The sequence below is a fragment of the Ambystoma mexicanum genome, chromosome 3q (genome assembly GCF_040938575.1).
Source record: "Ambystoma mexicanum isolate Mex_15411 chromosome 3q, UKY_AmexF1_1, whole genome shotgun sequence".
Taxonomy (NCBI): domain Eukaryota; kingdom Metazoa; phylum Chordata; class Amphibia; order Caudata; family Ambystomatidae; genus Ambystoma; species Ambystoma mexicanum.
This window is the reverse complement of record NC_090926.1, coordinates 1,177,386,695-1,177,926,815: the sequence shown is the minus strand read 5'-3', so window position 1 is coordinate 1,177,926,815 and position 540,121 is coordinate 1,177,386,695. Positions and strand designations below refer to the sequence as shown.

The 540,121-nt window shown below is 45.6% G+C and overlaps 1 protein-coding gene across 2 annotated transcripts; it reads left to right on the top strand.

The window, feature by feature from the left end:
- The first annotated feature begins 167,481 nt into the window (after nucleotides 1-167,481).
- On the top strand, nucleotides 167,482-505,507 carry LOC138581972 (ribonuclease Y-like). Of its 2 annotated transcripts, XM_069652879.1 has the most exons (8): nucleotides 167,524-167,919; nucleotides 239,596-239,653; nucleotides 295,553-295,655; nucleotides 295,755-295,805; nucleotides 377,410-377,466; nucleotides 464,199-464,258; nucleotides 481,748-481,875; nucleotides 505,303-505,507. In XM_069652879.1, the coding sequence occupies exons 1-8, from the start codon at nucleotides 167,625-167,627 to the stop codon at nucleotides 505,349-505,351; spliced, it is 801 nt and encodes a 266-aa protein (XP_069508980.1). In that variant the 5' UTR covers nucleotides 167,524-167,624; the 3' UTR covers nucleotides 505,352-505,507. The 2 variants fall into 2 exon arrangements, with proteins under 2 accessions (XP_069508981.1, XP_069508980.1); XM_069652880.1 differs by lacking the exon at nucleotides 481,748-481,875 and having other exon boundaries at nucleotides 167,482-167,919.
- Nucleotides 505,508-540,121: the final 34,614 nt, after the last annotated feature.

Sequence of the window (540,121 nt, the reverse complement as noted above, 5' to 3'; positions counted from 1 at the left end):
CCTGAGTGATGAACTTTGGCACAAGGTATTGCAAAGTGCAAGCCATTTTCACATGCTGGCTAAACCGCTCTTCCAGTTTAGTCAATAAATTATCAACAAAGGGTAGAAAGATGGAAAGCCTATAGAAAGTTTCAGGGTCTCTGGTTTCATAATTAGCACTTCGGGTCTGTCTACCATTCAGACATGGCCTAGTCAGAGTTTAGAGGAGCAGTCACATGCCCCTGCAGGACGTCCCACCCCACTTCTGCCTATATGTTGGGAGCCTGAATTCGTGCCATGTTTGACACCAGCAGTTGTGACTATTCCGCGGCGAGTATTCGAGAAAAGGTATCCATTGAGAAATCTGTATCAAATGTATTCCCGAAGAGAAGACAATCTGAATGAATATGAAAGGAGTAAGAAAAGGAGATGGTGACATCACAAGAAACGAGCATGATGCACAAAGAAGACTGGCTGAAGAAGAGAGTGTATGGACCTTATAGAAACTGATGAAGTAAAGAATCGAGTACATTTTCATATGCGAGAGCAAGATTGCAGGTGCGAAGAGCACTGCAGAAAATGTTAGCCATTCAATAACTGTACAGATGCAGCAAAACAAGTATATTAAGTGATCATAGAATTTAGCTATATGTAGTGAATAGACTGCAAGTGGTGCTGCCGTTATATAGAACCTGGACATCGGTGTCACAACTTTATCAAGTTGAAACCCATGAAGAGAAGGGCTGAAGGCTGTGTCGCAGCAACAAGTAGCTAAGATTGTACCACATGTTATGGGGATGCACAAGACTGATAGATTTTTGGGGGGAAGTTCTGGACAGGCTGGACATAAGTTTGGGAATAGTGTTTCCTAGATCATCTTATTCTGGTAGATGTAAGGTAGCTCAAGACTATGGTAGATGGATAAATAAGGTGTTGGTGGTGGCCACTAAGCAATTCTTCAGGGTCTGGAAAATAAGGAAAAAGCCTAAAGTAGAGGGATGGTTGTCTGATTTGCAGATTCTGTCCATTTATGAGAAACTCATGCTACAGTAACAGAAACGAGAGGACGAATATGTGGAGATATGAGGGCCATTCAATGAACTGTATAATTAAGGCTAATCTATAATTTTAACAGTTGGATGAGTTGGGGTGAGCGTGTAATTTGTGAAGACGTGACGTGAGTGAATAGGTTAATAGTATGTGAGTTGAGTTGTGTTGTATTGTCTATATATGTTTGTGTATGTCCTTGTTTTGTGTTGTAGTTTTCTCTCTTTTATATATAGTAATATTGCAATGGGTTAGTAGTAGTTGATTATTCTCTGTTATATGACTTCAGGAATTTATTTATGTTTTTGCTTAGTAGGAAGAATCATTTGATTTGTTTGAGATGTAACCTGCTGACTTTAATTGATGATTGTGTTGTGTTTAATATTTTGAAATGACAAATAAAGAGTGCCTCCAGTGCCTCTTAAATGGCATACGTAAGCTGTCAGTGGCATTTAAACAGTTGTGTTAGTGGACCAATGTGCTTCAAAAAAGTACCATTGCTATTGGTTCCGAAAAAGCCAAGAGAATAGGGAGTGGATGAGGCAACAGCATGGCAGATAGTTTGGACACCCCTAAAAAAATTGAACGGCATCCACTTGGCTTAATCTAAACACACTGGGGAACGCCCAGGTATCCTACATTGTGACACAAATCCAACATAAGATACAAACCATCTTTTGTTATGCCATTTATAAAACATTTTCCTGGTGCTTGCACCAGACTATACCTACTTTATTATAGATGTGCATTAAAAAATAAATAAAAGTACCAAAAATATATGTTCATGCCACAGTAATGCATTACTAGACTGGCTGCACCAAAATTGCCAGTGCAGTAACAACACATGTCATGCCTACTTTACTTGCCATAAAAAAAGAAGCCATACTTGAAAAAGCAGCTCTTAAGTTTGACTGCGTTTGTGCAAGTTCATTTATCTGCATCAGCACAAACGCAGTAAAACCTGAATGCCACCAGAGTCAGGAAAGGCTTCCCTCCTGACCTCTCTGCAAATATCAAGTGTGTACATCAGCCCCTGCCCCTCAGATGTGAAACAACACATAACGTGCTTACATGATGGCACATCCGTATGGAGGGGGCTGATGTGAGCATTTGATTTTGCTGAGGTGCGATGAAAGACATGCAATGGACAAGGATTTTAACTTTTACAATTACTTTGGTGGTGATTTGTTTTGGAGCAGCACAAAAGCAGAGCAATATAAATGACAGAACACCACTGCGGCGTAGACCTCACCGAATTGGCCACATTAAGAGAGCGCACAGCAGCCCGCTGACAAACATCAAAGTAATGGCACAGATGGAGCATAAAGTACTTTGGCACTCACCGTATCCAAAAACTCTACGAGGATGCAGGTCACTTGGGAACAGCGTTGTGTAGTCGAGTAGGGAGCAGAGGCAGCTGGGCTGATTTCGCCTTGCTTGATGACTGGCACTGGGCACAGAAGAAGAAGCGCAACATTGATGTTCTTTTGTGTAGCCATTTAAAAGTCTACACACTGTCCAAACTTTGTTTCGCCTTTGGAGCCCATTGGATAATACCAAATTCCTGTTACACAGTCAGAGAGTGGCTGACTATTTCTGAATATGATTGGGTGGCCACGCTTCCATTCTGCTTCTGGCCAACCATATTAAGAAACTCTCTATGTAACAGGGCATTTTGTCCAACCGGCTCCAATCTCACTGCAATGATGACACGGAAGACCCGCCCCTCAATTAACATTTCGGGGGGACTTCAGCCCACGCAGCTCAATGATGTTGCACGCCTGCCCAGACTACACACATAGATCTAGGATCATCCAGATCAACAGAAAGTCCCTTTCTTTTGTTTTCTTCAAATGTTGTAGTTAATGCAATACTCTAATTCTCTAATGTTTTTGGTTTGAAGAGTAATTTAGAGATATGCCTTGAGATGTTTTTATAATTTGTTCATGTAGCTTTAAGCCAAATTAATCTAGACCTCTGAAATTTAATTTCCACCTCGAGGCGGAGTGTGCATGAGTGTTTTCTGTGTTTGGACCCCTGCTGGAGCTCTACAGTCTTTCTTTGCTGGCTGCATTAGTTTGAAGGCGACGCCAGAACAAGTGAGAAAACATACATAAAGCCACCCGCCACACAGAGCGTCGTGAAGTGTCAAGGAGTGTGCATGAGTGTTTGCTGTGTTTCCCGAGAGGCCCGGGTCAACCATGGTGGCTGACCGCTTTCTTCCAACTGACGGAGTAGGTAAGTGATTTGCTTTAACTTTGCACTCCATCAAAGGGAACATTGCTTATGCTTTAGCGGATAAGAGGATAGTGTCTCTACCCTTTCATAATGAATAAACCCAGAAAAAGGCATCAAACAAGGGACTTAGCGGTGGAGGGCAAAAAGACTCCTCTTCTGAACTCACCGACACGGATACAGGAAATTCCCTTTCAGCCGGCCAAAATGGATGAAACTAGCTGGAAAGATGCTAATCTAAGGAGAATGGATTCTGTCCAGGGCATCGAACGTGAAGACTTATTAAAGTCCATGAAAGCGAAGAAATCTCCTAAGAGTCATGAAACGCCTTCTCAACCTATTGATTACATCACCACACCTAGGACGACAACTACTAATGACATACAGTTACCTGATGCCTCAACAATTAAATATCTAAATGATCTGATGGACACCAAAATATTAGAAAGGGCCGATGCAGAGCTGATGACCAAAGACCTACCTGACAACACCAAAGACAAAAGTGATGCCTAAACTAAATATAACATGGACCTCAAAGATACTCTAAAATGAACATCTGAACAAATTCGACATTAACAAAGGGATTTCCATCAAAAAGGAATGGAGCCTCCTAAGCTGCAGTTCGACCCCTCTTTCAGCTTGGGACCGATCAGCCAATTGACGGAGCCCGCCCAAGTTACAAACTCTATGGGCCTCATAACGAGTTGGGCGGTAACACTGGCAGTAATACCGCCGGCGGTATTAGCCCTACCGCCAAACCCCCCAGCGCTATTAGCGCCAGATCACGGGTTTGGCAGTGATGGAATTCCCCATTCCACATTGAGCCCATTCGGGAATGAGCCATTCCCCTTTGGGGTCAATGGGGAATTTTCGTGCTCTTACTGCCGGCGGATTGCCCGCTGGCGGTAATAGGGTGAATTTTTGGCAGATTTCCCCCCAGCTCAGAGCTGGGGAGAAATCCGCCGAAGCCCTGATTTGGCAGACCCTTAAATCCGGTGGCAATAGCGCGACCGCCGGATTTAAGGGTTACAGGCAAACTCGTGATGAGGCCCATAACGAAATCATGCAAGCTAAGATCGATATGGCTCATTCGGAATGGACATTAACTGTGCCAAGAAGGAGTAATGCCTCCAACGAACAATCCATCCCGAAGCCAGATAATAAGCGTTCTGAACTGAAGGAGGTTATTAACCAAGCATCAAGGCTAAATGAAACGGAAAAAGATGTAGATTCGCAATCTTTTAAAAATGATTTCAACAAAGTCTCCGACCCCTCAAAAGCTACACATCACCAGTATTGAAATTTAAAGACTCAAATCTGAAATGCCATTCGTGCTTGATATCTTTTGCCACAATTCGGCCCGGGCAGGCAGCTCTTTCAATTTCATCATTGGAAGATGAAATTTCTTCACCAAAAACGCTGCAAGGCCCTTCTAATCCCCTCAATTCTACAATGTTTAATGCACATTGCAGCTTTATAACAGCAATTTTATTGGTGCTAGCACCTTTCATGAGGTTGCATGACACTATGAATGAAAACATCAAAGACCAAGCAACACTGCTGGCCATGATTCACACCAAACTTATCTGCATGTAATCCTTTATATCATCGCTTCAAACCTGGGTGGATAACGAGGCAGCCACAAGCATGTATCTACAAAAAAAGCTTCAAGTCTAGCTGAAATAAAAACAATTGGATAAAAAAACATCCTAGCTTCCCTGCTTCAGTTATTTCAAAGCAAGAAAGTGGCGCAGGACTTAAAGGACTTAACTGTAAAGACCACGGAAGTTGTAGTGAACGGAAATAGATGTAATATGGAAACCACATTGAATGTATTGACATTGGAAAAACCACCTGAATACTCGCAGCGCCCTACTATATGGGGCGGGAGTCATATTTTAGAAGCGTTGGAAAAACAGTGTGAATGCTCATAAGTTGCCCGCAATAAGGGGCCAGAGTCCTAATTGAAGAAGCTGAGAGGACTGTGCATAAGGGCATGACAACACAGAACATCAATGTCATAAACAGGCAAACCCTTCTAAAAGACAGTATGAAACCCCAAAACTTACAGGAGGGAGAGATACCGAAAGGTCAAGCGACTACCTCTCAACCAGCTCGGAATAATCAGAGGGGCTGGTAGATTGCGTATACATGATTTGGCCTCCTTCAGCTTTGGAGGTCTCTTAATGCTTTTGGCCCCATTAGCCCCCCACCCCCTTTTATACTTTAGAAGAGAGACACAAGGCTGGTTTATACAAAAGCTATACATCTCATCGAGATAAAAAAGCTCCCAAACTTCTGAATCCCAAATGTCCTAACAAGACCCCGACATCTGTCTGGGTACATGCAGCTGATCAGAATCCTGGGGGATGTCGCTCTACAAGATACACTGCAACCCTACCTAGAGATGACTTGAATTCACCTTTGCTCTTACTGGAACGGTTAATCACATCAGTGGATGGTTTAATCTTAAACTGCTTTAATGTTCTCAAATTATTTCATCATATACCAATGCTGGGATTTCTATCTACAGAAGATATCAAGATCGTCGAATTTGTATCTGATCTCCGTGCGGAAAAAATTATTTTACATTTAACCTCCAATATAATAAAATCTACGCTGATGGAGGCTGCTATTACATTACTACCCCTGAGGTTTGATCTCTCTGAAGTTTCGGCCACTAAAATCCGAGACTTGTCAAACAACTTGATAAACAATCTAGAGGATAGGTCTGAGGAGGCTTACCCCAGCTTATTACAACACCAGTACCGACGTAGAAATAAGAGCTGGAAATGCCTCAACGGCCAACATTGGGAGAAAACCCCTCGGGGAACTTAGTGAAAAAAAGCTTCACCGCTGCAATTATCCCCTAAAACCATTAAAGGGCATGGCTCGCAAGGAAAACTAAAGCACCTGGACTTGAATAATCTGTCTCCCTTTATGACTCCGAAGGGTTGGTACCAAAAGGATAACCAAAAGGATAACACCTCCCTTAAAATTACTCAGCCAGTCCACAGTCTCAGACAGTGATGGTCGTTTCAGCAATGAAGCAGAAATCACACACCATCACTGCAGCTCCAATGACAAAACTCTGTAAAAATAACGAATAAAGGTAACTGCTGATGATAATTGGAGCATCGTGTCTTGGAACACCAGGGGATTCCGCCATTTGTTTGATGAAACTGACATTTTGCCATGGGAGTTTGACATACTATGCCTTCAAGAGATTTGGCTCACAGAACCTCTGGCGGTAGATGGTTATAGCTCCTATCTGAACAAGGGGTATAAGGATCGGCCCTCTGCTGGTCTCTTGACACTGATAAAAAACAGATCGGCCCTTACTGTAGTAGAAACACAAAATGAAAAACCGTTTACACAGGTTTTATTCTGCAGAATGAACAACGAAGAGGGGAAAGAAGCAAAATGGCGGCTGATTATGAATATACATTGGAACCCTAAAAGTATCAGTAGTCAACTTATGATAGACTCAATGATGGAGGTAATCAACTCCCTTTCCTTAGAATTTAACAATGTATTTATAGTCAACTGCAGTGAATTAAACATGGGCTGTATTGATAAAACTGGTAAAACCAAAGACGATCTGAATGATCCCATAGGCCAAGAACAAGAAAGGTTAAAGCAATGGTGGGATGTGATGAACATGAGAGAATTATGCATCTTGTATGGCCAGACTCCTGGGGATATTCAAAGCCGACCAACTTGGTCGAACGGAATTTAATCTAGGGTATTGGACTATTTCTTTGTGTCATGAAACATGCTGAACAAGGTTAAAATGTTGAGAATAATACCAAAAAGGAATAGTGATCACGAAATGATAAAAATGTCATGGTGTGGGTTTGTAAAGAAAACAACATGGTATGGTTAACAAAAGTGAATATTTCCCAAGCTGGAAACCATCCTCGTATGGAGGCGTCTGACATAAAAAGGCTGTCAAGCAGATTTAATGAGAAGTTGAAAACTAACCCACAGGAGACAAGCTATATCCCCCTCTTATGAGAATGTAGGGCTAAAAAGTGTTCCAAACCAAAAAGGGTCCCAAAATATACATGTGATAGGCGGATTACGTTAGAAAAAACAACTCCAAAAGGATCTCCGCAAACTTAAGCATGCCAGGAATTAAGAGGTGAATTAAACAGGAAAAGAAAAGAAAAATACAAAAATGGGCTTGTGCTGCATAAGGCCGCAATGATACAGGCCAATACAGAATCAATGCTTACAGCAATGGGAAAAATGATTCAAGGTCGCTATGGCAGTTAATAAACAACCCCACTCATTCGCAGTCTGCTGCACTGACCAACGTGATGACAGACGATTCATGGGTAACATTTTATGGAAAACTGTATGATAACAAAGCTCCAATAAAAACTAAAAACCATGGCAATTTCAATTCGATTAGCTTAATCTAGAATTATTGACCAGGAGGCTAATCAATCTAGACCACCGGGCCCGAATGGCCTGACCAATGATATGATAAAGAAATACTCATACATTTGGAGTCCCTTTATTGGTAAACTCTTTGCTCAGATAATGAAGCAGGGGAAAGTCCCTGATTCTTGGAGATGTGCTATTATACTTACAATTTTTAAGAGGGGCGATAGAACAGACATGGCGAATTACCGGCTGATCGCGCTCCCGGAAGTATAGGGAAATTATTTGCAGCTTTGCTTCTATCCCATCTTCAAATATGGATCAAAGACTCCAAAAGATTAGACACCAGACAGACAGGTTTTCCCAAGGGTGTTGGAATAGACCTTAACCTGTTTCTACTGAACGCCATGAAAGGCAGGGTCTTTGGACCTTAAAAAGGCGTTTGATAGCATAAACAGAGAGCTTTTATGGGAAAAGCTATAATCATGGGGATGACCGGTTGATTCATTGCTGGCAATGAAATCATTATATACTGACAGCAACATCCAGGTAAAACTTAACTCACACGTCCTCCTGACCAAAAAACAGCCACGTTTCAGTGGTTGCAGTAAGGCAGTGCACTGGCCACAACCCTTTTCAAAGGAGAATTGCAATAGCATTTCGGGCAGGACAGATATGCAAATGGATATTTCTCCCCTGTGAAAGGTACAGTGAGCTAAAATGCGGCTGGAGACTCAAGAGTGGGTACATTCCCAAAGAACTTAAGATACACCCAGAAAGCCAGGAAGATGGAGAGGCACCAGACTCAAGTACAGTTGGGAAAAACCGGAGAGCTGGTGAGATCGAGGCAGTGTCGGGAGAGGAGGCTCCAAAACCAGAGGTCCACTGCATGCAAGTAAGGAGCAAGAGACGCTCTACTAGAGAGCGGCTGCAGTGAGAGGACCAGGGAGCCTATGCGATGGTGGCCAGAAGCTGAAGCTTACCGCTGTGCAACACACTTATCATGGAGAACAACAAAGCAATCCGGAGAGACTGGTGAGCACACACAGGGAGATTGCGGCACCCGGACGCTTCGAAACGTACACAGCACACAAGTTGTGAAAGATGGGCAAAGGCCCAATACTCGAATGGAAAACAATATGAACATATGAGAGTGTTACAACATTGGCAAAGTCCTGGCAGGAGAGTATACCAGGCACCTTGAATGTGAGTCAGGGACCTACACCCAAATAAAGGAAATTAAGAAGTCTGATAAAGTCCTGGCAGGATAGTATACCAGACACCCAGAATGCATGTCTGGGACCCGCACCCAAATAAAGAAAATAAAGAAGTCTGATAAAGTCCTGGCAGGAAAGTACACCAGGCCCCTTTTGTTTCTGAAGCAGGAGACTCACACCTGAACTGTGTTGAATACAAACAAGCAAAGAAAGTAAGTCATGTGAAGGATTGAAAAGACCAAGCAGAGAAGGAACAACTTCTTGGTCTTTTTATTTTGTTGTGAACTTGGACAGAGAGACCCCCTTTCTACCACGAGAGGAGGGTAATTTCTGCACAAGGCAAACAAATTCCAATTTTTTAAAAGTAGTTGAAAGACCAAGAGGACGGAAATACTTTCTTGGTTTTTTTGGGTTAAACTTGTAAACCACTGTCCTGGAAGCAAGCAAGAGGAAAAATTAAGGAAAATGTGCAAATGTGTGAAACCCCGGGGAAGAGAAACAAGTCCTTTGAAAGGAAGAGATTGTTAGGAGGAGAAAGGCAATCTCTTGATAAGAAATCCTTACCATATATTTGAAAGTGGTGGAAAGGCAAATACGCTCTTGGCACTTATTAGACTGTGACTGTGAATGAATTAAGAAACCTAGGGGAAGGGAACCCTTTTCCAATGATGCTGAAACTTTGGTTATTTATTTCTTTGACAGCCTTTTGGAACTTTTAGTGTAACCTGTGAACTACAGCTGCAAGTGGCAGCTAAAAAACATTAAGCCCTTTTGCACTTAATGATAGGTTTAGCATGTGAGGGTCAGCTTAGGATTTTGGTCATAGGACAGAAGACCTTTACTTTGCACATCTTGACAGATACCGTAGTTAGTTTTATTGATGCAGGGAAACCTCTCCAAGAGTTAGGGAAAGATAGGCTTTTATCCAAACCATTTTTTAAATAAAGGTGTATAGCAATGAACAGTAAATCTCTGTGTCTGAGTCTTACTCACGATACCTCACAAATGGTGTCAGGAATAGGAGCCGGCTAAGCTGATACAAATGGAGGGATCCGCAAGTTACATACATTTTTTTCCTTCTCTTTCGCTTTCTTCTTTCCCCTTTGCATGTCCATGATAATAAGAATTAAAGAGGCACAAGGGAATGAATACCAGCAGGCAATCTCCCAAAACAAACAGGTTAAGCCTCTCAGACAAATAGTCAATCAACAAAAAGAATCCCCATACATCAACAGAAACTTCTTTTTAAAGGGTGTCCTTTCGAAGAAGGCTGTTTGTCAAATCATTTTCTTCATCCAAAGCCAAATTAAATCTAGTAATGCAACACATTCCACCTATTCTCTCCATACCCTCGCTAGGTATAAAAACAAGCTTAAAAACGTCCACTCTTTTTGGAACTGTCCAAAAGAAGAAGGATTGATCAGCCCATTCCACTACTTCCTTGGCAGAAGTTCCATCCCCTCTCAAAACCGACAAGAATATCCAGAAGTCTGAGGATGAGAGATTTTTCTTCCCAACAACTTCTGCATTAACATCTATACAAAAGGACCAGAACCTAGAAGTAGCACCAAGACAGGGAGATAACATGGCCACATTACAACTCCTATTGGAAAGATTGTTGAACCATCAAATTCATGCAGAGGATAGATTACAGACAGGTTTATTATTATTATTATTTTTTTTTTGCATTTAATCAAAAAGATTTTTACAAAAACAATCTTTTAAAATTCTTTTCATGAACAGTTTTTAAGAAGACGACTTGACACACCGCTCTCCGTTTCTTTCTTTCTTTCAAAAGTCACAAGTCATTCCGTGGGCGAGTTTTGCCCTATCATCGTCCGACTGGACTGAACTCGTTTAGTCTGTCAAGTAATTTTCCAGGTTTGCCTTTTATAAAGCAATGTCCAGTAGTTTAGCGGCAGCCCTCGACCATCTGGCGGAATCGCCAGAAATGAGTCTACACCAGCCCACCTCTTCAGTTAATGTCGATGTATGGGATAATAGCAGTGTCAAGTACGTCACTCTTTCTAAAGACATTGCTGGACAAGACGTCAGAAGGTGTCTGACAGTTTCCAATTGGTCAGGATTTTCACATAGTCGGCATGAGGCTGTAAGGGATTTTGATCTAATATATAAGATTTCCCTTGTATGAGTGGATAGTGGAGTGTTTAACCGAGCTCACATGAACATTTTTTTTAAAGCTTTTTCCGGAAACTTTTTGCAGTATTTCAGTGGAATTTTTGGTTTATTGTGGCCAGGTGGAAGGTCTTTCAACAGTTTATATGATGAGATTTTTTCGTTTGTCCGGATCCAATCTTGCTGCAATAATTTTTCTTTTACTCTGCTTGGGTTAGCAATCAGGAGTTCTTCTGTGCAGGTTGTCTCTTCCAATTTATCTTTCCGTTTCCTGACCCAGGCAGTTAGAGGCTTGCACCCACCTCTTTGAATTTCATCTGCTACCACTCGAAATATTGGGAGGGTGTTTGGGCATACAATTTTTCTGAAAAGTTGAAGAGCACCATGCTCCACAGATGCTGCAAGGGACGTAAGGCCGAGGTCTCGTCGAAACGCCGCCATCGGTGCTGATTTTGGGAGACCCAATACCGACTTCCATACAAAGCCTTCCAATCTTTGCCATAATTCTTCTGGAAGGCTTAGGTTTGCACACATTCCGTATGTTAAAGCCGGCACTATTTTTGCCTTGTAGAAATTCAGAGCCGGTATCCATGAACATTTTCCAAACATTCTGTCTACAGCTTTTAATTGAGCTGTCAGGTTTCTGGCTTTGTCCCACAGAGCTTCCATAGTGGTATTTTCTTTCAGGGAATTGTCTATCCATACCCCAAGATATTTATATTCATTGACCACTTCCAATTTTCTGTTTTCCAAAAACCAAGCCGATGATGTTTTTCGGTTAGTTGACGATTTGGTAAAAATCAAGATTTTGGTTTTCCGAACGTTCATTTCTAAATTATGTTTACTCATGTAGGCATAAAAGTTTGATAATTGCCGCTGGAGACCAATTTTTGTCTGGTCCATCAAAATTAGGTCATCCGCATACCATAGTCTGGACACTTGTGACAATCCCACTTTTGGTGGAAATGAGCGAATCTTTCCCTCTGTATACTGAAAATCTCCTATAAAGGCGATGAATAAAGCCGGTGATGTTTGAGTATGTAAAGCCATGATTGGATCCAAAATTTGCGCCGGACAATTCCAGGCTCTCAGTTTGGCCCACAGTTTTTCACGATCCACAGTATCAAAGGCCTTTGACAGGTCCACCAGAGCCAGATGGACTTTAGGTGAGCCGGATTTCACCCTTGCTTTAATGATGTTTAAGATAAAGATGTTGATTATCGTCCCTGTACCCTTCTGAAATCCCGTCTGAAAGTGGTCGGCCGCTGGGGAAATCTTAACCCACATCTGAAAGTGGGTTAATAGTAGAGTCGCGAATATTTTCCCCAGGATGTCCAATAGTGCAATAGGCCTATAATTAGAAGGATTTTCTTTAGGGCCTTTTTTATAAATAGGTACCGCCACTGCTTCTGTCCAAGATACTGGAATTTGTTTTATTTTGTGACAGTGAATGAAAATTTCCCTTAGTACTGTGGCCCATTCATCCGGATGTTGTTTAATGTCAATATTGGACAGTCCGTCAGGGCCTGGGGCTCTTGAGGTTTTTAGTTGTGATATTACTCTCAGTATATCCTCCATATTTGTCAGCGGGATCCAATCGTCATCCGAGGACTGGATTTTTCTGTCTACAGTCGTTGAAGGTGATTGAAAAAGTGCAGTGAAGTGCTCTAACCAATTTTGTTCCGAGACTGCATTTGCTATAGAGGGAGCATTGTGAACGTTGGTAGTTTTTAATAAATTCCAAAAATCTCTTGTATTTTTTGATGCAAGAGACCTTTGCATCGCTTCAGCGTCCTTCTGGTACAAACTCGCCGCATGATGTTTTATCCATGATTTGTAGTGGGATGTGCCCTCATAATAATCAGCCCATGCCTCCACTGTTTGGTGTCTTACAGCCAAGTTCTTCAGATTCCTTACTTCTCGCCTCTTTAGAACCACCAACCGATCATAGGTGTGATTATGTACAGATTGTTTTTTTCTTTTTTTCCCTTACCTCCTGAAAAGGCCACCCTGTAAGGAAGCAATAGAGGAATGTAATCTGGCCTTTTAGCAATAGAGCTCGTTGTACTGCGTTGACGATCCGTACTCAGCCTTTCTTTAATAGTTCTTATATTTTCCGCCGTGAGGCACAATCTGGATTGTTGTTCATTTGACTCTACTTCCGCTGTATATATAGACCTTTCCGGAACCGTCGATCTCCAAGTTATCTCTAACAAATTGTGATCACTTTCTAAAGTTTTCACAACTCTGAACGATGAGACGTAGCGGATCAAGCTTTCAGTAACATAGATGTAGTCTAAGGTAGCGGAAGAATGATCTCTTTCCCACGTTGGAATCTGGGGTCCCTGATCTTTTAATGTAGCAGCATTAAAGAGATTTCTTGATTTCATCAACCTAGACCATGCACACCCTCTTTTATCAGCAGAAGAGTAAGTCTGTAATGCTTTTTTAGATGTTACTTCGGTTTTGCATTTAGCGTTTAAATCTCCGCAAATTATGAAGTTCTCGATGTTACCATCTGCGAAGATGATATCAATAACTTCTGTTACTTTGTCACAGTAGTATCTTATTGTTGTTCTCTCCGGGTTCCAATATAGATTTAAAATTGCAAGGTCTGTTGTAATCCATTTAGCTGATTCGGGATCATAACGCTGCCATGAGGTAAGGGTACCAAGCATACCATAGGCTTCCATGATTTTAGTCTTTGGTGTAATACCTGAGCCAATGCGAATAGCTGTTAATAGACCCGGAGATGGTCTACCCAATAGCGATCTGCAAGCTGGTGAGATTTCAATTGTAAATCTGTCTAATGCTGGACAGTCTACTAGCCATGTTTCCTGTAGACATAAGATGTCAAAACTTCCTAAATTAATGTTGCTTGGGCGAGTCAGGTGGTTAAAACCTCTGGTGTTCCAGGATGCCATTACCAGATCTTTCTTGGTCAAATTTAGGGCCAGTTTCACACTAGACGCCGGAGACTCTTGGAAGGGACTTTCTGGTCGCTGCTATTTTTTATGGGAGCATCCAAACGTTTCAACCAGCCACTTCCACGGTCCTTCGGCGCCTTTTTGCTTCTGATGGCACGTTTGGAATTTCCTTGGATCTTCCCATCTGTCAGTAGAGTTGATTCTATCTTTTCTTGTCCACGTAGATTTGTAGTTGTTTCGGTAACGCGGAGTCCGATTTGTGTTTTCCCATTTTGATGAGAATTCAAATTTTTTTGCCTCTTTTTTCCCATCGCCATGGTCATTGCAATTGCTCAGTACCCTTAATCGAGGGATTTTACTCCTGTCCGAGTCATGTCTACGGTTTTGAGTATGATCAGCCCTTGTCGAAGTGAGCCTCCTCCGGATTTCTTTTTCTGGTGCTTTACATGCTTGTTTAGATACTAGGGTCAGGTTGAATCCTAGTTTGTGTAGATCTTTGGAAGTTTCTTTAGGGATTTCTGCCAGAACTTCGTTTCTTATGTAGATAAGGGCTTTTGCTATGTGCTCCCTATGATATGGTTCAACTAATTCAATATCGTTTGTCGTCAGATGTTGTAGTTTCTTGATTTTTGCTACGATTTTAAGAATCATTTTTCTATTTAGAACCATATAGTCCTCTTTTGATGATGTTTGTTCGATTTTATATACTGTAGTTCCTTCAAGTTTTTCATCGAGATTCCTGTTTCCCGTTTTCTTCCTTAGGTTTCCTATACATTTTGATGGTCTACGGGCGATCTCGCATTGTTCAGGATGTTTTTCTGAAATCATCACCTTATTTTGTCTTTGGTCTCCCAAACTCATTTTACTTTTTTCTTTGGGTTCTATATGCACCTTGACATTCTCTTCTCTTTGGGCCCTCTGTCTAGGGGCTTCTTTAGAATCTTCCACCTCTTCGGTTTCCGATTGGGATGATGTTACCGTAACTTGGGAATCTTCCAAATTTGCATGATGTTGAGACAAATTCATTAGTTCGCTATCTTCTAGAAATTCTTCAATCGTTTTTGGGGACGAAAGCGAAGGTTTATGGACTAGTTTGACAGATGGTGTATTCTGGAAAGATTCCGTCTTCCTTACTTTACTCTCTTCGAGTTTGTTCCCTTTTGTCCCAAGACCCAAGACCAACATTGGTTGAGAAGACTTTTCCTCAGTCTTCTTCGGTTTATGTTTCAATACATCTTTTCCTTGGATCATTTGTGTTGATTTAATTTTTTGGGACTCTGTCTCTGTCTGCTCGTTTTTCTTGGTTCTCAGTTCCGATATTACAGTTGGAGTTCCTGATGATTTCTTTCCAAAAATTGGTGCCAAGTCCATATGAGTAGGTCCTTCACCAGTCTGTGAGCCAGTAGACGTTTTAGGAGATGGCAAATGAACAACGATGTGTTTTTCCGACAGCTGCGCTTCTAGCTTGGCGATTTATTTTTCCATTTTCGCCTGTGATAGCGTGTTTTTTGTCTCGAGAGCTGTTATAAAGCCTTCCATAAAGGTAAATTTTTCCAACATTGCTGATGACAAAGAGGTGTTGTCTTTAAGAGTTTCGTTAATGGACTCGTAGAGCTTAGTAAAAGGATTTACCGAAATTGTAAATGATGACATTATTTGTAGCAGATCAGTCTTTTTGCTAGGAGTCTTTCTGAGCCGGCATCAATATTTCACTAAGCCTCCTGCTAGTGACTGGTGTATGGAAACCTTTATCACCCATGTGGGCAGATGATCTGTCCATACTTCTTCTGTCTATAGACTGTAGTAAATCATCGGTACGGCTCTCAGTCACAGCTTTATGACCTTTAGTGTAACGCGATGATTCCGCTATGTGTGCTCTTGTTCTTACATTTCGGTCTTCTCCTGAGCCCACTATCGATATTGGGGAGCGCCTGGCTTCTAGAAGAATAATTGATCCTTGAGGACTGGCTTCTTCCTCAGTTCGAGGAGCCATCGACATTTCCTTTATTTCGATTTCGGATCGCCTTTCATTTATGCTACCGGGATTTGACAGGACCGATGGCTGAGTGGGCGGCTCTACAAGAAAATCCTGCAATGCTGCACTTGTCATTTTTTCCGCAATCACCTCCTTTTGGACTGGCGCTTTTAAGTTTGATTCCACCCTTTGTGCGCTTTGTTCAGTCTTTCTTGTTTTGTTTGCAGGTAATGGATCTTGCACCGCCTCCAAGATCTCTGCGTCGGAGAGTTCTGCATCATGATCTAACTTTCTTTTATGTTGATTCAAAAAGTAGTCCCTTAGAGAGGATGATATTAACGGAGTTGGAAGGCATTTTGCACTGTCTTGATTTCTGAGTCCAGATTTCTTTTGTTTTTTCGTATATATTTTGTTTGGAGTTGACTTTGCTTTCAATGATCCTTTGGTGTTTTGCTCCGTTGTTGTCAAGCCAACGGGTTCGTTGCCGACTTGTTTACCACTTCCCTGGTTCACTTTGGAGGCTGGTTTCAAAGTTAAGTTTTTGTCTCTAAGGTTGGTCACACAGGGCGAATCTTTATGTTTCTGGCTCTGATTCACCGTCCTAAGAGACATCGATGGTTGATCCAAGGGATTTTCATTCTTTGATGATTCTGCTTCCGACTCGTCCTCGTCAGAAATTCTAGGCCCCTCAATTATAGATAAGTCTTCTTGATTCGAAGTCAAGGAGACACTTGAGGCAATTCTTGAGAAGGAGGGCGCGGGGCGTATTTTCGGTTCCCCTCCGTTGAGGTTCTTGCCGAGGCCGTCCTCCGACAGCCTCAGGCAAAGAACCATTCGTCAATACTGTAATACCGGTGGGGGACCGCATAGTTATTTGGCCAGACGCTCGTTCTTTTTCATTAGAGTCCGTTTGGTTTTCACTTTTTTGCTTGTTCCCCTTCTCGTCATTTAACTGACCAGCTTCAGTGAAAAGCAAGGACTTTTCCTGCTGCAGCTGGGTCAGTCCTGACAATGGTAATAGCCCCATTTGTCCCGTTTGTGCTTTGCATAGAGTAGATATTTGGGGGCACTTTGCCGGCATTAACGGTTTCTGAGCCAGCATGATCCTAGAGGTGTCCGAAGTCGAACTCATTTCCCGATCTTCAGAAGAGGCAGTTTTTAATGCAGACGATAAGAAATGTTCGCCTCCAACTTCTTTTAACAGGGTGCTACTTCAAAGCCATCGTTTTTCAGTAGTCGGTTCAGATGGAGTAGACAGGGCCATTTAGGTCTAACAAGGCCGGAGAGAAGGGAAACACTAAACCCCGGGATAGGTGGATTAGGGCTCCCAAGCACCACAAACTATTATGGCGCCCTCCGCTATACGCGGTATAGAACTAACAAAGTGAAAGAAGCAGAAGTTTTAAATGGCGTGGAAGGAATAATAGGGGAAGGGGGCAGAATAAACTTCCACTACCAATTCCAACTACCCCCACTATCTCTTACCGCATCTTACCGCGTTTTGGGCTCGGCCCCAGCAGGACACCACCCACAGCTGGAGCCAGGCTTGGGCTACAGTGCCGCCAACAGCGTGATGTCCACGGCTCACGGCTCGTACACACGCGTCTTGTTTGGGCCCCCGCGGTGGGCTTCACAGCCGCTCGCTTGGAGCTGCTTCCACCCGTCAGTCACCAGAACACCGACACAGCTCCACAGGTCCTCCGCTCCTCACCCCCGCGCAGTTGCGCCGTCGCCGGCTGCAGCTCCCGAACTTCCATACTGAGGAAAGGACCCGTACTGAGGAAAGGACCCTCACACAGCCGATACGCCGATACGCCGACAAGCCGTCAAGCCGCACCAGTCTCGTAACACACTCGTCACACGCTACTGGCCGCTTCCGACAGCAGAATGGTTGTATAACAAGTTCTTAAGGTTCAACATAGACCCATTCTCCGACATGAGGTCTTGCAACTGTATAAGCACAGAGAAGACATAGGGATTATTTTATTACATTTTGAAAGGTTAGTCCAACAATTTAAATGGTGTGGGTGAATTAAAAAACGTGTTATCTCGACCCCCCTTTTTAAAGTTGATCTTCACGCATTGTATCAAACATTAAATCCCCTGGGAACAACATCAGTTGATGAGATCAAACAGCATCTATTACAGAGGGTCGACCAAACAGGAAACCTTTATACACAAAAATTCCTGTCAATACATTGGAACCCTGTAGAAACCCCGCTGGAATTAGGAACCCGAGTCCAAAATACCCTGTCATTATGGTTAGGAAGGAAGAGAATCGCAGAAGTTTTAGAAATCATGGCATTAGAGCAATGTGTTAATGGCGAACCCCTTTTCTACTAAAAGCAGTTTTGCAACTAACTAAACCTACTATGACAATTGCCAACGAAACCACTCAAACATTGCCAAAGCCAGTAAACACCTCAAGGCGATGCATAAAATCCAAGAAAATAAGAAAGATTTGGACGTTTGTTCCCAAAACCTTCCCCACATCACAGAAAAAAAGCAGGAAAAGAACAGTGTCCCAAGAATTTGTTAGAATGTGTGTGAAGGAACCTTAGAGGAAGGAATGAGAACTAAAGAAATATCTTAGGTCCGAAGACAGAGGGGCACCCCAGCTAGAGTAAGTCAAGGGACTTAAAGTCCCCCTAATCAGGTGGTTCTCTTGTGGACAGAAAGGGCATCTGGCCTGAAATTGCCCTTCTAATAAAAACGAAAAACCTATGGAGATTGGGTGCATGAATGGGACAGATTGGCAAGAATGGGACATAATAGAAGAAGAACCTATAGAAACAGTGAGCAACTATTTTTGTAATGTCAACACATGATATGGCCACTGTGAATGGGAGAATTGTCAAAGCATTAATCGACTCTGGCAACAAACTGACCACTGTTAGAGGTGATATGATGCAGGTAGATGAGGTAAGATCTGGGAAACCTATTCAAGCCTCATGTGTACATGGTGACCAGGAGATATATCACTGAACTTCTGTGGTCATCCAAATACAAGATAAAGAGACACGTATAAACTCTGCCATAATCCCAGGTCTACCAGAACAAAGTATTATAGGCAAAGACTTCCCAAATTTCAAAACTCTTATAGATAACATTAACAAGTCTACAACTAATTATTCCCCTATTGACTCTTGGGAGGAGATGAAGTTTTTCCGTAATAAACTCATTTGGGAATGGAAAAGTCTGGAGGACAGACCCCTACACCATTTTCAAGGGGCAATCTCCATTTAAAGGGAAAGGGTATGTGATGAATCAGGTGACATCATCACTAGACCCCAGGGGAGGGTCTTCGCCGATGTGGCCAAGATAGGGCAGAGGTTACCTGACTTCAACACTGGGTGTAGCTATCTACGGAAGGACCACATGGGTGGAAACCAACCTGGATGGGGGTGAAGATGGCTCACTAGAAGACCTGTCATACTCCCCAACCCCCCTTTAGAGATAATAGTTACCAGTCATTGTCTTCCCAGCTATGTATGGCATATTGTAATGTGGAACTCCTTGTTAAAACCATAGACAAACACATGCTTGTTTCTATGGGCCTACTGAGATGAGGAAGAGGGCCTGAGTAATGCAGATCAGGCCCGCCAACAAACACACGGTGCAGGCTAGTTGTTCCGAACAGCTGACCAATGCTGAGAACTTTAAAACACCCAACAAGCTGGGAACATGGAGAAACACCATACCCAAGGCCTGAGGGACACCGATAAGACCGCAGAGAAGGCGAGATCAAGGCAGTGTCCTAAGAAGAGGCTCTGAGACTGGATATTCGCTGCGCGGAAGTAAGGAGCAAAATATGTTCTACTGGGAGAGCCGCTGCAGTGCGAGGACCGGGGAGCCTATGCAACACTGTGCAGAAGAAGAAGCTTACCTCTTGGCAATGCGCAGAGCACAGAGAACACTGAAGCAGCCAGGAGAGACTGGTGAGCTGACACAGGGAGATCGGGTGCTTCGCAGCGTACACTGCATGCCAAATGAAAGTAATTGGAAAGCCTGGTAGAAATTGAGCAGATAAGCTGAGGGAACCTGACACGCATGTGAAGTTGTGAATGAAAGGTGGGCAAAGGCCCAATACTCGAATGGAAAACATATGAGAGTGTTACAACATTGGCAAAGTTCTGGCAGGAGAGTATACCAGCCAACTTGAATGCGAGTCTGTGACCCGCACCCAAATAAAGAAAATAAAGAATTCAATAAAGTCCTGGCAGGAGAGTATACCAGACAATATGAATGTGAGTCTGATACCTGCATCCAAAATACAAGTAGTCAAGTCTTAACCAAGTCCTGACAGTACACCAGGCACCTTTTGTTTAGACTCACCCCTGAACTGTGCTGAATATAAACAAGCAAAGAAAGCAAGTCTTGTGAAGGATTGAAAAAACCAAGCAGGGACAGAGCAACTTCTTCATCTTGTTTTCTTTTGTTGTGAACTTGGAGAGAGAAAAATCCTTTCTACCAAGATAGAATGGTAATCTCTCCACAAGGAAAACCAATACCAATTATTTCTAAGTAGTTGAAAGGCCAAGAGGACAGAAATACCTTCTTGGCATTTTTGTGTTAAACTTGTAAACCACTGTGCTAAAAGCAAGCAAGAGGAGAAAAGCCCCTAAAAACAGGCTCTGCCATGAGCTGCTCCAAGCAGATGCTCGGAATGTGCTTAAAACGCTGACTCAAAAAAACTTGTGGGACTTTTGGTGTCTAATTAAGTCAGACGAGAAATATCAGACAAATTTCCAAGCAGGTCCTATCTCCGTGAAGAAATAGATCACTCACTTTAGGAATATATACAAACATTATAATGGGGATTTGGTTCTGGCTCCAGGCTGTACTGAGACCACATGGTCCTTGGAGATGGACGTGGATGTTTTGTCTGCTTTAATCTCTAATAATAGTAATTCGAGGGCACCTGGCCCTGACGGCCTATCAGCTATGGTTTTGAAAGGAAAACACCCATTTTGGGCTAATGCCTTGCTAACTATCCTTAGGATGGTGATAACATGTAAAGAAAATTCCTGAATCCTGGTTCAGGAATTTTGTGCTCAATTATAGTGCCGATCTATAAAAAAGGACCTTGCATAGATGTTCCATCAAAGCTTTTTGATGCCTTATTATTGCGTGACCTGCAGGAATGATCGAGAGCGTCCCAGAGACTGGACGTCTTGCAGACAGGTTTCTGTACGGGTTTGTGGACAAGTATTAACACGTTTATTCTTAGTTTGTTCAAAAAGGAGGCCATGGAGAGGTCTAAGCTTTTATATATTGCATTTATTGACTTTGCCAAGGCCTTGGACAGCATTGACAGGAACAGGCTGTGCGATAGGTTGAGATCTTGGGTATGCCCTGACCCCTGTTAAGTGTGATCGCTGCCCTACACACCAACGCCTCTGTTTGGGTAAAATGAAATAGGCAGGGTCCCCTTTCTGACCTCGTTCAGAGTAGGCACTGTCAAAAGCATGGCTGTGGCCTGTCATCACTTTTGTTTAATTTGTTTATTTCAGATATTGCCACTGCTTTTGATTCTATCCATTGTTTCCCACCCTCTCTTGGGGGTCGCTCTATGAACTATATATATATATGCAGATGAAATGGCCCTGATGGACTGTACACCTATAGGCCTTCAGCACTAATTGGGAGGCCTAGAGAACTATACAAAGGTTAATAGCCTGAATATGAATGAGGATAGAAACGTATGCCAACTGCAACTGGTTTTGGGAAAAGCAATAGAGAGAGTCAATAACTTTAATAACTTAATTTAATTGGGATTTTATCTGTTTGAGAGCTATAACCAAACTGAAATTTTAAACCAAAAAAATGATTGTAATGGCCGCTCAAACATTTCAAGTTAAAAGAAAATGTAGCCATTTCTCATTTGTGCTAGTAATTGAGTTTTATAATTAGAAGATGGTTCTGGTAATTACATATGGAGCTGAATGTAAACTGAGTAATCTTGAGGTGCTTTTTTTCTGAGGAGAGTACTGAAGCTCCTACAGGGAATACCGGCTCCAGTGGTAAGGTATGAGCTGGGCCTGCTCTCTCTGGAAGCTGGTGCAATATGGAAAAATCTGGTTATGCTGGCTAAAATTGCATACGCGGAAGAGTCTTCCATTTGGTGGTACCCCAAAAGCAGTTACAGAACATCCATCTTAGTATACACTTAAACAACTGGGTAACAAAGTGAAGAATATATGATACATTATGACATGACTCTTGTACTAGTGCAGGATCTTCCAAAAAAGGCAAAACAAAAAGTTTGGGAGTTAGATTGGATTAGTACCAAATATGGGTATCAATGTAACGGTGTAATTTCTTTAGATTTTAGGCCCACAGACGTTTTACCCCAATAATTAAACAGATTCCCGTATGCAATTCCTGCGGCTGCGATTCAATCTTTTTCCCACTAAAGAAACCTTGGGGGCACGGTTAGGGATCGCAATGATACATGTATGTGTGTACATGATGTGTAGGTATCGCAAAGAGGAGGGAATTATCAAGACAATCTATCACCTCCTGTTGTAATGCCATAACCTATATCCCTGGCACGTAATATATTTTGCCCACCTTATGCAGGATATTAATGTGCCATACTGTGGCTTGTTGTGGCAACATATTTTACCTCAAAAATCAAATGGTTGGAGATTTTCCACTCTGTGTGGCCAGGGGAAGGCAGCTGCTACCTGATCCTGACCCTGGGGGTGGTTATATGAGGAAGGATCATGTGGGAGGAGAGAACCACTGGGGAGAAAGGGTGATTCTATCAGAGAATTCATCAGGGTATTCCATCCCTACCCCTGAAGAGAACTCCCAAGATACCCCAACTGATAATGGCATACTGTCACTCTATGCAAAACTCCATGTATACCTCAAATATTCATAAGACACAGAAGACATCTTCAGTTTCTAGCATTTCTATATGTAAAGTTATTGAACAACATCATTTTGGAAATCCAATTTCATCTATGGACTTCAGCTCCCAGAAAGCCTCAAATACTGAGACGAAGAAGAGGAGGAAAGAGTTAATGCAGATTAAGCCAAGTCCAAAGACCAACGCGCAGACTAGTTGATCCATTCAAACTCACTTGCCCGGGATCTTTAAAAATGGCAACCGCAGCATTCAGAAAACCAGTACAGGAGAGACCCGCAGCAGGGAAGACGAGGACATTCAGGTGGTGGCTCGCATACGTGAGTTACAGACAGCAGGGTGGTGGGAAAGAGGAGGTGTGCAGCCAGCATACCTGAAGTACTGCGGGAACACTGAGGAGCACAGTGAAGCTCCTAGAGGTACAGTTGAGTCAGGAAGTGGCGTCCTCCGGTACAGGCCACAGAAGGGAGCCAGCAAGTATGCGCAAAGCTTCAAGAAACGCTGAAGAGACGCCAACACTACCTCTAAAGTCAATCCTGGGAGGAAGCTTCTCCGTAGAGGCGCAACATATGTTGGGGATGCCACAAATCACTGGTTAGTTGACCCAGACTCATTGGGGACCCCGAGGCGTACCGACAAACGAGCAAGCAAGTGAAGGAGGTATGTGAGATTGATATTTTGGACAATTCTCAAAGACAATTTAAACATAGGAAAAACCTAATGTTACATTGAGGTTTAAAAGGAAGAAGATTTAAAAACTGACAAGAAAACGTGCAACACAGAGATATGGATAATTACATATGCATTAAATGTCAATGTGGGGAAGAGCTGAACCAATTGATACGGTAAGCAAATACATTGGACAGATCAAAGCAGAGGCTAATGTGAAATAATGAAAGTAACAATGCAACCCATAGAGAAGTCCTGGTAACAAGAAGGCACCAGGCAGCTGACATTTGTGGTAAGATACCTGGCGGTGGAGTATACCAGTGATCTGAAAAACCACCAGAGAAAGGATTCCTGGCAGGGGAGTATACTAGGCAATCCAACAATGTTGTGAAAGTACTTTAAAAGTGATACAAAATACCTGGCGAGGAAGTCTAACAGTGAACCTGGAAAATACACTAACTAAATATTTAAGTTTACAGAATGAGAACTTTGTGACTCTAACATAAAAACACTGCTGTTCAAGAAAAATCGTTTTTTAAAATGTATTTTATTTATTTGCATTGGCTATTAGACAAGCCTTAAGCAATAGCAAAAAAAGAAGAAAAAGAAAAGAAAGAAGAAAAGAATTTAACAATGTATCAACAAAATAACTACCATTAAATTACCTACAGTGTATAAAAACTATCATCCAATCATTATGCAATACAATTTGTTAAAATACACAGTGGCAGTGTCTAAATGCTATCTAAAATGAGTTACCAAATTACAAATTCATTATTTCTCTAATCGATGGATTCAAGCATATTGACATTTTTAAACAAAACTTTCTTTATTGATTTTCATAACAGTTAAACCAATTCACAACCACATACCCTTGTGAACCCCCCTCCCCATCCCACCCCTTCCCTCCTCGACACGTTGGCATTGTTCACAATTATGTATGATCGATTCCAGTGATTTCCTCACGTCTGTTTCGTTGCACTTTGCGGGGTCTCAGAGTTCCTACATCATCGTCCACCGTTGGTTCATTACTAGGCAGTATGTTCAGGATCTACGGGGGTTTGCGCTCTCTACAAGCGTCTATCGTGAGACTTGCCCAGCTCTGCTACCATGAGGCATTTCCCTTTCCTCTTACCAGGTCTAGTTTAGTGTGATCCCTCCTCCCCCGCCTGGGTGGTCAATTTCCACTCTGCATAGTATTGATGAAAAGGGGGCCAGTAATCAATTGGTTGGCTGATGACCGGTAGAGACTGTGTTTTTCTCTTTGTTTGCACGTGTTCATGATCTCCAGCCATCTAGTGAATCCAGGTGCAGTGCGTTTCCCCCATGATCTAGCTATAACATAGCTTGCTGTTTCCGTGGCCATCCCCAGTAGTTTTCGTTCCCCCCAGGGACCTTTTCCAACCAGCGCAAGAGCCATATTTCTAGTGTGTATGCCCATTTTGATAATATCATCATGGACATAGCTTCCTCGATCCTTCCCCAGAAGGGCCAGATACTTGGACATTCCCAAACTACGTGATAAAAGTTGGCATCTTCTTCATTGCATCAAACACATAAGGAGGACCTTTCGGGGTATATTCTATGTAGTTTGGTTGGGGAGTAGTAGACTTGGTTAATGAATTTGTAATGAATGAGTCTGAACCGGCTATTCATGTACAGGTTGCTTGTGTGCATGCAAATGAGTCTCCAGTGCTCTTCGCTGATTGCCTCCCCCAGGGCCTCCTCTAAGTTTGCCCTGTACCTCTGGTCATATGTACTACTCTTGCCCCTGGCCATTTTGTATAGAGTGGACACCAGTTTCCTGATTGAAAGTGGTTTAAGCACATTTTGCAGGTTTGGGTGAACATTGGGCGTTATGGGGAATTCGGTCCATTTGGCCTTCAGTACTTCCCTGGTCCTATAGTACATAATCAGTGTTACTGCTGTCCATTCCACATTTGTCGGTAGTAGCTCCCAGGGCACACACTTTCCTTCTTGTACCAAGTCTCCCAATGTTTGGATCCCCAGATTTTTGGAAGTGGGTTTGGAATGCCCTTTCATATGTGAGCGGGATCCCGTGTATGTTATATATTGGGAGGTCTGGTGCATAGATCTCCTCTGTGCTGGTCCCCTTGACCATCTGTACCCAGGCCCTACACATCACCTCTGTGGCTGAACCCTTGTATTTGGTGTCCTCACCGGTGTACCCCACATCCTTCCCACCAGGTCATCAGGGCTCGCTACCTCTTTCGGCAGAAGAGAGTGCGGGGAGTCTGGGGTGTGGGGCCTTACACGCCGCTGTTCCTGCTTTCAATTATATATCATCTTGTCATACAATGGGGGGGACCTCTCCTCCTCCCTCCTGGCCTCGACCACTGGACTTCTCCTTCATGGCGACTTTCTATTCTCCCCTCTGGCCCGACTCACTCTGCAGAGTACACTCTGGATGTTCTGATCTCCTCAGACCTTCCCCTCTCTATCCCTCTCATCACTCCTCTCTCCTGGAGTGATAACATTCTCCTTTCCTCCCATCTCACCCTCTCTTCCCCTCAGGCCAAGCCAACTCCAGCACTGCCGACTACCTTCTTGGTTATCCGACCTATGAAGTGTGTGTCAGTTGAGGCTTTTGCTGCCACCTTCTCACCCCCTCCTCCTCTGGATGTCTCACATCCTGATACTGCCCTTTCCATGCTCTACTCTGCTATCTCTGATACTCTCGATGTTCTTGCCCCTTGCTTCTATGCTTGAAGCCCAAAGCCAAGTGCAACTCCTGGTATGACTCAGACCTTGTCACCCTTAAATGCAAGTGCAGGGTGACTGAGATGAAATGGCATACTTCCTCTGCATCCTTTGACAAACTGGCCTGCCACCTGCTCCAAAGGCAATAAGGCTCTCTGTCCACACCAAGAAGAGAGCCCACATCCAAGCCCACGTCTCTGCCGCATCTACCACCTCGGCCAAACTCTTTAAAATCTGCAAATCTAGCGAATCCTGCTGCAGTCTCTACATCTTCTGTCCACTCCCAGGCCCTCTTCACAGCCCTGGCTTCTCATTTCATCTCTAAAACTCAGGAAATCCTGTCCTCTCTATCGTCCTCTCCTCCCTTACTTTCTGCTATTCTTCTGGCCCCTCTGTGGCCACCTCTCCTCCCTCCTTCTCTGCCTTTCCTCTGTTTTCCCCGGATGACGTTTCTAGACAAGTCTGATCTATGAAAGTCTTGGCAAAACAGGTTCTCCCCTGTTCTTACAAAATCTTCAAGGACCACATTGACACCCTTCCCCTTGCCATGGCTGACTTCTGCAACCCCTCATTCACCACTGGAGCCTTCCCTTCCCCCCTGAAGCACTCTCTTGTGCACCCTCTTCTCAAGAAACCCTCAGCCGACCCCACCTGCCAGCTAACTATCGCCAAATCTCCATCACTCCTTTCCTGGGCAAACACCTGGAAAAGCTGGCCTTCTCCCAAATTAATCTTCATACTGAATCTGGTAGTTGTCTCTACGACCATCAGTCTGGCTTCAGAGCAGCCAGAAGCACGGAAATTGCTCTCCTGAACATCCATGAAGATCTGCTCTCCAAACTCGATTCTAATACCCCCTCTGACCTCATCTTACTCGATCTCTCTTCTGCCTTTGACATGGTCAAACATGCCATCCTGCTGAACCGGCTCTGTGATAACCTGGGTATCACTGATTAGGTCCTGGCCTGGTTGAACTTTTTCCTCTCTGATCGACACTCCCAGGTCCAACTTGGGTCCTTCCTCTCATCTATTTCTCTGTCTACGTGTGGTGTTCTCCAGGGGTCTAACCACTCTCCCTGGCTGTTCAACCAATACCTGCACCTCTTGCCCACCGCATTGCCGCTCTCTGCCCCAACTTTCAGTGCTATGTGGATGACACTCAGCTCATTTTCAGGCTCCCTTCTGCCACCTCTTCTCCTTCTCTCATCTCTGACTGTCTGTCTGCTATCCGCGATTGGTGTGCCGCCAACAATCCTTCCCTTAATGCCAGTAAGACAGAGATTCTCCTTATCAGCACACCTGTTACCTCATTTCCTGTCACTCTCTGGCGGGCCTCCCTTGGCCCTCTTCCTGCTCCCACCTTTGAGGCTAAGAACCTGAGGGTCATCTTCTACTCTACACTCTCCTTTTCTCCTCACATCTCTGACATCTCTAAGAAGTCACACTGCCAACTGCACCTCCTCAGAGGTATTATCCCCCAGAAGCTCACTGTCTCCAGAGCTCAGGTTCTCTCTAGGCTGGACTACAGCAACAACCTCTTTCTAAATCTGCCTGCTTCTACTCTCTGCCCTCTGCAACTCATCCAGAACAGGACTGTGAGACATGTCCATAGCCTCAAGCCCAGGGATCGTATCTCTCCAGCACTGAAATCTCTGTACTGGCTCCCAGTGGCTTGCTTCTCCAAGAAACAAGTTGATGGTAAATCTCTTTCTTTGGCTGGTGCCCCCCTCTGGAAGAGCCTCCCTGCTTCTCTGAAACTTGAGGAGAACCATCTCCGGTTCCGGGAGCACCTTAAGACTTTCCTCTTTGCGTCTGCCTTCTCTCTTTCTCTCCCATGCCGAATTACTGGCTGAAACTGAAACTGCTCTGGTCACATGGCTACCCTCTGATCTCGGGCCCAGGTCTCCTCCCCGCCAGCTGCACACCTGCACTGCCCCCCCGGCATCCCTTGCACTTGGGTCTGTATCTGTAACCCTACAGTCCCCCTACCTGCACTTTTGACACCTGCTGTCTGCACCTACCTTTGCAATTGCAACCTGCTGCCCGCACTTCTTTATTGTTTGATCCCATGTGCTGCACTGCCCCTCCCCTCACACTTTTCTTCACCACTCTCCCCTGCACTTGCGCAATCTCAATGTCAACTGGCCTTATAAGATCGTCCGCCCTTTGTTCCCCCTCAATTGCCTTGTCAAGCCTTGTAACACTTGTGTATAGGAGCGTTATAAATGTCATATCATATCATATCATATCATGGGCCACATTTATTCTTCCTTTTGTTATTGACTCCATTTCTTTCCCCATGAACCGGTACTGAAATATTAGGAAAGAAAGTTTCCAAAGACCAGCCATCTTGGTTCATCCTGGACTCCAGGGTTAATTGGTTATTAATAAGGTGGTCAGTTATCATGCTTATTGTTGATTCCTGTCCACCGTATTCGAGATCCCTGAGTGTTTACTTTAATCTGGATGTTTTGCCTTATTACCCTTCTCGGGGTCTCATTAATCATCATCCAAATAGAGCGTGGTCGCTGACTTCCTTAAATATTATAGTAATTGAGGAACATCCCTCCAACATAAGGGGATCCGTACAAACATAATCAATGTGTGAGGTGTACCGACCGTTAGACCAGGTGGGCATCGCCACCTTTAATTCTGAGTTTATTTTTGTGAATGGAAGATGTGCCTTATTTATGTATTTATTTATTTATTTATTTATTTATTTATTTATTTATTTAGTTAGTTAGTTAGTTAGTTAGTTATTTATTTATTTATTTGTTTATACCTATAGCCGAATGGCTTCATATATACATAACAAAATACGTCAAAACAATCAAGTGATATTAAAAAGGGGGGTTAAAATGAAAAAGGGCATATAACATTAAAAACATTAAAACATTAAAAATAACAACATCCACAGTCAATTAAAACATCAAGGACATTCTTCGGCTTAAATAGATTCTTGACCATTAGCATTAGAAGAAGATTACTGTTAAAATCAGCATTGCAATAGATTAAACAGTTCGACACATTTCCAGTAAAACTTCACTATGTAGAATATTAAATTATGGTTAGATCCATCTATAAAATCAAGCCAGAGTAAAGATAGATCATTCAGTTAAAATGGTTCTTATATGATTTCAGGTAACTTTCTCAGATCATAGATAGGCTCTCGCATGTAGTGAGTAAGTGTTCAAGGCATTCAATGTCTCCATTGCTACATCGTCAACATACCCGCTCTAGGCATGGGATACCTTTATGTGCCCCACCAGTGGCACGTGCTGCACTTATGTTAAATTTCCACAGGAGAGTGAATTGGCACCAATTGCATTCCCCATTCCCCTGGTCATTCCCCCCAAACCCCCAGGTGTAGATCCTTCGCATTAAGGTCCCCCGCCAACAATATGTGACCACTGGGGAATCCCTCAAGCCAAATATGAATAATGTGACATAATGTTTGTTGGATGCTCTTGGTCTGGGATCCAGGAGGTGGATCATAAACGTTTAATATTAGCACTAAGCCTTTTGACTTTCATAATGCCTGGAAGTGAGAAGCTAGTACGTAGAGAACATTAATAAAGCTGGCATAGGACTCAAGCTGGAATCTTGTTCTTACCCCAAAAGCAAAACTGCCACTTGGGCGGCCCAGTTTCGAGGGAGTTGCTGCTTTTACTCTTATCTGATATCCATCTATGTTAAAAGCATTGCATAAAAACATCGGTAGAGCCTCGATATCTCTGACACACAATGCAGGATTCTTTAGCCTTGTTTCCTGGTCTTACGTTTTCTGCCTTAAAGGTTTCTTGAAAGTAATGGTTTCCTGTCAATTAGGTCAAGGGTGTTGCCCCTTTCACAAACCTCTCATGCCTGGCTGTCTTTCTCCCCTTGTTCAGCTACCAACCCTAAACTGCTGTACCTTTGTGTGCTTTGCCTCGCTCAGAGTGTGCTCTCGTGCTCCGCCTTTTATTTGTGTAGGGAAGTGTAATGGAAGTTAGGTGTGAGTGATTGTTGATGATTGACTGATCTCGCTTGACATAGTATTGGGCCAGGTCATGTATACAGCTCGGGTGCGAGTCGCACTTGTCCACCCCCAGGAACTGAATCCAAAAGCGATGGCTGTGTCCTGGCCACCTGGATGACAAGCCCCTGGGGACTAGCATACCTTTCCCCTATACAAGGTGGATATGCTTGGTCTTTTCCAAGGTCCTCTACGTTTAGGACCGTGGAAAGAGCAAGGAAAAGATATATCCAGGTGCTCTGAGATATTCTATGAGTTTCATTTACTCTGGTCTAGTAGAGGCAGGGTGTTTGGGTTTGATTTCCTACAAACTGAGACCGAGGTGGTGATTTTGCTATTAGATAATTTTGAGGTTCAAAAGGTACCTCTTGGCTAAAGTTAGGTCCTTGAACTTCGGTTTCCATCCACTCCCACACCAGAGAGGTTTGAGAGAAACAGTCAGGTTGCCAACAAGCCTGGGGTATAAACTCTCTATGGGAATTTCATGAGATCTTGTAAGAGAGAGTAGAAAATGAATGCAGGAAAGTCTCTTCCCACCAAGATTTCTGCTGCTGGTTTAATCCCTTTACATTCTTCTCTTCTTCCTTCCTCTCTGCCCTGCGGATCTGGTCTTCTGATTTCTGTTCTTTCTTTCAGGGTCCATTCTTTGGTTTTAGGGAGCCCTCTATCTAGTACCTGGGCTTGTGAGCGGTATGTGGGTTTGTGATCCTCCTGTTCTTCTCCTCTGTGTAAAGAGTTAAAATGTTTTGCTGAGTCTGAGTGATTTTGGCAGTTCCAATAGCCATTACTATGGTAGGTTGATTTAGCTGTAATACTGCTTTCTGTAAAAAAGGAGGTAGAGAATTGGTGAATTGCTCCAGAATGATAATTTTGATCAATTCTTCCAGGATCTTGTCGTTAATACAGAGGGCTACCGTGTTTTTAGTTTATTCCCCCAATTCAATGGGAGTTTCCACTGGGTTTAATCTAATAGCCATTAGTTTCTGTCAATAGAAGTTACAGGTTTGGTCTACTCTTTTAAGAAGTCCATCTTTTATGGATACAAAGGTAGCTCCCTGGGCAAGGTTAAGTAGCTGGTAGACGGTCTATAGCTCGCCTTTCAATAGGGGTCCTAAATAACATATTTTTTAGATTTTCTTCCCACCCCAATTGCTCAGCTAATCGCTAGAAATCCAAAAAGAAATTCCCTGGGTCTTCGCCCTCTTGATAAGGTTGTAGTATCCCTTGAGGTAGTATGGGTCTGGCCTGTAACTTAACTAATTTTGTTAAATTTTCTTCAAGACGGTTTGCGGCCTGCATTTGATAGGCAGCCAGTTGGGCCATGACATCTTCAAGGTCGGCCATCCCTTTTGAGGGAGTAAGGGTTTCCTCTGCGACACGTTCTGAATCGGAAAAAAAGGGTCTCAACCTCTGAAAGGGTTTTAAAGTTGCCTGACTCTTCCAAACTGGATCCTGATGGAGGAGAAGATCTGGGTGGGAGGACCTTTACACCTGATGGGCCAAGAGCTGAAACAAATCCAGTACCAAAGGAAAACGTTTCAGGCAAAGGCAGATTCTGGGAATTATATCCCATTCCTGATACCACATGTAAGGAAGGCATGGTATCAAACAGTGAAGACAGACACAAGTGATCACAGTTCAAGGGTGTTTATTGAACTTCAATGGGTTGGTACAATGCCTATCTAAACCTAAATCCAAGGAGGGGTGCAAGCTACAACCATCAGTTAATAATAATGCAGTCCTAGTGGAGTCTGTCAAAATAAAAGGGCCTATACTAATAACCTATTGCCAAGCCTTACTTCTAAATACAAAATGGTGTGGGATAACAATGTACACAAAAGAAATGTGTTCAAGAAATGATATGCCAGGATAGTTGAGCAGTTAGTTTCCCTTTCCCATGTTTTAAGGATGTGGCTAGGCGGCATGTGCTGGCTTCGCACACACTGTAGCTTCTTGGCCACAAGGTAACAGTTCAACACATAGGCATCAGGGCCTTCTGCCAATGTATCTCTTGCAGTGACAGTCTCTTAATGCAGAGGGCCTAATGCAGCAAACAAATTACAGAAGTTCATTTCCTTTATAAAGGTTTCCCTTTCACAAGCTCAAGACTGGTCTCCCTCCTTCGGGCTCGGACCACGGCCCCCCTCGTACGGGCTCAGACCCCTTTTCTACAATGTTCACAGTTTGGTCTCCCTCATTCGGGGTCGGAACTTGGATCCCCCTAGTCTGTGCTCAGACCCCTTTTGATACAAGAATCTAACGCTTCCAAATGTGCAATGGGCTTTGCTTGAATCGTCGCAGGACCACTTAGATTCACTTAACACAATTTACACTTCCCATCAGTCTTCTGCTTTTGTTCCCTTTCCTCAAGATACCATACAGAGACCTTCGATTGAGCACATTCACCGTGCCGGACCTCTATCATATCTTTTCTTCTAATGTTCAAATATTCAGCAGCAATTTAGCTTCACTCGCGTCTTTCATCACACGTTATTAACAATGTTCCTTCCAGTGCTCACTTTACAATGTTGCTGCTTGCAACCTTGACTTCAACACAGACTGGTCTCCCCAACTCACTGGCTGTATTGTTCTCTGAGGCTTCTTTGTTCTTGGAGCCAAAAACGAGACTGCAGCATCTGCTGCTCCTCCTCTCCTTGGCCAGTTACATGAGAGGACCCTCGATATCTCCAACACACAATGCCGGATTCTTTAGAAGGAGGGCAGACTAGTCCTATAGTATTAGAAGCAGCTATAGTACGAGGGGAAATAGCAATGCTTGAAGGAGTAGATGACGGAGGAAGAGCATGGAGGACAGTGATAGCTCTTGAGGAGGGATAAAGATTGACTGACATAACAGATGAAGATATGCTCAGAGATGAACGTATAGATGATGAGGTAGTGTTTTTATAAGCATTACATATTGGATACAAATTGGGAAAGGGGAAGTCCCACAGTAAATGATACTAATGCAGCAACAACCAATGTTCTTTCAGGAATACCTAGAAAAGGTGCCAAGTGTCCTTTGGACTATGGGCCCATATGATGTAGGCCTATTGAAGGGAAAAGGAGAGGTTAACATAAAACTCAAGCCAGAAGCAATTTTACCCCGAGCAAAACAGTATCCTATGTCTTGAGAAGCTGATGAAGGCATATTTAAAACTATTTCAGCATTGATGAATCAGGAAATCCTAGTGCCATCAGAATCCCTGTGCAATACTGCGGTGTATCCAATAAAAAAAATCAAAAGGAAGGTTGTGGAGATTTATCCAGGACATGTACCCTCTTAATCAGAATGTAGAAGCAGAGTTGCTATTAGTTCTGAATCCTGCGACAATATTGTGTTGCATGGCAGTTTTAGCTAGGTATTGCACGGTGATCGATTTGAAAAATGCGTTTTTCAAAATCCTGTTGCACAAAGACTCACAAGACCTTAGTTCCTTTATGTTTAGACAAAAGAGACTAAAACATACTTGTTTACCTCAAGGGTATTGTGAGTCCATGTCAATTGTTAATAGAGTCCTATAGATGGATTTAGGCAACATTGAACTCAAGAGTGTGGTAATTCAGTACGTAGATGACATATTAATCTGCATTGAAATAGAGGATGAATGTAGACAAGACTCTGTCCAGATAATGACTATATTGGTAGACAAGGGAATCAAGGTAGATACGTAGAAATTACAGTATTGCCAGGAAGAGGTGTTCTACATAGGCCAGTTAATTTCACATGAAGGAAAGAAAGTGACACCTGAAAGAGCTGAGGCTATTATGAAAACACCAAAGCCAAATACAAGACAAATGCAGCAATTTTTGGGATTATGCAATTATTGCAGGGCCTGGGTGTTTGACTAAAGCACATTTACAAAACCGCTTTTACAAGCACTTAAGAAAACACAAGTTGGTAAGAAAAAGATAGAATGGACTGAAGAAATGGAGGAAGGATTTGAGGAATTAAAAAAAACAATCTGTACAGCTTCAGTTTTAGGAATTCACAATTATAGCAAAGAATTGTATTCGTTTTCACACACCAATGGGTCAGTAATGACAGCAGTACTCACACAAAGAACAACCTATGGCATAAAACTTTGGCCTATTACAGTGGGATTCTAGATCCAGTTATGAGAGGACATTTTGATGCGAACAATCTTTGACTGCTGGTGCATTTGAAATTGAGAAGTCCACAAGTATTACCATGGGCTGTGCTATGGAGCTCTATGTGGAGCACCCCTTATTTGCCATTTTAGAGAAACCCAAAGGTACATTGACAACACAAAGAGCTTCAGTTTACGAAGTAATGACCTTTAACCCTGCGATTAAGATTGTACGATGTAAAATAGTGAACCTAGCCACGTTTGTAGCTGAACCTGTATGGGAAGGTGATCATGTGTGTGACTGCTCAAATTATGTTGAATTTTATGATGATATACCACGGGTGAAAGAAAATGCTCTAGTGGGAGGGGAGATTATCCTTATTGATGGTTCTTTGAAAATTGACCACACTAGTGGGGAGAGGCATATAGGATCCGCTATTGTAAAACACATATTAAATGGTGAATTTGAGGTAGTGGCAAGTTCAAGGCCACCGTCTCATTTTTCAGCACAGGCAGTAGAATTAGTAGCGCTTATTGATGCGCACAAAAAACACAAAAGTCAGGAAGTGACTGTGTACAGTGACTTCGCCTATGTGACGTCAACTGTGCATGCAGGGCTGTCACGCTGGAAAAAGAGGGTTTGTCTCCCTGTCGCCTTAGTGGTTGTAAAATGTGCAGCACATATTAAACAAACAGTCCTTATCTGTCGCGGAAACGAAGCAGCATATTTGGAAGCCAAAATGGTTCTGTATTCTACTGAAATTTTGTGTTTTGATACTGAGAAGGTTAAAGAAGTATTGAATAGAAATATGCTATTACAAGAAGGGTTTAATATCCTGTAAATTACTTAACTAATAGAGATACAGGGTAGAACCCAACAAGAGGATCAGGAGCTATGGAAACGTAGAGGGTGTTCTTTATCCCCCATGGAAGCATTATGGACACAGGAAAGCACTGTAAAGCCAGTGATCCCAGCAGCATTGCTGAAATCCACACTCAAATAATTGCCTTACCCCGCGCATATAACCAGAGAACGTCTTGCTGCCACCATTACAGAAGACTGGTTTGTTCACAATCTATTGGAACATGATGCACAGTACATTATGAATTGCATCATGTGTCAGAAGTTTACAGCTGGGCATACAATGAGAAGAATCAAAGGAGTAATACTCTGTCCAAATGGCCCATATTACCATTTGATTGCGTGGATATGCTGCTGACATGGGATGGATACAGGTATCTATTAGTGGTGGTGTGCCCCTTTTCTCGATGGATCGAAGCCGGTCCCGGTACACACCCTGATGCCACTTGCACAACAAAGTATTTCCATGATGGGGTGTGTGTGAAGTTTTGAGATCTGAAAATGGGTCAGATTATGTCAATGAGCTGTTTGAACAAATAGGGCTTATATTGAGCATAAAGCATATGTTTTATTCTGCTTATCATCCGCAAGCAAACGGTATATGTGAGAGACTCAACGGGCTCCAAAAGGAAAGGATAGCTAAGATCAGATTAACCTGGAAAAAGGGATGGCTATACTGCATACCCCTAACCATGTACGTCCTTCGAAATCAGCCAGGTTCAGACCATCATTTTACGCCCCATGAGTTAGTAACAGGGCCCTATATGAAAACACCTCTTATACCTCCATCTAGAGTCAAGAGTGATGCCCAGAGTGTAGGTGATGAAATTCACGATTATTTGACATGTATGACTCCAGTGTTTCTTTCATTACATATCAAGTCAAGCATCGGAAGGAGGGGTCAAGAACCATGGAAGAGGACAGCCCAGTAACCAATCGGAGTGAATTATTGCCACCACCAAACTTATATATTGGAGACCAAGTGTTTATTAAGAATTTTACTCATAGATGGCATGAACTGCGATTACTGGTCCTTTTTGTGTCGATGAAGTTTCCCCTGCTGCAGTTAGGGTGGCTGGAAGAAGAGCTTGATTACATTAAGGGGATGTAAAAGTCTACAGGCTAAAGACGAGACCCTCCCTCCAGCACCTGTTGACCAAGAAGCAAGAAAAGAAGAAGAATTTCAGCCCAAGAAAAAGGACGATAATACAGCATGTGGTTAGCACCCATTTCTTTTGGACTGGAATTTAATGGACACTCCTTAAAAATTCGTAGCAGGAAGTGCATGGACTTTCAGAGAATTCCAGAGGCTAAACATACTTTCTAGAAATTATTTGAAAAAATAAAAATTCCATCAGTACTATGCCAAAACATCAGTTCCGGATTAGAAATTGGAAGAGCGATCAATACCCAGGTTCGTTTTTAGGAGCATATCTGTTTCAAGGATTGTAATAATTTAAGATCCTTAGACTTCTTGGGTAGGTTCCATTAGTCAGCTTTATTGCATGTTGCACTTGGTCCCATCACCCAGGCTGGGGCTCTCTAACTGACATCAGTGAAGCCTTCACTACGGGCATTCCTGCACTCCCAGCTAAACATTCTCTCAGGCACACCAACATTCTGTCATGCATTCCCAAGCACCTGCATTCAAATTACAACACGGATAAATCATGATACCCATTGACAGTAACATACATCGGCTGATAGTGGCAATTTGTGTGTCTATACTTCAATCATAGCCTACTCTGGTTAGGAGAGATGTTAATATTCACACCTTTCTTCATGAGCCAAAAATGGTCCAGTTATAAGAAATCTTCTGATTACAGTAATTGAGCGTATTGTACAACTATGAATGTAAATTGAGCACGTGTAGTAAAATGATTCGGGAAGAAGATAATGTGGTAATAGAGCGAGAGTTCAACGAGTACTGGTATGGCACACTAAATGTTTTTTTAGACTTGTATGCTTAATATGCATGTGTTTTTTCTTTTTCTTTCTGTATTTTACATTTCAAAGTCTTTATGATCCTAATGGTGCAATTTAAAAAACAACACGTGATTTTCTCTAGTATGAGTACAAATTATGATAATGTCTTTGACCTCTTTTGGCATGTCAGGCGACATAAGAGGAATGCAGAAGAAGGTAACCAGGGGATAAATACCTATCTTGATAATTCAGCTCACCTGGGATTAATATGTGGTACCAACACATGAGAAAGGTGGGGAGAGAGCATCTGATGAGAACTGCTACGCCTGCTCTCTTATACTGTATTTATTTATTTATGTATGTATTTATAAAGCGCTGAAAGCCTGCAGACATTGGGCGCATCACATAAAACCGGATTATTACAAAACAGACAGAACAAGAAGAGCCACCTATGCTGGTATCTGTGCTATCCACTCACAAAGAGCCAGAGGGAGATTGTTCCGTCCCTTCGTACTCGAGTAGGAAAGGCTTTGCCCAGCCCTGTTTCTCGTCTGTATGGTGGCATATTAATATAACCTAGTGCCTCAGATCTCAGTGCATGGTTCGGATGATATGGCATAATCGTTTCATTTAGGTATTTTGGTGCCAAACCAAAGAGACATTTATGTGACAGAGTTAGGGCTTTAAAGTGGATCCGATCTTCAATCCTAAGCCAGTGCAAGGCTATCCTGTCCTTTGAAATATGTTCACTCTTGGGCTTTCCTTTTATTATTCTGATGGCATTATTCTCTATAACCTGGCACTTTTCCAAGCAGTTCTTATTTGCCCCGAGCATGAGGGCATTGCCATAGTCCAACTGGGACAGAATAATAGCTCTTGCTATGGTTGCGTTGTTTTTTTCGCTATGCCATGAGTACAGTAAGAACCATCATTTCAAAAGAGATGTAGGTGCAAGATGCGAAGTGCCTCAGTCATCTAGCAGCATGTACTACTAGAGGACAGTTGCAACGGAACTGGGCAACCTTATGATGGCGATCAAGACAGACATTTCCATACCAGGATGATTATATCAAGACAACACAAATGTAAAAGGAGCGTAGATTGACAGATAATATGCTTTTGTATCCTTCTGCAGGGCAAGACAAGGTGATTGTTGAATAAATGAAGAGGATGAATTGGTCTGACATGACGGAAAGGACTGGAATGCCCAGATGCTGGGAGCGTTTACAGTTGCTAATCTATGGATGTGTGACCACGGCCAAAGGATTGGAAGATGGAATGATGTCCTGTGCAGCTCATCTGCTGAGGAAGGAAGCAGTGCACGAGGTGCAGAAGGTGAATGAAGAGTGTCTAAAGTCATGGGTCAAGTACTTTAAACTGCTGACATGGGTGGAACACGAATCAGGCCCAGTTGCTGTAGCCCCATTGGTTAATGCAACACAGTGTTTTCGGAGCAAGGGAAAACATCGAATTGCACAGAATAAAGGGTGCAAATACATAATTGACGTACCAGGAATGAGGAGAGGGGTGGCTGTTTTAATGGATCGATTTTGGGCCTGCAGATCTAGAGCATATATGAAACTGCCCAGGAATTGGGGTGTTTTCCTTGGTATACGTTCATGTTCCAGCATTGATAATTCCCCAGAGTGATCTGAAAATTGAAGGATTTCCAAAAGTGAATGAGCACCTGAGAAAACGAAGATCACTTGAACTCTGGCAGATGAAGATAGAAACATTTTCCTCACAAAAATCACTAAAGGTTTCTGAAGACATTCCTGATGAGCACAAGTTTTTCAGCAAAACTGCTATGATAATGACATTTATGTTTGTGCCTGGAATTCAAACAGCGGTGAATGCCAAATGGCTATAGATAACCAGGTGGGAGCTGCTGCAACCAATCAATGCCACTATAAAAGTATTGAATGCCATAAAAGAAGAGCTGAGGTCCATGAGGTTGATGACCCTCCAGAATAGGTATGTTCTCGACATGATTACAGCAATGGAAGGAGGTATTTGTGCCAAGATCAGGTCATCATGTTGTACATTCTTACCATCTCATGACGGTGAGAACGGGACTTTGACAGATGCTATATCAATGTTGACAGAACCACAAGTAAAAATGGAGGAGGAGACAGTGGCCATTGGAGATGACAGTTGGTTCTCACTCTGTTTTCATGGATTCCCTATTGGATGACAAATGTATTCAAGTTCCTTGCAGAAATATTGGTGATAATAATGTTTGGATTCTGTATCATAAGGATAATAATTGGACAATGCCAGAAAATGGCAAAGAAAGCAGTGGGAATGAAGATCACAATTGACACAAAGGATGAACCAGAAGACAATGTGCTGACCAATAGTGCTATTAGCGATCATATTAAGGCAAGTATTGTGGCAGACAGACTGTGTCGAGCAGTGTCCCACATGAATTCCTTGTACCTGAACTCCTTGGTTTTCTGTGGTCCAGGTTCCACAATGTCCTGTTACCCCATCTAGGTCACAGTGTGGTATGGGTAGGGAAAGTGGCCCCGGCCCCTAGTCTGCAGAGTGGAAGACACTGGCTTATGTGGTGCTAATTGAACCAAATGTTCCAGGCATGGCGCAAGAGTGCCAACCAATTGTATTAGTCTGTATAACGGAGGACCTCATAGCTTGAGACAACAACGAAACACGTTGTAACTAGATTTTCTTAAATGACACATATGAAGAGGTAGGCATAAGTTGTCCACTTGATATTGGACAGCCAATAACAATCCTAGCTCTAATATGATTGTATAGCTAGATGTCACCCTTAACCAATCCCGACCCTTGATAGGTTTTTCATTATTGCCACATAGTATGACGTCACTCTGACATATAATGAAGTATATACATTTTATTTTTTGTGGAAATCATTGATAGATTGAGCATACGTCCGTTGATGTTTGTTGTTACCTCCCTGTTTTAGATAATTGATAATAAAACAGTAACTTGAAATCTTCTTAAGTTTGACCGGTTATTTGGACTCAGATTACCTCCTATTTTTTAGGGACGTGGAGGTCCGCCATCGTTATGTTATTATTCGATTCAGCAGTGCAGAGACCAAATCCCCTGCAACAATAAAACAGGCGACCGAGGTTAATGCCTTCCAGTTGCACTGTAATTAAAATTTGGAATGCATGTCTAGCACACAGATACCTATGCCATGAAATCCCCTAGCCTGACACCCAGACAGGGCAAGTCGCCAAGCCACTGATATAATAAGTCTTAAACCAAAACTATAAGCATGTGTGCCCTCAATGGCATTTGTGGCACCTTTGGTTTATGTACTGCCTAAAGTACATAAGGAGTCAAAAACTCAACCTGGATTACACATTGTATCAATATGTGGTTCGATTTTGCAACCAATCAATTTCCGGACTATTTTCATAAACCACTGGCTATTCAATGTTGATGAACTTTGACTGGAGTTCTTGACTCAGTGCTGTCCACAGATAAGAACATGTTTCTAATTCTCCAAGTTGGGAGTGATTCAATGTGACTCGCTGCCTCATTTGTTTCGAATGTTATGTCTTACACCTGGTTTAGTGCTTGATTCCGTTCCAACATGGCGCCAGCCTTTTTCACTGTCATTGTGATGTGTAAGAATTGCGCTTTAGTCACAGTGGATTTATTCAGCCTGTGCCTGCGATGGCCGGGTCTGCTCAATTTTCAGACCGGTTCAGGCTTCACCAGAATGGTTGGACTGCCACCTATTAGATAACGGTAACCACTAAAGGGTAAGTTATCTGAATGCAAGTGTCGGCACCGACAATTTCAAGAAATGACCCTGTGATACTCATATGCCAGCAGCTTAGAACTCTTGCCGACTGCTTTCATTTTATTTTTTCACAGATGCCATTGGGTGTAAACACGCTGGTGGTTTTGGTTTAAGCCTCGTTATACCAATATCTCTGATATTGGTCAGTTGGTTCCAGGTTTGATGTCTACGCCACCTTTGAGTGACATTCCTTTGCATCTGTTAAAAATTGCTACTGTGAGTCTTTGTGAGGTAATCTCAGAAGCTGTTAATTCCTCGCTAGTGTTTAGACAGATTCCAGCGGCGTTGAAGAAGGCCTTAGTGATCCTGCTATTACAGAAACCTCATTGAACACGTCTCTTTTCTCTAATTACCGACCAATCTCTTTACTCCCATTCCTAATGAAAGTTATGAAAGCAGTTGTTACCCCCAGTTAAGATCTTTTCTGGAGGGCCATGACATTTTAGAACCATTTCAAATGGGTTTCTGCCCGTTGATGGGGACCGAGTCAGTCCTAGTGGAGGTACTGGATGACCTTACTATGATCAAGGATAAGGGCAGTACGGCAGGTTTTATCTTATTGGACCTGTATACTGCCCTTGATACCGTTGATCATGGGCTTCTCAGATCCAGGCTGCAATGCACGGGTAAGACAGGCCGGTTCTGGAATGGTTCTATGCTTTTCTGTCCTCCTGTGGTCAAATGATTTCTCTTGCCCCCTATTGGTTGCCCCCTCTAGCTGTGACGTGTGGTTCCGCAGGACTCAGCCCTGTCCCCTTTGCTTTTTAATGTATACATCCAGCCACTGGCCATGCTTATTCATTCCTTTTGGTTCCAGTTCTTTTTTTATGCAGATGATACCCAAATTCTGTTTAGGATGGATCTGGACCAGGCAGGGACCCTTGTGTTCCTGCCTCAAAGCTGTCGGGGTTGGATGGATTACAACTGGTTGAAACATAACAGCGAGAAGACCGAAGTTTTGATTGTCAGCACATTGGTGTTTCAGAAAGCTGGACCTCAGATTTATGCCCACTGTCACTGGGCCTTTTGCCGGTCCCTGTGCGGATGGACAGGCATCTGGGGGTAAACGTATCATCGTCATTGGCTATGGAAACCCAGATCAGCAGTGGTTTGGGCTTCCTTAAGCTGAAGCAACTTGGGAAGGTTCTTCCTTTCATCCTTGATGTTCTACACGCTCAGGTGGTAGCAGCCTGTCTTAATGTCAGCATTGACTATTGCAATGCTACTTTTCTCTCCCAATGGACATTCCTAATTCACTGTTCACAGGTAATGCAAAATGCTTCCGTCTGCCTAGTTAGGGGTATTTCTTTCAGTCATCATGCCATGGCAGGGTGGCGGGCCCGAAACTGGTTGACCGTCTCAGCACAAATCCAGTTTCAGGCCCTGTGTATTATCCAGCGGGTCATGTTTGGGAAGGGCTGCCCAGCCATTCAGGGCAAAATTCAACGCTATTGTCCGGTGCACTTGCTCCTATCTGTTGATGCAGTGCTTTTGGAGATACCAAGTTATCTCAGAGAACGAGTGGGAGGCAGAGCTTTCTCTATCGCTGGTTTGCCACTCTGGAACACCCTGCCATTTGTGTTGCGGCACACTGAAGATTTTGGGTTGTTTGAACCCACCTATTTGTTTTAAATTTCACCTTTATTTCTGTATCCATTTGGCACCATGATGCCTTTGGTGACAGTGCTCATTGCAGCTATTTGACTCATTGATTGATTGATTGACCAGTGGCTTGGTGACTTGTCCTGTTAGGGTGTCGGGCCAGGGGATTTCAAGGCATAGGTATGTTCCGCGTGCTAGACATGCATTCCAAAGTTTAATTACATTGCAATTGGAAGGCATGGTCCTCGGTCGCCTGTTTTGTTGTTGCAGGGGATTTGGTTTTCCCACTGCTAATTTGAATATTAAGATGACGATGGGGGCCGTACGCGTCCGTAAAAGATAGGAGGTAATTGAATATTCTTTTAAAAAGTCCTGTAGGCGAAATAGATAGGAGGTACACAAAATAAATGTACTTTTGTAACATTGGCGTGGTATCTTTCTTCTTTTTTCATTAATTCCCTCCTTTGCACAGATGGTGATTGTAGATGTTTGCTGTATTTGTGTCCAGATCATTCGAGCCAGGGAGGATCAATTAAGAGCTCCCATGCGTGCCACCACCTCAACCAGGAAGTAATAAAAAGGAGGAGGCAGAGTGGCCGTCTACTTCCTGAGGGAGAAGGATAATCTTGATGGACTAGCTTTTTTCTCACGAAACTTTTTTGTTGGATGGCTATTTAAATAAACATATAAAAGGGGTCTTTAGAGTAAAAGGTCTGCGTTCTCCGTTACCAGCTCATAGTTCACTATTTTTTTGTCATTAAACCTTGTAGAGTAGCGTATGGCCGATATTGACCATTGACATATTGCATGACTCAAGATGGTTTAACTTGTGATCTAAATACTATGATCTGTATGTTCACTTGGCTGTTTTTTGCACTATTATGCTGTATTTTACACAACACATAATGCTCACTAAAGAGATGCACTGTAATGAACTGAGACATGTACAGATCTTATGCTCTTTCCTGCCCTTTATTGCTGTTTTTGCACATTGATTGATTGATTGATTCAGTTGTTGTTTTGAAATTTTTTGTACATTGAGAATTGCATGTACTGTAGATTTTTATCTTCTTGTGTATGTTGTAAGTATGTTGTTCTTCAATAAATAAACTTGATGGGGTTCAGTATCCAAAATAATCTGGAAGGTCGCTAGCCTTTGTGCATGTATATATATGTTTTTGTCACACATTATGGTATAAATTGGTTCCGTAATGAAGTAAAATAATAGTGGTTTATGTTTCCTTTCCGTGAGACACCACCTTTTTGTGTTTTTTGCTCCAAAAGGTATTGTAACATTTCTAAAATAATTTCAGAATGTTTCATAAAACATAGTGATTTCACACCCAGGAAGAGCAGAAAATCCTGAATACTTTCGGCATGTCTGGTTGATGTGTATAAAGAGACAACATCTAACCTCACCAATATACTATTTCCTTACCTGGCTAAATAGTCTAACTTTCTTATATCATCTCTCGTGTCCTGAATGTATGATCTCAGATTCAGTTCAAAAGGCTGAAGATGAATGTGAATAGGCTGTGAGATGCATATTCTAATATTGAGACTATTCTAAACATTGTTGTTCTTCCTGGAGGTCGATGGAGGCTTTTATGTATTTTTGATTAAAAAAAACACAACATTGGAGTACCCGGAAAAGAGCATTGACGAATACTCAATTCACCTTCATCGACCAAAGTACATTTATACCAATCGTCAAGAAGCGTGTAAAATTTATATTTGATTTCTACAGTCAAGTCAGAGGGTAATTTCATGAAGCATTTGGCGTTGAATAATTGACATAAAGCTTCTATAACTTAATCTTCAGGATTTTTAACTACCATTGCCACACCCTTATTGCCTCCTTTGGAGATGATTTTATCATCTTTTTTCCAGGTTTTTCAAAGCAGATCATTAATAATGGGTCATGGTACCTCTTTTCAGTGAAGTAGTCTCTACTCTCACATTCATTTCATTGAAGGCATCGATTCGACCCCACTGATCTGAGAGCAAACATTAGATTTAAACTTGAAAAATGCGGTTCTGTTCAATCAATGTAAATGCCATAATGTTGCTGTATAAGTGTTCTATCACTGCTGTCTTACTCTGATCATTGTTAACATAATCCAGACTTGTGGGGGGCATCCGGGGAGATGGCATGCTGCTATGTTGAGAGAAATGTCTTTAATTGTATCTGATTGCACAAAGGTGTACAGATCAATCCTGGCAACAACAATGTTGAGGTACTGTGATGGTTGGTGAAATGGACAAGCCCAGTTCTAGAAGACACATTTCATCTCAATCCAGTTCTGAATCCGATAACACATTGGCTACCATGTTTCGTTTCCTTGGTCCCTTCACCTATTTGGCTTCCACCAGATCCGGTTACTCTCCCCTTTGATGTTACATTGTGTTCAGAAGAGCCTCCCCTTCTCCTGTGTGTCCCCTTCCTCAGTTGAGGCCTCTTGAATGGGACCTCTGTCTGGTCTCCTTATTGAGCAGCTTTTATTTCTCTAAAAAAGTAAATGAGAAATGTTTTATTTCTCAATCCGCTGATTCAGCTTCCGAGGCTGATGGTGATTCAGCTGATATTGGGGGTTTTTCATGTATGATATATGATAAGTCATTTATAACGCGCCTGTGCATGAGTGTTTCTAGGCTGCTTGCTTAGCTGCTGCATGATACCATTGTCGACTATTTTTGCAAATGCATATATCGGGCCATTACCCTAATTATTCATATCCCTCATATACAATGAAGCTCTCAGCATGACATCTTGCCAAGCTCTATTGCATCTTGGGAAGGTATTTCTTTAGGTTCCTAGTGATTCCATCGACAGCCAAACCATCAACAAACATACCATTGACAAAAAAAACATCTAAAAAAACCATCGAATGCATTTTTAAAATGTTTTATTTTTAAATGGGGGGGTTCCCCCCTAACCTCCTTTTTTAAAAACATTAAAACACATTTTTACTAAACTAAACCCTTTACCATTTAAAAAAATGCATTGGATGTTTTTTTTTCCGATGCATTTTTTCAATGGTATGGTCTGTCGATGCTTTGTATTCGATGCAATGACCGGATACCATTTCTTTATTTGCTTTGCTTCCGATGAGGCCAACTGCTTCATCTCAAATTACCCAATTGGAACTCAATATCTAATAAGAAGCAGGTTAACGATGTCAACTGGCATTCAACACAGAAAGGACATGTGTGAAGAAATGGAAGGAATAAGAAAAGAGCTAAGTACAAATACTGCTCTGAAATACAGTATGAATTTCAAATCTGTATGCACCAAGATTTCACCAACAACGTAGGAGCAGTGCGGGAACATGGGCGGGTCAATCCCTGGACCCATGGAAACCAAAAGCTCATCATGAGACACTAGACCACACTGCGCCTGCAATGATCAGCCTTTTCCAGTTCATGTCGTTTACTTTTACCAGGCCCCCAACCATGAAAACGCCTGTAAAACTCCCTGCGCACCCCTCCGAATACATGTACACCCCGGCGCGGGGAGTTTCACACGCGATTGGCCCTGTGCGAGCGGGGTACGTGTATTACTGGGGTTTGCAGGAAGTTTCACACACGATTGGCCCTGTGCGAGCGGGGTACGTGTATTACTGGGGTTTGCGGGAAGTTTCACACGCGATTGGCCCTGTGCGAGCGGGGTATGTGTATTACTGGGGTTTGTGGGAAGTTTCACACGCGATTGGCCCTGTGCGAGCAGGGTACGTGTATTACTGGTGTTCGCGGGAAGTTTCACACGCGATTGGCCCTGTGCGAGCGGGGTACGTGTATTACTGGGGTTCGCGGGAAGTTTCACACGCGATTGGACCTGTGCGAGCGGGGTACGTGTATTACTGGGGTTTGCGGGAAGTTTCACACGCGATTGGCCCTGTGCGAGCAGGGTATGTGTATTACTGGGGTTCGCGGGAAGTTTCACACGCGATTGGCCCTGTGCGAGCGGGGTACGTGTATTACTGGGGTTCGCGGGAAGTTTCACACGCGATTGGCCCTGTGCGAGCGGGGTACGTGTATTACTGGGGTTCGCGGGAGGTTTCACACACGATTGGCCCTGTGCGAGCGGGGTACGTGTATTACTGGGGTTCGTGGGAAGTTTCACACGCGATTGGCCCTGTGCGAGCGGGGTACATGTATTACTGGGGTTCGCGGGAGGTTTCACACGCGATTGGCCCTGTGCGAGCGGGGCACATGTATTACTGGGGTTCGCGGGAAGTTTCACACGCGATTGGCCCTGTGCGAGCGGGGTACGTGTATTACTGGGGTTCACGGGAAGTTTCACACGCGATTGGCCCTGTGCGAGCGGGGTACGTGTATTACTGGGGTTCGCGGGAAGTTCATACACGATTGGCCCTGTGCGAGCGGGGTACGTGTATAACTGGGGTTCGCGGGAAGTTTCACACGCGATTGAGCTGTCAGAGCGGGATACGTATATAACTGGGGTTCGCGGGAAGTTTCACACGCGATTGAGCTGTCAGAGCGGGATACGTGTATCCAGTGTGGTGCACGGGGAGTCCTACACGTGAATTGGCAGTGTGGGTCCTCCCAGGTGTCCCCTATACCTCCTCCACGGCCCCTGCAGGCAGCCCACACCATAGGGGATTACCCTGAACCCCAGGTCATGTCCCGCAGGCAGCCCATCGACCATGGGCATGCCCCCCAGCCAAGCCACATTTCATGTTGTGATATGATCACCAAATCATGTCCCCCAGCACCCCCACCCCCCAGCAGTGAGGGGACCTGCCAGCAGGCCCCCACTCATGTCCCACTCATGTTCCCCAGCACACCCACCCCCCAGCAGTGAGGGGCACTTGCCAGCAGGCCCCCACTCATGTCCCCCAGCACACCCACCCCCCAGCAGTGAGGGGCACCTGCCAGTAGGCACCCACTCATGTCCCACTCATGTCCTCCAGCACCCCCACCACCCAGCAGTGAGGGGCACCTGCCAGCAGGCCCCCACTCATGTCCACCAGCACCCCCACCCCCCAGCAGCGAGGGGCACCTGCCAGCAGGCCCCCACTCATGTCCCCCAGCACCCCACCCGGAGCAGTGAGGGGCACCTGCCAGCAGGCCCCCACTCATGTCCCACTCATGTCCCCCAGCACCCCCACCCCCCAGCAGTGAGGGGAACCTGCCTGCAGGCCCCCACTCATGTCCCCCAGCACCCCCACCCCCCAGCAGTGAGGGGCACCTGCCAACAGGCCCCCACTCATGTCCCCCAGCACCCCCACCCCCCAGCAGTGAGGGGCACCTGCCAGCAGGCCCCCACTCATGTCCCCCAGGACCCCCACCCCCAACAGTGAGGGGCACCTGCCAGCAGGCCCCCACTCATGTCCCCCAGCACCCCCACCCCCCAGCAGTGAGGGGACCTGCCAGCAGGCCCCCCACTCATGTCCCACTAATGTCCCCCAGCACCCCCAACCCTCCAGCAGTGAGGGGCACCTGCCAGCAGGCCCCCACCCATGTCCCCCAGCAACCCCACCCCCCAGCAGTGAGGGGCACCTGCCAGCAGGCCCCCACTCATGTCCCCCAGCACCCCCACCCCCCAGCAGTGAGGGGCACCTGCCAGCAGGCCCCCACTCATGTCCCCCAGCACCCCACCCCCAGCAGTGAGGGGCACCTGCCAGCAGGCCCCCACTCATGTCCCACTCATGTCCCCCAGCACCCCCACCCCCCAGCAGTGAGGGGCACCTGCCAACAGGCCCCCACTCATGTCCCCCAGCACCCCCACCCCCCCAGCAGTGAGGGGCACCTGCCAGCAGGCCCCCACTCATGTCCCCCAGGACCCCCACCCCCCAACAGTGAGGGGCACCTGCCAGCAGGCCCCCACTCATGTCCCCCAGCACCCCCACCCCCCAGCAGTGAGGGGCACCTGCCAGCAGGCCCCCACTCATGTCCCACTAATGTCCCCCAGCACCCCCAACCCTCCAGCAGTGAGGGGCACCTGCCAGCAGGCCCCCACCCATGTCCCCCAGCACCCCCACCCCCCAGCAGTGAGGGGCACCTGCCAGCAGGCCCCCACTCATGTCCCACTCATGTCCCCCAGCACCCCTACCCCCCAGCAGTGAGGGGCACCTGCCAGCAGGCCCCCACTCATGTCCCCAGCACCCCCACCCCCCAACAGTGAGGGGCACCTGCCAGCAGGCCCCCACTCATGTCCCACACATGTCCCCCAGCACCACCACCCCCCAGCAGTGAGGGGCACCTGCCAGCAGGCCCCCACTCAAGTCCCCCAGCACTCCCACCCCCCAGCAGTGAGGGGCACCTGCCAGCAGGCCCCCACTCATGCCCCACTCATGTCCCCCAGCACCCCCATCCCCAGCAGTGAGGGGCACCTGCCAACAGGCCCCCACTCATGCCCCACACATGTCCCCCAGCACCCCCACCCCCCAGCAGTGAGGGGCACCTGCCAGCAGGCCCCCACTCATGTCTCTCAGCACCCCCACCCCCCAACAGTGAGGGGCACCTGCCAGCAGGCCCCCACTCATGTCCCACACATGTCCCCCAGCACCACCACCCCCCAGCAGTGAGGGGCACCTGCCAGCAGGCCCCCACTCAAGTCCCCCAGCACTCCCACCCCCCAGCAGTGAGGGGCACCTGCCAGCAGGCCCCCACTCATGCCCCACACATGTCCCCCAGCACCCCCACCCCCCAGCAGTGAGGGGCACCTGCCAACAGGCCCCCACTCATGCCCCAAACATGTCCCCCAGCACCCCCACCCCCCAGCAGTGAGGGGCACCTGCCAGCAGGCCCCCACTCATGTCTCTCAGCACCCCCACCCCCCAACAGTGAGAGGCACCTGCCAGCAGGCCCCCACTCATGTCCCCCAGCACCCCCACCCCCCAGCAGTGAGGGGCACCTGCCAGCAGGCCCCCACTCATGTCCCACTAATGTCCCCCAGCACCCCCAACCCTCCAGCAGTGAGGGGCACCTGCCAGCAGGCCCCCAACCATGTCCCCCAGCACCCCCACCCCCCAGCAGTGAGGGGCACCTGCCAGCAGGCCCCCACTCATGTCCCCCAGTACCCCCACCCCCCAACAGTGAGGGCACCTGCCAGCAGGCCCCCACTCAGGTCCCACACATGTCCCCCAGCACCACCACCCCCCAGCAGTGAGGGGCACCTGCCAGCAGGCCCCCACTCATGTCCCACTCATGTCCCCCAGCACCCCCACCCCCCAGCAGTGAGGGGCACCTGCCAGCAGGACCCCACTCAAGTCCCCCAGAACCCCCACCCCCCCAGCAGTGAGGGGCACCTGCCAGCAGGCCCCCACTCATGCCCCACTCATGTCCCCCAGCACCCCCATCCCCCAGCAGTGATGGGCACCTGCCAGCAGGCCCCCACTCATGTCCCCCAGCACCCCCACCCCCCAGCAGTGAGGGGCACCTGCCAGCAGGCCCCCACACATGTCCCCCTGCACCCCCACACCCCAGCAGTGAGGGGCACCTGACAGCAGGCCCCCACTCATGTCCCACTCATGTCCCCCAGCACCCCCACCCACCAGCAGTGAGGGGCACCTGCCAGCAGGCCCCCACTCATGTCCCCCAGCACCCGCACCCCCATGCAGTGAGGGGCACCTGCCAGCAGGCCCCCACTCATGTCCCACTCATGTCCCCCAGCACCCCCACCCACCAGCAGTGAGGGGCACCTGCCAGCAGGCCCCCACTCATGTCCCCCAGCACCCCCACCCCCCAGCAGTGAGGGGCACCTGCCAACAGGACCCCACTCATGCCCCACTCATGTCCCCCAGCACCCCCACCCCCCAGCAGTGAGGGGCACCTGCCAGCAGGCCCCCACTCATGTCCCCCAGCACCCCCACCCCCCAACAGTGAGGGGCACCTGCCAGCAGGCCCCCACTCATGTCCCGCAGCACCCCCACCCCCCAGCAGTGAGGGGCACCTGCCAGCAGGCCCCAACTCATGTCCCACTAATGTCCCCCAGCACCACCACCCCCCAGCAGTGAGGGGCACCTGCCAGCAGGCCCCCACTCATGTCCCACTCATGTCCCCCAGCACCCTCACCCCCCAGCAGTGAGGGGCACCTGCCAGCAGGCCCCCACTCATGTCCCCCAGTACCCCCACCCCCCAACAGTGAGGGGCACCTGCCAGCAGGCCCCCACTCAGGTCCCACACATGTCCCCCAGCACCACCACCCCCCAGCAGTGAGGGGCACCTGCCAGCAGGCCCCCAATCATGTCCCACTCATGTCCCCCAGCACCCCCACCCCCCAGCAGTGAGGGGCACCTGCCAGCAGGCCCCCACTCAAGTCCACCAGAACCCCCACCCCCCCAGCAGTGAGGGGCACCTGCCAGCAGGCCCCCACTCATGCCCCACTCATGTCCCCCCGAACCCCCATCCCCCAGCAGTGAGGGGCACCTGCCAGCAGGCCCCCACTCATGTCCCCCAGCACCCCCACCCCCCAGCAGTGAGGGGCACCTGCCAGCAGGCCCCCACTCATGTCCCACTCATGTCCCCCAGCATCCCCACCCCCCAGCAGTGAGGGGCACCTGCCAGCAGGCCCCCACTCATGTCCCCCAGCACCCCCACCCCCCAGCAGTGAGGGGCACCTGCCAGCAGGCCCCCACTCATGTCCCACTCATGTCCCCCAGCACCCCCACCCCCCAGCAGTGAGCGGCACCTGCCAGCAGGCCCCCACACATGTCCCCCTGCACCCCCACACCCCAGCAGTGAGGGGCACCTGCCAGCAAGCCCCCACTCATGCCCCACTCATGTCCCCCAGCACCCCCACCCCCCAGCAGTGAGGGGCACCTGCCAGCAGGCCCCCACTCATGTCCCCCAGCACCCGCACCCCCATGCAGTGAGGGGCACCTGCCAGCAGGCCCCCACTCATGTCCCACTCATGTCCCCCAGCACCCCCACCCACCAGCAGTGAGGGGCACCTGCCAGCAGGCCCCCACTCATGTCCCCCAGCACCCGCACCCCCCAGCAGTGAGGGGCACCTGCCAACAGGACCCCACTCATGCCCCACTCATGTCCCCCAGCACCCCCATCCCCCAACAGTGAGGGGCACCTGCCAGCAGGCCCCCACTCATGTCCCCCAGCACCCCCACCCCCCAGCAGTGAGGGGCACCTGCCAGCAGGCCCCAACTCATGTCCCACTAATGTCCCCCAGCACCCCCAACCCTCCAGCAGTGAGAGGCACCTGCCAGCAGGCCCCACTCATGTCCCCGAGCACCCCCACCCCCCAGCAGTGAGGGGCACCTGCCAGCAGGCCCCCACTCATGTCCCCCAGCACCCCCACCCCCCAGCAGTGAGAGGCACCTGCCAGCACGCCCCCACTCATGTCCCACTCATGTCCCCCAGCACACCCACCCCCCAGCAGTGAGGGGCACCTGCCAGCAGGCCCCCACACATGTCCCCCTGCACCCCCACACCCCAGCAGTGAGGGGCACCTGCCAGCAAGCCCCCACTCATGCCCCACTCATGTCCCCCAGCACCCCCACCCCCCAGCAGTGAGGGGCACCTGCCAGCAGGCCCCCACTCATGTCCCCCAGCACCCGCACCCCCATGCAGTGAGGGGCACCTGCCAGCAGGCCCCCACTCATGTCCCACTCATGTCCCCCAGCACCCCCACCCACCAGCAGTGAGGGGCACCTGCCAGCAGGCCCCCACTCATGTCCCCCAGCACCCGCACCCCCCAGCAGTGAGGGGCACCTGCCAACAGGACCCCACTCATGCCCCACTCATGTCCCCCAGCACCCCCACCCCCCAGCAGTGAGGGGCACCTGCCAGCAGGCCCCCACTCATGTCCCCCAGCACCCCCACCCCCCAACAGTGAGGGGCACCTGCCAGCAGGCCCCCACTCATATCCCCCAGCACCCCCACCCCCCAGCAGTGAGGGGCACCTGCCAGCAGGCCCCAACTCATGTCCCACTAATGTCCCCCAGCACCCCCAACCCTCCAGCAGTGAGAGGCACCTGCCAGCAGGCCCCACTCATGTCCCCGAGCACCCTCACCACCCAGCAGTGAGGGGCACCTGCCAGCAGGCCCCCACTCATGTCCCACTCATGTCCCCCAGCACCCCCACCCCCCAGCAGTGAGGGGCACCTGCCAGCAGGCCCCCACTCATGTCTCCCAGCACCCCCACCCCCCAACAGTGAGGGGCACCTGCCAGCAGGCCCCCACTCATGTCCCACACATGTCCCCCAGCACCACCACCCCCCAGCAGTGAGGGGCACCCGCCAGCAGGCCCCCACTCATGTCCCACTCATGTCCCCCAGCACCCCCACCCTCCAGCAGTGAGGGGCACCTGCCAGGATGCCCCCACTCAAGTCCCCCAGCACCCCCACCCCTCAGCAGTGAGGGGCACCTGCCAGCAGGCCCCCACTCATGTCCCCCTGCACCCCACCTCCCAGCAGTGAGGGACATCTGCCAGCAGGCCCCCACTCATGTCCCCCAGCACCCCCAACCCCCAGCAGTGAGGGGCACCTGCCAGCAGGCCCCCCCTCATGTCCCCCAGCACCCCCACCCCCCAGCAGTGAGGGGCACCTGCCAGCAGGCCCCCACTCATGTCCCACTCATGTCCTCCAGCACCCCCACCCCCAGCAGTGAGGGGCACCTGCCAGCAGGCCCCCACTAATGCCCCCCACTACATGAAATAAAGATGCACAATCATGGCCTACTTCTACACCAAAATACCACAGCACGCCACCCCATTCTTGAGACGCAATGATTTCCCAATCCACCCCACACTGACATGCCTATCTCAAGACACAAACCAAAAGTCAACAATGTACATCAACACATGTCCGTCACACACACACACACACTGGTTGGCATTGATTGTGTAAACCCACATTTTCACATGCATTAACCCAATGAGCGAATCCCACACAAAGAACTAAAATATGAAAATGTATTATATACAAAAATAAAGCAATGAAATGAAAGCATAACAAAATAGCAAACATGAAATGCAAAGCATGTGCAAATGATGAGTAAATTAAAAGTATAACCAATCCAAAGAAATCCGAAAGAAAAATAGTCCAAACTCTCCCTCCACCAACGCAAATCCAAAGGAAACGTAAAAAGAAAAATCCATTGATCAATGGTGACATCAAAAGAAAAGTTCAAATAAATCCATTGTCCAACTATGTACAATCCATTGTCAAGGGCCCATGAGCCCAACGAAAGAAATGAAACCTACCTAAGAAACTACCTAATAAAAAACTATATACAAATGTGTGTGGCATAGTCCATTCACCACAAATCAAAGGAAAAGGAAACCTAACTCTAAAAGCTATTTACAATGGCAGTGGGCTAGTCCGACGTCTCACTTCCCGATTTCCCGGGCCAGGGCATCATCGCACTCCTGCTCGATGTCCCGGAGGCGGTCCTCTTCCATTGCCCTGAGGGTTCGCAGGGACGATGACATGTGGACCTCCAACTCCCTGCGAAGTGCCTCGAGGCACTCGGCCCGCCTCAGAGCCCTCTGCATGGAGTTCTCCGCCCTGACCATTGTGAACCGTGCCTCTTCTGCCTGCTGCCGCTCCGCATCTATGGCCTGGCCCAACCGCTGCCACATGGAAGACACTTCCAATCCTGGGTCCTCCTGCCCTCTGGATGATGCCTGCCCCTCCGATGTTGAAGTCCCCGAGCCATCATGGCTCCCACCTTGTTGCTGCTGCTGCTGTGCCTGTGCCCTGGCTCTTGCTGCCTGCACATCCTCCTCCGGCTGGGGTGCAGTTGTTGAGGTGGCCCTCCCTGCTGGACGTCCGACTCCCGACTGTGGCAGGAATGTGTCCTCCACCAGCCTGGCCGCAGGGTCAGAGGCAGCTCCACAGGGTACCCAGGTGATACATGGGTGGGAAGATGGCATGGAGGACGACGGGCGCATAGGGGGTTCAGGAGAGGAGGGGGTCGGAACAAGGACCAACAAACGGAGGAATCCGGCCCTGGTGACCCGTCCCAGTAGGTCCACGCGGTCAATGAGGCATTCGAGATGACGTGCAGTGTCCTCATGAAAAAACTGCAGGTCACCTCGCATGCCCCGTTGACGCAATGCCACCCCACTCAGGACAAGCTCAACCCGATTCAGGATAGCCACGTCCGCAGGGAGAGGAAGGCCAGTTGTTGTAGGCGGATCCCCCCTGAAAACGGGTCTGGACGTAGGCATCCCTGCTGGTGCGGGTTGATGCAGTCACAGGATCGGGGACAGGATTACACACAGGCACCTCTGCGGCGGCCTGTGCTGCCTCCTGTCCCTGCCCCTGCACTGCACCACTAGCACCAGTGGAATCCCCACCTCCAGACCCCGTGTCTGTCCCTTCCATGGCCTCCTCCTCCACCAAATCCCCCACCAACCTGGATGACTCCGTGCCATCTTCCTCCGTCAGACCCTGTGCGGTCTCAGCTGCCCCTTCTGCTGCTGAGGAGTCCAACTCCGACCTCCGCCTCTTGGACCTACCCTCGGCAGCTGCGGCCTGGGACGCGGAACCGGACTCCTCACTCCCTGACGAGATGACAACCTGGGAGGGGAGCTGGGCCTTGCGTATCCGGCTGGCGGTGCGATCCCTGCCACCTTGCTCCACAGCACCCTCACCGCCCTCTTCATCAGTTGACGCTGCAGACAGGGAGAGATAGGACACAGGCATCAGGGCACTGTACAATGGACTGATACACACATGACAGCTGCACATGAGTGGCAGTGTCAAACTTCAGACATGGCATCACAATCCCTAACACACATGTCATTTCAACTCACACACATGAGCAATTCCACAGCAATATCGCACCAGGCAGCACCATCCATACACATACAACAGCATGAGCAGCCGAACGTGAGCCTGACATCACATGCAACACAGGGAGTGCACAAGACATGCACACACGTCACCACACTTACATGCAAGTGTACATCTCCACCAACTGTCGCAGTGATGAGATTGCCATCCATGTCACATCTGGCATTCAGCCTTCTACATATCAGTGTCACATTCATCCATGTTGCATCACAGTTGCACACTTGTCAAATACACACACATGCACATGCAGATACATGCAGCTGGAACCAACATCCATGTGTGACACCACAACCATGCCAACGTACATACACAGTAATTCAAACATGTGTGCTCCCACATCTGCATTTGGCCTGCATGCTTACCCACACATACACCATCCATGCATCTCACACATGAGAGGACTCGCATGTGTCAGCCTCACACCCCTGTACATACACATCCATACATGGCCCTACAAAAACACATGTGCAACCTGCAGACTACTGGCACACCACGACACGCACAGCGTCCCATCAGTATGCATGTACACTTACCGCTCGACTCCAGACGGGTCTGCCTCTCAAGGACCTGGACGTGGAGCGCTAGGCATATGTGTTCCAGGACCCTCATTTGGTGGTCGGACAGGTGGCCCGGGCGCCCCTTCGCATCCTCTGCCTTCAAGAGGCGCCGGGCCTTGTCGAGGGTCCTCGACCTGAAGTCCTCCCAGCACTCCTTGACATGTTTGATGTTGCGGAGTGCCACCCACTCCTCGTTGATGGCAGTCCATCCAGATCCTGGTCCGTCCTTCATAGTCGGCGTGAGAACTTTGAAAGAGTGCATCATACTGCCCCAGGACTTGCTCCACCAGGACACCAACTTCCCTGGCACTGAAGCTGGTGGCCCTCTGCCTCTCTGGCTGGGGGTTGCCAGTGGTGCCAGATGGTGGTGTGCCCGACATGGCTACCCCAGAGGCAGGTGTGGGTGGGCAACTGGGTCCTGGGGCTGGGCTGTGGAGCAATGGTATCCCAGTCGGGAGTCTTCAGTTCCAGCAGGGGTGGTCACAACAACTGCACCCCTGCAGATGGCTGATGTGCAGGCAGCAAATAGCAGGGCACGTGGGCAGCAGGCAGGCAGGCAGCAGCAGATGGCATGTGGGAGCGTGCTCGGGGCTCTGGGGGGCAGTAATTTGGCCTTCTGGGCAGGAGCATGGTCTTCCGTGTGTTGTTGCGTGGCCAGCTTGATACGGAGTGATTTGGCACGTCGGCATGTAATTCGAGGAAAGGCCCTTAGTGTGCACCTGAGTGGTATGGGTCACCCATGTGCTTCCTCCAAAACATTCACTGGCCTTGGATTTGGGTCTGACAGTATCCCTTCTGCCCACAGTAGCCATTTAGCTCCACATTACTGCAGTTCCCCTTGAACTGGCATCTTGCAACAACATTGTTCAGAATTTTTCAGTGTTCATTCAGGCTGATTGTTTCAATTCTCCCACTTTTGCAACACATTTTTCAACCCTATTGTCACATATGTGACATGCTTCTGTCATTGATTACACCCCACATTGGCCCACATTTGTTACCTTGTTATGTGAATGATTGGACCATTCAGGCTGATTGAGTATTGGCCTGCTCACATTGATTTTTGGTGCCTGTTTGTATGTGGTACATGATAGTTGTTTCCTGTCAAGTTTAAGTGACCAACCATTGATGTGTACATCTGCCTGCAATCACTGTATTCTTGTACACTGGATGTGTTGCAGTGAGTGGCACATGCATATTTTGTCACACTATGTAGCATTTTTCATCTCATCATGTCCATCTCACATGGATGGCTGACCGTACTTATTCACTGACATATGGCTGTATTTGTCAAATGTACCATGGCTATGCTACATGCCATCTGTGTGCTGGCATGTGTCATGTATGTGTATTGGACATGCCACTCACAGGCTAATGTGTGATGACAGTGCTACCCAGCATGCAGCAAATATGTTGCTTTTTCATCTTGGTGTCATCAGTGTCTGGTTTTTGCCTCCCCTTCCAACTCAGTGACAGTGCATGCATGCCAGGGTTATAGTCATGTGGGACATATGTAAATCATGTACTGGATCTCTGCCTTGTCAGGCCTATGTTTGTGCTATGGTGCTAATGCCTGTTTCCATTTTTTGTCTTTCATGTTTTTGCAGGTGATGACACACTTGATGCTGTTGAGGTTGAGGAGATGGTGCAGACCCAGGAGGAATCTCAGGCACGACCGGGCACCAGTGGGGGACGTGGTGTGGTGGTGGGTGAAAACCCAATCTTACTGCAGACCATACTGTCCAGGGGTGTTTCTGGGTGCACCTCCCCAGACCTCTATTCAGGTTCTGAATCGGATGATGAGACTTATGTGCCGTTGCAGGTGAGTGTTTCTGGCAGGGATTCTGTTCTGTCCAACCCACCTGCACCAGCGGTAGAACCCTCTATGGGGATGTCAGTGTTGGTAAGTCCGCCTTTGGCGGTTATGGATGCAGGGTCACACTCCACAACATCTGATCCTGTTCCTGGGCCAGCAGATCAGAGTGGGAATGCAGTCCTGCAGCCTCAGGCAGTGCCAGCACAGCAAGGTGCAGATCGCCTTGCCCCGAACAGGTGTGGTGCACGCCGACGCGGTGGCCGTACGCCACCAGGCAATACTGTATGGGAAAACTCCATGGGCCTCATTACACGGACGGCGGTAAGGGTTAACGGTCACCGTTAATGGCAACGGTGACCGTTAACCCTTACCGCCGTACTACGAGGTCCCTTTGCGGGTTGGAGGAATTAACGCCTGCTTCTTGCAGGCGTTAAGTACCAACCCGCTAAGGGACCTCGGAGCTAATTACGGCACCGCAAAATTGCGGTGCCGTAATTAGCGCCTTCCCCATTCCCATAGAGCCCTATGGGGCAGAAATGGGAATGGGGAAGGGCAATGGCGGAAGGGGGATTTACCGCCCCTCCAACCTTGGAATGGGGCGGTAAATCCCCTTTCCGCCAAGGCGGTGCCGGTAATTTACCGGCATGGTCCAGGGTGCTAATAGCACCCTGGATTACCGCCTTCCGTGTAATGAGGCCCCATGTACGGTATGGCAACCCAACAGGCAGCATCAGTTGAAATGATGGCTCAGGCAATGGAGAGGGTGGCCACTTCCATTATCCGCCCTGAAAGGCAGATGGAGCAACAACAGCAGGCAACAGACTCCATTTGCCAATCACACAGGGAAGACATGTTGGCGTCCAACAGGGACCGACGGGCAGCACTGGAGACTCTGCGGGAAGCCATTTCTATAGAGTCACAGAGCCACAGGGAAGCCCTGAGGGTAGAACTCCACAACCTAAGGGAGACTCTTGTTGAACTTGAGGCTTCCACAAATTTGAGGACAGAACAGAAGCTGGAGCGGCTCACACGTTCACTCTCAGCTGAGCTGCAGGCAACTCGGGAGGAGATCCGGGCATCACGGGAGGCCATGCGTGCAGAAATGCAGGCAACACATCAGGTGCTGCATGGGGATCTCCGTACTATCATCCTCCAGAACGAGACCTTCCACACTCGCATGCTTGCTGCCATGGAGGACCATACCAGGGCTTTGCGTGGGCTGCCTCCCATAGCACCACCACCTCCTGATGCAGCAGCAGAGGGTGATGAGACCGACAGCAGCACTTCCCCCACAGTAGCGTAGCCGTGCAGGCCATGAGCCCATGGAGGTGTTTTATTTTTGCAACATCGACACAGGTGGGTGTTGGTGTGCACCCTGTCCTCGGACCTCCTGGGTGGCCTCCCCTCATCCCCCAGCTCCCACATGGCCATTTTTGATTTTTCTTTTTTTTTACAGTGTGTTGCCTTGTGTGGCTCCCGTGGGCATCCACTGTGTATTCCGGCTGGGCACATGCAGGCGTGTCCTGTGTTTGGGTTAGATGCTTGGGTTCCTGACACACACACCCCTCCTGCTTCCCGTTTCCATGGGCTTGCAAAGGGTGTAACCAAGTGACAGTGACTTACACAGGGACATTGGGCTCCCATGAGCTGTGTGGGCAGTCTGTAGTCATAACTGTGTGGACATCCCTAGTGGGGTTTGTTTTTGTATTGAACACTGCATGGTGTATTGATGCTTGTGCATCCATGTCTTCCGCCTTATCCGCTGGTACCTTCTTCATGTCTTCACAAGGCGTCTCCTTTGCAGAAGCAGTTCATGTTGCATGCAGTACACTGACACATTTGCCTGACAGCAACAGTCTGGAGTTGGAAGGGGTCGATGTGCTGGCTTATTGAGGTTGTACTGTCATATTTTGGCAATGTTTCATGCTGTGTTGCTGTATTGTGTTGCTGGTAAGTATTTGGTCATGTGTGCTGCTTGTTATTGATTACCGGAAGCATATTGTCTGTGGCCTGTTTCCATTTGGGACAGTGCACTTTGTGACACTTGTGTCATGTGTTGTGCATTCCTTTGTTTGCTTTCACATTGCAGGACATGCCATGGTGTGTTGGGTGGCGGAGATGGGGAGGGGTTTGGTGACATGGCGCTATTTTAATGTTGTATTTTGCAAGGGGGTAGTCGTTCATGCAGCATAAATGTGTGTCTTTTTGTTACACAGCATTGGTTGTCTTTTGGTAGGTAGGGATGCACACAATGTAACACTTGCAGGTGACCAATCTCAGGCTGGTATGGTTGTGACAGTTGACTGTCCCTTATGTCATCATCATTGATTGTCAGCTGGTATGTGCCAGGGCTGTGTGCACTCCACAGGGGTGTGATTTTAGGTGAAGTAATTAGCCACCAGCTGCGGACGGGCTGCCTCACCACGTGCCCTTTCCCCTCCCATGCGCAGCGGCCGTGCTTGTGGTTGGGGATGTGGGGACAGCACCTTGTCCACCGGCAGGGCCCAGCGTGTTGCAACGTTGTGCAGGACACATGCTGCCACTATGATCCTGCACACTACTGGGGGTGCGTATAGCAGCTGCCCACCAGAGCGGTCAAGGGAGCGAAAGCATGACTTGAGCACTCCGAATGTGTGCTCCACTATGCCCCGGGTTGCAATATGGGTTGTGTTGTATCTTACCTCGGGTGGAGTGGTGGGGTTCCGAATTGGCGTCATCATGTGGGTGCTCAGAGGGTAGTCCCCTGGGGAGGTGATGATGAGTATCATTAGTGGGGTTGTGATATTAATCAGTATCTGACATGCATGCGTGTGCAGGGGCATTTATACTCACCAAGCAGCCATGTATTGCCATGCCGCCCAGCTTCTAGGTCCCGGTTTAGGGTTGACATTCTGTAAATCAAACTGTCATGGGTGGACCCTGGATAGTTGGCATATACTGAGGTGATGATTCCCTTGGCATCACATACTACCTGCACGTTGATGGAATGCCAGTGCTTGCGGTTTCTGTAGATGTGCTCAGTTGCCCTGGGAGGACGTAGACCCACATGGGTGCAGTCAATGGCACCTAGCACTTTGGGGAAGTGTGCCACCCTGTAAAAATCCTGGACGACAGCCTGCCTTTCTGCAGGTGTTCTGGGCAGGTATATGTGCCTGCGGACTGAAGAGCGTGCAGTCATGATGGCCAACACCTGGTGTAGGCAGCGTGACTGCGTGGCCTGTGACATCCCACCACCCCCCACTATGGCACTTGTCCACTGAAATGAACCAGTGGCCAAGAAGTACAGTACATTGAGCATCTTTTCCAAGGGGTTCAGTGCTTGGGAGCACAGGGTGGGTGATGTGAGGTCATCCTCCCACTCACTCACCAGGTCGAGTATTATGTGTGGTAGGAACCTGTACTTCCCATACACCTGGTCCTCAGGCATCCTGAAAAGGCTGGTCTTGGGTGAAAAAATTCTGGGCCTGGCTATCCTCCTCCTCCTGCAGTGTCCCACGACCACTGCTGCAAGGATTTGTATATTCATTGTAGCGTCTGACCTTGTTTGTTGTTTGTGCGCACTTTTGTGCTGGGCAGGGCCACGTACGCCTGCTTCCTGATGGCATACGTGTTTCCGGATTAGCGCGTCTTTTTTGGCTCACGTGTTTCCCCTGTTCGATTCCATGAATACGCGTTGTAAGCGTGCGTGTGGGCGTTCTGCACATTTGCCTCCTGTACTTCCCCGTAACGCCCACATTTTCACGCGTTGTTCCCCATTCCGCGTGTTACGCTCCGTGTTCTGCCTACTTTTGTTGTGTGCGCTGCGCTATGTGCGCTTTCGCTATGCGCGTAGTGCACGCTGTTTGAAGATGTGTGCGCTAGCGTGCGCCACGCAGGATTTTAGCGCACATCTATGGATTTACACACGCACAGACTTACATGAATCGCTGTGCGCGGGTTTCGCTGCGATTTTTGCACTTGCGCTGCGATTCGCACGCTTTTGCGCGCTTGCGTGGAAATTTTCAGCGCACATTAATTCCATTAATTTGCCTGTAAATTGCCTGGTGTTTTCTATGGCAAATTAAAATGCATCTGTTCATAGTGTTGGCCTGTATCTGTATCTGAGTTTTTTTTGTATTGCGCTTTTGATATTAACTTTTTACAGTAATGCCTTTGACTCTCATGGAGCTCATGTTCTAATGGGGCATAACGTGAATGGAAGGCGTTTTGCAAAAAGTATAGGAAAGAGCTCCACTGTCAGTGCAAAGTGGATGGACTGGATCTATATCACAATATGCCACCCAGGTTTGAGAATTCAAAGGTTTTGTGTTATACCCTGAGTGGGAAGCGGATACCATGTTCCTGCCAGTGTGTCTCCTTCCCTCTCATGAGGGTTGTCTCCCACCATCTGGTCCTCCTTCATGCACCCATCCCAAGGATGGGATCGGGTAGTGCCTGCCCTTTCCTGGCCATAAAGGAAGAGAATTTCCCCGGCGAGGGAGTGATGACTTCACTAGATTCGGTATTACCCAAATTGTTCGTTTACAATTGTTCGAATTAACAATTGACTGAATTTAAAGGGTCACAATTGACCTTTTCACAATTGACAGTATATATATATATATATATATATATATATATATATATATATATATATATATATCGGTTTGGTAATATATATAATATATATATATACATATATATATATATATAGGGTTTTGGGGGGGTTGGCGTTGGGTGGGGGTTACAATTCACAATTGTGAAAATGTCAATTGTAATTCGAACAGTTGTAAAACGAACAATTCGTATACAACCCTAGATTCACCACAGCTCCTTTAAAGTTGCCGGGATTTCCCTTCTTTGCACCCCTGATTGTACCAGGTAGGTTAATTATTTTTATATATCAGCAGGGCCTGATGACCCAAGTTAAGTGCAACCTTCATATTTCCATTATACTATTGAAGACTTGTAGTTACACTGAATCTGCGTCTGAACTAGTGAGGCAGGCGTTCAGGGACCTTCTAGCTGCACTTATGATTTTGTTTGAAATGTTTTCCGTATGTATATTTGCCCATTTTATTGGTTTCCTCCAGGTGGAAATGTGTTTGCCGAGAACACTCAAGGGGTCGATGGCATATTTGTAATCAGGGTTCACAGACAGTATCAGAAGGTCATGGGCACTCGCGGGACGTTGAACAATGCTTGAGTCATAGACGTGCACTATAAAGAAGTCAATTGTTGATTGATATCTAGTATTCCTGAAAGAAATTGACCTGGAGTGTCAGATAGTAACCTCCCATTAACTGTGAGTAAACCTTTTTCTAATAGTTTCATTAAAAATAATGTAATTGCCTTAGGTGTAGTTATTATATGATATGATAGGTTATTGCGCGGACCGAACCTGTGTTGCTCCGTGTAGTTTTGTTTCCAAGGCGAGCACGTTGCCACTGAGCTATCCTCCTGAGACTGTTCCATACAGCATGCTTGACGATGGTATGTTCAGAGCTCGATCTGTCTCCTTAGACACACCTTCCCCTGCATCACAGTCACCAGTCACCATCCCTTATATTAAAATCACCCCTGATTAGAAGCATTGGTCTTGTGCTACAAATCGATAGTCGGTCAGTACTAAGCTTATCAAGTGCTTTAAAAAGTACCTTAACATTGAGCCCTGAGCTGTATTTTGCGAGGCATTATAGAAATATATAATTGACAGTGGTTTGTCTGGACCTTTACTAATGTGAAGCCTCAAAACCGTGTCAGAGAAAATTTCCAAGCTACAGGTGACACATAGCTTTGCATTAATATAAGTAGCATAGGCAGTTGTGTTTGTGCCACTTTTACTTTTTTGGGCCGGGATATGAAACCTATGGAAGTCATTTATTTGTATCAACGCAAGCTGCCAGGTCTCCTGGAATAATAGCATGTCATAGGAGGATATAAATTCAATAACTCGGGATCCCATAGCTTATTTTTTTGTCAGGCTATGTTCCAAGAGACTAATGTTAAACTGCTGTGTGTGGGCCTATCCGAGACATACGTAACCCCCCACTGTGACGTAAAATGATTAGACTTTTGTAACAAGGGTCTCTGGCCTGAGGTGATTATGTCATTTTTGTGGGGCCGCTCAGTACTCTTTTAAGGACCAGGGGGTTCATAGCCATTATTTCCATTTAGCCCTAGGATCCCACATGTTCCAGGTTTGCTGCAGACAGCATGTGGTAATTTTCACACGGCGGATTACCCTCCTTAATTTTTGGTGCAAGAGCTGACATACCAGTGCTCATGAAGATGGCAATGCTTAGCTCCAGTGTCTAAATGGACCTCAATACCTGGGTCAGGGAGAGCATCACATTGATTCCAGAATATATTGCGGATACGTGCATCAGAAAATGTTACTCCAACACTGCAAGCACCGCTATACATACAATCCGACAGAATAGGTAAGCATCTAATATGGGCTCCCAAAGATCCCTAGACGATCCCGTAAGGCTTTCTTCAATAGTAGTTCTTATTGCCACGAAAACAGCTTTTAAAGGTACAGATGAGATTATGTCTTCTCCAACTTTCCATCTGATCCGGTTGGGTACTTGTTCCAGAATCCTGTTGTCCTTTGCACACACTGGCTGTGTTAAGGATTTCAATCAGGCAATACACCTGGGTCTCGCCTAGCATGTAATGCACAGATGAAATACTTATTTATTGTGTCTATAGGTTCAATATTGTGAGTGATATACCACTCATATCACACCTGTCTCAAAATACCCCCCAGGTCACAGTGAACCAGGAATCAGGCTGGTTGGTAAAGGTACATATTTATTTATTTAATTAAAAATTCAAATCAACACACATTTTTATATACATATATGGGGCAGCAATCACCAATTTGGTGACAAAACAATTCGGAAAACAAGTAAAGCAATTGAATTCACTTATAGCAATACAGAATAGAAAACACAGGAAAAAGAACAGTTTTGGCTTGTGATAAGATAGTGCTTAGGTTAAAGTTTACCCCTGCAAGTTCTACACAGATGTAAGTAAGCAGCAGGAGGTATTTAGGAATTAAGAACAGTATATGGTGTTTGAATGCAATCTCCCTCCCCAAACAAGAGAGAAAAGCGTTTTTGGGAAATTTACACTTTTAAAATGACAGTTGAAAATGGCTTTGTGAAATAAGGAAAAATGTGCAAAAATCCTTAAAATTCCTATGAGAGCAACACTAAACAGATTCTAACCAACATGAGCTACAAAATGAGCAACAGAACACACTTTAAATCAGAATGGAAGCTAAGAAACACTTTAAATGGGAAAAAGACACGTGAAAAACCTTTGCAAAAATGCGAATTTGTGCCTAAATTTCACTATGCGGTTTTTAATAAATACACTGTTTCGCAATGCGGTTGTTGTTTGTGGATGTAGCTACAGGTCTTAGGTTTAACTGAGAGTTGAAATTTAGTCTCTAGTTATACAATTGTAGAAGTTATGTAAGTTTTAATGAGAGGTGTTTTTGAAAAATAGAACAGAGAAAAGCAGAAATTCGATTTTAAAAATGACAGATTGGCTTTATTTAAACTATATTAATGACTAATAAAAAGAAGAATGCCACCAGTGAATCTCCACAGTTACGCACGGCCACTTGTAACCCTTCACGTGGCGGGTACTCTGTTTTTCAGGGATGGGAATTACTTTATTTAATCGAAATCACTAATGGCTTATGGTCTAGTAAAACATATGAGAAAAATCAGCGCTAACACTCGGGATTGTAAACAGGGTTGCAAGAATGGTTCTGACACTATTAGTGGTTCTTAAGTTAAAGAGAGGATGGGGTATAGATTGGGATAGGACAAGGCAAATATACTATGGGTCAGTAGGATTCCTGTTGATACTTGCAGTCCACTTGTAATTTAAGATTGGACCGTCAGGTTCTGGTCATCACGGATCAGTCTACAGGCAGCAAGGCACCTCTGGCGGAATTGGATCAGCTGGGCAGTTCTGGTCAATTGGACAGCACCTCAGGCTAGATTGGATTGGATTGGACCTTCTGGTCACTGGACACTGTAGATTAGCGTGATGGAGAGTTTCAGCCGGCAAGCATGAATGGTAACAAGCCATACTGGATCAGAATTATTTCCCTGAAGTTCTTTTGGGATGGTTTGAGGATTTGGGCCTAGCTGAAAAGAGTTCAGAAAATGCTGGTCCTTGGCTTGGTAAAGAAATCTGGAACAAGATGAAGAGTTCTGGAACAGGATGAAGAATTCAGGACCAGAGCGTCATGCGGAAATCAGGATGTAGTCAGGAATCGGTGTGTGTCTGTGTGTGGTGAAGTTCCTATATTTATCATGCCAAGTGACATCACTCAGTTTATGGTGGAGGCAGAATTTCAAACCACACCCCCACGGCTGTGATAGGTCAAAGGCACTTGTCTTTTCTGGTTGGAAGTCAGAAAGAGCTGTCATATTTTATGATGTGGTTTGGGAACTCCCACATTGATTTGAACCACAATTTAACTTTCCCACAAATACACATTTCTTTAGGTATGCCCTCTAATAAAATCAGACACATACATTACATATTTTGTGGGTTATCCTGACATCTAACTCCCATTTCAGTGAGAGCTGTCTTTGCTGTTCTGTGGAATTTTGTCAATTTTAATCATAACAGTTTGGCCTAACAATTCCTAATTCAGTACATATCTGCGCAATTACCCCTAGAACACGAGTATACAATATTATATTGGCAGCATCAATAGATTTGCCACAATTATTTTATTTTTGTGTAACTTTGGTCCCTTATGTAGTACAAGGTTCACTCACGTCTTCACAGAAAGAGCATAAAATTAGATTTACAACTACCAATTTTTAGATTTGTACTCCTTCATGGGGCAAAGTTAAAGGTTTTCAAAGCTTAATCACAAATAGGCATTTTAAACAACACATGTCTTTTAGCATTTTGTTTCTTCTTTCAATGGGCAACAGCTGTCAAATTCCTTTGATCAGGGTGGGGTCCAGAGGAAAATATCCTGTCCCTCCTCTGAAGGGATCAGTGTTCAGCCTGCTTTTGTCCTTGGCTGGGCCCCAGATGAATGTCTAATGAGTTCATTGTTCTAAATATGCGAGAACCTCCAACAGCATTTAAGCTTTCCTGCTCACAGTGGAGTGGCAACTTGAAGTGTCATCTTTTTCAGGCTGGGCACTGTCAAGTCAGAATTAATTATTTAATTCCAAACTGGGGTTTTACTTTAAGATTCACCTAAATCTTTCATTTAAAATTTATAAATGAACACAGTTTATAGGGGATTTTGACATTTAAAGAATTAGGCCTTTCACAAAAACATGCTTTTAAAAAGGCGATTTTGCACTTCTTCATGGAAAAAGCACATTTAAACTGAATCCTTACATCAGAGTTTCCTCGGCAGCATACATTTTATTCAGCACCAGTTCTTCTCTTAAATGTTGAGATTTGTTTGCAGTCTGGAAGTAAGTATCCGGCTTTTGCTTGGAGTTTTCTCTTCATAGCTGAAATTGTTAAATGTTTTGCCATTTGTAGCCGCATTTTTCCAGTGGAACTGAAATAAATGTTTCTGGGCTGCCTTTTTCATGAGATACATTTCTTTGCTGCTGTCAGTCAATGAGGCCCAGCTTCTCTGGCCACACTGGATTATCTGTATCCCTTTTAATTTCAATGATTCACTGAAAATGAATGGATCTCGCGTCAAAAGAGCACTTTGGAGGTTGCAAAGCTGCATTTTAAAAGGCATTTTCGGTTTTTAGCCCAGTTCTGTGGCCTTGAATCATGTTGAATGTAACAGCACCCACTGGCATGCTCAGGCAGTGAGTTCTGTTTTCACCCCCACTTTGACTGTGAGTGGCAGGGGTGTGCAGCCTTTTGTGATTGTGACCCATGCACAGTTTTGCAGATGTTTTCACGCACAGGGGTTAGCGCATCCATTTTTGGCTGTTTCTTTCCACCATGGTAAAGTGGTGCAGTGGGGCACATCGGCATTGGGTAAAAATATTCCACAGCTGATAATGACATTCTGGATCACAAGGTTGGTTGCAAAATGTGAGTAATGTCCTGATCTTCCATCTCAATATCAGAGTTCTTATTTGTTGCAACTGATGAGGAATTAATATCCAATATGCCAGTTGTCCTTTGAGGTTTGTTGCAGACCTCACTTCACCGACTGCAAATCCATCCCTGGTACTGCCCTTTTTGAAGGGTCAATCTTGGCCTTATAGCAATACCCAATATTTTGTTTCTTTTTTCTGGGCAATAGTGCATCAACTTTATTGGAGCTTCCCATAACAGCATCACCGACTGCATAATCTTCTTTCCTGTTCTCAGTATGAACATGCCAGTTTTTCCAGTTTGTGGCTGTTTTTTAATTGACCTGGTTGTAACCAGACGATCTTTCAGATTAGTGCTCTGATTATATGCAAATACTGGGAGTTTACGTAATAGTTGTTCACCACGTGTGTTCCACATCAATGTTCACCAATTTTTCTGGATAATGGATTTAATTTGTCGCCTCTGATTTGAATATTTTGAGACATATACTAAACATGGGTGTTTCTTCTGTTTCCATTCTCCTGTAAGCACATCTACTTGTCAAATGTCAGCTAGCCGTTCCTTGGCCAAAAACAATCTCCAGTTTTCTTTATTTGATCATCATAGTCCGAAGGGTCACTCACAGTTCTTCTCACCTCAACATCTGGTAATAGGGTTGGTTTTTGATCAAGGTTGGTTGATGAAAATGTAGACGCTTCAACAGGTTGTTTCTGTCTGTCTCTTTCAGCTGAATAGTGGTTGCATATTCACTGTCAACTAGTGTTATTACTACATCCAAGGAATGGTTCTGACTTTCTGAAACTTAATTACTGAGCTGTAACCGGAGGTCAACAGTATTACGATATGTAAGAATCCCTTCTAAGCTTTCTTGAGTCCCTTCCCATACACCAAAGATGCTGTCTATGAATCATACTCAAATATTTTAATATTTCCGCCATATTGGGTGATATAACAGATGGTCTTTCTCAAATTTGTGCATGAAACAGTTTTCGTAAGGAGGGCTATAGTTGCCCTCATCTTGGTCCCAGATATTTGGAGATAAAACTGGTCATTAAATTGAAAGTATGAATTCTCTGAGACAAATTGAAGTAGAATTAGATGCTTTAATGTATTCCTCATTAAGAAGGCACCACTCTAAAGCTTCCTTGCCCAAGTTATGTGGATTGATGAATATAAACCTTTCACACCTAGAACATGATGTATCCTTGAGAGTACTGAATCTGTCTAAACAACTGTAGAAAATGTGTGGTGTCACAAATGTAAGTGCTAGTTTTCTGGATCATGGGCCGTAAAAAGAAGTCTATGTACTTTCCTAATGGTTGCACTACACTGTCCATTGCCACCACTATGAGTCTCCGCAGTGGATTGGAAGGGCATAAACTGTGTTGTCACACAATTGCCTCTTACATTCACTGTGATAGTCAATGGTGTTCATTATTACTAATGCTCCCCCTTTATCTGCTTGTGAATTGTCACATTTCTGTCACTGTATACATCTCTTGCAAGAACTAACTCATGATATTTAAGATTACAAAATTTAGGATGCTTATATAAGATTGTTTCCAGATCTTTCAAGATCTGTTTGTGAAAAATGTCGACACATGGGACAATGATGTGAGGCATGGAAATGCTCTTGCCTCTACATTCCTGCATCTCATTTTTTTATCAATGCTCCATTACGTCCTCATTCTCATCAAAAATGACCTTCAATTTCAACTTTCTTATAAACCAGAACAGATCAAAATGATCAAATAACATGGTGCTGTATGTTGGGAGGAAATATACACCTTTCTGCAAGGTGTTGATTTCTGTAGGGGTTCGAATTCTATTTGTTAAATTGATTACTACGTTTTCTTCTGTTGTCTGGTTATGCTTCCTCCCACTTGTTGATTTCCTCTTTACCCTCCTTGTTCTTTTCTTCTCTTGTTCTTTCTGAAAAAGTAACTGAGGATGTCGTAGCCTCCATAGTGTTAGTGTCCCATACTTCTCCCATACTTCTCCTGTGTTTTCTCCTCCCCTCTTCTGGGTATCAGGTTCACTTCTGTGTTAAGAATCTGATCTGGAAGCATTTGTTGAATGCCCACTGTACTGGCCTAAATACATCCATCAACATATACACTTCCTCATTTTCTTTAGGTGGTAATTCTGTCACAGCAAATCCAATATTGTGTTGAGGTAAAGTGTAGGATTTACCTCCAGGTATATATTGGAGGTAAATCCTCCACTTCACCTCCCAAGTCGACATTCAGCGGTACAGTAGAAATGGCAGTAATTCTGTTACCATCAGTAAAAGTGGCGATAATGGCATTACTGGCAGAAAATGGTTGCTCAACCGAATGTGTGATGAGGGGGCATATATCCAGGGTCTGTCATTCTTTGTCCTTTGTTATAACACTGACATGTCAGTGCATATGATTCTCATCTGCATTAGCAATTTAACTTCAATAAGCTGTGAACCTGACACACTTATTGTGCAGATTTCATAAGCATAGCTACTTTATAAAGATATATATGAGGTTTTATAAGTGATTAATGTGGCTAGTAATGTCTCTACAGAAACAAACATGCAAAAGCACTGGTTAAATGGCCTTGGCCACTTTTACATTAAAAACAATCAATGCTTGTTGACAATCAAAAGGAAGGCACAACAGCCATTTCATTTGGCATGTTTTGGCATGATGGGTGTCCCCTCCCCTAACGCAAGTATGCTAATTACTAAACAAGAGCATTTGCCATCGTGCTTGAAACTCAAATGCATAATAAAGGGATGAGGGGACGCCCATTATGAATCCCTGACACCTCCTCCTAATGCCACCGCCATTGTTTACTGCGTTGCCTAGCAACGCGTCTCGTTCTTCTGCGTGCCAGCCCGCCGGCAGGCGGAAGCCGGCCCAATCGAGGAAGGCCCAGAGAGCAAGGCCCTTCCTGTTTGCCCCTGTTCGCCTCTGGAGTCACGCAGCCGGCCCTCCCTGGACTCGAAGGCTACGTGAGTAGAACACTTCACACCAAGACTGCTCTGCATTGCCCCCAGACTCTGAATTGTGTAAATCACTATATGATTCTATCTTGTAAGTCACTCCTTGTACCAGTACCTTTACCTACGTCTGCACATGTCGCAATGCAATGCTAAAATCTTATATTCATGATTAAAAATGCCTCATTACGTATTTGTAGACAGTGAATGCTTTTTGCACATTTCTTCCATCTGACATCCTCCAGGCAGCTAGCGCGTCGCACTACCAGACCACCGCTGCTCAGTCCCGCCTCCCTGCACGTGTACAACAGAGTACTCCAGCATGTTACCAGGGCTGCACCACCAGATTAACACTCTACTACTCATAGGCACACTCCTCGCTACCACAATATATGGACGACATTATCTACACTCTTGCTTACCTAGCTCCAGCATCATGACGCCGTCCAACACAAACTCCACACCCTCTCACTCTAGTCCCGACACCACGCATCCTCACACCTCTATACCTAATAGCTGCACCAGACTGTACAGACTGAGGACACACACGCTACCTAGATCTTTCTCTTCGCAATACATTCCAACATCACACAGAAACTATAGACTAGGTTCCCGCACATCCGTCTCTCACAACCTTATGGCCAGGATTCCTCACATCCTCACACCGTGTACTAGCTTCACACCCACTCCTAAACCATCCATCCCTTCCAACCTCAAGCAGAAAAAACAAACAAAACAGCAGCCTCCCAACAGAAGTCAGGTAGCGCCAATACTCAAATACCCGTTACTTAACACTCGATCGCTCACTGCCCATGCCTTAGAAATCAATGAGCTCATCTCCAGTCTCGACCTAGACCTGCTAGCCATCACAGAGACCTGGCTACATGAAGCTTCAGGCCCTGCCATTACTTTAGCTGTGCCAGTAGGCTACTCCATCCTTAGGCAAGACAGACCTACAAAATCAGGGGGGGGGTTGCCCTAATCTATAAAGACATCCAACATATCAGACCCACACCCCGCACATGGGAAGGGAATGCAGACATACTATCGGCCAAACTACCCCTCTCTCACAACAACACCATTAACATTCATGTTTTCTACCGGCCCCCAGGACTCCCAGCCGATTTTCAAGGGCAAATCAAGCACATTCTCATCGAAAACCTAAAAAAATCCACCAAAACCTTACTCCTAGGTGATCTTAATCTAGGCTATAACGATCCCAAGGACAAAACAGCAACCTCCTTCCTCAAGGACTTCTCCAACCTAGACTTCACACAAAAAAATCGTGTCACCCACCCACACCAAAGGCAGAACTCTAGATTGGCTGGCCGACCATAACTGCAGCTCCTCAATCACATCCAATACTTTCCTCCCTTGGACAGATCACAGCTGCATACAATTCTCTATCCCCACGATACCTACCAAAAAAACACTAGTACATCTGCCACCTTAGCTAGAAGCTCCAAAAAATTAACTGCAGACAACTTACGCCCCCTTCTCAACACCCCATGCCTCGCCCCACCTTTCCCACAAGATCCTAACATCCTAGCAGACATCCTCAAGGATACGCTCACCAATGCTATAAATTCCATTGCTCCTCTAGAAGAAAAAAAAGAAAAAAGTCTTTCCATTCAAATGCATGGTTCACAGAGGACCTCCAAGCTTTGCGTAACAACAAGCGCCAAGCACTTAAAAATTGGCAGGCCAACCCATGCGACATCACCAAAGACTTATTCAAAGAAACTGCAAAAAAATACAAAACCGCCATCTTCAATGCCAAATCTGAATCATACAACCGTCGAATATCAGACTCGAAGTGCCACTCAAGAGAACTCTTCTCCATCTTTAAAGAGCTCACAGTGCCTTCCACTTCCACTGACGAGATCATTAAGGATGAAGGCTGGTGCAACAGTATCCAAGCCGCCATGCTCAACAAAATAGACCTCCTACAAAACAAAATCCGTGACCACTACAATACCCTGCCGAAACAGAGTCGGCACTCAGATTCTCAATCGTCTAGCAAAACCATTAACATCCCCAAATTTGCCTTTAACGAAGTTTCAGAACTAGAAGTCCTGGACATTCTGAAACATTTGAAACCATCGACTTGCAAAGTCGATACATGCCCTCCAAAGTTAATCAAGGACTGCGCTGAACCACTTTCCCCACTCATTACCGCATTCATTAATGCCTCATTCAAGACCTACTGTGTCCCAGACAGTCTTAAAGAAGCCTGGGGGCGCCCACTTCTAAAAAAGCCCACTCTCGACCCCACGGTACCTAACAACTACAGACCTATAACAACAGTCCCTTTCCTTCTCAAGATTTTAGACAAAGTGGCACACAGCCAAATCCAATTATACCTTGAAACTAACTCCATCCTAGGTACCAGACAGTCAGGCTTCCGCAAAGGTCATGGAACAGAGACTGCTCTGCTGGACCTTAAAAACCAAATAACCAAGATACTGGACACAGGTAAACCCGCCCTTTTACTTCTCCTCGACTTCTCAGCGGCATTCGACTTAGTGGACCACAAGACCCTCACCTCACACCTCTCCCACTCTGCACACTTCTCTGACCAAGCCACCTCCTGGATAACATCATTTCTTGAAGGGAGGGCCATCAAAGTCTTTTCTAACACTTCTAACGCAACACCATCCATAATACACTGCGGTGTCCCTCAAGGCTCTTGTACAGCACCTACGCTATACAACCTATTCACGAAGCCCCTTTTCGATAAACTGAATGCACTTGGGATTGCCTACACCAACTACGCAGATGACACCCAAGTGCTCCTCCCACTAACAGGCTCATACCACAAAGACGCTCTGGCTCTAAAACACATATACGCCACCATTCAAGCCTGGATGGCCACTAACGGCCTATGTCTTAACGGGGATAAGACTGAAATCCTTATCCTCGGCCAAAAATCCACACTGGCCAGTCTAGATAGTCACTATGCCAATTTCACCATTGACAACTTCACTATCCCAGTCCTATCTTCTGTGAAAACGCTAGGCGTCTACATTGATGCAACCTTGTCTATGGACAAACAAGTTAGTGCCATTGTCTCCGCATCTGCACTATGCACTAAATTCATCAACGCCATCAAACCATTCCTCTCCAAAGAAAACTGCCTATCAATAGCAAGAGCTACCATAGGCGCTAAACTTGACTATTGCAATGCACTCCTAGCCGGCACCTCTGAAAAAAACCTAAATAAACTTCAGGTCACTCAAAATAACGCTCTAAGAGCAGCCTTAAGCATTTCCAAAAGAGACCACATCTCACTGGCAAGACAATCTGTTCACTGGCTCCCTGTCAAAGAACGCATCACCTTCAAGGTACTGACTACTACCCACAAATGTATCCACCACACTGAACCATCATATCTCTCAGACACTATTCGCAGACCGACCTCATCCAGACCTACCAGACTCTGCTACACTAACCAACTCACTGTACCACGCATCAATAAGACTACAGCAGGAGGGCGGGGATTCCCCTACATAGCACAAAAACTTTGGAACAATCTCCCCCACGCTCTAAGAGCAGAAGGCTCCCTCACAGCGTTTAGAAAAAACCTCCAAACCTCTCTCTTTAACTAAATTTCCTGTACCTACAGCCAAACAGGCACACATTGCTAAATATTGTTATTGTCTAAACCTGTATGCTTGTATGCCTCTATGCTGTAACTAAGTCGCGCTATTCCTGTAACCAGCGCTATCTCTGTAACCAGCGCCACGATGCCTCAGGGCTGATTCTGTGCGCTTAACAAATATGAATAAATAAATAAATAAATAAATGCCCATGGGCAATCCGGGTGTATAAACTTATGTTCTGTTAACAGTAGGCCCAGTGCGAGCCCAGACTATCAGGTAAGGAAAGGTGGTGGTGCATGTGGCGCCTGCCCCTTTAAGGGCACACACGGGGCGTAGTGATGCAACTCTGTCGCGTGTGCTGTCAATAAACGTGGCTTTGCCATGGCCGTAGCAGAGCAACCATGGATCCAGGACAGCAAGCACTGTGTGCAGGGTGCACTGTGGCCTAAGGCGTTCACGGGGGCGGGTGGGCATTCTGGCAACACGCAACAGTGGTCACAGAGTTGGGGGATCGATCCGACGCAGACCCAGACACAGGCGGTGAAAGGACGTGGGGGCATTTCGCTCTGGTGAGGGTTGTGGCTCCTGCTGGCAGTGCTTGTGTGACTCTCACGTGTACGTTCTGGAACCCCTTGCGCAGGGGGTAGCTGATTGAGCATTTTGGAGTGTTTTCAACACTTTCTACTTGTCGAGTGTGAGGTGAGGAAAAAGGGGAGGCCTAGAGTTTTATTTTTTCTTCTCTTCCCCTGGGCCCCACCCCACCTAATTTTTGGGACTTCTAGCCCATGGGTACGGAGGCTATCCCATAGTTCCTGGCTGTTTGTACATGTGTGGACGGGCTAGCAACACAACAAGTCCAAGGGTGGAGTGGTGGGAAGAGACGGCACGCCCAATTTTGGACATTCTGGACTGGATGCTAGAAGTAGTATTTTGTGACTGTGTGGGTTTGGTGGAGTGGCAATCACCAGAACTAACCCAAGGCGAAGTGTTTGGCTACCATTGGCACGCTGCGGAAGAGGATGCGCCGGAAATTACCTTAATAGTGGTTGTATCCATTCTCATCCGGTTCTAATGGCCTTGCCATCCAGCCCTGTATTGTGCCGCCATGTTTTGGGAATTTACAGATATTGTGATAGTTCACTTGAGATTTACTGTTGCCCCTATGGGTGCTGATTAGCTGACATCTGTTCATCACGCCAGGTTCCAATCATGATGCTTGCACCACAGCCTGAATATGTTTTCAAACGCTGGTGCACAGCGGGAGGTGAACATTCCAATTGCTTGGCTTTGGCCTGCAGCATTCTTCCTGTTACAGCTAGACTCTTCACTAATTATGGTGGTCGCTTTGATAAAGGATGACATAAGACACAGGACAGCTTTACTCCCAAGCTAGAGGGAAGCCACTACAGTAAACAAAGCCATTGCTGCTGTCAGCCCGACTATTTCTTACCGAGCTGCAAGGTGTGAACCTTGCAGCAGGGTAACAGGGGCGATTTATGTGGTTGCATGTTGGTCTTTGAAAATGTATGCTCATATGCGAAAATGGACATTCAAGGGCGTTGAACAGCCCACTCCTAAACAAGACTCGAACCATTCATTCTTTCAAGGCCTTTTTTTAATGGACTCGGGTAACTTCAGTGTAGTGGTCTGGTGTGCCAAAATCTCACCCCACCGTGGGGTCAAGAAGCAAGCTGTGTTGTAATAATATATTTCTTTTATTTCAATTAGATCAGAAAATAAATTCCAAAGGGCTCCCCACTAATCCACTATTAAAATGGAAATGCACCTGTAACACTGTAGCCAAAAACAAGCAAAATAAATAGCAACCTCAAAATGAATATAGTCTGTCTAAATCTTGCTTTTTATGAACATTTATAAAACAGTTTCATTTGGCAGGTCAATTCTGAACACACACACCATTCTATCAGTGGGTGGACTGTTATTTAGAACAAGACTGTGAACGGATGTGGATTCACCAAAAAGCGTGCGGTAGCTGGTGACATCACACACTTGATGACATCACAGGAAGTAATGTCACATGGCCTTTAACCCGGATGGCATCAGTTCCTCTTTAACCCTGGTGACATCTCTGCAAGGGGTTATCTTGGTCCCGTAATAATAGATACATAAAAGTACAATTTTTAAAATAACAAATTGGTACTAAAGCGCACAAGAATATTTTAGATACCAACCACATTTTAACAACGGTGCTGCCTTCCTATGCCATGGATGGGGTCATGATATGACAGAGTTAGACCCAATGGAACCAACATAGGCTGAAGCACTGCTATAGCTATGCCACTTCAGCATTGTACGGCCATTTACTTGTGTTTGTACTAGTTATAGCTGCATGTTGTCATTATATGAGAAGTAGAGCCCCTACATTGCCAGTTGCTGTGATAATACAGTATCAAAAAATCCAATAGATTTAAGTCACCAACAGCACACAGGAGAATTAATGCTTATGGTTTGTTATTTATAGAGCGTGTTTGCTAAAGCACAATACATATCAGATATTTACATGCAATCATCATCCCAATCTAAGTTGGTACTTATGAATTTCAACCTCAGAAAAATGAAACGCAGTGTTGGCTTTGCCAGGATTTGAACCTGCGACCTGCAGCACACACGACCATCCCAGCAGCGAGTGCTCAACCTGTTGAGCTATCTTACTGCTTTGCTATTAAAAATGCAATGCCACAATAAGAACACGTCAAAACTGACTGTACAATGTAAGCTAGATAAGTAGTAACACTCATCATGTTTTCTGTAGCGTTGGTGATGCAGACTAATAAAATGCCATACAATAGTAAGATATACCTAGACTGGCTGCATCAAAAGAGCAATCTAACCACGTAATTACACTTATAATGCTTACTTCATTATAGATGCCTTGTAAAAATGTCATGCTGCAGTAAGAGATTACTAGACTTGCTGTACCAAAATGCCAGTCTAGCCTCTAATAATACATATCATGCCTGCTTTATCATGGATGCCTGTTACATTTTAGCAACCTCCCGTGCCAACCCTTCCCACACGTCCCCTCTGCTTCCCACTCTCCCCCTCCAACCTCCACAATCATTTCCCCAGACCAGCATTCCCCCTGCATCCCTCTTCCTCATCCCAGTACTTATGTATGAGGCAGGTGTTTCATAGAATTACTGGGATGAGCAGGAATAGGAGTAATGCATATTACTGGTATGTAATCCAGGCATTTAACACAAGCAGACACATTAACACACCCTTCACTTTCTCATTTAAACATGCACCCATTCACTATTCACACACACACACACACACACACACACACACACACACACACACACAGCCATCCATACATCATACACTCACTCATTCACACAAATTGAATAATATACATATACAAATATATATACGTACATATATCACAGGGCCTGTCGTAGTAGCCTTGTACTTATGGTTAAGTTGCTCAACTCATAGAAAGAGCACTTTTTGGGCGGCTTATAACTTTGGCTTTGTTTGACAAATCCTCACCAAATTTTTGCAAAATATGTATATGGACACCTCGAAACGATTTTGCAAAGTTTGGTGGGGGCAAAGTTATAGGGGAGGTTCCAACATTTTTGAAATCCTCATAGATACAATGGCAAAATATGTTTGCTCGCGCCTACAGCCCAAACTGCTGTACGGATTTTCACCAAACGTGCGCAAGGTGCAGCGGCTTGGTCCCGAAAGCGTGCTTTTGCAAATTTGGTGTCAATCCCCAACCAGTTGTTTTTTTTAAAATGGGCAAAAAGTTGGTCAAACAAAATTAGTGATATCTGGGTCTGGTTCGTGGACCCATTTCCTGATTCGGAGTCCGCGGACACCCCTGGATCAATCAGGGGGTGGCTTGGTGTCTGCAGACATCAAAGATGCATGATGATTGGATGTTCAAAAACACGAGGTGCGTCATACATTTTGAAACAGTTGCCATATTGGATCTGCAAACCACGGCCGTAGTTCAGCGCAGTAAGAAAAAGGTCTGTAAAGTGCATTTGTGGTTATTTTGTGGCTGAAAGAGGGCCTGGAAAGGGTGGGGGAGCTGTTTTCATAGGTGAAAAAAGCTGTTCAGGTGCCAACAAGTCTGCGGTCATTTTTAATGTCTGTGGACGTCATTGGTAGTGGGGAGGTTCTGGGCGAGTCTTGTTAATTTGAAGGTGTATTATACATACTTGTTACATAGTTTAATTCTATTGTGGTGGTTGTGGCCAATGGCCAGATTCTTGGGGGTGGCAAGTGGCCACAGACATTATAGTAATATGTGTATAGTAATTATAGGTACTGTAGGGGAGTATACAGTATTTGTAATATGGTGGAATGATATAATTGAAGTGTATATGGTATTTATGATTGTAGTACAATTCTTATGGAATATTTACGTGAAGATAAACAATAGGAACATACTTGGTATGGTTACTTAGTTGGATAAGTGCTTTGTTTGTGGTGCAATGTATTTGTAATGTGTTGCTGTGCTTTAAAAATAAAGGGAAACTGTGGCCTTGTGATAATGCAATGGCAGATTGTAGTTGGAACGGTGTTTGGTGTCTTATAGTAGTGGTTGGAAAAGAACAATACTTTATATGTAAGGTGAAGTGTTGTATATAGATACTTTTGCAGTATACACAAATGTGTGAGAAGGTGGAGAATGGAAGTAAAAGAGCTACTTTAACTTCCACAGTGGTTAAACCTACCTGAGACATATCATTGGAAATGGGTGATTAGAAAAGGTAAGGCCTATTTGCAAGGACAAAGGGTAAATAGTGCATAAAATGTGTACTATTTGCCAGGACAAAGGGTAAATAGTACAGATTGTCTACTATTTGCCAGGACGAACTGTAAATAGTGCAACATACTTACTATTTGCCAGGATGAAGGCCGAATAGTGCAGAATTTACACTATTTGCAATGACAAAAGGTTGAAGGCAAAATAGTGTAGAATTTCTACTAGCGTCTATTCGCAAGGCTGAAGGGTAAATAGTGCAGAATTTCTACTATTTGCAAGGATGATGGGACAGATGGTAAATAGTGCAGAATGTCTACTACTTACAAGGACGATGGGATGAAGGGTAAATAGTGCAGAATTTCTACTACTTTCAAGGATGATGGGATGAATGGTAAATAGTGCGGAAGTTCTACTATTTGTCAGGACAAAGTGTAAATAGTGCAAAATGTGTACTGATTGCCAGGACGTAGGGTAAATAGTGCAGCGTTTACACTATTTGCAAGGACAAAGAGCCTAATGCTAAATAGTGCAGAATTTCTACTACGACGATGGGTAAATGGCAATTTTGCTTGCAAGCTACACAATTAAGGGCTAGAACTAGAAAACCAATCACAATAGTTACTTTTCATAACAGTCCTCAAAAGTCAAAAGACTCTTGTTGTTTATTGATCCCTAAGACATTTTAGGATGAATTATTTCCACAAAATCGAAAGAGCCAGACCGGAGTAATCCTGTTTGAGGGATTTAATAACAAAAATGGTAACGGCCCCCAACCTAACCTTTTTGATGGAATTAAAGACTTGTTATTGGGTATCCCAGAGCCTTGCATGATGCCCTTATTTACTCTAATGGCCTTATGTTCTGTACTTGGATAATGTAATCTGTTTTGAGATCTATCAATGGTTGAGAACCAAAACAATTTCTTTGTTAAATAAATGCAAATAGCCACTTTACCATTCCAAGCTCTTTACATCAGACTTCTTTAAGACGTCTAAATGAACTATTACTGTATGTCCAGGATTTTAGGAAGGCTAATGATACAATGAAACTTTTTAACAGCAAACAAATGCCTCTAACTTCAAAACAAAAATACTTATCCTGGACGAATTACCAGTATGAGACATGTATTACAACAAGAGCAAGAATTAATTGTCTTTCTTTAAGATCTTAGGTCTTGTCTCTTCCTTCTATGATGATCTTTGGAGCATTCTGTTCCTCTCTCCTACCTTCAACTACACTCGTAATTCTGGGCAACCTTAACCTGCACCTATGTTTATCTCATTCTGCAGTGCTTCTGACATGTATTCTTGACTCCTTGCATCTACTACACATTTCTACTCACCCTCCCATATTTCTAGTTTCTGACTGGACTTAATCTTTTCCACCTTTCCCATTTCCTCCTCGATCTCAGCTCTACCTCTTTATTCCTCAGACCATTCTCTTCTTTTCTCCTCCCTCCTTCTCCTCTCATCCCCTCTTCTACCACCTTTTTTCAAACTGGACTATTGCAACATCATGCTACTTGGCCATTCCAAGTCTCCATCTTTTCTTCTGCGCTTATACCTTTTCCACCCTCTACAGATACGTTAGTCCCTCTTTCTACTGATTCTGCCTCAGTTCTACATTCTTCTACCAATGTGGATACTCTTGAACTTCTCTCTCCTTTCGCTCCCTCTCACAAACGTTCCCAGCCCTGTATGACCCCTTTCCTGTACTCCGCCTGCTATACTTTGTGCTGAGCTAAGCGTAGCTGGTGTAAATCAGTGATGATTTCTGATCTGGATCATATGTAGACTATTTATTCTTCCTATGATTTTCTGGTCCTTTCTGCCAATCAGCAGTACTTTAATACCCTCTTTGCCTCTCTTTCCCCCTATTCAAACTGTCTATTGCAGAACCTACATTATATCACCACCCCTTCTCCTCCTGCCCTGCTTCTATCGCCTCTCTCTCCTGCTAATGACTTTGCTATTTTCCTTCTAAAATCTCTCTTGTCCACTCCTCTATTTCCCCCTCCCTCTTTACCTTCTATAGTACTTTCATTCTCACTTTTTTTCCCAATGTCTTCCGTCTATCCTCTTTCTCAGTCTGATATCGCTCTCTTTCTATGGCCCATCCCATTGCCATGCCTGGCAATCATCTCCACTCTTTTACTTTTAATCCCTTCGGCTTACCCTACTCCCCTTCCCTATCTTTTTGCTCTGTTTAACTCCTCTCTTTGTATTCTACTGTTCCTTCTTCTTTTAAATATGCTTCTATTCTTCCTACTCTTAAAAAGTCCACGATTGACCCTTCTCCCCCCTCTAATGTTTGCTCTATCTCACTACTTCCTTTTATTCTAAACTACGTGAATGCATTGTATACTCTCAGGCCTTTTGTGACTCACATTCACGTATTCCGCTTTTCCAATCTGTCTTTCGTGCACGCCATTCAATTAGAACTGCCGTTCTTGCTGTCTCTCTCTTCTTATTATTCTAAGCAATCCTCCCATTTAGTTCTTATCTCATTTGACACAGTCAACCATTCAATTCTTCTTCCTCTGTTTTTCAAAGTGGCTTTGGTGATTCTGTTCTGAACTGGTTCCATTTCTAGATTTCTAATCCTACTTTTTCCATCTTCTTGGCTGGTCGCTCCTCTCCTCTTTTCCCTCTCACTTGTGTTGTACCTCAAGATGCTGTCTTGGGTCATATTTATTTATTTGCATTTCTAAATCGCTCACACATCCAGTGGGCATCGAGGCGCTATTGCAGGAATTATTTGTTTTTAGTTACGTAGTTGTTTGTCTTAGTTGCGTATTTATAACCTGCTTAACTACCCAGAGGTTTCTAAGCACGGACCAGGGGATCAAACCTGTGTTGCTTTGTGTCGTCTTGCTTCCAAGACAAGCATGTTGTCGCTGAGCTTTCGTCCCGAGACAATATATTTATTTCTCTCTGCACTTATCCTCTTGCTCCTATTAATTCTTCTGCTGGGGTGGTCAGGAAAGGTCCAAATGATGACGAGGGGTTCACGTTGCGTGCCTCATATTTCTGACTGGGTCTGCGGGAAAATGGGTGTGATGTTGCAATTTCATATTTCCAGTTTAGTTAAATGTGAATGGAATTTGTGTTACTTCAAGTGTTAGTTTTTGTTCAAGATTGATACATATTAGATTTGCACACACGTAGAAAGACAAATACCTAAACTACCAAATGAAATATAAAACACGATCCAGATATGGATTGCAATAAAGTGCTGAGCGTCAGGAAGTTTCATAAAGCACATGCGAGGAAGGGGACTTGTCACGCAGGACCCACAGTAAAGAAGAGACAATATTTATTAAATATGCATGCACACTTTGATACATAGATAGGACATTTATAAATCTACATGTAGTGTGTTCTCTTTATAAATCTATTAAAACTCTGCAGCCAGGAGTCCACAGGATGAATTCTAAGTGTCTGTCTGGGAACAACTAATTTAGCAGGACTGGAGGACGGAGATGGAGTAATGATTAACCAAGCAGATAGTCAGGCAACAAACTGGCCAGTGGGTTTAATGACCTGGTAGTTTTGTAGAAAGCATTTCTTTTAAATGCATGGGAGCGTGCAGAGGGGACCAGCCATTTCCTTTGACAAACAATAAACGTGGGTTGAGGTGACGCTCGAGGCCAGAGAGACCGATACTCAGGGGTGTGATTGTTTTATCTGGATGTGCCGTGCATGCTGAAATGGTAGTCATTTAGATTACAATGTTCTGGGACACCAGAAAAACTGGTTTGAATTAGATAGATATCGAAAGTTCAAAGGCTATCTGTTTATTCTGTTCTCTCTCATGTTGTTTGAAGTATCCATGCAAAGCATGTGCAATTATGTTCAAGGTTAAAGGGCTTAGGCCAGCTGTGATTTGTAATGAATTATGTTTGTACATGAATCTGTAAACAAGTTATGATGTCAAAACCTACCATGGACGAATCCCAAAGATGGGTGTGCTATCAATATGATCTGAAGATGGTAGTTAACATAGCAGTGACAAATGGAAATGGTAGAATTGGAGAAAGATTGGATTTCTATGTATAGGTGTTGTCAAATCATATGTGGGGGTGTATTGTAATAAAATATATGGGAGTGTTTTAACTGTTGCAAAAATCTATATAATGTGTCAACTTATGCGGATCCTGGACACTTCGGTTAGTTTGGCTCTACAGAGTCATCTAGCTCATCCCTGGATGATTGTACAATAAACTTGCTTTACGTACAAAATGTGCACTCGTTCCGTAAGTGGCGGGCCTGCCTTGGGTTAAGATCATTAGGGGCCCAGCCATACACCTCTCATATCATCTCGACGCTGATAACTCCCAGATTCTTTTGTCCTTTCCTTCTTTATCTGACTCTTCATTCTGCTCTCTTGGCCCGTCTGCTCTCTATCCAATCCCGGATGTCCTCCTACTACTTTTCCTCCATTAGTCTCAGCCTGAGGTTCTCTTTCCTGGTTCTACTTTACCCCCTTCTCTTCACCCTTCCACTATTTTATTTCCTTCTGCTTCTCTTCTTATCTCAAAGTCTGTTTGTAATCTGGGTGTTTTCTTCAACACCTCTCTCCCATTCACTTCTCACTTTTCTACCATCTCTCGGTCTTGCCACTCTAAACTTTATAATAGCTGCAAGGCCCATCATTTCTTACTTTTTATGTCTCTAAGCTCCTTAATCCCTCCTTACATTTCTCATGCCTATTCTACTGCTCTAGTCTTCTTCTCTGTCTCCCTGCCTGCTAGCTTACCCCTCTTTGTTTAATCTATCATTCCTCAATTCGTTTGCTGTGTATTCTCTTCCAGTGTGATACTATCTCCTCAGCTTTATATTCATTACAGTGACTGTCCTTTAAAGCCATTCTACTTTATAATTTTCTCAGTATAGTTTCCAAATATCTTCATGGTTTAGCACCTGCGTATCTCCTTCTATTCACCTTGTTGCATTCTTCAGTTTCAGTCCCTCTTCCATCTAGCTTTGCCTCAAACTCATTGTACTTCTCATATACTTATACCTAAGCACTGGAATGCTCTCTCTTTCTTTCTCTGCGGTCTCTATACTTATTTCCTCTCTTAAAACATCCCCTTAAGGACCACTTTCTTTCTCCTTGATCTGTTTATTTGACATTTACATATTTATTATACCATTTTGATTTCTTTGTACAATGCGTAGGTGTTAAGCGCCATATAAATACCCTAAAATACATTCTAGAAAAATATCTGATCAGACAGCCATCAAACCCTTCTTTATTCTGCCAAAGGGACATTCACTTGGATCTGGGCCTCCCAGTTAAAGTCATGACCATGTTGGGTGATTCCCTTTTTGTATTCCCCAAGGCGCTCTCTTTCCTGGGTACACATGATAATATGGTAAACGTACCATAATGACTGTTACATACCTTGAGGAGTCGAAGGAAAACAGCCAGATCAAGAGGACAGTCTGATAATGTTTTGGAAATTTGCCAGAAAGGATCTACACACACTCACACACACACATGCATTCACACACACACAAACCCCTTTAACACTTGAATGTGTTGAGGTTTGAGGGACTCTTTTAATCTGGCCTTACAAAGCAACAGTAGGTCTATCGTCCCTTTAATCCAGCAGATGTTGAGTGAAAGATATGATGATGATGATGATATGGCATTTGTAACGTGCCTATACACAAGTGTTTCAAGGCGCGACGAGGCGGGGGGGGGGAACAGAGGGAGACAGACAATGATCCTACTAGGCCAGGTGTCATTCAGATTGCGTAAATGCAAGGGTAGGGGGACTGGGAAAAAGTGCAGGGGAAGGGGAGAGGGGAAGTGCAGTACATGGTTAGTAGAATACAAGATAAATAATAGGGCCAGCTGGTGGCAAGTGCAAGGAAAGTGTGGTACATGGTTAATAGAATACGAGATAAATATTAGGGCCAGCTGGTGGCAAGTGCAAAGGTAAGTGCCAGGAGAAGGGGCTGTAGGATACAGAGACAGTCCCGTAGTGCATGTAGGCAGTGCAAGGAAGAGTGGCTGGGCCAGGACTTGAGATCGGTGAGTGGCCCAGTTGCAGATTTAGTGCAGGTTCAGTGATTTTAGCAGGGGAGAGAGGGAGAGAAAGCGGAGGCAAAGAGGAAGGTTTTGAGTTGCTTCAGGAACCGGAGATGGTTCTCATCAAGTTTCAGGGAGGCAGGAAGGCTGTTCCAGAGGGAGGCCCCTGCTGCGGCGAGAGATCTACCACCAGCTCGTTGCTTGGAGAAGCGGCTGACCCTGAGGTAGTTGGAGGTGGATGAGCGAAGGGCTCGAGAAGGAAGATATTTAGGAAGAGAGAGTTGAAGGTATTTCAGCCCAAGGCCCCAGAAGGCCTTATGGACAATGCAGAGGGTTTTGAACTTAATCCTTGCAGCCACAGGGAGCAAGTGTAGTGATTTCAGTCCTGGAGAGATACGGTCCCTGGGCTTGAGGCCAAGGACAAGTCTCGCAGTCCTGTTCTGGATGAGTTGCAAAGGGCGGAGAGTAGAGGCAGGAAGATTTAGATAGAGGCTGTTACAGTAGTCCAGCCTAGAGAGAACCAGAGCTCTGGAGACAGTGAGCTTCTGGGGGAAGGAGAGAAAAGGAAGGATACCTCTGAGGAGGTGTAGCTGGTAGTGTGACTTCTTAGAGACGTCAGAGATGTGAGGAGAGAGGAGTGTGTGGAGTCAAAGATGACCCCGAGGTTTTTTGCCATGCAGGTAGGAGCAGGAAGAGGGCCAAGGGAGGCCGGCCAGAGAGCTGCAGGGAAGGAGGGAGTGGGTGTGCTTATAAGTAGAATCTCAGTCTTACTGGCATTAAGGCAGAGGTCATTGGCGGCACACCATTCCTGGATAGCAGAAAGACAGTCAGAGATGAGGGAAGTGGAAGAGAAGGCCGAGGGTAGCCTGAAAATGAGCTGGGTATCATCCGCGTAGCACTGAAAGTTGGGACAGAGAGCGGCTATGCGGTGAGCAAGAAGTGCAAGATACTGATTGAACAGCTAGGGGGAGAGGTTAGATCCCTGGGGGACACCACAGGTAGAGAAAAAGATATCAGAGAGGAAGGAACCTGGGAAGGAACCAGTTGGACCTGGGAGGGCCGATTGGAGAGGAAGGAGGACAGCCATGCCAGAGCTTGACCAGTGATACCCAGGTTATCACGGAGACGGTTGAGCAGGATGGTGTGGTTAACAGTGTTAAAGGCAGAGGAGAGGTCGAGCAAGATGAGAACACAAGGGGTATTAGAGTCAAGGTTTGAGAGCAGGTCCTCACGGTTGTTCAGGAGAGCAGTTTCCGTGCTTCTGGCAGCTCTGAAGCCAGACTGACGGTCATGAAGACTACCGACAGATTCAGCATGGAGATTAAGCTGGGAGATGGCCAGTTTCTCCAGGGGCTTGCCCAGGAAGGGAGTGATAGAGATTGGGCGATAGTTAGCTGGGCAGGAGGGGTTGGAGGAGGGTTTCTTAAGAAGAGGGTGCACAAGGGAGTGCTTGAGGGGGGATGGGAAGACTCCAGAGGCGAAGGAGTGATTGCAGAAGTCAGCCAAGGCAGGCGCCAGGGAGTCAATGTGGTCCTTGATAGTTTTGGAGGAACAGGGGTGGACCTGTTTTGACGAGACTTTCATAGATCGGACTTGTCTCGAAACCTCGTCAGCAGAAAAAAGGGGAAAGGCAGAGAAGGAGGGAGGAAGGGTGGCTGCCGAAAGGCCAGAGGGAGAGCAGGGAATAGGGGAGGGGAGGTGATGGGAGGAGAGTGAGGACAGGATGTCTTGAGTTTTTGAAATGAAGTGAGAGGCCAGTGCTGTGCAGAGGGCCTGGGAGGGGACAGGAGAGGTGGAGACTGCAGCAGGGTTGGCCAGCTCCTTGCAGATTTTAAAGAGTTCGGCCGAATTGTTAGATGCCGCAGGGATACCCATAATTTACTGCCAATGCACCTTTCTTTATACAATGGCATATTCTTTCTGGTATGGCTGTAAGATCAAGCATAGGTCTCTAGGAAATGTAAAGCTAAATGCACGCATGGTCCTCAGGAGCCCAAATTGTCAATTGGATCCTTTCTTTTCAAAATATGAAGTCTCAAGGCTCACACACAGTGGGATGAGTGGGTTATGCAGAGGTAGGCAGCCTATTGACTATGAAAACTATTGTTAATATTGTGAATTGCTTGAACTTGCACCTTTTCCTATTCCTCACCACTGAACAGTAAGATATGATATGATATGATATGGCATTTATAACGTGAATTGTTTCAAGGCGCGAAGAGGCAAGGGAGGGGGAACAGAGGTAAGACAGAGACAACAATCCTACTAGGCCAGGTGGCATTGAGATTGCGCAAGTGCATGGGAGGGGGGAAAGGGGAAAGGGCGGGGGGGAAAGAGAGGGGACAGTGCAGTCCATGGGGTAATAGCATAAATAAACAATAAGTAAAAGTACAGCCAGCTGGTGGCAAGTGCAAGGGTAAGTGCAGACATCAGGTGTCAAGTGCTGGTAGTGGGATTGTAGGGATACAGGAAACAGTCACCAAGTGTGGGGGTTGCCAGGAAGGCAGCGCAGGTGTGCGACTGGCATGGGAGGTGACTTGGGCCCGAGTTCAGAGTGTGGCCAGGTAACCAGTGAACTTTCACCCAGGAAAGTTAGCAGGGGAGAGGAGGAGAAAAAGCAGAAGCAAAGAGAAAGGTTTCGAGGTGCGTCCTTAACCGCAGATGATTCTCCTCAAGTTTCAGGGAGGCAGGGAGGCTGTTCCTGCGGAGAGAGATCTACCCCCAACTCGTTACTTGGAGAAGCGACTGACCCTGAGGGAGTTGGAGGCGGATGAGCGAAGAGCTCGAGAAGGAAGATATTTAGGAAGAGAGAGTTGAAGTTATTGAGGCACCAGCCCCCAGAAGGCCTTGTGGACAATGCAGAGGGTTTTGAAATTAATCCTCGCAGCCACTGGTAGCCAGTGCAGAGATTTCAGTCCTGGAGAGATACGATCCCTGTGCTTGAGGCCAAGGACAAGTCTTGCAGTCCTGTTCTGGATGAGTTGCAGAGGGTGGAGAGTAGAAGCAGGCAGATTTAGAAAGCGGCTGTTGCAACAGTCCAGCCTAGAGAGAACCAGAACTCTGGATATAGCAAGCTTCTGAAGGAAGGAGAGGAAAGGAAGACTAACACTGAGGAGATACAACTGGTATTGTGACTTCTTAGAGACATCAGAGATGTGAGGAGAGTAGGAGAGTGTGGAGTTGTAGATGACCGCAAGGTTTTAGCCTCACAGGTGGGAGCAGAAAGAGGGCTAAGAGAGGCCGGCAGAGAGTGACAGGAAAGGAGGGAACGGGTGTGCCTATGAGGAGAATCTCAGTCTTACTGGCATTAAGGCAGAGATCATTGGTGGCACACCACTCCTGGATGGCGGGACAGACAGTCAGAGATGAGAGAGGGAGAAGATGTTGCTGTAGGTAGCCTGAAAATGAGCTGAGTGTCATCTGCATAGCACTGGAAGTTGGGGCAGAATGCAGCAATGCGGTGGGCAAGAAGTGCCAGAGAGGAAAGAGGTCATCCATGCCAGGCCTTGACCGGTGATAGCCAGGTTATCACGGAGATGGTTGAACAGAGTGCCATGGCTGACCGTGTCAAAGGCAGAAGAGAGATAGAGTAAGATGAGGACACAGGGGGTTTTGGACGCAAGGTTGGAAAGCAGGTCTTCACGGATGTTCAGGAGAGCAGTACCATGCTTCTGGCTGCTCTGAAGCCAAGCTGATGATCATGGTGACAACCAACAGATTCAGTGTGAAGATTGAGCTGGGAGATGGCCAGCTTTTCCAGGAGTTTGCCCAGGAAAGGAGTGATGAAGATTGGGCGAAAGTTAGCCGGGCAGGACGGGTTGGCAGATGGATTCTTAAGAAGAGGGTGCACAAGGGAGTGCTTCAGGGGGGGAAGGGAAGACTCCAGTGGTAAAGGAGTGGTTGCAGAAGTCAGCCAGAGCAGGAGCAAGGGAGTCAATGTGGTCCTTAATGGTTTTGGAGGAACAGGGAGGAACCTGTTTTGACGAGACTTTCATAGATCAGACTTGTCTAGAAACCTCAACAGTTTGTCAGAGGAGGGACCAAAAGCAAGCCATTTCCTCTCAGCCACCCTGCAGTTATGTTTAAGGCTGACGAGGTCTGAGTCATACCAGGAGTTGCACTTGGCTTTGGGCTTCAGGCAGATCCTCATGACAGGAGCAAGAACACTGAGAGTAACAGATATAGCAGAGTGGAGCATGGAAAGGGCTGGGTCAGGGTGTAAATCAGCTAAAGGGGGAGGTGTGGGTGAGAAAGTGGTGGCGAAAGCCTCAACTGACACGCGCTTCATGGGTCGGATAACCGAGAAGGTGGGTGGCAGTGATGGAGTTGACTTGGCCTGAGGGGTAGAGTGGGTGAGCTGACAATATTAGATGGCTGAGAGGGGGCAAAGGGGAAATACAGCAGCAGTCTGAGAATATGATAGAATATCTGCAGAGAGAGCGCAAACCAGGACCTCAGATGTGACAAATATAGTCTAAAGAAAGTGGGTATCTGCCCATGAGGCAACCTTGTTGAAAATGCCCAAGAACAAAGTCTTCAGTGTGCCTCTCCAATCAAAGTGGGGGTCTGCAACCTTTGACTCCCTAGATGTTTTGGTAAACTCCCACCAGACCCAGACAGCACAGCCAATGATGAGAGTTAATTGGAATCATGGACCAAAACATCTGAAGAGCTGCAGATTGCAGAACCCTGCATCAGCATTTCATTCAAGAATACAGTATAAACACCCAAGCCGCTTTCCAAACGAAAGCCACCATATGTCAAAATAGCATGTCAGTGGACCAAACATATGAAATGAAGGGCTCTCTATGTGTCAAGATTATCAGGGTTCTTAATGGAATGTATAAAATGCATTTTGAACAATTTAAGGAGAAATATATGTTACATTTGCAAGTTCAATACGCCTTTAGGCACAAAAGAAGTTTGGATCATTCTCTCATGAAAAAACACTGTCAGTGATGTGGAAGAAAGGGCATACAATTTAATTTATTTAGCCCGCACACGAGGGCTAAATGTGCCCCTATCCCTTCCTCCAGACCCACACCAATGTGCCCCATATCTCCAGACCAACATCAGCGTGCCCCTATCGCTCAACACCCACAACAAGATTCCCCATCCCTCTATTCAGACCCCATGAAGAGGCCAGCATGCCTATCAGCAGTTCCCTCGATCCCAAACACACCTCATTAGGCAAGGACTTGCCTCTCTTACCTTGTGGAGACAGAGCTGCTGGGACGGCAATGGAGGCTTGCCGGAACCACTTGGCAAATGGTTCAGCGCGATTTTCAATATGAAAAAAGCCGGCGAGGGGAGGCCATGGTGGAGACAAGGTACGCGACATCCTCTGTGACCGAGCCCTGCGCAGTGCCCCAAAACTGCCCAGGTGACAACCTCCCAGTACTCCAGAAGGGAAGCAAGAGGCAGCGAAGAGCTACCGGTAGATAGAGAGAGAACTACAGGCCGGTACAGCCTCTTTGAAGCAAGTGCAGCTCCGGCAGATGGAAATCACTGCACCACTGTTATCATGGCCCAGTGTGCCTGGTGTAACGGGAGCCCCGGATCCCACAGAGAACTCAGGAGACACTGTTGCTCATCCGGGCTCTGCTCGTGCACTGCTGTCCTGTAGCACAAACGCCCTGTTTATTTACTCAGCAAAGTTGCGTCACTAAGTTGCGTGCTTCTTAAAGCAACTGCGCCACACGCCTCCTTTTTCATTACAACAACTAGCAGTGTGGAACACACATTAATATTATTTTCACCCCCACCCCTGTCCTTTTACCTAACACTACCAGCAAAATCAGTAACAAAACTGGTGAAACATCTTGACGTAGTCTTCTTCACTTATGCATCCAGCGCATATTCGTTTAGATGGGAAGGTCTACTTCATGTAGTGCATTGAGGATATCGCTTGCCCTCTCCCCAGCTTGATCTTCCAGCACCTGTCATTTCTTTGTCCACTGGTTCTTGGTGAATGATGATATCTCCTCCTTTGTCAAGTCCTTCATCCCTCACATTTCATAGCGTGGCGAGTGCCTGACCACCCTCATTAACTTTCATTAAAAAGCTTGAGTTGCTCGTCATGGTAGCGTTTCCATTGGAGGCAGTCACCATGGACCCTTTTACTTCCACCACGTCCATGGGCTGAGGTTCATACGTCAGCAAGAGCCTTCCCTGTGGATGCTTGTTCCTCACAAGCACCTCATCACCTAGCGCCAACTGATGTTGCTATAGACCCCTTTGATGATTTTCACTGTCATTTTTGGCCCAACTTTCTTCTGCCATTGTCAATTTCGACGGTGTGCTCACTCATCCAAGTCTGGCAGCAGAACCCGGGGGCACCTTTTGAACACTGGTTCTGCGGGTGCAGCACCCGTCGAGCAGTGGGGGGGGGCAGCACTCAGTATTCCCTTAAGAACTGGTAGAGGGCCCTTCTCAGACACTGGTCCTGGCCATGGGAAATTTTGAAATACTTTGTTGAGAGTTCGCATAAAGCGCTCCACTTCTCCCTTGGCCACACCATTGAAATTTTACTATGGTGAATGCCGCACTCCAACATGAACTGCCACATGCTCTCACCTTGAAATGGCGGTCCATTGTCCAAGCAAATTGCCATCGGGAAAAAATGCAAGGAAAAACACTTTTTCCAACACTTGCGCAATGTGGTCAAATGCCAGCGATTCCACAAACTCAACTTCTGGATACCTCGTCCAAGGGTCTATGAACACCATGAAGTGCGTGTCCCTTCCAGTTGAACCGAAGGTCACATCTACAGTCTTCCATTGCTGGGAGCCTCCTTCTCTTTGAGACTATGGTTGCTCTATCTCCGACAGGGCCTGGCTGGCGGATGCTACTGGTTTCATATTCCTACTCACATCGTGCTGGGTTAGCACAGCCCCCAGACCAAAAGGACTCGCATCAACTATGATTTCTGACGCCAAAAACGGGTCAAACAATGCCATGTTGTCATTCAAAACGAGGGCCTCCATGACTTTGTGAAGTGGGCCCCATTGCCACGCAGTATCTTTCTTCATCAGATTTCTTAGTGGCTCTGACAGAGTGGCCAGGTTCCTGATAAAACATCTACAGTATGTCAACATTCCCAGAAAACTGGGTACCGCGAAACCATCTCTGGGGGTTTGGCACCTTTCATGTCTTTCACTTTCCTTGGGTTCAGTGACACACCCCCTTCCTGGAACACAAACCCGAAGACGTCATGGCTGGTTTTGAGGAATTCACATTTTTCTTTGTGAAGAGTAAGTGTCAAGATCCGAGTCTACCTCCCCTTTCTCCTCACCTGACTCCCCTGAGGTAGATCCTTGAAGGTCAGTCTCGGTCTTCTGGGGTCTCCTCTTCGTCCTTGAACCCTTGACTCTAGGTGCTCGAACCTTCTTTTCGTGTAGGTAAGGTCTGGCCCCTCTGGAGGCCACCTTGGCAGAGGTTAAGACCTGCCCTAGGGGAACCCCATGGGGCCAGCCTCAGTTCCAGGGAAAAAGCTCAAAGGCAGAAAAAACCCTAGTCCATAGATGGGTTCAGATGATGAGTTCAAGAGATGGCACAGATCTTCAGGTACAATGTCCGGGATACCAGTAATCGTGGAATACACAATCCGAAGTAGAACTGAAGAGAGGATACTAATAATAATGGGTACTGAGAACGCAGGGAAGAACAACAACAAAAGTAAGGAAGAAGGAATAACAAAGAAGGATGTGGAATACAAAGAATGAAGAAAGTAGCGGAGAGCAGAATACAAGGAGGATGTAAGTTAACGGTAATACACACAAGAGGAGAAGCAAAAGAAAGGCAACACCTTATTAAGCTCCGCTGAACGTGGCGCAGAGAAGCGACACCGAGGCCGCCAGCAATAAGGAGGCAGGAAGCCGAGCGGACAGGGAGGTAAGCAAGGAGTACGGAAGGGTTCCGTGAAAGAGGAGCCGACGCCGACTACACAGAGTGGTAGGCGAGCTCGCGTAGCCAGAAGGAAAGGAGGAAAACCACCAGCCGGAAAAGTAAGGAAGGTGGAGTAATAGAAATACAGAAATAAGGAGGATAGATAGAAAGAGAAGGATAATAACGTAGTACAGGCTACTACAGGAGGGCTATAGAGGAAGCAACAGCACGGGAAGGAAGAACGAGTACACAGGTCTCGGAGCGTTGAATGAAAACAATCACAGATACAACGCGCTTAGTAGTGGGCGGGGCCTAGATTTATAGGCACCGGCGCCATGTTGGGTGAGGACTAGAAAGTTCATCGAAGTCGGAACTTCCAGCGACTCCAGCATTTCCAATCCTGGTTCCTGACAGTAAGTCCTAATGACCTTTCAGTTCCAGTGTTTTGACCAGCCGCCCCATATGCTCCACCATTGAGCTTGCAAACAAAAGGATGGTGTAACTTATGTTCCAAATGCCTTGCAAGTCTGCAAGGGCACCACTGATTATGTTCTGTAAATCCTCTGCCGCAGATGACACCACAGAACTGAGATCCTTATAGCGATACAGTCCCCTGTGCACTGCATGGTAAAGGTAGTGATGTACCTATATTCAGGGTGGAGTACGACCTGATGATATGCGGCCCTTAAGTCAATTTCGAGAAGAATTTGGCCCCTTGATGTTCCGCAATTATATCATCAATGGTGGGCGTCAGGTGTTGTGCCCTCTTAATCACTTTGTTTGGCAACCTCATATTTACACACATTCGCACTGAGTCTGGCTGTTTGGGGACTCATGGTGTCAGGCCTTCCACCTTCTCTATGTTCAACTGGTCCAATTGATCCAACTTCTTGTCCACCTGTTACCTTAAATGGAATGGAATTCTCCTGTGCTTTAGGGCCACTCCGCGAATCGAGTTGTCTATATGGAGTCTGGTAGGGTTGCCAACCAGTTTTCCAATGCAGACGAAGACCAAGGCAACCTTTTCTAATATCGCCTGAACATCTTCCACGTAAACCCTGTAGGCGAAGCTCACGATCTTCAACTATTCCACCACTGCACAGCTCAGTAGGGTGTTATCGCTGACATCCATGACAAAGAATTGGGCCCTTATCTAGTTAGTCCCATGCCCAACTTGAGAGATGAATGCCCCCTTCAGTGAGATGGGTCTGTCTCCTCCAAATGTAAAGATTCTGCCTTGGGCGGACTCAACATAGGTGTTTTTTGCAGTGCTTCATAGTGCTTCAGTGCCATGACGTTGACAAGGGCTCCCGTGTCAACCAGAACAGGTACCTCAGATCCGTTGACACGGATCACACATCTTGGCTGCAGCCTCGCTCTCGCCTTCAGTTCACACACATTGGAGATGAAACAAATGTTCTCTTCATCTTCCTTCTCCACCTCTTATCCACTCTGATCTTCATCTTGATTCATCAAGGCCACATTCAGGGGGAGTCTCTGGCCAAACATGCCCACTCTGACTGGTCCTCTCTGCACCACCACTGGGGCGGGTGCCCGGCACATGTGTGCAAAGTTGTTGGAATTTCCACACCGGCCGCACCACTGGCCCTTAGCAGGACATTCCGCTGCATGTGGAAGGTCATATGCACACAGTGGGCATGGCGTGGGCATCAATGATTCCAGCAGGGCCATGTTCCTCTGTGCCCCTCTTGCACCTTGTGAGCACTCCACAGTCAATCTTCAATGTTCGTATTGCTGCTTCAATTTTGGACGCACCTGTATCCGCCAACTCGTACGAATGACCTAGCTCCAGGATGCATGCCAAGGTCAGTCCAGGCTCTCTCAACACTTGGTGTCACAGTTTTCCAGAGGCACAACCTGAATGAGTTGCTGGAGTATCATGCTTTCTTCATTGTCCCATGCTTAGGTGGATGTCTGCTCTCTACACTGCCATGAAAAGAGTCCAATGCCTCATCATCCTTTTGCTTGGCCTGGCACATTATAAATCTCTCATAGGCCAGATTGGCAAGCGGCAAGAAATGTTCTCTCAGAACGTCCCTTGCTGCTGCATACGAGTCATTGACAGGTTGCAAGGTTTTGAAGATTTTATGGACAGATGGACCTGTTGCATAAATGAGGGTCGACACTTTTGCCTTCTCATTCAACTCCCCGGTGGCTTTAAAACACATTTCCAAACATTTTATCCACAAGTTCCATCTCGGGTCCAGGATGGATAGCGCACTGGAGACATCCAACTCAGGCAGTGGTGCAAGGGTGTTGACGGGGAATTTGTACCACCACCAGGGCAACTGCAGGAGCCGCAGCAGCATTTCCTTGCCCTCCATCCATGATTCAACTGAGATGGCGGAGGATCTTCACTAGGCACACAGCACCTCCCCCCCACCAAGTGGGCCGCAACCCATTACTATGTACTTCCGGGCCCAGAAGGTCAAGTATGTCAACAAAATGGAGCCACCACTCTCCTAGCTGACTCCAATGAGGTCATAGTACGTATGATAATGTCCAAAAGTATTCTCATATGGTGTGGCCACCACGACCAGCAGACGGTCCAAACAAACTGCACTCCTCCCCTTGATGCTGGATGTGCGAGAGGGAGACCAAAATGAGAAGCAGGATAAACAGAAACTCTCCTCTTCTATCCCTATTTGTTTTTCGTTACCATGGAAAAAGAGACTGCATCCGTGGATGCTCCAAAGATTAGTGTTAGGAGGCGCACATGCACTCTCTAGTGCACCCACAACCTCCGTAGCTCAGGCTGACTAGAGTTTGCCTCACCGTTGAGCGTGCGTCAGCTACGTGGCCAGCGAGTGTCCCGTGATGTTGCTCTGCCCTCTGCGAGCTTACCTGGAATCACAGCTGCATAGCCCGATGTCGAGGTTCGATACCACAACCTCCTCATCGCCATTGTTATGGGGGCCTGGTTTAGTGGTAGCCTGGGAATGCCACAGAGGACTCAGGAGACACTGTTGCTCGTCCGGGCTTTGCTCGGGCACTGTCGTGCCATAGCAGGAACGCCCCGTTTATTCACCCGATGGAGTTGCGACACTCCGTTGCGTGCTTTTTAAAGCAGCCGCACCACAACCCCCAGGGACATATGAGGGACAAGAACTTGCCAACCCTACCGATTTAGGCGGTAGGATACCGCTTTTTAAGCAGTCCTACGGCCTACCGATTTTTTGACACCAAATACCGATTTTTTTTGCCCACGCCAGCTCGGGGGAGTCTTTCAAGGGCTCACCCGAGCTGGCGTACCGGGAGAATGCCCGGCATGCAGGCTTTTAATGTCAAAGGCACCCACGGCAGTGGGCTAAAGCACCCCTCCGCCGCGGGTACCTTTGGCAAAGGCACCATTAGTCCCCCACAACGCCAGCTTGGGGGAGACTTTCAAGGACTTCCCCGAGCTGGCGTAGCGGGAGAAGGCGTGGCATGCAGGCTGTTAATGTCAAAGGCACCCACGGCGGTGGGCTAAAAGCACCCCTCCGCCGCAGGTGCCTTTGGCAAAAGGCACCATTAGCCCCCCACCACGCCAATCCGGGGGAGTCTTTCAATGACTTCCCCGAGCTGGCGTAGCGGGAGAAGGCACGGCATGCAGGCTGTTAATGTCAAAGGCACCCACGGCGGTGGGCTAAAAGCGCCCCTCCGCCGTGGATGCCTTTGGCAAAAGGCGCCATTAGCCCCCCACCACGCCAACTCGGGGGAGTCTTTCAAGGACTTCCCCGAGCTGGCGTACCGGGAGAATCCCCGGCATGCAGGCTTTTAATGTCAAAGGCACCCACAGCGGTGGGCTAAAGCACCCCTCCGCCGCAGGTGCCTTTGGCAAAAGGCGCCATTAGCCCCCCACCACGCCAACTCGGGGGAGTCTTTCAAGGACTTCCCCGAGCTGGCGTAGCGGGAGAAGGCGCGGCATGCAGGCTGTTAATGTCAAAGGCACCCACGGCGGTGGGATAAAAGCGCCCCTCCGCCGCAGGTGCCTTTGGCAAAAGGCGCCATTAGCCCCCCACCACGCCAACTCGGGGGAGTCTTTTAAGGACTTCCCCGAGCTGGCGTACTGGGAGAATGCCCGGCATGCAGGCTTTTAATGTCAAAGGCACCCACGGCGGTGGGCTAAAGCGCCCCTCCGCCGCAGGTGCCTTTGACAAAAGGCGCCATTAGTCCCGCACCACGCCAGTTGGGGGAGACTTTCAAGGACTTCCCCGAGCTGGCGTAGCGGGAGAAGGCGCAGCATGCAGACTTTTAATGTCAAAGGCACCCACGGTGGTGGGCTAAAAGCGCCCCTCCACCGCGGGTGCCTTTTGGCCAAAGGCTCCATTAGCCCCCCACCACGCCAGCTCGGGGAGTCTTTCAAGGACTTCCCCGAGCTGGCGTAGCGGGAGAAGGCGCAGCATGCAGGCCTTTGAGGTAAAAGGCGCCCACGGCGGTGGGCTAAAGGCGCCCCTCCGCCGTGAGTGCCTTTCACAAAAGGCGCCATTAGCCCCCCACCACGTCAACTCCGGTGAGTCTTTCAAGGGCTCCCCCGAGCTGGCGTGATGGCAGAAGGCGTGGCAGACGCCTCATTGTCATTGAATGCACCCGCGGCAGCGGGCTCATTCAATGACAATGGGCTGCTGACGCGCCCTATTCCTATCATTACCTCCTCGTCTGACTGTTTTTGAAACTTTAAGATTCCTACAGATTTTTGGTCACAGAATGTTGGCATGTATGCACATGCAACACTACGTGCATGCTAGGGAAAGAAACGTGCCCAAAGTCACATGAAGAAGAGTAGCTGGGGCGATGACATGGTCCGTTTTTCGTAACCTCCCACTTTGTCCGTGTATATTGTGCCGAATGTATGTTATTCGTAAGGACAAAGAAAAAATAGCATACATTCTGCACAATTTAAACAGACCCTCTTGTCCTTATACATTGTAAAGAATGTGCGCTATTTATCCTTCGTCCTTGCGAATAGACACTACCATTCGAAAATTGTTAAATTGTTTTATTACAATGCTAAAACAGGACCAAACGTTTTCAATACTTATTATAACCACACATTGCATGCTCACTGAGAATCTCTCTGGGCGTAGGCGTAAACATACATGTGGACTTTTCAATGAATTGTACTTTTTAAGAAGAGAAAATAAAGATTATGTGAGCATTGTTGCATGATATTAAAGGCACGGTTTATGAACTCATGTTGCACATCATTGAAGAAGGGCGATAACGCGCCCGCATCAGCCAGACACTCACACCACTACAGTAACACAGAGGAAACTGCCACTCCTCAACATGCCTGCCAGGTGGGCGGACACAATACAAATCCAAACACCCAGTATAATCAAAGATGCTGAGCGCGGAAATGCAAAGCTAAAGAGGTCTGAAAACCTGCTAACCCAACTCTAAAACCTCAACTTTCCGCATACACTAATCATACAGAAACTCACACAACCGCCTCTCTGCACAGCAATCCGCATGTACTTCACCACATTGCAACAACAGACTAGCAACACATAACTCGGGCTCAACAGCACACTGGGAAGTCGCACCGACCCAAAACCTGCACTTCAGCTCAGCAAACGGTACGAACTGAAGCTGCCAACAGGACATCAAAACTCTTACTTTCCTATAACCGCTAGACCCTACTAACCACCCCACTCCCGCCCTTTTAAATCCGCCAGGCTGGTGACAGTGCGCGGTACAAATACCTTTAAAATTAACATTAAGAATTAAAACCACCAAACAGCAAGATGGAGGATTTAAAGCAATGCCAAGTAGATGGCAGAAAAAGCTAACGTATCTCAATGGGATTGTTAATTAGTTTGAAGCTAAGCATGAAGGATGTATGAAGGGAAACCTTTCACAATGCACGTTATGAGGTTTCCAATTGCGAAGACATCTGTAGGCGAAAACTGTCTGTGTGAGCTCGTATCTGCAGAAATTGAGACAGAGACCTCTAAAGCCTGTGAGTCAGGGCCGCCTCAAGATGCTTGGAGGCTTGTGGGGGCCCATTTCAAATTCATATTTGGAGTTCCATGTCCTACCGCTCAGAAAACCCCTCTTAGGAGTATATGGGTTGCATAGATTATTATGAAGATATGTGAATAACAACAACCCCTCCTTGAGGTATTATTCACTTGCCAAATCCCAGGTAAAGCAATGGAAGGAGGCGTCAGGTAGCTGCAGATTATCACTGGGAAGGTTTAGTCGCCTCTAAAAGGCAGAACAAAGGAGGCAGCCAAGAGAGGAAGATGAAGAAGCTGAATTCCTAAATAAAAATACAAATATCGTTGTCAGTAAGGTGCTAATGTAGTCGAAACACTGGCAACGAAGGGATGAGAACTAGCACGCTGCTGGATACTGCAACACCGGAGGGAGTGGGTGGCTTAATGGTGTCAGCAAAAGCAGCCTTTAGCTATAACTGATGCAGTGGCATACCGTTAAAGTATTCGGTGGAGGTACTTTACCTAAGTGGTGTTAACACAGCTCCATCTTGAACCGGACCTTCTTAAGTGATAGAAACTCCTCAAGGGCTTCTTTTTCTCCTCTATCTCTCTCCCTCTCTCCTGCTAATCTTCTCTCTCCTCACCACTTTCCCTCCTTCTTTCTCTTCCCCTACCCGCTCAGCTTGCTGACTGGTGGCCTGGTGCACCTCCAGAGCTCTACAGGTCAAAGGCTCCCCCACCAGTCCTGCACTTGCCTCCGGACCCTTGCACTTTGCTCGCCACTACTGCGTTATGCTCCATGAGAGGGGCAACCTCTCTGCACTTAACCCTGGCCCCTGCTGGACTGGGCGCACTTGTCTCTCTCCCCCTCCCTCGCCCTTCCTGTCTCTGCGCACTTGCACGACTTTGAATGTACTAGACCTACAAGTCTGACTGTTCGGGCCTCCGTCTGTCTCCCCTCCCTGGCCAGGCCTAGTACTGTAGTTTATTGTACTGTACCTCCTCCCCACGCCCCTTCTCTCCTCATTCTTTGTCACGCACTTACACTAGTATGCTAGCTAGTTATTGTTGTTTGATCATTCGGAATCTTCAAGGCCTAAGAATGACGACTGTAATGCCTTGTCCTCTTCCCGCCTTGAAGTGCTAGCGCTGTACAAATAAACGATTACAATTTACAATTACAATACTGTCAAACTTAACTTGAGGCTCTAACATTCCACAAGAAACGTATACATTTATATGACTTCTTACTAGGGGTTTAGGGTGCCATCTCTTTGATGATATTAAAAGGTGCTGGTTGCCAACCTCTGGGGGTTCTGTGCTTACAGCCAAATACAGGGAGCTCCCCAAAGATCACTGGGTGCTTCTCATGTGGAACGAGGTGTTTCCCTCTGGGTATTGACTCCTTACAAAGGGGCGCATCCTATAGGGTGGTGGGAACTTCCCATTGGGTGTAGGGTTACATCTTATGTGGGTGCTGGGCGCCTTTTTCACTGGGAACCTGACACGTGCAATCGGGTAACTGTTAAAGTGCTAAGTGAATCCCATTAGTTGATTAATCTCTCTAATGCAGTGTCACTGAAGCGCTATTGAGGTGATTACCCCCAGCAAGCCAGTAAAAGCATGCCATCACAAATGAAGGTCTGTGTGCAGTGATTCATTAGGCAAGCATAGATCCTTTATTGGCTTTGACTAGTCACCATTATGGGCATAAGCACCCACATGTTCAAGTGAAGTGAGAAACGTTGGTGCTATTACAAAGAAGACAACCTACCTGTAGTGGTGTCATGTGACCACGCGCGACGGAGTGAGGTAACTCTGCTGCACGTAATAAACAGGGTGTTTCCCACGCGAGCGCCAGTGCTCGCATGGAGCCCAAACATGTAACATTGCGTGTGTGTCCTGGGGGAGAGGGGTGTTCACAGGCCCAGGCCGGCCCTAGCATGATGCTAGCAAGGTGATTGGGTGAAGGAGGGCCTGTCCGGCATATCTTGGCCGATGCCCTGGATGAACGATTTCTCCCACCAGCTCTGAGCACTGGCATCGCGGTGAGGCACACCTCATTTGCGCCTGCCCCGGACGTTGCTGCTCTCATACCGAGTGCTTGCGCGACTCCTGGGGGAATTTTTGGAAGCACCCAACAGGTGCGTATGAAAGCTACCATGTTAAGATAAAGGAAGCTGAGAATATTTCAATAGAAAGCTGAAAATGTGCAGCTGTGTGAAAGTTTGACCTCTGACACCACAGAAAAAAGACATTTAGCCTGGGGCCAAGATCTGAGTGGGAAACATTGCACCATACCATTCCAGAGGGGAGGTGGAGAAGAGCAGATGTCCTCTGTACAGCAAGCGTAGACGCCTGAGTTGCGCCCTCCAACAAGGTGGGGTGCCTTTGCGTTCAGGTGGGGACTAACGTACGCTGTAACACTGGTGTGACGTCATGGAGGCAGGGCAAGGCAACACCCAGGCAGATGCAGCAAGAGATGCCCCAACAGCAGCGGGAGCCATTGAGGGTGGACAGGGCCCCAGAATACAATGGTCCCTATCACCCATGCCAGACTTTGATGCAACAGGGGCACCGTGAAGCCTGGGACCAAAGTGAAATTTATGAATTGAGTGAATAGAAATGTGTTTCAAGGCCACTGGTGAGACAAACGACGAGGCAAATAGGTTGGTTCTCATCTACGCAGCCGGCACGGTGGTGCATAAGATTTTCAAAACCTTGAGGCCGGTAGATGACTCCTATAAGGAAGCTAAAATATGCTTAACAGAGCATTTTATGCCACTAGCCAACCTAGACTACAAAAGATTTGTGATGTGCGGAGTAAGGCAAAAGGATGACGAATCGCTGGACAGCTTCTACGGACGCCTCAGGCATTTGGCATCTATGTGCACTTGGGAAAACGATTAAAGTATGGTCAGAAATCAACTAATCCAGGGATGCACGCCTGGAAAAATGAGTTGGCAGGTGTTACACAAGCCGGGGCTCGCTGTAGCCTGGATTCTTGAAATGGGACACTCGTATGAACTGGCCGGTGTGCAGGCCTCGAAAATGGATGCGGCAATATGCATGCTAAAAATTGATGAGGTGTGTACAGTAGATTGCCCACAGGTGACAAAATAGGTGAAGAGCGGATGGTCCCCCAGGAAGGAGAAAGGGCAGGAACCACCAGCACTGTGCTCCTGAGGTGGGGATGATACCCTGCATCCAGATGAATGCCCGGCGAAGGGGAGGACCTGCAGGAGATGCGGCAGGCCAGATCATTTTGCGCTATGTGCAGGGCACCGACTCCCATCGGAATACAGAGTCCCAGGGAAACTGAATGTCAGCACAGAGACGTCCCCAAAGTGTGGTGCAGTTGGAACAAGAGGAGGTCCCCAGGTACCAAGACGTTACAGAGGAGGAGGAAGAGGATGGAGAGATATCGGTCATTTCCAACGTTAAGTGTTAGGGAGAATTCTCCAGAATGGCTAATTTCACTTACCTATTGAGTCCCTCAGCAGCTTTGCAGGATTTCTAGGATTTTCTTTTCACCTGGTAAGAGTGTGAGCCTTTTTTCCCACTCTTACATGTGTCTTGCTGTGTGTTTTACATTTTTTGTGTTCATAGACTGTGGAGCCTCACCTACTCCATAGGCATCAACTTTTTACTGTGTGTCACACAGCACCTCTAGTGCAGTGACACAGGGTTGTCTTTTTCAGACTTCCCACTTTAAAACTCCACTTTCTGGGACCGACTACTGTCTCCCAGAACATGTAAAGTTGCCATTGACTTTATTAGTCTTTTTAAATTCACAGACCCAGTACAAACTATCTTACATAGAGTACTGGAAAGGGTTAATAGTTATCCCTTTTTGTCTGTCTCTCATGGAACATTATTTTGTTCCCATTTCTTTAAGATTTGGCTGGTGGCAGTGGTATCTACCAAATTTTTCCTACCGCGGTCTGGCAAAATAGCCTTGGTACTGTTTTAGGCTATGTTAGTAGCCTCGAACTTAAATCCGCTGGACCCCATTTACTTTTATTTGGTTCCGGCTGGGTTAATTTGCCATTTCTTTTTGTAAAGGTCTTTCTCATGTTTTACTCTGTGCGCCAAACCAGGTTTGGTTCCTTTGTTCGCTGTCCTTTGGCGGGCTTCTGCACAGAAGCCCTCCTTAGGCGCCTGAGAGTCTAGGTAGACAAGATGTGAGGGAGGGGTTTTAGGCCCCCTGCACAGGGTCTCCTTGGAGACCCAATCGGCACTCTTGTTTGATTGGCTAGGTGACTGTCCTGCCCGGACAGCCACCCTGCTGTGTGATTGACAGCCACGGTGTGTGAATGGGGGAAAACTGCATAAAAAGCAGGTCTCTGGGACTTGGAAGGCAGAGTCGCCACTGGACCGAAGAACCGAAGAGAAGTTGAAGGAAGAGTATTGCTGCAACTACTGAACCTCCCAGTGAAGCCCTGCTGCAGGTCTGTATCTCCTAAACTTCGACAACAGAGAAGATCTGCAAGGAATCTTCTTCCCTTGAGCTGGTGGGACCAACCAGTTCGCCAAACACCAAGCAAGGCCTCCCTCCCCTGGTCGAATTTGCTGTGCACCGCTGCAGTGAACCGGATAGCCAGGAGGACCGGACCCTATTTGGGTTTTAAGGAGCACACCTTTTATTCATTGCTTTGCACTGATGCTGGTTTCTTCCCTGGCCAGTGCAGGACCCTCCAATCTTCCTCTTCATGTCAGTCCGATAGTCACTTCATGAACCGCGAGACTGCAGGATCTGCCCGGAACCTCTGCCTCAGCTACAGCATTCTTCTTCTTCTAAGGTACTTTTCAAACCCGGTTGCTCGTTTTGTCCGACCGCGGTGGAAGTGTTTTAAATATTTTGCCAATCCGAGGGCTTGTCCTTCTCTAATAACTTTTCCTTCGACCAACTTCGTTTCAAACTCTTGGCAAAGACTTAACCACGAACTACTCTGAACTGTGTGATCCTTTGCAAAGACTCTAAACCATTAACATTGGCTCCGGCCTATTGATTTGAATCCTAGCTGTAGTAAGCCTTTTCTAGATTTCCCTGCCTACTTACTTGTTGGTGCTGTTTGATTTTGTATAATCTTGTCTTTCCCTCCCTTTTTTTAAATCGCTTGAGTGCCATTTTGCTCACACTTCATTTTGAGCTTAACTTGTCCAGAATTGATTGGGGGTTGTGTAGTATATTACAATTGTGATTTTCTGCTAATTTATATTAGTGAACTGTTTTACAAATGGTGGTGTAAATAAATGTATATTCTTTTACTCAGAAACCTTGAGTCAGTGTTTGTTTGAACCATAGCAATTGCTGTCCTTTGTGTAACTTCTGATACTGCTCACTTTACTCTTGAGATAAGTCTGGATGTTCAGCCATCTCTACCACTTTACAGTGTAGTACAGGCTTGTACCAAAGGTGAATTTGTACTTGCACTTGCAGTCTTAATTATGTGTGGTGTTCCCAAAGGGTACTGCATATGATTCTGCCTAATAGTAAGTGCGCTGAAAATAAAGAAGCAGACGCAGCCAAGGTGCACCGTGAGTTTGAGTGGGTCGGACATACCGGTACTCATAGACACAGGTGCCTCTGTGAATGTGATGGCCCTAAGACATTATGAATCGCTGCCGGGTCCACCGGCCATGAGAACAGCCAATGCCCAAATATTCATATTTGGGGGAACAAAGCCCATCCCACTAAAAGGGGTGTTCATCTCAAAAGCAAGCCATGGAGATAAAACCATAAAAAGTCAATTTTTTTGTCACAGACATTAGCAGAGACACACTACTCAGCTGTGATGCAGCAGAGACAATTGCAATTGTAAATTTTGCATACAGAGTCTATGTTGAAGACCATCATGCGATGCCCGAACGATTCACAGGGGTCTTCGAGGGCTTTGGAAATTTGACAGGCGAACCAGTCAAGTTACACATAGATCAGTCTATTCACACAGTGAAGTTAAAGAACTGCAGGGTATTATTCCACCTGAGGGAACAAGTCAATAAAGAATTGGTCAGCTTGGTACGACTCAACATCATTGAAAAAGTAGAAGGTCCCAACCCGTGGGTGTCCCCTATTGTCGTGGCCCGAAAACCGAAACAGATAGACTCAGTACGCATCTGCGTAGACATGAACCTGCCAAATAAGGGCATTAAGCACAAGCACCACTTAATCCCCATGATTGACAACATTTACTCTTGAGATAAGTCTGGCTGCTCAGCCATCTCTACCACTTTACTGTGTAGTACAGGCTTTTACCAAAGGTGAAAAGGTGAATTTGTACTTGCACTTGCAGTCTTAATTATGTGTGGTGTTCCCAAAGGATACTGCATATGATTCTGCCTAACACTGGTGTACAGTGGTGAGGATAAAGTATAATAATGACAGTTAGAGTGCTTCTATTACCTTGGATCAACTAACCACAAGGCTAAACATCACTAAAAGCAAATTTTAATCATGTCTGATATGGAAAGCTACAGTCAGGAGACCCTCTGTCATAATCTGTGCTGGGGCCTGATTATGGGCTATGTGTTGTTATGATGTGTAGTGATGTCACTGACGTAGAATGTGGAGTGTTGGAGTGTTGGTGGAGGTTTGGGGTGCTGGGTTCTACGGGTGTCAGTTGGACATAATGTGCTGGGCTGGATGGATGTCCTAGTGCTTTCTCTACTTTACAACTGGAGAATAAACCTACATGTAAACTTACCTTCTGATGGTTCCTGTTCTATGAAGGAGGTGGCGTTCTTTATATCACCCTCTTTAGTTACACTGTTGATTATCTAAAAAATCTGTGTAGAGAAAGGAATCTCTCTGTTAAAGGCAACAATTCAGAATTAGTTGAAAGGTTGTTAGAGAATCAAAGTCTGTAGAGTGGGTCTGAAATACCTAACCCTCCAGCAAATGTGGAAAATGATGAGGATGATAATGTGTCAGTTATTATGGATCAGTTAGATGAGGCAGATGTGTCTCACAATGTAGGCCTTACTGCTCCTCTACCTGCTCAGCATACTCAACCTTTGTCCACTGGGACTCCATCAGGTCCTACACTCAGTCCTGAATTCATTGCTCTAGAAAAGATGAGGCTTGAATTGGAGTTCAAACGTATTAATGCTCGAACTGAACAAAAGCATCAAGAACTTAAGCTCAGAGAAATGGAGATGAACCGTGCCTTAGAAATGAAAAAGTTGTCTACGGAAAATGCTTCTCTCCCAGAGTCTTCTAGGTCTTTCAGTCCTAAGAGACCCCGTATGCCTAAAGAAATTGTTGGTATGTATGAGGCTAAGCTTGATATTTTGGATTGGTTGGCAATGTTTGAGTATAACCATGCGATTCAAGACATTACAGGGAATCCGTTGCTTCCTTGGCTCTTCTCTAGGCTACCCACTGTTGCATCTGATGTTGTGATGGAGTTGGGGGAGGTGGATAGGATGGATTATGAGCGTGTGAAGCTAGCTTTAATTGCTAGATTTGGGAAAACCCATTCAACCCCTGGTTGGATTAATGGGTACAGAATAAACACTTATGAAGGTATGAGAAATCTTGTTATGTTGGAGTCAATTTATGATGCCTGCTCTCCTGAGCTCAGACAGCACTTGGGTGATTCTAAGGAGATTGATCCAAAGAAGTTAGCTAAGGCTGCTGACCTGTGGGTTGCCAACAGGGCTACTCACAAGGATTCTTGGGAAACTCAGAAGAAGGATGAGGGAAAGCAGCCAAAGAAAGATAACAAGGATAATTCTAATACCTCCAATCCAAAAGAGGGCCCCAAACAAAACCATAAGGGTAAGCCAGAAGGGAAACCAAATCAGGCTAGTACACCATCTGGACCCAAACCAGATGGAGGTCAGAACAAGCCCCCATTCATCAAAACATTTGGGAAATGTTATGTTTGCGGGTCAACTGACCATGTGAAAGGGGATCCGAGATGTAAGGGTAAACCTGCAGGGGTACACACTGTCTCTCCTTAGCCTTCTCTCCAGAGGATGAAGTACCTATGGCAAGTGGAAACTTTCACCTACTGGCTGATGACCCAATGAGAGTCTCAGCTAATGTTTGTTTAGTGTTCCTGGGTCTGTGGGAACAACAGAATTTAGATGTCTATAATTCCATTTCAGATAATACTAAAGAGTTTTGTATGGAGTTGGCTGCAGAGTTGCAGTCTGTGGCAGTCTACTCCATTCTGCTTTACTGAGACCGGAGTCTCTCTACAGTCTCTACAGTCTCCAGCTTCCTGTTTTTGTGGGTGGACCCATAAAAGCTCCTTCTAGCCGCGGAGTTGGCTGCAGAGTTGCAGTCTGTGGCAGTCTGTGCATGGCTGCAATGGCGTCAATGCCAGAGAATATGCTTACTTCGGAGCCTGAGCATGATCTCTTGGAAGCAGAGGAGGGCCGTCTGCTCAGAAGTGCGTGCCCTCGCTTCGCTGCAAAAACCCTCCAACAACGTGGCGCCCAAACCCTGTACCTGCTGGGTCTGCCGCACATCAACTAAAGACTCCAGCAGCTTCAACAGCTATTCCCCGCCAAAAACGGGCTGACATCACTGACCCTCTGGCCGAAAAAAAGTGCCAAAACATCAAACATCTCAAGGCGGAAAAGCCTCACAGAAGAGGAGGACACACGGCAAAACGTACCAGTTCCACCGCTTCCAGCGCCCGAGGCACAGCCTCCTTGTCTGTCGCCAGCGCTTCCGCGATCGCGGCCTCCACCCTCACAGTTCCGGGACTCGGAGGCCTCCGGAGGGAGGACTGAGGCCCGCGAGCGGGGGGGGGCCCGTGCCCGTGAGGACTCGTACCCCCGCCTTTGGCCGAGGCCGTCCTGCGTATGGAGCAGAGCGAGGCACCGCAGCCACGGGTCATTCTGGGGGAGGAGCCCGGATCAACCCCTCCTCCCTCGGCAGTCACTGACTCATGCACGGAGGCGCCAGTCATCCTTAAGGCCACGCCTGCCTACGAGGAAGCTACACATCGGCCGTCTCCACAGACAAACGTGGACCAAGAGTCCTCCAGGAACGAGAGGGGGGTTCCAGCCGAAATAAACATACAAAACCCCATGACCATCACTGGAAATAAGCACATAATTCAAACAGCAGCTCAAGTTCACTTTAATCCACTCCCCTCAGCTCCTCCAACCTTAGAGGGGTCTCCTCGATCAGCTGATGACTGCAGGGGCCTGGCTACTCCGGGAGATGAGGTCCTGGTCCCCTGCCTGGCAAAGTTACCAACCACCTCGCTTGTCCCCCTGGCGGGAGCACAAAATAACAAAAAAACGCAGTAGGAGGGAGGTGGAATCTCCCGACACTAGAAACTCCAGAATCTCCAGAAAGAAAGTCCCCCTAAAAACGCTCAATAAAAAACAAAAACGCACAAACAGTCAGCAAGCTTCTAAAATCAAAAAAAGTGGCCAATTAGCCAAGAAACCATGGATCCCAGAATCAATAAAGCCATCGGTCGCCAGCCTTGTAACTGACTTTTTCCACGCCTTTGCTCCAGACTCTCAATCTAGGCAAGTCGACCTAACTGACAAGGAAATCTTGGAAGCGATTAAAATTTGTCAACCTCCAGAAAAAGCAAGAAAGATAGGCTTGCCAGTAGATCAGAGTATCCTATCCCTAAACTCCGCTAAAAACCAACAAGCCTCACCTTTGCCAGAACGTCCTCTGCAGGAGAAAGCAACAAAGCTATCTGATCCGGCCACCCATCCTGGTCCGGCGTACCCGACTGCTCTAGAAAAGGAGAACTCACTAAACCGAACAGATCTGGCACCCCAATCTGGTCGGGGGACTCCAATTGCATCAGAAAAGGGCCCAGATACCCTAGCAACCCCCAAGTCAAACTGTGAGACGGCAAAAGCGGCCCCTGCGAGAACCCCCGCACTTGTTAAACTTAAAGCTACGCAAATCCACATTGAAGGTCCTCCGATCTCTATCGTGACGTCAATCAAAGATCTTCCTACAACCTCAGGTCAGGCGCGGGTTCAGACCTCTCAGGCACCAGCCCTCGGAACTCAGAAGGGAGCCGTGCCGCCAAAAGGTCAGAAGCCCGAAACTTCAACCCATGACTCAGGCCCACCCCGGATAAACAAGGGTCAGCCAGTTGGCCCCCAGCAGGAAGGCGCTCAAATCAACCACCGCCTTAAATCACTGCCACCGGGCTGGGCCAGCCTCGGCCCAGTAGACCTTCCATCCACGCCCGTCGTGAGACGGCTCCTGAATGAGAGCTATTTACCGTCTCCTGCCCCTAAACAGCGCCCTCCTCCACAGGGCTCTCCAATGGACTCTCCAGCGCAACACAAGAGAGATCTCTTATCAATAATGTCAGCAGTTACAATCGCTATGAATCCATTCACCAGACTTTACGAAGGCATCAATGAAAACCTGAAAGATCACACCTCGATTCATGCATCAATGCTTTCAAAACTGACTTTCCTTGAAGGATACATCACAGCTTTAGATGACAAATTCAAAGCCTTAAGGCTGGATGTGGAACAAGGGCACAAAGATTTTGCGTACACCCTCTCAACTCCTTCAACGGTGGTTAAATCAGGAGGTTTAAACCCGTTAGTGCAAACTCAAGCTTCTCCTTCCAGCAACGCCACCCAATTACCACCGGGCACTGGTCTGGGTACTCCAGAAATCCATGAGGTCATCGACATTACAGACGACATCCGGAAAGCCTCTTCAACCCTGAAACCATCAGCGAGGGTGGAAGACAGCTCCTATCCCCTGAAACCCGAAAAGCCCGCTCAAGGGGGCAAATTCAAAACTCAGAATCCTAAACTAGTCAAGCCACTAATCACTATCTAAAAGAAAAGAGAAAGCGGGAAACTCAGCTGTAAACCCAGTCCACTACCTACCTAAGCAGAAGGGAACAATTGCTTCTCCCCGAACACCAGAAGATTTTATGGTAGATGAGGTTTTGATGAACATTTCTCAACATCTTGAAGACACCCAAGACTCATCGCTGATTAAGGGTGGAAAAAAGCAACAGGTATCAAATTCACAGGTCCCTCAAACTCATCGAGCCGACCAAGAACTCGTCGACGACTCGTCTGAAGAGGTCCCAGGATACAATTTTATTACTCTGGAAGAGCGTAGGAATTCCCTCCATTGTCGGCACCCCAGCTTCACTCGCAGCCCTCCCAGTTCTCGAGTGGTGTCGTTTGCATCTCCAAGTGCCCGCGAACGGCCAACCTACAAAAGGTCGTCCCCCAGTGCTCAACGCACCCACCAACATTCGGAGAGGCGAAAGCAGGATCGCTCCTCAAAGTTCTGAGGAGGCCCAACCTCAGAGCCAAAGCCAACAGATAAAAGGGGGTCGTATTTGCCGTCCCACTTCACTTCAAGAACAGAGCAACACCGTAAAGGAAAACACCTCACAAGTAAATCCCCCATCAAGCTGGAACAGCATCCAGACAATGAATATGACATAATTCTGAATAGAAAAGGCATACTCATGCTATTCAGTTTGATTCCAGCCTTACGAGATATAAAGTCCTCGGATTTAAAGATAGTGGACCCATATCACTTAAATGACAGAGCCAAAGCATATATTCATGCAGCCTCAACGAGCACCAAAAAGACAATCGCTCGAGCAACTACAGACCTGTCTGCGCTAGGATACATTGTGCAAAACCAAACATACAAACCCCATCGACAGGAGTCGGGCCATTCGGAGAAGATCTCGGGCCGTAAGGACAAACTTCCAGAAAAGGAGAAGGGGGTCGAACCCAGAAGAACCTCCGAACTCTCCCGAACCGTGGATTTCTCAAACTCGAAGCCACAAATGACCCCAAGTACCAAACTAAAGGAAAAATCCAGGCGGCCCAAGTTGACAAAAACCTTCAAATGTAATTCCCCAAAGCCCCTGAGCTCACACCCAGAGTCGCCCAACTTGGGCACGACTATGCCTAGTCCGCAGAGTACCAGGGAAACTACTCGAGAAATCAAAGAGAGTGCTCGCACGAAAACCAGCTGACAAACTACAGGGCTTGTGGGCATGGCTCCCTTAGGCTCTGTCTCAATCGAAAAAATAGCAACCCGCAGGTCGGCTCGCCGGATCCACTGACCGTCGAAAGGTCGACCACTCCTCATCTTCGCTACACTTCTGTTCATGGAATACTAGAGGTCACTTACATCTCACAACGACGGGTGATGCAAACCTATCTTCCTTCGATATTATTTGCCTTCAAGAGACTTGGCTGCGACAAACTCCGGCCATGTACGGCTATGACATCATCTTGGCCCCAGCCAACAAAGGGGTACTGGGCCGTCCGACATCGGGTCTCCTCTTGGCATGTCAACAGGGAATCGGTTTGACACTAAAGTCTACTCTCCAATCAAACCTTTCTATCCTGGGAATATTACTTGACTGGGCCGAAAAACCCTATTCCAGACCATCGCAAATAGCGCTAATTAACACCTACTGGAACCCAGCTGCCATTAACCATCAGACCTATTTATCCATGATGGAAAACCTGGTGGACAAAATTCAAGCAACGCACCAGGTCTTCTCAATCATAATCTGTGGAGACTTGAATGCCAAATGCTCCAACGAACCTCTAAAGTCGGATGCAACCTCAATCGTGACACCAGCCGGGAAAAGAGGGCGTCTTTGGTCCTCCTTAATGTCCTCAAGAAAGCTGGAAAACCTGTTCTCCGTCTTCCCAAATGACCAGCGACTGCCAATTTGGGAACAAGGATCACTACATGCGACCATAGATTACATCTATGCATCCCGCCCCCTTCTGGGAAAGGTAAAAGACTTTGAAGTCCGTAAAACCACAGCCAGCGATCACAACCAGCTCACGATGTCCCTGTCGAATCACTTTGAAGAGCCGGCACTGTATGTGATGGAAGTAAATTCAAACTCTCGTGGAAACTGCCTAAATTTGACAACCCGAGCGGTCACAGCTCTGCTGGCAAAATACAATGGTAACGAGAGTGCTGAGGGAAACAATTCCTTGGACTGCGTACCTCTACTGGTCAAACAAATGGTGAAACCAAAACAATCAGCTTCCACTTTCATTCCTCCTAAACACACCTACGACTTCGCTCTGGTGGCTAAAAGACGTGAACTCCGCAGACTTAAGAGACAGCTGGGAAACCGGCCGCAAAACAAAGAAAAATTAAAGTCAGCTATTTCAAACTACAACAATTGGGTGAAAGATCATTGATACCGACTTTACCAACAAGAGGCGGAAATCATGTTAAAAGCAATCTGCGGAAACAAAGTGAAAGAGTTTTGGTCCCTGCTGAAATCCTCGGCGCCTTCTTATAACAACTCGACAATCAACGCTATGCCGGAGCATAAATGGAAAACCCATTTTTCCTCTGTCTTTCAAGCCCCGGCCTCAATGTGCCACTGGGAATGCCATCACAGAAGGTAGACTGGTTAAAACTGGACGACCAACAAGAAATAAGTGATCACATCAAAAAGTTAAAGATCTCCAGAGCAGCGGGCCCGGATGGGATCTCTAATATAGCCCTGAAAGCAAACCAACCAGAATGGGCTTCACTGATAGAGTCTATTTTCAAGAAATGCTCAGAGCAGAAATCTTTGCCGCCCTCATGGACAAAATCCATCATTGTCCCTATCTACAAAAAGGGGGACATCACCAACCCTTTAAACTATCGCCCCATAACCCTCTTGGACTGCATCGGTAAAGTCTTCGGGAGTCTGCTTCTGAATCGTTTCCAATCCTGGGCAGAATCGGCCCAGTGTAATGACAAGTTTCAATCGGGCTTAAAAAAAAACATGGGCACGGCGGCAAACATTTTAACCATCAGCACCCTGAAAAGCAAGGTCTGGGAGGGAAAATCTCGGATTTTCATCGCCTTCATCGACCTCTCCCATGCCTTCGACCTAGTTGACAGGTCCCGTTTGTGGGGGGGTGGCGTTGCCCACAGGAGATTCTGCAACCAATCATAGCCTTACATTCGGATACCTCCCTTAGGGTCCGTCTATCTCAAAGAGGCACTCTATTAGAAGAAATCCAGACCGGGCGGGGGGTAAAACAGGGATGCCCTCTAGCACCAGCGTTGTTCCTTGCATACATCGGGGACTCTGGGGCCTCAGAAGATCTAGAGCGCACTTTTCCACCGTCAGTCGCGTCTGTGAAAATAAGCCACCTGCTATACGCTGATGACCTAATCTTATTGGATCAGACCCAGATCGGCCTACAGAGACAGCTATCCAATCTACTGACCTACGCTGCAGAAAACAACTTAAAAATAAACAAAGAGAAAACCAAGATCATGATATTGGAAGCCGGCCAGAAGAAAAACAAAAGTACAGAAAAATTCAAATGGTACCTTCAGAAAAACGTGATTGAGAGGGTTACCGACTACAAATATTTGGGCGTTCTGATAGACTCCTCGAAAAATGAGTCCTCCATGCAGATCGCACTTCAAACCAAAATTAAGAAACTAGCCTCCCAAGGAAAGGCAATCGACCTAAAATTTGGAAAATGTTCATGCATCCGTGTAATTGAATTTTACAGGAAAAAAGTTGTCCCCTCGATCACCTACGGAGCAGAGGCCATGCCAACGATTCCATCTAAAACCTGGCAAAAACTAGAAAGCACGTTTTGGAAGTCGGTTCTTTGTCTCCCGAAATCTACATCTATAGCTGCAATTCGTCGGGAGCTAAATTTAGTGTCATTAACGGCAACTGTTAACATCAACGCCCTCAGGCTATTCAGAAAATGCATCATGGACGACAGTGACCAAATCTATGGTCTGCTAAATAAAGAACTTCAATCCACCAAGGTGAAAATGTTAACAACCTGGAAGGAAAAAAATATGGCCTTACTCGAGTCAGTTATGTGCTCGGAAGTTGATCTCAACACAAATCCGTCGAGAGTCTACAAGAAGATAAAAGACTTAGACTGGATCAAAACACAAGACTTAGCAAACGACAACAAACTTCTCCTTCACCTGCCACCATTGTTCTGTAAACTAAACGAGCCGATGAAGAACCTCCAAAAATTTCCAAGCAGGGTGGAGCGAAACCTCATGCTAAGGATCAGGCTGAACTTGCTCGAAATAAATGAAATCCGCAACATTAGAGGCTTATCAGACTCTAGCACTTGCCGTCTGTGCAAAGCTAAGACGGAAACAATCCAACACCTACTGTTGTCATGTCCGAAAACTTTTGACCTGAGATCGGCTTACTTAAAGCACCTAATCTCAGACGAATATGGGTGGGATGAAGAAACTTCGTGGTCAAGACTGATCGGAGGAGACCGAACCACTTGGCTCCTAGCAACCACCAAAATACTTCAACACACCATGACGAGGATAACTGGATAAGGGGCCCACCCTTGTGTAGCCACTGCGCTTTTGACGTTCAACTTCTTTGTTAAGTTCTTTTGAACATACACAAAAAAAAAAAAATAATAATACTAAAGAGTATTATAAATATAGTGTTCTTGGGAATGGCCAGGAGACCCATGCCATCAGAGACCCTGGAGCCAGCATAACTGTGGTTGTTGAATAATTTTTCAAGGTGGAGGATGTTGCTAAGGCACCCAAACACCTAACCAAGTTGGCTGGAGGCCCTGTGCAAATGCTTCCCCAGTTACCAGCTCTCATCCAGTGCAATGACATGACTGTCAAGATACCTGTAGTGTGCAGAGTGAAGTGCCTTGGAGATTCCTGTTGGGTTATGACCTGAAAACCCTTGGAGTTGAGTCTAGTACCACCAGGCCTCCCAGTAAAAGGAAACAGGAGCTCACTAGGCCTGCAAGGGAGAGGACCTTGAGAGACTCTCCAGGGTAATTGACAGAGGAAATTATCACCCCCACTCCACAGGAATTGCTCACTGATATTTCAGGAAAGAAAGAGGCAAAGGGTAAACCCAAAACCTCCAAGAAGAAAGCAGATAGCACCCCTGTGCTACCAACAAGGACATCCCTAAGATTGTCCAAAGTCACACCTGTGACTCCTGCACCTGCTGAGGCTGATTGAGAGGTTCAACCCTGTGTGGTTGAGCCAGCTTCTGAAGAGTCAGATCTGGAAGAAGACATTACTCTAGTTGGAGATCTGGATCCTGTTGACCATCCTGAGCTGCAGTCTTTACTGGCAGAAGGTGGACCCAACAGGGCAGACTTCAGCAGAGGACAGAGAGGGTGTGCTACTCTTGAAGGTATTCGCCTACAGGCAGGTTCTCATCTTGATGGCCAAGAACCTGGGAAACATAGGTTGCACTGGGAAGATGGCCTCTTCTACAGTGAACTGACTGAGTCTATCCCTGGGACTGCAAAAGACTTGTAGTGCCCCTAGAAAACAAACTCCAGTTCCTACAGTTGGCCCATGAGATACCTTTGGCTGGTCATTTGAGTTTCAAAAAGACCAAGGAATGGCTCTCTTTATACTTCTACTGGCCTAAGATGGGTTCAGAAGTTGACAAATTCCGTAGGAGCTGTCACACTTGCCAAACCTCTACCAAGAGTGGAGCCAAGAATGTGGCACCCTTGGTGCCTCTCCCAGTGGCGGGAGGTCCTTTTGAGAGGGTGGGCATTGACATTGTTGGTCCCCTTGACCCTCCCACGTCTTCAGGAAACAGGTTTATCCTGGTTGTAGTAGACCATGCTACTAGGTATCCTGAAGCAATACCTATCAGGACTGTTATAGCTTAGGCTTCCGCTAAGGCTCTACGTGGTACTTTTACCAGAGTAGGGTTTCCTAAGGAAGTGATATCTGACAGGGGATCCAATTTCATGTCCCAGTACATGCAAGCCATGTGGAAAAACTGTGGTGTCACTTACACGTTCTCTACAGCCTACCATCCACAGACAAATGGACTGGTAGAGAGGTTTAATCATACTATGAAGAGCATGATAGGTGCTTTAGAGGAACCCCTTAAAAGAAAGTGGGACCTTATACTGCCATGCCTTCTCTTTGCTTATAGAGAAGTCCCTCAGGAGGGAGTTGGATACAGTCCCTTTTCTCTATGGCCATCCAGTCAGAGGTCCATTGGCCCTGATTAAAGAGGGGTTGGAGAGTGCTCTATCCCCCAAGCCAGTCAGAGTGACTGAATATGTGATAGGTCTCCAGAGGAGAATGTCACACATGATGGCAGAAGCTAGTGATAACTTAAAAGCAGGTCAGGCTCTGGTCAAACATTGGCATGACCAGAAGGCCAACATGGTTGGGTTTACTCAAGACCAGCTAGTACTAGTTATGGTGCCAACAAGGCAGAGGGCATTGCAGGACAAATGGATAGGAGCCTTCAAGGTTGTGGGCAAACTTGGAGAGGTGAACTATCTGGTGGACTTAGGCAGACCTTTGGAGGCTCCCAGAGCCTTTCACACCAATCATTTGAAGGCATGTGTCTCGAGACCCGAATTGGGAGCTTTGCTTCTAGCTTCATCTCAAGAGGAGGAGGAGAGTGAACCTCTACCTGACCTACTCAGAGGCCAACCTTTAGATGAGAAGATAGAAGGAGTTAATCTCTCTTCTAATCTGACATCTGAACAGCAGGTTGAGTTCGAGTTTCTGTTAAATCAGTTTACCTCCCTGTTTTCACTTTCACCAGGCTTGACCCCTTGGGGCCAGCATGAAATTTAACTGGTGAAAGTTTACCTGTGAAAAGCAGAGGTTACAGAATATCAGAACATGTAAGATCCCACATAAAAGGAGAGATCAACAAGATGCTTGATCTCAGCGTTATAGAGCCATCTACAAGTCCATGGTCTAGTCCAGTTGTTCTAGTACCAAAGGCAGGATCCAAGGAGTTGAGATTTTGTGTGAACTATAGAGCTCTGAATGCAGTCACTAAGACTGATGCCCATCCTTTAACAAGGACAGATGAACTGGTGGATAAACTTGGTGCAGCCAAGTTCCTCAGTACATTTGATCTGACGTCAGGCTATTGGCAAATAGCCCTGACAGACCATGCCAAGGAGAAAACTGCATTTTCAACCCCAGCAGGCCTCTACCAATTTAAGGTTATGCCTTTTGGATAAAAGAATGCACCTGCTACATTCCAGAGGATGGTCAATCAAGTTCTGAATGGGATGGACGACTTCTGCATGGCATACTTGGATGACATTGCAGTGTTCAGCCCTACTTGGAAATAACATGTTAATCACTTATGATATATTTGCAGGCTCTTGAGCATAGCCATCTGACCATAAAGGCAAGCAAATGTCAAATTGGTCAGAGCAAAGTGTTCTACCTTGGTCATGAGGTAGGAGGAGGTGAGATAAGGTCATTGCCTAGCAAAGTACAAGCTGTACAAAACTGGGCCACCCCTACTACTCAAACCCAAGTGAGAGCCTTCCTAGGTCTGGGCCTCATTACAACCCTGGCGTTAAGGGGTTAACGGTGCTGTAAAAGGCTGCAGCGCTTTTAAACCCTTAACGCCCGATTCACACTTTAACGCCTGCTTTTTGCAGGCGTTAAAGTCCAAACCGCTAAGGGACCTTGGTGCTAATTACGGCACCGTAATTTACGGTGCCGTAATTAGCACCTTCCCCATTCCCATTGAGCCCTATGGGCCAAAAATGGGAATGGGGAAGGGGCCATGGTGAATGGGGATTTACCGCCCCGCCAACCTTGGAATGGGGCGGTAAATCCGCCATCCACCATGGCGGAATCCGGCATGGACCATGGTGCTGATAGCACCATGGTCCAACGCCAGGGTTGTAATGAGGCCCACTGTGTACTACATGAATTTCATAGAGAACTATGGATCCATAGCTTCTCCCTTGAATATAGTCTCCTCTCCAAAATTCCCTAAAAAGGTTAGATGAAATGAGGACTGCACTCCAGACTTTGAGAACCTGAAGAAAGCCCTTTGTCAAGCTCCAGTCCTAAGAGCTCCTGATTATCACCAATCCTTCATTGTGCAGACAGATGCATCCAATACAGGTATAGGTGCCGTCCTTAGTCAACTGGATGAGAAAGGCAGGGAGAACCCCATTTGCTTCATCAGTAGGAAACTGAAGGAACCAGATACAAGGTGGGCAACCATAGAGCGTGAGTGTTTTGCTATTGTGTGGTCTCTGAAGAAGTTTAGACCATACTTGTATAGATCTACTTTTGTGATTCAGACAGACCACCAACACTTGAGATGGTTAATGCAAATGAAAGGGGAGAACCCAAAACCTCTAGAATTGTCAATCTGCCTGCAAGGGTTTGATTTCACCATTGAGCACAGGTCAGGATGTCCCCACCAAAATGCTGATGGTCTCTCTAGGATGTTTATAACCGACTAGAGTGAAGTAATTCATCCAGGAGTGGATTAAATCCTCCTGTCCCTTAGTCTGGGGGGGGGGAGTGTTAGGGAGAATTCTCCAGAATGTCTAATTTCCCTTACCTACTGAGTCCCTTAGCAGCTTTGCTGGATTTCTAGGATTTTGTTTTCACCTGGTAAGAGTGTGAGCCTTTTTTCCCACTCTTACATGTGTTTTGTTGTGTGTTTTACATTTTTTGTGTTCATAGACAGAGGAGCCGCCCCTACTCCATAGGCATCATCTTTTTACTGCGTGTCACACAGCACCTTTATTGCAGTGACACAGGGTTGTCTTTTTCAGACTTCCCACTTTAAAACTCCATTTTCTGGGACTGACTACTGTCTCCCGGAACATGTAAAGTTGCCATTGACTTTATTAGTCTTTTTAAATTCACAGACCCAGCACAAACTATCTTACATAGAGAACTGGAAAGGGTTAATAGTTATCCCTTTTTGTCTGCCTCTCATGGAACATTATTTTGTTCCCCTTTCTTTAAGATGTGGCTGGTGGCAGTGGTATCTACCATATCTTTCCTACCGCGCTTTATGAAAATAGCCTTGGTACTGTTTTAGGCTACGTTAGTAGCCTCAAACTTAAATCTGCTGGACCCCATTTACTTTTATTTGGTTCCGGCTGGGTTTATTCGCCATTTCTTTTTGTAAAGGTCTTTCTCATGTTTTACTCTGCGCGCCAAACCAGGTATGGCTCCTTTGTTAGCCGTCCTTTGGCGGCCTTCTGCACAGAAGCCCTCCTTAGGCGCCTGAGAGTCTAGGTAGATATGATGTGAGGGAGGGGTTTTAGACCCCCTGCACAGGGTCTCCTTGGAGACCCATGTTGCACTATTGTTTGATTGGGTAGGTGACTGTCCTGCCCGAACAACCACCCTGCTGTGTGATTGACAGCCAAGCTGTGTGAATGGGGGAAAACTGCATAAAAAGCAGGTCTCTGGAACTTGGAAGGCATAGTCGCCACTCGAAAGAGAGAACCGAAGAGAAGCTGAAGGAAGAGGACTGCTGCAACTACTGAACCTCCCGGTGAAGCCCTGCTGCGGGTCCGAATCTCCTAAACTTCGATGACAGAGAAGCTCTGCAAGGAATTTTCTTCCCTTGAGCTGGTGGGACCAACCAATTCGCCAAACACCAAGCAAGGCCTCCCTCCCTTGGTCGAATTTGCTGTGCACTGCTGCAGTGAACCGGATAGCCAGGAAGACCGGAACCCATTTGGGTTTTAAGTAGTACACCTTTTATTTGTTGCTTTGCTCTGCTGCTGGTTTCTGCCCTGGCCAGTGCAGGACCCTCCAGTGTTCCTCCTTCGTGTCACTCCGACAGTCGCTTCCGGAACCGTGAGCCTGCAGGATCTGCCAGTAACCTCTGCCTCAGCTACAGCATTCGTCTTCTTCTAAGGTACTGTTCAAGCCCGATTGTTTGTTTCGTCTGACCGCGGTGAAAGTGTTTTAAATATTACGCCAATCCAAGGGCTTGTCCTTCTCTACTCTTTTAAATAACTTTTCCTTTGACCAACTTTGTTTCGAACTCTTGGCAAAGACCTAAATGCAAACTACTCTGAACTATGTGATCCTCTGCAAAGACTCTGAACCATCAACATTGGCTCAGGCCTATTGATTTGAATCCTAGCTGTAGTTAGCCTTTTCTAGATTTCCCTGCCTACTTACTTTTTGGTGCTGTTTGATTTTGTATAACCTTTTCTTTTCCTCCCTTTTTTTAAGTTGCTGGAGTGCCATTTTGCTCACACTTAATTTTGAGCTTAACTTGTCCAGAATTGATTGGGGGTTTTGTAGTATATTAAGATTGTGATTTTCTGCTATTTTATATCAGTGAACTGTTTTACAAATTATGGTGTAAATAAATGTATATTCTTTTACTCAGAAACCTTGAGTCAGTGTTTGTTTGAACCATAGCAATTGCTGTCCTTTGTGTAACTTTTGATACTGCTCACTTTACTCTTGAGATAAGTCTGGATGTTCAGCCATCGCTACCACTTTACTGTGTAGTACAGGCTTGTACCAAAGGTGAATTTGTACTTGCACTTGCAGTCTTAATTATGTGTGGTGTTCTCAAAGGGTACGGCATATGATTCTGTCTAATAGTAAGTGCGCTGAAAATAAAGAAGCAGAGGCAGCCAAGGTGCACTGCGAGTTTGTGTGGGTCGGACATACCGGTACTCATAGACACAGGTGCCTCTGTGAATGTGATGGCCTTAAGACATTATGAATCGCTGCCGGGTCCACCGGCCCATGAGAACAGCCAATGCCAAGATATTCATATTTGGGGGAACAAAGCCCATCCCACTAAAAGGGGTGTTCATCTCAAAAGCAAGCCATGGAGATAAAACCATAAAAAGTCAATTTTTATGTCACAGACATTAGCAGAGACACACTACTCAGCTGTGATGCAGCAGAGACAATTGCAATTGTAAATTTTGCATACAGAGTCTATGTTGAAAACCATCATGAGATGCTCGAAAGATTCACAGGGCTCTTCGAGGGCTTTGGGAAACTGACACGCGAACCAGTCAAGTTACACATACATCAGTCTATTCGCACAGTGATGTTAAAGCACTGCAGGGTATTGTTCCACCTGAGGGAACAAGTCAATAAAGAACTGGACAGCTTGGTACGACTCAACATCATTTAAAAAGTAGAAGGTCCCAACCCGTGGGTTTCCCCTATTGTCGTGGCCCGAAAACCGAAACAGCTAGACTCAGTACGCATCTGCGGAGACATGCACCTGCCAAATAAGGGCATTAAGCACAAGCGCCACTTAATCCCCATGATTGACAAAATTGTGAGAGAACTCAATGGGGCCAGAGTGTTCTCCAAATTAGACCTGAGGCCCGGCTACCAACAGGTAGTCCTCCACCATGAATCTAGATACATAACCACCTTCACAACACATAAGGCTTTGTATCGATACAAAAAAGACTCAGCTTCGGGGTGTCGTCAGCCGACAATATCTTCCACAACATTATCAGTGGGGTGCTGGTTGACATGGAGAGGGTGCTAAACATAAGTAATGAGATTCTGGTTTTCGCAGGGTCTGAAGCAGAGCACATGGTGAGGCTGGAGAGGACTCTGGAGAGAATAAGAGAACTGGGACTCACACTCCACAAAGAAAAATGTGAATTTCTTTGCAAGCAGATTGAGTTATTTGGTTTTCTATTTCATGAAGGGGGCATGTCACCTGACCCCAGGAAGGTTAAGAACATACAAGATGCGAGACCACTAGAAAGTGTGGCAAACATGCACAATTTACTTGGCATGGTTACTTACTGTGAGTGTTTTATTCCAAATCTAGCGACACTATCAGAACTGCTGAGGAACCTGACAAAAAAGGAATCACCCTGGAGATGGACTCCATTTGAGCAGGAAGCACAATGGCTTTCTTCAACCCAGATTTGGACTCAGAAATGATGGTAGATGCCAGCCCTTTTGATCTGGGGTGGTCCTGACCCAGTGCAACACCAGTGGACAGGTCATGCCAGTGGTGTTTGCAAGCAATGTGCTCTCTGAGACGGAGCAGTGATACTCCCAGGTCAAAAGTGAAGCTCTGGCAGTGCTGTGGGGGTGCCAGCACTTTTGGCTGTACATTCTGGGATGCCCGGTCACAGTGATAACCAACCACAAACTACTATTGCCCTTCATGGTGGGGTCATCCTCTAATTCCGCCACCCTGCATCAAACAGTAGATGTTGGAACTGTTAGAATGCAGAGTGAGCCTGGTGTACTGCCCAGGATTGCATAATGCTGCAGACTATCTGTCTAGGCACCCCTCACAGCCTTGTTCAGACCCAAGCCGAGACGTGAAGGAGGCGGATGAGCATGTGAACCTCGTGGTGGATGCCGCCACACCGGCATCTCTGTCCATATAAGACTTTACTCAACCAGAGACAAATGCTTTGGCCTAATCAACGATGCAGAAGGGTGAGTGGAAGGATGTCCTGGTGGGGCTCAACAAAAGAATCCGAGAGGCCAGAATCAAGCTTGAGGGGCTCTGGTGGGTCCGACATGAACAGTCATTCATGAAGGAAGGATTGTTACTGAGAGGGGAAAGGATGGTGGTTTCCCTGGCCCTGATTCCCCATGTGGGGGAGATACGCTCCAGGGACACCAGGGCTCTGCCAAGACAAAAGCCTGGCTGTGACTGAAAGTGTTGTTTCCCAATCACAGTGCATGTCAACTTTGGATCCACGGGAAGGGCTCCCATTTTATTATACTCATCAACCAGTGGTCGCGATACCCCAAAGTTGGTGGATTCTACCTCGTTCGACCACATATTGCCCATAATGGAGAAGGTGTTCACCGCCCATGGGTTTCCCAGAGAAATATGTTCAGACAATGGCACCACGTTTCAAGGGGAAAGTTTCGCAGAGTTTCTGCGGGAATGTGGAGTGATATACTGCAAGATATTCCTGGTGTGGCTAAGGGTGAATGGAGAAGCGGAGCACTTTATGCAGACTCTTAACAAGGTTTTCAGGATCTCCCATGGCCCCAGTCAATGTCTAAAGCGTGCACTCTTTAAATTCATGGGAGAGTACCAATCTACCCCGCACAGTTCAACAGGGTCGCGCCGGCAGAGGCGCCATTAAAAAAGGTGCCCAAGAGGCTTCGTCCCGGACAGAGTGGGGAGTGCTCCAGGGGTGCTCGATGACATGCAGTTGTTTGAAGAAAGAACAGTCTGGAATGAAAAGGAAAATGTGAGGAGGAACTTCCAACCACACAACATCTCTCTGGGCGATGAGGTGATTGTAAGAAACAGGCACCAGGAAGGGAAACTATCCCTAATCTATTAACCTCATCCCGTGGAAGGGATGAAGGTTAAAGGGTCCATGATTACGGCTGCCGACAACCGAGGGACAGTGACCAGAAACCTGAGTTTCTTCAGGAGAGTAAAGGATGGCACACCGCCTGAGGTGACAGAAGAGAGCGGGGGTGATGGAAACAATGCGGAAGAAGACCCAGTTTATCCAGGCCCGGTAAGTGAGAGGCCAACAATAGAGAGGGGAACCCAAAGGGACCCCCAGCGTGACGGGTGGAGGATGCCACCCGACTTGATGCCATCTTGACTTGATGACTATGTTCTACATGGGCGACCTCTGGCCACGTTTGAGAAACTGGAGAACTTGAGCATGGGGGAATCCCTGTGGACCAAGGTTAATTTTGGTCACCTCTTGTGATCATTTGGTTGTTGGTTATTATTATCGAAAAGTATGAATGTAATTGTGTCATGTGACCACGCTCGACGGACTGAGGTAACTCCACCACACATAAATCCTGGGAGGATAGCTTAACGACAACGTGCGCGCCTTGGAAGCAAGACGACACTAAGCAACACAGGTTCGATCCCCAGGTCCGCGCTTAGAAACCTCTGGGTGTTTAAGCGCGTTATAAATACGCAACTAAGACAAAAAAAAAAACTATTACACAACTGAAAAAACAAATAATTCCTGTAACAGCGCCTCGATGCCTGCGGGCTGTGTGAGCGCTTAAAAAAAAAAATGCAAAAAATAAACAGGGCATTTCCTGTGTGAGCGCCAGTGCGTGCCCAGAGCCCGAACAAGTAACATTGCGTGTGTCCTCTTTGTGGGGGGGTCTTCATGGACCCAGACCAGTGCCAGCAGGATGCTAACATTACCCTCATCTCATTTTCAGCTTCACCATCGATCGCCAGACCTGGCTGTCCCTTTACAGTGTTCATTACAGGAAAGCAATGAAGACTGAAATAGGACTAGCACGGACAAGCGAGTGGCGATGAAGGAAACAATATAGGGTGAGGAAAGTTCAAAACTTGTTTTATGTATCAACAGAAGTGGGAGATGAAGCGGACCTCTGGGAAGCAGAGAACAACAGCAGCCATGAACTTTCTCAGAACTTGCGTATGCACTGGTTTACATTTTATTTTATTGCTTGTAGCACAAATCTAGCTTTCAAGCATAATGTGCTTTACAACAGAGTGCCAGCATTGGGATTGACATTTTATACAGTGACACAGTACTGTTGGTGGATGGAAGGTTGGATTTGTATTTCTCCGGCAGGTATGGTTCATAGACATAATTTCGAATACAAAATATTCGAAAGTCAAAAAGTCGAAAAAAAAACGTCGAAAAAAAAAATGTCGAATTTTTTTTTAATGACGTTTTTTTTTCGAAATGGGGGGTTCCCCCCAACCCCCCCTTTTTTTTATTTTTACCTATTTTTTTCACAGAAACTAGAGCCCAAAAAAAATATCGAAAAAAAAAAACAATTCGACATTTTTTGTTTCGACATTTTTGATTCGACTTTTTTGACTTTCGAAATTATGTTTTCGAATTTATGACTGGACACCGGCAGTTATTGTTAAAAGAGCCCTGTTTTGGGGGTTTTGCAGAACTGGAGGATGGTGTGGGCATTTGGAGCCTCTGACAGGATTGAGTTCCAGATGATCGAGGCATGGCAGGAGAAGGACTGCTTGCGAGTCTTGTCTTCATGGGCTGGCTTAGACTCCAACGTTTTGATAGTTTTGCTGCCTGAGCTGCAAGCATGCACCTATGCTCTTAACAGCCAGATTAGAGCTGTAACCTCTTTGAGGACTAATGACTGATGGGGTGCTGTCTATTTTCCTTATGGTGCCCCGAGCCTCTCCAACATACCTCTCACTTTTTCATAACAACTTCAAAGTAGCTTAAGGGCCGCGCCTCTGATTTCTATTATTAGGCAGCAGTACTCCACTTCTGAAGATCAGTCTTCATACTAAGGTACCAAGTGTTTTACTTGAAAAATATGTGATTTTCTCTTTTGACGGCAAACTAAAATTGTTCAAAACTATTAGGAGGCCTTGAAAAGATGTCCATTGGGTGGGGGAGCAATACGTGTCACCCTAGTTGATTAAATCAATTAGAAAGAAGCAAAACATGTTTATCACCAAGAATCTTAAGTCTACCTCTTGACAGGTTTAGTAAACATAGGGTCCCATTACAAGTGTGGTGGTAAGAGTGCTGGTAGCAACGTACCGGCACCCTTTCTGGACCGCTACACTACAAGTCTACCTGCAGGGGCCATTGCGCTCAGCTGGTCTTACCTGCTGGGCGCCTCGGCCCCCCGGTAGGTATTCTTGTCATGGAAGCACCAGCACCGTAAGCAACGTTGTCCGTGCTTCTGTCTCCCCACTTCCATGGAGTCTTATGGCACTCCACGAGAAAGGGGAACAACATTTTCTGGCGCCTGACTCGTAATGTCCCGGTGGCCACGGGATATCAGGCACTGGAAAAGTGTTACGAGTCCGGCAGCAACCCACCAGTAGCACCGGCAAGTTACCGTTGGACTCGTCATGAAGCCCATAGACCCTCTTGGATAATCATTCACAGCAACTTGGGCAGTCAAGCAGGGCTCAAGTCGAGGGTACATGTGAGCGGATGGTTTCCACCCAATTTTTTCAGAGGGTGGACGCCATGGGTTTTTAAAAAAGCAGTAGGTAAAATGAGTTTCTTTGAGCTTTGGGGAGTCCAGTCTTTCGGGGTTCGGGGACTCGAACCGCAGCCGCCAGATTCGCTGGTTTGGCATTTCACCACTACTCCATAGGAGTACATGATACAACACAAATGAGGGAAGGTAGAATGTTACTTAAGGGAACTGTGCGCTCTACGGAAAACACAGGCATTGTTTCTTCGGTTTTAAAGTACACATCATTTATAATATCACAACGCTATTATAAGAAAATATCCTCTTTTAGGTTGTATTTTCTGTGTTGATTTTCTGAAAGGCGAATGCCTATTCATACAGTGTACTTTGTTCGGGTGTGGAAAGCCAATTAACTGAATTTTGAATGTTTCACTGATAGGCTCATTTCTGGTGAAGTCACTCCCCATTTGGCATGCTAATTAGTACCCCATCTTCTTTTTAGGACTTGAGCACTGGTTAAGAGAGACCTTGGACATGTAACGATGGGATAGATTCCAGTTCATTCAGGGTATGTAAGGGATGAAATAGATGTTGGTGGGTTGGGGTAGAAGAGGGAGAAAGGAAGGATGAGTGACACCACAGCAGGGGTGGGTGGGGGTCTGCGAGAAGAGAGATCCCACATCACCTACAGAAGAGGATGGATTTTAATTGTTTGTTATTTATATGCCTTATGACTTTAGGGAAATATTTTCCTCCATATCTTTGGAGTCAACATCAATTCATAAAGGCAGAGATAAATCCTACAGAGACATGGGAAGGTCTACGATAAATGGTGTTAAGGAGCTAAACACTAAGTAAGATGTTCGGTTCTCTCTCCGCTCTCTCCCTCCTCCCACTCCCCTCTCTTTCTTTGTTTTGCCTTTCTCACTGAAGGTTGACGCGCGACCTAAAATGATGAGTGCCGTATGATTTGTTCTATTAAGTACACATAAGAGCAATGAAGTGATACTTAAACCTCTGCTGCAACGTGTGGTTCTTTCAACTTGTCGATCTAAACATCCAGAATGACAAGTACTTAACTTGTGCTCAAGTGAGTACCACTGGTATTTAACAGATTACATTGACCCACAATGAATTGAGTACAACTATTACTCCACTATGGCTATCATTTGATCTGGTAAGCGATAGGGATACATAGAGTAGTACTCTCAAGTTGTACAACATGTGTGTTTCAGGTATGCGAAGAACACGCCTTTACTGCTGTTTGATGAGGGTTGGTGGCAATCCCAAATGACGATCGGAATTATAGCATCCCACCATATGAAAATAACGCCAAACTAATATTGAAGTAAGTCGCCATCTAGGCTGGTATTCGTTTGGGGGAATTGGCTGTAGTGCTTTTAATGGATCTTGGTTAGATGGTGAACTGGTGGTTTGAACCCTTTAGACTATAGTCTTCTGGAGACAAAAAGGAAAGACTGTGACACTAATTCCTATTCCTTATTTCTTCACTTCTGAAGGCAGCTAGTTGAAAGGTGGATTGAGACCCCTTAATATACTCCCTATTGAAACTGCAATGATAGGTAAGTGTGTAAGTGCAGTACTAATTGAAGCTGTCCTAATAATGCTATCTCAGTTATGGTGGTTAATTGACCACAAGCAACTACTAACAGGATGTTCATGTTGCAGAACACCAAGTTTCACTTGAGAGCAAGCTACACCATCTCCTGAGTATCGATGGTCATTCAAAAATTCAATTAAAAAAAGCCCCTGAAGAATTTCCCTTAGTTGTATTTTACTATGATTGTTTGGGTATGAAACATGTTGAGTGTCTAGGCGTCATATTGATTATACACCATGAATTCGAACACATTTTTGTGTTTTTAAAATACAATTTTTATTTTTTTGGGGGATTTTACTTAAAGGTATACGTTTTTTTCCTACTTTTTGGTGATGCTTTTCATCTATATTGTATTTGTACGGTCTTTATTTTTGACAAAACTTTAGGTGTTATTACACTTGTTGATTCAGTATTTATCGGAATGTAGTTTACTTTAAATCTGAAGTGTTTTTTTAACTATATAATGTTTCAATCAAATAAAAGTGAATTATGTATATTTTTATATTAAAGGCAAATTGTATTCTTGTTCCCTTAAGACTGTTTTGTGCTGTTCTGCATCGTTGGTGACACTAGGCGTGTTTTGCTACGAAAAATGATGACATCAGTGATATGAAGTGGGAAGACATGAAAACAGGCCTCGCAAATATTCATATATCACAGGAGTTTCCTGCATGTATTTCTAGGTATGGCACAAGTGGATGACGCTATCTAATCAAGAGTGGGAGGATGACAGCTATAAAGCATATTATGAAGGTTTGGAAATCATGGAAAAAAACAAATGTTGATGGTTGGTTGGTGATATGCGCATATTGTCATGCCATGAAAGGTCTCGCGCTTATCAGCTTCATCGAGAGACAGGTTATTGTGAAAGTTGGGAATCGTTCAATGATTTATTTGGGTAAAGTGTAAGTTGGTTGGTTTGGTTGATGATAGGGTTAGGGTGGGAGTTGGTGTTGTGGTGTTATGTTTGTGTGTGTATGTTTGTTGTGTGTGTTTTTATTATATGTTTTGGATATAGGGTGGGGTATCTGGATGATATTTTATTGTTATATGGTTGAGGTTTTGTAATTAAAATAATTTGTTGGATTATTGTTACTATAGAGATTCTCACGACTGTTGTTATTGTTATATATGAGTTATAATTTAAATAAAGATGATTAAAAAAAAAAGAGTGGGAGGTGCAGTGCCGGAGAAATCCCCAGGGAGGCCGCTAGGCCTAGGCAATCAAAATTACGGAAATTATTTCCTAATTCGTTTTAAATGTTACAAACCAACAATTTTAGTAAATCAATTGTATTACACAAAACTAAACAATATCTAATCATAACCAATTATTCATGTTATTAAACATATTTTCTTTTAAAAAAATTTTAATAAACCAACAAAACTTTACATTTTCACTTTCCTCAATTTGATTGTGGTGAAATCCGGGCACAAATACAAAATCCAAATTAAGCACTGGCGGGCGCTAGGGTCCCTAATAGGAGTGGCGCCCACAGGTCAGTGCCTACTTGGCCTAATGGATAATCCAGCACTGGGGAAGTGCCATTCTTCTATACGTCTTCAGCCGCAAACCTGCAAATCAAATGGAAACCGGCCCCTTAATAATCTGCAGCTATTTACACCATCGCTCCATTACTTTAGCTATGATTTTAAGGGTGCCATAAAGGCTACATCTCTATCTATAACCCCCAGTAGTGGTTTTATCAATTTTACATAAAATGTAAACCAGACCCTTAACTATCTGCAGCTATTTACCCACTCCCTCCATTACTTAACTATGATATAAAAAGGTATAGGGCTTCACCACATGGCAACCCCTATTTCCCCCATTGGCCCCCATCAGCGGGGCAGGGTTGCTTGCTTACATCATGACTGCATCTCTCTGTAGGACACTAGATTCCTGTCATAAAGTCAAGAAATAACAAAGGGTAATGTAAGGTTGTTGCTGGAACAGGGGTGGGAAAGCCTTTAAATAGGTGTCATATGTGCCCAGTTTGTATATGTGTTTTGTGTGGTAGCAGGACTTTCACAAGAAGCAACAATAAACTTGCAGGACTACATATCCCAGCAGCCTCTGGGCATAGAACTACAGCCCCAGCAGCCCGGACGCCTCTCTGGAAAAGGCCAGGCACACGAGGCCTGCAAACAGCCCAGGCAACGCCCAGGCCCACGCCCGATACAACGCGCATGCGCGAAAGAGCTACCGCGCATGCGCAACCCGCGACCGCGTGTTCGCGCTCGAGATTTCATCGGACAGGACGCATCACGCAGAGCTCTGGCGAAAGCCTCAAGTGGGGCCCGCCCTCGCCGAAAACCACCTTCTCTGGCCCCGTGCCTAATAGGAGAAGTGCTGAATTTGTTTAAACGCTGCGGATGTTACCGGAGATAGTATCTGATACTCGTTTGAAATACTAACTTTTTGGAAGCAACCATAAGAGCATTGAGGAACGCTTCAACAATACTAACTCCTAACTGCATGCCGCGTTATGCTCGCAGTTGCAGGCATCGTTTGTGTTGATTGGGTGAAAGCTGTTACCACGCAACACCAGGGAGCACGCACTAATTATTTCCTTTCTTGTCAGGAAAACGAAAACGCATCGGCCCTCGCAGCCTTCTGAACCCGTCCTTACTCCAAGGAGCAAGACGCTTGGCGAAGCCAGAGCTAAGTGCCTTTAAGTTATCTGTCTAATGCATGACAACTGTCTAGTTTGATCACAGTGGGGCACTTGTTGGGTGTGCTCAATGTAATCTGGTATCATTGTACATCTTGAACCATTTTCTGAGAACAGATCGAGAATGTGAATTGGACACTGTTAATGTTTATGCATTTTGTTTTGACCTGCAATCCGAAATCCACCTGTGTGCTGATAATAACAGAGTGTGGAGCTGAAAAAAAGGGGTAACGCAAGCATGGAAGTTGAATGCATGGTTTAACCAGAGGGGTAATGCATGTATGAGATTGAATGCATGTGAGTGTGGCAATTACTGTGAAGAACAGAAGAACTCGGTGCCACTGCCTAAAGGACTGATTGGCCAAGGACAGAGCCAAGGAGCATGCCTTTCCTAGAAACCCCCTGCCTATCCACAACCACTCCCTAAACCTCAACCCGGTGTACCTAAAAACCCTCTACCCATCCAATCCAAGTACCCTAACCCTCTTTCCCCGTGGGGGTCGCAGTGACCTGCGTTTACCCAATCCAGGCACCAAGACCGCCAAGGGGAGGTATGAGTTCGTGCTGCTTCTGCGTGGAACGGATTTCGCCTTGATAGTAGCGAACCCACGTATTTCTTAAACGCCCAAGTAGCACGAACGCAGGTAAACATGGAGGATATAGCTTGCGTCCTAAATGAGCTGCAGGCTGCGCTAGAAACTACTAGGCAGGACTATGCTACGTTGACCACTCGAGTGCAGGAGCTTACCGCTCAGGGTAGGCCACTTCCAGGGGGGCCCCCTTCAGCCCCTGTGCAAGTCCAAGTAACAACTGAGCCACCTATTCCCTTAGCTGCCCCGGAAAGGTAGTGGGGGAGACCCAAACAAATACTCTGTATTCATTACGCAATGCCAGTTACACTTCCTGACAAAACCAACTATTTTCTGTACTGCTCAGTCTAGGACCGCTTTTCTCATTCCCCATCTTACGGGAGATGCCGCAGTCTGGGCCACCCCGTTAGTGCAAAAAGATGATGCCATTTTATATGACTGGGGGGAGTGCCAAGAAGAATTTGGGAAGATATTTAATAGAAAAGCAGCCTCATTGATATGGGATCGAGAACTTCTCACTTTGCAACAAGGAAGCAAGGATCTGATTACATATGTAACCACTTTCAATCGTCTGGTGGTGGAAGCCAAATGGCCACACGAGAAGAGAATGGCTCTCTTCTAACAGGGGCTTAGGTATGAATTAAAAGACTTGATAGCACAAATAGATCCCCAACCAACCATGTGTACAGCAATGATAGATCTGGCCTTACGCTTAGATCACTGCCAAAATGAAAGGAGGCAAGACAGAAGAAGATGGGAGAACAAACCGAATCCAGCAAGGTTGGACTATCAAAAAGGCCCGACCAGTTCTGGTTAGGCAGAAAGAACTCCAGAGTCTGAGCCCATGCAAATAGGGTCAATTAGAGGTCCAATTTCCAAGGAAGAAAGGGAAAAGCAGCGGCGAGAACAGCTTTGCTTGTATTGTGGGAAGGTAGGACACTTCGTAAAAGAATGTGGAGTAAAGCCAAAAAACATTTCACCTCAGGGAAGTACTAGCACACCTTTGGGAAACGCCAGTGCTCGCCAGTGAGTAGGGCGGATCTGTCGAGCCAAAACCATCGCAACGCCCCTAAGCATACTTTGGGTAATTTGACACACGCCAACAAAACACACATTACCGTCACAGGAATCTTACAGATGCGTCAAGCTGATCAGTCCGTCACTCTCATGATAGATTCGGGAGCCACGGGCAATTTTGTGGATGTTACCTATGTTCAAAGGATGGGCTTACCAGTAAAACTTAAAGATACTCAAGAAGCGGTCTGTTCAGTCGATGGGTCCCCATTGAAGTCCGGGCCTGTGATGCAGCAAACTGGGGAGATGGCATTGGACATTCAAGGTCATAAGGAACTAATCCGATTCAATGTTATTGCGGCCCCCCAATTTGGGTTCATGCTCGGCCTGCCTTGGCTCATGTTGCACAATCCAGTTATTGACTGGAGTTGTGGCACGGTTCGCTTTTCCTCAGAATATTGCAGTACGCATTGCACTAAGAATGTAAGGCATGTCGTGCAGGTGTTGGGGGCCACAAAGAAAGATGACCAGAGTTTACTAGGGGATTTGCCCCAAGAGTATGAAGAATTCTGCGATGTTTTCAGCAAGGCAGCCGCCGAGACGTTACCACCACACAGATCCTTTGACTGAAGGATAGATTTGGAACCCGGAGCCACCCTATCATGCAGTCAGATATACGCACTCACAGAGGCAGAAAACCAGCATCTTAAAGAGTACATTGATACTAACCTACAAAATGGTTTTATCCGTCATTCTACTTCACCTGCCTCCTCACCATTATTTTTCATCCCGAAGAAAACCGGGGACCTTAGGACGTGCATTGATTATCGGGCGATAAATCGGATCACGATTAAGAATCGATATCCACTCCCCCTTATACCAGTCCTATTGGATCAAGTACGCGGAGCAACAATCTACACTAAACTTGACTTACGCGGGGCCTACCATCTGGTGCGGGTGCATGAAGGAGACGAATGGAAGACCACCTTCAGGACAAAGTTTGGGCTCTACGAATATCAGGTCATGCCATTCGGTGTCATGATCTCTGCTTCCAAAAGGTCAGGGTTTTCCCAACTCCCTTGGAAGCAGATCCATAACCCAGGTTCCGAGTGCCAACCAGTCCCAATGGGGACCTTTTGGACCCAGTCCTGGCGCCAGTGGCACCAGGCTCATAAATATGCCCAGTCCCAGCGCTGGAAGCGCCGGGCTCATAATGCTTGGGTGGACTTACCTGCAGCAGACCATGCTGCTTACTTGCCTGCCAGTTGAGCCTCTGATCCTCTTCTGTTTGGAACTACTTTTCCTGTTGGGTGGGGCTGGAGCCACTCCCTAGATTCAGAACACTGGAACTCTTCTGGAAGGCAGGAACTCTTTTCTTACCAGGAACTCTTTTCTTACTTAGGCGTGGCTGTGGAAGGAGACACCTAAGCACTACAGGAGGCTATTTAAACCACACCCGGTGGATGAATCTTGCTTTGCGTTATTCTGCATCCTCTGCAGCAGAACGCTCATCGTGTCTTCTGCATCTGATCCTGGGCCTAAGGAAAAAGGCTTACCAGTCTTCAGCAACACCTATAAAGACAAGAAAGAACAGGTTAGCATTCCGGCATCTGAAAGGCAAAGGCTTACCTACTCTTCGTGCGCTCCGGAGGTCTTCACACTGCATTCCGGCATCTGAAAGACAAAAGCTTACCAACTCTTCGCACGCGCCGGAGGCCGTCGGCGCTGCATCCCGCATCTGAAAGACAAAACAAGGTGCGTTTAAAGACATTGGGGAACTTTAATACTCACGTGCCATTACTCCTTTCCACATCTAACCCAGTGGGTATCCCGGCACCCTGCAGCCGCTCCGAACTTGTACCTGCAAAATAAAAAGACAGTTAGAGCGCATTGTGAAGCTGGCAACAAGCGCTTACTTACGTGCTTCCAGGCGCTTCTATTCATCACACGGGCTCCATCTTCAAGGCACTTCAGCCCGTCATCCGCCATCGCCGGAACCCTGCAAAACAAGAGACATCATTATTAAAGACTTTAAAGACATTTGAGTTACTCGAAACTTACCGTTCGTGCAGTAAATGACGGACAGCAGTCCTCTGAAGTCAAGAGGCCTGCGCTACCTATCCGGTGAAGAAACTGGTTACAGCACCCTGCCCCGAGGCAGATGGAGAGCTCGGCATTCACTTACCTAAGGTGAGAGCGTTAACCTGTGGGGGTCTACAGGAGAGGAGAAGAGGAAAGAGATAGGGACACCCCAATAACCCCAGTTCATTAACCCCGTATTTTCTATCTGCAGACATCTTACTCTGCACGTCAGGCATACAGGGCACAGAGGTCCAGCCCAAAGAGCCAACCGGGTGCTGCACATCACCTTTGAAGATACGGTAGTCGCCCAGTCAAGACCAGCGCCTCTGCGAGAATCAGGTGAGCGTTACAGAACGCAAAGCCTACCGCAAAACTCTCGCCCAGGCGCTATGGAAACCTCGGATACTGACCACCTAGCCCGGTTACTTGGGGAACTAAGGGCAGAAGTGCATGCAGCTCGGCAGGAAACAAACGATTTTCTGGTGACCCAAAGAGGTTTGCGGTATTTATCAATCAGTGCCGGTTGCACTTCTTATGCCGGCCAGCAGCCTTTCCAACTGATCAAGCTAAAGTAGCTTTTGTACTTTCGTACCTTAGTGGCAATGCGGCAGACTGGTCGATCCCTCTAGTTAATCAAGATGATCCGGTTCTCCATGATTTTCAAGCCTTTCAGCTTAGTATGGAAAAACTGTTCGCAAGACATGCACAGGGGCAGGCCTTGGACAATGAGCTTCTTTCGTTGCGACAGGGTAATCAAGACCTTTTGGCTTATATTGCATCTTTCAATAGACTAATAGTGGAAACTCAATGGCCTGAGGACAAAAGGATTACGCTGTTTTATAGAGGTCTACGTGGAGAGCTCAAAGACGTTTTAGCCCAAGTAGTGAATCCCCCACAAGACTGTTCGGATTATATAGACTTGGTTGTTCAAATAGATCACAGACTGCAGAACAGGAAGGCCGATCGTTCCAAGTTTGATGCTCGAGTATTTTCCAAACCGCCAACTCCTTCCAAAGGAGTAGACTCCGAGGAACCCATGCAAATAGGGGGTCTGAAAGGTCCTCTAACACAAAGGGAGCGGGAAAGGAGAAAACAGTTGCAATTATGCCTATATTGCGGAAATTCAGGGCACTTTCTTCGAGACTGTCCGGTGAAACCTGCCAAGAAGGCAGTAGGAGCTGCAGTTACCACAGTTACAAACTGTGAGCAGGGAAACGACCTCGCCCGACAAGAATAGAGGTCCTCTTGTCGAGCGTGAAAACCAGTTCTGTGACCTCGCATTTCGTGATACCTATGGTCCTCATTAGCCCTGATAATCCGGATCGATTACATGCAATTGAAGCTTACGTCGACAGCGGTGCCATCGGCAATTATGTGGATCATTAAATGGTTTTGAGGATGAATCTAACTCTTTGTCCCAAGGCTGTAAAGGACGTCATTACTACGGTGGATGGTACGGAGATAGCCTCCGGGCCAGTAACGCATACCACTCAAGAGGTGACGCTAGTAAGTCAAGATGGACACCATGAGAAGATCGTGTTCGATGTGATCAAGGCCCCTCAGTTCCAGATTATTCTAGGAATACCTTGGTTAGAGAAACACAATCCTCTGATCGATTGGCGAGCAAGAACGGTCCAGTTTCCAGAATGTGTCTCTACTTGTCACCCTCCACCTGGTGTTGCACTGGCAGCAATTTCTTCAGAGACTCCCCAGTTACCTCCCGAATACCTAGAATACCAAGATGTTTTCCGGAAGGAGCAGGCTAACTCTCTACCTCCTCATAGGTCTTATGACTGCCAGATAGACCTAATACCTGGATCTACTCCTCCTTGTAGTAGAATTTATGCCCTCACCGAGCCTGAGAACCTTCACCTTCGACAATACCTGGATCAATACCTGGCAAATGGGTTTATTCGTCCTTCCAAGTCCCCTGCCTCTTCAGCTTTGTTCTTCATTCCAAAAAAGGAAGGAGACCTTAGAACTTGTATCGATTATCGCTCCCTGAACCAGATCACCGTTAAGAATAGATATCCGTTACCTTTGATCCCTGAACTCCTGGACCAAGTCAGAAAAGCATGTATATATACAAAGCTGGATCTTAGGGGAGCTTACCACTTGGTACGAGTAAAAGAGGGCGATGAATGGAAGACGGCCTTCCGCACCAAGTATGGGCTATTTGAATATCAGGTCATGCCCTTCGGACTTTGCAATGCCCCGGCCGCCTTTCAATATTTTATGAACGATGTCCTCAGAGAGCTCATAGATGTGTGTGTTGTTGTTTACATCGACGACATTCTCGTTTATTCTTCATCGGAATCTGAACATCGGAAACACGTGAAAATGGTCCTCGAAAGATTGCGTCAACATAAACTTTTCGCTAAGTTGGAAAAATGTGTTTTCAACGTGACTGAAGTTGAATTCTTGGGATTCATATTATCGCCTGGCGGAGTGCGTATGGATTCAAAGAAGGTCGATGCAGTTCTCAAATGGCCATCACCATCTTCCGTAAAAGGTGTGCAAAGCATGTTAGGCTTCGCTAACTTTTACCGCAGGTTTATCCCCGAGTTCTCTCGAATAGTCCAGCCCATCACTGCCTTGTTAAAGAAAAACAAACGTTTTGAATGGTCTACCGAGGCGGAACAAGCTTTCCAGGATTTGAAGACTAAATTTATCTCTGCACCAATCTTAAAACACCCTCGCCCCGAACTCACCTACATCGTGGAAACTGATGCTTCAAGCCTTGCCATGGGGGCAGTTCTATCACAAAAGGACCCGGTAACCAATCAGTTGCATCCCGTGGCATTTTGGTCCCGCAAATTCTCGCCTCCTGAAGTCAATTACACGATTACTGACAAGGAACTTCTGGCTATCAAGTCTGCCTTTAAGGCTTGGCGGCATTATCTGCTGGGGGCCCGACACACCGTTACTGTGATTACGGATCACCGAAACCTGCAATATTTGAAAACCGCAAAAGCCCAATCCTCTAGACAACTCCGTTGGGCATTATTCTTTGCCGAGTTTGACTTCATAATTACCTATCGACCTGGTACAAAGAACGGTAAAGCCGATGCCCTTTCTCGGATGGGAGTGGAAGAACACTTGATCAACCCTAAACCTGTACCAATCATTCCCGAACAAAGAATTCTGGGTGTAATCGCCACAGAATCCATGGAGGAAGTTAAGGATAAAGCCAGGCAACTTGTAACTCCAGCAGACATACAGAATTGGCATCTGCAGGGAAAGTACTTTGCAGTAAAGGACAACTTATTGTATTTCCAAGAACGATTATACCTACCCAGCACAGATTTACAGAAAAAAGTAATCTCTTGTTATCACGACTCTTTAATGGAAGGTCATCCCGGTATAGCCAAGACCTCAGAAAAGATCAAGCGCTACTTCTGGTGGCCGTCTTGGAAAAAAGATATCAGAGACTTTATAATGTCCTGTGGAGTATGCGCCCAAAACAAGAGTCAAAAGGAAAGACCAGCAGGCCTCTTACGCCCTATTGACATCCCACCTCGCCCTTGGCATACGCTTTCTATGGACTTCATCACCGATCTACCTCCATGCTCCGGATACAATACGATTCTAGTAATCGTGGACTTATTCTCCAAGATGGTGCATTTCATTCCGCTCAAAGGCTTGCCAACAGCAGCAACTCTGGCCCGAGAATTTCTCGAAAACATCGTCCGACTGCACGGTTTTCCTTCGGTTCTAATTTCGGATCGAGGTAGTCAATTTATTTCTCATTTTTGGCGAAGTTGCTGTCGGTCGGCTCAAATTGATGTGAGACTATCGACCAGTCACCACCCTCAGACCGACGGACAAACCGAGAGGACCAATCAAACTCTGGAACAGTATTTACGCTGCATGCTGCAACAAACTGAAAAAACTTGGAAAGATATCCTTTGGATAGCCGAGTATGCCTACAATAACTCTGTCCATTCGGGAACTGGGAAAACCCCGTTTTTTCTTTTGTACGGCAGTCACCCTCGAACCTTGGAGTTGGATCCCCTCCAAGATCTTGAAACACCAGCAGTAGACTACCTGCATTCTACAATCACCCAAGCCTTTAAGGAAGCGGTTTCTCACCTTCAAAGGGCTAAAGAACAATACAAGAAAGGAGCAGATCAACATCGGAAGGAAGCCCCTCACTATCAAGTAGGGGATCAAGTCTGGTTATCCACCAAATATCTATCTCTAAAAGGGCCACGCACATTCAACCCAAGATACCTTGGTCCCTATTCCATCACTACCATAGTAAACCCAGTAGCGGTCAAGTTGGACTTGCCCCCGCACATGAAGATACATCCGGTCTTCCACGTCTCTCTATTAAAACCCGTGCAACCTCAAACCCGACTAACCAAATCTCCAAAACCTATCCTAGTTGATGGAGGACTCGAGTTTGAAGTCAAAAGCATTCTGGACTCCAAGATCTCCAAATCTAAACTATTCTACCTAATTGACTGGAAAGGCTACGGCCCCCAAGAGAGATCCTGGGAACCTGCTGAATATGTCCACGCTCCTCGCCTAATCAAAAGATTTCACCGAACATTTCCTGACAAGCCAAAACCCCCGGAGAAGCCCGGTTTGGGAGGGGCCTTGAGGGGGGGTACTGTCATGATCTCTGCTTCCAAATGGTCAGGGTTTTCCCAACTCCCTTGGAAGCAGATCCATAACCCAGGTTCCGAGTGCCAACCAGTCCCAATGGGGACCTTTTGGACCCAGTCCTGGTGCCAGTGGCACCAGGCTCATAAATATGCCCAGTCCCAGCGCTGGAAGTGCCGGGCTCATAATGCTTGGGTGGACTTACCTGCAGCAGACCATGCTGCTTACTTGCCTGCCAGTTGAGCCTCTGATCCTCTTCTGTTTGGAACTACTTTTCCTGTTGGGTGGGGCTGGAGCCACTCCCTAGATTCAGAACACTGGAACTCTTCTGGAAGGCAGGAACTCTTTTCTTACCAGGAACTCTTTTCTTACTTAGGCGTGGCTGTGGAAGGAGACACCTAAGCACTACAGGAGGCTATTTAAACCACACCCGGTGGATAAATCTTGCTTTGCGTTATTCTGCATCCTCTGCAGCAGAACGCTCATTGTGTCTTCTGCATCTGATCCTGGGCCTAAGGAAAAAGGCTTACCAACCTGAATCCAGTCTTCAGCAACACCTATAAAGACAAGAAAGAACAGGTTAGCATTCCGGCATCTGAAAGGCAAAGGCTTACCTACTCTTCGTGCGCTCCGGAGGTCTTCACACTGCATTCCGGCATCTGAAAGACAAAAGCTTACCAACTCTTTGCACGCGCCGGAGGCCGTCGGCGCTGCATCCCGCATCTGAAAGACAAAACAAGGTGCGTTTAAAGACATTGGGGAACTTTAATACTCACGTGCCATTACTCCTTTCCACATCTAACCCAGTGGGTATCCCGGCACCCTGCAGCCGCTCCGAACTTGTACCTGCAAAATAAAAAGACAGTTAGAGCGCATTGTGAAGCTGGCAACAAGCGCTTACTTACGTGCTTCCAGGCACTTCTATTCATCACACGGGCTCCATCTTCAAGGCACTTCAGCCCGTCATCCGCCATCGCCGGAACCCTGCAAAACAAGAGACATCATTATTAAAGACTTTAAAGACATTTGAGTTACTCGAAACTTACCGTTCGTGCAGTAAACGACGGACAGCAGTCCTCTGAAGTTAAGAGGCCTGCGCTACCTATCCGGTGAAGAAACTGGTTACAGCACCCTGCCCCGAGGCAGATGGAGAGCTCGGCATTCACTTACCTAAGGTGAGAGCATTAACCTGTGGGGGTCTACAGGAGAGGAGAAGAGGAAAGAGATAGGGACACCCCAATAACCCCAGTTCATTAACCCCGTATCTTCTATCTGCAGACATCTTACTCTGCACGTCAGGCATACAGGGCACAGAGGTCCAGCCCAAAGAGCCAACCGGGTGCTGCACATCACCTTTGAAGATACGGTAGTCGCCCAGTCAAGACCGGCGCCTCTGCGAGAATCAGGTGAGCGTTACATTCGGTCTCTGTAACGCACCCGCCGCCTTTCAACATTTTTTGGATGAGGTCCTGGGAGGATTCCTGGATATCTTTGTCGTTGTCTACATCGACGTTATCCTGATTTACTCTCGTAACAAACAGGAGCATATACACCATGTCCAGTCTGTTTTATAACGTTTGCGTGAACACCATCTATAGGTCAAACTGGAAAAATGTACTTTCCATTGTACTACGGTGGAGTTGATCGGGTTTATCCTATCACCCGATGGAGTCAAAATGGATTCACATAAGGTACAGGCCATCCTGGATTGGCCGGCTCCATGAAACGTCAAAGAAGTACAATCCGTGCTGGGTTTTGTGAACCTTTATCGAAGGTTCATTCAGGGATTTGCACAAACAAGTTTAGCCATCACTCAACTCTTGAGAAAAGGAAAACCATTCGTATGGGACCACGAGGCGGAACAAAGTCTTCAGCAATTGAAAGAGGCATTTACTTCAGCACATGTTCTTCTTCATCCAGATCCCACGTTGCCATTTCTGATAGAAATGGACGCTTCAAGTTACGCATTGGGGGCTATGTTGTCACAACGGGACCAGTCTAGACATTTACCTCCGGTAGCTTACTATTCGAGAAAACTCAATCCCGCAGAACAAAATTACACCATCGCTGATCGTGAACTACTTGCCATCAAAGCCGCCTTTGTGGAGTGGGGGCATTATTTACTAGGGGCAAGACACACCATAACCGTGCTAACAGACCATCGTAATCTTCAGTTCTTAAAATCTGCACGTGCCCTTACTCCACGACAGCTACATTGGGCCATGTACTTTGCAGACTTTGATTTCGTGGTAACATACCGCCCAGGGCAAGAGAATAAGAAAGCTGACCTGCTATCCAGTTATCCAGAACCATCAAGCTGTCCTAACACAGACGAAGAGGCGAAACCCATAGTGCCTTCGACTAAGATCATAGGAAGTGTAACCAATACCCTACTGGAACAGATTGGAGATGCAATGACTGCACATGAATTGCTCCAGTGGGAAGATCCAAACCTGGAACGCCGACTGGAAGAAGGGATACCGTATCAGGGTAAGGTTGTGTATCTACCTACTCAAACACTGCGAATACAAGCACTCAAATGGTGCCATGATTCACCGTTAGCTGGACATCCAGGCATCAATAAGACTCAAGAACTGATCCAACGACATTACTGGTGGCCGAACCTCCATAAAGAAGTCCGAGAATATGTAACACAACGCAAAGTATGTGCCCGGAACAAGTCGGATCACAAGAAACCCATGGGTCTGCTTAGGCCCCTACCAACGCCATGTCAACAGTGGCATACAGTGTCAATGGACTTTATCATGGAATTACCTCCGGATCAGAAGTGCACAACCATATTAGTGGTGATAGACTCATTCACTAAACTCGCTCATTTTGTTCCTTGTCAGGGCTTACCAACTGCGGGAGAATGTGTGCATTTGTTCTTGCAGCACATAGTCTGATTGCATGGAGTACCACAGCATATAATCTTAGATCGAGGGTCTCAGTTTATGTCCAAGTTCTGGCGTCTCTTCTGTAAGAAGATCGGTATACAGTTACAGCTGTCCAGCAGTTACCATCCCGAAACGGACGGACAGTCCGAACAATTGAATCAAACTCTCAAACAGTATCTTCGTTGTTTTACACATGGTGCTGAGGAAGGCTGGGTAGAAACCCTGTGGCTCGCAGAACTAGCATATAATAATTCTCAACATACTGCCACTGGGTACTCTCCATTCTTCGCAACTTATGGGTATGATCCACATATGCAACCATCTACTACACTACTTCCAGATACTCTACCATCAGTACAAACAAGAATAAACTTATTAGCAGAAACCTGTAAAAAGGCTTATCAGAACTTGGTTAAGGCCAAAATTACGAACAAAACATATGCTGATAAAAAGCGCCGTACCAATCCAGACTACCAAATAGGTGATAAAGTGTGGCTTTCAACAAAACATTTACGTGTGTTAGGCTCCCAGAAACTAAAATCATGTTTCCTTGGCCTGTTCTGTATCACACAAGTTATAAATCCAGTGGCCATGCGATTGCGTCTGCCTTCTCAAAATGAAGGTTCACCCTGTCTTCCATGCGGCTCTCTTGAAAGCCGCGGCCCCTCACATACGAATGCAAAGACCACCGCCCATTTTAGTCGAAGGGTTTCCGGAATATGAGGTGAGGGCAATACTTAATTCACGAATACGGGGAGGCCAGTTATTTTACTTCATTGACTGGGTGGGTTTTGGCCCTGAGGATAGATTGTGGGAACCCGCCTCTAATGTGCATGCTCCTCGGCTCTTGTGCCTATTCCATCGTAATCATCCCTCTAAACCAGGCCCTTCGGTGGGGAGGGGGTGTACTGTCGTAAAGTCAAGAAATAACAAAGAGAAATGTAAGGTTGTTGCTGGAACAGGGGTGGGAAAGCCTTTTAATAGGTGTCATCTGTGCCCAGTTTGTAGATGTGCTTTGTGTGGCAGCAGGACATTCACAAGAAGCAAGAAGAAACTTGCCGGACTACATATCCCAGCAGCCTCTGGGCATAGAACTACAGCCCCAGCAGCCCAGATGCCTCTCTGGAAAAGGCCAGGCACACGGGGCCTGCAAACATCCCAGGCAACGGCCAGGCCCACGCCCGATACAACGCGCATGCGTGAAAGACCTACCGCGCATGCGCAACCCGCGACTGTTTGTTCGCGCTCGAGATTTCATCGGACAGGACGCATCACGCAGAGCTCCGGCGAAAACCTCACGCGGGGCCCGCCCTCGCCAAAAACCATCTTCTCTGGCCCCACGCCTAATAAGATAAGTGCTAAACTTGTTTAAACGCTGCGTATGTTACCGGAGCTAGTATCTGATACTCGTTTGAAATACTAACTTTTTGGAAGCAACCACAAAAGCATTGCGGAACGCTTCAACAATACTAACTCCTAACTGCATGCCGCGCTATGCTCGCAGTTGCAGGCATAATTTGTGTTGATTGGGTGAAAGCTGTTACCATGCAACACCAGGGAGCACGCACTAATTATTTCCTTTCTTGTCAGGAAAACGAAAACGCATCGGCCCTCGCAGCCTTCTGAACCCGTCCTTACTGCAAGGAGCAAGACGCTTGGCGAATCCAGAGCTAAGTGCCTTTAAGTTATCTGTCTAATGCATGATAACTGTCTAGTTTGATCACAGTGGGGCACTCGTTGGGTGTGCTCAATTTAATCCGGTATCATTGTACATCTTGAACCACTTTCTGACAACAGATCGAGAATGTGAATTGGACACTGTTAATGTTTCTGCATTTTGTTTGACCTGCAATCCGAAATCCACCTCTGTGCTGATAATAACAGAGTGTGGAGCTGAAACAAAGGGGTAACGCATGCATGGAAGTTGAATGCATGGTTTAACCAGAGGGGTAACGCATGTATGAGATTGAATGCATGTGAGTGTGGCAATTACTGTGAAGAACAGAAGAACTTGGTGCCACTGCCTAAAGGACTGATTGGCCAAGGACAGAGCCAAGGAGCATGCCTTTCCTAGAAACTCCCTGCCTAATCACAACCACTCCCTAAACCTCAACCCGGTGTACCTAAAAACCCTCTACCCATCCAATCCAAGGACCCTAACCCTCTTTCCCTGTGGGGGTCGGGGTGGCCTGCGTTTACCCAATCCAGGCACCAAGACCGCCAAGGGGAGGTAGGAGTTCGTGCTGATTCTGCGTGGAACGGATTTCACCTTGACAATTCCTAGTCCTTGTCTTCGGAGCTCATTTCACTCCGCGGCCATGGGCTGCTCCCACAATTTATATCCAATTTATAGAAAATTGATATAAAATGTATTTTATTTTTAATATCAATTTTTATATGAAATCGATATCAAAATGTATAAAAATGTATATAAATATATCAGGGTTCTTATCAAAATGATATAACGTTCATATCAAACATTTGGCAGGGATTATCAAATTGATATCTAATTGATATCAAATAAATATAAAAAAGGGGCGGGACTAAGGACACACAAGGGGCATGATCGCCTGTCAACATTTTGAATGTAAAGGAAAGGTGGCCCCTACTGCTACTATCAAACCCTAATTATTGTACAAAAGCACCAACAATAAGTGGAGCAATAATATTTCATATATAGGCTCATTTAAAATGAGCCTCCTAGCCTGGCAGGGAGGCCTACCTCATTTTATTTACATTTCTTGGCTGGATTTCAGTGCCTTATAACACAGATGGAAAATTCTCGTTGGTCACTGCCTTGTGCATACAGCAGTGATCAGAAATGTCATCCACCATGTATGGAAATGGAGGATGTCATTTCAATGAATCCCCTCTGTGAATGGTAAAACCAACTGACCCCCGGGTCTCTGCTTGCACGGTTCGGAATGTTTTTTTTTCCTTTTGACTACAGGCTCCACAACCAGAGGCGTTGCTAGGGGTGGCGTTAGGGGGCTATAGCCCCAGGTCTTTTCGTTGTAGACGCGGATAGAAGCTCAGGGGCTACAGCAAAAAGGCTAGCTAGCCCCGAATCCCACCAGTCCCGACATTAGCTTAGCCCCTGATCTTTTCCTGACCTTGCAACACCCCTGTCCACAACGTTAGTCAAGGGCCTCCTTTGCTCTTACTTTCTTTCCCCTTTTCTTTTTTTCATTACATTTACATTTTACTTGCGACAACTAAACAGGGCAATTATGTCTGTGATTTCTGACCATCTATGAGAATTGTCTGTCCCACATATGAGTTGTCTAAATCTGTCTTTATCACTGAACCATACCATCAAAAGGAGTTTACAGTCTGTCTGTTACCCCGGTCCCTTGCCTTTCCCTCTGCACAAACCTCTGCAACAAAGCCCACACCACTGTCTGGCTAACTCACATTATCTTCTCTTTTTTCCTGTACTCTCTTTGCCACCACTCACTTTCCTTGACCCTATCTTCCCTGCATCACTAGAACTGCAGAGCCCCTTAGATCAAGTCCATACCCACTGTTGCAGGCATCAAGTCTACCCTAACAATTCACCTCAAGTCCTTGAAGGACCACCGTAGATTATGGTCAGTATACCCCAGTTACATAGTGAGCTTATGGCTATACTGACATGGCCCATGTACCTGGAGAGGTCATCTCCTGGTATGCGAGACCCACAGTATCCCCAAGCCAAGTTACCCATCTCTGGGACACTCAATAAAAGCCATTGCAGGCCAAGGGCACAGTGTTGTGTGATGCAGGACTGCAGAAGATACTGGCCGTTTCATACGTAGAATGTTCGCTACGTTACATGCATCGGATTCTTTAAGAACTGAGGATCGGACCCTCTGTGGTAAAGCCCGCACAAGCCAAGGCCGTGGTGTTGTGTGACACAGGACTGCAGGAGATGCTGGCTGTTTGATGCGTAGCTTGTTGGGCTACATTCCACACACCAGATCCTTTAATAACCGAAGATCGGATCCTCTGCGGCAAAGCGCACGCAGGCCAAGGGCGCAGTGTTGTGTGACGCAGAACCGCAAGAGACACTGGCTATTTGATACATAGCACATTGCGCTATGTTCCATGCATCAGATCCTTTAAGAACCGAGGATCGGACTCTCTGTGGCAAAGCCTGAACAGGCCAAGGGCGCAGTTTTGTGCGATGCAGGCCTGCAGTAGACGCTGGCCATTGGACACATAGTATGTTGCGCTATGTCACACGCATCAGATCCTTTAAGAACTAAGGATTGGACCCTCTGCTGCAAACCCAGAGCTGGCCAAGGGTGCAGTGTTTGGTGATGAAGGGCTGCAGCCCAGAGTGTGAGTACGCTGTGCAACCATCTACCAAAAGCGACCATACAGTAAGAAAGATGCGGGAAGGGGGTGCAGCCGTTACAGCTCTCACCTAAACTACTCTGCCTTTGCGCACACTTCCACTTAAATGCTTGGCTCAATGTACACTGTCCCCATGCACCCATTAGGCTTCCTCGTACACGGTTGCCTCACTTTATGTTCCCTGCTGTTTCTTTTGTGCTTTTCCCCCTCTAGGTGTGCTGTTCCTGTGCTGTTACCTTAACTCTGCTTCTGTTGACCCCCCTCAACCTTTTTCCATCTCTTGGTTCCTCCCTCTGTGTTTACTGTTGGTAATTGTTGGTTGTACTTTACATTCTGCTTCTGTTGTGACGCGTAGGTCTTTTTACCTCTCTAGCTTTCCCACTCTGTGTTAACTGTTGGTAATTGTTGGTTGTGCTCTACCTATCTGCCTCCTCTGCTCATTCCCCTGCATGCTCACTACCGCTGTTGAGTCCACGTGCTTGTGCTTCTCAGTCCACTGCTTAATGTGCCTTCCGCTGGGTTCCCAACAAGTGCATTCTGTGTGGCGTAGTTCTGTGCTGTGCTTCCTCTCCACTCTCATCTCCATCTCCTTACTACCTACACCCCTTTATGGTGATCTCAGTCCTACTCATGTTCTCTAACTGCTTTTCTATCACTTATCCTATCCCTCTCACAAAGTCTGAAAGGAAGAAGTTCAAGAAGCATATCCTGGTCTCCAATTGTAAGAAACTCATGGTGGCAATAGTAAAGACAGACACAAGCGATGACAGTTCAAGGGTATTTATTAAACTGAATATGTAGGTTGGGAAAAATGCCTAATCTAAGCCTGAAGCTAATATGGGAGAAAGCTACAACCATCAAATGAAAAATAAGGCAGTCGTAGTGTCGTCTTGTCAAATAAAAGTGCCTATACTAAGACACCTATTGCCAGTCCTTACAGCTAAATACAAAAACAGTGTGTGATATGATTCACAAGAAAAGAAAGAAGTCTTCACAAATGATAATTCAGGATAGGGTTACCAGGGGTCTCCTTTCAGCACCTTTTGAGCACGGGACCAGGTTGGACTCCTGAGCACAGCACACTCTCGAGCTTTCCCAGCACTAGAGGACAGTTCTGTTCTCAGCTATCAGGACAGTCGATGGTCAAGTTTCTTTTCTCTTAAAAGTCTCTTGCCTTTGAGGAACTGATGAATAAATAAAATAACAACTCAAAGTTCCTTTTTAAACGGATGTTGGGTGATGGCTTTTCACCACTAGATCCCCAAGTTCTTATCCATATCAGGACCTTCGGTAGTTGGGTCTCCTGCTTCCGATGACCTGATATGTTCAGCATAGAAAAAAGTTCCTTCCTTATTACATTTATGGTGAGGGTCTTCAGCCCTGGGTCACCGTCTTCCGGGCGCAGACCTCTCTCGAATATCAGCCTCCCTCTGTCAGGTTCTATGGTTTTTCACAGAACACTTTCACTTGTTGCATTCACTAGCCTTAATGTCATTTTAAACAGTTTACGGTGGGCATCCTTCTGTCGGGTTCACCTTTGTCAACACACTGTTCATCAAGACTTTAGGCTTCACCCCTTTCCATCAGCATCCCTCTGTCCGGTTCACTCTTGCCAATTACCCACAATTTCCTTTACTTTCTTATGATGCAGGATTCACTTCCCTTTGCTTTTCGACTTCTGCTAGTCAAAGACTTTTGACTGTTCTGAGTATTTTTCTAGACCCCCGTATGACCACTTTGACCCCTTTCTTACCATGTTCCCAAAGCCTTCTGGTAACGATAGTTTCGACAATAGGGTAATAGCCCAGAGTCTCTTGAGTGAGCCCCCACGTGGTGCTGGACTCCTCTGTAGCTGGTTTTCGCCTCTCGTATTAACAGTTCTTTGTACTTTTCTTCAATCAGCCATTTTGCTACTTTTGTTCAACACAGTTCGGTTTCTTATCGGCTCTCCTTTCGATTCACTAGCTGTGATGAACCGCTTGGCTTTTTTTGTCTCTGGAGTCAAGGTTGGTACCACGGTGGAAAGCGTCTCTCGCTGGCTTGGTTATCAGTGGACGAGGGCCCTGTGTACCGTTGACTTCTGCTGCAACACGCGCTGGCTATAGTTTGCGGTCTTATGAATCCTTCCACAGAGGCTACGCAGGCTTGGGTTGGAAAGGGCACGGTGGCTTCTCTCCATGTCACCTCCTTGGCTCTCACTGCCTTTCTCCTCCTCTTGAACTGCTGTACTTGGATAGCTGGGTCATTGTGCGGTCTGCCTTGCTCGTTCTGCGCTCTCGTGCTCCACCTTTTAGCCCTCTGGGGAAATGAAAGGGCCGTCAGGTGTGTGTGATTCTGGTAGATTGCCTAACTTTGCATGACCCTTTGGTTGGGACATGTCAGGTAAACAGTTTTTGCATTAGTCTGTTGTAAGAAGGTGTTTGTGTCAGAAAGGGGGGGAATTAGCGTTCGGTAGGGTTTATGAAATAGATGAGGAGATTATGGGAACAGTAGTATTTTGTAAAGGCAGATTGGGAGATTGGGAAATAATAACCAGATGGAGATGGAAAAGAATGACCGGGAGTATTCGGGTAGGCAACAGAAAAACTGGGATTCTGAGAGAGGTTGTTTCCTACTCTGACAGGGTTTGGGCTCTTAATAGCTTTACCATAGGTATAGGGCTGATTGGATTCTGGTAAAAAAAACTCATTGGGCCAAAGGGCGGTTGACTTGATGCAACCTATGAAAGCCTCAAGATCTTTGTTCTCCTTTTGTTCTTTCCATCCTTTCCTTAAGGGAAAGTACTGGGGGGGCATGGGATTTCGGTGGCAATATCCCATAGAGACTGCTGGGATATCAGGTAGGGGTGCCTCAGAAAACATGTAATAGCACGTCTTGCCCAAGGGCGCTCCTCTCGCAGTCTCCAAGGACCCCCAGCTCAGGTGATCCTCCCTCGCTCGCCAGGGTTGGGATCCAAGAGAGATGGCCCTCCCCAGGCCACCTGAACAAAGGATCCCCAGGAATAACCTGGGAGAAATGCATCAGGTTTCTCACACAATCCAGACCTTCCCATCGCTGACACCCACGTCAGTGCCTCCTCCAGACATATTCTCACTGACCTCCTCTTTGTCGTTCCCTCTACTGACCAATGGACCCTACATATGGTCACTGTTCTCTCTCCTTTCTCTTCATATCCCATTAATGGTGACACAAGATGGGAGGTCCTCTTGGCCTCCTTCCTGTCCTCCAAAACCATAATTAATGTCTATGTAAATAGGACACTTTGGTCCAGGGCACTCAGCCCAACCTCCTCCTCCTGCATAGGCATTTCCCACGTCTTGTCAACTTTCTCTCTTCTCCTGCTACACTATCTACCACCTCCCTGGCCACTCAGTCACCTTCCTCCTCTACCTCTCTCGCTCCTCTGCCACTCCCTTCCACCTCTGCAGCCTCCTCTGTGCCTCTCCACTCTGCCTCCTCTCTGGCCCCTCTATCACCTTCCTCATCGACAGCTCCAGCTCCTCTGCCACCCACCTGCTCCTCTGCTGCCTCCTCTCTGTTGTCCTCCATTTCCTCCTCTCTGAGCCATCTGCCCCCACTGTCTACCTCTGCCCTCTCTTCGGCCAAGACACACCATAACCGTGCTAACAGACCATCGTAATCTTCAGTTCTTAAAATCTGCACGTGCCCTTACTCCACGACAGCTACATTGGGCCATGTACTTTGCAGACTTTGATTTCGTGGTAACATACCGCCCAGGGCAAGAGAATAAGAAAGCTGACCTGCTATCCAGTTATCCAGAACCATCAAGCTGTCCTAACACAGACGAAGAGGCGAAACCCATAGTGCCTTCGACTAAGATCATAGGAAGTGTAACCAATACCCTACTGGAACAGATTGGAGATGCAATGACTGCACAGGAATTGCTCCAGTGGGAAGATCCAAACCTGGAACGCCGACTGGAAGAAGGGATACCGTATCAGGGTAAGGTTGTGTATCTACCTACTCAAACACTGCGAATACAAGCACTCAAATGGTGCCATGATTCACCGTTAGCTGGACATCCAGGCATCAATAAGACTCAAGAACTGATCCAACGACATTACTGGTGGCCGAACCTCCATAAAGAAGTCCGAGAATATGTAACACAACGCAAAGTATGTGCCCGGAACAAGTCGGATCACAAGAAACCCATGGGTCTGCTTAGGCCCCTACCAACGCCATGTCAACAGTGGCATACAGTGTCACTGGACTTTATCATGGAATTACCTCCGGATCAGAAGTGCACAACCATATTAGTGGTGATAGACTCATTCACTAAACTCGCTCATTTTGTTCCTTGTCAGGGCTTACCAACTGCGGGAGAATGTGTGCATTTGTTCTTGCAGCACATAGTCTGATTGCATGGAGTACCACAGCATATAATCTTAGATCGAGGGTCTCAGTTTATGTCCAAGTTCTGGCGTCTCTTCTGTAAGAAGATCGGTATACAGTTACAGCTGTCCAGCAGTTACCATCCCGAAACGGACGGACAGTCCGAACAATTGAATCAAACTCTCAAACAGTATCTTCGTTGTTTTACACATGGTGCTGAGGAAGGCTGGGTAGAAACCCTGTGGTTCGCAGAACTAGCATATAATAATTCTCAACATACTGCCACTGGGTACTCTCCATTCTTCGCAACTTATGGGTATGATCCACATATGCAACCATCTACTACACTACTTCCAGATACTCTACCATCAGTACAAACAAGAATAAACTTATTAGCAGAAACCTGGAAAAAGGCTTATCAGAACTTGGTTAAGGCCAAAATTACGAACAAAACATATGCTGATAAAAAGCGTCGTACCAATCCAGACTACCAAATAGGTGATAAAGTGTGGCTTTCAACAAAACATTTACGTGTGTTAGGCTCCCAGAAACTAAAATCATGTTTCCTTGGCCCGTTCTGTATCACACAAGTTATAAATCCAGTGGCCATGCGATTGCGTCTGCCTTCTCAAAATGAAGGTTCACCCTGTCTTCCATGCGGCTCTCTTGAAAGCCGCGGCCCCTCACATACGAATGCAAAGACCACCGCCCATTTTAGTCGAAGGGTTTCCGGAATATGAGGTGAGGGCAATACTTAATTCACGAATACGGGGAGGCCAGTTATTTTACTTCATTGACTGGGTGGGTTTTGGCCCTGAGGATAGATTGTGGGAACCCGCCTCTAATGTGCATGCTCCTCGGCTCTTGTGCCTGTTCCATCGTAATCATCCCTCTAAACCAGGCCCTTCGGTGGGGAGGGGGTGTACTGTCGTAAAGTCAAGAAATAACAAAGGGAAATGTAAGGTTGTTGCTGGAACAGGGGTGGGAAAGCCTTTTAATAGGTGTCATCTGTGCCCAGTTTGTAGATGTGCTTTGTGTGGCAGCAGGACATTCACAAGAAGCAAGAAGAAACTTGCCGGACTACATATCCCAGCAGCCTCTGGGCATAGAACTACAGCCCCAGCAGTCCAGATGCCTCTCTGGAAAAGGCCAGGCACACGGGGCCTGCAAACATCCCAGGCAACGGCCAGGCCCACGCCCGATACAACGCGCATGCGTGAAAGAGCTACCGCGCATGCGCAACCCGCGACTGTTTGTTCGCGCTCGAGATTTCATCGGACAGGACGCATCACGCAGAGCTCCGGCGAAAAACTCACGCGGGGCACGCCCTCGCCAAAAACCACCTTCTCTGGCCCTACGCCTAATAAGATAAGTGCTGAACTTGTTTAAACGCTGCGGATGTTACCGGAGCTAGTATCTGATACTCGTTTGAAATACTAACTTTTTGGAAGCAACCACAAAAGCATTGCGGAACGCTTCAACAATACTAACTCCTAACTGCATGCCGCGCTATGCTCGCAGTTGCAGGCATAATTTGTGTTGATTGGGTGAAAGCTGTTACCATACAACACCAGGGAGCACGCACTAATTATTTCCTTTCTTGTCAGGAAAACGAAAACGCATCGGCCCTCGCAGCCTTCTGAACCCGTCCTTACTGCAAGGAGCAAGACGCTTGGCGAATCCAGAGCTAAGTGCCTTTAAGTTATCTGTCTAATGCATGATAACTGTCTAGTTTGATCACAGTGGGGCACTCGTTGGGTGTGCTCAATTTAATCCGGTATCATTGTACATCTTGAACCACTTTCTGACAACAGATCGAGAATGTGAATTGGACACTGTTAATGTTTCTGCATTTTGTTTGACCTGCAATCCGAAATCCACCTCTGTGCTGATAATAACAGAGTGTGGAGCTGAAACAAAGGGGTAACGCATGCATGGAAGTTGAAGGCATGGTTTAACCAGAGGGGTAACGCATGTATGAGATTGAATGCATGTGAGTGTGGCAATTACTGTGAAGAACAGAAGAACTTGGTGCCACTGCCTAAAGGACTGATTGGCCAAGGACAGAGCCAAGGAGCATGCCTTTCCTAGAAACCCCCTGCCTAATCACAACCACTCCCTAAACCTCAACCCGGTGTACCTAAAAACCCTCTACCCATCCAATCCAAGGACCCTAACCCTCTTTCCCTGTGGGGGTCGGGGTGGCCTGCGTTTACCCAATCCAGGCACCAAGACCGCCAAGGGGAGGTAGGAGTTCGTGCTGATTCTGCGTGGAACGGATTTCACCTTGACAATTCCTAGTCCTTGTCTTCGGAGCTCATTTCACTCCGCGGCCATGGGCTGCTCCCACAATTTATATCCAATTTATAGAAAATTGATATAAAATGTATTTTATTTTTAATATCAATTTTTATATGAAATCGATATCAAAATGTATAAAAATGCATTTAAAAATATCAGGGTTCTTATCAAAATGATATAACGTTCATATCAAACATTTGGCAGGGATTATCAAATTGATATCTAATTGATATCAAATAAATATAAAAAAGGGGCGGGACTAAGGACACACAAGGGGCATGATCGCCTGTCAACATTTTGAATGTAAAGGAAAGGTGGCCCCTACTGCTACTATCAAACCCTAATTATTGTACAAAAGCACCAACAATAAGTGGAGCAATAATATTTCATATATAGGCTCATTTAAAATGAGCCTCCTAGCCTGGCAGGGAGGCCTACCTCATTTTATTTACATTTCTTGGCTGGATTTCAGTGCCTTATAACACAGATGGAAAATTCTCGTTGGTCACTGCCTTGTGCATACAGCAGTGATCAGAAATGTCATCCACCATGTATGGAAATGGAGGATGTCATTTCAATGAATCCCCTCTGTGAATGGTAAAACCAACTGACCCCCGGGTCTCTGCTTGCACGGTTCGGAATGTTTTTTTTTCCTTTTGACTACAGGCTCCACAACCAGAGGCGTCGCTAGGGGTGGCGTTAGGGGGCTATAGCCCCGGGTCTTTTCGTTGTAGCCCCGGATAGAAGCTCAGGGGCTACAGCAAAAAGGCTAGCTAGCCCCGAATCCCACCAGTCCCGACATTAGCTTAGCCCCTGATCTTTTCCTGACCTTGCAACACCCCTGTCCACAACGTTAGTCAAGGGCCTCCTTTGCTCTTACTTTCTTTCCCCTTTTTTTTTTTCATTACATTTACATTTTACTTGCGACAACTAAGCAGGGCAATTATGTCTGTGATTTCTGACCATCTATGAGAATTTCTGTCCCACATATGAGTTGTCTAAATCTGTCTTTATCACTGAACCATACCATCAAAAGGAGTTTAAAGTCTGTCTGTTACCCCGGTCCCTTGCCTTTCCCTCTGCACAAACCTCTGCAACAAAGCCCACACCACTGTCTGGCTAACTCACATTATCTTCTCTTTTTTCCTGTACTCTCTTTGCCACCACTCACTTTCCTTGACCCTATCTTCCCTGCATCACTAGAACTGCAGAGCCCCTTAGATCAAGTCCATACCCACTGTTGCAGGCATCAAGTCTACCCTAACAATTCACCTCAAGTCCTTGAAGGACCACCGTAGATTATGGTCAGTATACCCCAGTTACATAGTGAGCTTATGGCTATACTGACATGGCCCATGTACCTGGAGAGGTCATCTCCTGGTATGCGAGACCCGCAGTATCCCCAAGCCAAGTTACCCATCTCTGGGACACTCAATAAAAGCCATTGCAGGCCAAGGGCACAGTGTTGTGTGATGCAGGACTGCAGAAGATACTGGCCGTTTCATACGTAGAATGTTCGCTACGTTACATGCATCGGATTCTTTAAGAACTGAGGATCGGACCCTCTGTGGTAAAACACGCACAAGCCAAGGCGGTGGTGTTGTGTGACACAGGACTGCAGGAGATGCTGGCTGTTTGATGCGTAGCTTGTTGGGCTACATTCCACACACCAGATCCTTTAATAACCGAAGATCGGATCCTCTGCGGCAAAGCGCACGCAGGCCAAGGGCGTAGTGTTGTGTGACGCAGAACCGCAAGAGACACTGGCTATTTGATACATAGCACATTGCGCTATGTTCCATGCATCAGATCCTTTAAGAACCGAGGATCGGACTCTCTGTGGCAAAGCCTGAACAGGCCAAGGGCGCAGTTTTGTGCGATGCAGGCCTGCAGTAGACGCTGGCCATTGGACACATAGTATGTTGCGCTATGTCACACGCATCAGATCCTTTAAGAACTAAGGATTGGACCCTCTGCTGCAAACCCAGAGCTGGCCAAGGGTGCAGTGTTTGGTGATGAAGGGCTGCAGCTCAGAGTGTGAGTACACTGTGCAACCATCTACCAAAAGCGACCATACAGTAAGAAAGATGCGGGAAGGGGGTGCAGCCGTTACAGCTCTCACCTAAACTACTCTGCCTTTGCGCACACTTCCACTTAAATGCTTGGCTCAATGTACACTGTCCCCATGCACCCATTAGGTTTCCTCGTACACGGTTGCCTCACTTTATGTTCCCTGCTGTTTCTTTTGTGCTTTTCCCCCTCTAGGTGTGCTGTTACCTTCACTCTGCTTCTGTTGACCCCCCTCAACCTTTTTCCATCTCTTGGTTCCTCCCTCTGTGTTTACTGTTGGTAATTGTTGGTTGTACTTTACATTCTGCTTCTGTTGTGACGCGTAGGTCTTTTTACCTCTCTAGCTTTCCCACTCTGTGTTAACTGTTGGTAATTGTTGGTTGTGCTCTACCTATCTGCCTCCTCTGCTCATTCCCCTGCAAGCTCACTACCGCTGTTGAGTCCACGTGCTTGTGCTTCTCAGTCCACTGCTTAATGTGCCTTCCGCTGGGTTCCCAATAAGTGCATTCTGTGTGGCGTAGTTCTGTGCTGTGCTTCCTCTCCACTCTCATCTCCATCTCCTTACTACCTACACCCCTTTATGGTGATCTCAGTCCTACTCATGTTCTCTAACTGCTTTTCTATCACTTATCCTATCCCTCTCACAAAGTCTGAAAGGAAGAAGTTCAAGAAGCATATCCTGGTCTCCAATTGTAAGGAACTCATGGTGGCAATAGTAAAGACAGACACAAGCGATGACAGTTCAAGGGTATTTATTAAACTGAATATGTAGGTTGGGAAAAATGCCTAATCTAAGCCTGAAGCTAATATGGGAGCAAGCTACAACCATCAAATGAAAAATAAGGCAGTCGTAGTGTCGTCTTGTCAAATAAAAGTGCCTATACGAAGACACCTATTGCCAGTCCTTACAGCTAAATACAAAAAGAGTGTGTGATAGGATTCACAAGAAAAGAAAGAAGTCTTCACAAATGATAATTCAGGATAGGGTTACCAGGGGTCTCCTTTCAGCACCTTTTGAGCACGGGACCAGGTTGGACTCCTGAGCACAGCACACTCTCGAGCTTTCCCAGCACTAGAGGACAGTTCTGTTCTCAGCTATCAGGACAGTCGATGGTCAAGTCTATTTTCTCTTATAAGTCTCTTGCCTTTGAGGAACTGATGAATAAATAAAATAACAACTCAAAGTTCCTTTTTAAACGGATGTTGGGTGATGGCTTTTCACCACTAGATCCCCAAGTTCTTAGCCATATCAGGACCTTCGGTAGTTGGGTCTCCTGCTTCCGATGACCTGATATGTTCAGCATAAAAAAAAGTTCCTTTCTTATTACATTTATGGTGAGGGTCTTCAGCCCTGGGTCACCGTCTTCCGGGCGCAGACCTCTCTCGAATATCAGCCTCCCTCTGTCAGGTTCTATGGTTTTTCACAGAACACTTTCACTTGTTGCATTCACTAGCCTTAATGTCATTTTAAACAGTTTACGGTGGGCATCCTTCTGTCGGGTTATCCTTTGTCAACACACTGTTCATCAAGACTTTAGGCTTCGCCCCTTTCCATCAGCATCCCTCTGTCCGGTTCACTCTTGCCAATTACCCACAATTTCCTTTACTGTCTTATGATGCAGGATTCACTTCCCTTTGCTTTTCAACTTCTGCTAGTCAAAGACTTTTGACTGTTCTGAGTATTTTTCTAGACCCCCGTATGACCACTTTGACCCCTTTCTTACCATGTTCCCAAAGCCTTCTGGTAACGATAGTTTCGACAATAGGGTAATAGCCCAGAGTCTCTTGAGTGAGCACCCACGTGGTGCTGGACTCCTCTGTAGCTGGTTTTCGCCTCTCGTATTAACAGTTCTTTGTACTTTTCTTCAATCAGCCATTTTGCTACTTTTGTTCAACACAGTTCGGTTTCTTATCGGCTCTCCTTTCGATTCACTAGCTGTGATGAACCGCTTGGCTTTTTTTGTCTCTGGAGTCAAGGTTGGTACCACGGTGGAAAGCGTCTCTCGCTGGCTTGGTTATCAGTGGACGAGGGCCCTGTGTACCGTTGACTTCTGCTGCAACACACGCTGGCTATTGTTTGCGGTCTTATGAATCCTTCCACAGAGGCTACGCAGGCTTGGGTTGGAAAGGGCACGGTGGCTTCTCTCCATGTCACCTCCTTGGCTCTCACTGCCTTTCTCCTCCTCTTGAACTGCTGTACTTGGATAGCTGGGTCATTGTGCGGTCTGCCTTGCTCGTTCTGTGCTCTCGTGCTCCACCTTTTAGCCCTCTGGGGAAATGAAAGGGCCGTCAGGTGTGTGTGATTCTGGTAGATTGCCTAACTTTGCATGACCCTTTGGTTGGGACATGTCAGGTAAACAGTTTTTGCATTAGTCTGTTGTAAGAAGGTGTTTGTGTCAGAAAGGGGGGGGGGAATTAGCGTTCGGTAGGGTTTATGGGATAGATCAGGAGATTATGGGAACAGTAGTATTTTGTAAAGGCAGATTGGGAGATTGGGAAATAATAACCAGATGGAGATGGAAAAGAATGACCGGGAGTATTCGGGTAGGCAACAGAAAAACTGGGATTCTGAGAGAGGTTGTTTCCTACTCTGACAGGGTTTGGGCTCTTAATAGCTTTACCATAGATATAGGGCTGATTGGATTCTGGTAAAGGAAACACATTGGGCCAAAGGGAGGTTGACTTGATGCAACCTATGAAAGCCTCAAGATCTTTGTTCTCCTTTTGTTCTTTCCATCCTTTCCTTAAGGGAAAGTACTGGGGGGGCATGGGATTTTGGTGGCAATATCCCATAGAGACTGCTGGGATATCAGGTAGGGGTGCCTCAGAAAACATGTAATAGCACGTCTTGCCCAAGGGCGCTCCTCTCGCAGTCTCGAAGGACCCCCAGCTCAGGTGATCCTCCCTCGCTCGCCAGCCCCTAGGGTTGGGATCCAAGAGAGATGGCCCTCCCCAGGCCACCTGAACAAAGGATCCCCAGGAATAACCTGGGAGAAATGCATCAGATTTCTCACACAATCCAGACCTTCCCATCGCTGACACCCACGTCAGTGCCTCCTCCAGACATATTCTCACTGACCTCCTCTTTGTCGTTCCCTCTACTGACCAATGGACCCTACATATGGTCACTGTTCTCTCTCCTTTCTCTTCATATCCCATTAATGGTGACACAAGATGGGAGGTCCTTTTGGCCTCCTTCCTGTCCTCCAAAACCATAATTAATGTCTATGTAAATAGGACACTTTGGTCCAGGGCACTCAGCCCAACCTCCTCCTCCTGCATAGGCATTTCCCACGTCTTGTCAACTTTCTCTCTTCTCCTGCTACACTATCTACCACCTCCCTGGCCACTCAGTCACCTTCCTCCTCTACCTCTCTCGCTCCTCTGCCACTCCCTTCCACCTCTGCAGCCTCCTCTGTGCCTCTCCACTCTGCCTCCTCTCTGGCCCCTCTATCACCTTCCTCATCGACAGCTCCAGCTCCTCTGCCACCCACCTGCTCCTCTGCTGCCTCCTCTCTGTTGTCCTCCATTTCCTCCTCTCTGAGCCATCTGCCCCCACTGTCTACCTCTGCCCTCTCTTCGGGCCCTCTGCCTCTTCCACGGGGTGTACCACTCTCCTGTACTCCACGTCGAAGTATTTCAAAAGAGGCAACCTGGTCCACGTAGCTACTCTCAATGCTCACTCTGCTGTCAAACACTATTCTGACATCTGTCTCCTCCTCGATGACCTTGACCTGGATGTTCTCGCTCTCACTGAGACTTGGTTCACTGCCAGCTCTGTTACAAGCTTCAACTCTCTTCTCCCTGAGGGCTACAAGATCCTCTCCGACCCAAGGACCAATCGGCCCAGAGGTGGTGTGGCACTGGTCTTTCCTGAGAGGGTCCCTGCCTTTATCATTCCCACCAAGGCTTACTCCTCCTTTGAATGCCTGGTCTTCAGGAACTCTATATCTCCTGGCCTTTCTCTGACTTTGCCCACCATCTACAAGCCACCTTGCCAGGTCGCCCTCTTCCTCTCTGAATGAGCTGATCCCTCATCCTCTCTCCTTCCCTCTACTTCTAAACTTCTCTTTCCCAGAGAATTCAACATCCACTTGGACTCCTCTGACCACTCTGGGCCTTTCCACAACCTTTGGAACTTTCTCTCCCTCTCTAGTCTTCCCTCTGGTCTGACACACTCAGCCGGACACACCTTGGATGTTCTCATCTCCGCAGACATCCCCCTCTCTAACCCTCTCTTGGACTGACCATGTTCTGCTTTCCTCTCACCTGAAGCTATCTGTCCCTCTGGCAAACCTCCCCCAGCACTGCCAACTTCCTTCGCGGTCATTCAACCTATGAAGCGGGTGTCAGTTGCTGCTTTTGCCTCTACTTTCTCTCCTGCTCCTATCCCTGCATTTGACAACCACTCTGACACAGCCCTCTCCAACCTTCATCTCTCTATGTCTTATATCCTGGATATCCCTTTCTCTGTCATGAGGATCTGTCTGAAACCTGCCTCCAAGTGCAATTCTTGGTATGACTCCGACCTGGCTGCTCTAAAACTCAAGTGCAGAGCTGCTGAGCAGAAGTGGGGGGCTTCAGTCAAATCTTCTGACAAACTGGCCTGCTGCCTGCTCTCAAGGCAATACAGACTCTTGACTTTCTCCAAGGAGAGGGCCCACATTCAAGCCCAAGTCTCCGCGGCCTCTAACAGCATGGCCAAACTTTTTGAAATCTGTAAAGATCTGGCCAATCCGACAGCAGTCTCTACCTCTCCTGCTCCTTCCCAGGCCCACTGTATGGCCCTGGCTTCTCATATCACACTAAAACTCAGAACAACCTGTCCACACTATCCTCCTATCCTTATCTCTCTCCGTCTACCTCTCTCAGGCCCCCTCTGGCCACCTTTCCCATTTCTCTCCTTTGCTCCTCTCTCTCGCTCTCTCTCTCTCTCTCTCTCTCTCTCTCTCTCTCTCTCTTTCTCTCTCTCTCTCTATAACACTACTTTCTATGAAAGTTGCATCCAACAGGTTCAAACAAGTGCGTCCTCCAGAACTATTAAGGATAACAGTGTTTCCCTCGCTCCAGCCTTGAATGATTTCTGTAATCATTCTTTTGCCACTGGATCTTTACCCTCTCTTCTGAAGCACTCACTTATGCACTTCTTCCTGAAAATGTCTGTTGCTGAACCTTCCTGCCCTGTCAACTATCACCCAATCTCTATCACTCCTTTCCTGTCATGGGTACCAGGCATGTAGTCAGGGCAAGCTGGGTGGAGGCTTGGCAGGCCTGGCATAGGCACACAAAAAACCTATAGCTGTTACCTTCTTTTAATTCCTTCCTGGTATTTGTAGTAACTTCCTGGTTACCACTTCCTGTTCTTCCTGTTGCCAAACAGGAAGTACTTGAAAGCCCATGAGCTCTCTATTGTTTGGGTGTGGCTGGCTATGTAAGCCACACCCAAGATTCTTCCAGTGCTTCATGTTGCTTTCTGTAAAACTGCATCAGCAACACACTCTAAGTGCTCCTGCTTACCTGCTCTGGATCATCCTGCTTCTTCTTACCTGCTCCGGATCATCCTGCTTCTGCTTACCTGCTCCGGATCATCCTGCTTCTGCTTACCTGCTCCAGATCAACCTGCTTCTGCTTACCTGCTCCGGATCAACCTCTGCGCTTTCTCCGCGCCACAGCTTTCCCCGGACACGAGGTGAAACCTACACCGGCATCTGTAAGCGCAAAGTAGAACTTTCATTAGCGCTCTCTCTCCAGTAACGCTGCGCATACTCACCGAATCTTCCCGCTATGCTGGAATCCAGGTTCGTAGTCCGAGCGCCCAAATTCCTGCAAAAGAAAGGAGAGACATTATTTACTGCGCTCACTCCAGTAATGCTGTGCATACCTACCGAAATTCCTTTAAAAGAAAGGAGAGACATTACTTACTGCGCTCGCTCCAGTAACGCTGTGCATACTTACCGAAGTCTCTGTGCATACTTACCGGACCCCCGAGGCTCTCCAATAGCGCTGAACCCAGACTCGTGGCACAAGCACTCCATAATCCACTCCTGCAAGGGAAAGGAGAGACATTACTAGGTGCACTCGAACCTATAACGCCACGCATACTTACCGGCGGTTCTGAGTTCTACACGCAGCGCTACTCACCCAAGATACCTTTGGCAAAATAAGACAATTCGGACAATACCGGACTCTCACAACCCACCGCGCAACATTCGCCTTGTGGAAAGGACTATCTTGCTAGTGAATAAACTACCACATTGAACACTCTCCCTCGCTGTGAAGGCATATAACAGCATGTGGCATCAGAACTCGGCAAACAGACATTGGCATCATCCCTACGAGTGTAGGGCTGTGAATCACCAATAGAATTGCGCCCCTGCGAATGCAGGATGGAGTGCACACCCCACTAAAAACCAAGGTAAGCCCTTAGGGGACATCACTGCACATAGTAGAGAGAAGGGAAGGGGCCCTGGGAAATCAGGTGAACCCAGGTCTGAGTGTGCATCTTATATTTGACAGGTGTTCCTCAGGGGGAAACGGGGAAGTGAGAACTCGGGGTCAAAGGAGGCTCATCCATCGCTCCTGCAGAGACACAGGTGAGTGTGGCATTTCCTGGGTAAACTCCTGGAGAAACTGGCCATCTCTCAGCTAAACGTTCACACTGACTCCATGACCATGAGCTGGCTTCAGATCGGCTTGCGACATGGAAACTTCTCTCCTGAACGCCTGTGAAGATCTGCTCTCACTATGTCCTCATTCTCCTTGACCTGTCCTCTGCCTTTGACATGGTCAATCACGCCACCCTGATCACTCTCTCAGTGTGAACCTTGGCATTACTGATCAGGCTCTGGCATGGCTGACCTCTTTCCTCTTGGACCGACCCTCCCAGGTCAAACTTGGGTCCTTTCTCTCCACCACTTCCCTTTCCACATGTGGTGTTCCCGAGGGCTATATCCGTTCACCCTGGCTCTTCAATGTCTATGTGCTCCCCCTGGCCCACCTGACCTCTACTTTCTCCTCTAACATTCAGTGTTATGCGGATGACACACAGCTCTCTTTCAGGCTACCCTCAGCCTCCTCTCCCTCCTCGCTCATTCCTGGGAGGATAACTCAGTGGTAACATGATTGCCTTGGAAGCAAGAGATACGTGCAACAGAGGTTCGATCCACGGGTCTGTGCTTTGAAACCTCATGGTATTAAGCGCATTATAAATAACCTATCATACTGACTTTATATGCGCTATTCAGGGATGGTGTGCCACTAACAACCTCTACCTTATTGCCAGTAAGACAGAGATCCTTCTCATTGCAACCCCTGCTCCCACCTTTCCTCTCTCCCTCTGGCCACCCTCCTTGGGTCCCCTTCCCTTACCCTGATGTGATGCAAAAAACCTCAGCATCATCTTCAATTCCACTATCTCCTTCTCTCCACACATCACAGACCTTGCCAAGAAGGCCCACTTCCAGCTGTACCTCCTCAGAGTTATCCTACCCTTTCTTACCTTTCATTGTCTCCAGAGCTCTGGTTCTCACCAGGTTGGCAATAGCCTCTTTCGCAATCTACCTAACTCTATTATTCACCCTCTTCAACTAATCCAGAACAGGACTGCAGGATTTATCCTTGGCCTCAATCCCAAGGACTGCATCTCTCCAGCCAGCTCTGAAATCTCTCCACTGGCTCCTGATGGCCACGAGGATCAAGTTCAAGATCCTCTGCATCATCCACAGGGGCTGTGCTCATCTCTATATCCAACATTCTCTTACCAAATGCCTTCCTTCTAGATTCCTCCGGTCAGCTAGCTCAAACGCTCTGCGGGTCCAACGCTTCTCCAAACAGAGAGTGGGGCAGGGATCTCTCTCCTCTGCAGGTGCCTCCCTCTGGAATGGATTCCCTGCCCCTCTCAAACTTGAGCCGGATTACATGAAGATCAGAAGCTGCTCAAGACCTTCCTCTTCTCTTCTTCCTTCTCTCTACCTCTCCTCCGCTAATCTATCTGTCTGCTCATCCTGACTGATGGTGTGGTTGCCCTCAGATGCACAGAGGGTGCCACCCCTCCCTTGCCCTGTCACATTGCACTGCTTTCTGGCCTAGCCAGATCTTCCGGTCTGCGACTGCACTCGTGTAGTCCTCTGCCGTCCTCGCACTCACTCAGGGCGCTGCTGCCCTGACTGCACTTCCCCTTTCCCTGCTCTTCTCACCGCACCCTCTCACCTCACTTTCTCATTGCACTTGCACGATCTGAAGTCACAAGGACTAGTAAGATCTTTTGTCTTCTCATCCCTCTGTCTCCCGTCCTTGTCTTGTGGCACCTAAAAACATTTGTGTAAAGGAGCGTTATAAATTCCAGATCTTATCATATATTCCATGATGGCTACAATTGACTGATTTTGCCTCTGTGTCGGAGGGAAATCAGTACCGGATCCATGTGGGTCAACTCAGACTTGGGAAGAGGAGGTCTATGGAGAAGTCATTGTTAGTTCCCAGAGGTCAGGAGGAATACTAGACAACAGGACCGTTGCCCAGATTATCTGGGCCTAGCTAATTTTAGTAACAGAGAGCGACTACATCTCCCATAATTCGTATTTCCCACCAGAGGAAAACCCGGACTGGACTCAAAACCCATATTTACACATTTTGAGGTATGGGAATGATGGGGACACCAGGTAATGTACAGGAGTGCTTTTTACCAACAAAAGAGCATATCTGCAGGGATTCCTTGCCCCTTTCCCATTTAACACCCATAGGGGCAGAAGGCAATACAGCCCTCATCAGTGCAGTCAGAGTATACCTAGAGGGAGCTCCCCTTTTTTCCATACTAAGGTGAGACTTACAAAGGGGCGATCCCCTGCCTCCCTCAAAGCTGCAGATATGGTGGAGAGAAAAAGACTGCTACATCCTCTCCCCTCATTGGAGTGAATAGGAACAGCATCCCCACCAAGCCACAGGTGGGAGAAATGGTTCTTGAGTCCACCAACCTTCAATGGGAAGGACCAGCACACATACTCACCCATGGACCAGTGTTAAGGGAGCATCATCTAGAATGGTGTCTAATGGCTGATAGGAAGATTTCCTCCCTGGAGTTAGAACTATAAATGCCACTGAGCATGTCCAGACTGGCAGTGTGAACCATCGGTTATATGTCTGAACTCTGACCACTGAAGGTCACAAACCAAAAAAGCAGCCTTTATTAGGCCAATTTGATGTGGACTTCAACGGTTGGGAAAATTGCCATTCTGGGGGATTTTACCATCATCGATCCCTCCTGCATTGGTGGGATTTACTTTTAACACCTCAAACGCCTCACACCACACATACGCACGAAATGCATACATACACATACACATAAATACACAAACACACACACCTTTAACTTCTCTCCATGGCAGTATATTCGAGCAGTTAGATAACACTGTGTAGTCAAACTAACCCAAGTCTCACTGAACCACATAAGTTGACACATTATATACAAATCTGCAACAGTTAAAACACCATATATTTTATTACACTCCACCCCCCACATGTGATTGGACAAAACCTCATCTTTCTCCAATTCCCACATTCTCATTGATAGCCGTTATCTTACCTACCATCTTCAGCTCATGTGCAAAACACACCTCCTTTTAGGATTTATCGATGGTAGGTCATGTGTGTGCAAACATAATTCATTACTAGTAATAGCTGGCCTGAGCCCTTTAACCTTAACTCATAATTGTCCAAAGTCTGCATAAATACATATATGAAGAAGGCTGAGTATAGCGGTCTCCCTGTTGAACTAGTGATAACTAGCTCATCCCACGGATCCCGGCTCCATTGGATCATTCAAATCTAAATAAATAGCATTTCATCGCACAGGGCACTTCTTGAGAATACAATTGAAACTCCTGGGCTTTAGCGTTGATTCACCCCATGTTTTACTGCTTTTCAAAACCAAATAGCGAAAACCCTGTGTCAAGCTCCCATGCATTCAAGAGATTACATCTGCTTTCTGCCATACTTATTAGGCCATACAAATCATGGCCCGCACCTTCAGCTGAGTTGACCATCGTTAAGGTCGTAGGTACTTATTTACTCATCCTGTGGCCTCTGAAACTCAGCAAAACCAGTTTCTCAAAGTCAACCCCTGACTGCCGGGTTTTAATCTGTTTATACCAAGCTAATATTTATCAATTTAACCAAAAAGTAACACTAAGTAACTTATCCCATTCACATTTAAGTATACTGCATACATATGAAATTGCAACTTTTTTTTTCTTTCTTTTATTGTGTTTTAGTTCAAAAGAACTTTTCACAAGAAATAAACATACACAAAACAATTAAATAAGAACAAGAAAAATGAGAAAATACACACTCATTGGTTTGTTTGTTTGTTTATTGCGCACCAGACCCAAGGGTATTCGGGCGCAAAGGCAGAAAGAGGGTTGTTCAACTTAGGTTACACGTTACAGATACGCAGGGAATACAGCTATGGTTACAATGCTGTAGACATGCAGTGTCAAAGAATGAGGGAAGTATGTACAGTAGGTTTACAAGAGTGCAGATGTGGCAGATAAGTAGAACAGGGTAAATATACAAAATATACATGAGATCCCAAATGACATAAGCGCGAGGTTAGACATCATGGTCTTTTAGCCATTGGATCAAGTTGGATCTGAATTGCTGGTAAGGGAGATCTTCCCTTAGATCAGTTGGAAGGCAGTTCCACAGTTGTGCCGCTTTAACAGCGAAGCTACTCCCGCCAGATTTGGTAAGTTTGAATCTGGGTACGAGCAATGGGTTAGAGTTGGCTTTTCGTAAAGGGTGAGAGGCTGTCTGTCTGGTGAATCTGTCTATAAGGTATTGCGGGGCTGCCTGGTTAAGGCATTTATGTGTGAGGGAAGCTGTTTTGAGTCGATAAAATACATAAAAATAATACCTGCATTTAGATTTGTCACCAATATATAATATACATTATTAAAAAGGAAATTAATTGCCTTCTTTACATGAACTAATTGTAGAATAGAACAAACCAAACACACATCGCTCCTGAGTATATCTAAATCTCGTTCAATTAATCTTCTAGGAAAAGGGTTTGCCGCACCTCCAGTCATAAAAATGGCGCGTGCAACATAAACCCCCTTAATCGTGGGACCCTTTCCTAACCACCCCAACCAGACCTTAAACAGAACAATCCAACCAATCAGGAATGCTCTATTCATACCAAGCCCTAAATAAGGACTATCTCCCAGTACAACAATTAGAAGGAAATTTGAAGCTGCTCAGTGGGAGTTTGGAGGTGGAGAAGGAGCATTTAATGAGGCTTGAGACTAGAGTAGAAGTTGATGCAAGAGGCAGAATGAAACAGGAGAGAAATGACCAGAGTGTCAGATGCAATGACGAGTAAGGTGACGGTAGAGAGAAGAAGATGCCCGAGCAGGAACACACCACAGAGTGATGGTAGGATGCCCTGTAAGACTTGAAGAGCAAAGGAACAGGTGGAATATAAGCTAGAGGGCAAAGTGCTGGCAGATTGTAGGGCATGGAGAGATGAGTACAGGGGAAGGAGAGAATCTGGTACAAGCAAAGTGGAGGAGAGTAGAAGCGAAATGGAGGAAAGAAGAGCAAATACAAGCAGAGCAGAGGACGGGAGAGCAGGCAACGAAAGGAAAGAGGAGTTGAGGAGAATTTCTGCAAAGAGGAAAAGTGACAAACAGTGGAGCCACTCAATGAAAGCACAGAGGAGCTGGGTATATTACCCCCCAGAAAGGAGAAAAGCACAAAGAAGAAGAGTGCAACCTGGAAGACTTACACCCAGAGGACAAGCAGAACACCTTCTCCCCAGAGAGAAAAATGTCTGAGACAGAGGCCCAAGAATAGGCATTGAATATGGACCGTACAAAGTCCATAGAATTAAAGGCACAGGTGGTGGCCAAGGAAGAGGCTGAGAGGAAGAAGACAGCAGCCCTGGCCATTGAGAGAGGAGGGGTAGCAGGCCTGGCCACAGAGGTGGTGAAGAGAGGCATGAGGCTCCTGGAGACTAACCCAGGAAGAGGTCAACAGTCACCTTGGGATCACTAACTCAGGATGAAGATGGGAGTCTGAAAGGGGCACTTGCCACACCCCGACCATCCTGACCATACATATAAACAGAATAAAAGATACCTAGTGTGTTGTGTCATTTGGTGTCATCGTGGGATCCGCAGGGCCTCATACAAAGTCCACCCAGGCCAGTTGAGTTGGCCAAGCCACCTGCAGCCCACATCAGATATCGAGCTGAGTATGTTCCACCAAAACCAAGCATGCAGCTGATCAAGGATCCTCAGAAAGAAAATTGATAACTAAAGAGAACCCAGTCCAGGAAGCACCAGAACCGCCCGCCCCCCCAAACACTCAAAGTTCCATGAATTTGAAAAGAGTCCTATTAGAAGGGGAGATTCTGGCCTTGCCCAAGTGAGATGGCAACGCTGAGATCCGAGTAGATGGGGAGATTTGAAGAAGTCCTTTAGAGAAGTGACTCCGGAGGAAACATTGTGTACCCTCCAGCAGCTGGACAATTCTTGGAGCTTGGAGGAGAGTACATGACACCCTCATCTAAGCATTGCTGACTGTCCCTCGTTCTCCTTGTGCCCAATTCCATGTTTGCTTATCCCCCCTTCTATCCCAAAACTATGGAAGGCTTTCTCGCACGGTTCTGCATCCTGCAGCTCTCCAGAAGTTGTGAACTTCTACTCCCATCATCCCTCACCATTGACTATGCTAGATAGGGTTGATGGTAGTTGTAGCCCACAACAACTGGAGAGCCAAACGTTGCAGACCCGTTTAACCTACTCTGTACAGGCTGCATCTACTCTTCCCTCTTTCCGAGTTCCTCTCAAAGCGTATCTTCATGCTATGCCTATTACTAACAATTTTAAAATCACATTGTTTGCCCTCCTGCTCATGTTTCTTTGCAATTATGTGCAGCACTTCGCCCTAACTGCTTTATAAATTCAAATAAATAATAAATGTTTAGTATGGGCATTTTGGAGTTTCCTGGTAGGTTTCACTCTCAGGGCACTGAACCATTGGCGGGTGAATACACTGAATATTGGTAGATTTCCCCCACTCCTGCCAGCTTTCCAGAGGGAGGTACATAACCCTTTACTTCCCCCACATCCTCCTTGCAAGCAGTGTGATCGCAGAAATATTCACCGTTTGTATCAACGCAGATCACTGCATGAAAGCCTCACTTAGCACTGGTTGGAGAGGTTCCCAGCTGTACCATGGAGCCCATTTATTTATTGGGAAAATATGTGACCTTCTGTGTCTCTTGCTGGGGCAGTGCCCAAAGGATCCTGAGTCCCATAAAAGCTGGCTGTGGAAAGAAAAAGCAGTCTGCAGGACAACCACAAAACTGAATAGAATCTGGAGGTGTGACATCACAGAGGCCCAAGATGGCAGCTCATTGTCTTGCACTTACTGAAGAGGTTGCCGAGCAACACCTCTGTTTTCCATGATGCTCTGTGCAGCTGCATATTCAGTTGAGTGACGGTTAGTGGCCCAGGCACACATGATCTGATCGGGCTTGAAGGATCAGTACACTATTTGAAGCCTTGTCCGCTTGGCAGCCATTTTAAACTATGTCCGAAGATACCATTAAAATCCTGCAGCGGCCTCTCAGTGAGAGGCAGGTGTCGCAAAGCCTGGGCCCGATCATCGCGCCCAGGGGGAAATACCCCAACAGCAAGCTCAGGCGGAGCAAGAGCCACGAGGAGCCCTGCGGACATGGCGCACAAGGGCAGGCCTTCAGCGGCCCCAGGGAGGGCAGGAACACGCCACCGCGCATGGAGAGCCCTGTCCCCCCCAAAAAGGATGCGAAAGGGAGTGGAGGTGGGGCGTCTGAGGAAGTCGCCCGGGACATCTTGGACGCTATCGGTAAGCTGTTGATGTGTTTTATGCAGTTTGATCATTCTAGCAATACAACCCGGTTAAGAAAATATCATTTAACACGTTCCGCATACTTGCCATTTTGTAAAGACATAAGCAACCAAGCCAATATGTTCGCTGGCACCATACTCTATGGCAAATATAGGGTTTGTATTTGTAACTCTGTGCTCGTATTTATTTATTTATTTGTTTTATTTATTAGTTTCTGTGAGCATTATTTCCGATGGGCAGATGAAGAGAGAAATATACTTGCAATTCTATGAATATTCTAATCAGCATATTAAGACCAGTACCACATACAAATGTCATGCAAAACAGGCCTGGCCAACACCTCTTTATGATTTGTCCTCCGAGAAAGCCTTTGAGGGAGCGAATGTAGAGCTTGATAATTTGCTGCACACAAACTCACCTTGTGTAGCTATTACCCCACGTGCATATGCTAAGGCAGGTCCATGAAAGGCACCATTTATACTTTGACCTATCATATCCACCAAGATAGTGATAGACGTGTGCCTCATACACTTTAGCAGGAATCAGGGGCAGTGCACAACTTAAGGTCAAGAAATGTTAACACGAGGATGTTCATGGAATGTATTTTAATACGTTTATAACATTTATCTTGACTATAATACAAAATATGGCCATTCTCTAATAAAAAATAAATAAATAAATAAAATAAAACCCCCAGCAATAAATCCAGTAAGCAACCTGTTGTAGCTGGTTAAGTATGCTTGCCATCAATTGTATGTCATCAACAAGTATACATAGCAACTGCCTCATGATGCTTGTCATTCGTTGCACTTTGCAACATCATTGCCCGGTAGAACTACAACTCGTTGAGGTCAAGAGTGTCAGCAAGACCCTGGGGTTGGGTGACAGTGGGGTGGAAAAGTGTCCGCATACTGCACTCACGTCTACCTTGCATATTGCAGAACCCATGAAGCAAAAGTAGAGGCAAATTCATTTCCATACAGATGTGACAAAATGGACAGGACATCTGGCATAGCATTTCCGTCTAAAAAATTAGGCCCCTCAGTATATAATCCTCAGGGATTTTATAGGTTTTACACAATGAGGGTGATTGACTGAGAAAGTCAGTAAGATACATTTAGTGGGTTACATTTAACAATGAACTTCCTATAAGAGCCTCCTCTGACTTTGAGAGGCATTCCTGGTCCTCCTGTTCACGTGACACAATCTCCACCTGTAGCAGATCTTTGTTTCCTTCTTTTTTTTTATTGGTCATTTGTAAGGTGCCTATACACAAGTGTTTCCAGGTGCCACAAGACAAAAAGCAGGGAGAGGGGAGGCATAGGAAAGAAAACAGCAGTAACGTTCTTACAAGGCCTTGTGACAAGTGCAAGTGCACAGACAACGAAGTGCAGGGGAGAGTGGAAGTAGGGGGAAGGGTTTGGATGGGGGCGGTTGGGAGCGGGCAAAGTGCAAGAGTGGGAGCCCAGTGGGATGAGCAAGTGCAAGTGGAGCCACAAGGGCAAGTGCACAGACAACGAAGTGCAGGGGAGAGTGGAAGTAGGGGGAAGGGTTTGGATGGGGGCGGTTGGGAGCGGGCAAAGTGCAAGAGTGGGAGCCCAGTGTGATGAGCAAGTGCAAGTGGAGCCACAAGGGCAAGTGCACAGACAACAAAGTGCAGGGGAGAGTGGAAGTAGGGGGAAGGGTTTGGATGGGGCAGTTGGGAGTGGGCAAAGTGCAAGAGTGGGAGCCCAGTGGGACGAGCAAGTGCAAGGGGAGCCACAAGGGCAAGTGCACAGACAACAAAGTGCAGGAGAGAGTGGAAGTAGGGGGAAGGGTTTGGATGGGGCGGTTGGGAGCGGGCAAAGTGCAAGAGTGGGAGCCCAGTGGGACGAGCAAGTGCAAGGGGAGCCACAAGGGCAAGTGCAGGGGGGAAGTAGGGTGGACGGAGTGGACCAAACTCAAGCTAGGAAGGGTGCCTGAAGGCAAATGCTGGTAGGGATGCTGGGGGAGACTGGTCAAAGGAGGGCCAGGCCCCCGTGAGACTCATAAGGAGCCAGGCACTATTCAAAGAAGTGGGAGATTAGCATGGGGGATTGGTATTATTTGACCGTGGCATAATTCTTTGTGGCGGTATTGACCATAGTCAATTTCCCTGCTAACCCAAATTGCCTTGGCCAAAATCAACTAATCCATGCCCCTCTGCCACCCTACCAATGGATCCCCACCCTCCCTCACTTACCTTTCTGAGTCTGCCTTCATTCTGACCCGGCAGCATCAGTTCCGTCCCTGCAACGCAGGTCAGAACTGATGCGGCAGGGTCCCTTTCTCTGTTTTTTTTAATAAAACACCCCAGCAACCCTTGTTCCCCATGTTCGCTATAATGGAACTGTACGGCCTAGTTGACTGAATTTTCTGGCCATACAGTTAAATATTTTCGGACAAATCACCCAATTCAAGCAAGGGAGAGGGAGAGGGAAGGAGGAGGAGAAGAGGAAAGTCTTGTGAAGTTTCCAGAACTTTAGAAGGTCCGGCACAAGTCTGAGGGGGGCAGGGAGGCCATTTCAGAGGGTGGCTCCTGCCGAGTAAAGGGATCTACCTCCCACGTGCTGCTTGGATAAGTGACTGACCTGCAGAGAGTTAGAGCTAGAGGACCAAAGAACTCTAGCAGGGTGGTACTTAGGAAGAGAAAGCTGGATGTAGAGAGGTCCCAGGCCCCAGACAGCCTTGTGGATGATGCAAAGGGTCTTCAATTTGATCCTTGACATAACCGGGTGCCAATGGAGAGACTTTAGTGCCGAAGAGATACAGTCCTTGGACATGAGGCAAAGGATAAGTCTCACAGCACTATTCTGGATGAGTTGAGGAGGGCGAAGGGAAGAGACTGTTGCAGTAGCCCACCCACGAGAGAACAAGAGCCCTGGAGATATTGAGCTTTTCGGGAAAGGTGAGGAAAGGGAGAATGCCCCTGAGGAGGTGAAGCTGAAGTTGCACTTCTTGGCAAGGTCTGTGATGTGGGCGGTGTAGGAGAGAGAAGAGTCAAAGATAACCCCAAGGATTTTAGCCTCACAGGAAGGTGAGGGGAGGGGACCCAACGAGGGTGGCCAGAGAGAGGGAGTTCAACAGCAAGCAGGTGTCCCATCATACATAACAGGAGCGGATCCGGTTGCTATTCCACTTGATCCTTCTTCCGGTTCTCAGCCAAGGAAGTCTTTCCTTTATTGGTGATGTCTCATGCATCACTGGGCATGTCAGGGCCCCGTTCAGAGACTAACGTTACAGCCATACAGCCTTATGGGCTTCTTGATTGCATTTTCTTTTATACATTTTGTGACACTCGACCTGGAAAATTCTAGTTACACTCAGAAGAGTTTCTGACAGGCTTCTGCTTAATAAAGCTCTCAGTTGTCTCAAGGGACTAGTCCGACAAAAAGGGTCTGACATAAAAGGGATTATCCAACCCACCCCAATGTCTCCCACTTATCATGTGGTCCCGTTTTCTCCTTCCCAACACTTTCCCCTCTCCAAATATTGTTTTGAGTCTATTTTGGTTATGGCTTTCCACATGATTAAAACAGGAATTGCTTACATCGAAAAGAAAATGGTGACTTTTCCTTTCTGAAAAGCTGACTGCTGCAATGCACCAAGGGAGATCAATAGTGCTATTTTGGGACTGGTCCACCCAGTTCTCTATCAAATTTTGTAAAAGCTACTGGACGGATTTCTACTAAGCAAAACACAAGCCTCAGCTATGATGCTTTGTGCCCCACTTGCTTCTTATTTGGTCCAAATCTGTCCAGTAGGTTCCAATGGAAGAACCCTTATCTCTATAGGAAACTGAATGGGAGAAAGCAGAAAATAGCTTTTTTTTGTTTTCTAAATAACATTTGAACTGTTTAACACATTTTCCCAAAATGTCCAGTTTGGTGGGACCCATGTAAGACATTTTTGTTGGAAAACACAACGCAAATAGGTTTTACCTTAACTATTGAGCATCAAACACGGCACTATAATAAAAAATATATATATATGTGTATAGTTAAGGTGAGTCGGACTCCCATAGGAACCCCTTAAAATTGTATTGTTAATAACTTTTGATTCGAGTAATAGATTTGACCAAAATTACGAAAGTGTATAGGGACTTGCCCTTTGCTGAAGACTGCAAAGTTTTGTGAAGATACATTAAAAAATAGGAAAGTTATTAAGAAGACAACATTTTTTTTCTTCAAAACTTGCGGACGACTTCCCATTCATTTTCCCATAGACAAAGAAGGTCAATTTTTGCCAAAGCACATAGCCCAAACCTCTGGACGGATTTGGACCAGGTATGAAACAACTTGGACATGAAGCGTTAGGTCACAATCCATGCTGGTTTGGGGTTATTCTGTGCAGTAGTTATTTAAATATTTGACAGAGAAGAGGGTGCCCCCTTCTCAAAAATAGATATCCATATCTTGGGGATTTACCAAAAACTGTGTGTATTTAGAAATAAAACAGCCGCCTTCTTGTTTTCCTCTTGATGTGAGAGATATTTGAGGTTATAGCCGAGGAAATGGGAACATTTAACACAGGTTAAAAGCCATTTGCAGGTCAGAAACATGCAAATAACCTCAGGCTAGAGGGCAACGATGTGAAATTTGGGAGTTGGAGGGGGTCTAGGGACTGAGTTTGCAACATAAAGCTTTCTGTAGCCTCAGCTAACATCTCAAAGCAAACTGTGTCACATAAACAGTGTGTGTTGTGGGGGAAAGGGAGAGGGCAGGCCATGTGGGCATTGGGAGGAGCTGACACTGATGAGTGGGGCACTTGTTGAGGGCTGTGGGGCAGGAAAGCATTTTATTCCAGACGTTTTTCTGAAATTCTCGGCTATAAATGTATGTGTAGTTTGGTACCCGCATTTACAACAACAGTGGGTTTCCCATACCTGCAGTAAATGGACGAACCCTGCTTAGCTTCAAAGCAAGAAAGGGGTCAGCTCGTAACGCCATGTTGCCTAATAAATGAGCCCATCTTTCAAGACCACTCAGAAAATCATGGCCTAATGGGGCTGGATCCTTCCTCGCTTTAAAACTAAGCATTGTCATTCCCGGTTACTGCATGGATGGGAGACACTCCACAGTCCCGAATGCCGTGTGTTTTCTTAGTTTTAAATATCACATAACACATGGAATCTGCATTATTTATTTTTTAAACTGTGCAACTGTCAGTCATTGAACGTTTTGCACTGAGAGACCATTTCTTTGCCTTTTGTTGAATTGCATTCTGATATTTGTATTCTCACAGTGAAGATGGGGGCAATAATGCCACAATTGTAAACTTCTTGCCTAACAGCCACCTAGCCTAGATATGTCAGTGAACAAAAACAAGTGCCCTGAATATGTGATTTCATCAGTGATGTAATGTGATTCTTCTTTGATGCCCTGGGTGTTAGTTATAGCAGTGAACGGTGGTGGCACGAGACATGGTTGCTTAGCTTACCATAACTGGCTAATGTCTGTTTTTTTTGGTTTTACTTGTAACCATAACATCCTTTTAACAAAGTGTTTTCACTGAATTTCATAGGTTTTAATTAGTGCAACCTAATTATAACTCCCTTTAACAACTTCTTTTCACTGAATTTCATAGGTTTTTACCAGTGCATCCTTATATTATACTTACCCCCAATGTATTAGCTGACAGAAGGTAGCATTCCAAAGCCTAGAAGCACTGGGGAGCACAGAAAATGTTCTACCCATCAACTAACAACCACATATAGATAAAACAACATTACTTATATTTACTGCAGCCAAATATACCTTTTAGTGCAAATCAATTTAAAATGTACAAATTATGTTTTAATTTATCACACAATATAATGGAATGCACCAAGCACAAACCATAACTGTACACCTCATGTTGTCATTTCAGTACAACTCTTCATACAGACTCAAATACATCATGCGCTCATTCCAAAACAATCTCTCATTAAATAGTAAGTACACTGTATTTATTTCTCTATTATTACCATTCATTATGTAAACATTTCTTATAAGCAAATATCATTCTTTTTTTATTTTAATAGAAATGGCAAACACACTTGAGCGGTTGGGAGAAATCTTTCCAAAAGAAGAAATTAGTGATTAAAACATTTCAAATGGTAAACGATAAATCTTTTAATATAAACAAATAATGTAATTTCTACAGACCTCAGTGAAATAATAATTTCTTCTTTTCCTATAGTACATACTTTACATGAACAAACAACATCCCAATTTAATTATGGTGAATCCCAAGAATCCCAAAGACAATCCCTATCCCCAACTGTATATAATGATCTTGTTACGCTCACCTGGTATCCACAGGGACGCCACCCAGCCCTGATTGGATGATTTGCACTCTCGAACCCTCTCCCGGTCCCTTGTTAAGGCCTCTGGTTGAAGATGGGTCTGCAATATAGGAGAGCTGGATTCAATACCAGATTGTCTTTATGTTTCCTCGCCTCCCTTGGCCTCAACTCCTTCCTCCCCCTTGGGCCTTCTCCTCACCTTAATATTGTAAAAGGTGGATTTTCCGTCGTGCTCCTCGTGGAAGGGGCACGTAGATGTGGGGGGCGAGCAGCGACCAAGTTACTTCACTGGTGCTAGCCCCCCTGTGGGAATCCGGGCCTGCTGCGACTCCGTAGGTTTGCTGCTTTACCGCCTTTATATGCAGTTCTTATATTCCTCTTAGTTCGAATAATAATGTCTTGCTTCTTTCCTTTAGGTATGGAAAGGTATTTTGGTGTTGTCATGCAGTTTGAAGATGAGCATGGGCCGGTGGGCGAAAGCGCAGTGTGTGCGATGCTGTCCGGTGAGTAATGCGCGATGCGCTGCGCTGTTTCGCCTTTTATATTGCTAACCCCTGTCTTTTCTCTCCTTGCAGGTTGAGATGTTCCTCGCCGAGCGCCGTAATGTTCCAGCGATGATACTGACCAGGAGATGACTACCCAGGTAAGAATTGTGTGGCTTTCTGCATTCGGGAGGAAACGTGAGTAAACGCTTACTAATGCTGTCTATCTTTCTCCTCTTTCCAGGTTATGGTATTCCAGGATGCATGCAGTGCCGGATGATGGAGTTCGTACCTTCAGGTGAGTGGAACTGAAGTTGGCAATAGATTGAAGACAGGATACTGTTCCAGGTAAGTTTCGTAGTGTTCTTTCTCTCTCTGCAGGTCCTTGGTTTCAGGTAAACCTGCATCAAAGAACTGGCCACGGTGAGCGTTACGCTGCCCACAGCAGAATAACGCGAAGCATGTTCTGGTGTTTGGGTACGGTTTAAATAGTCTCAGGTAAAGTAATCCAGGTAAAATAGTCCCAGGCCTGCCACACCCAAAGTAGTCCAGGTAAAGTAGTGCCAGACCAAGGCTAGACCGCATAGCTCAGTTCCTTGGAACTGAGCTATGTGTGTGCCTCCATGTTGGCTGAACCCCCACCCAAGTTAAATAGTCCCAAGTAAATAGTCCCATTCTAATGTTGGTCTTCATGATGATCATTGGCCTGGCGCCAAAGGCGCCAGGACTGACTCCAAGAGAGTCTTGGATGAGGTTTTAAGGCCTTTGACCTGTCCCTAACTGGAAGGCTGACTTGGCAGTGAGGGCCAGGGGCAAGGGTAATGGCAGCACTCCCACCAAGGCCCCTCTCACGGTGGCACTTCTGCCTGGTCCTGGTTTGGCTGAGTAATTCTGATGGAACTTTTTAATTAAGCGAGGTGCATGGATGTATTCACTAGGTTCTCATGATCTGTCTTGAGGGCCGTATCCCTTCCAATCAACTAAGTAGTATAGTTTGGATCTGGTGTATTTTGAGTCTAGGATATCCTTTACTTCAAACTCCGGTTCTCCATCAACTAATACTGGTTTTGGTGGTGTTGTAACCCGAGTGCCACTAGATTTATTATGCATTCAATAGAATAAGGTCCCAGATATCGGGAACGAAAGGTCCGAGTCCCTTTTATGGGCACATATTTTGATGCTAACCAGACCTTGGGCCTCATTACGAGGTTGGCGGTCCGGCAATAACGGAGCCGGTAAGGCAATACCGGCCTCCAATACCGGTCCGTAGTATTCCTACCCTAGACGCCAGTCCCATCGGCTTCCACAAGGACCCGCTGTGGACGTGCACCACCGTACCGTCATACAGGCGCGCGCACGGGCAGCGTGCCCGTAATACCGGCATCCCGCAACGAAGAGGACACCACGAGTCGCACGGACATGTACATACTGGCATCGAGATGCCGGTAAGAAGGACCACCATGATGCCGCCAATACCGGCATCGCGGACCACCCATTAACAGCAAACTGATGTGCAACCAAGTGCCACAGGTGCACACAATCAGCACAGGTGGAGGCAATGGAGTCAGGGTCAGCACAAAAGGAGCACACCCACACACCACACCCCTTTCCAAACCAAAATGCTACCACTTGCACTTGCCGTACTGGGGCTGGAGGACACGCCTGCACTGCTACTCCTTGAACAGGAAGTACAACAGGCAACACAGAGGAGACGCAGGATGAGAAGGAGGGTGAGACATGCCCAGCAAATCCCACCAGTGCAGGTAGTTGTTTTCCGCAGACATTCATCAATTCTACGTACAAGGGCCAATCCATTTGACTTAACCCCAGCACAGAGCCACACCCTGTACTGGCTTGACAGGTACACCATCACCAACATAGTGGAAATAATACATATACAGGAAGACTTGGTCAGCCTGATCAACATCTACACAGCCACCCCCCCCTGCTGAAGGTAGCATCTGTGTTCCACTTCCTGGCCACAGGCACTTATCAACACACAGTGGGCCAAATGTGTAACGCTCACCTGATTCCCGCAGAGGCGCCGGTCTTGACTGGGTGAATGCCGTATCTTCAAAGGTGATGTGTAACACACGGTTGGCTCTTTGGGCTGGACCTCTGTGCACTGTATGTCTGACTCGAAGAGTAAGATGTCTGCAGATAGAAAATATGGGATTAATGAACTGGGGTTATTGGGTGCCTCACTCCTCTTCCCTTTCTCTTCTCCTGTAGAACCCCAAAGGTTAACGCCCTCACCTTAGGTAAGTGAACGCCAAGCTCTCCATCTGCCTCGGACAGAGTGCCGTAACCAGTTTCTTCACTGGACAAGGGTGCAGGCCTCTTGACCTCAGAGGACTGCTGTCCGTCGTTAACTGCACGAACGGTAAGTTCTGGGCACTTCAAATGTCTTAAAAGTCTTTTGTAATGATATCTCTTGTTTTGCAGGGTTCCGGCGATGGCGGATGGCGGGCTGATGAGAGTTGAGGATCGAACCCGCATGAGGAATAGAAGCGCCTGGAAGCACGTAAGTAAGCGCTTGTAGCTTGCTTCACGATGCGCACTAACTGTCCCTTTTATCTTGCAGGTACAAGTTCGGAGCTTTAGAGAAGCTGAAGGGTGCTGGAATACCCACTGGATTCGGCGTGGGAAGGAGTAATGGCACGTGAGTAATAAAGTTGCCCAATGTCTTTAAACGCACCTTCTTTTGTCTTTCAGATGCGGGATGCAGCGCCGAAGGCCTCCGGAGCGTGCAAAGAGCTGGTAAGCTTTTGTCTTTCAGATGCCGGAATGCAGTGCGAAGACCTCCGGAACATGCGAAGAGTAGGTAAGCCTTTGTCTTTCAGATGCCGGAATGCAGCGCGAGGCGTTGGTGACAGCCGATGGACCAGGTAAGAGATGGGCTGCCACTGAAGACCGTAGTGCTAACCTGTTCTTTCTTTGTCTTTACAGGTGCTGCTGAAGACTGGATTCCAGGATGGTAAACCTTTGTTCCCTTAGGCCCAGGATCAGAAGCAGAAGACACGATGAGCGTTCTGCTGCAGAGAATGCAGAATAACACAAAGCAAGATTCATCCATCGGGTGTGGTTTAAATAGCCTCCTGTAGTGCTTAGGTGTCTCCTTCCACAGCCACGCCTAGGTAAGAAAAGAGTTCCTGCTTTCCAGAAGAGTTCCAGTGTTCTGAACCTAGGGAGTGGCTCCTGCCCCACCCAACAGGAAAAGTAGTCCCAAACAGAAGAGGATCAGGGGTTCAACTGGCAGGTAAGTAAGCAGCATGGTCTGCTGCAGGTAAGTCCACCCAAGCATTATGAGCCCGGCGCTTCCAGCGCTGGGACTGGGCATCTTTATGAGCCTGGTGCCACTGGCGCCAGGACAGGGTCCAAAAGGTCCCAATTGGGACTGGCTGGCACTCGGAACCGGGGTTATGGGTCTGCTTCCAAGGGAGTCGGGCAAGTCCTGATCTTTTGGAAGCAGAGATCATGACAAAATGCATGACATGTCGCAATCATGCTTCTCTGTTGTGTTAAACCAAGTGCTGGATGCACTACTGAAGCACGCAAGTGCCTACATATCCCTACCACGGACACCACAGGAGGCAAAGGCCACCAAAATAACATTCCATGCACTGGCAGACATGCCCAATGTAATTGGTGCCCTTGACTGCACCCATGTAGAGTTGGTAGTTCCACATGCCGTGGAGGTGGTGTACCGCAATCGGAAGCTATACCACTCCATCAATGTGCAGATGGTCTGTGATGCCAGCCAGATGATAACACATTGCTGTGCCAGATACACAGGATCCACACATGATGCCATGGTGCTGCAGAACTCCTCACTACGCTGCAACATGGAAGGAGACGTCGTACGAAGTGGCTGGCTTTTGGGTGTCTTCCCCCTGGGCCATGGGAGGAGAGGGATGGGGGGCTACATTTATATGCAAGGGGAATCTTGAGTCATCTGCCGCCACACACCCCTCAATGTGCATACATAATGGCCCTAGCCAAAATGCATTGGGGGCCTGGGGGTTTAAATTCCTAGGACCCTAGGTCATGTATGTCACCCAAGGCTCGCACCATGGATTGGCATGCACTGTACAGGGCTGATACACATGTGGATGTAGCTGCCCTTGATGGGATTGTGCATATGAACTTGAAAGATGTACAGGCTGAGCACACATGGCAACTGAGCATTATCCTTACACATACCTCCTTCTGCTCCCATGTAGGTGATGCTGGATATCCTCTGAAGGCGTGGCTACTCACTCCTGACAGGAATCCGCATAACAGGCACGAGGAGGACTTCAATCGTGCACATACACGCACACGCGTGTGGTCATTGAGCAGACTTTTGAAGGCACGGTTTCGCTGCCTCAGCAGGTCGGCAGGGGCACTCATATACGGGCCTGAGAAGGTGGGCAAGATCATCACGGTATGTGAAATGCTGCACAACATGTGCATCCAGCGGAACATACCCCTGCCACCTGACATGGAGCTAACACCACCGGGTGAAGTAGAAGGAGAGGAAGGAGTAGATGTTGGACATGGGCCGGGACGCGATATATGTGAGGGTCACTCAGTGCGGCAATTGGTCATAGACCAGTCATTCTGATGTACTTGGATGCAGAGGGTGCCATGTATTGGGAACTGTGGGCACTGGGTGTGTGGGTATATGGGCACAGTTCACTATGAAGCAATAAATTGACAAACAACAAATAAGCAATTTCCACTCATGTGATGTCTTGTACACAACAGGTTTATTAGTGAGATTTTGTGTACTACATGATTCAACAATCCATGCCCCCAACACCCCTCTCCCTCCCCCTCATGCTCCCCCACGCTACCTCCACACCCCCAACACCCCAAGTACTACACCCACCACCACCCTCCACCCTCCCCCTAACACCCAAAGTCAACAATGGCACAACATGTGTCTGCAGGTATTCGTAAAGAGAATCTGCAGGGTGGCCCTGCTGCTGTGAGCCCCCTTCGGAGGTGGGGTTTGGATATCTGAGCGCTGTGCACTTCGCAAGGACCTGCCCACAGGGCTGGTCTGCCTGGAACTTGCTGGCGTGGTCGATGTGGATGAGCCAGATGGTTGTGACCCCAAATCTGGAGTTTGCCGCTGCTCCATGCTGTCAGCAATCCTGGTGAGGATCTGTCCCAAGACATTGAAGCCATTGTGCACTTGCTGTGCACTTGAGTTGATGGCCTGGATTACGGCCGCAGTGCTGTCACAGATGACACGGCGTGTTGTCTCCCCTTGATATGATATGATATGATATGGCATTTGTAACACAACTATACACAAGTGTTTCAAGGCGCGACGAGGCGGGGAGGGAAACAAGGGGAGACAGACAACGATCCTACTAGGACAGGTGTCATTCAGATTGCGCAAGTGCAAGGGTAGAGGGGAAGGGAAAAGTGCATGGGGGAAAGGGAGAGGGGAAAGTACAGTACAGGGTTATTAGCATACAGCATATAGGATAAATAACAAGGGCCAGCTGGTGGCAAGTGCGAGGTAAGTTCAGCAAGGTACTGCTTGACATAGCCTTGCATCTGCTCCTGCCGGCCCTCCATCCTGGACAGATGTCCCTCAAGTTCCTGTATGGCAGTGTGGGTGGTGGTTGGTGGGTTATGTGATGGTACTGCATGCAATATGGGGATGTGAAATGTCGGAGACCACTCACCATGGCTGCCCTGTTCGGATGAATCTCGGCAAGATGTGTTCTGGTGGGTGACCTGCGGGCTCGGTGTTCGGCCTACAGGCTCTGAGTGGACGAGTCCTGCATTGTCTTCATTGTCAGGGTCAGCTTTGTCGTCAACACTATGCTGTGCCGATGCAGCCATCTCCCCAATTGTACTTGCAGCAGCAGACTGTGTGCCATCGTCCATGCCAGATGTGTCCTTGGCCTGTGTCGATTGTGTGCCCGGGGGTACAGGGGCAGGTGTCTGCTCGTCCGGTGTGGTTTGCAGTGTGGCTGGTAGTGCACTGGTTGTTGTCCCGCGTGCCACTTGGCCCATCCTTGGTCCACTTGATGTAGATGTTCCGTTGCCATCACCTTGCCTCCTTGCCCTTGTGGCTGGTGTTGTGCATTGTGCACTTCCCTGTCCTTCTTCGCTGTCTGCATCCGTACCTGTGGGGGACAGAGAGTGGCAGGGCATCAGTGATGTTGGTGCTCTCATCATGCATGCGTTTGTCTTTGTGCAGGTGACGACATGTGATTAGTTGCATGCCTGGCTTCGCAGTGGACTGGGTACATGCAAGGTTGTGGGGTGCTGTTTGGAATCATGCAGGTGTTTACATGTACACCATGGTGGCTGCTGTTGGACCTTGATGTGTGTTGTGAGTGACGTGCTGCGTGACACGTGCAGCTCATATGCGTGTCGGGTGTTTTTTTGTGTATGGGCGCTGCATGCAACATGCATAGGGATGTGATAGTGGTGGGCCCAGCATGTGTTTATGGATATGTGTTGGTGTGCATGATGGGCCATTTATTGGCTGGCATTGCTGTCACATTTTGAGGTCAATAGTGATGATTAGTTGTTGTGTGTTTGTAGGGACACTCACCTTCATCTGCTGATGTTGGCACGTCAAACTCAGCTCCAACAACTCCTTCAATAGACTCCACATCTACACACCGCAAGATTTGATAAAATGTATGATGTCTTTACGCCATGTGGGTCACCAATAGTTTTGTTTTACTTTAGCTATAGTTTTGGCAATTCCAGGATGACCTCCAATCAGGGAGTCGTGATAACCCGAAATAACCTGCTCTTGTCAATCTTTAATTGGCAAGTATAGACGGTTCCTAAAATATGGTAATTGGTCTTTAATGGTGTAATGTTCTCCTTCAGTATACCATTCGTGAGAGAAAGTGGGATCTATTAAGAGTTGGATCTTGTTTTGGAGTTCACCCTGTGTCAATGTCGTAAGACCCAGGAGTTTGTCTTCTGGAATGATGGCTACTGGATCTGGAGTTATGTATACCTTTTGATCAACACCTATATGGGACAAGGCATCAGCCTTTCCGTTTCGGACTCCTGGACGATAGGTGATCACTTAGTCATATTCAGCGAAGAAAAGAGCCCACCGCAGTTGACGGGATGATTGAGCCTCTGCTGTTTTTAGGTATTGCAGGTTTCGATGATCAGTTATGACCGTGACAGTATGTCTAGCACCAAGGAGATAGTGTCGCCATGCCTTGAAAGATGATTTTATAGCCAAGAGTTCTTTGTCTGTGATAGCACAGTTGAGTTGAGAAGGCCACATGGTGTAACTGGGCAGTTCCTGGGTCCCTTTGTGAGAGAACAGCTCCCATAGCCAAGCTAGAGGCATTTGTTTCAACTATATAAGGGAGGATGCCGTAGAACTGGAGCAGAAGTGAATTCTTTCTTAAGTCTTGAAAAGCCTTCTCTGCTTCTTTGGTCCAATTGAACTTTTTATTGTTTTTTCTCAATAGTGATGTAATTGGATGCACTATTTGAGAAAAATCTGGGATGAATCGGCGGTAAAAGTTTGCAAAGCCCAACATACAATGGATTCCTTTAAATGAAGTTGGTGACATCCAGTTAAGAATGGCATCTACCTTTTGCCTATCCATTCTGATACCTTTGGTGTGAGGCTAAAACCGAGGAACTCCACTTCGGTGACATGAAAAGAGCATTTTTCGAGTTTAGCATACAGTTTATGTTGGCAGAGTTTAGTAAAGACAGAGCGGACATGCCTAACATGGTCTTCTTTTGTAGCAGAATACACTAAGATGTCATCAATGTAAAGCAGGGCACAAACGTCGATTAACTCCCGCAAAACCGCATTCATAAAGTACTGGAATGGAGCGGGTGTGTTGCAAAGTCCAAAAGGCATTACCTGGTATTCATAGAAGCCGTATTTGGTACAAAAGGAGGTTTTCCATTCGTCTCCTTTCTTCTTTGACTTGATCCAATAATTCTGGAATAAGGGGCAGTGGATAACGTTTATTTACTGTGATCTGGTTTAATGCACGATAGTCGATGCAAGTCCTCAAATCTCCTTCCTTCTTTGGTACGAAGAATAAGGGACTGGCTGCTGGTGATTTAGATGGGCGGATAAATCCATTTGCCAGGTACTGTCAAGATAAGATTTCAAATGGCGGTTTTCTGGTTCAGTAAGTGCATAGATTCGGCCACAAGGAATTTGCGAACCAGGTATGAGGTCGATCTGACAATCATAGGGCCTATGCGGTGGTAGAGTATTGGCTTGTTCTTTCTGGAACATGTCTTGAAAATCTTGGTATTCATTTGGTAGATTACTAGTCACACCTAGTACAATTGCCTCTGTACTGGGAGTAGCAGATGTACATAAGTCTGTTTCCCCTTTTCTTGGTAATAACAGGTGCAAGCACAATCATCGGAAAAGCCCAACTTCTTGGCACGCCAATCTATTAGAGGGTTGTGAGTTACCAATCATGGCATTCCTAAGATTAGTCGAAACTGAGGAGCTTTGATGAGATCGAATGCAATAGATTCTCGGTGTCCATTCTGGCACAGTAGGGTTAGTGCTGTTGTACATTGGGTTACTGGTCCGGAAGCTATTTCTGTCCCATCAACAGTAGTAACTTTTTCAGTAGTCGACTTAGAGCATAAGGAAAGCCCCATCTCTGCTGCCAGATCTTGGTCAACATAATTCCCAACTGCTCCGCTCTCTATGTATGCTACGACAGCATGTATCCGAGACGGTTGTTGGTGAGTGGTCAAAATTACTGGTAATGCAAAGTGTGAGGTCTGTGGCTCATCCTTCTCGCTCGACAAGCGGACCTCTACGCTTGCCGGGCTTGATCGTTTTCTGACTCCTTGTTATTATCTTCCTTCTCTGTGGCTCCAACAGTTCTCCTTGGTGGTTTCACAGGACATTCTTTGAGGAAGTGGCCTGATTTTCTGCAATATAAGCATAATTGCTGTTGCCTTCTCTTGTCTCTTTCAGTTTTAGTTAAAGGGGGCCATACACCGACTGATTTGAATGGGTTCTACCGTATCATCCAATGTATATGGAACATTATCCTTTGACCGGACATACACAGCTCGAGTGTCTAACCTTATCCGGTCCGCTTTTCGGTCTTGTAATCTGTGATCTAATTGCACCACAAGGTTGATGAATTCTCCATAGTCTTTAGGTGGGTTAACCACTTGAGCAAGGACATCCTTCAGTTCCCCTCGTAGACCTCGATGAAATAGTGTGGTCCTTTTTTCCTCAGGCCACCCAGCTTCAATGACTAGTCTGTTAAATGTTGCTATATATGTAAGCAAGTCTTGACTTCCTTGACGGAAATGACAAAAGTTTGTTGTCTAATGCAATGGTACCGCCCAATCCGCATAACTGCCACTACGATATGACAAGACATAAGCAACCCACGCTTGGTCATTAGGAAAAGCCCCAGGTCTGCAAAGGAAATGAAGACGACACTGGTTCATGAACGTTGCATACTTCTTGGGGTCCCCTGTAAATCTTTCAGGTGGAGCTAAAGGAACTGCCCCAGGAAAGGTTATTTGTACTGGATTGGTGGAATAAGTTGGTAGAGGTGCTGAGGGATGTTACCAGGCAATGGGGTCTGTCCTGCCTGTGATTGTAGCAATTGTCTACTTATTTCGTCGGTACGATCCTTAGTAACAATCAAATCCCTCCTAAGAACGCTGGTTTCTTGCCTGGCTAAATGTACTTCAGCGCGTAATTGTCCCAACAACTAAGCTAACTGGTCAGTCTCTGAAGTCTCCATGACGTCCAGGTGGATAATATTATTGAGGCTTCGCGTTCTGTTACGCTCACCTGGTATCCACGGGGACGCCACCCAGCCCTGGTTGGATTTACACTCTCGAACCCTCTTGCGGTCCCTTGGTAACGCCTCTGGTTAAAGATGGGTCTGCAACATAATAGAGCTGGATTCAATACCAGATTGTCTTTATGTTTTCCCCCCTCCCTTGGCCTAAACTCCTTCCTCCCCCTTGGGGATTCTCCTCACCTTAATATTGTAAAAGGTTGATTCTCCATCCTGCTCCTCGTGGCAGGGGTGCGTAGATGTGGGGGTTGAGCAGCAACCAAGTTACTTCACTGGTGCAAGCCCCCCTGTGGGAATCCAGGCCTGATACGACTCTGTTGGTTTACTGCTTTACAGTCTTTATATACAGATCTTATGTTCCTATTAGTTTGAATAATAATGTCTTGCTTCTTTCCTTTTAGGTATGGAAAGGTATTTTGGTGTTGTCATGCAGTTTGAAGATGAGCATGGGCCGGTAGGCGAAAGCGCGGTGTGCGTGATGCTGTCCGGTGAGTAATGCACGATGCGCAGCGCTGTTTCGCCTTTTATATTGCTAACCCGTGTCTTTTCTCTCCTTGCAGGTTGCGATGTTCCTCGCCGAGCGCCATAATGTTCCAGCGATGATACTGACCAGGAGATGGCTACCCAGGTAAGAGTTGTGTGGCTTCCTTCATTCGGGAGGAAACATGAGTAAACACTTACTAATGCTGTCTTTCTTTTTCCTCTTTCCATGTTATGGTATTCCAGGATGCATGCGGTGCCGGATGATGGAATTCGTACCTTCAGGTGAGTGGAACTGAAGTTGGCGATGGATTGAAGATAGGATACTGTTCCAGGTAAGTTTTATAGTGTTCTTTCTCTCGCTGCAGGTCCTTGGTTTCAGGTAAACTGGCATCAAAGAACTGGACTTGGTGAGTGTTACGCTGCCCACAGCAGAATAACGCGAAGCATGTTTTGCTGTTTGGGTGTGGTTTAAATAGTCTGAGGTAAAGTAGTCCAGGTACAATAGTGCCAGGCCTGCCACACCCAAAAGACTAGAGCGCATAGCTCAGTTCCTTATAACTGAGCTATATGTGTGTGACTCCATGTTGGCGGAACCCCCCCAAGTTAAATAGTCCCAAGTAAATAGTCCTATTCTAATGTTGGTCTTCATGATGGTTATGAGACGGGCACCAAAGGCGCCAGGGCTGACTCCAAGAGAGTCTTGGATGAGGTTTTAAGGCCTTTGACCTGGCCCTTACTGGAAGGCTGAATTGCCAGTGAGGGCCAGGGGCAAGGGTCATGACAGATCTTGTCTGCAAAATTGGATGAACTTAGTAATGACTTTGAGGAACTTTTAAATTATGTTAAAAATCATGTATTTAGAAATGTTTATCATCACTGACCTTTTTGTACCTGTCCCCCTTGTCCCCATCAATCATCAGCCTTCCAACATATAAATGAAAGACGCTCTGATGAAACTTCACTCCCTCCCTCCCCTGATCATCATTGTATAGAAATTCCAAATTCTTACATTTATGTTTCCCATTCCGATACCCCATCCCTTTCACTATAAATATCTTGTATGTGATTCTGTCATACTTTTTTTTTTGAAACCTCAATATATAGTGTGCAAACTGTACGACTGTTCAGGGTCTCCGTTTACGGAAGAGGGTGTCCGTGGACAGTGCACCTTGTTTGGACATGTCTGGACATGTCTGTTCTCACATGATGCACTTTTAATTAGTCCATGGACAGCGTTCCAGTTTGCAGGTAGCCATGCACATGCGCCTGGCAGTCTCCCCCCTGATGGTGTCTGCGGACAGCCATCAGTGCTGCCGATGTCCCTGGATGTGATCATGGGACCGCACCCATGTGGCGTGATGGCCTGCCCGCAAACGGTGTCAAAACCTAGCAATCTGCTCTAATGGCATCTCTTATGGCCATTCCTCCTCCCCAGCCACCCCCATCACCACCACCATCACCATCTGGATGGCCTGGAAAGAGGAACAGCAACATGCATGCAGAAGAGGATGAAGAGGAAGATGAATGTGAGATAGAGGAAGTGTCTCCCTCCAGCCCCCGAAGTGAGTCCTGGGTGTGACGTTGTTTACCACCATTGGGGTGTACCAAATGCTCAGGCAGTCAAGGTCAGATGTATTGAGTGCGGGATCGTACTCAGTTGTGGAAAACCTGGTCTGTACTCTTACGGGACCACCTCTATGCACCGCCACACTAGATCCAACCACTTTGGTGCTCTGAGAAAGGCTGTTCCTTTCTCCGGGAGAAGCAGGTTGATCACCTCTACTCCATCTTCCTCGACCACTTCTGCCACCACACAAAATACTCCTCTGGTGCAGAGAATCCCGGTGGTGGTGTCGCAGGCCACTGAGAACTCTGTTGACCCTTACCTTTAGAGGGTCAAAGTACTATGTTTGTACTGCGAAGCAACGATCTGCAGGGGAGAGCAATTTGCAGCATACATAGTAAGCAGACAGCACGGTAGTCTGTGGATACATGGACAATTCCAGGCGTGTGGTGGGGGAATGAAAATCCTCTTGACAGCCCTTAAAAGAACCTATTTTTTTCTCTTTTTGACTTTTATATATTTTTATTGTTTCATTTTATGTACTAAACAAACACATATTCTAGAACTTAATTATTTTTCTAACTTTCACAAAACGTGCTTCTAATTATTTTTTCTCTTTTTCCTTTTTATTTAATTCAACTTCTAAAGAATTCTTGAATCCACATTTTATGTGTTCACAGAAATTGCTTCAATGCATTTTGAAGGTTTTCAAGAAAAATCTGATTGCCCACATCAGTTAGATTCACTCCATCTCTTCAAATTTGATATTTTCATTACAAAAAGAAATTTGTAATGCACAATTTTCCCTCTAAGTACTAAGTACGGATAAGTACTGTTTGCTGGTGAAAGCAAGCGTCCCCAAACAGCACGATCCTCCCCGCAATGAGAGACAATGAAGGACTCTCCCAAAATGGGAATAAGGCCAAGACAGAGTGCGGGTGAGCGTAAATGGGAGTTTATCAATCAGAATTGGGCATGCAAAGAACTCTGCAACCTCCGAGAGCGCTCTGTCTGACAATAGCAAAGACAGGCGTATATATTTACAAAAAACGTCATCAAAACCTACATACTATAGGGGGCACAAGTTCATTGGGATTGGGTGGCGACAACTAACTATAGGTGCTGCTGCGGTGTGGTTGGTCTTGGCTGGAGGACGTCACTGGTCACCCTCGTGGGTTGGGCTGGGCCTGGCAGGTCGGCTTGAGTTCATCCGGGCGGTGTTGGTGTGCTGAGGCGGCCTGTGGCAGAGATGAATGCATTTCCTGACTTGCTTGCCCTCTGCCATGCACCCCGCAGTCATTCAGTCATTTACAGTTCTATTCTCTTTAGTAAATCTTTCAATAGGTTAATGCAACACAGGAGGAATGCACTTTGTGAGGGGTCTGGAGATAATATATCGAGGCCTGGTTACTTGTGATCTGTTGACCGGGACCGTGGGTCGCGGGGCTAAGCTTCGGGGACTGGGGCGGGTGGTACAGGTCTTTCTGTCTTGTTAGAAGTGGTTATAGATGTTTCGCTGTGTGTCGTCAAAGTGTTGGGTGTCCTGATTGCACAGGGCCATAAGTCTGAGACAGTCCGGTGGGTTGTGGGGTTTACGAGGGGGCGCTTGAGTTTAAACTACGGTTTACTGCTGTGCTGTAAATAATGCAGGTGGCTGGCCGCGGCCTTGGGTGCTGCAGTGGGGTTACAAGTCTTTGAAGCAGCTCCAGTCAGGTCGGGGGAGGCGTGATAGCACAGAGCGGGGCTCTGTTCTCATGTCTTGGCAGTCTTCTGAGGGAGGGAGGGGGATACATCGAGACCTTGTACGCTTTCACAAAGGTATCTCCCTTGTGTGTTGCTGAATATAAGTAAAGACATCGCAAACATTTGAATACTTTCTATAATACTTATTTAAAATCACTTCAAAACATGCATTTAACCTTTGCTGGGTGCGTTTCGATTATACCCAGTTCGAGCATCATATTTGTACATTATACTCTAGCAGCTACAGTGTTTCAGTTACATGCATATACATTCGCAGTAAATGAGGTAGTGGTTAGATCAGTGGAGTACATAGAAAACGACCCGCCACTGTACGTGACGGTGGTGGCATATGAGGGGCTCAGACATTCACACATGATACGTGCACTCTTGCGCATTCTTGACATGAGTTCATAGTATAGTTGCATTCGCTTTCTCGCGTACTCTAGCAGCATTAGTTTTATTTATGGCGCGAAACCATGTGAGGTAGGCTGCCCAGTGATACACGCAACGAACAGATCCCTGGAGCGTCCCTTTATCATTAGCATCCACCTGCAATGGTGCGAGCTCGCCATAGCTTATATCATGGGAGCATACTCTCTCATTTTAATACATTCTACAGGCGTTTGTATTTTGTGGAAGAAAGAAATAATGCAAGAGGTCTTGACATTAATATATACATATATATAAAGACTGTCTGCCATCAGAGGACCATTTTACTGTTCTTCCCATTGTTCAGGCCTGCTGGCCGGGTCATGCTGATAGTGATGGTACACTGCGGGAGGTGAACTGTTACAATGTTAGCGTATTGCGCTAGCTCATGTCCGTCTTGTTCGTGGGAACGTGCTCGCAGCGGATCTGCCAGGGTGCTGCGGCAACAGGGATGTTCTCCAAGGGTGGGGGCCGCGCTACAGTGCGCTGAGCTCACACCATTTTTACTGGGCAGGGAATGGTTTTTGGGCCTAACTAAATTTGTGTTGTGAACAATAGATGTGGGCATTCGATACGTGTGGGCAATGTCTCCAGTGGGTGAGCCCTTCACCACCTGGGCCCGGGTGGCATGAGGGAACGCCCAATGGGTCATAGCCCTCACCTGGGGAAGAAACGCAGACGAGAGGGGTCTCTTGGACCAGTCCTCCCCTACATTTCCCCCCTTTCGTTACTTAAGTAACGAATTCTTTAACTCCTCTATCCTTCTACATTCTGCTTCGTCCATCACCGCCTCATCCCATGCAGGAGTTCCTTTGATAGGCATCCATGCTCTGCACACCCCCCTTAAACTCTCACCTCTCCTGGCGTATTCATCTGGAGTACACGTAAGATATATGCATCCACCATCTCCTTCCAAATCTACCCACACTTCCTCGTACCATTCTAGTATGCGGGGCTCTTTGATGGTGGTGTGCCAAAGCTTATCTACAATATCCTTGTCGTGGTTCATGGGCACCAGTTGGTACCTTGGTGTGTTGTCTACCCCTGTTTGTACTTGTGCTTCTTGCACCGTTTTTATTGTACCGTGTGAGTTGCCCATTGTCACCATCATCATCGCACCATTTGGTACTGCGTTAGCACAGACTCGAAGACCCACCTGGCATAGGCAGAAAATTAATAGGAGGAACACCACAGCTGGCATCAAAAATTTCATCGTTGTTCCAAGCCATGAGGGGACCCAGGAGAAGAGGTTATCGAACCATGTACTATCTTCTGCTCCGCCTTCCATCTTCATTTTTTCTCCTAGGTTGTAGACTGCTTCGATCACATGGGACAGGGAGCCGTTTTCTGCGTCTTCAGAAGGTACGAAAGTGCAGCAGGCACTTCCTATTTTTCGGCAAACACCGCCGTCCATCGCCGTCAACAGGTCCAGGACATACCTGTTTTGCATGGTCATCAGTCGCAAGGCTCTTAGTTCGACCTTTATTATGTTAAAACCTTCTTCAGTGTCGTTCGCCAGCTGAATTAATTCCCAGCGGGTTATCTGGAGCCATTTTGCGTTAGCCCTTGCTTGGACACTTGATACGAGCGAGGCAAAAAATGTTTCTGCTGAGCTGAATAATCGATATTTGTCTGGGATCTGGGCCAATAGTTCTGATGATGCCTTCGATATATAGTTTGATGCTCGTCTGTTGCGGGTCAGCACCTCTTCCTTGCTTCCAGAAGACAGGACATACATTCGTGGTTCTGCAGTTGGTTGGCCCACACTCTGTTGTGTGCGTTCCTGTGTCCTTTTGCTTCCATCGATGTGGCTTTCTGGTATCACCATTAGAGCTGAGTGCAGAGTGGCCATTGAGCAGCTGCCACTCCACGACGGGGGGAGGTGTAGGTATGCCTGTTTTCCACATACCCAATACGTGTCCATAAGGGCCGCAGTCCCTTTTCTTAGGTCTGGGATAGTGAGGGTTTTGTTGCACTTCTTGTTCGTCCCCATGGACGTTCTCCCCTCTCCGTTGAAACATAGTTCATAGTCTATTTCATTCTGCAACTTGAAAGGCTTTTCGATGGGCGTGACCCAGGTTAGTTTTGAAATGTGTTCTCTCCATACAGGTGTGCATGTGTCTTCTATCCATTGCAATTTCTCCGGTGCCACACCCCTCAGTGCTTCAGCTTTACACATGACTTCTTCATTCTTCCACTTGTTATCAGAAAAAAGTGTCCCTTCGATTGCAAAAAATGGTTCTTTCAGACATACAACCCCTGACGGTTTTGGGTAGCACGTTTTCTCGTTCTGCAGCATTTGAAAAGTCACTTCATGTGCCTGGAAGGTGTTCTTAATTCTGCACAACGTGAGATGAAGGAGACATTGGGCATCTATAATCGGCAACTCTTTGGGTAACAGTACTTTGGGTGTACCTGATGCGTGAGGGATGAGGGAGCAAACATAACAGCTCTCGTTTGTTGTTTGTTTAGCTGTGGCACTCATGTCTGCATACCACTTATTTGTTTGGTGGGGGTGTCGCGGGTCTTCCATCTTATCTAGACCTAGCCCGTAGTACTCATCATACTTCCTCCTTCCTGCTTCCCTCTTCCGTCTATTGTTCTTGTTCCTCATATACTTCCCAATTCCCTGGGCTAGAGACAAACTAGACCCCCCTTTCTCATTCCCGCCCCCCTTCACCCAGTCATCATATAATATTTCATGTGTTTCTCTCATTCTTTTATTCTCTATGGCCGTGGGGGCAGGTTGGCTGGTGGGGGTATTATACAACCAGGATATGGCAGAAGGATTTTGGTCGTTTAAGCTGTGAGCATTGTAATTAGACATCTTAGGTGGGGACAGTGTGTTGTTTTGTCTTTCACTTTTTGGCTTTCCATCGTGTGAGATGACAACATTGGGTGATGTAGTATAGTAGCCCCACACAAGTTTAGTTCCATCCCATACCAAAAAATCACCTTCCCTTGTAGTTGCGTTGACACTTGCAGTTGTATTGGTCCCAATAGTTGCGTTGTTCCCTCCCCCCTCGTTCATCTCGATAGAGATGAACGCTATGAACCAGTATGTAATCAGACCAAATAATAATGTAAAAAACAATATAATGCACGCAAATAGTCCACATTCATACGAATATATACATTTCACAGTTAACCATTCTCTAATTCTAGTAAATTTATCCGTTGCAGGCCGCCCGTTAGATGCCATGGAAGCTCCTGTTTTAAGATATAAAAGTGCATTGAGTGCATATATGTAAACATTTTTGTTGGCACCATCAGTGCCAATATACATGTGACGGGGAATGGAAGCGGGTGGGGATACGGGGAGGGGTATTCACAGACAAGGGTGTATACAAGCTCATAATATATATATATATATTCGCACTCAACAAGATGAAAGTTAAAACAAAATTTGTCAGTTGTGCATTTCTTAAAATTCACTACCAGCACATACACGCAAGTTCATGTTCAGTCATTCTGTTCAGTCGCAGCGTTTGCTGTTGTCTGTGCCTCCTCATCTACCTCCTCTTGTACGTTGCCATATGCCTGCCGTACATCGGTCAAATGCACCCAGTACCTCAACCCTTTGACCTTTACCGCTGTAGGCGTGCAAAATATCACTTCATATGGGCCATGGAATCGTGGTGCATTCCACCGACGTACAAAACTTCTGACATATATCCAGTCGCCGGGCATTAGCTGTAGTTGTTGCCCTGGCTCCGTGTCAGCGCCTGTTGCGTTTCCCTCTTCTCTAGTGAAGGGTGGGGACAATTGCTTTGCTATCACGCGCGCTGCCCTTGTTAGTTTCTTTAAATAGTCTGTGAACTCATCTCCCAATATCGCGGCGCTTCTGTGAGCGTCTGAGTGTTCGCGCAGTGGTGAATGTGCTGTGTTCATCCGTCTCCCAGTCACGATCTCGTGCGGGGACAAATGGTGGTCTTTGCTTGGCTGGTTTCGTAACTCGAATAGCGCAAGCGGTAGGCAGTAAATCCAATTCTTTTTTAATGAAAAGCATAGTTTTGATAACCTGCCCTTCAACAGTCCGTTCATCTTTTCCACTACACCGTTACTTTGAGGATGATAAATTGAGCATAATTTGTGTTTTATTCCCAACAATGTAGTCACTTCCTTAAAAAGCTCATTCACAAAATGAATGCCGTTGTCTGAGCGGATCACGTCACAAATTCCCCAGCGCGGGAATACTTCCCTTACTAGGAACTTGGCGGCGCTTTTGGCATCGGGGCGCGCGCAGGGTCCTGCTTCCACCCACCTTGAAAATGGGCACACGACCACAATCATATACCGTGCACCATTACACCTTTCCCCCATATCTGCATAATCTATGTGTAGTTCCTTGAATGGGCCAATGGGCTTAGGGATTGTTCCCCGGAGAGTACGTAATGTCATTCCTGAATTGTATATTTGGCATGTTGTACATTCCATTGCCAATCGAGACACATGCTCCTGAAGACAGGGCACGAACCATTCTTCCTGTATTTCTGCTGCGATGTGTTGTTTGGTGTTATGTGCAGGGAAGTGTAGCTGTTGGAATGCAATCTCTAGTAGCTGAATTGGCATTACCACCTTTCCCGAGTTATTTTGTCTCCACAGTAGGTCTGTTCCTGACTTGCTGCACCCTCGCTTTGTCCACAATAGTTTTTCCTCTGCACTGGCTCCTTCCTGTAATTCTATTATTTGTGGTATGGGCATGGCATTATATCCCTCTGTGGGCTCTTCGTTTGTTTTGTCCTTAAGCATTTATTCACCTGTGTCATTTTTCTGAAAATAGGAAGCCTCCTTGGCGGCCACGTCCGCTGCCGCGTTTCCTAAAGACACAACATCTGTGTTGGACGTATGTGCTTGGCATTTCACTATTGCTACTGCAGTGGGGTTTTGCAGGGCCTCAATTAACTCTTTTAACAATTCTGCATGCTGTACAGGTGTTCCATCTGCCCTCCTAAAGCCCCTACGCCCCCATCTTGCTAGTCCTCCATGTACTGTTGTTGTCATGTAAGCTGAGTCTGTGTATATCGTCACTGCACACCCCTTTGCTGCATGTAGTGCTTCTATGAGTGCAATCAGTTCTGCTGCCTGCGCGGAGTAATGTGATGGGAGACGATATTGTACTAGTGTTTCATACTCACCGTCTTCTAACCTCACCACTGCCATGCCAACGTGTTTTTCTCCCGTGTCCGTGTCAATAGATGCGGACCCATCTACAAAGTACACTTCCCCTTCGCTTAGAGCGTTCTCACACACCACTGTCTCTTCCCCACTTCCTCCTGTGTAGGTTGCGCAATCGTGGTTCTACATGTCTTCGAGTGTGCACGCTTCTGTAATGAATGTGGCGGGGTTCACTGTCTTGCATCTCACTATATGGATGTTGGCACTGGACAGTATAATCTCGTAGGCAGTTGCCCGCTGTGTGGTCAGTGCGCTTTTTGATCTCTCGAGTATGGCAAATAATGAATGTTCCACAAACAATGTCACAGAGCAGCCCATTACTATTGTGGCACTTTTCTCAATCGCGAACGCGGCTGCAGCGAGTGATTGCTCGCACGCGAAATGGCCCTGCATCACGGCATCTAAAGTGCCACTATAGTAGGCCAATGGCTTGTGTCCTAAAGATGTTTTTTGTGTCAGGACTGCTGTCATCAGTGTTTCCTTGCAGTGTGAGAATAGGTAAAACTCGCGTCCATAATCAGTGTTTGCGAGTACTGGGGCGCTTGAAATCAACTCTTTTAGTGTTTGGAAGGAGGAACTCATCTCTTCTGTCCACTCCATCTTCCTGTTCTCCTGTTGGGCCACTTTTAATGCTTGTAATAAGGGCCTGGTGTATGCCACATAATCTAATATCCATGCTCGGCAATAATTGCACATTCCCAAAAATTTCTGCATGTCTTTTACTGTTGTGGGTTCTTGTACTGATCTTATGGCTTCTACCCTGTCTGGTATTATTCTTTTCCCATCTCTTGAAATCAGCTGCCCTAGGTACAGGACCTCTGTCAGACAGTACTGTAGCTTTCCCTTGTCCACTTTGTACCCCTTGTTGGCCAGCAAGGTCAACAATGTTACGGAATCTGCTCTGCATGTCTCTTCGTTTCGTGCGCAGACTAGTAAATCGTCCACGTACTGAATAATGGTGCTCTCAACTGATAGGTTTCCTAGGTCTTCATGTAATACACGATTGAAGATGCTCGGGCTCTCGCAGTAACCCTGTGGTAATCTGCAATGCTCATACCTTTTACCCCCCAGTGTGAAGGCGGTAAGGTATCTACTCTTTTCAGCCAGGGGTATAGAGAAAAATGCATTTTTTAAATCCACTACTGTGAAATGTGATGCCTCTTTCGGGATGCTGCATAGTATTGATGCGGGGTTCGGGACTAGAGGGAACTCCTTCTGAATTACATCATTGAGGGGGCGTAGGTCTTGTATCATCCTCCACGACCCCCCTTTTGCTTTTTTGATCGGATAAATGCAAGTGTTACATGGGGAGTTTGAAGGCACTATTATCCCTTGTGCTAGTAGGGCATTTATTGTCTCTTTTATCCCTTCTTCAGCTTCACGAGACAGAGGATACTGTTTAACTCGTGGTAAAATTGCTCCTTGCTTTAACTTTATTACCACAGGCTGTACTCCATGCAACAGCCCCACATCATGGGGGCCTGTTGTCCATAAGTTGTTTGGTACGAGCCTCATGTCGTCATCAAAAAACGACGGTGGTGCTCCTACCACTGTCATCAATTGGACGGGAGTCTCCCTGGCTTGTATTAAAATATCACAGGGCATCGCTATTTCCATCACTATTTCACCATCATCTTCTGAGTCTGAAAAGAGATCCTCATCTGTTACCTCTCGCAGGGCGATGTTGGCGTTTGTGCATAGCACTGTGCGCCACTCACACCCTTCCTCATCCACTCCGATCACAGCTATTCTTTTTGCTGACACTTGCACAGCGTGCAAATCTAACGATACCACTGACCCTGGTGCTGCGTTGGGGCATACTATGGGGCGGAAGAGGAACTCCGCCGGGATCCTCCAGTCCATGCTTCTCAGCTCGGGAATTATGAGGGCCAGAGTCTTCAGCCCTTTGATAAACATTTCCTCATTTTGTGGCAGTCCTCGTATTTCCTGCGTGGTTGTGTGGGCTTGCACTACCAACATTGCACGCAAGGGGCATATCCCGGGTGTGGAACACACTATCCCTCTCTCGGTAAATGATATGGTCATGTTGAGTTTGCTCAGGAGATCCCTCCCTAGCAAGTTAATTGGGGAATGTTCGTAATATAATAAGGGTGCCTTCACTGTTTTACCCCCCACTGTCACATCCAAAGCTTCTGTGTAAGGAACTTCAACTACAGCCCCAGAGAACCCCTGCGTCTCTAACTTCCTGTTAGATAACGGGAATCGGCCCTCTCTGATACATGATTTCTCCGCTCCCGAATCAACCATGAATATAAACTGCTTGTCTCCTATCTGCGCCCCTACCAATGGTTCCTCTGCTGCATTGTAGGTGGTGGATAGAACTGGACACGCAAGTGTTCTCTGTGGGCTGTCCTATGCGGAGTATCTTGTCGCCCCTCCCTCAGTAAAGACATTTCCGGAAACTACCGACATGCCGCTGTAAGGCGCTGGCGCGGGGGCCCCGTTTGCTGTCGTCGCGAAAGGGTTACCTGGCGTGTATTGCATACTGTCATTGTTTTGGGGGTGGTTCTGTGTCCTATACTGGTGTCCTTGTTGCTGGCCCGTGGTACCCTGGCCAGGGTTCCTCAGCTGCTGGTGTCCCATTGGGAGACCGTATGGGCTTCCCGGATGTGGATGACCATAAGCCTCCCCCTCCTGGAACCCATTGTTTTGTCTACTTCTGCACTCCCTGGAGTAATGTCCCCATCTTCCACAGTTCCAGCAACTCCCTTGGGGGCCCCTGGGACCCTGCCATCCATTTCCTCCCATTCCTCCATACCCCTGTCCGCCTCCTCTCCGGCCCCTGTACCCACCTCGTCCCCCTCGAGGGGTCCACTCTTGCCACTGCGGGCTTCCACCTTGCTCTTGCTCAGTCCACTGCCGCTGCGCTGGTCCTGCCCAATTAGTTGCCACCCTTCCTTGGAGTGCTATCAGCCCCTCCTCCTCCTCATCTCCCTCCCTACTGTGTGGGAGCGCAGCTACTGCTGCTGCAACCTTCACTAACTTTGACTGTACTAACTTCGCCTCGTCTGCCAATCTTTTCTGCGCCACCTCCTTCTCCCTCTCCTTTATTCGTTTACAATGGTGTACTATTATGCTTTGAATTTCTGGCCATCCTTTTGCTTCAATACCTGCTATCTTGTCGAGCGCCTTCTGCACTTCCTTTGGGAGCCCTCTCTTTATAATAAAATAAAATAAAGATGTCGATTGATACCAGGGCGTGCCCGTTTCTGCTCTCCACATCTCTTGGACCCGGAAAATATAATCCATAGCCTCTTCCCCGTCATTCATTGTACACTGCATCACTGACTGCAAGTCCGGTGTGTCTGGGAATGTTTCGCGTAAGGCATCCCACACCCTGGCACGCACCGTGTTAAATGATGCCCCATCATGGCGGTCACAGTCTAGCGTTACTCCCGGGAAACCGGCCTTAACCCATACCCTTTCAGCCTGGTCACCTACCGCTGAAACGAGTAAACTTTTCACATCTCCTATGGCTAGGGGTACCCCGGCAGTATGTTTCTCAAAGGCATATATCCACTTACTTGCCCCTCCTGACAACGGGGGCAATAGCTTTAATAAATTGGCTTTATCCATCTGTGCCCATGGGATATAGTTAGGCCTCCCTCCTCCCCTGTGTATCAACGGGAGCTGTAGCCTTCCTTTTGTCGTTTCGTCCGGACCCGTTTGAGCTGTTGAGGTCCCCAGTGATGCCATTTTTCCCACTCTGTTCCTTAGTCGGCCCGTCCACTCATCATCCAGGGTTCTCAGCGAACACGTACCTTCCTCCCCCTCGCTTCCCCCTCCTATTGCCATACTCAACCTGTCGCTTTCTTCTACCTCGTCCCTTATATCACACAGCAACTCCTCTCTAATTCCCCCCCGCCTTTCTTCGCTTGCAATATCTCCCTCTCCGGGCCCTACTTCTATTATTCGCGTTGGTTCTTCCTCAATTCTGAACAAAATCTCGCCCTTTTTCCACCCCCCTTCAGGCTTTCTATTTTCATCTAGTGCTCTGGACGTACGCCCTGATCTAGGTGCATCTAGTGCTGTCCGTTCGCATATGTCTTTTATCCTAGAGAGCTCATCCTTTGCTATCGTCAGTCTTGATTCTAAATCATCTGTGAGCTTCTCTATATCTACCCTTTGTGCGCCTGCCTGGGCTCGCTCCCTCGTGCTCTCGTATGGCGGAGGTGCCGTGGGCCGGAGGGGTGTGGTATCTCTCGGGGGAGGTATGTAAGTGGGATCACTGTACCCCTCTGCGGGCACAGGCTTCTTTATTATCGGGTACAAACTTATTACTTCTACTGGTGGCGCTACACTTGAGCCTTCTTTGACATCTTTTTGTATTAGCAGTGGATTGTCTGTGGTGGACGGGAGGTCAGGATTTAGTGCTGGTGTCTTAGGCGGTGGTACCTCTTCAAATAACCTCCAGAGATCTAATATTTCCCTCCTATTTTGCAGCTGCTTTCCTTTGTATTTTAGATAAATGCATGTGGCCACTGTATCCAGGACACTTTTATCAAACGACCCTCCCTCGGGCCAAATCTGGGGTAACCCCTCCCCCTTTAGCTCGGTCACCCATTGGTCGTGATATTTTTTAATCCGCTCCACGTATCCCGGGAGATTCTTACAAATATGTGATAAGGGTGTTTCAGCCCCCATCTCTGTGCCCTCCTAGTGCTGATGTGCGTTGTGTGTTTGCAACTACAATGTAAGTGTCGTATCAATATTATTCTTTATATTTTACTTCACATGCAATGTTGGGTCCTCTTGGGCTCTCCCCCTCCCTGTCTGCACAATACAAAACTGGCCGTACACAATGTCTATTATGTTCTTTTTGAGGGGCACATACAAGAGCAACCCATCCTTTGGTTTGACAATGTCAGACTGGAAATCAAAAAGGTACTCACTCACTCCACTATATTGGCGTTGTCTGAAGAGAGGAAAAAAAAAAACTTTTATCCGACCACACTTATTATGACCATTTAACTATTATGCACTTATAATCGTTCACACATTCACAGCATCAAAATCTCTTCTAGCACATACGAGGTGCACACACCTCTTGGCACCATTCACCATTCAAGCTGCCCTCCCTTTCCTCCCTAGCCGGCTGTCCCTAATCGCCTTATTTGAGTATCTAGATACCCATATATATATAGATATTAACCCGTTTTCCCCTCCTTCTAATAGGACTTTGTTTCTCTTACTGTCTCCCCAAGTCTGTGCTAATCACAGTTCTTTATTCTCCCCCCCTACCCTTAAAGAAAAGGAAAAAAGTAATAGCGGTCACTAATGTACTCTCAGTGTCCCCTTTTGCTGAACACTTTTATTTTATACTCCACTTCTTCATATATTCCCAGTACTAGTTGAGATAGCACTATGCGGCGCCGCCTTCCACCCCCTTTCGGAGCTAGGTTCCCGTCACTTTTATCTCTTATTCACCTCTTAATCCTAATGGCCATATGCAAAGAAAAAAGCAAGGAAAATTTAAGATGATCTTTAGTAGATCTGCGTACCCCCTCTTCGTTTCTTGTCCTACACTTCACTCCCCGCTCCCCTTAAGATCGCTCGCACTCAGTACTCACGTGCCCGTCTTGAACCGATACTCTCCGAAACTGGGTCCGTCCAGGCAGTGTCGCCGTCAGCTCAACGGTCAGCCCCGGCTCCGGCGAGCGGTACTCAAAGGGGATTTTTCAACCGGGATCCCGTATCCCCTCTCTATTGAGTGCGCACTTCTTAGTGTACCGGTCGCCGTTGGCGGGCAGCCTCCCGGAGCCGGCTCACCGTGCGTATCCCTTTTCGACCGGAGATTCTCGTGCCAAACGGGGACGGTTAGAAGGAGTTTAGGAAGAAATAAATATCACGCTATCGGGGTCACCCTTGAAAGCAAGCGTCCCCAAACAGCTCGATCCTCCCCGCAATGAGAGACAATGAAGGACTCTCCCAAAATGGGAATAAGGCCAAGACAGAGTGCGGGTGAGCGTAAATGGGAGTTTATCAATCAGAATTGGGCATGCAAAGAACTCTGCAACCTCCGAGAGCGCTCTGTCTGACAATAGCAAAGACAGGCGTATATATTTACAAAAAACGTCATCAAAACCTACATACTATAGGGGGCACAAGTTCATTGGGATTGGGTGGCGACAACTAACTATAGGTGCTGCTGCGGTGTGGTTGGTCTTGGCTGGAGGACGTCACTGGTCACCCTCGTGGGTTGGGCTGGGCCTGGCAGGTCGGCTTGAGTTCATCCGGGCGGTGTTGGTGTGCTGAGGCGGCCTGTGGCAGAGATGAATGCATTTCCTGACTTGCTTGCCCTCTGCCATGCACCCCGCAGTCATTCAGTCATTTACAGTTCTATTCTCTTTAGTAAATCTTTCAATAGGTTAATGCAACACAGGAGGAATGCAACTTGTGAGGGGTCTGGAGATAATATATCGAGGCCTGGTTACTTGTGATCTGTTGACCGGGACCGTGGGTCGCGGGGCTAAGCTTCGGGGACTGGGGCGGGTGGTACAGGTCTTTCTGTCTTGTTAGAAGTGGTTATAGATGTTTCGCTGTGTCTCGTCAAAGTGTTGGGTGTCCTGATTGCACAGGGCCATAAGTCTGAGACAGTCCGGTGGGTTGTGGGGTTTACGAGGGGGCGCTTGAGTTTAAACTACGGTTTACTGCTGTGCTGTAAATAATGCAGGTGGCTGGCCGCGGCCTTGGGTGCTGCAGTGGGGTTACAAGTCTTTGAAGCAGCTCCAGTCAGGTCGGGGGAGGCGTGATAGCACAGAGCGGGGCTCTGTTCTCATGTCTTGGCAGTCTTCTGAGGGAGGGAGGGGGATACATCGAGACCTTGTACGCTTTCACAAAGGTATCTCCCTTGTGTGTTGCTGAATATAAGTAAAGACATCGCAAACATTTGAATACTTTCTATAATACTTATTTAAAATCACTTCAAAACATGCATTTAACCTTTGCTGGGTGCGTTTCGATTATACCCAGTTCGAGCATCATATTTGTACATTATACTCTAGCAGCTACAGTGTTTCAGTTACATGCATATACATTCGCAGTAAATGAGGTAGTGGTTAGATCAGTGGAGTACATAGAAAACGACCCGCCACTGTACGTGACGGTGGTGGCATATGAGGGGCTCAGACATTCACACATGATACGTGCACTCTCGCGCATTCTTGACATGAGTTCATAGTATAGTTGCATTCGCTTTCTCGCGTACTCTAGCAGCATTAGTTTTATTTATGGCGCGAAACCATGTGAGGTAGGCTGCCCAGTGATACACGCAACGAACAGATCCCTGGAGCGTCCCTTTATCATTAGCATCCACCTGCAATGGTGCGAGCTCGCCATAGCTTATATCATGGGAGCATACTCTCTCATTTTAATACATTCTACAGGCGTTTGTATTTTGTGGAAGAAAGAAATAATGCAAGAGGTCTTGACATTAATATATACATATATATAAAGACTGTCTGCCATCAGAGGACCATTTTACTGTTCTTCCCATTGTTCAGGCCTGCTGGCCGGGTCATGCTGATAGTGATGGTACACTGCGGGAGGTGAACTGTTACAATGTTAGCGTATTGCGCTAGCTCATGTCCGTCTTGTTCGTGGGAACGTGCTCGCAGCGGATCTGCCAGGGTGCTGCGGCAACAGGGATGTTCTCCAAGGGTGGGGGCCGCGCTACAGTGCGCTGAGCTCACACCATTTTTACTGGGCAGGGAATGGTTTTTGGGCCTAACTAAATTTGTGTTGTGATCAATAGATGTGGGCATTCGATACGTGTGGGCAATGTCTCCAGTGGGTGAGCCCTTCACCACCTGGGCCCGGGTGGCATGAGGGAACGCCCAATGGGCCATAGCCCTCACCTGGGGAAGAAACGCAGGCGAGAGGGGTCTCTTGGACCAGTCCTCCCCTACACTGGTTTGCTGGATCTGCTGGACACGCTGAAGGAAATCACCACGAGAATTCCATTGAGCCCGCTGCCGTGCCATGAAAACGCAAAATAAATCGTCCAGGAGGACGTCTTTGCATGCGGCGCCTGGCTTGCCTGACTTCCTGATCCGCGAGGTGAGTGAGTACCGAGTCCCCCGTGTGTGTGTATTTAGTTGGACTCGTGTTGGATTCGTGTCTTATGTTGGACTCGTGTTTTATGAGCATATTTGGACTCTATTTGGACTTGTGTTTGGATAAGCCTGTTATTGTCCTCACATACACCAAGCCTTACTAAGAGTGTATCCTTATTCTTTTGTTTAGGGCACTTCCTGGAGGGAGACTCCGCCCTTGTTAAGCACGTGACGTGCAAGTTATTCCTCCCATCCTCCTCTACAAATACTCTCTCCCTGGCGCACTCGCGCCGCGCACTAAGTACGGATAAATACTGTTTGCTGTTCGCTGTTTGTTGTGCCTGGGGCTCGGATTGGGCTGGCAGCATTTGACTCAGCCATACTGCAAACGAGAAGGAGAAAAGAAAGGTGCTTAAAAAATCATATATACTGCCTGTACTATTATTTCCACCCATAGTGTAATCTCTACGCTACGTATCGTACTCGAGTGTGAGTTTAATTGTGTTTTATTTGTGGTAGCATGGAGAAGGGGCCCTACACACTGAAATCTGGTATGCCGCCCATGAATAGTGCACTATTTAAAGAAGGAATTAATCCAAAGATAAAAAATATGGTGGGTATGCCGCACACTCCAACAGTCCCAATCTTAAAGAAAAAAGGAGCTACCTGTGCAGGGGAACAAAAAGTGGGAAACAAAAACAGGAACCGCTTAATGTCAAGGGTACTTGATATCCGCTCATATTATAATCTGAATACAAGCACAGGGACAGATATTCCCCAAGAACAACAACAACAAACCAAAAATTGTCATCTGAATCAAGAAAAGCTCACTGAGCTGAACAAGCGCCTTGACATGGAGGTAGCTGCCATTAAAGTAAGCGCACCTGTAATATTAAATGTTGGAGTGGAAAATGCAATCTCAGACACTACCATGGAACATGAGAGTAAACGGTGTGAAAATGATAAAGTCTTTGCACCTCAAACACTTGAAAAAATTGTTGAAAGTCTGCCAAAGCCCTGTACGATTGAAGCCCAGCAGAAACTAAGAGAGGCTTATCATCACTTGCAAATCACAGGTCAAGTAGATGAGGAAGCTATACAGTTTATGGATTGTAGCTCTGCCTCGATGAGTACAGAGGAAGTTGCATTTGTACACTCCAACACAAGAGACTTAATGCAAGTAGACAGTCTGTCGCCCATTGAATGAAGAGAATGACATAATGAATGTATCACAAAATTACAAAGCAATGACTCCTTTAGAAATGCTAGAATGCTCTGAGGAAGAAGCGTTTGTGAAATCACTCTCTTTTGCCCCTCCAACCCCCAGGCAAGCTGTAAGGGGAAATAAAAACCTTACTGTTGGGAAAGCACGGCCGGTGATCCATCATGAAAGTCCTGTAGAAGAGGCTGAGGCCCTGATTGAGAAAAATTCGGTCTTATTAGCAATGCACACAGCTTTGCTATCGTTGGTCAAACTATATGAAGCAATGGATCAAAAATTGAACTATCAAACGATATTATTGAATAAGCTGACAGATCAAAGTAACAGCTGTCAGGAAATGGGAGAACGAAGAGAGTGCATTCAACAATACGAAATATTTAGACATTGTGAATCAAAAGAGTCGGGAACCCAGACCACAATCCCCCCAAGTAATATGATCGACAGGCTTAAGACTCCTTTGCACCCAATACAATTCAATTTTAGTGGGGAGTCAAACACTAGTAATATTGAAGAGCCCTCAAAGCATCTGTTATAGAACGTCGCAAAAGGTAGCGAAGGCGAGCCATCCACGACTAAGTTAATCGTGGAAGCAACTAGTGAGACCAGTAATAGTGAAAAAGAACAAGAGAAAACTGTTGCAAAACAGAACAAGCAAAACAAAGAGGCTCAATCCTTAACAAATAAAATGAAAAGCACCATGTCTGTAGCAAAAGGTGTTAAAGGGAAAGTAAAGAATAGACGAATTTTGAAGATAACAAGTGCTATAAAAGAAACCAGAGAAAAGTCAAAAATCACTGATGAAAGCAGTGAGCATATGAGAACTATGCCCTTAAGTAGTATAAATAAAATTACACCAAGCCTATTCTACAAACCATTAAATGACTTAGGGCCTCATTACGACCCAGGCGTTAAGGGTTAACGCCGTCGTTAACCCTTAACGCCTATTCTGATTTTAACGGCTGCTCTTAGCAGCCGTTAAAATCCATGGCGCTAACCTGCCATGATGCTAATTACGCCACTGTAATTTACGGTGGCGTAATTAGCGCCTTCCCCACTCCCATTATGCCCTATGGGGCAAAAATGGGAATGGGGAAGGGAAAATGGGAAATGGGGATTTACCGCCCCACTCACCTTGGAATGGGGCGGTAAATCCGCCATCCACCATGGTGTAAACGTAGCTAAAGTAAAACAAAACGTAGTTTACACCATGGTGATAAAGTTGGCGCAATTAGCGCCTGGGTCGTAATGACCCCCTTAGTTGCAGTAGAAACAGCAATGAGAAGAAGCGAAAGCGCCCAACCTCAGGCACTCCCCAACAGTGAAAAGATAGATTCAAGGTGGGGGGGTTAAATGAGGCGCAAATGAGAGAAGAAATAAACAAAACTGTAGAAAACTACATGGCCAACAAGTTGAAGGAAACTACGGAAACTGGATCTAGCAAGATGGAGACAAAATCCATGCCAGGAGGTCGCCTAGTGAGAGGTCCCATAAACAACGCAATGTCTTCAAATAATGAGACAATGGAGAATGCTAGTATGAGAAAAACAGCACAATGGCAAAAGAACAAGAATATGAGCAAAGAAGTCTCATTTAAATCGAGGGCAGTGGCCCAGAAGAACAGTCACTGCTTCATACTGGAATGCAGGGACCATCCATTCCAGCAATTTGACTTGAATCGATCAAGCGTCATAAACATATGCAGGGAGATATCTCAATTAGGGAACATTTCAACGTCGGACATCGACAGAGTTGAGTTCATGGATGATCAGGATCTGACACGATCCAGAATATCTATACACTCAACCATCCTTGCAGATATATTATGGCAGGCTAGAGATGCTTTCTTTCAAATGGGCTTTAACTTGTATCAAGAAGACTGTCAGTCGAATGAAGAAGTCGGAGGCTCCACAAAGTGGATTCCCCGCATTTATGATGCCAACTTTGCTGCATCAGATGAGGGAAGAGGTAATCATTCAGATCGCTCATAACAACCCATAGCAAAAGAGAAACTCCAACTGATATTTTGGAACACTCGTGGGGTTCAAGCACTTTACGAATTCGGCGAATACTGAACTGGACAAGTTTGACATAGTGGTCTTGCAGGAGACATGGTTGACCGAAGCCCCAATTTGGGATGGTTATGAAATATACTTAGAACCAGCAATATGCCTACCGCGTGGTAGACCAATGGCAGGGCTTTTAGTTGCAGTAAAGAAATCAAAAGGCTTTACTATAGCTATGTATGACTCCACCACCACTTTTATCCAGACTGTCAAATTGAAGAGTGATTCACACCTACTTATACTCATAAACATTTATTGGGGAAGGTCTCATCTAACTGCGGATTGTTTTTTTGAACTCTGTCAAGAAGTATTTGCCAAAATTGCTAAAGAAAGAAATGTTGATCATGTAATGATCATGGGCGATTTTAACATGCATCTGCTGAATAAGAGGAAAAGAAAAAGAACGGTAGAAGAAAGAAGATGGCTAGCAATAATGGAATACATGCAGTTATTTATGCTAAATGGGACTGTGGAGGGGGACACGCAGGCTGCTAACACTTGGCATAATGGTTAATCTGAAGCCATATTAGATTACATATTCATGAACAGTGCACTGTTAAATCTAATCCAATCCATGACTGTAAAGTCAAAAAGGGAAAGTGATCACAGCCAACTCTGCTCGGTGTGGGAAACAGAAAAAACCCCCAATAAAAGCACTTGGGACACATATAATGCAAATATAACTACTAACAACAGGAGGAATAAAATCAAGTGGTCCAATAGTTCCCTGCGGGATTTTGACAAACATTTGGCCACACGTCCAGGCTTGGATTATGTATCAATAATGCAGAAATATGCATATGTGAAAAACAACTCACAAGACAAGGGTACAAACATGCTCATGTCTTTGACATTGATGTCAAAACCAAAAAAGCTAACATGAGAAAACAAATACGACTACTAAAAGATCTAACATTAGAAGAGAAACTTCTGCAGATAAGGCACATACGGACAGTATATAAAAACTGGTTAAGAAGTAGAAAGGCCCAATGTTACCAGAGAGACAGTGAGGACATGCTTAAAAAAATAGCCACCAAATCTTCAGCAGAAATCTGGAAAGTCCTGAATAATGTCACCTACAAACATCAGTCATCTGTTCAAATTAACTCCATATCGGCGAAAACCTGGCGCGATTACTTCCTGAAAATATACCAGACACCAATGATGATCCAGCAAATACCTCTTAAAGGTACGAATTGGGATCACACGATACAATTCGATCAAAATGACATCTTATTCTATATCTCAAAACTAAGCTCCTCAAGGGCCCCTGGCCCGGATGGGCTCGATAATTAAACCCTCAAAGAAGAGATAGAAGTCTGGTCACGTATACTGACAAAAATATTTGCGGAAGTGATGCGCACCGGGTTGATCCCAACATCATGGAAAAAATCTATTCTTATCCCATTGTTTAAGAAGGGAGACATACTTGATCCAGGATCCTAGAGACCGATAGCCCTCCTGGACTGTCCAGGGAAAATATTTGCTCGTCTTGTCTTGCATGAATTTAACAACTGGCTAGACAGAGAGAACCTGAGGGACCCCTGGCAGACAGGTTTCATTAAAGGTCTAGGAACAGGTATTAACCTATTCACTATAAATGCCATCATTGCAAAGCAAGCAAGTAAAAATCTACCACTGTATATTGCATTCATCGATTTCAAAACTGCGTTTGATTCTGTATTGAGGGAGCTGCTAGTGGCAAAGCTAATGAGAAACAATTGCCCATGGAACATCTTGAAGTGGATCATTGAGCTTCATCAGGGTACCTCACTTCAAATAAGATTAAACAGCGATGGTCTGCTGACTGACCCCGTTGACACATCGAGAGGACTTAAGCAAGGGTGTATACTTACTTCTGCAATTTTTAATTTTTTCATTTCTGACATGGGTAAAGAGTTTCTCAACATCATAACTGATTCCCCAAAACTAGGCAAACACGAAATTAAATGGCTCCTTTATGCCGGTGATCTCCTCCTCCTATCAAAGACACCGATGGGATTACGTAATATGCTCAATGTATTGGAAAACTATGCCAAATTCAATGGTATGATCATAAATATTAAAAAAACAAAAGTGATCCAATTTGGAAATTCACAGCAAAGAAATAAAGATCATAGGTGGGTTTTAGATAATCAGCAGCTCGAATCAGTGGGTGAATATATTTACCTGGGTGTGAACATTAACAATAGCCCTCAGGACACTCCATATGAAACCACTGCAATAATAAAATGGAATATTTTAATCTCCCAAGCAAAAATTATCAGTGGCAAATATTGTAAATTCACCATCGCTCCCTTAATGACATACTATAAGCAAAAGGCTCTGCCAATACAATTGTATGGGTCAGAGACAAGATTATACAAAACACGCAACTATTGGGAGAAGAAAGAAGGAGAATACTGGAAAAATCTTTTGAAACTCTCGAAATCTACACCCATAGCCCTCAGAAGGCATAAATCGATGCAAGCCACCTATAAATGGAGAGTATGCATGCTATACAGGAAATGTGTCCTGGAAGATCATAGGAATAGGCTGGTAAAACATTTAGCAAATTATGTAAAAACATTGAATGACAAGTTTGCTAAGCATTGGAAAGCCCAAGCGAGATTTTTGCAAGAAGCAGACGTAGGGAATGAGCTTTTGTTACAAAATCCTGACAAAGCTAAGCAAAAGATCTGGGAAATGGATTAGATAAGCATTAGAGAACAATGTCAAGTCTACAAATGCTTTAGACGGAATCCTTTTGCCTTAAAATCCCTTGGCTCCCCTGAAGAGTATCTCTTAAAATCACCAAATGTCTCGCATCGAGCAGGACTTCTGCGCTTGAGGTTAAACCAATGGAAAACCAGGGAAATTACATCTAGATGGTTTCCTGATGCTGTAGAATGTAGTCTATGTCGCTTCTGTAATAAGCATGAGGAATCACTAGAACACTTGCTCACTGAGTGTACACAGTTGGATTGCTTAAGAGTTAAATATTTTAAAAACCTGTTTCAACACCGGACACACATGGAGGCTAAAGATCTTTGGAAGTTTATATTTCATGTGCACTCAAAATCAATAGGATATGCAACGGTAAACTTTCTAAATGAATTAAAACTAGAAAATGATGAAGAACCAAAAAAACAAAGCTAAAAAATAATAAATAATACAATCAAAACAAACAATAATGATATGCTATGCTGAGAACTGTATAAGCACCTTGCTCTGTACGCTAAATAACTGCCATTTGATTTCATCTTGAACACGGCACTTTCTCCTTTTGTTTTTACACTTTTATATTTTCCTATTGTTTATCTTTTCCTTCTGTTTTATTATGATCTCAAAGGATTCATGCTTAGAATAGTTTAGAAATAATTTATGAGAATTGTGATCAGCTAAAGGAATATAATATTTATGTAGTATCATGACATATTTTATATGTTTTAATGAAGTAAATGGATTTTGTATTGAAAGGTTGAATTTTTCAGCCAAATCAAATAAAAAAAAAAAAAAAAAAACAAATTACAAAAAGATCTCATGCCAACATCCTTCAAAAAGGCACATACATCTTTGTTCACATTGTGCCTTGCTTTCTCAATTTGTGGACAAAATAAATTCAAACACATCCACATTTGTCTCTGAGCTATCCGAGAAAAAATTATTTGCGAATGTCGAAACAGTTCCATCAACTTTCCAAATGTATCCTTCATTGCAAATTGTAATGATATTCTGGTAACATAGCTCAAACTGTTGCCTCCATAGTGAACTACAATGATGGCTGGATGCTTCAAGTGAACCATATTCTCACAAAACGGGAGGAATTCCGCCCACTACATTCCTCAAACTCCATAAAATGAAACTTGAATCCACAGTGCTCAGAATACACCTTCAGCCAATGGACTCAAGAGTCTCTGAGAATCCATACACTATGCTCCTCAAACACATAGCCATAGCCATATTCAGTGCACTCACCAAACAAAACTGCTAGCCTCTCTTCCTGTACACTACACCCAGGAAACCTGATTGGCTAATCCCCCAATGTCCGCAGACACCACGTCTGTCTGTCGTCTCCCTAGTCCTATTTCCATGTCAGGCATTCTTAAAAGACTTGGATGACAGGTGCAGTGTCCGCGGACTACCGCGTGACCGCAGACACAGTAGCATAGGGAAGCCATTTTACCCTTTCTATTTTCATGTTTCTAACACTCCCTCATTGGCTTCTTTCAAACAGTCAAACATCCATCCACCAATCACATCCAAAACCGCTAAATGTAACCCTGTCATCTCAGTTCAACACATCAGATGTACTCTTGAACTCTTAGAGTATATATCTCCTGTTCTTACAGCCACCTACATCAGAAATGACTATAAAACTCTCCAAGATTTCTATTTGCAGATTTAACATCATCTGCACCAAAGAAGACATAGGCCCTCATTACGAGAATCCCGCTAAAAGCGGAGTCATTACCGGCATTTAGGAAGTAGCAAGTCCGTGCTCCCTTGACGCCGCTAATAGTGGCTGATTACAAGTGCGCGAGCACACGCAAACCTCCATGCCGGTAATGGCCGTACCGCCATGCCGCTAAAGGCCCTCCAAGCCCCGATAGCGGCCTTACCGGACACGCCGATACCGCCTCCACCAAGGAGCAACCCCTTAATAACTACCCAGTAATAACATCATGGTAATATACTGGGCTCATAATACCGGACCCGGAAGTAACGTCATTGCGTCGGAACGGGAAATGCTCCGGCGGCGGTCATTAAAAACACAATCCATTGCCATCCTCCCAATCTGGCAGTGATACAGAGGAGAGAGCAGTGCCATACCACCCAGCATCTCGAAGGCTACCTGCAAAACCATCCCCCGCCTGTGCAAGAAGCGCTTCTCTGTAGAGGAGCTTAACATGCTGGCCGACACCCTTGCAGCCAATGCAGAAGAGGTTTTTGCTAATAACGTCAAAAGGGAGGTCCAGCTGAGGAAGAAGGAAATCTGGGAGGAGGTCGCACGCAAGGTGTCAGCGGTCGGCACCACCCCACGCACAGTCAAAGACTATAAAAAAAGGTGGGACGACCTCCGTCTCAGGGTCCGGAACATCCTGGCCAGAAATTGCAGGGAGGCCATGGCCACAGGTGGGGGTGCGCACTCACCAGTGAAGCTGACGCGCTGGGAGGAAACCTGCAGCATGACCATCCAAATGGAGGCAATAGAGGGCTTTGGTGAAATGGAGACGGGTGCCGCGAGATCTGGAGATGGAGTGAGTCACCCTGCAAACCCCAGTAGGCCATACCATGACGTATTACAACTGATGTGAAAGTGAGCCAAGCCAAGCCAATGCATGGCCCATCATACACACATATACAGATCCATGTCCAGATGGAGACCCAAACCATGCCACAATGAAATGCATGCTGTGTGCCAATCCCATTACCAACAGACACCCAATACACAGGGACCATTTGCATGTCATATATCACAAAAACCTCAATACAATGGCATGCAAACTGGTACGCATCAGTGCCGAATGGAGATGCCACAGCTCATACCAATATGCCCCCCCCTTGAAACTACCCTGTGTGACACACCTATAAGATTGCAATGCATGAGAAATTATATACTGTGCAGCACCAACCCCTGCATCTTGCATGCAAAATCATCACTGATGCCCTGCATCTCTTCTTCCCCCACAGGTACTGATGCAGAAGGTGGAAGTTAGGATCCTGCCCCAAGGCCATCTACATCCAGGGCCAGACCACAGGGCACTGGCCATTCCACCTCCGGGGCAGCACCACGGCCCACTGTGCAACCCAGGGCACGTGCACAGGCCAGGCAGGCATATGAGGAAACCACAGCAGCGGATGAGACTGTGACCACTGAGCTGCCAACAACAGCTGAAGGGGAGGCTGATGGCATCTAGTCCGCTGCCACAAGTTCAGTGGGTGAGGCAGCAGCCACAGCCCCACTCAGTGGTTGTGGATGTGGAAGCGGAGGAGTATGTGGACCCTGATGGAACAATCCTTGTGGAATGTCCCCACACCCCAAGCCCCCCGTCTACCCCCAACACACCACTCAGGGCACACTGTCCAGCCCCATGCTGGATTTTGCAGTTCAACTGCACAGTCCAGAACTCACAACCATGCCAGAGGCCAGTCCTGTAATGGCCCACCCAGCCGCAGCACCCTCTACCTCCACAGCCCCCACTGACATTGAGGCACACCTGTCAAGGGTAGAGGCCCGGCAGGACTCGATGATCGAGCTGGTGTGCCAATATGTGGCTGACGGCGAGGGAACACACATCTGTGAGGCCAATGCTGGGACCATTGCGGCCATTAGTTCTAGTGCAGTCATGATCCGTGACAGTTTGGGGGCCGTCACGCAGGTCCTAACCAGCATGTTCCAACACATGCAGCACCAACAACCTGCAACAGTGGTGCAAATACCATCCACATCCACCCCATCGTCTACACCATCAAACTATGCTCCCTCCAGCCCTGTGCGGATGACAAGACGCAGTGCTAGGCAGACCGAAATGCTGCCCCTGAAAACCAATAAAACCCAGAAATAGTGTGGGGTAACGAGGGGGGAGGTGGTGTTAGTGGTGTTGAGGGGATTAAGAGGGTGTTAATTGATGGGTATGGGGTGTTTATTGGGGAATGGGGTGTTTATTGTGGTTATGGGGTGTTTGGGGGGGTATGGGGTGTGTGGGTGTTTTGGGGGATGGGGAAGGCGTGTGAGTGGTGGCAGTGGGAAGCACTTTTTTGTAAATAATCTTAATACACCTGTTGCGTGCAAAATCATTTAATGGCTGACATTCTTCATTTCATGTGTGTCCATTCAATTCACAACAGCCCACAGTGCCCAACTCCCCACACACCCTGTGTCTCTGTCTACACGGCCCCAGTGCTCAGTGTAGCACTGACACATAACCAGCAACGTCGCTGTGGTTCAGAAGTAATCATCAATCAGTGATTGGCGTACAGCACGGCCATCTTGTGCATCACGTATTGGAAGGGGTGCTGCTTCTCCTCCATCACCATCCTCATCATCCTCACCCTGTGCATGCATGTAAATGTCAGGTGGCAGTGGGACATTTCTCCGGATGCACATGTTTTGCAGCATGACACAGACCTTGGTGATCTTTGCCACCTTCTCAGGGCCATAAAGGAGTGCTCCACCAGACCTTCTTAGGCAGCGGAACCGTGCCTTCAACAGGCCAAAGGTCTGGTCAATCACAACACGGGTACGGGTATGGACCCGATTGTACACCTCTTTGTGACTGTTACACGGGCTCCGCACAGGGGTAAGTAGCCATGGCTTCAAGGGATAGCCTCAATCACCTGCATGTGAGCACATAGAGGTATGTGTGAGTCAATCTGAGCTGACACCTTTAGGATTCACAGCCATGGCTGTAGCTATTTGTTGTCGACATGCACATGTCCCTGTATGCATGTACACAGGATCATTTGATGCATTGTATACTGCACTATGGTCTGCTAGTGTGGATTGCATTGTACAGATGAATCAGGGTGTTCTGTTGCATGCTGATGCAGATGTACTGTGGATGCAGAACAGTGTCTTGCCACCCATGATTGCAGTATATGCTACTCTGTACCTAATCACACTAGTGACATTGGCACAGTTGTTATGTTTAGTCATTCTTCACTTGACATACCCATGGCGGCCTACTTGTGCGTCTTGCATGTTGTCATTGATGTAAGGCATTGGTCTTATGAATGACATTGATGTGTCATGTTCAGGTTGGGATGTTCAGGGCAACAGTGTTTGGCTCTGAGTGCATTATCTACTCACCGCCCAATCCCACCCAGGTGGAGTATACATCCCCCCATCCCACCCAGGTGGAGCAGGCATCCCTCCATCCTACCCAGGTGGAGTATGCATCCCCCGCCCCATCCCACCCAGGTGGAGTATGCATCCTCCCACCTTACCACCCCGATGCACTGCCATGGCCAGTCAGGCAATTTACCATGCAGCAAGGCACGTCGTCCTGCATGTCGCTCCATGTAACGGGGTAGCGTGGAGTTACGCAGCACCATGGCATCATGTGTAGATCCAGGATATCGGGCGCAACAATGTGTGATGATCTTGCAGGAGTCACATACCATCTGCACATTGATGGAGTGGTATTGCTTGTGATTGCGGTACACCGCCTCTATTGCACGAGGGACAAACAATTCAACATGGGTGCAGTCGAGGACACCAACGCAATTGGGCATGCCTGCCAGTGAATGGAAGCCTACTTCAGTGTCGGCAAGCTGCTGGGCAGTCTGTGGTAGGGATATGTGGGTGCTAGCATGCTTCAGGAGGGCATCCAGCACTTGGGTCAGCATGCGTGAAAAGAGTGGTTGTGATATACCATGCAGCTGGCCCACTGTGTGCTGGTAGGTGCCTGTGGCCAGGAAGTGGAGCATAGACACCACCTTTAGTAGCGGGGGAATGGCAGTGCGTATTTCTATGAGGCTGGCGATGTTGTTGTGTATCATGTCCACTATAGTGGTGATGGTGTCCTGGTCCAACCGGTACAGGATGTAGATCTGCTCAGGGGTAAGATTGAATGGACTGGGTCTGATGAGAGGGATTGATGGCTGCCTATGTGGTACAACTGGCTGCACTGGTGGAACTTGCTGGACCTGTCTCACCCTCCTTCTCCTCCTGCGTCTCCTCTGTGCTGTCTGTTGTTGTAGCTGTAGTTGTTGTTGTTGTTGCTGTTGTTGCTGTAGTTGTAGCAGTACAGGCATGTCCTCTAGCCCCATGATTGCAACAGCTAGTGGTATCATTTTGGTGTAGGAAGGGGTGTAGTGTATGGGTGTACTCCTTTTGTACTGGGACAGGCTCCAGTGACTCCACCTGTGGTGATTGTGTGCGGTGTGTATTGCCGCCGTCGTGCAGGCCCTAATTACCACCTTCGGGATGCCGGTAATGACATGCCCACGTAACTTGTGATGTCCTCCTATTACCGGCATCCCGGTATTTCGGCCGCGAAGGGGCGCATGTACGCACGCTTGCCGATAAGAAGGGGCACGGTATGGGTGATGGCAGTATTGCAGGTTGTCGGCTCATAACCCATTAACAATGCCGGTAATACCATTCCGCCTTCCTTTTTTCATTACCTCCATGCTCGTAATGACCCCCATAGTACAGGTATGCTTATATTTCTTTAAGTATTTTTTTTAACTCTTTTACAAATGTATGTATACAGGGTTCCTGCCACTTACCCTGTAATAATCTTCTCCATAAGAATTTTCTCTTTTTTAACCACTTTAGTAAAGGCCATGTATTGCAGCATTCGGCACCTTCTCACATCAAGTGGCAATTACTTACAATGCTGTGCATTTAAAAATGCTTCTTTTTAGCAGCATTTTAATGAAATTTAAAAAATGCATATGTGCATTTATAGGAGCACTATGTCTAACATTTTAATAAAAAAAAGGAAAAGATGGAAAAGATTTGTTAACCATTTTTAAGTGGCACTTGGTGCGTGGAAGTTTAATATGTTGCCAACATGACCCATTCCAAACTACAGCTGCTTATCAAGTCTTGGTTCCTTTCTTTGTATTCTGTGACTTTTAATATCACTACTCTCATTACACAACTCGGACTACAAGTCACAGAATGCAAACAAAAAACGACTGGACTGCAAGATTCAAAAGTGTCATGTTTATATGAAATAAAAAATGGAAAATACTGCGTGTTTAAAAATATTTCTTTTTGGAGCATTTTCACTAAAGTTAAGAAACGTATATATAGCTCTTCAGTGCACTTCTTTACCATAGATTGATCTTTTTTCATTTCCAACACAGTCTATTTGCTCTTCCCAATAGACAGCACAACTCCATCCATGATTTCAGTTAGATAGTCCTCAGCAGACTGGCCTTCAGGCCTGACCCTAATCAGGCTGTTCTCATTTTCATCTCTAACTCTCTTTGATGGCTGAGAGTCTCCATTTGGAGCATCAGCAGGTCCCTCTTCATCTTCACTCCCAACTCTTGATCTCCTGGAAGAGGGAGCATCTGTCATTTCAAACTATGTTTACACCATGGTGGATGGCGATTTACCGCCCCATTCCAAGGTGAGTGGGGCGGTAAATCCCCATTTCCCATTTTACCCTTCCCCATTCCCATTTTTGCCCCATAGGGCATAAAGGGAGTGGGGAAGGCGTTAATTACGCCACCGTAAATTACGGTGGCGTAATTAGCACCAAGGCGGTTTAGCGCCATGGATTTTAACAGCTGTAAGAAGCAGCTGTTAAAATCGGAATCGGGCGTTAAGGGTTAACGACGGCGTTAACCCTTAACGCCTGAGTTGTAATGAGGCCCAAATACTTATTGTGTGCAGATTCTAGTTTATGGAGAAACCAGGCTGTGAAACAGAATAACTGTGTCTTGTCATGGATCTCGTGGCAGAGAGCTGGTATATGGAAGATTGGACAGGTTTATGATGGTCAGAATATGGTTGATTTTGAGTTTCTGCGCTTTAAGTATAAGCTGAAAGCGTTTCAAATTTGTCGATATAATGTTCTGCTGGACCTTCTTGTTGTACTTTTCTCGCCGCTGAATGCTACAACGCATGCCTCGCCTACAACTTTTGTTCTCTCAAGGACTGGGCCCTTGTCTGCATCTACTCTGTATGAATTGATTGCACCCTCTGCATCTAATTTACCATCGCAGTGTGGTAGAGGGAATTGGGATTCAGATTTAGGTTGCACATTGTTGGATATTGATTGGAGCCACATATGTGCAGTTCCAGATAAATACAAAGTGGATTTAGATTTGAGATATACACAACAAAGAATTACTCATTATTTATATTGGTCCCCATGGAAGATGAGAATGAGTAAATTGAGTAATGTGGACTGTTGTTGGAACTGTAATAGGGAGGTGGGCACTACACTTCACATGTTGTGGTTATGTGGTAAAATACAATTATTCTGGGATGGTGTTTTCCAGAGGATGGAGTTGGTCCTGGATCTCTCTATACCCAGAGATCCACTTGTTGCTGTGTTAGGTTTACTGCCTTCAAATATTGGTTTAACTACAAGTAAACTGTTTTGGATATATAGAGCTCTTTTGCTAGCCAAGAAGAAGATTTTGAAATTTTGGAAAAGTGATACCTCTCCTAACATTGATGACTGTCCAAGAGGGAGAAAATATCCTTAAAGCAAAAGATCCGCTTGATAAATATGAGAGGATGTGGGGTGCATTTAATGATCTCTACGCTTAAAATATTTGATCGTTTTCTAGGTCTCTTATTTTGCTTTGTTTTTGTTTTTTCATTGTATTTCTTTCCTTTTCCTTCTGTCACCTTACTCCCTGTATTCAGTTCCCCTCTGTTACTTCTTAAAGATTTATTTAGGAAATTATGGGTGAATAAGTATCACCTTGTGCATTTGAGATAGTGTATTATGTTCTATTGCTTCTGTAAAGTTCTATATGTATAAAGTTTTGAAAAAAGAAAGAAACGTATATATACATTTACAGAAACACTGTGTGTAACCTCTTTGTAAAACAAAGAAAAAGCAGATGCAAAACATATGTACACCATTTCAGTGTGTGGGAGTATCTTGGCAGTACATGCATACTTTCTAACATGTATCATTACATTCTTCTTTCCTAACCTCTACTATAAGACACCAAACACTGCTGTGACAACAATCCGCCATTGCATTACCACTAGGCAACAGTTTCATATTCTTTAAAAACACTGCAACATATTACAGATACATTACACCACCAACACTGAACTTCTTCTATTAAAATCAGCTGCACAAAAATAACCTAGATATACACCTTTTTCTCACACCCACTTTTGACCTGTTTCTTCTATGTACCAAACAGCACTACTCATACTCCACTTGTTTTAACAACCTAGTTAACACACTTTCGTACACACCCATAACACCCATAACACAACTTTATTAACAATTTTTCCCAACAACTCCTCCTACCTTCATAAATAACAACCTTGCTACTTCATTATCACATATGCCCTCTAATTTTCTTTTACCATTACAGGAAAGAAGAAGATTGCCAAAGACAGCTAGCAAAAAAAATCACTCTTCACATCCTACAAAGTACATCAATATAGCATGTACATTTTTCTAATTGTAACAATGTACTTTCACTATATATTATCCTTTTTGAATCAACAACATTTATTTCACTCCTACTCATTATATTGCAGCATTCGCACCCTTTCAATTCCCATTTAAACACCACCATTATAACAACCACTGTTTTCCTCAAAACATCATTATGTCCTGTGAGGAACTAATGGTGGCAACAAGTAAGACAGACACAAATGATCACAGTTCAAGGGTGTTTATTGAACAATGAATGATGTATGCAGGTTTGAGAAATGTCTAAACCTAAATCTAAGATGGGAGCAAGCGTTGACCATCAAATGAAAAATAAGGCAGTCCTCGTGGTGATGTGTCAAAATAAAAGGCATATATTAAGAAGCCTATTGACAAACCTCACAACTAATAGAAAAAAGGGGTGTGGGATAGTTCTCAAGAGAAGAAAGAAGTGTTCACAAATAATATGGCAGGATACGGTAGCCGTAGCCTTCCTTCCCCACATTTTCTGCATAGGGGTAAGTTGGGAGTTTGGCGTACAGTACAGACTCGGGCTTCTCCAGCACGAGACGACAGTTCTAATGGCAGCTCTCAGTACACAGAGCGTTCAGCTTTTAACTCTCGTGCTTTCAGATATCAGGGCCATTGATGGCCAAGTCTCTTGCCTTCGAGCACCTAACGTGTTCAAATAACAAAATAAAAGTTCCTTTACCAAATGAAAGTTCATTTCCAATGATCGCTGGGTAATGGGTTCACCCCTAGGTCCGCCTCTTCTGGGCACTGGTCCCTCTCAATTGTTTACAACAGTTTCACATAGGGTGATGGTTTTACCCCTGGGTCCCTCTCTTTTGGGCGCTAGCCCTTCTTACATATCTCATTCCACAAATTATATGATAGTTCTTTTCCATTAACCTTTCGGGTGAAAGCTTCACTCCTGGATCTCACTTGTTCAGGCTCGGACCCCTCCACTGCCAATATTTAGGTGAGGACTTCACCCCTAGATCTCCCTCCATTGGGCTCGTATTCCCTCTTGACTGCCAGTTTTTGGGTGTGGCTTCACCCCTGCATCTCCCTCCGTCGGGCTTATACCCCTACCAACTTCACATTTGATTGTATTTGCGGTATTTACTTCCCTTGCTTTCACATATGGTGGGATTCACTTCCCTTGTTTCCTCTCACTGCGGGATTCACTACCATTGCTTTAACACAGTTGATAGATCAAAGTCTTTCGAATTTATGGGGACTTTGACCTATTCCACTGGCTCTCCTATGGCCTTCTGGTATCTGCAGTTTCTATCATATGGGGCTGGAAAAGAGTCTCTCGAATTGGCACCCATGTGGTGCCGGTTTCCCTCTATAGCTGGTGATCCTTCAATACTTGTTACAGTTCTTTACGCAGTTTATTAAACTTGGTTAAAACTTGCACTTTGCGATTCTCTCACTCAACACAGCCCGGTTCTTATTGATTCTCCCCTCGACTCACCGGCTGTGATGAACTGCTCAGCTTATGGCTTTTCTGGAGTCAAGGCCGGTACCACGGGTGCAAGAGCTTCCCTCGCTCCTGCTTATCGGCATAGGCTTGCCCTGTGTACCATTGACATCTGCTGCAAGACACTTGTGCTATTGTTTGCAGTCTTAAGCTCTCCTCCACGAAGGTTCTGCGGGTCTGGGACGAAAAGGACAAGGTCACTTCTCTCCTTGCTACCCTCTCGATTCCTGCCGTCTTTCTCCTTCGCTTGAACTGCTGCACCCGATTATCCATCTCCTTGTGCTGCCTGCCGTGATCACCGTGCTCGTACTGCGCTCTCTTGCTCCACCCTTTGTCTCTGTGGGGAAGGGAAAGGGCTGTCAGGTGTGTGTGGTGCTGATCAATTGCCTGACTTTGCCTGACCCTTGTATTGGGACATGTTAAGTAAGCGGCTCTGGTGTTAGTCCATTTTTTAAGGGGGAATGTAGTTTTGAAGGTTCTACATGAGAGGAGGGGCAAAAGGTGGATAGGGCGATAGTGTGTCACACCCATCGGTGTCCCACTCCCTCTCCTCAAGGATCCCCATCCCGATTATCCACTCTCACTGGTCCACCCCCAGGAACTGGATACAATAGAGATGGCCGTGTCCTGGCCACTTGGATGACAGATCCTCAAGGTTTAGACAGACAGACACCTTCAGGATTCTCACAGTCCCTACTTAATCAATCACATCACCTCTCCATCATTCACTAACTCAAACCTATCACATATGTACAGACTCTTACTCTTACCTTCCCAACTGCACCTACCATCCCACTACACAATCACATATCACTCTCTTTATCTCTACAATCACACTCAAACACCCTTCCACAATGCATCCATATACATTCCACAACGTTCAAAACCAAACTTTTTTTCCCAACAGACAGAACAGAATGCCTGCCAAAAAGCAACTTTGTAGAAAACAAAGGAAAAATAAAGCAGATAAGAATAAAAGCAACACATATAGTCATCCACCTCTAAAACAATTTATACAAAACATTAAAACAAAAGAGCTAGTAACCTCACTCAACAAAACTAAACCAGAACCCCTAAAATAAGTACAGCCCTTCTTCCAAAAACTAAAAGTAAAAAAATGTACAAACAACAGCAGACCTACTAATCAACCTAACATTACATCTACCAATGTTAACGTAGCCACAGTAAAGCATTCCAAAAAATAATTTTACAAAAAATGTTCCACCATAGAGTTCTTCACAATCTTACAAAGACAGCTTAAAAGTTGCGATCCACCCTTAAAAACGACCTCAGAAGACTGGTCGTTGAAGCTCTAATTGACAGCACATTTCTACTAAAGAGAAAGTTGTTTATATTGATTTTAAACAGAATAAAACCACTAACTAAATTAATTAATACTTTACAAAAAGTACTTCTAAACATGCGCAATGTCAATATAGAAACCTTTTCAAACTTCTGTGACTGTGAATGGATTCACACAAGCAGCACAGAACCATACTTCAATGAAGAGGCTTATAAACAAGAACAAAACAACCCAATTGCCATAGACTGTAATGGCAGAGGGTATGAAATGGTAGGAGACACCATTGTGGAAAAAGAAACCCTTATAGAAAAAACGTCCCCAACAAACTTTCAACCAAATATTCCTTTCGCCCAAACAAACCGTCCAGTGTATAAATGGACAAGCAGCTCAATGTGTAAAGTACACCAACAAACCTTTAAATCTTTATGACAATTCCTCAATCACTAAGTGAAACTGAAAGACAAAACTAAACTGAAAACTTTACAAACCATGGACTCCTGTCCAGTGTGCAGCTACACTGGACTGCAAGGAGATTCATTAGTCTGTATTTCAGGAACTGCTTGCAAAAGCACCTTCCACCACATCAAATTGTTAGCAACACACAATTCCACTATACAGAATCTTCTGCATAGAGTATACTATGCGAAAAGTCCTGCTATGGAACTACAAAATGTATATAACATTGTCCTACATGGAACAACTAAAGAACTCCTTCGTGAAATAGACCGCATCCAAAGTAAATACATTGGAACTGAGGTTGACTTAGAAAATTCAGTAACTTCAGAAAACATTAGCGAAAGCCTCACAAACACAAACCTCCTAACAAATACATACAAAAAAGAAATAGCTAAGTTTCAAAACACATCTGCTGAAATACCAGGCCACGTACGTGTCTGTTGTTGCAGAAGCTTCTATGAAAATAGCTCGACAATAGTAGAGATGGCCTACGAAATATAGGACAATGAGGAATCCCGATGGTTCCAACTAGCTTTATATCTAACAACAGAAAATAAATACAAAATAACTGCCACCTCAATAGTTTGTACGTACTGCAATAGAAAGCTTGACAATAACCAAATGCCATCACATGCTATCACTGATCACTTCGAAATATTGCCACTTCCAAAGGCTCTCCAACAACTTAACTTGGATGAGAGCATTATAATTCAAACAATACACCCATTTCAAGCGATAATACGCCTTCAACCGATAGCAGTCAAATTGCATCCATCGAGTTACTGAAAAGCATCCGTGGCAAAGTTGCCTTTAGATCTTAAAAAAAATGTAGAAACTCTAGGAGTACAATGGCCAATAGATCAATCTTTGATTGTACTAGTTAATGGTGTGCCAACAAAAGACAAAAAGATTTGGCAACAACTAATCGACTAATACAAAGTTAGACAAGTCCTACTATATCTAAAAGAAAACAATGAATACTACAAAGGTACAAATGTAGAGGAAAACATAAGCAAAACCACACAAATAATTCAAGATTCACCAGCAACTGGCCAATTTGAACATGTTGATCCTGTTACAGCAGCCAAGGCCAGTATGCAATTCACCCACTACACTCCAAAGACACCATTGAAGATGCATTATAAACATATCAAAAGGGTCAAGCCAAATGATGGCAGATGAGCATATGGAAAAAAAGTGTAGAAGCACGTTCTTTTCCTCTACTCTTTCCTACAGGAAATGGAGGAAGATATGTTGAAAGATCGACACAAATTAGAGCATAAGAATTTCGCTCTTTACAAATGTATTCCAAAGACCCTAAATTCAGACAAAGTGTAGAATACATTTATTTTCCCTCTCCTGTTTGAAAGTGAACTAGCAGGATGTACATTTTATGCAAAGGAACCTACGCCCACCAACATGGTTTGTTACTTTAAGTTGTGTAGAATACGCATGGGATGACTTGCATGAATTCTTACGCACTGCATACAAAATAAAGATGGAATGGATATAAAAACACCAGGAGAACTCTGTTCTGTTGACCATGTCAATGTATCAAGGTACTTTCACCATCGCTTCATTGCCATGCTGCACTTCATCTGCAATAAAACTAACCCTCCGCTGCGAGAAGTGCAACACTTCTTTTGGAGGAAAGAATATCAATCCAGAGGAGTACCACACATCCACTTGGTTTTGTGGATAAAGATGCTCCCAAATTTGCCATCACAATGATGTCACTGTTTTTACAGTTTATTGAAAAATACATTACCTACTACATCCCTTCAGAAACCACACATAGTGACTCTACGTACACAAATCATACGCTTCCAAAAACATAAGTGTGGTAAATACTGCTGACATAGATATAAAAACAAAGGTAAATACTATACCAAATGTCGCTTTGGATTCCCTAGACCAGTTTGCAAAAAGTAAATAGCTTGATGTCTTCTGTTACACACAGCATAAAAGGCAAATCCCTGAAAAACACATACAACATTAAAAGGGACAAAGCATCCAAGCACATCAATGATTACAATGCACACATTGCCGTCTTGTGGAATGAAAACATAGGCATGCAATACATTGCAGACAATTACATTGTAGTTGCAAGATATGCCACAGCCTTTCTGACCAAAGCTGAGAAAACAGAGCTAAAAGACCTCTGGGATGACATATCATTTAACAAAACACTGTCACTAAAATTGTACAAATTCGGTATAAAAATGCTCTTCCATAGAGAATGCGAGTGCTACGAAGCTACAGACGGTTTAACAATTACAGCCTTATATGGCAAATCTGAACACTTTGGGCCTCATTACAAGTCCGGCCTAAGCCATGCCGGTAAAACCGGCAGGCTGCTCCCGGACTCGTGGGGATTTACCGGCTCCGGACTTGCCGGAATCACCAGGGTATTACAGCCCCGGTGGTCCGGTAAATCCAGAGCCGGTATTCCGTTACTCCACATTCCCTTGGAGTCTGATAGGGGGGAAGTGGAAGCACCGGGACCATGTCGTAATGGTGCGGGTGCTTCCACGTCCGTGTGCGGACAGTGGCGTTATGCCCACCAGGTCAGACTTGGTGGGTGTAAACACCACACGGCCACATAACTCGGAGTTAGCCCGTCCAAAAAATCCAGACCGGCTAACTCGTAATGAGGCCCATTGTCTGGCTAAACCTTGGTCCAGCTTCATAACGAAAAAGAGTACCTAAATCCTACCAAGAGATTGAAACAATAGCCACAAGTGATCCCAACAGCCAGGACATTTAAAAAAAAAATTAATTGATACATACTGCCCAAATAGAAGTACTGTTTTGAAAAACATGTGCCTGCACGACATAGCCCAAAACTGCTCCTACAAAAATAATGTCACACCAGATGAAACAAATGGAAAATATTCAGTCTCAACCTTGTGAAGGAAGCCTAGTGAAACTTACCAAACCCAGCCTAATTAATCATATAAAGTTATTTAAATCTCTGCATAAACTACTTTATTACATGGCCCTACTGCAACTGTTTAAACCTTAGAGAGGTAACTATGACTCATTTGAAGCTGCACTGATATGATATGATATATTCAAAACAAATGAAAGCAGTAAAAAAGAAAAGAAGAATGTTTTCCAACAGCCTATCGGGGACCGACGGGCTTCACCAAAGGCCCACTCCTGGGCCCCTTCACTCGGCATCTTCCACCGGATATCAACAGAGCCTGCAACATTCTGCTCCCTCTTCAATGGATTGCACACCCGGAGGCCGTGCCCATGCTTTAAATCCAGCACTGAGGTAGGAATCATACTGGAATTGGCTGCTGCTTGCTTTCTCTTTTGGTATTTTGGAAACAAAATGCAAAAATAATTAAAAAGAAAAGCATTCCCATTTTTTAATTGTATTTTGGAAACTTATGTTCATCGGCGCATTCTTTTGGTCCCCCGTAATGTTGTTGTGTACCCCTAAACCCCCCTGGTCCCCTGTGATGTTGTTGTGTGTCCCCACCCCCTCTGCTCCCCCATGATGTTGTGTGCCCCCCCACACCCCCTGGTCCCACGTGAATTTTTGTTGCCTGGACCCCCCCAGCCCCCGTGATGTTGTTGTGTGCCCCCCACCCCCTCCGTCCCCCATTATGTTGTTGTGTGTCCCTCACTCCCCTGGTCTCCTGTGATGTTGTGTGCCCCCCACACTCTCCTTGGTCCCCCGTGATGTTGCATGCCTCACTGGTCCCCTGTGATGTTGTGTATCCCCCTCTTCTGGCCCCCTTGATATTCCCCCCTGTCTCCCCTGATTTTTTCTCCACTTATCCCTTTCTTTGTATGCTGCTGCCGCCCCTGCAACAGAGGGTTAGGCACCATGTATCTGCCGCCTAATTGAGTTTGGATTTGTATGCTGCTGCCACCCTGCAACATGGGATTAGGCACCATGTATCTGCTGCCTAATTGATTTTTGCATTTTTATGTGGCTGCCACCCTGCAACATGGGGTGAGGCACCATGTATCTGCTGCCTAATTGACTTTTGCATTTGTATGCTGCTGCCACCCTGCAACATGGGGTTAGGCACCATGTATCTGCTGCCTAATTGACTTTTGCATTTGTGTGCTGCTTCGCCCTGCAACATGGGGTTAGGTACCTTGTATCTGCCACCTAATTGACTTTTGTATTTGCCCTTCAACATGGGGTTTGGCAACTTGCATCTGCCGCCTAATTGACTTTTGCATTTGTATGCTGCTGCCGCCCTTCAACATGGGTTTAGGCACCTTGTATCTGCCTCCTAATTGACTTTTGCATTTGCATGCTGCTGCCACTCTGCAACACAGGTTAGGCACCATGTATGCCGCCTAATTGACCTTTGCATTTGTATGCTGCTGCCGACCTGCAACATAGGGTGAAGCACCATGCATCTGCCACCTAATTGACGTTTACATTTGTATGCTGCTGCCACCCTGCAACATGGGGTTAGGCACCATGTATCTGCTGCCTAATTGACTTTTGCATTTGTATGCTGCTGCCACCCTGCACCATGGGGTTAGCACCATATATCTGCCACCTAATTGACTTTTGCATTTGTATGCTGCTGCTGCCCTGCAACTTGGGTTTAGGCACCATGTATCTCTGCATTCTGAACTTTCTTCTACATTTTGCGTGTGATATATTACTTTTGTATGTTCCTCTATGATGTAATCACCTCCTGTGCTTACTTTCGGTAACCTAAAGCACTGCACCCAATCTCTTAAGTAAAGCACCTAAATACCTCTGGTTTGTTTGCTATATAAATAAAATAAATCAATAAATGAATAAAATAAACAAATGTAAATTTTAAACAATACAAAGAAATGTTGGACATTGAACGCCAACAAGAGGAAGAAATTGAAGCTCAACTAGATGAAGACACTCCTGTGGGCAGTCAACCTTCCCTTACATGAAGCAAGAACCCTTGGCGAACCAATCATTCTAAATGACACAGAAATAGCCATGACTGAGGTAGAAAATTCCATGTATCGACCTAAAAAATCTGAAAAAGACTTGTCAGTGTGAAAATCACAGTTTAATGATGAACAACCCACCATTTATCTGGAAGTCACTGAAGAAATTGAACATGGTTTTAAACATGAAACTAAAACTTGTAGCTGTAGAATGTATAAACCTATGCTCCTGTATGTAAGTGGTGAAGCTGGTTCTGGTAAAACGTTCTTAATTAAAATAATCAGCACATTTTTACAAAATTTTACAAACACAGCCCCACAGGTTTAGCTGCCTACAGCATAGGAGGTGTAACTTTACACCGACTACTGCTCCTCCCATTAAAACACCAAAACAAATTAGAATACTAAAAACTACCAGGAGAAGCAGCTACTGAAGTATGCAGAATTCTGAAACAAATGAAAGTGCTCCTGATTTATGAAGTAAGCATGGTGTCCAACTTCATTTTGGTTTTAACTCACCTCAGAATGTTAGAAGTCAGACTATGAAGAATTGTTTGGAGGAAACACAGTTAACACCAGTAAAAGGTCAACCTATTTTCAAAACATTAGGGCACAAACAATGCCGTAACACACTTGGCAGCACTGGAAATGTAAATCTCTGACAACATTTTCACTACAGAGAACTCACTCTAAACATGCGTCAGAAGGGGGGAAAGCCTGCGAGGGGTATGTAGGGCATGGATGCCCATAAAAGGCACCCCCGCATGGGATGAGGCAGTAGCTGAAGAAGAGGAACGCAAGAGGTTGAGGAAGTTACAGTATTCGTTACTTAAGTAACGAAAGGGGGGAAATGTATGGGAGGATAGGTCCAAGAGACCCCCCTCCCCTGCAGTCCCCCCCTTGTGGAGTCCATGGCTCGTTGGGGGTCCCCCCTGCCACCAGGGCCCAGGTGGCGGGTGGATCACTGGCTGAGACATTGACCAAACGTGCTGTACTCATCATTTCCATCATTTTGGTTTGCTGTTGTCTGTGCCTCCCCATCCACTTCTTCCTGCCAACTATTATATGCCTTCCGCACGTCTGTCAAATGTATCCAGTACCTGAGGCCCTTCACCTTTACAGCTGTGGGTGTACAAAACACTACCTCGTATTGGCCATGGAACCTTGGGGCATTCCACCAGTGCACAAAGCTCCGGACATAAATGAACTCTCCTGGCATTAGTTGTACTTGTGTATCCGGTTCCACAAAGGACACCGTTGTGTTCCCTTCCTCCCTTGTAAATGGTGGTGAGAGCTGCCTTGAAATTGCACGCGCTGCCCTAGTTAGCTTCTTCAGGTAATCTGTGAATTCATCTCCTAATATTGTGGCGCTTCTGTGTGCATCTGAGTGTTGGCGCATGGGGAATGTACTGTGTGCATCCGTCTCCCTGTCACGATTTCGTGCGGGGACAGATGATGATCCGTGCTCGGTTGATTCCTCAGTTCAAACAGTGCAAGGGGTAAGCAGTAGATCCAGTTTTTCTTTAACGAAAAACACAATTTAGACAATCTTCCTTTTAACAGGCCGTTCATCTTCTCAACAACACCATTACTTTGGGGAAGATAAATCGAGCAGAGTTTATGCTTTATTCCCAATAACGCAGTCACTTCCTTGAAGAGTTTGTTCACAAAATGAGTGCCGTTGTCTGAGCGAATTACGTCACAAATTCCCCAGCTTGGGAACACTTCCCTCACTAGGAAACTTTGCAGTGCTCTTAGCATCAGGACGCGCACATGGACCCACTTCCACCCACCTGGGAAATGGACATACAACCACTATCATGTAGCGTGCCCCATCAGACCTCTCTGTAATATGCAGTTCTCTGAAGGGCCCTGTTGGTTTTGGAATTGTCCCCCTGAGTGTCCGTAGGGTCATCCTGGAGTTATATATTTGACAAGTCGTGCTCTCCATTGTCAACCGGGATATGTGTTCCTGGAGACATGGCACAAACCAATCTTCCTGTATCTCTGCCGCAATGTGTTGTTTAGCTTTGTGCGCTGGAAAGTGTAATTGCTGAAATGCTATTTCTAACAGTTTGATGGGCATCACTACTTTTCCTGAGTTATTTTGGCGCCACAATAAATCTGTTGCTGATTGGCTGCAACCCCTCTTTTCCCACAACACCTTTTCTTCACTACTGGCACCTTCCTCCAGCTCTAGTATTTGCGATATGGGCATGGCATTGTATCCTTCTGGAGGTTCTTCGTTCGTCTGGTGCTGCAATAGGTACTCACCTGCTCCATGTCTTTCGAAATACGAAGCCTCCTTGGCAGCAGCATCTGCTGCCGCGTTCCCCAAAGACACAACGTTGGTGTTAGACGTATGTGCTTGGCATTTCACTATTGCTACCATTGTTGGACCTTTTAGGGCCTCAATCAATTCCTTCAACAGTTCGGCATGTTGCACTGGGGTCCCATCCGCCCTTCGAAACCCTCTTCACCCCCACCGGGCTAGACCCCCGTGTACGGTGGTCGTCATGTAAGCTGAATCTGTGTATATCGTCACTGCACATCCCTTAGCTGCATGTAATGCTTCTATTAGGGCGATAAGTTCTGCTGCTTGGGCTGAGAAATGGAACGGAAGGCGATATTGTACCAACACTTCATACTCACCTTCTTCTAGCCTCACAACTGCTAGTCCCACATGTTTCTCTCCTGTGTCCATGTCAATTGATGCTGACCCATCTACAAAGTACACCTCTCCCTCGCTCAGGGCATTTTCACACACCACTGTGCCCTCCCCCATTTCTCCTGTGTATGTTGCACAATTGTGTTCTTACATGTCCTCTAGTGTGCACGGTTCTGTGATGAATGCTGCTGGGTTTACTGTCCTGCACCTCACTACGTGGATGTTGGCGCTGGACAATATTATCTCATAGGCAGTTGCTCGCTGTGTAGTCAGTGTACTTTTTGATCTCTCTAGTATTGCAAACAATGAGTGTTCCACAAACAATGTGACAGGGCACCCCATTACTATTGTGGCACTTTTCTCAATGGCGAAGGCGGCAGCAGCGAGAGACTGCTCGCACGCGAAGTGGCCTTGCATTACTGTATCCAATGTGCTGCTATAGTAGGCCAATGGTTTGTGTCCTAGGGAAGTCTTTTGTGTCAGCACAGCCGTCATAAGAGTCCCCTTGCAATGTGAGAACAGGTAAAATTTGCGCTCATAATCAGGATTGGCGAGTACTGGAGCACTCGAAATCAGCTTTTAGCAACCCAAACGAGTCACTAATTTCTTTTGATCACTCTATTTTCCGGTTCTCTTGCTGGGCCTCTTTGAGTGCTTGCAGCAAAGGTCTGGTGTAGGCTGCATAATCTAGTATCCATGCTCTGCAATAGTTACACATTCCTAGGAATTTTTGCATCTCCTTCACTGTGGTGGGTTCTCTCACTGACCTTATTGCTTCCATTCCACTCTGTCAGGTATTATCCTTTTTCCCATCCTTTGATATCAGCTGCCCCAGGTACAGCACTTCTGACTGACTGACAGTATTGTAGTTTCCCTTTGTCCACTTTGTACCCTTTATGGGCCAGCAGTGTCAAGAGGGTAACTGAGTCACTTCTGCACATCTCTTCACTCTGTGCGCAGACGAGCAAATCGTCTACGTACTGAATGATCGTGCTTCAACTGTTAAATTACCCAGGTCTTCGTGTAGTATGCGGTTGAATATGGACTCTCACAGTACCCCTGAGGTAGCCTGCAATGCTCGTATCTCTTCCCCCCTAACGTGAATGCTGTCAAGTATCTGCTTTCTTCTGCCAAGGGGATGGAGAAGAATGCATTTTTCAAATCAACCACTGTGAAATGTGACGCCGTTTTTGGGATACTGCACAGTATGGATGCAGGGTTCGGGACCAAAGGAAATTCTTTTTGTATGACGTCATTTAGGGGGCGTAAATCTTGGATCATCCTCCAAGCCCCTCCCTTTTCTTTTTTGATCGGATAGATACAAGTGTTACATGGGGAGTTTGAGGGCACTATTATTCCCTGTGCTAGCAATGCACTTACTGTCTCTTTTATTCTTTTCCTCAGATTCGCGGGACAATGGGTATTGCTTCACTTGGGGCACAATTGCCCCTGGTTTGAGTTTTATTACTACTGGTGTCACTCCATGCAACAAGCCTACATCATGGGGGCCTGTTGTCCACAAATTGTTTGGCACCAGTCGCATGTCATCATCAAAAAATGACGGCGGTGCTCCCACCACTGCCATCAACTGGACTGGCACTTTCCATTATTATCTCGCCATCACTCCCTGAATCAGAAAAGAGATCCCCATCAGACAAGTCACGTAGGGCGATATCAGCATTGATGCACAGTACAGTGCACCATTCACACCGTCTATGTCCATCCCAATTACTGCAATCCTTTTGGCTGATACTTTCACAGCGTGCAGATCTAGGGATACCACTGAACCTGGTGCTATGTCTGGGCGTACTATTGGGCGGAAGATGAATTCTGCTGGTATCCTCCACTCTAACTTTTTTAGCTCGGGTACTACTTGGGCCAGTGTTTTTAATCCTTCGATAAACATTCTTTCGTCCACTGGCATGCCGCGTATTTCTGGTGCTGTTGCTCGGGCATGTACCACCAACATTGTGCGTAATGGGCATATTCCTGGGTTTGAGCACACTATCCCTCTTTCTGTGAACGATATTGTCATATTGAGCTTGCTGAGAAGGTCCCTTCCAAGCAAGTTTATTGGTGATTGCTCATAGTAAAGTAAGGGTGTCTTTACCGTTTTACCCCCCACTGTCACATCAAAATCTTCTGTGTAAGGAACTTCAATTATAGCCCCAAAGAACCCCTGCGTCTCTAACTTCTGGTTAGATAGCGGAAACCGGCCTTCACGGATACATGATTTCTCGGCTCCCGAATCTACCATAAATATGAACTGCTTGTCTCCTATCTGCGCCCCTACCAATGGTTCCTCCGCTGCATCGTAGGTGGTAGATAGAACAGGACACGCAAGTGTTCCCTGTGGACTGTCCTATGCTGGTTGTCTCATTGTCCCCCCCAGGCTGAAGACATTTCCTGAAACTACTGACACACCACTGTAGGGGGCCGGGGCTGGTGCTCCGTTGGCACTCGTTGCGAAAGGGTTGCCTGGGGTGTATTGCATATTGTCGTTGTTTTGTTTTGTGGGTGATTCTGTGTCCTATAATGATGCGCTTGTCTTTGCTCTGCATACCCCTGATCTTGTTCCCTCTGTTGTCGTCCCATTGGAAGACCGTATGGGCTTCCTGGGTGGGGGTTACCATATTGTTCCATCTCTTGAAATCCATTGTTTGGCCTGTTCCTGAACTCTCGGGAAAAGTGTCCCCACCTCGTGCAATTCCAACAACTTCCCTCGCACCTCTGGGACCTTGCCATCCATTCCCTCTGTTTCCCCCATACCCTTGTCCACCCCCTCTGCGACCCCTGTACCCACCTCGTCCCCCTCGAGGGGCCCAATCTTGCTACTGTGGACCTCCGTTCTGCTCCTGCTCGTTCCACTGTGGTTGCCCTGCTCCTGCCCAATTCGTTGCCATCCTCCCTTGTATTGCTACCTCCCCTGTATTGCAACCTCCTCCTCCTCTTCTCCCTTCCTGCTGTGTGGGAGTGCGGCTACTGCTGCAGCGACCTTCACCAGTTTTGTTTGTACTAACTTTGTCTCGTCTGCCAATCTTTTTTGTGCTATTTCCTTTTCTCTCACCTTTATCCTTTTACAGTGGTGCACTATTATGCTCTGTATTTCGAGCCACCCTTTCGCTTCAATACCTGCAATTTTGTCAAGTGCTTTTTGTACCTCTTTAGGAAGCCCTCTCTTTATTATCAAGTAAAATAATGAGGTTGACTGATACCAGGGCGTGCCCGTTTCCGCTCTCCACATCTCCTGGACCCGAAAAATGTAATCCATAGCATCTTCTCCATCATTCATCGTACATTGCATGACTGACTGCAAATCTGGGGTGTCTGGAAATGTTTCTCTTAATGCGTCCCACACCCTTGCACGTACTGTGTTAAAAGAGGCTCCATCATGGTGAACACAGTCTAACATTACTCCCGGGAAGCCAGCCTTTACCCATACTCTATCAGCTTGATCCCCAACTGCCGATACTAGCAAACTCTTCACATCACCTATTGCTAGTGGTACCCCGGCTGTGTGCTTCTCAAATGCATATATCCACTTGCTTGCCCCTCCTGATAGCGGTGGTAATAGCTTTAACAAATTGGCCGTGTCCATCTGAGCCCAGGGTATGTAATTCGGCCTCCCTCCTCCCCTGTGTATTAGTGGGAGTTGTAACTTCCCTTTTGTTGCCTTGCCTGTACTCACCTTCTTTCCTTTCTTTCCTAATGGCGCCATTTTCCCCAACCTATTCCTTAGCCGTCCTGTCCATTCTTCTTCCATTGTTCTTCCCGAACATGCACCATCCAACCCCTCATTTCCTCCTCCCATCGCCATGCTTAATCTTTCGCCTTCCTCTGAGTCCTCTTCTATATCGCACAATAGTTCCTCTCTACCTCCTGTGGCCATTATCTCATTGTCAGTATGCTCCTCCCTTTCCTCTAGTTCAATTATTCGAGTTGGTTCTTCTTGTATTCTGAACAGTATCTCCCCCTTCTTCCACCCTTCCTCAATTGTTTTATCATGACCCTGTGTTCTTGTTGTCAGTTCTGACCAAGCAGCGTTAGCCCCACTTTGTTCACATATGCTTTTCATCCTCGAGAGCTCATCTTTTGCTACGGAGAGCCTAGACTCTAAGTCTTCTGTTAGTTTCTCCATATTTACTGTGGGTGTACTTACCTGGTCGCGCTGTCCATGGCTCTCATACGGTGGGGGTGCCGTTGGCCCTCGGGTCATAGTGACTGTTGTTGGGGGCACATATGTCGGGTCACTGTATCCTTCTGCGGGCACTGGTTTATTTAATATTGGGTACAATCTAGTTACCTCTACTTGTGGTTGTCTTTCAGTATCAGCAATAGATTATCAGTGAAAGACGGCAAATCAGTACCTAGTTCTCTTATTTTGGGAGGGGGCACTTCTTCAAAGAATCTCCATAGATCTAATATTTCTCTCCTATTATGTAACTGCTTCCCCTTGTATTTTAGACAAATGCATGTTGCTACCATATCCAGGACACTCTTGTCAAACGATCCTCCTTCTGGCCATATTTGGGGTAACCCTTCCCCCTTCAGTTTTGTAATCCACTGATCGTGATATTTCTTAATACGTTCAGCATACCCAGGCAGATTCTTACAAATATGGGCTAGGGGTGTTTCTGCCCCCATGGTTTGTAGTTGCCCTATATATCCCTAGATATACCTGTATATGTATATATCTCTGCGTGTAGGGACCTGTGTGTTTCCGCCACCTGGGCAATATGGGAGTGGGTGTGCACAGCTTATACTCGGTATAATTTAGGGCGCACATACAAAAGCAAACCACCTTTTGTACACTATTGATATCTTCAGCACACTTACTCAAAAAAAAAAATAGTCAGTTTACTGCATCAGGCTCATCCCCATAAAAATTTCTTCTGGTCACACTTACCATGACCATACCATAATTATGCACATTTTACCATTTTTACATATTCATCTTGACAAAATATGTTGTGACACACATGATGCATACACACCAATAAGCAACACTCTATTTGCAGTTCAACTCGTAATCCTTTTCCTCCCTTCCTAGTTGTCTCTTTCTTTCTTAATCTGATATAAACTCGTCTTTTTAGTTTGATATAAACTCGTCCTTTTAGTTAGGTTATCTTTTTTTTTTTTTTTTAGTACTAACCCTGTTTTTTCCCCATAAACCCAGAGAGAAGAATAGAAAGAATAGCAGTTACTAATATATTCACCGTGTCTCCCTTTTTTACCAGACACCTTTATCTTATTTTTCACTTCTTCATATATTCCCAGTACTAGTCAAGATAGCACTATGCGGCGCCGCCTTGCAGAGCTAGGTTCCCGTCTCTTTTTCTCTTTTCACCTCTTGATCCTAATGGCCATATGCAAAGAAAAAGTAAAGAAAGTCTAGAGTGGTTCTTAGTATTCCCAAAGTGTCCCTTTTTAAATGACCTAGTTCCCTGTCCTGTTTTCCTCCCCTGCTCCCTTTATGACCGCTCACACTTAATAATCACATGCCTGTCTTGAACTGAGCGTTTCCGAACTGGGTCCATCCAGGCAGTGTTGCCGTACGCTCAACGGTCAGCCCCGGCTCTGGCGAGCGGTACTCAAAGGGGATTTTTCAACCGGGATCCCGTACCCTCTCTCTGATGAGTGCGCACTTCTAAGCGTACCGGTCACCGTTGGCGGGCAGCTTACCGGAGCCGGCGCACCGTCGGTATCCCTTTTCAACCGGAGATTTTCGTGCCAAAGGGGACGGTAGGGATATATTTAAGGAAAAATAATCACGCTGTCGGGGTCACCACTGAAGGCGAGCGTCCCCTGATAGCGCGATCCTCCCCACAATGAGAGACAATAATGGACCGTCCCAAGATGGGAATAAGGCTGAGACAAAGTGCGGGTGAGCTTAATGGGAGTTTATATAAGTCAAAAATAGGGCATGCAAAGGACTCTGCAAACTCCGAGAGTGCTCTGTCTGACACTAGCAAAGACAGGCATATATATTTACAAAATCGTCATAAGAACCTACACACTATAGGGGGCACATGTTCGTGGAGATTGGGTGGCGACGAATAACTATAGGTGCAGCTGTGATGTGGTGCGCCGTGGTTGGTGGACGTCACTGGTTGCCAACGTGGGCCGGGCAGGTCAGCTGGGCTCATCCGGGCGGTGCTGTTGTGCCAGGCGTGGCCACTGTCATTGAGGAACGTCTTCCTTGGCTTTCTGCCCTAAGGGCCACGCACACCCCATTCATTCAATACTGCAATATTATCTTTCCCTGTAAATCCTACAATAGGTTATTCTACAAGTTAACGCAACACAGGAGGAATGCACCTAGAGTGGGGTCCTTTGGTAATACATCAATACATGGTTACCATCATCCTGTTGGCCGGGTATCATAGGTGACGAGGTTGGGTCTCAGGGCAAGGGGTGAGCTGTCCAAGTTTTCATGTCTCGTTAGAAGTCATTATGAATGCGTTCCTACAGTATTGCTATAATATTGAGTGTCCTAATTTTACAGGGGCCATTAACCTGGGGTGAGCTGGTGGGTTGTGGAGCCTAAGAAAAAGCACCTTTTGGCCTGCGTTTATGGCCGGGGTTTACTGCTGGGTTGTAAATAATTTAGGTGGTAGGCCGTGGCCATGTGAGCTGCGGGGGGACGTGAATGCTTGAAGCGGCTCCAGCCGAATTGGGGGAGGTGAGGCAGAGCAGCCCGGGCCTCTGCCTTTCATCTGGCAGGCTTCACTGGGGAGGGAGGGGAAGTGGCCTTATGTGTTTGCAGGTTGTACAAAAAGACATAATACTTCATATACTGTACAATACTCATTGAGCTTTTTCTTCAAAATGTACATGTCTACATTGTTAGTGCCTTTACATGGCCTTTTCAAATGTGTTACTTATACCAATGTTGCTATTGTTAACTATATGTTTAAGTACTTAACAACCATGACATTTCGTTACACTCTATGCATACACGATAGGCGAGGTAGTATTAAGGTTGGTGGAGCACGCAGGAGCAACTGGCCACTGAGACTGATGGCAGTGACACATGGTGAGCTTGAACATTCGAATACATTCTATGCGTTTTCTTACACAATTTACATGAGCTCCCAATGCGGTTGTAATTGTTTTCCGTTGCTCTCTAGCAGCATTAGTTCAGTTATGGCATAGGGTCTTGGAGTACATTCTTCTCGAAGAAACATATAACATAAAACCCGGGACACTTCTACCATTTGCACATAGCTACGGGGATATAGGTATTTCAACCAGAATGCCACATGAACACACATTCTGCCATCTTCATGGAGTTTACAAGTCTTAGAAAAAAGGTCATGGATAAAAGGGTTTTATCACAGGCAGTTTGCATATTGGTATTTAGGGTCTCTGCTTTTGTCGGGGGACCATTCTATAGTTCTTTTCCACCCTGGCCCTGCTGGCCGGGTCATACTGTAGACAGTGATACACTGCGGAAGGTGAATGTTACAGTGTTTGTTTCTAGCACTATCTCATGTCCGCCTGTTCGTGGGAACGGGCTCTCAGCGGATCTGCCAGGGAGCTGCGGCTGCAGGGACAAGTGAGACCTCTCCAAGGGTGGGGGCCGCGCTGCGGCGCACAGGGGCTCATGTCATTCTGGTTTCACAAAATGGTTTCCAGGGCCTAGCTTAATACAGCACGTTTGGTCAATGTCTCAGCCAGTGGTCCACACGCCACCTGGGCCCTGGTGGCATGGGGGTCCCCCGACGAGCCATGGACTCCACAAGATGGGGACTCTTGGACCTATCCTCCCATACATTTGCAAATGCTCGTCCTTCATAGACATGCAACAAATCATCCTGGCAGCACTTACAGTGTCAAGAATTGGACTGCTAGACAGGAATGGTAGAGTTTACCATAAACACACAGGAAGAACCACACAAATTCCTAATGTACTTACTACAAGTACTGGAAACCAAAACATCCCTATAAATGAAATCTTTCAGATTTCATACACGTGGAAGCGTACATGCACTCTCCGCACCATGTTTCACAAGAGCACATCCTTAGTGAACTATTTGTATATGTATCCATACCAAATTGTGAATCCATTCCATTTCACCAGCTTCTGCAGAATGCAAATCATGGCATATTATGCCCTTTTTGCAATTCACACAATCATTCCAGCATACAAATAAACTCACATAGCCAATATGTCACACTAATGCTTATAAGGTACCAAAAATAACTGTAAGCTCACTAGCTTTACACACAGCCTAGTATCTCTTGTCAAGAAAACCTTCACAACAGTAGGCATAATATAACACACTGGTGCCACAACCACTTCAGGCCACTGTACTGCATGTGTCAAAAAAAGAAGTGGTTGGTTACTCCAAAACATAGATTACTAGCAAATCTAACAAATGCCTACTTAATATTCCGTCAACCCAAATGTACCCACTAAAGTATAGCACACTAAACAGTTAGAATATGCCAATAGGTATCTAACTACATCCATAATACTACAATAGTACTTTTAAAAGTCAAGATAGTTAGAATATGCAAACAGGTATCTAACTACTTCAGAAATACCCTTCATTGCAATACACTTCAGATACGCCAACAAAGTTCTTGTTACTGCAAAACGTCTTGTAAAGTCTAATACAGTTAGAATATGCCAACAGGTATCTACCACCTTTAACCATCCCCTTAATTACAAAACATTTCAAACATACTATCACACTCACATAGTCACAATCGTTTTTTTTTTATTCTCTATGGATTTTGTTTCCCAATGACCCAATGATTATTTCATGTCAATACAACAACAGTGCATAGAATGTACTATTTACGAGGGTCAAAAATGTAAATGTATATGTAAAATGTAATGCAATTAAAGCTTTTAAACTATCATGATTAACAAATTATACAGTTTTTTCCCACAGAAATAGAACCAGATATTCCAGCTTTATTACTGTATGCAACTACGTAACCATACCAAGTATAAAGAAATACATATTCCATAAGCACTATCTTCAATAGTACTATAATAATAATTCCACCATATTAGAAATACTGTATACTCCCACTACATTACCTATAATTACACATATTACTATAGTGTGTGTGGCCAGTGGAACAAATTCCAAAACTTGCCCTGATCCCCCTGCAATTCAAATAATGTCCACATTCACCAAAAGTGACTGTGGACTCAGCTGCCCTTGCACACCCTTTTTTACCTATAAACACAGCTCTATGTCAATGTTATTGCACTCCCCCACCCTTTCCAAACACTCTTTAGGCCACCAAAGGACTCTGAATTTGTAAACTTCTTCTCACTGCGCTATGTCTGCAGACTCGGCAGCACCCGCAAAAACATTTTTCACATATAAGGACAGTTCCATGGTAACTTCATTGCACTCCCCCACCCTTTCCAGCCCCTCTTTCAGACACCAAATAACCCAAAATGTGTTTTCGAGACTTTTTTCCCAAAACACTATCCGCGGATACCGAAGGCTGTCCGCGGATCCAACATGGCGACTTTTTAAAAAAATATGATGCACCTCACACTTTTGAACATCCAACAAGCGGGCGTGTATAATGTCTGCCACCCGCTCATTGGCCTAGACGTGTCCACGGACCCCAAATCGGGACACGAGTCTGCGGACCGGACGCAGATATCCCTAATTATTTTCTACCTTCCTTTGGGAGATCTTAAAAGAAAATACTGGACGGATTACACCAAATGTACAAAAGCGCGCTTTCAGGACCAAGCCGCCGCTCCTGGGGCAAATTTGGTGAAAATCCATCCAGAGGTTTGGCCTGTAGACAAGAGCACAATTTCTTTTCCATTGCGTCTAACAGGATTTCCACAAATGTTGGGACCCTATTATAACTTAGACCCTCCCCTTAACGAACTGCATCGAACATCGCAGGATCTTTCTGATAGGCCATATCTTTTTTGGTGCAAAGTTACGTGAGGATTCATCCAGGGGGGGGCAAAGTTATAAGCTGCCCAAAAAGTGCTCTTTCCATGAGTTGAGCAACTTAACCATAACTACAGGGCTGCTACCCACGGCCTTAAATATATATATATATATATATATATATATATATATATATATATATATATATATATATATATATATACACGTTATGGTTAACTTGCTCTATCAAAAACCTATGAAATTCAGTGACAAAACATTGTTAAAAGGACGTTATGATTACAAGTCAAATGCGTAACATTTTCTCCTGTGTACCTTGTTCACGCTGTGCTTTTTTCTATTAAACATCCAAGTCACTCATTATTAGTCGTTTATTTATTGGGTTCGGCATCTCCTGACCCGGAGTGCGGTCTGCTTGCCTCCGGCAGGTTCTTGTCTGTATATATATATATAACGTCCTTATGTGTGGCTCGAGTTACAAGACCCGCACTGCAGTTGGTTTGCCGGTGCCGGAGAGCGTGGAGGAGCTATGACGCTATTACATTTCCAAGATGAAAGATAAACGTTCGAGGCTCCATAGGAATCACAGATCAGAATCACAATAAGTATTTCAGGACCCAACATGTCTTCTATTAGCAAAATAAGGCTTTTATTATCCAAACAGACAGAACTGATGCGTTTCACCCTTCAGGACAGTCTGAGGAAGCCCATTGGTGAAAAAAACGTCAGTTTGGTCGGTTTGAAATACAAATCAGAAACAGACACAAAAAGATAACGACTTCCAGAGGTAAATGTTTACATTATCCTTTTTTTCCTGAAATCTTCATCCTATATGTGCGTACGCACACGCGCGCACCTGCGCTCACACACATACATCACTCAGTGGGTGTAGAAGTGATGACAATCTTAACTCTTGTGTGCCCTATTGATGCCAGTTTTGATGTCATTTTTGAACTCATTGTTGATCGATGCTGCAGTCTTATGTGTGTGCTGATGGGCTGAACACCAGGGTGGACTCAGATTTAAGTTTGACGTGACCTTCCACACTTACTGAATTTGATGGTTTCTTTTGGTGATAAATTGGTCTGTCTTAGATCTCTTTTAACTAAGGATTTTTTGTACTGAATTTTATTGGTTTTGTTATGCTATGTTTTATCCGGCCCCACTGACCATGGACTTTGGCCATGGTCATTGAACACGCCCTTTGGCCAGGGCCACTGCAGCAATTTGGATAAAAGACTGTGCAAATTCCTACAATCATGACCTTCTATCCAATGGTGTTCACGGTGCACACGTTCAATGGAAAAACGTTTTTCTCTATGGAAAAATGAATAGACCGAAAACTGTTTTTTTTTTTTTTCCTTGCTTAATAATTTCCCCCAAAGGTTCCAGTTTAGAGGAACACTTGCCAGGCATTTTATACACTTAACATTTTAAATTGCAATATGATAGTGTTCAGGGATGTCTGATATCAATATTCTTGGTATACATTGTTAAATGATATGTTTGCTTACATTTTAGTCACTGCTGCCATTGAACAAGTAAAAGGAAGGGAGTCCATGCTGGAGGATGCCATTTGGTAAGTAGCTGGGTCTGTTGACACAGGGCTGCATGGTATTGGATATACGCCTAAAATCTGTCTATCCAAATGTTGATCAAATAAAACTAATACATCATGGATCGGTAAGAAAAAGATTGTCATGCACAACTTATAACTTGAACTTCCAAAAGGCTGTCTTGTCGTGGAGGTAGAGGGTGGAGTGGCAGGGGCAACTTTGTAGACCATAGGGTGATCCTGTGAGGGGCACAACCATTACAAAGCCATTACAAATGACTCCAGGTCGTTGTAGGGTTTTTATTTGAGGTGTGTTAATAGTTACTGCTTACCAGTGCAACCGACTTCAGCAAGAGAGTGTTAACCTATATAGGAGTCTGGGAGTATTTCCAGCTTCAAAATGATTTTAAATTAATGGTGTGAAATAGCACATTTTCTGGCACATTTTGAGATAAAAACTGTGTGAAAAGTCATAAAATGTCCAATTGATTCTGGACATATATTTTTCAGTTGTTAGATGCCATGAGGCCAACAGCTTATAGGACAACATTTGTAAGAAGCCTGTGCCCACATTATATTGAATCAATGCCGCTGTAAAACACTTTTCATGCTGCCTGTGCCCAAATATGTGCTACATTGTCTACTGTACAACACTCTCATGATAGTGCCCACAATATATGCCAGTGCTGACATTGTACAGCACATGTTCATGATACCCATGTCTTCAAAATATGTTAGAACTGCCCAATAAAACATTTTCATGTTGCCTGTGCCCAAATATTTTCCAGTATTTCTAGTGTAAAACTCTTGAATGATGGTTTGATGTCCATAGTATGTCAGCACTGCCATTGTAAAGCACATGTTCATGATGTCTGTCTATGTTGTAAGGGAGGAAGGGTCTTTTCATCCCTCCCTGTACATTCTGTGTGGAATGGATCTATTGCTCATCCCATTGCAGCGAGACGTCCCCTTGTCTCTCCTCTGACGACAGTGGAAAGAACCCATTGTATGACACATCCAGACTCCATTTTATGCCACCCCAAACTCTAGCTCTTTACTAGGCCGCACAACGATTTCTAAAAGTCACCTCTCCCACCGTACAGCGCCATACATGTCCAGCCCAGACACACCCACCAACTCCTCTCCTGTCTGCGCTGCACAGGCCCTTTTCCCACAGAAATACAGCATGTATTGTTGCAAATCGTCTGTATCTTTCTCTTCCTCTGTGCTCATTGCCCTGTTTGTGACTGGGGCGTATCTTGACTTGTGTACTCATCTGTCTCTACAAACCCGCATGTGCCCTCTCAGCCCCCACCTTCACACCCACCGCTCTTGAAACCCAGACCCCTCTTCCCTTTGTTGCAGATACACATCTAATCCACTGCAGTGACCAGAGCAAGAACCCACCACGGTCCTAAATCCCCCTGTACCATATATCCAATAAAAAAACAACACCTATCAATCTGTATCATGAGGCATCAAGTAGATCAAACCCCTTCAAGGTGGGCACTGGGATTAATGTTTTATGGTTCCTTTGGGGCAAAGTATAAGCTGGATATATAGTTGTTAGCTGTACTTTATAGCACCTCCACTAAATGTCAGAGTTTAATGTTGATTAGTTGTTTCAAGCCTTTTTTATGTTGTCAGAAAAATAGATTAGTTAGCTGATCCGTGCCCTGCGCCTCTGACCTTCACCCCTCCCAGATGAGCCCAGCTGACCCACGTGCTGCAAGAAGCAACAGCCCAGCACCAGCCAATCAAGCTGCGTCAACCCATTATATTTTATAATGTAACTTTGTAGTGAACCAATAAGCATGTAGTATTCATCACCTATACTGTTGGTCATCAATGAGAAAATCTGTCCTTTTAATGTGATGTTTTGGTATTGTTTGGCAGAGTGCTCTCAGAGCAGCACAGTTCTCTGTGTGCATCTTTTACCTGATATAAACTGTGTTCAACTTTCAATCTATCTCCTGGTCTCTTTCCCTACTGGGGTGTGTCCATTTATTCCGTGTTTGGGATCTGTGCTTTGGGAATGGGCGCCTTCATTTGGTGTCCCCTTTGATGTGATTGATCCGGGATGACCCCCGTACTCTGTGTCGAGATCTGGGGCACTCCCATCAAGACCATCGCCACCTACGGCTGACCAGTATTTAAAACGTGTATGCTCCTGAGCAGGTTCAGCGGGCCTCGGCTTTGTGAATACCCACCTGCTCGTGGGAGCCGGCGACGGCTTGGTTGGGGGAGGCACCCCGATTGTGGATAGACCGCGAACGGAGGCTCTTGGAACACCACGAACACTTGAGTACTGATTGCACGAAGAATTAAAGGAGGGAAAATTGATAAGGGATGAGTGAGATTAAATAATAGAGGAATATGCTGCGGGTTGGGCTGGGTGTGAATGAGGAGATTGAGTGATTGTTGACTGAGGTGTTTTTTCTTTTTCTTATGGCTATTATGTTTTTATATAAGGTGATGAAATAAGAGGAGATATGGGAACCTAGCTCCGAAAGGGGGTGGATGGCGGCCCTGCATAGTACTGTCTCGACCAGTGCAGGAATATAAATGAGGAAAAAGGAATACTTTGGAATATTATATATTGAGTAGACTCGAAAAATAGTAGAAGTTCTTTCTTTTAATAGTGATAAATATCTTTAAGTGGTTGACCCAGAAGGGGCCAGGGTAAGGTGAATGCAAGATATGAATGGAGGGGAAATAGAACACTCTTGAAACAGGGCAGAGGGTTTAAAGGGTTATTGTAAATATATGTTTCATGTTTTATGTTGTCAGTAAGGTGCGTCAGTTTGTCAGGTCAATGTGTTAATTGTCTTACGTCATTATGTTTTCGTTCCTCCTATGAATAGATAAAGGCAATATAAGACATGAGTAAAATGTTTTGAAATGCGATTTGAAAGATTGTTGTTAGAAGTATCAAGCGATTGAGGTATTGACAGGGTTGGCTGCCACACACATTCACACACAGATAGTGGAAAGAAGTTGAAAGAAACCATGTGGGCAGACATGCCACTCTTGCACATATGCAAACACCTCCCCTTGTATATTGAAAAAAAAAAGTACCAAGGGCAGTGGCTAACAGAGATTAAGGGGGAGGGGACATCTCAAATATGTCCAGAAGAAGGGTCATTCGATAAGATGGTGTTGGACCTTGTGGCGACATACTTAATGGCCAAATATAAGGGGAAGCAGCTCCAAAATAGAAGGGAAGTGATAGATCTCTGGAGGATTTTTGAAGAAATGCCCCCTGCAATTAAAAATGAAAAGGAGTCACAACAGTTATTGGTAACAAGACAGGAGGGAGGAGGGGAAAGTAAAGAAGGAGAGGAACCAAAAAAGTTATACCCACTGCTGACCAAACCTGCTGTGGGGTATTGCGATCCGTTATTTCTACCCCAACCAAGTGGAGTGGGTACACTGACAGTATCTCCGCCCGCCCCCTTATAACCCTAAGTGCCTGTATTGTCCAACAAACATACCCCCAGCACACATAGGACGCATCACACAAGATTTAGAAGCCCAAATGACCAGTACCCAAGCAGAATTGTCCCGACTAAGAGCACTATGCGAAAATACACTATCGCTGCTGGTGGGAGGGCAGACACTGCTACAACCACCATTGAAAACCTCCTCTGTAATAACGGAGAATGAATGGAAGTCTGGAAACTCCCTCTTCCGCATGCATAGCACTCTGATTAAAACAGTACGAGTGAAATGGGAAGGTGACCCAGTAAGTGTAGGGTACGATAGTGTGGCATCTGACAGGTAGGAAGAATGTTGGAGCGATATTGACGAGTACGAAGAAGGAGCAGCGAGAGGAGGACTGCAAGTATAGTTGCTGACACCAAAGGTGGGAGGAGAAGAGGAAGTGTGGAAAGGAAGGCTTAGGAACAGGATGGTGAGAATGGCGCTGGCAAAGAAAACAAAGGAACGAAGGTAAGTAAAGGAAGGGGGAGAAGAAACCTACAGCTGCCCCTCATTCATAAGTGGGTGGGGAGACCTCATTATGTGACCTGGGCGTCAATGGATAAAAACAATTTGTTGAAGGCACTATCCCCACTTTCTGGGGTTGGGGGAAATGGATATATGCTTTTGAGAAAAACACTGCAGAGGTCCCATTAGTGATAGGGTATATCAAGAGTTTGCTATTATCTGCAGTGGGAGATCAAGCAGACGGGGTGTGGGTGAAGGCGGGGTTCCCGGGAGTGACAATGGACTGTGATCGGCATGATGGGCATCTTTTAAAAACGTGAGAGCACAGGTGTGGGATGCATTGCAGAGAACATTCCCCGACCCCCCTGATTTACACTCTGTGATGCAATGCACAATGGGGGACGAGCAAGATGCTGCGCAGTTCATTCTTCAGGTACAGGATATATGGAGGGCGGTGATGGGCACGGCTTGGGACCAGTCCACCTCCCTCTTTTACTTCATTATCATGAGAGGCCTCCTGAAGGAGGTGCAGAAGGCCCTTGATAAAATTGCTTGGATAGAAGCCAAAGGCTGGCCAGAAATACAAAGTATTATAGTACATCATTGCAGGAGGATCAAAGAAAGGAGAAAGAAATTGCAAAGGAGAAGCCTTGGTTTGGGGCCTGACCGATGAGTGATGGAGTAATTGGGAAAGTGGGGAGTAGTCTGACTTTACACTCAGCACCTGAGTTTAATTTTGCTTATGTGCTGCTAACGAGTCAAAAGTCCAAGGTTGGGAAAGCAGGCCAACCAATCAGAGGGTAAATATAGCAACATGCTATACAATGTTGCAAAAACCAACCTGCCTTCATTTCTCTGCTATAATTAGTATTATACGTATTTAGAGGTAGTCTGAGACATGCCCACCAGATATGGGGCAGCCAATTATATTATTAACACGTATATATGCAATAGGTACATATGTTCCCTTAATCAATCCCTCCCTTCAATAGGTTTTACAGTCTGACAAGTAGGATGACATCATAGATTATGCATATCAAGATATAAACTACTGCCTGTCGTTCACCAGACTTTATTCTATACTAATAATAAAGTAGTACTTTGCTATATTGTTTGAGTCCAACCGTTTATTTGGGTCTGAGATCGTTAATGGTAATTCCATCTAGCACATGATATGCTTCAGGGTGCTAGAGCACATTTTGGTAGCGGATGGTTCTGGTTTAATTGACCTATGCCCAGATCTAGACTCTCGCACTCTTGATTGATTCCGCCATTAACCAGAAGACCATGGAGCTTCCTGTGGCGATCAGCTGTAAAATAACACGTGTTAAAAGAATTGGTCGGCAGCTGCACCTTTGATGGAATTCCTGTGCGGTCCCTGCAGGTGACCACTGACTGTAGGCAAACTGGTCAATTGGGGAAGAGTTGATGCCAAGGAACTCAACCTGATCCACGGATGTAAGTAGAACATCAAAGGTGGCAAAAATAGGGGAAAGGACTGTATTGTAAATATATGAATAGAAGCAACAGGATTTTTGGGGATTAGAAAGAAGAGAAATAGATACCTCCTTTTCCTGGTTCCAACAGAGGCGGAAGGGTACGCACAAAAATAAAATACTCCAAGTAGGGGTATTAAGGATTGCTGTCAAAAGTGAGATGAGATGAGGTACATTTACTAAATATAGTAAAGGAAGGCATGCACAGAACATTTTAAAGTTCACATGTGTATGGGGTTAAAAATATGTCAGTATAAAATGTTTATTATGTCTAGATTAGGAGATAGAAAGAGATAGTACACAATTAAGGTGATCGGCTTTTTAAATTAAGAGATTGACGTCAATTAGGAGGGTAAAAAGTAAAGGAAAAAAACAATCAATAATAAAACGAGATAGCAAAAATTGATAGAAAGTGTAAACGAAGGAACAAAAAGAACATGATCGCATAGATTTTTAAAGTGGTTACAAAACTGTTTTTTTGATAATAAGCAGAAATTGATGGTGCCTGCTCAAATTAATCAGTGTGGTATCATTGATAAAATAAATAAAGGATCAGGTAAGTATTGACAGTCGCGATCGACTTGTCATCATGGGGACACTACTCGTGTACACCTATGCTGGACACTGCCGAGATATACACCCAATATAAGACAGTATCACGCGCAGCGAGTCAGAGGCGCGACTAATAAAATACTCTTGCCGTGTCCTCAAGATGGTTTGTTGTCAAAAATAGTATTGCAACATATGATAACATATTTGCATGCTACATAAAAGGTGAAGAAGTTACAGAAAAGATTGGCTGTTTTAGAGTTGTGGAAAACGTATCGGAGCGAGAAAGAAGATCTGCCTGAGAAGGAGTGGATGATTAATCAGCATAAAGAGGAGGATATAATGCCTTTAGCTCCTCTTTCCACTACTGAAAAAACTCATCCTTCCCCTTCTGAAAACAAGAGCACAGATACTGAGGAACAGGGATTTCAACCTTTAAAGGAACTGAAAGAAGCAGTGGGGTATGTTAAACAGCGGGATGAGAGAAAGGACAGACAGGATAGACAGGATAGACAAATGGAGGAAGAAGCAAGGAGAAAATGGGAAGTGAAAAGCAAGACTAAGGGAGTAACAATAGTACAGAATGAATGGATGGGAGGACAGATATTACTTAAGCTAGACGATAATGGCATTGATGGGGTTCGAGAAAGAGAAGAAAGAGAAGAGCCCGAAAAGATAGAATGAGAACATGTGAGAGCATATAAAGAAGAGAAGGACAAAGAGAGGAAGTGAAAGGAACAACACAGAAGGTACGAGGCAAGGTAAGAAAAAGAGAGAATAGGAGAGAAGAAGTGCGAGAAGATAGAAATTCAGAGAATGCAAGTAAGCAGGTTGCAAAGAAGGCAAGAGGAAGAAGAGTGGAGAGATGCGAAGAGGAGATGAGATTAATAGAAGTAGGGCACTAAAGGATGATGAGATAGATCATCTATTTAATAGCAGTATAGTGCTGATTGTAATTGTAATTGGTTATTTATAACGCGCTTAATAGCCAGTGGTTTCTAAGCGCGGACCCAGGGATCTAACCTGTGTTGCTCTGTGTCATCTTGTTTCCAAGGCGCATGAACTATCCTCCTGAGTGCATCAAAGCGCGAGAACAATTTGAGGACGAGAGAGGGTAACAACAGCCTGCAGGGAGATGCAAGGGTTACCAAGAATACATACATGGGCTGATGAGAATGAAGCAGAAAAAATAGAGAAGAAGATTGGGGATTTATAAAGGCAAATGAGAGATAAAGATAGGAATAAAACCAAAGAGAATGTTGAGGGATCTTTATCAAGGGAAACAGGAGGAAGGTCAGGTGACGCATTAACAGATGAACATAGAGTGCTGTCTTTAAGTAGACAAAATCTTGATGACGTGGAAAGGCATGAAAGTCATACATGCTGGGGCATAATGATGTCAGATGAAGAAAGGGAAGAAAATGAAAAAGCGCAAAGGGAGGGCGCACACAGTTTTTTGAAAGATTTGAGTATAGAGAAAGTGGTAAAATGGTCATACCTAGAGGACCCTAAAGACAGAACACCAGAACCGACACCATACACTGAGCGACCACAAGCACGGTTGCCCCTGCAGGGAATGTATCCCCTCGCCTTATGTACCTATTAAGGTAACTAACAGGACAGAGTCAAATGGGCGAGACTAGCCCTACCTGGAAAACACAAAGTATAGGTGGGTATGATTTTGGATCAGGGTTTTCACAATTCCCATTATTAGAGAAAGGGGAGAACAACCACAATATATTCCATAGCCACAATGGATAAGGATCATTTGAAATGAAAATTACCTTGTTTTACTTCAGGTGTGGGAAAATGGATTTATGAGTTAAAGAGAATGACATCAGGAATCACGTTAGCCATAGGTGACATAAAAGGCCTGCTAGCAGCCACCCTAGGGGAGAGGGCTGGATTTCACAAACCACAAGATGTGATGGAGTGCCATTTAATAATTGCAGAGCAGATGTATGGAATGTGCTCAGAGTACAATATCCCGATACATCAGATATGGGTGCTATTATTACAAGGAAGATGGGTGAAGATGAAGATCCTGTTACCTTTATTCAAAATATTCAAGAGAGTTGGGTCTTGAGACGAGGAAACTGTAGGATAAAATGGTAGCATAATTTTACCACATTTTATGTCAAGGACTGCCTAAGTCAGTGCAATGGCAGATGAAGAAACAGGTATTGATGGAGACGAAGCCATGGTCAGAAATACAATTGACTATCGTGCACCATTGCCGATTGTTACAAGAGAAGAATAAGAAGAAAGCTGGGAGAAGAAAGCAGGAGGAAGCAAAGTTAGTTAAAAAAATTGTCAAAACTGGCCATAGAGGGAGTGGTATTGACGTATGAAGAAGGTGTGGAAACACAACAGATGCAAGCAGTGCAGCAAAGTAATATAATATACCCTATGGATCACAGTGGATACAATATTTAGCCAAGAGGAAGCAGTGATGGACCCAGGGGAGGTGGATGAGCTGGATTTCAGAACCCTCAGGGAGGAGGAGAATTTAATGGTGGACAGCTGCAACAATGTTGGAATTGCGGGAGGATGGGACATATAGACAGAAAATATAGAAGTAGAGGGAGCAAGTAGCAACATTGGCAAGCTCAAAGCTCAAAGAGGGGGGATGGGTGTGTACAAAATAATACAGAACCACAGAAGTATTATGCCTAAGATCACAAGCAGAATCAGGCATGTGTGCTGCAGCCACTCCATTACAAATGCAATTGCCACAAGGGCAACCACAGGAAGTGCCTATGCAAGCACAGCAGATTCAGTCCCAGCAAGCACAGATACAACAGGCCATGGTATCACAATGGAACATGAATGTTTGAATACAGCAAAGACCTGCACCTAAATTAGGGAGTGTGACCGTGGTAGGACGAAATCCTTTCACGGGAACAGGAATTAATTTATTTCGACAATAGGGCAGCCCACAGAGTGACCTGATGTGTTGAGTACCATCAGTGACACTGGACCCCCAAGAGGAACCAAGGGTCAAGGTAACAATAGGAGGCAAGACACTTTCGTTTCTTGTAGCCACTGGAGCAACTTGTTCCTATGTCCGGGAGGGAAAATACCCAATGTCAGGCATTGCCATGAATGCACAGGAATTGTCTGGGGTGATGAGCTTAGTTCCTTTTGCTGATGAATTACCAATCTCTATAGGAGAACACGACATGTCTATGCCATTATTATATTCTCTGCAGACACCAATTAAAATATTAGGATGTGATTTGATGACAAAACGTAACATGATGATATATTTTACTGATGAAGGAATAGTGTGCTCCACTGCAGGGATAAATTATATGAAGGTGAAAGAGTTTATAGTAACCTTTACAGGCCAGAGGGCAATACGAGGAGTTCCTTTAGATGCAGAAGTATTTTTGTATGGAGCAACTGTTTTATTATCATGGTTACCCAGGTTGGTAGGTAAAACATTGAGAATACCTGAAGATTTTTGTTTAAACCAGCAATATCAATGGACAGCTTATCCCTTTAGAGCTAGATGCTACATTGGTCAGAGTGGACAGAGTGGTTGTCCATAGAACAGATGATGAGAGGAGAGGATGGAGAGCAGTGATAGCCCTGAGTGAAGGATATAAGTTAACAGATTAGACAAGAAAAGAGCATTTTAGGGAAGATTATTCTGATGATTAATTAGTATTTTTCATAAATCACACTTATTGGATTAAAGTGGAGAATAGAGAAATATTGTAGAGAATGGCAGTGGTAAAAAAGAAACTGTCATTTTTCCAGGATGATTGGAGAAAGTGCCAAATATTTCATGGACCACCAGTTCATATGACGTGGGCCTATTGAAAGGAGTAGGAGTAGTTGAAATCAAGCTTAAACCAGGAGCAATTATGCCACAAGCAAAACAATATCCCATGTCCAGAAAAGCGGATGAAGGTATATTTGAGATCATTTCTACCTTGATGAAGCAAGGAATATTGGTGCCATCTGATTCCCCAAGTAACACAGCTGTGACCCAGTGAAGAAATCAATCCGGGGGGGTTGTGGTGATTTATTCAGGATCTTTGCCCTTAAACAATATTGTCGAGGCAGAGTTTCCTTTAGTTCTGAATCGTGCTACAATATTATGTAGTATCCCATCTAAAGCCAAATATTTTACAGCTATAGATTTCAAAAATGCGTTCATCTCAATTCCCCTTTATCAGGACTCACAGATTTTAATTCCTTTTTGTATAGAAATATCTGCAAATCCCCCTCAATTTTTAACAGGGTGCTTCAGATGGACCTAGTTAATGTACAGCTCGAGAGTGCAATAATGCAGTACGTTGATGACATATTGGTCTGCAGTGAGACAGAGGAAAGGAGCAGGGAAAGCTCAGCACGATTTATGACCAAATTAGTAGACAAAAGGATACAGGGTATACAAAGAAAATTTTCAATATTGTTAGGAAGAGGTCCTGTACATGGGACAGTTAATCTCTCAAGAGGGGAGAGTAAAGTGACACCTGAAAGTGCAGATGCAATTATGAAGACCACAGAACCTAAAACAGTGAGTGAAATGCAACAGTTGTTAGGCCTATGTAACTATTGAGAGTCTGGGTTTTTTCAATTACAGTACATATATTCGATCACTTTTAAAATGACTCAAAAAATCACAGGTAGACAAATGTAAAATAACAAAGAAAAATGAAATGACTGAAGAATTTGAGGAATTTAAAAAAGCAATCAGTACAGCCCCTGTGATAGGAATTCCAGATTATCATGAAGAATTTCACTTATTTTCTTATTCAAATGGAGAAGTTATGACAGAAGTTCTCACACAGAAAATTACATTAGAACACTGCAATCAAAATTGTTGGATGCAGAATAGTAAATCCAGCAACATTCATAGCGTAACCAGCATAGTGTAACCAGTAGTGGAGGATGATTATGTGCATGAGTGCACAATTTATACTGAATTTTATGATGACATTCACGGTGTTAGAGAAAATGCTTTGGGAGAGGGACGTTCTCTTTATTGATGGTTCTTCAAAAAATGATGAAACCACTGGCAAGAAAAGGGAGTTACAAAAGAAACACAGTTATGCCACTAGCGTTATTGAGGGTATCACTGGAGCAGCTTCACTACCCGGCGCATATGATTCGAGATAGTCTTGCTGCTGCAATTGCAGAAGCTTGGTTTTCAGAACATGTGGCACAGTTTATTGTGAATTGCATTGTGTTCCATAAATGTACTGCAGGGCACACTTTGCGAACAGTGAGAGGAGAAACTCCTAAACCCAGTGCCCATTTCAGCATGTACATATAGATTATGTGGATATGGTGCAGACATGCAACGGTTATAGGTACATGCTAGGGGTGGTATGTCCCTTTTCTATATGGATCAAGGCAGGTCCATACACTCACCCCAATGCCATATGCATTGCCAAGTTCTTTTTGCAACAGATTTTTCCAAGATGGGGTGTTTGCGAGGTCTTGCGGTTTGACAATGGATTGCATTTAGTAAATTAACTATTTGAGAAGGTCACTCTTTTATTAGGGATACAACACAAATTCTCTTCTGTCCATCACCCACAGGCGAATGGGATTTGTGAATGATGAAATGGATTACTTAAGGAGAGGATAGTTAAGATTAAAGTTACCATAAAGAAGGGGCGGTTACATTGCCTACCCCTTGTGCTATATGCACTGCAAAATCAGCCTGGCTCAGATCACCACCTAAATCTTCTTGAGTTGGTGACTGGACACCGAATGAGAACACCTCTTGCTCCTCCAACTAGAGTAGAATCTGATGTCCACAGTGTAGCAAAGACATTAGGTGATGAGATACATAATTATTTGGCAACTATGACTGCCAGTGTCTCTCTTATTTCTCAGCAGATCAAGAACCGGAGGGAGGGGTCAAAGAGGATTGAAGAAGAAAGCCAGCCAACTGATCCAGATAGCCTTTTAAAACAACCAAGCTTATATCCAGGAGACCAGGTGCTGATAAGAAAATGAGCACTTGGAATAAACCTCCGTTTTTAGGGTCCCTACGAGGTGGAAGCAGTTACTCCCACAGCTATCAAGCTACAAGGAAGGTGAGCCCGGCTGCATCTGCACGACATCTAAGGGTACATGGGAGACATCTTGATCCCTCCTGCATCTACTGACAGTGAAGCAAGAGAAGAAGTTCTATGCATGCAGATGGGATCAGCAACCAAGAGCAAAGAAAAAGATTTTATGGAATAATAAAAATACCCTTGAAATTCAAATTAATAAGGAATGAATGGACCTGCAGCTATCCTGGAACCTTTTTAGATATGTAAAAGGAACAATGTGTTGATGCACAAGAGCCAAAATACAAGAAACGCACTGCATCTCATATGCTACCCATCATAATAACATTGCGCACATTTGTGTATGCTTTTTTCACCTACATATTACAGTCTTACCCAACTCTGATAAGACGACATGTGGACATTATAACATTTCTTGACAATCCTAAACTCAATCAATTTTCGGAATTGTGGCAATTATTTTACAGTTCTTGATATAAAAGTATAATTATAGAGGATAACACAATTACATATTGATTTGAAACAAAATGAGAAGGTTGCAAAATATGAGAGGCTCACTACCATGAAGAAAGTCAATGAGATTTTCTGGAATGGTAATTGTGATTTCATTTTATCTTATGATTAGTCTTTTTCTTCCTTATTATTATGGCATTTAAACACATAATTATAAAAAATGCAGATACTGTGGGGGCTATAAAACTCCTTTATGATCCCTAACACAAACAGCAGTAGCATTTTCCCTAATTTTACTAAATAAATTGTTTGACATAAAAGAGGTGTTGGGGAAGATCATGAAGGTATAAGTAGATATCTTGATAATTCAGCTCACTTAAAGAATAACCTATCGTACCGGCACATAAAGGAGGTGGGAGAGAGAACGTCAGATGAAAACTGCTACGTGTGTTCTCTCATGCCCAATGTCATGAATGCAGCTAGAACATTTATTGCAAAAGAGATGTCTGCCCATGATGCTAGCCATCTAGCAGCGTGCAAGACCAGAGAACAATTCGAAGGAAAACCGGCAACCCAACGATTGCGATCAATGGTGACATTTCCATATGAAGATACTGTTCTGACTTGATGGTCGTGTAGATAAATAATACCTCCGTCCACAAGTACTACACGAATAAGAGCAAAAACACTACTCAAGCAATCTTTGAGGCCACAGCTGTAGAGTGTTGTCAACCTGGAACCGGGAACGCCGGAAGAACCCCCTGACCACTGTAAGGCAATGAAGGGTTATGTTAAGCAGTGATAATTGGCAACAATGGTAGGGACAGTAGTGACAATGTAGCAGCAGCTTACCTATAGTGGGCAGGTGGGAAGATGTAGGCATAAGCAGGTAGTATCGCTGACAGCAGCAGCAGGCTGAGGTATTCTGATGGCACTCCGGGAGACACCTGAGTTAGGTAGGGAACAAGAACGTAATCCGTGATCAATCCAAAACACAATCTGAGGTCAGGAGCCAAAAAGTCAGAACTGACGACAGGGAAATCCAAGTACCAAGTCCAGTATCCAACCCAGTGGTCAACAATCCAGGTAATCAGAGAGCGCGCCAAAATCCAGGTAGGGAAATCCAAAAGACAGTCCTAGCAAACGTTCCGGGATCGAGGTAGAAAGAGAATAACAAGCGTAACCAAAACGCCAAGCAGTTCTCCGTGAAGAAGTTGTGAAGCAATGTTTCCGCGTTTGCTCACCCTTTTTCAAATATGAGCGTGATCATGTGACGCGGTCACGTGACCGCAGCTGCGTGTCATGTGGAACGCAACGCAGACAGATATTGGTGTTGCAGGCATCCTCCGGGCATGTGACGCGTGGGTTTCCATATGCCCTTGTTTCGCCGCAGAGCGTGAAGGAGTCGCCATGGCAACCGCCACCGTGGAAAGGGGCGCAAAGACACTGGTCCACCAGCCGGGAAACCCCTGCGGCTGTGCCGCTGTCGCTGCCATTGGGAGTGCATGTGGGAACGGGGACAGTAGCAGGTGAGTGTGTGGGAGAACAAGGAACAGTAGTATGTGAGCGATTGGACATGACGGAGCCCCTCCCCAAAGGCCCACGACCCCAAGGGCAGGAAGGATGGTCACGGTGAAAGCGGGCCAGCAACCGAGGGGCGTGGACATCCCGGGAGGGAACCCATGAGCGGTCCTCGTGACTGTAGCCCACCCAGTCCACCAGGTATTGCAGGCCACTCCTGTAGACACGGGAACCCAGTATGGCGCGTACCTCAAACACATCAGGAGAGAAGACAGAGACAGGAGCGGGAGGAGCAACCAGTCGGGTGGGACCCAAACAAGGCTTGATCAATGAAGTATGGAAGACTGGGTGGATCCGCAAGGAGGAGGGAACCACCTGTCGTAGGGCCACCAGGTTCAGGATCTAGGAAACCCGATAAGGACCCACAAAGAAGCGCGTTTACCTGTCAGGGTCCGGCTTGACTGAATTCCACAGGAGCTGATGCTGGCCCCGCAGACCCTCACCAAGAGTTCACCTCTCAACCCTAAAGTGAAAGCTGAGCTGAAAACCACAGGAAAGAGAAAGGGGAATTTGGATAAAATAACAACAGAGACACTGCAGCCCTGTAATCTTCTGGTAGGCTCTGGTATCTGTAGTAACAAACACACTTGGTTACTTATACATCAGTGTAAACCTTTTTCTCTAAATTATTCTTTTTAAAACAACTCTAACTTCTTTACCTCTTATACCTCTGTTTAGAACTTAGAGGTCAATTGTCTGTAGAGAATATCTTGAAAACTTTTGTAATGTTTCGGTGTATATATTGTCACTAGCCATTCCAGTCTCTTTAATATTCTGACGAAGATGACTCTTGCAAACACCTTACAACCTTAGATATTCTTCTTTGACTTTAAGTTCACTTAACTCCATAAAATTTACATTTCTAAATACTCTTGAGAAATACAGTTTTTCTTGAAGTATTGAATTCTCACTGCATTCATGCGATTAACACGCAAAATCACAAAACGTAAAAAATTGTCCTCGCGCTAAAAATTACATGCGCACTTTAACAAATACTTGCGCACGTGAAACACACATTTTTAACAATTCACATGTATGTGAAACACGCACACTTTAACAAATTCCCGCATACAGGAAACACGCGCGCGCTCTGAAAAAACTATGTGCGCAATCGCCAACCAAAACACGCGCTAAAACTACTCGCGCTCAGTTAATATGGACTCGCGCTCTATCGCAATCCTACATGCTGTCTCTTACGTAACGTTGCGGACATCAAAAATATACACGCGCTAAAAACTACTCGCGCTCAGTTAATATGGACTCACGCTCTATCGCAATCCAACACGCGCTCTCATACGCACGCGCTCCCAACGACGTTGCTGAAGTCAAGAAGACTTGCGCACACATTAAACAGTCTTGAAACACTTTTCACACAGTTTACAACTTTAAAACTTGTGCGTTCAGTCTTTTCAATTGTTTTTCTCCTTTTTGTAAATAAACTGTAAACATTCTTTCTCTCAGTAAGCTTTAAACTTCTAAACTCTTTAAGTTTCTGATAAACAATGGAAGTTCACTGTGAAAATCTTTAAGCTTTTAAAAGGATCAATCCCACCTGAAGTCTTCTTGATCTCTCTGGCTCAGCAAACGATTTTCTTACTTCTTTAGTAAATCTTTTGAACTCTGAAAAGGCCTTACTTAAGGAGCTTAACTAAAATGCAACCAGCCACTGAATTACTTTGGATGAAAGGCATTTTAGAATCTTACTCACCTCCCAAGAATCCTACCATTATCCTTTCCACCAATCAGACCAACCAAACATAGCATTGTTCCTCAAACCAATCAGATTAAGTTTCTTTCTCTCCATCTTGACTTGGGCAACCACAATGTTAATTCTATGTACATACACTTCCTATTTACTACTCAGCCAGCCAGCCAAACCTGACAGTACCCCCTCTTCAAAGCCCTGTCCCAGGGCCTGGCTTAGCAGGAAACTTTCTGTGAAACTGTCTTATTAATTGAGGGGCATGTACATCAATCTGATTTTCCCAAGATCTTTCATCAGGCCCGTATCCCTTCCAATCAATAAGGTACTGCAAGGTACCTCTAAAAAACCTAGAATCTAAAATTTTCCTAACTTCAAACTCTTCTTCATTTTCCTCTGTATAAACTGCTGGTGGTGGTTTTCCCAATCTAGTTCCTAACACACAAGGTTTCACTAAACTGACGTGAAATGTAGGATGACTTTTGACACTGGGAGGTAATTTCAGCCCGATTGCCACTGGATGTATTATTTTTTCTATTTGAAATGGACCAATACATTTCGGACTAAATTTAGGTCTTCCCTTTAGACGTAGATCTTTTGTGGACAACCAAACCTTTTGACCCACTTGATAATGTGGTGCATTTTGACGTTTTCTATCAGCAATGGTCTTGAACTTAAATTTACTTTTCTCCAAACTTTCCTTTGCTTTCACTAAACCATCCCTATTACTTGTCAATCGATGCTCAACCTCTGGATTGGAATACTCAGATGGTAAAACTTCTTTCAAAAATCGCTGATGAAAACCATAATTACTGTAAAAAGGTGAATAACTAGTAGAATCCTTGACAGAATTATTGTAGCTAAATTCTGCTAACCAAAGAAGATCCACCCAGCTCCCTTTCTCCTGCCAAAAAGCTCTGATATATTTTTCTAACTCCTGATTTACTCGTTCTGTCTGACCATTGGTTTGTGGATGATAACCTGAAGAAAGCTTTATCTCAATCCCCAACTCTTTAGAGAAAGCTCGCCAAAACTTAGAAATGAATTGCGACCCTCGATGTAACGCTCACCTGATTCCCGCAGAGGCGCCGGTCTTGACTGGGTGAATGCCGTATCTTCAAAGGTGATGTGTAACACACGGTTGGCTCTTTGGGCTGGACCTCTGTGCACTGTATGTCTGACTCGAAGAGTAAGATGTCTGCAGATAGAAAATATGGGATTAATGAACTGGGGTTATTGGGTGCCTCTCTCCTCTTCCCTTTCTCTTCTCTTGTAGAACCCCAAAGGTTAACACCCTCACCTTAGGTAAGTGAACGCCGAGCTCTCCATCTGCCTCGGGGCAGGGTGCCATAACCAATTTCTTCACTGGATAAGGGTGCAGGCCTCTTGACCTCAGAGGACTGCTGTCCGTCGTTAACTGCACGAACGGTAAGTTCTGGGCACTTCAAATGTCTTAAAAGTCTTTTGTAATGATATCTCTTGTTTTGCAGGGTTCCGGCGATGGCGGATGGCGGGCTGATGAGAGTTGAGGATCGAACCCGCGTGAGGAATAGAAGCGCCTGGAAGCACGTACGTAAGCGCTTGTAGCCTGCTTCACGATGCGCACTGACTGTCCCTTTTATCTTGCAGGTACAAGTTCGGAGCTTTAGAGAAGCTGAAGGGTGCTGGAATACCCACTGGATTCGGCGTGGGAAGGAGTAATGGCACGTGAGTAATAAAGTTGCCCAATGTCTTTAAACGCACCTTCTTTTGTCTTTCAGATGCGGGATGCAGCGCCGAAGGCCTCCGGAGCGTGCAAAGAGCTGGTAAGCTTTTGTCTTTCAGATGCCGGAATGCAGTGCAAAGACCTCCGGAGCATGCGAAGAGTAGGTAAGCCTTTGTCTTTCAGATGCCGGAATGCAGCGCGAGGCATTGGTGACAGCCGATGGACCAGGTAAGAGATGCGCTGCCACTGAAGACCGTAGTGCTAACCTGTTCTTTCTTTGTCTTTACAGGTGCTGCTGAAGACTGGATTCCAGGATGGTAAGCCTTTGTTCCCTTAGGCCCAGGATCAGAAGCAGAAGACACGATGAGCGTTCTGCTGCAGAGAATGCAGAATAACGCAAAGCAAGATTCATCCATCGGGTGTGGCTTAAATAGCCTCCTGTAGTGCTTAGGTATCTCCTTCCACAGCCACGCCAAAGAAAAGAGTTCCTGCTTTCCAGAAGAGTTCCAGTGTTCTGAACCTAGGGAGTGGCTCCTGCCCCACCCAACAGGAAAAGTAGTCCCAAACAGAAGAGGATCAGGGGTTCAACTGGCAGGTAAGTAAGCAGCATGGTCTGCTGCAGGTAAGTCCACCCAAGCATTATGAGCCCGGCGCTTCCAGCGCTGGGACTGGGCATCTTTATGAGCCTGGTGCCACTGGCGCCAGGACAGGGTCCAAAAGGTCCCAATTGGGACTGGCTGGCACTCGGAACCGGGGTTATGGGTCTGCTTCCAAGGGAGTCGGGCAAGTCCTGATCTTTTGGAAGCAGAGATCATGACACTCGATCTGATACAATTTGTCTTGGTAACCCATGGAGTCGCACCACTTCTTGCAAAAATCTCTTTGCCAGATTCCTTGCAGAGGCCTCTCCTTTCATGGGAATGAAATGCCCTGCTTTGGTCAGTAAATCCACAGCTACTAATACTGTAGTGCAACCTTGATCTTTAGGAAGTTCTACAATATAATCCATAGAGATTGTAAACCATGGACTAGGAGGTACGGGTAATGGATTAAGTAATCCAGATTGTTTTCCTCCTCCTGACTTCACTCGAGCACAGACTTCACAAGTTTTCACAAAATCTTCTATATCTTTTTTCATGTCTTTCCACCAGAAATTCCTTTCCACCAATTCAATTGTCTTACGAATTCTAGGATGACCCATCAACTCTGATTCATGACATTCTTGCATAATTTCCTTTTGCAGTTCTTTACTTGGAAGATAGATTTTAGAATGGAAACATGGAAATCCATCAATTAAATGTCTTCCAGAATCCTCCGCAAGCCAAGATTGAATCGCCTTCTCCGGTAACTCCCTTCAAATTTTCTCAAGAAACAGGTTCTCTTCTTTTGTAGTACTTAGAATAAATGTATCTTCTGCAATCACTAGCTCAGGTAATCATTGATGTTCTATCTCATCTGACGAACTTTGTCGAAATAAAGCGTCCGCTTTACCGTTTAACCGTCCTGTCTTGAAGGTTATTACAAAATCATATTCCGAAAAGAAAAGCGACCATCTAAGCTGTCTTGGTGATAATGTTCGAGCAGATTTAAAAAATAGAAGATTCCTATGGTCGGTTAAGACAGTTATTGTGAATCTTGCTCCTAACAGATAATGTCTCCATTCTTGAAATGCTTTCTTGATAGCCTGGAATTTTCTATCAGTAATCGTGTAGTTCATCTCAGCTGGAAGCAGCTTCTTGGAAAGATAGGCCACAGGATGCAGTTGTCCAGTTTCAGGATGCCTTTGAGAAAGTACTGCTCCAATTGCTGTATTGGAAGCATCTGCTTCAACAAAAAATGGTTGGGAAGGATCTGGATGTAATAAAATTGGTCCTGATGTAAAACAGTTCTTCAATTTTTTAAAAGCCTGATCCGCTTAATCCTTCCACTCAAATTTCATTCCTTTTTTCAATAATTTGGTGATGGGAGAAACAGTTTGAGAGAAGTCCTTTATGAATCTCCTGTAAAAATTTGCAAAACCCAGGAAGCTCTGAATATCTTTAACACAAGTTGGAATTGGCCACTGTTCTACTGCTTTAATTTTCTTCATGTCCATTTCCAAACCTTTGGGAGAAATAATAAAACCCAAAAATTCCACTTCTTTGGTATGGAATTGGCTTTTTCTCTAACTTAGCAAATAATTTATTCTCCCTTAATCGCTGTAAAACTTTCTTAACATGTTCTTCATGTTGCAGTAGATCCTTGGAATAAATGAGAATGTCATCAATGTAAACTACTACACAAATGTCAATGAAATCTCTCAACACTTCATTTATAAAGAATTGAAAAGGCGCCGGGGCATTGCACAATCCGAATGGCATTACTTGATATTCGAAAAGACCAAATTTTGTTCTAAATACTGTTTTCCATTCATCACCTTGACGTACCCACACCAAATGGTATGCACCACGAAGATCTAGTTTGGTAAACACTGAAGCTCCTTGAATCTGGTCCAACATCACTGAAATTAAAGGCAGAGGATATCTGTTTTTAACTGTAATTTTATTCAATGCCCTATAATCAATACACGTCCGTAGCGTACCTTCTTTTTTTGGAACAAAAAATAGTGGAGAGGCTGCTGGCGACTGAGAGTGTCTGATTAACCCCTTAGCCAAATTTTCTTGGATGTAATCTTTAAAATGCTGATTCTCTTTCTCAGTCAGGGCATAGATGCGACTGCAAGGGATGTGAGCTCCTGGTTCTAAATCAATTTTACAATCGTATTCTCGATGAGGAGGTAATTCATAAGCTTCCTTTTCACTAAACACATCATGAAAATCTTGATAACACTTTGGTAATTCTCCTATTAGAGCCCCAGTAGAATGTACTATGGCACCCAATTTTACCAAACCTTCCACAACTTCTGAACAACCATCAGACTCATCTTCCTCAACCTTTTCCTTAAAACAATTTGCAACACAAAAAGGTGAATCCAATTTAACAACTCTCCTTCCCCAATCAATCTGAGAGTTATGATACGTTAACCAAGGCATCCCTAATATAATCTTCAACTGTGGAGTATCTATTAATTCAAACACAATTTCCTCCCACTGCCCTCCAATTTCCATCCCCAATGGAATTGTTTCATGTGTAATTAAACCTGATGTAAGTTGAGAACCATCCACCGCTCTCACTTGCTCTGGTATATTTTTTACAATGTAAGGCACATTCATATCTTTCACCACATTCCAATCCATGAAGTTACCTGTGGCTCCAGAGTCTATTACTACTGGACCACTTCCCTTTAATTCCTCTTTTATATACAAGGATACATTCAATGTAATATGTGGTACGGCTGCTTGAATAATATTAGCCACTTGTTGATTTCTGGAACTGTGAATAGATGGAGAGGTTTTCGGACACCAAGGGCAGTTTCCAACAAAATGTCCTGATCTGCCACAATATAAAAACTAATTATTCTGCCTACGCCTATCTTTCTCATCCTTAGTTAAAGGACCTCTCACTTTATTTACACTCTCTACATTCCCAGTTCTCAATTCTTTATTTACACCTTCTAATTTCCCTTTCTCAACTCTAGGGAAATCTCTGGGTTCCTCTACACTTCCTCTTTTACGCTGAGGCTTGCGTTCTCCTAATCTATAATCAATTTGTATGACAAGATCAATTAAATCTTTATATGAAGTGGGTCTATTCACAATGGTGGATAAGGCATATTTTAATTCTTCTCTCAAGCCTCTATAAAACAAAGATGATTGTTTCTCCTCTGGCCAATTGCTCTCTAATACTAAGGATCTAAACTGTGTGATGTAAGACACTAAATCTTTATTTCCTTGTTTTAACTCTAATAGTTCTCCATCCACTTCTTGAGATAACTGTCGTCTGTCAACATTTTTTTAAATTCGGACTTAAAGGCTAACAGATTCTTTAGAATGGGATTCTCTTGACCAACTAATAACACTGACCAAATTGCCGCCTCACCAGTAAGGTAAGACAGAATAAAAGCTATTTTAGTAGCATCTGTATTAAAGGCTTCAGGTCTACAAAGGAAATGAAGTTCACACTGGTGAGGAAAATTTGACATTTCTTGGCATCTCCCCCAAAACGTTCTGGAGGTGCTAAAGGGTCTGGACCTAAAGGTCTATTCAAGTTCCCCCTACTTCCCTCCTGAGAACTCGACCCTTCACCCAAATCCTCTCTAAATAACACTGGTAATTCTCTACTTGGACTCTCAGAAACTCTTGACTCCAAAGAAATGTCCTAGCTCCTACGGGTAACTTTTGAATTTAATTGTTCAAACTTGACTTGTAATTCCTGCTTTTCTCTTCGCACTGCCCTCATCTCCTCCTTTAGCTCCGAAAACATGTCCCTTAAGGAACTAGCTAATGCTTCTGTGGGGTCCATATCAGCTCAGGTGGAAAAATTATCGTGGGACTTTCATCCTGTCAGGGTCCGGCTTCACTAAATTCCACAGGAGCTGATGCTGGCCCCACAGACCCTCACCAAGAGTTCACCTCTCAACCAAACAGTGAAAGCTGAGCTGAAAACCCCAGGAAAGGGTAAGGGGAATTTGGATAAAATAACAACAGTGTCATGCCACCGGTTTCTAGTCGCCGGTGGGGGCTATGGAACACCTGGCGTTGGCGGCGCCATTAGAATGTTCTGGGTTCTCTGTCCAATTCCGGGTTTCCTGCTCTAGTCTTTGCTCTGTCTTCCAGGCTTTCACTACTTAAGCTCCGCCCACTTCCGGGTTCGGCGCATTGCAACTTTGTTTATTTACTTCGTTGATTGCTCCGTGTGTTTTTTCCTCCGTGCTTCTCGCTCTGCCCCTTGGCCCTCTGACGCGTCTCTTAGCCGTCCCTTCTCTCCTGTTTCTACCTCACGGCATCCCCTCGCCACTCCGTCTTCCTTACCTTTTTCCCACGGCGTTCCTTCGCCGTCTTGGTCCTCCTGTCTTCCCTTCCTGCTTGTACCTGTGGACGCTCCTGTTCCAATGTTCGGATTGTTTCCATTATCCGTCTCTCCCGGAACCTTTTGAAGGACTTGCTTCACCTTCGTTCTTCAGTCCAGAAAAGCTCCATCAGGCATCCTCTATCTGTCACTGGGTCTGCAGGAATTCATCGCTTCACCTCCCAGACCTGTTGAACTGCCTTTCTACTCACAAAGGTCTTTTTTTGAGCGTCTGCTTTTTTCCCTCTTCTATTCGGTCCCTGCGGGAAGGAAGCCTCCTGCTTCCCTGCCAGGCAGGGAACCAGGGTGGCTTCCCACCGCGGACGGCCCTACCTCTTCTCAAAAAAGAACAAGACCAGGAAGAAGTCTATCCGCCATGTAACTTCTTCTGAGGATTCAGGTGAGGAGGAAGGGGAGGAGGTTGTGGATATTACTGATACTCCTTCTAAGGCTGCTGAGTTTGACAAACGGAGACACTGCAGCCCTGCAATCTTCTGGTAGGCTCTGGTATCTGTAGTAACAAACCGCTTGGTTACTTATACATCAGTTTAAACCTTTTTCTCTAAATTATTCTTTTTCAAACAACTCTAACTTCTTTACCTCTTATACCTCTGTTTAGAACTTAGAGGTTAATTGTCTGTAGAGAATATCTTGAAAACCTTTGTAATGTTTCGGTGTATATATTGTCACTAGCCATTCCAGTCTCTTTAATATTCTGAATAAGATGACTCTTGCAAACACCTTACAACCTTAGATATTCTTCTTTGACTTTAAGTTGACTTGATTCCATAAAATGTACATTTCCAAATACTCTTAAGAAATACAGTTTTTCTTGAAGTATTGAATTCTCACTGCATTCATGCGATTAACATGTGAAATCACAATACATGAAAAATTGTCCTCGCGCTAAAAATTACATGCGCTCTTTAACAAATACATGCGCACGTGAAAAACGCATTTTTAACAATTCACATGTACGTGAAACACGCGCACTTAACAAATTCACGCGTACAGGAAACACGCGCACGCCCTGAAACAACTACGCACGCAATCGCCAGCCAAAACACGCGCTAAAACTACTTGCGCTCAGTTAATATGGACTCGCGCTCTATCGCAATCCTACACGCGCTCTCTTACGTAACGTTGCACACGTGAAAAATATGTATGCGCCAAAAAACCACCCGCGCTCAGTTGATATGGACTCCCACTCTATCACAATCTAATATGCGCTCTCATACGCACGCGCTCCCAACGATGTTGCTGAAATCAAGAAGACTTGCGCGCACGTTAAACAGTCTTGAAACACTTTTCGCACAGTATACAACTTTAAAACTTGCGCGCACAGTCTTTTCAATTGTTTTTCTCCTTATTGTAAATAAACTGTAAACGTTCTTTCTCTCAGTAAGCTTTAAACTTCTAAACTCTTTAAGTTTCTGATAAACAATGGAAGTTCACTGTGAAAATCTTTAAGCTTTTAAAAGGAACAATCCCACCTGAAGTCTTCTTGATCTCTCTGGCTCAGAAAACGATTTTCTTACTTCTTTAGTAAATCTTCTGAACTCTGAAAAGCCCTTACTTAAGGAGCTTAACTAAAATACAACCAGCCACTGAATTACTTTGGATGAAAGGCAGTTTAGAATCTTGCTCACCTTCCAAGAATCCTACCATTATCCTTTCCACAAATCAGACTAACCAAACATAGCATTGTTCCTCAAACCAATCAGATTAAGTTTCCTTCTCTCCATCTTGACTTGGGCAACCACAATGTTAATTCTATGTACATACTCTTCCTATTTACTACTCAGCCAGTCAGCCATCCCTGACACAGACAGCGTAGATACTGTTCTAATGCCTGGTTAACCCTTTCTGTCTGTCCATCACTCTCTGGGTGGTAGGCGGAGGAAAATCGAGCATCGATGCCAAGTAGTCTGGTGAGGGCCCGCCAGAATCGGGACGTGAATTGCATACTACGATTGGATACCAAGACATGGGGTAACCCAAAAAGGCGAAACACGGACTTGAAGAATAGCTTGGCCAACATTGGAGCTGAGGGTATCCCTTTACATGGTATAAAGCGTGCCACCTTCGTATAGGAGTCAACCACCACCCAGATGGTGTCATAACCCTGAGTACGGGGTAGGTCGGTGATCAGATCCATTGAAACAGTATTCCAGGGTCTTGGGGGAATGGGGAGAGGTTGAAGAAGACCTAGAGGGCGACCCCTACGTGATTTACCCTGGGCACAAACAGAACAGGTCTTTACATAGTTCTCAACATCGCGTTTCATGGTTGGCCACCAGCACCAACGTTTGAGGAGGTCTAGGGTACGTTGTTGTCCGGGATGACCGTTAATGGCAGCATCATGGGACCAGTCTAGTGCCTGATTTCATGTCTCAGTCGTGGGTAAGTAGAGCTTCCCTTGTACGAAAGGTAGCCCGTCTTGCATACCCGGATCCCAGTCTGCTACCGTGTGCGGATATTGAGAGGCCCATTGACGTATGGTGGACAACATGGAACGCGATGGTGGTACAGGCGCAAACAACATGCCCCTTTCCCAGTAGGGTATCAGGAAAAGACGGGAGGGCCTCCCGGGAGGGCCTCCCCCCCCAGGGAAGCGAGACAGGGCATCCGCCTTCCCGTGAACCACTCCGGGTCTATGCTTAATCACGAAATCAAATGCAGCAAAGAAAAGATGCCAACGCACTTGTCCACTGTTTGTGCACTTGAGGGAGGCAAGATCTTGTAGGTTTTTGTGATCCGAGAACACCACAGTCTGGTGTTTCTCGCCCAGAATGTGTTGCCTCCAAACCTGTAATGCATCTTTAATGGCTAAAAGCTCCTTCTCTGTGACTGTGTAATGCAGTTCAGTTGACGTGAACTTCCGTGAGTGGTATGCCACGGGGTGCAGTTGGCCTGTAGTTGGACAAGGTTGTGAGAGTACAGCACCCAATGCGTACGAAGAAGCATCCGTTTCCAAGACAAATGGGAGCTCTGGGTCAGGGTGTTGAAGCACTGGTGCTGTAGTGAATATTGCCTTAAGGGAATCGAAAGCAGTTTGCTGTTCTGCGGACCAGGAATAAGGGACTAGAGGGGTGGTCAGGGCAGTGAGAGGGGCAACAATAGAAGAGAAACCAGCAATGAATCGCCGGTTAAAATTGGCGAACCCCAAAAATGATTGCAATTGTTTCAAGTTCGCTGGAACCGGCCAATCGCTGATCGCTCAGACTTTGGATTTATTCATGGACAGACCCCCAGGTGATATGTGAAACCCCAAGAACTCGACCTGACTGGTGTGGAAAAGACATTTTTCGGGTTTGGCAAACAACATGTTTTTTTGGAGTTGGGACAGCACTTCCCTGACATGTATAATGTGTTCCTCCAAAGAAGAGGAAAAGATTAATATATCATCTATGTAGACCACCACGTAGAAGTTCAGGATGTCACTGAAAATGTCATTCATGAAACGTTCAAACGTGGCTGGGGCATTGCAGAGGCCAAATGGCATCACTGTATATTCGAAAAATCCCTGTCGGGAGCAAAAGGCCGTTTTCCACTGATCCCCACTACGCATGCGAATCAGGTTATACGCCCCGCGGAGGTCCAGTTTAGTGTAAATAGAAGCATGGGTGAGTTTATCTAGCAGCGTGGAGATGAGAGGGATGGGGTAACATTTTTTTACAGTGATGGAGTTGAACCGACTGTAGTCCACACAGGGTCGGAGGTCCCCCTCCTTTTTCGGGACGAAGAAGATCAGACTCGCCGCTGTCGAAGTCGAAGGGCGGATGTGACCCAAACGTGCAGCCTGCTGAATGTATTCTTGTAGGGCTCGTTCTTCTGCCTGTGTTAAAGAGTAGATCCGGCCTTTTGGAACCGGGGCCTCGGGATCCAGATCAATGGGGCAGTCGTATGACCTATGTGGAGGAAGGCCTTCCGCAGAACCCTTGTCGAACACAACTTGAAAGTCATGGTACTTCGAGGGGATTCCTGCCATGACCGCTCCTACCACATGCGGGCCCAAAGATACGGAATCATCCTCGAGGACCAAAGAAGCTACTGCCCCAAGAGCATTCGCCGGGTTGGATATCAGAGGGGTCTTGATATTGGCGTTCAAACAAGATCTATGATCCAACCAAAGAGGAAAACCTAATATACAATCTTACCAACACCATCCTACCAAAGGATGTAATTTCCACACTAAATAAAGGGCTTACCTTCTGCCCGACCAACAGCTATGACTACTTTGAGACTATCACAGATCTCTTTCGATTCTGTAGGAAGTTGAAGTTGAAAAAACATTTTTTACACGAGATGGGTCAAAGGAAAACAATACCCATACCCCCTCTTTCAGAACTATTCTTGCAACATGTGGAAGACACTGTCAGCCTCCTAAATTTATCTGAACAAGAAGACACACATACAGTGGCATCATTTGCCCTGGAACAGGACATCATCCTTGGACTGGCGACATACTCAACTTAAACCTCAATCTCGTTTCACCCCACTTATGCCCCCGGATAACGCTATTGACATCTTTCAAAAGGCAGTACAAAATGAATTGAGACAACTATATCTTTCCAATCACAAAACCAGGCTCAACCATAATCTCAATCAATCTCAAATACAAGCTATTAAGATCTTAAAACAAGATTTCAATATCACAGTGAGGACAGCGGACAAGGGTGGCAACATTGTCCTCCTCAAAACAGAAGATTATGTACAAATAGCGAGAGATCATTTGGGAGACACCGACTGCTACCAATCACTTTCAACCAATCCTACCAAAAAATTGGCCATAGACTGGAAATTTATGAGCTCACATTGGCACGACAACAACCTACTATCAGATGAGGAATATGAATATTTAAATGTTACTCACCCCATACTTGCAACAATCTATTTTATGCCTAAAATACATAAATCATTTTTGTAACTACCACCCTGCAGACCTATCATTAACAGCATTGGATCTCTCACGGAAAGAATATCAGAATATATTGATCACTACTTGCAACCGCTAGCCTCCAGTTTAAGCTCTTTCATAAAAGACACCACGCACGTCATTGACCAATTGGAAAACATCTACTGGGAAGAAAACTATTGGTTCGTCACCTTAGATGTGACTGCACTCTACACCAGCATTATCCACCAGAAAGGCATCTCTAAAACTGATTTTTTTCTCAAAACCAGATCAGTTTCACTTCAAGACCAAAACAATATGATTCTGGAAATGATTCATTTTACCCTCAATAACAACATATTTTGTTTTGTTATATATGGGCCACTTCGAAACTCAATTCGCATGGCAACACCCAGATTTCACAACCCATAACAGAATAGCCTTCTGGGGGCGCTATATCGACGATATCATCATCATCTGGAATGGCACGGAACAACAACTATGTGACTATCATAACTTTATCAACAACAATGATTATAATTTGAAATTCACCATCAACTACGGTCAAGAAAACATTAACTTCCTGGATCTTCATTTATATCTACAAAATGGAGCAATCCACAGCACATTATATACAAAAGAGACAGCTGTGAATAGCCTCCTACATGCTTCGAGCAATCATCCTCGCCATATCATTCACAATATCCCATAACACCAAACTGCCACGATGCAAAAATTCAGAAACCGTGGATATAGCTCCAAACATCTGAAAACAATGCTAAAAAAAAACAAAGAAAGATCCAGACCTAGTCTACTACAAAAAACAACTAAAAGATGCATCTCTACGGAGACACCCAGGTTCATCACCACCTTCAGTACCAACAATCATAGTATCAAAAATATCCTACTACGAAACTGGAATATCTTGAAAACTGATGCAGATCTAAACACTCTCTTAGATAACAAACCAAATGTAGTCTTTCAGAATTGCATCAATCTCAAAAAAATCATAAGTCCATCATACTTCAACAATAAAAAATATGAGATTTTCAAAAAAGAATCTTTATCACACAAGACATCTTGGTTAAAAGCACCCGTACGAGGCAATTACAAATGCAACAACTGCCAGCTTTGTCCACACATGATTAACGCGAAAAAATACTTTTTCCAAGCAAATTGCAAACAGATCAAAATCAAACAACTCATTAACTGCAACAGCACTTTCGTCATCTACACCATCATTTGTGTGTGTAAAAAGGCCTATATTGGAAGCACCATAAGGAAATTGAAAATCAGAGTTGGAGAACACATGAGAGCCGTTAAAAATAAGGACACAACCTCTCCTCTAGCACTCTACAGCAACACCACGAATCTGATTTCACCAATATCCAATGTCATGGAATTGAGAAACTCTTACCGTTACACAGAGGAGGCAACTTGGAACTAAGCCTCCGCAAGAGAGAAGCCTATTGGATTTGGACAATGGACTCAATCGAGAATGGGCTTAATGTTGACCAAGAACTGCATCATTTTCTGTTGTGATTACTGTCGCTCTTATACAAATGAGAGTCTCGTTTTCGTGTCTCTCTACCTCAATGTCGAGTATAGAATGTATATGTTGTTGGTATTTCTGACTTTACTCTATGAATTACTCTGCAACTTACTGAACAATATTTAGTCACAAGTGTTGATCGTCGAACCATATTCAATTGATCAGCCAATTCCTCCTTTCCAGCCCATCGTTATTGGTATACCTCCCTATTCAAAATCTAAATGACTAACACTATCATGTTCTACCTAGCTCCAGGCAATACATGTACAAGTCTATTTTTATTCAAAACTTGGTGGTGTATCGCCAAAACATAAATCGAAGAAAATCCTTTCTGTGATGTACTAATGTATCAATTTGATGTATTAACCTGCCAGACCACTCTAACTTTCACTGTTTCTATCCTATCCATATAAGAAACTTACTCATCACAATTTCTTTTTATTTTTCCTACGTGTCGATAACACAACACTCTTTTCGGCATTTACATGTATCTCTATACACACCCACACGTTTTACAGTTATAACAGCCGTACCTTCAACACATCATGTTGAGTAGAACATTGATCACGTGACTATCACGTCATTCCGCGTCCAGGATAATATATTTACTTTCAAACAGTAAATACGACATTCATTTTTACAACCTACATATATCAACATCCACACAGCAATTCACATTACTCTCAGTACCAACAGCCGTTTTTCTAAAGACACCGTGCTAAGGAAACAATCGAGCATGTAACCACCACGCTATCTTGCGTTCGCGACCATATATTCACTTCCGGGTCAATACAAATAGTACCCGCACAGGCGCACACAGCAATTTACAATGAACTGACGACAACAAGCCGCACACATCCGTGCCTTACCTCAGCGCGACCCCCAACCATAGGTAAGAACGAGGCAATAGACCTACCCTTAGTTTATATAGAGATATGAACAATACGTTCAGTACCATGACCACCAAGTCAGACCACACGCATTTTCATGCCACATTTTGTTGTATTCCATCTGTTTTCTTTAGGACGTGGAGAGTAGCCATAGAAAATCTCTGTGATTTTGCCATTCGCTTTGAAACATACCTACTTCATTGCATACGCAAACAAAGGGCTACCCAAGTAAGTACTCTGTCAAGACACTTGCATATTTTTACCCCTGCAAAATCTACCTTAGAAATAAAGTTAACATTAATTGACATTTGTTCACTTCTATATTTAGAATAGCACATTTCCCCCTCTCTTGCAACCTAGTGGGTTTTTTTAAAAAGAATTATTCTCTTCTTTCTTCCCTCTTTCTCTTTTTACCAGGAAATTCAGGATACACAACGCATAACATTTTTGATGAATATCTTGCATATTTGTTCCTATGCATCAGTATACCTCTAAACCGTACTAACCCCTGAAGATCTGTCACCAACCTGACGGTGAAACACGTGTTGTGCAACAGAACAAATAAGGGCAACAGAACAAATAAAGGAAAAACATGGTTAACACATGTTTAACAGATTGAAAGAAACTGTGATAATAAGGACAACAGAACAAACAAAGGAACAACAAGGTTAACACATGGTTAACACATCGAATGAAACTGTGATAATAACTCTGAAATATAAGAGGGCCTAGACTCTGAACAATCACCTCTGATTATTATTGACTCAAAACTTAGCGAACCTCCAACTGTTGAAGCAACAGTGATTGCAAGCATCTGACCCCAGAACTGGTAATTCAGTCAACCTCGAACTGTGAAGCAACAGTGACTATACCTATTTCATTAACTGTTAACTGAATCCATTTGTGAACTAATAGGAAACACTGAATTCACAAACCAAGTGCAATCAAATCCTTTTTTCTAAACATAGAACTATTGCAAATTTTTGCTTCATCCATAACAGGATTTTTGGACTATATGCATTTTACTTTCTAAGTTTTGGTCTTCGTTGTATAACCATTGGGAATGCATTCATTAAACTATACCAATTTGGGTAAAAGTACCTACTGTGATATAGCAGCCTACAGAAATGTATTTCTAGATCGTATAACTTTTCCATCCTGGGCTAAGTATCGAAGGACATACCTCTACAAAACACATTAGAATCACAATTTAGTTATTAGTGGAGCGCGAAACACATAGAGGTCTAAATAGATAGTTATTCGGGACTCTATTAGACAATAGTGTTGGCATATCTCAGACTCAAAGAAAACCTGGCCTGTGCTCCAGTTGATTAAAGGGTTGTGCTTCTTTAACCATGGGATGCCTAGGATAATCCCAAGCTGGGGAGTAGCAATTAGGTCAAAAGAAAGAGTTTCCTTGTGGACTTCTTGGATTACGACCTCCAGTGGGGCTGTTTGTAGCATAATCGAACCTGAAGCGAGAGACATCCAAGCAACCGCCTGAACTGGCTCCGGATGTCTTTTGGATATCAGTGGTAGATTTAGCGAGTTGGCTAGTGCGATGTCTATGAAGCATCTTGTAGCCCCTGAATCAATCACTATGTGCACTGGATGTGTGTTGCCTGTGGTAGGATTCAATGAAGCCTGGACCACCTGAGCCGGACAGGACCAAAGGCAGGGTCAGAGGGGTTTTGTGAAGGACTCACCCCAACCCCTGATCTCAAGGGCGAGTCTTCTGAAAACCGTTGAGACTGCAGTAGAAACAGGCGTTGTCTGTTCTCCTACGTTCTCGTTCGGCCTGGGTGATGGGACTGCGTATCCTACCTATCTGCATGGGTTCACACGTAGGGTCTGGTGTGGGTGGTGGTGGTGGGAGGTATGACAGCCCTGTTTCCGCCCTGCATTCGGTCCGTCTAACGTCCAACTGTAATACCAAGTCAACCAGGTTGGCATAGACGGCGGGGAGAGACGGTACAACTGACAATACGTCTTTCATGGCGTTACACAGACCCCGATAAAACACTACTGCCTTTTTGTTTTCGGGCCAAGAGGTTTCAGCGGAGAGTTGGTTAAATTGAGTAATGTATTCTATGAGCGACTGTCTGCCCTGGGTGAGATCCAACAATTCCATGTCCAGGGACTGCGCCTTGTACCTAGTATTGAAAACCTTGGCCATTTCACTGACTAATAGATCGAAATCATAAAGGGCAGGATTATCACTCTCTAACAGAGGGTTAGCCCAGGTGTCTGCCACACATGATAAGTGGGAAAGCAGAAATGCAGCCTTCATTACTGAGTCAGGGAATGCCTGAGGTTGGCACAAAAAGTGGAGTTTACATTGGTTTAGAAAAGTGCAATACTTTCTAGGGTCTCCCTGTTATCTTTCAGGGGCTGCAAGAGGAAATGGCGTATAGCAGTAGTAGCGGTGGCCATGTCAGTCCTGAGTGTAGTCGTGGCGGCGGCCATGTCAGTCCTGAGTGTTGTAACTTCTTGCATTAGACCAGTCACAGGGTCCCCGGCAGAGGTATCCATTATCTGGACGACCACAAGGCTTCACAGTCTGTTCTGACTTGATGGTCGTGTAGATAAATAATACCTCTGTCCCCAAGTACCACACGAGTAAGAGCAAAAACACTAACCAAACAATCTTTGAGGCCACAGGTGTAGAGTGTCGTCAGCCTGGAACCGGGAACGCCGGAAGAACCCCCTGACCACTGTAAGGCAATGAAGGGTTATGTTAAGCAGTGATAATTTGCAACAATGGTAGGGACAGTAGTGACAATGTAGCAGCAGCTTACCTATAGTGGGCAGGTGGGAAGCTGTAGTGGTAGGCAGGTAGTATCGCTGACAGCAGCAGCAGGCTGAGGTGTTCTGATGGCACTCTGGGAGACACCTGAGTAAGGTAGGGAACAAGAATGTAATCCGTGATCAATCCAAAACACAATCCGAGGTCAGGAGCCAAAAAGTCAGAACTGAAGACAGGGAAATCCAAGTACCAAGTCCAGTATCCAAGCCAGTGGTAAAAATTCCAGGTAATCAGAGAGCGCTCCAAAATCCAGGTAGGGAAAATCCAAAAGGCAGTCCAAGCAAACGTTCCGTGATCGAGGTAGTACGAGAATAACAAGAGTAACCAAAACGCCAAGCAGTTCCCCACGAAGAAGCTGTGAAGCAATGTTTCCGTGTTTGCTCGCCCTTTTTCAAATACGAGTGTGGTCATGTGACGCGTTCACGTCTATTTTTTTAGTTGTTTATGGTCCACCAGGCCCTCTGAGGCAAGAGACTTTGCATTAAAGAGATTTGGCCCCAGAATGTCACAGATATCGTTGCTGATCTTTTGCAGTAGCTCCCATCTGGTGACCTGCAGCCACTTAGCATTGACTTCAGTCTGAAGTCCTGGCATAAATATAGACGTCATTATAATTGCTTTCTTGCTGAATAATTTATGCTCATCTGGTATGTCACTTTAGGCTTCTTTTGATATTGATGAGAAACAGTTCTCCCTCATCATCAACAGAGGTTGAGGAACCTCTTCCTTCTCTGGTGTTCGTCCATTTTTGGAAATTCGTCAATATTGAGTTCATTTTGAGAAATCACAAATGCAGGAACGTGTATGACCACAAGGGATCATACTCCTCCCCATTTTGTAGGCAGTTGCATGTAAGCTCTGGAAGAAGAGTGGGGCCAATATCGATCCATCAGCACAGCAGTTCCTCCATTCATTCCTGGTATTTCGAGCACCTGCCTACATATTTTATTTTCTTCACCCATAACCAGGCCTTCATACTTGAAACATGTCACATTTTTTGTGGTATTATAGAGACTAGTCCTGTTTCATTGTCAACCAATGTTAGTAACTTAGAGTACTTGGCCCATGACTCTAAACACATGTCATTCACTATTTGCACTATGCTCACTGGTTCCTTCTTCAATAAGTGTGCAGGGAAAGATAACATTCCTTCTTCCCATCCTCTGCTGGTAGCAACTGGTCCATGCACCAATAGCTGAGGTCTCGCCCAGCATCCTGGTACTCCTGATCTTTCCACTATGTCTGAACAGTCCATCCTCTTCATGTTCTCCAATCTGGGATTGCTGCATAGGTTTTGTGCTTGTCCAACCTATCCCTTTCTCCATCCGTTTTGTTTTCACGTAAGTATCTGTCATGTCCAATCGCTCACCTACTACTGTTACTTGTTCTCCCACACACTCACCTGCTACTGTCCCCCATTCCCACATGCACTCCCAACGGCAGCGACAGCGGGACAGCCGCAGGGGTTTCCCGGCTGGTGGAACAGTGGCTTTGCGCCACTTTCCACGGTTGCGGTTGCCATGGCGACTCCTTCACGCTCCGCGGCGAAACAAGGGCGTATGGAAACCCACGCATCACATGCCCGGAAGACGCCCGCAACACCAATCCCTGTCTGCGTTGCGTTCCACGTGACACGCAGCTGCGGTCATGTGACTGCGTCACATGACCACACTCGTATTTGAAAAAGGGCGAGCAAACGCGGAAACATTGCTTCACAGCTTCTTCACGGGGAACTGCTTGGCGTTTTGGTTACTCTTGTTATTCTCGTACTACCTCGATCACGGAACGTTTGCTTGGACTGCCTTTTGGATTTTCCCTACCTGGATTTTGGAGCGCTCTCTGATTACCTGGTTTTTTTACCACTGGCTTGGATACTGGACTTGGTACTTGGATTTCTCTGTCTTCAGTTCTGACTTTTTGGCTCCTGACCTCGGATTTTGTTTTGGATTGATCACGGATTACGTTCTTGTTCCCTACCTAATTCAGGTGTCTCCCGGAGTGCCATCAGAACACCTCAGCCTGCTGCTGCTGCTGTCAGCGATACTACCTGCCTACGTCTACAACTTCCCACCTGCCCACTATAGGTAAGCTGCTGCTACATTGTCACTACTGTCCCTACTGTCACTTTTTATATATTTCGTTTTTTAATCCTTTTCTTCTTTTTTTTTCAACAATACATTTTATTAAGCATTTCAACAAGGGCATACATGTACACTGACATGAACATGGCATTTAGTTAAGCAATTAGTTATTAAGCTGGGTCCTCAACCCGCGTCACAGTCCACTACAGGATAGGCGACGTTAGGGGGTGAGTGGGATTGCTCCACTTCGATGTATCTCTGTATATGGTTTTTGGTTACCTCTACATCTCACCTCCTCCATCTGTGTTATAGTACGGATCGCTTTGCAGCCAGCGTGTTAGCGGGGGTCTTCTGGTGAGAGCTGGGTATCTTTCTGAGTAGTCCATAAGTGGTGCCCACGTGTTTAGGAATGAGGTCAGATTCCCCGAGCGAATCTCTGTAATCTTTTCCGCCACTACATATTTCCCAACATTTAGACCACCAGAGCGGTGTAGAGGGACCCTCTGCATTCTTCCATAGCCGGGCCATAGCAATCTTTGCTGCCAGGAGGAGGTTTTGATTGATTGATTGATATTTTATTTCTATCACGCTCGTACACAGGTGTTTCAGAGCGCGACAAAGCAAGGGAGGGGAACAGGGGAGAACAAAACAGCGATCTTACTAGGCCCAGTGACATTGAGAACGTGCAAGTGCATGGGAGAGGGGGGAGGGGAAAAGTGCATGGAAGGGGGAGAGGTGGAAAGTGCGAAGCAGAGGAGAAACAGATAAATAACAATAAATAAATAATAAAGGCAACAAACAGTGGCAATGTAGCCAGCAATTTGCAAGTGCTAGGTTTAAGGCAGCAGACAGGGTAGGTCTGATAAGTGCAGGAAGAAAAAGGGGGCTCTATGGGTACAGATACAGACCCCAGTGCAAGGGGTGGCCTGGAGGCAGTGCATAGGCGCGCCATGTGTCCTGACAATGGGAATTCTCCTCCCCCGGTTTCCCCCAGGAGTATTATTCCCTGATCCCACGTGAGTGTGAAAACGGTAATTGTTTTGATGTGGTCCACCACCTCTTTCCAATACCCCTCTGCTTTTGGGCAGGTCCATACCATGTGAAAAAGGGTGCCTTTCTCTGCACATCCTCTTCAACAGTTTGGGAAGATGTCCGGTTTATATTTGGAGTGCCATAATACATATAACAAAGTTTATAGCCCACTTCCCTATTTGAGACGCACTGAGTGCTCTTGTGAAGGCTAGACCAGACCTTCCCCCATTCTTCAATACATAATTTACGACCCAGGTCCCTCTCCCAGTCGAGCATATATTTCTCTTTTTTCGTGGCATCTGTTCGGTCCAATAGGGGGTAGAGTGTGGATATTTTCCCCGTAGTTATTTATGACCGAAGGTTGATCCCTAAAGTCGTCAGCTCTCTGGAGCCCTTTTCCCTGACTGTTCTGTGCGAGGCCCAATGCCTCAGCTGGGTGCAATGGAACCTTTCTGCTTCAGTCAACTTAAATTTTTCTTTGCATTTTACAAAAGTGATAGGGGAGCCTCCCTCTAGGAAATCCCCCAGAGTTTGCAGACCACCCTCTTTCCCTGCTGTGAAACCATGTGGGGGGATACCAGGTGTGAATTCTGGGTTATTCCAGAATGGTGTGAGTGGGCCTAGTGTGCCCTTACAACCCCATTTCCGAGCTGGCATTTACCACTTTTTGGGTAATGTTTTTTGTTGCTGTGAGGGGTCCCTGATTTGCCTGGGATTTTAAGGTTGGTAAGTGTGGGAGATCGGGAAGAGGGACCGTGCACCTGGCTTCCTCTATTTGTCGCCAGCTTGGTTGATCCTCTGATTGGACCCACGTGTATGCATAGGATAATTGTTCTGCTAGGGATTACCTTGATACATCCGGGACTCCAAAAACCCCAAGAGCCCTTACGCGGAGCATGATTTTCTTAGTAATTCTAGGTTTCTTCCCACCCCAGATACATTTTTGTATATGTCTCTGCAGAGAGAGTAGCTCTTTTTCTGGGATATGGACCAGGAGGGCTGCACAGTAATAGAGTAATCTCGGTAACAGGTTCATCTTTACTGCAGCTATACGCCCGAGCCAGGAGATCTCCTGCACCTTCCAGTGCTCTAGGTCGCGCTTGAGCTCGTTAAACAGCTGCGGGTAGTTGCTTGGTAAACTTTTGAGGTATCCCTGGGGATCTGAACCCCCAGATATGTAATTGAGGAGTCCAGCAACGCGATTGGCAGGGAGAGGCCTAGGTCTACCCTCTGTATATTTGCGGGAGTGACCGCCATGGCAGCTGACTTCTCCAAGTTTACCCTGAATCCAGACACTCTGCAAAATTCCTCGATATCCTCCCATAGGTGATCCAGAGATGCCCTTGGGTTGGTTGCAGTCACAAGCACATCGTCTGCATATAGCGCAATCTTTTACTCGCGGTCCCCCACTTTGAGCCCTTTTATCTCCTTGTTTTGTCGGACCCTATTTGCAAATGGCTCCATGGACAGGGCAAAAACCACTGGTGATAGCATCCCTGTCTTGTTCCCCTGGAGAAGTGTATAGTTTCTGATCTGATGGCATTGACTCGTAGTTGCGTGGTAGGGTTCTGATAGTTGCCCATTGTCCATTTAATGAAATTTGGGCCAAACCCCTGATGAGACAGTATATTCCTGATGTAACCCCAGTCAACTAAGTCAAATGTCTTGTGGGCATCCAGTGAGATGACCAGCATTTCCTCCCCCAACCTACTCACACTTTCTATGAGATCTATGGTGCGCCTGATGTTGTCGTGTGTTCCCCTCCCTGGGATGAAACCGGTTTGGTTGCGGGCTATTATGTCTGGGAGATGTGGTTTAAGCCTAGATGCTAATACCTTCAAAAATATCTTCCCATCGTTGTTCATCAACGTTATTGGTCTTAGGAGGTAGGGTGTGTGGTGTCTTTCCCTGATTTGTGGACTAATATAGTTATAGACTTTCGTGATGGTTCCTGTTTTTAGAAAGGAGTTGAATAGGATAGTAAGGCGTGGGGCCAGTATATGTGAGTAAGTTTTATAAAATTCCTCTGTTAGCCCGTCGGGGCCTGGGGCGGTGGGTTTCAGTGACTTGATGGCTTCCCTGTTCTCTTCCAATGTAATAGGGTCATCTAGGCTTTCCTAGGCGTTGTTTGTGTTGTTGGGTGATGGTAGCTAGCAAGTATTTGGGTAGCTTATCGAGAAGGGAGGGCGGGTCTATCATTACTATCTTGTGGTGGTTCGCCATCACTTCCATTTTGTCCCTCTTTGTATATCGGGAGTTTGCCATCTTCACCAATTAGGCATGAAATATTGTTCATGTTGTGTATCCTTTTGATCTTATATGCTAGCAATCGGTTTGCCTTATTATTTCTACTGTAATAAAACTGTTTTGTCTAGGCCAATGATTTCACTGATCCGTCAGTCCAGTGCATTTCTAGTGCTATTTTTGTTTTTTTCAATGCTCTTTCCCCCTTTCTAGACCAGCGCGTTTGTAACTCTTTTTTTAGTGATGCAACCGAACCCTCTAGTTTGGTTCCCAAGATTTTCGAGACTCTCTGCTGTTCGGGCCCTGCACTGATGAGTGTCCCCCTACCTACTGTTTTCATGGCATCCCAAATTACTTCTATGGCGGAGTAAGCTACTGTGTTTTCTCAGAAATAGTTCGTGTTTCTGCACTTTCCCTTTTAATAGCCTCATCTAACAGCAAAGCATTGTATAATTTCCAGTATCTCATTGGAGCACGGGGGGAGCCTTTTATGCTTATAACTGCAGATACAGAGGCGTGGTCTGAGATTGCCCGGGTTTGTATCTTAACTTTGTCCCGGCAGGGGTATATTATGTTGGTGACTAACAGTAGATCTATTCTTGAGAATCCACTGTGCACGTGCAAGTAGTGTGTGTATTCTCTAGAGCCTGTGTTTGTCAGCCTCCACACGTCCACTGTCTCTGTTTCCCTGAAAAAGGTGGCTAATGACAGTGCTTGGGTGTAATCTAGTCTGGATGGTGGAAGGGTTTTATCTAATAGTGGGTCAGGGACCATATTAAAATCTCCACCTATAAGCAGGTGTCCCTTCGTGAATGTCAGGATGGTTGGGGTCAGGTTCGCTAAGAATTTGTCTTGAGTGCTGTTTGGGCAATAAACCACCGCCAGAGTGATAGGCTACTCCACCAGAAGACCCTTCACTAAGAGATATCTACCACCTGCGTCCCGTCTAACTGTGATTCCTGTTAAGAGGACATTGTCGCTCAGCACGATGGCCACCCCTCTCTTTTTCTCCCCGGATGTGGCGAAGAATGATTTCTTAAACCTTTTGACTCTGATACATTTTTCGTCGGCCTGGCCTGGGTCTGCTGGAGCCGTACTATGTCTCCAGCTAGTAAGTTGAGCTTATGCTCTACCGACCTACGTTTCCCCCAGGAAGTTAAGACCCTGGACGTTCCATGTAATGACATTGAGTTCCCTCTCATATCAGATCCCATGAGGTTCCTTAATGGGTTCAGTATTGCGTCTCTTCTTGCCTGTCCCAGTGCGCATTATCTGTCTGGTGTTGCTCTGGTTGTATGGTGTTGTGATGTCAGTAGATGTCAGTGTCTTGTTGCTTTCCTTTCCCCCTCGGGGGAGTGACCCACAGTGCTCTCTCCCCCCCTTGTTGATGCCTTTTCCTCCCCTTCCCCTTCCCCTAACCCCTGACCCCGAAGAAATGTGATAATTCTACCCAAGGGGCAACTTATAGTGCTCCAACCTCAAGCGATATGGCCAACTGGGTCCAAATTGTCAACGGCAGGACATAATGTCCACTTGTGTTTTATAACATGTTCTCGGAATGTGATAACAGCTTCCCTTGGTCAGTTCCAAATCTGATATTGGGAGATTCCACGGATTCCCCTACAGCCTCTTGCCCCCCTCCACCTCGTATTGTGTCACGTTTGCTTGTGCTATGCCCCCGGCGGATGAGTGTGTTCAATTGCCCATGTTGTTGGTCGTTAGGAGGCTCCAGCGGGTGTGGGGGATGGGACACTGACCTTAGACATACATTTTGTTTTGTGGCAGTTCAATCTGGTTTGGGCTTTCGTCGTGGGGGTCCATGGATTCTACGCCATCTACCAACGCTGGTACATGAAGCTGGCCCTTGTTTATCAGGGGGGTCTCGACCAGCCGCTTCCGACTCGGATTCCTCGCTTCCTCCTCCGATGCCCATGAATTTTTCCGCTTCCTTTAGAGAGTTGATCTGTTGTCGTGCTCCTTCCCATGAGAGTTTCACTGATGTTGGAAAACCCCAGTGGTATGGGAGCTTTCTTTCCATAAGCCAGTCCGTCAGTGGCTTGAGCTTTTTCCTTTTTTGTAGGATGGCGTTCGCCAGGTCTTGTATAGGAGGATGTTAGAGTCTCTAAAGGAGATTTGCTGCATTGCTCTGGCCTCTTTCATGATTTCCTCTTTTACCCTGAAGAAGTGAACCCTGGCGAGGACGTCCGGGGGCGAACGTCCTCTCTCCCAAAGCATTTTTTCTAACACAGTGAATGTCACCCAATACACTCCTTACTAACCTTAAGCATTTTTACTACTATATATGTTTTTATTTGTACTAATGAGTTTTGAAACCTAGGAAAAGATGCAAAACACAGCCTGATTCTTCTACATGCACAATAAGGTCAAGGCCTCCAATTAAAGCTACAAATGACCCAATTGTACTGACAATAACCATTGTGTGTGACTTATGTAGAAATGTGACAAGTAACATAAAATGTTTTAAATAATTTGTTATTTAGAGTGTAACATATTATCTTAGGTAGTGACCGCAGTGACCGGACCCTGACCTGCATGGAGCACAAGATGTTTGACGTCCGTCAGCCACTCAGCCAACCAGGAGGAAGAGAGGCATCAGCTTCACCTCACTGATGATCCCCAACAAGGGTGAAACACGTGTATGGGGTTGCTGATGGTACTCTCGTTCAGGTTGGAGTTGCCATTGCATTTCGGTGCTGGACTGCCCCTGGGCAGGACAAAGACTGATATGCAAATGGATATTTCCCATCTGTGAAAGGCACAGTGAGTAAAAGCAGTGGCTGCGAACTCTCAAGTGGTTAATAACCACTGAACAGGTTATCAAGTCTGTTCTTTCGAGAGAGGGGCGCCCGCTACCGTTGTAAAACTAAGAGATGCCACCCATACCTACAGCACCACACCGCCTGGCCAATCGGGTCCATTTAGCATTTTTTGTTAGAGTTACTTTAATTAATATAAATATAAGTGTGATGTAATGAGATTTTGGAGGGGGTTTTTTGGGTTATTTCCTAGCTGGAGAAATAAACCATCCTTCGAACCCTTGCAGCCAGGTCTCAGTGCCTCTTTCCCCTACAAGGGATTGTGTCTGCTATTTTATTTTCTCTCACACGTAGTAAGCCGGGGAAAGGCACCTCCATTTTTTGTGACCCCTGTGACGTGATTTATAGAGGTGCCTTGAGGCCTGCGCCGCCCGGCAGCGAGATCCAGGGCGCCCCCCAGCAGAACCATCGCCTCCGTGGTTGACCAGACTGTGCACACCAAGAAGAAAGGGTCAAGGGTTCCCGGTTGATGAATACCCGATCGAAAAAGCTGCTCGCCAAGGCAGGCCACGGCTTGGTTGGGGAACGGACCTGAGCGAGGTCCGGCCGTGAGTGGCGACCCTCGGAGTACCTGACTGAACACGTGGAGTCCCGGTTGCAAAGACCCCAGAGGAAGGTAAGGGGAAATACGGGAAGAAGGGAATTAGGAACAAAGGGAAGGTAGTTAAGAATAGGGTCTGCGTGAGTGACGGTGAGGCTTTTCTGATCTATCCTTTATATGGCCATTAGGTGTTGTAAAAAGTGTGAAGAAGAGAAGTGGCTGCCTACAAAATGGGGAGGAGTATGCTCCCTCGTGGTCATACACGTTCCTGCATTTGTGATTTCTCAAAATGAACTCAATATTGACGATTTTCCAAAAATGGACGAACACCAGAGTAGAAAGAGGTTCCTCAACCTCCGTTGACTGAAGAGGGAGAACTGTTTCTCATCAAAATCAAAAGAAGCCTAAAGTGACATACCAGATGAGCATAAATTATTCAGCAAGAAAGCAATTATAATGACATCTATATTTATGCCAGGACTTCAGACTGCAGTCAATGCTAAGTTGCTGCAGATCACCAGATGGGAGCTACTGCAGAAGATCAGCACAACAATAAAAGGATTTAATACAATCAGAGAGTGATGACGATTTCAAGGGTGTTCATTAAACTATATAATGGGTGAGATAAAAGCATAATCTAAACATAAATCAAAGATGGGAGCAAGCTACGACCATCAGATAATAATAATGCAGTCCAATTGGAGCCTAGGCAAAATAAAAAGGGCCTATTCTAAAAAACCTATTGCCAATCCTTACCGCTATGCTACAAAATGGTGTGGGATAATGTTCACAAGAAAAGAAAGAAGTGTTCACAAAATGATACGTCAGGATGGTATAGCTGGAGTCTCCATTCCCCAACGTTTTTTTTTGCACTGGACAAGGTGGGACTCATGAGCACAGCAAACTCCTGGGTTTCTCCAGCATGAGCTTACAGTTTGCTTCAACGATATCTGTGACATTCTGGGGCCAAATCTCTTTTATGCAAAGTCTCTTGCCTCAGAGGGCCTGGTGGACCATAAACAACTAAAACAATAGTTCCTTTCGGTAATCTTCATGTCGGGTGAATTCGCTTCACCTTTCGATCCCCCTCAACCGGGCTCTGCTCATTCTTTCATCACTAGCCTTCCTCAGTCAGGTTCACTACGGCCTTTCATTCAAAGCATCATCATCTGTAATATTCGAGAGTCTCAATGTCTTTTTAAACAATCATTCACTGTGGACATCCCTTGATCGGGTTCACTCTTGTCGACACAATGTTCAGAGGGTTATTATGGTTCAGCCCAATTCGCAGGCATCTCTCAGCCGGGTTCACATTTTCCAAATACACAGTTCACTTTTACTTCCACAATGCGGGATTCACTTCCCTTAGCTTTTCTCCTGGCATCCCTCCATCTGGTTCATATGGCCATTCTAACACAGTTTATGATTCTGTCATCTGATCAGTAAAGCAAGGTTCACTTCCCCTAGCTTTCTTTCGATATCCCTCTGTCAGGTTCATACCTGCCTTGGTTGTCCTCTTGTCTGCTTAACTCCTACTTTTAACAAATGACTAAGGTTGCAAGGACAATCACAAGCACAGTGTGGGTATATGTATACCATAAAGAGACTGGGTGGCAGAGGAAAGTTTTCAAGTCACTCATTATCTTTCCTTACAATGTAATTGAAGGAAGGAGCTCAAGCCCCTCCTCTTCAAGGAATGGCTCCTCCCTAACACCTAGATCCAGACAGACTGGCCTCGTTACCCTACCAGAGACTGTGTGATATACTTCCCATTTATTTCTGCCTTGGTTGGTTGGTTGGTCATTGTCCAAAGTCGGCACATGCTGGTAATCCTTCAGACATATTTTTCACCAGGTTGTTTCTAGGGTATGGTAGGTTCTTGCTAACATGGAATAGTTCATGTTGGAGATTGCATATGACTAGGCCACAGAAAGGACTCAGTGTTTTCTGCAGTGAATTAGGCTTCACTGTTGTTTGTTTTAGCTGGTGCACAGACAGGACCAGCAGGTGGTGTGAAATGCAGCACAATGATTTTTTGAGGGTGCAGAGTGAAGTAGGATCCTAGGCATTGAATAATAGCTGATACAACAACTAATGTTTCAAACCCATAGCCAGCATTCCAAAGAGCGAAGGACACAGGTTGATGAGAACGAGGTATTGTTGAAGTGCAACCTGGGGAAGCTTTATTGGGTGTGACTCTACTGCCCCACTGAAGGAATGGCCACTCAATTGATACTGCAGGAAATACGAGAAACGGAGCTAATACATTCAGGAAAATATTCTCATCTGAGTGGTGTCCCAGTTGTGTTTTTATAAGGTTGCTTGCTCCCATGGTAAGAAGAGTTCCTGAAATGCACGTTTCCAAACAGAAGTCTATTTATAATCAGTCAGGTGTACAGCTACAAGGGTCAGAACCATCATGGAGTGCCAAACGTTCCGGTCGCGTGGTAAAAGGATGAGGTATGTGATTTTGTTGCCACACTGTCTACACCTCACAAGGGGATTGGCTACATCTGAGGGCTGAAGCACACCATGAGATGCTCGAGGTTGGGTTGACCAATGGGAGAGGGGTCCGAAAGCAACAATGTGACGAGGGGAAAGGATAAGGAGAGGGTAGAGGACGGGGAAGTGCTGGAGGGAGGGGGGTCCAAGGGACTAGGCAAGTGCTAAGGGGGCTAGCCTGAGTGGGCTAGTCAGGGAAAGGTGCCTGAGGGCAAGTGCTGGTAGGAAAGGAAGAGAGGGGAAGACTAGAAGAATTAGAGGGATGGTACTGGGCTGGTCATGAGGGAAGGGTTGCGCCAATAGATCTAACAAATGCATGGTTTTCTGCAGGTGATTATTAGCATGAACCAATAAGCTTTTAATGTTTTTTCATGTGTCTTGAAACAATGTCAACTCTTTCCACATTACTTTCTCCTACATATACTGCCATTCAATGATGATGCATTGATCAAAGATTGTCTTTTTTCCTGGTTGAGATTGCGTGTAATAATAATAGTTTTCCCTGTAATTTGTGCACTCTTTTCTGCTCCTTGTATTGATTTTGCTTGTTTTGGGTTTTAGGCCTACCATTCAGGCAACTTTTAAACAATGGGCCTGGGCACATAACATTCAGGCACCCAATGTGCCAATGTGCCTGGTGGAATAGCTTTCTTAATCGATGGGAGAGAATTATTTTAGGGAATGAAGTATTCCTGACAATGGAAGTGGTTACATTTCTCCATGATTAAAAACTTGTTGACCATCTGCTTATCTAATTGGTGATGTAAGTGAATGTTGGGCTATTGTTTTTTCTTTTTCTCCTTTTATTTTTTTTCTCTTCTCTATTGAGATTGGAAATCTAATTTCACTTTTTATATATTTCGTTTTTTAATCCTTTTCTTCTTTTCTTTTTTTTCAACAATACATTTTATTAAGCATTTCAACAAGGGCACACATGTACACTGACATGAACATGGCATTTAGTTAAGCAATTAGTTATTAAGCTGGGTCCTCAACCCGCGTCACAGTCCACTACAGGATAGGCGACGTTAGGGGTGAGTGGGATTGCTCCACTTCGATGTATCTCTGTATATGGTTTTTGGTTACCTCTACATCTCACCTCCTCCATCTGTGTTATAGTACAGATCGCTTTGCAGCCAGCATGTTAGTGGGGGTCTTCTGGTGAGAGCTGGGTATCTTTCTGAGTAGTCCATAAGTGGTGCCCACGTGTTTAGGAAAGAGGTCAGATTCCCCGAGCGAATCGCTGTAATATTTTCCGCCACTATATATTTCCCAACATTTAGACCACCAGAGCGGTGTAGAGGGACCCTCTGCATTCTTCCATAGCCGGGCCATAGCAATCTTTGCTGCCAGGAGGAGGTTTTGATTGATTGATTGATATTTTATTTCTATCGCGCTCGTACACAAGTGTTTCAGAGAGCGACAAGGCAAGGGAGGGGAACAGGGGAGAACAAAACAGCGATCTTACTAGGCCCAGTGACATTGAGAATGCGCAAGTGCTTGGGAGAGGGGGCAGGGGAAAGTGCATGGAAGGGGGAGAGGTGGAAAGTGCGAAGCAGAGGACAAACAGATAAATAACAATAAATAATTAATAAAGGCAACAAACAGTGGTAATGCAGCCAGCAATCTGCAAGTGCTAGGTTTAAGGCAGCAGACAGGGTAGGTCTGATAAGTGCAGGAAGAAAAAGGGGGGGGCTGTATGGGTAGAGATACAGACCCCAGTGCAAAGGGTGGCCCGGAGGCAGTGCATAGGCGTGCCATGTGTCCTGACAATGGGAATTCTCCTCCCCCGGTTTCCCCCAGGAGTATTATTCCCTGATCCCGCGTAAGTGTGAGAACGGTAATTGTTTTGATGTGGTCCACCACCTCTTTCCAATACCCCTCTGCTTTTGTGCAGGTCCATACCATGTGAAACAGGATGCCTTTCTCTGCACATCCTCTTCAACAGTTTGGGAAGATATCTGGGTTATATTTGGAGTGCCATAATACCTATAACAAAGTTTATAGCCCACTTCCCTATTTGAGACGCACTGAGTGCTCTTGTGAAGGCTAGACTAGACCTTCCCCATTGTGCAATGTCTAATTCACGACCCAGGTCCCTCTCCCAGTCGAGCACATATTTCTCTTTTTTCGTGGCATCTGTTCCGTCCAATAGGCGGTAGAGTGTGGATATTTTCCCTGTAGTCATTTATGACCGAAGGTTGATCCCTAAAGTTGTCAGCTCTCTGGAGCCCTTTTCCCTGACTGTTCTGTGTGAGGCCCAGTGCCTCAGCTGGGTGTAATGGAACCTTTTTGCTTCAGTCACCTTAAATTTTTCTTTGCATTTTAGAAAAGTGATAGGGGAGCCTCCCTCTAGGAAATCCCCCAGAGTTTGCAGACCACCCTCTTTCCATGCTGTGAAACCATGTGAGGGGATACCAGGTGTGAATTCTGGGTTATTCCAGAATGGTGTGAGTGGGCCTCGTGTGCCCCTACAATCCCATTTCCGAGTTGCCATTTTCCACTTTTTGGGTAATGTTTATTGTTGCTGTGAGGGGTCCCTGATTTACCTGGGATTTTAATGTCGGTAGGTGTGGGAGATCGTGCAGAGGGACCGGGCACCTGGCTTCCTCTATTTGTCGCCAGCTTGGCTGATCCTCTGATTGGACCCACGTGTATGCATAGGATAATTGTTCTGCTAGGGAGTACCTTGATACATCCGGGACTCCAAAACCCCCAATAGCCCTTCCGGGGAGCATGATTTTCTTAGCAATTCTAGGTTTCTTCCCACCCCAGATACATTTTTGTATATGTCTCTGCAGAGAGAGTAGCTCTTTTTCTGGGATATGGACCGGGAGGGCTGCACAGTAATAGAGTAATCTCGGTAACAGGTTCATCTTTACTGCAGCTATATGCCCGAGCCAGGAGATCTCCTGGACCTTCCAGTGCTCTAGGTTGCGCTTGAGCTCGTTAAACAGCTGCGGGAAGTTGCTTTGATAAACTTGTGAGATATCCCTGGGATCTGAACCCCCAGATATGTAATTGAGGAGTCCGCCAACGGGATCGGGAGGGAGAGACCTAGGTCTACCCTCTGTATATTTGCGGGAGTGACTGCCATGGCAGCTGACTTCTCCAAGTTTACCCTGAATCCAGACCCTCTGCGAAATTCATCAATATCCTCCTATAGGTGATCCAAAGATGCCCTTGGATTGGTTGCAGTCACAAGCACATCGTCTGCATATAGCGCAATCCTTTACTCGCGGTCCCCCACTTTGAGCCCCTTTATCTCCTTGTTTTGTCGGACCCTATTTGCAAATGGCTCCATGGACAGGGCAAAAACCACCGGTGATAGCATCCCTGTCTTGTTCCCCTGGAGATGTGTATAGTTTCTGATCTGATGGCATTGACTCGTAGTTGCGTGGTAGGGTTCTGATAGTTGCCCATTGTCCATTTAATGAAATTTGGGCCAAACCCCTGATGAGACAGTTTGTTCCCGATGTAACCTCAGTCAACCAAGTCAAATGTCTTGTGGGCATCCAGTGAGATGACCAGCATTTCCTCCCCCAACCTACTCACACTTTCTATGAGATCTATGGTGCGCCTGATGTTGTCGTGTGTTCCCCTCCCTGGGATGAATCCGGTTTGGTTGCGGGCTATTATGTCTGGGAGATGTGGTTTAAGCCTAGATGCTAATACCTTCGAAAATATCTTCCCGTCGTTGTTCATCAACGTTATTGGTCTTAGGAGGTAGGGTGTGTGGTGTCTTTCCCTGGTTTGTGGACTAATATAGTTATAGACTCCGCCATTGATTTCGTGATGGTTCCTGTTTTTAGAAAGGAGTTGAATAGGATAGTAAGGTGTGGGGCCAGTATATGTGAGTACATTTTATAAAATTCCTCTGTTAGCCCGTCGGGGCCTGGGGCGGTGGGTTTCAGTGACTTGATGGCTTCCTTGTTCTCTTCCAATGTAATAGGGTCATCTAGGCTTTCCTAGGCGTTGTTTGTGTTGTTGGGTGATGGTAGCTAGCAAGTATTTGGGTAGCTTATCGAGAAGTGAGGGCGGGTCTATCATTACTATCTTGTGGTGGTTCGCCATCACTTCCATTTTGTCCCTCTTTGTATATCGGGAGTTTGCCATCTTCACCAATTAGGCATGAAATATTGTTCCTGTTGTGTATCCTTTTGATCTTATATGCTAGCAATCGGTTTGCCTTATTATTTCTACTGTAATAAAACTGTTTTGTCTAGGCCAATGATTTCACTGATCTGTCAGTCCAGTGCATTTCTAGTGCTATTTTTGTTTTTTTCAATGCTCTTTCCCCCTTTCTAGACCAGCGCGGTTGTAACTCTTTTTCTAGTGATGTAACCGAACCCTCTAGTTTGGTTCCCAAGATTTTCGAGACTCTCTGCTGTTCGGGCCCTGCACTGATGAGTGTCCCCCTACCTACTGTTTTCATGGCATCCCAAATTACATCTATGGAGGAGTAAGATACTGTGTTTTCACAGAAATAGTTTGTGTTTCTGCACTTTCCCTTTTAATAGCCTCATCTGACAGCAAAGCATCGTATAATTTCCAGTATCTCATTGGAGCACGGGGAGAGCCTTTTATGCTTATAACTGCAGATATAGGGGCGTGGTCCGAGATTGCCTGGGTTTGTATCTTAACTTTGTCCCGGCAGGGGTATATTATGTTGGTGACTAACAGTAGATCTATTCTTGAGAATCCCTTGTGCACGTGGGAGTAGTGTGTGTATTCTCTAGAGCCCGTGTTTGACAGCCTCTACACGTCCACTGTCTCTGTTTCCCTGAAAAATGTGGCTAATGACAGTGCTTGGGTGTAATCTAGTCTGGATGGGGGAAGGGTTTTATCTAATAGTGGGTCAGGGACCATATTAAAATCTCCACCTATAAGCAGGTGTCCCTCCGTGAATGTCAGGATGGTTGGGGTCAGGTTCGCTAAGAATTTGTCTTGAGTGCTGTTTGGGCAATAAACCACCGCCAGCTACTCCACCAGAAGACCCTTCACTAAGAGATATCTACCACCCGCGTCCCGTCTAACTGTGATTACCGTTAAGGGGACATTGTCGCTCAGTAGGATGGCCACCCCTCTCTTTTTCTCCCAGGATGTGGCGAATAATGATTTCTTTAACCTTTTGAATCTGATACTTTTTTCGTCGGCCTGTAACAAGTAGGTCTCCTGGAGCCGTACTATGTCTCCAGCTAGTAAGTTGAGCTTATGCTCCACCGACCTACGTTTCCCCCAGGAAGTTAAGGATCTGGATGTTCCATGTAATGACATTGAGTTCCCTCTCACTATCCGACCCCATGAGGTTCCTTAATGGGTTCAGTATTGCATCTCTTCTTGCCTGTCCCAGAGCACATTATCTGTCTGGTGTTGCTCTGGTTGTATGGTGTTCTGATGTCAATAGATGTCAGTTTCTTGTTGCTTTCCTTTCCCCCTCGGGGGAGTGACCCACAGTGTTCTCTCCCCCCTTGTTGATGCCTTTTCCTCCCCTTCCCCTCCCTCTAACCCCTGACCCCGAAGAAATGTGATCATTCTACCCAACGGGGCAACTTATAGTGCTCCAACCTCAAGCGATATGGCCACTGGTCCCAAATTGTCAACGGCAGGACATAATGTCCACTTGTGTTTTATAACATGTTCTCGGAATGTGATAACAGCTTCCTTTGGTCAGTTCCAAATCTGATATTGGGAGATTCCACGGATTCCCCTACAGCCTCTTGCCCCCCTCCACCCCGTATTGTGTCACGTTTGCTTGTGCTATGCCCCCGACGAATGAGTGTGTTCAATTGCCCATGTTGTTGGTCGTTAGGGGGCTTCAAGGGGTGTGGGGGATGGGACACTGACCTTAGACATTCATTTTGTTTTGCGGCAGTTCAATCTGGTTTGGGCTTTCGTCGTGGGGGTCCGTGGATTCTACGCCATCTACCGACTCTGGTCCATGAAGCTGGCCCTTGTTTATCGGGGGGGTCTCGACCAGCCGCTTCCGAATCGGATTCCTCGCTTCCTCTTCCGATGCCCACGAATCTTTCTGCTTCCTTTAGGGTGTTGATCTGTTGTTGTGATCCTTCCCAGGAGAGTTTCACTGATGTTGGAAAACCCCAGTGGTATGGGAGATTTCTTTCCCTAAGCCAGTCCATCAGTGGCTTGAGGTTTTTCCTTTTTTGTAGGATGGTGTTCGCCAGGTCTTGTATAGGAGGATGTTAGAGTCTCTAAAGGAGATTTGCTGCATTGCTCTGGCCTCTTTCATGATTTCCTCTTTTACCCTGAAAAAGTGAACCCTGGCGAGGACTTCCGGGGGCGATGTAGTAGACTGCCTCGGGATTGTTCTATGCACCCGGACCAGCTCCGATGGGGATTTGTCTGGGAGTGTTATTATGAATCTGAATAAGTCTCCTAAGTATCCTCTCAGGTCCGCATCGGGAACCGTGATAGGTATTCTGCGGAGTCGGATATTGTTCCTTCTTGATCTGTTTCCAACATCCTCCTGCTTCACCTCTAGTGCCTCACAACGGGCTTCCAGGGCTGCCATTCTGTCAAGGCCTTTCTCCTGTTCAAATGTCTGCTCACATAGGGTGTTCTCGATGTCTGTCATCTGGTTCTCGACTGATTCCACCCTCTTGTCTAGGGAGTTAATTTTCTGAGTTACCTCTTCTGTTCCTTTTCAGATTTCTTTCGTTATGGCTGTGAGTAAGTCTCTTAGGTCCGATATAGTGACTGATTGGCTGGGTTAGGGGGCTCCGAAACCAGAACTGGGGATGGAGTTTTGCTTCCCTGCTGGGTTGCCTTTCTTCAGTTTCTCAGGAACTGTGCTGCCCACTAAGGTCGCTATGTTCATTTGGTTAGTTGTTTTACTGCTCTTTGCTAACATTTCCTGTGTTTCAGCATTCCCCTTTCTGGGTGAGTTATATATTTCTCCTGGAGGAGTGGAGTTCGAGGACACTGTGTCTGTCACTGCTGTTGTCCACCTAGAGGGTCATTGTGGGCGAGCTGTAGCTTGACTCATCCTTGTTCAAGACCCTGAAGGCGGTCTCCAGGCCCTCCTGGGCTAACAGGTTCCGCTTCCCCAGGTGAGTGTGGGGGCAGGATGTAACTCGGCGGATCCCCTATACTGCAGGGAATCCTTATAATTCAGAGTTTCCTCTCTGGTTGCTTTGTCACTATTATTCCAGACTACTGTGTGCCGTGACAGTGTTAGGGACCAGAGGTTGCATCAATACATAGGTGCTGCCCTCTCATTAGCGTTTCAGAACTCCAGCTCGGAGCGGCCGCCAATTTCTACAAGGCTCTTCATCCGTCTCGGATCTTCCAAAGGAAAATTTATCTTCCCCACAGAGACTTGGCTGGTGATTTCTCATGCAATGCACGCTCCTTCCCTTCCTCATTCCGATTCTCCAGCTCTTACTGTTCATTGTTTGGAGCGCACCAGGAGCTTCTAGGTAGCCATGCCACTCTCGGCAGCTCCACAGGACCGAGCATTTTCACATTATTAGCCTGGCAACTACCCAGCTCCACAGTTACCAGGGATTATGCACCACTCCCGCCAGTCCTCAAAAGTGTTTTCTTTCAGTGACCAGGCCCTCCAAGTGGATTGGGTTCTCCCACATTATAAGTCCCCTCATGTGATTTCAGCGGTGTCTCAGTCAATTGACGCACTAAGTCTGAGAATAGGGTGTGTACGATGCGGTCTCCAGTGTTCCCAGTTGGATCAGAAAGGGTGATGTAACTGCCTGTTTCTTAGTCTGGAGACACATATCTTAGGTCGTGGTCTGCTGGCCTGTGTGCAGTTTCCGCGTGTCTCAGCTTCACTCTCGAGAACGGTGGGTGGTGTGTACCATAAAGTGATATGTTACGGCGCCACGTGCCCAGGGCTGCATTGCGAATTAGGCCCTTCTTTCTAGTGTCCACTTGGGGAAGGAGGTATGGTTCGCTGTTTTGCTCTGACGGGCCAGGGTCTGTCTTTTATCTCGCACACATGTTATGTTGGGTGCCCTTGATGTGGACGTGCACTACACGTGTCTCATGTGGCGTCTGTCTCTGGCAATGGCTCAGAGGTACTTCACCGTTTGTATTCTCTCAGAAGTGGTGTTGGATCACCGGAAAAGCAGATTCGCTAGCTGTGGTGGGATAGCTAATACGGCACAAGGTGAGGTGACCGATCACTTAATAGTTCTCACTTTACCCCGGGGAGGGGCTCATCACATTGAACGTTGCCACTAGCCTCGTTGGCCTCAGTCCTGAGCGTCGATCTGCTCTGATGGGGCTTGGGGAGCGGGACGGGGAGTTCTCCCCACGGGAGGGGCTCTCTGGGTGAATAGCTGTCGCAGGGTGTGTTCACGCCTCCTACCTTCTCACAGGAGCATCCTGCTGCGGTTCCATCCACTACGGGGTTGAGGAGATCTCCTCAGTGCACGGCAGCAGCGGTATGCCAAGTCTCGGGTCTGCCTTCTGTGTCAGGTTCGACCTGCTCTCGGTTGGCCCGCAGCTGGACTGCATCCGACGTAAGTCGCTGCCCCGAGCCGGGCGGGAGCAGTAGGTGCGGAGTGGGGCAGAACGTCCCACTCAATCAGCTAAAACCGGTTGTTCTCCTTACGGGTGCTGCCACTTCGTGTGTAGGGTTCGGCGGTCTGGCCCGCTGAGTCTCCAGAGGAAGCCCTGCTGTGCCGTGTGTGGATACTTGCTACACAGCGACGGGGTCTCCGCACGTCCGCGTTCCAAGCTCTGCACCGTACCAATAGACTGGCCTAGTTGGTGTTTTTGGTATTTTAGGAGAAGTGCGGCTCCCATTTTTGTAGGGTTTTTTCCTAGCAGGAGCTTGGAAGGTTCATCCAGATGTAGGGTGCCAGAGTGAACCTAAACATTTTGCAAACGGGGCACTTTCGCTGTTAAGAGGAGTCAGAGGCATGGAGAGGCTCTAAGCAACTTCCTCAGGAGATCAAGACCTCTGTGGCGTGACTCTGTCGTATTGTGTGGCCTACCTTAACATCGGACACCGCAGGGAGGCCGCTAGTCCCATTGATGTAGGTTGCAGCAGGATCTTGGTGCCTCCCTGCTTCCCCAGCGATAACTCAAGAGCTTAGGAGTGGTCCAGCACCGGTGGGTGATCAGGAGCTAGGAGTACTGTCCTTCATTTCTTTTGGCGGGTTGCTCCGACCTCTCCAGTCGCCTCCTCTGGATCCCTCTGATGCGGGGCCAGTGAGCTCCTGCTCCGTCCATTTGGATTGGTGCCGGCGTATCCCCTCTTCTCTCCCTACTCGCTGCTCTGGATCCGCAGCAACCCTGGTTAACATCAGTATGCCGAGCCGCACGAGAGGCGGCGATGGTTGCTCCTCAGTATGTTGCTGCAGGACATGGGTGATCTGCAGGATCCACTTGGTGTTCTGTGGAGATGCGCCTCTGCCTCCCCCTCTCGTGGCGCCCCAGAGGGTTCCTGCTCCAGGGCGCTCCGGTCTGACACAGGCAGCTGTCCAATTCTCAGCGTTTCTCCGTTGCGGCAAACACCCCAAGGCGCCAGTACTGAGTCTGCAATGTCCTTTTCCTCTTTTTTAATGATGAATTGTATTACATATTTTTACGATTTTGTATTCTGTGTAAAAAGTCGAAATTTGTTTTGGCTATGATGCACAATAAAAAAAAATGCTTTTAGACAGACATTGTTCCAGGGTTTCTGGCTCGACAGTCTTAGACACCCATCGTACCAGCATGGCACTTGTTGGCCATGGATGCACACTTTGCCTTTGAATTCCCAAACAAGCAGAACTCGTTGGCTCTGTGATTGAAGGGGGGAGGTGAGCAATGTCTAGCTAAAACCATTGCACAGGCCCTTAGTAGTATCACTCTGCACACACTAATAAATTAAACTCTATTGATATGCAGTGGTGGGCGATATACCAAATTAATAGTCGAATCGGATAGAAATGCACAACTGTGCTTTGGCCAGGGCATTTTGAATGTTAGCAAAGAGTGAGTCCCAGATGCTGTAGAAATCATTCTCACCTCCAAGGTTACACCTTTTAACTACTGATCTAAGGGTCTTTCTTGGATGGTAGGTACCTGTAAAGCATGTGGTGGCAAGTGGCTATAATAATGACATGATGCAAAGCTTTTAAATGAATAAAATACTTATTTCTTCTTTCCCAAAAGCCTTCAAGCATAAGTCTATTTTAATTCTGTATTGAAGCTGTACTAAGGACTCCTCTTATTCCTTGTCAGACCTGTGGTTTCACTGGAAGGACAATTCATTCCACTACTCTGAGTCAGGCAGTGCTGCTGGCTATCATACTGTACAGTCCCGCTCTCCCCAGGACCTCAGCATCCTTCACGCTCATTGGGGACTTTAGAACCTCAACTCCCATCCAACAGAGTGCTTAAGTTATCACTGCATCTGCTGTTGGTTTATTAGTTCTCTTTAGACTTCAACACTTTGTCAATAGATTCAGGAGTGACAGGGCCTCAATTTCCATTGGATATCTCACCTATGCAATCTGTGCAGCACACTCTGGACGCCTGTTTCATTCTGGGCTTAAGCGCCTATTTTGTACATTGGTACTGATGTAGCTCAACTTCCATCAGGCAATGCCCTTAGATTGACAGTACTCCACACTCAAGGTTATTGGTTCTCTTCGGATGGAGTTTTACAGCTAGGTGGAAAAATAACAATTAAAGGTCGCAACTTACAAAGCCGTGTATGAAAACGAGCAGTTTAACAGTGCATTATTGACATTGCTGTGTAGGCCCTATGTTCTAGTGTGAGGGCCTCATTACACAGATGGCGGTAAGGGTTTACCGGTACCGGTAATGGTACCAGTGCCGGTAAACCCTTACCGCCTTACTACGAGGACACTTTGTGGGACCCTACCTTAACGGTTGGTTTTACCATCCGTTAAGGACGGGACCCGCAAAGGGACCTTGGAGGTAATTACGGTACCGCAATTCGCCATGGTGAATGGGGAATTACCGCCCCCACACACCTTGGAATAGGGCGGTAATTCCGCCATTCAGCATGGCAGACTCGGTAAAATACCGGCGGCAGTGCCAAGGTTACCGCCATCCGTGTAATGAGGCCCTGAATGTCTTAACCACAAAGGCTTTACCATTAACTACCTAGTATACCATTTACTACCTAGTATAGTTTGCATCCATAGTTCTCACCTCTTTATGTTTCCCTTTTGGCATACCATGTTTCAGGGAGATGCCTTTCCAGGCAGCGGGGGGCTTCAGCAGATGGAAGTAGTAATTCATAAGGGAGCCAGTATACCCCAAACCATATGAGAAGCGTAGAAGCAGCTTGCACTGCAAGAATTGTAATGTATCGTAAAATGTCTTCCGCAGGGATCCAGGTTGTGCCTTTCCCAGACATGAGAATTCAGCCTCTGGCTAAGACAGTGAACAGCCACCTGAAACATTGGGGGTCATTACGACCCTGGTGGAAGCCGTGCTGGTAAATACCGGAGTCATGAATTTAGCGGGGCATTACAGGCCTGGCAGATCCCGTAAAATCCCCATTGCCGGGTGCCGGTAATTATTACTCCTCATTCCCATTGAGTCCTATTGGACTCAATGGGAATGGGGAGGCCGGATGCACGGGCATCATTCATGAATCGTGCCGGTGCATCCGTCAAGTTCGGCCAGCAGGTATCGGATCACCCGCCAAGTCAGACCTGGCCGGCTGAAAGGCACCTGCTCGCTGAACTCATAGTTTGCCGGTCCTGAAAAAACAGTAAGGGCAAACTAACCAGTACCGTTGTTTCTGGACCGGCAAACTTGTAATGTGGCCAATTGTTGCTTAACAATGGCATGCCATGCCTGAACCTCCCTTTCCATTGAAATGCATGTGTGATCGCCTGTATAAAAGCGATGTGCCCACAGGGAGTCGGTGTTGCTGGGCCAGGTATCGTTCTGTTGTTGGGTTGCTGTTGTCCTGTGTATGCTGGCTTTTCTGGCCATTATTAAAGATGCTCACCCATCCACCCGAAGAGTCTGTGGTTGATTTTCCACCACACATCTGTTGTCGTGCATGTTTCAGTTGATTAGCCATCAAATGAATTTCTGCTTTGCCTGTCATGGCTAACACTGCGCTATGTAGTCTAGGACTCACCATCTACATGTTTCCATTACAGCCAGTCAGTGTTGATAGAACCTGCTGAAGCTAAGGAAGATGAGACTATACTTCACCAGTCTGTGAAGAGGTGCATTAAACTGTTACAGAATAACGATGCCCTGGTAAGGCAGCCATATCCTGCAGGCCAATATTTCCCTGCCTACCTGCTTGTAAAGATTGCTCCACTCTCCTTACTGTATTCTTTTACTTAAAACCAACAGGAAAAGGAGGTGAAACTGCTGCAGATTGAAATGGATATCACCAATTCAAAGGTAAGACCTTCTCCTATTGAAAATGAGGAATTCACAGGAAATAATACCAGTGTCCTGACAGCTTAGTTGACATTTTCCTTAAATATACATTTTTAATGGAAAAATAATAACATTTTTACCGCAGGTGGACCCTTTCTGGAAAGTCTTTTTTTCTGTTTGTATCTCTGATTTGGCGCAGGCTGCTGAACCACCCTGAAGGCCATGGTGGCATTTAGAGCCCCTACTTGACTCGCAAGAGTTTATGGATAAACCACATTTTGTGGGGTGACCAGTAAATCACTGCCGGCCCATTGTTAGAAGGGTAAAGCTGCAGGAGTAGCTTCGTTTGACATTCATGAAACTGAGCATCACAAGACATGTAATTTGGGATGGATATGATGCTATAGTAGAAGCGCATCACAATCATGCTTAACAAAAGGTTATATGAGATTTTACATAAGAAAATTTAAAAAAAACATTTCGTGGGAGGATAGCTCAGGGGCAACGTGCTCGCCTTGGAAGCAAGAGGACACGGAGCACCACAGGTTTGTTCCCTTCCCCGGGTCCACGCTTAGAAACCTCTGGGTATTAAGAAACGCATTATAAATAACCTATCATATCATATCATTTTATATCACTGTATGGTTTGTTCTCATCCGTGAAGGTTCACCATTATTGGCAGACATCTTGCGGACTGATCCAAATGTACATGCTTAATTTGGTGATATTTGTATCAACTGTTTTATTATTCTGACGATAGGCAATAACATCCAAACATAGCAGGGAATTTACCCGACTGTTGAGGGAACACAAAGGCACATTTGAATAGGATGAAAATATAGCGTTAGTAATCCGTTTCACTGGCTACAGCAGTGGGTAACAGCCTGGAAGCCCGAGTTCAAGGTCCTAGCGATATGAGGGCGTTTAACAAGGGCACTGGGACGTTACCCCAGTGTAGCCCGTGGAACAGGTTACTAACGCCAGTAGCACCCCGTGTTACCAAAGTGGTAACCCGGAGTGCTGGTAGTGGCATCCCGTTCATTCATATAAATGACAGTTCCTAGATGGCTGCCACGGAGGTGGAAAGCGGGGCTCCTTACATTTCCATTTGCGTTGCGGCTGCCAAAGGAAGATGGTGTGAAGCAGCAGCGGGACTCGCCACAGCCACAGCAGGTAAGTTGCACTGGACAAGGGGCTGGAATATTTAAAAAAAAAAAAAGGAGGCTGGGCTGAAGATGGCGGTACGAGGTGGAGTAGGCAGCCTGCGGGATCTGTGTAACGTGGGCTGTGATCAATCAGCGGTTTTAGCCTGCGTACCACAGAACCTGATTGGCTGCTCCCCCTGTTCCTGGTGCAAATGTTATAATCATGTGTATTCATGCAAGTCTCCCAGATAATTCACATTACCAATAAGAATTGATGGTGGAAACATGAGAAATCATGCAATATTTCATCTTTTGTGCATCTGACAAGCACAACAAGAACCCACCTCCACTGACATAGTAAACCTATAAAACCTGCAACAAAGTCGCATCCTGGATATTACCCAAATTGATCGAATGCAAAATGGACCCACTCAGAATTGACCGAATTTGTTTGGTCGAATTCGTTAGGTATTTTGGTTAATTTGTATTAAATATAGAAGTGGGGTGGGGTAAGGGAATAGGTTAATGTAGGGGGAAGCAATGGTTTGATCAATTCACAGTAATCCGTATCCAGCATTAGAAGGCTTGATCGCCGACCTCTCTAAATCCACATCCCCCTTTAACTCTTTCCTCCTATCCTGCTCCTTCACAGGTGGCTGGAGCTCCTCTACCATCACTGAGTCCCCGAAAATATATTCCTTTTCATTCAGCATGACTCTAGGATGCCCCCAGTTGTGGAGCTCTGCCTTTTCCCCCTGTCAGAGATCCCCCTTTTGATAGTACTATTCAAGGCCTTTCTCTTTATTGATGTTGCAGAAAGTCAGGGAATAGCAGAACTTTCTCAGTGTGATCTGTCATGCTGTAAATTGGTGTTGAACATCCTCCTACCTTCCGCACTACCACAGCCTCTTCTGTTGACATTGATTATATGACAAAGGTCCACATATATACCATCCTTTTTTTGGTCAATGACCAGAAACAACGTGACTGAGTTATTGAAAAAGGCAAAGGGAACCGTCTCTTCTACTCCATCCGGAAAACCCAACATCGAACTGATTCTAAATGATGGCATTGTCATGTGATTTTCCATTTTTAGGCAGGACACTGTGGGCCTCATTATGAGTCCGGTGGTAGCCGTGCTGGTAAATACGGGCACGGCTGCTGATGGAGTCATTTTTTTCCACCGCCCGGCATTGGGGACCCACTGGGTCATTACAGCCACAGTGGTCCCGGAAATTCCCTATTGTCAGGCGCCGGAAAAAATTACTCCCCATTCCCATTCGGGTCCCATTGCACTCAATGGGAATGTGGAGGACGGATGCACCAGCACCATTCATGAATGTTGCTGGAACATCCATCAAGGTCTGCGAGCGGGTGCCCTTCTGCCTGCCAGGTTAGACCTGGTAAGCGGAAGGGCACCCACCCGCAGACCTTGTAGTTTGCTAGTCCGGTAACAATAGTTCCAGTAGCTTACCGGCACCATTGTTACCAGACCGGCAAACTTGTAATGAGGCCCAGTATTTATGTTGTGGAATTTATATTCAAGTGGTGAAAGCGGATTTCCATTCAAGGGCTTCTGGAACCTGACAATTGGGAAAGAAGTGGGATCCACAGGGTGTTTATCTCTGGTTTTCCCTTTTGATTTCTCTTACATAGAGCAAAATATCTGTATACCACCTTCCCTTTTGTTTTATCTATTTATCGCTGCTTGACTCTTCATTCAAGATCTTTGGCAGAGCTGTTGAAGGCAAGTCCCTGTTTACGCACACTGCAGGATGAATACAACCCTCTAGGGAAATAAGCCAGGTGATAGCTTGCAGGGATAATAAGGTTTAATTGTACAGAATACAAAATATCAACAAAGGACTCTGCTGCTTGAGAACGTTGAAGCCTTCAGACTGAATGCTACGTCTAAACCGCACAGCAGATTGGTAAAAATGTATACATGGTCCTGCTCCATAGGGGATGCCAGGCTACAATTGGTTGGTCTCCTCGCCGTCTGTCAGGTTCCATGTGGGTCAGCTGGGCTCATCTCTCAGCGGTGGGAAGGTCAGGCCGCTTGTAAGTTACATTGTTAAATCTATGCTAGCATGCTAAGCCTACTTCTACATCACTATGGCATGAACCTGGGAGGCTTGGGGATTGGTGGAGAAAGAAATACAGTTTCCCTGAACCACACATTGTAGGCCTTGTTGATACCGCTCCTCTCGCACCCAAGGCCTCCAACCTTGCTTGATCTATAATTTATCTCTCCCTGTACCTCTTGTTACAAAGGATGTGTTTAATGCTGAGGGGTGAAACAGTCACGCATGCTTAGGTCGTTTATTGTTGCTTGGTTTATGCTATGGGTTCAGGGGTCGCTTGCTTATCATGGAATGCAAGGGTATGGGGGTCGGATCAGTGGTGTGGGCTCTGGCAATGGGTTGACTGCGTTGGGGTTAGAGGCCTGCTGGCAGATTGGCTGTGATGAATTGGCACGGTAGAGAGCCTGGAGTTGTCTCAATGCCTTCCAAGGCGCATTCCTTCCAATGATACTAAATGTTTGCAACAGTGAAGGGTCAAGCGGGAAGCGAGCTTCCGTGAGAACTGGTGGTACGGCTTCATTGTTCCTAAATGATCTGGGCCATGTGAAATCCTTCCATGAAGCGTGACTGGTGCAGCGCGGCCATGCAAGCCTGCAAATGCAAAATGGTGTTTCTTTCTATGTGCCTTCCGAGGTCATACGTCTGCTGTTTACACTATTTTATATCTGCAGTGAGTTTCATAGCACGGTTCTCTCCCCCTTGTACACTACACTATTTCATAGGGGTTTTGCCTCACCTGAAAGTAGTTAGTGGGGTGGGATAGACTCATTTCCATCCCAACACTGTCTTAAGTAGATTGCAGATCGGGGTGACTAGTCATAACATCCTAGCAGCAACACAGTTGGGCTTTCGTGAAGGTTTTGGCATCTCTGAGCAGGCCCTAAAGTTGCATCTTAAAATAGCGACAGTATTTACCTCACGAATGAAGTAATTCACAATGCATTCGTGGACGTTCGGTCGGCTTTTGACAGAGTAAATAGAGTCAAGCTCTAGATTATGCTGAGTAAGATGGGATGCCAGTCGGACCTGGTTAGCATACTGTCATCTTTGCATGCAAACAACAGAGTTTATGTGCATTCAGGCCGAAGTGGCTATTATACTTCATGGTTTCCTGTATGCACAGGTGTACGGCAAGGGTGCATCTTTGCGCATTCCTTTTTTTCCTTTATATAAATAGCCTTTATGACCACCTTATAGGATGTAAGGATGATGTACCACACTTAGGTGGAATGTCAATACCTATATTTATCTACGCTGCATGCATGGTAATTGTAGCAAGAACCCTGCTTTCATTGCTGCATCTAACTGATGTTTATGCTTCATTTATGCAAAGCTTAGACCCGTCTATTAAGGCCTTTAAGTCGGTTGTAATCGTCTGTATATCTGGTCGCAGGAAACTTAAACTTCCTGCCTTTTGAGCAGGGAAAGAACTCAAGTTATGTAACAACTATGATCACCTGGGAATTACTTTTACTTCTAGGCTGGGTGGAACCATGCACATGGACAACCAAGAACTAAAATGGTTCAAGCGTTGGTTGTTATGTCACTTTTCTCCCATTTTTTTATGTCAGCCTATTGAAATGATGGTACGAATGTCCAAAGGAATGCAAAATCACTAGCAAAATATGTGGCTGCGTGTCATGAATCAATACCAATACCCCATAGAGTACTCAGACATGCTATGGCTCTGGAACCCAGTTGACGAAGAATTCTTCCTACAACTGTAAACCTCTGTTGTGCTATTTAGACAAGCAGAGAGATCTAGTAGTTGGAAGACAAGACACCCCCTCACGAAACGCCGGCTGTGGGAGACAAGAACAAGGTTATGATCTGCAATACAATTTGGTAATTACCAAAAAGAACACCTGAATCAGTACCACCTCTAATTGAAGGCGTGTGCAGACCCCCCTTCTGCGGTAGGCATGTGCTGGAAGTTGACTATTGTGAGGGTGGTAATAATGTGTGTAGGTGCCCTTCCCCGGCTTACTACGTGTGAGAGAAAGTAAAATAAACAACCCCTTTCGGGGAAGAAGGCACCGAGACCCGGCTGCAAGAGTTCAAAGGATGGTTTATTTCTCCAGCTAGGAAATAACCCAAAAAACTCCCTACCACATTTACATCAGTGCTAGTATATATGTTAATTAAAGTAACTCTAACAAAAAATGCTAAATGGACCCGATTGGCCAGGCGGTGTGGTGCTGTAGGTGTGGGTGGCATCTCTTCCTCCTGGTTGGCTAAGTGGCTGACGAGATGATGGACGTCAAACATCTTGTGCTCCACGCAGGTCAGGGTCCGGTCACTGTGGTCACTACCTAAGCTAATATGTTACACACTAAATAACAAATTATTTAAAACTTTTTATGCTACTTGTCACATTTCTACATAAGTCACACACAATGATTATTGTCAATACAATTGGTTCATTCGTGGCTTTATTTGGAGGCCTTGACCTTATTGTGCATGTAGAAGAATCAGGCTGTGTTTCGCATATCTGCTAGGTTTCAAACTCATTAGTACAAGTAAAAACATATATAGTAGTAAAAATGGTTAAGGTTAGTAGTGGGTGTGTTGGGTGGGTTTTGCAGCACAGGCGAGGGTCTGGCACTTGAAAGAAATACCTTACAGGGGGTGCAGGGTCAGGATGGCAATAAATTGTTCTAATGGGGGTGGGTGGCTTGCACGTTTATGAGGACGAATCGAGAAGAAAGTGTTTAGCTCATCCTGGTTCACATGCCGGTTCTCAGGCGAACAGTGATCTCAGAGGAAGAAAACTGTAGCATATTAATTGTTGCAACTTTCTCCAGCTTCAGCGTGAGAATGGAAGTGCAGAGCTTTGCTTCGCAGGGGGAGTGCAAGGGTGGGGGCCAGCCAGCTGCCTGCGCACTTTGTGTGTGTGTGTCTCTGTCCTTGGCTGCTGCGGTGGGAGGGAAGCTGAGCATTGCTGTACTATCGCAGTGAGGCCTGATTATCCAAGATGGAGTCGAAAGGGGGCACAAAAGATGGATGCCCCGTGTCCTGTCAGTAGTCCCATCTATGCAGTAGTCAACCGTGGTTAACTTTACATAAGGGCAAGGGGCAATCCCACTACTGGAGGCACGCGGTCCAAGCCATGTACTGAGGAGCGTACGACACGAGGGGGCCTGAGGACCCCTCGCTCCCATACATGTGTCCTGAAATACCCCAAGATGGTACCTGAAGCAGAACGAGACAACACCAGTTATCTTTAGAAAAAAGGAGATTGAACAAATAACAAAAAACCCAGATCCAAATACAAGTCTTACCAGAATATGTTCAATAGACAGCAGGATAGAAGAGTCACAAGGTCCAACACAAAGCTTAAAGTTTCCAGGTAGGTCTGGGGAAGTGCACCTATCCGGCCGGCACGAGGACGCTTAAAGAGACAGCAACATGCAGGAGAGCGTGTCTAGTTCGAATGCTGCAAGTAAACAAGTCACCTTCCAACGTTCCGGGGAAGCCAAAGTATGTGCGGAAGAGAGACGAAGAATTCAAATGAAGCGTAGTAAAGAGGCAGTCTGTAAACAAAGGTAGTCGAGCAACTGGCGGGCAAATCCAAGATCAAATACGGTACAAGGAAGGTTGTAGGTAGGCCGATGGTGGCAACAGAAAGGCAGGTAGGTAACAGAACAAGGTGCAAAACAGTCCGAGAAGCAAAACCAGGGTCGTAACAGGCAGGAAGCGGATTAACCAGGAGGGACAGGCGAAGACACAATCCACAAGACAAAGCCGGGTCTGATAATACCAAAGTTCAAGATAACAAGAATAACGAAGCAATCCAAAAGACTCAATCAGAAGCAGAAGTTTTCGAAATCAGGTTTTATTTCCTGTATGAATCATCACAGAGCGCCATAGGATCATGTGGTCGTCCATGACTGACTGCAATGAACGGCTTCACTCGCTGCCATGGCAACAGCCACTACTGAAGGAACAGAGCTGCAGTTTTTTGCAGTGATATCCTCCAAGTTGCGAACTTGGGTGATTGGAATGTAATGCTGCTATCTCTATGCATACAATTGGAGGTGTGTTTCATGACACTGGGTTGTGGGCTTTCTCTGGGGCATCATCCTCAGCACTAGAAGAGAACAGATTTTTTAAAATAATTCTTGGGCAACACTGAAGTTGAATTGCCTTGTCTTGAAGATGACCCGAACCTGGAACCTAAAACACTCTGGTACAGAGTTTGACCGAACAAGAAATCTTGTGCATCTGATTCTAGATGTTATTTGATGTTATTGCTACTTAAGTACATTTTCTGTGTATTCCTTGGCTATCATTCATCAAAAAAGTACACAGACATGGCTTCAGCAAATTGTTCTAGTTGTTTTACTAATTTGTCTGTTAATTCTCCTCTGAACCATCCAAGATTGTTAGAAAATATTGAGGCCAGGGTGCTCTTGATTCATAAACAGGCAGAGTTAAGCACAATATCGAACCGTATCCACACCATACTGGCTCCTGGAAGAATTTTCAGATTATTTAACTTGGACCAAACATTTGAAAGTGTTCTGATAACCAGGCGCAGGTGTACACTTCTGCCATTAAGAGTAGTAACAGGTAAGTGGATCTCATCCACAGCCACCAACTCAAATGAGCAAGATTATCCTTTTTGTACAAGATTTCATAATGGTCCTCATTACGAGTTTGCTGGTAACTGCTGGTAACCTGACTGCACTACTGCCAGTTTATCAAAACAGCAAATTCCCACAAACCAGCTTCCTATCCTTTTCACTAAGAGCGAGTGTTCACAGATACCAATGCATCAGGTCATGATAACCCCTTACTCAAAAGAAGGGCGAATAACCATGTAGTTTATCAAAAAATATACATATTTTAATTTTTCAACAACACATTGTACTCAACATTATTGTACTAAAAACAATTATACAAGAACACCATTTGGAATTCATTCCTCTGTTTATATATGACTTGCCTATCTGGACTAGGAATTCATATACCAAAAAACCCTTGCTGTACTCCACTAGGGGGTCTGTGTGTTAACCCTCAACGATATTATTTATGCCCTTCCTAATTTTACATGGGCAAGGAGAGTGTGCCAACACTGTGTTCATGTGTTTTTAGGACCAGCATAAATCTAAATTGCTACAAAAATATATATACGAAATCATCCCCAATACATATTCTGCTGGTTCTGTCTTCAGGGCACTTGTATTTTCCAGTGTATAACGTGTAACATTACGTGCTACCAGCCATAGTTCCAATAATTCTAGACATGGCTTCATTCGCCAAAATATTAGGCGGTTTGTACACTACATCCGCCCTCTGCGAGAGGCATTCCTCTCTGTCTCACCAAAATGGCTGTTCTTGCTGTCTGACTTCGGCCTTCAGCCGTGTAATTCGATTTAGGTGTTTTCATGATTTATCTTGGTGTCACTCGCTGTGCGCGGGAGACTCCACTTTCCCACTGAGTTCTCACTCTACGTGTGCCGGTAGTTCTAATGCCTCATGCGAAAAACGCGTGCTCGCAATATACTGTCCGTCAGTAGGTTCACATCAATCGTCTCCAGCGCTTTGATTGATGTGAACCTATGAACACAGTGTTGGCACACTCTCCTTGCCCATGTAAAATTAGGAAGGGCATAAATAATATCGTTGAGGGTTAACACACAGACCCCCTAGTGGGGTACAGCAAGGGTTTTTTGGTATATGAATTCCTAGTCCAGATAGGCAAGTCATATATAAACAGAGGAATGAATTCCAAATGGTGTTGTTGTATAATTGTTTTTAGTACAATAATGTTGAGTACAATGTGTTGTTGAAAAATTAAAATATGTATATTTTTTGATAAACTACATGGTTATTCGCCCTTCTTTTGAGTAGGGGGTTATCATGACCTGATGCATTGGTATCTGTGAACACTCGCTCTGAGTGAAAAGGATAGGAAGCTGGTTTGTGGGAATTTGCTGTTTTGATATTTAATTGTCCTCACCCACCCAGCCCCTAAAAAGAGGACTATCTGTAGCTCATAAGGACGGATGACTACTGCCAGTTTATGTCAAACTCGTCTTACCTTTAGACAGTGTTACTGGGATAGTAAGGTGCCGGCAACATTAGTAAGTTCCCGCCCTTTGCAGTCCACTAGGACTCCATGGGATGAAAACTACTGAATCACTGGTACCATTGTTAACCCGGTGATTCAGTGATTTCTCTTCCGGTAGTGGACTGAACTCCCGGCAGGTCAGGCCTGCCGGTAGTTCAGGTCCTCTACCGGCAGTCTTGGAGTGAGCCGGTTCAGTAAAAATGCAGTAGTATTGTCATTTTTTCTGACATTTTTAATGGACCGACTCACCTGTAATGAGGACCAATTTCATTTTATTTTTTTTATCCCATATACTCCACCATCAGGAATATAACATTAAAACCGGTATTACAACAAACAGGTTTATGGCAATGTAAACCTGCTTTAATCTATCTACAGATGGCTAATACACCATTGATGGCCTTGACATTGCTCACATATCTGCAACCTGCCCTCAAATTGAGAAACGATTTGATAAACTCTCACATATCAAATTGATTTTATTCTCCTTTTTGTGTCTTCCTTATGCAATAAAACTGTACTTTTAAAGTATTGTGATGTTACATAATGTCTTATAGTTTGATAGATATTTTATCTAAATCAATTTCTTCGAGTGACTGACTGACATTTGTCCACATATACACCATCCTCTTCTTGGTCATTAGCCAGAACCAATGTGTGTTTTTTAAAAAGGTATATGGGGCCCTTTCCTTTTACTCTCCTGAAAATCCAACATTGATTTGGTTTTGTCTGACGCCATTATTTATTTACATTTTTAAAGCGCTCACACAGCCCACGAGGCGCTGTTACAGGAATTGTTTGTTTTTTATTTGCATAAATGTTTTTCTTTTTTTGTCTTAATTGCGTATTTATAACGAGCTTAAACACCCAGAGGTTTCTAAGCGCAGACCCGGGGATCGAACCTGTGTTGCTTCGTGCTGTCTTGCTTCCAAGCGCACACGTTGCCGCTGAGCTATCCTCCCGGGTCAATCTCAGGTGATTTTCCATTTTCAGTTGGGACAATCTATTATTTAAATTGTCAATTTATATCCAACTTGTGAAAGTGAATTCTCCATCCTTTCAATGGCTTCTGGAACCTGCCACTTGGGAAAGATGTGGGGTCGTCAAGGTAATTATTTCTGGTTTTCTGTTTTTGATTTCTCGTTTCATAGAACAAAACTATCTGTATTCCCCCTTCCCTTTTGTTTTAGATTTAGTATGTTCCATTCTCGCTTAGTGAGTGATTACATCATTGGGTTTCATTTTGTTGATTGCGGGTAGTGATAGGGAGATGCAAAAAAGATGGGTTTTGCTGATGGCCTTGCTTTTGCCTTTCCTTACTGTCATTTTCTATGTCAGTGACTCACCTCACAGTTGGTTTGAGAAAAGCGCATGCTCAGTTGGCCACTGCTATATTACCTCCCTCAATCCTCCTCCTTTCTCTGTAGCCTTCCCATCTACCATCTACATATGCAAAGCAAACCACACACCACCGCCGAGTCCCAGCATTTCCGCTCCCTTGCATTTATGGGACACTCTCACCTGAGGGCGAACAGGTGAATGCCTCCCTCCCTCCGATCAAAAGACTCAGGGTGTGAAAAACATAACACCTTTCAAAACAGTATATGAGGAAAAAGTACCTTCTCTCCTGTGATATGGAGCCACATTGCTTTCTTCTGTTATGTTATGTTAATAAATGTATATGGCGCCAAAGCCCGTGGGCATCCAGGCGCCATAGGAGGGAAGGCATTACTCGTCTCACACAAGATGGCAGGTGTTGACTTCATTTATTGGACAAACTCAAAATACTTTGCAGAGGTGGAACAAAGCATTAGCTTTCAAAGTCCCACAGACTTCTTCACCTGAACTTTCAGGGTGAAATGATTAGTAAAAGAAAGCCACTGCAGGGATCATTTTCAAATCATATCGCGGGTAGTATAGCTCAGTGGCAACGCGCTCGTCTTGGAAGCAAGACGAAACAGAGCAACACAGGTTGGAAACCTCGCTTCGCGAAAAAAAAACTATTACGAGAATAAGGAAAAGGAGCATTTTACTCTTCACTGTCTGGAGGAATAGTATGCTTGGTATGTAGGTCTGGAATTGCTGCCTTATCTGAAAGGCCATACAACTCTTGTAAATAGGGAGCACAACGATTTTAAAACACATTCTGCGAGTTGCTTGTAACAAAAAAAGAAAAAGGAACTCCTTTTCACATATAATCCTACAGTCCTAATGTGGGCTCCTCTAGATTACTAAAATTACTGATGTTGTTTTAAAAGGCGTATTGAAGTGAGAGGTTTGAAAACACATATGGTCTCATTCCAAGTGCAGTGGTGCAGGAAAACACAGCAGTTGTGCAGGGGTAACTCCGTCACCACTGCATTACCGCTGCATTACCACACCGTTGTACTTCAACTTCAAAATGCTGGAGGTAATTCTGCCGCCTCACTGACAGAAAACAGCCAAATCGGCAGAATTGCAGCGGGCGGATTTACCTGTTTCTATGGACTCCATAAATGGGGACTAACACCAGCATGAGAAAAAAGGACCCAAGACTAGGTAGCTGTCCGTGAGGGCTGCACAACCTACAAACCAATTAGTGGTCTAGAAAAACGTCATGGTCATGGATTCATCTTCGGTAGCCCTAAGAGATCAAATTTCGAATGCAAATGCACCAACATACCACTTCCAATCAGGCGGTAATTCGCTGGACCCAGTGGTGGTAATGGTAATTACATTTTTTGGTATTCTGGCAGATTTACCACCAGAATACCACCAAACTTGTAATGAGGCCCCCAAGTGGGAAACAGGGTTAATATTGCATTTTCCTGTCATAGAGTCTAAGCATGGGATTTGCAACCTCTAAATAGTGCCACTGTAGTAGGACATTGTATTGAATCCAATGCAGATGCTTAGGTTTCCCGAGTGGTATATGATTTGGCACTATAGAAATTGCTTGCAAGGTTTAACTGGTGCAGTCTCCAATGTTACCTCACTATGGGCCTCATTACAACTCAGGCGGTAAGGGGTTTACGGCAGCGTTAACAGCGCCGACCCTTACCGCCTGAGTACGAGGTCCCCTAGCGCCATGGTGCTTTTAACACCTGCTTTTAGCAGGTGTTAAAATCCATGGCGCTAAGGGACCATGGAGTTAATTACACCACCGTAATTTACGGTGGCGTAATTAACGCCTTCCCCACTCCCATTATGCCCTATGGGGCAAAAATGGGAATGGGGAAGGGTAAATGGGGATTGGGGACTTACCGCCCCGCCTAGGTCGGAATGGGGCGGTAAGTCCGCCAACCACCATGGCGTAAACGTAGTTTACGCCATGGTGGTAAAGTCACGGCCCAGGCGGTAACTTACCGCCTGGGTCGTAATGAGGCCCTATGCCTCAAGCTTCACATTGGTTTCCTGGCTTGCATACAGTGTGCCAAATGTAAGATACTGTTGGTGAGGTCTGGTATGCCAGAGGCCAGAGGTCTTGGGGTTCCTACGAGATTACCCGTTCAGCTACCATGGCGCAACAACCCTTCACCCAGAACAAACAGATGACTCAGTCAAGGGCAAGTTAGACTGTCGTTTATTACAAAAACCGACAGGGATCATACAGGACATTCAAAGATCTCCTAAACCTGTGTCAAACCTTTTTGTTGCAGAGTGTCGTCACAACATGGGCCCCTCCCCAAAAAACCTATCCCACTTTCTGCCCCTATGGATCTTAGTTAAATGGCCCTCTCATGTCAGCTGGCTGGCCTGCCCCTTCCCCATGAAACTATCTATTACATTGTTGCAGGGTCACAAGTTTACTATTGGCCCATGTCCCCTTCCATACACCCCTCGATTCCTGTCCCCTGTTTGGCTGGAACTGGTCTCCCCAGGCCTTGGACCCAGCTCTGTTCTCAGCGCTCTGTGCACCTCTTCAAGGTGTTGAGAATGACTATGTGTTCCCAATGTATCTGTTAGCAGTACCACATTTTCCTGTGATGGTGCCCTCAATGTTGCAACTTTGTTGACTTATACATGTTTCACTTCATGTCTGTGGTGCTGGGAACTGTTCGTCTTCCCACCACGGGTGAATAACCATTGTCTAGCTCTGCCGCATCACGAGTTTGAGGATGAAGAAATTGACTTATTCTGGCCTGCAATTTATGAGGATTATTTTCAGTATTTCTGCAGATGGCCCCTTGTTGTTTTAGGTTTGGGCTGCTTGTCTCTGACCTTGGCTGTGAGCCCTGGCCTTCCGGTCCTGTGTAGCCTGGTTCTGCTTTCCCTCGTCTCTCGTCCTGTGGCTTGTGGCCTTGTGTGATCCTCGTTTTACTATGACTTCTGCACACCTATACCATGCTATGTTTTCTATTGGTTAGTCGTGTTTGGTCCTGCCAGGCTCTATATGTGGTCCTGTAGTTCCATAGAGTTAGTTGCCATAAGCATCTGCAAGCTTGCTCTGCATCTCTTTGTTGCCTTGCGTTCAGCGTTTCTGCACTTGGCTACTGAGAAAATAATAAAAGCTTTTGACAGTATGTGTATGTATCTGTCCTCTATCTACAGAACTGTTTAAGTGTGTTCTTCATGTACACGAGTGTGTGTTTGTGTAACATTGTGCATGATTGTGAGTGTGCTTCAGGACTAACATGATTATGTTGTGGTGTCACTAGTGCCCAGCATTAGTCACCGTCATGCTTTGAGGTATTTGGGTCCATGACCAATGTTGAAGCACCTGTATCCATAAAGAAATTGGGCCTCAATACGGGTCCGGTGGTAACCCCGCCGGGGCTACCGGCGGGCTGCCGCTGGACCCGTATTATTTTACTGCCGCTTGACATCCTGGTGCCACCGGCTTATTACGAGTCTTGCGGCCCGGGAAGTCAGGCACTGGCAAATTGTAATCCCCCATTTCAATAGAGTCCTATGGGACTCTATGGGAGTGGAGTCACAGAAGCACTGGCACCATTAGCAATGGTGCCTGTGCTACCGTGACCAGCCTGCCTACCATGGCCACTGTGCCTGACAGGGCAGACCTGTTAGGCACAGCGGCCATGGCAGACAGACTCAGAGTTTGCCGATCCGGAAACAACGGTGCTGGTGAGCTTACCGGCACCCTTGTTTCCGGAACGGCAAACTTAGAATGAGGCCCATTGACTGGATAAGGTTTAAATGGCTGTCTGAGAGAATATCTTTCTGCATGCATGTCAGTCACTGGTCCGCTTGGGGCCTGGCCGAATAGTGGGTGCTTTTTTTACTCTTTGGGCCGTCATGTTCATGTGGGCGAAGATGGGTTTTCCAAGGACCCTCACTTCAATACATTGCCCATTTCTGAATGGTGCAGCGTCCAGTTGTATCTCAGCGTGTCTCATGCTCGGTAATGGGTGCAAACCATTTTTGCTTAGAGGGCCAGGATTGTCGTTGTTGGTGTGCTGTGCCTCTCAGTCTTTAGGGGTCCTAAACAGTAGTGCATGACAGCAATTGGTGAGAAATGGTACTGGAGGGGTGCTTTCTGACTTTGTTGATTTGATTGCAGTGCTGAAATCTGTCTCAAAGCTGGCCATAGTGTGTCATAAAAAAACAATATCAATATTCAGCCTGCTGTCTTTTAGCTTAAGCAGGTACTTGAGTTTACACAGCCTTTGTTGTGTGGTATCTGATAACCAACCTTTTAAAACCATCACTGATAGATCCTAGAATAAATCCCCGTCCTGTGTGCAGTGTTAACCTACTTGTGTTTCTGTTTTGTGGTTTGAGATGGTATATCTGTGCAGGCTCATCCTTTCCGCACAACTCTTTCATGTCTTCTCCACTTAATTCCCTTGAAGCCTTTTTTTTGCATTGGATGAGGTATACAACATTGGATGATCTCTAATTGTACGACCCTTGAATCTGTATTGTTCGGCTCTGTAGGGTTGTCATGGAGCATCTCGTGGGGGTCTGTTGGCATGTTTTGCATCTCCCGATTTTGCATGGGTATGCTCTTGAGCTAGTGGACATTTACTTCTGCCCAGAGACTCTTCTAGTTCCTCTATGCAATTTGGGGTGCTTATTTGAAGATGTAACTTAGATGATCATCCCTGTTAAGAATTGGTCTGAGGTGCTTAATCCTATACATTTTTGTACGTTCTGGATGGTAGATGATAGAAGTAGTGGGAGGAAGGAAGTGTAGCAGAGATGGTAGTGGGGTATGTCAGGGTTGGGGGCTGGAATAGGCCTGTAGTGATTCACAGGATAGGAGGTTGTTTCTTTAAGAGTTGGTTTTCCAAGTTAAGATGGAGGAATGCAGGGTTTCCCAAGTTAAGATGGAGGAATGCTGAGGTTATCTGATTGGCTGGGAGAGCAATGTACTGGGTACTTGTTTAGTGTGCAGGGGGTCTGGCCCTGGGTCTTCCTGGTCCGCACAGATCCAAATAGGAATTGCCCTTTTCTTTGTCCGCCTTTCACTTCAGACGCCCGAGAGACGCCCTTGATTTAAGTGTTAAGAGCAGGAAGGAAGAGGCAGATCTAAGACGGTGGGTGGGCCTTAGGTCAGGTGACCTAGACCCACTTGCACCTGCTCCCCATCTGCAAAGGAAAAGAAGCTGGAGGGCTCCTTAAGTATGGAAAAGAGCGTCAACCAGAAAGGCACCAGGTGGGCGGGGATTGCTAAGTGGGGGAAAAGAGTAGGGGAAATGGAATTTAAAGGCATTCTGACGTGCTTCAGGAGTGACAGTGCTGACAGGTGGGTGCTGGTCAGAAGAACTGGAGTCTTGAGTGATGATGATTGTTATTAGTGAAAAGGGCATGAATGAATTGCAGATCGTAACTCAATAAATCATTACGGGCCGGCGCATACAATAAAACAGGAGCGGAGACGAGGAACGTCTGATCGCCTTCTTTATTTCTACGAACTGCCTTCCCGAGGCGGTAACCCCGCCTCTCACACCACGTGGGACGCAGCCCACCTTCTTCCGTCATAGATAGAGGACTAAACATATGATGGCAATGGAGATAGGACATTACATCTTCCCCCTCCTTAAATAAACACTTCAACGATGTTCAGTTGGATTCTTCAATCCATCTAATGGGTCTGCGAATGACCCTTTTGGATGGGCTCCACACCGGTGGGGCTGATTTTGCCAGTGTGATATCGCTTTCACTACCACTGTCATCCGCGTCCCTTTCCTCTTCATGATATGTAGAGTCTGTGTCCGAGGAGTCACTGCTCGATGTTGTTGAGGTGTTGACAGTGGTGTCAGTGCTGTTGAAGGTCTTGAAGAAGGATGAATTTCGGGTGATTGTGCCATTGGGGCTAGCGGCGGTTATCATCGACCCTTGAATGTGGGTCACTTTCATGGGATCTGGCTTGAAAGCAGGCATGTCCTTCGTGACTTGCTTTTGTCGTACTAGTACTTGGTCGCCAATACAGATGGTGTTAGGTCGGGCACGTCTTCGGGCGTCTGTGTACGTCTTCATCTTGTCCTTGCTTTCTTGGTCTTTGCTTCTGGCTTTCTTTGTGTGTGAGGACTCAGCCCTCTTTTGCACATGGTGGGGAAGTCGTGTCTTGATGACACATCCGAACATTAGCATTGATGGGCATTCACCAGTTGAGCTGTGCGGTGTGTTCCGATATTCTCGTAGTAAGGTGCAGATGGCTTGCATGAACGATCCGTTTGTGATGGAGCAGATTTGCAGAGTGCGTTTAAGGTTTCCCATGAAACGTTCTACCATTCCATTCGCCTGGGGCCACAGTGGTGTGACTTTGTGGTGTTGAAAACCTAGATGTTCTGCGAACATGGCAAAGTCATGGCTCGTGAAAGGAGGTCCATTGTCCGATTTGACTCTGGATGGTATGCCATAGTCAGCAAATGTTTTGTCCAGCGCAGGTATGATGGACTGTGCACTGGTCGAATGAACCAGATGTACTTCTGGGAACCGTGACATTTCATCAATGATTACCAACACATATTTGCCGTTTGCCAGCGGGCCGAACATGTCCACGGCTACTTCATCCCACACTTGCAGTGGCATCTCCGACGTTTTGAGTGGCTCTGGAAACGTGCGTGGTGCCACCGCCTGACATGCTAGGCATTTCCGTAGTAGCTGTTCTACACGCTCGTAGTCCATCCTTTTGGGTCTCTTCGAGCAGTTGTGCCGTGGTGATGTATTTAGGTAGCGCACTGCTGATGAGGTATCTTAGATATTGATTTGCTTTGTGTGATTGGCGCTCATCATGAGCTGGGAGTGGGTAACGTGATAGGAAGTCGGCGGGGTTGTTGTTTTTGCCTGGTCGATGTATTATCTTAAATGAATACTCTTGTAGTCTTAGACCCCATCTGGCGATTCGTGGTGGCATTCTCGCGGTCGGTTTCCCATAGATGGTGGTGAGGGCCTGGTGATCTGTGATTATGGTGAATGGTCGTCCATATAGAAATAGGTGATAGTGCTCGCATGCCCACACTACCGCTAGGCTCTCCTTTTCAGGTTGGGAGTATGCGCATTCTGTCTTGGAGAGGCTGCGGCTGGCATAGGCTACAATTCTTCTTGGTGAGTCAGGTGATGCACCACGCCTGGATTGTGCCAGGATTGCTCCTAGTCCAACTGGGCTCGCATCTACTGTGAGTTCCGTGTCGAAGTCAGGGTCGTAATAAGCCATGCAGGAGGCCGTTGCGATTCTTTTCTTGATTTCCTGAAATGCTTCTTCGCAGGCATTCGACCACTGGAATTCCTGATGTTTCCCGGTTAGGAGTCGAAGAGGCGTGCTTACTGAGGCAAAGTCCTGTATATATCGGGTGCAGTAGCCCGCCATTCCCAGGAAGGAGCGTACTGCTGAAACTGAAGTGGGTGTTGGCGTCTCAACTAGTGCTTGCACCTTTTCCGGGTCTGGTTTTAGGCCATCTTTTGAGAAAATGTGTCCAAAGAATTTGAGATTAGATTTGCTGATTTCGCATTTGTCCGGGTTGAGTGTGAGATGGGCATTCTCCAGCACCATGCAGACTCTCCTCAGAGTGTCATCATGGCTCTCTTGTGTGATGCCGAAGATCAAAATATCGTCCGAGTAGTTTAGACAGTTGGGAATGTGTTTTATCACATTTCGGCGGCCGAAGATACTCCAAAGCTGAGTCTTTTGTATCTGAACAGACCTACATGCGTTGAAAAGGTGGTGATATACCTCGAGGTAGGGTGTAGTTCTAACTGATGGTATCACTTATTCAAGTCTAGCTTAGAGAACACTTTGGATCCATGCAGTAAATGCATCATATCAGTCATTCTTGGAGCCAAATGTCGTTCTCGCTCTATGGCTACGTTGGGGGCTCTCATGTCCATGCAGATACGAATGCTGTCCTTATTGTCTTTCTTCGGCACGGGTACGATGGGAGATACCCAGGGGGTTGGTCCCGATGCTGGCTCGATGATGTCCTGCTGCAATAATGACTGGATCTCGTCCTCCACATGTCTTTGTATGTTTAGGGGTATGCCTCTGTAGTGCTGTGCTGTCGGGGTTATTTGGGGATTGATATGTAACTTTACTTGTTTGTCCTTTAATTTGCCTAACCCTTTGAACAGGGAGGGAAACATTTGTTTTATCATGTATTTGGGGCTGGTAGTGTAGGCCGACATTATTTGATACATGATTTGGATGAGTCCCATTTGAATCGCAGATTTGAAACTCAGGATGCTGCCACCTGGTACGTCTCCTTTTATGACGTATATCTTGATCTTCTGACTCTTTTCTTTGTACTGACAGTGTGCCGTGAACATCCCTTGACAATTGAGAGGCGTGTTTGAGCCATAGGAGTATATTAATGTGTCTGATTCCTTCAGTGACTTCTTGTAGTTGAGTCTTTTGTAGGTCTCATCATTTATGACATTAACTGTTGCCCCTGTGTCAATCAGGAATTCTCTGTTTTGTCCGTTTAATTGTAGTAGCAACGTGGGACTGTATTCTGTGGCTATGCTGTTTCCAATTGCATGCACGTATCCCCTTTTCCTGTCCCCACTGGATGAGGATGAGTGGGAGTCTCGCTTTCTGAGAGGCAAACTTTCTAGATGTCTGATCTTCTGTCTGGAGTGTCTCCTGCTCGCGTATCCTCTTCTTTCTTCCCGCCTTCTCCCCTCCCGTGGCGTGTCACGGGATGAGCTTTGAGATTGGTGTCTGGATGCTGTGGGTGACTGTCTCCTGCGAGATCTCGGGCTTTCCCTTGCTGAATATCGGTCTGACCTCCTCGTGTCCCGGTGCACGTCAGTTGATGGAAAGAAATGTATGTTTCTGCATACAGATTGGAAGTGGTTTTCACCTCCGCACTTGTCACAGTTGTGTCCTATGGCAGGACATGGACCGACGTGAGGATATTTGAAACCGCACCTATAACATTTCTTTTGTTCAGTGGGACGTGGTGCTTCTTTAGATGTTCTGATGGGGCATATTGATGCCGTGGGGGCAGACTGGGTGATTTTGATGTTATCCAGTGATTCAGTCTGTTGCATGAGAGCAGCGTCTGCTCGAGCGCGTTGTGGTATCTCTTCTAATGTCCTGCTCTTTTGCAATAATTTCTTCCTGAATTCTTGAGATGCACAGCCGGCAATGGTTTGGGATTTTATTGCTTCTTCCGTTGAATATCTATCAAAATCACAATATTTTGCTCTTTTTCTAAGACACATTACGAAATTGTCCATGTTTTCACTGTTGTCCTGTGTGGAGGTGTGGAAAATGTGACGTTCATAGTCGACATTTCGCAAAGGTGCGAAATAAGCATTCAAAGCATCAATGATACCTTGGAAGGTGTCTGTGGTGGATTCAGGCATTTCAAAGACGATGTCTCGTACCACTGTTCCTAGAGAGTGGAGTAGGATTCCTCTAATTCGGCGCTCCTCCCTTACCCCTGATGCATCTATGTAGACATGCAGTTCTTTGAGCCATCTAGCCCATCTGGGGGCAAGAAAGACTACTTGTGTCTGACATGTCAAATGGCGGCACAGCCAGTAGTTGTAGCGATTCTGAGCTACAGTCATCTTTGTGGGTGGCTTGACGGGGCGTGGAACTGGAGGAGGGGCTCAGGATACCACTGTCCGGGTTGTCTGCAGACATGTTTACTTCTAATATATTGTCAGCAGTGCCTTGTCTTTTTTTTTTTTTTTGTCTTGGAGCCTTGCCGTGTTATTTCCGGCGCCCGCGTGCTATGGGATGATTGTACGCGTGGTTGGCCTTTGATGCTGGTGGTGTTGCGTAATGACGAGGAGCGCGATGGAGCTTCGCGCGCGCTGGGCCTGAACGTAGGCCTGAGGCGGAATGGCAGTAGAGCGCGATGTGATTCCGCGCGTGCTGGGCTTGATAGTAGTATTTTGGATGTGTCTCGGCAGATATGTTATGGAATTCTGAGAACTCACGGTCTAATCCCTTGAAGTGCTTTGTGGAAACCTTAGCATACATGCCAACCATCCTGATCTAGGCAGGAGACTCCTGATTTCTAATCGAAAAAATCAGGCTATTTTTTTCTGTCTCCCGCCTAAAATAATGATAACCCCAATGTAATCCTATGGGAAAAATACATTTTTTCTGATTGCTGTGGTGAAATCTCCCTCTCGGGCTCCTGAATGTTGGCACGTCTGCCTTAGTTACATAAAGCATTTAATTGTTAGCACCTGCATTCATATGCACACATGTTTAGGCAATTGAAATCGTGATGTGGGGTTGGTTCATGCAAGGAGAGTGATTGGAAGGGTAGGGGGGACAGGAGACATCTTATGGTTAGTTAAAGGAGAAGGACAAAATTGCGCCATCATAAACACACGTAGTGTGGGTTGAACCTTGGAAACCTCGATCTGAAACACGTGACCAATACGACAGGGATCTGCAAAGGGGGTGGTGCTGAAGCTACTCATCACAAGAAAAACATAACTAGAACAAGTTGATGTAATACCAGGGCAGTCTTTAGTTTGTAGGTTGTTAGTGTGAAATGTTGTATGATAAACATTGTAGTTAGAATGAGTGCATGCTGCTGTGAGGTATTTTTTTTTTGTACGTGTATGTCATTTCAATGTGAATATTATGTATTGTTATTTAAATGGTAATGTTGTATATTTTTAGAATGTAATGTCTGTGTACTATGTATGTTGGCTTCTATTTTGTGTATGCTTTGAAATGTACACATGTGCTGGGCTTACTTGTTATCTAGGACATAGAGGGGTGGGGTGGCCACCACTGGAGTAATTATAACTTCATGATAATTAAACCCAAATTCATTTGAAACTTAACAGTGTCATCCAGAGAACCTGATGAACACTACATCAGAGAGAATACATGAAACAAAGAGTGTCTAGTGAAACAATCACTGGACGCCTAAAATGTAGTAAAAACGACTGCATATTACCACATATACTTTACATTAAATAATCAGATGAATGTAAAATACGAAATTCTAATACTCCATAAGAGTGCAATCTTCTTTTTTAATTTTCAAAATCTGTGTGCAGAGACCCTTGCCGCCGATGCATTTCAGACTTCTTCAGGGCGGTTCTGTGAATACATGACATCATATACATGCATGTGTGTTGTTTGCTTAATTATGCTAGCAATCTTATTGTCAAAGGTTTAGGAACTCCATGGTATCGTCTGCTAATCCTACCTGTTTCTTTGATGTGAAGTGAGGCGTAGTCTAAGAGGGTCGTCCATAAGAATGAAGCCTTTAGGTAAAAAGAGCTCTGACCGGAGATCTGGGCTAGTGTTACCAAAACCTGAAAAATGATAAAATGTGACACAGGATGGTATGATATGATATGATAGTTTGACATGATAGTTTATTTGTAGCGCCTATACATAATGTGTTTCAAAGCGCTTCAAGGCAAGGGAGGGAACACGGGAAAAATACAAACAGTGAACATTCTTACAAGGCCTTGAACAATCAGAATGTGAAATTTACTATCATACTTGTGATGGTAGCTGATGTTGACATAAAATCTCCAGAAACGGTGTTGTAGCACAATATGCTCTTACCTATAAACTTGTCCTGTTAAATAAGCCGAAGTCATAGACCAAAGCTCTGTTATCTAGCGTATTCGGTGCAAAATCGCAGGAATACCTGCAAAGCAAAATATGCAAACGCTCTCAGTGCTGAGATGCATTTAGTGTAACTACGAGAAAACTCGGTGGTCAGTGTCAAACTGGAAAGTAATTGTTCACCTACCTTAATTAAGGTGCAAATAATACGTGATCCATCGATCATGCTGAAGGCGCTGATGGGTATTCCCTAATGTTAATTGAAGTGCTTTAAATTAAAGTAAAACAAAGGCTTGTATGACTCATAAGGCTATGTGTAACTGTCTGTTTGCTCATTTGCTGCATGTAAGGGATTATGTCAGCATATCGTTTTACCTGATAAACAAAGTGCAGACTATGTTAAAGGATATGTGTACCGCGCATTATCACCACCGCAGTGGTCCCCTGGCGCTCTGGTGGCTCTGAAAGAGGGAGAGGTGGGGGTGAGTTAGTGGGAATAAGCTGGAAAAGTGCAAGAGAGCAGTGATGTGCTGTTGGCAGCCTCAGCCCGGTGGGTCCGTAGCCTGGGCTTGGGGTGTTTTACGGTCGGTAGTCGTCGTGTGCTGTTGTGCAAGTCTATGTGTGGTTTGTTTTGTTGTTGCAGTGTAGTGAATTTTGTGCGGATTGCTGCGTTTTAGGCTTGTGGTTGTGTTTGGTTAGATTCTGAGAGGTGTATGCTTTTGCAGTGAAGGATCCGCACGTCTGCATCGCCATGGTAACAGGTGCATGGGTCACTCACCCATTATAGAGCCCATCATCGCGTGACAATGGCGTGACGTGGATCTAGTCCATGCTGTGGTTTCCCTGCAAGTCGAAACCACTCTGCTCGCTTGGAACTTTCTACAAAAATAAGATTAGAATTAAAATGGCACAGCATTACAGAAGCTGCAAAGCCAGGAGCAAATACTTGCTGTGGTTTGGTAGCCCCCGTTCTACTTATGTGTGTCACAAACACTTTTGAGCATGTCGTGCTGATCTGCCATGTTGATAAAATCAACTTAATGCAGATTACTACCCGGCGAGGGTCAATGAGCTTGTTACAAGCAAGCTAATTTGCCCTCGCCTGGCCTTACCTCACCGACAAAGATCTGAAGCCTCTGCTTCTACGCAGCGGCATCCCAGAATGGCTGCCATGGAAAAAGGAGAAGGGACTACGCGTCGTCCCTTGTCCCCTTCCCTGGCAGCCGTTTTCTTTGTTTACTTTTTTTTTCATTGGTTTTAATGGCTGTCATGGAAAGGGAGAAGAGACTACACAGTCCCTTCTCACCGATCCCTGGCTGCCATTTTATTTTGCTTTTTTTTCTTGAGTCAAGAAACTGTTGCACTGCTGTTTCTCAACTTGAGAAAAATTGCTATTAGTACCCCAGTACGACGTGCCGGGGTACTAATGGGTTGGGCTTATAACTATGGTCTGGGGGCATTACCCGACCAGTAATACCAACCTCCTTGGGTCATATTGCCTAATTAAGTGTGTCTAATAATCCTGACTCACCTTAGTTGGCGGATGATAAGAATTAAATGCAAAACACCATGAAAGGTCATTCTAAACAGGTTTGAAGAGACTATATGAATATGCCCTGGCAGTGTTCAAAGAGAGATCCTGAGCCGGAACCCTGCCGGGGCCCACCCCAGGCTAGCTCCAGCCCCGCTGACACCTGTGGCAGCCTGTTTAGCCAAAGCGCTGCATGTGCAGTGGGGCAGGTATGACAGGTGAAAGTGATTATGTGTGTATGTAAGGCACTGAAGGTCCAGGGGGGCAGGTATGTTATTTTTTACTAGATTCGTTCATAGATGTCAAAAAATACCATGTCTTTCCCCTGGGCCTCAGAGTGCCAAACACACACACACACAATCAAAGTGATTATGTGTGTATGCAAGGCGCTGGGGAGCCAGGGGGGCAGGTATGGTATTTTTTACTGGACATCTATAATAGATGTCCAGTACAATAATACCATCCCTGTCCCGTAGGCCCCCCAGCACCTCATACAGAGAGCTGATTTTGGCCGGTGGGGAGGGGGTTTGTGCAACAAAAGCATTTTTAAAATGCCTTTGTTGTACAAACCTCCTACCCCCACTCGCCAAAATGATCTCGGACCACCACAAACACACACTTACACAACATACACACTGCATGCACTCGCTGTCTCATTCAAAGTCACGAGCACCTATCATGCACTCACTCATAATACAAGCATACATGCATCCATACACATATTTAAATAATAAATAAACACACAAACACATACTTCGAAGGGATTGTGTCCTCCGACGTATTCCTTATCTATGATATTTGTATCTCCAGCTTGCTGGCCTTGGAAAAAAAAAATTCCCAGTAGAGGGCGCTGTGCGTCGACGTCCGTCGAGTAGGTGTTCCTCGACAGCCACCGTATTGACGCCGACGTCATCATGCCTATAAATGGCCACGCGCAGCGTCCGTTCCTCAGTTCCGTTTTTCCGTGCTTCGTGTGCCTCGGAATACCGTTGCTCAGTTCGTCAATCGAAATATATTCATATTTCCTCGAGAAAACCGACTCGTACTCGATGGCTTCCTCCTCCGAACCAACGAGTCCTCGGTCCGGTTTCAAAAAATGCAGAGACTGTGGGAAGAAAATGCCGTTGATGGATCCTCACAGGATCTGTTTGTGGTGTCTGGGAATCGAACACCAGTGTTCGGAGTGTGAGGAATGCCTATCCATGACGGAGAAAGCCTTGAAGGAGCGTAAGGGGAAGCTCGAGAGAGGTAAGTCAGTTTTAACTTCCTCGAAAGTTTCCGCTGTAGAGTCGAGACATTCGTCTCCTCACCGTCGAAAGCATTCTCGGTCTAGGTCTCGAAGTGGCTCCCACCACTCGTCGAGGTCTAGACACTTGAAAAAGAGACGTAGAAGATCTCCTTCGTCGTCGTCTTCTAGTCTGTTACGAAGTTCGTTGGTCGTGTAGAGTATGGACAACCCCTCTGTCCCCAAGAAACACCCTGACCGATTTTGTTATATGGTCAGTGTGAATATTAAGGCCACAGGTGGAAGTCCGGAAAGCCAGGACGCGGGAACAGCCGGAAGAACCCCTTGAGCGCTGCAAAGCAAGATACAGTGGTTAAGCAATGAAACAGGGCCCGAATACCTTCATGTACATAAACCCCAAAGCTACCAGAATACCTGTGAGAACTTGGGTCAAGGCGTGGGTCTCCTAGCTTAGGCTGGAAACGTGCTGTAGGGTAGAACAGGCAACCACCTATTTGTAGGACCGAGGTCCTAGCCAATGAAGTGCTTAAGCAAGAGGAATCCGTGGAGCAGGCGTGAGTCGGTAACAGGCAAATCCAAAAGTACTTGAAGGGTTAAGCAAGAGGAGTCTGTGGAGCAGGCGTGAGTCGGTAACAGGCAAATCAAAAAGCACTTGAAGGGTTAAGCAAGAGGAGTCCGTGGAGCAGGCGTGAGTCGGTAACAGGCAATTCCAAAAGTACTTGAAGGGTTAAGCAAGAGGAGTCCGTGGAGCAGGCGTGAGTCGGTAACAGGCAATTCCAAAAGTACTTGAAGGGTTAAGCAAGAGGAGTCCGTGGAGCAAGCCGAGGTCAGAATCAGAGCAGGTCCTTGAACAAAGAGAGAAGTCACGTGATCCGAAACTAAACAGCTGTGAAGCAACGCCTTCGGTTCACCGACTCCTTTTATCCTCGGAAGGGACGCACGTATAGTCACGTGTGACGTGACCCGAAAGCGTTGCAATGCTGCTAGGCAACCAAAGTCACGTGATCCGTAAAGCGCCGGGAAGCGCCGGTCTCCGCAAAGGACGTAAGTTCCTGAAGTGACGGAGCTTCCAGTTGATCTGCCACCGCCGTGAAGGGCGATAAACACCCGCTCCCCCAAACATGCCATGCCGTGCCCTGATGTGTGCGACGTGAGTGGGGGGCACGGTGCACGAGTGTTGGGGAGTGCGGGAATGGGTAGGCAAGGAGGGGCGAGTGGGGAGGTGTGTCCGTGGTCTAGGAAGCGGCATGACATAGTCCCCCTGAAAGAGTACATTGCCCCACAAAACACAGCTCTCAGGCTGAGTGGGAGGAATTCAGAAAAAAGATGCTAAGCGTCTTCGAGAAAGCGGCCTCGACCCCCTCGAAGTCAGCTGAGGGTGATACCCCGGGTGAAAAGCCCAAAAAATCTAAACGCCGCAAGTCGAAGCACCCGGTGAAAGAGTCGACCCGAAAGCGCCATGAGCCATCGGGAAGTAAAGCATCTTCGAAGCCATCGTCGAAAGCCCCTTCGAAGCATAGATCAGCGCCATCGACGCCGTTATCGAAGGGTTCTTCAACGCATCCGTCGATTGAGTCGACACCGGCGTCGACGCCAACGTCGACGCCGATAAAAGAAAAAACCACAGCTACTCCACAGCCAACGGTTAGGCCAAGAGCCTTCGACACGACGCCGAGAGCGTCGTCGACATCCTCGAGCAGGGTTCCAATCCTTTCGAGTTCTACGGGGACTCTTCCAGTTTTCTCGACGCCTTTGACGGCGCCTTCGAGGATTTTTACATCGGTGTCGACGACATCGACCTTTTCAAGGCCAGTGATGATGGCTCCTTCTGCTTTAGAAATGAGTTTTGTCCCTTTTCACTCAGAACACCCCCCTTTAACCTCAATTTATGAGGAAAGGGAAGACTCAGATCAAGAAAGGCCTTTTGACCTGCAGAGGACCACATCACCTGAACCAGATACAAGAAGGTTGAAAGACCTTCAGGATGTATTAAAGGAAGCAAGTGGTTTAGACACTTCCCCTGAAGTGGAATTTGTCAAATTAGACCCAGGGGAACATGCTGAAACCCCTTATAGAACCCTAATGTCAAGAATCATAGAATTCATGGGTTGGTCTGCACCTTCACCTGTTTTTCAGCAGGTTGACCTCACTGACATTTTGGATAAAGGTCCACAGGATGATCCTGTGGTTCCATTTCACTCTGCCTTACAGAGAAAGATTTTAACTAACTGGGAAACTCCTCAAGTTCTCCAGCATGGGGTCTGGCATGGATTCACATGCTCATGAATATTCCCCGTCGTCAGGCTGGGAATCCTCGGTAAAGAAAAAACCAGTATCAGTTTCGTTTCTGATCTGTCTTTCGTAGTAACAACCAATCACTGGTCTCTGCGTCATACTGACCACAGCCAATGACTGCCCTCTACCTAAGCACCGCCTCTGGCAGCCATCTTCAGATTTTTACCGCACGTTCATGTGTTGGGATCCTCGTGCTATTGCTCTCGAGCGTTAGTGCTATTTTTTCACGTTTTTTCTCAAAAACTTCGTTTTTTTCGGTCAAAAGAGCCTCAAGCTCCACCGACTCACTATCCGATCAACGGGGACCCGTGTCGGATTCGTCTGCGCCCCTCAAGGGCGAAGATTCGTCAAGCTACGCTTTTGGAGGACTCCAGAAGTTTCTCAGGCCCGGTCATGGCCCAGGAGAAGGGAAGCTCGACGCCCGGAAAGCTGTTCAGGGTCTGCCCTGGATGCCAGCTGCAGAACGTCTTCAAGGAGGACGAACACTCCTTTTGTCTCTACTGCCTACATGAGGACAAGACGCACGTGGAGAAGGACTGTGCGTTTTGCGGCAACATGTCGGAGCGGACCATGAAGGACCGCCATCAACGTCTCGCCAACTGGCTAGAAGGGAAGAGCCCGTCCGGCGAGAAGAAGAAGAAGAAATCTGAGCGGTCTTCTAAGTCCTATGAGGACGCCCCGGCGACGGGGGTCCAACATAAGGCCAAGCACCGCGAGTCCGCTGGCACCGGGAGCGCCGAACGGTCGGGCTCTACGGGCGCCAGGCAGGGCGCACCCTCCCCGGCACCATCAACCACGAGCCAACGCTCTGGGTCGGGTAAGAGGAAGGCCGAGCACCCGGCGAAGCTCCTGGAGAGGAAGCGGACACTGAGACGGCCCGGGCCCTGGGAGTTCTGCAGCAACGACGGACGCCCTTTCGGAGCAGCGGAGGCAAGGGCGCCTCCAAAGGTTCCGGCGGCGGTTTCTCCACCTACCGTCAAGCGGCCCGCTCGTCGTCTCAGGAGGCCTACAGAGGACGAGGCAAGTCTGGCGGACTCCGCCGTCGTCGCCAAGGAGGTCAAGGCGGCAAAGCCTCGTCCAAGCAGGATTGAACCGACCGTGGGGTCGGGCCCCCACCGAAGCACCCCGGTGGGAGGCCGGCTGGCGAGCTTCGTCAGCGTGTGGGAGTCCATCTCCACTGACCGTTGGGTGCTGGACGCCTTGGCCCGGGGCCACGCGCTCGAGTTTCAAAGAAGGTGTCCACGCGTCCCCCCGTGGCCAGGAAAGAACTTCACGTCCCTCAACTTCTCCTGGAGGTAAAGGCGATGCTCAGGAAGGGCGCCATCGAACTCGTCCCAAAGAGGCTTTGGGGCTCCGGAGTGTACTCGAGATACTTCCTCGTGAAGAAGAAGACGGGGGATGGCGCCCCATCCTGGACCTGCGACGTCTGAACAAGTTCATCAAGGCGCAAAAGTTCCGGATGGTCACCCTCCAGCACGTCCTGGGTCAGCTGGAGGAAGGAGACTTCCTGTCGTCGTTGGATTTGGAGGATGCCTACTTCCATATTCCCATCCTAAAGGGGCACCGAAAATTCCTCAGGTTTGTGGTCCAAGGGCGTCATTACCAGTTCAAAGCCCTCCCCTTCGGTCTACGGTCGGCACCCAGGGTGTTCACCAAGTGCCTCGCACCGGTGGCGGCGCAGCTGCGCCGCGAGGGGATCCACGTCTACCCCTACCTGGACGACTGGCTCATCCGAGCCAAGACGAGGGAGCTCGCCGTGGTTCACACGGCAAGGACCGTCCAACTTCTCACGGACCTGGGATTCTCCGTGAACTACGCCAAATCCCACCTGGTACCCGCGCAAGACGCTCTGTTTCTGGGAGCGAGGCTCAACACAGTGTCCCTTCTGGCCTCCCCGTCGGAGGAGAGGACCAGGACCATCCTGGGCAAGGTGCAACGGATGTTGGTGGCCGACGCGGCCAAGGTGAGGTCCATCAAGTCCCTCCTCGGAATGATGTCTTCCTGCATCTACCTCATTCCCATGTGCAGGCTCCGGATGCGCCCGTTGCAGGAGTTCCTGGACGCGCGCTGGATCCAAACGACGGGCAGCTTCGAGGAAAGGATCACACTCGACGAGAGTTTCCGACGAGCGATCCGGTGGTGGGACACCCGCGCGCATCTGACGGCGGGCATGGACTTCCAGACCCCAGCCCACCAGGAGACAGTGACCACGGATGCCTCCCTGGAAGGGTGGGGAGCGCACACAGAAAATCTACACACAAGGGGCCTTTGGCTCCCGACGGAGAAATCCTTACATATCAACGTCCTGGAGCTCCGTGCAGTGTTTTGGGCCCTCAGGTCCTTCCTTCCGTCCCTCAAGGGCAAGGTGGTGAGGATCTTCACCGACAACACCACCACCATGTTTTACATCAGAAAACAGGGCGGAACCAGGTCCCCAGCACTGTCCAAGGAGGCGCAGGACCTGTGGCATTGGGCAGTCACCCAAGGGATGTTTCTGGTGCCGTTTCATCTGGCAGGGATAAAAAACACCATCGCCGACTCACTCAGCAGGGAGCTGCGCTCGTGCCACGAGTGGGAACTACGGCAGGATCTAGTGGATCGCCTCTTCCGACGGTGGGGCACACCCCAGATCGACCTGTTCGCGACGGCGACGAACTCCAAGTGCCGGAGGTTCGCCAGCAGGTTTCCCCAGGCGAGGAGCATGGGCGATGCTTTCTCGTTCCCCTGGGAGGGCCTGTTCCTCTACGCGTTCCCTCCTTTGCCACTGCTAATCCGGCTCGTCAACCAGCTCAAGAGGTCACGGTGCAGGATGATCCTCGTCGCACCTGCGTGGCCGAGGCAGATATGGTTCCCGGACCTTCTGGACTTGTCAGCGTCCCCGCCAATCAAGCTGCCGGTGGACGCGGATCTGCTCTCCAGGGAAGGAGGCGCCATCCTCCACCATGACCCGAAATCGCTGAACTTGCAGGCCTGGCTCCTGCAGCGCTAGAGTTTGGAGGATACGACATACCGGCCGACTGCAGAGAGGTTCTTGCAAAGGCCAGGGCGTCCTCGACTCTTAAATGCTACGGACACAAATGGAAGAGGTTCTCTGTCTGGTGCCACGCACAGAAGATTAACCCTCTACGGATTACGGCTCCCCAAGTTCTGCCGTACCTGCTGACGCTGGCCAAAGCTGGACTGGCACACGCGTCCATCAAGATTCATCTGGCTGCGATCTCCCGATACACCAGGACCACGGGACGGACGTCCTTGTGGTCTCATCGTCTGGTGAAAGAGTTCATGAAGGGACTGTTCAGATCGTTCCCGCCGGTGAAGGCTCCGGCCCCGGCGTGGGAGCTCAACGTGGTGCTGACCAAGCTCATGGGACCTCCGTTCGAGCCTCTGCACTCGGCCCCGTTGAAGTTTCTGTCGTGGAAGACAGCGTTTCTTGTGGCCATCACCTCCGCACGACGGGTGGGAGAGATCCAGGCCCTTTCCTGCAAGGCCCCGTACTTGACTTTTCACGACACGAGGGTGGTGCTCAGGACGCACCCCTCCTTCATGCCCAAGGTACCGTCGGACTTCCATCTCAACGAACCCTTGGTGTTGCCTGTATTCTTCCCGTCGCCTTCGTCGCCGGCTGAGAGGACTTTGCACTCGCTGGATGTGGCTAGAGCGCTGAAGTTCTACGTGGACCGCACGAAGTGTTTTCGGAAGACATCACAACTCTTTGTGAACTTTGGACCTGTCAATCAGGGGAAGGCTCTCTCGAAGGCTTCCATTTCCAGATGGCTCTCCGGCTGTATCATGTACTGTCATCGGTTGGCAAACCGACCGCTGCCCGGCCGTCCGAGAGCCCATTCCACCAGAGCGATCGCAGCTACCACGGCGTTCCTTTCTGGTGTGCCCCTGCTGGACATATGCAGGGCTGCTACGTGGAGGTCGACGCACACCTTCACGAAGTTCTACTGCGTCGATCGGGATTCCAGGGAGGAGTCCAGGGTCGGCCAAGCAGTGCTGCGCAACCTGTTCGCCTAAGGTGAGCCTGGTGAGGAGGTAAGATGCTTAATGTTGAGTTTGATGCAATGCTTAATGTTGAGCCTTTGCCACCTCCCGTGGTTGTGCATGTGTGTACTGCTATGTATTCTTTATTCATGAGCATGTGAATCCATGCCAGACCCCATGCTGGAGAAGGAACAAGTTACTTACCTGTAACTGTTGTTCTCCAGCATGGGTCTGGCATGGATTCACATGCGAACCCTCCCGCCTACCCCTCTGCGGCTCTTCACTTGGTCATACTGCCACTTCACGTGCTTCCAAATCTGAAGATGGCTGCCAGAGGCGGTGCTTAGGTAGAGGGCAGTCATTGGCTGTGGTCAGTATGACGCAGAGACCAGTGATTGGTTGTTACTACGAAAGACAGATCAGAAACGAAACTGATACTGGTTTTTTCTTTACCGAGGATTCCCAGCCTGACGACGGGGAATATTCATGAGCATGTGAATCCATGCCAGACCCATGCTGGAGAACAACAGTTACAGGTAAGTAACTTGTTCCTTATCCCGGCGGTTAACAAGAAGTTGTCAGCGAAATATGGGGTATCTGCTTCTGACCCTGAATACCTATCTAAACACCCTACTGCAGAGAGTCTGGTGGTCCAGGCTGCAACTTCATCAGGCAGTACATCTGCATACCCCACTGCTCCACAGGATAGGGATGATAAAAAATATGATGCCATGGCTAAGAAAGTCTTCTCGGCCTGTAGCATGGCTTTAAAATCTATTAATGCGACTTGTACGCTCGCTAGGTTCAGCCACACTCTTTGGGAGTGTGCTTCATCAGCGGCTGACTGCCTCCAGGAAGGAGAAGAAAGGGACGCATTTTTAAATATCATCAGAGATGGTAAAGATGCAATGAGTGAGTCCCTTCAAACTGGCATTGATTCTGCTGACAGTATCAGCAGGGCCATGGCGGCAAGTACCACAATCCGCAGGCATGCGTGGTTGAGAAAGTCCGGCTTTGCTCCTGACGTACAGGCCAGACTTTTAAATATGCCCTTTGACGGCTCTTCCCTGTTTGGTAAAAAGGCGGATGAGAGTTTGGAAAAACTGCAAACATCTAAAGCAGCAGCTAAATCACTAGGAGCTGCAATCCGCCAAACCAATTTTCGTCCCTCAGGATCCTCTTGGAGAGGAAGGTCCTTTTGCTATTATTCCTCATATGGAAGAGGCAGAAGATGGCCGGCTCAAAGAGGCCAAGGAAAATGTACCCGTGGTGGACGGGGTAGAGGAAAGAAAGCCGCATCAGCAGGAGCAGGAGCCGCTTTACCTTCGGCAACTGCATCAGCTGCTCCCAAACCACTCTGAGGTCTCCCATCACAAGACACCTGTAGGGGGCAGGTTAACTCACCATTTGACGGAATGGCAGGCTATTACGTCAGATGCTTGGGCATTGGAGACAGTTGCCCAAGGTTACTGCCTGCCTTTTCTACGCATCCCTCAGAGCCATCCACCGGGGAACAGCTCTCTGAAAGTGCCGGATCCGCTCCTCTTGCAGGAAATTGTAGACCTGCAAGAGAAAGGTGCCATAGAACCGGTACCTGTAGCGGACAGGAACAAGGGCTGGCACTCCCCCTACTTTCTCATACCAAAGAAAGACGGAGGACTGAGACCCATCCTGGACTTACGAGAATTGAACAAGTTCCTCAGGAAGGACAAGTTCAAGATGGTAACTCTCTCTCAGATCCTTCAGGCCCTCCAGCATCAGGACTGGTTGGTATCTCTGGACCTTCAGGATGCTTATTTCCATGTGCCAATCCATCCCAAGCACAGGAAGTACCTGAGGTTCGCAATTGGCAACTCTCATTATCAATTTTCGAGTTCTGCCATTTGGGCTGACCTCCGCCCCGAGGGTCTTCACCAAGCTAATGTTGGTTGTGGCTGCAAGTCTAAGGAGGGAAGGGATTCACGTCTACCCCTACCTGGACGATTGGTTGATCAGAGCAGTTTCTTCGGAACAAGCTCAGATCCAACTAGATTATGTCTGCCACTTCCTTCACAAGCTGGGCTTCTCCCTCAATTTAAAGAAGTCACAGATGATACCATCACAGAGACTCCAGTTCATTGGAGCAGTCCTGGACACGTCCCTGGAAAAACCTCGCCACCAGAGGTGAGGGCTCAAGATATTCTGCAGATGGTCACCAGGTTTCAAAATGGCCAACGTCTCCCAGCCTACGACTTTTTGAGGTTGCTAGGCCTCATTGCATCCTGCATATCCCTTGTGCCAGAGGCTCGCTTGAGAATGAGATCCCTTCAGTGGGCACTGAGGACTCAGTGGTCACAATTCTCAGGGAGGATGACAGATCTCCTCCGGATTCCGGACAAGGTAGCCCATGACCTTCAATGGTGGGCCTATCCAGAGAACATCTTGAAAGGAGAACTGTTTTGGCAACCATGGCCGGAGATAACAGTAGTCACAGACGCCTCACTCACGGGGTGGGCTGCCCATGCCAACGACTTGACCATCAGCGGTCGTTGGTCTCCATCGGAGTCCAGACTACACATCAACCTGTTGGAGCTGAGAGCCATCAGACTGGCACTGAAGGCTTTTCTGCCATCTGTACGGGGGAGAAACGTCCTGATAATGACGGACAATACAGTGGCCATGCACTACCTCAACAAAAGAGGAGGCGTAGGGTCACTGCCACTGTGCAAAGAGGTGATGCAGCTCTGGTTTTGGGCAATTCAGGAAGGAATCTCTCTATCGGCAATTCACCTAGCCAGAGAGAAGAACTTGACAGCGGACGCTCTGAGCAGGCAGAACACAGTCTCCCACGAGTGGGAGCTAGCTCGGTCCCTGTCATTCCTCAAATGTTCAGGAGGTTGAGAAGGTTTCGGAAGACCATGATCCTAATTGCCCCGGATTGGGCCAGGAGAACGTGGTACCCGGACCTTCTGGACATGTCCATCCACCCTCCAATTCGTCTACCGTACAGAGAGGATCTTCTCTCGCAGAAGGGAGGTCAGGTTCTCCATCCAGCCATCAAAACCCTCAACCTTCACGCTTGGTATCTGAAAGGTTGAGGTACAAGGATTGGGACCTTCCAGATGACGTCATGGAGGTGTTGCTTTCGGCCAGAAGGCCAGCAACTAAAACTCTATACCGCTGCTGTTGGAATACATTTTGCAGCTGGTGCAGAGAAAAGAATATCGAACCCTTTTCATGTGGTACACCTGCGGTGTTATCCTTCTTACTTTATTTGGCAAATTCAGGCCTTCAAGTTGGCACTATTAAGGGCTATCTCGCAGCGCTATCGGTCTTTAAGCGCACTGCAGAGGAGCCTTCATATTTCAAAATTCCATTGGTAATACAATACCTGAAAGGTCTAACTAATGTTTACCCTCCAAGACCATTCCAAGTTCCCTTATGGGACTTAAATCTAGTTTTAAACTTCCTAAAGGGTGCTCCATTTGAACCACTCCACTCTTGTTCATTGAAGTTTCTCACCCTCAAAACTGTTTTATTGGTAGCATTAACATCTGCTAGAAGGGTTAGCGATATAAAAGCCCTATCTTGTAAACCTCCTCATACAATTTTTCACAAGGACAAAGTCGTTCTACAGGTGAAGCCTAACTTCCTCCCAAAGGTAGTTTCTGAATTTCACATTACTCAGAAGATTACTTTACCTTCATTCTATCCTCATCCCCATCCGGGGAAAGAGGAAGAGAGACTACACAGACTGGACCCTAAGCGAGCCTTGAGTTTTTATATCAGTAGACTTGCTAAAATTAGACAAGCAGACCAACTCTTTGTAGGTTACGCAGGACATAAGTTGGGATTACCAATAACCAAACAAACCATCTCCAGATGGATTATTTTAGCCATTCTGGAATGCTACAAACTGGCAGGGAAAGAGCCCCCTCAAAATCTAAGGTCTCATTCGACCAGGGCTATCGCAGCTTCCTCAGCTCTTCAAAGAGGGGTACCAATTCGAGACATATGTGCGGCTGCCACATGGTCGTCCGCACATACCTTTACCAAATTTTATAGCCTGGATTCCTCCTCCAGTCAAGAGACTAGATTTGGCAAAGCTGTGTTACACTCTGTTCATTCTTAAAGAGTAATATGGCATCTTTTACTCCCGCCTCCAATCACATACCACTGATATGGGAGTCTATCATAGATAAGGAATACGTCGGAGGACACAATCCCTTCGAAGAACAAGTTACTCCTTACCTGGTAACGTTCTTTCGATGGGATGTTCCTCCGACGTATTCCTTATCGCCCCTCCCATCCATCCCCGCAGTAACATTTCCCTTGCGGGTGCAGCTTACGCTCCTTCAAGGGTAGTAACCATTCATGCAATAACTACCTTACTCTACAAAACGGAACTGAGCAACGGACACTGCGCATGGCCATTTATAGGCATGATGACGTCGGCGTCGATACGGTGGCTGTCGAGGAACACCTACTTGACAGACGTCGATGCACAGCGCCCTCTACTGGGAAAAAAAAAATTCCGAGGCCAGCAAGCTGGAGATACAAATATCATAGATAAGGAATACGTCGGAGGAACATCCCATCGAAAGAACGTTACCAGTTAAGGAGTAACTTGTTCATTTACACAACATACACACAACCTACACACCGAAAGAACTCTTTCATTCACATGAACATCCATCATGCTCTCACTTAAAACACAAGCATTCACGCATCCATACACATAATTAAATAATAAACATACAAACACACACATATGCAACATACACACAGCAAGTACCCTCTGTTTCATTCACACTTCATCATGCATTGACTCAAAACATGCACAAATCCATACACATATTTAAATAAATAAATGAACATATAAATGCACACATTTAGACAACATACGCACTGCAAGCACGCTTTCATTCACATGAGCACCGATCATGAACTCTAATAACACAAGCATACACGCATCCATACGCATACTTAAATAATATCTAAATGAGCATACAAACACACATTATTTATTTATTTATTTATCTATTTTGGCATTTGTAAAGCACACGTAACCCAGAGGCAACTGGGCGCTGGCTACGTAAGAGTGGTGGTTACAGTAGTTACATGTTACATTAGGTTACCAAATATGGAAGCAGTTATTTAGTCAAATACATTAAATTTAGGACATAGCAGATACAGTTTGTTAAAGAGACAGGTAGATTGCTAGTACATAGTTATGAGAGTAGCTGTAAGATTGTGGTTCATTACATTACATTACACAACTCATTCACACGAGCATCCATTATGCATTCACTCATAACACAAACATACACCACCCATACACATATTTACATACTAAATAAAAGAACATACAAACACACACATTTACACAACATACACACAGAAAGCACTTACACCGGTATCCGTCATCATACATTCACCTAACAACATAAGCATGCACGCATCCATACACATAATTTAAATGTACGAAACGTTCTTAATTTGACCTCACCCTGATACACTTTTAGGATATCATTCAATGTTTTGTAATTTTTCTGTTTGGTTGCTTTTGAGCTGTTTATTTCTACTATTTATTTTTTGAGATTCTACCATGCTCCCTGGTGGCACGTGTAGGGGAGGATTGGTCCAAAAGACCCCCCTTGCCTACATCCCCTCCCCAGGTGAGGGCCATGACTCATCGGGCGTCCCCTCCTTGCCACCAGGGCCCGGGTGGTGGATGGCTCGCCTGCTGAAGACATTGCCCAAACGTATTAAATTTAGCTAGGCCTCAGAAACCATTTTGTCTAATAAAGATGGTGTGAGCTCTGCGCACTGTAGCACGGCCCCCACCTTTGGAGAGTTTCAATTATCCCTGTGGCCGCAGCTCCCTGGCAGATCCGCTGTGAGCCCATTCCCACGAACAAGACGGACATGAGCTAGTGTAAGATACCAACACTGTAACATTTCACCTTCTGCAGTGTATCACTGCTCCCAGCACGACCCGGCCAGCGAAGCCTGGGTGAAAAAGAGACCTGTAAAATTGCCCTCGGACAGAAGCAAACGTTCCCAAATACTAATGCCAAAACTACTTGCAATACGCGCATTTTCTCCACAGACCCCTTTTTGATTAGAAAATGTGTAAAACGTACAGATATGGTAGAATACATGTTCACATGGCATAAGCAGTGAAGCACCCCCACCACTGCAGTTGCGTGTAAATAATAAAAGCATCCCGGGGGTTTATTTGTTATGGGCATCATTGAAAAGCTTACACCCCGCGGTCCCACGCCATAACCGAACTAATGCTGCTAGAGTGTGAGTGGAAGCGCCCCCAAGTTAGCACGATCCTCCCCGCAATGGGAGACAATAATGGACACTCCCGTAATGGGAATAAGGCCAAGACAGAGTGCGGGTGAGCGTAAGTGGGAGTTTATCCAAAGAATATGGCATGCAAAGAACTCTGCAACCTCCGAGAGCGCTCTGCCTGACAATCGCAAAGGCAGGCGTATTTCTAATACAAAAAACGTCATCAGAACCTACACACTATAGGGGGCACAAGTTAATTGGGATTGGGTGGCGTCGACTAACTATAGGTGTTGCTGCAGCATGGTTGGTCCGGGTGAGATGTCGTCACTGGTCAGCCTCGTGGGTTGGGTTGGGCCTGGCAGGCCGGCTCGAGGTCATCCGGGCGGTGTTGGTACGCTGGGGCAGCCTGTGACAAAGATGAATGCCTTCCCTGACTTAGGTGCCCTAGATCATGCACATTGCAGTTACTTAAAACCCCATATCTAACTTCTACAGTAAATCTTTCAATCAATACAACACAGGAGGAATGCACCTTGTGAGGGGTCTGGTGGTCATCTGTTGGATTTACCGGTGTTCTGACGTCTGGTATTTCAGGTCGAGGGGCTGGGCTCTGGGGGGCTTGTGCCGGGTGGTACATGTTTTATTACTACGTTAGAAGCTACTATGAAGGGGGCTCTGTGTCTTGTCCCATTGTCGGGGGTCTCCTTGGGGTGGTCTGGGGGATTGTGGGATTTACGAGAGGGTGCTGGTAGATCAGTGGATTCAAACGTAAGTTTATTATCGTGCTGTAAATAACGCAGGTGGCGGCCGGTGGCCTTGGATGCTGTGTTGGGGCCTCTGACTCTCTGGAGTAGTTCCAGCTTGGCCGGGGGAGGTGGGGGAGCACGGCACAGGCCTTAGCTTTTTTCTACTTGGCAGGCTTCGTAGGGCGGGAGGGAGAATGGCCTTGCATATATTCACAAAAGGTATTTTCCTCGTGTGTTGCCTAATTTTGAATACAAAACTTTTATATCATTCGTCTTCTTTAAACTACTATACCATACATATATACTTCGAGTTCATTAAACATTTCGTTAATATATTCAGTCTGAGTACCTTTTCGTTACCTAACATTATATTCACTACAGTATTTGATTATTTTATGTACATTAGACGTTACATGAGGTAGTTCTAGGTTATGGCCTACAGAGATTGATACTCGCCGCTTGGGGTGATTAAGAAAACATATACGAGTTCAGGTTTCTACATAAAATTGAGAGAACACTTATACAGATAAAGGTTATACGTTTTGTCGACATCTTTCTCTGTAGTTATAGCAGCATTAGTCCAGACCTGGGGTGACATCATATAACGTTACATCTTTATGGTTGATTCACAGTTTACAGAATCTGTTTAAACAGAGGTAGTTCGTTAATACCAATACTTGAATTATTTTCTACTTTCTTCAGATAGTGATGCTTCAGCTTTTTCCCCGTCACCCCGGCCTCGCGGACCAGGTCATGCGGGGTGCAATATTACATTGTGAACGATAAAATGTTACAGTGTTAGTATCTCGGGTTAGCTCATACCCGACTTTCTCATGGGAACGCGCTCGCAGCGGATCTACCAGGGCTACGGCGGCAGGGATACTTGGAAAGCCCTCCAAAGGTGGGGGCCGCGCTACAGCGCGCTGAACTCACGCCATCTTTGCTGGGCAAGAAGGCTTCTAGGCCTATCTAAACGTTAGTGTGAGTGTATGATGGATATGTGGGGGCAATGTCATCGGCGGGCAAGCCCTCCTCCACCTGGGCCCGGGTGGCATGGGGGGACGCTCGGCGAGCCATGGTCCTCACCTGGGGAGAATGATGCAGGAGAGGGGGGCCTTTAAGGCCTGTCCTCCCCTACATTTCCCCCCTTTCGTTACTAAAGTAACGAATTCTTCAGGTCTTCCAACCTTCTGCACTCTTGTTCCTCTACTATCGCGTCATCCCATGCAGTTGTTCCCTTGATGGGCATCCATGCCCTACACACCCCCCTTAAGCTCTCTCCTCTTCTAGCATATTCGTCTGGTGTGCACGTTAAATATATACAGTCACCACTTTCCTCCAAATCTACCCAGACCTCTGTGTACCATTCTAATTCCACGTTTCGGGGCTCCTTGATAGTGGTATGCCATAGCTTGTCTACTATGTCCTTGTCACGGTACATAGGCACTAACCGGTACTGGGGGGTGTTATCTATCCCTGTCTGCACATATACTTCTTGTGTTGCCCTCATTGTACCACCAGAGTTGCCCATTGTCACCCCCATCATTGCGCCGTTAGGGACCGCATTTGCACAACATCGGAGGCCCAACTGGCACAGGCAGAACGCCACGAGGAGGAACACCACAGCTGGTACCAGAAATTTCATTGTTATTCCAAGCCAAGAGGGAACCCAGGAGAAGATATTGTCGAACCACGTGCTGGCTTCTGCTCCACCTTCCATCTTCATCTTCTCTCCCAGATTATGTACTGCTTCGATCACGTGGGATAAGGAACCATTTTCCGCGTCTTCAGAAGGTACGAAAGTGCAGCAGGCACTTCCTATTTTTCGGCAAACACCTCCGTCAATCGCTGTCAGTAGGTCCAGAACATACCTGTTCTGCATGGTCATCAGGCGTAGAGCTCGCAGTTCTACTTTTATTATGTTAAACCCTTCTTCAGTGTCATTGGCTAACTGAATCAGTTCCCACCGTGTTATCTGGAGCCATTTTGCATTTGCCCTTGCTTGGACACTTGAAATTAGCGAGGCAAAGAATGTTTCTACAGAGCTGAACAGCCGGTACCTGTCTGGGATCTGTGCCAATAAATCAGACGAAGCTTGAGATATGTAATTTGATGCCCGTCTGTTCCGTGATAGCTCTTCTCCCTTCTCTCCGGAGGACAGGACATAGAGGTGTGATTTTGCAGTGGGAGGAACCACACCCTGGTGCATGTTCCCTGGCATCCTTTTATTTTCGTCAACATGGCTTTCTGGAATCACCATTAGGGCCGAGTGCAGAGTGGCCATCGAGCAGCTGCCGCTCCATGCCTGGGGAAGGTGCAAGTAGGCCTGGTTCCCACATACCCAGTATGTGTCCATCAATGCGGCTGTTCCTTTTCTCATCTCTGGGATGGTGAGGGTTTTGTTGCAGTTTTTATTCGTCCCTATTGCCACTTTTCCTTCTCCCTTAAAACATAGTTCGTTCTTGATCTCACTTTGTAGCTTGAAGGGTTTTTCCATTGCTGTTACCCATGTCAGTTTGGAAATGTGCTCCTTCCATACTGGTGTGCATGTTTCTTCCATCCATCGCAGTCTGGCTGGTTGGACACCTCTCAGTGCTTCCGCTTTGCACAGTACTTCTTCATCTTTCCATTTGTTTTCAGAAAACAGTGTCCCTTGTATCGCAAAAAATGGTTCTTTGAGACATACCACTCCAGCTGCTTTTGGGTAGCACGTTTTTTCAGTCTGTATAATCTTGAAAGTGACGTCGTGTGCCTGGAAGGTGTTTTTTATACGGCATAGCGTGAGATGAAGGAGACACTGGGCATCTACAATGGGCAATTCTCTGGGCAACAACACTTTAGGTGTGCCTGATGCATGGGGAATGAGCGAGCAGACATAACAGCTCTCATTTGTCGTTTGTTTGGCTGTGGCACTCATATCAGCATACCATTTATTTGCTTGGTGGGGGTGCCGAGGATCTTCCATTTTGTCTAAGCCTAACCCATAGTACTCATCATACCCCCTCCTGCTTGTCTCTCTTCTCCACCTACTATCCTTGCTTCTCCTACGTCTGCTGTTTTTGATAGAAGAAAAAATGGGCCCCCCTTCCTCCTTCCCACCCCCCTTGTCAAATTTCTTATATGTTTCCTTATGTTCTTTAATAGTTATAATATTCCCATCTTCCTCAATAAACAACAAGTCACTTTCTTCTGATGGGGTGGGGAGGGTGTTGGGGCTGTTATATAGTTCAGGTATGGACATTGTGTTATTTTCCATTTCTGTTTGTATACCTCTTGAATCTGACAGGGCGACAGTTGGTGGTTCAGTGTAATAACCCCATACAAAGTGTGATCCATCCCACACCAGAAAATCACCTTCTTTAAAATTTACACTTGTGGTTGCATTGCTCCCAGGAGCTCGGGTGACGTTACTCCCCCTTCCCCCCTCGGTCATCTCGATAGAGATGAACGCTATAAACCAATATGTTACCAGGCAAAACATTGATAGGAAGAACACAATAACACAAATTGACAATCCACATTCATATGAATATGTAAGTCTATCTATTAACATTTCTTTAATTCTAACAAATCTATTAGTTGCAGGCTGCCCATTAGATGCCATGGTAATTCCTGTTTGAGATACAAAAGTGCATTAAGTACAGGCATGTAAACATTTCCAACGTTGGAAGCTCTTTTTTTTTTTTTTTTTTTTTTTTTTTAAAAACATGGACGTGGGTGGGGGAAGGGTTTGTTTCCACAGACACGGGTATTTACAATCAATACTTTTAGATCATTGTATATTATATAGAAAAAACTTCTTCAAAAGAAAGAGAAATTTCAAAAAATGAGAGAACAAAAAAACATTCAATTAAAAGAGCAAAAATATATTCTTTTTTTTTTTTTTTTTTTTTCGTACGAATGCCATGTCATCAGTTGCATTCATTGTCAATCGCTGCACATACAGAAAATCACCTTCACTCATTCTGCACAACTCCACTGTCCGCTGTTGCCTGTGCCTCGTCCTGCGCCTCACCTTCCACGGCGCTATAGGCTCTGCGCACGTCTGTCAAATGCACCCAGTATTTTAGGCCCTTCACCTTTACTGCCGTGGGCGTGCAAAACACTACCTCATAAGGGCCACGGAAACGCGGCCCATTCCACCTTCGCACAAAACTTCTGACATATATAAAATCACCGGGCATTAGCTGTAATGGTTTGTCAGGCAGTGTTACTAATTCTGTTGTATTCCCCTCCTCTCTTGTAGAGGGGGGGGCTAGTTGCTTCGCTATTATGCGCGCTGCCCGTGTCAGTTTTTTCAAGTACTCTGTGAACTCCTCTCCCAATACCGCTGCGCTTCTGTGTGCATCAGAACGTTCACGGAGAGGTGAATGTGTTGTGTTCATTCTCCTTCCCGTGACGATCTCATGCGGGGACAAATGGTGGTCTTTACTTGGCTGATTGCGCAATTCGAACAGGGCCAGAGGTAGGCAGTACATCCAGGTCTTTTTGAGGGAAAAACATAATTTTGACAATCTGCCTTTTAACAGGCCGTTCATCTTTTCCACTACGCCATTACTTTGAGGATGATAAATCGAACATAATTTGTGCTTTATTCCCAATAACGTAGTCACTTCTTTGAATAGTTCATTGACAAAATGTGTGCCGTTGTCTGAGCGAATGACTTCGCAAATTCCCCAGCGCGGGAATACTTCCCGCACTAGGAACTTTGCGGCGCCCTTCGCATCAGGGCGCGCACAGGGACCTGCCTCCACCCACCTCGAAAATGGATATACAACCACAATCATGTAGCGAGCCCCATTACATCTTTCTCCCATATCTACATAATCAATGTGGAGCTCTCTGAATGGGCCATTTGGTTTTGGTATCGTACCTCTTAGTGTGCGCAATGTCATACCTGAGTTATAAATTTGACATGTTGTGCATTCCAATGCCAACCTTGTTATGTGTTCCTGGAGGCAAGGTGCAAACCAATCTTCTTGTATCTCCGCCATTATGTGTTGTTTTGCGTTATGTGCGGGAAAGTGTAGTTGTTGAAACGCTATTTCTAACAATGTAACTGGCATCACCGCTTTTCCTGAACTTTCTTGTCGCCACAATAAATCAGTCGGCGATTTGCTGCATCCCCTCTTAGTCCACAGCAATTTTTCTTCTGCACTAGCTCCCTCTTGCAGCTCTATTATTTCCTGTGTGGGCATCATGTTGTATCCTGTGGGGACCTCTTGACTTGTTGTGTGGTGCAATATGTACTCTCCTACTTCACCTTTCTGCAAATATGAAGCTTCTTTGGCAGCGGCGTCTGCTGCCGCGTTCCCCAAAGATATAAAATCTGTATTTGTTGTGTGGGCTTGGCATTTTACGATGGCTACTGCCGTGGGGTCTTGCAGGGCCTCAATCAGTTCTTTCAATAATTCTGCATGCTGAACCGGTGTTCCATCTGCTCGTCGAAACCCTCTCCGCCCCCACCGTGCCAGCCCGCCGTGTACTGTTGTTGTCATGTATGCTGAGTCTGTATATATTGTCACTGCGCACCCCTTGGCGGCATGCAATGCTTCTATTAGCGCTATTAGTTCTGCTGCTTGGGCTGAATAGTGTGATGGGAGGCGGTGTTGCACTAGTGTCTCGTATTCATCTTCCTCTAATCGTACAACTGCCATACCCACATGTTTCTCTCCTGTCTCCATGTCTATTGATGCTGACCCGTCCACGAAATACACCTCTCCCTCGTTCAGGGCATTCTCAAAAACCACCTGGTCCTGACCTTCGTCACCTGTGTACGTTGCGCAGTTGTGGTTCTGCATGTCTTCTATAGTGCACGCCTCTGTGATGAATGTGGCTGGGTTCACTGTTTTACATCTCACTATATGGATGTTTGCGCTGGACAATATTATTTCATATGCTGTGGCGCGTTGTGTTGTCAATGTGCTCTTTGATCGCTCTAATATTGCAAAGAGTGAGTGTTCCACAAAAAGTGTCACAGAACAGCCCATTACTATCGTGGCACTTTTCTCAATAGCGAACGCAGCTGCAGCTAGGGATTGCTCGCACGCGATATGGCCTTGCATTACTGCGTCTAGGGTGCCACTATAGTAAGCCAGTGGCTTGTGCCCTAACGATGTTTTTTGTGTCAGCACTGCTGTCATCAGTGTTCCTTTGCAGTGTGAAAATAAGAAAAATTCGCGCCCATAATCTGGATTCGCCAGTACTGGAGCGCTTGATATCAGCTCTTTCAGTGAGTTGAATGATGTGTTCATTTCTTCTGTCCATTCTATGTGTTTGTTTACCTGCTGGGCCTCTTTTAGTGCCTGTAATAAGGGCCTTGTGTATGCTGCATAATCCAATATCCATGCACGGCAGTAGTTGCACATACCCAGAAATTTCTGCATCTCTTTTACTGTTTTGGGCTCCCCAACTGCTCTAATCGCCTGTGCCCTGTCTGGTATGATCCGCTTACCATCCTTTGATATCAGCTGTCCCAAGTATAGGACCTCTGTCAGACAGTATTGTAACTTCCCCTTGTCCACCTTGTACCCTTTATTGGCCAATAATGTCAGGAGTGTTATTGAGTCCTTTCTACACTCCTCCTCAGTTCGTGCACAAACCAATAAATCATCAACGTACTGAATCACCGTGCTTTCTACAGGCAAATTCCCCAGATCTTCATGTAGTATCCTGTTGAATATGCTTGGGCTCTCGCAATATCCTTGCGGTAGTCTGCAATGTTCGAACCTCCTCCCCCCTAGTGTAAACGCTGTTAAGTACCTGCTCTCTTCTGCTAAGGGAATCAAGAAAAATGCATTTTTCAAGTCAATGACCGTGAAGTGGGACGCTGTTTTTGGAATATTGCATAGTATTGTCGCCGGGTTCGGCACTAGAGGGAACTCCTTCTGAATCACATCATTGAGTGGGCGTAAATCTTGTATCATCCTCCAGGAACCTCCCTTCGCCTTTTTAATCGGGTAAATGCATGTGTTACATGGGGAGTTTGAGGGCACTATTATTCCTTGCGCTAGCAGTGCATCTATTGTCTCTCTGATCCCTTCTTCTGCTTCGCGTGACAATGGATATTGTTTTACCCGGGGTAGAATTGCTCCCTGTTTCAGTTTTATTACCACAGGCTGAACCCCATGTAATAACCCCACATCATGGGGGCCATTTGTCCATATGTTAGTGGGTACTAACCTCATGTCATCATCAAAAAATGTATGTGGTGCTCCTACTACTGCCATTAATTCAACTTTAGTTTTTCTCGCTGTAATTACAATGTCGCACGGCATTGCTAGTTCCATCACTATTTCGCCATCTGTCTCAGTGTCAGAAAATAGCTCCTCGTCCGATAGCTCCCGCAGTGGGATATTTGCATTTGTACACAGTACTGTCCGCCACTCACATCCTTCCATGTCAACTCCAATCACACATATTCTGTTTGCTGACACGTGTACTGCGTGTAAATCCAATGATAGCACTGACCCGGGAGCAGTGTCGGGGCTCACTATGGGGCGGAAAAGGAATTCGGCTGGGATCCTCCAATCCGTCCTTTTTAGTTCTGGTACTATGAGAGCCAATGTTTTCATGCCCTCAACAAACATCTCCTCGTTTCTTGGTAACCCTCTGATCTCTTGCATGATTGTGTGGCCGTGTATTACTGCTAGTACGCGGAGGGGACATATGCCTGGTGTTGAACATACGATACCGCTTCCTGTGAATGATATTGTCATATTTAGTTTGCTTAAGAGATCCCTCCCCAGCAAATTAATGGGAGAGCGTTCATAGTACAGTAAGGGTGCTTTCACTGTTTTACCCCCCACTGTCACATCCAATGCCTCTGTGTAAGGAACTTCAATTACAGCCCCAGAGAACCCCTGCGTCTCTAACGTTCTATTAGATAACGGGAACCGGCCCTCTCTAATACATGATTTCTCCGCTCCCGAATCCACCATGAATATGAATTGCTTGTCTCCTATCTGCGCTCCTATCAATGGTTCCTCTGATGCATTGTGGTTCGTAGATAGTACTGGACACGCAAGTGTTCTCTGTGGGCTGTCCTATGCGGGGTGTCTCATTGCCCCCCCTTGATCAAAAATGTTCCCCGAAACTACCGACACCTCGCTATAAGGTGCGGGGGCAGGCGCTCCATTAGCTACTGTGGCGAAAGTGTTACCTGGCGTGTATTGCATATTGTCATTATTCTGTGGGTGGTTTTGTGTTCTGTACTGATGTCCGTGTAGTTGTGCGTTACTTCTTTGCCCTGCATTTTCTGGTTGCTGGTATTGTCCCATGGGGAGGCCGTATGGGCTTCCTGGGTGGGGGTGACCGTACTGCTCTGTCTCCTGGAACCTGTTGTTTTGTCTGCTCCTGCACTCCCTTGAGTAATGCCCCCATCTCCCACAATTCCAGCAGCTCCCCTGTGGACCTCTGGGACCCTGCCACCCATTTCCTCCCATTCCTCCATACCCTTGTCCTCCTCTTCGGCCCCTGTACCCACCTCTTCCCCCTCTTGGGGCCCACTCTTGCCACGCCAGACCTCCGTTCTGCTCTTGTTCGTTCCACTGTCGCTGGCCTTGTCCGGCCCAATTAGCTGCTATTCTCCCTTGTATTGCTATCTGCCTCTCCTCTCCTTCATCTCCCTCCCTCATGAGTGGGAGTCCGGCTACCGCTGCTGCAACCTTCACTAACTTTGACTGTACCAACTTCGCTTCGTCTGCCAACCTTTTCTGTGCTACTTCCCTCTCTCTTTCTTTTATTCTTTTGCAATGGTGCACTATTATGCTTTGGATCTCTGGCCACCCCTTCGCCTCAACCCCTGCTATTTTGTCGAGTACCTTCTGCACCTCTTTTGGGAGCCCTCTCTTGATGATAAAGTAAAACAGAGACGTTGACTGATGCCAGGGCGTGCCCGTTTCCGCTCTCCACATCTCCTGCACCCGGAGAATGTAATCCATAGCATCCTCCCCATCATTCATTGTACATTGCATTACTGACTGTAAATCAGGGGTATCTGGGAACGTCTCCCGCAGTGCGTCCCACACCCTTGCTCGCACTGTATTAAAAGAAGCCCCGTCATGGCGATCACAATTCAACGCCACGCCTGGGAAACCAGCCTTAGCCCATACTCTGTCCGCTTGATCTCCTACTGCGGATACTAGTAGGCTTTTCACATCGCCTACTGCCAACGGTATGCCGGCGGTATGTTTCTCAAATGCATATATCCACTTGCTCGCCCCTCCTGACAACGGGGGCAATAATTTAATTAAATTAGCCTTGTCCATCTGGGCCCACGGTATATAGTTTGGTCTCCCCCCCCCTCTGTGTATCAACGGAAGTTGTAACTTCCCTTTTGCAGTTGCACCCTCCCCTACCTTAGTCGCTGCTGACTCCAATGACACCATCTTCCCCACTCTATTTCTTAATCGTCCCATCCATTCATCCTCTATAGTCCCTAGTGAACATGCACCGTCCACCTCCTCGCTTTCCCCTCCTACTGCCATACTCAACCTATCACTCTCATCCAACCCTCCTCTGACATCACATAACAAGTCCTCTCTGATCCCTCTCTCTCGTGATACATCACCAATGCTCCCTTCTACTGCTCCTACCTCTATTATTCGTGTCGGCTCTTCCTCAATTCTGAACAGTATTTCCCCCTTTTTCCATCCTTCCTCAATTTGTCTACTTTCGCTTGACGCTCTAGACGTGCGTCCTGATTGTGTAGGGGCGCACGCTGTGCGCTCACATATGTCTTTTATTCTTGAGAGTTCATCCCTTGCCACAGAAAGCCTCGACTCTAAGTCACTCGTTAGCTTTTCTATATTCACCCTCTGTGTGCTTCCCTGGGCGCGCTCTCTAGTGCTTTCGTATGGCGGGGGGGCTGTTGGTCTCTGTGGTGTAACAGTAGTGGGGGGAGGCACATAAGTAGGGTCGCTATATCCTGCTGCGGGGGCTGGTTTGTTCAATATTGGGTACAAGCTAATCACCTCCGTAGGTTGTTCTGTATTTAACTGGTCCTTTTCCCCTCTTGGAATCATGAGTGGGTTGTCTGTTGTGGGCGGCAGATCAACATTTGGTGCCGGATCTTTGGGTGGGGGTACTTCCTCAAACAATCTCCAGAGGTCTAATATCTCCTTCCTGTTTTGCCATTGTTTTCCCTTGTACTTGAGGCTAATGCATGCTCGTACCATATCAAGAACGCTTTTGTCAAAAGATCCTCCCTCTGGCCAAATCTGGGGCAATCCCTCCCCTTTCAATTCTGTTACCCATTGATCGTGATATTTATTTATTCGTTCAGCGTACCCCGGTAAGCTCTTACAAATATGCGACAAGGGAGTTTCTGCCCCCATATTCTAAATCACTAGCAACGACCGTGTCCACCTCCTTTACTTTTAGTTAGGTGTAGATATATGTATGTATATCTTTATGGCACAGACAAGAGCGGACGTCTCAACGATATCACCCAAAGTTATTCACTGCACAAATCCTTTCTTACTCACCACAACTCATCCCCTTCCCATTCCCATACACTCTCATGTAATTTCACTTACAACCAATCAACTACTAGTTATGGCCAACACTCTCTAGCACCCCCTCGCGGTCAACCGTTCGTCTCCACTACTCGCACGGTGCGCGCACCCCTCACAATACTTTCCCACTCACACCTCTTCTTTTTTCCTCCCTTTCCTCCCTGGCCAGCTGTCCCTGTTTTTCTGCTAAGGTTACTGTGTTCACGTCTGTACGTGCCACTACTTAATCCCACTCCTAAAAAAGTGCTCCCTATTTTATAGTTCTTCTACAAGTATGTTTACCTTATACCCTTTTCGCGTTCACCCCTTGCCCCGTGGACTGGAAAAAAGAAATAGAAAGAGTAGCAATCACTAACAGTATCCTAAGTGTCTCCCTTTGCCAGACACCAATAACTTATTTTTTACTTCTTCATATATTCCCAGTACTAGTTTAGATAGTACTATGCGGCGCCGCCTTCCACCCCCTTTCGGAGCTAGGTTTCCGTAACTTCTACCTCTTCACTTACTTCTTACTCCTAATGGCCATATGCAAAGAAAAGATAAAGAAAGTTTTAAGACCTGTCTTTAGTAGACTCCCGTAATTCTCTCCCCTACCTGCCCACGTTCTCCTATTCACAAGTTCCCCTCCCTTCCCCTTTATGATCGCTCGCACTCGGTACTCACGTGCCCGTCTTGAACCGATAGTCTCCGAAACTGGGTCCGTCCAGGCGGTGTTGCCTTTCTGCTCAACAGTCAGCCCCGGCTCCGGCGAGCGGTACTCAAAGGGGATTTTGCAACCGGGATCCCGTACCCCATCTAGTTTGAGTGCGCACTTCTAAGCGTACCGGTCGCCGTTGGCGGGTAGCTTCCCGGAGCCGGCTCACCGTGCGTTTCCCTTTCTGACCGGAGATTCTCGTGCCAAAAGGGGGTCGTTAAAAGGAGTTCAGGAAAAATAAATTTGGAAATATCACGCTATCGGGGTCACCACTGAGTGGAAGCGCCCCCAAGTTAGCACGATCCTCCCCGCAATGGGAGACAATAATGGACACTCCCGTAATGGGAATAAGGCCAAGACAGAGTGCGGGTGAGCGTAAGTGGGAGTTTATCCAAAGAATATGGCATGCAAAGAACTCTGCAACCTCCGAGAGCGCTCTGCCTGACAATCGCAAAGGCAGGCGTATTTCTAATACAAAAAACGTCATCAGAACCTACACACTATAGGGGGCACAAGTTAATTGGGATTGGGTGGCGTCGACTAACTATAGGTGTTGCTGCAGCATGGTTGGTCCGGGTGAGATGTCGTCACTGGTCAGCCTCGTGGGTTGGGTTGGGCCTGGCAGGCCGGCTCGAGGTCATCCGGGCGGTGTTGGTACGCTGGGGCAGCCTGTGACAAAGATGAATGCCTTCCCTGACTTAGGTGCCCTAGATCATGCACATTGCAGTTACTTAAAACCCCATATCTAACTTCTACAGTAAATCTTTCAATCAATACAACACAGGAGGAATGCACCTTGTGAGGGGTCTGGTGGTCATCTGTTGGATTTACCGGTGTTCTGACGTCTGGTATTTCAGGTCGAGGGGCTGGGCTCTGGGGGGCTTGTGCCGGGTGGTACATGTTTTATTACTACGTTAGAAGCTACTATGAAGGGGGCTCTGTGTCTTGTCCCATTGTCGGGGGTCTCCTTGGGGTGGTCTGGGGGATTGTGGGATTTACGAGAGGGTGCTGGTAGATCAGTGGATTCAAACGTAAGTTTATTATCGTGCTGTAAATAACGCAGGTGGCGGCCGGTGGCCTTGGATGCTGTGTTGGGGCCTCTGACTCTCTGGAGTAGTTCCAGCTTGGCCGGGGGAGGTGGGGGAGCACGGCACAGGCCTTAGCTTTTTTCTACTTGGCAGGCTTCGTAGGGCGGGAGGGAGAATGGCCTTGCATATATTCACAAAAGGTATTTTCCTCGTGTGTTGCCTAATTTTGAATACAAAACTTTTATATCATTCGTCTTCTTTAAACTACTATACCATACATATATACTTCGAGTTCATTAAACATTTCGTTAATATATTCAGTCTGAGTACCTTTTCGTTACCTAACATTATATTCACTACAGTATTTGATTATTTTATGTACATTAGACGTTACATGAGGTAGTTCTAGGTTATGGCCTACAGAGATTGATACTCGCCGCTTGGGGTGATTAAGAAAACATATACGAGTTCAGGTTTCTACATAAAATTGAGAGAACACTTATACAGATAAAGGTTATACGTTTTGTCGACATCTTTCTCTGTAGTTATAGCAGCATTAGTCCAGACCTGGGGTGACATCATATAACGTTACATCTTTATGGTTGATTCACAGTTTACAGAATCTGTTTAAACAGAGGTAGTTCGTTAATACCAATACTTGAATTATTTTCTACTTTCTTCAGATAGTGATGCTTCAGCTTTTTCCCCGTCACCCCGGCCTCGCGGACCAGGTCATGCGGGGTGCAATATTACATTGTGAACGATAAAATGTTACAGTGTTAGTATCTCGGGTTAGCTCATACCCGACTTTCTCATGGGAACGCGCTCGCAGCGGATCTACCAGGGCTACGGCGGCAGGGATACTTGGAAAGCCCTCCAAAGGTGGGGGCCGCGCTACAGCGCGCTGAACTCACGCCATCTTTGCTGGGCAAGAAGGCTTCTAGGCCTATCTAAACGTTAGTGTGAGTGTATGATGGATATGTGGGGGCAATGTCATCGGCGGGCAAGCCCTCCTCCACCTGGGCCCGGGTGGCATGGGGGGACGCTCGGCGAGCCATGGTCCTCACCTGGGGAGAATGATGCAGGAGAGGGGGGCCTTTAAGGCCTGTCCTCCCCTACAAGTGCAAGGAAAGACAAATGCAACCATACTGAGGGCTCATGAGAAGGACACACGAGAATGCACCCTCCATGTGTACAAGTCCAAGCCCCTTATGTGCCAATACTGTCATGTATGGTGGCAAGTCATTTCCCATGTGCTCCACCAACCTCACTACTACCTCACTTACTGAAAATGTATATGCATATAACACAATGTTGTAGTTGTTAAAACATAGTGTACAAGTAATGTGCTCGAACTGGCTATATTCAAGAGGAATTAGCAATGTTAAGATGTGAGCTTTGAAATGACTCAATTAGTATTGTGTGTTATTTGAATGTTTATGATGCTTTCACCTCAAATCGGCAGCACACGAGGAAGATGCCTTTGTGAGTATATGCAAGGCCATTCCCCCTCCCTCCCAGTGGGGCCTGCCAGACGAATGAGCAGAGGCCCGCGCCGCGCTGCTCCACCTCCCCCAACTAGGCTGGAGCCACTTCAAAGATTTGTAATCCCCTCTGCAGCACCCAAGGCCACGGCCCGCCACCTGCATTATTTACAGCCCAGTAGTAAACCTCCGCCTGAATACACAAATCCAAAGGCGCCCTCTCTTAAACCCCACAACCCACCGGATAACCTTAGGTTTATGGCCCCTGTAATATTAGGACACCCAATACTATGGCAACATCCAGCAGCACATTCATAACGACTTCTAACAAGACGAAAAGACATGTACCGCCTGTCCCATGCCCTGAGACCTAGCCCCACAACCTATGGTACCCGGTCAACAGGGCACTGGTAACCATGTACTGACGAATTGCCGTCAAACCCCTCTCAAGGTGCATTCCTCCTGTGTTGCATTAACCTGTAGAATAACCTATTGAAAGATTTACTAAAGAAGATAATATTGCAATAACTGAATGACTGCGGTGTGCATGGCCTAGGGCAAATAAGTCAGGAAAAAACATTCATCTCTGACACTGGCCACAATGACACAACAACACCGTCTGGATGAACCCAGCAGACCTGCCAGGCCCAGCCCAACCCACGAGGCTGACCAGTGACGTCCTCCAGCCAAGGCCAACCACATCGCAGCAGCACCTATAGCTAGTCGTCGCCACCCAATCCCATTGAACGTGTGCCCCCTATAGTGTGTAGGTTTTGATGACGTTTTTTGTAAATATATAAGCCTGTCTTTGCTATTGTCAGACAGAGCGCTCTCGGAGTTTGCAGAGTTCTTTGCATGCCCTATTCTGATTGATAAACTCCCATTTATGCTCACCCGCACTTGTCTTGGCCTTATTCCCATTCTGGGAGAGTCCATCATTGTCTCTCATTGCGGGGAGGATCGTGCTGGTTGGGGACGCTTGCCTTCAGTGGTGACCCCGAAAGCGTGATTATTATTTTTCTCCCAACATATCCCTATCGTCCCCTTTGGCACGAAAATCTCCGGTCGAAAAAGGATACGCACGGTGCGCTGGCTCCGGGAGGCTACCCGCCAACGGTGACCGGTACGCTCAGAGGTGCGCACTCAACAGAGAGAGGGTACGGGATCCCGGTTGAAAAATCCCCTTTGAGTACCGCTCGCCGGAGCCGGGGCTGACTGTTGAGCATACGGCAGCACTGCCTGGACGGACCCATTTTCGGAGACTCTCGGTTCAAGACGGGCACGTGAGTATTGAGTGCGAGCGACCATAAAGGGAGTAGAGGAGGAAATTTAGGACAGGGAACGAGGCGGGGTAAAAAGGGGCACATTGGGTCTACTAAGGACCATCTTAAACTTTCTTTGCTTTTTCTGTGCATATGGCCATTAGGATTAAGAGGTGATTAAGAGATAAAAAGTGACGGGAACCTAGCTCCGAAAGGGGGTGGAAGGCGGTGCCGCATAGTGCTATCTTGACTAGTACTGGGAATATATGAAGAAGTGGAAAATAAGATAAAGGTGTCTGGCAAAGGGAGACACGGAGAATATATTAGTGACTGCTATTCTTTCTATTCTTTTCTTTAGGGTTACGGGAAAAATAAAAGTGGGTTAGTACAAAACAAGAGAGATAACATAGGAGACAGAGTTTTTAGTCTAAAATTGAAGGTCGAACGGATATAGATATATATATATATCTGAATAAGACGGACAGGGACAGCCGGCCAGGGAGGAAAGGGAGGGCAAATCGAACTGTGAATAGAGTGTTACAGAGGGGTGTGTGCACATCGTATGCGTTGGGAGATAATTTGGTGTGATGGGAGTGTAAAAATGATCATAAATGTATAGCCTTGAGTGGTCATGGTAAGTGTGGTCAGACAAACATTATAAAGACAAAGAGTAATAAGGTGAAGTGAGTGTGTACCTTTCTGATTTCTGGGATAACATTGTTGAGATTACAATTTGGTTTGCTCTTGTACGTTCCCCTCCCCCAAAGAGAATACAATAGAGGCTGTGTGCAGCCATTCTTCTGGGGTGTAGGCGGGGGGGAAGGAACACGAAGGTCCCCGCGATTGAGTAAGACATAAAATACGAGGACTCACATGGTGATACGTTTATATTGAGATATTGAGATACATAGAGATACACAAGTACTAGGAGGGCACAAAGTATGGGGGCAGAATCACCCTTATCACATATTTGCAAGAACCTACCTGGGTACGCAGAGCAGATTAAGAAATATCATGACCAATGGATCACAGAGTTAAAGAGAGAGGGGTTGCCCCAGATATGGCGCGAAGGGGGATCATTTGACAAGAGTGTCCTAGATATGGTAGCCACATGTATTTGTTTGAAATACAAGGGGAAGCAGTTGCATAATAGGAGAGAAATATTAGATCTCTGGAGGCTGTTTGAAGAGATACCGCCGCCTAAGGCAAGAGAATTAAATCCTGATCTACCATCGACCACTGACAATCCACTAATGATACCCAAGGATGATAAAGCATTGCCAGACGAAGAGCCACCAATAGAGATAATAAGTTTATACCCAATACTAAACAAGCCAGTGCCCGCAGAGGGGTACAGTGACCCCACTTATGTGCCTCCCCCGACAACTACTACAACCCAAAGGCCAACGGCACCCCCGCCATACGAGAGTACTAGGGAGCGTGCACAGGTGAGCACCCCAAGGGTGGACATAGAAAAACTAACAGACGATCTAGAATCAAGGCTCTCTATAGCCAAGGATGAGCTCTCGAGGATAAAAAGCATATGTGAGCGGACCACACTTAATGCGGCCGGTTCAGAGCGTGCGTCTAGAGCACAAAGCGGGAGAAGAACTTTTGAAGAAGGGTAGAAAAAAGGTGAGATACTGTTCAGAATACAGGAAGAACCCACTTGAATAATTGAACTAGAGGAAAGGGAGGGATGTACTGACAATGAAGAGAGGCCTATAGGGGACAGGGAGGAGCTACTATGTGATATAAGGGATGATTTGGAAGAAAGTGAAAGGTTAAGTATGGCAATGGGAGGGGGAAGCGAAGGATTGGATGGTGCATGCTCAATGAGAACACTGGATGAGGAGTGGACAGGGCGATTAAGGAACCGAGTGGGGAAAATGGCATCACTAGGAAAATCGGGAATGAAGGGGAGTCCAGATACGACGACAAAGGGCAAGTTGCAGCTCCCACTGATACACAGGGGAGGAGGGAGGCCGAATTACATACCCTGGGCTCAGATGGATAAGGCTAACTTACTAAAGTTATTGCCCCCGTTGTCAGGAGGGGCGAGCAAGTGGATATATGCCTTTGAGAAACACACAACCGGGGTACCTCTAGCAATAGGGGACGTGAAGAGCTTGCTAGTATCAGCAGTAGGGGATCAGGCTGACAGAGTATGGGTTAAAGCTGGTTTCCCGGGAGTAACGTTAGACTGCGATCGCCATGATGGTGCCTCCTTTAACACAGTGCGTGCAAGGGTGTGGGATGCTTTGAGGGAAACGTTTCCAGATACACCTGACCTACAGTCAGTCATGCAGTGTACAATGAATGACGGGGAAGATGCTATGGATTACATTTTTCGGGTCCAAGAGATGTGGAGAGCAGAAACGGGCACCCCCTGGTACCAATCGACATTGTTATTTTACTTCATTATAAAGAGTGGGCTCCCAAAAGAGGTGCAAAAGGCACTCGCCAAGATAGCAGGTATTGAAGCGAAAGGATGGTCTGAAATTCAGAGCATAATAGTTCACCACTGTAAGCGAATAAAAGTAAGGGAGAAGGAGGTGGCGCAGAAAAGATTGGCAGACGAAGCGAAACTAGTGCAAACAAAGCTGCTGAAGGTCGCAGCAGCAGTAGCCGCGCTCCCACACAGCAGGGAGGGAGATGAGGAAGAGGAGGGGCTGGTAGCAATACAGGGAAGGATGGCAACTAATTGGGCAGGACAGCGGCAGTGGAACGAGCAGGAGCAGGGCGGAGGTCCGCAGTGGCAAGAGTGGGCCCCTCGAGGGGGACGAGGTGGGTACAGGGGCCGAAGAGGAGGTGGACCGGGGTACGGGGGAATGGGAGGAAATGGATGGCAGGGTCCCAGAGGTGCGCAAGGGAGTTGTTGGAACTGCGGGAGGTGGGGACATTACTCTAGAGAGTGCAGAAGTAGACCAAGCAACGGATTTCCAGAGGCAGAACATTATGGTCATCCCCATCCGGGGAGCCCGTATGGTCTCCCAATGGGACAACAACAAAGAAACGCCGCCCAGGGGTACAATGAGCAACAGCAGGGACACCAATACAGAACACAGAATCACCCACAAAACAATGACAATATGCACTACACGCCAGGCAACCCTTTCGCAACAACATCAAATGGAGCACCAGCACCAGCCCCCTATAGTGGCGTGTCAGTGGTTTCAGGGAGTGTGTTCAACCAAGGGGGGGCAATGAGACACCCCGCATAGGACAGCCCACAGAGAACACTTGCGTGTCCGGTTCTATCTACCACCTACAATGCAGCAGAGGAACCATTGGTAGGGGCGCAGATAGGAGACAAGCAGTTCATATTCATGGTGGATTCGGGAGCGGAGAAATCATGTATAAGGGAGGGCCGGTTTCCGTTATCTAACCGGAAGTTAGAGACGCAGGGGTTCTCTGGGGCTGTAATTGAAGTTCCTTACACAGAAGCATTGGATGTGACAGTAGGAGGTAAAACTGTAAAAACACCCTTACTGTATTATGAACATTCACCAATAAATTTACTAGGGAGGGATCTTCTCAGCAAACTCAACATGACGATATCATTCACTGAGAGAGGTATAGTGTGTTCAACACCAGGAATATGCCCATTACGCGTAATGCTGGTAGTACAGACTCACACAACCACACCAGAAATACGTGGATTGCCAGTAAACGAGGAAATGTTTATTGAAGGACTAAAGACACTGGCCCTCATAATTCCGGAGCTAAGAAGAATGGATTGGAGGATTCCAGCGGAGTTCCTCTTCCGCCCAATAGTGTACCCTGACACAGCACCAGGATCAGTGGTATCATTAGATTTGCACGCTGTACAGGTATCTGCGAAAAGGATCTCTGTGATTGGGATAGATATAGAAGGATGTGAGTGGCGTATAGTACTGTGTACAAATGCCAATATTGCCCTAAGAGACTTAACTGATGAGGACCTCTTTTCAGATTCGGAAGGGGATGGTGAAATAGTAATGGAAATAGCAATGCCCTGTGACATTTTGATTCAAGCTAGAGAAATCCCTGTTCAGCTGATGGCAGTGGTGGGAGCACCACCGTCATTCTTCGATGATGACATGAGGCTCGTACCAAATAATTTGTGGACAACAGGCACCCCATGATGTAGGGTTGTTGCATGGAGTACAACCTGTGATAATAAAGCTCAAACAAGGAGCAATTCTACCCCGAGTGAAACAGTATCCATTGTCCCGTGAAGCTGAAGAAGGGATAAAAGAGACAATAAATGCACTACTAGCACAAGGGATAATAGTGCCTTCAAACTCCCCATGTAACACATGCATTTACCCAATTAAATAAGCAAAGGGAGGGTCTTGGAGGATGATACAGGATTTACGCCCCCTAAATGATGTAATACAGAAAGAGTTCCCTTTGGTCCCGAACCCTGCATCAATATTATGCAGCATCCCAAAAACTGCATCACATTTCACGGTGGTCGATTTGAAAAATGCATTTTTCTCCATCCCCCTGGCTGAAGAGAGCAGATACCTGACAGCATTTACACTAGGGGGGGAGAGATATGAACATTGCAGATTACCACAGGGATACTGTGAGAGCACAAGCATATTCAACCGCATACTACATGAAGACTTAGGAAACTTATCAGTAGAGAGCACAATTATTCAGTACGTAGACAATTTACTCGTCTGTGCACAGGACGAAGAAGCATGCAGAAAGGATTCAATAACACTCTTGACCCTGTTGGCCAATAAGGGGTACAAAGTAGACAAGGAAAAGCTACAATATTGTCTGACAGAAGTTCTATACTTGGGACAGCTTATATCGAAAGATGGAAAAAGAATAATCCCCGACAGGGTAGAAGCAATAAGATCAGTAGGAGAACCCACAACAGTGAAGGAAATGCAGAAATTCCTGGGAATGTGCAACTATTGCCGAGCATGGATATTAGATTATGCAGCATACACCAGACCCTTCCTGCAAGCACTCAAGGAGGCCCAACAGGAGAACAAGAAAATAGAATGGTCAGAAGAAATGAGCGCCTCCTTCAAATCATTAAAAGAATTGATTTCAAGCGCTCCAGTGCTCGCAAATCCTGACTATGGGCGCGAGTTTTACTTGTTCTCACACTGCAAGGGGACACTAATGACAGCTGTACTGACACAAAAGACGTCCCTAGGACACAAACCTTTGGCTTACTATAGTGGCACGTTGGATGCTGTGATGCAAGGACATTTCGCGTGCGAGCATTCGCTCCCAGCAGCCGCGTTCGCAATTGAGAAAAGTGCCACAATAGTAATGGGATGCCCTGTGACGTTGTTTGTGGAGCATTCATTATTTGCAATACTGGAAAGGTCAAAAAGCACACTGACAACACAGCGGGCAACCGCCTATGAAATAATATTGTCCAGCGCCAACATCCATGTGGTGCGGTGCAGGACAGTGAATCCAGCAACATTCATTACGGAAGCGTGCACACTAGAGGACATGCAGGAACACGATTGTGCAACCTACACAGGAGAAAGAGGGGAGGACACAGTGGTATGCGAGAATGCTCTGAGCGAGGGGGAAGTGTACTTTGTTGACGGGTCCGCATCCATTGACGTGGACACGGGAGAGAAATATGTGGGTATGGCAGTGGTGAGATTAGAAGACGGTGCGTATGAAACACTAGTGCAGTACCGCCTTCCATCACATTACTCAGCACAAGCAGCTGAACTGATTGCCCTAATAGAAGCACTACATGCAGCTAAAGGGTGCGCGGTAACAATTTACACAGATTCATCTTATATGACGACAACAGTACATGGAGGTCTGGCCAGATGGGGGCGGAGGGGGTTTCGACGAGCAGATGGGACTCCAGTGCAACATGCAGACTTACTGAAAGAGTTAATTGAAGCCCTACGAGACCCCACAGTGGTAGCAATAGTGAAATGCCAAGCCCATACGTCAAACACAGACGTTGAGTCTTTAGGAAACGCGGCAGCGGACGCGGCGGCCAAAGAAGCCTCTTACTTTCAAAAATATGAAGCAGGTGAGTACATGCTACAGCACAAGACAAACGAGGAGCTTCCAGAAGGGTACAATGCAATGCCGATATCACAAATACTAGAGTTACAGGAAGGAGCAAGTGCAGATGAAAAGGTGATGTGGGTGAAACGAGGGTGTAGCCAATCAGCAACAGACTTACTGTGGCGACAAAATAACTCAGGAAAAGTGGTAATGCCAGTAAAGTTATTGGAAATAGCGTTCCAACAACTACACTTCCCAGCACACAACACGAAACAACACATTGCAGCAGAGATACAGGAGGAGTGGTTCGTGCCCTGTCTTCAGGAGCACTTATCTCGATTGACACTGGAGTGCACAACATGTCAGATATAAAATTCAGGAATGACATTGCGTACGCTCAGGGGAACAATTCCAAAACCGATTGGGCCATTCAGAGAGTTACATATCGATTACACGGACATGGGAGAAAGGTGTAATGGGGCACGTTACATGATTGTGGTTGTATGCCCATTTTCAAGGTGGGTAGAAGCAGGCCCATGTGCCCGACCTGATGCTAAAAGCGCTGCGAAGTTCCTAGTGAGGGAAGTCTTTCCGCGCTGGGGAATTTGTGACGTGATTCGCTCAGACAACGGCACTCACTTTGTAAATGAGCTCTTCAAGGAAGTAACAACACTGTTGGGAATAAAGCATAAGTTGGGCTTGATTTATCATCCTCAAAGTAATGGCGTAGTGGAGAAGATGAACGGCCTGTTAAAAGGAAGGTTATCGAAGCTATGCTTTTCATTAAAAAAGAACTGGATTTACTGTTTACCACTTGCGCTGTTTGAGCTGAGAAATCAGCCAAGCAAGGACCACCATTTGTCCCCGCACAAAATAGTGACTGGGAGACGAATGCACACAGCACACTCGCCACTGCGTGAACACTCAGATGCACACAGAAGCGCTGCGATCTTGGGAGAAGAGTTCACAGACTATTTGAAAAAATTGACAAGGGCAGGGCGCAATATCAAAGCAGCTCTCTCCACCTTTCACGAGAGAGGAGGGAAACACAACAGGGTCTAGTACGGAACCTGAAACACAGCTACAGCTGACGCCCGGTGAATTCATTTATGTCAGGAGTTTTGTGCGCCGGTGGAACGCACCACGATTCCATGGCCCATACGAAGTAGTGTTTTCCACGCCCACAGCTGTAAAAGTAAAGGGCCTGAAGTATTGGATACATCTGACAGATGTACGAAAGGCATATAATAATGTGCAGGAAGAGGTGGATGAGGAGGCACAGACAACAGCAAACAATGCAAATAAGGAGAATGTCTGATTATGAACTTATGTGTGTGGCAGAGATGCACCTGAGTGAGAAAGTGGCTGACAGGTATACTTGCATTTTAAAGATATTACAAAAAAAAAACATTTTTTCTCTTGTGAACTTATATGTAATTAATGATGTGATAAAATTATGAAGTGTCTACTCCCTTGTCTGTGTATCCCCATCCCTACAACCCTACCCGCTTCCATTCCCTTTCAATATATACTGGCACTGGTAGTGCCAACAAAATGTTTACATTCATGCACTTAATGCACTTTTATATCTCAAACAGGAGCTACCATGGCATCTAACGGGCAGCCTGCAACGGATAGATTTATTAGACATAGAGAGTTGTTAACTGAGAGATGCAGATATTCGTATGAGTGTGGATTATCTGTGTGCATTACATTGTTTTTTACAATCATGTTTGGCCTAGTTACATATTGGTTCATAGCGTTCATCTCTATCGAGATGAACGAGGGGGGAGGGATTAGCAGCACTAATGTGACCAATGCAACAGCACGTGCAAATACTAAAGAAGGTGATTTTTTGGTATGGGACGGAACTAAACTTGTATGGGGATATTATACCACACCATCCAATGCTGTCATCTCAAAAAATGAAGGGCTACAGGGTGAAATGCAAAATAACACAGTGTCTCCGCCGAAATGATCTAATTACAATGCCCGCAGTTTAAATGACCGAAACCCCTCCGCCATATCCTGGTTGTATAACACCCCCACCAGCCAGCCTGCCCCCATAGCAAAAAACACACTAACAGACAACGTAAAGGAAGAAAAGGAAAGGATGAGAGCAACACACGAAATATTATATGATTATTGGGCAAAGGGGGGCGGGAAGGAGAAAGGGGGGCCCATTTTGTCCATCACCCATGAGGCTGGGAAGTACATGAGGAACAAAAATAACAGACGAAAAAGGGAAGCGGGGAGGAGGAAGTATGATGAGTACTATGGGTTAGGACTAGATAAAATGGAAGACCCACGACACCCCCACCAGACAAATAAATGGTATGCGGATATGAGTGCAACAGCTAAACAAACAACGAATGAGAGCTGCTATGTCTGCCCCCTCATTCCCCATGCTTCAGGCACACCCAAAGTATTGTTACCCAAAGAGTTGCCTATTGTGGATGCCCAATGTCTCCTTCATCTCATGTTGTGCAGAATTAAGAAAACCTTCCAGGCACATGAAGTTACTTTTAGAATGCTGCAGAACGAGAAAACTTGCTACCCAAAGACGGTAGGAGTGGTATGTCTGGAAGAACCATTTTTTGTGATACAGGGGAAACTTTTTTCAGACAACAAGTGGAAGGACGAAGAAGTAATGTGTAAAGCTGAAGCGCTGAGGGGTGTGGCACCAGAGAAATTGCAGTGGATAGAAGAAACGTGCACACCAATATGGAAGGATCACATTTCAAAACTAACTTGGGTAACGGCCATTGAAAAACCCTTCAAGCTGCAGAACGAAATAGTCTATGAACTGTGTTTTAAAGGAGAGGGGAAAACCTCCATGGGGACAAACAAGAACTGTAACAAGACCCTTACCATCCCAGATCTAAGAAAAGGGACAGTGGCCCTGATGGACACGTATTGGGTATGTGGCAACCAGGCATACCTGCACCTCCCACAATCATGGAGTGGCAGCTGCTCGATGGCCACCCTGCACTCAGCACTAATGGGAATCCCAGAAAGCCACATTGATGGGAGTAAAAGGACGCGAGAAGACACCCAACAGAGTGCGGCCCAGCCCACTGCAGAGTCACAAATCTATGTCCTGTCTTCTGGGAACAAGGAAGAGGTGCTGTCCCGAAACAGACAAGCATCAAACTACATATCAAAAGCATCATCAGAGTTGCTGGCACAGATCCCAGACAGATACAGATTATTCAGCTCGGCAGAAACATTCTTTGCCTCACTGATCCCAAGTATCCAGGCAAGAGCAAACGCAAAATGGCTCCAGATAACACGTTGGGAGCTGATCCAACTGGCAAATGACACTGAAGAAGGGTTCAACGTAATAAAAGTGGAACTAAGAGCATTACGGCTGATGACCATGCAAAACAGGTATGTCTTGGACCTGTTGACAGCGATGGGTGGAGGTGTTTGCCGAAAAATCGGAAGTGTCTGCTGCACTTTCGTACCTTCTGAAGACGCAGACAACGGCTCCCTGTCCCATGTGATCGAAACAGTACACAACCTAGGAGAAAGAATGAAAATCGACACACCAAGATATCAGCTAGTACCTAGGTATCACGACAAGGATATAGTGGACAACTTGTGGCATACTACCATTAGAGAGCCTCGTATACTAGAATGGTACGAGGAGGTATGGGTAGATTTGGAAGGAGAGAGCGGATGTATATACCTGACCTGTACCCCAGATGAGTATGCTAGGAGAGGTGAGAGCTTAAGGGGGATGTGCAGAGCGTGGATGCCCATAAAAGGCACACCTGCATGGGATGATGCAATAATTGACCAAGAGGAGTGCAGGAGATTGGAAGATATAAAGAATTTGTTACTTAAGTAACGAAAGGGGGGAAATGTAGGGGAGGATTGGTCCAAAAAACCCCCGTTGCCTACATCCCCTCCCCAGGTGAGGGCCATGACTCATCGGGCGTCCCCTCCTTACCACCAGGGCCCGGGTGGTGGATGGCTCGCCTGCTGAAGACATTGCCCAAACGTATTAAATTTAGCTAGGCCTCAGAAACCATTTTGTCTAATAAAGATGGTGTGAGCTCTGCGCACTGTAGCACGGCCCCCACCTTTGGAGAGTTTCAATTATCCCTGTGGCCGCAGCTCCCTGGCAGATCCGCGGTGAGCCCGTTCCCACGAACAAGACGGACATGAGCTAGTGTAAGATACCAACACTGTAACATTTCACCTTCCGCAGTGTATCACTGCTCCCAGCATGACCCGGCCAGCGAAGCCTGGGTGAAAAAGAGACCTGTAAAATGGCCCTCGGACAGAAGCAAACGTTCCCAAATACTAATGCCAAAACTACTTGCAATACGCGCATTTTCTCCACAGACCCCTTTTTGATTAGAAAATTTGTAAAACATACAGATATGGTAGAATACATGTTCACATGGCATAAGCAGTGAAGCACCCCCACCACTGCAGTTGCGTGTAAATAATAAAAGCATCCCGGGGGGTTATTTGTTATGGGCATCATTGAAAAGCTTACACCCCACGGTCCCACGCCATAACCAAACTAATGCTGCTAGAGTGCAAGGAAAGACAAATGCAACCATACTGAGGGCTCATGAGAAGGACACGCGAGAATGCACCCTCTATGTGTACAAGTCCAAGCCCCTTATGTGCCACTACTGTCATGTACGGTGGCAAGTCATTTCCCATGTGCTCCACCAACCTCACTACTACCTCACTTACTGCAAATGTATATGCATATAACACAATGTTGTAGTTGTTAAAACATAGTGTACAAGTAATGTGCTCGAACTGGCTATATTCAAGAGGAATTAGCAATGTTAAGATGTGAGCTTTGAAATGACTCAATTAGTATTGTGTGTTATTTGAATGTTTATGATGCTTTCACCTCAAATCGGCAGCACACGAGGAAGATGCCTTTGTGAGTATATGCAAGGCCATTCCCCCTCCCTCCCAGTGGGGCCTGCCAGACGAAAGAGCAGAGGCCCGCGCCGCGCTGCTCCACCTCCCCCAACGAGGCTGGAGCCGCTTCAAAGATTTGTAATCCCCTCTGCAGCACCCAAGGCCACGGCCCGCCACCTGCAATATTTACAGCCCAGTAGTAAACCTCCGCCTGAATACACAAATCCAAAGGCGCCCTCTCTTAAACCCCACAACCCACCGGATAACCTTAGGTTTATGGCCCCTGTAATATTAGGACACCCAATACTATGGCAACATCCAGCAGCATATTCATAACGACTTCTAACAAGACAAAAAGACATGTACCGCCTGTCCAATGCCCTGAGACCTAGCACCACGTCCTATGGTACCCGGTCAACAGGACACTGGTAACCATGTACTGATGAATCGTCATCAAACCCCTCTCAAGGTGCATTCCTCCTGTGTTGCATTAACCTGTAGAATAACCTATTGAAAGATTTACTAAAGAAGATAATATTGCAATAACTGAATCACTGCGGTGTGCATGGCCTAGGGCAAATAAGTCATGAAAAGACATTCATCTCTGACACTGGCCACAGTGGCACAACAACACCGCCCGGATGAACCCAGCAGACCTGCCAGGCCCAGCCCAACCCACGAGGCTGACCAGTGACGTCCTCCAGCCAAGGCCAACCACATCGCAGCAGCACCTATAGCTAGTCGTCGCCACCCAATCCCATTGAACGTGTGCCCCCTATAGTGTGTAGGTTTTGATGACGTTTTTTGTAAATATATATGCCTGTCTTTGCTATTGTCAGACAGAGCGCTCTCGGAGTTTGCAGAGTTCTTTGCATGCCCTATTCTGATTGATAAACTCCCATTTACGCTCACCCGCACTTGTCTTGGCCTTATTCCCATTCTGGGAGAGTCCATCATTGTCTCTCATTGCGGGGAGGATCGTGCTGGTTGGGGACGCTTGCCTTCACACGCTCCATAGGAAGCTCAATCATAACCTTGGAGCTAGCATTTAAATGTTCCTCCCATTGCTCAGCTAAATCTTTGTCCTCACTATTGTAAAAATTGGGAACAATTTGTATCCTGAGTCCCCTGGGAATTTTGTCATTCTCCAAATAGTTAATCATTGATGCTTGTTTCTAATACATTAAATACATTTCACGTTTAGAGAGGCGCTCGAGTCTAATACGTTTCTGACGTAGTGTTTCAGTCTGGTGGGTAGTGCTCTAAAGGCATTAACTGCGCTCCCTTGAGGGGCAAATAGTGCCACCCTGTCCGCATCCCTATTGAGTAGATACTCTGCCATGATTTGTGATGGATCCTAGCTGCACTCACTTTTGGAGCTTGAACTAGAGAGAGCAGGACATGAATGTAATGGCTGCTCGTTTGTAACAATGTTATAAGTATTGTTGAGATTCTCAAAGGTTGGAGGTCAGGGCATGAATCTAATGACTGCTCTGTAGCTCGAATAAACCTACACATGGTACTTCTGATCAATCGCAATCCTTCTAGTTTAGATTCAGAGTCCCTTAGAGGGCTGAACGTAGTGCCCACCTCTATATGCACACGGCCATTGAGAGTGTTTTCAGTGGGCCACACATAGCGTTTACCTCCCTACTAACCCAGGGCTATTGAGAGGGCTTTCAGAGGCCTACACATTGCCCCCATCACATACCTGCTTAGTCTACGGGTTTGACCCAGAGACTCTGGGTTTTTACGCTCTACTCCGGGTTTCTGGGGAAGAGCGTTGAGTCTCTGGGTTTTCGGGAGATGGCTCACCATAAGGCACTTCTGTGCTGACGGAAAGGAAAGCTGCAGATCAGGTTTCTGGTCCATTTCTAGACTTGCTGATGGGGGGCATTGATATCAGTCACTCCCCCACTGCGCCGAACATTATCAACAACAATAGAGCACCTTCTACTCCTACGCCTCAAGGGGCAGTGCAGCGGCCACAACACTCGGGCAAGTACCTGGGCCATTATCCAATGTGCAGCCATATTACAGTCCGATTGCAAAAACGCATGAAGACACTCGCAGCTCTCAGGATGGGGCCGGCTCCCTAATGGAATGTTTGGGCTCTCAAATGGGTGTTAATGAAGGCGAAAGCAGCAAATGGGAGAACACCTTTGAAGAATAATAAAGGCCAAAAAACTTGAAAGAAAACAGCAGCTATTTTATTTACAAAAAACAATATTGCCTGTTTACTGCTTCCTCAGTTGCTTAGTCTTAACTTCACAATAATTTCAAACAACCTTGCAGATTCGGCCTAATTTATTTAAAAAAATAGATTACCAATCTCCAGCTTGCACAATGGTGTGTGGGGCCTCGGGAAAAGGGGGCAGAGACCCGATGACGTCATCTTTCAGGTTTTCCTATGCCAAATGTAGGCAGGTGTGCCTCATCACTGTGTGCACATGGTACTGTTGTGTGTGTGCTGTCAGGAGCCTGTACACAAGGTCTCTACTTGTGTGCACACACTGTGCTATGGATAGCACTCTCAGGGGCCTTTACACGTTGCTCCTATCCCCTGCACACGTTAAGCCATTGAGGGACCCTCAGAATCATGTACACATAGTTCCTATCTGTTTGCACACCCTGGGGCAAAGACAGCATTCACAGTGACACATACACAGAGCTTTCATCTCCCCTCATGAAGCCAGTGAAAGAGACAGATCAACAAGCACAACCAATTCAAACCTTCACATAATGTGACTAGTGACTACAACACACCCCTGGGGCGTACATCTGCTTGGAGAGGGCATGTAGGACAACATTCACATGGTCACGGGTGCCAGAGTCACTAAGCAGTTGGCATTCATCTCCCGGTGGTCCCATTTTCCATAAAAGCCTCAGCTCATATTTGCCCACCTATGCTTTGGCCCATCAAGGGACCTGAGCTACCAGGCAGTTAACACAGAGCCAGAGGATAGTCCAGGGGAGGACACCACCGGACTCATTCATGGCCTGGAACGGTATATTGACTGGAGACCTTTATGCGCCTAGAAGTCCCCTTTAGTTGGCACCATCTCGGAAGCAGGGGAAGGCAGGTGTTCCTTCCTCCTGTTAATTTCATCCTCCTACCCTTAATAATAGCTGGTTGCCTACAGCCTTTTGTAAACTCAAGCCAAGTGGTAGCCCCTTTCTGTGCCTAGAACTTGCGTGGTGTGCCACGGTCCTGTCCTCTGCTGCATAGTAAGCCCAGGGATTTGTGCGGGACAGGCTGTCTCGTGCCCAGTCTAATCCAGTGTGTTGGGCTCACGAGCTGTGCCCACTCATTCAGCAAAATATGGGGCCACTTTGACACCATTTTCTGATCCTCTTTTGGTTCCCAGTCCCTGTGTTTGATGTCTCTGTACTCATAAACAGGAGGAGGGCTGGACTGGCCAGTTCTCATTTTGTTTCCAAGTAAATAGTCATCACGCAATTTGAAGCACCTTGGCTTCATGCTGCGTGATGACTTTACTCGAAAACAAAGGAAGAGCTGGGCAGTCCAGCCCTCCTCCTGTTTCTGAATACAGAGCCATCAGCAGTGGGCAAACCTTTCATTGAAGGAGCCCTTGGCTAAAGCGTTGCACCACGTGGCCCCTTGAATCAAAAGGCTGCCTGCTGCGTGCGAGCTGGGGCACACTGGTGTCACACCGTTGGTGCGCCCAGTCCCTTCAGAGGTAAAAATGCCAGTGCGCCCCAGCTCTACTCCTTTTACCAGCAGCCCCCTCCTCCCACTTATGCGATGGGGAGCTCTCCTAGGGGGGCGTGGCCCAAGTATGGGTGTACTTATGCCATGCCCCCAAAGGAGAGCCCTTGATTTCTAATCCCACTTAAAGCACTGATCATAGGGTTCCCACATTGGGCCTCATTACGACCCTGTTGGTCCGGTAACAACGGTGCCGGCAGAGTACAAGTTTGCAGGCTGGATGCCCTCCTGCCCTCCAGGTCTGACGGTGCCGGTGACGGTGCAGGAGATCTATGGGACTCAAATGGGAATGCGGAGTTACATTTTCCGACGCCTGGCTTCAGGGTCCGTCGGAAAAAATACACAACTCCAGCAGCAGCTGCCGTTTTTACCGGCACGCCTACTGCCGGAGTTGTGATGAGGCCCATTGAGTCAATTAATTGTGAGAACTCACACACATTCCTTTAACAGTTTGTGACTAGAAGCAAGCTTTCCATGCGCATAATCTTACTTGTTATCTAGTCATGTGTCACGGGGGGAGGAGGGGAGGGATTAAGATTCCAACAATTCAAACAATGTTGCCTTTGTTTTATGTATAGCGCTGAATAAGGTTAAACGTTGTCATTTGCAAAGTTTGTAGAGTAATGGCTAATTTGCATATGAGTTATATTGACAACTGGGTTCGAAGTGGCAAGGCTTTTTAGTGCATGCTTTTTTTCGATGATTTGAAGCCCATTTTTTAGTGCATGCATTATTTTGTGAATGATCCATGTATATGCGATTTGTAGAACATAACGTCGAAGGGTTTTGACTTTTGGGTGATGCATTGTGTATACATTCATGTGTGTGTGTTAGAGAAGAAGATGATTTTATATGTTCTAGTGCGTGCTTGTCGGGTGTTGGCATGTGGTATGTTCCACTGACCTTTTATTTTTTTCTTTCCAGCACTATTGCACATTAACAAATACGTGTGTGCTTGTGTTTGTGGGTGTGCACATGTGTGTGTGTGCATCCATCCAGGCCTACTGTGCAGGAACAGATAGTTATTTGTGCTTTTGGGCCTGAAGGTGTGTTGCGTGTTTTGCTGTATCGCTGTATATTTACCAGTGAATATTATTAAATGTGCCTTGTCCCATTAGCCTATTGTACGTGTGCAGCTGCCCCACCCATGTTGGTCGAAGCGATTCATCTTGCATATTTCAAAGCACACTTTTTATTTCACAGTACATTTTTCATTTCATTTCATGTTGTCCCTCTGTGCCCTACTTTGCATTTGGTCGGTGTCTAGTTAAAGGATCGAAAAAAGGGTCGACAGGACAAAGGATCGACACCAAAGGGTCCACAGGACAAAGGATCGATTTTTTTTTTTAATTATATATTTTTTTTTTAGGTTTTCGTTTTTGGAAAAAAAGTGATTTTGAGCAAAAAAAGGGGTTTGTGGCTTCCCCCCACCCAAAAAAAAAGTAAAAAATAAAATAAAATCGATCCTTTGTCCTGTCGACCCTGTGGTGTCGATCCTTTGTCCTGTCAACCCTTTTTTTTCGATCCTTTGACCTACAACCCATTTGGTCTGGTGCATCCTCTGTGCTTTTCACTGAATATCTTGCACTTTTTTCATTCAGCTTTGTCCCTTCAACTCTACTGCACACGTATGTCATGTATACTTATATTGTGACAAAGTACCGGTAGGTGTGTGGAAGGCGTGACCATTGGAGCTGGGGGCAACCATCCGCTCTGTGATGCATGGCTTGGCTGTGGAATTGGGAGGATCCTCTCGTCACCCACAATGCCTGGTGTGTCACACATAATGCCTGGCCCTTTAAGAGGCAAAGCATAGCCGGTTTAATAGCCTGATAATAGAAGCAGAATGTCTTTGGGATCTTTAAGTAATGTCCCGCGGCTGGAAATGTGTGTAGGCATTGCCAATGAATGTAGGAATGTTGTGGCTCACGAGTTAAATCTTTGGAGATGGCACCTCAAACCGCAGCACAACTCAATAACCACTGTGCTTACTTTCCAGCACGCATGCGCAAATGCAGTATCAGATTCGAGCTGGCAGACTGGCCTTTTGCCAGGGAACGCATGTGTGTGGGTGGTTGGAGATGGCAGAAGACAGGACAGGCTGAAGGCTCAGATGATGTCAGATGAGATAGAGATAGCTGAGAAGGAGGAGTCAAAGAAAAGGGTAGAGAGCAGTTGAGGAGGAGGTAGTGAAGGAAAGACCTCAGGAGGGTGTGGGGAAAGCAGAGGTTGATCAGGAGCTAGTGAAAGGTGGTGCTGGGAAGGGGGCATCGACATAGAAACATAAGGAAAAGGCGTTGGCATGAGGAGTAAAGGAGGAGGTGGTGTCAGTAAGACCTAAGGAGAAAAAGGTGATCGGAGAAGGACGCTGAGGATGTGGGGATAGGAGGAGCCTAAGAGAAATAATTACGTGTCGACCGGAGGAGGGAAAGAGCGGAGAGGAGAGAGAGGGGCAAACAAACCTTATATTTTCGTGTTATGCAAGTGTGTTGGGATGCATAACAAACGTGTTAGAGGATCAAAGTGGTCTGACAGGAGTTAAGTGGAAACAGAGCGCAGTGAGAGGAGTTATGGAGGTGCCCTTAAGCATGCACATATATCAGGGTGATAAGTTGGAAAGCAAGACTGTGTTTGGGGCCACAGAACTAGTGCCCTTAGGCAGGGCGGTAGTTAAGTACCCATCAAACAGCCTCCAGAGCCTCTGAACGAATCTGCCTTCAGACAAGAGTCCTCTGGCCAACCTGGGAAAGCTAAGTGATGACCACTTTCCTAGCTGGATATTTGTGCCATGTGGCAACATTGGCTCATGACCAGTTGGTCTTCTCTTCACTAGTGGTGATTGGCAAGAGACAACGCTAACGGAATGTCTGGCTTGTCACTCAGCAACCATACCAATGAATGCCAGAAGATCTGCGCTAAAGAAAAATGATTGTTCCTGAAGTGACTGTGAGTGAAACTGGGACAGGCTCGGACTGGCCTATCGGGCAATCGGGCAAAGCCCAAAACCAAAAACACAAAATTCTAGTGTGGGACAGTTATTTTGGGTCAAAGTGGCCCGGTTTGATTAGTTACTCCACTCTGAGGCTAGTAGTTTTGACCATTGTTGCTGAATAAATATTCTTTAAATTGCATCATGTGCTTCACATTTCATCAAGAATCTGCCCCTTGGTTATTATTCAAACAGTCTGAATTGCCATTTGCAATTGTGGGCCCCTTTTCCATTGGTGCCCAAGACAATGTTATGCCCCGGTCCAACCCTGTACTGGGGAGAGACCCAGGGGGCTTTGAGTGACATGTATTTTGTGATTAGGACTGCCATTCTGAGGATTGATTTCCAGCTTCAGGAGGAGTTACCCTGACCCTTTTTTGGGGAGATGGAGGAGACTGTGGACTGGAGCAAGGTCTTGTTGAAAGTAAAGCTGAGCAAGCACTACAGGGGACATCCTTCCAGTTGACTTTGATATGAGTGTGTCTTCCCTCTCCTCACTTGAACCCAATTAACACTACTACTTTCATACCTTAATATTTCCAAGGACAATACATTGAGAAACACTACATTGGGCATTCATAACACCTATTAGAGCACGCTATCTATCAAGGTCCTCTTTCCAGAAATGCTGAGCACAGAAGCACCCTAGCAGCTGACATTGGATACACTAATTCCTTTTATTTGACCAAACCACTCAAAAAGTTTCGGGGACTGCACACATCTCTTAATTGCGCCACAATTGAATTTCACAGTTTTGGACACTTGGTCGTAAAATAGAAAAAATTTTTTTTACACTACAAGAGAAGAATGCACTTTGGAAACTCAAAACTAATCGTCAGTTGGTCATCAAAGAAGCTGATAAGGGGGGTAACATAGTTGTCTTGAACCGTATGGACTACATAAAAATGGCACAAAACCACCTCGACACACCCAACTGTTACCAAATTCTGTCAAGTAATCCGACGAACAGAATAGTACAAGAACTTAAGGACTCAATTGAGGGGTGGCACCGACAGGGCCTCATCACAGACGATGAGAAAAGATTTCTGTTCATCCCGAAACCGACATTACCAACTATCTATTTCCTTCCCAAGGTGCACAAAGACTTTTCTACTATCCCGGAAGGAAGGCCAATTTTGAGTGGAATAGGTTGGGCCACAGAACCACTATCGGAATACATAGATCATATACTAAGGCCTAAAGTTAAACTGGTAAAAGCCTACCTAAAAGACACAACTTCTGCATTACATATTGTTGAGAACATCCAATGGCAGCCTACATACCATCTCGCTACGTGGGATGTCAAGGCCTTATATACGTCAATTGGACATGATTTGGCACTTGATACTGTTGACTATATTTTTAAGAATGAATCGGCATCACACTTTTCATTCGTTTGCATGCTAAAAGAAATGCTCATGGCCACCCTAGATAATAGCATCTTTACCTTCAACAACACTATATACAAACAGAAACGGGGGGTTGCCATGGGGGTCAAATATGCACCAGCACTAGCAAATCTAGTAATGGGCATGTTTGAGGACTTATTAATTTACACTACAGAGGCGTATAACAGACACGTCATCAAATGGACCCGGTACATTGATGACGTCCTGTTAATATGGAATGGCACACCACAGGAGCTGGAAACGTTCAGACTCCAAATCAACAATAACCAGCTAGGCATCGAGTTCACAGGAATTAGCAGTAAGACAGAGATCAATTTCTTGGATCTGAATGTTTATGTTTCGGGAGAACACCTCAAAACCAGAACATATCGGAAAGAGACAGAAGTAAACTCCACATTATATGCAACGAGTTGCCACTATGAACCGGTAATCAGGAATATCCCTAAAGGGGAGTACATTAGGGCCAAGAGGAACTGTAATGAACTATCTTACTTTAATGAAGAATGTGAAACTTTATCCAGGAGATTTCAAGCCAGGGGCTATCCAAGGAAGTGTATTGAAACTGCCTATAATAAAGCACAAAAAATTCCAAGGACACAAACCCTAACGCAACAGGTGAAACCTAATCCGTCAGATAAGGTGCGATTCATTACTACATACTGCGCAAACAACTATGTTATCAAGAGATCTCTTAGAAAATACTGGCACTTACTTAAATTGGACCCTCACATCGAGTCTTATATACATGACCACCCGTCATTGATCTATAGACGAGCCAAAACCCTGAAACAGAGCCTCAGTCCGTCATTACTACCAGAAGAAAGGGAGGAGACAACTGGGACCTGGCTAAAAGAATCCAGCCCAGGCTTTAGAAAGTGTGGCACATGTACTATGTGCAAATATGCCACACCTATGACAAACATCTTTAAGGCAGGCAATGGACCTCAAATCAAGATACGAGAACAGATAAACTGCAAAAGTAAGCATGTTATATATGCCATCATCTGCACTTGCGAGAAAATCTATATTGGCAGTACGATTCGTGAACTCCGCTTCAGGATCAGGGAACACCTGGCAGTGATTGGAAGCCAGGACAAGAATTTACCTCTAGCGGACCACTGGCAGCGCGTCCACCAGATGGACAACAAACAACACATCAAATTCATCGGGCTCAAAAAAGTGACATTGAGATGCAGAGGAGGCAACCAGGAACTATTGTTACGTCAAGAGGAGGCCAAACTCATCAATTTCTTCAGAAGTGTAGAAAACGGCCTCAACACAGACAAAGAAATGTCATACTTTCTATAAATAATGTTTGTAAAAAATGTTCTTTGGGAGAATTTTGAAAATTTGTGTTCGGTATTGTATAGATCAGAGATAAGCGCCTGAGAAGCAGGCCGGAATACAGCAAAATAAAAAGGTTTGCGGGTGTTATCCCCAGGCCCGCTCTGCCGTAGAAATTCAGAGGGACTACTTCTCCCAGCATGCACCTGGAGGAGATAACACTCCTCGAGATGTGATATCGGACTAGATCCATATGTAAATAAGTTTTGAGAGAGATCATAAATAATGGGGCCTATACTCCAGTTTAGGACTGTTTTCATTTTAATTCAAAATGGTATAAGAACACATACAAACCTGCCATAGATAATTAGGTCCTTACCACTAAAATATGGCCGACAGCTGTCATAGTACGGAAACAGAAGTAGGACCAAATACCATTACTATGGTAACATCTAATATATAAATAACATAGAATGGCGTCCGCCATCTTAGGAACCCGACGCGTGATGCAGTAAAATTGAACTTGTAAGGTAAGCCCTAGGGGTCTGCTCAGCCCACACAATAACGCACCAATCAACAAAGGGTTCGCGTTCCAAACTTCGGTTGATATCTTCACCCGTATAAGCTCTTTATCGTTAATGCACACAATGATAAAATGTGATATTACTTGGGTAACAACTTGAAAACCGTTCAGATCGCACTGCCGTGCGGAAACGCTACGTTGAATGGGAGCCAGTTTAGATTTCTTGAAGGGAAACCTATGTTAATGTTAGGCGAAATACGTACTAGAGGAATTTGTACACATGAATGCATGTTTGAATAGAATAATAATGTATGAATACAGCGCAGTGACTCGGATGTTTTACTTCGGTTCCCTTAGAAATCGTTTGGAGTCTGATGGGACTCAGCCATCTATCACGTTATTTGTAGCTGTTAAATCAGTGGATGGGTAAGCTAGATTTACCCATTTGGGATTTTTCGAATAAGTGAATCAATGCAACTTCGTGATTTCGACCATGGACTCAAATACTCTCATTTCTTCTTTTCTTTTTTCCCTATATTTTCAACTACCCCTCACTCCCACCTCCACACTCCTCCAATTGATTTTTCGACTTCTGACTGGTATGTGTCAACTATTTTTGGTTTTGTTTACAAATGGGTCTGTGCATTTAATTAATGTTGCTTATGGTTATAAATTAATGCCTCAATTTGTCATGCACCTTTATTTTATATTTTTATTTTTTAACTTTTGTTTTGGGGAATTTGCGAAACATATGAATCCAATATGCTTTGTGTTTCTCTGTAATTGTAATGTTTATAATTTTCTATTTGCTAAATTTCTAATTTTATGTTGTATCATTAATATCTAGTAAATAGACATTGCCCTGATCTGAGGAAGGCACTAGGAGTGTGCCGAAACACGTGTAATCAATAAGGGCCATCAACAAATAAAATTTTTTTTTTCTATTTTACGACCAAGTGTCCAAAACAGTGAAATTCAATTGTGGCGCAATTAAGAGATGTGTGCAGTCCCCGAGTCTTTTTTACAATCGGAGTGGGGGAACTCTTTGTCTCCGGTTTTTCTGCACACACCATTGCGACACCACCGAATTTGGTGTATAGATCTCAAGTCGCGGAGGTCTAAGAGTGGTTTACCCAAAAAAGTTCCCTACAACAAATTACACTCAAAAAGTTTGTTCTGCCAAAAACATAGAAAGCACATTGGCACTCAGGATCTGGGTATTTCCAACCTGCACCCATCAACACCACAGGTTTTGCATCTGCCGTTCCCACTCTCACACTAGTGAAGCACCCCTTTTCTTACAGAGCCATGCACAGCGAGCCCACCGTTAGTGGCAGACAGGCACTATACAAGACCACATATATTATATTACAAATACATTGATAGTGATAGAAAGGGGTCGCTAAAGCGTTGGATACGGCCTGTCTCCTATTCATAGAGCAAGTGGATTCCAAAGCAGTAACAAAGGCTTCCTCATGGTGCAGCTCATTATAAGGTGCACCGCTGCCACCAGCCTATACCTCTGACACGCCTTTTGGGTAGGGAAACCCACCCATGGACAAAAGGGGGAAACTGACCGAGCCCTTGGCCAGGAAGCCATATTTGCTACTGAGGGCAGCACGGCTGAAGTGGGTTGCTGTTACCAATGATGGGACGCTTTCCTTAAAAGCATCACTGGTCACAAAAGTGGACCAGGACACAGATAAACCCAGCAAGAATTCAAAGGGATCGCAACAACTGAGAAAAACTGCCATTCTGCCCTAATTTACCTCTTCTTAGCTGAAGGAATTTGCAACCTAGTTTTTTCTATTACAAGGACTCTTAATGATCTTGTTCTTTTTTTACTTGCACCTGTGTCACTGGTCTGAAGAGCAAGAGAGGGAACCTGAACATTGTACTTTATTTGTTCTGCAAATTACGAGAGATTTTATGGAATAAAACCTCACTTGAAGCATGCATTTTACCTCAACATCGAGGGCTGGCTAATGAAAGCCCTGATCAACATGCTCGCTCACCACAGAACACCGGAGCATGAGATAGCAGCATTCTTCAATTCCACCTTCATGCACCGTTGCAGAAAATGGCGACCTGTTCCAGAAACTGAGACTTCAGCACAAAGTCCTGCAACCTACACTGTGGCTCAAATGGAGCCCTGCAGCGTTCATTCTAGGAATCCTAGTCCATCTTCCTAATCCAGGTGTTTAAAGGTCAACATCCTTTTGCAACCTGCCACTCTCTTCCTGCAGTGTCCCAGCCAACTCTCATGCGGCAGCATGTGCTTCTAGAATCATCTGGTGAGAGCCTAAAGCCCTTCAGGGATATGTTTTACAGCACAGACCCTCACCTATCTCATGAGGATTCTGGGATTGCCTCCACTCTTATACCACCACAGTTGGGGGGAGGTGGACTGCCAACCCAGAATGTCTATTTTATAACACCACTTTTGGTTTTGGCTTAATTTAGTGGCACACTTCATTACCATATCTGGCAAAACATTTGCTGCACAGAAGAGAGAGAAGGAGAAGTGGTGATAGAAACCAGAATATCTGGCTGGTATGACACGTAACCTTCCACCATTTAACTCAGTGTGCAGGCACTTTGCATTCATATGGATAAAAATGAGTTGCCTTTGAAATCAGTTACTTTCTTTCTTTTTTGGTGTGCAATGGTCCCGCCTTTGTTCCTGCTCTGCCACTCAGCAAATGTGTGCCTCCTTATTTCCAGCACAGCTCCTGAGTACTCAGCCTCGCTCCCTGCTGTGGGATATATTGACCCACTCAGCTGTGCTTTACCCCATCACTATTGTGTTTTTACAACAACCATAAAAAAAATGGCTTCAGCTCCCTGTCACACATTTTTCAGGCGGGTGAGAACAGAGTACATACTGTAGGAATGTGCCAGTGTGCTCTGCAACTGTTAACATGGAATTAAGTAAGTAGGCAGCATTGCCTTGCTGAAAACCCCAAAATTCCTTTTCAGAATGAAACCTTTTTTCACACTTTAAAAATGCTGTTTTGAGGCTAAATCCATCCATTTACTATGAAACTGCTGTAATTGAACATGCCCAGGAGAAGTCATTGTGCATCATCAAAATTAGGCCTAGTTCCTGAATGACAGGCCCAGTCATCTTAGCTTGGAAATCAATAAGGGTCTTTATTTTACTTGCACGGGAAAGCGCATATATTTCTCCTCAATGTATCAAACACCAGCTGTCTTCAAAAGAACTTCAACTATCTGAGCCTGGTCAGTTTCATGTATCAGTGTTCAGATAAAACTCATGATTCAAAGAAAAATGACTTTAGCTGCAAGGACATTGTGGAACTCTGAGTGAGCTGCCCAACACCGAATTAAAGAAAGAAATGTCAGCTTGCACCACGTGTGAAAATAGGCTGCTTACAAAATAAGGAAAAACAAATGCCTCTGTTTTAAAACAGAACACTGGTAAATAAAAGTTGTACTTGTCTTTAGAAATATAAAGGGGTTAAACTAATGGGGAGAATATATCACATGTGTTATTTGATGTAACCCGCTTATTTAATTCTGTATTTAAGATCAATAGTGAAAGATGTTAAACCCAGGGTGGCTTGAGTTACAAAGTTGAAAAACAGGTTTTCTGCCAAAAGGACTATCATAAAAACTCTCAGCAGATACTGGCAACCCCCTGATAATTACGAGGTTGAACAGACTTTTGTCTCTGCTGGGACCCAAACAATGGAGCTCTCAGGGAAGGAAGCCGGAGGTGTGAGAGATCATATAACTTCTATCAGGCTGAGGAAACCCCCCATCCTGCTTGGAAGGAGATGCCAGTTGGTGTCAGCAGGAAAGAAACAAAAATGACAGTGACTCCCAGTTGTTCTAAAGACTATTTTATAAAGAACTTTAAAAAGGCATATCTCAGTTGCCAAAATTGGTAAAAAGGTGGAATTTTTACAGCGTAAAAGTGAAAGTCGGGGCTGTATTTTGAAACTTGGTACAATGTATTGATACACTCTGGACGGAAACTGTGACATATGTTGAATTACAGGAAAAGTATCAATATTGCAGACCTTCATTTTTTTTACATACATTTGTCACGACAATCCCCACCCAGGTATAAAGTTGCAGAATTTTGAGTGATATGAATCCTCTTTAAAAGTGCAAAAAACTGTCATAGGGGAAATACGAAGCCTGACTGACTGGGGATTGAAATGTGAGAGAAAACATATGTAACCTGTATAGCTGATTTACTGAAAGGTTGAAATTGTGTAAATATGTGTTTGTGGCAAAATTAGATTTTAGTTCCAGTAACTCAGGGAGGTTTCTGTACACTGTACAAAATTCACCCCATAAACATGACATCATTTTTCTGAGATCACACCGGCAAAGAGCTAGGGGGAGACTTCTACTATTGGCCAATCCTATTGTTATAGGCGTGTGTAGTAAAGACTGCCCCTGTCATATACTGTGATGATGTCACCTGGCATTATAAATACATATCCTGCTTTGTCACTATCCCATCTCTAAGTCATTCTATACTTATTCTGATAACTTGTAATATTGTAAAAATCATTCTTGCTACCCTGCCATTGATGTATTGTGATAGCGCTAACATCTTTTTAGTAATTCTGTCTTGTGTAAATCCTAAGCTATCAATCCTATTTCGAGTGATCGGACTGGTTCCACCAGGGCAGGCACTGGGGAACTAGGGTTGATTCTGCGGATCAACCCTGGAACTTACTGTGTCTCAATCTGGTAGTCTAGCCTGAATGCTCTTGCGCAGAGTAAAACTGTTCCTTGTCAAAACTGATTTCTTTGTCTTTTCGCATCTTTATTTTTTCAAAAACACACCTCACTCTATCTAGCATAACTCACTCAATTTTCCAGCTAGAGACCTAATTTCACTCACAGATTGTACCTACGATCTATTGCTACACCCAACTAAAAAACTCCAAATCAGTGAATTTCACCTGTTTTATCAAAAACCGTATGGTTGATTTCAGGCGGGAATGGACATTGTTGCAAAGTTTTACACGTGTGATTTTGATTAGAAATTATTTTAAACCTTCCATTCAATTTCGAATTGTATGATTTTGCTCAATCTATTACTTATGATTGCTAGTATCTTTCCAGTGTTGCTCCAGTAAAGAATTGTACTTATTTAAGGATTTTTGCACACATTCATTGTTTTGTACAGCCATTTCCGAGTGTCATTTTAACATTGCAAGGGTTTCAAATCCGTTTTTCACTACCATTTGAGGAGGAAAGGCTGGATTCGAATTTGGTTTCCTCTTCCTTATCCCCGATTACCTGCTGCTTCTATATATCCATTCAGATTTGATTATTTGTGGGCTGAGGGAATTTGCAGGGGGAAATCCTAACTTGAGTGCTATTTTTCCGGAAACCCAAACATGTTTCTGTTTCCTGGTGTTTTCTATCTGTGTTGCTAAAGGGTTGAATTAAGTGCATTGCCTACCTTCCTATTTGTTATTGTCACCACAGTGGAGATTGCTGCCCCATATATTAAAAAGTGTGTGATTTACCTTTACCAACCAGCCTGATTCCTGGTCTATCGTGACCCGGGGTTTTTGAAAAGGGGTGTGATATGAGTGGTGTATCTCTCAAATATTGAACCTATATATAACAACATAAGCATTTCAATTGCGCGCTGCACACTGGGCTGAGACTGAGGAGTGCGTCGCCTGATTGAAATCCTTAACACTGCTCCCTTATTTTCTAGTCATGATTGCTGTCCCAAGAAATAGACTTAAAAATAAATGCAAAAAGTCTTGCCTGGTCCCGATTGTGAAACTCACATCATTATTATGTTTTCCCACATGTTTTGTGTCTCTTTCAAAGAAGTTTGGGTTAGAAGCCAAAATTAATCTAGAAGCGAACCAAAACAATACAACAGAGGTTTTACCCAGCATTTTATTTTTGGTTTCCCCAAACTCCTGAGTGCAGGTAGGGATAGACTTCTGTCGGGGAAATGGGGTAGAAAGGCAGGATGCCAGTTAGGTATATTCTGATGTGGAGGGTCCACCACCATCCTACTCCACACCTCCACACTCCTACAACACTCCACCGCTCCACCACTCCATCAGTACTCCACGCCTGGAGGGGGGCAATGCCCACCTTAAAGGCCTCCCATCATCCTCCCTTGTGGCCCTGAAAAGTGTCCTACACACAGCCGCACACCTCTTCAAGGGTCTACACAGATAGGACCACACCACCCGGCCCTCATTTACTTTCACTGGCTCCCACTGCATGCACATATCACCTTAAAGTGTTGCTGCATCATCTATAAGGAAGTCACCCTCATGTCACTCAGCTACCTCGCGTAGAAATTCAGCATCTCCGGCGGACAGAACACCATCATAAGCCAGGACATGTGCAGACTTGAAATCCGCCAACCAGAAAACAAGCCTTCTCTTCCTGTGCCCCTATGAAACCTCCTCCCCATGAGCATCAGACTCGCCCCCACGTTCCTATCATTGAGAAAACAACTCAAGACCCACCTCTTCAAGGAGACTCTCTTCCTCAACACCAAGGCCATCACGCTGTCCCTGCGCCACCTGACTTGTTAGATGCCGTCTGCCCTTCTCCTACCTGTCACCCTGTAAAGCTGTACCACTCCTCTGTGCCCCTCTGTAGCTTACCCCACACTGTATAGCTGTTCTGTTGTTACCTCCGAAAAGTGCTGTGTTATGCATCTGTACCGTTGTATACCTCTGTAAAGCGCTCTGTTGTTTCCTGAAGTTAGGTCCGCGCTCAATAAATACCATAATAATAATAACACCCTCAACCAGCAGTTTCCCATTCTCCCTACCACAACCCATGCCTCCCAGTCTCCACCCACCCACTGCCCCATCCCATCCCATCACCCCATCCCCAAACTACCACATCTATCTCCACACCACTTTCCATCGCCCACCCCATCACCTCATCGCATCCCATTATCCCACCCATCACCCCACACCACCCCAACAGCCCACCCCACCACCAAGACTCCACTCCACTAATTCTTTACATCACCACCACTCCACAAAACAGGCACTCCACACCACACCCTATGTCAAGCCAGCGTTCTATGCCACCTCTCCACACCACCAAACTACCATTACAGCTCCACAGCTCTAACCCAAGCCCCCACTCCACACCATTCCACACCACTGCACCGCTTCATGACACCTCTCCAATCCATGCCACCACTCCACGTTACCAACCCTACATCTCTTCACCACTAACCACAACACCACCACTGCACAACAATCCAAAATATAAAATGTGATAAACAACTGCAAACACGAAAACTATTGGATTTCCCAATGCTTGAAAAGAAACGTATTGATTTACATGGGAGTAATGCATGCTAGTCCTTTTTAGGGTTCTGATTATTGCAGTGAATCGTGTTTCTTTATCACATGTACCAGGGTGTGGTAAAGTACCTAATCTAATGTCATAATAATTACATTTGAAATTCATATGTCTTTCTCTTCTGCAGAAAAACCTAGAGAAAACTAAGCAGGACATTGGGTTGAAATGCAACACCATTCACAAGGTAACTCCAACAGAACTCTGTGCAGAGCTGCAAACATGCTGGATTGTGTAATGCAGTCAATGAGATGATATAACATTTGTGAACAAATGCTTTGAATCTCTATTGAATGAATGGAGCAATTGTTAGAGTGGGTCTGCAATATGTACACTCATCTCATGGACCTGGAGAATAAATTCCAGCTGTCGGATAAGTTGGCATAGATCTTCCTGGGCAAGATTGCTCAATTGTGTTTTGTTGGATGATTTTTTCCCTACCCGCCCTCTATCCATCATCCCTTTGAAATGCAGCCTAGTGCAGATATTCACAGTTTCTAGGTTGACTATGTATGGTGCATACATAGTGAACTGATGAAATGACTGTCATCAGTTCACTAGATATCCATCGCAATGCAGAGGCAAGAACTATGCTTCGCGGTGGACATCCCTGCGCATTATCGCAATAACAGTGATTCCTAAAATCAGGGTCTAGTGATTCTGATGGTTCCATTTTCCATTCTCCTCTGGATAATTGAGTCAATAGTAACCAAAACAATGTGATGGGTGGAAATCTATTAATCGATCATAACCACTGTCAATGAGCTGGTTAATCTTCAATGCCAACGTGTTACGTTTATCTGCACCATTGTAGAAGTGGACCAGCCATATGCAAGTCCATCTCGGCCCTTTCGCTATCACGAGCTGCCCAACCCGAGCGGCTGTGCCACGTCCCCTCTGCATGGAAAGACAAGCAACCCCAGACATGGTTTATCCCTGTTGTGCCTCATCTCTGTGGTGCAGCTTGGCTCCCTGCCGCACACTGAGTAAGGGCTGTGTGTCTAGGCAAACCCCTCTCACTTAGGAGACAAACTATAACCAAAAGATATGATTGTGCTATTGGTGGCATTTCCCCACTGATATACATATGCCTGATTCCCTTTTGCAATGGTGCAGATGTCCTAAAGCACGGTGGAGTGGAATGTTGCCCGGAGCTCTGCCAGCGGTGAAGGCCAATTTCAGTCCTACCAACCATCACTTAGGAATTTACATTTGCAAGAGAAAGTTCGTAAATTGCGACCAGCAGGAATTTCCCGGAAATTTGTTGCACACCTGGGTAAAAAATGGGCTCCCTTGAGTGGTTTGCCTGAAGAAATACACCATATTGTCTGAGAATTGTGTTATAGGTTTCAGACTTTTTTTTGGGATCAGGGGTAGGGTAAATTGGAAATTTCCACAGGAATCTAAGATTTCCAGGAATACTTTTAACTCCATAGAGCTACGCGTCGCCCTCATCCAGGTTTAATTCTCCAATGGAGTGCAGTCAAATCACTATGTCTATAGCACAGGAATTTATTGAGGGAAAGGATCTCCATCAAGGCGCCATGCCAGTCCAAACTCAAGAATTGGTGCTCCCTCAAACAGATTCCAACATTTACTTGGACCTGCGCTATTTTTTTTTCTAAAAAAAACATTGTACTTTGTTGTAGGTTGTAATGTCTTTCATAATACGTGTCTAACTATAGAGAAGGTTACAAAAACCTATACAATTCAATGACAGATCACAATCACACAGCAGATGAGACATACAAGCCAAATGTAGTTTGTACTTTGGTAACAACCGTTTATTTTAAATCCTAGAGTATAATAATCAGAGATTCATAAACGGTCCTATTCTTTTCCTCATACCTTTTGGGAGAGATGGAGGTGATTTGTGTGACTCCCAAATCACATGGGCTGTGAACATAACATTTTTGTTTAGCCACAGCAATATGGGCTTCAGGGGTGTTGTCAGTGAAAGAGTTGAACATCATGCCATCACAGGCACCTCTGGTTCGCAGAGCCAACTTAACTAGTTAATGAATAAAAGCATTACTTCTGGTTTGCAAAGCCAACCTAACTAGTTAATGAATAAAAGCATTATTTATGATTTGCATAGCCAACTTAACTAGTTAAGAATTGCAATGAATAAAATCCTTACTTCTGGTTTACATAGCTAACCGAACTAGTTAATGAATAAAAGCATTACTTCTGGTTTGATTAGCCAACCTAACTAGTTAAGAATTGCAATGAATAAAATCCTTACTTCTGGTTTACATAGCCAACCTAACTAGTTAATGAATAAAAGCATTACGTCTGGTTTGCATAGCCAACCTAACTAGTTAAGAATTGCAATTAATAAAATCCTTACTTCTGGTATACATAGCCAACCTAACTAGTTAATGAATAAAAGCATTACTTCTGGTTTGCATAGCCAACCTAACCAGTTAAGAATTGCAATGAATAAAAGCCTTACTTCTGGTTTGCATAGCCAACCTAACTAGTTAAGAAGGCCAGTGAATCAAATGGTTATCGCTGGTTAGCAGAGCCAACTTGACTAGTTAAGAAGTGCAATGAATATAGATATCTTTGATAAATACATATGTTTGAGTCTCTCAGGAGGCACATTGTTAGAATCTCCTTTTCTAAATGTATTAAAATGTTACATTCCTCACTTTATATGTGCCTATCCATTAATGTCTCCATTTCAGAACCTTTTGCTATTCTGAGCGGAACACGTAAAGGTTGTCCTTTAGCTCCTATGATTTTTATTTTAACCCTTGAACCACTTTTACAAAGCATTAGAACACATGACAATAAATCGGGAATTCCAATAGGGACCAATATAGTCACATTCTGCAACTCCGGAAAAATACCTTTTCATTGAGAAGGCATTTCTAAAAATGAACAGACTTCCAAATGCAGAGTGTCCCGCTATAATTTGCCAGCCGGAAAAGATGGGGCTTGGAAATGGATTGCTCTATACACAATGCATAAAGACTTAAAAACTATTCCTACATTCAATGGTAGCCAATGTAGTGATTTTGAAACAGGGGTCGTTTTTCCAAACCTAAAGGCCCCCAAGACCAAACGTGCTACAGCATGAAATACCACCTTCAACAGAGCCAAAGCCGATGTAGGAAGTCCTTTCAAAGTGGAATTTCCAAAATCACCAGGCGACAGGACCAGAGACTGAACTACTAAACATAATAAACCCCACCCTGCTGAGCCGGACATGCCTCCCCATAGCTAGGTCCAGACACAAAGAGGAATGCAACCCGGGACAAAGAGGAATGAGGCTGGGGCAGAGATCAGGAAATGCAGACAAGAGACCACTGTCCACAAGTCCACAGCTGGGAACTGACACTGGTCTCTTCGCCAAAGAAACCCTATACAAATAAGAAACTAACATCAGGCAAAAGCAGTGAAATTTTGTCCCGCCCTCAATATAAACATCAGAGACCCCAAGACTAATAGCTGCTGATCTTTTTGAAAGCCTTAATTGAAGGAAAGGTTTGCCCTACCATGTTCCTTCAATGCTACGTTCCTCATGACCTCCAAGACCAGCATCAGGGATGTGACAAAAGTACTGTGTGTGTGATGAACCTAGGATTGATACTGTCATCAATCCAGGAACAAAATGACAATCCAACTAAGGGCGGGGATTGGTCAAAACCAATGAATGATGTTGTCAATAGACACCTGGAGTCTAACACTGGCATGGCAGGCTGTCTGCCATTCTGCCCGCTCGTATGCAGAATATACGAGCCATGCCCACAAAGAGTCCATCACTGCTACTTGGAGCAAGGGGACAGACAGATCATTCTCCTTTGGTGGATCTGGGGGCAGGTCCCAAAGGACCACCCTGAAACCATATACAATGTAACAAGGCCACTTCCCAAAGCTGATTGCAGTGTTTACATGCACAATGCACCACGTCATCGAGGGTAAGCCAAGAGTCTCTAGTCAACAAGGTTACACATTGGATCCGTTCTGTTAGAGAGGGCAAATTAATCATTTGTGACTACATTATCTGGTTCTCTTGCAAGCCAATGCCACACAATCATGATAATTGTATCCAGGTAATACTGGCCAGTGCCTATATGGTGGATGGCTTGATATCTATTGAAATGCACTCCTATCCCACAGCCGGCTCCAGAATCACCATGAGAGCCATTGACCCCGTACACCAACCGGCCCAAAGGCTCCAAGGAGTAGAAGGAATGGTGGAAAGGGCCCAATGGAGGGAAAGTGGCTTGAAAGTTGTGGATTGACTTCCTATAATAGCGCCATTCCCAGAGTCCAGCCCCCAACAGGTTCTTCCTGCCATCACTACTACAGAACTACTTTCGACTGGCAGGATTTTTTCCTGCAACATTGCGGGCTTAAACAAGCACATAGACATTCTTAGTTCGGTGGAGTTCATTCATGTCTACAATATAGTTTGCTTTCAGGGGGCTACAATATAGTTTGCGTTTAGGAGACATGGACCAGGGAAGTAGTTTCCATCCAGGGATGCATTGTTTATTGAATCCCTGCTGCCAAAGGCCCCAGAGGAAGGCCATGGGGTGGTCTAATAACTTGGGTGGCCTATGGCCCTGATTGTTCGATTGTGGATAATTCCATAGACTGCCCGGATTTGCAACATCTTACAATAACAACAGGAAAAAACAAGATAGTTCCCTTGTTTCATCTTTATAAGACACCAACTGCGAATCTTCCAATCAAACCCTGTATCTTGGTATCTTGATGCAGGAGACACTTGATTTCCTGGATGCACATGCCACAAGTTATATATTTGTTTTGGTAATGGGAGTTCTGAACCTGCAATTTGAGCCATTATGAGAGCTTGAAGACATGTGGGCGGACCAAGATTTGGTCTCGGGAATTCCAACACTGATTGCGGACCACCCTCAGAGAACCCACCCGCATGCTATTAATGTAGCCAGTATTTTGAATGCCGTGGGCCTGAGAGCCTGTAGGGCAGAACAGCCCACAGGGTTTACTTTTATTGGCCCAAATGGGTCATCCCGGATCGATTATATGTGGATCAATGCTGAAGCTCGACCTCTGATCCACAATTTTTCTGTACTTGACCGCAATGAGAGTGATCACAAGCTAACCATGTGCTATATTCCTTTAGTTACGTGTGGGGTTTAACCCCCATTCACCCTCCATAGATCTGTAGACATAGAGGTATCGGGCCTGCCAAAAGGAAGTGTAAAATGGGGAGATGTGCTAAGAAACAAATTCACATACAAAATGTACCACTCCATATTGTGTGACATCAAAGCTATTTGTACTGTCAACCTTGGTTCTGAAGTAACATTGGCAACTATGATGTCATGATGGAAAATCTCAAGGCAATTTTTACCAAACCTGCCAGGCAGATCAAGAAAAAGGAGTTAATGAAGGAAGGGTGGTTTGATGAGGACCTCAGAGAGGCAAAGTGTGATTTTATGTGTTGTATGAAGGAGGGCTTAGTGGTAGATAAAGAAAGGCTGCCTAATCTCAGGGCGTCTACACATCTTTGATCTGCAATAAAAAGGTTGCCTTCAACTGGGACAGATGGGACGCCTTGCTTTTTGGCATGTACAACTGGTGATTTTCTACTGTTCTGGAAAATGGTAGCAGGGAAAGATCTCCATGCTTCCAACATCCTGCAGTGTATTATATCTCCCTCCTTATGCTATAAGCACTTTGGAGCGTTGTACCAATCCAGGGTGGCCCAGCCGGAGGAATGTGCATGACTTGAAACACTGCACATTAATGCTCTTGTGATAACTGAGAAGGAAGTAGAAAGGGCAATCCAAGCACAATAAGCGGGCAAACCACCAGCCCCCAACAAGATCCCAGTGGCTCTATTCAAAGACGAGCTGACAATATGGGTGCCTTTATTGTGCCATGTGTTTAATGTAGCATTGGAGAATAGAGCAATACCAAGGTATCGCACTGCCCCATATCCCTCCTTGATGTGGCGGGGTCAATCATCTCTAAGAACATTTTACAGTGCTTACAGTGATGGGTGGACACAGCAGGTATTATCAGACACAAGGTGCAGCACCATTGATTAGAGTTTTCGTCTCCGCCTAATCCTGGATAAGTATACCATCCTCAATAGAGCAAAGATACACGCGGTCTTTGTGGATTTAAATACCACATTCGATAGCATCCACGGAAACTCTCTGTGGCAAATATTGGGTAACAGAGGCATTCCCCAGAAATTGTTAACCCCAATTCTACTTTTGTATGCCGACATCATAGCATCTGTACGCTGTGGTTTGGGGGTTGAATTGACAGACCCAAACCCTATAGGGAGGGGTGTAAGGTAAGGCTGCGTGCTGGCTCCACTCCGCTTTAACATTTATATTAATAAGGCCATTGAGGAGCTGGAGGCATGCAGCTCTGACCCGCCAATATTGAAGAGCATCAGGATTCCAGCTCTATTATTTGTAGATGACGCCGTTCTACTGGCCACATCCCCTATGGATCTTAAGTCCACACTGGCAAAGTTTGTAGGGAAAAGTAAAGATTTGTACCTCAAATGAAATAAAGAAAATACTAAGACACTAGTCCTCAGACCCCGCTTAGCACAATCTTTAAATGTGGACAATCAGGTGGATGGCACCATTTTGAAACAGGTTTCATGCTACGATTACTTTGGGAGTTAGGTGTTCGGAGAATGGCTTGTGGACCCAGCTGGTCATTAAATCATCAGCAACACTTGAAAAGTATTGTGGTGGAATAGTGTGCCTCCATCACTCCCATTATAGTGGTGCCATTAGACGAGCCCTAAAATTACATCAGATGCAGGCCATTGCTGTGTCACTATATGGTGCCAAGCTCAGTGGCCATATAGGAGTGAAATCACTGGTTATAGCTGAAACAAAATGTTTTCAAATGCTACTCATGTTACCAAGCTCTACACCAAGTACCGGTATGTTTCTGCAATGTGACCATATACCGGTCAACAACCAAGCCAGACTAAAGCCTCTGTACTACTGGACAGGGATATGGATCCTCACCAGATTTGGTTATTTACAAAGATGTAATGGTGCACATCCTGTTGTTGGTGGGGGCCAAATCCCTTCCATGGTTCCAACTTGTAAAAACAGAAATGTCCTAATTGAACATAGATTAATACTGGAGGAGCCCTGAATCGATGACAAGTGCCACAAGGCTACAGATTCAATCTTTAGGTGGCATACTCGTCGTAGACTGGTAGAGGAATGTACCACACTCAGTTTGGGGCTGTCCTATCTACTGTGTACTGCCAATTTTGGGTTTGAATCCTATCTGGACGTGATTGGCCCACGATTTGCTCGGTGTTCATATATACAGTTTTGCTTCAATGTTCTAAAGGTGCCATCTTTTACACAGAACTGGCAAGGGTCGAGGGGTAAAGCAGGAGAATGTATAGTCAATATTTTCTTCAGTTGCAAAAACTATAAAGGCTATTGTGAGAAATATCTGCTACCACCATTTTGCGGTCACCCACCCTAAAATATTTCAAGGACACTAACAAAATGAGAAGGAGTGGATGAGGAGCAACAACAAGAATATATAAATGTTGAAAAGAATGGGGGACAGAGCCGACTCCTGAGGGACACCACAACTGAGGTGACAGGACTTAGCCGTGAAAGGAGGAAGAGAAAGAATTTGAGATCTATCAGCCAAGAAAGAGAGGAACCAAGCAAGTACCTGAATCGAAACACCAATCTGGCAGAGGTTTAAGTTCAGCGTAGCTTGGTCTACGGTGTCAAAAGCCACTGACAGATCTAAAAGAATCAGGGCTCCGAAACCCCCTCTGTCAACCAGCTTGGACATGTCTTTCTGGAACAGAGACAAGGACACTCTCCATGCCCCTGCCAGGACGAAAACCAGACTGGGCCGGTCAAGGCAACTGGATGATTCAAGGAAAGAGGACAGAATAGTTGAGACTTGTGATTCCAGAAGTTTCATCAGAAATGGGAGGAGAGAGATAGGTCGGAAATTGGAGGGCAGAGCAGGATCCAAAGATGGCTTCTTCAACAAAGGAATGACCAAGGCAGCCTTGAATTCAGAGGGGATAACCTCCGACTGGCAAGAGATGTTAACAGCTGCCGTGACTTCACTAAGGAGATCAACTGAGATCTCCTTCATCACTCCGAAGGGCAGAGGATCTGAGGGGGCACAGGACTTGATTCTTTGCATGGCATTATGGATCATATCCTCAGAGAAAAGAGAAAAAGAGGACCAACTAGGACAATATCTGTATGGACTACCACTCGGAGACTGATTGCAAGATGGTGAAACATGGGCCAATGGTCACAACTTTGTTAATAAAAAACTCAGATAAGGAGTCACACAGCTCCTGGGCCTGCGTAATGCCAGGGGCACATTTGGAAGCAGAGGATAGGGACTGCTACAAGAGCGCTACTCTCTCAGCTGATAAGTGTGCTCCTTCATACGGTGCTGGACTGGCTTTTTTTATTACACCTTATCCATGAAATTCCCAGCTTCCCCGCGGTCAACTAAAGTGGGCACTTCAAGGATCTATCATTAACCCAAAGTAAAACCTTGAGTAAAAGTAAACGATCATCCTGGACATGATTAGTTTGAATAGTTACAGGTTAATGCCTTAAGGGACTTTTCTCCTTTAACTCCTTGGACATCGTCCCTTCTCACTCCGGGAGCTGGCATTTTCCTGTCGATGAGGTGGTGCCAAAGGACAATTCTTTAGCAGGTGTGTTGAGGAAGCGCAGTATAGACACAATCCTTTGGTTCACCTCCCACTCTTCTTCTCATCCGAGAGGGGACAACAAGCTGTTCCAATCTGCATGGGTTCAGCGATATCTGAGGAGGGCACGGGTGTGTGATCGGAAGGTTGATACCAAGGATAGGTTGCCCTGTTCTTTCTTTTTTTTTTACTTCCGTTCCTGAATGCACAAATCTATCTGCAAAACCAATGTTAACAGCTGATCAAAGGAAGGTGGGCTTGGAACTCTGGACAGCTCATATTTTAATCAGTTAATCCCATATGAAAGAGAGTGAAACAGGGTTCTTCCAGCCTTGTGTTATGTCTTACCTATCCTGGTTCATTAGCTGTTTCCTAAGTATATGTGAGCCTGTGCCTGGAATGCTTGTATTATAGTGTTCCATCTAGAATGTTTTGGTGTGAGTGCCAAGGTTCTCCCTGTTCAGTTGGAAAATGAGCTGAACAGAGGGGGGACCGGTGGATGCTTCCCTCCCTTATGTACTTATCCTGCCTGTAACTTATTACCTGTGACTTATGTACCACGAACCCACTAAAGTCTCTTAACCCAACCTGGTCTCCTGGCTCATCATTACAACCCCTCAACTTGCGTTGTAACACTGGCGGCGAGGATTTTGGTGATTGAGGTGTACCTGGGGCTGAAAAGCAGCAAGAAAGGACAGAAAAGAAGCAAACTTGTGCCAGAAGGAATATGGTGCACAGGAAGTTGCCCACTAAAAAGGAGTGAGGAACCAGAAGCATCCACCGCCCTCCCCCCCACCCCCGGACCCAAGGTGAGTGCGCCCCATGTCCTGCATGACTGATTAGTGAGGGACATTTATAGTGATTTGGGGGGGCAGCGCCGCTCACTTTCATTTGTTCTGCATCTGCCACAGCAATGGCTTCTTAATATATGAAGGCATAGGTGCATTTTTAGTTTGGCACTTCACAAGAAGTCAATGGCGTGTTATTGGCAGAGCAAGGGGTCGGGGGAACAAAAGAGAGACTCTGCTTATCAGCAGTGCAAATGGCTCTAGCGAGAGAGCCCATAGAAGTAGCCGGGCATTTGACATCACGCCCACGTTCATAAGACTCTTACAAGCTGTGTTTGAACATGCTGTAAAAAGGAGCGGCTGCAAGTCATATTAACACTGAGTAGGAGTTAAAGGCGCAGCTGGATTGACTGTTCATTACCTTCGGCATTACTGGAACGTTACATGTACTGCAATGACTGGAGGATGCATTTCAAGGCTACCAAAATATAAGCGGCAGGCATTTATTTTCTATTAGCATTTCCATTTTGTCTGATCGGATCTTCAGGAAAGTGTTTCTGCCTTTCGATTTTCTTGAAAGTGTAATGTGCGAACTCAAAATGTTTTGCCTTATGTACATTGCAATTTTTTTTTGTGACATTGGCATTTTATTGAGCTGATATTTAAGAGTTGAAAGCAACATGCAATGTACCCATGCAACGTTTCTTTATATTGTAAATGCAAAGGCCATCACATGCTAAAATGTTGTTTGGAAAATGAAAATGAAGGCAATGCATCACTTTGGGAATGTGATATATGAAAACATGGGTCACATTTTGCAGGCATTGTGGTGTAGTTTTTATGGTTTGTTATATGGCATTCTATAACATGCTTCTGGGAAAGGAGTTTCCTGTTTTTTGTGCCAATAGCGTTGGCAGGAGTGTTGATTTACAGTGGCCATGTGCTTTGGGTCTCTTTATTGGAGTGAATATAGTTATTGGTGTGTGCCAAACTGTAAGCATGAGTGCTACCCAAGGGTGGGCAATTGACATTTTTTTTGGAGCCATATGGTGGCTATGTGCCAATAAGCAGTGTTTTATTATGGGGCCAATGTGTTTTGTTTGGCAAGTGTTTTAGTAATTGCATTGGACCTAAAGTTATGGTGCCAATGTTGGTTAGTAATTGCATTGGACCTAAAGTTATGGTGCCAATGTTGGTTGTTGGCAAGTTTTAATTGGAAATGGCTATGGCACCAATGTTTTAGCAGGTTTTAAATGGTAATGGAATGGAATTAATGCAACCAAAAGAAATGGCAGGTAATAAAATGTATAGTGTAGTTTGCAGTAACTAACCCACAGCTACATATCAACAAAGACTCTGCAGGCATAACATTTTGAACTTTTATTGCGGCGCACGTAATTTTCGGATTATCAAAATTTGTTATGCTGAATTCGTCTTGTTGTTTTTGTGTGGATTTTGTGAGTGCCATAGAACTACTGCATTTCTTTGAAATGTTCACTTTGACAATGTTTTTATTAACCTAACAATTTTTCCACAGGTATATGTCAAAACTGAACTTTGCAAGCATGATTTTTGGGACTCGCTATGGTGGTGTAACTTAAAACGTTTTATATTCCCAAATTTTTCAAGCTGAATTCGTTCATTAGTTTATTTAACAAACTGTGTAGGTTATTAATAAGTCAGCTGTGTGATTGTGGTTGTGTGAACATCTGTTTGCCAGTATGAGAGCATGGTTTGCTCATTTTCTAGTAATAGGTTAGTTCCTTGACCTTTAAGCATGCCTATTTTTAATATGCTTAGTTGTGGCGAGCATTCTCTTGTTCAGGTAGTGAACTTACATAGGTTCAAATGTTAATGTGCTCAGTGGTGAGCATTGGTGTTTCAAGGTTAGTAGCTAGGTTACAGACCTGGTTTTATGTTGGCACATTTTTTGTGTCAATGTCTTAGTTAGTTAATGATTGATCATTTGGTTGGGTATCAACATTGGTGCTATTTGTCACCGTTAATGTGGTTGGTGCTCAGCAGGATGTTATGTGGAGGCAATTTGTGTCTCTAAATGATATGCATTAGGCAGATAGAGGGTATTAACCCTGTAGTTTCTTTCAAGAAGCTTTTGATGTTGGAGAATGTTGTAACAGGGTTAATGATATGATGTAGGTGGTCAGGTTTGGGTTTGTTTATTAGATTGTGGGCTGGTTCCCTGTAGCTGAGTTCCATAAATGGCCATTATGGTTCTGGCGAGTGTCTTGTAGTGGATTAGCTATATTATGGAATTGGAAGGGAATAGCATATGACTATTAGTGGTTTGCTGGATGGGATATGGAAGGATAGTTTTTTTTAAGATATATTGTCCATTTATGACTTTTCCTTCTGTTTCCTTCCTTCATTGTATTGTCATGTAAGGGGGGAGATGTGTTATGTCTTACCTATCCTGGTTCATTAGCTGTTATCTAAGTATATGTGAGCCTGTGCCTGGAATGCTTGTATTATAGTGTTCCATCTAGAATGTTTTGGTGTGAGTGCCAAGGTTCTCCCTGTTCAGTTGGAAAATGAGCTGAACAGAGGGGGGACCGGTGGATGCTTCCCTCCCTTATGTACTTATCCTGCCTGTAACTTATTACCTGTGACTTATGTACCACGAACCCACTAAAGTCTCTTAACCCAACCTGGTCTCCTGGCTCATCATTACAACCCCTCAACTTGCGTTGTAACACCTTGCTGTTTCTTGCACCATTTGCTGAAATCGTGTTAAGCAGGTCAATATATCCAGATTGCCTTGTTGGAAGTCGAGCAGGGTCTCTTAGGTAGTGTAGGTCAAAATAGGGTTTGAGGCTGTGATAAACCCTGGAAAATCATTCAGAAGATGGCTATCAGCTGTTATCAACAGGGTAGCCCTTGCAAGGGCACTACCAGCCAAGTTGGTGATAACAACGACTGTCTAAAGGAGAAGACCACAGTACAGGCATCTAAAAACTCCTTTAATTGTTTGGGGTTGCCAAGAAATTTCTCTACTAATGTCCCAGCGGACAAGACCCCATTGGTAAGGCGTCTCTTACTTGCCATAAATATGCATTTTCATTCTTTATAGCTTGCATTTCGCTGGTTACGTTTTGCACTGCAGCTATCAATTCTTGCATCTGCGCCATGGTTTCAGATTATGGGCGTTGCAAACTGTCAAACTACATTGACTACTTTCTTCACATAGACCCTTTTCTTCAAGCATATGTTACAGCAATGTCATCCTATGTTAGAAATACTATGGGCATTCTCAATCACATAGCAATTATCAGCTGGCAACCTAAACTGGAATGAAATCCTGATATGCATCTGTGCACACCACCAGGGAGGTATAGAAGCAGTCAAGACATTCCTCCATACAAGAGATCAGCAGATACCTCTTAAACATAGCTGTATGCTGTGAACAGTGTAGGAATTCATGCTTACCAGTAACATCATCCAGTTTAAAGATGAACTTTACATCCAGAACAAAGGAACTGTCATGGAAGCAAAATGTACTCATCCTTTTTTGACAACAATGTCGTGGGAGACTTCAAGAGAAACCAGACATGGAAAGACAAGACAACCAACTACCCCTAATTCAACACACGTTGGTTGCAATATATTGTCGACACCTTCATGATTTGAAAAGGCACGGACAAGGCACTTGATGACTTACCGCTACACCTGAATAACAATACCTACCACTTAGAATCGATCACTAGTAGGAGCAAATGCATTGTGACATTCTTTGATATAGAACTTGGTTCCATGTGTTACAGACAAACGGTTTACTGCGCTTTTTTTTACATATCTTGCTGCAGAAGTTGGGGAGAGCCTCCACATCCTCTTTCCACCTAACCGTGCGCCCGCCCTTGCAATATTGCCTAAACCATACCTACCATCTAGTTTTTGTGACAAAAACCATAAAAGAGAATTGCAGCCAAAAAAATGAGCCAAAGACATATATCATGACCTTTGCAGGGCAAACATCTAATACTAACTAACCTGTTTCTCATCATCCCGCTTTCGCTTTCATAGTCTATTCTGAACTTGGTCACTCTAGCAAAGGGCTTGACAATCCCAGAATTACCATTTTGGAGTTTGTTCTATAAGAGAAGTTAAACATACCCCGGCCAGTCAAAGCTGGCATGCACAAAAGCTTTGCTGGAGCACAGTTTAAGCCCATCACACAGCCACACACTACTTATAGTAATGGCTACTTATTGCCCACTTCTCCTTCCAATACCTTATAATTTACTCTTGTAATTTTCTGAAATTCTTATCTAAGATCTGCTTTGTCTGGTTCATCATGCACCCAACTATCACATACACTACCCTTCTTCCTTAAACTCTCTATAGCTACGTTTGCAACCCTGCATTTGTGTATCTGTATCTTTTCCACCCCCACCACTTCACCCCTCCCCTTTTCCTTCCTTTGCAGACTATGGTCAGAAAGTATGGCCGGGGCACAATACTACAACTTCCAGACTTCCAAAGCTTCCGGTTTTTGTATTTGTGCTTATATTGTATTGAAGAACAGCAATGTCAATTTTTATCAGAAATGACTTACAATAACACATTTACAGATGGTGGTGGTTCGTTTATGAAGCATTCCTGTATAACAGCACACAGATGAGAACAAGCAGTGAGAGTTCATGAGCGTGTAAGAAAAGTGGAGCATAGGCCAGGGACAAACCAAAAGAAACAGAAAAATATATATACAAGAAACAGGTCATGTACAAAGGGAATATTTACTAAGAAGGTAATATTTACCAAGGGGGCAATGTGCTTCAAACTAAAGAGGAATAATATATACATATGCAAAATAACCTTATTAATCATCACTGGCAGGAGTGGTGAATAATGCACTTAACCTCTATGCGAATATCCCATCCTTGAGAATATATGGCCTGTTTTGAGGGAGCAGTTCATGGGTAGCACATATTGACTTCAGCTAGAGCTATGGTTCGCCCTGTGTGATAAAATAGAGGAGCCAGCCATAGGCCAATAAAGACAGCCTGGATAGGGAACTCAAGGTGTATTTTCTCACTTTCGATGGGGCATATTGGAATATTCTGTTAGCCTACTTCCAAGTAAGGCACCATACTTCTCTTACAACATCTAAAATTGTTTGGCCAATCTTATCCCTCATCAAATTGCCCAGCGGATAGAAATATTGAGGAATGTAGATTATTCCTTCTTATCCTCCATCTCCTCGTTTTGTGTGCCCCGCATTCACTCTTGATTCTGGTCCTTCTGTCAGGTTGCTTGGCACCTCCAGATTATCCTTTTTGGGGTACTGGGAAGGACAATTCAAAACTTTACCTGGTGTGGAAACTCCACACTTCAAGGACATGTTTGAGCATATCAGGTCCATCACACAACCATGCCCTGACCAATTGTAGTACCAAAAATCCCTGTACTAGAAACTGCCCTCACAATTACACCAAGGGTGGGTTTTACTTGCTTTCTTTCTGAAGAAATGTAATTATGATCCCCTAGTAGTGGTTATAGTCCCTCCCCTGGTAACACAAGCATACGCTCTCTGCTTCAACCCTCAGTACCCTTCCATTTCTTTGAAAGTGTGTTCCGATCGTAGGCCTGCTTCTTTTTCCCTTTTCCTTTCCACCACAGTCCATGCTCTGGGCAGTCTTTCATACCATCATTCTTTAGTAAGCTTTCACCACTAGGTGGAGGAGATCAGCTACAGGTAAATAAACCTTGATGGTTCCACCAAAAGGCAAAATCCAGTCTTAACTGATCGGCCACGTCCCCTCACTGCACCAAATCACAAGCCACCGCAGCCATGTTTAGGCCTAGTTTGGACAGGACTGTTAAAATTGGTGGCGGGACCAAGACTGGTTTTAATACAAAATGGAATTACATTAAGGTTTTCCAGGGCATTGGTGCCAGTTATGATTGATTCAAAGTCTTCCATCCACCCCATTTTGGTTTTGGATAGCCTCCTAAGCGTACGTGCAGAGATGTGGATGCCTTGTTTGCTACGCATAGGGAATCAATCTGACAGAGTAGGTCCAACAAGGCCATGCCTAGGATGGCCGGCATGTAGAGCTTTCAGCACTTGATCTAGTGTGTCTGGTGTGACCCTTCATGAGAGTTTACTAATTATTTAGAATGTTTCACAGTGCCACACAATGTTTCAATTTACAAATAAGGTAGCAGGCCCCCCTCTCTAGAAAGAACATGGCATGGTCACCTGTTCTGTGTTTTTCTCCCACTTTTAGAGTACACAACCATTGCTTTTTGCTCACTGTGCTTTTCACAAAAGAGGAATATGCATTTGGATATCCGTCTTTGCCCTGCCCACAGGGGCAGTCCTGAATAGAAATCCGACGCACAACTCCTTTGAACAAGAGAACCAACAGAAAAACCAGACATGTGTTTCAGCCTTGTTGGGTCTCATCAGTGAAGTGGAGCTGTGCTGGACTGCTCAAGTGGGCGTCACAACGACTGATATGCAAATGGGTATTCCTCCTTTGTGAAAGGTACAGTGAGCTAAAACATGTGACTGTGGACTCTCAGTGGGTATATTCCCACACAAAGGTTATCATGCCATGTTCTTTCTTGCAGAGGGGCGCCCTGACATCTTTTTGAATGTTTCAATTTAGCCCAAACATGGGGAAAAGAGGCAGGTCCGCAGGGAAGGTTTAAGACACAATATTCTGGTTCAAAAACTAGAATGCGCACACATACTGCATATGGTATTACCCAAATTGACCTTTTACAATTGACCTTTTGCACAATTGACCTAATTATAATGGTCCTAATTGACCTTCTGCACAATTGACCTTTATATTATTTTTGTTATTGTATATATGTATTGGGTTGGTTTTGGATTATAAATATTATAAGGGGATTGGCTGCGGGGTTGCGGGGGGTTTTGGATTGGGTGGGGAGTTGCGGGGGTTTTGCCCCTGCATATATGTCCTAATTGACCTTCTAAATTAGGTAAATTCTCCCGAGGTCAATTCTCCCGAGGTCAATTGTGAAAAGGTCAATTAGTATACAACCACTGCAAACCTGTACCGCAACCCCTCTCCAACATTATGAAGTAATTGCAATATAAATAAAAGCTAGTTCTTTCTATTATCTTTTTTGTTAAAGTTCTTAAAAGTAATAATCAGACACAGCAAAATAGACACTATTGCATGTTGTAACAAAGAAACCATGTTTTCTATTCACAAGCCACCATTTTGGCTTTCTCAAAAATTATAGTCTAGTGAGTAAGGCCTTTTTAAATAGGGCCGCCCGCAAACTGAATCACTTCTGGAGACCCAATTTTGGCCGCTAAGGCAAACTGTGATGAAATGATTTACACAAGATCCTACACTATTACTACGTGGTGAAGCCAGATGTCATCCCAGTCAGAAACTGAGCACATGTTCATCCATATTAGCTTGTTGGTACTGGTACATGTTAATAGCAGCTTTGACACATTTTTTCTCGGTTTTCTATCTTACAATGGAGTTTTAAAGTCACGCAGTGAAACAGCATGCATAACTAGGGGCCTCATTACGAGGTAGGTGGTAAGGGATTACCGGGCACCGGTAAGGACACCGGTGCCGGTAATCCCTTACCACCCTATTCCGAGATCCCTTAGCGGGTCCCTTCCTTAACGCCTGGCTTTACCAGGCGTTAAGGAAGGGACCCGTTAAGGGACTTCAGAGCTAATATCGGTATCGCAAATTGCGGTACCGTTATTAGCTCCATCCCCATTCCCATTGAGCCCTATGGGGGCTCGAATGGGAAAGGGGAATGGTTCCCGGACTGGGGACTTACCGGGTCCTCCAAGGTTGGAATGACCCGGTAAGTCCCTATTTCGGGAACCCGGACCCGGAATGCGGTAAGGGGGTAGCCATGGCGCTAGTAGCGCCATGGCTACCTCCTACCTCGTAATGAGGCCCTAGGTCTTCTTTAAGTCAGTGTTAGACATAGCATGAAGCCTGTAAATCAGCCTCACATTTCTAATCACTCAATATTTACACTTCTTAATAGATATCCCACTAACATATAGTCACCTCCAATAATCCACCCATCTAGCACTAACTGCTCCCCATTTAAAATATTTTGCAGACAAAGGGCCTCATCACAAGTTGGGCCGTAGCCCTTAAATACAGCGGTAACACTATTACTGCCACATTTAAGGGCTGGCCCTATACCCACTTTTTGCTGGAGGTAAAAATCCTGCTTTCTGCCCGTTTATGGTGCTATTACCGCTGGTGCTATTACCACCGGCGGTAATAGCGCCCCAACCCCATTGGGTCCAATAGAGAATGGGCAATAACTGCCCAACCCCTACTCATGATCCAGCGCTAATAGTGCTGAACGGAGTAACGGTACCGCCATACTGGTGATGAGGCCCTGGGGCCTCATTATGAGTTGGCTGTATCCCGGCGGTAAAGTAACTCACTTCTGCGCACAATTTGCACCAGATCCCTTGTTTGGGGGGGTGGTAAGTCCCCCTTCCCATTGGGACCATTGCACCCAACGGAGTTGGGGCGCACTATTGGGATTGGGCGGAGCAGAAAATGCAACAGTAATAGTGTTACTTGTGATGAGGCCCTAGCTGTAGTTTAGAAAAGTGCTTAAAGCCTGGCTATAGAATTCTGTTTTGCAATCTATTTTGAGGTTGTTCTATGGATTTTAGGCCATTCCTGATTTCATATGTATTTTATTGTTTATGTACTGTTTTATTGTATTTAATATATGGCTTATTGTACAGCGCTCTGATGCATTCGTGCCAAGTTTGTGCTATATACAAAATGTAAAATAAAGCAATTAGAATGGGTTTCAAAGTCAGGGCAACTGGTATTCAGAAGGCCCTGATTTACTTCAAGGGCAATTGAAGTTACTGCTAGAAGCCCTCTTTGGGGCCTACTAGCTGGAGATTATTGTATACACCCATTGTATGTTTGGCCATCGCCCTGTGAAGACGCTAGGAACTGTGTTTATTTCCCCGTTATCTAGAAAACTGGCTGACATCTGATTGGGCTCCTTGTTATGGGAAAGAGGGATTGGATGGTGAGGGCTGCAATGCTTCATTTGCACTCAGCTGATGAGCCTCATGTTGTTTTTGCTACTGCAAAATTTCTGAGAAGCATTTGGAAGCAGCAGGAGCGATGGTGTGTGGTGCATACTAGTGATTATTGGGTGGGCTCTTGCTACGTTTACCTCTATGTATCATGTTTTATTTGGAGATTGAAGCATCTTGAGTGCTACATGTATCTTTTTCCTGGGGCCCCATTACGAGTTTTGGTTAGTTAGTAGTATTAATAGGGCATTAATACTGTTAATGCCTGTTTTACCACTCCACTTGATTATGCATCTTAAGATTCTTAGTTATATTTGGGAATGATGTTACTGACTGTTTTACTACTCCACTTCATTATGGAACTCAACATTCGTAGTTATATTTGGGAATGTTGTTACTGACTGTGTTACTACTCCACTTCATTATGGAACTCAACATTCGTAGTTATATTTGGGAATGTTGTTACTGACTGTGTTACTACTCCACTTCATTATGGAACTCAACATTCGTAGTTATATTTGGGAATGTTGTTACTGACTGTGTTACTACTCCACTTGATTATGGAACTTAACATTCTTAGTTATAATTGGGAATGCTGTTACTGACTTGTTGGGGTAATATCCCGGGGGTCAGCAGGGCCGTCCGCGGACCTCTGGGGTTGGGGAGACCCCAACTCCTCCCACGTCCCAAAAGGAGTATGAGGCACACACAAGAGCAAGGAGTTACTGCTGTTTATTGCATAAAACAGGCAGTGACAGGCTCACAGGTCATAGGCATCCGGGAGACCTCTCATCCTTTGTGGGCTCGCAGGCCCTTTTTCTACCTGTATGACGCGACTACGTGCATCACCTGGGAAAACTAGGCCCAAACCCTAACGCCATCTCGGGTTGGCTCCCCGAGTGGTAAGGTCAGTATAGGTACATATAGGAAAGACGGTTAGTGGTGGAGGAAGCTTCAGGTGGTACGCTTGGGCCATCCCTAATAATTGTTACAAGAGAATTGTTACAAGGGGAAGATTAGTGATTGGCTAAACTGTAGTGGTGTTAGTGGTGAGCCCCTCGTATTCTGATTGGGTCACCCGCGAGCCCCCAAGCCTGGGACCATTGCTGTTCCCAGCTCGCGGTGTACCTGGTACTGGCAACAAAGTGTGACTATGTGTTAGTGGCGGACAATGGACAGGTCTGACTATTAGCTGGTGTGCAGGTCTTTCCCATCCCTGTCAGTGTCCAATTTGTTACTTCATTGTTGCAGTCTGGGTCCCAAACGTGAGACCCCAGTGCTTTTCTGTCCCTTGAAGCTTGGCATCGTATTAGGTCGGCATGGTCACGTGTTGTGAGACCGTGGCTGGAGCAGAATTATGAGCATTTGATTTGTATTTCGGCTCTGAGGAGTGTTTGGCAGTGGCAGGTGTAACCTTGGATCGGGGATTGTGGCATGTAGGTTGCAACATCGCAGCCTTGGCTGTGGGCTCATGTCGGAGTTCGTTCTGCATGATCAGCACCCTGCAGCTTTGCTTGAGCTGTTCCGGCCTGGGGACTCTGGCTTTGCGGCCTACCTTGGCCTGGTTTACCGGTGGCGGTACATAGTTCATACTATGGGGGTCGCGAGGGGCGACAGGGGTTCATATGTATTAGTCCATATACGGGTTTATGTCTTCATGGTTTTAGTGGCGAGGAAGCGTCTGCAAGCATGTACACGAGCTCTTCTGGCATCTTGCGTTTCTGCGGTGCTGTAGGTGGCCTATGTGAAAAATAACAACAATGCATGTCTGTGGGTGTGCGCGGTTCTCTGCGTCATAGCACTGAGTATGTTCTTCGTGTGGGTTGGTGTGTGTCTGATCCATGTGCATGGTGGCACGTGTGTTCTTGTCCTTTGGCTATGTCGTCATGTCATCTCTAACAATGGCGGTATTTTGTGGTTGTTGTCTAATCGAGTTGATCCATATTGCTGGTGTCAGCTCTGCCTGGGGTTCCGGCATGTGGTTTCATTGACGGGCAGCTTCCCTGGCTGTGTGGGGTGTGGCCACAGTGGATCTTGACATCTGGGGCGGCAGTGAACGGGACGAATTCCACTCGCGGGGGGTGCTTGGGTCGTGACGTCCTAGGCCATGGTCGGGATGAAAACCGGGGGAAGGGATCGTCCCATTTTCCCTCTTCAGACTGTGTTACTACTCCACTTGATTATGAAAAATATAATTCTTAGTTATATTTGGGAATGCTGTTAATGTCTGTTTTACTATTCCACTTGATTATAGATCTTAAAATTCTTAGTTATAACTGGGAATGCTGTTAAGGCCTTTTTTAAAACCCAACTTGATTATGGGGTTTACAATTCTTAGTTATATTTGGGAATGTTGTTAATGTCTGTTTTAGCACTCCATTTCATTATGGATTTTAACATTCTTAGTTATAATTGGGAATGCTGTTACTGACTGTGTTACTACTCCACTTGATTATGGAACTTAACATTCTTTGGGAAAAAATCTCTATTTGTGAGTAGCAGGCCCTCCTTCACTCACAATGTTGGTGATTGTAAAGGTAGTAGTGGTAATACCGCCACTCCTGCATGAATTTCTATGGAACTTCAGAAACCCATATACAGGCAGTAAATTACCATTACGACCGGTGCTAACTGTAATTCAGTTTGGTGGTATCAAGCCTTAGATGTTTTTATTTTCCATTGCTGTAACACTTTTATTGCTTGCGGTTTTAATTAGATCTATCATACGTGTATTATTGAGTTTCCAATGAATGTAATAAAGTTTGTTGTTGTTGCCCCCCAGGGGCTCACATTCTCTCTTCTTTTGTTCATGGAGATGCCCCATGCAATAAAAACGGATACTAAGGAACGTGCTTTGCATTATATCTGCACAGGACAGTTATGGTTTGAAGACATGGACAATTATTAAACAGAGGTAGATAAACCTATCAGCAATTAGGCCACAAAATGTATATCTAAATTAATTCACAATTTTATTAGAATACAAAAGGTAAAAACACACAAAAAAGGGAAAAATACAATACATTCGTAAAAAGACAACTAGTCTGCGTGACAGAAAAACCTTCACAAAAGACTTAGTTATACAATTCATTCAATTTGTATGGAGAAGTCTCTTCCATATAATGATGTTCTGATGTTAAATATCAAATTGTTATATTTTTCTAAGACAGTCTGAAACACAATAGGCTGTCAACACGCGACATGTTTCAGTCCTCAACTTTCAATCAGGGACTTTCTTCAGGAGTAGTGTCACGTTATTAAAAAATCTCTCATAAAAAAGATCAAGTAAATCTTCATGAATGAAGTCATTATCTTGTTGACATCGACGTAACTGCTGATAGAAAAGATTAAAAGAATCAGGACTAAGTACTTTATACTAAAATTCCTATGCCTTTTTATTCAGGTATGCTCAGAAGAGGTAAAAAAATACCTTTTCCTGCTTGTGGATTGGGTTCTTCTATGAATGCCAAATAACCTCTGTTAGTCAGGAAATGGCTCGTTTTCAGATGGATTTATCGTGACCCTGTCAACAAATATATCAACTAAACTCAAGAACTCCAAGCTTCTGACTCACATGCTGAACATTGTGTGGGATGTATTTACCCATGCATCCGAGCCCTACCTCAAAACTGTGCAGTATTGACATGGAAAACATCATGATGGCCAGAGCTTCCCAGAAAATGCACAGGGAAATGCATGAAGAATAGGCTGCCACTCATTTTTGCCGATGTTATGGGCACAGAAGGAGACTGCCTAAAACCACCATTGGACTACCCACACAGTAGTCTGAAACCATTGGGAGTGGCAATGCTGATTGCCAAAAGCAAACCCATAACTGTTGGGAATTCATTTTCTTAAATCCCAAAAAGGGGTGCAGTACCAGTACTCACCACTATCCAAAAGCCGGCGTTTTAAAACCACCAGATTTTGTAGAAAACTGAATAAATGAACCCAAAACATGCCAAAGAAAGACATTTTAAGAGGTGGATCCAATGTAAAGTTATATTCTGAAGTGACTTGAAGGTTTACAACAAGACTGGCTGAGCTGTGGATTTCAGCAGTTTAAGTAAATTTGGACTGAAAGACACTAAAAAAATCTAAATGTTTAAAAGAAATGAGTGACCTACTTTGAGTGTCACATAGGTTGCAATTGTTTAAATGTCATAGTTTTAAACTTAGAATCAGCATCCTAGCTGCATATGTAAAAAAATGTCTTGACTTAAACTGGGGAACAGAAGTGACATTTTATCTGAAACCTGGCTTAAGGAACTGAATTCTGCCTGGCAACTACCCCCCATCAGGAGTGAAACTTGAGTCACAGCTGTGTTCCCAGGCCTATCTGCCTTTTGCTGGCCACACTAAGGATATGCCATCTTTCTGATAATTGAATTAAGGGGAGCCCCCACAGAATACAGGAGCTCTGAACAAAGCCCTGTCCTGACGCAGGCAAATGTTTTATTGGCGGGAGTCGTAAATGGAGCTTCCTCTTGGCAGAAGCTGGGAGGGGCAGGGTCTCTGAGCTTGGCAGAAACTGGAAAGACTGGTTTCTGTACCATGTGACATGAAAAGACACACCTCTATAGCCAGAATATGGTTTTAGAAAAAGATGAATAACTCATAGAGCGGACTTGTGAAAATTTTATAAATGACACCATAATTCTTGTGATTTTTCTGCCCACATTTTAAGAGGTTTTTAGAACCGGTGGCATGTTCAGGGGGGTTTTAGCGGAAAAGAGGATATTACTCAAAATGTGTGCATGTGAAAAATCTGACACTTCATCAACTAATGTCCATACTCCTTGCGCACATGTGTGTAAATTTGGGGTAATGTCCGGGATTGCAAACCAGTTAAAAAGTGCAAAATATCGCTATTTCTGAATGCAAGCCCCCAGGAAGAGCAGAGTTTGAACAGGGTATACCTCCTGTAATATGTGATGGGTGCATGTAATTTCAAACCACTGTGTAGCTATGAAATATGTATTTGGTTCAAATCTAGATTTGTGTGCAAGTTGACAGGAGGAGTGTACTTTCTGCAGGCTGTAAAATGACATCACTCTGACACAATTTAGCTCCCCCAATCAGGGGAGAAATGAAAGCTTGGCCAATGATAAGTGGAGAGGGGCTGGCTAGTGATGCTGCTCACACACACCCATTTTCAAAACACATAAAAGCAGAGAGACAGGACAGATAGGGACCTTCAAATCCATTTGCAGCTGGAAGCTCTGCCGGGAAAATCCATACTTTACCTCCATCAACCTTCAGAGGGCAGACATAGAGACTTCAAATCTATCAAATTTCCAGAACCAGAGAGAGAGCAGAGCTGACCCAGACCACTGTTAGCAGGACCAGAGAGAGCTGACCCAGGCCAATGTTAGCAGAACCAAAGAGCTGAACCGGAGTCCAGTCCAAAACCTGACCAGATCCGTGGCGAGGCATATTTCTAAATATAGTGTGAGTACATAGTAGAACTGTGCAGAACCAATCTCTTAGTTAAAATAATATAATTCAATTCTATTTTAATCTAAGTAGAACTGCCTCCTAACTGTCAACTGTCATTTGTAAAGCTGTCACTGTGATTTGCTAGTTGCAAGCTGCACTTGTCTTTGTGAACTTTAAAATTTCAAATCTGAAAAACGACCTTTATTTAATCGCTCATATCTCCGCGACCGTTTGTGCTAGAGACTTGCAGTAACTTTCATCTGGAAGCTGTGATCCTAGGCTTTTCTAGGACCCCAAAATGATATTGCTAGCCCTTGTAGTTCCTCTGTAATCGCACCAGACGCATTCGCGAATTTTGCCGCGATTTGCAAATTTCTTCACGTGTAAAAATCTGCTGCTGCTTGCCTTCCATTTGCCAGAAATTCGTTTAACCTGCTAATTATCCCTGAATCATTGCTAGTGTGAGCCTGGACTAATATTAACTTGATTTCACTCACCCTGAACCTCCTAGAGGGAATTAAAAGCATTTTAACATATTTTCACTCCATTGCCAGCACATATCAAAGCATTTTGCCTGTGTTTTCAACTTCTGTAGTCTAAGTTGCTGGGTGAACTGAATTACATTTGAATTGCATTTTTGAGAATTGTGTGCCTTCCTTCCCTTTCCTTGCATTGCATAAAAGGGGAGGGTGAATTGTACAAGAAAGTGATTACATTGTCTTTGCTGAAATTCTATCAAGTTATTTTCTTTACTGCATTTCATTCCACATTGCATCCATTTGAAACCATAAAAGTATTGTTGCTATCTTATCCATTTCATGTCAACTCCTTAGTGATTATCAAGAAGTGTGCTAGTGCCAGATTCTCCGTTGTTAATCTTTATCATATCAGATTAAGTGTGATATTCAATTATTAATTATTAAAAAGTGTGATAGATATATATTGCTTTACTTCTCAAATAAACCTTTTAACTTGCAAACCAGAACTACTTCTTGGCTCAGTGGGGTCAGGGGGATTCTGAGAGAGGGGTGTTATATAGGGGTAGTCATCCAGAACGCATGAACTGGACATAAAGATATATCAATAAGGGTTTTCATTCAGTATTATAGACTAGGCGTTGACTTAGCTGTAGTGTTGAATTGAATCCTCTTACAAATTGGGGGCTCGTGCCGGACGTTTGGGTTAGATCTATCACTTGTGCAGATTAATACAGTGTGCCAGCTGACCAGATACACATATCCGGTCGGATCACCACGCTGTGTTACCCTGTAAAGCACTCCTCAAAGCAACACTCTAAGGAAAAGGTCTGTTTTGCAAAAATAAAATACAAACTTCTGTAAGTCAGGACAGAGACCAATCTCTAGAATGACGACCTTAGTAGACATGAAAATAGCCAGAGAGCACTTCTTACATAAGTTATTTGTGAGAGGTGAGTGGACTCACCAGGACCAAACAGTCTGGTTGCAGGCCATCACACCCCAAATCACGGAAACAGGGTCAGATATATGGAGAGACCAGGGTCCCTTACATGTGGCCCTGAGTGAACTATATATGTCCTCTAAGGCCAAGGATGAGCACAACAAGATTGCCAGGGTAGCGGCATATTTATATTTACATATGGGAGCCATGCAGGACAAATGTGCTGAAGGCCAAGATCTGGCGAGTAGGCAACTGCTGGCATTACAGAAGGCCCAATCTGAGCTGGACTCTTCTGAGCAGAGGCTGCTCAGGAGCCAGGAGTCAGAAAATGACAGTAGGCAGTATATCATTAAAATAAAAGAGGACATGGATATACTGCAACAGGAAAAGGCTGACCAGGATACTAGATTTCTGGCCCTGCAGAAGGAGCACCGAGACAGTTTGGACTCCTTACTGCAGAGCCAGAAAAAGCTGGAGCAACAATTAGACTTTAACAGGGCATGCACGGAGCAGGTAGCCACCCTGCAAAGTCATCTAGATAGAGTGAAGGTAGAGAGCAACAAGCTGATTTCGAAAGACCTGGATACCCAGGCAGAGTTTGATGAAGAACGCCAGAAAGCTGGTGCCTTTCAAAGGCAGAGGGACGACCTGGCGGCACAAATGCAGGCTCTTAGTCAGGAAAGAGACGCCTTAGGCCAGGAAGTCTGCCATTTAAAAAGAAAAATGGAAGAAAATCACCTGGCCCACCAGGGACTGGGTGACCTCCAAAAAGAACACCAGAACTTGTTAGAGCACACCAGGAGGGTGGAGGATGCTCTAGCAAGAAAGGAGCAGGCCAATAGGGACACAGCTCAGGAGGTAACCCTCCTGCAGCAAAGACTGGCCCAGTGCTCCAGGACCAATCAGGAAACACAGAGAGAGAATGAGGCTCTCTGCCAGCACAATGATAGCCTCCAACAACAGGTAGCGATGCAGGAGAGACTGATAGAGTCTAGTAAGGCCTTAACTGAGGAACTGAAGGCACAAATGCAGGCTCTTGCATTGCAACAGGGAGCAGGGGCGGATAGAGATGAGGTTCGCTGGGAAAGGGAAGCTCCGGAGCATAACCTCAGGAGCCCTAGTACCAGAGGCCCTCATACCTCTCAGTCACTGGACTCTGCCACCCCCATATTCCCTGGCGCGCATGAGCACCGGGCCACAGGGATGGCAGACTACTATCCAGACAAAAGTATGGGGCTCATAGGCCAGTACCACCCAGGTATGGAGGGGCGGGCATCCGGGTATGGGCACCCCAGCACAGTGCAATTTAATGGGGAACCCCAGGAGAGTAGGCCCATTAAGGGCATCCTGAAAACCTCTGCCCAGCTAACTGACCTAAGTCAGTGGGGGGGGTACCCATCAAATCCTGGCAGCAAGGAGGAATCTGAAGACTCCTCTGAACTGCGCAGGACACAGGAGACCAGGTCCCCACATTCGGCCAGCCATTCCCAGGCTCGCAGAATCCGGGAAAACCTGGAAGAGCAGACAGGAACCTCTGGGAGCAGTGCCTCTGAGTCAGAGGATGAATGGACAAGGGTTACCAGAACCAAAAAGGCCAATAAGGCAAAAAGGGCCTTGCTTAAGGACCCCTTAAAGCAGATTAAGGCGATCAGGAGCGTCATCACGCCTTACCATAAGAACGCTAAGTATTCTGTTTGGGAGCACTTAGAGTTGTTTGAGCAAATGATGGAGACTTTCCATTTGAAGGACAGCCAAAGCTGTATTCAATATGTAAAGTGGACCTTCTCCCCGGAATACTCCAGTTTCTTTGCGGGGCTGGAGGACCAAAATCATTTAAGATGGTCCACCTATAAGGCGGCCATCTTGAAACATTTTTCTGTTCACAGAAATCCTCAAGAGGCTCGCAAGGCAGCCTACAATTTGCAATGTGGGGAGGATCAGGCCCCACAAGAATTTGTGCAAGAACTGAAACGTGCTTTTGCGCAGACCAACAGAAGGGTGCGCACAGACAGTAGAGAATTCATTAATACATTTTTTCACGCCTTGCCCAAATACATAATGACCCAGCTCGTGAGGGATTTTCATGAGAAAAGATCTTTAGACTGGGTCATTGAACAGGCTACCCGGATCTATGAGGTGCAGAAACCGGTAGATAGCAAAAGTAATGCCCAGAAAAACCCCAAAGCCAACAGCACCCCTGCTGCTGCCAAGGTGGCAGAGGTAAAGGTCACCCCCGTTTTGGATTTGGAGATGGGGGGGCCTAAAAACCTACCTGCACCTAATAATGCTAGGCCCAGAAGGTCCTCGGGCCAGTCACAGACAGGGAGCCAGGGAGGCAGCCCCACAAATGGGGTCCCTCGCTCTCCTGATTATGTAAGTCCCCGTTACAAGGGAAATCGACCCATCCTGGGTTATGTGTGGACTCCTCCAGCCCAAGGGGGGGGATCCAGCCAAGCACCTAACCCAGGGAACTTCCCTCCCAACTTCCCACAGGAGGGCAGAAATTCTCCAAATCCTGGGCAGAACTTTATCCCCAGGTATCCACCCAATTTCCAACCCCAAAATCATCCATCCTTCTTTCCCCAATTCCCTGAGCCCAGACAACCTAATCCGGGAGAGGGGAGGCCAAGGGTGGAGGGGTACCCAAATCTTCCCAATCCGGGGTATTACCAGAGAAGGGACAGCTACCCTTCCCGGGATCAGCCCAGGGGAGAAAACAGGGCCCTGTATCAGCCTGAGCGGGTTTCCCAGTTAGAGCGCCAGGTTCAAAACATGGCGCGGGATCTGGGTCACATACTGGGGGCTCAGCAGAACCCCCAGATGGGCGTGCCGGCGCAGAACGCACCCAACTCTGGACCTGGTGCTCCAGAACAATGACGGGGGCAGCACCCCGATAACTCACCGGTTCCCAGGGAGGAGGCAAAAGGAAAAGGGGGGTGTAAAGCCTTGGAGGAAGCTTCCTTCCTCACTTGTAAACAGCCCCTGGAAACCCAGGAACCGGAAACAAAATCTCTTGCCCCTGAAAGTCTGCCTCCTAAGGAGCCGAGGGGGGGTAGGAGAAACAAAAGACCCAAACAGACTCAGTTTGAGGAGGAGGTACAGATCTTCCAATTTGAGGTAGAGGGATCCTCAGAGGATCCTGGGAAAAGGATCTTCTCCTTCAGAGAGGGGGGAACTCCTCCCAAAGAAAAATGGGTCCCTAGGGATGCAAACACAGACTGGGGAGATGTGGAGACTGAGCTACCGCCGCCCACCATCTCATCCCAGAACCAACAGCAAGAAAATCCCCTGGTTCAAACCCATCCTGGTGACTGCCTCCAAAAAGGGGGGGGCGGCCCGGAACCGGAGCCAGGGGAACCCACAATGGCTCTGATCTCCAGTTGCCAAATTTTTCTTTCAGATTCCCAAGGCTCTCCACAGAATTCTGCCCAAATCTCTTCGCTAGCGATGTCCAAAACCAGAAAATTAGCCCACCAGTTGTCCAAAAATGTACATTATCTGTGCCCCCTTGAGGAGAAGGAGGGAAGATACTATGCCCCGGTACAAGTACAGGGACAGGGTACAATTTTGGCACTGGTGGTCACTGGATCTCAAGCTACCCTTCTGTCCAGAAGGGCCTTTGACGAACTGAATGCAGGAAGGGGAGAGAATTACCAAATTCCTCTCACCTCTCTTCCTGGACAACTCCAGAACTTTGACGGGAAGGAAATTCCCGTCGAGGGGACGGCAGATTTGGACATAAATATTGGGCGACATAAGTTGAAACACCCGGTCATAGTTGTGACCCCAGAGGGCACCCCTTGTTTACTAGGGAATGACCTCCTGAGAAGGTTGTCACCCCTAATAGATTGCGTAAACAAGGTCCTCTGGACCCAGACTAGCCGACCAATAAAATTAAAACAGAGTGTCAACCATGTTAGTTTAAACGGCACCTGCCACATGGTTGAACAAAAATCTGACCAAGTAGAATTTCACTTCCAGAATAGCCAAATTCCAGACGTGACAGTCATAGCAGTAGGACAACAGACTGGTGATGGGGGGTCCTCTCTATTTCTGAAAATCAACCTTCCTTCCAGTTTAAAGTGGTACTCCACGCTGGAAGGAAACACTCTGAAATTCTTTACAAATCCACAATCAGATATTACCACTCCTATAGTCCAGGAAGATGTGAAATCAGCTCAGAGCCTGGCTGATATTCAGCAAATTGGAGAGCAGTTGTTCATCCCTGTTCAGTTAAATGATGGGAAGGACTCTGTTCTCGCTCGAGTGTGTGTGAACAACGGTAAGAGCTTCATCAGCGAAGCCATGTTTCGCCAACTCCCAAAAGATCCAGCCATTCACACCTTCAAAATGATAGACAAATGGGAAATGGACCTGGAAGCACCCAATTCAAAACATCTCCTGCCAAGCAGGTGTATGCTCAAAATCTCCATTGGCAACAAGAGCATAGTCCACAATTGTTGGGTCGTGCGAGACGTCCCTGCCGCCTTTTACTTAGGCAGTGACATTCTCAATCGCTTTGCCATTAGTTTGGACCTAATAAACTTCAAAGCTTGGTCCCGATTAGCGGATAATCCCATGGGCTTTGATGATCCAGAAAAAGCATTTAGGTCAGCTCAATTGCTACCTTATGCAGTTGAAATTCAGATCAAAGAGGAAGTCACCATCCCAGAAAGGACCTGACAATTCTCCCTGGAAGTGAAAGCTAAAAGAGGACAATATTTGCAAAACCCTGATGCTTACATACATCTAAACGCTTCTCTCCAACAGCAAGGGACAACTCCATTAGTCAACATAGAACATGACACCATTCCAATAGAGGTGGATAACAGCGACTTAAAGAGTATTACTCTAGCCGCAGGCACCATTATTGGAATGGCGGTTGATGACCGACATTTTTCCATAGATTTAGGTAATGAACTGTTAGGGCCAATCCCCAAGGACTGCTTTGACAGTGACAGTGATGACAATACAACACCAGACAGGATTTTTACCCGGCATGGGGGGAACTTCCTGGTGTACACTTCTTGCCCTTATGGTAAGGAAGATGTGACTTGTGACTTCAGGAGGGATGAGGTGATTTTCCAGGTCCATGAGGGCTGCCTTTCCCACCTGAAGCCTCCAGTCCAAATCAGCACTCTGACCAGGGACTTCTCCACCCAGCTGGAGGAGGCCGCTGAAATAGCCAAACCAGAAGTCTTTCCAGGCTTCAGGCAGATGGTGGAAGAGAGAGTCAACCTAGCTGATGCCTGTGTGACTCTGGAACAAAAGCAAAAGTTGAAACAAGTTTTCTTGGATTTCCAAGATCTCTTTGCGGTAGACTCATATGACTGTGGTCGCACTGACATCCACACAACAACAATCCCCACGGACCCTGGCATGACTCCTGTGTTTGTGAAGCAATATCGCTTGCCTCTCGCATCAATGGAGTCCCTTACTGAAATAATTAAGAACCTTGAGTCCCGGGGAATAATCCTTCCAGTCCACAGCACCTTCAATAATCCGGTGCTGGGAATATTGAAGCCAAATGGCCAGTGGAGACTCTGTGCTGACCTCAGGGAGCTCAACAAACGGGTCCATACTTCCCGATGGCCTCTGCCCTACATTGACCAAGGGCTGGCCCAGATTCAGGGGTCACAGGTATTCACAGCAATAGACCTGACCAATGGATACTGGACCGTGCCTGTCAGTAGGGAGGACCAATACAAGCTGGCTTTTACCTTTGGGGGCCAGCAGTATACATGGACCCGGACTCCCTTCGGATACCTCAACTCCGGCAATGAATTCAACATTTTCCTACATAAGGCCATGCCCGACCTGGGTGCGAGGGGTAACCTGGCTTATGTAGATGATGTCCTTATCAAAAGTTCATCTGTGGAGGAGCACATAGCGGAGATCCGTTATGTTCTGACCCAGTTGAGGGCCGCCGGAGCAAAACTTTCCTTTCAGAAAGCACAGTGGTGTAGAACCCGTGTTAATTTCTTGGGGCATGAGATTACTCCTCAGGGTCTCTGTCCCCAGGAAAAGAAAGTGGAAGCACTTCAGAAACTGAAAGACCCCACAACTCTGCGGGTACTAAGGAGCCTCCTTGGACTGACTAATTACAGCAGAAAGTTCATTGAGGGCTACGCAGAGATCACCAGACCCCTGATTCATCTCCTCAAGGGGGGGGTCAAGTGGGAATGGGGTCCAGAACAAGCCGAGGCAGTAAAACAACTCAAGAGAAGCCTCTCACAAGCGCCTTGCCTAGCTTACCCTGTCAGAAACAGGGAGTTCTTCCTGGAGACAGGGTTCTCTAATACGTGCTTGACGGCAGTATTATACCAAAAGCATGACAAGGTCAATAAAGTAATCTCCTATGCGAGCAAAACTTTATCCTCTGTGGAGGAAAAATTCAACGATTGTGAGAAGGCACTCCTGGCAACGGTGTGGGCATTGAAGAATTACCGCCCGTTTATCCAGGGGGAACACATCATAGTGGAGACTCCACACCAGCCTCTGCAATATCTCCAAAGTGACAGAATCCGGGCCGGAAATGTGAGTAATTCCCGAATTACTTCCTGGATTCTGTCAATGCAAGGCTTTTCTGTGGAGGTCAGATATGGCCAAAACAAGAAGAGTCCCCTCGCGCAAGGTCTGGCTGACTTGCATGATTGTGCCAGAGAAAACTGTCTCGAGGACGAAAGTCTAAAAATAAAGGACAACATGGAGGCATACCTTAATTTCCCACACAAAGTCTTTGAAGAGGACAAGTGTGAGGGAATGCCCACTGTCTATGTGGATGGATGCTCTTACCATGTTGACAACAACAGGGAGAAAGAACTGGTGGCTGGCGTAGGGAATGCATGGGTGAATGAGTCCCCAGAACCCTCCGCTGGATACAAAATTGGTCCCCGAAGTAGTCAGGTGGCAGAATTGATGGCTGTGCATCAGGCCATCCTCACTGCTGTCCAGCATCAACTCCACGAACTGGTCATAATCACAGATTCGGATTATGTACGGAACGGGTTCGTGGAGCACCTGGTTAATTGGAAAACCAGAGGCATGTTATGTGCTAACAACAAACCCTTGAAACATGGGAAGTTGATCCAAAACATTGATGATCTGGTCACCTCGAATGAGAGGACCATCTATTGAAAAAAGATCAAGGGTCATTCCAAAGTAGAGGGACCAGACAAAACTGGAAATGACTTAGCTGATCAGCTGGCCAAAACCGGGGCCATCCAAGGGGATCTAATTGAGATTGAGTCCCTATTGGGGGAAATCCAGGTCACTGCTATCACTAGGTCCCAGACAAATGCTCACAACGACCTTTCAATTGCACAATGGAGTAAGGAGACCCCTGATGCTGATTTGATTACCGCTCAGAAGGGGGATCCAGTAATTGGTAAATTTTACCAACACCTTGAGGACCCTGAGAACTTTCCCCTGACGGATACCGATTACATTGGGAAAGAGGACCTAAGAGTGTTGATGAAATGTCCAAAAATGTTCCGAATCCAAGACGGTTTGCTGGTAAGGAAATCCAAAGCTGGCCACGATCAGTGGGGGGTTCCTACCTCATTCCGAAGCCTGATGTTAAGTCACGCCCATGATGCGGCCACCGCCGGTCATAGGGGGTTCCACACCACATTGGAAATCTTAAGAGAGGTTGCATACTGGCCACACATGGGGCAGGACCTCGACCAATACTTGAAGGGGTGTCTTGTGTGTGCACAATTTCAGCCATCATCCCTCTCACATCGTGCGCCTCTCCAAAAGCAGGGGATGACACTGCCATGGTCAGATTTACAAATCGACTTTGTAGGCCCTGTGATTCGCTCGGCTAGGGGGAATAAGTACATGTTGACTGTGACATGCTTGTTTACCAAGTGGGTGGAATGTCTCCCAGCCCCAAACTGCAAGGCAGAAACGGCAGCTGCCTTGATGATTAACCACATCTTTTCCCGTTTTGGTCTACCTCAAAGGATTGAGTCAGACAGGGGTAGCCATTTCACCAGTGAAGTAATGACAAAGATGTGGGAGATACTGGGGGTCAAAAGGAAGTTACATATTGCTTACAGGCCAGCTTCTTCTGGGGCAGTAGAGAGATATAACCGGACAATTGTGAGCATATTGAAGAAGTTTGTGGCAGATTCTGGGCCAAGTTGGGATATCCGATTACCTCTGGTCCTAATGGCCATCAGATCTACCCCTTCATCTGCAACCAAAATGTCACCATTTGAGTTGATGACTGGACGCAAGATGGTGCTTCCTCAGCATTTGCTCTACAGGACCCAAGAGCAGACACTGATAAATGCCTCCACTACTCATGAGTATGTGGAGAATTTAAGGAAACACCTTCAACATGCTTTTGCTTATGCTCAGCGGAATCTAGAAAGATCGGCTGATAGCATGAAGACCCATTATGACTTGAAAACTTCCAGGAAGGAATATCAGGTGGGAGACCGGGTCTATCTATACAACTTCCAAAGGAACCAGGCCAAGCAGCGCAAATTTTTGCCTACATGGAAGGGACCCTTTGAGATCATCGACAAGATCTCCCCTGTGGCCTACAAAATCCACATCCCCAAAGGTCCTTTGGCAGAGGGGGAAGACAAGTGGGTCCACATAAACCAGTTGAAATGTTGCCATCCCAGGCACACTCTGCAACAACTGGAGGAATCCTCTGGAATCCTAGCGGGTACTGTCTCAGACTAATTCAGTTCCAACCATAAAACATACCACATCTAGTCTCTAAAATATTGTGATTTGCATGAAACGGTATCTTAGTTATACTGTTTTTTTTCAAAATAAGAATGTAATGTTTCGTTATGATGAAATGCATATGCTGCCCCACTATCTCAACAGTGGTGGAAAAAAACGTCTATGAATAGGTATTGCCGCTCTTCCTTTGTCGTCCTAGGAGAAAGAAAACCTGGAGACGGGACAAGGAGGACGATTCGGAGACCGGGAGCAGAGACGCAACGGGCCCGGGGTACCGCCCAATTTTCCCATCAGGACCGGCGAGGAGAACCGATCGATCCGACCGGATGGAGAAAAAGATGCTGAACTGTGCCATCTATTGGAAGAAGATGAGGAAACATCCCAGGTCTTGCGAGTCCCATTCGTGAAATAGAATGGCCATCGCAAGAGGGGGGCTTGTGGGATGTATTTACCCATGCATCCGAGCCCTACCTCAAAACTGTGCAGTATTGACATGGAAAACATCATGATGGCCAGAGCTTCCCAGAAAATGCACAGGGAAATGCATGAAGAATAGGCTGCCACTCATTTTTGCCGATGTTATGGGCACAGAAGGACACTGCCTAAAACCACCATTGGACTACCCACACAGTAGTCTGAAACCATTGGGAGTGGCAATGCTGATTGCCAAAAGCAAACCCATAACTGTTGGGAATTCATTTTCTTAAATCCCAAAAAGGGGTGCAGTACCATTACTCACCACTATCCAAAAGCCGGCGTTTTAAAACCACCAGATTTTGTAGAAAACTGAATAAATGAACTCAAAACATGCCAAAGAAAGACATTTTAAGAGGTGGATCCAATGTAAAGTTATATTCTGAAGTGACTTGAAGGTTTATAACAAGACTGGCTGAGCTGTGGATTTCAGCAGTTTAAGTAAATTTGGACTGAAAGACACTAAAAAAATCTAAATGTTTAAAAGAAATGAGTGACCTACTTTGAGTGTCACATAGGTTGCAATTGTTTAAATGTCATAGTTTTAAACTTAGAATCAGCATCCTAGCTGCATATGTAAAAAAATGTCTTGACTTAAACTGGGGAACAGAAGTGACATTTTATCTGAAACCTGGCTTAAGGAACTGAATTCTGCCTGGCAACTACCCCCCATCAGGAGTGAAACTTGAGTCACAGCTGTGTTCCCAGGCCTATCTGCCTTTTGCTGGCCACACTAAGGATATGCCATCTTTCTGATAATTGAATTAAGGGGAGCCCCCACAGAATACAGGAGCTCTGAACAAAGCCCTGTCCTGACTCAGGCAAATGTTTTATTGGCGGGAGTCGTAAATGGAGCTTCCTCTTGGCAGAAGCTGGGAGGGGCAGGGTCTCTGAGCTTGGCAGAAACTGGAAAGACTGGTTTCTCTACCATGTGACATGAAAAGACACACCTCTATAGCCAGAATATGGTTTTAGAAAAAGATGAATAACTCATAGAGCGGACTTGTGAAAATTTTATAAATGACACCATAATTCTTGTGATTTTTCTGCCCACATTTTAAGAGGTTTTTAGAACCGGTGGCATGTTCAGGGGGGTTTTAGCGGAAAAGAGGATATTACTCAAAATGTGTGCATGTGAAAAATCTGACACTTCATCAACTAATGTCCATACTCCTTGCGCACATGTGTGTAAATTTGGGGTAATGTCCGGGATTGCAAACCAGTTAAAAAGTGCAAAATATCGCTATTTCTGAATGCAAGCCCCCAGGAAGAGCAGAGTTTGAACAGGGTATACCTCCTGTAATATGTGATGGGTGCATGTAATTTCAAACCACTGTGTAGCTATGAAATATGTATTTGGTTCAAATCTAGATTTGTGTGCAAGTTGACAGGAGGAGTGTACTTTCTGCAGGCTGTAAAATGACATCACTCTGACACAATTTAGCTCCCCCAATCAGGGGAGAAATGAAAGCTTGGCCAATGATAAGTGGAGAGGGGCTGGCTAGTGATGCTGCTCACACACACCCATTTTCAAAACACATAAAAGCAGAGAGACAGGACAGATAGGGACCTTCAAATCCATTTGCAGCTGGAAGCTCTGCCGGGAAAATCCATACTTTACCTCCATCAACCTTCAGAGGGCAGACATAGAGACTTCAAATCTATCAAATTTCCAGAACCAGAGAGAGAGCAGAGCTGACCCAGACCACTGTTAGCAGGACCAGAGAGAGCTGACCCAGGCCAATGTTAGCAGAACCAAAGAGCTGAACCGGAGTCCAGTCCAAAACCTGACCAGATCCGTGGCGAGGCATATTTCTAAATATAGTGTGAGTACATAGTAGAACTGTGCAGAACCAATCTCTTAGTTAAAATAATATAATTCAATTCTATTTTAATCTAAGTAGAACTGCCTCCTAACTGTCAACTGTCATTTGTAAAGCTGTCACTGTGATTTGCTAGTTGCAAGCTGCACTTGTCTTTGTGAACTTTAAATTTTCAAATCTGAAAAACGACCTTTATTTAATCGCTCATATCTCCGCGACCGTTTGTGCTAGAGACTTGCAGTAACTTTCATCTGGAAGCTGTGATCCTAGGCTTTTCTAGGACCCCAAAACGATATTGCTAGCCCTTGTAGTTCCTCTGTAATCGCACCAGACGCATTCGCGAATTTTGCCGCGATTTGCAAATTTCTTCACGTGTAAAAATCTGATGCTGCTTGCCTTCCATTTGCCAGAAATTCGTTTAACCTGCTAATTATCCCTGAATCATTGCTAGTGTGAGCCTGGACTAATATTAACTTGATTTCACTCACCCTGAACCTCCTAGAGGGAATTAAAAGCATTTTAACATATTTTCACTCCATTGCCAGCACATATCAAAGCATTTTGCCTGTGTTTTCAACTTCTGTAGTCTAAGTTGCTGGGTGAACTGAATTACATTTGAATTGCATTTTTGAGAATTGTGTGCCTTCCTTCCCTTTCCTTGCATTGCATAAAAGGGGAGGGTGAATTGTACAAGAAAGTGATTACATTGTCTTTGCTGAAATTCTATCAAGTTATTTTCTTTACTGCATTTCATTCCACATTGCATCCATTTGAAACCATAAAAGTATTGTTGCTATCTTATCCATTTCATGTCAACTCCTTAGTGATTATCAAGAAGTGTGCTAGTGCCAGATTCTCCGTTGTTAATCTTTATCATATCAGATTAAGTGTGATATTCAATTATTAATTATTAAAAAGTGTGATAGATATATATTGCTTTACTTCTCAAATAAACCTTTTAACTTGCAAAACAGAACTACTTCTTGGCTCAGTGGGGTCAGGGGGATTCTGAGAGAGGGGTGTTATATAGGGGTAGTCATCCAGAACGCATGAACTGGACATAAAGATATATCAATAAGGGTTTTCATTCAGTATTATAGACTAGGCGTTGACTTAGCTGTAGTGTTGAATTGAATCCTCTTACAAATTGGGGGCTCGTGCCGGACGTTTGGGTTAGATCTATCACTTGTGCAGATTAATACAGTGTGCCAGCTGACCAGATACACATATCCGGTCGGATCACCACGCTGTGTTACGCTGTAAAGCACTCCTCAAAGCAACACTCTAAGGAAAAGGTCTGTTTTGCAAAAATAAAATACAAACTTCTGTAAGTCAGGACAGAGACCAATCTCTAGAATGACGACCTTAGTAGACATGAAAATAGCCAGAGAGCACTTCTTACATAAGTTATTTGTGAGAGGTGAGTGGACTCACCAGGACCAAACAGTCTGGTTGCAGGCCATCACACCCCAAATCACGGAAACAGGGTCAGATATATGGAGAGACCAGGGTCCCTTACATGTGGCCCTGAGTGAACTATATATGTCCTCTAAGGCCAAGGATGAGCACAACAAGATTGCCAGGGTACCGGCATATTTATATTTACATATGGGAGCCATGCAGGACAAATGTGCTGAAGGCCAAGATCTGGCGAGTAGGCAACTGCTGGCATTACAGAAGGCCCAATCTGAGCTGGACTCTTCTGAGCAGAGGCTGCTCAGGAGCCAGGAGTCAGAAAATGACAGTAGGCAGTATATCATTAAAATAAAAGAGGACATGGATATACTGCAACAGGAAAAGGCTGACCAGGATACTAGATTTCTGGCCCTGCAGAAGGAGCACCGAGACAGTTTGGACTCCTTACTGCAGAGCCAGAAAAAGCTGGAGCAACAATTAGACTTTAACAGGGCATGCACGGAGCAGGTAGCCACCCTGCAAAGTCATCTAGATAGAGTGAAGGTAGAGAGCAACAAGCTGATTTCGAAAGACCTGGATACCCAGGCAGAGTTTGATGAAGAACGCCAGAAAGCTGGTGCCTTTCAAAGGCAGAGGGACGACCTGGCGGCACAAATGCAGGCTCTTAGTCAGGAAAGAGACGCCTTAGGCCAGGAAGTCTGCCATTTAAAAAGAAAAATGGAAGAAAATCACCTGGCCCACCAGGGACTGGGTGACCTCCAAAAAGAACACCAGAACTTGTTAGAGCACACCAGGAGGGTGGAGGATGCTCTAGCAAGAAAGGAGCAGGCCAATAGGGACACAGCTCAGGAGGTAACCCTCCTGCAGCAAAGACTGGCCCAGTGCTCCAGGACCAATCAGGAAACACAGAGAGAGAATGAGGCTCTCTGCCAGCACAATGATAGCCTCCAACAACAGGTAGCGATGCAGGAGAGACTGATAGAGTCTAGTAAGGCCTTAACTGAGGAACTGAAGGCACAAATGCAGGCTCTTGCATTGCAACAGGGAGCAGGGGCGGATAGAGATGAGGTTCGCTGGGAAAGGGAAGCTCCGGAGCATAACCTCAGGAGCCCTAGTACCAGAGGCCCTCATACCTCTCAGTCACTGGACTCTGCCACCCCCATATTCCCTGGCGCGCATGAGCACCGGGCCACAGGGATGGCAGACTACTATCCAGACAAAAGTATGGGGCTCATAGGCCAGTACCACCCAGGTATGGAGGGGCGGGCATCCGGGTATGGGCACCCCAGCACAGTGCAATTTAATGGGGAACCCCAGGAGAGTAGGCCCATTAAGGGCATCTTGAAAACCTCTGCCCAGCTAACTGACCTAAGTCAGTGGGGGGGGGTACCCATCAAATCCTGGCAGCAAGGAGGAATCTGAAGACTCCTCTGAACTGCGCAGGACACAGGAGACCAGGTCCCCACATTCGGCCAGCCATTCCCAGGCTCGCAGAATCCGGGAAAACCTGGAAGAGCAGACAGGAACCTCTGGGAGCAGTGCCTCTGAGTCAGAGGATGAATGGACAAGGGTTACCAGAACCAAAAAGGCCAATAAGGCAAAAAGGGCCTTGCTTAAGGACCCCTTAAAGCAGATTAAGGCGATCAGGAGCGTCATCACGCCTTACCATAAGAACGCTAAGTATTCTGTTTGGGAGCACTTAGAGTTGTTTGAGCAAATGATGGAGACTTTCCATTTGAAGGACAGCCAAAGCTGTATTCAATATGTAAAGTGGACCTTCTCCCCGGAATACTCCAGTTTCTTTGCGGGGATGGAGGACCAAAATCATTTAAGATGGTCCACCTATAAGGCGGCCATCTTGAAACATTTTTCTGTTCACAGAAATCCTCAAGAGGCTTGCAAGGCAGCCTACAATTTGCAATGTGGGGAGGATCAGGCCCCACAAGAATTTGTGCAAGAACTGAAACGTGCTTTTGCGCAGACCAACAGAAGGGTGCGCACAGACAGTAGAGAATTCATTAATACATTTTTTCACGCCTTGCCCAAATACATAATGACCCAGCTCGTGAGGGATTTTCATGAGAAAAGATCTTTAGACTGGGTCATTGAACAGGCTACCCGGATCTATGAGGTGCAGAAACCGGTAGATAGCAAAAGTAATGCCCAGAAAAACCCCAAAGCCAACAGCACCCCTGCTGCTGCCAAGGTGGCAGAGGTAAAGGTCACCCCCGTTTTGGATTTGGAGATGGGGGGGCCTAAAAACCTACCTGCACCTAATAATGCTAGGCCCAGAAGGTCCTCGGGCCAGTCACAGACAGGGAGCCAGGGAGGCAGCCCCACAAATGGGGTCCCTCGCTCTCCTGATTATGTAAGTCCCCGTTACAAGGGAAATCGACCCATCCTGGGTTATGTGTGGACTCCTCCAGCCCAAGGGGGGGGATCCAGCCAAGCACCTAACCCAGGGAACTTCCCTCCCAACTTCCCACAGGAGGGCAGAAATTCTCCAAATCCTGGGCAGAACTTTATCCCCAGGTATCCACCCAATTTCCAACCCCAAAATCATCCATCCTTCTTTCCCCAATTCCCTGAGCCCAGACAACCTAATCCGGGAGAGGGGAGGCCAAGGGTGGATCTTCCCAATCCGGGGTATTACCAGAGAAGGTACAGCTACCCTTCCCGGGATCAGCCCAGGGGAGAAAACAGGGCCCTGTATCAGCCTGAGCGGGTTTCCCAGTTAGAGCGCCAGGTTCAAAACATGGCGCGGGATCTGGGTCACATACTGGGGGCTCAGCAGAACCCCCAGATGGGCGTGCCGGCGCAGAACGCACCCAACTCTGGACCTGGTGCTCCAGAACAATGACGGGGGCAGCACCCCGATAACTCACCGGTTCCCAGGGAGGAGGCAAAAGGAAAAGGGGGGTGTAAAGCCTTGGAGGAAGCTTCCTTCCTCACTTGTAAACAGCCCCTGGAAACCCAGGAACCGGAAACAAAATCTCTTGCCCCTGAAAGTCTGCCTCCTAAGGAGCCGAGGGGGGGTAGGAGAAACAAAAGACCCAAACAGACTCAGTTTGAGGAGGAGGTACAGATCTTCCAATTTGAGGTAGAGGGATCCTCAGAGGATCCTGGGATAAGGATCTTCTCCTTCAGAGAGGGGGGAACTCCTCCCAAAGAAAAATGGGTCCCTAGGGATGCAAATCCAGACTGGGGAGATTTGGAGACTGAGCTACCGCCGCCCACCATCTCATCCCAGAACCAACAGCAAGAAAATCCCCTGGTTCAAACCCATCCTGGTGACTGCCTCCAAAAAGGGGGGGGCGGCCCGGAACCGGAGCCAGGGGAACCCACAATGGCTCTGATCTCCAGTTGCCAAATTTTTCTTTCAGATTCCCAAGGCTCTCCACAGAATTCTGCCCAAATCTCTTCGCTAGCGATGTCCAAAACCAGAAAATTAGCCCACCAGTTGTCCAAAAATGTACATTATCTGTGCCCCCTTGAGGAGAAGGAGGGAAGATACTATGCCCCGGTACAAGTACAGGGACAGGGTACAATTTTGGCACTGGTGGACACTGGATCTCAAGCTACCCTTCTGTCCAGAAGGGCCTTTGACGAACTGAATGCAGGAAGGGGAGAGAATTACCAAATTCCTCTCACCTCTCTTCCTGGACAACTCCAGAACTTTGACGGGAAGGAAATTCCCGTCGAGGGGACGGCAGATTTGGACATAAATATTGGGCGACATAAGTTGAAACACCCGGTCATAGTTGTGACCCCAGAGGGCACCCCTTGTTTACTAGGGAATGACCTCCTGAGAAGGTTGTCACCCCTAATAGATTGCGTAAACAAGGTCCTCTCAACCCAGACTAGCCGACCAATAAAATTAAAACAGAGTGTCAACCATGTTAGTTTAAACGGCACCTGCCACATGGTTGAACAAAAATCTGACCAAGTAGAATTTCACTTCCAGAATAGCCAAATTCCAGACGTGACAGTCATAGCAGTAGGACAACAGACTGGTGATGGGGGGTCCTCTCTATTTCTGAAAATCAACCTTCCTTCCAGTTTAAAGTGGTACTCCACGCTGGAAGGAAACACTCTGAAATTCTTTACAAATCCACAATCAGATATTACCACTCCTATAGTCCAGGAAGATGTGAAATCAGCTCAGAGCCTGGCTGATATTCAGCAAATTGGAGAGCAGTTGTTCATCCCTGTTCAGTTAAATGATGGGAAGGACTCTGTTCTCGCTCGAGTGTGTGTGAACAACAGTAAGAGCTTCATCAGCGAAGCCATGTTTCGCCAACTCCCAAAAGATCCAGCCATTCACACCTTCAAAATGATAGACAAATGGGAAATGGACCTGGAAGCACCCAATTCAAAACATCTCCTGCCAAGCAGGTGTATGCTCAAAATCTCCATTGGCAACAAGAGCATAGTCCACAATTGTTGGGTCGTGCGAGACGTCCCTGCCGCCTTTTACTTAGGCAGTGACATTCTCAATCGCTTTGCCATTAGTTTGGACCTAATAAACTTCAAAGCTTGGTCCCGATTAGCGGATAATCCCATGGGCTTTGATGATCCAGAAAAAGCATTTAGGTCAGCTCAATTGCTACCTTATGCAGTTGAAATTCAGATCAAAGAGGAAGTCACCATCCCAGAAAGGACCCGACAATTCTCCCTGGAAGTGAAAGCTAAAAGAGGACAATATTTGCAAAACCCTGATGCTTACATACATCTAAACGCTTCTCTCCAACAGCAAGGGACAACTCCATTAGTCAACATAGAACATGACACCATTCCAATAGAGGTGGATAACAGCGACTTAAAGAGTATTACTCTAGCCGCAGGCACCATTATTGGAATGGCGGTTGATGACCGACATTTTTCCATAGATTTAGGTAATGAACTGTTAGGGCCAATCCCCAAGGACTGCTTTGACAGTGACAGTGATGACAATACAACACCAGACAGGATTTTTACCCGGCATGGGGGGAACTTCCTGGTGTACACTTCTTGCCCTTATGGTAAGGAAGATGTGACTTGTGACTTCAGGAGGGATGAGGTGATTTTCCAGGTCCATGAGGGCTGCCTTTCCCACCTGAAGCCTCCAGTCCAAATCAGCACTCTGACCAGGGACTTCTCCACCCAGCTGGAGGAGGCCGCTGAAATAGCCAAACCAGAAGTCTTTCCAGGCTTCAGGCAGATGGTGGAAGAGAGAGTCAACCTAGCTGATGCCTGTGTGACTCTGGAACAAAAGCAAAAGTTGAAACAAGTTTTCTTGGATTTCCAAGATCTCTTTGCGGTAGACTCATATGACTGTGGTCGCACTGACATCCACACAACAACAATCCCCACGGACCCTGGCATGACTCCTGTGTTTGTGAAGCAATATCGCTTGCCTCTCGCATCAATGGAGTCCCTTACTGAAATAATTAAGAACCTTGAGTCCCGGGGAATAATCCGTCCAGTCCACAGCACCTTCAATAATCCGGTGCTGGGAATATTGAAGCCAAATGGCCAGTGGAGACTCTGTGCTGACCTCAGGGAGCTCAACAAACGGGTCCATACTTCCCGATGGCCTCTGCCCTACATTGACCAAGGGCTGGCCCAGATTCAGGGGTCACAGGTATTCACAGCAATAGACCTGACCAATGGATACTGGACCGTGCCTGTCAGTAGGGAGGACCAATACAAGCTGGCTTTTACCTTTGGGGCCAGCAGTATACATGGACCCGGACTCCCTTCGGATACCTCAACTCCGGCAATGAATTCAACATTTTCCTACATAAGGCCATGCCCGACCTGGGTGCGAGGGGTAACCTGGCTTATGTAGATGATGTCCTTATCAAAAGTTCATCTGTGGAGGAACACATAGCGGAGATCCGTTATGTTCTGACCCAGTTGAGGGCCGCCGGAGCAAAACTTTCCTTTCAGAAAGCACAGTGGTGTAGAACCCGTGTTAATTTCTTGGGGCATGAGATTACTCCTCACGGTCTCTGTCCCCAGGAAAAGAAAGTGGAAGCACTTCAGAAACTGAAAGACCCCACAACTCTGCGGGTACTAAGGAGCCTCCTTGGACTGACTAATTACAGCAGAAAGTTCATTGAGGGCTACGCAGAGATCACCAGACCCCTGATTCATCTCCTCAAGGGGGGGGTCAAGTGGGAATGGGGTCCAGAACAAGCCGAGGCAGTAAAACAACTCAAGAGAAGCCTCTCACAAGCGCCTTGCCTAGCTTACCCTGTCAGAAACAGGGAGTTCTTCCTGGAGACAGGGTTCTCTAATACGTGCTTGACGGCAGTATTATACCAAAAGCATGACAAGGTCAATAAATTAATCTCCTATGCGAGCAAAACTTTATCCTCTGTGGAGGAAAAATTCAACGATTGTGAGAAGGCACTCCTGGCAACGGTGTGGGCATTGAAGAATTACCGCCCGTTTATCCAGGGGGAACACATCATAGTGGAGACTCCACACCAGCCTCTGCAATATCTCCAAAGTGACAGAATCCGGGCCGGAAATGTGAGTAATTCCCGAATTACTTCCTGGATTCTGTCAATGCAAGGCTTTTCTGTGGAGGTCAGATATGGCCAAAACAAGAAGAGTCCCCTCGCGCAAGGTCTGGCTGACTTGCATGATTGTGCCAGAGAAAACTGTCTCGAGGACGAAAGTCTAAAAATAAAGGACAACATGGAGGCATACCTTAATTCCCCACACAAAGTCTTTGAAGAGGACAAGTGTGAGGGAATGCCCACTGTCTATGTGGATGGATGCTCTTACCATGTTGACAACAACAGGGAGAAAGAACTGGTGGCTGGCGTAGGGAATGCATGGGTGAATGAGTCCCCAGAACCCTCCGCTGGATACAAAATTGGTCCCCGAAGTAGTCAGGTGGCAGAATTGATGGCTGTGCATCAGGCCATCCTCACTGCTGTCCAGCAACAACTCCACGAACTGGTCATAATCACAGATTCGGATTATGTACGGAACGGGTTCGTGGAGCACCTGGTTAATTGGAAAACCAGAGGCATGTTATGTGCTAACAACAAACCCTTGAAACATGGGAAGTTGATCCAAAACATTGATGATCTGGTCACCTCGAATGAGATGACCATCTATTGAAAAAAGATCAAGGGTCATTCCAAAGTAGAGGGACCAGACAAAACTGGAAATGACTTAGCTGATCAGCTGGCCAAAACCGGGGCCATCCAAGGGGATCTAATTGAGATTGAGTCCCTATTGGGGGAAATCCAGGTCACTGCTATCACTAGGTCCCAGACAAATGCTCACAACGACCTTTCAATTGCACAATGGAGTAAGGAGACCCCTGATGCTGATTTGATTACCGCTCAGAAGGGGGATCCAGTAATTGGTAAATTTTACCAACACCTTGAGGACCCTGAGAACTTTCCCCTGACGGATACCGATTACATTGGGAAAGAGGACCTAAGAGTGTTGATGAAATGTCCAAAAATGTTCCGAATCCAAGACGGTTTGCTGGTAAGGAAATCCAAAGCTGGCCACGATCAGTGGGTGGTTCCTACCTCATTCCGAAGCCTGATGTTAAGTCACGCCCATGATGCGGCCACCGCCGGTCATAGGGGGTTCCACACCACATTGGAAATCTTAAGAGAGGTTGCATACTGGCCACACATGGGGCAGGACCTCGACCAATACTTGAAGGGGTGTCTTGTGTGTGCACAATTTCAGCCATCATCCCTCTCACATCGTGCGCCTCTCCAAAAGCGGGGGATGACACTGCCATGGTCAGATTTACAAATCGACTTTGTAGGCCCTGTGATTCGCTCGGCTAGGGGGAATAAGTACATGTTGACTGTGACATGCTTGTTTACCAAGTGGGTGGAATGTCTCCCAGCCCCAAACTGCAAGGCAGAAACGGCAGCTGCCTTGATGATTAACCACATCTTTTCCCGTTTTGGTCTACCTCAAAGGATTGAGTCAGACAGGGGTAGCCATTTCACCAGTGAAGTAATGACAAAGATGTGGGAGATACTGGGGGTCAAAAGGAAGTTACATATTGCTTACAGGCCAGCTTCTTCTGGGGCAGTAGAGAGATATAACCGGACAATTGTGAGCATATTGAAGAAGTTTGTGGCAGATTCTGGGCCAAGTTGGGATATCCGATTACCTCTGGTCCTAATGGCCATCAGATCTACCCCTTCATCTGCAACCAAAATGTCACCATTTGAGTTGATGACTGGACGCAAGATGGTGCTTCCTCAGCATTTGCTCTACAGGACCCAAGAGCAGACACTGATAAATGCCTCCACTACTCATGAGTATGTGGAGAATTTAAGGAAACACCTTCAACATGCTTTTGCTTATGCTCAGCGGAATCTAGAAAGATCGGCTGATAGCATGAAGACCCATTATGACTTGAAAACTTCCAGGAAGGAATATCAGGTGGGAGACCGGGTCTATCTATACAACTTCCAAAGGAACCAGGCCAAGCAGCGCAAATTTTTGCCTACATGGAAGGGACCCTTTGAGATCATCGACAAGATCTCCCCTGTGGCCTACAAAATCCACATCCCCAAAGGTCCTTTGGCAGAGGGGGAAGACAAGTGGGTCCACATAAACCAGTTGAAATGTTGCCATCCCAGGCACACTCTGCAACAACTGGAGGAATCCTCTGGAATCCTAGCGGGTACTGTCTCAGACTAATTCAGTTCCAACCATAAAACATACCACATCTAGTCTCTAAAATATTGTGATTTGCATGAAACTGTATCTTAGTTATACTGTTTTTTTTCAAAATAAGAATGTAATGTTTCGTTATGATGAAATGCATATGCTGCCCCACTATCTCAACAGTGGTGGAAAAAAACGTCTATGAATAGGTATTGCCGCTCTTCCTTTGTCGTCCTAGGAGAAAGAAAACCTGGAGACGGGACAAGGAGGACGATTCGGAGACCGGGAGCAGAGACGCAACGGGCCCGGGGTACCGCCCAATTTTCCCATCAGGACCGGCGAGGAGAACCGATCGATCCGACCGGATGGAGAAAAAGATGCTGAACTGTGCCATCTATTGGAAGAAGATGAGGAAACATCCCAGGTCTTGCGAGTCCCATTCGTGAAATAGAATGGCCATCGCAAGAGGGGGGCTTGTGGGATGTATTTACCCATGCATCCGAGCCCTACCTCAAAACTGTGCAGTATTGACATGGAAAACATCATGATGGCCAGAGCTTCCCAGAAAATGCACAGGGAAATGCATGAAGAATAGGCTGCCACTCATTTTTGCCGATGTTATGGGCACAGAAGGACACTGCCTAAAACCACCATTGGACTACCCACACAGTAGTCTGAAACCATTGGGAGTGGCAATGCTGATTGCCAAAAGCAAACCCATAACTGTTGGGAATTCATTTTCTTAAATCCCAAAAAGGGGTGCAGTACCAGTACTCACCACTATCCAAAAGCCGGCGTTTTAAAACCACCAGATTTTGTAGAAAACTGAATAAATGAACTCAAAACATGCCAAAGAAAGACATTTTAAGAGGTGGATCCAATGTAAAGTTATATTCTGAAGTGACTTGAAGGTTTATAACAAGACTGGCTGAGCTGTGGATTTCAGCAGTTTAAGTAAATTTGGACTGAAAGACACTAAAAAAATCTAAATGTTTAAAAGAAATGAGTGACCTACTTTGAGTGTCACATAGGTTGCAATTGTTTAAATGTCATAGTTTTAAACTTAGAATCAGCATCCTAGCTGCATATGTAAAAAAATGTCTTGACTTAAACTGGGGAACAGAAGTGACATTTTATCTGAAACCTGGCTTAAGGAACTGAATTCTGCCTGGCAACTACCCCCCATCAGGAGTGAAACTTGAGTCACAGCTGTGTTCCCAGGCCTATCTGCCTTTTGCTGGCCACACTAAGGATATGCCATCTTTCTGATAATTGAATTAAGGGGAGCCCCCACAGAATACAGGAGCTCTGAACAAAGCCCTGTCCTGACTCAGGCAAATGTTTTATTGGCGGGAGTCGTAAATGGAACTTCCTCTTTGCAGAAGCTGGGAGGGGCAGGGTCTCTGAGCTTGGCAGAAACTGGAAAGACTGGTTTCTCTACCATGTGACATGAAAAGACACACCTCTATAGCCAGAATATGGTTTTAGAAAAAGATGAATAACTCATAGAGCGGACTTGTGAAAATTTTATAAATGACACCATAATTCTTGTGATTTTTCTGCCCACATTTTAAGAGGTTTTTAGAACCGGTGGCATGTTCAGGGGGGTTTTAGCGGAAAAGAGGATATTACTCAAAATGTGTGCATGTGAAAAATCTGACACTTCATCAACTAATGTCCATACTCCTTGCGCACATGTGTGTAAATTTGGGGTAATGTCCGGGATTGCAAACCAGTTAAAAAGTGCAAAATATCGCTATTTCTGAATGCAAGCCCCCAGGAAGAGCAGAGTTTGAACAGGGTATACCTCCTGTAATATGTGATGGGTGCATGTAATTTCAAACCACTGTGTAGCTATGAAATATGTATTTGGTTCAAATCTAGATTTGTGTGCAAGTTGACAGGAGGAGTGTACTTTCTGCAGGCTGTAAAATGACATCACTCTGACACAATTTAGCTCCCCCAATCAGGGGAGAAATGAAAGCTTGGCCAATGATAAGTGGAGAGGGGCTGGCTAGTGATGCTGCTCACACACACCCATTTTCAAAACACATAAAAGCAGAGAGACAGGACAGATAGGGACCTTCAAATCCATTTGCAGCTGGAAGCTCTGCCGGGAAAATCCATACTTTACCTCCATCAACCTTCAGAGGGCAGACATAGAGACTTCAAATCTATCAAATTTCCAGAACCAGAGAGAGAGCAGAGCTGACCCAGACCACTGTTAGCAGGACCAGAGAGAGCTGACCCAGGCCAATGTTAGCAGAACCAAAGAGCTGAACCGGAGTCCAGTCCAAAACCTGACCAGATCCGTGGCGAGGCATATTTCTAAATATAGTGTGAGTACATAGTAGAACTGTGCAGAACCAATCTCTTAGTTAAAATAATATAATTCAATTCTATTTTAATCTAAGTAGAACTGCCTCCTAACTGTCAACTGTCATTTGTAAAGCTGTCACTGTGATTTGCTAGTTGCAAGCTGCACTTGTCTTTGTGAACTTTAAAATTTCAAATCTGAAAAACGACCTTTATTTAATCGCTCATATCTCCGCGACCGTTTGTGCTAGAGACTTGCAGTAACTTTCATCTGGAAGCTGTGATCCTAGGCTTTTCTAGGACCCCAAAACGATATTGCTAGCCCTTGTAGTTCCTCTGTAATCGCACCAGACGCATTCGCGAATTTTGCCGCGATTTGCAAATTTCTTCACGTGTAAAAATCTGCTGCTGCTTGCCTTCCATTTGCCAGAAATTCGTTTAACCTGCTAATTATCCCTGAATCATTGCTAGTGTGAGCCTGGACTAATATTAACTTGATTTCACTCACCCTGAACCTCCTAGAGGGAATTAAAAGCATTTTAACATATTTTCACTCCATTGCCAGCACATATCAAAGCATTTTGCCTGTGTTTTCAACTTCTGTAGTCTAAGTTGCTGGGTGAACTGAATTACATTTGAATTGCATTTTTGAGAATTGTGTGCCTTCCTTCCCTTTCCTTGCATTGCATAAAAGGGGAGGGTGAATTGTACAAGAAAGTGATTACATTGTCTTTGCTGAAATTCTATCAAGTTATTTTCTTTACTGCATTTCATTCCACATTGCATCCATTTGAAACCATAAAAGTATTGTTGCTATCTTATCCATTTCATGTCAACTCCTTAGTGATTATCAAGAAGTGTGCTAGTGCCAGATTCTCCGTTGTTAATCTTTATCATATCAGATTAAGTGTGATATTCAATTATTAATTATTAAAAAGTGTGATAGATATATATTGCTTTACTTCTCAAATAAACCTTTTAACTTGCAAAACAGAACTACTTCTTGGCTCAGTGGGGTCAGGGGGATTCTGAGAGAGGGGTGTTATATAGGGGTAGTCATCCAGAACGCATGAACTGGACATAAAGATATATCAATAAGGGTTTTCATTCAGTATTATAGACTAGGCGTTGACTTAGCTGTAGTGTTGAATTGAATCCTCTTACAAATTGGGGGCTCGTGCCGGACGTTTGGGTTAGATCTATCACTTGTGCAGATTAATACAGTGTGCCAGCTGACCAGATACACATATCCGGTCGGATCACCACGCTGTGTTACCCTGTAAAGCACTCCTCAAAGCAACATTCTAAGGAAAAGGTCTGTTTTGCAAAAATAAAATACAAACTTCTGTAAGTCAGGACAGAGACCAATCTCTAGAATGACGACCTTAGTAGACATGAAAATAGCCAGAGAGCACTTCTTACATAAGTTATTTGTGAGAGGTGAGTGGACTCACCAGGACCAAACAGTCTGGTTGCAGGCCATCACACCCCAAATCACGGAAACAGGGTCAGATATATGGAGAGACCAGGGTCCCTTACATGTGGCCCTGAGTGAACTATATATGTCCTCTAAGGCCAAGGATGAGCACAACAAGATTGCCAGGGTAGCGGCATATTTATATTTACATATGGGAGCCATGCAGGACAAATGTGCTGAAGGCCAAGATCTGGCGAGTAGGCAACTGCTGGCATTACAGAAGGCCCAATCTGAGCTGGACTCTTCTGAGCAGAGGCTGCTCAGGAGCCAGGAGTCAGAAAATGACAGTAGGCAGTATATCATTAAAATAAAAGAGGACATGGATATACTGCAACAGGAAAAGGCTGACCAGGATACTAGATTTCTGGCCCTGCAGAAGGAGCACCGAGACAGTTTGGACTCCTTACTGCAGAGCCAGAAAAAGCTGGAGCAACAATTAGACTTTAACTGCCACCCTGCAAAGTCATCTAGATAGAGTGAAGGTAGAGAGCAACAAGCTGATTTCGAAAGACCTGGATACCCAGGCAGAGTTTGATGAAGAACGCCAGAAAGCTGGTGCCTTTCAAAGGCAGAGGGACGACCTGGCGGCACAAATGCAGGCTCTTAGTCAGGAAAGAGACGCCTTAGGCCAGGAAGTCTGCCATTTAAAAAGAAAAATGGAAGAAAATCACCTGGCCCACCAGGGACTGGGTGACCTCCAAAAAGAACACCAGAACTTGTTAGAGCACACCAGGAGGGTGGAGGATGCTCTAGCAAGAAAGGAGCAGGCCAATAGGGACACAGCTCAGGAGGTAACCCTCCTGCAGCAAAGAGTGGCCCAGTGCTCCAGGACCAATCAGGAAACACAGAGAGAGAATGAGGCTCTCTGCCAGCACAATGATAGCCTCCAACAACAGGTAGCGATGCAGGAGAGACTGATAGAGTCTAGTAAGGCCTTAACTGAGGAACTGAAGGCACAAATGCAGGCTCTTGCATTGCAACAGGGAGCAGGGGCGGATAGAGATGAGGTTCGCTGGGAAAGGGAAGCTCCGGAGCATAACCTCAGGAGCCCTAGTACCAGAGGCCCTCATACCTCTCAGCCACTGGACTCTGCCACCCCCATATTCCCTGGCGCGCATGAGCACCGGGCCACAGGGATGGCAGACTACTATCCAGACAAAAGTATGGGGCTCATAGGCCAGTACCACCCAGGTATGGAGGGGCGGGCATCCGGGTATGGGCACCCCAGCACAGTGCAATTTAATGGGGAACCCCAGGAGAGTAGGCCCATTAAGGGCATCCTGAAAACCTCTGCCCAGCTAACTGACCTAAGTCAGTGGGGGGGGTACTTATCAAATCCTGGCAGCAAGGAGGAATCTGAAGACTCCTCTGAACTGCGCAGGACACAGGAGACCAGGTCCCCACATTCGGCCAGCCATTCCCAGGCTCGCAGAATCCGGGAAAACCTGGAAGAGCAGACAGGAACCTCTGGGAGCAGTGCCTCTGAGTCAGAGGATGAATGGACAAGGGTTACCAGAACCAAAAAGGCCAATAAGGCAAAAAGGGCCTTGCTTAAGGACCCCTTAAAGCAGATTAAGGCGATCAGGAGCGTCATCACGCCTTACCATAAGAACGCTAAGTATTCTGTTTAGGAGCACTTAGAGTTTTTTGAGCAAATGATGGAGACGTTCCATTTGAAGGACAGCCAAAGCTGTATTCAATATGTAAAGTGGACCTTCTCCCCGGAATACTCCAGTTTCTTTGCGGGGCTGGAGGACCAAAATCATTTAAGATGGTCCACCTATAAGGCGGCCATCTTGAAACATTTTTCTGTTCACAGAAATCCTCAAGAGGCTCGCAAGGCAGCCTACAATTTGCAATGTGGGGAGGATCAGGCCCCACAAGAATTTGTGCAAGAACTGAAACGTGCTTTTGCGCAGACCACCAGAAGGGTGCGCACAGACAGTAGAGAATTCATTAATACATTTTTTCATGCCTTGCCCAAATACATAATGACCCAGCTCGTGAGGGATTTTCATGAGAAAAGATCTTTAGACTGGGTCATTGAACAGGCTACCCGGATCTATGAGGTGCAGAAACCGGTAGATAGCAAAAGTAATGCCCAGAAAAACCCCAAAGCCAACAGCACCCCTGCTGCTGCCAAGGTGGCAGAGGTAAAGGTCAACCCCGTTTTGGATTTGGAGATGGGGGGGCCTAAAAACCTACCTGCACCTAATAATGCTAGGCCCAGAAGGTCCTCGGGCCAGTCACAGACAGGGAGCCAGGGAGGCAGCCCCACAAATGGGGTCCCTCGCTCTCCTGATTATGTAAGTCCCCGTTACAAGGGAAATCGACCCATCCTGGGTTATGTGTGGACTCCTCCAGCCCAAGGGGGGGGATCCAGCCAAGCACCTAACCCAGGGAACTTCCCTCCCAACTTCCCACAGGAGGGCAGAAATTCTCCAAATCCTGGGCAGAACTTTTTCCCCAGGTATCCACCCATTTTCCAACCCCAAAATCATCCATCCTTCTTTCCCCAATTCCCTGAGCCCAGACAACCTAATCCGGGAGAGGGGAGGCCAAGGGTGGAGGGGTACCCAAATCTTCCCAATCCGGGGTATTACCAGAGAAGGGACAGCTACCCTTCCCGGGATCAGCCCAGGGGAGAAAACAGGGCCCTGTATCAGCCTGAGCGGGTTTCCCAGTTAGAGCGCCAGGTTCAAAACATGGCGCGGGATCTGGGTCACATACTGGGGGCTCAGCAGAACCCCCAGATGGGCGTGCCGGCGCAGAACGCACCCAACTCTGGACCTGGTGCTCCAGAACAATGACGGGGGCAGCACCCCGATAACTCACCGGTTCCCAGGGAGGAGGCAAAAGGAAAAGGGGGGTGTAAAGCCTTGGAGGAAGCTTCCTTCCTCACTTGTAAACAGCCCCTGGAAACCCAGGAACCGGAAACAAAATCTCTTGCCCCTGAAAGTCTGCCTCCTAAGGAGCCGAGGGGGGGTAGGAGAAACAAAAGACCCAAACAGACTCAGTTTGAGGAGGAGGTACAGATCTTCCAATTTGAGGTAGAGGGATCCTCAGAGGATCCTGGGAAAAGGATCTTCTCCATCAGAGAGGGGGGAACTCCTCCCAAAGAAAAATGGGTCCCTAGGGATGCAAATCCAGACTGGGGAGATGTGGAGACTGAGCTACCGCCGCCCACCATCTCATCCCAGAACCAACAGCAAGAAAATCCCCTGGTTCAAACCCATCCTGGTGACTGCCTCCAAAAAGTGGGGGGCGGCCCGGAACCGGAGCCAGGGGAACCCACAATGGCTCTGATCTCCAGTTGCCAAATTTTTCTTTCAGATTCCCAAGGCTCTCCACAGAATTCTGCCCAAATCTCTTCGCTAGCGATGTCCAAAACCAGAAAATTAGCCCACCAGTTGTCCAAAAATGTACATTATCTGTGCCCCCTTGAGGAGAAGGAGGGAAGATACTATGCCCCGGTACAAGTACAGGGGCAGGGTACAATTTTGGCACTGGTGGACACTGGATCTCAAGCTACCCTTCTGTCCAGAAGGGCCTTTGATTAACTGAATGCAGGAAGGGGAGAGAATTACCAAATTCCTCTCACCTCTCTTCCTGGACAACTCCAGAACTTTGACGGGAAGGAAATTCCCGTCGAGGGGACGGCAGATTTGGACATAAAAATTGGGCAACATAAGTTGAAACACCCGGTCATAGTTGTGACCCCAGAGGGCACCCCTTGTTTACTAGGGAATGACCTCCTGAGAAGGTTGTCACCCCTAATAGATTGCGTAAACAAGGTCCTCTGGACCCAGACTAGCCGACCAATAAAATTAAAACAGAGTGTCAACCATGTTAGTTTAAACGGCACCTGCCACATGGTTGAACAAAAATCTGACCAAGTAGAATTTCACTTCCAGAATAGCCAAATTCCAGACGTGACAGTAATAGCAGTAGGACAACAGACTGGTGATGGGGGGTCCTCTCTATTTCTGAAAATCAACCTTCCTTCCAGTTTAAAGTGGTACTCCACGCTGGAAGGAAACACTCTGAAATTCTTTACAAATCCACAATCAGATATTACCACTCCTATAGTCCAGGAAGATGTGAAATCAGCTCAGAGCCTGGCTGATATTCAGCAAATTGGAGAGCAGTTGTTCATCCCTGTTCAGTTAAATGATGGGAAGGACTCTGTTCTCGCTCGAGTGTGTGTGAACAACGGTAATCGCTTCATCAGCGAAGCCATGTTTTGCCAACTCCCAAAAGATCCAGCCATTCACACCTTCAAAATGATAGACAAATGGGAAATGGACCTGGAAGCACCCAATTCAAAACATCTCCTGCCAAGCAGGTGTATGCTCTAAATCTCCATTGGCAACAAGAGCATAGTCCACAATTGTTGGGTCGTGCGAGACGTCCCTGCCGCCTTTTACTTAGGCAGTGACATTCTCAATCGCTTTGCCATTAGTTTGGACCTAATAAACTTCAAAGCTTGGTCCCGATTAGCGGATAATCCCATGGGCCAGAAATCCCAGAAAAAGCATTTAGGTCAGCTCAATTGCTACCTTATGCAGTTGAAATTCAGATCAAAGAGGAAGTCACCATCCCAGAAAGGACCCGACAATTCTCCCTGGAAGTGAAAGCTAAAAGAGGACAATATTTGCAAAACCCTGATGCTTACATACATCTAAACGCTTCTCTCCAACAGCAAGGGTTGGGGGTAAACCCAACTCCATTAGTCAACATAGAACATGACACCATTCCAATAGAGGTGGATAACAGCGACTTAAAGAGTATTACTCTAGCCGCAGGCACCCTTATTGGAATGGCGGTTGATGACCGACATTTTTCCATAGATTTAGGTAATGAACTGTTAGGGCCAATCCCCAAGGACTGCTTTGACAGTGACAGTGATGACAATACAACACCAGACAGGATTTTTACCCGGCATGGGGGGAACTTCCTGGTGTACACTTCTTGCCCTTATGGTAAGGAAGATGTGACTTGTGACTTCAGGAGGGATGAGGTGATTTTCCAGGTCCATGAGGGCTGCCTTTCCCACCTGAAGCCTCCAGTCCAAATCAGCACTCTGACCAGGGACTTCTCCACCCAGCTGGAGGAGGCCGCTGAAATAGCCAAACCAGAAGTCTTTCCAGGCTTCAGGCAGATGGTGGAAGAGAGAGTCAACCTAGCTGATGCCTGTGTGACTCTGGAACAAAAGCAAAAGTTGAAACAAGTTTTCTTGGATTTCCAAGATCTCTTTGCGGTAGACTCATATGACTGTGGTCGCACTGACAATGAACTGTTAGGGCCAATCCCCAAGGACTGCTTTGACAGTGACAGTGATGACAATACAACACCAGACAGGATTTTTACCCGGCATGGGGGGAACTTCCTGGTGTACACTTCTTGCCCTTATGGTAAGGAAGATGTGACTTGTGACTTCAGGAGGGATGAGGTGATTTTCCAGGTCCATGAGGGCTGCCTTTCCCACCTGAAGCCTCCAGTCCAAATCAGCACTCTGACCAGGGACTTCTCCACCCAGCTGGAGGAGGCCGCTGAAATAGCCAAACCAGAAGTCTTTCCAGGCTTCAGGCAGATGGTGGAAGAGAGAGTCAACCTAGCTGATGCCTGTGTGACTCTGGAACAAAAGCAAAAGTTGAAACAAGTTTTCTTGGATTTCCAAGATCTCTTTGCGGTAGACTCATATGACTGTGGTCGCACTGACATCCACACAACAACAATCCCCACGGACCCTGGCATGACTCCTGTGTTTGTGAAGCAATATCGCTTGCCTCTCGCATCAATGGAGTCCCTTACTGAAATAATTAAGGACCTTGAGTCCCGGGGAATAATCCGTCCAGTCCACAGCACCTTCAATAATCCGGTGCTGGGAATATTGAAGCCAAACGGCCAGTGGAGACTCTGTGCTGACCTCAGGGAGCTCAACAAACGGGTCCATACTTCCCGATGGCCTCTGCCCTACATTGACCAAGGGCTGGCCCAGATCCAGGGGTCACAGGTATTCACAGCAATAGACCTGACCAATGGATACTGGACCGTGCCTGTCAGTAGGGAGGACCAATACAAGCTGGCTTTTACCTTTGGGGGCCAGCAGTATACATGGACCCGGATTCCCTTCGGATACCTCAACTCCGGCAATGAATTCAACATTTTCCTACATAAGGCCATGCCCGACCTGGGTGCGAGGGGTAACCTGGCTTATGTAGATGATGTCCTTATCAAAAGTTCATCTGTGGAGGAACACATAGCGGAGATCCGTTATGTTCTGACCCAGTTGAGGGCCGCCGGAGCAAAACTTTCCTTTCAGAAAGCACAGTGGTGTAGAACCCGTGTTTATTTCTTGGGGCATGAGATTACTCCTCAGGGTCTCTGTCCCCAGGAAAAGAAAGTGGAAGCACTTCAGAAACTGAAAGACCCCACAACTCTGCGGGAACTAAGGAGCCTCCTTGGACTGACTAATTACAGCAGAAAGTTCATTGAGGGCTACGCAGAGATCACCAGACCCCTGATTCATCTCCTCAAGGGGGGGGTCAAGTGGGAATGGGGTCCAGAACAAGCCGAGGCAGTAAAACAACTCAAGAGAAGCCTCTCACAAGCGCCTTGCCTAGCTTACCCTGTCAGAAACAGGGAGTTCTTCCTGGAGACAGGGTTCTCTAATACGTGCTTGACGGCAGTATTATACCAAAAGCATGACAAGGTCAATAAAGTAATCTCCTATGCGAGCAAAACTTTATCCTCTGTGGAGGAAAAATTCAACGATTGTGAGAAGGCACTCCTGGCAACGGTGTGGGCATTGAAGAATTACCGCCCGTTTATCCAGGGGGAACACATCATAGTGGAGACTCCACACCAGCCTCTGCAATATCTCCAAAGTGACAGAATCCGGTCCGGAAATGTGAGTAATTCCCGAATTACTTCCTGGATTCTGTCAATGCAAGGCTTTCCTGTGGAGGTCAGATATGGCCAAAACAAGAAGAGTCCCCTCGCGCAAGGTCTGGCTGACTTGCATGATTGTGCCAGAGAAAACTGTCTCGAGGACGAAAATCTAAAAATAAAGGACAACATGGAGGCATACCTTAATTCCCCACACAAAGTCTTTGAAGAGGACAAGTGTGAGGGAATGCCCACTGTCTATGTGGATGGATGCTCTTACCATGTTGACAACAACAGGGAGAAAGAACTGGTGGCTGGCGTAGGGAATGCATGGGTGAATGAGTCCCCAGAACCCTCCGCTGGATACAAAATTGGTCCCCGAAGTAGTCAGGTGGCAGAATTGATGGCTGTGCATCAGGCCATCCTCACTGCTGTCCAGCATCAACTCCACGAACTGGTCATAATCACAGATTCGGATTATGTATGGAACGGGTTCGTGGAGCACCTGGTTAATTGGAAAACCAGAGGCATGTTATGTGCTAACAACAAACCCTTGAAACATGGGAAGTTGATCCAAAACATTGATGATCTGGTCACCTCGAATGAGATGACCATCTATTGGAAAAAGATCAAGGGTCATTCCAAAGTAGAGGGACCAGACAAAACTGGAAATGACTTAGCTGATCAGCTGGCCAAAACCGGGGCCATCCAAGGGGATCTAATTGAGATTGAGTCCATATTGGGGGAAATCCAGGTCACTGCTATCACTACGTCCCAGACAAATGCTCACAACGACCTTTCAATTGCACAATGGAGTAAGGAGACCCCTGATGCTGATTTGATTACTGCTCAGAAGGGGGATCCAGTAATTGGTAAATTTTACCAACACCTTGAGGACCCTGAGAACTTTCCCCTGACGGATACCGATTACATTGGGAAAGAGGACCTAAGAGTGTTGATGAAATGTCCAAAAATGTTCCGAATCCAAGACGGTTTGCTGGTAAGGAAATCCAAAGCTGGCCACGATCAGTGGGTGGTTCCTACCACATTCCGAAGCCTGATGTTAAGTCACGCCCATGATGCGGCCACCGCCGGTCATAGGGGGTTCCACACCACATTGGAAATCTTAAGAGAGGTTGCATACTGGCCACACATGGGGCAGGACCTCGACCAATACTTGAAGGGGTGTCTTGTGTGTGCACAATTTCAGCCATCATCCCTCTCACACCGTGCGCCTCTCCAAAAGCGGGGGATGACACTGCCATGGTCAGATTTACAAATCGACTTTGTAGGCCCTGTGATTCGCTCGGCTAGGGGGAATAAGTACATGTTGACTGTGACATGCTTGTTTACCAAGTGGGTGGAATGTCTCCCAGCCCCAAACTGCAAGGCAGAAACGGCAGCTGCCTTGATGATTAACCACATCTTTTCCCGTTTTGGTCTACCTCAAAGGATTGAGTCAGACAGGGGTAGCCATTTCACCAGTGAAGTAATGACAAAGATGTGGGAGATACTGGGGGTCAAAAGGAAGTTACATATTGCTTACAGGCCAGCTTCTTCTGGGGCAGTAGAGAGATATAACCGGACAATTGTGAGCATATTGAAGAAGTTTGTGGCAGATTCTGGGCCAAGTTGGGATATCCGATTACCTCTGGTCCTAATGGCCATCAGATCTACCCCTTCATCTGCAACCAAAATGTCACCATTTGAGTTGATGACTGGACGCAAGATGGTGCTTCCTCAGCATTTGCTCTACAGGACCCAAGAGCAGACACTGATAAATGCCTCCACTACTCATGAGTATGTGGAGAATTTAAGGAAACACCTTCAACATGCTTTTGCTTATGCTCAGCGGAATCTAGAAAGATCGGCTGATAGCATGAAGACCCATTATGACTTGAAAACTTCCAGGAAGGAATATCAGGTGGGAGACCGGGTCTATCTATACAACTTCCAAAGGAACCAGGCCAAGCAGCGCAAATTTTTGCCTACATGGAAGGGACCCTTTGAGATCATCGACAAGATCTCCCCTGTGGCCTACAAAATCCACATCCCCAAAGGTTCTTTGGCAGAGGGGGAAGACAAGTGGGTCCACATAAACCAGTTGAAATGTTGCCATCCCAGGCACACTCTGCAACAACTGGAGGAATCCTCTGGAATCCTAGCGGGTACTGTCTCAGACTAATTCAGTTCCAACCATAAAACATACCACATCTAGTCTCTAAAATATTGTGATTTGCATGAAACTGTATCTTAGTTATACTGTTTTTTTTCAAAATAAGAATGTAATGTTTCGTTATGATGAAATGCATATGCTGCCCCACTATCTCAACAGTGGTGGAAAAAAACGTCTATGAATAGGTATTGCCGCTCTTCCTTTGTCGTCCTAGGAGAAAGAAAACCTGGAGACGGGACAAGGAGGACGATTCGGAGACCGGGAGCAGAGACGCAACGGGCCCGGGGTACCGCCCAATTTTCCCATCAGGACCGGCGAGGAGAACCGATCGATCCGACCGGATGGAGAAAAAGATGCTGAACTGTGCCATCTATTGGAAGAAGATGAGGAAACATCCCAGGTCTTGCGAGTCCCATTCGTGAAATAGAATGGCCATCGCAAGAGGGGGGCTTGTGGGATGTATTTACCCATGCATCCGAGCCCTACCTCAAAACTGTGCAGTATTGACATGGAAAACATCATGATGGCCAGAGCTTCCCAGAAAATGCACAGGGAAATGCATGAAGAATAGGCTGCCACTCATTTTTGCCGAGGTTATGGGCACAGAAGGACACTGCCTAAAACCACCATTGGACTACCCACACAGTAGTCTGAAACCATTGGGAGTGGCAATGCTGATTGCCAAAAGCAAACCCATAACTGTTGGGAATTCATTTTCTTAAATCCCAAAAAGGGGTGCAGTACCAGTACTCACCACTATCCAAAAGCCGGCGTTTTAAAACCACCAGATTTTGTAGAAAACTGAATAAATGAACCCAAAACATGCCAAATAAAGACATTTTAAGAGGTGGATCCAATGTAAAGTTATATTCTGAAGTGACTTGAAGGTTTATAACAAGACTGGCTGAGCTGTGGATTTCAGCAGTTTAAGTAAATTTGGACTGAAAGACACTAAAAAAATCTAAATGTTTAAAAGAAATGAGTGACCTACTTTGAGTGTCACATAGGTTGCAATTGTTTAAATGTCATAGTTTTAAACTTAGAATCAGCATCCTAGCTGCATATGTAAAAAAATGTCTTGACTTAAACTGGGGAACAGAAGTGACATTTTATCTGAAACCTGGCTTAAGGAACTGAATTCTGCCTGGCAACTACCCCCCATCAGGAGTGAAACTTGAGTCACAGCTGTGTTCCCAGGCCTATCTGCCTTTTGCTGGCCACACTAAGGATATGCCATCTTTCTGATAATTGAATTAAGGGGAGCCCCCACAGAATACAGGAGCTCTGAACAAAGCCCTGTCCTGACTCAGGCAAATGTTTTATTGGCGGGAGTCGTAAATGGAGCTTCCTCTTGGCAGAAGCTGGGAGGGGCAGGGTCTCTGAGCTTGGCAGAAACTGGAAAGACTGGTTTCTCTACCATGTGACATGAAAAGACACACCTCTATAGCCAGAATATGATTTTAGAAAAAGATGAATAACTCATAGAGCGGACTTGTGAAAATTTTATAAATGACACCATAATTCTTGTGATTTTTCTGCCCACATTTTAAGAGGTTTTTAGAACCGGTGGCATGTTCAGGGGGGTTTTAGCGGAAAAGAGGATATTACTCAAAATGTGTGCATGTGAAAAATCTGACACTTCATCAACTAATGTCCATACTCCTTGCGCACATGTGTGTAAATTTGGGGTAATGTCAGGGATTGCAAACCAGTTAAAAAGTGCAAAATATCGCTATTTCTGAATGCAAGCCCCCAGGAAGAGCAGAGTTTGAACAGGGTATACCTCCTGTAATATGTGATGGGTGCATGTAATTTCAAACCACTGTGTAGCTATGAAATATGTATTTGGTTCAAATCTAGATTTGTGTGCAAGTTGACAGGAGGAGTGTACTTTCTGCAGGCTGTAAAATGACATCACTCTGACACAACTTAGCTCCCCCAATCAGGGGAGAAATGAAAGCTTGGCCAATGATAAGTGGAGAGGGGCTGGCTAGTGATGCTGCTCACACACACCCATTTTCAAAACACATAAAAGCAGAGAGACAGGACAGATAGGGACCTTCAAATCCATTTGCAGCTGGAAGCTCTGCCGGGAAAATCCATACTTTACCTCCATCAACCTTCAGAGGGCAGACATAGAGACTTCAAATCTATCAAATTTCCAGAACCAGAGAGAGAGCAGAGCTGACCCAGACCACTGTTAGCAGGACCAGAGAGAGCTGACCCAGGCCAATGTTAGCAGAACCAAAGAGCTGAACTGGAGTCCAGTCCAAAACCTGACCAGATCCGTGGCGAGGCATATTTCTAAATATAGTGTGAGTACATAGTAGAACTGTGCAGAACCAATCTCTTAGTTAAAATAATATAATTCAATTCTATTTTAATCTAAGTAGAACTGCCTCCTAACTGTCAACTGTCATTTGTAAAGCTGTCACTGTGATTTGCTAGTTGCAAGCTGCACTTGTCTTTGTGAACTTTAAAATTTCAAATCTGAAAAACGACCTTTATTTAATCGCTCATATCTCTGCGACCGTTTGTGCTAGAGACTTGCAGTAACTTTCATCTGGAAGCTGAGATCCTAGGCTTTTCTAGGACCCCAAAACGATATTGCTAGCCCTTGTAGTTCCTCTGTAATCGCACCAGACGCATTCGCGAATTTTGCCGCGATTTGCAAATTTCTTCACGTGTAAAAATCTGCTGCTGCTTGCCTTCCATTTGCCAGAAATTCGTTTAACCTGCTAATTATCCCTGAATCATTGCTAGTGTGAGCCTGGACTAATATTAACTTGATTTCACTCACCCTGAACCTCCTAGAGGGAATTAAAAGCATTTTAACATATTTTCACTCCATTGCCAGCACATATCAAAGCATTTTGCCTGTGTTTTCAACTTCTGTAGTCTAAGTTGCTGGGTGAACTGAATTACATTTGAATTGCATTTTTGAGAATTCCTTCCCTTTCCTTGCATTGCATAAAAGGGGGGGGTGAATTGTACAAGAAAGTGATTACATTGTCTTTGCTGAAATTCTATCAAGTTATTTTCTTTACTGCATTTCATTCCACATTGCATCCATTTGAAACCATAAAAGTATTGTTGCTATCTTATCCATTTCATGTCAACTCCTTAGTGATTATCAAGAAGTGTGCTAGTGCCAGATTCTCCGTTGTTAATCTTTATCATATCAGATTAAGTGTGATATTCAATTATTAATTATTAAAAAGTGTGATAGATATATATTGCTTTACTTCTCAAATAAACCTTTTAACTTGCAAAACAGAACTACTTCTTGGCTCAGTGGGGTCAGGGGGATTCTGAGAGAGGGGTGTTATATAGGGGTAGTCATCCAGAACGCATGAACTGGACATAAAGATATATCAATAAGGGTTTTCATTCAGTATTATAGACTAGGCGTTGACTTAGCTGTAGTGTTGAATTGAATCCTCCTACAATTGACACATACAGTGCATTAAAACCTCACTTTTGTTACCTGAAAAGGGTAGACTTCCTTTTGCAGGTCTCATTCAGAATCCCATCAAAGAAGATGTGTTATCCAAAATTCTCAATTCTCAGATAGTAGCCTGTTAGAAAACCCCCAAATGGTTAAATTAACTGATATCACCCTGATTTACACACTTGCCAATTATCAAAAAAGGTAGATCTAGTAGAGCCCCTAACTCCAGAGTTAGTTCCCCTTACCATTTAGTGGCCAGTCGTGTTGATTAATATGACAGGTATTCCTTGCTCACTGGTTTGTAGGACTCTTTAGACGTTCACTTGTTTAGTTCCGATTTCCCAAAGTCGAAAGAACCTCTAGCACCATTTATTTCGGGAAGACAAGAGAAAAGAAACCAACACAGGTTCATTCTCTATTTGTCATATGATCAATTTAGACATAACAAATCCTATATTCTTAAGACTATATAGTATATAGCCCAGTCTGCTTACCTCTCATTACGGGTTAAATCCGCAATTTCACTTTCAATAGAGAAGTCCAATTGTCATTCCTCTCATATGTCCATGGGAAGCGTGCGATTTCCCAAGGGAAAGCGGGCTTCTTACTTCGTCTAGCAATAAAAAAGGAAAAAGAAGCCACAGGTTCACTCTCTTGCTTCCACCTATTCAAAAACCGGTATAAATCTCAATCTGCATTATGTTCTAACTACGTGTCCGCTTACCTTTTGATTTCAAATTGAAGTATATTCATTAGTTTCCAGTGATCGCGACACTGCTCAGTTAATCCATCCGAGCCGGAAAACTCAAGCGTTTGTATTTCACGAGCATAAGAACGCCACTCGTAACTTCCTCGCCGTCAAAAGGAAACCCTCTGTGAGTCCTCTTACTATTTTTACTTCCCCATTGAGATGGTTTAATAAACACAAACAAGGGACTAGATCTAACATCCCTTTGTAGTGTAATTGACCGCCAGCGATCTCAAAATGTATTTACAGAATGCTGTTTTTTCTAATCCCACCATGCGGTTCTGATGCTCGATTAGCACGCTAACACAATGACCACTGGATAGATCCTTATTGTAAATATTAACATCATGTCTAGTCCTTCTGATCCTTACCTATTGAACACTAGACACTAAAAAGGGACTTTTAGGAAAACTTTACTATACCTCATGCCAATTTTACATGTGCCCGAACTACTGTTCAAGGTATTTTTAAATTGTAAATACCTAATGTGAACGAGGAAAAGCCTACTATTTCTACATAGGCCATTGGCTTTGACTTGAGCTTGCCCAATTTATTTACTTTTACAAGAAGGGGACTATTTCAACTTGTGCCATTCGATGGCTACGTTGAAACCCTTCTCATCACTTTTAGTGAGGTAAATTAGTTTCTACTCTTGTGTCAATAGAATTCTGTTTTTAACATAGTGGTTCCCACCTTACACAGTCATCACCACTGTCCATTTAAAATCTTCACACCCGTGATAGTTATCCATGAAGTGTTTTACAATGCGTGCTAATAAGATCTTATTTTTTATGCAGCTTTTGTGTTCTATGATTCTTGTTTTAACCTTCCTGTTGGTCTTACCTATATACATAAGTGAACAAGAACAGGTGATCACGTAGACACAATATTCCGAATTACAGTTTGTAAAAAAAAACCTTTGCTGCCATGATTTCTTTGTACCAATATTGATCTCCTTGGATTTGGAAGTCATCTTACACACCACACAATTTCTGCATGGGTGATGACCTGTTACTGGTTCCAAACACCACATTTCAGTTAAACTAGTTGTCTTGTATGGTGTTGTGATTAATCTACATTGACTGACACAGTTGCCTATCGTCATTGACTTCTTATTCGCAAAAAGAGGCAAAGGAATCATAATCGCAGATTTCTCAAAGATCTTCCATTGTTTTTGGATAATGTTACGAATCATTTAGCTTACGTTTGTAAAAGTATTGGCGCATACAAGTCTGTCCTCTGTCATTTTTTTTCACCTTTTCTTCCAGGAGTGCATCCCGATTATTATTGCCTGCTCTTTTGGCCGCTCTCTTAATGAGTTTTTTAGGGTATACCCTTAGTCTAAGTTTTTTACTGATTTTAGTAACTTCTTCCGCATATGCGTTAATATGACTACTATTACGTTTCAATCTCAGGAACTGTCCATACAGTAAGTTGTCCCTGAGATGTTTGATGTGATGGCTTTGATAGTGTAATAGTGAGTTTTTCTAAGTGGGCTTATGAAATGGTTTTAACAACAATTGCCCAGCAGAGTTAAAAATAGTCAAATCTAGGAAATCAATACTTTCCTGCTTGATCATCATGGTGAATTGTAGATGTTGGTTACACTGATTCAACCAGATTAAGAAAATGCCAGCTTGGTGATGTTCTAGGTGGAGTCTTGTGTCTATGTATGTCTTCTGATAGGAGGGGTGGTTATATTTCTTTGAGACTCTTGTTGTTTACATACACTGAAAGTGCTTTAGTGTGGCTATGGGGGGTGTGATGGATTGTAATGTTTGCTTTGCATTGTATACTTATTGGAATGTAGTTGAACGATGTGTTTATGCTTCTGCTAAAATCTAAAAAAACCCTTGTATTATATTGATGTGATTTGTATTTGTTGACATGTGAAGGCAAGCGTCCCCAACCAGCACGATCCTCCCCGCAATGAGAGACAATGACGGACTCTCCCAAGTTGGGAATAAAGCCAAGACAGAGTGCGGGTGAGCTTAAATGGGAGTTTATCAATCAGAATAGGGCATGCAAAGAACTCTGCAAACTCCGAGAGCGCTCTCTCTGACAATAGCAAAGACAGGCGTATATATTTACAAAAAACGTCATAAGAACCTACATACTATAGGGGGCACAAGTTCAATGGGATTGGGTGGTGATGACTAGCTATAGGCGTTGCTGTGATGTGGTTGGCCTTGGCTGGAGGATGTTACTGGTCAGCCTCGTGGGTCGGGCCGGGCCTGGCGGGTCGGCTGAGTTCATCCGGGCGGTGTTGTTGTGCCAGTGTGGCCAGTGTCAGAGATGAACGTCTTTTCCTGACTTATTCGCCCTAGGCCATGCACACCGCAGTCATTCAGCTATTGCAATAATATCTTCAGTAAATCTTTCAATAGGTTATTCTACATGTTAATGCAACACAGGAGGAATGCACCTTGTGAGGGGTCTGATGGTCATTCGTCAGGGCATGGTTACCAGTGTCCTGTTGACTGGTGCCATAGGTCGAGGAGCTAAGTTTCAGGGCATGGGACGGGCGGTACATGTCTTTCTGTCTTGTTAGAAGTTGTTATGAATGTGCTGCTGTGTGTTGCCACAGTATTGGGTGTCCTAATTGCACAGGGACATAAGTCTAAGATGATCCGGTGGGTTGTGGGGTTTACGAGGGGGCGCCTTTGGATTTGTGTATTCAGGCAGAGGTTTACTGCTGTGCTGTAAATAATGCAGGTGGCGGGCCGTGGCCTTGGGTGCTGCAGAGGGGACTACAAATCTTTGAAGCGGCTCCAGTCTGGTTGGGGGAGGTGGAGCAGCGCGGCGCGGGCCTCTGCTCTCTTGTTTGGCAGTCTTCGCAGGGTGGGAGGGGGAATGGCTTTGCACATATTCACAAAGGTATCTTCCTCGTGTGTTGCCGATTTTAGGTGAAAAACATCACAAACATTTGAACACTCTATAATACTTATTTGAATCACTCGAAAACGTACATTTCAACTTTGCTAAATGTGTCTCAAATATAGCCAGTCTGAGCACCTTATTCGTACACTATGTTTTAACAATTACAGCATTTAGTTCTATGCATATACATTTTGCAGTAAGTGAGGTAGTAGTGAGGTTGGTGGAGCACATAGAAAATGACTCGCCACTGTACGTGGCGGTAGTGGCACATAAGGGGCTTAGACACATACGCATGACAAGTGTATTCGCGCGCGTCCTTCACATGAGCCCTCTGCATGATTACATTTGTCTTCTCTTGTACTCTAGCAGCATTAGTTTGGTTATTGTGCGGGTCCACGGGGTGTAAGCTTCTCATGAATGCACATAATGAACAGTCCCCTGGAAGGCTTCTTAATTGTTAGCACCCAACTGCAGTGGTGGGGGTTCTTCATTGCTATTATCATGGAAGCATGCATTCTACCATGTTTATATATTTTACAGGTTTCCTTAATATAAGAAGCTTTGTGGAGAAATACACACTTTGCAAGTAGTACTGGCATTAATATTTGGGAATTTTCTGCTTTCATCCGATGACCATTTTACAGTTCTCTCCATCACCCAGGCCTTGCTGGCCGGGTCATGCTGGGGGCAGTGATACCCTGCGGAAGGTGAAATGTTACAGTGTTAGTATCTTACGCTAGCTCATGTCCGTCTTGTTCGTGGGAACGGGCTCACAGCGGATCTGCCAGGGTGCTGCAGCAACAGGGATAACTGAAACTCTCAGAGGGTGGGGGCCGCGCTACAGTGCGCTGAGCTCACACCATCTTTATTAGACAAAATGTTTTCTGAGGCCTAGCTGAATTCAATACGTGTGGGCAATGTCTTCCGCAGGTGAGCCATCCACCACCTGGGCCCTGGTGGTAAGGAGGGGACGCCCGATGAGCCATGGCCTTCACCTGGGGTGGGGATGTAGGCAAGGGGGGTCTTTTGGACTAATCCTCCCCTACATTTCCCCCCTTTCGTTACTTAAGTAACGAATACTTTAAGTCCTCCAGTCTCCTGCACTCTGCTTCGTCCATCATTGCCTCATCCCATGCAGGTGTGCCTTTTATGGGCATCCATGCTCTGCACACCCCCCGTAAGCTCTCCCCTCTTCTGGCATACTCATCTGGGGTACAAGTCAGGTATATACATCCGCCATCTCCCGCCAAGTCTACCCACACCTCCTGGTACCATTCTAGTACACGGGGCTCTCTAATGGTGGTGTGCCACACTTTATCTATGATATCCTTGTCGTGATAGATAGGCACTAGCTGATATCTTGGTGTGTCATCTGTTCCTGTTTGTACATGCACTTCCTGCATGGTTTGCAGTGTACCACGGGTGTTGCCCATTGTCACCATCATCATTGCACCATTCGGTACTGCTTTAGCACAACATCGAAGACCCACCTGGCACAGGCAAAAAATTAAAAGGAGGAACACCACAGCTGGCATCAAAAATTTCACAGTCATTCCAAGCCATGAGGGGACCCAGGAGAAGATATTGTCAAACCACGTGCTGTCTTCTGCTCCACCTTCCATTTTCATTTTTTCTCCGAGGTTGTGTACTGCTTCGATCACATGGGACAGGGAGCCGTTTTCTGCGTCTTCAGAAGGTACGAAAGTGCAGCAGGCACTTCCGATTTTTCGGCAAGCACCTCCATCCATCGCCGTCAACAGGTCCAAGACATACCTGTTTTGCATGGTCATCAGCCGTAAAGCTCTTAGTTCCACTTTGATTACGTTGAACCCTTCTTCAGTGTCATTTGCCAGCTGAATCAATTCCCAGCGTGTTATCTGGAGCCATTTTGCGTTTGCTCTTGCTTGGACACTTGAGATGAGTGAGGCAAAGAATGTTTCTGCGGAGCTGAATAATCGATATCTGTCTGGGATCTGAGCCAACAGTTCTGATGATGCCTTTGATATGTAGTTTGATGCTCGTCTGTTACGGGTCAGCACCTCTTCCTTGCTCCCGGAAGACAGGACATAGATTTGTGACTCCGCTGTCGGCTGGGCCGCACTCTGTTGTATGCGTTCCTGTGTCCTTTTGCTCCCATCGATGTGGCTTTCTTGTATTACCATTAGGGCTGAGTGCAGAGTGGCCATTGAGCAGCTGCCACTCCATGACGGGGGGAGGTGCAGGTATGCCTGGTTACCGCATACCCAGTACGTGTCCATCAGGGCCGCTGTCCATTTTCTCAGATCTGGGATGGTGAGGGTCTTGCTACAGTTCTTGTTTGTCCCCATGGAGGTTTTCCCCTCTCCTTTAAAACATAGTTCATAGTCTATTTCGTTCTGTAGGTTGAAGGGTTTTTCAATGGCAGTTACCCAAGTTAGTTTTGAAATGTGTTCCTTCCATACTGGTGTGCATGTTTCTTCTATCCATTGCAATTTCTCTGGTGCCACACCTCTCAGTGCTTCAGCTTTACACATTACTTCTTCATCCTTCCACTTGTTGTCCGAATAAAGTTTCCCATGTATTACAAAAAATGGTTCCTCCAGACATACCACCCCTGCCGTCTTTGGATAGCAAGTTTTCTCGTCTGCAGCATTCTAAAAGTAACTTCATGTGCCTGGAAGGTGTTCTTAATCCTGCATAACGTGAGATGAAGGAGACATTGGGCATCTATAATTGGCAACTCTTTGGGTAGCAATACTTTGGGTGTACCTGAAGCATGAGGAATGAGGGAGCAGACATAACAGCTCTCATTTGTTGTTTGTTTAGCTGTGGCACTCATATCCGCATACCATTTATTTGTCTGTTGAGGGTGTCGTGGGTCTTCCATTTTATCTAGTCCTAACCCATAGTACTCATCATACTTCCTCCTCCCTGCTTCCCTTTTTCGTCTGTTATTCTTGTTCCTCATGTACCAGCCTCCTGGGCGAGGGACAAAATAGACCCCCCTTTCTCATTCCCGCCCCCCTTGGCCCATTCATCATATAATATTTCGTGTGTTGCTAGCATCTTTTCCTTTTCGTCCTTGACGCTATCTTGCAGGTTGTTTTTTACTATGGGGGCAGGTTGGCTGGTGGGGGTATTATACAACCATGATATGGCAGACGGGTTTCGGTCATTTAAACTGCGAGCATTGTAATTAGATATCTTTGGCGGAGACACTGTGCTATTTTGCATTCCACCCTGTAGCCCTTTCTTTTTTGAGATGACAGCATTGGATGGTGTGTTATAATAACCCCATACAAGTTTAGTTCCGTCCCATACCAAAAAATCACCTTCCTTAGTATTGACACTTGCAGTTGTATTGGTCCCAGTAGTGCTGTTAATCCCTCCCCCCTCGTTCATCTCAGTAGAGATGAACGCTATAAACCAATATGTAACCAGGCCAAACATTATTGTAAAAAACAACGTAATGCACACAGATAATCCACACTCATACGAATATCTACATCTCTCATTTAATAATTCTCTCACTCTACTAAGTCTATCCGTTGCAGGCTGCCCGTTAGATGCCATGGTAGCTCCTGTTTGAGATATAAAAGTGCATTAAGTGCATGCATGTAACCATTTTGTTGGCACTATCAGTGCCAATATATATTGACAGGGAACGGAAGCGGGTAGGGTTTGTAGGGACGGGGATGCACAGACAAGGGTGTAAACACTTCGATCACTTCATTAATTACATATAAGTCCACAAGATAAAAAGAACAAAAAACGTTTTTTTTTTCTTTTTCAGTAATGTCTTAAAAATGCAAGAATACTTATCAGCCATTTTTCCATTCAGGTGCATTACTGTCACACACACACAAGTTCATATTCAGACATTCTGCTCAGTTGCATTGTTTGCTGTTGTCTGTGCCTCCTCATCCACCCCCTCCTGCACATTACTATATGCTTTTCGTACATCTGTCAAATGCACCCAATATTTCAGGCCCTTTACTTTTACTGCCGTGGGCGTGCAGAACACTACCTCGTATGGGCCATGGAACCGTGGTGCATTCCACCGACGCACAAAACTCCTGACATAAATGAATTCACCCGGCATCAGCTGTAGCTGTTGTTCAGGCTCCGTGACAGACCCTGTTATGTTTCCCTCCTCTCTCGTGAAGGGTGGAGAGAGCTGCTTTGATATTGCCCGCGCTGCCCTTGTTCATTTCTTCAAATAGTCTGTGAATTCTTCTCCCAATATCGCGGCGCTCCTGTGTGCATCTGAGTGTTTGCGCAGTGGGGAGTGTGCTGTGTACATTCGTCTCCCAGTCACGATCTCGTGCGGGGACAAATGGTGGTCTTTGCTTGGCTGATTTCTCAGCTCAAATAGCGCAAGGGGCAAACAGTAAATCCAGTTCTTTTTTAATGAAAAGCATAGTTTTGATAACCTGCCTTTTAACAGTCCGTTCATCTTTTCCACTACGCCATTACTTTGAGGATGATAAATCGAGCACAATTTATGCTTTATTCCCAATAATGTAGTAACTTCCTTGAAAAGCTCATTTACAAAGTGAGTGCCGTTATCCGAGCGAATCACGTCACAAATTCCCCAGCGTGGGAACACTTCCCTCACTAGGAATTTTGCAGCGCTTTTGGCATCAGGTCGTGCACATGGGCCTGCTTCTACCCACCTTGAGAATGGGCATACAACCACGATCATGTAACGTGCCCCATTACACCTTTCTCCCATGACCGCGTAGTCAATATGTAGCTCTCTGAATGGCCCAATGGGTTTTGGAATTGTTCCCCGGAGCGTGCGTAATGTCATTCCTGAATTGTATATCTGACATGTTGTGCATTCCAGTGTCAATCGAGATATGTGCTCCTGGAAACAGGGCACGAACCATTCTTCCTGTATCTCTGCTGCGATGTGCTGTTTGGTATTGTGTGCAGGGAAGTGTAGTTGTTGAAACGCAATTTCCAATAACTTAATTGGCATTACCACTTTCCCCGAGTTGTTTTGTCGCCACAGTAAGTCTGTCGCCGACTTGCTGCACCCTCGTTTTGTCCACATCAATTTTTCGTCTGCACTAGCTCCTTCCTGTAATTCTAGTATTTGTGATATAGGCATCATGTTGTAGCCTTCTGGGAGCTCTTCGTTTGTCTTGTGCTGCAGCATGTACTCACCTGCTTCATATTTCTGAAAATAGGAAGCTTCCTTGGCGGCAGCGTCCGCTGCCGCGTTTCCCAAAGACACAACATCTGTGTTGGATGTATGTGCTTGGCACTTCACTATTGCTACCGCTGTGGGTTCTTGTAGGGCCTCAATTAACTCTTTCAGCAATTCTGCATGCTGTACTGGTGTTCCGTCTGCCCGTCGAAATCCCCTCCGCCCCCATCTTGCTAGACCTCCATGTACTGTCGTCGTCATGTAAGCTGAGTCTGTATATATTGTCACTGCGCAACCCTTTGCTGCATGTAGTGCTTCTATGAGCGCAATCAGTTCTGCTGCTTGTGCGCAGTAATGTGTAAGGTGAGGCGGTACTGTACTAGTGTTTCATACTCACCGTCTTCTAACCTCACCACTGCCATACCAACATGTTTTTCTCCCGTGTCTACGTCAATCGATGCAGACCCATCCACGAAGTACACTTCCCCCTCGCTCAGAGCATTCTCGCATAGCACTGTGTCCTCCCCTCTTTCTCCTGTGTAGGTTGCACAATCGTGTTCCTGCATGTCCTCTAGTGTGCACGCTTCTGTAATGAATGTTGCTGGGTTCACTGTCTTGCATCTCACCACATGGATATTGGCGCTAGACAATATGATCTCATAGGCTGTTGCCCGCTGTGTTGTCAGTGTGCTTTTTGACCTCTCAAGTATTGCAAATAATGAATGTTCCACAAACAATGTCACAGGGCATCCCATTACTATTGTGGCACTTTTCTCAATCGCGAACGCGGCTGCAGCGAGTGATTGCTCGCACGCGAAATGGCCTTGCATCACGGCATCTAAAGTACCACTATAGTAAGCCAAAGGCTTGTGTCCTAGGGACCTCTTCTGTGTCAGTACCGCTGTCATGAGTGTTCCCTGGCAGTGTGAGAACAGGTAAAACTCGCGTCCATAATCAGGATTTGCGAGTACTGGAGCGCTTGAAATTAACTCTTTTAATGATTTAAATGACGCACTCATTTCTTCTGACCATTCTATTTTTTTGTTCTACTGTTGTGCTTCCTTGAGTGCTTGTAGTAGGGGTCTCGTGTTTGCTGCGTAATCTAATATCCATGCTCGGCAATAGTTGCACATTCCCAAGAATTTCTGCATGTCTTTCACTGTTGTGGGTTCTCCTACTGATCTTATCGCTTCTACCCTGTCGGGAATATTCTTTTTCCATCTTTTGATATTAGCTGTCCCAAGTATAAGACCTCTGTCAGGCAGTACTGTAGCTTTCCCTTGTCTACCTTGTACCCCTTATTGGCCAATAGAGTCAGGAGTGTTGTTGAATCCTTTCTGCATGTTTATTCGTCTTGTGCACACACTAATAAATCGTCTACGTACTGAATGATTGTACTCTCAACTGATAGGTTTCCCAAGTCTTCATGCAATATGCGGTTGAATATGCTTTGGCTCTCACAGTATCCCTGCGGTAATCTGCAGTGTTCATATCTCTTTCCCCCTAGTGTGAATGCTGTCAGGTATCTACTCTCTTCAGCCAGGGGGATTGAGAAAAACACGTTTTTCAAGTCGACCACTGTGAAATGTGATGCCGTTTTTGGGATGCTGCATAATATTGATGCAGGGTTCGGGACCAAAGGGAACTCTTTCTGAATTACATCATTTAGGGGGCGTAAATCCTGTATCATTCTCCAAGACCCTCCCTTTGCTTTTTTGATTGGATAAATACATGTGTTACATGGGGAGTTTGAAGGCACTATTATCCTTTGTGCTAGTAGTGCATTTATTGTCTCTTTTATCCCTTCTTCAGCTTCACGGGACAATGGATACTGTTTCACTCGGGGTAGAATTGCTCCTTGCTTTAGTTTTATTATCACAGGTTGTACTCCATGCAACAGCCCTACATCATGGGGGCCTGTCGTCCACAAATTATTTGGTACGAGCCTCATGTCGTCATTGAAGAATGGCAGTGGTGCGCCTACCACTGCCATCAGCTGACCGGGGATTTCCCTTGTTTGAATCAAAATGTCACAGGGCATCGCTATTTCCATTACTATTTCACCATCCCCCTCTGCATCTGAAAAGAGATCCTCATCTGTTAAGTCTCTTAGGGTGATGTTGGCATTCGTACACAGTACTGTACGCCACTCACATCCTTCCATATCTATTCCAATCACAGCAATCCTTTTTGCTGATACCTGTACAGCGTGCAAGTCTAATGATACCACTGATCCTGGTGCTGTGTCGGGGCACAGTATGGGGCGGAAGAGGAACTCTGCTGGAATCCTCCAGTCCATTCTCCTCAGCTCTGGAATTATGAGGGCCAATGTCTTTAGCCCTTCAATAAACATTTCCTCGTTTTACGGCAAACCTCGTACTTCTTGTGTGGTTGTGTGGGCTTGTACTACCAACATTGCACGCAATGGGCATATTCCTGGTGCTGAACACACTATACCTCTCTCAGTGAATGATATGGTCATGTTGAGTTTACTCAGGAGATCCCTCCCTAATAAATTTATTGGTGAGTGTTCATAATACAGTAAGGGTGTCTTTACAGTCTTACCCCCCACCGTTACATCCAATGCTTCTGTGTAAGGAACTTCAATTACAGCCCCAGAGAACCCCTGCGTCTCTAACTTCCGGTTAGATAACGGGAACCGGCCCTCTTTAATGCATGATTTCTCCGCTCCCGAATCCACCATGAATATGAACTGCTTGTCTCCTATCTGCGCCCCTACCAATGGTTCCTCTGATGCATCGTAGGTGGTAGATAGAACTGGACACGCAAGTGTTCTCTGTGGGCTGTCCTATGCGGGGTGTCTCATCGCCCCCCCCTGATTGAAGACACTCCCTGAAACCACTGACATGCCGCTATAGGGTGCTGGTGCGGGGGCCCCGTTTGCTGTTGTCGCAAAAGGGTTGCCTGGCGTGTACTGCATATTGTCATTGTTTTGTGGGTGGTTCTGTGTTCTATACTGATGTCCCTGTTGTTGCTCATTATTTCCTTGACCTGGGTTTCTCTGTTGTTGTTGTCCCATTGGAAGACCATATGGGCTCCCCGGGTGGGGATGGCCATAATGTTCTACCTCTTGGAACCCGTTGTTGGGTCTGCCTCTGCACTCCCTAGAGTAATGCCCCCATCTTCCGCAGTTCCAGCAACTCCCTTGTGCACTTCTAGGACCCTGCCATCCATTTCCTCCCATTCCCCCGTACCCCGGTCCACCTCTTCGGCCCCTGTACCCACCTCGTTCCCCTCGAGGGGCCCACTCCTGCCACTGCGATCCTCCGCCTTGCTCCTGCTCGTTCCACTGTCGCTGTCCTGCTCCAGCCCAATTAGTTGCCATCCTTCCTTGTATTGCTATCAGCCCCTCCTCCTCCTCATCTCCCTCCCTGCTGTGTGGGAGCGCGGCTACAGCCGCTGCGACCTTCACCAACTTTGTCTGCACTAGTTTTGCTTAGTCTGCCAATCTCTTCTGCGCCACCTCCTTCTCCCTTTCTTTTATTCGCTTACAGTGGTGCACTATTATGCTCTGAATCTCAGGCCATCCCTTCGCTTCAATACCTGCTATCTTGTCGAGCGCCTTTTGCACCTCTTTTGGGAGACCTCTTTTGATAATAAAGTAAAATAAAGATGTCGATTGATACCAGGGCGTACCCGTTTCTGCTCTCCACATCTCTTGGACCCGAAAAATGTAATCCATAGCATCTTCCCCGTCATTCATTGTACACTGCATTACTGACTGTAAGTCTGGTGTATCTGGAAATGTTTCCCGCAAAGCATCCCACACCCTTGCACGCACTGTGTTAAAGGAAGCCCCATCGTGGCGATCGCAGCCTAATGTTACTCCTGGGAAACCAGCCTTGACCCATACCCTGTCGGCCTGATCGCCCACTGCTGATACAAGCAGACTCTTCACATCACCTATTGCTAGGGGTACCCCAGCGGTGTGTTTCTCAAAGGCGTATATCCACTTACTTGCCCCTCCCGATAACGGGGGCAATAACTTTAATAAATTGGCCTTATCCATCTGAGCCCATGGGATATAATTCGGCCTCCCTCCTCCCCTATGTATCAATGGGAGCTGTAACCTTCCTTTTGTCGTGGCATCTGTACCCGTTTTTGCTGCTGATGTTCCCAGTGACGCCATTTTCCCCACCCTGTTTCTCAATCGTCCCGTCCACTCATCGTCCAGTGTTCCCATTGAACATGCACCATCTAACCCTTCGCTTTCCCCTCCTATTGCCATACTCAACCTGTCGCTTTCCTCCAGATCGCCCCTTATATCACATAGTAGTTCCTCTCTGTCCCCTATAGGCCTTTCTTCATTATCAATACATCCCTCTCGTGTCCCTACTTCTATTATTCGTGTCGGTTCTTCCTCAATTCTGAACAGTATCTCACCTTTTTTCCACCCGTCTTCAAGTGTTCTATTCTCATTTGGCGCTCTAGACGTGCGCCCTGATCTTGCTGCATTAAGTGCTGTTCGTTCACATATGTCTTTTATCCTTGAGAGCTCATCTTTCGCTATTGAGAGTCTTGATTCTAAATCATCTGTTAGCTTTTCTATGTACACCCTTTGTGTACTTGCCTGGGCTCGCTCCCTTGTACTTTAATACGGCGGGGGTGCCGTTGGCCGTTGGGGTGTAGTAGTTGTCGGGGGAGGCACATAAGTGGGGTCACTGTACCCTTCTGCGGGCACAGGCTTGTTTAATATCGGGTACAAGCTTATTACCTCTATTGGTGGTTCTACATTTGGCGATTCTTTAGCATCTCTCTGTACCATTAGTGGATTGTCAGTGGTGGATGGTAGGTCAGGATTTAATGCTGGTGCTTTAGGCAGTGGTATCTCTTCAAATAACCTCCAGAGATCTAATATTTCCCTCCTATTGTGCAACTGCTTCCCCTTGTATTTCAAACAAATGCATGTGGCCACCATATCCAGAACACTTTTGTCAAATGACCCCCCCTCCGGCCATATCTGGGGTAACCCCTCTCCCTTCAGCTCTGTTATCCATTGGTCATGATATTTCTTAATTCGCTCCGCGTACCCTGGTAGGTTCTTACAAATATGTGATAAGGGTGTTTCTGCCCCCATCTTTGTGCCCTCCTGGTACTTGTGTGTCTCTGTGTGTCCACAATTACAATGTAAACGTATTACCAATATGAGTTTTCGTCTTCTATTTCACATTCAATAATGGGCTCCTTTATGTTCTTCCCCCTGCCTGCACAATACAAAACTGGCTGTACACAGTCTCTATTCTATTCTCTTTGGGGGGCACATACAAGAGCAAACCATCAGTGATTTCGACAATGTTAACCCGGAAATCAAAAAGGTACACACTCACTTCACCTTGTCATTTTTGTCTATAAGAAGCTTTATCCGGCCACACTTACCATGACCATTCAATTACTATACATTTATAGCCATTTTTACACACCCAAAGCACCAAATTATCTTCTGACGCATACGAGGTGCACACACCTCTCTGTAACACTCTATTCACAATTCAATCTGCCCTCCCTTTCCTCCCTAGCCGGCTGTCCCTGTCCGTCTTATTCAGATATATGTATGCGCATATATATATATATATATATATATTTATTGGTCTGATCTTCCCTCTTCCAGTAGGACTCTCTGTCTCTTACTTTCTCTCTAACGTTTTGTACTGATCTCACTTTTATTTTTTCCCCCAACCCTAAAGAAAAGAATAGAAAGAATAGCAGTCACTAATATATTCTCCGTGTCCCCCTTTGCCAGACACTTTTATCTTATTATCCACTTCTTCATATATTCCCAGTACTAGTCAAGATAGCACTATGCGGCGCCGCCTTCCACCCCCTCTCGGAGCTAGGTTCCTGTCACTTTTATCTCTTATTCACCTCTTAATCCTAATGGCCATATGCAAAGAAAAAGCAAAGAAAGTTTAAGATGATCCTTAGTAGATCTGCGTACCCCCTTTTCTACCCCTCTTCGTTCTCTGTCCTAGATTTCTTCCTCCACTCCCTTTACGATCGCTCGCACTCAATACTCACGTGCCCGTCTTGAACCGATAGTCTCCGAAACTGGGTCCGTCCAGGCAGTGTTGCCGTCCGCTCAACAGTCAGCCCCGGCTCCGACGAGCGGTACTCAAAGGGGATTTTTCAACCGGGATCCCGTACCCTCTCTCTGTTGAGTGCGCCATTCTTAATGTACCGGTCGCCGTTGGCAGGCAGCCTCCCGGAGCCGGCGCACCGTGCGTATCCCTTTTCGACCGGAGATTCTCGTGCCAAAAGGGGACGGTAATGATAGGTCAGGAAAAAAATAATAATAATAATAATAATCACGCTTTCAGGGTCACCACTGAAGGCAAGCGTCCCCAACCAGCACAATCCTCCCCGCAATGAGAGACAATGACGGACTCTCCCAAGTTGGGAATAAAGCCAAGACAGAGTGCGGGTGAGCTTAAATGGGAGTTTATCAATCAGAATAGGGCATGCAAAGAACTCTGCAAACTCCGAGAGCGCTCTGTCTGACAATAGCAAAGACAGGCGTATATATTTACAAAAAACGTCATAAGAACCTACATACTATAGGGGGCACAAGTTCAATGGGATTGGGTGGTGATGACTAGCTATAGGCGTTGCTGTGATGTGGTTGGCCTTGGCTGGAGGACGTCACTGGTCAGCCTTGTGGGTCGGGCCGGGCCTGGCGGGTCGGCTGAGTTCATCCGGGCGGTGTTGTTGTGCCAGTGTGGCCAGTGTCAGAGATGAACGTCTTTTCCTGACTTATTCGCCCTAGGCCATGCACACCGCAGTCATTAAGCTATTGCAATAATATCTTCTTCAGTAAATCTTTCAATAGGTTATTCTACAGGTTAATGCAACACAGGAGGAATGCACCTTGTGAGGGGTCTGATGGTCATTCGTCAGGGCATGGTTACCAGTGTCCTGTTGACCGGTGCCATAGGTCGAGGGGCTAAGTTTTAGGGCATGGGACGGGCGGTACATGTCTTTCTGTCTTGTTAGAAGTTGTTATGAATGTGCTGCTGTGTGTTGCCACAGTATTGGGTGTCCTAATTGCACAGGGCCATAAGTCTAAGATGATCCGGTGGGTTGTGGGGTTTACGAGGGGGCGCCTTTGGATTTGTGTATTCAGGCAGAGGTTTACTGCTGTGCTGTAAATAATGCAGGTGGCGGGCCGTGGCCTTGGGTGCTGCAGAGGGGACTACAAATCTTTGAAGCGGCTCCAGTCTGGTTGGGGGAGGTGGAGCAGCGCGGCGCTGGCCTCTGCTCTCTTGTTTGGCAGTCTTCGCAGGGTGGGAGGGGGAATGGCCTTGCACATATTCACAAAGGTATCTTCCTCGTGTGTTGCCGACTTTAGGTGAAAAACATCACAAACATTTGAACACTCTATAATACTTATTTGAATCACTCGAAAACGTACATTTCAACTTTGCTAAATGTGTCTCAAATATAGCCAGTCTGAGCACCTTATTCGTACACTATGTTTTAACAATTACAGCATTTAGTTATATGCATATACATTTTGCAGTAAGTGAGGTAGTAGTGAGGTTGGTGGAGCACATAGAAAATGACTTGCCACCGTACGTGGCGGTAGTGGCACATAAGGGGCTTAGACACATACGCATGACAAGTGTATTCGCGCGCGCCCTTCACATGAGCCCTCTGCATGATTACATTCGTCTTCTCTTGTACTCTAGCAGCATTAGTTTGGTTATTGTGCGGGTCCACGGGGTGTAAGCTTCTCATGAATGCACATAATGAACAGTCCCCTGGAAGGCTTCTTAATTGTTAGCACCCAACTGCAGTGGTGGGGGTTCTTCATTGCTATTATCATGTAAGCATGCATTCTACCATGTTTATATATTTTACAGGTTTCCTTAATATAAGAAGCTTTGTGGAGTAATACACACTTTGCAAGTAGTCCTGGCATTAATATTTGGGAATTTTCTGCTTTCATCCGATGACCATTTTACAGTTCTCTCCATCACCCAGGCCTTGCTGGCCTGGTCATGCTGGGGGCAGTGATACACTGCGGAAGGTGAAATGTTACAGTGTTAGTATCTTACGCTAGCTCATGTCCGTCTTGTTCGTGGGAACGGGCTCACAGCGGATCTGCCAGGGTGCTGCGGCAACAGGGATAACTGAAACTCTCCGAGGGTGGGGGCCGCGCTACAGTGCGCTGAGCTCACACCATCTTTATTAGACAACATGGTTTCTGAGGCCTAGCTGAATTCAATATGTGTGGGCAATGTCTTCAGCAGGTGAGCCATCCACCACCTGGGCCCTGGTGGTAAGGAGGGGATGCCCGATGAGCCATGGCCCTCACCTGGGGTGGGGATGTAGGCAAGGGGGGTCTTTTGGACCAATCCTCCCCTACACATGCTAATAAATAGATGTTTTAAAAAATAAAAAAAATACAAAAATGTCTGCTTGTGCTTGGGTTCCCTTCCAGATTACAAAGATATCATCTATATAACGAGCCCATGAAAGTAGATGTTCTTTAAAGGGATGATCGATATAAATGAATTGCTTCTCAAAATATTTGACATAGAGATTAGCAATGCTGGGTTCCATGGTGTCCCCCATAGCTGTCCTTTCTGTCTGCTGGTAGAAAATTCCATTTAAACTCAAAATAATTTCTGGTCAGGGCAACCTCTATACACCAAAGGATGAACGAGGTAGGGACCGGGTCGCTATCCAATCTAGTCAGGAGAATCTCCTCAACTGTGTCTAATGTTTCTCTCTGTGAAATATTTGTGTATAAGCACACGATATCGAGACCAATTAAATATTGTTCTTGTGGGTCAAAAGGAAGATATTCAAATTTTTGGATGACGTCTTTAGTTTCTTTGAGATAGGACTGCATTTTAATCACATATCTCTTTAAGTAGTGATCTGCAAACTTTGAGAGTGGCTCAAGGACTGAATTAATTCTGGCTACTATTGGCCGGCCTGGAGGATTGTTTAAAGTTTTATGAATCTTGGGCAGACAATAAAACCCGGGAATTGTAGGATCTAGATTAATCAGAAAATCTCGTTCTTGTTTGCTTATCCAACCCCGCTCATGAGCTTTTGTTACTTTGAGTACAATCATAATTTTTAGTTCATCAGTCGGATTATCGGCCAACCCTTTATAATATCTAGAAGAGTAGTTGGCTCTAGATCTGGAAATTACCTTGCTAGGCTCTGTATTCTTGGTACATTGGGGTGAAAATGCAGCTTGCAAGATCACAGGTAACTTGTTTGAGGTTTAGCCAAACACTTCATTTGTTGAGTAGGAGAAAAGGGGGTTCGTTCCTGGCTATCTTGCTTGATAGGTTTGAAAGAATTATTCTGAGACGTTGTTAACTGCAATGTAATTTCGCTTTTATTTGTGGTTGGTTTATGTTGTCATATACATATAATACATTGGTGGGTTCTTGAATCCCTTTGTTGTCAGCCGACACGTGTTTCGACCCAAGGGTCTTTATCAAGGCTGATTCATTATTCAAAACCATGTGTTGTGAAAATCTGTGACAATGGTTATGACATACATCATAAGTGTACAGGTAAGGTGAGTGGTGTTCGGTGATAGTGACATTTAAGGAAATCATATTATAATATCATAACATTAATACATAGTATGCAATACAATGGGAGCCAGTGTGGCAGCAGAGGGAAAGAAGAGAGGAGTGAGGAAGGAGAGACAAGGTAAGTCAAAAGTCTTGGGGGATCTTGATATGTATTGGGTTTGCATGGTTGTGTCCTCTTACCTATTGGTACTGGCTTGTAGCCCCCTGTGGGGTCCTAGTTGGAGAGTCTGGTGCTTGCGCTGCGGTTGCAGTGGCTCCAGTTGGGCCCTGAAACAAAAGAAGTTCGGGTTGAGATCGGGTGATGCCATGGGGTGTGCCAGTGGCTGGTTGGTGGTGGGTCCTTGATTGAGGCTTTGCGAGGAGCAGGGGGTGGTCCCGTGTAGTCTGGGGGGCAGTGCTGGGCATCCCAGGTGGGAGTTGAAGCAGAATTGGTGTAGTGCCTGGTGTCTGTCTCATGGGTGGGAGGTTGGGAGAGCTGGCGGGAGCAGATAGTTGTGGTTAGTGATGGACACTAAGTAAGGCATGGTGGTAAATTGGTGTGGTCTCGTATGGTCTTGGGGGCCAAGCTCTGCATTCTTGGTGGGAAACCTGAGGTTGAGGTGGTGCCTGGTGGCTGTCCCATGGATGGGCTGCTGGGAGAGCTGTCGGGGACAGATAGTTGTGGTTGATGATGGATCCTGATTAAGGCATGGTGGTACATTGGGTGTGGTCCCGTATGGTCTGGGGGGCCAATATGGCCATCTTTGATGGGAAACCTGAGGTTGAGGTGGTGCCTGGTGGTTGTCCCATGGAAGGGCTGCTGGGAGAGCTGGCGGGGACAGAGCAAGAATGGAGAGACTGTGGGCATTGGTGTGCCTAGTTTGGTTAATGCGACAGTGGGGTTAAGGGGATTGGCATGGGATCAGCGTTGGAGAAGGTGCTACCCGTTTGGAGAAGCAAGATGCTGTGTGGTGCCAGTGGCTGGGTTAGGTTGGGGCTGCTGGGATATTAATCATCTGTGATGGAATTCCTGTATCAGTTTTGTCTGCGATCTTTTAGCCTAATTTTCTGTATGAATTTATAAAAATCCATGCGGAAGAGGAAAGGATCATGTTTTTTAGATAGAACAAAGCCTAAGCCTTTATTCAAAACTTGCTGTTCCATCTCGGTCAATACATAGTCAGAGAGATTAACGAGGAGCAACTCCCACTTCTCAGCACCCGTTGATCTCCATTCCAATTGCCCCTCTTGGGACCTTGGTATAAAAAAGGTCTTGGTGCAGGATTTGTGTTACCTCTTCCTCTTCGATTATTAGGCCTTCCTCTACCTTGTGGTGTATTGCCGGTATTGCCTGTGTCACTCGTGTTACTTGCATCACGGCTGTTCCCACTAGAGCTATAAGACTTAGTCCGAAAACAAACCCGTCTATTGGGATTCTGCTAACCATTTTTTTGTAAAGTGGGATTTTTATATTCCTCCTGAGTATACAGATAATAATTTTCATGAGTATACCATGCCAGATCTTTCTTAAGGCATTTTACTCTTTCCATAAGATTGTTCTGTTTAAACTCCTTCGTTTCTTGCTCAATTTCATCTAATCTCTTCTTGACCGCATCCAGTGATATCATTTTTTTGATGTCTTCTTCTAGTTTTTTAAGATCTATTTCGATCTTCTCACTTGTTTCCCGAGCAGTATCAATGATTAGAATCAGCCAATCGCGTCCACAGCGATTTGCTATATAACTCCATTGGAGTTTAAAAGATGGCTCCTTCTGGACTGTCAACCCTTGGGGTAGGGCTTTGTTCTTTAAATATTCTAATATTCTAACATGATAGCCCCGTGCAATTCTGTCCATATCATTCTCTTTCTTAATTGACACAACTCATTTTCCTCACTAAAAGTGATGAAAAGGGTTTGAACGAAGCCATTGAATGGCACAAGTTGAAATAGTCCCCTTCTTGTAATAGTAAATAAACTGGGCAAGTTCTAGTCAAAACCAATGGCCTATGTAGAAATAGTAGGTTTTTCCTCGTTCACATTGGGTATTTACAATTTAAAAATAACTTGAACAGTAGTTCGGGCATATCTAGAATTGGCATGAGGTATAGTAACATTTTTCTAAAAGTCCCTTTTTAGTCTCTAGTGTTTAATAGGTAAGGATCAGAAGGACTAGACATGATGTTAATATTTACAATAAGGATCTATCCAGTGGTCATTGTGTTGGTGTGCTAATCGAGCATCAGAACTGCATGGTCGGATTAGAAAAAACAGCATTCTGTAAATCCATTTTGAGATCACTGGCGGTCTATATATACTGCAAAGGGATGTTAGATCTAGTCCCTTGTTTGTGTTTATTAACCCATCTCAATGGGGAAGTAAAAATAGTAAGAGGACTCACAGAGCATTTCATTTGACGGCGTGGAAGTTACGAGTGGCGTTGTTATGCTCGCAAAATACAAATGCTTGAGTTTTCCGGCTCGGATGGATTAACTGGGCAGTGTCGCGATCACTGAAAACTATTGAATATACTTCAATTTGAAATCAAAAGGTAAGCGGACACGTAGTTAGAACATAATGCCGATCGAGATTTATACCGGTTTTTGAATAGGTGGAAGCAAGAGAGTGAACTTGTGGCTTCTTTTTCCTTTTTTATTGCTAGACGAAGTTAGAAGCCCGCTTTCCCTTGGGAAATCGCACGCTTACCGTGCACATAAGAGAGGAATGACAATTGGACTTGTTCTCTATTGAAAGTGAAATTGTAGATTTAACCCGTAATGAGAGGTAAGCGGACTGGGCTATATACTATATAGTCTTAAGAATATAGATTTTTTATGTCTAAATTGATCATATGACAAATAGAGAATGAACCTGTGTTGTTTTCTTTTCCCTTGTCTTCCCGAAATAAATGGTTCTAGAGGTTTTTTTGACTTTGGGAAATCGGAACTAAACAAGTGAACGTCTAAAGAGTCCTACAAACCAGTGAGCAAGGAATACATGTCATATTAATCAACACGACTGGCCACTAAATGGTAAGGGGAACTAACTCTGGAGTTGGGGGCTCTACTAGATCTACCTTTTTTTTATAAATGCCAAGTGTGTAAATCAAGGTGATATCAGTTAGTTTAACCATTTGGGGTTTTTCTAACAGGCTAATATCTGAGAATTGAGAATTTTGGATAACACATCTTCTTTGATGGGATTCTGAAGGAGACCTGCAAAAGGAAGTCTACCCTTTTCAGGTAACAAAAGTGAGGTTTTAATGCACTGTATTTGTCGATGTTCAGCATGTTAGTCAGAAGCTTGGAGTTCTTGAGTTTAATTGATATATTTGTTGACAGGGTGTGAGGAATCCATTCAGAACGGCACAAAACACCTATCAGGCACCGGCTCTGGTGAAACTAGCTGGAGAAGGCTAAACAGTGCAACAAGGGGTTAAGAAAATCCTGTCAACCCGGGTGGGTGGAGTGACAGTTTTTGTGACCAATCACAGACAAAGCTCAAGTGTTGTGTTTTCTCTTATTTTTCATTTTTCTGGTTGCTAGGAGACGGGAGAGGCGGATCTGGAAGGTGACGGTTATGAATGGGCGTATTAAGAAGCCCGGCTGTGGCATAACGTATAAACAAGGTTATTTTATTATATTGGCGGTTTTGAAGAAGGCGAGGCGCCGTTGCGCTCTATTAACGTTATTGGTGGCGAAGAATGTGAGATGACCACCCCTGTGTGAGGGAGGAAAGGAGGCGCCGCTCCGACTAGAGGAGTGCATCGTCCGACGAAGGTACGTAGGCAACGGAACTGCCCGTGTGAATTCCCAAGTCCCGGGGATCGCTCGGCGGGGAAGCCTCAATGCGATCCAGTATCAGCGTCATCAGGTGAAGAAGTCAGCTGAGGAGAGGGGGCAGAGAGACTCGACACGAACCCGTCTCGACGTCGTCAGGTGAAGAAGTCAGCTGAGGAGAAGAGGCGGAGAGACTCGACGCAAACCCATCTCGGCATCACCGGGTGAAGAAGTCAGCTGAGGAGAGGGGGCGGAGAGACTCGACGGTCTTCCGAAAACAGACGGGGGCAGAGGGATTTCGACGACGGAACCAACGCACAGGGAGCAGCTGTGCAAAGGTATGAAAAGGACTCATACGAAAGGGAGAAAAGGCGAAAGCACTATATCTTCACCAGATGCAGTGAATGTGCTGTAATAACCGGCGGAGTAGAGCAATATTAGCAAGGGGCCTGTTCATCTTGCCCAGAACAGTGACATTTGAATAAGGGGCATGCAAATCTCCTAAGCAAGGGAAGGAAAGGATATACATTAAAGAGGTGGGCCAGATAAATATAAGCCTGAGAAGATGAAGGGAAAGACAAATTAAACATCACAAGGAGGAGAAGTGAGTCAAGATAGAAAGGAGAAAGTACTGAAATTAAGTGGGTTTACACTGCCAAAAGAACTACAGAGTCAAAGATATAAAGAAATGCTGAGGGAAGACCAGCTGAGAACCCAAAGACAGTAGAAAGAAGATAGGGGAGGGGCAGTTCGGAGGAGACCGAGTATAAGAAGTCTAGAGATAAGTTGGACTATGAGAAAAGAACTGTAGTATTCAACTATACCTGAGAGATTTACCTGAAGTTACCTTCTCCTCAAGGCAGCCAAGTGAAAATTCAAGACGTATCCTTTTACTTATAGAGAAAGAAAAGTTAACGTTTAAAGTTAATAAAAGTCACTGGTTTTACTTGAAACAGAATACCCTACTTACAGTCTCCGAGTAGTCTTTTCAATAGCCAATATACCAGATTACACAGGGTCATGATAAATCCATCTGAAAACGAGCCATTTCCTGACTAACAGAGGTTATTTGGCATTCATAGAAGAACCCAATCCACAAGCAGGAAAAGCTAATTTTTTACCTCTTCTGAGCAAAAGGCATAGGAATTTAATATAAAGTACTTAGTCCTGATTCTTCTAATATTTTCTATCAGCAGTTTCGTCGATGTCATCAAGATAACGACTTCATTCATGAAGATTTACTTGATCTTTTTTATGAGAGATTTTTTAATAACGTGACACTACTCCTGAAGAAAGTCCCTGATTGAAAGTTGAGGACTGAAACATGTCGACTGTTGACAGCCTATTGTGTTCAGACTGTCTTAGATAAATATAACAATTTGATATTTAACATCAGAACATCATTATATGGAAGAGACTTCTCCATACGAAATGAATGAATTGTATAACTAAGCCTTTTGTGAAGGTTTTTCTGTCACGCAGACTATTTGTCTTTTTATGAATGTATTGTATTTTTTCCATTTTCGTGTGTTTTTACCTTTTGTTTTCTAATAGAATTGTGAATTAATTTAGATATACATTTTGTGGCCTAATTGCTGATAGGTCTATCTACCTCTGTTTAATAATTGTGTATTCATCTTCCACCAAAAGGTAGAGAGATCACTGGCGAGTGATTAAGGTGGGGTTCCCCAGTTTAATCAGTGAAGACATGTACCCATAGGACTCCATGGGAATGGAGTCTCTACTTTTCACAGGGTTGCGAATACATTTTTCCAATATGGACGTGGAGTGCAAAGAGACACTGCATGCAGTAATATGTGTATGCATGTGTCTAGGCATCATTTCCGATGAGGGTACCCCCTTATGCAGCCCCTTAAATTCTGTGTAATTTCATCACCTTCTGGAGGGAGGGAGCATTTCAAAATACTGCTATGCCGTCTTGTGTTTGGATGGGTGATCTGGTTTGTGCGTTGCATATTCTAAATGACATGACATATATAGAAATAAAAAAATGACCAATTTGTGACGAATTTCCTGTGCTCTTTCAGATCGAAGAGCAAATCCTCTCAAATCGAAGGCACTTGAAGGAGATGAAAGAACGCTCACTGGTAAGGACTCAATCTAGCCAACAGCCAATGGCCTGTGACAAAAATAATATTTTAAGATTCTGATTGAATTTTCTGCTGCTACTGTCCTTCAGGTCCCATACCACAACTAATAGGCTCTGATAAAAAATAAAACCTGCAGTACGTAGTGGTTTAATGTAACCTTACTGGAAGCCAGTATCTAAGCACGGGACCGGGATTCGAACCTGTGTGCGCTCTGTTGTTTTATTTCCGAGATAAACACGCTGCCCCCGAGCTATCTCCTCCAGAAAGGTTGCACTGTCTGGGTGTGTTGGTATAGTGGAAAAGATGCATTTGTATAATGCTCGGTTCAACGTTTTACCAAACGTGATCTGTACATTTAGGGAGGGATGGGCACGTCGCAGGGTGATGGAAAGACCATCCCCAAAGAAAGGCCAAGTATCTGGCAGCACACCCACCGCCCAGCAATCTTACTGGCTCTCAAAAGTCACGTGGATGAATTGCTGGGGCCTCCCTTAACTTTATCACTATTCAGCATGGCCGGCCTTATACATTGCCTTGAAAGGGTAATGTGTATGGGACAACAGCATTCCCTGCCGTCTACCCTCTCCCCACCTTCATGCCCACCTTGATACAGTTAGGAACTGGGCAGATACATCCATGCCAATATCATCCATTCCAGTCGGGAGACTCTAGTCCAGTCCTGGTTTTAATTGTGCATTCGTGGACGTGTATTCCTAGATGTCCCCATCATAAACCCAGGGCTACAAGTCCCAGAATGCAATGTTAAAACCAAGACTAGACTAGTGTCCTCGAATGGAATGGACAATGCTGAGATGTATGCTGATAAAGGGAATTTTACTGAGTCCTTCCTGTGGCCCCTTTTTGAATTCGGAATTGTCTACCTTTGCAGATTTTTCCATTTGCACATGTGCAAATTCAAAACATCACTTCTCTAAAGTCTGAGTCAATAAAGATAGCTTAGATAGTTCACGCACCTTGCTAAATTCTGTGGTCGAGATGCAGGTCACAGGTTCAGATCCTGTCAGGTTGCATTCAGCATATCATTTTTCCAAGATGGATGTATTGGTGCAGTATATTTTGCTAAACATAGCATCTGTTATTTATAGAGCAATGTTACAGCTAAAATACGTATCAAGCACTATCTATCCTAAAAAGTTCCTCTTAATATTTCACTTTTTTTTTTTTAACCAAATTTCAGTGTGCTGTGCTTAGACATTGGCGGACCGCAACCAATTGCCCAGCAACACCACTCTGCGTAAGATGTGTACAAACAAAAAGAGCCTTCATTTCAACAACATTGAGAGGGAGCGCATTAGTATTATTACATGACCTTTGCACACCAGTGACATACTACGGGGTATGTATATCCTGAAAGCAGCCAAGTACTACTAGGACCTTCAAGACAACACATGTCAGTAATGGTACAAAACCAAAGTCATGTAGTTAAAACATGTATTACCTTAAAATAAATTCTAGGGATTGATATAAAACCCATGGCCTCAATTGTTAGCTTAATTCCTGCTGCTGGAATTGGGGACCACGCAGTCTCTCATATTGGGGTAATGCACCCTTTTGAGCCAAGTCAAAGAAACCATCAAGCAGACTATAGAGAGGCCTGACATGATTTCTCATCCCCTCTACAACCAGAGCCTTTCATTGGCCCCAAAGTGGGTGCGCTTGATCCCTCCTTATGCCCCAGTAGGTGTTGTAGCAGGAATAGAGGTAGAGAAAAGCATGTATCTGTAACTGTGTGTCAAAGCGAAAGTAGACAATAAACCACTTCAGTGGGCTAGCAACACTCACTCATCCACACAGGACTGCCTTACCACCCTATTCCTTATTGAAACTTGCACAATATACTCTAAGACAATATACTGCAATTTAAATAGATGCCCAACACTAAATTCACATGCACAAACGTTCATGAACGGATTCTCAATAAAGAACACTCAGTGATGCTCTTAGACTCTCCTGCAAAGTGCATTTCATTTTATAAGGAGAAATAATAGAACAGTATTGCAACTGTCATTGTGTCTTCACATACACTCAGTGTGAGAAAGGTTTTCAATTAAAACACTTCTACCATTGTCTAACCTATGTCCCTTCTTAAACTGAATCATCTAACCAAAATCCACAATAGCTTCTTAAAAGTTATTCTGAGCTAGTCAGTTCTCATTTAAATGTCTCATGAATTTAACTGTCTTTCAATACCTCTCCCCTTTCTACGTGTGAGATTACCTAAAACAGCTAATACCATCTCTCATACTTACACCAGTTTTCTGTGGTAGTAGAAAGCTGAGAGCGGGCAGCCTAAAGCTGGAGGAAGGCTACAACTGTACAGTCCATAAATCACAAAAACAAAACAAAAATATCATATCCAATGGTAAAACGCATCTAAAAACCCATCACAGTCTCTTATGGCTATTACAACGCCTTAAAAGAGATTCAGTGTCAATTGACATTGAGCTGCAGTGGTAAGGGCGCTTGCCTATGCAGCTCAATTAAAAAGGAATAGGGAAGTACCAGGTCAGAAAAAGAAGAGCAGTGAGCCCCTCCTTCCTCCATAAGCCAGAATGAAGAGGTTCATCTTGCTTGATTGGGCCCTCAGCTCTACCTCACTCCAACGGCTTCTAGTGGGCAATTCGAACATCTCTGCCTCACCCTCCCATACTCTCACAATACATTGCTTCTTGTTTCTTTATGCATATTCCCTGCAAATATTTATCAACATGTATCTTTTGCATATAAGGCTGTTTTTATGGGAAATATGTCCAGAACTGAGCGTACATCCGTTGATGTCCGTTGTAACCTCCCTATTTTGGATAATTGTTAATAAAACAGCAACCTTTGCCATCATCCTGAGTTGGTTCGATTATTTGGACTCACAGTTATTCTGTGAACTGCATCCATTGCATGCATGATACTAAAGAACCATGAGTTCACGTGGCAGCGGTGAGGATGGTTGGAAAAGATCCAAACCAGTTTGTCCCTAGTCTTTCAGACAATCGAGTATCCTCTGCCATTAGCTGGAAGATCGCAGGGTTTCCTGTGGAAAGTGGGTGATAGAAATAAACGTGCAAGAAGAACCGAAATGGTGGGAAGGTCCCCCTTTGACAAAATCCCTGCCCGGTTTCCACAGGCGGTCTGCCGACGGAAGGCAAAGTGGTCAAATTGGAGGAGGAGTCGGTACCGAAGGCATCATATCGATTAACGACCAAATGGTGAGTTGACTAAGGGGAATGGCAAATGAAGAGGAAGGGATTGTGATAATTTTTAAAGTAACTGGAAATATTGTGTGAAGAAAAGGTAGCGCCTAGGAGTCCTGACTCAAGGGAGCTTCAGAAGGATATGTTTCAAATCCCAACGGGGGTAGAGCAGAAACATATAACGTGTAAACCGGTTTTGTAAGGTGACATTTCAAACCCTGTATAGCATATAAAGTAAAGGCAGGAGAGAAAAAGGTGATCACAGTGTTTATTAATGTGTAATGTCGACTAATCTGTATGTTTGTTGAGTAAAAATATCAAAGAGCAATAGAAGTTGTGAAGTAATTGAAAAAGTTGAGGAGCAATAGTAATTGAACATAGCAAAGTGATTGGTACCAATCAAAAGGTAGAGATAGCTGATCAAGTAATTAGAGGCTTGAGCAGCAATCAATGGTGAATGCTCATATTTGTTATTTTAAAGGCGTTGAAAAAGGGGTGAATTAAGCAAAAGTTGTAACGCTCACCTGATTCCCGTAGAGGCGCCGGTCTTGACTGGGCGTATACCGTATCTTCAAAGGTGATGTGTAACACACGGCTGGCTCTTTGGGCTGGACCTCTGTGCACTGTATGTCTGACTCGAAGGGTAAGATGTCTGCAGATAGAAAATATGGGATTAAGGAACTGGGTTATTGAATGTCTCTCTCTTCTTCCCTTTCTCTTCTCCTGTAGAACCCCAAAGGTTAACGCTCTCACCTTAGGTAAGTGAACGCCGTGCTCTCCATCTGCCTCGGGGCAGGGTGCTGTAACCAGTTTCTTCACTGGATAAGGGGAGCAGGCCTCTTGACTTCAGAGGACTGCTGTCCGTCGTTTACTGCACGAACGGTAAGTTTCGAGTAATTCTAATGTCTTTAAAGTCTTTAGTAATGATGTTTCTTGTTTTGCAGGGTTCCGGCGATGGCGGATGACGGGCTGAAGTGAGTTGAAGATGGAGCCCGTGTGATGAATAGAAGCGCCTGGAAGCACGTAAGTAATAGCTTGTTGCCTGCTTCACGATGCGCTCTAACTGTCTTTTTATTTTGCAGGTACAAGTTCGGAGCGGCTGCAGGGTGCCGGAATACCCACTGGGTTAGATGTGGAAAGGAGTAATGGCATGTGAGTATTAAAGTTCCCCAATGTCTTTAAACGCACCTTGTTTTGTCTTTCAGATGCGGGATGCAGCGCCGAAGGCCTCCGGAGCGTGCGAAGAGTTGGTAAGCTTTTGTCTTTCAGATGCCGGAATGCAGTGTGAAGACCTCCGGAGCGCACGAAGAGTAGGTAAGCCTTTGTCTTTCAGATGCCAGAATGCAGCGCGAGGCGTTGGTGACAGCCGATGGACCAGGTAAGTGAAGAGCTGTCACTGAAGACCGTAATGCTAACCTGTTCTTTCTTGTCTTTATAGGTGTTGCTGAAGACTGGATTCAGGATGTTAAGCCTTTTTCCTTAGGCCCAGGATCAGATGCAGAAGACACGATGAGCGTTCTGCTGCAGAGGATGCAGAATAACGCAAAGCAAGATTCATCCATCGGGTGTGGTTTAAATAGCCTCCTGTAGTGCTTAGGTGTCTCCTTCCACAGCCACGCCTAGGTACGAAAAGAGTTCCTGCTTTCCAGAAGAGTTCCAGTGTTCTGAATCTAGGGAGTGGCTCCTGCCCCACCCAACAGGAAAAGTAGTTCCAAACAGAAGAGGATCAGAGGCTCAACTGGCAGGCAAGTAAGCGGCATGGTCTGCTGCAGGTAAGTCCACCCAAGCATTATGAGCCCGGCGCTTCCAGCGCTGGGACTGGGCTTATTTATGAGCCTGGTGCCACTGGCGCCAGGACTGGGTCCAAAAGGTCCCAATTGGGACTGGTTGGCACTCGGAACCTGGGTTATGGATCTGCTTCCAAGGGAGTTGGGAAAACCCTGACCTTTTGGAAGCAGAGATCATGACAGTACCCCCCCTCAAGGCCCCTCCCAAACCGGGCTTCTCCGGGGGTTTTGGCTTGTCAGGAAATGTTCGGTGAAATCTTTTGATTAGGCGAGGAGCGTGGACATATTCAGCAGGTTCCCAGGATCTCTCTTGGGGGCCGTAGCCTTTCCAGTCAATTAGGTAAAATAGTTTAGATTTGGAGATCTTGGAGTCCAGAATGCTTTTGACTTCAAACTCGAGTTCTCCATCAACTAGGATAGGTTTTGGAGATTTAGTTAGTCGGGTTTGAGGTTGCACGGGTTTTAATAGAGAGACGTGGAAGACCGGATGTATCTTCATGTGCGGGGGCAAGTCCAACTTGACCGCTACTGGGTTTACTATGGTAGTGATGGAATAGGGACCAAGGTATCTTGGGTTGAATGTGCGTGGCCCTTTTAGAGGTAGATATTTGGTGGATAACCAGACTTGATCCCCTACTTGATATTGAGGGGCTTCCTTCCGATGTTGATCTGCTCCTTTCTTGTATTGTTCTTTAGCCCTTTGAAGGTGAGAAACAGCTTCCTTAAAGGCTTGGGTGATTGTAGAATGCAGGTAGTCTACTGCTGGTGTTTCAAGATCTTGGAGGGGATCCAACTCCGAGGTTCGAGGGTGACTGCCGTACAAAAGAAAAAACAGGGTTTTCCCAGTTCCCGAATGGACAGAGTTATTGTAGGCATATTCGGCTATCCAAAGGATGTCTTTCCAAGTTTTTTCAGTTTGTTGCAGCATGCAGCGTAAATACTGTTCCAGAGTTTGATTGGTCCTCTCGGTTTGTCCGTCGGTCTGAGGGTGGTGACTGGTCGATAGTCTCACATCAATTTGAGCCGACCGACAGCAACTTTGCCAAAAATGAGAAATAAATTGACTACCTCGATCCGAAATTAGAACCGAAGGAAAACCGTGCAGTCGGACGATGTTTTCGAGAAATTCTCGGGCCAGAGTTGCTGCTGTTGGCAAGCCTTTGAGCGGAATGAAATGCGCCATCTTGGAGAATAAGTCCACGATTACTAGAATCGTATTGTATCCGGAGCATGGAGGTAGATCGGTGATGAAGTCCATAGAAAGCGTATGCCAAGGGCGAGGTGGGATGTCAATAGGGCGTAAGAGGCCTGCTGGTCTTTCCTTTTGACTCTTGTTTTGGGCGCATACTCCACAGGACATTATAAAGTCTCTGATATCTTTTTTCCAAGACGGCCACCAGAAGTAGCGCTTGATCTTTTCTGAGGTCTTGGCCATACCGGGATGTCCTTCCATTAAAGAATCGTGATAACAAGAGATTACTTTTTTCTGTAAATCTGTGCTGGGTAGGTATAATCGTTCTTGGAAATACAATAAGTTGTCCTTTACTGCAAAGTCCTTTCCCTGCAGATGCCAATTCTGTATGTCTGCTGGAGTTACAAGTTGCCTGGCTTTATCCTTAACTTCCTCTATGGATTCTGTGGCGATTACACCCAGAATTCTTTGTTCGGGAATGATTGGTACAGGTTTAGGGTTGATCAAGTGTTCTTCCACTCCCATCCGAGAAAGGGCATCAGCTTTACCGTTCATTGTACCAGGTCGATAGGTAATTATGAAGTCAAACTCGGCAAAGAATAATGCCCAACGAAGTTGTCTAGAGGATTGGGCTTTTGCGGTTTTCAAATATTGCAGGTTTCGGTGATCCGTAATCACAGTAACGGTGTGTCGGGCCCCCAGCAGATAATGCCGCCAAGCCTTAAAGGCAGACTTGATAGCCAGAAGTTCCTTGTCAGTAATCGTGTAATTGATTTCAGGAGGCGAGAATTTGCGGGACCAAAATGCCACGGGATGCAACTGATTGGTTACCGGGTCCTTTTGTGATAGAACTGCCCCCATGGCAAGGCTTGAAGCATCAGTTTCCACGATGTAGGGGAGTTCGGGGCGAGGGTGTTTTAAGATTGGTGCAGAGATAAATTTAGTCTTCAAATCCTGGAAAGCTTGTTCCGCCTCGGTAGACCATTCAAAACGTTTGTTTTTCTTTAACAAGGCAGTGATGGGCTGGACTATTCGAGAGAATTCGGGGATAAACCTGCGGTAAAAGTTCGCAACGCCTAACATGCTTTGCACACCTTTTACGGAGGATGGTGATGGCCATTTGAGAACTGCATCGACCTTCTTTGAATCCATACGCACTCTGCCAGGTGATAATATGAATCCCAAGAATTCAACTTCAGTCACGTTGAAAACACATTTTTCCAACTTAGCGAAAAGTTTGTGTTGACGCAATCTTTCGAGGACCATTTTCACGTGTTTCCGATGTTCAGATTCCGATGAAGAATAAACAAGGATGTCGTCAATGTAAACAACACACACATCTATGAGCTCTCTGAGGACATCGTTCATAAAATATTGAAAGGCGGCCGGGGCATTGCAAAGTCCGAAGGGCATGACCTGATATTCAAATAGCCCATACTTGGTGCGGAAGGCCGTCTTCCATTCATCGCCCTCTTTTACTCGTACCAAGTGGTAAGCTCCTCTAAGATCCAGCTTTGTATATATGCATGCTTTTCTGACTTGGTCCAGGAGTTCAGGGATCAAAGGTAACGGATATCTATTCTTAATGGTGATCTGGTTCAAGGAGCGATAATCTATACAAGTTCTAAGGTCTCCTTCCTTTTTTGGAACGAAGAACAAAGCTGAAGAAGCAGGGGACTTGGAAGGACGAATAAACCCATTTGCCAGGTATTGATCCAGGTATTGTCGAAGGTGAAGGTTCTCAGGCTCGGTGAGGGCATAAATTCTACTACAAGGAGGAGTAGATCCAGGTATCAGGTCTATCTGGCAGTCATAAGACCTATGAGGAGGTAGAGAGTTAGCCTGATCCTTCCGGAAAACATCTTGGTATTCTAGGTATTCGGGAGGTAACTGGGGAGTCTCTGAAGAAATTGCTGCCAGTGCAACACCAGGTGGAGGGTGACAAGTAGAGACACATTCTGGAAACTGGACCGTTCTTGCTCGCCAATCGATCAGAGGATTGTGTTTCTCTAACCAAGGTATTCCTAGAATAATCTGAAACTGAGGGGCCTTGATCACATCGAACACGATCTTCTCATGGTGTCCATCTTGACTTACTAGCGTCACCTCTTGAGTGGTATGCGTTACTGGCCCGGAGGCTATCTCCGTACCATCCACCGTAGTAATGACGTCCTTTACAGCCTTGGGACAAAGAGTTAGATTCATCCTCAAAACCATTTCATGATCCACATAATTGCCGATGGCACCGCTGTCGACGTAAGCTTCAATTGCATGTAATCGATCCGGATTATCAGGGCTAATGAGGACCAAAGGTATCACGAAATGCGAGGTCACGGAACTGGTTTTCACGCTCGGCAAGAGGACCTCTATTCTTGTCGGGCTAGGTCGTTTCCCTGCTCAGAGTTTGTAACTTTGGTAACTGCAGCTCCTACTGCCTTCTTGGCAGGTTTCACCGGACAGTCTCGAAGAAAGTGCCCTGAGTTTCCACAATAGAGGCATAATTGCAACTGTTTTCTCCTTTCCCGCTCCTTTTGTGTTAGAGGACCTTTCAGACCCCCTATTTGCATGGGTTCCCCGGAGTCTACTCCTTTGGAAGGAGTTGGCGGTTTGGAAAATACTCGAGCATCAAACTTGGAACCATCGGCCTTCCTGTTCTGCAGTCTGTGATCTATTTGAACGACTAAGTCTATATAGTCCGAACAATCTTGTGGGGGATTCACTACTTGGGCTAACACATCTTTGAGCTCTCCACGTAGACCTCTATAAAACAGCGTAATCCTTTTGTCCTCAGGCCATTGAGTTTCCACTATCAGTCTGTTGAAAGACGCAATATAAGCCAAAAGGTCTTGATTACCTTGTCGCAACGAAAGAAGCTCATTGTCCAAGGCCTGCCCCTGTGAATGTCTTGCGAACAGTTTTTCCATACTGAGCTGAAAAGCTTGAAAATCATGGAGGACCGGATCATCTTGATTTACTAGAGGGATCGACCAGTCTGCCGCATTGCCACTAAGGTACGAAAGCACGAAAGCTACTTTAGCTTGATCAGTTGGAAAGGCTGCTGGCCGGCATAAGAAATGCAACCGGCACTGATTGATAAATACTGCAAACCTCTTTGGGTCACCAGAAAATCGTTCGGGCGGAGCCAGAGGTACATTCCCAGGTAGGTTGATCTGCACTGGATTCATAGAGGATGTAGAAGGAAGATTTCCCCCAGAGGCGGGTAACGGAGTCTGTTCGGCTTGTGACTGTAGCAATTGTCTAGCGAGATCATCTGTTCGCTCCTTGGAAATAATCAGTTCCCTTCTTAGAGCGTTCATTTCCTGACGGGCTGCATGCACTTCTGCCCTTAGTTCCCCAAGTAACTGGGCTAGCTGGTCGGTGTCCGAGGTTTCCATAGCGCCTGGACGGGAGTTTTGTGGTAGGCTTTGCGTTCTGTAACGCTCACCTGATTCCCGTAGAGGCGCCGGTCTTGACTGGGCGTATACCGTATCTTCAAAGGTGATGTACAACACACGGCTGGCTCTTTGGGCTGGACCTCTGTGCACTGTATGTCTGACTCCAAGGGTAAGATGTCTGCAGATAGAAAATATGGGATTAAGGAACTGGGTTATTGAATGTCTCTCTCTTCTTCCCTTTCTCTTCTCCTGTAGAACCCCAAAGGTTAACGCTCTCACCTTAGGTAAGTGAACGCCGTGCTCTCCATCTGCCTCGGGGCAGGGTGCTGTAACCAGTTTCTTCACTGGATAAGGGGAGCAGGCCTCTTGACTTCAGAGGACTGCTGTCCGTCGTTTACTGCACGAACGGTAAGTTTCGAGTAATTCTAATGTCTTTAAAGTCTTTAGTAATGATGTTTCTTGTTTTGCAGGGTTCCGGCGATGGCGGATGACGGGCTGAAGTGAGTTGAAGATGGAGCCCGTGTGATGAATAGAAGCGCCTGGAAGCACGTAAGTAAGCGCTTGTTGCCTGCTTCACGATGCGCTCTAACTGTCTTTTTATTTTGCAGGTATAAGTTCGGAGCGGCTGCAGGGTGCCGGAATACCCACTGGGTTAGATGTGGAAAGGAGTAATGGCACGTGAGTATTAAAGTTCCCCAATGTCTTTAAACGCACCTTGTTTTGTCTTTCAGATGCGGGATGCAGCGCCGAAGGCCTCCGGAGCGTGCAAAGAGTTGGTAAGCTTTTGTCTTTCAGATGCCGGAATGCAGTGTGAAGACCTCCGGAGCGCACGAAGAGTAGGTAAGCCTTTGTCTTCCAGATGCCGGAATGCAGCGCGAGGCGTTGGTGACAGCCGATGGACCAGGTAAGTGAAGAGCTGTCACTGAAGACCGTAATGCTAACCTGTTCTTTCTTGTCTTTATAGGTGTTGCTGAAGACTGGATTCAGGATGGTAAGCCTTTTTCCTTAGGCCCAGGATCAGATGCAGAAGACACGATGAGCGTTCTGCTGCAGAGGATGCAGAATAACGCAAAGCAAGATTCATCCATCGGGTGTGGTTTAAATAGCCTCCTGTAGTGCTTAGGTGTCTCCTTCCACAGCCACGCCTAGGTAAGAAAAGAGTTCCTGCTTTCCAGAAGAGTTCCAGTGTTCTGAATCTAGGGAGTGGCTCCTGCCCCACCCAACAGGAAAAGTAGTTCCAAACAGAAGAGGATCAGAGGCTCAACTGGCAGGCAAGTAAGCAGCATGGTCTGCTGCAGGTAAGTCCACCCAAGCATTATGAGCCCGGCGCTTCCAGCGCTGGGACTGGGCATATTTATGAGCCTGGTGCCACTGGCGCCAGGACTGGGTCCAAAAGGTCCCAATTGGGACTGGTTGGCACTCGGAACCTGGGTTATGGATCTGCTTCCAAGGGAGTTGGGAAAACCCTGACCTTTTGGAAGCAGAGATCATGACAAAAGTACAAAGGTTATTTCATAAGTCTGATAAGTATTAACAATCAATTGAGACTTGTCGGTATGGGAGGTAGTCCTCTGGTGCACTTATGTAAAACATTACCAAAGCACATGCCCAAGCTAAAACAGTAAAGTGTGGAACCAATGAAAGGCACGACACATAAAATGTTCATGCCATGCCCAGAAGGGGGATCATTGTCAAAAGCGGTATTCCAACACATGACCACATTCTTGCACGCAGCATCCATGGTGAAGAAATTAGAAAAAAGATTAGTGGTTTTAGAGCTCTGGAAGATGTACCAGGAAGAAAGGGTAGACCCTCCACCTGAGGAGTGGATGCTTAGTCAGCGAAAGGAGGAAGGTGTTGAGCCTTCAGCTCCTCTTATTTCACCCTAAGTAAAAGCCACTAGCATGGAAGAAATAGGGTTGTACCCTTTAAGGAGTTGAAAGCAGCAACAGGGTGTAGTAATCCGATATGTACAAGCCCCCAGCTTACAATAGTGATGATAGTCCAGAGGAGAATAAGAGAAAAGAAGAGATCTATAAGATCATACAAGACAAAAAGAAAAGAGTGAGCAGTCAAAATTGTCGACAGCAATATACAGGGAAATTAAGAGATGAAAAGGAGAGAAGGATAAAGCTGACTAGATAGCGCTTGTGCAGAACGAGAGAAGAGATTGAGAGAAGATGACCATAAAAGGAATTGCACACAGTAGCAAGAACAGATATATCAGGAGGTGCAAGAGAGAAAAGAAGAACAGGCAGAAGAATAAAGAAAGTATGACAATAGACAGAGTGTTAGAAGAAAGAGATAGACAGAACAGGAAGAAAGAAGAGTAAGAAGCACAAAAACTATGGGACAAAAGATTACAGAGATGAATGGAAGAAGAGGAAAGAAGGGAAGGAATAAGGAGAGGGGAAGACTGAAGGCGGGAGGAAGAAAGAATTAGAAGGGATATGAGATAGCAAAGAGAAAGAGATGAAGAAATGGAATGAAAAAGGAGGCAACAAGGTCTTGACACCAGTCTCACTTGTAAAGAACCAGTAGGGCCAAGCCCAGAAATATGATGGGATAGAATAGAAGAGTTCCTTCTGAAAAAGGAAGCAACGTCAGGGGCAGAGAGAGTTGTGTTAGATGAAGAAATGTTTGATGCGGAAAGCATCGGAGAAAGGATCAATAAGGTCTATCAACAGTTGAGGTGAAATAACAAGTATGAAACTCGGGAGAACTATGACTGATCCCTAATGCCTCAATCATGAAGAGAGGAGGGAGGCCTGTTCAGTGATGAATGTTAAGCAGTTTCTTTAAGTAGATTGAATCGGGATAAGGGTGAAGGAGATGATAGTCACACTAGTTGGGGATAAGACATGTCAGATGAGGAAAGAGAGTCTACCCTCGAGGTAGGAGGAGGGAGCGCATGTGCCCCTGAAGGAAGCTTGCAAATGGACAAAGAAGTGAGATTGTCTGATCTGAAACAACTTAAGGATAGGAGGCCAGATCCCATAGCATATCCTGAGTGTCCCTGAGGATGATCGTACAGTGAGAAGGGAGAGTCACAACCGTATGTGAGCAGGTTAAGGTTGTTACCCACAAGGAGGCAGACAGGGATGATCGTCCATGCTTGTAGGATCCAACTGTGGGGCAGCGTTAACGCAGTTTCCCTTATTGGAAAAAGGGGCAGCAAGACCACAGTATATTCCATGGCTGCAGATGGACAAGGATAATTTAAGGTGTAAGCTCCAGAATTAGACTGCAGGCACTGGGAAATGGATATACAAATTAGAAAAAATGACAGGAGGAAACGGGTTAGCCAAAAGGGTCATAAAAGGTCTCCTGGCAGTTATTCTTGGGGAGAGAGCTGACGACATATGGAGAAGAGCGGGGAGAAGAGTGACCACACAGAATACAGCACATGATGGGACGCCATTTAATAATTGTAGAGCAGATGTTTGGAGGGTACATTATCCTAACACATGAGATAAGGGTGCAATTATGACACGCAAGATGAAGGAAGATGAAGACCCTATTGCTTACATTCAGGATATTCAGGGGAAATGGCAACTTGAAACTCGCGAGCCATGGGATAAGACAGTGGCATTATTTTACCACATTTTATGTCAGGGGTTGCCTGAGCCAGTAGAGAGACAGATGAAGAAACAAGTGGGGATGGAAGTGAAGCATTGGGCTGAGATACAGTTGACAATAGTACACCATTATAGGTTGTTACCAGAGAAAGATAAGAAGAAAGATGAGAATAGGAAAATTGAACAAGCCAAGTTAGTTCAGAACAAATTGTCAAAATGTCCCATAGAAGGGGCGGTATTGACAAGCGGAGAAGATTGGGAATGCAGGAAGCAGTGGGTACATCATCGCAGGTGAGTAATTTGCTCCCTATGGACCAGGGTGGATATAGCTTTGTGTCACGAGGCAGAGTTATAGGCTATAGAGGAAGAGGAGGATTTCAAAATAATCAAGGTGGGGTTCAAGGTACACAGAATGAGAAACAGAGCACTCAAGAAGGGTTTACTAGACGAGCAACCCATGACAGGGCACATTGAACGTGTATATGGGAGCCAAGGGAATATACAGAATGGCCAATTTTCAAGAGGTGGACAGCTTATCCTCCACCATATAGTACACAGACTAGAGAATGGTTTGCCCAGGATCAGACATTGTATCAGACCCAAGCACCGCAAGTGCAGCAGGTGCAACAGCAAGAACGAGTGCAAATGAATACACTGCAAGGGCAGTCCCAACAAGCCCCCATACAAACACAGCAGTATGCGAATACAGGACAAGTACTGACACCCAGGATAGGAGGTGTCTCTGTGGTAGGAGGGAATTCCTACACAGGGACAGGGATGAGCCTGTTCCCGACAATAGGACAGCTCACAGGGTGAGTTGATGTGGTCAGTACTATCTGTGACACCAGACCCATAAGAGGAACCAAGGGTCGATGTGATGATAGGAGGCAAATCTTTTTCTTTTCTAGTAGACACTGGAGCTAATCTTTCATGTATATGAGATGGAAAATATCCGATGTCGGGAATTGCCTTGAATGCTCAAGGGTTCTCTGGAGCTATGAGTTGAGTTCCTTTTCCTAATGAATTACCAGTCTCTATAGGGGAGTGTGACATGTCTGTTCCTTTGTTATATTCACGACAGACTCTGGTTTACATTTTGGGAAGAGATTTAATGACATAACTTAACATGACGATTTTATTCACTGATCAAGGCATAGTGTGTTACACTCCAGGAATACACTATTTGAACTTTGGAGATTTCACACTGGTGTTTATAGGGGAAGTGGCTCTGTAAGACATTCCAGTAGATGCAGAGATTTTTCTGTATGGAGTGAGCATTCTACTGACATGGCTTCCTGGCTTAGTGGGAAGAATTGTGAGGATACCTAATGAGTTATTGTTTAGACCGCAAATACCTATGGGGGGTGGCAGACTATCCCTATAGAATTAGAAGCAGCCATATTACAAAAGAAAATGGCAATGCTTGAAGGAGTAGATGATGAGGGTAGACCATGGAGAACAGTGATCGCTCTCGAGGAAGGGTACAGATTGACTGACATCACTGATGGCGACATGTTCAGGGAAGACGAAACAGACGATGAAGTGCTGTTCTTCATGAGCATCATATACTGCATAAGAATAGAGAAAAGGGAAGTTCCACAGCAAATGGCGATAATGCAGCAACGTCCAGCATTTGTTCAGGAAGACTTGGAAAATGTGTCAAGCGTGCTTTGGACCACAGATCCTTATGACATAGGCTATTGAAGGGAATAGTGGAGGTTAAAATAAAGCTTAAGCCAGGAGTGATTTTACCTTGAGCAAAACACAACCCCATGTCTCGAGAAGCTGATGAGGGTATATTCCCAGCACTGATGAAACAAGGATTTCTGGTGCCATCGGAATCATTGTGTAATACCGCAGTTTATCCGATTAATAAATCTAATGGAGGGTCATGGAGATTTATACAAGATATGAGACCGATTAACCAGATTATAGATGCAGAGTTTCCTTTAGTTCCTAATTCGGCGATGATACTGTGTAGCATCCTGGTGGTTGCTCGATATTTTACGGTGATCGATTTGAAGAATGCGTTTTTTTTTCAACCCCCATTGCACAAGAAGTCACAAGACTTGACATACTTTATGTTCCATCAAACTCACCTGAAATATACTGTTTTGCACCAAGGGTAAGGTGAGATCCCCATCGATCTTTAATTGGATCCTACAGATGGATTTAGGCAATATTGATCATAAGTGTGCAGTGATACAATACTTCGATGACATTTTAATTTGTAGCTCCACAGAAGATGAGTGCACACAAGATTCTGTTCAGTTGATGACTATTCTAGCAGACAAGGGATATAAGGTAGACAATGTGGAATTGCAATATTGTCAAGAAGAGGCGTTATACATAGGTCAATTGATTTTGCATGAAGGAAAGAAAGTGATGCCTGAAAGAGCAGAGGCAATTATGAAAACGCCAAAACCAAACACAGTGAAGCAGATGGACAGGTTTTTGGGATTTTGCAACTATATCAGAGCCTGGGTGTTTGATTATAGTACATATACAAGACCACTTCTGAAAGCTTTAAAGAAAGCACTGGTGGAAAAAATGTAAATAGAATGGTCTGAAGAAATGGAGGTTGGGTTTGTGGAACTGAAAAAAGCTATTTGTACAGCCCCAGTTTTGGAAAATCCCAATTATGAGGAATTTTGTTTGTTTTCACACACAAATGGGACAGTCATGACAGCAGTGCTTACACAGAGAACTACATAGGGGTACAAACCTTTAGCATATTAGAGTGGGATTTTAGACCCAGTTATGAGAGGACACTTTCCTTGCGAACAGTCATTGGCAGCTGCCATGTTTGCGATTGAGAAATCTACAAGTATTGTTATGGGGTGCTCGATGACCCTCTTCATGAAGCATGCTCTGTTTGCCATTTTAGAGAAACAAAAGTGCTTCAGCATAAGAGGTAATGATTTCAAACCAACCATTAAAATTGTATGATGTAAAATAGTGAATCTTGCCACGCATATAGCTTAGCCAATAGAAGAAGGTGATCACGTGCATGATTGTGCTAATTATGTTGAATGTTATGATGATATACAGTATACATGAAGGAGAATGCTTTAGCAGGAGGGGAAATCCTCTTTATTTATGGTTCTTTCTAGTTGAATTATTCAGACTAGTGGGGAAAGCCATTCAGGCGCAGCAATAGTGAGAAATAGATTAAATGGAGAATTTGAAGTTGTAGCAAGTGCAAGGCTACCATCTCACTTTTCAGTGCAAGCAGCAGAATTGGTAGCGCTCATTGACGCGCTCGAGAAACACAAAGGGTAGGAAGTGACAGTGTACAGTGACTCTGCCTATGTGACTTCAACCGTACACGCAAGGTTAGGTGTACATGGATCGGCAGCGGGAGATGCATTCCGACAATCAAACGGCTCAAATTGCGGGCACGCACCGTCAGATAATGCTTGGTTTCCAAGCCAACTGATTCGTGGATGTGGTCCTGCAGGGTGCTAATATTTAAAAGAAAGGAGGTCAACTCAAAACATTGAGAGAGGAGGGGGCTGTGGCAGCTGTTCCAGTGGCAGGTGAAGGACTTTGAGTGAACTGAACATCCATGTTTTGCAGAGTGCTATGAAGTTATAATGTTCTGAGACAGTTAAGGAATTGAAGGCTACGTCATAGCTTATCAATTATAGTCCATACAATGGAACAACTGCTGGTGGTTTAACCACATCCTCGCCCATCCGGATTTATTTTCGGTCATTTCCCATTCAAGTCTCACTTGCTCCCAAATAGTATTCATCTGCTACAAAGCAATCCATCTGAGAAGATCTGCCATCTAGGTAAACCTATACATAAATATCACCCAAAATAAGAAAATACAACACCAAACTTCACCTGCCCTCTATAAAAGCAGGACAATACCTCAGCTATTGTAGAGTAGCTTCCTGGGAATCAATCAAAATAGATGCACAGACTTGGCATAACTCCGACTCGCAGCCCATAGAGCCTGATCTGAAGTCTCATTTCATTAAGTTTATTCTCAGCAGCAAATAGCTGTGAACAAACCCTCAGTCCTGTGAAACAACAGCTGCATACAGCATTCGTGCCTCACCTTCCCAACCTGAAATATACTGCTGCTTTGTTATTAGTCTTCAAAGCTCATTGATGCCAGGTGGGTCTTCTCCGCATAAGAAGCAAACATGTATATATTATTGAAATTATATTTTCAGCTTTTGAGAAGCTGCACACTAGGCATACCTTCAGTAGGTAAACTAATTGAACAAGAGCAATGTTTTATGAGTAAAGTTTGCTTGTTTTAGACTCGGCCCGGTCAACACAGATGTGGATTAAAACTGTACTTTGGTATCTAGAAATGTGAACGAGAGGTCCTGGCATTATTGGATCAAGTCAACAAGCTGGAGAGAGGAGAAGTCACGGAGGACAAATCAAAGTTGAGGAGCACGAAGGAAAGGGAACGAATGACTGAGACAAGAAGAATGTGAGTACCTGGAGATCACAACCAAAGTCACAAAAAGAGGTCTCTAAAGATTAGATTTCAGGAGTAACGATTAGCAACTATTGCACAGGACGCATCCGTGTAGGCTGCTGGAAGCATTTGCCTGTATCATCCTATCTTATAAGCATTTTTGGAGAACTCCTTTGCAAATGTTGCCAACCATTGTCCCAGACCCCATACTCAACCCATCATCTCCCATGCAACTGCCTTGGTATTGAAAAGGGAGATGGCTAGCCTCGTCTTCATTGTGGGCTGTCATGTGTATGCAGCTTCACTTTGCCCTCCACCCAGATGGTACAAGGAAGAAAATCCCAGGTATTGCATTCACCAGATACTTGAAGAGAAGGGCAGCCATATTCCTCAAGGAGTATGCCGCCCTCACTCTTTGGGGGACCTGTGGGGCACGGGTCTATTAAAATAAAACACACCCATGAGTGATAACGTGAAACAGTTAGCTGGGCACAGCAGGGCAAATGGGCACACTTGTCATGCCTATTATTAATTGGATCAATCAATGGGAAAGTTGGAGTCCAGGGGACATCAACAACCTTACGTGTATGTGCTTTGCCAGAGATAGGACACAGCCAATTAGATTGTTTTGTAAAACCCTCAAGATTAATTAAAGCAAAATAAAATCCCTCACCTATCTCTGTTGATACAATGGGGTTCCTCACCTACAAAATTAAACACAAAGGGTGCTCATCAGAACGTCTTACATGGCACAACACTGTCCAAACCTAAACTACCTAACTGACCATAGCTCCTTAAAAAAGAAAACAAATTAGTACAAATGGATATAATGGCTTGATTTGCTGTTTCAGCAAAATAAAACAAATGTTCTTGTACAAAAAGGTGAAACACTTCTAAGCTTTTAGTGTTTGTGAGTTTCTTGTCACAGTTTCAACAAAATCCTAAAAGTTCTTGTATAAAGGTGGAATTGTTCCTCTTGGTTTTCTCTTATCAGGTGCCTCTTTATAGTCTTTATAATCCACACAATAAATGAAATGTTCTTTTTAGGCTTTATCAGAGCTCAGTCTCAACAGGTCTAAAAAGTTCTTGCTCCATTTAGTTCAAGTGAAAAGAGTAAATTCCTGGGCCCTTCCACACAAACACTGGTCAATCATTACCAGTACACTCCCCACATGTTTTACTAGGCTTTGTAGTGTTGGAGATAGTTCAATAAGCTACTTTGGCTCTCCATGCTAGGCCAATTCAGTTTTGTGTTCGGGGTAGTTAGTTTCTGGTAGTCTCATGTGGATCTATAGGTTTTGATTCACAGCTTTATTTCAAGCTCTTTAGATTTTCTAAATAGCTTTGATTATTTGGTCGGCTCAGACCTCTGTCTCTCGATCGCTTGTCTCCTTTGGGAAGACCAGCCTTTTTGCCCACACCCCTCTCTGGTCTCCACCCCGTTTAATCTTCTGGTTACCGCATGCCCTTTTTTCTAGGAGTCCCTTTATTTGTGAGGGATACCGGTTCCCCATGATTAGGCATCAGGTGGGTGTCTACACTGGGCCCACCTGGCCTCTGGATTATGGAATTCCGAGATTCCCACAGAGCTCAACTCGGGCTGTAACCGCTAGGAAGGGTCAATGAGTGACACTCCAGCTGTTCGAGTCAGCGGGCTGTGATGGTTAAAAAAGGTGCTCTTCTTGCACTAGTTTGTTGGTCAGTGAAGCGGCTGTTGGGACGATTCATGGTGTAACCCCAGGTTCGAATCGGCAAGTGACACTTGTGACTGGGTCCAGCACAAATAACCACTCTGAGTCTGGCTTTTTAGTCCAAGGGTCTTCATGAGCTCCAACTGTTAATGCCTACTTTTAGCATGTCTATCTGTCAGCAGCTTTAAGTCGGTTAAACAAAAAGCTATTCAGCCCCCTGGCTCAGTATCAGTGGTCAACATCTTGCTTGCAAAGTAAAACGTTTGTTTGTCTGAAGAACAAGGCTAGCGCACCTTTCACCCACTTTAATCAGCTGCTCGACAGCAAAAAGCTCCACAGGAATTTCTGTAGTTGCTCTGTAATTTTATAGTTTTTTCATATTGCCATCTAGGTTTTGTTTACAATTTACCAGAACACTTGGCGCTCATCCCAGAAAGCCTGGAGAGCAGTCGGAGGGTTTGTTACCACTAAGCGCACATAGTGTTCTAATAACAAGGACACTTGCCGCTCGTCCCAGCCTCTCAAATGAAGACACTGATGTAATGTAATTAGAATGCATTAGAATGCATTTCTAATGTAGTCTTTGCGTTTACTAAAATATGAATCTGCATTTTCATCAACAGATTGGGCCTATTGCTCAAATATAATGCTTCAAACAAGGTTAGACATGAGAATACATGTCAGGCTTCAGGGGCAGGTTTCACTCTCAGCCTTCTCACTCACCTTTAGTAGCCCCTCAGTCCAATGGATAATTCTCCATCTCTGACCCTCACTCCAAGATGTTGAATTTCCAGCTTTTTTTTTCTTCCTTTTCTTTGTAAAGGTCTTGGTTGTGCTGCCTCAACTCAATCCTCATTTCAGTTTACCCCCTCTGCAGTCTGTTTCTGCACAGTCCACTCCACTGAAACAGCTCTGCTACATGTCACTGACTTTCTGACTTCTGCTCATCATAAAACATTCTTCTTGCTTCATATCCTTGTAGATTTGTCTGCATCTGTCAACTCAGTGGGTGACTCTATGTTATGGTTGTCCCTACCTTCTCTTGGTATTTCTGGCTCTGCTCTTTCTCAGGTGTCTTCCTATCTCTCTGATCATTCCTATTCTGTATCTTGGATGGTAGAATATGTTAGGATGAGGGGGTTCATCCCTTACTCTGCATAGAGCTTCCTCCACACCTGGAAGCATGTCACATTCAATCCTGGACATCAGTAGACACCTTTCCAGGCCTAAAGTATTGCAGCAAGTGTCAACTTATACATTAAGAACAAAGAAGCATCTTCATCTCAAAGAGACACTTATAAACTAATTTCCCAGTGGCATCAGGCCATATCCTTCCCTAACTTTCAGCCAATCCAGTAGACATGCATTTCTAAATGTCCATTGGGCATCTTATATCTAAATGTCCAGGCAGAAATTATCAAATCCATCTACTCTCAAGTGGTGGAGGGTGTCTGCCTGTGTACCAACCCAGCACATTTCTAAGGCCAAAACCATGGGTGTTGGCCAATCACAGTGCAGTTCTTCATAACCAACCAAAACCACCAACCCCATTGCAGTAGTTGGAGGAGAGTCTCCTTCACTGCACCTCCTGGTCCCCATCCTCGTGTTCTGTCCAGTATCGCTCCAGGGCCTTATACCTTCCTTTGAAGTATACAAAGCCATGCTTTGGAGTCATTATTTAACCACAAGGGAAGGCAGATCCTGTTGAGAGCAAACTACCAAAGGTGTACATTTTCCCTCCTCTTGGCCTCTTGTCCTCGAAATTAACAGATAAGGCCCAAACCAGAGAAAACACCTCCTGTTATCAGATTATCAGGTGCAGTGACCTGGAATACAAGATACAGGCTTGTGAGGGGCAGAATTCCTCTAAGCATCAAGTTGCAAACTCACTGATCAATAGTGCCCTGCTGTAACAAGCATACAAATATGGCGTCAGTCCTGCTTAAATGTGGGACCTTTATTTTGTAAGAGGATTCAATTCAACACTACAGCTAAGTCAATGCCTAGTCTGGGATACTGAATGGTACCCTTATTGATATATCTTTATGTCCAGTTCATGAGGTCTGGATGACTACCCCTATATAACACCCCTCTCTTGGAATCCCCCTGACCCCACTGAGCCAAGAAGTAGTTCTGTTTTGCAAGTTTAAACGGTTTATTTGATAATTTAAACAATATATATATATATATATATCACACTTTATAATAAATTAATAATTGAATATCACACTTAATCTGAGCAGTAATCAATAATGGATAGTCTGGCACTAGCACACTTCTTTATAATCAATGATGAGTGGTTATAGGATGATTAAGATAGCAACAATACCTTTATGGTTTCAAATGGATGCAAGGTGGAATGAAAATGCAATACAGAAAATAACTTGATAGGGTTTCAGCAAAACAATGTAATCACTTTTCTCTGGCAATCCACTCCCCCCCTTTATGCAATGCAAGGAAATGGAAGGAAAGCATGCAGTTCTCAGAAATGCGATCAAATGTAATTCAGTTCACCCCAGCAATCTTATACAACAGGTAGGAGTTTTGAAACACATGCAAAATGCTTTGAATATGGTGACAATGAAGTGAGGAAGGTGCTGAAAATGGTTTTAATTCCCTTTAGGAGGTTCAGGGTAAGTGAAATATACTTGGGATGAATTCAGGCTCACTTTAGCAAGGATCTAGGAAGGTTCTTAAGAGGCAAACGAATTTTTAGCAAGGAAAGAGATGACTGCTGATGGTTACACGTGGCTGGATTTTTAACCAAATCGCAAATCGCGGTAAAATTCGCGAGTGCGAGAGTCGTGATTACGGAGAAAGTATAAGGAGTAGGAAGTCGGTTCTAGGCTCGTTGAAAAGCTGAGATGCTAAGCTTTCAGAGGTTCCAGAGATACGGACGATTAAATAAAGGTAGTTTTTCGGATTTGAAATTTTAAAAGTTCAAAGTGACAGGTTACATCTTGCAGCTAGAAAATGACAGGTGACAGCTTTGCAAATGACAGGTGACAACTTCTAGGAGGCAGTTCTGGTTAGATTAAAATAGATTGAATTATATTATTTTAACTAAGAGATTGGTTCTGCACAGTTTCTGCTAGGTACTCACAATATATTTAGAAATAGGCCTCGCCACGGATCTGGTCAGGTTTTGGGCTGGACTCCGGTCTGGTCTCGGCACTTCACAGTGATCTGGGTCAGCTCTCTGGTTCTGCTAACAGCGGTCTGGGTCAGCTCTGCTCTGCTGGTCTAGCCTCTCTGGATTCTGGATACTGCTCTGCTTTCTAGGTACTGCTAAAGGTTCTGGAGATTGATGGATTTGAAGTCTGGATCTGTGGATGTGAAGTCGTCGATCAGCATGCTCCGCAGCAAATGGAATTGAATGTCCTCTCTAGCTTCTAGTGGCTCTTTTTATGTCTTTTGAAAGTGGATGTGTGTGCAGCATCACTTGCCAGCCCCTCTCTCAACTGCCCATTGGTCAAGCTTTCCTTTCTCTCTTGATTGGGGAAAAGAAGTGGAGTGTCAGAGCAATGTCATTATATGGCCTGTAGAAAGGACACACCCCTGTCAAATTGCACAGAAATCTATATTTGATCAAAAAGACATATTTCATAGATACACAGTGGTTTGAAATTACATGCACCCATCACATATCACATGAGGTATACCCTGTTCAAACTCTGCTCTTCCTGGGGGCTTGCATTCAGAAATGGCAACCTTTGGTGCTTTTTAGTGGGTTTTGCAACATCAGATTTTGCTCCAGATTTATACACATGTACACGGCCTGTCCATACATACTCCAGTAAATTACCATGTCTCTAGCTTAAACACAGAGTCTGTAGTATACATAAATAGCAGGGTTTTGCCCCAGAACATCACACAAATTGGAGTTTGGGCTTGAATGGAAGGTACATTTTTTAAATGAAGGCTCTCAAAGTTATACATTCCTGTCATTTGATTACAAAGAGTTATCAGTGTTTCTGTAAAATATATATTTTGCTTTCAAATCAGTTCTCAGAGTGTTGGAGTCTGCCTCCAAGACTTGGGTGGGTCAGTGATCACATGTGTCTTCTGGCAGGCAGGCCTTTGTTGACAGGAAACAGTCAAAATCAACATATTCTATTCAAGTGCAATAGCCTATTGTGTGGTCTCCAGGAGGTTGAGGTCAGCAGGGGGGTCACTTTGCATTTGGTTATTATGACCATGTGATATCCTGGGCTGTGGTGTGAATCTCTTGAGGTGAGAGGGTTTCCCAGGCTTCTGGCCTCTGGGAACAGCAGGTGGCTAATTTTTAATTAAAATGCAGCCTTTGAAGTCAGCTGAGTCAAATCCCTTTGTCAGCAACTGCACTTAGTTCTCCTGTCAGAGTTTAGACCGCTAGCGCCGCCTTGAGGATTTTGTTGGTACTGCATCCATTTTTGGGATCTTTCTTGGATTAATGCATTCCAAACAGGAATGGTTCTTACATGGTAGTAAATAATCCTTGCTTAACATTGTTTTGATGGGGCTCCTTACAGTAAAATGGTTATGTGGAACCCCACAAAAGGGTTGAACCTTTAAAGTGGTCCGGTGAGCCACGATGTCAGCAACTTTTTGACATCAGTAACAGTGCATTTTGTTAACAAAGATCTTTCTTTACACTGGTGGGTGGCAAGTGAGGTAACCATTTTGGTGTGCGCACAAACTGTGTGGTTCTCCTGGACTCTGGCGCACTTGTGGGCTTTTTAGCCATCTTGGATTTTCTAAGCCCACAGCACCAAATGTTGCAGCATGATAGCTCTAACGTGGGTCAGGACACCCAACAAATCCCCCCACGTGACTGCCCTTTGAATTTGAGTCGATGGGGAGTCGGGTGCACAAGGGTTTTGACCCACGCACTGGTCTGTCCGCATAATCTTCTTCCAATTCTGCAAATGGCACAGTTCAGCATCTTTTCCTCCATCCGGTACTGATCGATCGGTTCTCCTCGCCGGTCCTGATGGGAATATTGGGCGGTACCCTGGGCACCTCGCGTCTCTGCTCCCGGTCTCCGCATCGTCCTCCCTGGCCAGTCTCAAGGTTTTCTTTCTCCTAGGACGACAAAGGAAGAGCGGCAATACCTATTCATAGACATTTTTCCCCCACCATTGATATAGTGGGGTGGCATATACATTTATAGTCAAAACATATGAACATGCACATTTCTTTTTGCATTCAAAAACGAAAACACCCACATTGAGAAACTCAAAATTTGATAGGCGATATGTAGGATATTTTAAGTTAGAACTGAATTAATCTGAGACATTACCCTCTAGGATTCCAGAGGATTCCTCCAGTTGTTGCAGAGTGTGCCTGGGATGGCAACACATTAGTTGATTTATATGTACCCACTTGTCTTCCCCCTCTACCAAACCGCCTTTGGGGATGCGGATCTTGTAGGCCACAGGGGAGATCTTGTCTATAATCTCTACACTTTAGCTGATTTATATGTACCCACTTGTGTTCCCCCTCTGCCAAACCGCCTTTGGGGATGCGGATCTTGCAGGCCACAGGGGAGATCTTGTCTATAATCTCAAAGGGTCCTTTCCATGTAGGCAAAAATTTTCGCTGTTTGGCCTGGTTCCTTTGGAAATTGTATAAATAGACCCGGTCCCCCACCTGATATTCCTTCCTGGAAGTTTTCAGGTCATAGTGGGTCTTCATATTCTCAGCTGATCTTTCTAGATTCCGCTGAGCATAGGCAAAAGCATGTTGAAGGTGTTTCCTTAAATTCTCCACATACTCATGAGTTGTGGAGGCATTTATTAGTGTCTGCTCTTGGGTCCTGTAGAGCAAATGCTGCAGAAGCACCATCTTGCGTCCAGTCATCAACAACTCGAATGGTGACATTTTGGTTGCAGATGAAGGGGTAGATCTGATGGCCATTAGGACCAGAGGTAATCGGATATCCCAACTTGGCCCAGAATCTGCCACAAACTTCTTTAATATGCTCACAATGGTTCGGTTATATCTCTCTACTGCCCCAGAAGAAGCTGGCCTGTAAGCAATGTGTAGCTTTCTCTTGACCCCCAGCATCTCCCACATCTTTGTCATTACTTCACTGGTGAAGTGGCTACCCCTGTCTGACTAAATCCTTTGAGGTAGACCAAAACGGGAAAAGATGTGGTTAATCATCAGGGCAGCTGCTGTTTCTGCCTTGCAATTTGGGGCTGGGAGACATTCCACCCACTTGGTAAACAAGCATGTAACGGTCAACATGTACTTGTTTCCTCTAGACGAGCGAATCACAGGGCCTATAAAGTCGATTTGCAAATCTGACCATGGCAGTGTCATCCCCCTCTTTTGGAGGGGTGCACGGTGCTTGAGGGATGATGGCTGAAATTGTGCACACACAAGACACCCCTTCAAGTATTGGTCAAGGTCCTGCCCCATGTGTGGCCAGTATGCAACCTCTCTTAAGATTTCCAGTGTTGTGTGAAACCCCCTATGAACCGCAGTGGCCGCATCATGGGCGTGACTTAACATCTGGCTTCTGAATGAGGTAGGAACCACCCACTGATCGTGGCCAGCTTTTGATTTCCTTACCAACAAACCGTCTTGGATTCGGAACATTTTTGGACATTTCATCAGCACTCTTAGGTCCTCTTTCCCAATGTAATCGGTATCCGTCAGGGGAAAGTTCTCAGGGTCCTCAATGTGTTGGTAAAATTTACCAATTATTGGATCCCCCTTCTGAGCGGTAATCAAATCAGCATCAGGGGTCTCCTTACTCCATTGTGCAATTGAAAGATCATTGTGAGCATTTGTCTGGGACCTAGTGATAGCAGTGACCTGGATTTCCCGCAACAGGGTCTCAATCTCAATTAGATCCCCTTGGATGGCCCCGGTTTTGGCCAGCTGATCAGCTAAGTCATTTCCAGTTTTGTCTGGTCCCTCTACTTTGGAATGACCCTTGATCTTCTTCCAATAGATGGTCATCCCCTTCGAGGTGACCAGATCATCAATGTTTTGGATTAACTTCCCATGTTTCAGGGGTTTGTTATTAGCACATAACATGCCTCTGGTTTTCCAATTAACCAGGTGCTCCACGAACCCGTTCCGTACATAATCAGAACCGGTGATTATGACCAGTTCGTGGAGTTGATGTTGGACAGCAGTGAGGATGGCCTGATGCACAGCCATCAATTCTGCCACCTGACTACTTCGGGGACCAATTTTGTATCCGGCGGAGGGTTCTGGGAACTCCTTCACCCATGCATTCCCTACGCCAGCCACCAGTTCTTTCTCCCCGTTGTTGTCAACATGGTAAGAGCATCCATCCACATAGACAGTGGGCATTCCCTCACACTTGTCCTCTTCAAAGACTTTGTGTGGGGAATTAAGGTATGCCTCCGTGTTGTCCTTGATTTTTAGACTTTCATCCTCGAGACAGTTTTCTCTGGCACAATCATGCAGTTTTCTCTGGCACAATCGGATCTTGCGCGAGGGGACTCTTCTTGTTTTGGCCATATCTGACCTCCACAGGAAAGCCTTGCATTGACAGAATCCAGGAAGTAATTCGGGAATTACTCACATTTCCGGCCCGGATTCTATCACTTTGGAGATATTGCAGAGGCTGGTGTGGAGTCTCCACTATGATGTGTTCCCCCTGGATAAACGGGGGGTAATTCTTCAATGCCCACACCGTTGCCAGGAGTGCCTTCTCACAATCGTTGAATTTTTCCTCCACAGAGGATAAAGTTTTGCTTGCATAGGAGATTACTTTATTGACCTTGTCATGCTTTTGGTATAATACTGCCGTCAAGCACGTATTAGAGAACCCTGTCTCCAGGAAGAACTCCTTGTTTCTGACAGGGTAAGCTAGGCAAGGCGCTTGTGAGAGGCTTCTCTTGAGTTGTTTTACCGCCTCGGCTTGTTCTGGACCCCATTCCCACTTGACCCCCCCCTTCAGGAGATGAATCAGGGGTCTGGTGATCTCTGCGTAGCCCTCAATGAACTTTCTGCTGTAATTAGTCAGTCCAAGGAGGCTCCTTAGTTCCCGCAGAGTTGTGGGGTCTTTCAGTTTCTGAAGTGCTTCCACTTTCTTTTCCTGGGGACAGAGACCCTGAGGAGTAATCTCATTCCCCAAGAAATTAACACGGGTTCTACACCACTGTGCTTTCTGAAAGGAAAGTCTTACCCCGGCGGCCCTCAACTGGGTCAGAACATAACGGATCTCCCCTATGCGTTCCTCCACAGATGAACTTTTGATGAGGACATCATCTACATAAGCCAGGTTACCCCTTGCACCCAGGTCGGGCATGGCCTTGTGTAGGAAAATGTTGAATTCATTGCTGGCCCCCAAAGGTAAAAGCCAGTTTGTATTGGTCCTCCCTACTGACAGGCACGGTCCTGTACCCATTGGTCAGGTCTATTGCAGTGAATACCTGTGACCCCTGGATCTGGGCCAGCCCTTGGTCAATGTAGGGCAGAGGCCATCGGGAAGTATGGACCCGTTTGTTGAGCTCCCTAAGGTCGGCGCAGAGTCTCCACTGGCCGTTTGGCTTCAATATTCCCAGCACCAGATTATTGAAGGTGCTGTGTATTGGACGGATTATTCCCCGGGACTCAAGGTTCTTAATTATTTCAGTAAGGGACTCCATTGATGCGAGAGGCAAGTGATATTGCTTCACAAACACTGGAGTCATGCCAGGGTCCGTGGGGATTGTTGTTGTGTGGATGTCGGTGCGGCCACAGTCATATGAGTCTACCCAAAGAGATCTTGTAAATCCAAGAAAACTTGTTTCAACTTTTACTTCTGTTCCAGAGTCACACAAGCATCAGCTAGGTTGACTCTCTCTTCCACAATCTGCCTGAAGCCTGGAAAGACTTCTGGTATGGCTATCTCAGCGGCCTCCTCCAGCTGGGTGGAGAAGTCCCTGGTCAGAGTGCTGATTTGGACTGGAGGCCTCAGGTGGGAAAGGCAACCCTCATGGACCTGGAAAATCACCTCATCCCTCCTGAAGTCACAAGTCACATCTTCCTTACCATAGGGGCAGGAAGTGTACACCAGGAAGTTCGCCCCATGCCGGGTAAAAATCCTGTCTGGTGTTGTATTGTCCTCACTGTCACTGTCAAAACAGTCCTTGGGGATTGGTCCTAGCAGTTCATTTCCTAGATCAATGGAAAAATGTCGGTCATCAACCGCCATTCCAATAATGATGCCTGCGGCTAGAGTAATACTCTTTAAGTCGCTGTTATCCACCTCTATTAGAATGGTGTCATGTTCTATGTTGACTAGTGGAGTTGGGTTTACCCCCAACCCTTGCTTTGGAGAGAAGCGTTTAGATGTATGTAAGCATCAGGGTTTTTCAAATGTTGTCCTCTTTTAACTTTCACTTCCAGGGAGAATTGTCGGGACCTTTCTGGGATGGTGACTTCCTCTTTGATCTGAATTTCAACTGCATAAAGTAGCAATTGAGCTGACCTAAATGCTTTTTCTGGATCATCAAAGCCCATGGTATTATCCGCTAATCGGGACCAAGCTTTGAAGTTTATTAGGTCCAAACTAATGGCAAAGCAATTGAGAATGTCACTGCCTAAGTAAAAGGCGGCAGTGACGTCCCGCACGACCCAACAATTATGGACTATGCTCTTGTTGCCAATGGAGATTTTGAGCATACACCTGCTTGGCAGGAGAAGTTTGGAATTAGGCGCTTCCAGGTCCATTTCCCATTTGTCTATCAGTTTGAATGTGGGAATGGCTGGATCTTTTGGGAGTTGGCGGAACATGGCTTCGCTGACGAAGCTCTTACCGTTGCTCACACACACTCGGGCGAGAACAGAGTCCTTCCCATCATTTAACTGAACAGGGATGAACAACTGCTCTCCAATTTGCTGAATATCAGCCAGGCTGTGAGCTGATTTCACATCTTTCTGGACTATAGGAGTGGTAGTTTCTGATTGTGGATTGGTGAAGAATTTTAGGGTGTTTCCTTCCAGTGTGGATTACCACCTTAAACTGGAAGGGAGGTTGATTTTCAGAAATAGAGAGGACCCCCCATCACCAGTCTGTTGTCCTACTGCTATTACTGTCACGTCTGGAGTTTGGTTGTTCTGGAAGTGAAATTCTACTTGGTCAGATTTTTGTTCAACCATGTGGCAGGTGCCGTTTAAACTAACATGGTTGACACTCTGTTTTAATTTTATTGGTCGGCTAGTCTGGGTCCAGAGGACCTTGTTTACACAATCTATTAGGGGTGACAACCTTCTCAGGAGGTCATTCCCTAGTAAACAAGGGGTGCCCTCTGGAGTCACTACTATGACCGGGTGTTTCACCTTGTGTCGCCCAATTTTAATGTCCATGTCTGCAGTCCCCTCAACGGGAATTTCCTTCCCGTCAAAGTTCTGCAGTTGTCCAGGAAGAGAGGTGAGAGGAATATGGTAATTCTCCCCCCTTCCGGCATTTAGTTCCTCAAAGGCCCTTTTGGACAGAAGGGTAGCTAGGGATCCAGTGTCCACCAGTGCCAAAATTGTACCCTGCCCCTGTACTTGTACCGGGGCATAGTATCTTCCCTCCTTCTCCTCAAGGGGGCACAGATAATGCACATTTTTGGACAACTGGTGGGCTAACTTTCTGGTTTTGGCCATTGCTAGAGAAGAGATTTGGGCAGAATTCTGTGGAGAGTCTTGGGAATCTGAAAGAAAAAGTTGGCAACTGGAGATCAGAGTCATTGTGGGTTCACCTGGTTCCGGTTCTGGGCCGCCCCCCCTTTTTGGAGGCTTTCACCAGGATGGGTTTGAACCAGGGGATTTCGGTATTGTGGGTTCTGGGATGAGATGATGGGCGGCGGTAGCTCAGTCTCCATATCTCCCCAGTCTTAATTGACATCCCTTGGGACCCATTTTTCTTTGGGAGGAGTTCCCCCATCTCTGAAGGAGAAGATCCTTTTCCCAGGATCTTCTGAGGATCCTTCTCCCTCAAATTGGAAGACCTGAACCTCCTCCACAAAGTGGGTCTGTTTGGGTCCTTTGTTTCTCCTACCCCCCCTCTGCTCCTTGGGAGGCAGGCTTTCAGGGGCAGGAGATTTTGTTTCCGGTTCCTGGTTTTCCAGGGGCTGTTTACAAGTTGGGAAGGAAGCTTCCTCCAAGGCTTTACACCCCCCTTCCCCTTGTGCCTCCTCCCTGGGAACCGGTGTGTTATCGGGGTGCTGCCCCCGTCATTGTTCTGGAGCACCAGGTCCAGAGTTTGGGGCATTCTGCGGTGGCATGCTCATCTGAGGGTTCTGTTGAGCCCTCAGTATGTGACCCAAATCTCGTGCCATATTTTGGACCTGGCGCTCAAGTTGTGAAACCCGCTCAGGCTGATACGGGGCTCTATTTTCTCCCCTGGGCTGATCCCGGGAAGGGTAGCTATCCCTTCTCTGGTAGTACCCCTGGTTGGGAAGATTTTGGTACCCCTCCACCCTTGGCTTCCCCTCTCCCGGATTAGGTTGTCTGGGCTCAGGGAATTGGGGAAAGAAGGATGGATGATTTTGGGGCTGGAAATTGGGCGGATACCTGGGGAAAAAGTTCTGCCCAGGATTTGGAGAATTTCTGCCCTCCTGGGGGAAGTGAGGAGGGAAGTTCCCCGGGTCAGGTGCTTGGCTGGACCCCCCCCTTGGGCTGGAGGAGTCCACACATAACCCAGGATTGGTCGGTTTCCCTTGTAGCGGGGACTTACATAGTCAGGGGAGCAGGGGACCCCATTTGTGGGACTACCCCCTCGACTCCCTGTCTGTGACTGGCCCGAGGGCCTTCTGGGCTGTGAATTATTAGGTGCGGGTAGGTTTTTAGGCCCCCCCATCTCCAAATCCAAAACGGGGGTGACCTTTACCTCTGCCACCTTGGCAGCAGCAGGGGTGCTGTTGGTTTTGGATTTCTCTGGGTATTGCTTTTATTTTCTATGGGCTTCTGCACCTCATAGATCCGGGTAGCCTGTTCAATGACCCAGTCCAAAGATCTTTTCTCATGAAAATCTCTCACGAGCTGGGTCATTATATATTTGGGCAAGGCATGGAAAAATGTATTGACAAATTCTCTGCTGTCTGTGCGCACCCTTCAGGTGGTCTCCGCAAAGGCACGTTTCAGTTCTTGAACAAATTCTTGTGGGGCCTGATCCTCCCCACATTGCAAATTGTAGGCTGCCTTGCGAGCCTCTTGAGGATTTCTGTGAACAGAAAAATGTTTCAAGATGGCCGCCTTATAGGTGGACCATCTTAAATGATTTTGGTCCTCCAGCCCCGCAAAGAAACTGGAGTACTCTGGGGAGAATGTCCAATTTACATATTGGATACAGCTTTGGCTGTCCTTCAAATGAAAAGTCTCCATCATTTGCTCATAGAGCTTCAAGTGTTCCCAAACAGAGTACTTGGCGTTCTTATGATAAGGCGTGATGACACTCCTGATTGCCTTAATCTGTTTCACTGGGTCCTTAAGCAAGGCCCTTTTTGCCTTATTGGCCTTTTTGGTTTGGGTAACCCTGGTCCATTCATCCTCTGACTCAGAGGCACTGCTCCCAGAGGTTCCTGTCTGATCTTCCAGGTTTTCCCGGATTCTGCGAGCCTGGGAATGGCTGGCAGAATGTGGGGACCTGGTCTCCTGTGTCCTGCGCAGTTCAGAGGAGTCTTCAGATTCCTCCTTGCTGCCAGGATTTGATGGGTACCGCCTCCCCCCCACTGACCTAACTGGGCAGAAGTTTTCAGGATGCCCTTAATGGGCCTATTCTCCTGGGGTTCCCCACTAAATTGCACTGTGCTTGGGTGCCCATACCCGGATGCCCGCCCATCCATTCCTGGGAGGTACTGGCCTATGAGCCCCATGCTTCTGGCTGGATAGTAATCTGCCATACTTGTGGCCCGGTGCTCATGTGCGCCAGGGGACATGGGGGTGGCAGAGTCCAGGGACTGAGAGAGATAAAGGCCTCTGGTACTAGGGCTCCTGAGGTTATGCTCAGGAGTTTCCCTTTCCCAGCAAACTTCATCTCTATCAGCCCCTGCTCCCTGTTGCAATGCAAGAGCCTGCGCTTTCAGTTCCTCAGTTAAGGCCTTACTAGACTCTATCAGTCTCTCCTGCATCGCTACCTGTTGTTGGAGCCTATCATTGTGCTGGCAGAGAGCCTCATTCTCTCTCTGCGTTTCCTGATTGGTCCTGGAGCACTGGGCCAGTCTTTGCTGCAGGAGGGTTACCTCCTGAGCTGTGTCCCTATTAGCCTGCTCCTTTCTTGCCAGAGCATCCTCCACCTTTCTGGTGTGCTCTAACAACTTCTGGTGTTCTTTTTGGAGGTCACCCAGTCCCTGGAGGGCCAGGTGATTTTCTTCCATTTTCCTTTTTAAGTGGCAGACTTCCTGGCCTAAGGTATCCCTTTCCTGACTAAGAGCCTGCATCTGTGCCGCCAGGTCGTCCCTTTGCCTTTGGAGGGCACCAGTTTTCTGGCGATCCTGGTCAAACTCTGCCTGGGTATCCAGGTCTTTCAAAATCAGTTTATTGCTCTCTGCCTTCTCCCTATCTAGGTGGCTTTGCAGGGTGACTACCTGCTCAGCACATGCCCTATTGAAGTCTAACTGTTGCTCTAGCTTTTTGTGGCTCTGCAGTAGGGAGTCCAAACCTTCTTGGTACTCCTTCTGCAAGGCCAGAAATCTGGTATCCTGGTCCGCCTTTTCCTGTTGCAGCACATCCATATCCTCCTTTATTTTAGTGATGTACCGTCTGCTGTCATTTTCTGACTCCTGGCTCCTGAGCAGCCTCTGCTCAGAAGAGTCCAGATCAGATTGGGCCTTCTGTAGTGCCCGCAGTTGCCTACTCGCCAGATCTTGGCCTTCAGCACATTTGTCCTGCATGGCTCCCATATGTAAATATAAATATGCCGCTACCCTGGCAATCTTGTGGTGCTGATCCTTGGCCTTAGGGGCCAAATATAGTTCACTCAGGGGCACATGTAGGGGACCCTGATCTCCCCATATATTTGACCCTGTTTCAGTGACCTGTTGCGCGATTGCCTGCAACCAGACCGTTTGGTCCTGATGAGTCCACTCACCTCTGACAAATAGCTTATGTAAGAAGTGTTCTCTGGCTATTTTCATATCTACCAAGGTCGTCATTCTGGAATTTGAGTTCCTTCCTGACTTACAGAAGTTTATATTTTATTTTTGCAAAACAGACCTTTTCCTTAGAGCGTTCCTTTGAGGAGTGCTTTACAGCGTAACACAGCGTGGTGATCCGACCGGATATGTGTATCTGGTCAGCTGGCACACTGTATTAATCTGCAAAAGTGATAGATCTAACCCAAACATCCCGGACGAGCCCCCAATTTGTAAGAGGATTCAATTCAACACTACAGCTAAGTCAATGCCTAGTCTGGGATACTGAATGGAAACCCTTACTGATATATCTTTATGTCCAGTTCATGAGGTCTGGATGACTACCCCTATATAACACCCCTCTCTTGGAATCCCACTGACCCCACTGAGCCATGAAGTAGTTCTGTTTTGCAAGTTTGAAGTGTTTATTTGATAATTTAAACAATATATATATATATCACACTTTATAATAAATTAATAATTGAATATCACACTTAATCTGAGCAGTAATCAATAATGGATAGTCTGGCACTAGCACACTTCTTTATAATCAATGATGAGTGGTTATAGGATGGATAAGAGAGCAACAATACCTTCATGGTTTCAAATGGATGCAAGGTGGAATGAAAATGCAATACAGAAAATAACTTGATAGGGTTTCAGCAAAACAATGTAATCACTTTTCTCTGGCAATCCACTCCCCCCCTTTATGCATTGCAAGGAAATGGAAGGTAAGCACGCAGTTCTCAGAAATGCGATAAAATGTAATTCAGTTCACCCCAGCAATCTTATACAACAGGTAGGAGTTTTGAAACACATGCTTTGAATATGGTGACAATGAAGTGAGGAAGGTCCTGAAAATGGTTTTAATTCCCTTTAGGAGGTTCAGGGTAAGTGAAATATACTTGGGATGAATTCAGGCTCACTTTAGCAAGGATCTAGGATGGTTCATAAGAGGCAAACAAATTTTTAGCAAGGAAAGAGATGACTGCTGATGGTTACACGTGGCTGGATTTTTAACCAAATCGCAAATCGCGGTAAAATTCACGAGTGCGAGAATCGTGATTACGGAGAAAGTATAAGGAGTAGGAAGTCGGTTCTAGGCTCGTTGAAAAGCTGAGATGCTAAGCTTTCAGAGGAAAGTTAAACCAAGTTCCTTGTTCCTAGCCCAAACGGTTCCAGAGATATGGACGATTAAATAAAGGTAGTTTTTCGGATTTGAAATTTTAAAAGTTCAAAGCGACAGGTTACAGCTTGCAGCTAGAAAATGACAGGTGACAGCTTTGCAAATGACAGGTGACAACTTCTAGGAGGCAGTTCTGGTTAGATTAAAATAGATTGAATTATATTATTTTAACTAAGAGATTGGTTCTGCACAGTTTCTGCTAGGTACTCACAATATATTTAGAAAAAGGCCTCGCCACAGATCTGGTCAGGTTTTGGACTGGACTCCGGTCTGGTCTCGGCACTTCACAGTGATCTGGGTCAGCTCTCTGGTTCTGCTAACACCGGTCTGGGTCAGCTCTGCTCTGCTGGTCTAGCCGCTCTGGATTCTGGATACTGCTCTGCTTTCTAGGTACTGCTACAGGTTCTGGAGATTGATGGATTTGAAGTCTGGATCTCTGGATGTGAAGTCGTCGATCAGCATGCTCCGCAGCAAATGGAATTGAATGTCCTCTCTAGCTTCTAGTGGCTCTTTTTATGTCTTTTGAAAGTGGGTGTGTGTGCAGCATCACTAGCCAGCCCCTCTCTCAACTGCCCATTGGTCAAGCTTTCCTTTCTCTCTTGATTGGGGAAAAGAAGTGGAGTGTCAGAGCGATGTCATTATATGGCCTGTAGAAAGGACACACCCCTGTCAAATTGCACACAAATCTATATTTGATCAAAAAGACATATTTCATAGATACACAGTGGTTTGAAATTACATGCACCCATCACATATCACATGAGGTATACCCTGTTCAAACTCTGCTCTTCCTGGGGGCTTGCATTCAGAAATGGCAACCTTTGGTGCTTTTTAGTGGGTTTTGCAACATCAGATTTTTCTCCAGATTTATACACATGTACACGGCCTGTCCATACATACTCCAGTAAATTACCATGTCTCTAGCTTAAACACAGAGTCTGTAGTATACATAAATAGCAGGGTTTTGCCCCAGAACATCACACAAATTGGAGTTTGGGATTGAATCGAAGGTACATTTTTTAAATAAAGGCTCTCAAAGTTATACATTCCTGTCATTTGATTACAAAGAGTTATCAGTGTTTCTGTAAAATATATATTTTGCTTTCAAATCAGTTCTCAGAGTGTTGGAGTCCGCCTACAAGACTTGGGTGGGTCAGTGATCACATGTGTCTTCTGGCAGGCAGGCCTTTGTTGACAGGAAACAGTCAAAATCAACATATTCTATTCAAGTGCAATAGCCTATTGTGTGGTCTCCAGGAGGTTGAGGTCAGCAGGGGGGTCACTTTGCATTTGGTTATTATGACCATGTGATATCCTGGGCTGTGGTGTGAATCTCTTGAGATGAGAGGGTGTCCCAGGCTTCTGACCTCTGGGAACAGCAGGTGGCTAATTTTTAATTAAAATGCAGCCTTTGAAGTCAGCTGAGTCAAATCTCTTTGTCAGCAACTGCACTTAGTTCTCCTGTCAGAGTTTAGACCGCTAGCGTCGCCTTGAGGATTTTGTTGGTACTGCATCCATTTTTGGGATCTTTCTTGGATTAATGCATTCCAAACAGGAATGGTTCTTACATGGTAGTAAATAATCCTTGCTTAACATTGTTTTGATGGGGCTCCTTACAGTAAAATGGTTATGTGGAACCCCACAAAAGGGTTGAATCTTTAAAGTGGTCTGGTGAGCCACGATTTCAGCAACTTTTTGACATTAGTAACAGTGGATTTTGTTAACAAAGATCTTTCTTTACACTGGTGGGTGGCAAGTGAGGTAACCATTTTGGTGTGCGCACAAACTGCGTGGTTCTCCTGGATTCTGGCGCACTTGTGGGCTTTTTAGCCATCTTGGATTTTCTAAGCCCACAGCACCAAATGTTGCAGCATGATAGCTCAAACGTGGGTCAGGACACCCAACAATTTACATTCATATTACTTTGGACGTTTATCATTATACTCCTTACTACTACTTAGGCACTCAATATGAGTCCATTGCCAAAGGCCCCGACATACAGAGAGGAGATCGGATGAAAAGAAGAGCCCTTCACTATTTGTTCCAATAGTGCTCTGGCCTCAGCGATCCATGCTTAGTCCCTTTGCAAGCTGCTATGACTGTCAGTAACGCCTTGCTTATTTCTATGAGAGTGCTATCCATGAATGGGTCCATATTCCGCGGGTGGTGTAGATTAATCTTCAGACTTAACATTTGATGTTGCAATAACTGTCTTATCTGTCTGGGCTCCAAGTCATGCATAATCCGTACAGAGTGATATTCTCATTGCCAATTCTAGCATTATTGTACCCCTGTATTGTCGCTGCATGCCTGACCCTTGCAATACCTCTAGGAGTCATGCTGGATATCAGGACATGACCCTCTTTCCATTCTTGCTGTCATGTCAAAGTACATTCTTACTAATATACACCACTCTAACCCTTTGGCAGTAGTCATCCAAAACTAAAGTCCTGGCAAGGTTTCCAACTCATATCATTGCAGGGTGGTCCCACCAGGAAGAGGAGGTGTTCCTTTCCCAGATTCCCAATGTCCATATCATACCTACAGGCTCAGATTTGCCGTTCCATCATGGAATCAAGAAAATCCCTAATATTAAGGTGCCTGTTTTTGAATGTTCAGATGACAATGCTGCTAATCGGGCCGGGGCCGTTGGCTCGTCGGTGACTGGGACGCCCTTCATGTGGAGCCACACCTATACGGCTTAGTTGCACATCACCTTGTTGGCCTCTCCTCCCTAGGCCCGCTGCAACCTATTTCACATCTCATCTCAGTCCACATATGATGCATTGTCAAACAATGAAGTCAACTATTTATTTCTGTGCTACCCTCCGCAAGTGCTCCCTTTACACGATTAAGTGTGGGCCAGTTCTTGAATATTGTGAGAGTATTCTTTGACTTAATTTACTGCAAGTTTCTCCTGATTTAGGATGAGCTGATAAGCTTCCAAATGTTTATCCATGCATGCTACACTTTATGTTATAAGCCAAATTATGTATTTGTTCACTGAGCTTAGCCAATTTCTGGAGATAAAAGAAATTGCACCTGTATTTACAGCGTTGTCTACAGCATCCCAAGTTTCCCCTTTTAGCTTCCCTCGTGCCAATATCTGCCCTTCCATCTGCCTTCATTTTGGCAATATCTTACACTACTGTTCAGGCAACATGTCCTGGGATAAATCAATGGCGAATGGAGCATGCATGGTAACATCATTATGAACTTTCGTGGTAGCATCAAAAGCATAATTAAACTATGCAGTGGCAAGTGATGAAGTTCATGGGCATCATTTGTTGTTTCCCTCATAATTGAGGGTATGCTCTTGTACACTTCTCAGTATCTCTATCTATACCTTCCTAGTGCGCCCCATCTCAAGGCCATATGATTCAATCAAAGTTTAAATATATATTGGGACTCATTATAAGGGTAGCGCTCCCGGTATGAAGGGGGCCGGTACGGGGCCGGCCCCCTTCATTCCGGGATCGCCCATTACGAGCTTCCCATCACGGACCCGGATCGCACGCCTGATAAAACCAGCCGTGCTTTCCGGGTCCTGCGAGGGGAAGAGGGAGGCAATAACGGGCCAGATGTAATCTGCCCGGTATTACCTCCCTTCCCATTCCCATTGAGCCCTATGGGGGCTCAAATGGGAATGGAGATGGGTTTCTGCAAGGAGGAATTACCAGGTGCTCCTATGTCGGAGTAACCCGGTAAGTCCCCATTGCAGGAACCCAGTAATGGAGCCCCGAATGGAGGCAGCCATGGAACTAACAGCTCCATGGCTACCTCCATTCTCGTAATGAGCCCCATTGTCTCTTTTTTACATTATCCCAGCGTGTCTGACCCAAGTGTCAGGGCATCTGTCCGCTCTTGTAATCTGTCCCATTCATTGCGTCATGGTACATACTTTAAGGGGTGTGGATGTAACTGTGAACATATTGATATTGATATTTTATTGGTATTGCACTCATACACAAGTGTTTCAGAGCGGGAACAAGTGGTTCAGAGCACAAAGAACTGTTTCAGAGCGCTAACAAGTTGTTCAGAGCACAAACAAGTGTTTCAGAGCGCTAACAAGTGTTTCAGAGCGCGAACAAGTGTTTCAGAGCGCTAACAAGTGTTTCAGAGCGCAAACAAGTGTTTCAGAGCGCGAAACATAACCACCGGCTCTTAGAAGGGCTCATTAGTGTGATCAATAAAACCTGAATTGACATCATGGTGTTTGAAAGCGAGTTTCACCATTTAGGGGGACTATTCAGGCCCGTCACACTAGCCTCCGTGCAGTCACACCAAGCCTGGTTCCATGCTGGTCAACCCCGATATCCCAATAAAGAACATACAGACCAGGTAATTGAAATACAGACTGAACACTACTTCCCGTGTCGCGTTGCTGTAGTGGCCGCCCAGCTCCCCTTGGTTCACATTCATGCGCTCCCTTGGGGATCTTTTTTATTCTTGATGTTTGACTATGTGCTCTGGATCTGAGCGCCTTCCTCCGTCGTCCTCTTCTCTTTGGAGACTAGCATATGAATTCTAGACTTTGACATCTTGACTTGCCTGTACTTATTGCCTGGGGGTCCCCGGGTCTTTCTATTGTGTAAAGTCTGCATGATTGAGCCTGAAACTCTATGTTCCATGATCGGAAACGTCCAAAAAGACTGCATCCATTTGTATGAATGGTACAAAAGTCTGAAAAAGCCCTGCTCCATTTGTACAAATGGGAAAATGCCGAACATGAGGAGCAGCGGTTGCAGTGATGTACCCCGCTCCCATGGTCAGCATTTTTGGATTTGTGTAATTGCAGGGGTGTCTCCTGCATAAGGGACACCCCCTATGTAAAAAAAATAAGTTTAAAAAAAGAAAGGGCTTGCACTGCGGTTGCCAAGCACATAAGTGAAGGGAACCGGTGTTGCAGGGAGTCGGTGGCAAACAACGAGGTGTGCCGCCAAAAGCAAAAGGTAAGTAAGGGGGGTATTTTTGGGGTATGTTTGGGGAGGCATTTGCTTTGGGTGGTTTGACTGTAACTGTCAAGTTTGCTACGGTCTTTTGGGCCACAAACCTTTCGGTTGCAGGGCAAACAACCCGAATCCCTATGATCAGCTAGGTAATTTCTAAACTCATTTTACAACCCTTTTGTCGATAGCCGTACTTTTTTCTAATTTGTGCAGTCTGCAATGCGTGGATGTGTGTGTGTGTGTCTGTTTGAAATGTCCCAACAGGCTACAAGCCTGAAATTTGGCATGTGGGTAGGTTCCATGGTGTAGACAATGTAAAAAGTATAACATATACATGTTTAATTTTTTTTAAAATCTGTCGAAAATGCTTACCCCTGCCATACGCCTCTTTCTGCCGTATTTCTGCCATCGTTCTACGTTCTTTTACCTAAAGTTTAGCAGTTCATGAAAACTTCAGCAGTTCATTGTTCCCAAACTTCCCACACTATCAGCACTCTAGCTGACATTAGGAGCACTCACTTTTGTAGTAATGAGGGTGACAGGAAATGGTGTATGTCTCTTCAATAGTGTCCGCAATGACGTTGTCCATAACATAGTGGAAAATGTCTCATGATATTAATAGAAACGTATTGACTTTTTAAAATCCTATCTCTTCTCTTGTCTGCTCTGTTGGGTTCAACTCTGTATTATTTAAGAGGTCTATCCTTTCTCAGATTTCAGGCCATGACCCAATTTCTGATGTTAGTTTACTCTCTACCAATCTACTTTTCTCTCATGTCATGCTCCATCATCTCATTGTCTCTTACCACTCTTCCACAGCTGTCCTTTTCTTCTTTGCTCCAAAGTCGCTATTGCGTTTAAATCTGTTCATGGTCTTGCTCCCTCTTTCTCATCCTCTCCTGTTGCTCTTTACTCACCCTCATTTTCTCTGTTCTCTCTCTGTTCTTCTTCTCATCACCTCTCAACTGTTCCTCATCCGCAGGTGCTCATTCCCGCTGTCACTCTATTTCCCATCTTACTCCCAAGCTTTGGAATGCTCTTGCCCTCCCTCTTTGCTGAGCTCCCACTTCTGTCACTTTCCATACCCTCCATAAGTCTTATTTACTTTCCTCCGCTCACTCAGTAGGGGAAGAAGAAGACCAAAACCTTCTAAAGCTTTAAGGATTCCAGGAAAGCTCCCCAAATGATGTCATAACAAAGGGATGCCTCGCTTGAAGCATGACACTGCCAGCCAGAAAGGCATCTCTGCAAGATGTTTAACAATGATGGACACATCCATTTTTGGAGCTTATCATTGCAGTATAATGGACATGGTTTGAAATGAGTGAGCATGAAGGATGGCTGATAGCAAACATTCTTTGTGTTGGCATGGTCAATGTATGAAAATGAGATTGGATATTTTTCTCCATTTATTATAGTTCCCTAACATTGATTGTGTTAACTTGAAAGGGCCTCGATGTAAGGAAATTCAGATTATTGTTTCAGAATAGACCCAATAAGCTTCTCTGATGAGGAAAATAATCTCCTGCTTCTTATTCTTCTAGCACAAAGCACACTCTTGGATTTTATAAAAGATATGAAACAAAGAAATGAGAAGGCAAGACCGGTATTTGGGACACAATTACCAGAAGACCCTCCTATGATTGTTTCCCGAAAGCGAATGTGCAGCCATTGAAATGCTTCACTCTCTCTTGCTTGTATTTGGGAATCACAACAAATCTCTTAATATATTGCTGTGCACCAGATAAACCCTTGTCTTCTCTGTTTGAACATTATTGACTCTATTTCTAGTTTGCAGATAATATTATAGGTGCTGCAGAAACCTTTTGATCAACGACAAAAGTAAAGATCGGGTCACAAGTTGATGATGTAGGTTTACTAATAATGATATTAGCACGGTAAAAGCATGATTATCTTGCACCAGTTCGAACCTAATGGTACCACTTAATCAAATATTCCTCATAGTTGAATGTGGGTTATCCAAGCACCAGAGAAATTGAGCACAGAACTCAAAGTCCATACCACAAAGCTTCATGTCCTTCTGTTTTACTTACTGGCGCTCTATCTAGTGCCTCGTTGAGCTGGGCGACAAACTTTGTTCTTCGCCATTTTCTTTAACAGATTGCTAATAAAACCAAAAATGCCTGGTGCTGGTTAATATAGTGTCCGAGTTAATAGGTTTAGAAAAATCAGTTCCATGTAGTAATGTTGCCACAAAAATCTCGCCATGCAAAAATATCGCCGAAAAATGGCCGTTTTTTGTGGCGACATTATTGCATGGAACGTGCGGGGAACACCCCCGCAACCCCCAAACTTTTTTTTTTCTTCTTTTTCAATTTTTTTTTTTTGCCCCTGTCCCCATATATATGGTCACCCAAATAATATCGCCACAACATTTTCCCGGCGATATTATTTACGGCAACCATATATGGGGATATTATTACCTTATACCGAAAAATCATGCTTCTACTCTACTATGTAATGTGGTCTGGCATAGTGCACTTTGCCATTTTGGTAGCCTTGATGCTGGTACATGACTATTATTAGGTGGTAAGATGATTTGTAGTATTCCTATATTAGATTCTATAAATCTAGATGAAACAATTGGCAGTGCCAATGCCTATCTTTTGTCCATGAACTGAACGTTAATTACATATGACAATTCAGTTTGTAAATACCTAACGAAAGACCAATTCTTAAACACCCAACCTAGTGCTATTCCAAAATACCAATCTCACTGTGATTTGTATTTAACAAATCTTGTGGAATCCAAAAACATTTTCACTTTCAAAATCTTATACACCTCCTCAACGCAACTTTGATAAACATGCTACATTGCAACTCTTTAGCACCTAATTCAATGCAAGTCCGATACAAATGACCCATTGTAATGTGTAAATACAAACCAACACTGAATGCATAACTAACTCAGTGCAACTATTATGAATCTAGTCTAATAGAATTTTTGAAAACCCTACCCCTCTGCCATTATTACTGTAGATACTTTTCCACTTCTATTTTTACGTACCCTCATTTTGTGCCCTGACAATTCTCCAAATCTTTCCTGGAAATACTACCCAATTATGACACCATTTTAGGGCATATCTGCCTCCTCCCTTTCACAGAACCATGGCCTATCTAACAGGCCTGACAGGCACCTGTGCTATCACAAAACATTCTTGCCCTACTACAGCCCTCCCTCTTCGTCTTTGTAGCATCGATTTCCCACGTTCCCATCTTCTTATCTTCGGCTCGCTCATTTTCTTTCTTTTAGCAGATTAAGGTTTGGATACCACAGCACCGGGGATAGGGGGAACAGTACTTCACTCCACAGATAAGCTCAAGCTCTCTGACACTACTGCAGTGGTGATTTGGCACAGTATAAAAACCTATTAGCATATCATAACATAGCATAACAACGTCAAAGTAATTTGCCTAACCCCCAGAGATTTTTGCAGACCTAAACCGATGCAACTATTGTATGCTCAATCCGTTCTGATGGTGTATATAGCTACACCATTCCAGTTCATATACACCTAAACCAATGAAATTCAACAAACCTACTTGGATTCTAACAAATACACCAAGCACAATGTAGCTAGTATTACATAATCCGCCGCTGATTTGGCAAACTAACCTGATACAATTCACCCAACTCACTGTGGTAATTATATACCTAACCCAGTGTGACTGATTTCCATTCTTTTGTCATGATTTGTTGTTGTTAACCCCAATGCACCTTCTGCTATACAATATGATAACAATCTACTGTATACAATGTATATGCTCCCTTGCTGACCCTCACCTATGTACATAGTGGCTTGTCTGTTTGGTCCCTTCTTTCTGTACCACTACCCTTTTGCTACAACCAGTTCCTGTTCAAGTCATGAATCAGTCTTCAGTGCTGTAAGGTTTCCTCCCCCGGGACTGCCCTGTCCCCATAAGTTCTCTGTTTCGAGTGGTTTCGTCAAAGCACTTCTATTTACCCGACACACTTGCCTTATGAACTCGGGACTGTATATGCAACCCTCTGAAAAGCCCATTGTGCGTGTCTTGGACCAACAAGGATGGAGACTTGACAAACTAAACAGCAGGAAAAGATAAAGTTACATCTGCAGACTTCTAACATCAGAACCAGGCCACATGCATGTTGGGATGAGCCATTCCCAAAAAAGGAAAAGCCGCAAGATGTCACCAATGCAAAGAATACATGTGTGGCTTTGTATGTGCCATAAGCTAGCCATTCACCTGTACAAGTGAGGAACTCTGAGTCTAAAGACATTTCTGAGTAGCTTCAACGTACATAAAGACATATATGCCTTCTTTATGTTGAAAGATACTATTTATAGATACTTGACCTGTGACAGAAGCATTCATTAAACCAAACCCCGTAACCAAAATATTAAAACAAAAACAAACTGTTTTCTCCATGGTCTTCGATTTGCCACCGGTCTTAATTCTCACTAAATTGTATGCCCAATGTAAGGCCAATTACGATTCATGCCCAGTTAATCATGAAATGACATTCAGAATATGGTGAAATCGGTAGTCACTGTGTTCAAAACACTAAAGTGAATACTTATGTGCACATTGAGAACACTCGAAGGTGTTGGACCCCCAGTGTAAGGTGGTCGAGCGGCTTAGGATCAAATGCGTAGTAGCCTAGATAGGGTTGTGAAGCATTATGTGACATGTGACTCTCATGATTAGGAAAGTATTCCCAGAGGCTAGATAACCACCCCAGGAAATGTCCATCCCAGTACTGGACAACACAAAACTAGAGAATACCCCGTGTAGTATCCCAAAAAGTCAGGGAATCTACATGACAATGTAGCCCGTGGTCTCCTACAACTATTAAGCCTTTGTTTTAGAAGCAGGCTGCATGTTTTATACAAGTCTGTGTCCTTGCAGTCTCAATCGCTTACAATCAGAACCGTATCCAGATTTCTTACTATGCAATTTAGGCTGGCTGTTTTAAGCCCCTATTGTTCAATCCAACATAAAGACTTTTTTTAGGATGCATGTGCATCGAAAACTTAGTTTGTCCATGGCCCTCCTTACTTTGCAACCCAGCTAAAAATGAGTGCATGAAAAGTGAACATTATTTCCAAATGGTCATGGATCGCAATGGAGTGACTGATGTCCCAGCCATTTTGTCTCAGATCCAAAACCTGAGGTTATCCAAATCAACAAATGTTTTAATGTTAGGGTGAGTGTTTACATGAAATAAACACCAAGCTCATTGTAAGTTATGTAAGTAATGATTGAAGAATACAGTATCAGGTCCAGGTGCAGGGGCACAAGGGTATAAGTCTTACCTGTGTATATTTGGGTATTTATTTATTTTTTTATTAAACTTGTTTTAATTGCATATGCAATTTTTACAAATTGACATCCTTAGATACAGTTACATCTTTTTTCCCCGAATCAACATCAGTAGAAAAATCAAAAACCAATTTGGTAGCTTCGAAATGTAGAAACGTAAAACTTTGTGGGAAAAGTAAATAGGAAAAAAATAAAATAGGTGGCCAGTTCAGTGAGAAGAATGATTTTTGACTTTAGCCAATAGTCCATCAAATGTCACAGTTTCCATCGTCTGGGCACAAAGTCTATGATGGTTTCTCTTTGTCATTCTTTATCGTTCTTTATCGTTCTTCTCCTGTTTGTGGAAATCCACCTTTTGTAAAAACTGTGCCAGAGCTATCACATCACGGGTTCTTTCTCCTTCTATTAAACGAGTCCACCAGTCTTCTTCATTTTGGATTAAAACATCTTTAAACCGGTAACCCATGTGTATATTTCTCTCGGTTGCCAATCCCTTGCAAGATAAGAGCAAATGTCTAACTGTTTCAGTTTGTCTAGGTTGATCACAAAAGCGGCAGGTATTGGTAGGCGAAATTCCTCTGATGGCCCTAATTTCATTAGTCAGTAGAAGGTTCAAACGAGCCCTCATAAAAACATTTCACAACACTTTGTTCGGAAATTTTCCAATATATGTCTGGTATCATGAATTCTTTTTGTTGACACTGGTAAGTTAGACGTCAATTTGTATCCTGCTGCTTTGTCTAACGTTTGTATCCAATCCTATTTTTCCAGATTATTTTTCACTTTATTTGGGTTGTTTTTTAGTTCTTCTTCTGTTGATTTTATCTCTTCAAGTTTTGCCTGGTTTTTCTTGCCCAGTCTGTAAGAGTGTTATTTTTCTTTCCCTGAAGTTCCGTGTTAATGATATCAAAATTTTTTGAACGCTCTGGTAAGATTACTTTCCTGTATAACATCAGGCTGCTTCTGTCTACTATAGCCTGGAGTGAAAGTGTGCACAATTCTCTTCATATCGGCGCCATTGGTGTCGATGTCATAAGTGCCAAAACCCAACGCCAGATGTAGCTTTCCAGCTTCAGTCAAATTTCCTCTGGATGTTTGCCATGGAATCTGATCCATAGGTCAAAGAGGGAACACCCTTGGCCTTATAGAATTGCAAGATTGGTGCCATGGAGAAACGACAAAATGTTTTGTCTATGGCCCTAGCTTGGGTTGCTAGCTTCTTAACTGTTTGAAAGAGGCTTGTCTGCATGTTTGTCTCTCTTAGGCTGTTACTCAATATAACCCCAAAGTACTTAAATTATGTCACATGTTGAATTTTTGCCCCCTACAAGTACCATTGTAATTTTTCATTCTTCCTTGATGTTTATTCAAAGGTCATTGCTTTTGTTTTTGGTTTTGTTGATTTCCAAATTGTTCCAGTGTATTTAGCCAGATTGTCTAGCTGACGCTGAAGACCTATAGCGGTCTGATCCATTACGATCAGATCATCCACGTAGAGAAGGTGAGATACTGTAGTTCCACCCAGTGCCGGAGGGAACGATCTAACATCCGATTCTGTATCCTCGACATCCCATAGATACGAATTAAAGAGAGTGGGTGCAAGGGGGAAATCTTGTTTCACCACCCTCGCCGTTGGCATTGATTTTGACAGGGTACCTGCTTGATTTACCAGAACTGTCATCGATGTATTTTCATGGAGAGCTTGTATTGGTTCCAAGATTTCCCTTGGGCAGTTTTTGGCCGAAAGTTTCTCCAAGCGTATTTCGCTGTTGACCTGGTCAAATGCCTGGACCAGGTCAACAAATCCCAAGAAAATCCTGGGGCTGCCATCTTTTATCCTGCCTTTCAGTATGCTCAAGAGAAGAATATTCACTGAGGTTCCAGCATTCTTCACGAAACCAGATTGAAATGCGTCTGCTACACCTGATATCTTAATCCAATCTTGAAAGCGGTCCAATATCAGTGAATCAAAGGGCTTACCAATAACATCCAGTAGTGCTATTGGTCTGTAGTTTTTTGCACTGTCTCTCGGTCCACTTTTATATATTGGAATCACTATTGATGTTGTCCATGTCGATGGTATCAATTTTGTGTTGATAGTTATTTTTATTACCTCGTGAGTAAAAATAGCCCATTCTTCTGGAGACTCTTTCAAGTGACCATTGGTAAGGCCATCCGGTCCGGGGGCCTTTGAGCTATTTAATTTAGAAATTTTGCCCTTGATTGTTTCCTTATCATAAGGCAGGTCCTAAATTATGTCAGAGATTTCCAGTTGGTGCCGACAAGTTAGGGGTAGTTTATGAAGGAGTGTCGTGATATGTGTAATCCAAACATCTTCTCCGATGTTATTTTGGGTTAGATTGTTTGTTTCTTCTTTCGCTGTAGTTTTTATCATTGTCCAGAATTCTCTAGATTTTCTACCACATATCACTCTTAACATATCTTCTGCATCTGCTTGATACAGGTTTGCTCGGTAAGATCTGAGCCAATTTTTCTATATTTTCGTTGCCTTTTGGCTTTTTCTATGTCTTCCACGTTTTTACCGCTAAACATGTTGCTGCTCTTAATTTTCTTATGTTCGCAACTACTTTTTTATCGTATAGATAACGATTTGGCTTTTGTGAGTTTTTCAATTTGCCTTTGGTTCGGTAGATAGTCAAAAAACGTTCATGCTCAATATTTAGTACGTTCTGGTGTTCATGGTTTGAGGTATTAGATATATATGTGGATGCTAAGTTTTTTACAGCGTTCACTGTCAATCTTAAATGATTTCCACCACTGCCATCTTCTATTGTTACTTTCATTTTTGTTCTTATTTTCGGCCTCGTTTTCCACTCAGTCTTCAATAAATTGTGATCACTGTGTTTAGTCCGTACTGTTTTGAAAGCTACGATATGCAGAAGAAATTCTCTAGATACAAAATGTGATCATAATGTGGCTGAATTTTCCATCTCTCTCCCAAGTTGGCACTGGTTCCTCATCCCTCTCCAGCAATGTGTGGAGGTTATGTAAGTCTCGAGAGATCATAAGTTTGGACCACGTAACACCTCTCTGATCAGTTGCTGGTGTAGTTTTGCAGATGTTCTTAGTTTTCGAAGATTTGGGGTAAATCAAATTCAGGTCACCACATAAGATTATATATTTCAGCTTGCGATCTATATAAATTTCATCTACGATGATTCCTGCCAATTCCCAAACTTTTTGCTGCTCACAGGTTCCAGTATGTATTAATTTTGATCAGATCGTCTCCCCCATTCTCATGATCTAGGGGTTCTTCACGTTTCCAATTCAAAAGTAATACTTGAAAGAACAAACTTGTCAACAAAGTTTGTACGACGTGGTTTGGTTTGGTTTGGTTTTTTATTTATAATGCGCGCCTGACACGAAGGTATCTGGGCACAGTACAATATAATGCAAATTCTTAGTTACAAAGGCATAGGCAAGGATAACTGTACAATAAAATATCTTAATTACACAAGTGATCTAAGCAATAAAATATGTAACAATACATACACAGGCAGTTTCAGAGTTGTTTAGAATAATTACAGAGAAAGTAAGTGATTAAAAAGTAGCATAGATAAGTACAAGCGAAGCAGGAGGATATTGCAAATATACATGGTAAATCCAATAATGCAATAATTACAGAGAAAGTAAGGTGATTAAAGAGCAGCATAGATAAGTACAAGCGAAGCAGGAGGATATTGCAAATATACATGGTAAATCCAATAATGCAATAATTACAGAGAAAGTAAGGTGATTAAAGAGCAGCATAGATAAGTACAAGCGAAGCAGGAGGATATTGCAAATATACATGGTAAATCCAATAATGCAATAATTACAGAGAAAGTAAGGTGATTGAAGGGTAGCATAGATAAGTACAAGCGGAGCAGAGGATATTGCATATATACATGGTAAATCCAATAATGCAATAATTACAGAGAAAGTAAGGTGATTAAAGAATAGCATAGATAAGTACAAGCGGAGCAGGAGGATATTGCAAATATACATGGTAAATCCAATAATGCAATAATTACAGAGAAAGTAAGGTGATAAAAGTGTAGCATAGATAAGTACAAGCGGAGCAGGAGGATATTACATGTATACATGGTAAATCCAATAATGCAATAATTACAGAGAAAGTAAGGTGATTAAAGGGTAGCATAGATAAGTACAAGCGGAGCAGAGGATATTGCACATATACATGGTAAATCCAATAATGCAATAATTAAAGAGAAAGTAAGGTGATTAAATGGTAGCATAGACCAGTACAAGCTGAGCACAGGATACTGCATATATACATGATAAATCCAATAATGCAATAATAACAGAGAAACTAAGGTGATTAAAGAGTAGCATAGATAAGTACAAGTGGAGCAGGAGGATATTGCAAATATACATGGTAAATCCAATAATGCAATAATTACAGAGAAAGTAAGGTGATTAGAGGGTAGCATAGATAAGTACAAGCGGAGCAGAGGATATTCCATATATACATGGTAAATCCAATAATGCAATAATTACAGAGAAAGTAAGGTGAAAGTAAGGTGATTAAAGGGTAGCATAGATAAGTACAAGCGGAGCAGGAGGATATTCCATAGATACATGGTAAATCCAATAATGCAATCATTACAGAGAAAGTAAGGTGATTAAAGGGTAGCAAAGATAAGTACAAGTGAAGCAGGAGGATATTGCATATATACATGGTAGAGGTTGGTGCATTAGTAAGGGTCATTGTTGGAGATCAGCCAATTCTTCATATTGTGCCTGAAGCTTGAAAAGGATTGACAAGTTCTGAAGTTGGATGGGAGAGAGTTCCAAAGTTGGGTGGCCAAGACAGGAAAGCTATTACCTCCTGCTTTTTGGTTTATTTCTGGGCACTTGTAGGACAGCTGATCTGGTAAGTCGGGCATATTGTTTTGTGGCAATTTTAACAGAGAGGTATTGTGGGGCCGCGCTGTTAAGGCATTTCTAAGTAAGGGGTGCGGTTTTAAATTGAGTTCTTTCTTTGATAGAGAGCCAATTGTGGTCTCTTCTTGTGGAGGAGATTTGTCGTTTGCGTGGGATGCTCAAGGCTGTTCTGAGAGCGTTTTTTTGCAGAATCTGCAGTTTTTTCGTGATGTATTTGTTGGCACCGAGATATAGACCGTTGCAGTAGTCAATTTTTGATAGTATTAGGTCTCTGGCCAATGTGATACAGCTGTTTGAGGAGAGGAAGGGTTTGCATGCTTGGATGAGTTTACAGGTGTAGGTACTTGCTGAGGCAGTGGCGCTAACCTGTTTTCTCAGGTTTAGGGAGGAATCTAAGTAGAAACCTAATGTTTATACTTCGCTGGTGACTTTTATGATGTTGCCATCGATACTAAATGAACAATATTTTCCCCTAATTTGGAGATGTTGATAGGAGTGGCTAGGAAGAGGAGTTCTGTTTTTTCATCATTCGCAGTGGAGTTCGCTATTTGATCAAATCAGAGTAAATAAACCCAAGGACCCAAGGACGGTCGACCATAGAAACCTTTCGAGGCTAGAGATAAGAAGGTCTCATATCCGTCCATGTGGGGTTTGTCAGTTAACCATGTCTCTTGGAGACATAGGATGTCGAACTCTCCTAGATTTAAGTCACTGGGTGAGATTAAGTGACTAAAACCTCTCGTATTCCATGAACCCAGCGTTATAAGGCTTTGGCCTTCGGGTTTCTCCACTCTGTTTTCCTGTTCAGGTTCAACGTCTATGGATGGCTATCTTCGAACAGGAATGTTTAGAGCTTCAGAAATCCAACCCCATTGTGTTCTATGATGGTTTGATGAGTTTGGCTTATAGCGGCTAGCTTCATCTAGGTCGGAAGAGAGAACTTCGTCTGTCGTAAAGGTTACTGTTAATCTTGGCAACGGACCTGTAGGCACACGTCCTATGTTCAGTGGGTCTTTAAAAGAGTTAGATCCCCCATTCTCCTGTATCCTCTGATCACCTTCATACAGAGGGGAACCTGACATGATCTCTCTGCTTTCCTCCTGTTCTCTTAGCTTTTAAAATTGGTTTCCTACAGATTTCAAAAGATGACCATCTTGTTTTTTTTGCTCATTTCTTTCACCCCTTTTTGATCGTCTTTGCGTGATTTTATATTTGGTTTTTGAACTGTGTGCTCTGTTTTATCCACAAATCGTCCCTCATGTTCGAGATGAGTAACCACTAACTTCTCATTGGGACAGTTCGTTAGGTCAAAACCCAACATTAAAAGACTTTCTGATGCTGATGTTAGCATCGTCCACACCACTGGAGAGGGGATGTGAAGATATACACAGTCCAATTTCCCTCTGAATTCAACCTCTACGAATTTTATATTGTCCGTTCGTATCTGTCTCAGGTTTGGAATGCATTGGAAAAGGGTCATTACGTTTTTTTCTGTTTAGAACTGTGGCTTCTTGTTTCCCTTCCTATTTGTTCAAGTTTGAAATTGCTGGTGCTTTCGATTTTTTCACTGTATGATAATCTTCACCCCATTCTCGTTTTCTCCTTTTCTTTTGATTTTTGTTCTCTGTCCCGAGATCTCCATATGTCATGTTCAGATGGTTGCTATTTTTCAGTATTTATTCTGACTTTGGCCGAACTCTTGCGATCTGAGTAGGGTAGCTTCCCCAAGCCAAGATGGAGGAAGATAACCAACATGCTGATTGGCTACAGTGATAACAAAGACCCTTTGACCAACATTCTAAACTGCCTTTCATTAGTTTTACACAAGTGTCAGGTCATGTTTTCTGAGCTCCCTTTAATTTAGACCCTAGAAACCCTAGGAGAGCAGTAAAGCGGTGAAGCAGTGGAGGAGAAAGCAGCTTCAGCAACAGAAGTCAGCAACTAAGTTCTTATTTGATCTTGCTATCTTATTTGAGACATTTACATGATCCGCAGGAGTTCAATTTCACCAAGGCGGTGTACTCATGTGTGTCTAAGAGAAGTCAATGTTTAAAAATAACTGTTTCCAGGCAGCGTGAGAGAGAACAAATGTTGGGACATTGACTAGTGTGGTGACACTGCCATCTAGAGGGTATCCTCTGTTAATGCATGCTAGCAGGGCTAGATATCTTGGCATCACCACTTGCTCTATGCATCACAAATCAGGGGATGTTCTGCTCCTCACTCTCCCCTTCTCATTTGCCCACCCGTGGTAAACATCCTTGCTCCCTCGAGGACCACATTAATCAGCCCAATTCTGATGGAATTATGTACTCTATTTTCCAGCCTCCTGGTGGTTCAAATGGGGTGGCCATTGCCCTAAATCTAAAAAGAGTATGTTGACAGCTTGAGACCTTTGACCTGGCTCCCATAGACTTGTCCTTTGGGAAGGCCACAGCCCTACCCTCGCTCTGCCGTTCACATCCAATCTTGTTCCCCAGGCTTACAGCATGATACAATTGAACCATTATCTATTCGGCCTGAATTCCACTATTGTCAGCTGTACTTCTGGGACTTTGGAAAGGGAAAATAAGTTAAGCTGTTTGGTGTGCCACGCTAATACAGCACCTACAAGGACTACAAAAAGCTAGTGCTCACTTCCAATATGGCGATGCTTCAGTATTTCCTGTATCCCGGCCCTGTGTCTGCATCATCATCGTTACACATTATATTTCACTACTGCTACACAGTATCACCTGAGCATATAACTGGGCCTACCTAATCCTCTATAACTACTTTATAAATACATTTGTTGCTTAATCTAAATTTCCATATGTCAACTACTCATATAAGCTGCTCCTAACTGTGCACTCCATGCCACTGCGTACCTTCTCTTTCTCGTGCGCTAATAGATTTTCCTTAGTCTGAATCATTTGGCCATGCATGGAAGCTGCACGTGCATCCCAACATAAGTACAAACTTCCACTCAAGGGTGCGAAGAGGGAAAGAGTATATATGAAGAAATCGTTTAAATAGTGAGAGAAAATAGCCTAGAGACTGTGTAAGCAGACCTAAATGAACACACTTACCAGAATGGAATCACAAGAGAAGGGTCAAGGAGTGACTCAAAGGTGCAAAAAGAAAATGATACTAGGTAAGCAGTCCTGTAATAAAATTACGCTATGACTTCATCACGTCAGAGTGTGACAATGCCATAGCACCATATAGAAAAAAATATGATACAAATAGTGAAAAAGACATGCATTAACTGTCAAAGAGCATCGTGATGTAGGAAAGTAGCTAAAGGAGCAAACAGGATACGTGTAGAAAGGCAAGGGAAGGAAAAGTAACTGAAAATGTGAAAATAAACAAAGGGGGAAAAAAAGGTGGTCCGTGACAGGAATAGACAAATATATAGAAGAGAAAGTGCAGTCTAATTAACAAAATGGAAAAAGGGAAAAAACTGGAATGATATCAAAGAAGCTAGGACATGATAATTCTTACTACAAAATATACAAAGGTGATGACTGCCGAGATGTCATAACATATATACCACACCTATCAATAAAAAACGGAAGGAGTTACCTAGAATGTAAACAAGATCCCATAAGGTGGTACTACCACAAGATTAAACAGAATATAAAAAGCTTCAACAGTTAATGCACAATCGAGTTTACTGTGAAGATCCTCATAAACGTTTTGGAAAGTCTACCATCAAATGCATTTCAGAAATCATAGGTAAAAGACAAACATGTGAGATAACTTTCTTTGTTGATCTCACCTGGAGCCATAGGGCCTCATTACATGGTAGGCGGTAAGGGTTTACCGGTACCGGTAAGGGCACCGGTACCGGTAAACCCTTACCGCCTTACTACAATGTCCCTTTTTGTGGGACCCGACCTTAACGGCTGGTGTAGACCAGCCGTTAAAGTTGGGACCCGCGAAGGGACCTTGGTGCTAATTACCGTACTGCAATTTGCGGTACCGTAATTAGCCCCTTCCCCATTCCAATGGGAATGGGGAAGGGCCATGGAGAAAGGGGGAATTACCGCCCCGCCAACCTTGGAATAGGGTGGTAATTCCCCTTTTCTCCATGGTGGTACTGGTATGGTTTACCGCATTCCGTGTAATGAGGCCCATAGAGTCCAATTGGTTGATCCAAAAGGCTGCTCTACGATCAAGCTTATTGTGTACGTCCTCATGCGGATTGCATGTTATGACTTCCAGGATCTGGGACCGTATCTGTGCCTGTTGGTGTCATTGTTCTTGTCACTGCTGATTTCAAATTCCCTTTTCGTATGTTAGACCGATGTCCGTACTAGCAGATCTTGGCAAGGTGTTTGGACTGTGCTGGCATAAATTCCACATGGTCATTTGATAAAAGATATTGCATGCAGTATCACAGGTAGCAAAATTATTCATTCTGATTTTTTCAACTGTCTTATGCTGATGTACAATAAACGTTTTGTTGACATAGTTTCAATTTGTACAGTGCAAACATGGGAAAGTACCACGTTTCCTAGTGTGATCAATATTAGGATTGCTTGACCCTTTGGTATCTAATAACACATTTCTCAAATTATTACTGCATTTATAAGTGAACACAAGTGGATGTTCAAAAAGAGCTCTGAGTTTGTTATCAGTGGTAATAATATTCCAATGTTTAACAGTAATATTTCTTATTTTGTTACTCTGCACAGAATATTTATAGACGAAATTCAGATCTGGGTTGTTGCTATTAATGGGTTTGAAAGAAAATAACCAAACAACACTTACAAGCTGAAAGTCTCTCCGCACATATCACCTACCACCTAATTGTGCTCCAATACAATAGTTTTGGCTTACAGATGGAATTAAGCACCACCTAATAGCCACAATTATAAAGTGACAAATGTCTGCTGGCTGTTGCTGCCTTCTAACTATGTATATGGAGGATTGCTGCATAGTGCTCTGTTGATTCTCTGGAGGGTGTGCGCCACATCATATTAGGTACATAAATAAATATATAGACAAGCTTCCCTGGTGCACCAACAGGCTCATTCTCTCTCCTAAACTTTGGTCTGTGGACAATAGGTCCCAGGTCAATTTTGATTCCAGTCTTTGACAGCTCTGGTCTGGCAGCTTGAGAAGCTTTTTCAGTTCTCAGCAGAAGTCCCAAATGCACAAAGTAGCAGCCAAAAAGTCACACCAGAGGCTCAACCAAAACCGACTGACTTACTAAACCACTGTCTCCCTTCCTGCTCCTCTAACGTAACCAATGCTACTACAATAGACCTTAGGTTAGCCACACTACACATAAACACACCAGAAGCCAATTCAGTGTTCACACCACACCATCTCTGAGATTCTGGAAGCACGCCTAGAGTGAACCACCCGCCACATAGGCCATAAAACCATCAACAACACAAGTACACACCAAGACACCAGATACTCATACAGCAACTGACACCCGAGACTCTGGGTGCCTTATGGATAGAATCGAATCAGTGCTCACAACCACAACCCACCCGACATCACACCTCACACTAACACCAACACAAACACTAGCACACACCAAAGGAACTGAGTCTTACCCATACTGTTACAACGCATGGGGCATCCCACACCAACTTCCACATGCTACACAACACTCACAGACGGCAGTTCCTCCTGGTTCTGAACCTATGCTCTCACACTATCCTCACTAACTCCCCAAGCCCCTCCCTCCTCCAAAGCCACGTAAGCACCTGGAGACTGCCCATGGGGTAGTAGCGGTGCACGGTATAAATCAACATAACAAAACAAATGCAATATGATGAATCCTGGGGTATCGTCACTGCTTCCATAGGGGGAGCCCCATCCTGTGAGGTCAGGGTGGTGACGCAGCTACCCTATATTCCCCCTGGGGATGGTACTCATGGAAACCCCCAATGGGACCAGTGACGAGTATCGTGGAAGAATGCAGTATACCTCACATGTCCACCTCTTACTTTCACCTCCCCTCCCTGTTATCCTCTGCCATGGATTTTTGTAAAACTAACCCAACTTCCATACTAAGATGAGGATGAGCAGGGACAACTCCCTCAGGCATCGACACTCTACCTGATATAAGTAACCTATTTTACTGGCAAATACCCCTCATATTTCGTAGGAGGAAAGATTCCCACAACCAATACTGAGAAGGGGCAATACATAGACCATGCAAGAGAGTGACAACATGAGTACTGGGACGAGGAGGATTTATCAAAGAGTAAAGAATGCAAGATCAGAAACATGGACAAGGCACTCAACATATATTGCCAACCATTGCCGATCAAGCAGTATAAAAACAGAAGAAGCACTGTATCAAGGGACTCAGTCAATTGTCAGAGGAGAGAGCCCAGCCCGGGAGGTTCTGTGCATGAATGCTGAGGAAGCCGAAAAGAAGCCTTCCCTTAGCCGTGTTACTTGAGAGAGGGCCATCGCACTGATGGTCTGAAACTGCCCCCAAAGTATGCTGGAAGTTGAAGGGTGGTGACCTCATCGTACGGCAGTGGTAAAGCAAATCCCATGGAAGCAACCTGGGGGCAAACCATGGCAGAAACGGGAGAGACAGTACCCCGGTGAGGAACCGCTCATGAGAGCTACACTACAATTATACCAGGACCGGAAGCTGGAAGAAGTATTTCCCGTCGGTCAAAGGAATAGGAGCATGAAGGGAGCACTCTCTGGCTGCTGGAAGGGGCTGCGGAGTCACCGCAAAGCAGACGAGAAAGAAAGAGAATGTGATTTATAAAAAGGGATTGGGCCCGAAAAAAGGAAACCATTAAAGTAGAAGATTGTAAAACATTAAGAATACAAGGTGCTTGCAGACCTTGGCAGGAGAATAAACCAGGGCTGGAGCACGAAAATAACTGTAAAGAACTGTAAAGCTGACCATGTGAAGAGGGTGTGGGACCCACGCTTGGCATGTGCAACCCTAGTAATAAAAAAAGAAACACAATCTAAAAGTCTGGTGACCACTCAAAGACCTTAGCAGGAGAGTAAACCAAGACTGTGGTTGAATGTAAGATCAGAGAGAGAAGGCAATGAGAACGAGATGTGATGAATCCGGTACAGTCCTCACTGATTCCCCTCCGTTGACCTCCTCCCATGTGGACAGGGTACAGGTGCCGTTACCTGATCCTGACCCTGGAGGTGGCTATTTGAGGGAGGATCATATGGGAGGAGACAATGACTGGGGGAGTTGGTGCTCAATTGGTTAAGAAGCAGTATTTCCCCCTTTCCTCTGACGAAGACCCTCTAATACCTAAGTCGATAATGGCTTGGTGTCACTTAACAGTCCCTTCCTATAGTAAAGGTCAGAATAAATGTTCTCTGAATCCCACTAGTTAAACCCCTATCTAGGACTCAGCCATTCACAATTCATGTATAACAACTTCTGGTTTTGATGTGGCTTTTTGTGAATTTTTTGAACAATATCTAAGAAGCCCAATATTAGCTATGGATTTCCAATTCCCATTAAACCACACGTGCTGAGACGAGGAAGAGGAGGAAGGAGTCTATGCAGATCAGGAGAAGCCTGAACCCTAACGCGCAGACTAGTTGTTTGACTGGGCCTAGGGTGTGTGGGATATTTAAAAATTGGAGAGGCAATGAGACACAGAATCGTGCAGGAGAAAGCAGCAAGGATGAGGGCGTCCAAAGCCTGCCAGCGGCTCGAGATCACAAGGCTCACCTATTGCCATGGAGAGAGAGGAACAAAGGCACACAGACGAACTGGAGGTGCAGTTTTGCTGGGAGGCAGTGTTCTGCAGTCCAGACCAACAAGAGGGAGCCAGCAAGTGATCCCGGAGCAGCAGAAAACACTTGGGGAATGTCTGCATTGTGTGGGAAGCCGATCCAGTGAAGAGGCTTTGTTGCAAAGGAACGGCATGAGTCGGGGACACCATGAACAAAAAGTGAGCTGCCCTAGGTCCTTGGGGATCCCAGGGTGTACCAACGTGCATGTGAAACAATGACTGAATGTTACAAGGTTGAAAATACGGACTATATATCAAAGTGGTTGAATACAGATAAAGTCCAATCCTATTTCCAATATCCCACAAGCAGAATATTTGAATTTTGGCGAGGCGAAGTCCAACAAGAAATTATAAGCAAGTATATGTGCATGAGATGCCAATGTGGGGGGAAAACTGAAGCAAACATTACCATAGGCAAATATGGCAAGCACCTTAGAAAATATGCTACTGCAATCAATGAATGGTTAAATAAGAAGAGGGACTGGCAAGCAGAAATGCTAGGTACCTGAAGTTGTGTAATGTATGGACATTGTGGAAGATACCTGGAAGGGATGTATGCCATAGGGCCCTGAGAAGCTCACAAAATAAGTCCCGGGAAGCAGAAATACCAGCCTCCTGAAGTTGTGTAAAGTTTTGGACTTTATGGGAAGACATCTGGCAGGGGAGTATACAATGGGATTTGAAAACTCACAAGAGAAGTCATGTTAAGGAGAAACACCAGACACCTGGAGTTGCATAAGAATTTTGTATGAAAATTCAGATATTGTGGGATGATACCTGGCATGAGAGTATACCAGATAATCTGAAAAGCACATAGAAGAATTCCTGGTAGGGGAGTAAACAAGGCAATCAGAAAAGGTTGCCAAACGACCTAAAGAAAAGCTGTTATGGAAATGAATATTTGATCAAGGTGAAGAGAAACTGGGCTGGAATGTATTGCTTGACCAAGTTAAAGAAAATCTGAAATGGAAATGATTGCTTGAACAAGGTGAAGAGAGACTGTTTTAGGATGTATGGGTTGTCCAAATTAAAAGAAGACTGTTAAGGAATTCATTATTTGAACAAGACTATTGTGAGCACAGTATAAAGACACCAAAAAGTACTGTTGGATAAAGAGACACTTTTGTCATCCTACCTAAAAGTCCAGGGAAAGTGAACCACCCTCTGAATCTAAAGATCTTCCTTGCAAGTTATTTTGTGGGATGTATCCTTATATTTTTGATGGTGAACGCATTTTGCTAATATCTAGTCAAAGACATTTCCTTGCACCCTTTGTTGTTTTGTTTCTAGTGTGAGGGTCAGCTTGTTTGGACAGGGACAGCTTTTAAGTTACAGACTAATTGACCCTGGCAGACTCTTAGTTTTGGTTTTGAGGCAGGGAAATTCCTCTGTAGAATAGGGCAAGAGAAGCATTTCTCTAACCCATGTTTGTTTAATAAAATGTCAGATTTTGAGGATAACACAACCTTGTGTCCTCCTCTCATTTCTGATCCCTCACATAGGTCACTGAGTACCCCACTTGGTAGGAGAGGGCACCAAGTAGGGGGTACTGAAAAGGGTCTGGGAACTCCAACACAATTTGGAAAAGGCATCCAGGTTGTTCTTCTTCGTCACAGTACCTGGATGCCAAGTCTGCTCACAATGGTCTAAGACCCACAACACGGCTTAGAAAAGGTGTACCAACAATGTACCTTGTCACAGGGTCTGGTAATCAGGCCTAGCAAGAAGGTTGAGAAGACTCTGGGGAAAGGGAATCAACCACTGGAGTCTTGTGGAACCTTCGTTTTGTTTCTACAACTTTTGGAACTTTCTGTTGTGAACTGCAAAGCTTTGCTTCAGGCGGATGACAAGAGACATTTGCCTTAGCACGTTATACTAAGTTTATCTTGTGAGGGATAGGTTTGGATTTGGACACAGGATGGTCAATTTTTACTTTGGGACATTCTGACATAGACCATTTCTATTTGCTAGTTTTGGTGAGGCAAGGAAATCCCCTCATAAAAATAGGGTCAGTTTGGTTTTCCTCCACTTCCCCCTATTTTCGGTTGTTAAATAAAGGGTATTCCCACTCAGCATGCCACCCTTGTATCTGTCTCTTGCTCCTACACCCTCACAGCACTGTGGGATGTTTCAACCCACTAGTCCAGGCCCTGCAACATTACTGTGCATTGCTTGCAGCAGAAACATCAGAAGGGCCGCCGGAAAGCATGCTGCTCGCTAAAAATAACCAGAAAGTGTGCAGTAAAAATCTGAAAAATAGGCCGCCATCCACTTTTGCCTATGTCGGTGGGAACACAGGATACCACTGCCAAAACCCATCATTTGGCTGTTTTAAAAATCCATTTTTCCCTGGCTTTCAAATTTGCAAAAATCATGGCTCACAAACCACCCAAAAAGATCCAAACTCCTTGTTGGTGAACATCATTCTACTTCAAGAATCCACATAAATACAATGTCCACAGAAGTATATGTTATCTGAACAAAGTCCACTTTTGAGGATGGTTGCTGGAAGAAATCTGTCAAAAATGGGTGTAATACCGTTACTCACCTCTGTCAGAAGCTGGTGATTTAAAACCTGTCATGTGTAAAGTTGTACACTGAACTCAAACTATGCCAAAGAAAGACTTGCTATCAGAAGCCTAAGAGGTGGATACAATTCAAAACTATATTATGAAAAGGCTTGAAGTAAGAAATTGATTGATGTATTTGTTAAAAATGTCAGTTATATTTTAAGACAGGACAATTTCAGACATTGACCCTCATTACGAGTCGGGCGGTACAGGGTTAACGGCACCGGTAAAGGTGCCGGTGCCGTCAACCCCGTACCGCCCGATTCTGAGTTCCCCTCGCGGGACCCGCTCTGCATGTCTGGTCTCACCAGACGTGCAGAGCGGGTCCCGCGAGGGGAAGAGGGAGTAAAGAACGGGCCAACTCGTAATGGCCCGTTGTTTGCTCCCTCTCCCATTCCCATTCAGCCCTATGGGGGCTGAAATGGGAATGGGGAAGAACCGGGTCCGGGTCCTCGGAGGGAGGAATTACCGGGCCTTCCGACCTCAGAATGGCCCGGTAAATCCTCATTCCGAGGACCCGGACCCCGACGCGATTTCGGCGGCAGCCATGCCGCCAATAGCGGCATGGTTACCTCCGAACTCGTAATGAGGGCCATTGTGTTTAAAAGTTAAAGTTTCCCACACTGGGCTTCAAACACATTCCACACCTCCTCCCTAAACAAAGTAATCTTTTCTCCTGTGCTCTGCTAAGAAACTGGCAGGCTGGTGTGAAAAGGAACTGGGAGGGGCGCCCTGGCCTGTAGCTCTGAGTGCCGACAAAGGGCTCCCTTGAGCTGAATGGAAATGCTAATCTGGGGCTTCAATAGAAACTGCCCTGGCAGGACGAAGGCCATGTGACTCTCTGACTCAGCCAAGACCTTGGAGGCGGGCCAGACTGAAAATGTGGATTAAAACTGGACTAAATATATGTTTAAGGAAAAGATTTATAACAAATTGTACGGTACTGACAAAAATATGAAACTTAGAGATTATTAAAATGAAAAATTCGCTCACATTTTAAAACTAATTTGGAATCTGTGCGATTTCTGAGACTGAAACACAAAAGTTTTTAATAATGTAGCTATTGTAGTTGTGCTAGGAACATGGAAAATTACAGAAGTATGACCAGATGGTATGTGCATGTATATGTAAAAAATTGCACAGATCCGAAAATGTGTAACCGACCAAAAGCGTGAAAAAACTGTCATTTGTGAACCGAAACTCGTAGGAACATGGGACTTGAACAGAGACATGTCTTAATTAATCTGTGATGTGTATATGTAATATTAACAAGTTGTGCATCTTGGAAATATGTCTTTTAGGAAAAATAGATTTTTTGGGTAAAAGCAAAGGGGAGGTTCTTCCCTAGATTGTAAATGGCAGCATCACTCTGAGACATGATGACACACAGTTCCTTTCTCAAATCAGGGGACAGCGAATTCTCTGACCTATCAGATCCTTCGTGGGTTGGGCATAGACAATCAGCCTCCCCACCCATTTTGGAAAATGGATAAATAGGGACTGTTGAGGACCCACACACACACACACTTCCACTCATCATTGATCCACGGTCGAAGCAGGAAGATCCAGACTCCAGACTCTAGAACCAGAACCAGAGGCCCGATTCTAGAACTTTGAAGCAGAAAGGCCCAATCCAAAAAGCTGAACCCTTTTCAGCAGGCCTTTAAAATATAGCAAACTGATTTTTAGCCCTAAACTTTCAAGGGGCACCACAAAATCCAACATCTTAGCTGAGCTGTTTTGCTGTTCTTGCTAAGAACCTCGTGCTAGAACCAAGATCCAGACCCATTAAGCAGAGCTGTACCCAGAACCAACCCGTCAGATCCAATCCAAGAGGTTGCGCAGACCAGAGGGCCTTGCTGAGAGCAGAACCCAGTGCCTGAGACCTGTCCAGTGGCGAGAGAATCCCAGCCAAACCCATGACCAGATCTTTGACGGGCCCATTCCATTCCAAAGCCATAGGAGTGAGTATTTAGTATAGAACTGTCCATAGTCATCTCTTAGTTTAACGTAATCCTATTCAATCCATTTCAACCTATCCAGAACTGCGTTACAGAATCTCGTGTCCATCCTGAAGTCTTCTCATTATATAGTCTGTGATAATTGTAGCGATAATCATCTGTGCGCTGATATTTTCTGATGAAAGACAAGTGTCCTGGCGCACAGCAATCAGAGTGGAAGGCACCCTGTTCTAGTGGTTGTCCCGTTGGGTATCTTGTACTTTCATAGCTCCTTAGTATAAGTCCATCTTGGTTCCTAATCTTTAAAGCAACTAACTTTTGAACCCTACGTCCTAGAAACAAAATTTAAATGTCATTTTGAAGCTAACAGCCTTCAAACGAATCCAAAATGACATTCCTTATAGTTTTTCCATAATCGCGTTCGCGGACAAATTGCTGCGAATTTACAATTTGGCTCAACTTCACTCCATGTAAAAATAGCTATTTCTTGCTTTCAACTTCTGAATCTCATTTTCCATCGGCTAATCATTCTACAATCATTGCTGAACCTATCCCAAGCCACTCTCACTTGTTCTGAATTCAATTTAGTGAATTAAAATACATTTTAGCATTTTTCCCATTCAATTCAAACCACATTTCAAAGTAATTGACCTGTTTAAAATCATACCTGTTCTCTCTAAGCTTGCTGGGGGAATTGGGATTGAACTGCATGGTTGATTGTTATTTCTGATACCTGTGTGGCCTCATTCCATATCTTCATATTGTATGAGGGGGAAGTGAGTAGTAACAGGGGAAAGAGTGATCATATTGTCTTTTGATTGAATTCATATCAAGTTTATTTCTGTGTTGCATTCTTTCCTATCATTGCATTTCCTTGAATCCGCACAAAGTATTCTCTGCTACATTAATCCTCCTATTCCCACTCCTAATTGATTAAAGAGATTGTTGATATTGTAATATTACCCATTGCTGATCATTGTTCATATTCATAAGTGTGATATTAAGATATTATTCATATTCATAAAAGTGTAATTTATATATTGTTCAATTCTTCAAATAAATCTTTTAATTTGCAAACCTATTTCTGGGTTCAGTGAGACCGGGGGGATTCAAAGAGAGGGGCGTTATATAAGGGTACATTATCCAGAATTAAACAAACTTTTGACATAAAAATATATAAATAAGGGTTTCCATTAGGCATCCCATACTAGGCATTGACTTAGTTGGAGTGCTGGATTGAAATCACTTACAGCACATACAGAGTCCCCCCTTTCAAAATGACTTAAAAATCCCCACAACTCTGTCTATTAATATGGACTTTTCAACTCCCTTTGAATTCTCTCTCTAATACTTTAAATCAAACTCATCACTACCAAATGGCTCTGCTTTTTTCTTTCGTTCTTTCTTTCGCTCTTCTTTTCTCACATGTTACAGTTCGTGTAAAGTTGCCTCACTGTCTAAAACAACGCTATAAAATCCATACCGTGAATTAGTTGCAGTATAAAATACACAATATGAATTAGTTGTTTCTCAAAGTACATGTAAATGTATGAATATCACTAATTTCATGAACACAAGACTCAAAATATACTTTATTGTAGACATTTGCTGTGTTAATCTGTGTTCTTGATTACTTCAATAATATATCTCCAAAGTAATAGTAATGAATTTGATAGAATCATGGAAAATCCAGATACACAGTAGGCCCAACAGATGTCCTGCCCTTTGTTCTCTATCCTATGGACAAGTTTGGCCAATAAACTATTATAAAAGGTGTACATGTAAGGAGATTTGGTGAGTAATCAGAGATTTTAAACTCTAGGAACGTTTAGCCTACACCTGTGACCAGAAGAGACTGTAATTGATTAAGTCTTAAAAGTAGGATAACACTACACAATCTGCAGTTTAAAAAGGTCAACACAAATGTCTGATATGAAATGAAAGTAAAGCTTTGTATTGCAAATTCAGCCAAGTTTTCCTGAGTATTCATATAGTTCACGTTGTTGCACCAAACCCATAGGAAAACATAGGAATGCCTTTTCAGTGCCAGTGCCTTGAGAAAGGTCAGACACATCGATCGACTAATTAAGTGGTTAGCCCCACGGATGGATTAACATGTAGATCAATTACTGCATGAAAGTCAGTCCATGATTTGGCAACAATATAGATTTAGTGGGACACTGTAGAAGTAGCTTCCCAAAAAGAGAGAACCTCGTTTCCTCCCTGACAAATATAATTCTGAAATATATAATGCTACTCTTTATGTTTCGCATTGTACTCAGAGAGGTAAAACCAACCTCAAGCCGTATGGCTGGCTTCGGAACACCCTATTTTAAACCTAATGCCGTCCTCCAAATGTTACTGTCTAATATATTTATCCATTCAAGATTGTCAGTCTAGTGTGCATAATATACCAAAAACTATTCTGCTTTTATAGATTTTTAATAAGCCTTTGACTGATAAACCACAAATTGTACTTATGAATTTTTTTGCAGCCAGACATGCACACAAAGCCCTCGATGTGGTATTTTCTCTTAAGCATTTCAATTCATCTATTAATTCTATTTCATGGTTATTCATAAACTACTTGAACTCATGTATGATTCTTGTTTTCCGAAAAATACATTATTTTTGTTGGATTATTGTTAATCTGTAAATGACATGCAAATGATTTGCTGAGGTGTAGGCACAAAAGCATTAATTGAACGCTGTAGTCCTATCACCAGTTGATCAATTATAATGATGTTGTCTGTATATCCTAGATATCAGAAATTGTTTTCGTTCAATTTTTGGAGGAAAGTTATGTGCAGACGTAAGAACATTGTACAGATCTGCGATATAGATGTTAAAGAGCAGGCGTGATAAAACACACCCTGTTTCATCCCAGTGTTGGTGGTGATGGAATTTGAAAGTGTGCTTATCTATTCTTAGTACCCGGCGAGGGCGCAATCAGAATGCAAGAGCCATTCTGATTGGCCCTCGCCGAGTCATTACCAGGCCGGGAATCCCTCTGTCGGGATTCCAGGGCCTTTGTCCCCGGCCGGGGGTGTGGCAGCCCCTCAGCCAATGAGGAGGCTCGAAGCGGGGCCATCCCCGCTCCGAGCCTCCCTACGGCTGAGAGGCTGCCTTCACCCCCGCCGGGGAATCTGCTAAGCTTTTTTTTTTTTCTACCCTCCTTCACTCCCTCCTCCCTGCCCTCCCCGTCCCACTTACCTTTTTGCTGCTGTGTCCCCGCCGGGGAACGATTGCAGGCTCCAGCAGTGTGGAGGCCCACGGCTGGAGGCAGAGGTTTTTTTTTTTCAACCTTCACCTGCCTCCTGCCCTCCCAACCCTACTTACCTTCTGCTTCTTTTTTTTTCAGGAGCAGACGCGCTGGGAACACTTGTGTTCCCAGCGCGTCCGCTCCCGATGGCCGCCATGGAAAGGGAAAACGGACTCCCGCTCTCTATACCCCCCACTCTCTGCATCTGACCCTCAAAGAGTTGGAGGTGGCTGAGCGAAGGCCTCTAGAAGGAAGGTATTTCGGAAGAGAGAGTTGGATGTAGTGTGGACCCCGGCCCGAAAAAGACTTGTGGACAATGCAGAGGGTCTTGAACTTGATCCTTGCAGCCACCAGGAGTCAGTTAAGAGATTTCAGGGCTGGAGAGATACAGTCCCTGGGCATGAGGCCAAGGATAAGTCTTTCAGTCCTGTTCTGGATTAGTTGCAGGGGCAAAGAGTAGAGGTAAGCAGATTGAGAAAGAGGCTGTTGTAGTAGTCCAGCCTAGAGAGAACCAGGTCTCTGGAGACATTAAGCTTCTGGGGGAAAGTGAGGAAAGGTACAATATATCTGAGGAGGCGTAGCTGGAAGTGGGCCTTTTTGGCAAGGTCTGTGATGTGAGGAGAGAAAGAGAGGATGGAGTTGAAGATGACACAAAACGTTTTTTGACTCACAGGAAGGCGAGGGTAGAGGGCCTACGAAGGGTGGTCAGCATGAGAGAGGGAAAGCAGGACTCGGGGTCCCAATTAGAAAGATCTCCATCTTACTGACATTAAGGCAAAGCTAGATAGTCAGGAATGAGCGAGGGAGGAGAGGAGGCTGAGGGAAGAATGAAAGTGAGTGTCATCCGCATAACACTGAAAATTAGAAGAGAAGGTGGAGATCAGGTGGGCCAAAGGGGCCAGATAGACATTGAAGAGCCAGGGTGAGAGGATAGAGCCCTGGGGGAAACTACATGTGGAGAGAGAGGTGGTGGAGAGAAATGACCCAAGTCGGACCTGGAGGGGATGGTCCAGGAGGAAGGAGGTCTGCCACGCCAAGGCCTGATCCGTGATGCCCAGGTTCATACATAGTCTGTTGATCAGGGTAGCATGATTGACCGTGTTGAAAGCAGAGGAAAGGTCAAGAAGGATGAGGACAGAGGGAGAGCAGATCTTCACTGGTGTACAGGAATGCAGTTTACATGCCTCTGGCGCTCGAAAGACAGACTGATGGTCATGGAGGCAGCCAACCGATTCAGCGTGGAGGATAAGATGGGAGATGACTAGCTTTTGCAGGAGTTTGCCCAGGAAAGGAGTGATAGAAGTTGGGAGATAGTTAGTTGGGCAGGTAGGATTGACGGAAGGCTTATTTAGGAGGGGATGCACAAGTGAGTGCTTGAGGAAAGAGTGGAAAGATCCAGTGGTGTAAGAGTGATTGCAGAAATCAGCCAAGGTAGGAGCGATGGTGGCAATGTGGTCCTTGATGCTTCTGGAGGAGCAGGGGCGCACCTGTTTGTATGACACTTCCATAGATTGGACTTGTCTAGAGACATCATTAGGTGTTGTCAGAGCGAAGGAGGAAAAAATAAGGGGAGAGGCAGCCAAAGGAGGCCTCAGAGAGGTAGAGGGGGAGGAAGAGAAATAGTAGTGGGGAGAAACTTCTAGTGGGGAAATGAGAGGCCAGAGCCATAGAGAGGGCCTGGGAATGAACAGGAGAGGTAGAGACTGCAGTAGGATTGGTAGTTTAGGTTCTAAACGGATGTTGTTGTGGATCTGATTGTCAGGTGGTAGATGGTGATTTTCTTTTGTAGGAATTCCACTCAAGGATATCTCTGTGTTATGCACATAGTTGTGAAGGTGATTCATTTTTTTGAATGGGAACCAATGTAGCATCCTTTGCTCTGGTGTGATATAGTCTCACTGTGAGAGTTTGGGGAGACATTTGGCAACTGTGTTCTGTATTCATTGTAGTTTCCTCAGTAATTAGTCCAGCATTCTGAGGTATAAGCTGTTGACATAGTCTATCCTGAATGAGGGAGATGATGGCTAGTATGTTGTGCGTGAAGGAGAAGAATAGTAAAATCTTTTGATCATGTTTAAATGGAAGAAGCATTTCTTAATATTCATGTTTACTTTCAGTTCAATGGATAACTTTTTGTCCATTCAGATTTCTAGGCTTTTGACAACTTTGACAACTTTGGATGGTGTGGGTGGTGTTCCCAGTTCAGTGGGCCATGGGATGCACTGGTTGCTTCCTTAGTTGTTGGATTTAATCATGATTGTAATCATGATTTCCATTTTGTTCAGGTTGATTTTGGGGTTGCTAGTGTTCAACCAATGGTATAGTTCTTTGAGAAAGTCTATTAGCGTGTGTTCTCCTCTTGTTATCACTGACTTTGTAGATGATTTGTAAGGACTTTAAATGCGATTCTAGAGACTGCCTTGCCAATACTGAAGACATGCCGAAAACTGAATTGGAACTCTACCTGTATATCTGCAAATAGGTCTGATTTCATGCTTTAAGGACACAACTGGAGATTTCACATGTATTCAAGCATTGCCTTAGGTAAAGGCATATGAACAAACGCACATGGAATTGGAACTGGATTTCATTGCAGTGACGTTTGTAAGAGGATTCAATTCAGCACTACAGCCAAGTCAACGCCTAGTCTAGAATACTGAATGAAAACTCTTATTGATATATCTTTATGTCCAGTTCATGCGTTCTGGATGACTACCCCTATATAACACCCCTCTCTTGGAATCCTCCTGACCCCACTGAGCCAAGAAGTAGTTCTGTTTTGCAAGTTAAAAGGTTTAATTGATAATTTAAACAATAGATATATATATCAGACCTTAGAATGAATTAATAATTGAATAGCACACATAATCTGATATGATAAAGATTAACAACGGAGAATCTGGCACTAGCACACTTGTGGATAGGAACGGAAGAATAAGGTGGTAGAGAATACTTTATATAAGTTCAGATGGATGTAATGTTGAATGAAAAATGCAATACAGAAAATACTCAATATGATTTCAACATAACAATGTAATCACTTTTCTCTGGCAATCCCCTCCCCCCTTTATGCAATGCAAGGAAATGGAAGGAAAGCACACAGTTCTCAGAAATGCAATCAAATGTAATTCAGTTCACCCCAGCAAGCTTAGATTACAGATCGGAGTTTTAAACACAGGCCCAAAATGCTTTTACATGTGCTGGCAATGAAGTGAAAAATATGCTAAAATGCTTTTAATTCCCTCTAGGAGGTTCAGGGTGAGGGAAATATACTTGGGATGAGTTCAGGCTCACTTTAGCAAGGATCTAGGAGTAACTAGCAGGTTAAACGAATTTTTGGCAACTGAAAGCAAGAAAACTGCTGTTTTCACACGTTGAGAAATTTGCAAATCGTGGTAAATTTGCGAGTGCGTTTTCCGCGATTGCGGCAATAGTATCGGTGGTAGGAATGTGGCTCGTAGGTCCGTAGGAAAGCCACGATTCTAAGCTTTCTGAGGAAAGTTACTGCAAGTCTCCAGGACAAACGGTCACGGAGATATGAGCGATTAAATAAAGGTCGTTTTTCAGATTTGAAATTTTAAAGTTCAAAAAGACAAGTGACAGCTAGCGACTAGAAAATGACAGGTGACAGTTAGGAGGCAGTTCTACTTAGATTAAATAGATTGAATTATATTATTTTAACTAAGAGATTGGTTCTGCACAGTTTGCTAGGTACTCACACTATATTCTTGAATTAAATGGGCCTCGCCACGGATCTGGTCAGGTTTTAGACTGGACTCTGGTCTCTGCACTTCACAGTGATCTGGGTCAGCTCTCTCTGGTTCTGCTAACAGCGGTGTGGGTCAGCTCTGCTCTGCCTCTGGTCTGGTCTGGGTCTCTGAAGGTGGATAGATTGAAGTCTCTAGGTTGGCTCTCTGAAGGTTGATGGAGGTAAAGTATGGATTTTTCCGGCAGAGCGTCCCGCAGCAGATGGAAATGAATGTCCCTATCTGTCCTGTCTGTCTGCTTTTATCTGTTTTTAAAATGGGTGTGTGTGCAGCATCACTAGGCTCTACCCCTCTCCACTTGTCATTGGCCAAGCTTTCATTTCTCCCCTGATTGGGGGAGCTAAGTTGTGTCAGAGTGATGTCATTTTACAGCCTGCAGAAAGTCCACTCCTCCTGTCAACTTGCACACAAATCTAGATTTGAACCAAATACATATTTGCAGAGGTCCATATTGTTTTAAAATCATATGAACCCATCATGCATTACAGGAGATATACCCTGTCCAAATCTGCTCTTCCTGAGAGCTTGCATTCAGAAATGGCAATATTTTGCACTTTTTAACTGGTTTGTAATACCGGACATTACCCCAAATTTACACACATGTGCGCAAGGAGTATGGACATTAGTTGATGAAGTGTCAGATTTTTCACATGCACACATTTTGAGTAATATCCTCTTTTCCGCTAAAACCCCCCTGAACATACCACCGGGTCCTAACACGTCTTAAAATGTGGGCAGAAAAATCACAATAATTATGGTATCATTTATAAAATTTTCACATGTCCGCTCTATGAATGATCCATCTTTTTAGAGTTATGTTCTGGCCCCAAAGGTGTGTTGTTTCCCCCCAGCACAAGGTTGAATTTCTGGTTTTTCCAGTTCTGCCAAGCCAGCTTGCTCTCACAGGCAGTGCCCCTCCCCTGTCCTTCAAGGAGGAAGCTCCATTTACGACTCCAGCCAATAAAACATTTGCCTGAGTCAGGACAGGGCTTTGTTCAGAGCTCCTGTATTCTGTGGGGGCTCCCCTTAATTCAATTATCAGAGAGATGGCATATCCTTAGTGTGGCCAGCAAAAGGCAGATAGGCCTGGGAACACAGCTGTGACTCAAGTTTCACTCCTGATGGGGGGTAGTTGCCAGGCAAAATTGGAATCTCTTTAAGCCAGTTTTTAGCTACATGTCATTTCTGTTCCCCAGTTTTCTGCATTCAAATAAAACTAAACATTTTTACATATGCAGCTAGAATGCTGATTCTAAGTTTAAAACTATGACATTTAAACAATTGAAAACTATGTGACACTCAAAAGTAGGTCACTCATTTCTTTTAAACATTTAGATTTTTAGTGTCTTTCAGTCCAAATTTACTTAAACTGCTGAAATCCACAGCTCAGCCAGTCTTGTTATAAACCTTCAAGTCACTTCAGAATATACCCTTACATTGTATCCACCTCTCAGTAAGTCTTTCTTTGGCATGTTTTGGGTTCATTTATTCAGTTTTCTACAAAAAAGTAAAATCTGGTGTTGTTTTAAAACGCCGGCTTTTTGATAGTGGTGAGTACCGGTACTGCACCCCTTTTTGGGATTTAAGAAAATGAATTCCCAACAGTTATGGGTTTGCTTTTGGCAATCAGCATTGCCATTCCCAATGGTTTCAGACTACTGTGTGGGTAGTCCAATGGTGGTTTTAGGCAGTGTCCTTCTGTGCCCATAACATCGGCAAAAATGAGTGGCAGCCTATTCTTCATGCATTTCCCTGTGCATTTTCTGGGAAGCTCTGGCCATCATGATGTTTTCCATGTCAGTACTGCACAGTTTTGAGGTAGGGCTTGGATGCGTGGATAAAAACATCCCACAAGCCCCCCTGTTGCGATGGCCATTCTGTTTCACTGATGGGACTCGCAAGACCTGGGATGTTTCCTCATCTTCTTCCAATAGATGGCACAGTTCAGCATCTTTTCCTCCATCCGGTACTGATCGATCGGTTCTCCTCGCCGGTCCTGATGGGAATATTGGGCGGTACACCGGGCCCGTTGCGTCTCTGCTCCCGGTCTCCGGATCGTCCTCCTTGGCCCGTCTCCAGGTTTTCTTTCTCCTAGGACGACAAAGGAAGAGCAGCAATACCTATTCATAGACGTTTTTCCACCACTGTTGAGATAGTGGGGAAGCATATGCATTTGATCATAACGAAACATTACATTCTTATTTTGAAAAAAAAACAGTATAACTAAGAGACAGTTTCATGCAAATCACAATATTTTAGAGACTAGATGTGGTATGTTTTATGGTTGGAACTGAATTAGTCTGAGACAGTACCCACTAGGATTCCAGAGGATTCCTCCAGTTGTTGCAGAGTGTGCCTGGGATGGCAACATTTCAACTGGTTTATGTGGACCCACTTGTCTTCCCCCGCTGCCAAAGGACCTTTGGGAATGTGGATTTTGTAGGCCACAGGGGAGATTTTGTCTATAATCTCAAAGGGTCCTTTCCATGTAGGCAAAAATTTTCGCTGTTTGGCCTGGTTCCTTTGGAAATTGTATAGATAGACCCGGTCCCCCACCTGATATTCCTTCCTGGAAGTCTTCAGGTCATAGTGGGTCTTCATGCTATCAGCTGATCTTTCTAGATTCCGCTGAGCATAAGCAAAAGCATGTTGGAGGTGTTTCCTTAAATTCTCCACATACTCATGAGTAGTGGAGGCATTTATCAGTGTCTGCTCTTGGGTCCTATAGAGCAAATGCTGCGGAAGCACCATCTTGCGCCCAGTCATCAACTCAAATGGTGACATTTTGGTTGCAGATGAAGGGGTAGATCTGATGGCCATTAGGACCAGAGGTAATCGGATATCCCAACTTGGCCCAGAATCTGCCACAAACTTTTTTAAGATGCTCACAATTGTCCGGTTGTAGCGTTCCACTGCTCCAGAAGAAGCTGGCCTGTAAGCAATATGTAACTTCCTTTTGACCCCCAGTATCTCCCACATCTTTGTCATTACTTCACTGGTGAAGTGGCTACCTCTGTCTGACTCAATCCTTTGAGGTAGACCAAAACGGGAAAAGATGTGGTTAATCATCAGGGCAGCTGCAGTTTCTGCCTTGCAGTTTGGGGCTGGGAGACATTCCACCCACTTGGTAAACAAGCATGTCACAGTCAACATGTACTTATTCCCCCTAGCAGAGCGAATCACAGGGCCTACAAAGTCGATTTGTAAATCTGACCATGGCAGTGTCATCCCCCTCTTTTGGAGAGGCGCACGGTGCGTGAGGGATGATGGCTGAAATTGTGCACACACAAGACACCCCTTCAAGTATTGGTCGAGGTCCTGCCCCATGTGTGGCCAGTATGCAACCTCTCTTAAGATTTCCAATGTTGTGTGAAACCCCCTATGACCGGCGGTGGCCGCATCATGGGCGTGACTTAACATCCGGCTTCGGAAGGAGGTAGGAACCACCCACTGATCGTGGCCAGCTTTGGATTTCCTTACCAACAAACCGTCTTGGATCCGGAACATTTTTGGACATTTCATCAACACTCTTAGGTCCTCTTTCCCAGTGTAATCGGTATCCGTCAGGGGAAAGTTCTCAGGGTCCTCAAGGTGTTGGTAAAATTTACCAATTATGGGATCCCCTTCTGAGCTGTAATCAAATCAGCATCAGGGGTCTCCTTACTCCATTGTACAGTTGGAAGATCATTGTGAGCATTTGTCTGGGACCTAGTGATAGCAGTGACCTGGATTTCCCCCAATAGGGACTCAATCTCAATTAGATCCCCTTGGATCAGCTAAGTCATTTCCAGTTTTGTCTGGTCCCTCTACTTTGGAATGACCCTTGATCTTTTTCCAATAGATGGTCATCTCATTCGAGGTGACCAGATCATCAATGTTTTGGATCAACTTCCCATGTTTCAAGGGTTTGTTGTTAACACATAACATGCCTCTGGTTTTCCAATTAACCAGGTGCTCCACGAACCCGTTCCGTACATAATCCGAATCTGTGATTATGACCAGTTCGTGGAGTTGATGCTGGACAGCAGTGAGGATGGCCTGATGCACAGCCATCAATTCTGCCACCTGACTACTTCGGGGACCAATTTTGTATCCAGCGGAGGGTTCTGGGGACTCATTCACCCATGCATTCCCTACGCCGGCCACCAGTTCTTTCTCCCCGTTGTTGTCAACATGGTAAGAGCATCCATCCACATAGACAGTGGGCATTCCCTCACACTTGTCCTCTTCAAAGACTTTGTGTGGGGAATTAAGGTATGCCTCCGTGTTGTCCTTGATTTTTAGACTTTCGTCCTCGAGACAGTTTTCTCTGGCACAATCATGCAAGTCAGCCAGACCTTGCGCGAGGGGACTCTTCTTGTTTTGGCCATATCTGACCTCCACAGGAAAGCCTTGCATTGACAGAATCCAGGAAGTAATTCGGGAATTACTCACATTTCCGGCCCGGATTCTATCACTTTGGAGATATTGCAGAGGCTGGTGTGGAGTCTCCACTATGATGTGTTCCCCCTGGATAAACGGGCGGTAATTCTTCAATGCCCACACCGTCGCCAGGAGTGCCTTCTCACAATCGTTGAATTTTTCCTCCACAGAGGATAAAGTTTTGCTCGCATAGGACATTACTTTATTGACCTTGTCATGCTTTTGGTATAATACTGCCGTCAAGCACGTATTAGAGAACCCCGTCTCCAGGAAGAAATCCTTGTTTCTGACAGGGTAAGCTAGGCAAGGCGCTTGTGAGAGGCTTCTTTTGAGTTGTCTTACTGCCTCGGCTTGTTCTGGACCCCATTCCCACTTGACCCCCCCCTTCAGGAGATGAATCTCTGCGTAGCCCTCAATGAACTTTCTGCTGTGATTAGTCAGTCCAAGGAGGCTCCTTAGTTCCCGCAGAGTTGTGGGATCTTTCAGTTTCTGAAGTGCTTCCACTTTCTTTTCCTGGGGACAGAGACCCTGAGGAGTAATCTCATGCCCCAAGAAATTAACACGGGTTCTACACCACTGTGCTTTCTGAAAGGAAAGTTTTGCTCCGGCGGCCCTCAACTGGGTCAGAACATAACGGATCTCCGCTATGTGTTCCTCCACAGATGAACTTTTGATGAGGACATCATCTACATAAGCCAGGTTACCCCTCGCACCCAGGTCGGGCATGGCCTTATGTAGGAAAATGTTAAATTCATTGCCGGAGTTGAGGTATCCGAAGGGAGTCCGGGTCCACGTGTATTGCTGGCCCCAAAGGTAAAAGCCAGTTTGTATTGGTCCTCCCTACTGACAGGCACGGTCCAGTATCCATTGGTCAGGTCTATTGCAGTGAATACCTGTGACCCCTGAATCTGGGCCAGCCCTTGGTCAATGTAGGGAAGAGGCCATCGGGAAGTATGGACCCGTTTGTTGAGCTCCCTGAGGTCGGCACAGAGTCTCCACTGGCCGTTTGGCTTCAATATTCCCAGCACCGGATTATTGAAGGTGCTGTGGACTGGACGGATTATTCCCCGGGACTCAAGGTTCTTAATTATTTCAGTAAGGGACTCCATTGATGCGAGAGGCAAGCGATATTGTTTCACAAACACTGGAGTCATGCCCGGGTCCGTGGGGATTGTTGTTGTGTGGATGTCGGTGCGACCACAGTCATATGAGTCTACCGCAAAGAGATCTTGGAAATCCAAGAAAACTTGTTTCAACTTTTGCTTTTGTTCCAGAGTCACACAGGCATCAGCTAGGTTGACTCTCTCTTCCACCATCTGCCTGAAGCCTGGAAAGACTTCTGGTTTGGCTATTTCAGCGGCCTCCTCCAGCTGGGTGGAGAAGTCCCTGGTCAGAGTGCTGATTTGGACTGGAGGCTTCAGGTGGGAAAGGCAGCCCTCATGGACTTGGAAAATCACCTCATCCCTCCTGAAGTCACAAGTCACATCTTCCTTACCATAAGGGCAAGAAGTGTACACCAGGAAGTTCCCCCCATGCCGGGTAAATATCCTGTCTGGTGTTGTATTGTCATCACTGTCACTGTCAAAGCAGTCCTTGGGGATTGGCCCTAACAGTTCATTACCTAAATCTATGGAAAAATGTCGGTCATCAACCGCCATTCCAATAATGGTGCCTGCGGCTAGAGTAATACTCTTTAAGTCGCTGTTATCCACCTCTATTGGAATGGTGTCATGTTCTATGTTGACTAATGGAGTTGGGTTTACCCCCAACCCTTGCTGTTGGAGAGTAGCGTTTAGATGTATGTAAGCATCAGGGTTTTTCAAATGTTGTCCACTTTTAACTTTCACTTCCAGGGAGAATTGTCGGGTCCTTTCTGGGATGGTGACTTCCTCTTTGATCTGAATTTCAACTGCATAAGGTAGCAATTGAGCTGACCTAAATGCTTTTTCTGGATCATCAAAGCCCATGGGATTATCCGCTAATCGGGACCAAGCTTTGAAGTTTATTAGGTCCAAACTAACGGCAAAGCGATTGAGAATGTCACTGCCTAAGTAAAAGGCGGCAAGGACGTCTCGCACGACCCAACAATTGTGGACTATGCTCTTGTTGCCAATGGAGATTTTGAGCATACACCTGCTTGGCAGGAGATGTTTGGAATTAGGTGCTTCCAGGTCCATTTCCCATTTGTCTATCAGTTTGAATGTGGGAATGGCTGGATCTTTTGGGAGTTGGCGGAACATGGCTTCGCTGATGAAGCTCTTACCGTTGTTCACACACACTCGAGTGAGAACAGAGTCCTTCCCATCATTTAATTGGACAGGGATGAACAACTGCTCTCCAATTTGCTGAATATCAGCTGATTTCACATCTTTCTGGACTATTGGAGTGGGAGTTTCTGATTGTGGATTA

Bases quoted from the DNA above. Each gene is read 5' to 3' on its own strand.
- LOC138581972 (XM_069652879.1), top strand. From the start codon at position 167,625: ATGTCCGAAGATACCATTAAAATCCTGCAGCGGCCTCTCAGTGAGAGG. The intron at 239,654-295,552 runs GTAAGTAGCTGG...TTTCCATTACAG, and splicing joins ATGCTGGAGGATGCCATTTG to CCAGTCAGTGTTGATAGAAC. The intron at 295,656-295,754 runs GTAAGGCAGCCA...TAAAACCAACAG, and splicing joins TACAGAATAACGATGCCCTG to GAAAAGGAGGTGAAACTGCT.